This window comes from Coturnix japonica, chromosome 4 (genome assembly GCF_054131305.1).
Source record: "Coturnix japonica strain WE chromosome 4, WE-NBRP24, whole genome shotgun sequence".
In the NCBI taxonomy this organism is placed as follows: Eukaryota; Metazoa; Chordata; class Aves; order Galliformes; family Phasianidae; genus Coturnix; species Coturnix japonica.
In genome coordinates, this window is record NC_140666.1 from 6,152,231 (window position 1) to 6,700,624 (window position 548,394).

Below are 548,394 nucleotides of genomic sequence, written 5' to 3' on the forward strand. Positions count from 1 at the left end.
AACTAAGAAAAGCGGGGTTAGAAAGGAGGAAAACCAAGAAAAGTAAAGTTAGAGCGGAGGAAAAGAAGAAAAAAGTGAAGTTAGAGGTGAGGAAAACCAAGAAAAGCGGGGTTGGAGCGGAGGAAAAGCATGAAAAGCGGGATTAGAGCGGAGGAAAACCAAGAAATGCAGGGTTAGAGAAGAGGAAAACTAGGAAGTGCGAAGTTAGAGCGGAGGAAAACCAAGAAAAACGTTGTTCATGCGGGTGAAAACCAAGAAATGTGGGGTTAGAGCGGAGGAAAACCAAGAAAAGCGAAGTTAGAACGGAAGAAAACCAAGAAAAGCGGGGTTAGAGCGGAGGAAAACCAATAAAAAGAACTAAGAGAGGAGGAAAAGACAGAAAAGCGCGGTTAGAGCAGCAGAAATCCAAGAAAAGCATGGTTAGAGTGGAGAAAAACCAAGAAAAGCATGGTTAGAGTGGAGAAAAACCAGGAGAAGCGGGATTAGAGCAGATGAAAACCATGAAAAGCTGGGTTTGAGCGGAGGAAAACCAAGAAAATAGGGGTTAGAGCGGAGGAAAACCAAGAAAAGCGGGGTTAGAGCGGAGGAAAACCAAGAAAAGCAGGGTTAGAGCGGAGGAAAATCAAGAAAAAAGGGGTTATAGCGTAGGAAAACCATGAAAAGCGGGGTTAGAGTGGAGGAAAACCAAGAAAAGCGGGGTTAGAAAGGAGGAAAACCAAGAAAAGTAAAGTTAGAGCAGAGGAAAAGAAAGAAAAGTGAATTTAGAGGTGAGGAAAACCAAGAAAAGCGGGGTTGGAACGGAGGAAAAGCATGAAAAGCGGGATTAGAGCGGAGGAAAACCAAGAAAAGCAAAGTTAGAGCGAAAGAAAACCAAGAAAAGCAGATTTAGTTCCGAGGAAAACCAAGAAAAGCGGGGTTAGAGCGGAGGAAAAGCATGAAACGTGGGGTTAGAGCAGAGGAAAACCAAGAAAAGCAAAGTTAGAGCGGAGGAAAACCAAGAAAAGCAGGGTTAGAGCGGAGGAAAACCAAGAAAAACGTTGTTCATGCGGATGAAAACCAAGAAATGTGGGGTTAGAGCGGAGGAAAACCAAGAAAAGCGAAGTTAGAACGGAAGAAAACCAAGAAAAGCGGGGTTAGAGCGGAGGAAAACCAAGATAATCAGGGTTAGAGCGGAGGAAAACCAATAAAAAGAACTAAGAGAGGAGGAAAAGACAGAAAAGCGCGGTTAGAGCAGCAGAAATCCAAGAAAAGCATGGTTAGAGTGGAGAAAAACCAAGAAAAGCATGGTTAGAGTAGAGAAAAACCAGGAGAAGCGGGATTAGAGCAGAGGAAAACCATGAAAAGCTGGGTTTGAGCGGAGGAAAACCAAGAAAATAGGGGTTAGAGCGGAGGAAAACCAAGAAAAGCGGGGTTAGAGCGGAGGAAAACCAAGAAAAGCAGGGTTAGAGCGGAGGAAAATCAAGAAAAAATGGGTTATAGCGTAGGAAAACCATGAAAAGCGGGGTTAGAGTGGAGGAAAACCAAGAAAAGCGGGGTTAGAAAAGAGGAAAACCAAGAAAAGTAAAGTTAGAGCGGAGGAAAAGAAAGAAAAGTGAAGTTAGAGGTGAGGAAAACCAAGAAAAGCGGGGTTGGAGCGGAGGAAAAGCATGAAAAGCGGGATTAGAGCGGAGGAAAACCAAGAAAAGCAGGGTTAGAGCGAAAGAAAACTAGGAAATGCGAAGTTAGAGCGGAGGAAAACCAAGAAAAACGTTGTTCATGCGGGTTAAAACCAAGAAATGTGGGGTTAGAGCGGAGGATAACCAAGAAAAGCGAACTTAGAACGGAAGAAAACCAAGGAAAAAGGGGTTAGAGCGGAGGAAAACCACGATAATTGGGGTTAGAGCGGAGGAAAACCAATAAAAAGAACTAAGAGATGAGGAAAAGACAGAAAAGAGTGGTTAGAGTGGAGAAAAACCAAGAAAAGCATGGTTAGAGTGGAGAAAAACCAAGAAAAGCATGGTTACAGTGGAGAAAAACCAAGAGAAGCGGGATTAGAGCGGAGGAAAACCATGAAAAGCTGGGTTTGAGCGGAGGAAAACCAAGAAAAGCGGGGTTAGAAAGGAGGAAAACCAAGAAAAGCGTGGTTGGAGCGGAGGAAAAGCATTAAAAGCGGGATTAGAGCGGAGGAAAACCAAGAAAAGCAGGGTTAGAGCGGAGGAAAACTAGGAAATGCGAATTTAGAGTGGAGGAAAACCAAGAAAAACGAAGTTAGAGCGGAGGAAAAGAAAGAAAAGTGAAGTTAGAGGTGAGGAAAACCAAGAAAAGAGGGGTTGGAGCGGAGGAAAAGCATGAAAAGCGGGATTAGAGCGGAGGAAAACCAAGAAATGCAGGGTTAGAGCGGAGGAAAACTAGGAAATGCAAATTTAGAGTGGAGGAAAACCAAGAAAAACGTTATTCCTGCGGGTGAAAACCAAGAAATGTGGGGTTAGAGCGGAGGAAAACCAAGAAAAGCGGTGATAGAGCGGAGTAAAACCAAGAAAAGCGAAGTTAGAGCGGAGAAAATCCAAGAAAAGCGAGGTTAGAGCGGAGGAAAACCAAGAAAAGTGGTGTTAGAGCGGAGGAAAACCAAGAAAAGCGGGGTTAGAAAGAAGGAAAACCAAGAAAAGCAAAGGTTAGAGCGGACGAAAACCAAGAAAAGCAGAGTTAGAACGGAAGAAAACGAAGAAAGGCGTGGTTAGAGCAGCAGAAATCCGAGAAAAGCATGGTTAGAGTGGAGAAAAACCATGAAAAGCTGGGTTAGAGCGGAGAAAAACCAAGAAAAGCGGGGATAGAGGGGAGGAAATCCAAGAAAAGCTGGGTTAGAGCAGCGAAAAACCAAGAAAAGCAGGGTTAGAGCGGAGGAAAACCAAGAAAAGCGGTGTTAGAGCGGAGGAAAACCAAGAAAAGCGGTGTTAGAGCGTAGGAAAACCAAGAAAAACGGTGATAGAGCGGAGGAAAACCAAGAGAAGCAGGGTTAGAGCGGAGGAAAACCAAGAAAAGCAGGGTTAGTGCAAAGGAAAACCAAGAAAAGCGGGGTTAGAGCGGAGGATAACCAAGAAAAGCGGGGTTAGAGCGGAGGAAAACCAAGAAAAGCGGGGTTAGAGCGGAGGAAAACCAAGAAAAGCGAAGTTAGAGCGGAGGAAATCCAAGAAAGGCGGAATAAGTGCGGAGAAAAACCAAGAAAAGCGGGGTTAGAGCGGAGGAAAACCAAGAAAAATAAGTTAGAGAGGAAAAAAACGAAGAAAAGCGCGGTTAGAGCAGCAGAAATCCGAGAAAAGCATGGTTAGAATGGAGAAAAACCATGAAAACCTGGGTTAGAATGGAGAAAAACCAAGAAAAGTAGGGTTAGTGCGGAGGAAAATCAAGAAAAAAGGGGTTATAGCGTAGGAAAACCACGAAAAGCGGGGTTAGAGTGGAGGAAAACTAAGAAAAGCGGGGTTAGAAAGGAGGAAAACCAAGAAAAGTAAAGTTAGAGCGGAGGAAAAGAAAGAAAAGTGAAGTTAGAGGTGAGGAAAACCAAGAAAAGCGGGGTTGGAGCGGAGGAAAAGCATGAAAAGCGGGATTAGAGCGGAGGAAAACCAAGAAATGCAGGGTTAGAGAAGAGGAAAACTAGGAAGTGCGAAGTTAGAGCGGAGGAAAACCAAGAAAAACGTTGTTCATGCGGGTGAAAACCAAGAAATGTGGGGTTAGAGCGGAGGAAAACCAAGAAAAGCGAAGTTAGAACGGAAGAAAACCAAGAAAAGCGGGGTTAGAGCGGAGGAAAACCAAGATAATCAGGGTTAGAGCGGAGGAAAACCAATAAAAAGAACTAAGAGAGGAGGAAAAGACAGAAAAGCGCGGTTAGAGCAGCAGAAATCCAAGAAAAGCATGGTTAGAGTGGAGAAAAACCAAGAAAAGCATGGTTAGAGTGGAGAAAAACCAGGAGAAGCGGGATTAGAGCAGATGAAAACCATGAAAAGCTGGGTTTGAGCGGAGGAAAACCAAGAAAATAGGGGTTAGAGCGGAGGAAAACCAAGAAAAGCGGGGTTAGAGCGGAGGAAAACCAAGAAAAGCAGGGTTAGAGCGGAGGAAAATCAAGAAAAAAGGGGTTATAGCGTAGGAAAACCATGAAAAGCGGGGATAGAGTGGAGGAAAACCAAGAAAAGCGGGGTTAGAAAGGAGGAAAACCAAGAAAAGTAAAGTTAGAGCAGAGGAAAAGAAAGAAAAGTGAATTTAGAGGTGAGGAAAACCAAGAAAAGCGGGGTTGGAACGGAGGAAAAGCATGAAAAGCGGGATTAGAGCGGAGGAAAACCAAGAAAAGCAAAGTTAGAGCGAAAGAAAACCAAGAAAAGCAGATTTAGTTCCGAGGAAAACCAAGAAAAGCGGGGTTAGAGCGGAGGAAAAGCATGAAACGTGGGGTTAGAGCAGAGGAAAACCAAGAAAAGCAAAGTTAGAGCGGAGGAAAACCAAGAAAAGCAGGGTTAGAGCGGAGGAAAACCAAGAAAAACGTTGTTCATGCGGATGAAAACCAAGAAATGTGGGGTTAGAGCGGAGGAAAACCAAGAAAAGCGAAGTTAGAACGGAAGAAAACCAAGAAAAGCGGGGTTAGAGCGGAGGAAAACCAAGATAATCAGGGTTAGAGCGGAGGAAAACCAATAAAAAGAACTAAGAGAGGAGGAAAAGACAGAAAAGCGCGGTTAGAGCAGCAGAAATCCAAGAAAAGCATGGTTAGAGTGGAGAAAAACCAAGAAAAGCATGGTTAGAGTGGAGAAAAACCAGGAGAAGCGGGATTAGAGCAGAGGAAAACCATGAAAAGCTGGGTTTGAGCGGAGGAAAACCAAGAAAATAGGGGTTAGAGCGGAGGAAAACCAAGAAAAGCGGGGTTAGAGCGGAGGAAAACCAAGAAAAGCAGGGTTAGAGCGGAGGAAAATCAAGAAAAAAGGGGTTATAGCGTAGGAAAACCATGAAAAGCGGGGTTAGAGTGGAGGAAAACCAAGAAAAGCGGGGTTAGAAAGGAGGAAAACCAAGAAAAGTAAAGTTAGAGCGGAGGAAAAGAAAGAAAAGTGAAGTTAGAGGTGAGGAAAACCAAGAAAAGCGGGGTTGGAACGGAGGAAAAGCATGAAAAGCGGGATTAGAGCGGAGGAAAACCAAGAAAAGCAGGGTTAGAGCGAAATAAAACTAGGAAATGCGAAGTTAGAGCGGAGGAAAACCAAGAAAAATGTTGTTCATGCGGGTTAAAACCAAGAAATGTGGGGTTACAGCGGAGGAAAACCAAGAAAAGCGAACTTAGAACGGAAGAAAACCAAGGAAAAAGGGGTTAGAGCGGAGGAAAACCACGATAATTGGGGTTAGAGCGGAGGAAAACCAATAAAAAGAACTAAGAGATGAGGAAAAGACAGAAAAGAGTGCTTAGAGTGGAGAAAAACCAAGAAAAGCATGGTTAGAGTGGAGAAAAACCAAGAAAAGCATGGTTACAGTGGAGAAAAACCAAGAGAAGCGGGATTAGAGCGGAGGAAAACCATGAAAAGCTGGGTTTGAGCGGAGGAAAACCAAGAAAAGCGGGGATAGAGTGGAGGAAAACCAAGAAAAGCGGGGTTAGAGCGGAGGAAACCCAAGAAAAGCAGGGTTAGAGCGGAGGAAAACCAAGAAAAGCGGTGATAGAGCGGAGGAAAACTAAAAAAAGCGAAGTTAGAGCGGAGAAAAACCAAGAAAAGGGGGATTAGAGCGGAGGAAAACCAAGAAAAGCGGGGATAGAGCGGAGGAAAACCAAGAAAAGCAAAGTTAGAGCGGAGGAAAACCAAGAAAAGCGAAGTTAGAGCAGAGGAAAACCAAGAATTGCGGAATAAGTGCGGAGAAAAACCAAGAAAAGCGGGGTTAGAGCGGAGGAAATCCAAGAAAAAGAAGTTAGAGCGGAGGAAAACCAAGAAAGGCGGAATAAGTGCGGAGAAAAACCAAGAAAAGCGGGGTTAGAGCGGAGGAAAACCAAGAAAAAGAAGTTAGAGAGGAAAAAAAAGAAGAAAAGCGCGGTTAGAGCAGCAGAAATCCGAGAAAAGCATGGTTAGAATGGAGAAAAGCAATGAAAAGCTGGGTTACATTGGAGAAAAACCAAGATAAGCAGAGTTAGTGCGGAGGAAAATCAAGAAAAAATGGGTTATAGCGTAGGAAAACCATGAAAAGCGGGGTTAGAGTGGAGGAAAACCAAGAAAAGCGGGGTTAGAAAGGAGGAAAACCAAGAAAAGCGTGGTTGGAGCGGAGGAAAAGCATTAAAAGCGGGATTAGAGCGGAGGAAAACCAAGAAAAGATGGGTTAGAGCGGAGGAAACCCAAGAAAAGCGGGGTTAGAGCGGAGGAAAACCAAGAAAATCGGGGTTAGAGTGGAGGAAAACCAAGAAAAGCGGGGTTAGAGCGTAGGAAAACCAAGAAAATCAGGGTTAGAGCGGAGGAAAACCAAGAAAAACGTTGTTCATGCGGATGAAAACCAAGAAATGCGGGGTTAGAGCGGAGGAAAACCAAGAAAAGCGAAGTTAGAACGGAAGAAACCCAAGAAAAGCGGGGTTAGAGCGGAGGGAAACCAAGAAAAGCGGGGTTATAGCGGAGGAAAACCAAGAAAAGCGGGGATATAGCGGAGGAAAACCAAGAAAAGCGAGGTTAGAGCGGAGGAAAACCAAGAAAAGCAGAGTTAGAACGGAAGAAAACGAAGAAAAGCGTGGTTAGAGCAGCAGACATCCAAGAAAAGCACGGTTAGAGTGGAGGAAAACCATGAAAAGTTGGGTTAGGGCCGAGAAAAACCAAGAAAAGCGGGGTTAGAGCGGAGGAAAACAAAGAAAATCTGAGATAGAGGGGAGGAAAAGGAAGAAAAGCAGGGTTAGAGCGGAGAAAAACCAAGAAAAGCAGGGTTAGAGCGGAGGAAAACCAAGAAAAGCGGTGTTAGAGCGGCGGAAAACCAAGAAAAGCAGAATTAATTCCGAGGAAAACCAAGAAAAGCGGGGTAAGGGCGGAGGAAAAGCATGAAACGTGGGGTTAGAGCGGAGGAAAACCAAGAAAAGCGGGGATAGAGGGGAGGAAAAACAAGAAAAGCTGGGTTAGAGCAGAGAAAAACCAAGAAAATCAGGGTTAGAGCGGAGGAAAACCAAGAAAAGCGGTGTTAGAGTGTAGGAAAACCAAGAAAAGTGGTGTTAGAGCGTAGGAAAAGCAAGAAAAGCGGTGATAGAGCGGAGGAAAACCAAGAAAAGCGGGGTTAGAGCGGAGGAAAACCAAGAAAAGCAGGGTTAGTGCAAAGGAAAACCATGAAAAGCGGGGTTAGAGCGGAGGATAACCAAGAAAGGCGGAATAAGTGCGGAGGAAACCCAAGAAAAGCGGGGTTATAGCGGAGGAAAACCAAGAAAAGCGAAGTTAGAGCGGAGGAAAACCAAGAAAGGCGGAATAAGTGCGGATGAAAACCAAGAAAAGCGGGGTTAGAGCGGAGGAAAACCAAGAAAAGAAGTTAGAGAGGAAAAAAAAGAAGAAAAGCGCGGTTAGAGCAGCAGAAATCCGAGAAAAGCATGCATAGAGCGGAGAAAAACCATGAAAAGCTGGGTTAGAGTGGAGAAAAACCAAGAAAAGCAGGGTTTAGAGCAAAGGAAAACCAAGAAAAGCGGTGTTGGAGCGGAGGAAAACCAAGAGAAACGGGGTTAGAGCGGGGAAAAACCAAGAAAAGCAAGGATAGATGAGAGGATAACCAAGAAAAGTAGGGTTAGAGCGTAGAAAAAAGATGAAAAGCAGAGTTAGAGCGGAGGAAAACCAAGAAAAGCTGGGTTAGAGCGGAGGAAAACCGAGAAAAGCGGGGATAGAGCAGAGGATAACCAAGAAAAGCGAAGTTAGAGCGGAGGAAATCCAAGAGAAGCGGTGTTAGAGCGGAGGAAAACCAAGAAAAGCGGGGATAGAACAGAGGATAACCAAGAATTGCGTAGTTAGAGCAGAGGAAAACCAAGAGAAGCGGGGTTAGAGCGGATGAAATCCAAGAAAAGCAGGGTTAGAGTGGAGGAAATCCAAGAAAACAGGGTTAGAGCGGAGGAAAACCAAGAAAAGTAAAGTTAGAGCGGAGGAAAACTAAGAAAAGCGGGGTTAGAGCGGAGGATAACCTAGAAAAGCGGGGTTAGAGCAGAGGAAAACCAAGAAAAGCGGGATTAGAGCGGAGGAAAACCAAGAAAAGCGAAGTTAGAGCGGAGGAAAACCAAGAAAGGCGGAATAAGTGCGGAGGAAAACCAAGAAAAGCGGGGTTAGAGCGGAGGAAAACCAAGAAAAAGAAGTTAGAGAGGAAAAAAACGAAGAAAAGCGCGGTTAGAACAGCAGAAATCCGAGAAAAGCATGGTTAGAATGGAGAAAAACCATGAAAAGCTGGGATAGAGTGGAGAAAAACCAAGAAAAGCAGGGTTTAGAGCAAAGGAAAACCAAGAAAAGCGGTGTTGGAGCGGAGGAAAACCAAGAGAAACGGGGTTAGATCGGGGAAAAACCAAGAAAAGCGGGGATATAGCGGAGGAAAACCAAGAAAAGCGAGGTTAGAGCGGAGGAAGAACCAAGAAAAGCAGAGTTAGAACGGAAGAAAACGAAGAAAAGCGTGGTTAGAGCAGCAGACATCCAAGAAAAGCACGGTTAGAGTGGAGAAAAACCATGAAAAGTTGGGTTAGGGCCGAGAAAAACCAAGAAAAGCGGGGTTAGAGCGGAGGAAAACAAAGAAAATCTGAGATAGAGGGGAGGAAAAGGAAGAAAAGCAGGGTTAGAGCGGAGAAAAACCAAGAAAAGCAGGGTTAGAGCGGAGGAAAACCAAGAAAAGCGGTGTTAGAGCGGAGGAAAACCAAGAAAAGCAGAATTAATTCCGAGGAAAACCAAGAAAAGCGGGGTAAGAGCGGAGGAAAAGCATGAAACGTGGGGTTAGAGCGGAGGAAAACCAAGAAAAGCGGGGATAGAGGGGAGGAAAAACAAGAAAAGCTGGGTTAGAGCAGAGAAAAACCAAGAAAATCAGGGTTAGAGCGGAGGAAAACCAAGAAAAGCGGTGTTAGAGTGTAGGAAAACCAAGAAAAGTGGTGTTAGAGCGTAGGAAAAGCAAGAAAAGCGGTGATAGAGCGGAGGAAAACCAAGAAAAGCGGGGTTAGAGCGGAGGAAAACCAAGAAAAGCAGGGTTAGTGCAAAGGAAAACCATGAAAAGCGGGGTTAGAGCGGAGGATAACCAAGAAAGGCGGAATAAGTGCGGAGGAAAACCAAGAAAAGCGGGGTTATAGCGGAGGAAAACCAAGAAAAGCGAAGTTAGAGCGGAGGAAAACCAAGAAAGGCGGAATAAGTGCGGATGAAAACCAAGAAAAGCGGGGTTAGAGCGGAGGAAAACCAAGAAAAGAAGTTAGAGAGGAAAAAAAAGAAGAAAAGCGCGGTTAGAGCAGCAGAAATCCGAGAAAAGCATGCATAGAGCGGAGAAAAACCATGAAAAGCTGGGTTAGAGTGGAGAAAAACCAAGAAAAGCAGGGTTTAGAGCAAAGGAAAACCAAGAAAAGCGGTGTTGGAGCGGAGGAAAACCAAGAGAAACGGGGTTAGAGCGGGGAAAAACCAAGAAAAGCAAGGATAGATGAGAGGATAACCAAGAAAAGTAGGGTTAGAGCGTAGAAAAAAGATGAAAAGCAGAGTTAGAGCGGAGGAAAACCAAGAAAAGCTGGGTTAGAGCGGAGGAAAACCGAGAAAAGCGGGGATAGAGCAGAGGATAACCAAGAAAAGCGAAGTTAGAGCGGAGGAAATCCAAGAGAAGCGGTGTTAGAGCGGAGGAAAACCAAGAAAAGCGGGGATAGAACAGAGGATAACCAAGAATTGCGAAGTTAGAGCAGAGGAAAACCAAGAGAAGCGGGGTTAGAGCGGATGAAATCCAAGAAAAGCAGGGTTAGAGTGGAGGAAATCCAAGAAAACAGGGTTAGAGCGGAGGAAAACCAAGAAAAGTAAAGTTAGAGCGGAGGAAAACTAAGAAAAGCGGGGTTAGAGCGGAGGATAACCTAGAAAAGCGGGGTTAGAGCAGAGGAAAACCAAGAAAAGCGGGATTAGAGCGGAGGAAAACCAAGAAAAGCGAAGTTAGAGCGGAGGAAAACCAAGAAAGGCGGAATAAGTGCGGAGGAAAACCAAGAAAAGCGGGGTTAGAGCGGAGGAAAACCAAGAAAAAGACATTAGAGAGGAAAAAAACGAAGAAAAGCGCGGTTAGAACAGCAGAAATCCGAGAAAAGCATGGTTAGAATGGAGAAAAACCATGAAAAGCTGGGTTAGAGTGGAGAAAAACCAAGAAAAGCAGGGTTTAGAGCAAAGGAAAACCAAGAAAAGCGGTGTTGGAGCGGAGGAAAACCAAGAGAAACGGGGTTAGAGCGGGGAAAAACCAAGAAAAGCAAGGATAGATGAGAGGATAACCAAGAAAAGCAGGTTTAGAGCGTAGAAAAAAGAAGAAAAGCAGAGTTAGAGCGGAGGAAAACCAGGAAAAGCTGGGTCAGAGCGGAGGAAACCCAAGAAAAGCGGGGTTAGAGCGGAGCAAAACCAAGAAAATCGGGGTTAGAGCGGAGCAAAACCAAGAAAATCGGGGTTAGAGCGTAGGAAAACCAAGAAAATCAGGGTTAGAGCGGAGGAAAACCAAGAAAAACGTTGTTCATGCGGATGAAAACCAAGAAATGCGGGGTTATAGCGGAGGAAAACCAAGAAAAGCGAAGTTAGAACGGAAGAAAACCAAGAAAAGCGGGGTTAGAGCGGAGGGAAACCAAGAAAAGCAAAGTTAGAGCGAAAGAAAACCAAGAAAAGCAGATTTAGTTCCGAGGAAAACCAAGAAAAGCGGGGTTAGAGCGGAGGAAAAGCATGAAACGTGGGGTTAGAGCAGAGGAAAACCAAGAAAAGCAAAGTTAGAGCGGAGGAAAACCAAGAAAAGCAGGTTTAGAGCGGAGGAAAACCAAGAAAAACGTTGTTCATGCGGATGAAAACCAAGAAATGTGGGGTTAGAGCGGAGGAAAACCAAGAAAAGCGAAGTTAGAACGGAAGAAAACCAAGAAAAGCGGGGTTAGAGCGGAGGAAAACCAAGATAATCAGGGTTAGAGCGGAGGAAAACCAATAAAAAGAACTAAGAGAGGAGGAAAAGACAGAAAAGCGCGGTTAGAGCAGCAGAAATCCAAGAAAAGCATGGTTAGAGTGGAGAAAAACCAAGAAAAGCATGGTTAGAGTGGAGAAAAACCAGGAGAAGCGGGATTAGAGCAGAGGAAAACCATGAAAAGCTGGGTTTGAGCGGAGGAAAACCAAGAAAATAGGGGTTAGAGCGGAGGAAAACCAAGAAAAGCGGGGTTAGAGCGGAGGAAAACCAAGAAAAGCAGGGTTAGAGCGGAGGAAAATCAAGAAAAAAGGGGTTATAGCGTAGGAAAACCATGAAAAGCGGGGTTAGAGTGGAGGAAAACCAAGAAAAGCGGGGTTAGAAAGGAGGAAAACCAAGAAAAGTAAAGTTAGAGCGGAGGAAAAGAAAGAAAAGTGAAGTTAGAGGTGAGGAAAACCAAGAAAAGCGGGGTTGGAACGGAGGAAAAGCATGAAAAGCGGGATTAGAGCGGAGGAAAACCAAGAAAAGCAGGGTTAGAGCGAAATAAAACTAGGAAATGCGAAGTTAGAGCGGAGGAAAACCAAGAAAAATGTTGTTCATGCGGGTTAAAACCAAGAAATGTGGGGTTACAGCGGAGGAAAACCAAGAAAAGCGAACTTAGAACGGAAGAAAACCAAGGAAAAAGGGGTTAGAGCGGAGGAAAACCACGATAATTGGGGTTAGAGCGGAGGAAAACCAATAAAAAGAACTAAGAGATGAGGAAAAGACAGAAAAGAGTGCTTAGAGTGGAGAAAAACCAAGAAAAGCATGGTTAGAGTGGAGAAAAACCAAGAAAAGCATGGTTACAGTGGAGAAAAACCAAGAGAAGCGGGATTAGAGCGGAGGAAAACCATGAAAAGCTGGGTTTGAGCGGAGGAAAACCAAGAAAAGCGGGGATAGAGTGGAGGAAAACCAAGAAAAGCGGGGTTAGAGCGGAGGAAACCCAAGAAAAGCAGGGTTAGAGCGGAGGAAAACCAAGAAAAGCGGTGATAGAGCGGAGGAAAACTAAAAAAAGCGAAGTTAGAGCGGAGAAAAACCAAGAAAAGGGGGATTAGAGCGGAGGAAAACCAAGAAAAGCGGGGATAGAGCGGAGGAAAACCAAGAAAAGCAAAGTTAGAGCGGAGGAAAACCAAGAAAAGCGAAGTTAGAGCAGAGGAAAACCAAGAATTGCGGAATAAGTGCGGAGAAAAACCAAGAAAAGCGGGGTTAGAGCGGAGGAAATCCAAGAAAAAGAAGTTAGAGCGGAGGAAAACCAAGAAAGGCGGAATAAGTGCGGAGAAAAACCAAGAAAAGCGGGGTTAGAGCGGAGGAAAACCAAGAAAAAGAAGTTAGAGAGGAAAAAAAAGAAGAAAAGCGCGGTTAGAGCAGCAGAAATCCGAGAAAAGCATGGTTAGAATGGAGAAAAGCAATGAAAAGCTGGGTTACATTGGAGAAAAACCAAGATAAGCAGAGTTAGTGCGGAGGAAAATCAAGAAAAAATGGGTTATAGCGTAGGAAAACCATGAAAAGCGGGGTTAGAGTGGAGGAAAACCAAGAAAAGCGGGGTTAGAAAGGAGGAAAACCAAGAAAAGCGTGGTTGGAGAGGAGGAAAAGCATTAAAAGCGGGATTAGAGCGGAGGAAAACCAAGAAAAGATGGGTTAGAGCGGAGGAAACCCAAGAAAAGCGGGGTTAGAGCGGAGGAAAACCAAGAAAATCGGGGTTAGAGTGGAGGAAAACCAAGAAAAGCGGGGTTAGAGCGTAGGAAAACCAAGAAAATCAGGGTTAGAGCGGAGGAAAACCAAGAAAAACGTTGTTCATGCGGATGAAAACCAAGAAATGCGGGGTTAGAGCGGAGGAAAACCAAGAAAAGCGAAGTTAGAACGGAAGAAACCCAAGAAAAGCGGGGTTAGAGCGGAGGGAAACCAAGAAAAGCGGGGTTATAGCGGAGGAAAACCAAGAAAAGCGGGGATATAGCGGAGGAAAACCAAGAAAAGCGAGGTTAGAGCGGAGGAAAACCAAGAAAAGCAGAGTTAGAACGGAAGAAAACGAAGAAAAGCGTGGTTAGAGCAGCAGACATCCAAGAAAAGCACGGTTAGAGTGGAGGAAAACCATGAAAAGTTGGGTTAGGGCCGAGAAAAACCAAGAAAAGCGGGGTTAGAGCGGAGGAAAACAAAGAAAATCTGAGATAGAGGGGAGGAAAAGGAAGAAAAGCAGGGTTAGAGCGGAGAAAAACCAAGAAAAGCAGGGTTAGAGCGGAGGAAAACCAAGAAAAGCGGTGTTAGAGCGGCGGAAAACCAAGAAAAGCAGAATTAATTCCGAGGAAAACCAAGAAAAGCGGGGTAAGGGCGGAGGAAAAGCATGAAACGTGGGGTTAGAGCGGAGGAAAACCAAGAAAAGCGGGGATAGAGGGGAGGAAAAACAAGAAAAGCTGGGTTAGAGCAGAGAAAAACCAAGAAAATCAGGGTTAGAGCGGAGGAAAACCAAGAAAAGCGGTGTTAGAGTGTAGGAAAACCAAGAAAAGTGGTGTTAGAGCGTAGGAAAAGCAAGAAAAGCGGTGATAGAGCGGAGGAAAACCAAGAAAAGCGGGGTTAGAGCGGAGGAAAACCAAGAAAAGCAGGGTTAGTGCAAAGGAAAACCATGAAAAGCGGGGTTAGAGCGGAGGATAACCAAGAAAGGCGGAATAAGTGCAGAGGAAACCCAAGAAAAGCGGGGTTATAGCGGAGGAAAACCAAGAAAAGCGAAGTTAGAGCGGAGGAAAACCAAGAAAGGCGGAATAAGTGCGGATGAAAACCAAGAAAAGCGGGGTTAGAGCGGAGGAAAACCAAGAAAAGAAGTTAGAGAGGAAAAAAAAGAAGAAAAGCGCGGTTAGAGCAGCAGAAATCCGAGAAAAGCATGCATAGAGCGGAGAAAAACCATGAAAAGCTGGGTTAGAGTGGAGAAAAACCAAGAAAAGCAGGGTTTAGAGCAAAGGAAAACCAAGAAAAGCGGTGTTGGAGCGGAGGAAAACCAAGAGAAACGGGGTTAGAGCGGGGAAAAACCAAGAAAAGCAAGGATAGATGAGAGGATAACCAAGAAAAGTAGGGTTAGAGCGTAGAAAAAAGATGAAAAGCAGAGTTAGAGCGGAGGAAAACCAAGAAAAGCTGGGTTAGAGCGGAGGAAAACCGAGAAAAGCGGGGATAGAGCAGAGGATAACCAAGAAAAGCGAAGTTAGAGCGGAGGAAATCCAAGAGAAGCGGTGTTAGAGCGGAGGAAAACCAAGAAAAGCGGGGATAGAACAGAGGATAACCAAGAATTGCGTAGTTAGAGCAGAGGAAAACCAAGAGAAGCGGGGTTAGAGCGGATGAAATCCAAGAAAAGCAGGGTTAGAGTGGAGGAAATCCAAGAAAACAGGGTTAGAGCGGAGGAAAACCAAGAAAAGTAAAGTTAGAGCGGAGGAAAACTAAGAAAAGCGGGGTTAGAGCGGAGGATAACCTAGAAAAGCGGGGTTAGAGCAGAGGAAAACCAAGAAAAGCGGGATTAGAGCGGAGGAAAACCAAGAAAAGCGAAGTTAGAGCGGAGGAAAACCAAGAAAGGCGGAATAAGTGCGGAGGAAAACCAAGAAAAGCGGGGTTAGAGCGGAGGAAAACCAAGAAAAAGAAGTTAGAGAGGAAAAAAACGAAGAAAAGCGTGGTTAGAACAGCAGAAATCCGAGAAAAGCATGGTTAGAATGGAGAAAAACCATGAAAAGCTGGGATAGAGTGGAGAAAAACCAAGAAAAGCAGGGTTTAGAGCAAAGGAAAACCAAGAAAAGCGGTGTTGGAGCGGAGGAAAACCAAGAGAAACGGGGTTAGATCGGGGAAAAACCAAGAAAAGCGGGGATATAGCGGAGGAAAACCAAGAAAAGCGAGGTTAGAGCGGAGGAAGAACCAAGAAAAGCAGAGTTAGAACGGAAGAAAACGAAGAAAAGCGTGGTTAGAGCAGCAGACATCCAAGAAAAGCACGGTTAGAGTGGAGAAAAACCATGAAAAGTTGGGTTAGGGCCGAGAAAAACCAAGAAAAGCGGGGTTAGAGCGGAGGAAAACAAAGAAAATCTGAGATAGAGGGGAGGAAAAGGAAGAAAAGCAGGGTTAGAGCGGAGAAAAACCAAGAAAAGCAGGGTTAGAGCGGAGGAAAACCAAGAAAAGCGGTGTTAGAGCGGAGGAAAACCAAGAAAAGCAGAATTAATTCCGAGGAAAACCAAGAAAAGCGGGGTAAGAGCGGAGGAAAAGCATGAAACGTGGGGTTAGAGCGGAGGAAAACCAAGAAAAGCGGGGATAGAGGGGAGGAAAAACAAGAAAAGCTGGGTTAGAGCAGAGAAAAACCAAGAAAATCAGGGTTAGAGCGGAGGAAAACCAAGAAAAGCGGTGTTAGAGTGTAGGAAAACCAAGAAAAGTGGTGTTAGAGCGTAGGAAAAGCAAGAAAAGCGGTGATAGAGCGGAGGAAAACCAAGAAAAGCGGGGTTAGAGCGGAGGAAAACCAAGAAAAGCAGGGTTAGTGCAAAGGAAAACCATGAAAAGCGGGGTTAGAGCGGAGGATAACCAAGAAAGGCGGAATAAGTGCGGAGGAAAACCAAGAAAAGCGGGGTTATAGCGGAGGAAAACCAAGAAAAGCGAAGTTAGAGCGGAGGAAAACCAAGAAAGGCGGAATAAGTGCGGATGAAAACCAAGAAAAGCGGGGTTAGAGCGGAGGAAAACCAAGAAAAGAAGTTAGAGAGGAAAAAAAAGAAGAAAAGCGCGGTTAGAGCAGCAGAAATCCGAGAAAAGCATGCATAGAGCGGAGAAAAACCATGAAAAGCTGGGTTAGAGTGGAGAAAAACCAAGAAAAGCAGGGTTTAGAGCAAAGGAAAACCAAGAAAAGCGGTGTTGGAGCGGAGGAAAACCAAGAGAAACGGGGTTAGAGCGGGGAAAAACCAAGAAAAGCAAGGATAGATGAGAGGATAACCAAGAAAAGTAGGGTTAGAGCGTAGAAAAAAGATGAAAAGCAGAGTTAGAGCGGAGGAAAACCAAGAAAAGCTGGGTTAGAGCGGAGGAAAACCGAGAAAAGCGGGGATAGAGCAGAGGATAACCAAGAAAAGCGAAGTTAGAGCGGAGGAAATCCAAGAGAAGCGGTGTTAGAGCGGAGGAAAACCAAGAAAAGCGGGGATAGAACAGAGGATAACCAAGAATTGCGAAGTTAGAGCAGAGGAAAACCAAGAGAAGCGGGGTTAGAGCGGATGAAATCCAAGAAAAGCAGGGTTAGAGTGGAGGAAATCCAAGAAAACAGGGTTAGAGCGGAGGAAAACCAAGAAAAGTAAAGTTAGAGCGGAGGAAAACTAAGAAAAGCGGGGTTAGAGCGGAGGATAACCTAGAAAAGCGGGGTTAGAGCAGAGGAAAACCAAGAAAAGCGGGATTAGAGCGGAGGAAAACCAAGAAAAGCGAAGTTAGAGCGGAGGAAAACCAAGAAAGGCGGAATAAGTGCGGAGGAAAACCAAGAAAAGCGGGGTTAGAGCGGAGGAAAACCAAGAAAAAGACATTAGAGAGGAAAAAAACGAAGAAAAGCGCGGTTAGAACAGCAGAAATCCGAGAAAAGCATGGTTAGAATGGAGAAAAACCATGAAAAGCTGGGTTAGAGTGGAGAAAAACCAAGAAAAGCAGGGTTTAGAGCAAAGGAAAACCAAGAAAAGCGGTGTTGGAGCGGAGGAAAACCAAGAGAAACGGGGTTAGAGCGGGGAAAAACCAAGAAAAGCAAGGATAGATGAGAGGATAACCAAGAAAAGCAGGTTTAGAGCGTAGAAAAAAGAAGAAAAGCAGAGTTAGAGCGGAGGAAAACCAGGAAAAGCTGGGTCAGAGCGGAGGAAACCCAAGAAAAGCGGGGTTAGAGCGGAGCAAAACCAAGAAAATCGGGGTTAGAGCGGAGCAAAACCAAGAAAATCGGGGTTAGAGCGTAGGAAAACCAAGAAAATCAGGGTTAGAGCGGAGGAAAACCAAGAAAAACGTTGTTCATGCGGATGAAAACCAAGAAATGCGGGGTTATAGCGGAGGAAAACCAAGAAAAGCGAAGTTAGAACGGAAGAAAACCAAGAAAAGCGGGGTTAGAGCGGAGGGAAACCAAGAAAAGCGGGGTTATAGCGGAGGAAAACGAAGAAAAGCGGGGATATAGCGGAGGAAAACCAAGAAAAGCGAGGTTAGAGCGGAGGAAAACCAAGAAAAGCAGAGTTAGAACGGAAGAAAACGAAGAAAAGCGTGTTTAGAGCAGCAGACATCCAAGAAAAGCATGGTTAGAGTGGAGAAAAACCATGAAAAGTTGGGTTAGGGCCGAGAAAAACCAAGAAAAGCGGGGTTAGAGCGGAGGAAAACAAAGAAAATCTGGGATAGAGGGGAGGAAAAGGAAGAAAAGCAGGGTTAGAGCGGAGAAAAACCAAGAAAAGCAGGGTTAGAGCGGAGGAAAACCAAGAAAAGCGGGGTTAGGGAGGAGGAAAAGCATGAAACGTGGGGTTAGAGTGGAGGAAAACCAAGAAAAGCTGGGTTAGAGCGGAGGAAAACCAAGAAAATCGGGGTTACAGCGGAGGAAAACCAAGAAAAGCGGGGTTAGAACGAAGGAAAACCAAGAAAAGCCGGGTTAGAGCGGAGGAAAACCAAGAAAAGCAGAGTTAGAACGGAAGAAAACGAATAAAAGCGTGGTTAGAGCAGCAGAAATCCGAGAAAAGCATGGTTAGAGTGGAGAAAAACCTTGAAAAGCTGGGTTAGAAAGGAGAAAAACCAAGAAAAGCGGGGTTAGAGCGGAGGAAAACCAAGAAAAGCGGGGATAGAGGGGAGGAAAACCAAGAGAAACGGGGTTAGATCGGGGAAAAACCAAGAAAAGCGGGGATATAGCGGAGGAAAACCAAGAAAAGCGAGGTTAGAGCGGAGGAAGAACCAAGAAAAGCAGAGTTAGAACGGAAGAAAACGAAGAAAAGCGTGGTTAGAGCAGCAGACATCCAAGAAAAGCACGGTTAGAGTGGAGAAAAACCATGAAAAGTTGGGTTAGGGCCGAGAAAAACCAAGAAAAGCGGGGTTAGAGCGGAGGAAAACAAAGAAAATCTGAGATAGAGGGGAGGAAAAGGAAGAAAAGCAGGGTTAGAGCGGAGAAAAACCAAGAAAAGCAGGGTTAGAGCGGAGGAAAACCAAGAAAAGCGGTGTTAGAGCGGAGGAAAACCAAGAAAAGCAGAATTAATTCCGAGGAAAACCAAGAAAAGCGGGGTAAGAGCGGAGGAAAAGCATGAAACGTGGGGTTAGAGCGGAGGAAAACCAAGAAAAGCGGGGATAGAGGGGAGGAAAAACAAGAAAAGCTGGGTTAGAGCAGAGAAAAACCAAGAAAATCAGGGTTAGAGCGGAGGAAAACCAAGAAAAGCGGTGTTAGAGTGTAGGAAAACCAAGAAAAGTGGTGTTAGAGCGTAGGAAAAGCAAGAAAAGCGGTGATAGAGCGGAGGAAAACCAAGAAAAGCGGGGTTAGAGCGGAGGAAAACCAAGAAAAGCAGGGTTAGTGCAAAGGAAAACCATGAAAAGCGGGGTTAGAGCGGAGGATAACCAAGAAAGGCGGAATAAGTGCGGAGGAAAACCAAGAAAAGCGGGGTTATAGCGGAGGAAAACCAAGAAAAGCGAAGTTAGAGCGGAGGAAAACCAAGAAAGGCGGAATAAGTGCGGATGAAAACCAAGAAAAGCGGGGTTAGAGCGGAGGAAAACCAAGAAAAGAAGTTAGAGAGGAAAAAAAAGAAGAAAAGCGCGGTTAGAGCAGCAGAAATCCGAGAAAAGCATGCATAGAGCGGAGAAAAACCATGAAAAGCTGGGTTAGAGTGGAGAAAAACCAAGAAAAGCAGGGTTTAGAGCAAAGGAAAACCAAGAAAAGCGGTGTTGGAGCGGAGGAAAACCAAGAGAAACGGGGTAAGAGCGGGGAAAAACCAAGAAAAGCAAGGATAGATGAGAGGATAACCAAGAAAAGTAGGGTTAGAGCGTAGAAAAAAGATGAAAAGCAGAGTTAGAGCGGAGGAAAACCAAGAAAAGCTGGGTTAGAGCGGAGGAAAACCGAGAAAAGCGGGGATAGAGCAGAGGATAACCAAGAAAAGCGAAGTTAGAGCGGAGGAAATCCAAGAGAAGCGGTGTTAGAGCGGAGGAAAACCAAGAAAAGCGGGGATAGAACAGAGGATAACCAAGAATTGCGAAGTTAGAGCAGAGGAAAACCAAGAGAAGCGGGGTTAGAGCGGATGAAATCCAAGAAAAGCAGGGTTAGAGTGGAGGAAATCCAAGAAAACAGGGTTAGAGCGGAGGAAAACCAAGAAAAGTAAAGTTAGAGCGGAGGAAAACTAAGAAAAGCGGGGTTAGAGCGGAGGATAACCTAGAAAAGCGGGGTTAGAGCAGAGGAAAACCAAGAAAAGCGGGATTAGAGCGGAGGAAAACCAAGAAAAGCGAAGTTAGAGCGGAGGAAAACCAAGAAAGGCGGAATAAGTGCGGAGGAAAACCAAGAAAAGCGGGGTTAGAGCGGAGGAAAACCAAGAAAAAGACATTAGAGAGGAAAAAAACGAAGAAAAGCGCGGTTAGAACAGCAGAAATCCGAGAAAAGCATGGTTAGAATGGAGAAAAACCATGAAAAGCTGGGTTAGAGTGGAGAAAAACCAAGAAAAGCAGGGTTTAGAGCAAAGGAAAACCAAGAAAAGCGGTGTTGGAGCGGAGGAAAACCAAGAGAAACGGGGTTAGAGCGGGGAAAAACCAAGAAAAGCAAGGATAGATGAGAGGATAACCAAGAAAAGCAGGTTTAGAGCGTAGAAAAAAGAAGAAAAGCAGAGTTAGAGCGGAGGAAAACCAGGAAAAGCTGGGTCAGAGCGGAGGAAACCCAAGAAAAGCGGGGTTAGAGCGGAGCAAAACCAAGAAAATCGGGGTTAGAGCGGAGCAAAACCAAGAAAATCGGGGTTAGAGCGTAGGAAAACCAAGAAAATCAGGGTTAGAGCGGAGGAAAACCAAGAAAAACGTTGTTCATGCGGATGAAAACCAAGAAATGCGGGGTTATAGCGGAGGAAAACCAAGAAAAGCGAAGTTAGAACGGAAGAAAACCAAGAAAAGCGGGGTTAGAGCGGAGGGAAACCAAGAAAAGCGGGGTTATAGCGGAGGAAAACGAAGAAAAGCGGGGATATAGCGGAGGAAAACCAAGAAAAGCGAGGTTAGAGCGGAGGAAAACCAAGAAAAGCAGAGTTAGAACGGAAGAAAACGAAGAAAAGCGTGTTTAGAGCAGCAGACATCCAAGAAAAGCATGGTTAGAGTGGAGAAAAACCATGAAAAGTTGGGTTAGGGCCGAGAAAAACCAAGAAAAAAGGGGTTAGAGCGGAGGAAAACAAAGAAAATCTGGGATAGAGGGGAGGAAAAGGAAGAAAAGCAGGGTTAGAGCGGAGAAAAACCAAGAAAAGCAGGGTTAGAGCGGAGGAAAACCAAGAAAAGCGGGGTTAGGGAGGAGGAAAAGCATGAAACGTGGGGTTAGAGTGGAGGAAAACCAAGAAAAGCTGGGTTAGAGCGGAGGAAAACCAAGAAAATCGGGGTTACAGCGGAGGAAAACCAAGAAAAGCGGGGTTAGAACGAAGGAAAACCAAGAAAAGCCGGGTTAGAGCGGAGGAAAACCAAGAAAAGCAGAGTTAGAACGGAAGAAAACGAATAAAAGCGTGGTTAGAGCAGCAGAAATCCGAGAAAAGCATGGTTAGAGTGGAGAAAAACCTTGAAAAGCTGGGTTAGAAAGGAGAAAAACCAAGAAAAGCGGGGTTAGAGCGGAGGAAAACCAAGAAAAGCGGGGATAGAGGGGAGGAAAACCAAGAGAAACGGGGTTAGAGCGGAGAAAAACCAAGAAAAGCAGGGTTAGAGCGAAGGAAAACCAAGAAAAGCGGGGTTAGAGCGGAGGAAAACCAAGAAAAGCGGTGTTAGAGCGGAGGAAAACCAAGAAAAGAGGGGTTATAGCGTAGGAAAACCATGAAAAGCAGGGTTAGAGTGGAGGAAAACCAAGAAAATTGGGGTTAGAAAGGACGTAAACCAAGAAAATTAAAGTTAGAGCGGAGGAAAAGAAAGAAAAGTGAAGTTAGAGGTGAGGAAAACCAAGAAAAGCGGGGTTGGAACGGAGGAAGAGCATGAAAAGCGGGATTAGAGCGGAGGAAAACCAAGAAAAGCAGGGTTAGAGCGGAGGAAAACTAGGAAATGCGAAGTTAGAGCGGAGGAAAACCAAGAAAAACGTTGTTCCTGCGGGTGAAAACCAAGAAATGTGGGGTTAGAGCGGAGGAAAACCAAGAAAAGGGGGATTAGAGCGGAGGAAAACCAAGAAAAGCGGGGATAGAGCGGAGGAAAAGCAAGAAAAGCAAAGTTAGAGCAGAGGAAATCCAAGAAATGCGGAATAAGTGCGGAGAAAAACCAAGAAAAGCGGGGTTAGAGCGGAGGAAAACCAAGAAAAAGAAGTTAGAGAGGAAAAAAACGAAGAAAAGAGCGGTTAGAGCAGCAGAAATCCGAGAAAAGCATGGTTAGAATGGAGAAAAGCCATGAAAAGCTGGGTTACAATGGGAAAAAAACAAGAAAAGCAGAGTTAGTGCGGAGGAAAATCAAGAAAAAAGGGGTTATAGTGTAGGAAAACAATGAAAAGCGGGGTTAGATTGGAGGAAAACCAAGAAAAGCGGAGTTAGAAAGGAGGAAAACCAAGAAAAGTAAAGTTAGAGCGGAGGAAAAGAAAGAAAAGTGAAGTTAGAGGTGTGGAAAACCAAGAAAAGCGGGGTTAGAACGGAAGAAAACCAAGAAAAGCGGGGTTAGAGCGGAGGGAAACCAAGAAAAGCGGGGTTATAGCGGAGGAAAACGAAGAAAAGCGGGGATATAGCGGAGGAAAACCAAGAAAAGCGAGGTTAGAGCGGAGGAAAACCAAGAAAAGCAGAGTTAGAACGGAAGAAAACGAAGAAAAGCGTGTTTAGAGCAGCAGACATCCAAGAAAAGCATGGTTAGAGTGGAGAAAAACCATGAAAAGTTGGGTTAGGGCCGAGAAAAACCAAGAAAAGCGGGGTTAGAGCGGAGGAAAACAAAGAAAATCTGGGATAGAGGGGAGGAAAAGGAAGAAAAGCAGGGTTAGAGCGGAGAAAAACCAAGAAAAGCAGGGTTAGAGCGGAGGAAAACCAAGAAAAGCGGGGTTAGGGCGGAGGAAAAGCATGAAACGTGGGGTTAGAGTGGAGGAAAACCAAGAAAAGCTGGGTTAGAGCGGAGGAAAACCAAGAAAATCGGGGTTACAGCAGAGGAAAACCAAGAAAAGCGGGGTTAGAACGAAGGAAAACCAAGAAAAGCCAGGTTAGAGCGGAGGAAAACCAAGAAAAGCAGAGTTAGAACGGAAGAAAACGAATAAAAGCGTGGTTAGAGCAGCAGAAATCCGAGAAAAGCATGGTTAGAGTGGAGAAAAACCTTGAAAAGCTGGGTTAGAAAGGAGAAAAACCAAGAAAAGCGGGGTTAGAGCGGAGGAAAACCAAGAAAAGCGGGGATAGAGGGGAGGAAAACCAAGAGAAACGGGGTTAGAGCGGAGAAAAACCAAGAAAAGCAGGGTTAGAGCGAAGGAAAACCAAGAAAAGCGGGGTTAGAGCGGAGGAAAACCAAGAAAAGCGGTGTTAGAGCGGAGGAAAACCAAGAAAAGAGGGGTTATAGCGTAGGAAAACCATGAAAAGCAGGGTTAGAGTGGAGGAAAACAAAGAAAATTGGGGTTAGAAAGGACGTAAACCAAGAAAATTAAAGTTAGAGCGGAGGAAAAGAAAGAAAAGTGAAGTTAGAGGTGAGGAAAACCAAGAAAAGCGGGGTTGGAACGGAGGAAGAGCATGAAAAGCGGGATTAGAGCGGAGGAAAACCAAGAAAAGCAGGGTTAGAGCGGAGGAAAACTAGGAAATGCGAAGTTAGAGCGGAGGAAAACCAAGAAAAACGTTGTTCCTGCGGGTGAAAACCAAGAAATGTGGGGTTAGAGCGGAGGAAAACCAAGAAAAGGGGGATTAGAGCGGAGGAAAACCAAGAAAAGCGGGGATAGAGCGGAGGAAAAGCAAGAAAAGCAAAGTTAGAGCAGAGGAAAACCAAGAAAAGCGAAGTTAGAGCGGAGGAAAACCAAGAAATGCGGAATAAGTGCGGAGAAAAACCAAGAAAAGCGGGGTTAGAGCGGAGGAAAACCAAGAAAAAGAAGTTAGAGAGGAAAAAAACGAAGAAAAGCGCGGTTAGAGCAGCAGAAATCCGAGAAAAGCATGGTTAGAATGGAGAAAAACCATGAAAAGCTGGGTTAGAATGGAGAAAAACCAAGAAAAGTAGGGTTAGTGCGGAGGAAAATCAAGAAAAAAAAGGTTATAGCGTAGGAAAACCACGAAAAGCGGGGTTAGAGTGGAGGAAAACTAAGAAAAGCGGGGTTAGAAAGGAGGAAAACCAAGAAAAGTAAAGTTAGAGCGGAGGAAAAGAAAGAAAAGTGAAGTTAGAGGTGAGGAAAACCAAGAAAAGCGGGGTTGGAGCGGAGGAAAAGCATGAAAAGCGGGATTAGAGCGGAGGAAAACCAAGAAATGCAGGGTTAGAGAAGAGGAAAACTAGGAAGTGCGAAGTTAGAGCGGAGGAAAACCAAGAAAAACGTTGTTCATGCGGGTGAAAACCAAGAAATGTGGGGTTAGAGCGGAGGAAAACCAAGAAAAGCGAAGTTAGAACGGAAGAAAACCAAGAAAAGCGGGGTTAGAGCGGAGGAAAACCAAGATAATCAGGGTTAGAGCGGAGGAAAACCAAAAAAAAGAACTAAGAGAGGAGGAAAAGACAGAAAAGCGCGGTTAGAGCAGCAGAAATCCAAGAAAAGCATGGTTAGAGTGGAGAAAAACCAAGAAAAGCATGGTTAGAGTGGAGAAAAACCAGGAGAAGCGGGATTAGAGCAGAGGAAAACCATGAAAAGCTGGGTTTGAGCGGAGGAAAACCAAGAAAATAGGGGTTAGAGCGGAGGAAAACCAAGAAAAGCGAAGTTAGAGCGGAGGAAAACCAAGAAAAGCAGGGTTAGAGCGGAGGAAAATCAAGAAAAAAGGGGTTATAGCGTAGGAAAACCATGAAAAGCGGGGTTAGAGTGGAGGAAAACCAAGAAAAGCGGGGTTAGAAAGGAGGAAAACCAAGAAAAGTAAAGTTAGAGCGGAGGAAAAGAAAGAAAAGTGAATTTAGAGGTGAGGAAAACCAAGAAAAGCGGGGTTGGAACGGAGGAAAAGCATGAAAAGCGGGGTTAGAGCGGAGGAAAACCAAGAAAAGCAGTGTTAGAGCGAAAGAAAACCAAGAAAAGCAGATTTAGTTCCGAGGAATACCAAGAAAAGCGGGGTTAGAGCGGAGTTAAAGCATGAAACGTGGGGTTAGAGCAGAGAAAAACCAAGAAAAGCAAAGTTAGAGCGGAGGAAAACCAAGAAAAGCAGGGTAAGAGCGGGGGAAAACCAAGAAAAACGTTGTTCATGCGGGTGAAAACCAAGAAATGTGGGGTTAGAGCGGAGGAAAACCAAGAAAAGCGAAGTTAGAACGGAAGAAAACCAAGAAAAAGAACTAAGAGAGGAGGAAAATACAGAAAAGCGCGGTTAGAGCAGCAGAAATCCAAGAAAAGCATGGTTAGAGTGGAGAAAAACCAAGAAAAGCATGGTTAGAGTGGAGAAAAACCAGGAGAAGCGGGATTAGAGCAGAGGAAAACCATGAAAAGCTGGGTTTGAGCGGAGGAAAACCAAGAAAATAGGGGTTAGAGCGGAGGAAAACCAAGAAAAGCGGGGTTAGAGCGGAGGAAAACCAAGAAAAGCAGGGTTAGAGCGGAGGAAAATCAAGAAAAAAGGGGTTATAGCGTAGGAAAACCATGAAAAGCGGGGTTAGAGTGGAGGAAAACCAAGAAAAGCGGGGTTAGAAAGGAGGAAAACCAAGAAAAGTAAAGTTAGAGCGGAGGAAAAGAAAGAAAAGTGAAGTTAGAGGAGAGGAAAACCAAGAAAAGCGGGGTTGGAACGGAGGAAAAGCATGAAAAGCGGGATTGGAGCGGAGGAAAACCAAGAAAAGCAGGGTTAGAGCGAAAGAAAACTAGGAAATGCGAAGTTAGAGCGGAGGAAAACCAAGAAAAACGTTGTTCATGCGGGTTAAAACCAAGAAATGTGGTGTTACAGCGGAGGAAAACCAAGAAAAGCGAACTTAGAACGGAAGAAAACCAAGGAAAAAGGGGTTAGAGCGGAGGAAAACCACGATAATTGGGGTTAGAGCGGAGGAAAACCAATAAAAAGAACTAAGAGATGAGGAAAAGACAGAAAAGTGTGGTTAGAGTGGAGAAAAACCAAGAAAAGCATGGTTAGAGTGGAGAAATACCAAGAAAAGCATGGTTACAGTGGAGAAAAACCAAGAGAAGCGGGATTAGAGCGGAGGAAAACCATGAAAAGATGGGTTTGAGCGGAGGAAAACCAAGAAAAGCGGGGATAGAGCGGAGGAAAACCAAGAAAAGCGGGGTTAGAGCGGAGGAAACCCAAGAAAAGCAGGGTTAGAGCGGAGGAAAACCAAGAAAAGCGGTGATAGAGCGGAGGAAAACTAAAAAAAGCGAAGTTAGAGCGGAGAAAAACCAAGAAAAGGGGGATTAGAGCGGAGGAAAACCAAGAAAAGCGGGGATAGAGCGGAGGAAAACCAAGAAAAGCAAAGTTAGAGCGGAGGAAAACCAAGAAAAGCGAAGTTAGAGCAGAGGAAAACCAAGAATTGCGGAATAAGTGCGGAGAAAAACCAAGAAAAGCGGGGTTAGAGCGGAGGAAATCCAAGAAAAAGATGTTAGAGCGGAGGAAAACCAAGAAAGGCGGAATAAGTGCGGAGAAAAACCAAGAAAAGCGGGGTTAGAGCGGAGGAAAACCAAGAAAAAGAAGTTAGAGAGGAAAAAAAAGAAGAAAAGCGCGGTTAGAGCAGCAGAAATCCGAGAAAAGCATGGTTAGAATGGAGAAAAGCAATGAAAAGCTGGGTTACATTGGAGAAAAACCAAGATAAGCAGAGTTAGTGCGGAGGAAAATCAAGAAAAAATGGGTTATAGCGTAGGAAAACCATGAAAAGCGGGGTTAGAGTGGAGGAAAACCAAGAAAAGCGGGGTTAGAAAGGAGGAAAACCAAGAAAAGCGTGGTTGGAGCGGAGGAAAAGCATTAAAAGCGGGATTAGAGCGGAGGAAAACCAAGAAAAGCTGGGTTAGAGCGGAGGAAACCCAAGAAAAGCGGGGTTAGAGCGGAGGAAAACCAAGAAAATCGGGGTTAGAGTGGAGGAAAACCAAGAAAAGCGGGGTTAGAGCGTAGGAAAACCAAGAAAATCAGGGTTAGAGCGGAGGAAAACCAAGAAAAACGTTGTTCATGCGGATGAAAACCAAGAAATGCGGGGTTAGAGCGGAGGAAAACCAAGAAAAGCGAAGTTAGAACGGAAGAAAACCAAGAAAAGCGGGGTTAGAGCGGAGGGAAACCAAGAAAAGCGGGGTTATAGCAGAGGAAAACCAAGAAAAGCGGGGATATAGCGGAGGAAAACCAAGAAAAGCGAGGTTAGAGCGGAGGAAAACCAAGAAAAGCAGAGTTAGAACGGAAGAAAACGAAGAAAAGCGTGGTTAGAGCAGCAGACATCCAAGAAAAGCACGGTTAGAGTGGAGAAAAACCATGAAAAGTTGGGTTAGGGCCGAGAAAAACCAAGAAAAGCGGGGTTAGAGCGGAGGAAAACAAAGAAAATCTGGGATAGAGCCGAGGAAAAGGAAGAAAAGCAGGGTTAGAGCGGAGAAAAACCAAGAAAAGCAGGGTTAGAGCGGAGGAAAACCAAGAAAAGCGGTGTTAGAGCGGAGGAAAACCAAGAAAAGCAGAATTAATTCCGAGGAAAACCAAGAAAAGCGGGGTAAGGGCGGAGGAAAAGCATGAAACGTGGGGTTAGAGCGGAGGAAAACCAAGAAAAGCGGGGATAGAGGGGAGGAAAAACAAGAAAAGCTGGGTTAGAGCAGAGAAAAACCAAGAAAATCAGGGTTAGAGCGGAGGAAAACCAAGAAAAGCGGTGTTAGAGTGTAGGAAAACCAAGAAAAGTGGTGTTAGAGCGTAGGAAAAGCAAGAAAAGCGGTGATAGAGCGGAGGAAAACCAAGAAAAGCGGGGTTAGAGCGGAGGAAAACCAAGAAAAGCAGGGTTAGTGCAAAGGAAAACCATGAAAAGCGGGGTTAGAGCGGAGGATAACCAAGAAAGGCGGAATAAGTGCGGAGGAAAACCAAGAAAAGCGGGGTTATAGCGGAGGAAAACCAAGAAAAGCGAAGTTAGAGCGGAGGAAAACCAAGAAAGGCGGAATAAGTGCGGATGAAAACCAAGAAAAGCGGGGTTAGAGCGGAGGAAAACCAAGAAAAGAAGTTAGAGAGGAAAAAAAAGAAGAAAAGCGCGGTTAGAGCAGCAGAAATCCGAGAAAAGCATGCATAGAGCGGAGAAAAACCATGAAAAGCTGGGTTAGAGTGGAGAAAAACCAAGAAAAGCAGGGTTTAGAGCAAAGGAAAACCAAGAAAAGCGGTGTTGGAGCGGAGGAAAACCAAGAGAAACGGGGTTAGAGCGGGGAAAAACCAAGAAAAGCAAGGATAGATGAGAGGATAACCAAGAAAAGTAGGGTTAGAGCGTAGAAAAAAGATGAAAAGCAGAGTTAGAGCGGAGGAAAACCAAGAAAAGCTGGGTTAGAGCGGAGGAAAACCGAGAAAAGCGGGGATAGAGCAGAGGATAACCAAGAAAAGCGAAGTTAGAGCGGAGGAAATCCAAGAGAAGCGGTGTTAGAGCGGAGGAAAACCAAGAAAAGCGGGGATAGAACAGAGGATAACCAAGAATTGCGAAGTTAGAGCAGAGGAAAACCAAGAGAAGCGGGGTTAGAGCGGATGAAATCCAAGAAAAGCAGGGTTAGAGTGGAGGAAATCCAAGAAAACAGGGTTAGAGCGGAGGAAAACCAAGAAAAGTAAAGTTAGAGCGGAGGAAAACTAAGAAAAGCGGGGTTAGAGCGGAGGATAACCAAGAAAAGCGGGGTTAGAGCAGAGGAAAACCAAGAAAAGCGAAGTTAGAGCGGAGGAAAACCAAGAAAGGCGGAATAAGTGCGGAGGAAAACCAAGAAAAGCGGGGTTAGAGCGGAGGAAAACCAAGAAAAAGAAGTTAGAGAGGAAAAAAACGAAGAAAAGCGCGGTTAGAACAGCAGAAATCCGAGAAAAGCATGGTTAGAATGGAGAAAAACCATGAAAAGCTGGGTTAGAGTGGAGAAAAACCAAGAAAAGCAGGGTTTAGAGCAAAGGAAAACCAAGAAAAGCGGTGTTGGAGCGGAGGAAAACCAAGAGAAACGGGGTTAGAGCGGGGAAAAACCAAGAAAAGCAAGGATAGATGAGAGGATAACCAAGAAAAGCAGGGTTAGAGCGTAGAAAAAAGAAGAAAAGCAGAGTTAGAGCGGAGGAAAACCAGGAAAAGCTGGGTCAGAGCGGAGGAAACCCAAGAAAAGCGGGGTTAGAGCGGAGGAAAACCAAGAAAATCGGGGTTAGAGTGGAGGAAAACCAAGAAAAGCGGGGTTAGAGCGTAGGAAAACCAAGAAAATCAGGGTTAGAGCGGAGGAAAACCAAGAAAAACGTTGTTCATGCGGATGAAAACCAAGAAATGCGGGGTTAGAGCGGAGGAAAACCAAGAAAAGCGAGATTAGAACGGAAGAAAACCAAGAAAAGCGGGGTTAGAGCGGAGGGAAACCAAGAAAAGCGGGGTTATAGCGGAGGAAAACGAAGAAAAGCGGGGATATAGCGGAGGAAAACCAAGAAAAGCGAGGTTAGAGCGGAGGAAAACCAAGAAAAGCAGAGTTAGAACGGAAGAAAACGAAGAAAAGCGTGTTTAGAGCAGCAGACATCCAAGAAAAGCATGGTTAGAGTGGAGAAAAACCATGAAAAGTTGGGTTAGGGCCGAGAAAAACCAAGAAAAGCGGGGTTAGAGCGGAGGAAAACAAAGAAAATCTGGGATAGAGGGGAGGAAAAGGAAGAAAAGCAGGGTTAGAGCGGAGAAAAACCAAGAAAAGCAGGGTTAGAGCGGAGGAAAACCAAGAAAAGCGGTGTTATAGCGGAGGAAAACCAAGAAACGTGGGGTTAGAGTGGAGGAAAACCAAGAAAAGCTGGGTTAGAGCGGAGGAAAACCAAGAAAATTGGGGTTACAGCGGAGGAAAACCAAGAAAAGCGGGGTTAGAACGAAGGAAAACCAAGAAAAGCCGGGTTAGAGCGGAGGAAAACCAAGAAAAGCAGAGTTAGAACGGAAGAAAACGAATAAAAGCGTGGTTAGAGCAGCAGAAATCCGAGAAAAGCATGGTTAGAGTGGAGAAAAACCTTGAAAAGCTGGGTTAGAAAGGAGAAAAACCAAGAAAAGCGGGGTTAGAGCGGAGGAAAACCAAGAAAAGCGGGGATAGAGGGGAGGAAAACCAAGAGAAACGGGGTTAGAGCGGAGAAAAACCAAGAAAAGCAGGGTTGGAGCGAAGGAAAACCAAGAAAAGCGGGGTTAGAGCGGAGGAAAACCAAGAAAAGCGGTGTTAGAGCGGAGGAAAACCAAGAAAAGAGGGGTTATAGCGTAGGAAAACCATGAAAAGCAGGGTTAGAGTGGAGGAAAACCAAGAAAATTGGGGTTAGAAAGGACGTAAACCAAGAAAATTAAAGTTAGAGCGGAGGAAAAGAAAGAACAGTGAAGTTAGAGGTGAGGAAAACCAAGAAAAGCGGGGTTGGAACGGAGGAAGAGCATGAAAAGCGGGATTAGAGCGGAGGAAAACCAAGAAAAGCAGGGTTAGAGCGGAGGAAAACTAGGAAATGCGAAGTTAGAGCGGAGGAAAACCAAGAAAAACGTTGTTACTGCGGGTGAAAACCAAGAAATGTGGGGTTAGAGCGGAGGAAAACCAAGAAAAGGGGGATTAGAGCGGAGGAAAACCAAGAAAAGCGGGGATAGAGCAGAGGAAAAGCAAGAAAAGCAAAGTTAGAGCAGAGGAAAACCAAGAAAAGCGAAGTTAGAGTGGAGGAAAACCAAGAAATGCGGAATAAGTGCGGAGAAAAACCAAGAAAAGCGGGGTTAGAGCGGAGGAAAACCAAGAAAAAGAAGTTAGAGAGGAAAAAAACGAAGAAAAGAGCGGTTAGAGCAGCAGAAATCCGAGAAAAGCATGGTTAGAATGGAGAAAAGCCATGAAAAGCTGGGTTACAATGGGAAAAAACCAAGAAAAGCAGAGTTAGTGCGGAGGAAAATCAAGAAAAAAGGGGTTATAGTGTAGGAAAACAATGAAAAGCGGGGTTAGATTGGAGGAAAACCAAGAAAAGCGGGGTTAGAAAGGAGGAAAACCAAGAAAAGTAAAGTTAGAGCGGAGGAAAAGAAAGAAAAGTGAAGTTAGAGGTAGTGGAAAACCAAGAAAAGCGGGGTTGGAGCGGAGGAAAAGCATGAAAAGCGGGATTAAAGCGGAGGAAAACAAAGAAAAGCAGGGTTAGAGCGGAGGAAAACTAGGAAATGCGAAGTTAGAGCGGAGGAAAACCAAGAAAAACGTTATTCCTGCGGGAGAAAACCAAGAAATGTGGGGTTAGAGCGGAGGAAAACCAAGAAAAGCGGTGATAGAGCGGAGTAAAACCAAGAAAAGCGAAGTTAGAGCGGAGAAAAACCAAGAAAAGCGAGGTTAGAGCGGAGGAAAACCAAGAAAAGTGGTGTTAGAGCGGAGGAAAACCAAGAAAACCGGGGTTAGAGCGGAGGAAAACCAAGAAAAGCAGAGTTAGAAAGGAAGAAAACGAAGATAAGCGTGGTTAGAGCAGCACAAATCCGAGAAAAGCATGGTTACAGTGGAGAAAAAACATGAAAAGCTGGGTTACAGTGGAGAATAACCAAGAAAAGCGGGGTTAGTACAGAGGAAAATCAAAAAAAGCGAAGTTAGAACGGAGGAAAACCAAGAAAAGCGGGGTTAGAGCGGAGGAAAACCAAGAAAATCTGGGATAGAGGGGAGGAAAACCAAGAAAATCGGGGTTAGAGCGGAGAAAAACCAAGAAAAGCAGGGTTAGAGAGGAGGAAAACCAAGAAAAGCAGTGTTAGAGCGGAGGAAAACCAAGAAAAGCAGGTTTAGGTCGGAGGAGAACCAAGAAAAGCGGGGTGAGAGCGGAGGAAAAGCATGAAAAGTGGGGTTAGAGCGAAGGAAAACCAAGAAAAGCGGGGTTAGGGCGGAGGAAAACCAAGAAAATCGGGGTTACAGCGAAGGAAAACCAAGAAAAGCGAAGTTAGAAATGAAGAAAACCAAGAAAAGCGGGGTTAGAGCGGAGGGAAACCAAGAAAAGCGGGGTTATAGCGGAGGAAAACGAAGAAAAGCGGGGATATAGCGGAGGAAAACCAAGAAAAGCGAGGTTAGAGCGGAGGAAAACCAAGAAAAGCAGAGTTAGAACGGAAGAAAACGAAGAAAAGCGTGTTTAGAGCAGCAGACATCCAAGAAAAGCATGGTTAGAGTGGAGAAAAACCATGAAAAGTTGGGTTAGGGCCGAGAAAAACCAAGAAAAGCGGGGTTAGAGCGGAGGAAAACAAAGAAAATCTGGGATAGAGGGGAGGAAAAGGAAGAAAAGCAGGGTTAGAGCGGAGAAAAACCAAGAAAAGCAGGGTTAGAGCGGAGGAAAACCAAGAAAAGCGGGGTTAGGGCGGAGGAAAAGCATGAAACGTGGGGTTAGAATGGAGGAAAACCAAGAAAAGCTGGGTTAGAGCGGAGGAAAACCAAGAAAATCGGGGTTACAGTGGAGGAAAACCAAGAAAAGCGGGGTTAGAACGAAGGAAAACCAAGAAAAGCCGGGTTAGAGCGGAGGAAAACCAAGAAAAGCAGAGTTAGAACGGAAGAAAACGAATAAAAGCGTGGTTAGAGCAGCAGAAATCCGAGAAAAGCATGGTTAGAGTGGAGAAAAACCTTGAAAAGCTGGGTTAGAAAGGAGAAAAACCAAGAAAAGCGGGGTTAGAGCGGAGGAAAACCAAGAAAAGCGGGGATAGAGGGGAGGAAAACCAAGAGAAACGGGGTTAGAGCGGAGAAAAACCAAGAAAAGCAGGGTTAGAGCGAAGGAAAACCAAGAAAAGCGGGGTTAGAGCGGAGGAAAACCAAGAAAAGAGGGGTTATAGCGTAGGAAAACCATGAAAAGCAGGGTTAGAGTGGAGGAAAACCAAGAAAATTGGGGTTAGAAAGGACGTAAACCAAGAAAATTAAAGTTAGAGCGGAGGAAAAGAAAGAACAGTGAAGTTAGAGGTGAGGAAAACCAAGAAAAGCGGGGTTGGAACGGAGGAAGAGCATGAAAAGCGGGATTAGAGCGGAGGAAAACCAAGAAAAGCAGGGTTAGAGCGGAGGAAAACTAGGAAATGCGAAGTTAGAGCGGAGGAAAACCAAGAAAAACGTTGTTCCTGCGGGTGAAAACCAAGAAATGTGGGGTTAGAGCGGAGGAAAACCAAGAAAAGGGGGATTAGAGCGGAGGAAAACCAAGAAAAGCGGGGATAGAGCGGAGGAAAAGCAAGAAAAGCAAAGTTAGAGCAGAGGAAAACCAAGAAAAGCGAAGTTAGAGCGGAGGAAAACCAAGAAATGCGGAATAAGTGCGGAGAAAAACCAAGAAAAGCGGGGTTAGAGCGGAGGAAAACCAAGAAAAAGAAGTTAGAGAGGAAAAAAACGAAGAAAAGAGCGGTTAGAGCAGCAGAAATCCGAGAAAAGCATGGTTAGAATGGAGAAAAGCCATGAAAAGCTGGGTTACAATGGGAAAAAACCAAGAAAAGCAGAGTTAGTGCGGAGGAAAATCAAGAAAAAAGGGGTTATAGTGTAGGAAAACAATGAAAAGCGGGGTTAGATTGGAGGAAAACCAAGAAAAGCGGGGTTAGAAAGGAGGAAAACCAAGAAAAGTAAAGTTAGAGCGGAGGAAAAGAGAGAAAAGTGAAGTTAGAGGTGTGGAAAACCAAGAAAAGCGGGGTTGGAGCGGAGGAAAAGCATGAAAAGCGGGATTAAAGCGGAGGAAAACCAAGAAAAGCAGGGTTAGAGCGGAGGAAAACTAGGAAATGCGAAGTTAGAGCGGAGGAAAACCAAGAAAAACGTTATTCCTGCGGGAGAAAACCAAGAAATGTGGGGTTAGAGTGGAGGAAAACCAAGAAAAGCTGGGTTAGAGCGGAGGAAAACCAAGAAAATCGGGGTTACAGCGGAGGAAAACCAAGAAAAGCGGGGTTAGAACGAAGGAAAACCAAGAAAAGCCGGGTTAGAGCGGAGGAAAACCAAGAAAAGCAGAGTTAGAACGGAAGAAAACGAATAAAAGCGTGGTTAGAGCAGCAGAAATCCGAGAAAAGCATGGTTAGAGTGGAGAAAAACCTTGAAAAGCTGGGTTAGAAAGGAGAAAAACCAAGAAAAGCGGGGTTAGAGCGGAGGAAAACCAAGAAAAGCGGGGATAGAGGGGAGGAAAACCAAGAGAAACGGGGTTAGAGCGGAGAAAAACCAAGAAAAGCAGGGTTAGAGCGAAGGAAAACCAAGAAAAGCGGGGTTGGTGCGGAGGAAAACCAAGAAAAGCGGTGTTAGAGCGGAGGAAAACCAAGAAAAGAGGGGTTATAGCGTAGGAAAACCATGAAAAGCAGGGTTAGAGTGGAGGAAAACCAAGAAAATTGGGGTTAGAAAGGACGTAAACCAAGAAAATTAAAGTTAGAGCGGAGGAAAAGAAAGAACAGTGAAGTTAGAGGTGAGGAAAACCAAGAAAAGCGGGGTTGGAACGGAGGAAGAGCATGAAAAGCGGGATTAGAGCGGAGGAAAACCAAGAAAAGCAGGGTTAGAGCGGAGGAAAACTAGGAAATGCGAAGTTAGAGCGGAGGAAAACCAAGAAAAACGTTGTTACTGCGGGTGAAAACCAAGAAATGTGGGGTTAGAGCGGAGGAAAACCAAGAAAAGGGGGATTAGAGCGGAGGAAAACCAAGAAAAGCGGGGATAGAGCGGAGGAAAAGCAAGAAAAGCAAAGTTAGAGCAGAGGAAAACCAAGAAAAGCGAAGTTAGAGTGGAGGAAAACCAAGAAATGCGGAATAAGTGCGGAGAAAAACCAAGAAAAGCGGGGTTAGAGCGGAGGAAAACCAAGAAAAAGAAGTTAGAGAGGAAAAAAACGAAGAAAAGAGCGGTTAGAGCAGCAGAAATCCGAGAAAAGCATGGTTAGAATGGAGAAAAGCCATGAAAAGCTGGGTTACAATGGGAAAAAACCAAGAAAAGCAGAGTTAGTGCGGAGGAAAATCAAGAAAAAAGGGGTTATAGTGTAGGAAAACAATGAAAAGCGGGGTTAGATTGGAGGAAAACCAAGAAAAGCGGGGTTAGAAAGGAGGAAAACCAAGAAAAGTAAAGTTAGAGCGGAGGAAAAGAAAGAAAAGTGAAGTTAGAGGTAGTGGAAAACCAAGAAAAGCGGGGTTGGAGCGGAGGAAAAGCATGAAAAGCGGGATTAAAGCGGAGGAAAACAAAGAAAAGCAGGGTTAGAGCGGAGGAAAACTAGGAAATGCGAAGTTAGAGCGGAGGAAAACCAAGAAAAACGTTATTCCTGCGGGAGAAAACCAAGAAATGTGGGGTTAGAGCGGAGGAAAACCAAGAAAAGCGGTGATAGAGCGGAGTAAAACCAAGAAAAGCGAAGTTAGAGCGGAGAAAAACCAAGAAAAGCGAGGTTAGAGCGGAGGAAAACCAAGAAAAGTGGTGTTAGAGCGGAGGAAAACCAAGAAAACCGGGGTTAGAGCGGAGGAAAACCAAGAAAAGCAGAGTTAGAAAGGAAGAAAACGAAGATAAGCGTGGTTAGAGCAGCAAAAATCCGAGAAAAGCATGGTTACAGTGGAGAAAAATCATGAAAAGCTGGGTTACAGTGGAGAATAACCAAGAAAAGCGGGGTTAGTACAGAGGAAAATCAAAAAAAGCGAAGTTAGAACGGAGGAAAACCAAGAAAAGCGGGGTTAGAGCGGAGGAAAACCAAGAAAATCTGGGATAGAGGGGAGGAAAACCAAGAAAATCGGGGTTAGAGCGGAGAAAAACCAAGAAAAGCAGGGTTAGAGAGGAGGAAAACCAAGAAAAGCAGTGTTAGAGCGGAGGAAAACCAAGAAAAGCAGGTTTAGGTCGGAGGAGAACCAAGAAAAGCGGGGTGAGAGCGGAGGAAAAGCATGAAAAGTGGGGTTAGAGCGAAGGAAAACCAAGAAAAGCGGGGTTAGGGCGGAGGAAAACCAAGAAAATCGGGGTTACAGCGAAGGAAAACCAAGAAAAGCGAAGTTAGAACGGAAGAAAACCAAGAAAAGCGGGGTTAGAGCGGAGGGAAACCAAGAAAAGCGGGGTTATAGCGGAGGAAAACGAAGAAAAGCGGGGATATAGCGGAGGAAAACCAAGAAAAGCGAGGTTAGAGCGGAGGAAAACCAAGAAAAGCAGAGTTAGAACGGAAGAAAACGAAGAAAAGCGTGTTTAGAGCAGCAGACATCCAAGAAAAGCATGGTTAGAGTGGAGAAAAACCATGAAAAGTTGGGTTAGGGCCGAGAAAAACCAAGAAAAGCGGGGTTAGAGCGGAGGAAAACAAAGAAAATCTGGGATAGAGGGGAGGAAAAGGAAGAAAAGCAGGGTTAGAGCGGAGAAAAACCAAGAAAAGCAGGGTTAGAGCGGAGGAAAACCAAGAAAAGCGGGGTTAGGGCGGAGGAAAAGCATGAAACGTGGGGTTAGAATGGAGGAAAACCAAGAAAAGCTGGGTTAGAGCGGAGGAAAACCAAGAAAATCGGGGTTACAGCGGAGGAAAACCAAGAAAAGCGGGGTTAGAACGAAGGAAAACCAAGAAAAGCCGGGTTAGAGCGGAGGAAAACCAAGAAAAGCAGAGTTAGAACGGAAGAAAACGAATAAAAGCGTGGTTAGAGCAGCAGAAATCCGAGAAAAGCATGGTTAGAGTGGAGAAAAACCTTGAAAAGCTGGGTTAGAAAGGAGAAAAACCAAGAAAAGCGGGGTTAGAGCGGAGGAAAACCAAGAAAAGCGGGGATAGAGGGGAGGAAAACCAAGAGAAACGGGGTTAGAGCGGAGAAAAACCAAGAAAAGCAGGGTTAGAGCGAAGGAAAACCAAGAAAAGCGGGGTTAGAGCGGAGGAAAACCAAGAAAAGAGGGGTTATAGCGTAGGAAAACCATGAAAAGCAGGGTTAGAGTGGAGGAAAACCAAGAAAATTGGGGTTAGAAAGGACGTAAACCAAGAAAATTAAAGTTAGAGCGGAGGAAAAGAAAGAACAGTGAAGTTAGAGGTGAGGAAAACCAAGAAAAGCGGGGTTGGAACGGAGGAAGAGCATGAAAAGCGGGATTAGAGCGGAGGAAAACCAAGAAAAGCAGGGTTAGAGCGGAGGAAAACTAGGAAATGCGAAGTTAGAGCGGAGGAAAACCAAGAAAAACGTTGTTCCTGCGGGTGAAAACCAAGAAATGTGGGGTTAGAGCGGAGGAAAACCAAGAAAAGGGGGATTAGAGCGGAGGAAAACCAAGAAAAGCGGGGATAGAGCGGAGGAAAAGCAAGAAAAGCAAAGTTAGAGCAGAGGAAAACCAAGAAAAGCGAAGTTAGAGCGGAGGAAAACCAAGAAATGCGGAATAAGTGCGGAGAAAAACCAAGAAAAGCGGGGTTAGAGCGGAGGAAAACCAAGAAAAAGAAGTTAGAGAGGAAAAAAACGAAGAAAAGAGCGGTTAGAGCAGCAGAAATCCGAGAAAAGCATGGTTAGAATGGAGAAAAGCCATGAAAAGCTGGGTTACAATGGGAAAAAACCAAGAAAAGCAGAGTTAGTGCGGAGGAAAATCAAGAAAAAAGGGGTTATAGTGTAGGAAAACAATGAAAAGCGGGGTTAGATTGGAGGAAAACCAAGAAAAGCGGGGTTAGAAAGGAGGAAAACCAAGAAAAGTAAAGTTAGAGCGGAGGAAAAGAGAGAAAAGTGAAGTTAGAGGTGTGGAAAACCAAGAAAAGCGGGGTTGGAGCGGAGGAAAAGCATGAAAAGCGGGATTAAAGCGGAGGAAAACCAAGAAAAGCAGGGTTAGAGCGGAGGAAAACTAGGAAATGCGAAGTTAGAGCGGAGGAAAACCAAGAAAAACGTTATTCCTGCGGGAGAAAACCAAGAAATGTGGGGTTAGAGCGGAGGAAAACCAAGAAAAGCGGTGTTATAGCGGAGGAAAACCAAGAAACGTGGGGTTAGAGTGGAGGAAAACCAAGAAAAGCTGGGTTAGAGCGGAGGAAAACCAAGAAAATCGGGGTTACAGCGGAGGAAAACCAAGAAAAGCGGGGTTAGAACGAAGGAAAACCAAGAAAAGCCGGGTTAGAGCGGAGGAAAACCAAGAAAAGCAGAGTTAGAACGGAAGAAAACGAATAAAAGCGTGGTTAGAGCAGCAGAAATCCGAGAAAAGCATGGTTAGAGTGGAGAAAAACCTTGAAAAGCTGGGTTAGAAAGGAGAAAAACCAAGAAAAGCGGGGTTAGAGCGGAGGAAAACCAAGAAAAGCGGGGATAGAGGGGAGGAAAACCAAGAGAAACGGGGTTAGAGCGGAGAAAAACCAAGAAAAGCAGGGTTAGAGCGAAGGAAAACCAAGAAAAGCGGGGTTGGAGCGGAGGAAAACCAAGAAAAGCGGTGTTAGAGCGGAGGAAAACCAAGAAAAGAGGGGTTATAGCGTAGGAAAACCATGAAAAGCAGGGTTAGAGTGGAGGAAAACCAAGAAAATTGGGGTTAGAAAGGACGTAAACCAAGAAAATTAAAGTTAGAGCGGAGGAAAAGAAAGAACAGTGAAGTTAGAGGTGAGGAAAACCAAGAAAAGCGGGGTTGGAACGGAGGAAGAGCATGAAAAGCGGGATTAGAGCGGAGGAAAACCAAGAAAAGCAGGGTTAGAGCGGAGGAAAACTAGGAAATGCGAAGTTAGAGCGGAGGAAAACCAAGAAAAACGTTGTTACTGCGGGTGAAAACCAAGAAATGTGGGGTTAGAGCGGAGGAAAACCAAGAAAAGGGGGATTAGAGCGGAGGAAAACCAAGAAAAGCGGGGATAGAGCAGAGGAAAAGCAAGAAAAGCAAAGTTAGAGCAGAGGAAAACCAAGAAAAGCGAAGTTAGAGTGGAGGAAAACCAAGAAATGCGGAATAAGTGCGGAGAAAAACCAAGAAAAGCGGGGTTAGAGCGGAGGAAAACCAAGAAAAAGAAGTTAGAGAGGAAAAAAACGAAGAAAAGAGCGGTTAGAGCAGCAGAAATCCGAGAAAAGCATGGTTAGAATGGAGAAAAGCCATGAAAAGCTGGGTTACAATGGGAAAAAACCAAGAAAAGCAGAGTTAGTGCGGAGGAAAATCAAGAAAAAAGGGGTTATAGTGTAGGAAAACAATGAAAAGCGGGGTTAGATTGGAGGAAAACCAAGAAAAGCGGGGTTAGAAAGGAGGAAAACCAAGAAAAGTAAAGTTAGAGCGGAGGAAAAGAAAGAAAAGTGAAGTTAGAGGTAGTGGAAAACCAAGAAAAGCGGGGTTGGAGCGGAGGAAAAGCATGAAAAGCGGGATTAAAGCGGAGGAAAACAAAGAAAAGCAGGGTTAGAGCGGAGGAAAACTAGGAAATGCGAAGTTAGAGCGGAGGAAAACCAAGAAAAACGTTATTCCTGCGGGAGAAAACCAAGAAATGTGGGGTTAGAGCGGAGGAAAACCAAGAAAAGCGGTGATAGAGCGGAGTAAAACCAAGAAAAGCGAAGTTAGAGCGGAGAAAAACCAAGAAAAGCGAGGTTAGAGCGGAGGAAAACCAAGAAAAGTGGTGTTAGAGCGGAGGAAAACCAAGAAAACCGGGGTTAGAGCGGAGGAAAACCAAGAAAAGCAGAGTTAGAAAGGAAGAAAACGAAGATAAGCGTGGTTAGAGCAGCAAAAATCCGAGAAAAGCATGGTTACAGTGGAGAAAAATCATGAAAAGCTGGGTTACAGTGGAGAATAACCAAGAAAAGCGGGGTTAGTACAGAGGAAAATCAAAAAAAGCGAAGTTAGAACGGAGGAAAACCAAGAAAAGCGGGGTTAGAGCGGAGGAAAACCAAGAAAATCTGGGATAGAGGGGAGGAAAACCAAGAAAATCGGGGTTAGAGCGGAGAAAAACCAAGAAAAGCAGGGTTAGAGAGGAGGAAAACCAAGAAAAGCAGTGTTAGAGCGGAGGAAAACCAAGAAAAGCAGGTTTAGGTCGGAGGAGAACCAAGAAAAGCGGGGTGAGAGCGGAGGAAAAGCATGAAAAGTGGGGTTAGAGCGAAGGAAAACCAAGAAAAGCGGGGTTAGGGCGGAGGAAAACCAAGAAAATCGGGGTTACAGCGAAGGAAAACCAAGAAAAGCGAAGTTAGAACGGAAGAAAACCAAGAAAAGCGGGGTTAGAGCGGAGGGAAACCAAGAAAAGCGGGGTTATAGCGGAGGAAAACGAAGAAAAGCGGGGATATAGCGGAGGAAAACCAAGAAAAGCGAGGTTAGAGCGGAGGAAAACCAAGAAAAGCAGAGTTAGAACGGAAGAAAACGAAGAAAAGCGTGTTTAGAGCAGCAGACATCCAAGAAAAGCATGGTTAGAGTGGAGAAAAACCATGAAAAGTTGGGTTAGGGCCGAGAAAAACCAAGAAAAGCGGGGTTAGAGCGGAGGAAAACAAAGAAAATCTGGGATAGAGGGGAGGAAAAGGAAGAAAAGCAGGGTTAGAGCGGAGAAAAACCAAGAAAAGCAGGGTTAGAGCGGAGGAAAACCAAGAAAAGCGGGGTTAGGGCGGAGGAAAAGCATGAAACGTGGGGTTAGAATGGAGGAAAACTGTGGAGAGTGTTTATGCAGAATGGCTTCATGAGAAAGGACATGAAGAGATTCCACTAGTTAAATTGTAAAAGAATGAACGTGATTAAAGACAAAGACGGTTTATCCTAGGGACGGTCACGGGCTAAGCAGCTGTGGAGAAATCAGGATGTGAAAAGACAGGGTATGTAGCTAAAGATGAAATATGTATCTAGAAGCAAGGACGGCCTAAGGGAAAAGCAAGATGTGTAGCAAGGTGTAGACAAAGCTGCAAAGAAAAAGTATCTATAAGACTAACCACAAAGGTCAGATGAAGTAATGTCTAATTCACCAATCCTGAGCTTAACTTTTGCAATATGCATGAACTTATTACTGATTGTATAAATGAGATGCTGTAACACCTAATAAACGAGGCTTGTTGACCATGATAGCATGAGACTTGTCTCCCGCGGTTACTTCCAACAAATGGTGACCCCGACGTGATAAGGAAAAAAGGGCGCCACGGGTGAAGAACTGCGTTGGGTTCGGGTCCGGATTTCACAGCCCGACGGACGACGAAAGAGCTAAAATTGGAGCTCCGCGTCTCGAGTGACCACATAGGTGGGCTCGACCGACACGTGCTGCCGAAGCCTGGAGGGCTGCAACGGTACCGACGTGAGTAAAAATGGACAGGCAAGCAGCATATAATTTATTTTCCGCTTTTCTTAGGCGGAGACAGTTTAAGGGGGTAGACTTGGAAAAGGAACTCCCTAAGTTATTAGTGTATGGTTATGCTAAAGGGTTATTTCAGAATCTGCATTTAGTGCATGATCTTGATGAGTGGTGTAAATTTGGAGATACAATTTTTCAGGGAATGATAGATGGGGAGAAAATGGCTAAAAAATGCGGGAAGTGGTGGCGTGTGGTTTATAATGATTTGTTGCAATATCAGGCAGAAAAGGAAGCGGTAGAGAAAGCTAGTGCTGTGCAGGAGAGGAATAAGAATTATAATGAATGGTCAGATTGCCCGGGGCCCCCTGCAGTGTCCACCATAAAGTTGCCGCCGGCTGCCGAGCCTGCATTGCCAGTGGCTGTGGAGCCGAGTGCCCCGTCTCCGTCTCCCTGCACGTCTGTATCAGACGAGCCGCCTGCATCGACCATGGCGCTACAGCCGGCCCCCTCGACCCCCCTTTGCAATGAGCCGCTCCCTGGGGCACAGAGTGACCTGGCGGAGGCCGTCGCGCGGGAGCGGGGGGGGGCTTGGGCTGCGCTGGCGCGGGCTTGTTTAGAGGCAGGAGACGGTGAGGCGTTGGAAGCGGTGCAACAGATGGTGCTGTCGGTGGGGTATTCGCCTAATGCTGCAGGCGGGACACAGGCTGCTATCAGTGCTTTAGATTGGAAGTTGTCACTATTGCGGTCTACGGTCAGTCAGTTTGGAGTAAAAAGTGAGCCAGCGAGACAGATACTGGATTATATCTGGAGTACTCAGGTTTTGTTGCCATCTGATTGTGGGGCTATAGCTAGGTTGATTTTTTCGCAGCACCAACAACTGCTATTTAATGCTTATTGGGAAGAGATGTGCCAACAGAGAGTTGCGATAGTTAGGCAGCCCGGAGATCCCTTGTATAATGTCACCGTTGAAGAACTTTTAGGGGTGGGTCCTTTCATCCGGACGGAGGCCCAGGCTTTATTAGGACCAGTTAAATGTAGAGAGTCAATGTATCTGGCCAGGCAGGCTGTGGATAAGATCAAGGTGCCAGGTGGGTTGTCGTCTTATATGGGAATCCAGCAGGGAAGAAATGAGGATTTTGGAGTGTTTCTAGATAAGGTAGCTGGAGCCATAGAGAAGGCTGGAGTACCAGAGTACATGAGGGAAATAATGCTAAAACATTGTGCACTTCAGAATTGTAATGCTACAGCTCGTGGCATTCTAAGTACTTTGAGGAGTAACTGGACAATAGAGGAGGCGTTAGACAGACTATCGAGCGTGCCCACGGGGGCTCAGGCTTTCATAGTTGAGGCTATTAAAGAGCTAGGGGCAGGATTAAAGGCACAGGCTGAGGCTTCTCAGAATCAAGTGTTAGCAGCCCTTGCACCCCTCCAAGCTGCAGTCGCTACAAGCCCACGCTCGCAGAACAGCTCCCTCATGAAATGTTTCCGTTGTGAAAAAACTGGCCACATCCGTCACGAGTGCCAAGCCACTGGGATTTGGTGCAGCAAGTGTCAATCCAACACCCACAACGCTGCTGTATGCTATAGGAAGTCGGGAAACGTGAGAAGCAGCGCACGAAAGAACAGCGGCCGCGCTCCGATACAAGCTGCCGTTCCCAGCCAGCGGCCGCCTGCCCCCCCGCACACGTCTCTCGTCGCGTTGTCGGTCTCTACAGCACCCCCGCCCTCTGCTTCGCCCACGTCGTTCTCTGCACCTCGCCATGCCGCCCCTCCCTCGTCGTGCGCGGCTGTGTCTCTGCAGCCCGTGTGTAACGTGGTTAAAGACACGGATGAACTGAAACCAGGGGATTGTTGTGAGCCAGGTCCAGTAGATCCAGAAAGAGAATCGGACGCATTTCTTCCTGATGATACTTTGAAGGAAGCAGGAATGACAATTTTCCCTACAGCGTACTGTGATGTCTTAGAGCAATGCAGAGAAGAAACAATATTAAGGGGTGATGCTGACACGATGCAGACCTTTCCTAATCAGGTCCCCCATTTGGAATCCCTGCCTTATGAGGCAGTGAAGGAGCTAAGGGAGTCAATAAGAACATACAGAGTTCGGTCAGCCTTTACATACAATCTTTTGGTTACAAACAGTGACACTTACGCTATGACCCCTCACGATTGGAAAACTGCGTTAAGAATGATCCTCTCTCCTATGCAATACACTGTGTTTGTGACTGAATATCAGCTACATAATTTGACTGATACCTCTTTGCCTCAGACTCGGACAAATCCCTGTGACACAGCACCTCTTCAACTGTGTCAGACAGATGTCACTCACATTCCTGAATTTGGCTGTGTAAAATATGCACATGTAACAATAGATATTCATTCTTCTTACATATTTGCCACAGCACATACAGGTGAACACAGTCATGACACCCGTAAATACTGGTTATCTGCTTATGCTGCTATGGGAATCCCACATACTACAAAAACAGATAATGGGCCTGCGTATACCTCTAAGGCCACTCAAACTTTCCTCCAAGAAGGGTGTGTTAAACATACTACAGCCATTGCTCATTCTCACACTGGACAAGCTATCACTGATCACATTTATCAAACATTGAAATCCATTCTTATTATTAAACAAAAAAGGGGGAATATGGGAGGCACACTACAAGAAATATTATGCAAGGTTTTGCTTGTTTTGCTTGTGCTGAATTTTTTGAAAATATTATGTAAGGTTTTGCTTGTTTTGCTTGTGCTGAAGTTTTTGAATCGTGTTCATACAGATACAGCTTATGTGAATCGTCATTTTGAGGCTTCCCCAGTGCAAAAGGAACAGCCTATGGTTAATGTTTGGAATATGGCCACAGGACTTTGGGACTGTTCCCTACCACTGACAACTTGGGGTCGTGAATATGCTCGTATTTCCACAGGGACTGGCCCTGTGTGGGTTCCAGCATGATATGTTCGGACTCATCTGAAGGCAGAAAATAGCATCCAGCCTTTATAGTAATTGTGATTGTGTGTTTCTTACTTAGTGGTATTGCTTTGTAACTTGCTGTGTTATAGATAATATTACTAATAGTTTGACATAGTGTGTGATTTTCTGTTTTACCAATGCAGTCTCAAGATTTAGAGTTTAAGGCATTAGCTAGGATGTTGTGTGCTTCTTCTATTTTAGTAATAGATCAGATGTGTATTAAACAGGATTTGATGTAATCAATGCTAGAATCTACAGGAATAGGTCTTTTAATGTTTTAGTACTGTTTGGTTATGATATTATTAGCCTATTAATTAGCTTTTCTTAATTTGCAAAGACAAAACCTGGAAAGGAATTCTAGACAAAGAGATGACCCTGTATCATAGAACGGATACCTCTTTTACATCCAATTAATTGGGATCTGAAAATATAACCATGCATCATTTTAGACAAAAGTGCACGTTAATAGAACTAAATTTGATAGTTTATTCTGTTTTCCAAGCAGGTGTTCCACTTGGGCTCTATATCACGCACTGGCCATGCGGATATGGTGTACAACTGGAAGAAATCCTTCAGACCCTGAATGCAGGAGAGAATCTGTGATGGGTGAGAGAGGAAATGTGCACCTTGAAGCAGGGGACGCCCTGCTGGCACTACCTGTCGCATCCACCACCAACATGGCTTGCTGTTTCTCAAGGGTCAATAAGTATTAATGCCCCTAGTGATACTCTAGTACATTTGTCCTCTAAAATTGGTTCTATTTGACATGCTACTTCATTAAATTGCACGATCATTAATCAATTATTAGCCCAGATAACTCAGTTGGTAGAGCATGGTTATGAGCATCTTAAAAGCATTTATTGCACAAATTTTAGTGGTCATTAAAATCAATATATCAGAGTATATGAAAATTGAAGACTTTTCCTGATCAGTTACAGATTAACACAATGGAACCCTCACGGATTTATTTTTAGGTTGCAGAAACTTAGGTTGCAGTACAAACATGTTTGTTCTTTTTAGTAGGTTTAACAGTAATGTTGTTGTGTTGTATTTGACTTGTCTCTTTTTTCACTTTTAGAGTATTGTCAATCGAGGTCTTGATTGAGTTATAATAGTTACGTTATTAATTTAAGTAGTGTTGTTATTCTATAGGCAGTATCTTGGAATTGTTGTAATACAAGAAGAATTCTACGGAGCAGCAGCCATGGATTGAGATAAGGAGTTCACAGAGCAGCAGCTATGGAGCAGGATAAAACTACATGAGAACTGATTGAACAATTGAACTGAACTGCTTGTTAAATATGATTAATCGGTCGTTAAACTGAGCCTTTTCATTTTAAAAGAAAACGGGGGAAATGTGGAGAGTGTTTATGCAGAATGGCTTCATGAGAAAGGACATGAAGAGATTCCACTAGTTAAATTGTAAAAGAATGAACGTGATTAAAGACAAAGACGGTTTATCCTAGGGACGGTCACGGGCTAAGCAGCTGTGGAGAAATCAGGATGTGAAAAGACAGGGTATGTAGCTAAAGATGAAATATGTATCTAGAAGCAAGGACGGCCTAAGGGAAAAGCAAGATGTGTAGCAAGGTGTAGACAAAGCTGCAAAGAAAAAGTATCTATAAGACTAACCACAAAGGTCAGATGAAGTAATGTCTAATTCACCAATCCTGAGCTTAACTTTTGCAATATGCATGAACTTATTACTGATTGTATAAATGAGATGCTGTAACACCTAATAAACGAGGCTTGTTGACCATGATAGCATGAGACTTGTCTCCCGCGGTTACTTCCAACAGAAAACCAAGAAAAGCTGGGTTAGAGCGGAGGAAAACCAAGAAAATCGGGGTTACAGTGGAGGAAAACCAAGAAAAGCGGGGTTAGAACGAAGGAAAACCAAGAAAAGCCGGGTTAGAGCGGAGGAAAACCAAGAAAAGCAGAGTTAGAACGGAAGAAAACGAATAAAAGCGTGGTTAGAGCAGCAGAAATCCGAGAAAAGCATGGTTAGAGTGGAGAAAAACCTTGAAAAGCTGGGTTAGAAAGGAGAAAAACCAAGAAAAGCGGGGTTAGAGCGGAGGAAAACCAAGAAAAGCGGGGATAGAGGGGAGGAAAACCAAGAGAAACGGGGTTAGAGCGGAGAAAAACCAAGAAAAGCAGGGTTAGAGCGAAGGAAAACCAAGAAAAGCGGGGTTAGAGCGGAGGAAAACCAAGAAAAAAGGGGTTATAGCGTAGGAAAACCATGAAAAGCAGGGTTAGAGTGGAGGAAAACCAAGAAAATTGGGGTTAGAAAGGACGTAAACCAAGAAAATTAAAGTTAGAGCGGAGGAAAAGAAAGAACAGTGAAGTTAGAGGTGAGGAAAACCAAGAAAAGCGGGGTTGGAACGGAGGAAGAGCATGAAAAGCGGGATTAGAGCGGAGGAAAACCAAGAAAAGCAGGGTTAGAGCGGAGGAAAACTAGGAAATGCGAAGTTAGAGCGGAGGAAAACCAAGAAAAACGTTGTTCCTGCGGGTGAAAACCAAGAAATGTGGGGTTAGAGCGGAGGAAAACCAAGAAAAGGGGGATTAGAGCGGAGGAAAACCAAGAAAAGCGGGGATAGAGCGGAGGAAAAGCAAGAAAAGCAAAGTTAGAGCAGAGGAAAACCAAGAAAAGCGAAGTTAGAGCGGAGGAAAACCAAGAAATGCGGAATAAGTGCGGAGAAAAACCAAGAAAAGCGGGGTTAGAGCGGAGGAAAACCAAGAAAAAGAAGTTAGAGAGGAAAAAAACGAAGAAAAGAGCGGTTAGAGCAGCAGAAATCCGAGAAAAGCATGGTTAGAATGGAGAAAAGCCATGAAAAGCTGGGTTACAATGGGAAAAAACCAAGAAAAGCAGAGTTAGTGCGGAGGAAAATCAAGAAAAAAGGGGTTATAGTGTAGGAAAACAATGAAAAGCGGGGTTAGATTGGAGGAAAACCAAGAAAAGCGGGGTTAGAAAGGAGGAAAACCAAGAAAAGTAAAGTTAGAGCGGAGGAAAAGAGAGAAAAGTGAAGTTAGAGGTGTGGAAAACCAAGAAAAGCGGGGTTGGAGCGGAGGAAAAGCATGAAAAGCGGGATTAAAGCGGAGGAAAACCAAGAAAAGCAGGGTTAGAGCGGAGGAAAACTAGGAAATGCGAAGTTAGAGCGGAGGAAAACCAAGAAAAACGTTATTCCTGCGGGAGAAAACCAAGAAATGTGGGGTTAGAGCGGAGGAAAACCAAGAAAAGCGGTGATAGAGCGGAGTAAAACCAAGAAAAGCGAAGTTAGAGCGGAGAAAAACCAAGAAAAGCGAGGTTAGAGCGGAGGAAAACCAAGAAAAGTGGTGTTAGAGCGGAGGAAAACCAAGAAAACCGGGGTTAGAGCGGAGGAAAACCAAGAAAAGCAGAGTTAGAAAGGAAGAAAACGAAGATAAGCGTGGTTAGAGCAGCACAAATCCGAGAAAAGCATGGTTACAGTGGAGAAAAAACATGAAAAGCTGGGTTACAGTGGAGAATAACCAAGAAAAGCGGGGTTAGTACAGAGGAAAATCAAAAAAAGCGAAGTTAGAACGGAGGAAAACCAAGAAAAGCGGGGTTAGAGCGGAGGAAAACCAAGAAAATCTGGGATAGAGGGGAGGAAAACCAAGAAAATCGGGGTTAGAGCGGAGAAAAACCAAGAAAAGCAGGGTTAGAGAGGAGGAAATCCAAGAAAAGCAGTGTTAGAGCGGAGGAAAACCAAGAAAAGCAGGTTTAGGTCGGAGGAGAACCAAGAAAAGCGGGGTGAGAGCGGAGGAAAAGCATGAAAAGTGGGGTTAGAGCGAAGGAAAACCAAGAAAAGCGGGGTTAGGGCGGAGGAAAACCAAGAAAATCGGGGTTACAGCGAAGGAAAACCAAGAAAAGCGGGGATAGAGCGAAGGAAAACCAAGAAAATCCGGGTTAGAGCGGAGGAAAACCAAGAAAAGCAGAGTTAGAACGGAAGAAAACGAAGAAAACCGTGGTTAGAGCAGCAGAAATCCGAGAAAAGCATGGTTAGAGTGGAGAAAAAAGATGAAAAGCTGGGTTAGAGCGGAGAAAAACCAAGAAAAGCGAGGTTAGAGCGGAGGAAAACCAAGAAAAGCGGGGATAGAGCAGAGGATAACCAAGAAAAGCGGGGTTAGAGCGGAGGAAAACCAAGAAAAGCGAAGTTGGAGCGGAGGAAAATTAAGAAAAGCAGGGTTAGAGCGGAGGAAAACCAAGAAAAGTAAAGTTAGAGCGGAGAAAAACCAAGAAAAGCGGGGTTAGAGCGGAGAAAAACCAAGAAAAGCGGGGTTAGAGCGGAGAAAAACCAAGAAAAGCGTGTTTAGAGCGGAGGAAAACCAAGAAAAGTGGGATTAGAGCGGAAGAAAACCAAGAAAAGCGAAGTTAGAGCGGAGGAAAACAAAGAAAGGCGGAATAAGTGCGGAGGAAATCTATGAAAAGCGGGGTTAGAGCGGAGGAAAACCAATAAAATAAAGTTAGAGAGGAAAAAAACGAAGAAAAGCGCGGTTAGAGCAGCAGAAATCCAAGAAAAGCATGGTTAGAGTGGAGAAATACCATGAAAAGCTGGGTTAGAGCGGAGAAAAACCAAGAAAAGCGGGGTTAGAGCGGAGGAAAACAAAGAAAAGCGGGGATAGAGGGGAGGAAAACCAAGAAAAGCTGGGTTAGAGCAGAGAAAAACCAAGAAAATCAGGGTTAGAGCGGAGGAAAACCAAGAAAAGCGGTGTTAGAGTGTAGGAAAAGCAAGAAAAGCGGTGTTAGAGCGTAGGAAAACCAAGAAAAGCGGCGATAGAGCGGAGGAAAACCAAGAAAAGCGGGGTTAGAGCGGAGGAAAACCAAGAAAAGCAGGGTTAGTACAAAGGAAAACCATGAAAGGCGGGGTTAGAGCGGAGGATAACCAAGAAAAGCGGGGATAGAGCGGAGGAAAACCAAGAGAAACGGGGTTAGAGCGGAGAAAAACCAAGAAAAGCAAGGATAGATGAGAGGATAACCAAGAAAAGCAGGGTTAGAGCGTAGAAAAAAGAAGAAAAGCAGAGTTAGAGCGGAGGAAAACCAGGAAATGCTGGGTTAGAGCGGAGGAAAACCAAGAAAAGCGGGGTTAGAGCGGAGGAAAACCAAGAAAAGTAAAGTTAGAGCGGAGGAAAACTAAGAAAAGCGGGGTTAGAGCGGAGGATAACCAAGAAAAGCGGGGTTAGAGCAGAGGAAAACCAAGAAAAGCGGGATTAGAGCGGAGGAAAACCAAGAAAAGCGAAGTTAGAGCGGAGGAAAACCAAGAAAGGCGGAATAAGTGCGGAGGAAAACCAAGAAAAGCGGGGTTAGAGCGGAGGAAAACCAAGAAAAAGAAGTTAGAGAGGAAAAAAACGAAGAAAAGCGCGGTTAGAACAGCAGAAATCCGAGAAAAGCATGGTTAGAATGGAGAAAAACCATGAAAAGCTGGGTTAGAGTGGAGAAAAACCAAGAAAAGCAGGGTTTAGAGCAAAGGAAAACCAAGAAAAGCGGTGTTGGAGCGGAGGAAAACCAAGAGAAACGGGGTTAGAGCGGGGAAAAACCAAGAAAAGCAAGGATAGATGAGTGGATAACCAAGAAAAGCAGGGTTAGTACAAAGGAAAACCATGAAAGGCGGGGTTAGAGCGGAGGATAACCAAGAAAAGCGGGGATAGAGCGGAGGAAAACCAAGAAAAGCGGGGTTAGAGCAGAGGAAAACCAAGAAAAGCGAAGTTAGAGCGGAGGAAAACCAAGAAAGGCGGAATAAGTGCGGAGGAAAACCAAGAAAAGCGGGGTTAGAGCGGAGGAAAACCAAGAAAAAGAAGTTAGAGAGGAAAAAAAATGAAGAAAAGCGCAGTTAGAGCTGCAGAAATCCGAGAAAAGCATGGTTAGAATGGAGAAAAACCATGAAAAGCTGGGTTAGAGTGGAGAAAAACCAAGAAAAGCAGGGTTTAGAGCAAAGGAAAATCAAGAAAAGCGGTGTTGGAGCGGAGGAAAACCAAGAGAAACGGGGTTAGAGCGGAGAAAAACCAAGAAAAGCAAGGGTAGATGAGAAGATAACCAAGAAAAGCAGGGTTAGAGCGTAGAAAAAAGAAGAAAAGCAGAGTTAGAGCGGAAGAAAACCAAGAAAAGCTGGGTTAGAGCGGAGGAAAACCAAGAAAAGCGGAGTTAGAGCGGAGGAAAACCAAGAAAATCGGGGTTAGAGTGGAGGAAAACCAAGAAAAGCGGGGTTAGAGCGTAGGAAAACCAAGAAAAGCAGAGTTAGAGCGGAGGAAAACCAAGAAAAACGTTGTTCATGCGGATGAAAACCAAGAAATGCGCGGTTAGAACGGAGGAAAACCAAGAAAACGAAATTAGAACGGAAGAAAACCAAGAAAGCGGGGTTAGAGCGGAGGGAAACCAAGAAAAGCGGGGTTATAGCGGAGGAAAACCAAGAAAAGCGGGGATATAGCGGAGGAAAACCAAGAAAAGCGAGGTTAGAGCGGAGGAAAACCACGAAAAGCAGAGTTAGAACGGAAGAAAACGAAGAAAAGCGTGGTTAGAGCAGCAGACATCAAAGAAAAGCATGGTTAGAGTGGAGAAAAACCATGAAAAGTTGGGTTAGGGCCGAGAAAAACCAAGAAAAGCGGGGTTAGAGCGGAGGAAAACCAAGAAAATCTGGGATAGAGGGGAGGAAAACCAAGAAAAGCTGGGTTAGAGCGGAGAAAAAGCAAGAAAAGCAGGGTTAGAGCGGAGGAAAACCAAGAAAAGTTGTGTTAGAGCGGAGGAAAACCAAGAAAAGCAGAATTAGTTCCGAGGAAAACCAAGAAAAGCGGGGTTAGAGCGGAGGAAAAGCATGAAACGTGGGGTTAGAGCGGAGGAAAACCAAGAAAAGCTGGGTTAGAGTGGAGAAAAACCAAGAAAATCGGGGTTACAGCGGAGGAAAACCAAGAAAAGCGGGGTTAGAAGGAAGGAAAACCAAGAGAAGGCGGGTTAGAGCGGAGGAAAACCAAGAAAAGCAGAGTTAGAACGGAAGAAAATGAATAAAAGCGTGGTTAGAGCAGCAGAAATCCGAGAAAAGCATAGTTAGAGTGGAGAAAAACCACGAAAAGCTGGGTTAGAGCGGAGAAAAACCAAGAAAAGCGGGGTTAGAGCGGAGGAAAACCAAGAAAAGCGGGGTTAGAGCGGAGGAAAACGAAGAAAAGCGGGGTTATAGCGTAGGAATACCATGAAAAGCAGGGTTAGAGTGGAGAAAAACCAAGAAAAGATGGGTTAGAAAGGAGGTAAACCAAGAAAATTGAATTTAGAGCGGAGGAAAAGAAAGAAAAGTGAAGTTAGAGGTGAGGAAAACCAAGAAAAGCGGGGTTGGAACGGAGGAAGAGCATGAAAAGCGGGATTAGAGCCGAGGAAAACCAACAAAAGCAGGGTTAGAGCGGAGGAAAACTAGGAAATGCGAAGTTAGAGCGGAGGAAAACCAAGAAAAACGTTGTTCATGCGGGTGAAAACCAAGAAAGGTGGGGTTAGAGCGGAGGAAAACCAAGAAAAGCGGGGTTATAGCGGAGTAAAACCAATAAAAAGTACAACGAGAGGAGGAATAGACAGGAAAGCGCGGTTAGAGCAGCAGAAATCCCAGAAAAGCATGGTTAGAGTGGAGAAAAACCAAGAAAAGCATGGTTAGAGTGGAGAAAAACCAAGAAAAGCAGGGTTAGAGTGGAGAAAAAGCAAGAGAAGCGGGTTTAGAGCAGAGGAAAACCATGAAAAGCTGGGTTTGAGCGGAGGAAAACCAAGAAATGCGGGGTTAGAGCGGAGGAAAACAAAGAAAAGCGGGGTTAGAGCAAAGGAAAACCAAGAAAAGCAGGGTTAGAGCGGAGGAAAACCAAAAAAAGCGGGGTTAGAGCGGAGGAAAACCAAGAAAAGCAGGGTTGGAGCGGAGAAAAACCAAGAAAAGCAGGGTTAGAGCGGAGGAAAACCAAGAAAAGCGGGGTTAGAAAGGAGGAAAACCAAGAAAAGCAAAGTTAGAGCGGAGGAAAACCAAGAAAAGCAGGGTTAGAGCGGAGGAAAACCAAGAAAAGTGGTGTTAGAGCGGAGTAAAACCAAGAAAAGCGGGGTTAGAGCGGAGGAAAACCAAGAACGGCGGAATAAGTGCGGAGGATAACCAAGAAAAGCGGGGTTAGAGCAAAGGAAAGCCAAGAAAAAGAAGTTAGAGAGGAAAAAAACGAATAAAAGCACGGTTAGAGCAGCAGAAATCCGAGAAAAGCATGGTTAGAATGCAGAAAAACCATGAAAAGCTGGGTTAGAGTGGAGAAAAACCAAGAAAAGCAGGGTTAGTGCGGAGGAAAACCAAGAAAAGAGGGTTTAGAGCAAAGGAAAACCAAGAAAAGCGGGGATAGAAAGGAGGAAAACCAAGAGAAACGGGGTTAGAGCGGAGAAAAACCAAGAAAAGCAGGGATAGAGCGGAGGAAAACCAAGAAAAGCGGGGTTAGAGCGGAGGAAAACCAAGAAAAGCGGGGTTAGAGCAAAGGAAAACCAAGAAAAGCGGGGTTATAGCGTAGGAAAACCATGAAAAGCAGGGTTATAGTGGAGGAAAACCAAGAAAAGAGGGGTTAGAAAGGAGGTAAACCAAGAAAATTAAAGTTAGAGCGGAGGAAAACCAAGAAAAGCGGGGTTAGAGCTGAGGAAAACCAAGAAAAGCGAAGTTAGAGCGGAGGAAAACCAAGAAAGGCGGAATAAGTGCGGAGGAAAACCAAGAAAAGCGGGGTTAGAGCGGAGGAAAACCAAGAAAAAGAAGTTAGAGAGGAAAAAAACGAAGAAAAGCGCAGTTAGAGCTGCAGAAATCCGAGAAAAGCATGGTTAGAATGGAGAAAAACCATGAAAAGCTGGGTTAGAGTGGAGAAAAACCAAGAAAAGTAGGGTTAGTGCGGAGGAAAATCAAGAAAAAAGGGGTTATAGCGTAGGAAAACCACGAAAAGCGGGGTTAGAGTGGAGGAAAACTAAGAAAAGCGGGGTTAGAAAGGAGGAAAACCAAGAAAAGTAAAGTTAGAGCGGAGGAAAAGAAAGAAAAGTGAAGTTAGACGTGAGGAAAACCAAGAAAAGCGGGGTTGGAGCGGAGGAAAAGCATGCAAAGCGGGATTAGAGCGGAGGAAAACCAAGAAAAGCAGGGTTAGAGCAGAGGAAAACTAGGAAGTGCGAAGTTAGAGCGGAGGAAAACCAAGAAAAACGTTGTTCATGCGGGTGAAAACCAAGAAATGTGGGGTTAGAGCGGAGGAAAACCAAGAAAAGCGAAGTTAGAACGGAAGAAAACCAAGAAAAGCGGGGTTAGAGCGGAGGAAAACCAAGATAATCAGGGTTAGAGCGGAGGAAAACCAATAAAAAGAACTAAGAGAGGAGGAAAAGACAGAAAAGCGCGGTTAGAGCAGCAGAAATCCAAGAAAAGCATGGTTAGAGTGGAGAAAAACCAAGAAAAGCATGGTTAGAGTGGAGAAAAACCAGGAGAAGCGGGATTAGAGCAGAGGAAAACCATGAAAAGCTGGGTTTGAGCGGAGGAAAACCAAGAAAATAGGGGTTAGAGCGGAGGAAAACCAAGAAAAGCGAAGTTAGAGCGGAGGAAAACCAAGAAAAGCAGGGTTAGAGCGGAGGAAAATCAAGAAAAAAGGGGTTATAGCGTAGGAAAACCATGAAAAGCGGGGTTAGAGTGGAGGAAAACCAAGAAAAGCGGGGTTAGAAAGGAGGAAAACCAAGAAAAGTAAAGTTAGAGCGGAGGAAAAGAAAGAAAAGTGAATTTAGAGGTGAGGAAAACCAAGAAAAGCGGGGTTGGAACGGAGGAAAAGCATGAAAAGCGGGATTAGAGCGGAGGAAAACCAAGAAAAGCAAAGTTAGAGCGAAAGAAAACCAAGAAAAGCAGATTTAGTTCCGAGGAACACCAAGAAAAGCGGGGTTAGAGCGGAGGAAAAGCATGAAACGTGGGGTTAGAGCAGAGGAAAACCAAGAAAAGCAAAGTTAGAGCGGAGGAAAACCAAGAAAAGCAGGGTTAGAGCGGAGGAAAACCAAGAAAAACGTTGTTCATGCGGATGAAAACCAAGAAATGTGGGGTTAGAGCGGAGGAAAACCAAGAAAAGCGAAGTTAGAACGGAAGAAAACCAAGAAAAGCGGGGTTAGAGCGGAGGAAAAACAAGATAATCAGGGTTAGAGCGGAGGAAAACCAATAAAAAGAACTAAGAGAGGAGGAAAAGACAGAAAAGCGCGGTTAGAGCAGCAGAAATCCAAGAAAAGCATGGTTAGAATGGAGAAAAACCAAGAAAAGCATGGTTAGAGCGAAAGAAAACTAGGAAATGCGAAGTTAGAGCGGAGGAAAACCAAGAAAAACGTTGTTCATGCGGGTTAAAACCAAGAAATGTGGGGTTAGAGCGGAGGATAACCAAGAAAAGCGAACTTAGAACGGAAGAAAACCAAGGAAAAAGGGGTTAGAGCGGAGGAAAACCACGATAATTGGGGTTAGAGCGGAGGAAAACCAATAAAAAGAACTAAGAGATGAGGAAAAGACAGAAAAGAGTGGTTAGAGTGGAGAAAAACCAAGAAAAGCATGGTTAGAGTGGAGAAAAACCAAGAAAAGCATGGTTACAGTGGAGAAAAACCAAGAGAAGCGGGATTAGAGCGGAGGAAAACCATGAAAAGCTGGGTTTGAGCGGAGGAAAACCAAGAAAAGCGGGGTTAGAAAGGAGGAAAACCAAGAAAAGCGTGGTTGGAGCGGAGGAAAAGCATTAAAAGCGGGATTAGAGCGGAGGAAAACCAAGAAAAGCAGGGCTAGAGCGGAGGAAAACTAGGAAATGCGAATTTAGAGTGGAGGAAAACCAAGAAAAACGAAGTTAGAGCGGAGGAAAAGAAAGAAAAGTGAAGTTAGAGGTGAGGAAAACCAAGAAAAGCGGGGTTGGAGCGGAGGAAAAGCATGAAAAGCGGGATTAGAGCGGAGGAAAACCAAGAAATGCAGGGTTAGAGCGGAGGAAAACTAGGAAATGCAAATTTAGAGTGGAGGAAAACCAAGAAAAACGTTATTCCTGCGGGTGAAAACCAAGAAATGTGGGGTTAGAGCGGAGGAAAACCAAGAAAAGCGGTGATAGAGCGGAGTAAAACCAAGAAAAGCGAAGTTAGAGCGGAGAAAATCCATGAAAAGCGAGGTTAGAGCGGAGGAAAACCAAGAAAAGTGGTGTTAGAGCGGAGGAAAACCAAAAAAAGCGGGGTTAGAAAGAAGGAAAACCAAGAAAAGCAAAGGTTAGAGCGGACGAAAACCAAGAAAAGCAGAGTTAGAACGGAAGAAAACGAAGAAAGGCGTGGTTAGAGCAGCAGAAATCCGAGAAAAGCATGGTTAGAGTGGAGAAAAACCATGAAAAGCTGGGTTAGAGCGGAGAAAAACCAAGAAAAGCGGGGTTAGAGCGGAGGAAAACCAAGAAAAGCTGGGTTAGAGCAGCGAAAAACCAAGAAAAGCAGGGTTAGAGCGGAGGAAAACCAAGAAAAGCGGTGTTAGAGCGGAGGAAAACCAAGAAAAGCGGTGTTAGAGCGTAGGAAAACCAAGAAAAACGGTGATAGAGCGGAGGAAAACCAAGAGAAGCAGGGTTAGAGCGGACGAAAACCAAGAAAAGCAGGGTTAGTGCAAAGGAAAACCAAGAAAAGCGGGGTTAGAGCGGAGTATAACCAAGAAAAGCGGGGTTAGAGCGGAGGAAAACCAAGAAAAGCGGGGTTAGAGCGGAGGAAAACCAAGAAAAGCGAAGTTAGAGCGGAGGAAATCCAAGAAAGGCGGAATAAGTGCGGAGAAAAACCAAGAAAAGCGGGGTTAGAGCGGAGGAAAACCAAGAAAAAGAAGTTAGAGAGGAAAAAAACGAAGAAAAGCGCGGTTAGAGCAGCAGAAATCCGAGAAAAGCATGGTTAGAATGGAGAAAAACCATGAAAAGCTGGGTTAGAATGGAGAAAAACCAAGAAAAGTAGGGTTAGTGCGGAGGAAAATCAAGAAAAAAGGGGTTATAGCGTAGGAAAACCACGAAAAGCGGGGTTAGAGTGGAGGAAAACTAAGAAAAGCGGGGTTAGAAAGGAGGAAAACCAAGAAAAGTAAAGTTAGAGCGGAGGAAAAGAAAGAAAAGTGAAGTTAGAGGTGAGGAAAACCAAGAAAAGCGGGGTTGGAGCGGAGGAAAAGCATGAAAAGCGGGATTAGAGCGGAGGAAAACCAAGAAATGCAGGGTTAGAGAAGAGGAAAACTAGGAAGTGCGAAGTTAGAGCGGAGGAAAACCAAGAAAAACGTTGTTCATGCGGGTGAAAACCAAGAAATGTGGGGTTAGAGCGGAGGAAAACCAAGAAAAGCGAAGTTAGAACGGAAGAAAACCAAGGAAAAAGGGGTTAGAGCGGAGGAAAACCAAGATAATCAGGGTTAGAGCGGAGGAAAACCAATAAAAAGAACTAAGAGAGGAGGAAAAGACAGAAAAGCGCGGTTAGAGCAGCAGAAATCCAAGAAAAGCATGGTTAGAGTGGAGAAAAACCAAGAAAAGCATGGTTAGAGTGGAGAAAAACCAGGAGAAGCGGGATTAGAGCAGAGGAAAACCATGAAAAGCTGGGTTTGAGCGGAGGAAAACCAAGAAAATAGGGGTTAGAGCGGAGGAAAACCAAGAAAAGCGAAGTTAGAGCGGAGGAAAACCAAGAAAAGCAGGGTTAGAGCGGAGGAAAATCAAGAAAAAAGGGGTTATAGCGTAGGAAAACCATGAAAAGCGGGGTTAGAGTGGAGGAAAACCAAGAAAAGCGGGGTTAGAAAGGAGGAAAACCAAGAAAAGTAAAGTTAGAGCGGAGGAAAAGAAAGAAAAGTGAATTTAGAGGTGAGGAAAACCAAGAAAAGCGGGGTTGGAACGGAGGAAAAGCATGAAAAGCGGGATTAGAGCGGAGGAAAACCAAGAAAAGCAAAGTTAGAGCGAAAGAAAACCAAGAAAAGCAGATTTAGTTCCGACGAACACCAAGAAAAGCGGGGTTAGAGCGGAGGAAAAGCATGAAACGTGGGGTTAGAGCAGAGGAAAACCAAGAAAAGCGGGGTTAGAGCGGAGGAAACCCAAGAAAAGCAGGGTTAGAGCAGAGGAAAACCAAGAAAAGCGGTGATAGAGCGGAGGAAAACTAAAAAAAGCGAAGTTAGAGCGGAGAAAAACCAAGAAAAGGGGGATTAGAGCGGAGGAAAACCAAGAAAAGCGGGGATAGAGCGGAGGAAAACCAAGAAAAGCAAAGTTAGAGCGGAGGAAAACCAAGAAAAGTGAAGTTAGAGCAGAGGAAAACCAAGAATTGCGGAATAAGTGCGGAGAAAAACCAAGAAAAGCGGGTTTAGAGCGGAGGAAATCCAAGAAAAAGAAGTTAGAGCGGAGGAAAACCAAGAAAGGCGGAATAAGTGCGGAGAAAAACCAAGAAAAGCGGGGTTAGAGCGGAGGAAAACCAAGAAAAAGAAGTTAGAGAGGAAAAAAAAGAAGAAAAGCGCGGTTAGAGCAGCAGAAATCCGAGAAAAGCATGGTTAGAATGGAGAAAAGCAATGAAAAGCTGGGTTACATTGGAGAAAAACCAAGATAAGCAGAGTTAGTGCGGAGGAAAATCAAGAAAAAATGGGTTATAGCGTAGGAAAACCATGAAAAGCGGGGTTAGAGTGGAGGAAAACCAAGAAAATCGGGGTTAGAAAGGAGGAAAACCAAGAAAAGCGTGGTTGGAGCGGAGGAAAAGCATTAAAAGCGGGATTAGAGCGGAGGAAAACCAAGAAAAGCTGGGTTAGAGCGGAGGAAACCCAAGAAAAGCGGGGTTAGAGCGGAGGAAAACCAAGAAAATCGGGGTTAGAGTGGAGGAAAACCAAGAAAAGCGGGGTTAGAGCGTAGGAAAACCAAGAAAATCAGGGTTAGAGCGGAGGAAAACCAAGAAAAACGTTGTTCATGCGGATGAAAACCAAGAAATGCGGGGTTAGAGCGGAGGAAAACCAAGAAAAGCGAAGTTAGAACGGAAGAAAACCAAGAAAAGCGGGGTTAGAGCGGAGGGAAACCAAGAAAAGCGGGGTTATAGCGGAGGAAAACGAAGAAAAGCGGGGATATAGCGGAGGAAAACCAAGAAAAGCGGGGTTAGAGCGGAGGAAAACCAAGAAAAGCAGAGTTAGAACGGAAGAAAACGAAGAAAAGCGTGGTTAGAGCAGCAGACATCCAAGAAAAGCACGGTTAGAGTGGAGAAAAACCATGAAAAGTTGGGTTAGGGCCGAGAAAAACCAAGAAAAGCGGGGTTAGAGCGGAGGAAAACAAAGAAAATCTGGGATAGAGGGGAGGAAAAGGAAGAAAAGCAGGGTTAGAGCGGAGAAAAACCAAGAAAAGCAGGGTTAGAGCGGAGGAAAACCAAGAAAAGCGGTGTTAGAGCGGAGGAAAACCAAGAAAAGCAGAATTAATTCCGAGGAAAACCAAGAAAAGCGGGGTAAGGGCGGAGGAAAAGCATGAAACGTGGGGTTAGAGCGGAGGAAAACCAAGAAAAGCGGGGATAGAGGGGAGGAAAAACAAGAAAAGCTGGGTTAGAGCAGAGAAAAACCAAGAAAATCAGGGTTAGAGCGGAGGAAAACCAAGAAAAGCGGTGTTAGAGTGTAGGAAAACCAAGAAAATTGGTGTTAGAGCGTAGGAAAAGCAAGAAAAGCGGTGATAGAGCGGAGGAAAACCAAGAAAAGCGGGGTTAGAGCGGAGGAAAACCAAGAAAAGCAGGGTTAGTGCAAAGGAAAACCATGAAAAGCGGGGTTAGAGCGGAGGATAACCAAGAAAGGCGGAATAAGTGCGGAGGAAAACCAAGAAAAGCGGGGTTATAGCGGAGGAAAACCAAGAAAAGCGAAGTTAGAGCGGAGGAAAACCAAGAAAGGCGGAATAAGTGCGGATGAAAACCAAGAAAAGCGGGGTTAGAGCGGAGGAAAACCAAGAAAAGAAGTTAGAGAGGAAAAAAAAGAAGAAAAGCGCGGTTAGAGCAGCAGAAATCCGAGAAAAGCATGCATAGAGCGGAGAAAAACCATGAAAAGCTGGGTTAGAGTGGAGAAAAACCAAGAAAAGCAGGGTTTAGAGCAAAGGAAAACCAAGAAAAGCGGTGTTGGAGCGGAGGAAAACCAAGAGAAACGGGGTTAGAGCGGGGAAAAACCAAGAAAAGCAAGGATAGATGAGAGGATAACCAAGAAAAGTAGGGTTAGAGCGTAGAAAAAAGATGAAAAGCAGAGTTAGAGCGGAGGAAAACCAAGAAAAGCTGGGTTAGAGCGGAGGAAAACCGAGAAAAGCGGGGATAGAGCAGAGGATAACCAAGAAAAGCGAAGTTAGAGCGGAGGAAATCCAAGAGAAGCGGTGTTAGAGCGGAGGAAAACCAAGAAAAGCGGGGATAGAACAGAGGATAACCACGAATTGCGAAGTTAGAGCAGAGGAAAACCAAGAGAAGCGGGGTTAGAGCGGATGAAATCCAAGAAAAGCAGGGTTAGAGTGGAGGAAATCCAAGAAAACAGGGTTAGAGCAGAGGAAAACCAAGAAAAGTAAAGTTAGAGCGGAGGAAAACTAAGAAAAGCGGGGTTAGAGCGGAGGATAACCAAGAAAAGCGGGGTTAGAGCAGAGTAAAACCAAGAAAAGCGGGATTAGAGCGGAGGAAAACCAAGAAAAGCGAAGTTAGAGCGGAGGAAAACCATGAAAGGCGGAATAAGTGCGGAGGAAAACCAAGAAAAGCGGGGTTAGAGCGGAGGAAAACCAAGAAAAAGAAGTTAGAGAGGAAAAAAACGAAGAAAAGCGTTGTTAGAACAGCAGAAATCCGAGAAAAGCATGGTTAGAATGGAGAAAAACCATGAAAAGCTGGGTTAGAGTGGAGAAAAACCAAGAAAAGCAGGGTTTAGGGCAAAGGAAAACCAAGAAAAGCGGTGTTGGAGCGGAGGAAAACCAAGAGAAACGGGGTTAGAGCGGGGAAAAACCAAGAAAAGCAAGGATAGATGAGAGGATAACCAAGAAAAGCAGGGTTAGAGCGTAGAAAAAAGAAGAAAAGCAGAGTTAGAGCGGAGGAAAACCAGGAAAAGCTGGGTCAGAGCGGAGGAAACGCAAGAAAAGCGGGGTTAGAGCGGAGGAAAACCAAGAAAATCGGGGTTAGAGTGGAGGAAAACCAAGAAAAGCGGGGTTAGAGCGGAGGAAAACCAAGAAAATCAGGGTTAGAGCGGAGGAAAACCAAGAAAAACGTTGTTCATGCGGATGAAAACCAAGAAATGCGGGGTTAGAGCGGAGGAAAACCAAGAAAAGCGAAGTTAGAACGGAAGAAAACCAAGAAAAGCGGGGTTAGAGCGGAGGGAAACCAAGAAAAGCGGGGTTATAGCGGAGGAAAACGAAGAAAAGCGGGGATATAGCGGAGGAAAACCAAGAAAAGCGAGGTTAGAGCGGAGGAAAACCAAGAAAAGCAGAGTTAGAACGGAAGAAAACGAAGAAAAGCGTGTTTAGAGCAGCAGACATCCAAGAAAAGCATGGTTAGAGTGGAGAAAAACCATGAAAAGTTGGGTTAGGGCCGAGAAAAACCAAGAAAAGCGGGGTTAGAGCGGAGGAAAACAAAGAAAATCTGGGATAGAGGGGAGGAAAAGGAAGAAAAGCAGGGTTAGAGCGGAGAAAAACCAAGAAAAGCAGGGTTAGAGCGGAGGAAAACCAAGAAAAGCGGGGTTAGGGCGGAGGAAAAGCATGAAACGTGGGGTTAGAGTGGAGGAAAACCAAGAAAAGCTGGGTTAGAGCGGAGGAAAACCAAGAAAATCGGGGTTACAGCGGAGGAAAACCAAGAAAAGCGGGGTTAGAACGAAGGAAAACCAAGAAAAGCCGGGTTAGAGCGGAGGAAAACCAAGAAAAGCAGAGTTAGAACGGAAGAAAACGAATAAAAGCGTGGTTAGAGCAGCAGAAATCCGAGAAAAGCATGGTTAGAGTGGAGAAAAACCTTGAAAAGCTGGGTTAGAAAGGAGAAAAACCAAGAAAAGCGGGGTTAGAGCGGAGGAAAAAAAAGAAAAGCGGGGATAGAGGGGAGGAAAACCAAGAGAAACGGGGTTAGAGCGGAGAAAAACCAAGAAAAGCAGGGTTAGAGCGAAGGAAAACCAAGAAAAGCGGGGTTAGAGCGGAGGAAAACCAAGAAAAGCGGTGTTAGAGCGGAGGAAAACCAAGAAAAGAGGGGTTATAGCGTAGGAAAACCATGAAAAGCAGGGTTAGAGTGGAGGAAAACCAAGAAAATTGGGGTTAGAAAGGACGTAAACCAAGAAAATTAAAGTTAGAGCGGAGGAAAAGAAAGAAAAGTGAAGTTAGAGGTGAGGAAAACCAAGAAAAGCGGGGTTGGAACGGAGGAAGAGCATGAAAAGCGGGATTAGAGCGGAGGAAAACCAAGAAAAGCAGGGTTAGAGCGGAGGAAAACTAGGAAATGCGAAGTTAGAGCGGAGGAAAACCAAGAAAAACGTTGTTCCTGCGGGTGAAAACCAAGAAATGTGGGGTTAGAGCGGAGGAAAACCAAGAAAAGGGGGATTAGAGCGGAGGAAAACCAAGAAAAGCGGGGATAGAGCGGAGGAAAAGTAAGAAAAGCAAAGTTAGAGCAGAGGAAAACCAAGAAAAGCGAAGTTAGAGCGGAGGAAAACCAAGAAATGCGGAATAAGTGCGGAGAAAAACCAAGAAAAGCGGGGTTAGAGCGGAGGAAAACCAAGAAAAAGAAGTTAGAGAGGAAAAAAACGAAGAAAAGAGCGGTTAGAGCAGCAGAAATCCGAGAAAAGCATGGTTAGAATGGAGAAAAGCCATGAAAAGCTGGGTTACAATGGGAAAAAACCAAGAAAAGCAGAGTTAGTGCGGAGGAAAATCAAGAAAAAAGGGGTTATAGTGTAGGAAAACAATGAAAAGCGGGGTTAGATTGGAGGAAAACCAAGAAAAGCGGGGTTAGAAAGGAGGAAAACCAAGAAAAGTAAAGTTAGAGCGGAGGAAAAGAAAGAAAAGTGAAGTTAGAGGTGTGGAAAACCAAGAAAAGCGGGGTTGGAGCGGAGGAAAAGCATGAAAAGCGGGATTAAAGCGGAGGAAAACCAAGAAAAGCAGGGTTAGAGCGGAGGAAAACTAGGAAATGCGAAGTTAGAGCGGAGGAAAACCAAGAAAAACGTTATTCCTGCGGGAGAAAACCAAGAAATGTGGGGTTAGAGCGGAGGAAAACCAAGAAAAGCGGTGATAGAGCGGAGTAAAACCAAGAAAAGCTAAGTTAGAGCGGAGAAAAACCAAGAAAAGCGAGGTTAGAGCGGAGGAAAACCAAGAAAAGTGGTGTTAGAGCGGAGGAAAACCAAGAAAACCGGGGTTAGAGCGGAGGAAAACCAAGAAAAGCAGAGTTAGAAAGGAAGAAAACGAAGATAAGCGTGGTTAGAGCAGCACAAATCCGAGAAAAGCATGCTTACAGTGGAGAAAAAACATGAAAAGCTGGGTTACAGTGGAGAATAACCAGGAAAAGCGGGGTTAGTACAGAGGAAAATATAAAAAAAGCGAAGTTAGAACGGAGGAAAAACAAGAAAAGCGGGGTTAGAGCGGAGGAAAACCAAGAAAATCTGGGATAGAGGGGAGGAAAACCAAGAAAATCGGGGTTAGAGCGGAGAAAAACCAAGAAAAGCAGGGTTAGAGAGGAGGAAAACCAAGAAAAGCAGTGTTAGAGCGGAGGAAAACCAAGAAAAGCAGGTTTAGGTCGGAGGAGAACCAAGAAAAGCGGGGTGAGAGCGGAGGAAAAGCATGAAAAGTGGGGTTAGAGCGAAGGAAAACCAAGAAAAGCGGGGTTAGGGCGGAGGAAAACCAAGAAAATCGGGGTTACAGCGAAGGAAAACCAAGAAAAGCGGGGTTAGAGCGAAGGAAAACCAAGAAAATCCGGGTTAGAGCGGAGGAAAACCAAGAAAAGCAGAGTTAGAACGGAAGAAAACGAAGAAAACCGTGGTTAGAGCAGCAGAAATCCGAGAAAAGCATGGTTAGAGTGGAGAAAAAACATGAAAAGCTGGGTTAGAGCGGAGAAAAACCAAGAAAAGCGAGGTTAGAGCGGAGGAAAACCAAGAAAAGCGGGGATAGAGCAGAGGATAACCAAGAAAAGCGGGGTTAGAGCGGAGGAAAACCAAGAAAAGCGAAGTTGGAGCGGAGGAAAATTAAGAAAAGCAGGGTTAGAGCGGAGGAAAACCAAGAAAAGTAAAGTTAGAGCGGAGAAAAACCAAGAAAAGCGGGGTTAGAGCGGAGAAAAACCAAGAAAAGCGGGGTTAGAGCGGAGAAAAACCAAGAAAAGCGTGTTTAGAGCGGAGGAAAACCAAGAAAAGTGGGATTAGAGCGGAAGAAAACCAAGAAAAGCGAAGTTAGAGCGGAGGAAAACAAAGAAAGGCGGAATAAGTGCGGAGGAAATCTATGAAAAGCGGGGTTAGAGCGGAGGAAAACCAATAAAATAAAGATAGAGAGGAAAAAAACGAAGAAAAGCGCGGTTAGAGCAGCAGAAATCCAAGAAAAGCATGGTTAGAGTGGAGAAATACCATGAAAAGCTGGGTTAGAGCGGAGAAAAACCAAGAAAAGCGGGGTTAGAGCGGAGGAAAACCAAGAAAAGCGGGGATAGAGGGGAGGAAAACCAAGAAAAGCTGGGTTAGAGCAGAGAAAAACCAAGAAAATCAGGGTTAGAGCGGAGGAAAACCAAGAAAAGCGGTGTTAGAGTGTAGGAAAAGCAAGAAAAGCGGTGTTAGAGCGTAGGAAAACCAAGAAAAGCGGCGATAGAGCGGAGGAAAACCAAGAAAAGCGGGGTTAGAGCGGAGGAAAACCAAGAAAAGCAGGGTTAGTACAAAGGAAAACCATGAAAGGCGGGGTTAGAGCGTAGAAAAAAGAGGAAAAGCAGAGTTAGAGCGGAGGAAAACCAGGAAATGCTGGGTTAGAGCGGAGGAAAACCAAGAAAAGCGGGGTTAGAGCGGAGGAAAACCAAGAAAAGTAAAGTTAGAGCGGAGGAAAACTAAGAAAAGCGGGGTTAGAGCGGAGGATAACCAAGAAAAGCGGGGTTAGAGCAGAGGAAAACCAAGAAAAGCGGGATTAGAGCGGAGGAAAACCAAGAAAAGCGAAGTTAGAGCGGAGGAAAACCAAGAAAGGCGGAATAAGTGCGGAGGAAAACCAAGAAAAGCGGGGTTAGAGCGGAGGAAAACCAAGAAAAAGAAGTTAGAGAGGAAAAAAACGAAGAAAAGCGCGGTTAGAACAGCAGAAATCCGAGAAAAGCATGGTTAGAATGGAGAAAAACCATGAAAAGCTGGGTTAGAGTGGAGAAAAACCAAGAAAAGCAGGGTTTAGAGCAAAGGAAAATCAAGAAAAGCGGTGTTGGAGCGGAGGAAAACCAAGAGAAACGGGGTTAGAGCGGAGAAAAACCAAGAAAAGCAAGGGTAGATGAGAGGATAACCAAGAAAAGCAGGGTTAGAGCGTAGAAAAAAGAAGAAAAGCAGAGTTAGAGCGGAGGAAAACCAAGAAAAGCTGGGTTAGAGCGGAGGAAAACCAAGAAAAGCGGAGTTAGAGCGGAGGAAAACCAAGAAAATCGAGGTTAGAGTGGAGGAAAACCAAGAAAAGCGGGGTTAGAGCGTAGGAAAACCAAGAAAATCAGGGTTAGAGCGGAGGAAAACCAAGAAAAACGTTGTTCATGCGGATGAAAACCAAGAAATGCGCGGTTAGAACGGAGGAAAACCAAGAAAACGAAATTAGAACGGAAGAAAACCAAGAAAAGCGGGGTTAGAGCGGAGGGAAACCAAGAAAAGCGGGGTTATAGCGGAGGAAAACCAAGAAAAGCGGGGATATAGCGGAGGAAAACCAAGAAAAGCGAGGTTAGAGCGGAGGAAAACCAAGAAAAGCAGAGTTAGAACGGAAGAAAACGAAGAAAAGCGTGGTTAGAGCAGCAGACATCAAAGAAAAGCATGGTTAGAGTGGAGAAAAACCATGAAAAGTTGGGTTAGGGCCGAGAAAAACCAAGAAAAGCGGGGTTAGAGCGGAGGAAAACCAAGAAAATCTGGGATAGAGGGGAGGAAAACCAAGAAAAGCTGGGTTAGAGCGGAGAAAAAGCAAGAAAAGCAGGGTTAGAGCGGAGGAAATCCAAGAAAAGTTGTGTTAGAGCGGAGGAAAACCAAGAAAAGCAGAATTAGTTCCGAGGAAAACCAAGAAAAGCGGGGTTAGAGCGGAGGAAAAGCATGAAACGTGGGGTTAGAGCGGAGGAAAAGAAAGAAAAGTGAAGTTAGAGGTGTGGAAAACCAAGAAAAGCAGGGTTGGAGCAGAGGAAAAGCATGAAAAGCGGGATTAAAGCGGAGGAAAACCAAGAAAAGCAGGGTTAGAGCGGAGGAAAACTAGGAAATGCGAAGTTAGAGCGGAGGAAAACCAAGAAAAACGTTATTCCTGCGGGAGAAAACCAAGAAATGTGGGGTTAGAGCGGAGGAAAACCAAGAAAAGCGGTGATAGAGCGGAGTAAAACCAAGAAAAGCTAAGTTAGAGCGGAGAAAAACCAAGAAAAGCGAGGTTAGAGCGGAGGAAAACCAAGAAAAGTGGTGTTAGAGCGGAGGAAAACCAAGAAAACCGGGGTTAGAGCGGAGGAAAACCAAGAAAAGCAGAGTTAGAAAGGAAGAAAACGAAGATAAGCGTGGTTAGAGCAGCACAAATCCGAGAAAAGCATGCTTACAGTGGAGAAAAAACATGAAAAGCTGGGTTACAGTGGAGAATAACCAAGAAAAGCGGGGTTAGTACAGAGGAAAATCAAAAAAAGCGAAGTTAGAACGGAGGAAAAACAAGAAAAGCGGGGTTAGAGCGGAGGAAAACCAAGAAAATCTGGGATAGAGGGGAGGAAAACCAAGAAAATCGGGGTTAGAGCAGAGAAAAACCAAGAAAAGCAGGGTTAGAGAGGAGGAAAACCAAGAAAAGCAGTGTTAGAGCAAAGGAAAACCAAGAAAAGCAGGTTTAGGTCGGAGGAGAACCAAGAAAAGCGGGGTGAGAGCGGAGGAAAAGCATGAAAAGTGGGGTTAGAGCGAAGGAAAACCAAGAAAAGCGGGGTTAGGGCGGAGGAAAACCAAGAAAATCGGGGTTACAGCGAAGGAAAACCAAGAAAAGCGGGGTTAGAGCGAAGGAAAACCAAGAAAATCCGGGTTAGAGCGGAGGAAAACCAAGAAAAGCAGAGTTAGAACGGAAGAAAACGAAGAAAACCGTGGTTAGAGCAGCAGAAATCCGAGAAAAGCATGGTTAGAGTGGAGAAAAAACATGAAAAGCTGGGTTAGAGCGGAGAAAAACCAAGAAAAGCGAGGTTAGAGCGGAGGAAAACCAAGAAAAGCGGGGATAGAGCAGAGGATAACCAAGAAAAGCGGGGTTAGAGCGGAGGAAAACCAAGAAAAGCGAAGTTGGAGCGGAGGAAAATTAAGAAAAGCAGGGTTAGAGCGGAGGAAAACCAAGAAAAGTAAAGTTAGAGCGGAGAAAAACCAAGAAAAGCGGGGTTAGAGCGGAGAAAAACCAAGAAAAGCGGGGTTAGAGCGGAGAAAAACCAAGAAAAGCGTGTTTAGAGCGGAGGAAAACCAAGAAAAGTAGGATTAGAGCGGAAGAAAACCAAGAAAAGCGAAGTTAGAGCGGAGGAAAACAAAGAAAGGCGGAATAAGTGCGGAGGAAATCTATGAAAAGCGGGGTTAGAGCGGAGGAAAACCAATAAAATAAAGATAGAGAGGAAAAAAACGAAGAAAAGCGCGGTTAGAGCAGCAGAAATCCAAGAAAAGCATGGTTAGAGTGGAGAAATACCATGAAAAGATGGGTTAGAGCGGAGAAAAACCAAGAAAAGCGGGGTTAGAGCGGAGGAAAACCAAGAAAAGCGGGGATAGAGGGGAGGAAAACCAAGAAAAGCTGGGTTAGAGCAGAGAAAAACCAAGAAAATCAGGGTTAGAGCGGAGGAAAACCAAGAAAAGCGGTGTTAGAGTGGAGGAAAAGCAAGAAAAGCGGTGTTAGAGCGTAGGAAAACCAAGAAAAGCGGCGATAGAGCGGAGGAAAACCAAGAAAAGCGGGGTTAGAGCGGAGGAAAACCAAGAAAAGCAGGGTTAGTACAAAGGAAAACCATGAAAGGCGGGGTTAGAGCGTAGAAAAAAGAGGAAAAGCAGAGTTAGAGCGGAGGAAAACCAGGAAATGCTGGGTTAGAGCGGAGGAAAACCAAGAAAAGCGGGGTTAGAGCGGAGGAAAACCAAGAAAAGTAAAGTTAGAGCGGAGGAAAACTAAGAAAAGCGGGGTTAGAGCGGAGGATAACCAAGAAAAGCGGGGTTAGAGCAGAGGAAAACCAAGAAAAGCGGGATTAGAGCGGAGGAAAACCAAGAAAAGCGAAGTTAGAGCGGAGGAAAACCAAGAAAGGCGGAATAAGTGCGGAGGAAAACCAAGAAAAGCGGGGTTAGAGCGGAGGAAAACCAAGAAAAAGAAGTTAGAGAGGAATAAAACGAAGAAAAGCGCGGTTAGAACAGCAGAAATCCGAGAAAAGCATGGTTAGAATGGAGAAAAACCATGAAAAGCTGGGTTAGAGTGGAGAAAAACCAAGAAAAGCAGGGTTTAGAGCAAAGGAAAATCAAGAAAAGCGGTGTTGGAGCGGAGGAAAACCAAGAGAAACGGGGTTAGAGCGGAGAAAAACCAAGAAAAGCAAGGGTAGATGAGAGGATAACCAAGAAAAGCAGGGTTAGAGCGTAGAAAAAAGAAGAAAAGCAGAGTTAGAGCGGAGGAAAACCAAGAAAAGCTGGGTTATAGCGGAGGAAAACCAAGAAAAGCGGAGTTAGAGCGGAGGAAAACCAAGAAAATCGAGGTTAGAGTGGAGGAAAACCAAGAAAAGCGGGGTTAGAGCGTAGGAAAACCAAGAAAATCAGGGTTAGAGCGGAGGAAAACCAAGAAAAACGTTGTTCATGCGGATGAAAACCAAGAAATGCGCGGTTAGAACGGAGGAAAACCAAGAAAACGAAATTAGAACGGAAGAAAACCAAGAAAAGCGGGGTTAGAGCGGAGGGAAACCAAGAAAAGCGGGGTTATAGCGGAGGAAAACCAAGAAAAGCGGGGATATAGCGGAGGAAAACCAAGAAAAGCGAGGTTAGAGCGGAGGAAAACCAAGAAAAGCAGAGTTAGAACGGAAGAAAACGAAGAAAAGCGTGGTTAGAGCAGCAGACATCAAAGAAAAGCATGGTTAGAGTGGAGAAAAACCATGAAAAGTTGGGTTAGGGCCGAGAAAAACCAAGAAAAGCGGGGTTAGAGCGGAGGAAAACCAAGAAAATCTGGGATAGAGGGGAGGAAAACCAAGAAAAGCTGGGTTAGAGCGGAGAAAAAGCAAGAAAAGCAGGGTTAGAGCGGAGGAAATCCAAGAAAAGTTGTGTTAGAGCGGAGGAAAACCAAGAAAAGCAGAATTAGTTCCGAGGAAAACCAAGAAAAGCGGGGTTAGAGCGGAGGAAAAGCATGAAACGTGGGGTTAGAGCGGAGGAAAACCAAGAAAAGCTGGGTTAGAGTGGAGAAAAACCAAGAAAATCGGGGTTACAGCGGAGGAAAACCAAGAAAAGCGGGGTTAGAAGGAAGGAAAACCAAGAGAAGGCGGGTTAGAGCGGAGGAAAACCAAGAAAAGCAGAGTTAGAACGGAAGAAAATGAATAAAAGCGTGGTTAGATCAGCAGAAATCCGAGAAAAGCATAGTTAGAGTGGAGAAAAACCACGAAAAGCTGGGTTAGAGCGGAGAAAAACCAAGAAAAGCGGGGTTAGAGCGGAGGAAAACCAAGAAAAGCGGGGTTAGAGCGGAGGAAAACGAAGAAAAGCGGGGTTATAGCGTAGGAATACCATGAAAAGCAGGGTTAGAGTGGAGAAAAACCAAGAAAAGATGGGTTAGAAAGGAGGTAAACCAAGAAAATTAAAGTTAGAGCGGAGGAAAAGAAAGAAAAGCGGGATTAGAGCCGAGGAAAACCAAGAAAAGCAGGGTTAGAGCGGAGGAAAACTAGGAAATGCGAAGTTAGAGCGGAGGAAAACCAAGAAAAACGTTGTTCATGCGGGTGAAAACCAAGAAAGGTGGGGTTAGAGCGGAGGAAAACCAAGAAAAGCGGGGTTATAGCGGCGTAAAACCAATAAAAAGTACTACGAGAGGAGGAATAGACAGGAAAGCGCGGTTAGAGCAGCAGAAATCCCAGAAAAGCATGGTTAGAGTGGAGAAAAACCAAGAAAAGCATGGTTAGAGTGGAGAAAAACCAAGAAAAGCAGGGTTAGAGTGGAGAAAAAGCAAGAGAAGCGGGTTTAGAGCAGAGGAAAACCATGAAAAGCTGGGTTTGAGCGGAGGAAAACCAAGAAATGCGGGGTTAGAGCGGAGGAAAACAAAGAAAAGCGGGGTTAGAGCAAAGGAAAACCAAGAAAAGCAGGGTTAGAGCGGAGGAAAACCAAAAAAAGCGGGGTTAGAGCGGAGGAAAACCAAGAAAAGCAGGGTTGGAGCGGAGAAAAACCAAGAAAAGCAGGGTTAGATCGGAGGAAAACCAAGAAAAGCGGGGTTAGAAAGGAGGAAAACCAAGAAAAGCAAAGTTAGAGCGGAGGAAAACCAAGAAAAGCAGGGTTAGAGCGGAGGAAAACCAAGAAAAGTGGTGTTAGAGCGGAGTAAAACCAAGAAAAGCTGGGTTAGAGCGGAGAAAAACCAAGAAAAGCAGGGTTAGAGCAGAGGAAAACCAAGAAAAGCGGTGTTAGAGCGTAGGAAAACCAAGAAAACCGGTGTTACAGCGTAGGAAAACCAAGAAAAGCGGTGATAGAGCGGAGGAAAACCAAGAAAAGCGGGGTTAGAGCGGAGGAAAACGAAGAAAAGCAGGGTTAGTGCAAAGGAAAACCAAGAAAACAAGGTTAGAGCGGAGGATAACCAAGAAAAGCGGGGATAGAGCGGAGGAAAACCAAGAAAAGCGGGGTTAGAGCGGAGGAAAACCAAGAACGGCGGAATAAGTGCGGAGGATAACCAAGAAAAGCGGGGTTAGAGCAAAGGAAAGCCAAGAAAAAGAAGTTAGAGAGGAAAAAAACGAATAAAAGCACGGTTAGAGCAGCAGAAATCCGAGAAAAGCATGGTTAGAATGCAGAAAAACCATGAAAAGCTGGGTTAGAGTGGAGAAAAACCAAGAAAAGCAGGGTTAGTGCGGAGGAAAACCAAGAAAAGATGGTTTAGAGCAAAGGAAAACCAAGAAAAGCGGGGATAGAAAGGAGGAAAACCAAGAGAAACGGGGTTAGAGCGGAGAAAAACCAAGAAAAGTAGGGATAGAGCGGAGGAAAACCAAGAAAAGCGGGGTTAGAGAGGAGGAAAACCAAGAAAAGCGGGGTTAGAGCAAAGGAAAACCAAGAAAAGCGGGGTTATAGCGTAGGAAAACCATGAAAAGCAGGGTTATAGTGGAGGAAAACCAAGAAAAGAGGGGTTAGAAAGGAGGTAAACCAAGAAAATTAAAGTTAGAGCGGAGGAAAACCAAGAAAGGCGGGGTTAGAGCTGAGGAAAACCAAGAAAAGCGAAGTTAGAGCGGAGGAAATCCAAGAAAGGCGGAATAAGTGCGGAGAAAAACCAAGAAAAGCGGGGTTAGAGCGGAGGAAAACCAAGAAAAAGAAGTTAGAGAGGAAAAAAACGAAGAAAAGCGCAGTTAGAGCTGCAGAAATCCGAGAAAAGCATGGTTAGAATGGAGAAAAACCATGAAAAGCTGGGTTAGAGTGGAGAAAAACCAAGAAAAGCAGGGTTTAGAGCAAAGGAAAATCAAGAAAAGCGGTGTTGGAGCGGAGGAAAACCAAGAGAAACGGGGTTAGAGCGGAGAAAAACCAAGAAAAGCAGGGTTAGAGCGAAGAAAAACCAAGAAAAGCGGGGTTAGAGCGGAGGAAAACCAAGAAAAGCGGGGTTAGAGCGGAGGAAAACGAAGAAAAGCGGGGTTATAGCGTAGGAATACCATGAAAAGCAGGGTTAGAGCGGAGAAAAACAAAGAAAAGTGGGGTTAGAAAGGAGGTAAACCAAGAAAATTAAAGTTAGAGCGGAGGAAAAGAAAGGAAAGTGAAGTTAGAGGTGAGGAAAACCAAGAAAAGCGGGGTTGGAACGGAGGAAGAGCATGAAAAGCGGGATTAGAGCGGAGGAAAACCAAGAAAAGCAGGGTTAGAGCGGAGGAAAACTAGGAAATGCGAAGTTAGAGCGGAGGAAAACCAAGAAAAACGTTGTTCCTGCGGGTGAAAACCAAGAAATGTGGGGTTAGAGCGGAGGAAAACCAAGAAAAGCGAAGTTATAACGAAAGAAAACCAAGGAAAAAAACGTTAGAGCGGAGGAAAACCAAGATAATCGGGGTTAGAGCGGAGTAAAACCAATAAAAAGAACTACGAGAGGAGGAAAAGACAGAAAAGCGCGGTTAGAGCAGCAGAAATCCAAGAAAAGCATGGTTAGAGTGGAGAAAAACCAAGAAAAGCATGGTTAGAGTGGAGAAAAACCAAGAAAAGCAGGGTTAGAGTGGAGAAAAACCAAGAGAAGCGGGTTTAGAGCAGAGGAAAAGCATGAAAAGCTGGGTTTGAGCGGAGGAAAACCAAGAAATGCGGGGTTAGAGCGGAGAAAAACCAAGAAAAGCAGGGTTAGAGCAGAGGAAAACCAAGAAAAGCGGTGTTAGAGCGTAGGAAAACCAAGAAAAGCGGTGTTACAGCGTAGGAAAACCAAGAAAAGCGGTGATAGAGCGGAGGAAAACCAAGAAAAGTGGGGTTAGAGCGGAGGAAAACCAAGAAAAGCAGGGTTAGTGCAAAGGAAAACCAAGAAAACAAGGTTAGAGCGGAGGATAACCAAGAAAAGCGGGGATAGAGCGGAGGAAAACCAAGAAAAGCGGGGTTAGAGCGGAGGAAAACCAAGAACGGCGGAATAAGTGCGGAGGATAACCAAGAAAAGCGGGGTTAGAGCAAAGGAAAGCCAAGAAAAAGAAGTTAGAGAGGAAAAAAACGAATAAAAGCACGGTTAGAGCAGCAGAAATCCGAGAAAAGCATGGTTAGAATGCAGAAAAACCATGAAAAGCTGGGTTAGAGTGGAGAAAAACCAAGAAAAGCAGGGTTAGTGCGGAGGAAAACCAAGAAAAGAGGGTTTAGAGCAAAGGAAAACCAAGAAAAGCGGGGATAGAAAGGAGGAAAACCAAGAAAAGCGGTGTTAGAGCGGAGGAAAACCAAGAAAAGCGGGGTTAGAGCAAAGGAAAACCAAGAAAAGCGGGGTTATAGCGTAGGAAAACCATGAAAAGCAGGGTTATAGTGGAGGAAAACCAAGAAAAGAGGGGTTAGAAAGGAGGTAAACCAAGAAAATTAAAGTTAGAGCGGAGGAAAACCAAGAAAAGCGGGGTTAGAGCTGAGGAAAACCAAGAAAAGCGAAGTTAGAGCGGAGGAAAACCAAGAAAGGCGGAATAAGTGCGGAGGAAAACCAAGAAAAGCGGGGTTAGAGCGGAGGAAAACCAAGAAAAAGAAGTTAGAGAGGAAAAAAACGAAGAAAAGCGCGGTTAGAGCTGCAGAAATCCGAGAAAAGCATGGTTAGAATGAAGAAAAACCATGAAAAGCTGGGTTAGAGTGGAGAAAAACCAAGGAAAGCAGGGTTTAGAGCAAAGGAAAATCAAGAAAAGCGGTGTTGGAGCGGAGGAAAACCAAGAGAAATGGGGTTAGAGCGGAGAAAAACCAAGAAAAGCAGGGTTAGAGCGGAGAAAAACCAAGAAAAGCGGGGTTACAGCGGAGGAAAACCAAGAAAAGCGGGGTTAGAGCGGAGGAAAACGAAGAAAAGCGGGGTTATAGCGTAGGAATACCATGAAAAGCAGGGTTAGAGTGGAGAAAAACCAAGAAAAGTGGGGTTAGAAAGGAGGTAAACCAAGAAAATTAAAGTTAGAGCGGAGGAAAAGAAAGAAAAGTGAAGTTAGAGGTGAGGAAAACCAAGAAAAGCGGGGTTGGAACGGAGGAAGACCATGAAAAGCGGGATTAGAGCGGAGGAAAACCAAGAAAAGCAGGGTTAGAGCGGAGGAAAACTAGGAAATGCGAAGTTAGAGCGGAGGAAAACCAAGAAAAACGTTGTTCCTGCGGGTGAAAACCAAGAAATGTGGGGTTAGAGCCGAGGAAAACCAAGAAAAGCGAAGTTATAACGAAAGAAAACCAAGGAAAAAAACGTTAGAGCGGAGGAAAACCAAGATAATCGGGGTTAGAGCGGAGTAAAACCAATAAAAAGAACTACGAGAGGAGGAAAAGACAGAAAAGCGCGGTTAGAGCAGCAGAAATCCAAGAAAAGCATGGTTAGAGTGGAGAAAAACCAAGAAAAGCATGGTTAGAGTGGAGAAAAACCAAGAGAAGCGGGATTAGAGCAGAGGAAAACCATGAAAAGCTGGGTTTGAGCGGAGGAAAACCAAGAAATGCGGGGTTAGAGCAAAGGAAAACAAAGAAAATCGGGGTTAGAGCAAAGGAAAACCAAGAAAAGCAGGGTTAGAGCGGAGGAAAACCAAAAAAAGCGGGGTTAGAGCAGAGGAAAACCAAGAAAAACAGGGTTGGAGCGGAGAAAAACGAAGAAAAGCAGGGTTAGAGCGGAGGAAAACCAAGAAAAGTGGTGTTAGAGCGGAGTAAAACAAGGAAAAGCTGGGTTAGAGCAGAGAAAAACCAAGAAAAGCAGGGTTAGAGCGGAGGAAAACCAAGAAAAGCGGTGTTAGAGCGTAGGAAAACCAAGAAAAGCGGTGTTACAGCATAGGAAAACCAAGAAAAGCGGTGATAGAGCGGAGGAAAACCAAGAAAAGCGGGGTTAGAGTGGAGGAAAACCAAGAAAAGCAGGGTTAGAGCGGACGAAAACCAAGAAAAGCGGGGATATAGCGGAGGAAAACCAAGAAAAGTAAAGTTAGAGCGGAGGATAACCAAGAAAAGCGGGGATAGAGCGGAGGAAAACCAAGAGAAACGGGGTTAGAGCGGAGAAAAACCAAGAAAAGCAGGGTTAGAGCGGAGGAAAACCAAGAAAAGCGGGGTTAGAGCGGAGGAAAACCAAGAAAAGCGGGGTTAGAGCGGAGGAAAACCAAGAAAAGCGGGGTTATAGCGTTGGAAAACCATGAAAAGCAGGGTTAGAGTGGAGAAAAACCAAGAAAAGTGGGGTTAGAAAGGAGGTAAACCAAGAAAATTAAAGTTAGAGCGGAGGAAAAGAAAGAAAAGTGAAGTTAGAGGTGAGGAAAACCAAGAAAAGCGGGGTTAGTGCAAAGGAAAACCAAGAAAACAAGGTTAGAGCGGAGGATAACCAAGAAAAGCGGGGATAGAGCGGAGGAAAACCAAGAAAAGCGGGGTTAGAGCGGAGGAAAACCAAGAACGGCGGAATAAGTGCGGAGGATAACCAAGAAAAGCGGGGTTAGAGCAAAGGAAAGCCAAGAAAAAGAAGTTAGAGAGGAAAAAAACGAATAAAAGCACGGTTAGAGCAGCAGAAATCCGAGAAAAGCATGGTTAGAATGCAGAAAAACCATGAAAAGCTGGGTTAGAGTGGAGAAAAACCAAGAAAAGCAGGGTTAGTGCGGAGGAAAACCAAGAAAAGAGGGTTTAGAGCAAAGGAAAACCAAGAAAAGCGGGGATAGAAAGGAGGAAAACCAAGAAAAGCGGGGTTAGAGCGGAGGAAAACCAAGAAAAGCGGGGTTAGAGCAAAGGAAAACCAAGAAAACAAGGTTAGAGCGGAGGATAACCAAGAAAAACGGGGATAGAGCGGAGGAAAACCAAGAAAAGCGGGGTTAGAGCGGAGGAAAACCAAGAACGGCGGAATAAGTGCGGAGGATAACCAAGAAAAGCGGGGTTAGAGCAAAGGAAAGCCAAGACAAAGAAGTTAGAGAGGAAAAAAACGAATAAAAGCACGGTTAGAGCAGCAGAAATCCGAGAAAAGCATGGTTAGAATGCAGAAAAACCATGAAAAGCTGGGTTAGAGTGGAGAAAAACCAAGAAAAGCAGGGTTAGTGCGGAGGAAAACCAAGAAAAGAGGGTTTAGAGCAAAGGAAAACCAAGAAAAGCGGGGATAGAAAGGAGGAAAACCAAGAAAAGCGGGGTTAGAGCGGAGGAAAACCAAGAAAAGCGGGGTTAGAGCAAAGGACAACCAAGAAAAGCGGGGTTATAGCGTAGGAAAACCATGAAAAGCAGGGTTATAGTGGAGGAAAACCAAGAAAAGAGGGGTTAGAAAGGAGGTAAACCAAGAAAATTAAAGTTAGAGCGGAGGAAAACCAAGAAAAGCGGGGATAGAGCTGAGGAAAACCAAGAAAAGCGAAGTTAGAGCGGAGGAAAACCAAGAAAGGCGGAATAAGTGCGGAGGAAAACCAAGAAAAGCGGGGTTAGAGCGGAGGAAAACCAAGAAAAAGAAGTTAGAGAGGAAAAAAACGAAGAAAAGCGCGGTTAGAGCTGCAGAAATCCGAGAAAAGCATGGTTAGAATGGAGAAAAACCATGAAAAGCTGGGTTAGAGTGGAGAAAAACCAAGAAAAGCAGGGTTTAGAGCAAAGGAAAATCAAGAAAAGCGGTGTTGGAGCGGAGGAAAACCAAGAGAAATGGGGTTAGAGCGGAGAAAAACCAAGAAAAGCAGGGTTAGAGCGGAGAAAAACCAAGAAAAGCGGGGTTACAGCGGAGGAAAACCAAGAAAAGCGGGGTTAGAGCGGAGGAAAACGAAGAAAAGCGGGGTTATAGCGTAGGAATACCATGAAAAGCAGGGTTAGAGTGGAGAAAAACCAAGAAAAGTGGGGTTAGAAAGGAGGTAAACCAAGAAAATTAAAGTTAGAGCGGAGGAAAAGAAAGAAAAGTGAAGTTAGAGGTGAGGAAAACCAAGAAAAGCGGGGTTGGAACGGAGGAAGACCATGAAAAGCGGGATTAGAGCGGAGGAAAACCAAGAAAAGCAGGGTTAGAGCGGAGGAAAACTAGGAAATGCGAAGTTAGAGCGGAGGAAAACCAAGAAAAACGTTGTTCCTGCGGGTGAAAACCAAGAAATGTGAGGTTAGAGCGGAGGAAAACCAAGAAAAGCGAAGTTATAACGAAAGAAAACCAAGGAAAAAAACGTTAGAGCGGAGGAAAACCAAGATAATCGGGGTTAGAGCGGAGTAAAACCAATAAAAAGAACTACGAGAGGAGGAAAAGACAGAAAAGCGCGGTTAGAGCAGCAGAAATCCAAGAAAAGCATGGTTAGAGTGGAGAAAAACCAAGAAAAGCATGGTTAGAGTGGAGAAAAACCAAGAGAAGCGGGATTAGAGCAGAGGAAAACCATGAAAAGCTGGGTTTGAGCGGAGGAAAACCAAGAAATGCGGGGTTAGAGCGGAGGAAAACAAAGAAAATCGGGGTTAGAGCAAAGGAAAACCAAGAAAAGCAGGGTTAGAGCGGAGGAAAACCAAAAAAAGCGGGGTTAGAGCGGAGGAAAACCAAGAAAAACAGGGTTGGAGCGGAGAAAAACGAAGAAAAGCAGGGTTAGAGCGGAGGAAAACCAAGAAAAGTGGTGTTAGAGCGGAGTAAAACAAGGAAAAGCTGGGTTAGAGCAGAGAAAAACCAAGAAAAGCAGGGTTAGAGCGGAGGAAAACCAAGAAAAGCGGTGTTAGAGCGTAGGAAAACCAAGAAAAGCGGTGTTACAGCATAGGAAAACCAAGAAAAGCGGTGATAGAGCGGAGGAAAACCAAGAAAAGCGGGGTTAGAGTGGAGGAAAACCAAGAAAAGCAGGGTTAGTGCAAAGGAAAACCAAGAAAAGTAAAGTTAGAGCGGAGGATAACCAAGAAAAGCGGGGATAGAGCGGAGGAAAACCAAGAGAAACGGAGTTAGAGCGGAGAAAAACCAAGAAAAGCAGGGTTAGAGCGGAGGAAAACCAAGAAAAGCGGGGTTAGAGCGGAGGAAAACCAAGAAAATAGGGGTTAGAGCGGAGGAAAACCAAGAAAAGCGAAGTTATAGCGGAGGAAAACCAAGAAAAGCGCTGTTAGAGCGGAGGAAAACCAAGCAAAGCGGTGTTAGAGCGGAGGAAAACCAAGAAAAACGTTGTTCATGCGGATGAAAACCAAGAAATGCGGGGTTAGAGCGGAGGAAAACCAAGAAAAGCGAAGTTAGAGCGGAGGAAAACCAAGAAAAGCGGGTTTAGAGCGGAGGAAAACCAAGAAAAGCGGGGTTAGAGCGGACGAAAACCAAGAAAAGCGGGGTTACAGCGGAGGAAAACCAAGAAAAGCGGGGTTAGAACGAAGGAAAACCAAGAGAAGCAAGGTTAGAGCGGAGGAAAACCAAGAAAAGCAGAGTTAGAACGGAAGAAAATGAATAAAAGCGTGGTTAGAGCAGCAGAAATCCGAGAAAAGCATAGTTAGAGTGGAGAAAAACCACGAAAAGCTGGGTTAGAGCGGAGAAAAACCAAGAAAAGCAAGGATAGATGAGAGGATAACCAAGAAAAGCAGGGTTGGAGAGGAGAAAAACCAAGAAAAGCAGGGTTAGAACGGAGGAAAACCAAGAAAAGCGCTGTTAGAGCGGAGGAAAACCAAGCAAAGCGGTGTTAGAGCGGAGGAAAACCAAGAACAACGTTGTTCATGCGGATGAAAACCAAGAAATGCGGGGTTAGAGCGGAGGAAAACCAAGAAAAGCGAAGTTAGAGCGGAGGAAAACCAAGAAAAGCGGGTTTAGAGCGGAGGAAAACCAAGAAAAGCAGGGTTAGAGCGGACGAAAACCAAGAAAAGCGGGGATATAGCGGAGGAAAACCAAGAAAAGCGGGGTTAGAGCGGAGGAAAACCAAGAAAAGCAGAGTTAGAACGGAAGAAAACGAAGAAAAGTGTGGTTAGAGCAGCAGACATCCAAGAAAAGCATGGTTAGAGTGGAGAAAACCCATGAAAAGCTGGGTTAGAGGGGAGAAAAACAAAGAAAAGCGGGTTTAGAGCAGAGGAAAACCAAGAAAATCTTGGATAGAGGGGAGGAAAACCAAGAAAAGCTGGGTTAGAGCGGAGAAAAACCAAGAAAAGCAGGGTTAGAGCGGAGGAAAACCAAGAAAAGCGGTGTTAGAGCGGAGGAAAACCAAGAAAAGCAGGGTTAGTTCGGAGGAGAACCAAGAAAAGCAGGGTTAGAGCGGAGGAAAAGCATGAAAAGTGGGGTTAGAGCGGAGGAAAACCAAGAAAAGCGGGGTTAGAGCGGAGGAAAACCAAGAAAGGCGGGGTTACAGCGGAGGAAAACCAAGAAAAGTGGGGTTAGAGCGGAGGAAAACCAAGAAAAGCCGGGTTAGAGCGGAGGAAAACCAAGAAAAGCAGAGTTAGAACGGAAGAAAACGAAGAAAAGCGTGGTTGGAGCAGTAGAAATGCGAGAAAAGCATGGTTAGAGTGGAGAAAAACCATGAAAAGCTGGGGTAGAGCAAAGAAAAACCAAGAAAAGCGGGGTTAGTGCGAAGGAAAACCAAGAAAAGCGGGGATAGAGCAGAGGATAACCAAGAAAAGCGAAGTTAGAGTGGAGGAAAACCAAGGAATGCGGGGTTAGAGCGGAGGAAAACCAAGAAAAACTGGGTTAGAGCGGAGGAAAACCAAGAAAAGCGGGGTTATAGCGGAGGAAAACCAAGAAAAGTAAAGTTAGAGCGAAGGAAAAGAAAGAAAAGTGAAGTTAGAGGTGAGGAAAACCAAGAAAAGCGGGGTTGGAGCGGAGGAAGAGCATGAAAAGCGGGATTAGAGCGGAGGAAAACCAAGAAAAGCAGGGTTAGAGCGAAGGAAAACTAGGAAATGCGAAGTTAGAGCGGAGGAAAACCAAGAAAAACGTTGTTCCTGCGGGTGAAAACCAAGAAATGTGGGGTTAGAGCGGAGGAAAACCAAGAAAAGCGAAGTTAGAACGGAAGAAAACCGAGGAAAAAGGGGTTAGAGCGGAGGAAAGCCAAGATAATCGAGGTTAGAGCGGAGGAAAACCAATAAAAAGAACTAAGAGATGAGGAAAAGACAGAAAAGCGTGGTTAGAGTGGAGAAAAACCAAGAAAAGCATGGTTAGAGTGGAGAAAAACCAAGAAAAGCAAGGATAGAGTGGAGAAAAACCAAGAGAAGCGGGATTAGAGCGGAGGAAAACCAAAAAAAGCGGGGTTAGAGCGGAGGAAAACCAAGAAAAGCAGAATTAGTTCCGAGGAAAACCAAGAAAAGCGGGGTTAGAGCGTAGGAAAAGCATGAAACGTTGGGTTAGAGCGGAGGAAAACCAAGAAAAGCAAAGTTAGAGCGGAGGAAAACCAAGAAAAGCAGGGTTAGAGCGGAGGAAAACCAAGAAAAGTGGTGTTAGAGCGGAGTAAAACCAAGAAAAGCTGGGTTAGAGCGGAGAAAAACCAAGAAAAGCAGGGTTAGAGCGGAGGAAAACCAAGAAAAGCGGTGTTAGAGCGTAGGAAAACCAAGAAAAGAGGTGTTACAGCGTAGGAAAACCAAGAAAAGCGCTGATAGAGCGGTGGAAAACCAAGAAAAGCGGGGTTAGAGCGGAGGAAAACCAAGAAAAGCAGGGTTAGTGCGGAGGAAAACCAAGAAAACGGGGTTAGAGTGGAGGATAACCAAGAAAAGCGGGGATAGAGCGGAGGAAAACCAAGAAAAGCGGGGTTAGAGCGGAGGAAAACCAAGAACGGCGGAATAAGTGCGGAGGATAACCCAGAAAAGTGGGGTTAGAGCAAAGGAAAGCCAAGAAAAAGAAGTTAGAGAGGAAAAAAACGAATAAAAGCACGGTTAGAGCAGCAGAAATCCGAGAAAAGCATGGTTAGAATGCAGAAAAACCATGAAAAGCTGAGTTAGAGTGGAGAAAAACCAAGAAAAGCAGGGTTAGTGCGGAGGAAAACCAAGAAAAGAGGGTTTAGAGCAAAGGAAAACCAAGAAAAGCGGGGTTAGAGCGGAGGAAAACGAAGAGAAACGGGGTAAGAGCGGAGAAAAACCAAGAAAAGCAAGGATAGATGAGAGGATAACCAAGAAAAGCGGGGATAGAGCATAGAAAAACCAAGAAAAGCAGTGTTAGAGCGGAGGAAAACCAAGAAAAGCGGTGTTAGAGCGGAGGAAAACCAAGAAAAGCGGTGTTAGAGCGGAGGAAAACCAAGAAAAACGTTGTTCATGCGGATGAAAACCAAGAAATGCGGGGTTAGAGCGGAGGAAAACCAAGAAAAGCGAAGTTACAGCAGAGGAAAACCAAGAAAAGCGGGGTTAGAGCGGAGGAAAACCAAGAAAAGCGGGGTTAAAGCGGACGAAAACCAAGAAAAGCGGGGATATAGCGGAGGAAAACCAAGAAAAGCGGGGTTAGAGCGGAGGAAAACCAAGAAAAGCAGAGTTAGAACGGAAGAAAACGAAGAAAAGTGTGGTTAGAGCAGCAGACATCCAAGAAAAGCATGGTTAGAGTGGAGAAAACCCACGAAAAGCTGGGTTAGAAGGGAGAAAAACAAAGAAAAGCGGGGTTAGAGCAGAGGAAAACCAAGAAAATCTTGGATAGAGGGGAGGAAAACCAAGAAAAGCTGGGTTAGAGCGGAGAAAAACCAAGAAAAGCAGGGTTAGAGCGGAGGAAAACCAAGAAAAGCGGGGTTAGAGCGGAGGAAAACCAAGAAAAGCGGGGTTAGAGCGGAGGAAAAGCATGAAAAGTGGGGTTAGAGCGGAGGAAAACCAAGAAAAGCGGGGTTAGAGCGGAGGAAAACCAAGAAAGGCGGGGTAACAGCGGAGGAAAAGCATGAAAAGTGGGGTTAGAGCGGAGGAAAACCAAGAAAAGCCGGGTTAGAGTGGAGGAAAACCAAGAAAAGCAGGGTTAGAGCGAAGGAAAACTAGGAAATGCGAAGTTAGAGCGGAGGAAAACCAAGAAAAACGTTGTTCCTGCGGGTGAAAACCAAGAAATGTGGGGTTAGAGCGGAGGAAAATCAAGAAAAGCGAAGTTAGAACGGAAGAAAACCGAGGAAAAAGGGGTTAGAGCGGAGGAAAACCAAGATAATCGGGGTTAGAGCGGAGGAAAACCAATAAAAAGAACTAAGAGATGAGGAAAAGACAGAAAAGAGTGGTTAGAGTGGAGAAAAACCAAGAAAAGCATGGTTAGAGTGGAGAAAAACCAAGAAAAGCATGGATAGAGTGGAGAAAAACCAAGAGAAGCGGGATTAGAGCGGAGGAAAACCATGAAAAGCTGGGTTTGAGCGGAGGAAAACCAAGAAAAGCGGGGTTAGAGCGGAGGAAAACCAAGAAAAGTGGTGTTAGAGCGGAGGAAAACCAAGAAAAGCGGTGTTAGAGCGGAGGAAAACCAAGAAAAACGTTGTTCATGCGGATGAAAACCAAGAAATGCGGGGTTAGAGCGGAGGAAAACAAAGAAAAGCGGGGTTAGAGCGGATGAAAACCAAGAAAAGCGGGGATATAGCGGAGGAAAACCAAGAAAAGCGGGGTTAGAGCGGAGGAAAACCAAGAAAAGCAGAGTTAGAACGGAAGAAAACGAAGAAAAGTGTGGTTAGAGCAGCAGAAATACAAGAAAAGCATGGTTAGAGTGAAGAAAAACCATGAAAAGCTGGGTTAGAGGGTAGAAAAACAAAGAAAAGCGGGGTTAAAGCAGAGGAAAACCAAGAAAAGCGGTGTTAGAGCGGAGGAAAACCAAGAAAAGCAGGGTTAGTTCGGAGGAGAACCAAGAAAAGCCGGGTTAGAGCGAAGGAAAACCAAGAAAAGCAGAGTTAGAACGGAAGAAAACTAAGAAAAGCGTGGTTGGAGCAGCAGAAATCCGAGAAAAGCATGGTTAGAGTGGAGAAAAACCATGAAAAGCTGGGTTAGAGCGGAGAAAAACCAAGAAAAGCGGGGTTAGAGCGGAGGAAAACCAAGAAAAGCGAGGATAGAGCAGAGGATAACCAAGAAAAGCGAAGTTAGAGCAAAGGAAAACCAAGAAAAACGGGGTTAGAGTGGAGGAAAACCAAGAAAAACTGGGTTAGAGCAGAGGAAAACCAAGAAAAGCGAAGTTAGATCGGAGAAAAACCAAGAAAAGCGAGGTTATAGCGGAGGAAAACCAAGAAAAGTGGTGTTAGAGCAGAGGAAAACCAAGAAAAGCGGGGTTAGAGCGGAGGAAAACCAAGAAAAGCAGAGTTAGAACGGAAGAAAACGAAGAAAAGCGTGGTTAGAGCAGCACAAATCCGAGAAAAGCATGGTTAGACTGGAGAAAAACCATGAGAAGCTGGGTTACAGTGGAGAATAACCAAGAAAAGCAGGGTTAGTACGGAGGAAAATCAAGAAAAGCGGGGTTAGAGCGGAGGAAAACCAAGAAAAGCGGGGTTAGAGCGGAGGAAAACCAAGAAAAGCAGAGTTAGAACGGAAGAAAACGAAGAAAAGCGTGGTTAGAGCAGCAGAAATCCGAGAAAAGCATGGTTAGAGTGGAGAAAAACCACGAAAAGCTGGGTTAGAGCGGAGAAAAACCAAGAAAAGCGGGGTTAGAGCGGAGGAAAACCAAGAAAATCTGGGATAGATGGGAGGAAAACCAAGCAAAGCTGGGTTAGAGTGGAGAAAAACCAAGAAAAGAAGGGTTAGAGCGGAGGAAAACCAAGAAAAGCGGTGTTAGAGCGGAGGAAAACCAAGAAAAGCAGGGTTAGTTCGGAGGAGAACCAAGAAAAGCGGGGTTAGAGCGGAGGAAAAGCATGAAAAGTGGGGTTAGAGCGAAGGAAAACCAAGAAAAGCGGGGTTAGAGCGGAGGAAAACCAAGAAAATCGGGGTTACAGCGGAGGAAAACCAAGAAAAGCGGGGTTAGAGCGAAGGAAAACCAAGAAAAGCCGGGTTAGAGCGAAGGAAAACCAAGAAAAGCAGAGTTAGAACGGAAGAAAACTAAGAAAAGCGTGGTTGGAGCAGCAGAAATCCGAGAAAAGCATGGTTAGAGTGGAGAAAAACCATGAAAAGCTGGGTTAGAGCGGAGAAAAACCAAGAAAAGCGGGGTTAGAGCGGAGGAAAACCAAGAAAAGCGAGGATAGAGCATAGGATAACCAAGAAAAGCGAAGTTAGAGCAAAGGAAAACCAAGAAAAACGGGGTTAGAGTGGAGGAAAACCAAGAAAAACTGGGTTAGAGCGGAGGAAAACCAAGAAAAGCGGGGTTAGAGCGGAGGAAAACCAAGAAAATTGAGGTTAGAGTGGAGGAAAACCAAGAAAAGCGGCGTTAGAGCGTAGGAAAACCAAGAAAATCAGGGTTAGAGCGGAGGAAAACCAAGAAAAACGTTGTTCATGAGGATGAAAACCAAGAAATGCGGGGTTAGAAAGGAGGAAAACCAAGAAAAGCGAAGTTAGAACGGAAGAACCCAAGAAAAGCGGGGTTATAGCAGAGGAAAACCAAGAAAAGCGAAGATATAGCGGAGGAAAACCAATAAAAGCGGGGTTAGAGCAGAGGAAAACCAAGAAAAGCAGAGTTAGAACAGAAGAAAACGAAGAAAAGCGTGGTTAGAGCAGCAGAAATCTGAGAAAAGCTTGGTTAGAGTGTAGAAAAACCATGAAATGTTGGGTTAGGTCGGAGAAAAACCAAGAAAAGCGGGGTTAGAGCAAAGGAAATCCAAGAAAAGCGGGGATAGAGGGGAGGAAAACCAAGAAAAGCTGGGTTAGTGCGGAGAAAAACCAAGAAAAGCAGGGTTAGAGCGGAGGAAAACCAAGAAAAGCGGTGTTAGAGCGGAGGAAAACCAAGAAAAGCAGGGTTAGTTCCGAGGAAAACCAAGAAAAGCGGAGTTAGAGCGGAGGAAAAGCATGAAAAGTGGGGTTAGAGCGGAGAAAAATCAAGAAAAGCTGGGTTGGAGCGGAGGAAAACCACGAAAATCAGGGTTATAGTGGAGGAAAACCAAGAAAAGTAGGGTTAGTTCGGAGGAGAACCAAGAAAAGCGGGGATAGAGGGGAGGAAAACCAAGAAAAGCTGGGTTAGAGCGGAGGAAAACCAAGAAAAGCAGGGTTAGTTCCGAGGAAAACCAAGAAAAGCGGGGTTAGAGCGGAGGAAAAGCATGAAAAGTGGGGTTAGAGCGAAGGAAAACCAAGAAAAGCATGGTTAGAGCAGAGGTAAACCAAGAAAATCAGAGTTAGAACGGAAGAAAACGAAGAAAAGCGTGGTTGGAGCAGCAGAAATCCGAGAAAAGCATGGTTAGAGTGGAGAAAGACCATGAAAAGCTGGGTTAGAGCAGAGAAAAACCAAGAAAAGCAGGGTTAGTGCGGAGGAAAACCAAGAAAAGCGGGGATAGAGCAGAGGATAACCAAGAAAAGCGAAGTTAGAGCGGAGGAAAACCAAGGAAAGCAGGGTTAGAGCGGAGGAAAACCAAGAAAAACTGGGTTAGAGCGGAAAAAAACCAAGAAAAGCGGGGTTAGAGCGGAGGAAAACCAAGAAAATCGGGGTTAGAGTGGAGGAAAACCAAGAAAAGTGGGGTTAGAAAGGAGGAAAACCAAGAAAAGTAAAGTTAGAGCGGAGGAAAAGAAAGAAAAGTGAAGTTAGAGGTGAGGAAAACCAAGAAAAGCGGGGTTGGAGCGGAGGAAAACCATGAAAAGCGGGAATAGAGCGGAGGAAAACCAAGAAAAGCAGGGTTAGAGCGAAGGAAAACTAGGAAATGCGAAGTTAGAGCGGAGGAAAACCAAGAAAAACGTTGTTTCTACGGGTGAAAACCAAGAAATGTGGGGTTATAGCGGAGGAAAACCAAGAAAAGCGAAGTTAGAACGGAAGAAAACCGAGGAAAAAGGGGTTAGAGCGGAGGAAAACCAAGATAATCGGAGTTAGAGCGGAGGAAAACCAATAAAAAGAACTAAGAGATGAGGAAAAGACTGAAAAGAGTGGTTAGAGTGGAGAAAAACCAAGAAAAGCATGGTTAGAGTGGAGAAAAACCAAGAAAAGCATGGATAGAGTGGAGAAAAACCAAGAGAAGCGGGATTAGAGCGGAGGAAAACCATGAAAAGCTGGGTTTGAGCGGAGGAAAACCAAGAAAAGCGGGGTTAGAGCGGAGGAAAACCAAGAAAAGTGGTGTTAGAGCGGAGGAAACCCAAGAAAAGCAGGGTTAGAGCGTAGGAAAACCAAGAAAAGCAGTGATAGAGCGGAGGAAAACCAAAAAAAGCGAAGTTAGAGCGGAGAAAAACCAAGAAAAGGGGGATTAGAGCAGAGGAAAACCAAGAAAAGTGGGATAGAGCGGAGGAAAACCAAGAAAAGCGGGGTTAGAGCGGAGGAAAACCAAGAAAAGTGGGGTTAGAGCGGAGGAAAACCAAGAAAGGCGGAATAAGTGCGGAGAAAAACCAAGAAAAGCGGGGTTATAGCGGAGGAAAACCAAGAAAAACGTTATTCCTGCGGTTGATAACCAAGAAATGTGGGGTTAGAGCGTAGGAAAACCAAGAAAAGCGGTGATAGAGCGGAGTAAAACCAAGAAAAGCGAAGTTAGAGCGGAGAAAAACCAAGAAAAGCGAGGTTATAGCGGAGGAAAACCAAGAAAAGTGGTGTTAGAGCAGAGGAAAACCAAGAAAAGCGGGGTTAGAGCGGAGGAAAACCAAGAAAAGCAGAGTTAGAACGGAAGAAAACGAAGAAAAGCGTGGTTAGAGCAGCACAAATCCGAGAAAAGCATGGTTAGAGCGGAGAAAAACCATGAGAAGCTGGGTTACAGTGGAGAATAACCAAGAAAAGCAGGGTTAGTACGGAGGAAAATCAAGAAAAGCGGGGTTAGAGCGGAGGAAAACGAAGAAAAGCGGGGTTAGAGCGGAGGAAAACCAAGAAAAGCAGAGTTAGAACGGAAGAAAACGAAGAAAAGCGTGGTTAGAGCAGCAGAAATCCGAGAAAAGCATGGTTAGAGTGGAGAAAAACCACGAAAAGCTGGGTTAGAGCGGAGAAAAACCAAGAAAAGCGGGGTTAGTGCGGAGGAAAACCAAGAAAATCTGGGATAGATGGGAGGAAAACCAAGAAAAGCTGGGTTAGAGTGGAGAAAAACCAAGAAAAGAAGGGTTAGAGCGGAGGAAAACCAAGAAAAGCGGTGTTAGAGCGGAGGAAAACCAAGAAAAGCAGGGTTAGTTCGGAGGAGAACCAAGAAAAGCGGGGTTAGAGCGGAGGAAAAGCATGAAAAGTGGGGTTAGAGCGAAGGAAAACCAAGAAAAGCGGGGTTAGAGCGGAGGAAAACCAAGAAAATCGGGGTTACAGCGGAGGAAAACCAAGAAAAGCGGGGTTAGAGCGAAGGAAAACCAAGAAAAGCCGGGTTAGAGCGAAGGAAAACCAAGAAAAGCAGAGTTAGAACGGAAGAAAACTAAGAAAAGCGTGGTTGGAGCAGCAGAAATCCGAGAAAAGCATGGTTAGAGTGGAGAAAAACCATGAAAAGCTGGGTTAGAGCGGAGAAAAACCAAGAAAAGCAAGGTTAGAAAGGAGGAAAACCAAGAAAAGCGAGGATAGAGCAGAGGATAACCAAGAAAAGCGAAGTTAGAGCAAAGGAAAACCAAGAAAATCAAGGTTAGAGCGGAGGAAAACCAAGAAAAACGTTGTTCATGAGGATGAAAACCAAGAAATGCGGGGTTAGAAAGGAGGAAAACCAAGAAAAGCGAAGTTAGAACGGAAGAAAACCAAGAAAAGCGGGGTTATAGCAGAGGAAAACCAAGAAAAGCGAAGATATAGCGGAGGAAAACCAATAAAAGCGGGGTTATAGCAGAGGAAAACCAAGAAAAGCAGAGTTAGAACAGAAGAAAACGAAGAAAAGCGTGGTTAGAGCAGCAGAAATCTGAGAAAAGCTTGGTTAGAGTGTAGAAAAACCATGAAAAGTTTGGTTAGGTCGGAGAAAAACCAAGAAAAGCGGGGTTAGAGCGGAGGAAAACCAAGAAAAGCGGGGATAGAGGGGAGGAAAACCAAGAAAAGCTGGGTTAGTGCGGAGAAAAACCAAGAAAAGCAGGGTTAGAGCGGAGGAAAACCAAGAAAAGCGGTGTTAGAGCGGAGGAAAACCAAGAAAAGCAGGGTTAGTTCCGAGGAAAACCAAGAAAAGCGGGGTTAGAGCGGAGGAAAAGCATGAAAAGTGGGGTTAGAGCGGAGAAAAATCAAGAAAAGCTGGGTTGGAGCGGAGGAAAACCAAGAAAATCGGGGTTACAGTGGAGGAAAACCAAGAAAAGTAGGGTTAGTTCGGAGGAGAACCAAGAAAAGCGGGGATAGAGGGGAGGGAAACCAAGAAAAGCTGGGTTAGAGCGGAGGAAAACCAAGAAAAGCAGGGTTAGTTCCGAGGAAAACCAAGAAAAGCGGGGTTAGAGCGGAGGAAAAGCATGAAAAGTGGGGTTAGAGCGGAGAAAAATCAAGAAAAGCTGGGTTGGAGCGGAGGAAAACCAAGAAAATCGGGGTTACAGTGGAGGAAAACCAAGAAAAGTAGGGTTAGTTCGGAGGAGAACCAAGAAAAGCGGGGATAGAGGGGAGGAAAACCAAGAAAAGCTGGGTTAGAGCGGAGAAAAACCAAGAAAAGCAGGGTTAGAGCGGAGGAAAACCAAGAAAAGCGGTGTTAGAGCGTAGGAAAACCAAGAAAAGCGGTGTTAGAGCGTAGGAAAACCAAGAAAAGCGGTGATAGAGCGGAGGAAAACCAAGAAAAACGTTGTTCATTCGGATGAAAACCAAGAAATGCGGGGTTAGAAAAGAGGAAAACCAAGAAAAGCGAAGTTAGAACCGAAGAAAACCAAGCAAAGCGGGGTTAGAGCGGAGGAAAACCAAGAAAAGCGGGGTTATAGCGGAGGAAAACCAAGAAAAGCGGGGATATAGCGGAGGAAAACCAAGAAAAGCGGGGTTAGAGAGGAGGAAAACCAAGAAAAGCAGTTAGAACGGAAGAAAACGAAGAAAAGCGTGGTTAGAGCAGCAGACATCCAAGAAAAGCATGGTTAGAGTGGAGAAAAACCATGAAAAGCTGGGTTAGGGCGGAGAAAAACCAAGAAAAGCGGGGTTAGAGCAGAGGAAAAACAAGAAAAGCGAGGATAGAGGGGAGGAAAACGAAGAAAAGCAGGGTTAGAGCGGAGGAAAACCAAGAAAAGCGAAGTTAGAGCAGAGGAAAACCAAGAAAAGCGGGGTTAGAGCGGAGGAAAACCAAGAAAATCGAGGTTAGAGTGGAGGAAAACCATGAAATGCGGGGTTAGAGCGGAGGAAAACCAAGAAAATCAGGGTTAGAGCGGAGGAAAACCAAGAAAAACGTTGTTCATGCGGATGAAAACCAAGAAATGCGGGGTTAGAAAAGAGGAAAACCAAGAAAAGCGAAGTTAGAACCGAAGAAAACCAAGCAAAGCGGGGTTAGAGCGGAGGAAAACCAAGAAAAGCGGGGTTATAGCGGAGGAAAACCAAGAAAAGTGGGGATATAGCGGAGGAAAACCAAGAAAAGCGGGGTTAGAGAGGAGGAAAACCAAGAAAAGCAGTTAGAACGGAAGAAAACGAAGAAAAGCGTGGTTAGAGCAGCAGACATCCAAGAAAAGCATGGTTAGAGTGGAGAAAAACCATGAAAAGCTGGGTTAGGGCGGATAAAAACCAAGAAAAGCGGGGTTAGAGCAGAGGAAAAACAAGAAAAGCGGGGATAGAGGGGAGGAAAACCAAGAAAAGCAGGGTTAGAGCGGAGGAAAACCAAGAAAAGCGGGGTTAGAGAGGAGGAAAACCAAGAAAAGAGTGGTTAGAGCGGAGGAAAACCAAGAAAAGCTGGGTTAGAGCGGAGAAAAACCAAGAAAAGCAGGGTTAGAGCGGAGGAAAACCAAGAAAAGCGGTGTTAGAGCGTAGGAAAACCAAGAAAAGCGGTGTTACAGCGCAGGAAAACCAAGAAAAGCGGTGATAGAGCGGAGGAAAACCAAGAAAAGCGGGGTTACAGCGGAGGAAAACCAAGAAAAGCAGGGTTAGTGCAAAGGAAAACCAAGAAAGGCGGAATAAGTGCGGAGGAAAACCAAGAAAAGCGGGGTTAGAGGGGAGAAAAAACATGAAAAGCTGGGTTACAGTGGAGAATAACCAAGAAAAGCGGGGTTAGAGCGGAGGAAAACCAAGAAAAGCAAGGATAGATGAGAGGATAACCAAGAAAAGCGGGGTTAGAGCGTAGAAAAAACAAGAAAAGCAGGGTTAGAGCGGAGGAAAACCAAGAAAAGCGGTGTTAGAGCGGAGGAAAACCAAGAAAAACGTTGTTCATGCGGATGAAAACCAAGAAATGCGGGGTTAGAGCGGAGGAAAACCAAGAAAAGCGAAGTTAGAGCGGAGGAAAACCAAGAAAAGCGGGGTTAGAACGGAAGAAAACGAAGAAAAGCGGGGATAGAGCAGAGGATAACCAAGAAAAGCGAAGTTAGAGCGGAGGAAAACCAAGAAAAGCGGGGTTAGAGCGGAGGAAAACCAAGAAAAGTAGGGTTAGAGCCGAGGAAAACCAAGAAAAGCGGGGATATAGCGGAGGAAAACCAAGAAAAGCGGGGTTATAGCGGAGGAAAACCAAGAAAAGCGGGGATATAGCGGAGGAAAACCAAGAAAAGCGGGGTTAGAGCGGTGGAAAACCAAGAAAATCTGGATAGATGGGAGGAAAACCAAGAAAAGCTGGGTTAGAGTGGAGAAAAACCAAGAAAAGAAGGGTTAGAGCGGAGGAAAACCAAGAAAAGCGGTGTTAGAGCGGAGGAAAACCAAGAAAAAGAAGTTAGAGAGGAAAAAAACGAAGAAAAGAGCGGTTAGAGCAGCAGAAATCCGAGAAAAGCATGGTTAGAATGGAGAAAATCCATGAAAAGCTGAGTTAGAATGGAGAAAAACCAAGAAAAGCGGGGTTAGAGCGGAGGAAAATCAAGAAAAAAGGGGTTATAGCGTAGGAAAACCATGAAAAGTGGGGTTAGAGTGGAGGAAAACCAAGAAAAGCGGGGTTAGAAAGGAGGAAAACCAAGAAAAGTAAAGTTAGAGCAAAGGAAAAGAAAGAAAAGTGAAGTTACAGGTGAGGAAAACCAAGAAAAGCGGGGTTGGAGGTGAGGAAAAGCATGAAAAGCGGGATTAGTGCGGAGGAAAACCAAGAAATGCAGGGTTAGAGAGGAGGAAAACTAGGAAATGCAAAGTTAGTGCGGAGGAAAACCAAGAAAAGCGTTATTCCTGCGGTTGAAAACCAAGAAATCTGAAGTTAGAGCGTAGGAAAACCAAGAAAAGCGGTGATAGAGCGGAGTAAAACCAAGAAAAGCGAAGTTAGAGCGGAGAAAAAACAAGAAAACCGAGGTTAGAGCGGAGGAAAACCAAGAAAAGTGGTGTTAGAGCGGAGGAAAACCAAGAAAAGCGGGGTTAGAGCGGAGGAAAACCAAGAAAAGCAGAGTTAGAACGGAAGAAAACGAAGAAAAGCGTAGTTAGAGCATGACAAATCCGAGAAAAGCATGGTTAGAGTGGAGAAAAACCATGAGAAGCTGGGTTACAGTGGAGAATAACCAAGAAAAGCAGGGTTAGTACGGAGGAAAATCAAGAAAAGCGGGGTTAGAGCGGAGGAAAACCAAGAAAAGCAGGGTTAGAGCGGAGGAAAACCAAGAAAAGCAGAGTTAGAACGGAAGAAAACGAAGAAAAGCGTGGTTAGAGCAGCAGAAATCCGAGAAAAGCATGGTTAGAGTGGAGAAAAACCACGAAAAGCTGGGTTAGAGCGAAGAAAAACCAAGAAAAGCGGGGTTAGAGCGGAGGAAAACCAAGAAAATCTGGGATAGATGGGAGGAAAACCAAGAAAAGCTGGGTTAGAGTGGAGAAAAGCCAAGAAAAGAAGGGTTAGAGCGGAGGAAAACCAAGAAAAGCGGTGTTAGAGCGGAGGAAAACCAAGAAAAACGTTGTTCATGCGGATGAAAACCAAGAAATGCGGGGTTAGAAAGGAGGAAAAACAAGAAAAGCGAAGTTAAAACGGAAGAAAACCAAGAAAAGCGGTGTTATAGCGGAGGAAAACCAAGAAAAGCGAAGATATAGCGGAGGAAAACCAATAAAAGCGGGGTTAGAGCAGAGGAAAACCAAGAAAAGCAGAGTTAGAACAGAAGAAAACGAAGAAAAGCGTGGTTGGAGCAGCAGAAATCTGAGAAAAGCTTGGTTAGAGTGTAGAAAAACCCTGAAAAGTTGGGTTAGGTCGGAGAAAAACCAAGAAAAGCGGGGTTAGAGCGGAGGAAAACCAAGAAAAGCGGGGATAGAGGGGAGGAAAACCAAGAAAAGCTGGGTTAGAGCGGAGAAAAACCAAGAAAAGCAGGGTTAGAGCGGAGGAAAACCAAGAAAAGCGGTGTTAGAGCGGAGGAAAACCAAGAAAAGCAGGGTTAGTTCCGAGGAAAACCAAGAAAAGCGGGGTTAGAGCGGAGGAAAAGCATGAAAAGTGGGGTTAGAGCGGAGAAAAATCAAGAAAAGCTGGGTTGGAGCGGAGGAAAACCAAGAAAATCGGGGTTACAGTGGAGGAAAACCAAGAAAAGTAGGGTTAGTTCGGAGGAGAACCAAGAAAAGCGGGGATAGAGGGGAGGAAAACCAAGAATAGCGGTGTTAGAGCGGAGGAAAACCAAGAAAAGCAGGGTTAGTTCCGAGGAAAACCAAGAAAAGCGGGGTTAGAGCGGAGGAAAAGCATGAAAAGTGGGGTTAGAGCGGAGAAAAATCAAGAAAAGCTGGGTTGGAGCGGAGGAAAACCAAGAAAATCGGGGTTACAGTGGAGGAAAACCAAGAAAAGTAGGGTTAGTTTGGAGGAGAACCAAGAAAAGCGGGGATAGAGGGGAGGAAAACCAAGAAAAGCGGTGTTAGAGCGGAGAAAAACCAAGAAAAGCAGGGTTAGAGCGGAGGAAAACCAAGAAAAGCGGTGTTAGAGCGTAGGAAAACCAAGAAAAGCGGTGTTAGAGCGTAGGAAAACCAAGAAAAGCGGTGATAGAGCGGAGGAAAACCAAGAAAAGCGGGGTTAGAGCGGAGGAAAACCAAGAAAAGCAGGGTTAGTGCAAAGGAAAACCAAGAAAAGCGGGGTTAGAGCGGAGGATAACCAAGAAAAGCGGGGATAGAGCGGAGGAAAACCAAGAAAAGCGGGGTTAGAGCGGAGGAAAACCAAGAAAGGCAAAATAAGTGTGGAAGAAAACCAAGAAAAGCGGGGTTAGAGCTGAGGAAAACCAAGAAAAAGAAATTAGAGAGGAAAAAAACAAAGAAAAGCGCGGTGAGAGCAGCAGAAATCTGAGAAAAGCATGGTTAGAATGGAGAAAAACCATGAAAAGCGGGGTTACAGTGGAGAAAAACCAAGAAAAGCAGGGTTAGTGCGGAGGAAAACCAAGAAAAGCGAAGTTAGAGCGGAGGAAAACCAAGAAAAGCGGTGTTGGAGCAGAGGAAAACAAAGAGAAACGGGGGTTAGAGCGGAGAAAAACCAAGAAAAGCAAGGATAGATGAGAGGATAACAAGAAAAGCGGGGTTAGAGCGTAGAAAAACCAAGAAAAGCAGGGTTAGAGCGGAGGAAAACCAAGAAAAGCTGGGTTAGAGCGGAGGAAAACCAAGAAAAGCGGGGTTAGAGAGGAGGAAAACCAAGAAAATCGAGGTTAGAGTGGAGGAAAACCAAGAAAAGCGGGGTTAGAGCGGAGGAAAACCAAGAAAAGCGGTGTTAGAGCGGAGGAAAACCAAGAAAAACGTTGTTCATGCGGATGAAAACCAAGAAATGCGGGGTTAGAAAAGAGGAAAACCAAGAAAAGCGAAGTTAGAACCGAAGAAAACCAAGCAAAGCAGGGTTAGAGCGGAGGAAAACCAAGAAAAGCGGGGTTATAGCGGAGGAAAACCAAGAAAAGCGGGGATATAGCGGAGGAAAACCAAGAAAAGCGGGGTTAGAGAGGAGGAAAACCAAGAAAAGCAGTTAGAACGGAAGAAAACGAAGAAAAGCGTGGTTACAGCAGCAGACATCCAAGAAAAGCATGGTTAGAGTGGAGAAAACCCATGAAAAGCTGGGTTAGGGCGGAGAAAAACCAAGAAAAGCGGGGTTAGAGCAGAGGAAAACCAAGAAAAGCTGGGTTGGAGCGGAGGAAAACCAAGAAAATCGGGGTTACAGTGGAGGAAAACCAAGAAAAGTAGGGTTAGTTTGGAGGAGAACCAAGAAAAGCGGGGATAGAGGGGAGGAAAACCAAGAAAAGCTGGGTTAGAGCGGAGAAAAACCAAGAAAAGCAGGGTTAGAGCGGAGGAAAACCAAGAAAAGCGGTGTTAGAGCGTAGGAAAACCAAGAAAAGCGGTGTTAGAGCGTAGGAAAACCAAGAAAAGCGGTGATAGAGCGGAGGAAAACCAAGAAAAGCGGGGTTAGAGCGGAGGAAAACCAAGAAAAGCAGGGTTAGTGCAAAGGAAAACCAAGAAAAGCGGGGTTAGAGCGGAGGATAACCAAGAAAAGCGGGGATAGAGCGGAGGAAAACCAAGAAAAGCGGGGTTAGAGCGGAGGATAACCAAGAAAAGCGAAGTTAGAGCGGAGGAAAACCAAGAAAGGCAAAATAAGTGTGGAAGAAAACCAAGAAAAGCGGGGTTTGAGCTGAGGAAAACCAAGAAAAAGAAATTAGAGAGGAAAAAAACAAAGAAAAGCGCGGTGAGAGCAGCAGAAATCTGAGAAAAGCATGGTTAGAATGGCGAAAAACCATGAAAAGCGGGGTTACAGTGGAGAAAAACCAAGAAAAGCAGGGTTAGTGCGGAGGAAAACCAAGAAAAGCGAAGTTAGAGCGGAGGAAAACCAAGAAAAGCGGTGTTGGAGCAGAGGAAAACAAAGAGAAACGGGGGTTAGAGCGGAGAAAAACCAAGAAAAGCAAGGATAGATGAGAGGATAACAAGAAAAGCGGGGTTAGAGCGTAGAAAAACCAAGAAAAGCAGGGTTAGAGCGGAGGAAAACCAAGAAAAGCTGGGTTAGAGCGGAGGAAAACCAAGAAAAGCGGGGTTAGAGAGGAGGAAAACCAAGAAAATCGAGGTTAGAGTGGAGGAAAACCAAGAAAAGCGGGGTTAGAGCGGAGGAAAACCAAGAAAATCAGGGTTAGAGCGGAGGAAAACCAAGAAAAACGTTGTTCATGCGGATGAAAACCAAGAAATGCGGGGTTAGAAAAGAGGAAAACCAAGAAAAGCGAAGTTAGAACCGAAGAAAACCAAGCAAAGCAGGGTTAGAGCGGAGGAAAACCAAGAAAAGCGGGGTTATAGCGGAGGAAAACCAAGAAAAGCGGGGATATAGCGGAGGAAAACCAAGAAAAGCGGGGTTAGAGAGGAGGAAAACCAAGAAAAGCAGTTAGAACGGAAGAAAACGAAGAAAAGCGTGGTTAGAGCAGCAGACATCCAAGAAAAGCATGGTTAGAGTGGAGAAAACCCATGAAAAGCTGGGTTAGGGCGGAGAAAAACCAAGAAAAGCGGGGTTAGAGCAGAGGAAAACCAAGAAAAGCGGGGATAGAGGGGAGGAAAACCAAGAAAAGCAGGGTTAGAGCGGAGGAAAACCAAGAAAAGCGGGGTTAGAGCGGAGGAAAACCAAGAAAAGAGGGGTTAGAGCGGAGAAAAACCAAGAAAAGCAGGGTTAGAGTGGAGGAAAACCAAGAAAAGCGGTGTTAGAGCATAGGAAAACCAAGAAAAGCGGTGTTACAGCGTAGAAAAACCAAGAAAAGCGGTGATAGAGCGGAGGAAAACGAAGAAAAGCGGGGTTAGAGCGGAGGAAAACCAAGAAAAGCAGGGTTAGTGCAAAGGAAAACCAAGAAAGGCGGAATAAGTGCGGAGGAAAACCAAGAAAAGCGGGGTTAGAGCAAAGGAAAACCAAGAAAAAGAAGTTAGAGAGGAAAAAAACCAGTAAAAGCACGGTTAGAGCAGCAGAAATCCGAGAAAAGCATGGTTAGAATGCAGAAAAACCATGAAAAGCTGGCTTAGAGTGGAGAAAAACCAAGAAAAGCAGGGTTAGTGCGGAGGAAAACCAAGAAAAGAGGGGTTAGAGTAAAGGAAAACGAAGAAAAGCGGGGTTAGAGCGGAGGAAAACGAAGAGAAACGGTGTTAGAGCGGAGAAAAACGAAGAAAAGCAAGGATAGATGAGAGGATAACCAAGAAAAGCGGGGTTAGAGCGTAGAAAAACCAAGAAAAGCAGGGTTAGAGCGGAGGAAAACCAAGAAAAGCGGTGTTAGAGCGGAGGAAAACCAAGAAAAGCAGAGTTAGAACGGAAGAAAACGAAGAAAAGCGTGGTTAGAGCAGCAGAAATCCGAGAAAAGCATGGTTAGAGTGGAGAAAAACCACGAAAAGCTGGGTTAGAGCGGAGAAAAACCAAGAAAAGCGGGGTTAGTGCGGAGGAAAACCAAGAAAATCTGGGATAGATGGGAGGAAAACCAAGAAAAGCTGGGTTAGAGTGGAGAAAAACCAAGAAAAGAAGGGTTAGAGCGGAGTAAAACCAAGAAAAGCGGTGTTAGAGCGGAGGAAAACCAAGAAAAGCAGGGTTAGTTCGGAGGAGAACCAAGAAAAGCGGGGTTAGAGCGGAGGAAAACCAAGAAAATCGGGGTTACAGCGGAGGAAAACCAAGAAAAGCGGGGTTAGAGCGAAGGAAAACCAAGAAAAGCCGGGTTAGAGCGAAGGAAAACCAAGAAAAGCAGAGTTAGAACGGAAGAAAACTAAGAAAAGCGTGGTTGGAGCAGCAGAAATCCGAGAAAAGCATGGTTAGAGTGGAGAAAAACCATGAAAAGCTGGGTTAGAGCGGAGAAAAACCAAGAAAAGCGGGGTTAGAAAGGAGGAAAACCAAGAAAAGCGAGGATAGAGCAGAGGATAACCAAGAAAAGCGAAGTTAGAGCAAAGGAAAACCAAGAAAATCAAGGTTAGAGCGGAGGAAAACCAAGAAAAACGTTGTTCATGAGGATGAAAACCAAGAAATGCGGGGTTAGAAAGGAGGAAAACCAAGAAAAGCGAAGTTAGAACGGAAGAAAACCAAGAAAAGCGGGGTTATAGCAGAGGAAAACCAAGAAAAGCGAAGATATAGCGGAGGAAAACCAATAAAAGCGGGGTTATAGCAGAGGAAAACCAAGAAAAGCAGAGTTAGAACAGAAGAAAACGAAGAAAAGCGTGGTTGGAGCAGCAGAAATCTGAGAAAAGCTTGGTTAGAGTGTAGAAAAACCCTGAAAAGTTGGGTTAGGTCGGAGAAAAACCAAGAAAAGCGGGGTTAGAGCGGAGGAAAACCAAGAAAAGCGGGGATAGAGGGGAGGAAAACCAAGAAAAGCTGGGTTAGTGCGGAGAAAAACCAAGAAAAGCAGGGTTAGAGCGGAGGAAAACCAAGAAAAGCGGTGTTAGAGCGGAGGAAAACCAAGAAAAGCAGGGTTAGTTCCGAGGAAAACCAAGAAAAGCGGGGTTAGAGCGGAGGAAAAGCATGAAAAGTGGGGTTAGAGCGGAGAAAAATCAAGAAAAGCTGGGTTGGAGCGGAGGAAAACCAAGAAAATCGGGGTTACAGTGGAGGAAAACCAAGAAAAGTAGGGTTAGTTCGGAGGAGAACCAAGAAAAGCGGGGATAGAGGGGAGGGAAACCAAGAAAAGCTGGGTTAGAGCGGAGGAAAACCAAGAAAAGCAGGGTTAGTTCCGAGGAAAACCAAGAAAAGCGGGGTTAGAGCGGAGGAAAAGCATGAAAAGTGGGGTTAGAGCGGAGAAAAATCAAGAAAAGCTGGGTTGGAGCGGAGGAAAACCAAGAAAATCGGGGTTACAGTGGAGGAAAACCAAGAAAAGTAGGGTTAGTTCGGAGGAGAACCAAGAAAAGCGGGGATAGAGGGGAGGAAAACTAAGAAAAGCTGGGTTAGAGCGGAGAAAAACCAAGAAAAGCAGGGTTAGAGCGGAGGAAAACCAAGAAAAGTGGTGTTAGAGTGTAGGAAAACCAAGAAAAGCGGTGTTAGAGCGTAGGAAAACCAAGAAAAGCGGTGATAGAGCAGGAAAACCAAGAAAATCGGGGTTAGAGCGGAGGAAAACCAAGAAAAGCAGTGTTAGTGCAAAGGAAAACCAAGAAAAGCGGGGTTAGAGCGGAGGATAACCAAGAAAAGCGGGGATAGAGCGGAGGAAAACCAAGAAAAGCGGGGTTAGAGCGGATGATAACCAAGAGAAATGGGGTTAGAGCGGAGGAAAACCAAGAAAGGCAAAATAAGTGTGGAAGAAAACGAAGAAAAGCGGGGTTAGAGCTGAGGAAAACCAAGAAAAGGAAGTTAGAGAGGAAAAAAACAAAGAAAAGCGCGGTTAGAGCTGCAGAAATCTGAGAAAAGCATGGTTAGAATGGAGAAAAACCATGAAAAGCGGGGTTACAGTGGAGAAAAACCAAGAAAAGCAGGGTTAGTGCGGAGGAAAACCAAGAAAAGCGGGGTTAGAGCAAAGGAAAACCAAGAAAAGCGGTGTTGGATCGGAGGAAAACAAAGAGAAACGGGGGTTAGAGCGGAGAAAAACCAAGAAAAGCAAGGATAGATGAGAGGATAACAAGAAAAGCGGGGTTAGAGCGTAGAAAAACCAAGAAAAGCGGGGATAGAGGGGAGGAAAACCAAGAAAAGCTGGGTTAGAGCGGAGAAAAACCAAGAAAAGCAGGGTTAGAGCGGAGGAAAACCAAGAAAAGCGGTGTTAGAGCGTAGGAAAACCAAGAAAAGCGGTGTTAGAGCGTAGGAAAACCAAGAAAAGCGGTGATAGAGCGGAGGAAAACCAAGAAAAACGTTGTTCATGCGGATGAAAACCAAGAAATGCGGGGTTAGAAAAGAGGAAAACCAAGAAAAGCGAAGTTAGAACCGAAGAAAACCAAGCAAAGCGGGGTTAGAGCGGAGGAAAACCAAGAAAAGCGGGGTTATAGCGGAGGAAAACCAAGAAAAGCGGGGATATAGCGGAGGAAAACCAAGAAAAGCGGGGTTAGAGAAGAGGAAAACCAAGAAAAGCAGTTAGAACGGAAGAAAACGAAGAAAAGCGTGGTTAGAGCAGCAGACATCCAAGAAAAGCATGGTTAGAGTGGAGAAAAACCATGAAAAGCTGGGTTAGGGCGGAGAAAAACCAAGAAAAGCGGGGTTAGAGCAGAGGAAAAACAAGAAAAGCGAGGATAGAGGGGAGGAAAACGAAGAAAAGCAGGGTTAGAGCGGAGGAAAACCAAGAAAAGCGAAGTTAGAGCAGAGGAAAACCAAGAAAAGCGGGGTTAGAGCGGAGGAAAACCAAGAAAATCGAGGTTAGAGTGGAGGAAAACCAAGAAAAGCGGGGTTAGAGCGGAGGAAAACCAAGAAAATCAGGGTTAGAGCGGAGGAAAACCAAGAAAAACGTTGTTCATGCGGATGAAAACCAAGAAATGCGGGGTTAGAAAAGAGGAAAACCAAGAAAAGCGAAGTTAGAACCGAAGAAAACCAAGCAAAGCGGGGTTAGAGCGGAGGAAAACCAAGAAAAGCGGGGTTATAGCGGAGGAAAACCAAGAAAAGTGGGGATATAGCGGAGGAAAACCAAGAAAAGCGGGTTTAGAGAGGAGGAAAACCAAGAAAAGCAGTTAGAACGGAAGAAAACGAAGAAAAGCGTGGTTAGAGCAGCAGACATCCAAGAAAAGCATGGTTAGAGTGGAGAAAAACCATGAAAAGCTGGGTTAGGGCGGATAAAAACCAAGAAAAGCGGGGTTAGAGCAGAGGAAAAACAAGAAAAGCGGGGATAGAGGGGAGGAAAACCAAGAAAAGCAGGGTTAGAGCGGAGGAAAACCAAGAAAAGCGGGGTTAGAGCGGAGGAAAACCAAGAAAAGAGGGGTTAGAGCGGAGGAAAACCAAGAAAAGCTGGGTTAGAGCGGAGAAAAACCAAGAAAAGCAGGGTTAGAGCGGAGGAAAACCAAGAAAAGCGGTGTTAGAGCGTAGGAAAACCAAAAAAAGCGGTGTTACAGCGCAGGAAAACCAAGAAAAGCGGTGATAGAGCGGAGGAAAACCAAGAAAAGCGGGGTTAGAGCGGAGGAAAACCAAGAAAAGCAGGGTTAGTGCAAAGGAAAACCAAGAAAGGCGGAATAAGTGCGGAGGAAAATTAAGAAAAGCGGGGTTAGAGTGGAGAAAAACCATGAAGAGCTGGGTTACAGTGGAGAATAACCAAGAAAAGCGGGGTTAGAGCGGAGGAAAACCAAGAAAAGCAAGGATAGATGAGAGGATAACCAAGAAAAGCGGGGTTAGAGCGTAGAAAAAACAAGAAAAGCAGGGTTAGAGCGGAGGAAAACCAAGAAAAGCGGTGTTAGAGCGGAGGAAAACCAAGAAAAACGTTGTTCATGCGGATGAAAACCAAGAAATGCGGGGTTAGAGCGGAGGAAAACCAAGAAAAGCGAAGTTAGAGCGGAGGAAAACCAAGAAAAGCGGGGTTAGAACGGAAGAAAACGAAGAAAAGCGGGGATAGAGCAGAGGATAACCAAGAAAAGCGAAGTTAGAGCGGAGGAAAACCAAGAAAAGCGGGGTTAGAGCGGAGGAAAACCAAGAAAAGTAGGGTTAGAGCCGAGGAAAACCAAGAAAAGCGGGGTTAGAGCGGACGAAAACCAAGAAAAGCGGGGTTATAGCGGAGGAAAACCAAGAAAAGCGGGGATATAGCGGAGGAAAACCAAGAAAAGCGGGGTTAGAGCGGAGGAAAACCAAGAAAATCTGGATAGATGGGAGGAAAACCAAGAAAAGCTGGGTTAGAGTGGAGAAAAACCAAGAAAAGAAGGGTTAGAGCGGAGGAAAACCAAGAAAAGCGGTGTTAGAGCGGAGGAAAACCAAGAAAAAGAAGTTAGAGAGGAAAAAAACGAAGAAAAGAGCGGTTAGAGCAGCAGAAATCCGAGAAAAGCATGGTTAGAATGGAGAAAATCCATGAAAAGCTGAGTTAGAATGGAGAAAAACCAAGAAAAGCAGAGTTAGTGCGGAGGAAAATCAAGAAAAAAGGGGTTATAGCGTAGGAAAACCATGAAAAGTGGGGTTAGAGTGGAGGAAAACCAAGAAAAGCGGAGTTAGAAAGGAGGAAAACCAAGAAAAGTAAAGTTAGAGCAAAGGAAAAGAAAGAAAAGTGAAGTTAGAGGTGAGGAAAACCAAGAAAAGCGGGGTTGGAGGTGAGGAAAAGCATGAAAAGCGGGATTAGTGCGGAGGAAAACCAAGAAATGCAGGGTTAGAGAGGAGGAAAACTAGGAAATGCAAAGTTAGTGCGGAGGAAAACCAAGAAAAACGTTATTCCTGCGGTTGAAAACCAAGAAATGTGGGGTTAGAGCGTAGGAAAACCAAGAAAAGCGGTGATAGAGCGGAGTAAAACCAAGAAAAGCGAAGTTAGAGCGGAGAAAAAACAAGAAAACCGAGGTTAGAGCGGAGGAAAACCAAGAAAAGTGGTGTTAGAGCGGAGGAAAACCAAGAAAAGCGGGGTTAGAGCGGAGGAAAACCAAGAAAAGCAGAGTTAGAACGGAAGAAAACGAAGAAAAGCGTGGTTAGAGCATGACAAATCCGAGAAAAGCATGGTTAGAGTGGAGAAAAACCATGAGAAGCTGGGTTACAGTGGAGAATAACCAAGAAAAGCAGGGTTAGTACGGAGGAAAATCAAGAAAAGCGGGGTTAGAGCGGAGGAAAACCAAGAAAAGCAGGGTTAGAGCGGAGGAAAACCAAGAAAAGCAGAGTTAGAACGGAAGAAAACGAAGAAAAGCGTGGTTAGAGCAGCAGAAATCCGAGAAAAGCATGGTTAGAGTGGAGAAAAACCACGAAAAGCTGGGTTAGAGCGAAGAAAAACCAAGAAAAGCGGGGTTAGAGCGGAGGAAAACCAAGAAAAGCGGGGATAGATGGGAGGAAAACCAAGAAAAGCTGGGTTAGAGTGGAGAAAAACCAAGAAAAGAAGGGTTAGAGCGGAGGAAAACCAAGAAAAGCGGTGTTAGAGCGGAGGAAAACCAAGAAAAGCAGGGTTAGTTCGGAGGAGAACCAAGAAAAGCGGGGTTAGAGCAGACGAAAAGCATGAAAAGTGGGGTTAGAGCGAAGGAATAACAAAGAAAAGCGGGGTTATAGTGGAGGAAAACCAAGAAAAGCGGTGTTACAGCGGAGGAAAATCAAGAAAAGCGGGGTTAGAGCGAAGGAAAACCAAGAAAAGCCGGGTTAGAGCGAAGGAGAACCAAGAAAAGCAGAATTAGAACGGAAGAAAACTAAGAAAAGCGTGGTTGGAGCAGCAGAATTCCGAGAAAAGCATGGTTAGAGTGGAGAAAAACCACGAAAAGCTGGGTTAGAGCGGAGAAAAACCAAGAAAAGCGGGGTTAGAGCGGAGGAAAACCAAGAAAATCTGGGATAGATGGGAGGAAAACCAAGAAAAGCTGGGTTAGAGTGGAGAAAAACCAAGAAAAGAAGGGTTAGAGCGGAGGAAAACCAAGAAAAGCGGTGTTAGAGCGGAGGAAAACCAAGAAAAACGTTGTTCATGCGGATGAAAACCAAGAAATGCGGGGTTAGAAAGGAGGAAAAACAAGGAAAGCGAAGTTAAAACGGAAGAAAACCAAGAAAAGCGGGGTTATAGCGGAGGAAAACCAAGAAAAGCGAAGATATAGCGGAGGAAAACCAATAAAAGCGGGGTTAGAGCGGAGGAAAACCAAGAAAAGCAGAGTTAGAACAGAAGAAAACGAAGAAAAGCGTGGTTGGAGCAGCAGAAATCTGAGAAAAGCTTGGTTAGAGTGTAGAAAAACCATGAAAAGTTGGGTTAGGTCGGAGAAAAACCAAGAAAAGCGGGGTTAGAGCGGAGGAAAACCAAGAAAAGCGGGGATAGAGGGGAGGAAAACCAAGAAAAGCTGGGTTAGAGCGGAGAAAAACCAAGAAAAGCAGGGTTAGAGCGGAGGAAAACCAAGAAAAGCGGTGTTAGAGCGGAGGAAAACCAAGAAAAGCAGGGTTAGTTCCGAGGAAAACCAAGAAAAGCGGGGTTAGAGCGGAGGAAAAGCATGAAAAGTGGGGTTAGAGCGGAGAAAAATCAAGAAAAGCTGGGTTGGAGCGGAGGAAAACCAAGAAAATCGGGGTTACAGTGGAGGAAAACCAAGAAAAGTAGGGTTAGTTCGGAGGAGAACCAAGAAAAGCGGGGATAGAGGGGAGGAAAACCAAGAAAAGCGGTGTTAGAGCGGAGGAAAACCAAGAAAAGCAGGGTTAGTTCCGAGGAAAACCAAGAAAAGCGGGGTTAGAGCGGAGGAAAAGCATGAAAAGTGGGGTTAGAGCGGAGAAAAATCAAGAAAAGCTGGGTTGGAGCGGAGGAAAACCAAGAAAATCGGGGTTACAGTGGAGGAAAACCAAGAAAAGTAGGGTTAGTTTGGAGGAGAACCAAGAAAAGCGGGGATAGAGGGGAGGAAAACCAAGAAAAGCTGGGTTAGAGCGGAGAAAAACCAAGAAAAGCAGGGTTAGAGCGGAGGAAAACCAAGAAAAGCGGTGTTAGAGCGTAGGAAAACCAAGAAAAGCGGTGTTAGAGCGTAGGAAAACCAAGAAAAGCGGTGATAGAGCGGAGGAAAACCAAGAAAAGCGGGGTTAGAGCGGAGGAAAACCAAGAAAAGCAGGGTTAGTGCAAAGGAAAACCAAGAAAAGCGGGGTTAGAGCGGAGGATAACCAAGAAAAGCGGGGATAGAGCGGAGGAAAACCAAGAAAAGCGGGGTTAGAGCGGAGGATAACCAAGAAAAGCGAAGTTAGAGCGGAGGAAAACCAAGAAAGGCAAAATAAGTGTGGAAGAAAACCAAGAAAAGCGGGGTTAGAGCTGAGGAAAACCAAGAAAAAGAAATTAGAGAGGAAAAAAACAAAGAAAAGCGCGGTGAGAGCAGCAGAAATCTGAGAAAAGCATGGTTAGAATGGAGAAAAACCATGAAAAGCGGGGTTACAGTGGAGAAAAACCAAGAAAAGCAGGGTTAGTGCGGAGGAAAACCAAGAAAAGCGAAGTTAGAGCGGAGGAAAACCAAGAAAAGCGGTGTTGGAGCAGAGGAAAACAAAGAGAAATGGGGGTTAGAGCGGAGAAATACCAAGAAAAGCAAGGATAGATGAGAGGATAACAAGAAAAGCGGGGTTAGAGCGTAGAAAAACCAAGAAAAGCAGGGTTAGAGCGGAGGAAAACCAAGAAAAGCTGGGTTAGAGCGGAGGAAAACCAAGAAAAGCGGGGTTAGAGAGGAGGAAAACCAAGAAAATCGAGGTTAGAGTGGAGGAAAACCAAGAAAAGCGGGGTTAGAGCGGAGGAAAACCAAGAAAAGCGGTGTTAGAGCGGAGGAAAACCAAGAAAAACGTTGTTCATGCGGATGAAAACCAAGAAATGCGGGGTTAGAAAAGAGGAAAACCAAGAAAAGCGAAGTTAGAACCGAAGAAAACCAAGCAAAGCAGGGTTAGAGCGGAGGAAAACCAAGAAAAGCGGGGTTATAGCGGAGGAAAACCAAGAAAAGCGGGGATATAGCGGAGGAAAACCAAGAAAAGCGGGGTTAGAGAAAAGGAAAACCAAGAAAAGCAGTTAGAACGGAAGAAAACGAAGAAAAGCGTGGTTAGAGCAGCAGACATCCAAGAAAAGCATGGTTAGAGTGGAGAAAACCCATGAAAAGCTGGGTTAGGGCGGAGAAAAACCAAGAAAAGCGGGGTTAGAGCAGAGGAAAACCAAGAAAAGCTGGGTTGGAGCGGAGGAAAACCAAGAAAATCGGGGTTACAGTGGAGGAAAACCAAGAAAAGTAGGGTTGGTTTGGAGGAGAACCAAGAAAAGCGGGGATAGAGGGGAGGAAAACCAAGAAAAGCTGGGTTAGAGCGGAGAAAAACCAAGAAAAGCAGGGTTAGAGCGGAGGAAAACCAAGAAAAGCGGTGTTAGAGCGTAGGAAAACCAAGAAAAGCGGTGTTAGAGCGTAGGAAAACCAAGAAAAGCGGTGATAGAGCGGAGGAAAACCAAGAAAAGCGGGGTTAGAGTGGAGGAAAACCAAGAAAAGCAGGGTTAGTGCAAAGGAAAACCAAGAAAAGCGGGGTTAGAGCGGAGGATAACCAAGAAAAGCGGGGATAGAGCGGAGGAAAACCAAGAAAAGCGGGGTTAGAGCGGAGGATAACCAAGAAAAGCGAAGTTAGAGCGGAGGAAAACCAAGAAAGGCAAAATAAGTGTGGAAGAAAACCAAGAAAAGCGGGGTTTGAGCTGAGGAAAACCAAGAAAAAGAAATTAGAGAGGAAAAAAACAAAGAAAAGCGCGGTGAGAGCAGCAGAAATCTGAGAAAAGCATGGTTAGAATGGAGAAAAACCATGAAAAGCGGGGTTACAGTGGAGAAAAACCAAGAAAAGCAGGGTTAGTGCGGAGGAAAACCAAGAAAAGCGAAGTTAGAGCGGAGGAAAACCAAGAAAAGCGGTGTTGGAGCAGAGGAAAACAAAGAGAAACGGGGGTTAGAGCGGAGAAAAACCAAGAAAAGCAAGGATAGATGAGAGGATAACAAGAAAAGCGGGGTTAGAGCGTAGAAAAACCAAGAAAAGCAGGGTTAGAGCGGAGGAAAACCAAGAAAAGCTGGGTTAGAGCGGAGGAAAACCAAGAAAAGCGGGGTTAGAGAGGAGGAAAACCAAGAAAATCGAGGTTAGAGTGGAGGAAAACCAAGAAAAGCGGGGTTAGAGCGGAGGAAAACCAAGAAAATCAGGGTTAGAGCGGAGGAAAACCAAGAAAAACGTTGTTCATGCGGATGAAAACCAAGAAATGCGGGGTTAGAAAAGAGGAAAACCAAGAAAAGCGAAGTTAGAACCGAAGAAAACCAAGCAAAGCAGGGTTAGAGCGGAGGAAAACCAAGAAAAGCGGGGTTATAGCGGAGGAAAACCAAGAAAAGCGGGGATATAGCGGAGGAAAACCAAGAAAAGCGGGGTTAGAGAGGAGGAAAACCAAGAAAAGCAGTTAGAACGGAAGAAAACGAAGAAAAGCGTGGTTAGAGCAGCAGACATCCAAGAAAAGCATGGTTAGAGTGGAGAAAACCCATGAAAAGCTGGGTTAGGGCGGAGAAAAACCAAGAAAAGCGGGGTTAGAGCAGAGGAAATCCAAGAAAAGCGGGGATAGAGGGGAGGAAAACCAAGAAAAGCAGGGTTAGAGCGGAGGAAAACCAAGAAAAGCGGGGTTAGAGCGGAGGAAAACCAAGAAAAGAGGGGTTAGAGCGGAGAAAAACCAAGAAAAGCAGGGTTAGAGTGGAGGAAAACCAAGAAAAGCGGTGTTAGAGCATAGGAAAACCAAGAAAAGCGGTGTTACAGCGTAGAAAAACCAAGAAAAGCGGTGATAGAGCGGAGGAAAACCAAGAAAAGCGAGGTTAGAGCGGAGGAAAACCAAGAAAAGCAGGGTTAGTGCAAAGGAAAACCAAGAAAGGCGGAATAAGTGCGGAGGAAAACCAAGAAAAGCGGGGTTAGAGCAAAGGAAAACCAAGAAAAAGAAGTTAGAGAGGAAAAAAACCAGTAAAAGCACGGTTAGAGCAGCAGAAATCCGAGAAAAGCATGGTTAGAATGCAGAAAAACCATGAAAAGCTGGCTTAGAGTGGAGAAAAACCAAGAAAAGCAGGGTTAGTGCGGAGGAAAACCAAGAAAAGAGGGGTTAGAGTAAAGGAAAACGAAGAAAAGCGGGGTTAGAGCGGAGGAAAACGAAGAGAAACGGTGTTAGAGCGGAGAAAAACGAAGAAAAGCAAGGATAGATGAGAGGATAACCAAGAAAAGCGGGGTTAGAGCGTAGAAAAACCAAGAAAAGCAGGGTTAGAGCGGAGGAAAACCAAGAAAAGCGGTGTTAGAGCGGAGGAAAACGAAGAAAAGCGGTGTTAGCGCGGAGGAAAACCAAGAAAAACGTTGTTCATGCGGATGAAAACCAAGAAATGCGGGGTTAGAGCGGAGGAAAACCAAGAAAAGCGAAGTTAGAGCGGAGGAAAACCAAGAAAAGCGGAGTTAGAGCGGAGGAAAACCAGGAAAAGAGGGGTCAGATTGGAGGAAAACCAAGAAAACCGGGGATATAGCAGAGGAAAACCAAGAATAGAGGGGTCTAAGTGGAGGAAAACCAAGAAAAGCAGAGTTAGAACGCAAGAAAACGAAGAAAAGTGTGGTTAGTGCAGCAGAAAATCAAGAAAAGCATGGTTAGATTGGAGAAAAACCATGAAAAGCTGGGTTAGAACGGAGAAAAACAAAGAAAAGCGGGGTTAGAGCAGAGGAAAACCAAGAAAATCTTGGATAGAGGGGAGGAAAAACAAGAAAAGCTGGGTTAGAGCGGAGAAAAACCAAGAAAAGCAGGGTTAGAGCGGGGGAAAGCCAAGAAAAGCGGTGTTAGAGCGGAGGAAAACCAAGAAATGCAGGGTTAGTTCGGAGGAGAACCAAGAAAAGCGGGGTTAGAGCGGAGGAAAAGCATGAAAAGCGGGGTTAGAGCGGAGGAAAACCAAGAAAAGCGGGGTTAGAGCGGAAGAAAACCAAGAAAATCGGGGTTACAGCAGAGGAAAAGCATGAAAAGTGGGGTTAGAGCGGAGGAAAACCAAGAAAAGCCGGGTTAGAGCGGAGGAAAACCAAGAAAAGCAGAGTTAGAACGGAAGAAAACGAAGAAAAGCGTGGTTGGAGCAGCAGAAATCCGAGAAAAGCATGGTTAGAGTGTAGAAAAACCATGAAAAGCTGGGTTAGAGCGGAGGAAAAAAAAGAAAAGCGGGGTTAGTGCGGAGGAAAACCAAGAAAAGCGGGGATAGAGCAGAGGATAACCAAGAAAAGCGAAGTTAGAGCGGAGGAAAACCAAGGAAAGCGGGGTAAGAGCGGAGGAAAACCAAGAAAAACTGGGTTAGAGCGGAGGAAAACCAAGAAAAGCGGGGTTAGAGCGGAGGAAAACCAAGAAAATCGGGGTTAGAATGGAGGAAAACCAAGAAAAGCGGGGTTAGAAAGGAAGAAAAGCAAGAAAATTAAAGTTAGAGCGGAGGAAAAGAAAGAAAAGTGAAGTTAGAGGTGAGGAAAACCAAGAAAAGCGGGGTTGGAGCGGAGGAAAACCATGAAAAGCGGGATTAGAGCGGAGGAAAACCAAGAAAAGCAGGGTTAGAGCGAAGGAAAACTAGGAAATGCGAAGTTAGAGCGGAGGAAAACCAAGAAAAGCCGGGTTAGAGCGGAGGAAAACCAAGAAAAGCAGAGTTAGAACGGAAGAAAACGAAGAAAAGCGTGGTTGGAGCAGCAGAAATCCGAGAAAAGCATGGTTAGAGTGGAGAAAAACCATGAAAAGCTGGGTTAGAGTGGAGAAAAACCAAGAAAAGCGGGGTTAGTGCGCAGGAAAACCAAGAAAAGCGGGGATAGAGCAGGGGATAACCAAGAAAAGCGAAGTTAGAGCGGAGGAAAACCAAGAAAAGCGGGGTTAGAGCGGAGGAAAACCAAGAAAAGCGGGGTTAGAGCCGAGGAAAACCAAGAAAAGCGGGGTTAGAGCGGACGAAAACCAAGAAAAGCGAGGATATAGCGGAGGAAAACCAAGAAAAGCGGGGTTAGAGCGGAGGAAAACCAAGAAAAGCAGAGTTAGAACGGAAGAAAACGAAGAAAAGTGTGGTTAGAGCAGCAGACATCCAAGAAAAGCATGGTTAGAGTGGAGAAAAACCATGAAAAGCTGGGTTAGAGCGGAGAAAAACAAAGAAAAGTGGGGTTACAGCAGAGGAAAACCAAGAAAATCTTGGATAGAGGGGAGGAAAAACAAGAAAAGCTGGGATAGAGCGGAGAAAAACCAAGAAAATCAGGGTTAGAGCGGAGGAAAACCAAGAAAAGCGGTGTTGGAGCAGAGGAAAACAAAGAGAAACAGGGGTTAGAGCGGAGAAAAACCAAGAAAAGCAAGGATAGATGAGAGGATAACAAGAAAAGCGGGGTTAGAGCGTAGAAAAACCAAGAAAAGCAGGGTTAGAGCGGAGGAAAACCAAGAAAAGCTGGGTTAGAGCAGAGGAAAACCAAGAAAAGCGGGGTTAGAGCGGAGGAAAACCAAGAAAATCGAGGTTAGAGTGGAGGAAAACCAAGAAAAGCGGGGTTAGAGCGGAGGAAAACCAAGAAAATCAGGGTTAGAGCGGAGGAAAACCAAGAAAAACGTTGTTCATGCGGATGAAAACCAAGAAATGCGGGGTTAGAAAAGAGGAAAACCAAGAAAAGCGAAGTTAGAACCGAAGAAAACCAAGCAAAGCAGGGTTAGAGCGGAGGAAAACCAAGAAAAGCGGGGTTATAGCGGAGGAAAACCAAGAAAAGCGGGGATATAGCGGAGGAAAACCAAGAAAAGCGGGGTTAGAGAGGAGGAAAACCAAGAAAAGCAGTTAGAACGGAAGAAAACGAAGAAAAGCGTGGTTAGAGCAGCAGACATCCAAGAAAAGCATGGTTAGAGTGGAGAAAACCATGAAAAGTTGGGTTAGGTCGGAGAAAAACCAAGAAAAGCGGGGTTAGAGCGGAGGAAAACCAAGAAAAGCGGGGATAGAGGGGAGGAAAACCAAGAAAAGCAGGGTTAGAGCAGAGGAAAACCAAGAAAAGCGGGGTTAGAGCGGAGGAAAACCAAGAAAAGAGGGGTTAGAGCGGAGGAAAACCAAGAAAATCGGGGTTAGAGCGGAGAAAACCAAGAAAAGCAGGGTTAGAGTGGAGGAAAACCAAGAAAAGCGGTGTTAGAGCATAGGAAAACCAAGAAAAGCGGTGTTACAGCGTAGAAAAACCAAGAAAAGCGGTGATAGAGCGGAGGAAAACCAAGAAAAGCGGGGTTAGAGCGGAGGAAAACCAAGAAAAGCAGGGTTAGTGCAAAGGAAAACCAAGAAAGGCGGAATAAGTGCGGAGGAAAACCAAGAAAAGCGGGGTTAGAGCAAAGGAAAACCAAGAAAAAGAAGTTAGAGAGGAAAAAAACCAGTAAAAGCATGGTTAGAGCAGCAGAAATCCGAGAAAAGCATGGTTAGAATGCAGAAAAACCATGAAAAGCTGGCTTGGAGTGGAGAAAAACCAAGAAAAGCAGGGTTAGTGCGGAGGAAAACCAAGAAAAGAGGGGTTAGAGTAAAGGAAAACGAAGAAAAGCGGGGTTAGAGCAGAGGAAAACGAAGAGAAACTGTGTTAGAGCGGAGAAAAACGAAGAAAAGCAAGGATAGATGAGAGGATAACCAAGAAAAGCGGGGTTAGAGCGTAGAAAAACCAAGAAAAGCAGGGTTAGAGCGGAGGAAAACCAAGAAAAGCGGTGTTAGAGCGGAGGAAAACCAAGAAAAGCGGTGTTAGAGCGGAGGAAAACCAAGAAAAACGTTGTTCATGTGGATGAAAACCAAGAAATGCGGGGTTAGAGCGGAGGAAAACCAAGAAAAGCGAAGTTAGAGCGGAGGAAAACCAAGAAAAGTGGAGTTAGAGCGGAGGAAAACCAGGAAAAGAGGGGTCAGATTGGAGGAAAACCAAGAAAACCGGGGTTATAGCAGAGGAAAACCAAGAATAGAGGGGTCTGAGTGGAGGAAAACCAAGAAAAGCAGAGTTAGAACGGAAGAAAACGAAGAAAAGTGTGGTTAGTGCAGCAGAAATCCAAGAAAAGCCTGGTTAGAGTGGAGAAAAAGCATGAAAAGCTGGGTTAGATCGGAGAAAAACAAAGAAAAGCGGGGTTAGAGCAGAGGAAAACCAAGAAAATCTTGGATAGAGGGGAGGAAAAACAAGAAAAGCTGGGTTAGAGCGGAGAAAAACCAAGAAAAGCAGGGTTAGAGCAGGGGAAAGCCAAGAAAAGCGGTGTTAGAGCGGAGGAAAACCAAGAAAAGCAGGGTTAGTTCGGAGGAGAACCAAGAAAAGCGGGGTTAGAGCGGAGGAAAAGCATGAAAAGTGGGGTTAGAGCGGAGGAAAACCAAGAAAAGCGGGGTTAGAGCGGAAGAAAACCAAGAAAATCGGGGTTACAGCAGAGGAAAAGCATGAAAAGTGGGGTTAGAGCGGAGGAAAACCAAGAAAAGCCGGGTTAGAGCGGAGGAAAACCAAGAAAAGCAGAGTTAGAACGGAAGAAAACGAAGAAAAGCGTGGTTGGAGCAGCAGAAATCCGAGAAAAGCATGGTTAGAGTGGAGAAAAACCATGAAAAGCTGGGTTAGAGTGGAGAAAAACCAAGAAAAGCGGGGTTAGTGCGGAGGAAAACCAAGAAAAGCGGGGATAGAGCAGAGGATAACCAAGAAAAGCGAAGTTAGAGCGGAGGAAAACCAAGACAAGCGGGGTTAGAGCGGAGGAAAACCAAGAAAAGCGGGGTTAGAGCCGAGGAAAACCAAGAAAAGCAGAGTTAGAACGGAAGAAAACGAAGAAAAGTGTGGTTAGAGCAGCAGACATCCAAGAAAAGCATGGTTAGAGTGGAGAAAAACCATGAAAAGCTGGGTTAGAGCGGAGAAAAACAAAGAAAAGTGGGGTTACAGCAGAGGAAAACCAAGAAAATCTTGGATAGAGGGGAGGAAAAACAAGAAAAGCTGGGTTAGAGCGGAGAAAAACCAAGAAAAGCAGGGTTAGAGCGGAGGAAAACCAAGAAAAGCGGTGTTAGAGCGGAGGAAAACCAAGAAAAGCAGGGTTAGTTCGGCGGAGAACCAAGAAAAGCGGGGTTATAGCAGAGGAAAACCAAGAAAAGTGGTTTTAGAGCGGAGGAAAACCAAGAAAAGCAGGGTTAGTGCGAAAGAAAACCAAGAAAATCGGGGTTACAGCAGAGGAAAAGCATGAAAAGTGGGGTTAGAGCGGAGGAAAACCAAGAAAAGCCGGGTTAGAGCCGAGGAAAACCAAGAAAAGCAGAGTTAGAATGGAAGAAAACGAAGAAAAGCGTGGTTGGAGCAGCAGAAATCCGAGAAAAGAATGGTTAGAGTGGACAAAAACCATGAAAAGCTGGGTTAGTGTGGAGAAAAACCAAGAAAAGCGGGGTTAGTGCGGAGGAAAACCAAGAAAAGCGGGGATAGAGCAGAGGATAACCAAGAAAACCGAAGTTAGAGCGGAGGAAAACCAAGACAAGCGGTTTTAGAGCGGAGGAAAACCAAGAAAAGCGGGGTTAGAGCCGAGGAAAACAGAGAAAAGCGGTGTTAGAGCGGACGAAAACCAAGAAAAGCGTGGATATAGCGGAGGAAAACCAAGAAAAGCGGGGTTAGAGCAGAGGAAAACCAAGAAAAGCAGAGTTAGAACGGAAGAAAACGAAGAAAAGTGTGGTTAGAGCAGCAGAAATCCAAGAAAAGCATGGTTAGAGTGGAGAAAAACCATGAAAAGTTGGGTTAGGGCGGAGAAAAACCAAGAAAAGCGGGGTTAGAGCGGAGGAAAACCAAGAAACGCGGGGATAGAGGGGAGGAAAACCAAGAAAAGCTGGGTTAGAGCGGAGAAAAACCAAGAAAAGCAGGGTTAGAGCGGAGGAAAACCAAGAAAAGCGGTGTTAGAGCGGAGGAAAACCAAGAAAAGCAGTGTTAGTTCCGAGGAAAACCAAGAAAAGCGGGGTTAGAGCGGAGGAAAAGCATGAAAAGTGGGGTTAGAGTGGAGAAAAATCAAGAAAAGCTGGGTTGGAGCGGAGGAAAACCAAGAAAATCATGGTTACAGCGGAGGAAAACCAAGAAAAGCGGAGTTAGTGCGAAGGAAAACCAAGAAAAGCGGGGATAGAGGGGAGGAAAAGCATGAAAAGTGGGGTTAGAGTGGAGAAAAATCAAGAAAAGCTGGGTTGGAGCGGAGGAAAACCAAGAAAATCATGGTTACAGCGGAGGAAAACCAAGAAAAGCGGAGTTAGTGCGAAGGAAAACCAAGAAAAGCGGGGATAGAGGGGAGGAAAAACAAGAAAAGCTGGGTTAGAGCAAAGAAAAACCAAGAAAAGCACGGTTAGAGTGGAGAAAAACCCAGAGAAGCAAGATTAGAGCGAAGGAAAACCATGAAAAGCTGGGTTTGAGCGGAGGAAAACCAAGAAAAGCGGGGTTAGAGCGGAGGAAAACCAAGAAAAGCGGTGATAGAGCGGAGGAAAACCAAGAAAAGCGGGGTTAGTGTAAAGGAAAACCTAAAAAAAGCGGGGTTAGAGCGGAGGATAACCAAGAAAAGCGGGGATAGAGCGGAGGAAAACCAAGAAAAGCGGGGTTAGAGCAAAGGAAAACCATGAAGAGCTGGGTTTGAGCGGAGGAAAACCAAGAAAAGCGGGGTTGGAGCGGAGGAAAACCAAGAAAAGCGGGGTTAGAGCGGAGGAAAACCAAGAAAAGCAGGGTTAGAGTGGAGGAAAACCAAGAAAAGCGGGGTTAGAGCGGAGGAAAGCCAAGAAAATCAGGGTTAGAGCGGAGGAAAACCAAGAAAAACGTTGTTCATGCTAATGAAAACCAAGAAATGCAGGGTTAGAAAGGAGGAAAAACAAGAAAAGCGAAGTTAGAACGGAAGAAAACCAAGGAAAAAGGGGTTAGAGCGGAGGGAAACCAAGAAAAGCGGGGATAGAGCGGAGGAAAACCAAGAAAAGCAGGGATATAGCGGAGGAAAACCAAGAAAAGCGGGGTTAGAGCAGAGGAAAACCAAGAAAAGCAGTTAGAACGAAAGAAAACGAAGGAAAGCGTGGTTAGAGCAGCAGACATCCAAGAAAAGCATGGTTAGAGTTGAGAAAAACCATGAAAAGCTGGGTTAGGGCGGAGAAAAACCAAGAAAAGCGGTGTTAGAGCGGAGAAAAATCAAGAAAAGCTGGGTTGGAGCGGAGGAAAACCAAGAAAATCGGGGTTACAGCAGAGGAAAACCAAGAAAAGCGGGGTTAGAGCGAAGGAAAACCAAGAAAAGCCGGGTTAGAGTGGAGGAAAAAAAAGAAAGCAGAGTTAGAACGGAAGAAAACGAAGAAAAGCGTGGTTAGAGCAGCAGAAATCCGAGAAAAGCATGGTTAGAGTGGAGAAAAACCACGAAAAGCTGGGTTAGAGCGGAGAAAAACCAAGAAAAGCAGGGTTATAGCGTAGGAAAACCATGAAAAGCGGGGTTAGAGTGGAGGAAAACCAAGAAAAGAGGGGTTAGAAAGGAGGAATACTAAGAAAAGTAAAGTTAGAGCGGAGGAAAAGAAAGGAAAGTGAAGTTAGAGGTGAGGAAAACCAAGAAAAGCGGGGTGGGAATGGGGGAAAAGCATGAAAAGCGGGATTAGAGCGGAGGAAAACCAAGAAAAGCAGGGTTAGAGCGGAGGAAAACTAGGAAATGCGAAGTTAGAGCGGAGGAAAACCAAGAAAAACGTTGTTCCTGCTGGTGAAAACCAAGAAACGTGGGGTTAGAGCGGAGGAAAACCAAGAAAAGAAAAGTTAAAACGCAAGAAAACCAAGGAAAAAGGTCTTAGAGCGGAGCAAATCCAAGATAATCGGGGTTAGAGCGGAGGAAAACCATGAAAGGCTGGGTTTGAGCGGAGGAAAATCAAGAAAAGCGGGGTTAGATCGGATGAAAACCAAGAAAATCAGGGTTAGAGCGAAGGGAAACCAAGAAAAACGTTGTTCATGCGGATGAAAACCAAGACATGCGGGGTTAGAGCGGAGGAAAACCAAGAAAAGCGAAGTTAGAACGGAAGAAAACCAAGAAAAGCGGGGTTAGAGCGGAGGAAAACCAAGAAAAGCGGGGTTAGAGCAAAGGAAAACCAAGAAAAGCGGGGTTATAGCGTAGGAAAACCATGAAAAGCGGGGTTATAGTGGAGGAAAACCAAGAAAAGCAGAGTTAGAACGGAAGAAAACGAAGATAAACGTGGTTAGAGCAGCAGAAATCTGAGAAAAGCATGGTTAGAGTGTAGAAAAACCATGAAAAGTTGGGTTAGGGCGGAGAAAAACCAAGAAAAGCGGGGTTAGAGCGGAGGAAAACCAAGAAAAGCGGGGATAGAGGGGAGGAAAACCAAGAAAAACGTGGTTAGAGCAGCAGAAATCTGAGAAAAGCATGGTTAGAGTGAAGAAAAACCATGAAAAGTTGGGTTAGGGCGGAGAAAAACCAAGAAAAGCGGGGTTAGAGCGGAGGAAAACCAAGAAAAGCGGGGATAGAGGAGAGGAAAACCAAGAAAAGCTGGGTTAGAGCGGAGAAAAACCAAGAAAAGCAGGGTTAGAGCGGAGGAAAACCAAGAAAAGCGGTGTTAGAGCGGATGAAAACCAGGTAAAGCAGGGTTAGTTCCGAGGAAAACCAAGAAAAGCGGGGTTAGAGCGGAGGAAAAGCATGAAAACTGGGGTTAGAGCGGAGAAAAATCAAGAAAAGCTGGGTTGGAGCGGAGGAAAACCAAGAAAATCGGGGTTACAGCGGAGGAAAACCAAGAAAAGCGGAGTTAGAGCGGAGGAAAATCAAGAAAAGCGGGGATAGAGGGGAGGAAAACCAAGAAAAGCTGGGTTAGAGCAAAGAAAAACCAAGAAAAGCAGGGTTAGAGTGGAGAAAAACCCAGAGAAGCAAGATTAGAGCGGAGGAAAACCATGAAAAGCTGGGTTTGAGCGGAGGAAAACCAAGAAAAGCGGGGTTAGAGCAAAGGAAACCCAAGAAAAGCGGTGATAGAGCGGAGGAAAACCAAGAAAAGCGGGGTTAGAGCAGAAGATGACCAAGAAAAGCGGGGATAGAGCGGAGGAAAACCATGAAAAGCGGGGTTAGAGCGGAGGAAAACCAAGAAAAGAGAAGTTAGAGCGAAGGAAAACCAAGAAAGGCAAAATAAGTGCGGAGGAAAACCAAGAAAAGCGGAGTTAGAGCTGAGGAAAACCAAGAAAAAGAAGTTAGAGAGGAAAAAAACGAAGAAATGCGCGGTTAGAGCAGCAGAAATCTGAGAAAATCATGGTTAGAATGGAGAAAAACCATGAAAAGCTGGGTTACAGTGGAGAAAAACCAAGAAAAGCAGGGTTAGTGCGGAGGAAAACCAAGAAAAGCGCGGTTAGAGCAGCAGAAATCCAAGAAAAGCATGGTTAGAGTGGAGAAAAACCAAGAGAAGCGGGATTAGAGCGGAGGAAAACCATGAAAAGCTGGGTTAGAGCGGAGGAAAACCAAGAAAAGCGGGGTTAGAGCGGAGGAAAACCAAGAAAAGCGGGGTTAGAGCGGAGGAAAACCATAAAAGCAGGGTTAGAGTGGAGGAAAACCAAGAAAAGCGGGGTTAGAAAGGAGGAAAACCAAGAAAAGCAAAGTTAGAGCAGAGGAAAACCAAGAAAAGCATGGTTAGAGCGGAGGAAAACCAAGAAAATCAGGGTTAGAGCGGAGTAAAACCAAGAAAAGCGAAGTTTGAGCGGAGAAAAACCAAGTAAAGCGGGGTTAGAGCGGAGGTAAACCATGAAAAGCGGGGTTAGAGCGGAGGAAAACCAAGAAAAGCGGGGTTAGAGCGGAGGAAAACAAAGAAAACTGGAATTAGAAAGGAAGAAAACGAAGAAAAGCGCAGTTAGAGCAGCAGAAATCCGAGAAAAGCATGGTTAGAGTGGAGAAAAACCATGAAAAGCTGGGTTACAGTGGAGAATAACCAAGAAAAGCGGGGTTAGAGCGGAGGAAAATCAAGAAAAGCGGGCTTAGAGCGGAGTAAAACCAAGAAAAGCAGAGTTAGAACTAAAGAAAACGAAGAAAAGCGTGGTTAGAGCAGCAGATATCCAAGAAAAGCATGGTTAGAGTGGAGAAAAACCATGAAAAGCTGGGTTGGAGCGGAGAAAAACCAAGAAAAGCGCGGTTAGAGCGGAGGAAAACCAAGAAAAGCAGGGTTATTTCGTAGGAAAACCATGAAAATCAGGGTCAGAGTGGAGGAAAACCAAGAAAAGAGGTGTTAGAAAGGAGGAAAACCAAGAAAAGTAAAGTTAGAGCGGAGGTAAAGAAAGGAAAGTGAAGTTAGAGGTGAGGAAAACCAAGAAAAGCAGAGTTGGAACGGAGGAAAAGCATGAAAAGAGGGATTAGAGCGGAGGAAAACCAAGAAAAGCAGGGTTAGAGCGGAGGAAAACCAAGAAAAACGTTGTTCCTGCGGGTGAAAACCAAGAAATGTGGAATTAGTGCGGAGGAAAACCAAGAAAAGCAAAGTTAAAACGGATGAAAACCAAGGAAAAAGGGGTTAGAGCGGAGGAAAACCAATAAAATAACTAAGAGAAAAGGAAAAGGCAGAAAAGCGCGGTTAGAGAAGCAGAAATCCAAGAAAAGCATGGTTAGAGTGGAGAAAAACCAATAAATGCATGGTTAGAGTGGAGAAAAACCCAGAGAAGCGGGATTAGAGCGGAGGAAAACCATGAAAAGCTGGGTTTGAACGTAGGAAAACCAAGAAAAGCGGGGTTAGAGCGGAGGAAAACCAAGAAAAGCGGGTTTAGAGCGGAGGAAAACCAAGAAAAGCAGGGTTAGAGCGGAGGAAAACCAAGAAAACGGGGTTAGAGCGGAGGATAACCAAGAAAAGCGGGGATAGAGCGGAGGAAAACCAAGAAAAGAGGGGTTAGAGCAAAGGAAAACCAAGAAAAGCGGGGTTAGAGCGGAGGAAAACGAAGAGAAACGGGGTTAGAGCGGAGAAAAACCAAGAAAAGCAAGGATAGATGAGAGGATAACCAAGAAAAGCAGGGTTGGAGAGGAGAAAAACCAAGAAAAGCAGGGTTAGAACGGAGGAAAACCAAGAAAAGCGCTGTTAGAGCGGAGGAAAACCAAGCAAAGCGGTGTTAGAGCGGAGGAAAACCAAGAACAACGTTGTTCATGCGGATGAAAACCAAGAAATGCGGGGTTAGAGCGGAGGAAAACCAAGAAAAGCGAAGTTAGAGCGGAGGAAAACCAAGAAAAGTGGAGTTAGAGCGGAGGAAAACCAGGAAAAGAGGGGTCAGATTGTAGGAAAACCAAGAAAACCGGGGATATAGCAGAGGAAAACCAAGAATAGAGGGGTCTGAGTGGAGGAAAACCAAGAAAAGCAGAGTTAGAACGGAAGAAAACGAAGAAAAGTGTGGTTAGTGCAGCAGAAATCCAAGAAAAGCCTGGTTAGAGTGGAGAAAAAGCATGAAAAGCTGGGTTAGAACGGAGAAAAACAAAGAAAAGCGGGGTTAGAGCAGAGGAAAACCAAGAAAATCTTGGATAGAGGGGAGGAAAAACAAGAAAAGCTGGGTTAGAGCGGAGAAAAACCAAGGAAAGCAGGGTTAGAGCAGGGGAAAGCCAAGAAAAGCGGTGTTAGAGCGGAGGAAAACCAAGAAAAGCAGGGTTAGTTCGTAGGAGAACCAAGAAAAGCGGGGTTAGAGCGGAGGAAAAGCATGAAAAGTGGGGTTAGAGCGGAGGAAAACCAAGAAAAGCGGGGTTAGAGCGGAAGAAAACCAAGAAAATCGGGGTTACAGCAGAGGAAAAGCATGAAAAGTGGGGTTAGAGCGGAGGAAAACCAAGAAAAGCCGGGTTAGAGCGGAGGAAAACCAAGAAAAGCAGAGTTAGAACGGAAGAAAACGAAGAAAAGCGTGGTTGGAGCAGCAGAAATCCGAGAAAAGCATGGTTAGAGTGGAGAAAAACCATGAAAAGCTGGGTTAGAGTGGAGAAAAACCAAGAAAAGCGGGGTTAGTGCGGAGGAAAACCAAGAAAAGCGGGGATAGAGCAGAGGATAACCAAGAAAAGCGAAGTTAGAGCGGAGGAAAACCAAGAAAAGCGGGGTTAGAGCGGAGGAAAACCAAGAAAAGCGGGGTTAGAGCCGAGGAAAACCAAGAAAAGCGGGGTTAGAGCGGACGAAAACCAAGAAAAGCGAGGATATAGCGGAGGAAATCCAAGAAAAGCGGGGTTAGAGCGGAGGAAAACCAAGAAAAGCAGAGTTAGAACGGAAGAAAACGAAGAAAAGTGTGGTTAGAGCAGCAGACATCCAAGAAAAGCATGGTTAGAGTGGAGAAAAACCATGAAAAGCTGGATTAGAGCGGAGAAAAACAAAGAAAAGTGGGGTTACAGCAGAGGAAAACCAAGAAAATCTTGGATAGAGGGGAGGAAAAACAAGAAAATCTGGGTTAGAGCGGAGAAAAACCAAGAAAAGCAGGGTTAGAGCGGAGGAAAACCAAGAAAAGCGGTGTTAGAGCGGAGGAAAACCAAGAAAAGCAGGGTTAGTTCGGCGGAGAACCAAGAAAAGCGGGGTTATAGCGGAGGAAAACCAAGAAAAGTGGTTTTAGAGCGGAGGAAAACCAAGAAAAGCAGGGTTAGAGCGAAAGAAAACCAAGAAAATCGGGGTTACAGCAGAGGAAAAGCATGAAAAGTGGGGTTAGAGCGGAGGAAAACCAAGAAAAGCCGGGTTAGAGCCGAGGAAAACCAAGAAAAGCAGAGTTAGAACGGAAGAAAACGAAGAAAAGCGTGGTTGGAGCAGCAGAAATCCGAGAAAAGCATGGTTAGAGTGGACAAAAACCATGAAAAGCTGGGTTAGAGTGGAGAAAAACCAAGAAAAGCGGGGTTAGTGCGGAGGAAAACCAAGAAAAGCGGGGATAGAGCAGAGGATAACCAAGAAAACCGAAGTTAGAGCGGAGGAAAACCAAGACAAGCGGTTTTAGAGCGGAGGAAAACCAAGAAAAGCGGGGTTAGAGCCGAGGAAAACAGAGAAAAGCGGTGTTAGAGCGGACGAAAACCAAGAAAAGCGTGGATATAGCGGAGGAAAACCAAGAAAAGCGGGGTTAGAGCGGAGGAAAACCAAGAAAAGCAGGGTTAGAGCGGAGGAAAACCAAGAAAATCGGTGTTACAGCGGAGGAAAACCAAGAAAAGCGGGGTTAGAACGAAGGAAAACCAAGAAAAGCCGGGTTAGAGCAGAGGAAAACCAAGAAAAGCAGAGTTAGAACGGAGGAAAACGGATAAAGCGTGGTTAGAGCCGCAGAAATCCGAGAAAAGCATGATTAGAGTGGAGAAAAACCACGAAAAGCTGGGTTACAGCGGAGAAAAACCAAGAAAAGAGGGGTTAGAGCGGAGGAAAACCAAGAAAAGCTAAGTTAGAGCGGAGGAAAACCAAGAAAAGCTGGGTTAGAGCGGAGGAAAACCAAGAAAAGCGGGGTTAGAGCGGAGGAAAACCAAGAAAATCGGGGTTAGAGTGGAGGAAAATCAAGAAAAGCGGGGTTAGAGCGGATGAAAACCAAGAAAATCAGGGTTAGAGCGGAGGAAAACCAAGAAAAATGTTGTTCATGCGGATGAAAACCAAGAAATGCGGGGTGAGAGCGGAGGAAAACCAAGAAAAGCGAAGTTAGAACGGAAGAACACCAAGAAAAGCGGGGTTAGAACGGAGGAAAACCAAGAAAAGCGGGGTTATAGCGGAGGAAAACCAAGAAAAGCGGGGTTTGAGCCGAGGAAAACCAAGAAAAGCAGAGTTAGAACCGAAGAAAACGAAGAAAAACGTGGTTAGAGCAGCAGAAATCTGAGAAAAGCATGGTTACAGTGTAGAAACCATGAAAAGTTGGGTTAGGGCGGAGAAAAACCAAGAAAAGCGGGGTTAGTTCGGAGGAGAACCAAGAACAGCAGGGTTATAGCGGAGGAAAACCAAGAAAAGTGGGGTTAGAGCGGAGAAAAACCAAGAAAAGCGGGGTTAGTTCGGAGGAGAACCAAGAAAAGCAGGGTTATAGCGGAGGAAAACCAAGAAAAGTGGGGTTAGAGCGGAGGAAAACCAAGAAAAGCAGGGCTAGAGCGGAGGAAAACCAAGAAAATCGGGGTTACAGCGGCGGAAAACCAAGAAAAGCAAGGTTAGAACGGAAGAAAACGAAAAAAAGCGTGGTTAGAGCAGCAAAAATCCGAGAAAAGCATGGTTAGAATGGAGAAAAACCACGAAAAGCTGGGATAGAGCGGAGAAAAACCAAGAAAAGCGGGGATAGAGCAGAGGAAAACCAAGAAAAGCTGGGTTAGAGCGGAGGAAAACCAAGAAAAGCGGGGTTAGAGCGGAGGAAAACCAAGAAAATCAGGGTTAGAGTGGAGGAAAATCAAGAAAAGCGGGGTTAGAGCGGATGAAAACCAAGAAAATCAGGGTTAGAGCGGAGGAAAACCAAGAAAATCGGGGTTAGAGTGGAGGAAAACCAAGAAAAGCGGGGTTAGAGCGGAGGAAAACCAAGAAAAGCGGGGTTATAGCGGAGGAAAACAAAGAAAAGCGGGGATATAGCGGAGGAAAACCAAGAAAATCAGGGTTAGAGCGGAGGAAAACCAAGAAAAACGTTCTTCATGCCAATGAAAACCAAGAAATGCGGGGTTAGAGCGGAGGAAAACCAAGAAAAGCGAAGTTAGAACGGAAGAAAACCAAGAAAAGCGGGGTTAGAGCGGAGGAAAACCAAGAAAAGCGGGGTTATAGCGGAGGAAAACAAAGAAAAGCGGGGATATAGCGGAGGAAAACCAAGAGAAGCGGGGTTAGAGCAGAGGAAAACCAAGAAAAGCAGAGTTAGAACGGAAAAAAACGAAGAAAAACGTGGTTAGAGCAGCAGAAATCTGAGAAAAGCATGGTTAGAGTGGAGAAAAACCATGAAAAGTTGGGTTAGGGCGGAGAAAAACCAAGAAAAGCGGGGTTAGAGCGGAGGAAAACCAAGAAACGCGGGGATAGAGGGGAGGAAAACCAAGAAAAGCTGGGTTAGAGCGGAGAAAAACCAAGAAAAGCAGGGTTAGAGCGGAGGAAAACCAAGAAAAGCGGTGTTAGAGCGGAGGAAAACCAAGAAAAGCAGTGTTAGTTCCGAGGAAAACCAAGAAAAGCGGGGTTAGAGCGGAGGAAAAGCATGAAAAGTGGGGTTAGAGTGGAGAAAAATCAAGAAAAGCTGGGTTGGAGCGGAGGAAAACCAAGAAAATCATGGTTACAGCGGAGGAAAACCAAGAAAAGCGGAGTTAGTGCGAAGGAAAACCAAGAAAAGCGGGGATAGAGGGGAGGAAAAACAAGAAAAGCTGGGTTAGAGCAAAGAAAAACCAAGAAAAGCACGGTTAGAGTGGAGAAAAACCCAGAGAAGCAAGATTAGAGCGAAGGAAAACCATGAAAAGCTGGGTTTGAGCGGAGGAAAACCAAGAAAAGCGGGGTTAGAGCGGAGGAAAACCAAGAAAAGCGGTGATAGAGCGGAGGAAAACCAAGAAAAGCGGGGTTAGTGTAAAGGAAAACCTAAAAAAAGCGGGGTTAGAGCGGAGGATAACCAAGAAAAGCGGGGATAGAGCGGAGGAAAACCAAGAAAAGCGGGGTTAGAGCAAAGGAAAACCATGAAGAGCTGGGTTTGAGCGGAGGAAAACCAAGAAAAGCGGGGTTGGAGCGGAGGAAAACCAAGAAAAGCGGGGTTAGAGCGGAGGAAAACCAAGAAAAGCAGGGTTAGAGTGGAGGAAAACCAAGAAAAGCGGGGTTAGAGCGGAGGAAAGCCAAGAAAATCAGGGTTAGAGCGGAGGAAAACCAAGAAAAACGTTGTTCATGCTAATGAAAACCAAGAAATGCAGGGTTAGAAAGGAGGAAAAACAAGAAAAGCGAAGTTAGAACGGAAGAAAACCAAGGAAAAAGGGGTTAGAGCGGAGGGAAACCAAGAAAAGCGGGGATAGAGCGGAGGAAAACCAAGAAAAGCGGGGATATAGCGGAGGAAAACCAAGAAAAGCGGGGTTAGAGCAGAGGAAAACCAAGAAAAGCAGTTAGAACGAAAGAAAACGAAGGAAAGCGTGGTTAGAGCAGCAGACATCCAAGAAAAGCATGGTTAGAGTTGAGAAAAACCATGAAAAGCTGGGTTAGGGCGGAGAAAAACCAAGAAAAGCGGTGTTAGAGCGGAGAAAAATCAAGAAAAGCTGGGTTGGAGCGGAGGAAAACCAAGAAAATCGGGGTTACAGCAGAGGAAAACCAAGAAAAGCGGGGTTAGAGCGAAGGAAAACCAAGAAAAGCCGGGTTAGAGCGGAGGAAAAAAAAGAAAGCAGAGTTAGAACGGAAGAAAACGAAGAAAAGCGTGGTTAGAGCAGCAGAAATCCGAGAAAAGCATGGTTAGAGTGGAGTAAAACCAAGAAAAGCTGGGTTAGAGCGGAGAAAAACCAAGAAAAGCAGGGTTATAGCGTAGGAAAACCATGAAAAGCGGGGTTAGAGTGGAGGAAAACCAAGAAAAGAGGGGTTAGAAAGGAGGAATACTAAGAAAAGTAAAGTTAGAGCGGAGGAAAAGAAAGGAAAGTGAAGTTAGAGGTGAGGAAAACCAAGAAAAGCGGGGTGGGAATGGAGGAAAAGCATGAAAAGCGGGATTAGAGCGGAGGAAAACCAAGAAAAGCAGGGTTAGAGCGGAGGAAAACTAGGAAATGCGAAGTTAGAGCGGAGGAAAACCAAGAAAAACGTTGTTCCTGCTGGTGAAAACCAAGAAACGTGGGGTTAGAGCGGAGGAAAACCAAGAAAAGAAAAGTTAAAACGCAAGAAAACCAAGGAAAAAGGTCTTAGAGCGGAGCAAATCCAAGATAATCGGGGTTAGAGCGGAGGAAAACCATGAAAGGCTGGGTTTGAGCGGAGGAAAATCAAGAAAAGCGGGGTTAGATCGGATGAAAACCAAGAAAATCAGGTTTAGAGCGAAGGAAAACCAAGAAAAACGTTGTTCATGCGGATGAAAACCAAGACATGCGGGGTTAGAGCGGAGGAAAACCAAGAAAAGCGAAGTTAGAACGGAAGAAAACCAAGAAAAGCGGGGTTAGAGCGGAGGAAAACCAAGAAAAGCGGGGTTAGAGCAAAGGAAAACCAAGAAAAGCGGGGTTATAGCGTAGGAAAACCATGAAAAGCGGGGTTATAGTGGAGGAAAACCAAGAAAAGCAGAGTTAGAACGGAAGAAAACGAAGATAAACGTGGTTAGAGCAGCAGAAATCTGAGAAAAGCATGGTTAGAGTGTAGAAAAACCATGAAAAGTTGGGTTAGGGCGGAGAAAAACCAAGAAAAGCGGGGTTAGAGCGGAGGAAAACCAAGAAAAGCGGGGATAGAGGGGAGGAAAACCAAGAAAAACGTGGTTAGAGCAGCAGAAATCTGAGAAAAGCATGGTTAGAGTGAAGAAAAACCATGAAAAGTTGGGTTAGGGCGGAGAAAAACCAAGAAAAGCGGGGTTAGAGCGGAGGAAAACCAAGAAAAGCGGGGATAGAGGAGAGGAAAACCAAGAAAAGCTGGGTTAGAGCGGAGAAAAACCAAGAAAAGCAGGGTTAGAGCGGAGGAAAACCAAGAAAAGCGGTGTTAGAGCGGATGAAAACCAGGTAAAGCAGGGTTAGTTCCGAGGAAAACCAAGAAAAGCGGGGTTAGAGCGGAGGAAAAGCATGAAAAGTGGGGTTAGAGCGGAGAAAAATCAAGAAAAGCTGGGTTGGAGCGGAGGAAAACCAAGAAAATCGGGGTTACAGCGGAGGAAAACCAAGAAAAGCGGAGTTAGAGCGGAGGAAAATCAAGAAAAGCGGGGATAGAGGGGAGGAAAACCAAGAAAAGCTGGGTTAGAGCAAAGAAAAACCAAGAAAAGCAGGGTTAGAGTGGAGAAAAACCCAGAGAAGCAAGATTAGAGCGGAGGAAAACCATGAAAAGCTGGGTTTGAGCGGAGGAAAACCAAGAAAAGCGGGGTTAGAGCAAAGGAAAACCAAGAAAAGCGGTGATAGAGCGGAGGAAAACCAAGAAAAGCGGGGTTAGAGCAGAAGATGACCAAGAAAAGCGGGGATAGAGCGGAGGAAAACCAAGAAAAGCGGGGTTAGAGCAGAGGAAAACCAAGAAAAGCAGTTAGAACGAAAGAAAACGAAGGAAAGCGTGGTTAGAGCAGCAGACATCCAAGAAAAGCATGGTTAGAGTTGAGAAAAACCATGAAAAGCTGGGTTAGGGCGGAGAAAAACCAAGAAAAGCGGTGTTAGAGCGGAGAAAAATCAAGAAAAGCTGGGTTGGAGCGGAGGAAAACCAAGAAAATCGGGGTTACAGCAGAGGAAAACCAAGAAAAGCGGGGTTAGAGCGAAGGAAAACCAAGAAAAGCCGGGTTAGAGCGGAGGAAAAAAAAGAAAGCAGAGTTAGAACGGAAGAAAACGAAGAAAAGCGTGGTTAGAGCAGCAGAAATCCGAGAAAAGCATGGTTAGAGTGGAGTAAAACCAAGAAAAGCTGGGTTAGAGCGGAGAAAAACCAAGAAAAGCAGGGTTATAGCGTAGGAAAACCATGAAAAGCGGGGTTAGAGTGGAGGAAAACCAAGAAAAGCAGAGTTAGAACGGAAGAAAACGAAGATAAACGTGGTTAGAGCAGCAGAAATCTGAGAAAAGCATGGTTAGAGTGTAGAAAAACCATGAAAAGTTGGGTTAGGGCGGAGAAAAACCAAGAAAAGCGGGGTTAGAGCGGAGGAAAACCAAGAAAAGCGGGGATAGAGGGGAGGAAAACCAAGAAAAACGTGGTTAGAGCAGCAGAAATCTGAGAAAAGCATGGTTAGAGTGAAGAAAAACCATGAAAAGTTGGGTTAGGGCGGAGAAAAACCAAGAAAAGCGGGGTTAGAGCAGAGGAAAACCAAGAAAAGCGGGGATAGAGGAGAGGAAAACCAAGAAAAGCTGGGTTAGAGCAGAGAAAAACCAAGAAAAGCAGGGTTAGAGCGGAGGAAAACCAAGAAAAGCGGTGTTAGAGCGGATGAAAACCAGGTAAAGCAGGGTTAGTTCCGAGGAAAACCAAGAAAAGCGGGGTTAGAGCGGAGGAAAAGCATGAAAAGTGGGGTTAGAGCGGAGAAAAATCAAGAAAAGCTGGGTTGGAGCGGAGGAAAACCAAGAAAATCGGGGTTACAGCGGAGGAAAACCAAGAAAAGCGGAGTTAGAGCGGAGGAAAATCAAGAAAAGCGGGGATAGAGGGGAGGAAAACCAAGAAAAGCTGGGTTAGAGCAAAGAAAAACCAAGAAAAGCAGGGTTAGAGTGGAGAAAAACCCAGAGAAGCAAGATTAGAGCGGAGGAAAACCATGAAAAGCTGGGTTTGAGCGGAGGAAAACCAAGAAAAGCGGGGTTAGAGCAAAGGAAAACCAAGAAAAGCGGTGATAGAGCGGAGGAAAACCAAGAAAAGCGGGGTTAGAGCAGAAGATGACCAAGAAAAGCGGGGATAGAGCGGAGGAAAACCATGAAAAGCGGGGTTAGAGCGGAGGAAAACCAAGAAAAGAGAAGTTAGAGCGAAGGAAAACCAAGAAAGGCAAAATAAGTGCGGAGGAAAACCAAGAAAAGCGGGGTTAGAGCTGAGGAAAACCAAGAAAAAGAAGTTAGAGAGGAAAAAAACGAAGAAATGCGCGGTTAGAGCAGCAGAAATCTGAGAAAATCATGGTTAGAATGGAGAAAAACCATGAAAAGCTGGGTTACAGTGGAGAAAAACCAAGAAAAGCAGGGTTAGTGCGGAGGAAAACCAAGAAAAGCGCGGTTAGAGCAGCAGAAATCCAAGAAAAGCATGGTTAGAGTGGAGAAAAACCAAGAGAAGCGGGATTAGAGCGGAGGAAAACCATGAAAAGCTGGGTTAGAGCGGAGGAAAACCAAGAAAAGCGGGGTTAGAGCGGAGGAAAACCAAGAAAAGCGGGGTTAGAGCGGAGGAAAACCATAAAAGCAGGGTTAGAGTGGAGGAAAACCAAGAAAAGCGGGGTTAGAAAGGAGGAAAACCAAGAAAAGCAAAGTTAGAGCAGAGGAAAACCAAGAAAAGCATGGTTAGAGCGGAGGAAAACCAAGAAAATCAGGGTTAGAGCGGAGTAAAACCAAGAAAAGCGAAGTTTGAGCGGAGAAAAACCAAGTAAAGCGGGGTTAGAGCGGAGGTAAACCATGAAAAGCGGGGTTAGAGCGGAGGAAAACCAAGAAAAGCGGGGTTAGAGCGGAGGAAAACAAAGAAAACTGGAATTAGAACGGAAGAAAACGAAGAAAAGCGCAGTTAGAGCAGCAGAAATCCGAGAAAAGCATGGTTAGAGTGGAGAAAAACCATGAAAAGCTGGGTTACAGTGGAGAATAACCAAGAAAAGCGGGGTTAGAGCGGAGGAAAATCAAGAAAAGCGGGCTTAGAGCGGAGTAAAACCAAGAAAAGCAGAGTTAGAACTAAAGAAAACGAAGAAAAGCGTGGTTAGAGCAGCAGATATCCAAGAAAAGCATGGTTAGAGTGGAGAAAAACCATGAAAAGCTGGGTTGGAGCGGAGAAAAACCAAGAAAAGCGCGGTTAGAGCGGAGGAAAACCAAGAAAAGCAGGGTTATTTCGTAGGAAAACCATGAAAATCAGGGTCAGAGTGGAGGAAAACCAAGAAAAGAGGTGTTAGAAAGGAGGAAAACCAAGAAAAGTAAAGTTAGAGCGGAGGTAAAGAAAGGAAAGTGAAGTTAGAGGTGAGGAAAACCAAGAAAAGCAGAGTTGGAACGGAGGAAAAGCATGAAAAGAGAGATTAGAGCGGAGGAAAACCAAGAAAAGCAGGGTTAGAGCGGAGGAAAACCAAGAAAAACGTTGTTCCTGCGGGTGAAAACCAAGAAATGTGGAATAAGTGCGGAGGAAAACCAAGAAAAGCAAAGTTAAAACGGATGAAAACCAAGGAAAAAGGGGTTAGAGCGGAGGAAAACCAATAAAATAACTAAGAGAAAAGGAAAAGGCAGAAAAGCGCGGTTAGAGAAGCAGAAATCCAGAAAAGCATGGTTAGAGTGGAGAAAAACCAATAAATGCATGGTTAGAGTGGAGAAAAACCCAGAGAAGCGGGATTAGAGCGGAGGAAAACCATGAAAAGCTGGGTTTGAACGGAGGAAAACCAAGAAAAGCGGGGTTAGAGCGGAGGAAAACCAAGAAAAGCGGGTTTAGAGCGGAGGAAAACCAAGAAAAGCAGGGTTAGAGCGGAGGAAAACCAAGAAAACGGGGTTAGAGCGGAGGATAACCAAGAAAAGCGGGGATAGAGCGGAGGAAAACCAAGAAAAGAGGGGTTAGAGCAAAGGAAAACCAAGAAAAGCGGGGTTAGAGCGGAGGAAAACGAAGAGAAACGGGGTTAGAGCGGAGAAAAACCAAGAAAAGCAAGGATAGATGAGAGGATAACCAAGAAAAGCAGGGTTGGAGAGGAGAAAAACCAAGAAAAGCAGGGTTAGAACGGAGGAAAACCAAGAAAAGCGCTGTTAGAGCGGAGGAAAACCAAGCAAAGCGGTGTTAGAGCGGAGGAAAACCAAGAACAACGTTGTTCATGCGGATGAAAACCAAGAAATGCGGGGTTAGAGCGGAGGAAAACCAAGAAAAGCAAAGTTAGAGCGGAGGAAAACCAAGAAAAGTGGAGTTAGAGCGGAGGAAAACCAGGAAAAGAGGGGTCAGATTGGAGGAAAACCAAGAAAACCGGGGATATAGCAGAGGAAAACCAAGAATAGAGGGGTCTGAGTGGAGGAAAACCAAGAAAAGCAGAGTTAGAACGCAAGGAAACGAAGAAAAGTGTGGTTAGTGCAGCAGAAATCCAAGAAAAGCCTGGTTAGAGTGGAGAAAAAGCATGAAAAGCTGGGTTAGAACGGAGAAAAACAAAGAAAAGCGGGGTTAGAGCAGAGGAAAACCAAGAAAATCTTGGATAGAGGGGAGGAAAAACAAGAAAAGCTGGGTTAGAGCGGAGAAAAACCAAGAAAAGCAGGGTTAGAGCAGGGGAAAGCCAAGAAAAGCGGTGTTAGAGCGGAGGAAAACCAAGAAAAGCAGGGTTAGTTCGGAGGAGAACCAAGAAAAGCGGGGTTAGAGCGGAGGAAAAGCATGAAAAGTGGGGTTAGAGCGGAGGAAAACCAAGAAAAGCGGGGTTAGAGCGGAAGAAAACCAAGAAAATCGGGGTTACAGCAGAGGAAAAGCATGAAAAGTGGGGTTAGAGCGGAGGAAAACCAAGAAAAGCCGGGTTAGAGCGGAGGAAAACCAAGAAAAGCAGAGTTAGAACGGAAGAAAACGAAGAAAAGCGTGGTTGGAGCAGCAGAAATCCGAGAAAAGCATGGTTAGAGTGGAGAAAAACCATGAAAAGCTGGGTTAGAGTGGAGAAAAACCAAGAAAAGCGGGGTTAGTGCGGAGGAAAACCAAGAAAAGCGGGGATAGAGCAGAGGATAACCAAGAAAAGCGAAGTTAGAGCGGAGGAAAACCAAGAAAAGCGGGGTTAGAGCGGAGGAAAACCAAGAAAAGCGGGGTTAGAGCCGAGGAAAACCAAGAAAAGCGGGGTTAGAGCGGACGAAAACCAAGAAAAGCGAGGATATAGCGGAGGAAAACCAAGAAAAGCGGGGTTAGAGCGGAGGAAAACCAAGAAAAGCAGAGTTAGAACGGAAGAAAACGAAGAAAAGTGTGGTTAGAGCAGCAGACATCCAAGAAAAGCATGGTTAGAGTGGAGAAAAACCATGAAAAGCTGGATTAGAGCGGAGAAAAACAAAGAAAAGTGGGGTTACAGCAGAGGAAAACCAAGAAAATCTTGGATAGAGGGGAGGAAAAACAAGAAAAGCTGGGTTAGAGCGGAGAAAAACCAAGAAAAGCAGGGTTAGAGCGGAGGAAAACCAAGAAAAGCGGTGTTAGAGCGGAGGAAAACCAAGAAAAGCAGGGTTAGTTCGGCGGAGAACCAAGAAAAGCGGGGTTATAGCGGAGGAAAACCAAGAAAAGTGGTTTTAGAGCGGAGGAAAACCAAGAAAAGCAGGGTTAGAGCGAAAGAAAACCAAGAAAATCGGGGTTACAGCAGAGGAAAAGCATGAAAAGTGGGGTTAGAGCGGAGGAAAACCAAGAAAAGCCGGGTTAGAGCCGAGGAAAACCAAGAAAAGCAGAGTTAGAACGGAAGAAAACGAAGAAAAGCGTGGTTGGAGCAGCAGAAATCCGAGAAAAGCATGGTTAGAGTGGACAAAAACCATGAAAAACTGGGTTAGAGTGGAGAAAAACCAAGAAAAGCGGAATTAGTGCGGAGGAAAACCAAGAAAAGCGGGGATAGAGCAGAGGATAACCAAGAAAACCGAAGTTAGAGCGGAGGAAAACCAAGACAAGCGGTTTTAGAGCGGAGGAAAACCAAGAAAAGCGGGGTTAGAGCCGAGGAAAACAGAGAAAAGCGGTGTTAGAGCGGACGAAAACCAAGAAAAGCGTGGATATAGCGGAGGAAAACCAAGAAAAGCGGGGTTAGAGCGGAGGAAAACCAAGAAAAGCAGAGTTAGAACGGAAGAAAACGAAGAAAAGTGTGGTTAGAGCAGCAGAAATCCAAGAAAAGCATGGTTAGAGTGGAGAAAAACCATGAAAAGCTGGGTTAGAACGGAGAAAACAAAGAAAAGCGGGGTTACAGCAGAGGAAAACCAAGAAAATCTTGTATAGAGGGGAGGAAAAACAAGAAAAGCTGGGTTAGAGCGGAGTAAAACCAAGAAAAGCAGGGTTAGAGCGGAGGAAAACCAAGAAAAGCGGTGTTAGAGCGGAGGAAAACCAAGAAAAGCAGGGTTAGTTCGGCGGAGAACCAAGAAAAGCGGTGTTATAGCGGAGGAAAACCAAGAAAAGTGGGGTTACAGCGGAGGAAAACCAAGAAAAGCAGGGTTAGAGCGGAGGAAAACCAAGAAAATCGGTGTTACAGCGGAGGAAAACCAAGAAAAGCGGGGTTAGAACGAAGGAAAACCAAGAAAAGCCGGGTTAGAGCAGAGGAAAACCAAGAAAAGCAGAGTTAGAACGGAGGAAAACGGATAAAGCGTGGTTAGAGCCGCAGAAATCCGAGAAAAGCATGATTAGAGTGGAGAAAAACCACGAAAAGCTGGGTTACAGCGGAGAAAAACCAAGAAAAGAGGGGTTAGAGCGGAGGAAAACCAAGAAAAGCGGGGTTAGAGCGGAGGAAAACCAAGAAAAGCTGGGTTAGAGCGGAGGAAAACCAAGAAAAGCGGGGTTAGAGCGGAGGAAAACCAAGAAAATCGGGGTTAGAGTGGAGGAAAATCAAGAAAAGCGGGGTTAGAGCGGATGAAAACCAAGAAAATCAGGGTTAGAGCGGAGGAAAACCAAGAAAAATGTTGTTCATGCGGATGAAAACCAAGAAATGCGGGGTGAGAGCGGAGGAAAACCAAGAAAAGCGAAGTTAGAACGGAAGAAAACCAAGAAAAGCGGGGTTAGAACGGAGGAAAACCAAGAAAAGCGGGGTTATAGCGGAGGAAAACCAAGAAAAGCGGGGTTTGATCCGAGGAAAACCAAGAAAAGCAGAGTTAGAACCGAAGAAAACGAAGAAAAACGTGGTTAGAGCAGCAGAAATCTGAGAAAAGCATGGTTACAGTGTAGAAACCATGAAAAGTTGGGTTAGGGCGGAGAAAAACCAAGAAAAGCGGGGTTAGTTCGGAGGAGAACCAAGAAAAGCAGGGTTATAGCGGAGGAAAACCAAGAAAAGTGGGGTTAGAGCGGAGAAAAACCAAGAAAAGCGGGGTTAGTTCGGAGGAGAACCAAGAAAAGCAGGGTTATAGCGGAGGAAAACCAAGAAAAGTGGGGTTAGAGCGGAGGAAAACCAAGAAAAGCAGGGGTAGAGCGGAGGAAAACCAAGAAAATCGGGGTTACAGCGGCGGAAAACCAAGAAAAGCAAGGTTAGAACGGAAGAAAACGAAAAAAAGCGTGGTTAGAGCAGCAAAAATCCGAGAAAAGCATGGTTAGAATGGAGAAAAACCACGAAAAGCTGGGTTAGAGCGGAGAAAAACCAAGAAAAGCGGGGATAGAGCAGAGGAAAACCAAGAAAAGCTGGGTTAGAGCGGAGGAAAACCAAGAAAAGCGGGGTTAGAGCGGAGGAAAACCAAGAAAATCAGGGTTAGAGTGGAGGAAAATCAAGAAAAGCGGGGTTAGAGCGGATGAAAACCAAGAAAAACAGGGTTAGAGCGGAGGAAAACCAAGAAAATCGGGGTTAGAGTGGAGGAAAACCAAGAAAAGCGGGGTTAGAGCGGAGGAAAACCAAGAAAAGCGGGGTTATAGCGGAGGAAAACAAAGAAAAGCGGGGATATAGCGGAGGAAAACCAAGAAAATCAGGGTTAGAGCGGAGGAAAACCAAGAAAAACGTTCTTCATGCCAATGAAAACCAAGAAATGCGGGGTTAGAGCGGAGGAAAACCAAGAAAAGCGAAGTTAGAACGGAAGAAAACCAAGAAAAGCGGGGTTAGAGCGGAGGAAAACCAAGAAAAGCGGGGTTATAGCGGAGGAAAACAAAGAAAAGCGGGGATATAGCGGAGGAAAACCAAGAGAAGCGGGGTTAGAGCAGAGGAAAACCAAGAAAAGCAGAGTTAGAACGGAAAAAAACGAAGAAAAACGTGGTTAGAGCAGCAGAAATTTGAGAAAAGCATGGTTAGAGTGGAGAAAAACCATGAAAAGTTGGGTTAGGGCGGAGAAAAACCAAGAAAAGCGGGGTTAGAGCGGAGGAAAACCAAGAAACGCGGGGATAGAGGGGAGGAAAACCAAGAAAAGCTGGGTTAGAGCGGAGAAAAACCAAGAAAAGCAGGGTTAGAGCGGAGGAAAACCAAGAAAAGCGGTGTTAGAGCGGTGGAAAACCAAGAAAAGCAGTGTTAGTTCCGAGGAAAACCAAGAAAATCGGGGTTAGAGCGGAGGAAAAGCATGAAAAGTGGGGTTAGAGTGGAGAAAAATCAAGAAAAGCTGGGTTGGAGCGGAGGAAAACCAAGAAAATCATGGTTACAGCGGAGGAAAACCAAGAAAAGCGGAGTTAGTGCGAAGGAAAACCAAGAAAAGCGGGGATAGAGGGGAGGAAAAGCATGAAAAGTGGGGTTAGAGTGGAGAAAAATCAAGAAAAGCTGGGTTGGAGCGGAGGAAAACCAAGAAAATCATGGTTACAGCGGAGGAAAACCAAGAAAAGCGGAGTTAGTGCGAAGGAAAACCAAGAAAAGCGGGGATAGAGGGTAGGAAAAACAAGAAAAGCTGGGTTAGAGCAAAGAAAAACCAAGAAAAGCACGGTTAGAGTGGAGAAAAACCCAGAGAAGCAAGATTAGAGCGAAGGAAAACCATGAAAAGCTGGGTTTGAGCGGAGGAAAACCAAGAAAAGCGGGGTTAGAGCGGAGGAAAACCAAGAAAAGCGGTGATAGAGCGGAGGAAAACCAAGAAAAGCGGGGTTAGTGTAAAGGAAAACCTAAAAAAAGCGGGGTTAGAGCGGAGGATAACCAAGAAAAGCGGGGATAGAGCGGAGGAAAACCAAGAAAAGCGGGGTTAGAGCAAAGGAAAACCATGAAGAGCTGGGTTTGAGCGGAGGAAAACCAAGAAAAGCGGGGTTGGAGCGGAGGAAAACCAAGAAAAGCGGGGTTAGAGCGGAGGAAAACCAAGAAAAGCAGGGTTAGAGTGGAGGAAAACCAAGAAAAGCGGGGTTAGAGCGGAGGAAAGCCAAGAAAATCAGGGTTAGAGCGGAGGAAAACCAAGAAAAACGTTGTTCATGCTAATGAAAACCAAGAAATGCAGGGTTAGAAAGGAGGAAAAACAAGAAAAGCGAAGTTAGAACGGAAGAAAACCAAGGAAAAAGGGGTTAGAGCGGAGGGAAACCAAGAAAAGCGGGGATAGAGCGGAGGAAAACCAAGAAAAGCGGGGATATAGCGGAGGAAAACCAAGAAAAGCGGGGTTAGAGCAGAGGAAAACCAAGAAAAGCAGTTAGAACGAAAGAAAACGAAGGAAAGCGTGGTTAGAGCAGCAGACATCCAAGAAAAGCATGGTTAGAGTTGAGAAAAACCATGAAAAGCTGGGTTAGGGCGGAGAAAAACCAAGAAAAGCGGTGTTAGAGCGGAGAAAAATCAAGAAAAGCTGGGTTGGAGCGGAGGAAAACCAAGAAAATCGGGGTTACAGCAGAGGAAAACCAAGAAAAGCGGGGTTAGAGCGAAGGAAAACCAAGAAAAGCCGGGTTAGAGCGGAGGAAAAAAAAGAAAGCAGAGTTAGAACGGAAGAAAACGAAGAAAAGCGTGGTTAGAGCAGCAGAAATCCGAGAAAAGCATGGTTAGAGTGGAGTAAAACCAAGAAAAGCTGGGTTAGAGCGGAGAAAAACCAAGAAAAGCAGGGTTATAGCGTAGGAAAACCATGAAAAGCGGGGTTAGAGTGGAGGAAAACCAAGAAAAGAGGGGTTAGAAAGGAGGAATACTAAGAAAAGTAAAGTTAGAGCGGAGGAAAAGAAAGGAAAGTGAAGTTAGAGGTGAGGAAAACCAAGAAAAGCGGGGTGGGAATGGAGGAAAAGCATGAAAAGCGGGATTAGAGCGGAGGAAAACCAAGAAAAGCAGGGTTAGAGCGGAGGAAAACTAGGAAATGCGAAGTTAGAGCGGAGGAAAACCAAGAAAAACGTTGTTCCTGCTGGTGAAAACCAAGAAACGTGGGGTTAGAGCGGAGGAAAACCAAGAAAAGAAAAGTTAAAACGCAAGAAAACCAAGGAAAAAGGTCTTAGAGCGGAGCAAATCCAAGATAATCGGGGTTAGAGCGGAGGAAAACCATGAAAGGCTGGGTTTGAGCGGAGGAAAATCAAGAAAAGCGGGGTTAGATCGGATGAAAACCAAGAAAATCAGGGTTAGAGTGAAGGAAAACCAAGAAAAACGTTGTTCATGCGGATGAAAACCAAGACATGCGGGGTTAGAGCGGAGGAAAACCAAGAAAAGCGAAGTTAGAACGGAAGAAAACCAAGAAAAGCGGGGTTAGAGCGGAGGAAAACCAAGAAAAGCGGGGTTAGAGCAAAGGAAACCAAGAAAAGCGGGGTTATAGCGTAGGAAAACCATGAAAAGCGGGGTTATAGTGGAGGAAAACCAAGAAAAGCAGAGTTAGAACGGAAGAAAACGAAGATAAACGTGGTTAGAGCAGCAGAAATCTGAGAAAAGCATGGTTAGAGTGTAGAAAAACCATGAAAAGTTGGGTTAGGGCGGAGAAAAACCAAGAAAAGCGGGGTTAGAGCGGAGGAAAACCAAGAAAAGCGGGGATAGAGGGGAGGAAAACCAAGAAAAACGTGGTTAGAGCAGCAGAAATCTGAGAAAAGCATGGTTAGAGTGAAGAAAAACCATGAAAAGTTGGGTTAGGGCGGAGAAAAACCAAGAAAAGCGGGGTTAGAGCGGAGGAAAACCAAGAAAAGCGGGGATAGAGGAGAGGAAAACCAAGAAAAGCTGGGTTAGAGCGGAGAAAAACCAAGAAAAGCAGGGTTAGAGCGGAGGAAAACCAAGAAAAGCGGTGTTAGAGCGGATGAAAACCAGGTAAAGCAGGGTTAGTTCCGAGGAAAACCAAGAAAAGCGGGGTTAGAGCGGAGGAAAAGCATGAAAAGTGGGGTTAGAGCGGAGAAAAATCAAGAAAAGCTGGGTTGGAGCGGAGGAAAACCAAGAAAATCGGGGTTACAGCGGAGGAAAACCAAGAAAAGCGGAGTTAGAGCGGAGGAAAATCAAGAAAAGCGGGGATAGAGGGGAGGAAAACCAAGAAAAGCTGGGTTAGAGCAAAGAAAAACCAAGAAAAGCAGGGTTAGAGTGGAGAAAAACCCAGAGAAGCAAGATTAGAGCGGAGGAAAACCATGAAAAGCTGGGTTTGAGCGGAGGAAAACCAAGAAAAGCGGGGTTAGAGCAAAGGAAAACCAAGAAAAGCGGTGATAGAGCGGAGGAAAACCAAGAAAAGCGGGGTTAGAGCAGAAGATGACCAAGAAAAGCGGGGATAGAGCGGAGGAAAACCATGAAAAGCGGGGTTAGAGCGGAGGAAAACCAAGAAAAGAGAAGTTAGAGCGAAGGAAAACCAAGAAAGGCAAAATAAGTGCGGAGGAAAACCAAGAAAAGCGGGGTTAGAGCTGAGGAAAACCAAGAAAAAGAAGTTAGAGAGGAAAAAAACGAAGAAATGCGCGGTTAGAGCAGCAGAAATCTGAGAAAATCATGGTTAGAATGGAGAAAAACCATGAAAAGCTGGGTTACAGTGGAGAAAAACCAAGAAAAGCAGGGTTAGTGCGGAGGAAAACCAAGAAAAGCGCGGTTAGAGCAGCAGAAATCCAAGAAAAGCATGGTTAGAGTGGAGAAAAACCAAGAGAAGCGGGATTAGAGCGGAGGAAAACCATGAAAAGCTGGGTTTGAGCGGAGGAAAACCAAGAAAAGCGGGGTTGGAGCGGAGGAAAACCAAGAAAAGCTGGGTTAGAGCGGAGGAAAACCAAGAAAAGCGGGGTTAGAGCGGAGGAAAACCAAGAAAAGCGGGGTTAGAGCGGAGGAAAACCATAAAAGCAGGGTTAGAGTGGAGGAAAACCAAGAAAAGCGGGGTTAGAAAGGAGGAAAACCAAGAAAAGCAAAGTTAGAGCAGAGGAAAACCAAGAAAAGCATGGTTAGAGCGGAGGAAAACCAAGAAAATCAGGGTTAGAGCGGAGTAAAACCAAGAAAAGCGAAGTTTGAGCGGAGAAAAACCAAGTAAAGCGGGGTTAGAGCGGAGGTAAACCATGAAAAGCGGGGTTAGAGCGGAGGAAAACCAAGAAAAACGGGGTTAGAGCGGAGGAAAACAAAGAAAACTGGAATTAGAACGGAAGAAAACGAAGAAAAGCGCAGTTAGAGCAGCAGAAATCCGAGAAAAGCATGGTTAGAGTGGAGAAAAACCATGAAAAGCTGGGTTACAGTGGAGAATAACCAAGAAAAGCGGGGTTAGAGCGGAGGAAAATCAAGAAAAGCGGGCTTAGAGCGGAGTAAAACCAAGAAAAGCAGAGTTAGAACTAAAGAAAACGAAGAAAAGCGTGGTTAGAGCAGCAGATATCCAAGAAAAGCATGGTTAGAGTGGAGAAAAACCATGAAAAGCTGGGTTGGAGCGGAGAAAAACCAAGAAAAGCGCGGTTAGAGCGGAGGAAAACCAAGAAAAGCAGGGTTATTTCGTAGGAAAACCATGAAAATCAGGGTCAGAGTGGAGGAAAACCAAGAAAAGAGGTGTTAGAAAGGAGGAAAACCAAGAAAAGTAAAGTTAGAGCGGAGGTAAAGAAAGGAAAGTGAAGTTAGAGGTGAGGAAAACCAAGAAAAGCAGAGTTGAAACGGAGGAAAAGCATGAAAAGCGGGATTAGAGCGGAGGAAAACCAAGAAAAGCAGGGTTAGAGCGGAGGAAAACCAAGAAAAACGTTGTTCCTGCGGGTGAAAACCAAGAAATGTGGAATTAGTGCGGAGGAAAACCAAGAAAAGCAAAGTTAAAACGGATGAAAACCAAGGAAAAAGGGGTTAGAGCGGAGGAAAACCAATAAAATAACTAAGAGAAAAGGAAAAGGCAGAAAAGCGCGGTTAGAGAAGCAGAAATCCAAGAAAAGCATGGTTAGAGTGGAGAAAAACCAATAAATGCATGGTTAGAGTGGAGAAAAACCCAGAGAAGCGGGATTAGAGCGGAGGAAAACCATGAAAAGCTGGGTTTGAACGGAGGAAAACCAAGAAAAGCGGGGTTAGAGCGGAGGAAAACCAAGAAAAGCGGGTTTAGAGCGGAGGAAAACCAAGAAAAGCAGGGTTAGAGCGGAGGAAAACCAAGAAAAGCGGGGTTAGAGCGGAGGAAAACCAAGAAAAGCGGGGTTAGAGCGGAGGAAAACCAAGAAAAGCAGGGGTAGAGCAAAGGAAAACCAAGAAAAGCGAGGTTAGAATGGAGGAAAACCAAGAAAAGCAAAGTTAGAGCAGAGGAAAACCAAGAAAAGCAGGGTTAGAGCGGAGGAAAACCAAGAAAAGTGGTGTTAGAGCGGAGGAAATCCAAGAAAAGCGGGGTTAGAGCAGAGGAAAACCAAGAAAACAAGAGTTAGAACGGAAGAAAACGAAGAAAAGCGTGGTTAGAGCAGCAGAAATCCGAGAAAAGCATGGCTAGAGTGGAGAAAAACCATGAAAAGCTGGGTTACAGTGGAGAATAACCAAGAAAAGCGGGGTTAGAGCGGAGGAAAATCAAGAAAAGTGGGGTTAGAGTGGAGAAAACCCAAGAAAAGCATGGTTAGAGCGGAGGAAAACAAAGAAAAGCGGGGTTAGAGCGGAGGAAAACCAAGAAAAGCGGGGTTAGAGCGGAGGAAAACAAAGAAAACAAGAATTAGAACGGAAGAAAACGAAGCAAAGCGCAGTTAGAGCAGCAGAAATCCGAGAAAAGCATGGTTAGAGTGGAGAAAAACCATGAAAAGCTGGGTTACAGTGGAGAATAACCAAGAAAAGCGGGGTTAGAGCGGAGGAAAATCAAGAAAAGCGGGGTTAGAGCGGAGGAAAACCAAGTAAAGCAGAGTTAGAACTAAAGAAAACGAAGAAAAGCGTGGTTAGAGCGGAGGAATACCAAGAAAATCTGGGATAGAGGGGAGGAAAACCAAGAAAAGATGGGTTAGAGCGGAGAAAAACCAAGAAAAGCAGGGTTAGAGCGGAGGAAAACCAAGAAAAGCGGTGTTAGAGCGTAGGAAAACCAAGAAAAGCAAGGTTAGTTACGAGAAAAACCAAGAAAAGCGGGGTTAGAGTGGAGGAAAAGCATGAAAAGTGGGGCTAGAGTGGAGGAAAACCAAGAAAAGCGGGGTTAGAGCGGATGAAAATTAAGAAAAGCCAGGTTAGAGCGGAGGAAAACCAAGAAAAGCAGAGTTAGAACGGAAGAAAACGAAGAAAAGCGTGGTTAGAGCAGCAGAAATCCAAGAAAAGCATGGTTAGAGTGGAGAAAAGCCATGAAAAGCTGGGTTAGAGCGGAGAAAAACCAAGAAAAGCGGGGTTAGAGCGGAGGAAAACAAAGAAAAGCGGGGATAGAGCAGAGGATAACCAAGAAAAGCGAAGTTAGAGCGGAGGAAAACCAAGAGAAGCGGGGTTAGAGCGGAGGAAAACCAAGAAAAGCGGGGATATAGTGGAGGAACTCCAAGAAAAGCGGGGTTAGAGCGGAGGAAAACCAAGAAAAGCGGGGATAGAGCAGAGGATAACCAAGAAAAGCGAAGTTAGAGCGGAGGAAAACCAAGAAAAGAGGGGATAGAGCAAAGGAAAACTAAGAAAAGAGGGGTTAGAGCGGAGGAAAAATAAGTAAAGCAGGGTGTGAGCAGAGGAAAAACCAAGAAAAGCGGGGATAGAGCGGAGGAAAACAAGGAAAAGCGGAGATAGAGCAAAGGAAACCAAAGAAAAGCGGGGTTAGAGCAGAGGAAACCCAAGAAAAGCGAAGTAAGAGCAGAGGAAACAAAGAAAAGTGGGGTTATTGCAGAGGAAAACCAAGCAAAGCGGGGTCAGAGAGGAGATAAACCAAGAAAAGAGAAGTTAGAGCTTAGGAAAACCAAGATAAGCGGGGTTAGAGCAGAGGAAAACCAAGAAAAGCAGAGTTAGAACAGAAGAAAACGAAGAAAAGCGTGGTTAGAGCAGCAGAAATCCGAGAAAGCATGGTTAGAGTGGAGAAAAACCATGAAAAGCTGGGTTACAGTGGAGAATAACCAAGAAAAGCGGGGTTAGAGCGGAGGAAAATCAAGAAAAGCGGGGTTAGAGCAGAGGAAAACCAAGAAAAGCAGAGTTAGAACGGAAGAAAACGAAGAAAAGCGTGGTTAGAGCAGCAGAAATCCGAGAAAAGCATGGTTAGAGTGGAGAAAAACCATGAAAAGCTGGATTAGAGCGGAGAAAAACCAAGAAAAGCGGGGTTAGAGCGGAGGAAAACCAAGGAAAGCGGGGTTAGAGCGGAGGAAAACCAAGAAAAGCAGAGTTAGAACGGAAGAAAACGAAGAAAAGCGTGGTTAGAGCAGCAGAAATCCGAGAAAAGCATGGTTAGAGTGGAGAAAAACCATGAAAAGCTGGATTAGAGCGGAGAAAAACCAATAAAAGCGGGGTTAGAGCGGAGGAAAACCAAGAAAAGCAGGGTTAGAGCGGAGGAAAACCAAGAAAAGCTGGGTTAGAGCAGAGGAAAACCAAGAAAAGCAGAGTTAGAATGGAAGAAAACGAAGAAAAGCGTGGTTAGAGCAGCAGACGTCAGAGGAAAACCATGAAAAGCTGGGTTAGAGCGGAGAAAAACCAAGAAAAGCGGGGTTAGAGCAAAGGAAAACCAAGAAAAGTGGGGATAGACGGGAGGAAAACCAAGAGAAACGGGGTTAGAGCGGAGAAAAACCAAGAAAAGCAGGGTTAGAGCGGAGGAAAACCAAGAAAAGCGGGGTTAGAGCGGAGGAAAACCAAGAAAAGCAGTGTTAGAGCGTAGGAAAACCAAGAAAAGTTGTGATAGAGCGAAGGAAAACCAAGAAAAGCGGGGTTAGAGCGGAGGAAAACCAAGAAAAGCGGGGTTAGAGCGGAGTATAACCAAGAAAAGCGGGGTTAGAGCGGAGGAAAACAAAGAAAAGCGGGGTTAGAGCGGAGGAAAACCAAGAAAAGCAGGGTTAGTGCAAAGGAAAACCAAGAAAAGCATGGTTAGAGCGGAGGATAACCAAGAAAAGCGGGGTTAGAGCGGAGGAAAACCAAGAAAATCGGGGTTAGAGCGGAGGAAAACCAAGAAAAGCGAAGTTAGAGCGGAGGAAGACCAAGAAAGGCGGAATAAGTGCGGAGGAAAACCAAGAAAAGCGGGGTATGAGCAAAGGAAAACCAAGAAAAAGAAGTTAGAGAGGAAAAGAACGCAGAAAAGCGCGGTTAGAGCAGCAGAAATCCGAGAAAAGCATGGTTAGAATGGAGAAAAACCATGAAAAGCTGGGTTAGAGTGGAGAAAAGCCAAGAAAAGCAGGGTTAGTGCGGAGGAAAACCAAGAAAAGATGGATTATAGCAAAGGAAAACCAAGAAAACGGTGTTAGAGCGGAGGAAAACCAAGAAAAACGGGGTTAGAGCGGAGAAAAGCCAAGAAAAGCAAGGATAGATGAGAGGATAACCAAGAAAAGCGGGGTAAGAGCGTAGAAAAACCAAGAAAAGCAGGGTTAGAGCGGAGGAAAACCAAGAAAAGCAGGATTAGAGCGGAGGAAAACCAAGAAAAACGTTGTTCATGCGGATGAAAACCAAGAGATGCGGGGTTAGAGCGGAGGAAAACCAAGAAAAGCGAAGTTAGAACGGAAGAAAACCAAGAAAAGCGAGGTTAGTGCAAAGGAAAACCAAGAAAAGCGTGGTTATAGCGGAGGAAAACCAAGAAAATGGGGATATAGCAGAGGAAAACCAAGAAAAGCGGGGTTAGAGTGGAGGAAAACCAAGAATAGCAGAGTTAGAACGGAAGAAAACGAAGAAAAGCGTGGTTATAGCAGCAGACATCCAAGAAAATCATGGTTAGAGTGGAGAAAAACCATGAAAAGCTGGGTTAGAGCAAAGAAAAACCAAGAGAAGCGGGGTTAGAGCGGAGGAAAACCAAGAAAAGACGGGAAAGAGGGGAGGAAAACCAAGAAAAGCTGGGTTATAGCGGAGAAAAACCAAGAGAAGCGGGATTAGAGCGGAAGAAAACCAAGAAAAGCGGGGTTACAGCGGAGGAAAACCAAGAAAAGCGGGGATAGACGGGAGGAAAACCAAGAAAAGCGGGGATAGACTTGAGGAAAACCAAGAAAAGCTGGGTTAGAGCGGAGGAAAAGCATGAAAAGTGGGGTTAGAGCGGAGGAAAACCAAGAAAAGTAAAGTTAGAGCGGAGGAAAAAAAAAAAAAGTGAAGTTAGAGGTGAAGTAAACCAAGAGAAGCGGGGTTGGAGCGGAGGAAAAGCATGAAAAGTGGGGTTAGAGCGGAGGAAAACCAAGAAAAGTAAAGTTAGAGCGGAGGAAAAAAAAGAAAAGTGAAGTTAGAGGTGAGGAAAGCCAAGAAAAGCTTAGTTAGATCGGAGGAAAAGCATGAAAAGCGGGGTTAGAGCAGAGGAAAACCAAGAAAAGTAAAGTTAGAGCGGAGGAAAAGAAAGAAAAGTGAAGTTAGAGGTGAGGAAAACCAAGAAAAGCGGGGTTAGAGCGGAGGAAAACCAAGAAAAGCGGATTTAGAGCGGAGGAAAACCAAGAAAAGCGGGGTTAGAGCGGAGGAAAACCAAGAAAAGCTGGGTTAGAGCGGAGGAAAACCAAGAATAGCTGGGGTAGAGGAATGGAAATCCAAGAAAAGCGAAGTTAGAACAGAAAAAAACCAAGAAAAGCGGGGTTAGAGCAAAGGAAAACCAAGAAAATCGGGGTTATAGCGGAGGAAAACCAAGAAAAGCGGGGTTAGAGCGGAGGAAAACCAAGAAAAGCGGAGTTAGAACGGAAGAAAACGAAGAAAAGCGTGGTTAGAGCAGCAGAAATCCGAGAAAAGCATGGTTAGAGTGGAGAAAAACCATGAAAAGGTGGGTTAGAGCGGAGAAAAACCAAGAAAAGCGGGGTTAGAGCGGAGGAAAACCAAGAAAAGCGGGGAAAGAAGGGGAGGAAAACCAAGAAAAGCGGGGATATAGCAGAGGAAAACCAAGAAAAGCGGGGTTAGAGCGGAGGAAAACCAAGAAAAGCAGAGTTAGAACGGAAGAAAACGAAGAAAAGCGTGGTTATAACAGAAGACATCCAAGAAAAGCATGGTTAGAGTGGATTAAAACCATGAAAAGCTGGGTTAGAGCGGAGAAAAACCAAGAAAAGCGGGGTTAGAGAAGAGGAAAACCAAGAAAAGCAAGGATAGAGGGGAGGAAAACCAAGAAAAGCGGGGATAGAGCGGAGAAAAACCAAGAAAAGCAGGGTTAGAGCAGAGCAAAACCAAGAAAAGCGGTGTTAGAGCGGAGGAAAACCAAGAAAAGCGGGGTTGGTTCCGAGGAAAACCAAGATAATAGGGGTTAGAGCGGAGGAAAAGCATGAAAAGCGGTGTTAGAGCGTAGGAAAACCAAGAAAAATGGTGATAGAGAGGAGGAAAACCAAGAAAAGCGGGGATAGAGCGTAGGAAAACCAAGAAAAGCAGGGTTAGTGCAAAAAAAAAAACCAACTAAAGCAGGGTAGAGCGGAGGATAACCAAGAAAAGCGGAGTTAGAGCAGAGGAAAACCAAGAAAGTAGCGGATAGATGGGAGGAAAACCAAGAAAAGCGAAGTTAGAGCAAAGGAAGACCAAGAAAGGCGGAATAAGTGCGGAGGAAAACCAAGAAAAGCGGGGTATGAGCGGGGGAAAACCAAGAAAAAGAATTTAGAGAGGAAAAAAACGAAGAAAAGCGCGGTTAGAGCAGCAGAAATCCGAGAAAAGCATGGTTAGAATGGAGAAAAACCATGAAAAGCTGGGTTAGAGTGGAGAAAAACCAAGAAAAGCAGGGTTAGTGTGGAGGAAAACCAAGAAAAGAGGGGTTAGAGCAAAGGAAAAACAAGAAAAGCGGTGTTAGAGCGGAGGAAAACCAAGAGAAACGGGGTTAGAGCGGAGAAAAACCAAGAAAAGCAAGGATAGATGAGAGGATAACCAAGATAAGCGGGGTTAGAGCGTAGAAAAACCAAGAAAGGCAGGGTTAGAGCGGAGGAAAACCAAGAAAACCTGGGTTAGAGCGGAAGAAAACCAAGAAAAGCGAGGTTAGAGCGGAGGAAAACCAAGAAAATCAAGGTTAGAGCGGAGGAAAACCAAGAAAAGTAAAGTTAGAGCGGAGGAAACGAAAGAAAACTGAAGTTAGAGGTGAGGAAAACCAAGAAAAGCGGGGTTAGAGCGGAGGAAAAGCATGAAAAGCGGGGTAAGAGCGGAGGAAAACCAAGAAAAGCAGAGTTAGAAGAGAAGAAAACCAAGAAAAGCAGGGTTAGTGCGGAGGAAATCCAAGATAATCGGGGTTAGAGCGGAGGAAAACCAATTAAAAGAACTTAGAGAGGAGGAAAAGACAGAAAAGCGGGGTTAGAGCAGCAGAAATCCAAGAAAAGCATGGTTAGAGTGGAGAAAAACCAAGAGGAGCGGAATTAGAGCGGAGGAAGACCAAGAAAAGCGGGGTTAGAGCGGAGGAAAACCAAGAAAAGCAGGGATAGACGGGAGGAAAACCAAGAAAAGCTAGGTTAGAGCGGAGGAAAACCTAGAAAAGCAGAGTTCGAACGGAAGAAAACGAAGAAAAGCGTGGTTAGAGCAGCAGACATCAGAGAAAAGCATGGTTAGAGTGGAGAAAAACCATGAAAAGCTGGGTTAGAGCGGAGAAAAACCAAGAAAAGCGAAGTTAGAGCGGAGGAAAAGCAAGAAAAGTGGGAATAGAGGGGAGGAAAACCAAGAGAAACGGGGTTAGAGCGGAGAAAAACCAAGAAAAGCAGGGTTAGAGCGGAGGAAAACCAAGAAAAGCGGGGTTAGAGCGGAGGAAAACCAAGAAAATCAGGGATAGTGCAAAGGAAAACCAAGAAAGTAGCGGTTAGAGCGGAGGAAAAGCATGAAAAGTGGGGTTAGAGCGAAGGAAAAGCAAGAAAAGCGGGGTTAGAGCGGAGGAAAACCAAGAAAAGCGGGGTTAGAGCGGAGGAAAACCAAGAAAAGCGGGGTTAGAGCGGAGGAAAACAAAGAAAAGCAGAGTTAGAACGGAAGAAAACGAAGAAAAGCGTGGTTAGAGCAGCAGAAATCCGAGAAAAGCATGGTTAGAGTGGAGAAAAACCATGAATAGCTGGGTTATAGCGGAGAAAAACCAAGAAAAGCGGGGTTAGAGCGGAGGAAAACCAAGAAAAGCGGGGAAAGAAGGGGAGGAAAACCAAGAAAAGCGGGGATATAGCAGAGGAAAACCAAGAAAAGCGAGGTTAGAGCGGAGGAAAACCAAGAAAAGCAGATTTAGAATGGAAGAAAACGAAGAAAAGTGTGGTAGGGCAGAGGACATCCAAGAAAATCATGGTTAGAGTGGAGAAAAACCATGAAAAGCTGGGTTAGAGCGGAGAAAAACCAAGAAAAGCGGGGTTAGAGGGGAGGAAAACCAAGAAAAGCGGGGATAGAGGGGAGGAAAACCAAGAAAAGCTGGGATAGAGCGGAGAAAAACCAAGAAAAGCAGGGATAGAGCGGAGGAAAACCAAGAAAAGCGGTGTTAGAGCGGAGGAAAACCAAGAAAAGCGGGGTTAGTTCCAAGGAAAACCAAGAAAATAGGGGTTAGAGCGGAGGAAAAGCATGAAAAGCGGTGTTAGAGCGTAGGAAAACCAAGAAAACTGGTGATAGAGCGAAGGAAAACCAAGAAAAGCGGTGTTAGAGCGGAGGAAAACCAAGAAAAGCAGGGTTAGTGCAAAGGAAAACCAAGAAAAGCAGGGTTAGAGCGGAGGATAACCAAGAAAAGCGGGGTTAGAGCGGAGGAAAACCAAGAAAAGCGGGGTTAGAGTGGAGGAAAACCAAGAAAAGCGAAGTTAGAGGGGAGGAAGACCAAGAAAGGCGGAATAAGTGCGGAGGAAAACCAAGAAAAGCGGGGTTAGAGCGAAGGATAACCAAGAAAAGCAGGGTTAGAGCGGAGGATAACCAAGAAAAGCAGGGTTAGAGCGGAGGAAAACCAAGAAAAGCGGGGTTAGAGCGGAGGAAAACCAAGAAAAGCGGGGTTAGTTCCGAGGAAAACCAAGAAAATAGGGGTTAGAGCGGAGGAAAAGCATGAAAAGCAGGGTTAGAGCGGAGGAAAACCAAGAAAAGCGGGGTTAGAGCGGAGGAAAACCAAGAAAAGCAGGATTAGAGCGGAGGAAAACCAAGAAAAGCGGGGTTAGTTCGGAGGAAAACCAAGAAAATAGGAGTTAGAGTGGAGGAAAAGCATGAAAAGTGGGGTTACAGCGGAGGAAAACCAAGAAAAGTAAAGTTAGAGCGGAGGAAAACCAAGAAAAGTGAAGTTAGATGTTAGTAAAACCAAGAAAAACGGGGTTAGAGCGGAGGAAAAGCATGAAAAATGGGGTTACAGCGGAGGAAAACCAAGAAAAGTAAAGTTAGAGCGGAGGAAAAGAAAGAAAAGTGAAGTGAGAGGTGAGGAAAACCAAGAAAAGCGGGGTTAGAGCAGAGGAAAAACATGAAAAGCGGGGTTAGAGAGGAGGAAAACCAAGAAAAGCAGGGTTAGAGCAGAGGAAAACTAGGAAATGCGAAGTTAGAGCAGAGGAAAACCAAGAAAAACTTTGTTCATGCGGGTGAAAACCAAGAAAAGCGGGGTTAGAGCGGAGGAAAACCAAGAAAAGCAAAGTTAGAACGGAAGAAAACCAAGGAAAAAGGGGTTAGAGCGGAGGAAAACCAAGAAAAGCAGGGTTAGAGCGGAGGAAAACCAGGAGAAGCAGGGTTAGAGCGGAGGAAAACCAAGAAAAGGGGGGTTAGAGCGGAGGAAATCCAAGAAAAGGGGGGTTAGAGCGGAGGAAAACCAAGAAAAGCGGGGATAGAGTTGAGGAAAACCAAGAGAAACGGGGTTAGAGCGGAGAAAAACCAAGAAAAGCAGGGTTAGAGCGGAGAAAAACCAAGAAAAGCAGGGTTAGAGCGGAGGAAAACCAAGAAAAGCGGGGTTAGAGCGGAGGAAAACCGAGAGAAGCCATGTTAGTTCCGAGGAAAACCAAGAAAATAGGGGTTAGATCATAGGAAAAGCATGAAAATTGGGGTTAGAGCGGAGGAAAACCAAGAGAAACGGGGTAATAGCGGAGGAAAACCAAGAAAAGTGGGGTTAGAGCGGAGGAAAACCAAGAAAAGCGGGGTTAGAGCGGAGGAAAACAAAGAAAAGCAGGGTTAGTACAAAGGAAAACCAAGAAAAGCGGGGTTAGAGCTGAGGATAACCAAGAAAAGCGGGGTTAGAGCGGAGGAAAACCAAGAAAAGCAGGGTTAGAGCGGAGGAAATCCAAGAAAAGCGGATTTAGAGCGGAGGAAAACCAAGAAAAGCTGGGTTAGAGCGAAGGAAAACCAAGAAAAGCGGGGTTAGAGCGGAGGAAAACAAGAAAAGCGGGGTTATACCGGAGGAAAACCAAGAAAAGCGAAGTTAGAACGGAATAACACCAAGAAAAGCGGGGTTAGAGCAAAGGAAAACCAAGAAAAGCGGGGTTAGAGCGGAGGAAAACCAAGAAAAGCTTGGATATAGCGGAGGAAAACCAATAAAAGCGGGGTTAGAGCGGAGGAAAACCAAGAAAAGCAGAGTTAGAACGGAAGAAAACGAAGAAAAGCGTGGTTAGAGCAGCAGACATCCAAGAAAATCATGGATAGAGAGGAGAAAAACCATGAAAAGCTGGGTTAGAGCGGAGAAAAAAAAAGAAAAGCGGGGTTAGAGCTAAGGAAAACCAAGAAAAGCAGGGATAGAGGGGAGGAAAACCAAAAAAGCTGGGTTAGAGCGGAGAAAAACCAAGAGAAGCGGGATTAGAGCGGAGGAAAACCAAGAAAAGCGGGGTTAGAGCGGAGGAAAACCAAGAAAAGCGGGGTTAGTGCGGAGGAAATCAAAGATAATCGGGGTTAGAGCGGAGGAAAACCAATAAAAAGAACTTAGAAAGGAGGAAAAGACAGTAAAGCGGGGTTAGAGCAGCAGAAATCCGAGAAAAGCATGGTTAGAGTGGAGGAAAACCATGAAAAGCTGGGTTAGAGCGGAGAAAATCCAAGAAAAGCGGGGTTAGAGCGAAGGAAAACCAAGAAAAGCGGGGATAGACGGGAGGAAAACCAAGAAAAGCTTGGTTAGAGCGGAGGAAAACCAAGAAAAGCAGTGTTAGAACGGAAGAAAACGAAGAAAAGCGTGGTTAGAGCAGCAGACATCAGAGAAAAGCATGGTTAGAGTGGAGAAAAACCATGAAAAGCTGGGTTAGAGCGGAGAAAAACCAAGAAAAGCGGGGTTAGAGCTGAGGAAAACCAAGAAAAGCGGGGATAGAGGGGAGGAAAACCAAGAGAAACGAGGTTAGAGCGGAGAAAAACCAAGAAAAGCGGTGTTAGAGCGGAGGAAAACCAAGAAAAGCGGGGTTAGAGCGGAGGAAAACCAAGAAAAGCTAAGTTAGAACGGAAGAAAACCAAGGAAAAAGGGGTTAGAGCGGAGGAAAACCAAGAAAAGCAGGGTTAGAGCGGAGGAAAACCAGGAGAAGCAGGGTTAGAGCGGAGGAAAACCAAGAAAAGGGGGGTTAGAGCTGAGGAAAACCAAGAAAAGAGGGGTTAGAGCGGAGGAAAACCAAGAAAAGCGGGGATAGAGTTGAGGAAAACCAAGAGAAACGGGGTTAGAGCGGAGAAAAACCAAGAAAAGCAGGGTTAGAGCGGAGGAAAACCAAGAAAAGCGGGGTTAGAGCGGAGGAAAACCAAGAAAAGCTAAGTTAGAACGGAAGAAAACCAAGGAAAAAGGGGTTAGAGCGGAGGAAAACCAAGAAAAGCAGGGTTAGAGCGGAGGAAAACCAGGAGAAGCAGGGTTAGAGCGGAGGAAAACCAAGAAAAGGGGGGTTAGAGCTGAGGAAAACCAAGAAAAGAGGGGTTAGAGCGGAGGAAAACCAAGAAAAGCGGGGATAGAGTTGAGGAAAACCAAGAGAAACGGGGTTAGAGCGGAGAAAAACCAAGAAAAGCAGGGTTAGAGCGGAGAAAAACCAAGAAAAGCAGGGTTAGAGCGGAGGAAAACCAAGAAAAGCGGGGTTAGAGCGGAGGAAAACCGAGAGAAGCCATGTTAGTTCCGAGGAAAACCAAGAAAATAGGGGTTAGATCATAGGAAAAGCATGAAAATTGGGGTTAGAGCGGAGGAAAACCAAGAGAAACGGGGTAATAGCGGAGGAAAACCAAGAAAAGCGGGGTTAGAGCGGAGGAAAACCAAGAAAAGCAGGGTTAGTACAAAGGAAAACCAAGAAAAGCGGGGTTAGAGCGGAGGATAACCAAGAAAAGCGGGGTTAGAGCGGAGGAAAACCAAGAAAAGCGGGGTTAGAGCGGAGGAAAACCAAGAAAAGCGGATTTAGAGCAGAGGAAAACCAAGAAAAGCGGGGTTAGAGTGGAGGAAAACCATGAAAAACGGGGTTAGAGCGGAGGAAAACAAGAAAAGCGGGGTTATACCGGAGGAAAACCAAGAAAAGCGAAGTTAGAACGGAATAACACCAAGAAAAGCGGGGTTAGAGCAAAGGAAAACCAAGAAAAGCGGGGTTAGAGCGGAGGAAAACCAACAAAAGCGGGGATATAGCGTAGGAAAACCAATAAAAGCGGGGTTAGAGCGGAGGAAAACCAAGAAAAGCAGAGTTAGAACGGAAGAAAACGAAGAAAAGCGTGGTTAGAGCAGCAGACATCCAAGAAAATCATGGATAGAGAGGAGAAAAACCATGAAAAGCTGGGTTAGAGCGGAGAAAAACCAAGAAAAGCGGGTTATAGCTAAGGAAAACCAAGAAAAGCAGGGATAGAGGGGAGGAAATCAAGAAAAGCTAGGTTAGAGCGGAGAAAAACCAAGAGAAGCGGGATTAGAGCGGAGGAAAACCAAGAAAAGCGGGGTTAGAGCGGAGGAAAACCAAGAAAAGCGGGGATAGACGGGAGGAAAACCAAGAAAAGCTGGGTTAGAGCGGAGGAAAACCAAGAAAAGCGGGGATAGACGGGAGGAAAACCAAGAAAAGCTTGGTTAGAGCGGAGGAAAACCAAGAAAAGCAGTGTTAGAACGGAAGAAAACGAAGAAAAGCGTGGTTAGAGCAGCAGACATCAGAGAAAAGCATGGTTAGAGTGGAGAAAAACCATGAAAAGCTGGGTTAGAGCGGAGAAAAACCAAGAAAAGCGGGGTTAGAGCTGAGGAAAACCAAGAAAAGCGGGGATAGAGGGGAGGAAAACCAAGAGAAACGAGGTTAGAGCGGAGAAAAACCAAGAAAAGCGGTGTTAGAGCGGAGGAAAACCAAGAAAAGCGGGGTTAGAGCGGAGGAAAACCAAGAAAAGCTAAGTTAGAACGGAAGAAAACCAAGGAAAAAGGGGTTAGAGCGGAGGAAAACCAAGAAAAGCGGGGTTAGGGCGGAGGAAAACCAGGAGAAGCAGGGTTAGAGCGGAGGAAAACCAAGAAAAGGGGGGTTAGAGCGGAGGAAAACCAAGAAAAGAGGGGTTAGAGCGGAGGAAAACCAAGAAAAGCGGGGATAGAGTTGAGGAAAACCAAGAGAAACGGGGTTAGAGCGGAGAAAAACCAAGAAAAGCAGGGTTAGAGCGGAGGAAAACCAAGAAAAGCGGGGATATAGCGGAGGAAAACCAAGAAATGCGGGGTTAGAGCGGAGGAAAACCGAGAGAAGCCATGTTAGTTCCGAGGAAAACCAAGAAAATAGGGGTTAGATCATAGGAAAAGCATGAAAATTGGGGTTAGAGCGGAGGAAAACCAAGAGAAACGGGGTAATAGCGGAGGAAAACCAAGAAAAGCGGGGTTAGAGCGGAGGAAAACCAAGAAAAGCAGGGTTAGTACAAAGGAAAACCAAGAAAAGCGGGGTTAGAGCGGAGGATAACCAAGAAAAGCGGGGTTAGAGCGGAGGAAAACCAAGAAAAGCGGGGTTAGAGCGGAGGAAAACCAAGAAAAGCGGACTTAGAGCAGAGGAAAACCAAGAAAAGCGGGGTTAGAGTGGAGGAAAACCATGAAAAACGGGGTTAGAGCGGAGGAAAACAAGAAAAGCGGGGTTATACCGGAGGAAAACCAAGAAAAGCGAAGTTAGAACGGAATAACACCAAGAAAAGCGGGGTTAGAGCAAAGGAAAACCAAGAAAAGCGGGGTTAGAGCGGAGGAAAACCAAGAAAAGCGGGGATATAGCGGAGGAAAACCAATAAAAGCGGGGTTAGAGCGGAGGAAAACCAAGAAAAGCAGAGTTAGAACGGAAGAAAACGAAGAAAAGCGTGGTTAGAGCAGCAGACATCCAAGAAAATCATGGATAGAGAGGAGAAAAACCATGAAAAGCTGGGTTAGAGCGGAGAAAAACCAAGAAAAGCGGGTTATAGCTAAGGAAAACCAAGAAAAGCAGGGATAGAGGGGAGGAAAACCAAGAAAAGCTGGGTTAGAGCGGAGAAAAACCAAGAGAAGCGGGATTAGAGCGGAGGAAAACCAAGAAAAGAGGGGTTAGAGCGGAGGAAAACCAAGAAAAGCGGGGATAGACGGGAGGAAAACCAAGAAAAGCTGGGTTAGAGCAGAGGAAAAGCATGAAAAGTGGGGTTAGAGCGGAGGAAAACCAAGGAAAGTAAAGTTAGAGAAGAGGAAAAGAAAGAAAAGTGAAGTTAGAGGTGAGGAAAACCAAGAGAAGCAGTGTTAGAACGGAAGAAAACGAAGAAAAGCGTGGTTAGAGCAGCAGACATCAGAGAAAAGCATATTTAGAGTGGAGAAAAACCATGAAAAGCTGGGTTAGAGCGGAGAAAAACCAAGAAAAGCGGGGTTAGAGCTGAGGAAAACCAAGAAAAGCGGGGATAGAGGGGAGGAAAACCAAGAGAAACGAGGTTAGAGCGGAGAAAAACCAAGAAAAGCGGTGTTAGAGCGGAGGAAAACCAAGAAAAGCGGGGTTAGAGCGGAGGAAAACCAAGAAAAGCTAAGTTAGAACGGAAGAAAACCAAGGAAAAAGGGGTTAGAGCGGAGGAAAACCAAGAAAAGCGGGGTTAGAGCGGAGGAAAACCAGGAGAAGCAGGGTTAGAGCGGAGGAAAACCAAGAAAAGGGGGGTTAGAGCGGAGGAAAACCAAGAAAAGGGGGGTTAGAGCGGAGGAAAACCAAGAAAAGCGGGGATAGAGTTGAGGAAAACCAAGAGAAACGGGGTTAGAGCGGAGAAAAACCAAGAAAAGCAGGGTTAGAGCGGAGAAAAACCAAGAAAAGCAGGGTTAGAGCGGAGGAAAACCAAGAAAAGCGGGGTTAGAGCGGAGGAAAACCGAGAGAAGCCATGTGAGTTCCGAGGAAAACCAAGAAAATAGGGGTTAGATCATAGGAAAAGCATGAAAATTGGGGTTAGAGCGGAGGAAAACCAAGAGAAACGGGGTAATAGCGGAGGAAAACCAAGAAAAGCGGGGTTAGAGCGGAGGAAAACCAAGAAAAGCAGGGTTAGTGCAAAGGAAAACCAAGAAAAGCAAGGTTAGAGCGGAGGATAACCAAGAAAAGCGGGGTTAGAGCGGAGGAAAACCAAGAAAAGCGGGGTTAGAGCGGAGGAAAACCAAGAAAAGCGGATTTAGAGCAGAGGAAAACCAAGAAAAGCTGGGTTAGAGTGGAGGAAAACCATGAAAAACGGGGTTAGAACGGAGGAAAACAAGAAAAGCGGGGTTATACCTGAGGAAAACCAAGAAAAGCAAAGTTAGAAAGGAATAACACCAAGAAAAGCGGGGTTAGAGCAAAGGAAAACCAAGAAAAGCGGGGTTAGAGCGGAGGAAAACCAAGAAAAGCGGGGATATAGCGGAGGAAAACCAATAAAAGCGGGGTTAGAGCGGAGGAAAACCAAGAAAAGCAGAGTTAGAACGGAAGAAAACGAAGAAAAGCGTGGTTAGAGCAGCAGACATCCAAGAAAATCATGGATAGAGAGGAGAAAAACCATGAAAAGCTGGGTTAGAGCGGAGAAAAACCAAGAAAAGCGGGTTATAGCTAAGGAAAACCAAGAAAAGCAGGGATAGAGGGGAGGAAAACCAAGAAAAGCTGGGTTAGAGCGGAGAAAAACCAAGAGAAGCGGGAGTAGAGCGGAGCAAAACCAAGAAAAGTGGGGTTAGAGCGGAGGAAAACCAAGAAAAGCGGGGATAGACGGGAGGAAAACCAAGAAAAGCTGGGATAGAGGGGAGGAAAACCAAGAAAAGCTGGGTTAGAGCGGAGGAAAATCAAGGAAAGTAAAGTTAGAGCAGAGGAAAAGAAAGAAAAGTGAAGTTAGAGGTGAGGAAAACCAAGAAAAGCGGGGTTGGAGCGGAGGAAAAGCATGGAAAGTGGGGTTAGATCGGAGGAAAACCAAGAAAAGTAAACTTAGAGCGGAGGAAAACAAAGAAAAGTGAAGTTAGAGGTGAGGAAAACCAAGAAAAGCAAGGTTAGATCGGAAGAAAAGCATGAAAAGCGGGGTTAGAGCAGTGGAAAACCAAGAAAAGTAAAGTTAGAGCGGAGGAAAAGAAAGAAAAGTGAAGTTAGAGGTGAGGAAACCCAAGAAAAGCGGAGTTGGAGCGGAGGAAAAGCATGAAAAGCGGGGTTAGAGCCGAGGAAAACCAAGAAAAGCAGGGTTAGAGCGGAGGAAAACTAGGAAATGCGAAGTTAGTGCGGAGGAAAACCAAGAAAAACGTTGTTCATGCGGGTGAAAACCAAGAAAAGCGGGGTTAGAGCGGAGGAAAAGCATGAAAAGTGGGGTTAGAGCAGAGGAAAACCAAGAAAAGTAAAGTTAGAGCGGAGGAAAAGAAAGAAAAGTGAAGTTAGAGGTGAGGAAAACCAAGAAAAGCGGAGTTGGAGCGGAGGAAAAGCATGAAAAGCGGGGTTAGAGCCGAGGAAAACCAAGAAAAGCAGGGTTAGAGCGGAGGAAAACTAGGAAATGCGAAGTTAGTGCGGAGGAAAACCGAGAAAAACGTTGTTCATGCGGGTGAAAACCAAGAAATGCGGGGTTAGAGCGGAGGAAAACCAAGAAAAGCTAAGTTAGAACGGGAGAAAACCAAGGAAAAAAGGGTTAGAGCGTAGGAAACCCAAGAAAAGCGGGGTTAGAGCGGAGGAAAACCAAGAAAAGCGGGGTTAGAGCGGAGGAAAACCGTGAAAAGCCATGTTAGTTCCGAGGAAAACCAAGAAAATAGGGGATAGAGCGGAGGAAAAGCATGAAAAGCAGGGTTAGAGTGGAGGAAAACCAAGAAAATCGGGGTAATAGCGCAGGAAAACCAAGAAAAGCGGGGTTAGAGCGGAGGAAAACCAAGAAAAGCAGGGTTAGTGCAAAGGAAAACCAAGAAATGCGGTGTTAGAGCGGAGGATAACCAAGAAAAGCGGGGTTAGAGCGGAGGAAAACCAAGAAAAATAAGTTAGAGAAGAAAAAAACGAAGAAAAGTGTGGTTAGAGCAGCAGAAATCCGAGAAAAGCAGGGTTAGAATGGAGAAAAACCATGAAAAGCTGGGTTAGAGTGGAGAAAAACCAAGAAAAGCAGGGTTAGTGCGGAGGAAAACCAAGAAAAGAGGGGATAGAGCAAAGGAAAACCAAGAAAAGCGGAGTTAGAGCGGAGGAAAACCAAAAAAAGCGGGGTTAGAGCGGAGGAAAAACAAGAAAAGCAAAGTTAGAACGGAAGAAAACGAAGAAAAGCGTGGATAGAGCAGCAGAAATCCGAGAAAAGCATGGTTAGAGTGGAGAAAAACCATGAAAAGCTGGGTTAGAGCGGAGAAAAACCAAGAAAAGCGGGGTTAGAGCGGAGGAAAACCAAGAAAAGCAGGGATAGAGGGGAGGAAAACCAAGAAAAGCGGGGTTAGAGCGGAGGAAAACCAAGAAAAGCAGAGTTAAAAAGGAAGAAAACGAAGAAAAGCATGGTTAGAGCAGAAGACATCCAAGAAAAGCATGGTTAGAGTGGAGAAAAACCAAGAAAAGTGAAGTTAGAGCGGAGGAAAACCAAGAAAGGCGGAATAAGTGCGGATGAAAACCAAGAAAAGCGGGGTTAGAGCGGAGGAAAACCAAGAAAAGTGGGGTTAGAGCAAAGGAAAACCAAGAAAAGCGGGGATAGAGGGGAGGAAAACCAAGAGAAACGGGGTTAAAGCGGAGAAAAACCAAGAAAAGCAGGGTTAGAGCGGAGAAAAACCAAGAAAAGCAGGGTTAGAGCGGAGGAAAACCAAGAAAAGCGGGGTTAGAGCGGAGGAAAACCAAGAAAAGCAGAGTTAGAACGGAAGAAAACGAAGAAAAGCGTGGTTAGAGCAGCAGACATCCAAGAAAATCATGGATAGAGAGGAGAATAACCATGAAAAGCTGGGTTAGAGCGGAGAAAAACCAAGAAAAGCGGGTTATAGCTAAGGAAAACCAAGAAAAGCAGGGATAGAGGGGAGGAAAACCAAGAAAAGCTGGGTTAGAGCGGAGAAAAACCAAGAGAAGCGGGATTAGAGCGGAGGAAAACCAAGAAAAGGGGGGTTAAAGCGGAGGAAAACCAAGAAAAGCGGGGATAGACGGGAGGAAAACCAAGAAAAGCTGGGTTAGAGCGGAGGAAAAGCATGAAAAGTGGGGTTAGAGCGGAGGAAAATCAAGGAAAGTAAAGTTAGAGCAGAGGAAAAGAAAGAAAGTGAAGTTAGAGGTGAGGAAAACCAAGAAAAGCGGGTTTGGAGCGGAGGAAAAGCATGGAAAGTGGGTTAGAGCGGAGGAAAACCAAGAAAAGTAAACTTAGAGCGGAGGAAAACAAAGAAAAGTGAAGTTAGAGGTGAGGAAAACCAAGAAAAGCAAGGTTAGATCGGAAGAAAAGCATGAAAAGCGGGGTTAGAGCAGAGGAAAACCAAGAAAAGTAAAGTTAGAGCGGAGGAAAAGAAAGAAAAGTGAAGTTAGAGGTGAGGAAACCCAAGAAAAGCGGAGTTGGAGCGGAGGAAAAGCATGAAAAGCGGGGTTAGAGCCGAGGAAAACCAAGAAAAGCAGGGTTAGAGCGGAGGAAAACTAGGAAATGCGAAGTTAGTGCGGAGGAAAACCGAGAAAAACGTTGTTCATGCGGGTGAAAACCAAGAAAAGCGGGGTTAGAGCGGAGGAAAAGCATGAAAAGTGGGGTTAGAGCAGAGGAAAACCAAGAAAAGTAAAGTTAGAGCGGAGGAAAAGAAAGAAAAGTGAAGTTAGAGGTGAGGAAAACCAAGAAAAGCGGAGTTGGAGCGGAGGAAAAGCATGAAAAGCGGGGTTAGAGCCGAGGAAAACCAAGAAAAGCAGGGTTAGAGCGGAGGAAAACTAGGAAATGCGAAGTTAGTGCGGAGGAAAACCGAGAAAAACGTTGTTCATGCGGGTGAAAACCAAGAAATGCGGGGTTAGAGCGGAGGAAAAACAAGAAAAGCTAAGTTAGAACGGAAAAAAACCAAGGAAAAAGGGGTTAGAGCGTAGGAAACCCAAGAAAAGCGGGGTTAGAGCGGAGGAAAACCAAGAAAAGCGGGGTTAGAGCGGAGGAAAACCGTGAAAAGCCATGTTAGTTCCGAGGAAAACCAAGAAAATAGGGGATAGAGCGGAGGAAAAGCATGAAAAGCAGGGTTAGAGTGGAGGAAAACCAAGAAAATCGGGGTAATAGCGCAGGAAAACGAAGAAAAGCGGGGTTAGAGCGGAGGAAAACCAAGAAAAGCAGGGTTAGTGCAAAGGAAAACCAAGAAAAGCGGTGTTAGAGCAAAGGATAACCAAGAAAAGCGGGGTTAGAGCGGAGGAAAACCAAGAAAAGCGGGGTTAGAGCGGAGAAAAACCAAGAAAAGCGAAGTTAGAGGGGAGGAAAACCAAGAAAGGCGGAATAAGTGCGGATGAAAACCAAGAAAAGCGGGGTTAGAGCGGAGGAAAACCAAGAAAAATAAGTTAGAGAAGAAAAAAACGAAGAAAAGTGTGGTTAGAGCAGCAGAAATCCGAGAAAAGCATGGTTAGAATGGAGAAAAACCATGAAAAGCTGGGTTAGAGTGGAGAAAAACCAAGAAAAGCAGGGTTAGTGCGGAGGAAAACCAAGAAAAGAGGGGATAGAGCAAAGGAAAACCAAGAAAAGCGGAGTTAGAGCGGAGGAAAACCAAAAAAAGCGGGGTTAGAGCGGAGGAAAAACAAGAAAAGCAGAGTTAGAACGGAAGAAAACGAAGAAAAGCGTGGATAGAGCAGCAGAAATCCGAGAAAAGCATGGTTAGAGTGGAGAAAAACCATGAAAAGCTGGGTTAGAGCGGAGAAAAACCAAGAAAAGCGGGGTTAGAGCGGAGGAAAACCAAGAAAAGCAGGGATAGAGGGGAGGAAAACCAAGAAAAGCGGGGTTAGAGCGGAGGAAAACCAAGAAAAGCAGAGTTAAAAAGGAAGAAAACGAAGAAAAGCATGGTTAGAGCAGAAGACATCCAAGAAAAGCATGGTTAGAGTGGAGAAAAACCAAGAAAAGCGAAGTTAGAGCGGAGGAAAACCAAGAAAGGAGGAATAAGTGCGGATGAAAACCAAGAAAAGCGGGGTTAGAGCGGAGGAAAACCAAGAAAAGTGGGGTTAGAGCAAAGGAAAACCAAGAAAAGCGGGGATAGAGGGGAGGAAAACCAAGAGAAAAGGGGTTAAAGCGGAGAAAAACCAAGAAAAGCAGGGTTAGAGCGGAGAAAAACCAAGAAAAGCAGGGTTAGAGCGGAGGAAAACCAAGAAAAGCGGGGTTAGAGCGGAGGAAAACCGAGAAAAGCCATGTTAGTTCCGAGGAAAACCAAGAAAAAAGGGGTTAGAGCGGAGGAAAAGCATGAAAAGTGGGGTTAGAGCGGAGGAAAACCAAGAAAATCGGGGTAATAGCGGAGGAAAACCAAGAAAAGCGGGGTTAGAGCGGAGGAAAACCAAGAAAAGCGGGGTTAGAGCGGAGGAAAACCAAGAAAAGCAGGGTTAGTGCAAAGGAAGACCAAGAAAAGCGGGGTTAGAGCGGAGTATAACCAAGAAAAGCGAGGTTAGAGCGGAGGAAAACCAAGAAAAGCAAGGTTAGAGCGGAGAAAAACCAAGAAAAGCGAAGTTAGAGCGGAGGAAAACTAAGAAAAGCGAAGTTAGAGCGGAGGAAAACCAAAAAAGGCGGAATAAGTGCGGATGAAAACCAAGAAAAGCGGGGTTAGAGCGGAGGAAAAGCATGAAAAGTGGGGTTAGAGCAGAGGAAAACCAAGAAAAGTAAAGTTAGAGCGGAGAACAAGAAAGAAAAGTGAAGTTAGAGGTGAGGAAAACCAAGAAAAGCGGAGTTGGAGCGGAGGAAAAGCATGAAAAGCGGGGTTAGAGCCGAGGAAAACCAAGAAAAGCAGGGTTAGAGTGGAGGAAAACTAGGAAATGCGAAGTTAGTGCGGAGGAAAACCGAGAAAAACGTTGTTCATGCGGGTGAAAACCAAGAAATGTGGGGATAGAGCGGAGGAAAACCAAGAAAAGCTAAGTTAGAACGGAAGAAAACCAAGGAAAAAGGGGTTAGAGCGTAGGAAACCCAAGAAAAGCGGGGTTAGAGCGGAGGAAAACCAAGAAAAGCGGGGATAGAGGGGAGGAAAACCAAGAGAAACGGGGTTAGAGCGGTGAAAAACCAAGAAAAGCAGGGTTAGAGCGGAGAAAAACCAAGAAAAGCAGGGTTAGAGCGGAGGAAAACCAAGAAAAGCGGGGTTAGAGCTGAGGAAAACCGTGAAAAGCCATGTTAGTTCCGAGGAAAACCAAGAAAATAGGGGATAGAGCGGAGGAAAAGCATGAAAAGCAGGGTTAGAGTGGAGGAAAACCAAGAAAATCGGGGTAATAGCGCAGGAAAACCAAGAAAAGCGGGGTTAGAGCGGAGGAAAACCAAGAAAAGCAGGGTTAGTGCAAAGGAAAACCAAGAAAAGCGGTGTTAGAGCGGAGGATAACCAAGAAAAGCGGGGTTAGAGCGGAGGAAAACCAAGAAAAGCGGGGTTAGAGCGGAGAAAAACCAAGAAAAGCGAAGTTATAGGGGAGGAAAACCAAGAAAGGCGGAATAAGTGCGGATGAAAACCAAGAAAAGCGGGGTTAGAGCGGAGGAAAACCAAGAAAAATAAGTTAGAGAAGAAAAAAACGAAGAAAAGTGCGGTTAGAGCAGCTGAAATCCGAGAAAAGCATGGTTAGAGTGGAGAAAAACCATGAAAAGCTGGGTTAGAGTGGAGAAAAACCAAGAAAAGCAGGGTTAGTGCGGAGGAAAACCAAGAAAAGAGGGGATAGAGCAAAGGAAAACCAAAAAAAGCGGGGTTAGAGCGGAGGAAAACCAAGAAAAGCAGAGTTAAAAAGGAAGAAAACGAAGAAAAGCATGGTTAGAGCAGAAGACATCCAAGAAAAGCATGGTTAGAGTAGAGAAAAACCAAGAAAAGCGAAGTTAGAGCGGAGGAAAACCAAGAAAGGCGGAATAAGTGCGGATGAAAACCAAGAAAAGCGGGGTTAGAGCGGAGGAAAACCAAGAAAAGTGGTGTTAGACCAAAGGAAAACCAAGAAAATCGGGGATAGAGGGGAGGAAAACCAAGAGAAACGGGGTTAAAGCGGAGAAAAACCAAGAAAAGCAGGGTTAGAGCGGAGAAAAACCAAGAAAAGCAGGGTTAGAGCGGAGGAAAACCAAGAAAAGCGGGGTTAGAGCGGAGGAAAACCGAGAAAAGCCATGTTAGTTCCGAGGAAAACCAAGAAAATAGGGGTTAGAGCGGAGGAAAAGCATGAAAAGTGGGGTTAGAGCGGAGGAAAACCAAGAAAATGGGGGTAATAGCGGAGGAAAACCAAGAAAAGCGGGGTTAGAGCGGAGGAAAACCAAGAAAAGCGGGGTTAGAGCGGAGGAAAACCAAGAAAAGCAGGGTTAGTGCAAAGGAAAACCAAGAAAAGCGGGGTTAGAGCGGAGTATAACCAAGAAAAGCGAGGTTAGAGCGGAGGAAAACCAAGAAAAGCGGGGTTAGAGCGGAGAAAAACCAAGAAAAGCGAAGTTAGAGCGGAGGAAAACTAAGAAAAGCGGGGTTAGAGCGGAGGAGAAGCATGAAAAGCAGGGTTAGAGTGGAGGAAAACCAAGAAAATCGGGGTAATAGCGCAGGAAAACCAAGAAAAGCGGAATTAGAGCGGAGGAAAACCAAGAAAAGCAGGGTTAGTGCAAAGGAAAACCAAGAAAAGCGGTGTTAGAGCGGAGGATAACCAAGAAAAGCGGGGTTAGAGCGGAGGAAAACCATGAAAAGCGGGGTTAGAGCGGAGAAAAACCAAGAAAAGCGAAGTTATAGGGGAGGAAAACCAAGAAAGGCGGAATAAGTGCGGATGAAAACCAAGAAAAGCGGGGTTAGAGCGGAGGAAAACCAAGAAAAATAAGTTAGAGAAGAAAAAAACGAAGAAAAGTGCGGTTAGAGCAGCTGAAATCCGAGAAAAGCATGGTTAGAATGGAGAAAAACCATGAAAAGCTGGGTTAGAGTGGAGAAAAACCAAGAAAGGCAGGGTTAGTGCGGAGGAAAACCAAGAAAAGAGGGGATAGAGCAAAGGAAAACCAAAAAAAGCGGGGTTAGAGCGGAGGAAAACCAAGAAAAGCAGAGTTAAAAAGGAAGAAAACGAAGAAAAGCATGGTTAGAGCAGAAGACATCCAAGAAAAGCATGGTTAGAGTGGAGAAAAACCAAGAAAAGCGAAGTTAGAGCGGAGGAAAACCAAGAAAGGCGGAATAAGTGCGGATGAAAACCAAGAAAAGCGGGGTTAGAGCGGAGGAAAACCAAGAAAAGTGGTGTTAGAGCAAAGGAAAACCAAGAAAATCGGGGATAGAGGGGAGGAAAACCAAGAGAAACGGGGTTAAAGCGGAGAAAAACCAAGAAAAGCAGGGTTAGAGCGGAGAAAAACCAAGAAAAGCAGGGTTAGAGCGGAGGAAAACCAAGAAAAGCGGGGTTAGAGCGGAGGAAAACCAAGAAAAATAAGTTAGAGAAGAAAAAAACGAAGAAAAGTGCGGTTAGAGCAGCTGAAATCCGAGAAAAGCATGGTTAGAATGGAGAAAAACCATGAAAAGCTGGGTTAGAGTGGAGAAAAACCAAGAAAAGCAGGGTTAGTGCGGAGGAAAACCAAGAAAAGAGGGGATAGAGCAAAGGAAAACCAAAAAAAGCGGGGTTAGAGCGGAGGAAAACCAAGAAAAGCAGAGTTAAAAAGGAAGAAAACGAAGAAAAGCATGGTTAGAGCAGAAGACATCCAAGAAAAGCATGGTTAGAGTAGAGAAAAACCAAGAAAAGCGAAGTTAGAGCGGAGGAAAACCAAGAAAGGCGGAATAAGTGCGGATGAAAACCAAGAAAAGCGGGGTTAGAGCGGAGGAAAACCAAGAAAAGTGGTGTTAGACCAAAGGAAAACCAAGAAAATCGGGGATAGAGGGGAGGAAAACCAAGAGAAACGGGGTTAAAGCGGAGAAAAACCAAGAAAAGCAGGGTTAGAGCGGAGAAAAACCAAGAAAAGCAGGGTTAGAGCGGAGGAAAACCAAGAAAAGCGGGGTTAGAGCGGAGGAAAACCGAGAAAAGCCATGTTAGTTCCGAGGAAAACCAAGAAAAAAGGGGTTAGAGCGGAGGAAAAGCATGAAAAGTGGGGTTAGAGCGGAGGAAAACCAAGAAAATGGGGGTAATAGCGGAGGAAAACCAAGAAAAGCGGGGTTAGAGCGGAGGAAAACCAAGAAAAGCGGGGTTAGAGCGGAGGAAAACCAAGAAAAGCAGGGTTAGTGCAAAGGAAAACCAAGAAAAGCGGGGTTAGAGCGGAGTATAACCAAGAAAAGCGAGGTTAGAGCGGAGGAAAACCAAGAAAAGCGGGGTTAGAGCGGAGAAAAACCAAGAAAAGCGAAGTTAGAGCGGAGGAAAACTAAGAAAAGCGGGGTTAGAGCGGAGGAGAAGCATGAAAAGCAGGGTTAGAGTGGAGGAAAACCAAGAAAATCGGGGTAATAGCGCAGGAAAACCAAGAAAAGCGGAATTAGAGCGGAGGAAAACCAAGAAAAGCAGGGTTAGTGCAAAGGAAAACCAAGAAAAGCGGTGTTAGAGCGGAGGATAACCAAGAAAAGCGGGGTTAGAGCGGAGGAAAACCATGAAAAGCGGGGTTAGAGCGGAGAAAAACCAAGAAAAGCGAAGTTATAGGGGAGGAAAACCAAGAAAGGCGGAATAAGTGCGGATGAAAACCAAGAAAAGCGGGGTTAGAGCGGAGGAAAACCAAGAAAAATAAGTTAGAGAAGAAAAAAACGAAGAAAAGTGCGGTTAGAGCAGCTGAAATCCGAGAAAAGCATGGTTAGAATGGAGAAAAACCATGAAAAGCTGGGTTAGAGTGGAGAAAAACCAAGAAAGGCAGGGTTAGTGCGGAGGAAAACCAAGAAAAGAGGGGATAGAGCAAAGGAAAACCAAAAAAAGCGGGGTTAGAGCGGAGGAAAACCAAGAAAAGCAGAGTTAAAAAGGAAGAAAACGAAGAAAAGCATGGTTAGAGCAGAAGACATCCAAGAAAAGCATGGTTAGAGTGGAGAAAAACCAAGAAAAGCGAAGTTAGAGCGGAGGAAAACCAAGAAAGGCGGAATAAGTGCGGATGAAAACCAAGAAAAGCGGGGTTAGAGCGGAGGAAAACCAAGAAAAGTGGTGTTAGAGCAAAGGAAAACCAAGAAAATCGGGGATAGAGGGGAGGAAAACCAAGAGAAACGGGGTTAAAGCGGAGAAAAACCAAGAAAAGCAGGGTTAGAGCGGAGAAAAACCAAGAAAAGCAGGGTTAGAGCGGAGGAAAACCAAGAAAAGCGGGGTTAGAGCGGAGGAAAACCGAGAAAAGCCATGTTAGTTCCGAGGAAAACCAAGAAAATAGGGGTTAGAGCAGAGGAAAAGCATGAAAAGTGGGGTTAGAGCGGAGGAAAACCAAGAAAATCGGGGTAATAGCGGAGGAAAACCAAGAAAAGCGGGGTTAGAGCGGAGGAAAACCAAGAAAAGCGGGGTTAGAGCGGAGGAAAACCAAGAAAAGCAGGGTTAGTGCAAAGGAAAACCAAGAAAAGCGGGGTTAGAGCGGAGTATAACCAAGAAAAGCGAGGTTAGAGCGGAGGAAAACCAAGAAAAGCGGGGTTAGAGCGGAGAAAAACCAAGAAAAGCGAAGTTAGAGCGGAGGAAAACTAAGAAAAGCGAAGTTAGAGCGGAGGAAAACCAAGAAAGGCGGAATAAGTGCGGATGAAAACCAAGAAAAGCGGGGTTAGAGCGGAGGAAAACCAAGAAAAAGAAGTTAGAGAGGAAAAAAACGAAGAAAAGCGCGGTTAGAGCAGCAGAAATCCGAGAAAAGCATGGTTAGAATGGAGAAAAACCATGAAAAGCTGGGTAAGAGTGGAGAAAAACCAAGAAAAGCAGGGTTAGTGCGGAGGATAACCAAGAAAAGAGGGGATAGAGCAAAGGAGAACCAAGAAAAGCGGAGTTAGAGCGGAGGAAAACCAAGAAAATCAGGGTTAGAGCGGAGGAAAACCAAGAAAATCAGGGTTAGAGCGGAGGAAAACCAAGAAAAGCAGGGTTAGAGCGGTGGAAAACCAAGAAAAACGCTGTTCATGCGGATGAAAACCAAGAAATGCGGGGTTAGAGCAGAGGAAAACCAAGAAAAGCGAAGTTAGAACGAAAGAAAACCAAGAAAAGCGGGGCTGGAGCGGAGGAAAACCAAGAAAAGCATAGTTAGAACGAAAGAAAACGAAGAAAAGCGTGGTTAGAGCATCAGAAATCCGAGAAAAGCATGGTTAGAGTAGAGAAAAACCATGAAAAGCTGGGTTAGAGCGGAGGAAAACCAAGAAAAGCGGGGATAGAGGGGAGGAAAACCAAGAAAAGCTGGGTTAGAGCGGAGAAAAACCAAGAAAAGCAGAGTTAGAACGGAAGAAAACGAAGAAAAGCGTGGTTAGAGCAGCAGACATCAGAGAAAAGCATGGTTAGAGTGGAGAAGAACCATGAAAAGTTGGGTTAGAGCGGAGAAAAACCAAGAAAAGCGGGGTTAGAGCGGAGGAAAACCAAGAAAAGCGGGGTAATAGCGGAGGAAAACCAAGAAAAGCGGGGTTAGAGCGGAGGAAAACCAAGAAAAGCGGGGTTAGAGCGGAGGAAAAGCATGAAAAGTGGGGTAAGAGAGGAGGAAAACCAAGAAAAGCGGGGTTAGAGCGGAGGTAAATCAAGAAAATCGGGGTTATAGCGGAGGAAAACCAAGAAAAGCGGGGTTATAGCGGAAGAAAACCAAGAAAAGCGGGGTTAGAGCGGACGAAAACCAAGAAAAGCAAAGTTAGAACGGAAGAAAACGAAGAAAAGCGTGGTTAGAGCAGCAGAAATCCGAGAAAAGCATGGTTAGAGTGGAGAAAAACCATGAAAAGCTGGGTTACAGCGGAGAAAAACCAAGAAAAGCGGGGTTAGAGCAGAGGAAAACCAAGAAAAGCGGGGATAGACGGGAGGAAAACCAAGAAAAGCGGGGTTATAGCGGAGGAATACCAAGGAAAAAGGGGTTAGAGCGGAGGAAAACTAAGAAAAAGAATTTAGAGAGGAATAAAAGAGGAAAAGCGTGGTTAGAGCAGCAGAAATCCGGGAAAAGCATGGTTAGAATGGAGAATAACCAAGAAAAGCTGGGTTAGAGTGGAGAAAAACCAGGAAAAGCGGGGTTAGTGCGGAGGAAACCAAGAAAAGCGAAGTTAGAGCGGAGGAAAACCAAGAAAAGCAATGATAGAGCGGAGGAAAACCAAGAAAAGCGGGGTTAGAGCGGAGGAAAACCAAGAAAAGGAAGGATAGATGAGAGGATAACCAAGATAAGCGGGGTTAGAGCGTAGAAAAACCAAGTAAAGCAGGGTTAGAGCGGAGGAAAACCAAGAAAAGATGGGTTAGAGCGGAGGAAAACCAAGAAAAGCGGGGTTAGAGCGGAGGAAAATCAAGAAAAAAGGGGTTATAGCGTAGGAAAACCATGAAAAGCGGGGTAGAGGGGAGGAAAAGCAAGAAAAGCGGGGTTAGAAAGGAGGAAAAGCAAGAAAAGCGGGGTTAGTTCCGAGGAAAACCAAGAAAAGCGGGGTTAGAGCGGAGGAAAACCAAGGAAAAAGGGGTTAGAGCGGAGGAAAACCAAGATAAAGAAGTTAGAGAGGAAAAAAACGAAGAAAAGCGTGGTTAGAGCAGCAGAAATCCGAGAAAAGCATGGTTAGAATGGAGAATAACCATGAAAAGCTGGGTTAGAGTGGAGAAAAACCAAGAAAAGCGGGGTTAGTGCGGAGGAAAACCAAGAAAAGCGGGGTTAGAGCGGAGGAAAAGCATGAAAAGTGGGGTTAGAGCGGAGGAAAACCAAGAAAAGTAAAGTTAGAGCGGAGGAAAAGAAACAAAAGTGAAGTTAGAGGTGAGGAAATCCAAGAAAAGCGGGGTTAGAGCGGAGGAAAAGCATGAAAAGTGGGGTTAGAGCGGAGGAAAACCAAGAAAAGTAAAGTTAGAGCGGAGGAAAAGAAAGAAAAGTGAAGTTAGAGGTGAGGAAACCCAAGAAAAGCGGAGTTGGAGCGGAGGAAAAGCATGAAAAGCGGGGTTAGAGCCGAGGAAAACCAAGAAAAGCAGGGTTAGAGCGGAGGAAAACTAGGAAATGCGAAGTTAGTGCGGAGGAAAACCAAGAAAAACGTTGTTCATGCGGGTGAAAACCAAGAAAAGCGGGGTTAGAGCAAAGGAAAACCAAGAAAAGTAAAGTTAGAGCGGAGGAAAAGAAACAAAAGTGAAGTTAGAGGTGAGGAAAACCAAGAAAAGCGGGGTTAGAGCGGAGGAAAAGCATGAAAAGTGGGGTTAGAGCAGAGGAAAACCAAGAAACGCAGGGTTAGAGCGGAGGAAAACTAGGAAATGCGAAGTTAGAGCGGAGGAAAACCAAGAAAAACGTTGTTCATGAAGGTGAAAACCAAGAAATGCGGGGTTAGAGCGAAGGAAAACCAAGAAAAGCGAAGTTAGAACGGAAGAAAACCAAGAATAGCGGGGTTAGTGCGGAGGAAAACCAAGATAATCGGGGTTAGAGCGGAGGAAAACCAATAAAAAGAACTTACAGAGGAGGAAAAGACAGAAAAGCGGGGTTAGAGCAGCAGAAATCCAAGAAAAGCATGGTTATAGTGGAGAAAAACCAAGAGAAGCGGGATTAGAGCGGAGGAAAACCAAGAAAAGCGGGGTTAGAAAGGAGGAAAACCAAGAAAAGTGAAGTTGGAGCGAAGGAAACAAAGAAAAGTGGGGTTATCGCAGAGTAAAACCAAGAAAAGCGGGGTCAGAGAGGAGATAAACCAAGAAAAGAGAAGTTAGAGCTTAGGAAAACCAAGTTAAGCGAAGTTAGAGCGAAGGAAAACCAAGAAAAGTGGGGTAAGAGAGGAGGAAAACCAAGAAATGCGGGGTTAGAGCGAAGGTAAACCAAGAAAATCGGGGTTATAGCGGAGGAAAACCAAGAAAAGCGGGGTTATAGCGGAAGAAAACCAAGAAAAGCGGGGTTAGAGCGGCCGAAAACCAAGAAAAGCAAAGTTAGAACGGAAGAAAACGAAGAAAAGCGTGGTTAGAGCAGCAGAAATCCGAGAAAAGCATGGTTAGAGTGGAGAAAAACCGTGAAAAGCTGGGTTAGAGCGGAGAAAAACCAAGAAAAGCGGGGTTAGAGCAGAGGAAAACCAAGAAAAGCGGGGATAGAGGGGAGGAAAACCAAGAAAAGCTGGGTTAGAGCGGAGAAAAACCAAGAAAAGCAGGGTTAGAGCGGAGGAAAACCAAGAAAAGCGGGGATAGAGCGGAGGAAAACCAAGAAAAGCGGGGTTATGGCGGAGGAAAACCAAGGAAAAAGGGGTTAGAGCGGAGGAAAACCAAGATAAAGAAGTTAGAGAGGAAAAAAACGAAGAAAAGCGTGGTTAGAGCAGCAGAAATCCGAGAAAAGCATGGTTAGAATGGAGAATAACCATGAAAAGCTGGGTTAGAGTGGAGAAAAACCAAGAAAAGCGGGGTTAGTGCGGTGGAAAACCAAGAAAAGCGAAGTTAGAGCGGAGGAAAACCAAGAAAAGCGGTGTTAGAGCGGAGGAACACCAAGAGAAACGGGGTTAGAGCGGAGATAAACCAAGAAAAGGAAGGATAGATGAGAGGATAACCAAGATAATCGGGGTTAGAGCGTAGAAAAACCAAGTAAAGCAGGGTTAGAGCGGAGGAAAACCAAGAAAAGCGGGGATAGACGAGAGGAAAACCAAGAAAAGCTGGGTTAGAGCGGAGGAAAAGCATGAAAAGTGGGGTTAGAGCGGAGGAAAACCAAGGAAAGTAAAGTTAGAGCAGAGGAAAAGAAAGAAAAGTGAAGTTAGAGGTGAGGAAAACCAAGAAAAGCGGGGTTGGAGCGGAGGAAAAGCATGAAAAGTGGGGTTAGAGCGGAGGAAAACCAAGAAAAGTAAACTTAGAGCGGAGGAAAACAAAGAAAAGTGAAGTTAGAGGTGAGGAAAACCAAAAAAAGCAAGGTTAGATCGAAAGAAAAGCATGAAAAGCGGTGTTACAGCAGAGGAAAACCAAGAAAAGTAAAGTTAGAGCGGAGGAAAAGAAAGAAAAGTGAAGTTAGAGGTGAGGAAAACCAAGAAAAGCGGAGTTGGAGCGGAGGAAAAGCATGAAAAGCGGGGTTAGAGCCGAGGAAAACCAAGAAAAGCAGGGTTAGAGCGGAGGAAAACCAAGAAAAATAAGTTAGAGAAGAAAAAAACGAAGAAAAGTGCGGTTAGAGCAGCAGAAATCCGAAAAAAGCATGGTTAGAATGGAGAAAAACCATGAAAAGCTGGGTTAGAGTGGAGAAAAACCAAGAAAAGCAGGGTTAGTGCGGAGGAAAACCAAGAAAAGAGGGGATAGAGCAAAGGAAAACCAAGAAAAGCGGAGTTAGAGTGGAGGAAAACCAAAAAAAGCGGGGTTAGAGCGGAGGAAAAACAAGAAAAGCAGAGTTAGAACGGAAGAAAACGAAGAAAAGCGTGGATAGAGTGGAGAAAAAGCATGAAAAGCAGGGTTAGAGTGGAGGAAAACCAAGAAAATCGGGGTAATAGCGCAGGAAAACCAAGAAAAGCGGGGTTAGAGCGGAGGAAAACCAAGAAAAGCAGGGTTAGTGCAAAGGAAAACCAAGAAAAGCGGTGTTAGAGCGGAGGATAACCAAGAAAAGCGGGGTTAGAGCGGAGGAAAACCAAGAAAAGCGGGGTTAGAGCGGAGAAAAACCAAGAAAAGCGAAGTTATAGGGGAGGAAAACCAAGAAAGGCGGAATAAGTGCGAATGAAAACCAAGAAAAGCGGGGTTAGAGCGGAGGAAAACCAAGAAAAATAAGTTAGAGAAGAAAAAAACGAAGAAAAGTGCGTTTAGAGCAGCTGAAATCCGAGAAAAGCATGGTTAGAATGGAGAAAAACCATGAAAAGCTGGGTTAGAGTGGAGAAAAACCAAGAAAAGCAGGGTTAGTGCGGAGGAAAACCAAGAAAAGAGGGGATAGAGCAAAGGAAAACCAAAAAAAGCGGAATTAGAGCTGAGGAAAACCAAGAAAAGCAGAGTTAAAAAGGAAGAAAACGAAGAAAAGCATGGTTAGAGCAGAAGACATCCAAGAAAAGCATGGTTAGAGTAGAGAAAAACCAAGAAAAGCGAAGTTAGAGCGGAGGAAAACCAAGAAAGGCGGAATAAGTGCGGATGAAAACCAAGAAAAGCGGGGTTAGAGCGGAGGAAAACCAAGAAAAGTGGTGTTAGACCAAAGGAAAACCAAGAAAATCGGGGATAGAGGGGAGGAAAACCAAGAGAAACGGGGTTAAAGCGGAGAAAAACCAAGAAAAGCAGGGTTAGAGCGGAGAAAAACCAAGAAAAGCAGGGTTAGAGCGGAGGAAAACCAAGAAAAGCGGGGTTAGAGCGGAGGAAAACCGAGAAAAGCCATGTTAGTTCCGAGGAAAACCAAGAAAATAGGGGTTAGAGCGGAGGAAAAGCATGAAAAGTGGGGTTAGAGCGGAGGAAAACCAAGAAAATCGGGGTAATAGCGGAGGAAAACCAAGAAAAGCGGGGTTAGAGCGGAGGAAAACCAAGAAAAGCGGGGTTAGAGCGGAGGAAAACCAAGAAAAGCAGGGTTAGTGCAAAGGAAAACCAAGAAAAGCGGGGTTAGAGCGGAGTATAACCAAGAAAAGCGAGGTTAGAGCGGAGGAAAACCAAGAAAAGCGGGGTTAGAGCGGAGAAAAACCAAGAAAAGCGAAGTTAGAGCGGAGGAAAACTAAGAAAAGCGGGGTTAGAGCGGACGAGAAGCATGAAAAGCAGGGTTAGAGTGGAGGAAAACCAAGAAAATCGGGGTAATAGCGCAGGAAAACCAAGAAAAGCGGAATTAGAGCGGAGGAAAACCAAGAAAAGCAGGGTTAGTGCAAAGGAAAACCAAGAAAAGCGGTGTTAGAGCGGAGGATAACCAAGAAAAGCGGGGTTAGAGCGGAGGAAAACCAAGAAAAGCGGGGTTAGAGCGGAGAAAAACCAAGAAAAGCGAAGTTATAGGGGAGGAAAACCAAGAAAGGCGGAATAAGTGCGGATGAAAACCAAGAAAAGCGGGGTTAGAGCGGAGGAAAACCAAGAAAAATAAGTTAGAGAAGAAAAAAACGAAGAAAAGTGCGGTTAGAGCAGCTGAAATCCGAGAAAAGCATGGTTAGAATGGAGAAAAACCATGAAAAGCTGGGTTAGAGTGGAGAAAAACCAAGAAAAGCAGGGTTAGTGCGGAGGAAAACCAAGAAAAGAGGGGATAGAGCAAAGGAAAACCAAAAAAAGCGGGGTTAGAGCGGAGGAAAACCAAGAAAAGCAGAGTTAAAAAGGAAGAAAACGAAGAAAAGCATGGTTAGAGCAGAAGACATCCAAGAAAAGCATGGTTAGAGTGGAGAAAAACCAAGAAAAGCGAAGTTAGAGCGGAGGAAAACCAAGAAAGGCGGAATAAGTGCGGATGAAAACCAAGAAAAGCGGGGTTAGAGCGGAGGAAAACCAAGAAAAGTGGTGTTAGACCAAAGGAAAACCAAGAAAATCGGGGATAGAGGGGAGGAAAACCAAGAGAAACGGGGTTAAAGCGGAGAAAAACCAAGAAAAGCAGGGTTAGAGCGGAGAAAAACCAAGAAAAGCAGGGTTAGAGCGGAGGAAAACCAAGAAAAGCGGGGTTAGAGCGGAGGAAAACCGAGAAAAGCCATGTTAGTTCCGAGGAAAACCAAGAAAATAGGGGTTAGAGCAGAGGAAAAGCATGAAAAGTGGGGTTAGAGCGGAGGAAAACCAAGAAAATCGGGGTAATAGCGGAGGAAAACCAAGAAAAGCGGGGTTAGAGCGGAGGAAAACCAAGAAAAGCGGGGTTAGAGCGGAGGAAAACCAAGAAAAGCAGGGTTAGTGCAAAGGAAAACCAAGAAAAGCGGGGTTAGAGCGGAGTATAACCAAGAAAAGCGAGGTTAGAGCGGAGGAAAACCAAGAAAAGCGGGGTTAGAGCGGAGAAAAACCAAGAAAAGCGAAGTTAGAGCGGAGGAAAACTAAGAAAAGCGAAGTTAGAGCGGAGGAAAACCAAGAAAGGCGGAATAAGTGCGGATGAAAACCAAGAAAAGCGGGGTTAGAGCGGAGGAAAACCAAGAAAAAGAAGTTAGAGAGGAAAAAAACGAAGAAAAGCGCGGTTAGAGCAGCAGAAATCCGAGAAAAGCATGGTTAGAATGGAGAAAAACCATGAAAAGCTGGGTAAGAGTGGAGAAAAACCAAGAAAAGCAGGGTTAGTGCGGAGGATAACCAAGAAAAGAGGGGATAGAGAAAAGGAGAACCAAGAAAAGCGGAGTTAGAGCGGAGGAAAACCAAGAAAATCAGGGTTAGAGCGGAGGAAAACCAAGAAAAGCAGGGTTAGAGCGGAGGAAAACCAAGAAAAGCAGGGTTAGAGCGGTGGAAAACCAAGAAAAACGCTGTTCATGCGGATGAAAACCAAGAAATGCGGGGTTAGAGCAGAGGAAAACCAAGAAAAGCGAAGTTAGAACGAAAGAAAACCAAGAAAAGCGGGGCTGGAGCGGAGGAAAACCAAGAAAAGCATAGTTAGAACGAAAGAAAACGAAGAAAAGCGTGGTTAGAGCATCAGAAATCCGAGAAAAGCATGGTTAGAGTGGAGAAAAACCATGAAAAGCTGGGTTAGAGCGGAGGAAAACCAAGAAAAGCGGGGATAGAGGGGAGGAAAACCAAGAAAAGCTGGGTTAGAGCGGAGAAAAACCAAGAAAAGCAGAGTTAGAACGGAAGAAAACGAAGAAAAGCGTGGTTAGAGCAGCAGACATCAGAGAAAAGCATGGTTAGAGTGGAGAAGAACCATGAAAAGTTGGGTTAGAGCGGAGAAAAACCAAGAAAAGCGGGGTTAGAGCGGAGGAAAACCAAGAAAAGCGGGGTAATAGCGGAGGAAAACCAAGAAAAGCGGGGTTAGAGCGGAGGAAAACCAAGAAAAGCGGGGTTAGAGCGGAGGAAAAGCATGAAAAGTGGGGTAAGAGAGGAGGAAAACCAAGAAAAGCGGGGTTAGAGCGGAGGTAAATCAAGAAAATCGGGGTTATAGCGGAGGAAAACCAAGAAAAGCGGGGTTATAGCGGAAGAAAACCAAGAAAAGCGGGGTTAGAGCGGACGAAAACCAAGAAAAGCAAAGTTAGAACGGAAGAAAACGAAGAAAAGCGTGGTTAGAGCAGCAGAAATCCGAGAAAAGCATGGTTAGAGTGGAGAAAAACCATGAAAAGCTGGGTTACAGCGGAGAAAAACCAAGAAAAGCGGGGTTAGAGCAGAGGAAAACCAAGAAAAGCGGGGATAGACGGGAGGAAAACCAAGAAAAGCGGGGTTATAGCGGAGGAATACCAAGGAAAAAGGGGTTAGAGCGGAGGAAAACTAAGAAAAAGAATTTAGAGAGGAATAAAAGAAGAAAAGCGTGGTTAGAGCAGCAGAAATCCGGGAAAAGCATGGTTAGAATGGAGAATAACCAAGAAAAGCTGGGTTAGAGTGGAGAAAAACCAAGAAAAGCGGGGTTAGTGCGGAGGAAACCAAGAAAAGCGAAGTTAGAGCGGAGGAAAACCAAGAAAAGCAATGATAGAGCGGAGGAAAACCAAGAAAAGCGGGGTTAGAGCGGAGGAAAACCAAGAAAAGGAAGGATAGATGAGAGGATAACCAAGATAAGCGGGGTTAGAGCGTAGAAAAACCAAGTAAAGCAGGGTTAGAGCGGAGGAAAACCAAGAAAAGATGGGTTAGAGCGGAGGAAAACCAAGAAAAGCGGGGTTAGAGCGGAGGAAAATCAAGAAAAAAGGGGTTATAGCGTAGGAAAACCATGAAAAGCGGGGTAGAGGGGAGGAAAAGCAAGAAAAGCGGGGTTAGAAAGGAGGAAAAGCAAGAAAAGCGGGGTTAGTTCCGAGGAAAACCAAGAAAAGCGGGGTTAGAGCGGAGGAAAACCAAGGAAAAAGGGGTTAGAGCGGAGGAAAACCAAGATAAAGAAGTTAGAGAGGAAAAAAACGAAGAAAAGCGTGGTTAGAGCAGCAGAAATCCGAGAAAAGCATGGTTAGAATGGAGAATAACCATGAAAAGCTGGGTTAGAGTGGAGAAAAACCAAGAAAAGCGGGGTTAGTGCGGAGGAAAACCAAGAAAAGCGGGGTTAGAGCGGAGGAAAAGCATGAAAAGTGGGGTTAGAGCGGAGGAAAACCAAGAAAAGTAAAGTTAGAGCGGAGGAAAAGAAACAAAAGTGAAGTTAGAGGTGAGGAAATCCAAGAAAAGCGGGGTTAGAGCGGAGGAAAAGCATGAAAAGTGGGGTTAGAGCGGAGGAAAACCAAGAAAAGTAAAGTTAGAGCGGAGGAAAAGAAAGAAAAGTGAAGTTAGAGATGAGGAAACCCAAGAAAAGCGGAGTTGGAGCGGAGGAAAAGCATGAAAAGCGGGGTTAGAGCCGAGGAAAACCAAGAAAAGCAGGGTTAGAGCGGAGGAAAACTAGGAAATGCGAAGTTAGTGCGGAGGAAAACCAAGAAAAACGTTGTTCATGCGGGTGAAAACCAAGAAAAGCGGGGTTAGAGCGAAGGAAAACCAAGAAAAGTAAAGTTAGAGCGGAGGAAAAGAAACAAAAGTGAAGTTAGAGGTGAGGAAAACCAAGAAAAGCGGGGTTAGAGCGGAGGAAAAGCATGAAAAGTGGGGTTAGAGCAGAGGAAAACCAAGAAACGCAGGGTTAGAGCGGAGGAAAACTAGGAAATGCGAAGTTAGAGCGGAGGAAAACCAAGAAAAACGTTGTTCATGAAGGTGAAAACCAAGAAATGCGGGGTTAGAGCGAAGGAAAACCAAGAAAAGCGAAGTTAGAACGGAAGAAAACCAAGAATAGCGGGGTTAGTGCGGAGGAAAACCAAGATAATCGGGGTTAGAGCGGAGGAAAACCAATAAAAAGAACTTACAGAGGAGGAAAAGACAGAAAAGCGGGGTTAGAGCAGCAGAAATCCAAGAAAAGCATGGTTATAGTGGAGAAAAACCAAGAGAAGCGGGATTAGAGCGGAGGAAAACCAAGAAAAGCGGGGTTAGAAAGGAGGAAAACCAAGAAAAGTGAAGTTGGAGCGAAGGAAACAAAGAAAAGTGGGGTTATCGCAGAGTAAAACCAAGAAAAGCGGGGTCAGAGAGGAGATAAACCAAGAAAAGAGAAGTTAGAGCTTAGGAAAACCAAGTTAAGCGAAGTTAGAGCGAAGGAAAACCAAGAAAAGTGGGGTAAGAGAGGAGGAAAACCAAGAAATGCGGGGTTAGAGCGAAGGTAAACCAAGAAAATCGGGGTTATAGCGGAGGAAAACCAAGAAAAGCGGGGTTATAGCGGAAGAAAACCAAGAAAAGCGGGGTTAGAGCGGCCGAAAACCAAGAAAAGCAAAGTTAGAACGGAAGAAAACGAAGAAAAGCGTGGTTAGAGCAGCAGAAATCCGAGAAAAGCATGGTTAGAGTGGAGAAAAACCGTGAAAAGCTGGGTTAGAGCGGAGAAAAACCAAGAAAAGCGGGGTTAGAGCAGAGGAAAACCAAGAAAAGCGGGGATAGAGGGGAGGAAAACCAAGAAAAGCTGGGTTAGAGCGGAGGAAAACCAAGAAAAGCAGGGTTAGAGCGGAGGAAAACCAAGAAAAGCGGGGATAGAGCGGAGGAAAACCAAGAAAAGCGGGGTTATGGCGGAGGAAAACCAAGGAAAAAGGGGTTAGAGCGGAGGAAAACCAAGATAAAGAAGTTAGAGAGGAAAAAAACGAAGAAAAGCGTGGTTAGAGCAGCAGAAATCCGAGAAAAGCATGGTTAGAATGGAGAATAACCATGAAAAGCTGGGTTAGAGTGGAGAAAAACCAAGAAAAGCGGGGTTAGTGCGGTGGAAAACCAAGAAAAGCGAAGTTAGAGCGGAGGAAAACCAAGAAAAGCGCTGTTAGAGCGGAGGAACACCAAGAGAAACGGGGTTAGAGCGGAGATAAACCAAGAAAAGGAAGGATAGATGAGAGGATAACCAAGATAAGCGGGGTTAGAGCGTAGAAAAACCAAGTAAAGCAGGGTTAGAGCGGAGGAAAACCAAGAAAAGCGGGGATAGACGGGAGGAAAACCAAGAAAAGCTGGGTTAGAGCGGAGGAAAAGCATGAAAAGTGGGGTTAGAGCGGAGGAAAACCAAGGAAAGTAAAGTTAGAGCAGAGGAAAAGAAAGAAAAGTGAAGTTAGAGGTGAGGAAAACCAAGAAAAGCGGGGTTGGAGCGGAGGAAAAGCATGAAAAGTGGGGTTAGAGCGGAGGAAAACCAAGTAAAGTAAACTTAGAGCGGAGGAAAACAAAGAAAAGTGAAGTTAGAGGTGAGGAAAACCAAAAAAAGCAAGGTTAGATCGAAAGAAAAGCATGAAAAGCGGTGTTACAGCAGAGGAAAACCAAGAAAAGTAAAGTTAGAGCGGAGGAAAAGAAAGAAAAGTGAAGTTAGAGGTGAGGAAAACCAAGAAAAGCGGAGTTGGAGCGGAGGAAAAGCATGAAAAGCGGGGTTAGAGCCGAGGAAAACCAAGAAAAGCAGGGTTAGAGCGGAGGAAAACCAAGAAAAATAAGTTAGAGAAGAAAAAAACGAAGAAAAGTGCGGTTAGAGCAGCAGAAATCCGAGAAAAGCATGGTTAGAATGGAGAAAAACCATGAAAAGCTGGGTTAGAGTGGAGAAAAACCAAGAAAAGCAGGGTTAGTGCGGAGGAAAACCAAGAAAAGAGGGGATAGAGCAAAGGAAAACCAAGAAAAGCGGAGTTAGAGCGGAGGAAAACCAAAAAAAGCGGGGTTAGAGCGGAGGAAAAACAAGAAAAGCAGAGTTAGAACGGAAGAAAACGAAGAAAAGCGTGGATAGAGTGGAGAAAAACCATGAAAAGCTGGGTTAGAGCGGAGAAAAACCAAGAAAAGCGGGGTTAGAGCGGAGGAAAACCAAGAAAAGCAGGGATAGAGGGGAGGAAAACCAAAAAAAGCGGGGTTAGAGCGGAGGAAAACCAAGAAAAGCAGAGTTAAAAAGGAAGAAAACGAAGAAAAGCATGGTTAGAGCAGAAGACATCCAAGAAAAGCATGGTTAGAGTGGAGAAAAACAAAGAAAAGCGAAGTTAGAGCGGAGGAAAACCAAGAAAGGCGGAATAAGTGCAGATGAAAACCAAGAAAAGCGGGGTTAGAGCGGAGGAAAACCAAGAAAAGTGGGGTTAAAGCAAAGGAAAACCAAGAAAATCGGGGATAAAGGGGAGGAAAACCAAGAGAAACGGGGTTAAAGCGGAGAAAAACCAAGAAAAGCAGGGTTAGAGCGGAGAAAAACCAAGAAAAGCAGGGTTAGAGCGGAAGAAAACCAAGAAAAGCGGGGTTAGAGCGGAGGAAAACCGAGAAAAGCCATGTTAGTTCCGAGGAAAACCAAGAAAATAGGGGTTAGAGCGGAGGAAAAGCATGAAAAGTGGGGTTAGAGCGGAGGAAAACCAAGAAAATCGGGGTAATAGCGGAGGAAAACCAAGAAAAGCGGGGTTAGAGCGGAGGAAAACCAAGAAAAGCGGGGTTAGAGCGGAGGAAAACCAAGAAAAGCGGTGTTAGAGCAAAGGAAAACCAAGAAAAGCGGGGTTAGAGCGGAGTATAACCAAGAAAAGCGAGGTTAGAGCGGAGGAAAATTAAGAAAAGCGGGGTTAGAGCGGAGAAAAACCAAGAAAATCGAAGTTAGAGCGGAGGAAAACTAAGAAAAGCGAAGTTAGAGCGGAGGAAAACCAAGAAAGGCGGAAGAAGTGCGGATGAAAACCAAGAAAAGCGGGGTTAGAGCGGAGGAAAACCAAGAAAAAAAGTTAGAGAGGAAAAAAACGAAGAAAAGCGCGGTTAGAGCAGCAGAAATCCGAGAAAAGCATGGTTAGAATGGAGAAAAACCATGAAAAGCTGGGTAAGAGTGGAGAAAAACCAAGAAAAGCAGGGTTAGTGCGGAGGATAACCAAGAAAAGAGGGGATAGAGCAAAGGAGAACCAAGAAAAGCGGAGTTAGAGCGGAGGAAAACCAAGAAAATCAGGGTTAGAGCGGAGGAAAACCAAGAAAAGCAGGGTTAGAGCGGTGGAAAACCAAGAAAAACGTTGTTCATGCGGATGAAAACCAAGAAATGCGGGGTTAGAGCAGAGGAAAACCAAGAAAAGCGAAGTTAGAACGAAAGAAAACCAAGAAAAGCGGGGCTGGAGCGGAGGAAAACCAAGAAATGCATAGTTAGAACGAAAGAAAACGAAGAAAAGCGTGGTTAGAGCATCAGAAATCCGAGAAAAGCATGGTTAGAGTGGAGAAAAACCATGAAAAGCTGGGTTAGAGCGGAGGAAAACCAAGAAAAGCGGGGATAGAGGGGAGGAAAACCAAGAAAAGCTGGGTTAGAGCGGAGAAAAACCAAGAAAAGCAGAGTTAGAACGGAAGAAAACGAAGAAAAGCCTGGTTAGAGCAGCAGACATCAGAGAAAAGCATGGTTAGAGTGGAGAAGAACCATGAAAAGCTGGGTTAGAGCGGAGAAAAACCAAGAAAAGCGGGGTTAGAGCGGAGGAAAACCAAGAAAAGCGGGGTTAGAGCGGAGGAAAACCAAGAAAAGCGGGGTTAGAACGGAGGAAAAGCATGAAAAGTGGGGTTAGAGCGGACGAAAACCAAGAAAAGCAGAGTTAGAACGGAAGAAAACGAAGAAAAGCGTGGTTAGAGCAGCAGACATCAGAGAAAAGCATGGTTAGAGTGGAGAAGAACCATGAAAAGCTGGGTTAGAGCGGAGAAAAACCAAGAAAAGCGGGGTTAGAGCGGAGGAAAACCAAGAAAAGCGGGGTAATAGCGGAGGAAAACCAAGAAAAGCGGGGTTAGAGCGGAGGAAAACCAAGAAAAGCGGGGTTAGAGCGGAGGAAAAGCATGAAAAGTGGGGTTAGAGCGGACGAAAACCAAGAAAAGCAAAGTTAGAACGGAAGAAAACGAAGAAAAGCGTGGTTAGAGCAGCAGAAATCCGAGAAAAGCATGGTTAGAGTGGAGAAAAACCATGAAAAGCTGGGTTACAGCGGAGAAAAACCAAGAAAAGCGGGGTTAGAGCAGAGGAAAACCAAGAAAAGCGGGGATAGAGGGGAGGAAAACCAAAAAAAGCGGGGTTATAGCGGAGGAATACCAAGGAAAAAGGGGTTAGAGCGGAGGAAAACTAAGAAAAAGAATTTAGAGAGGAATAAAACGAAGAAAAGCGTGGTTAGAGCAGCAGAAATCCGGGAAAAGCATGGTTAGAATGGAGAATAACCAAGAAAAGCTGGGTTAGAGTGGAGAAAAACCAAGAAAAGCGGGGTTAGTGCGGAGGAAAACCAAGAAAAGCGAAGTTAGAGCGGAGGAAAACCAAGAAAAGCTATGATAGAGCGGAGGAAAACCAAGAAAAGCGGGGTTAGAGCAAAGGAAAACCAAGAAAAGCGAAGTTAGAGCGGAGGAAAACCAAGAAAAGCGGGGTTAGAGCGGAGGAAAACCAAGAAAAGCGGGGTTAGAGCAAAAGAAAACCAAGAAAAGCGGGGTTAGAGCGGAGGAAAATCAAGAAAAAAGGGGTTATAGCGTAGGAAAACCATGAAAAGCGGGGTAGAGGGGAGGAAAAGCAAGAAAAGCGGGGTTAGAAAGGAGGAAAAGCAAGAAAAGCGGGGTTAGTTCCGAGGAAAACCAAGAAAAGCGGGGTTAGAGGTGAGGAAAACCAAGAAAAGCGGGGTTACGGCGGAGGAAAACCAAGGAAAAAGGGGTTAGAGTGGAGGAAAACCAAGATAAAGAAGTTAGAGAGGAAAAAAACGAAGAAAAGCGTGGTTAGAGCAGCAGAAATCCGAGAAAAGCATGGTTAGAGTGGAGAATAACCATGAAAAGCTGGGTTAGAGTGGAGAAAAACCAAGAAAAGCGGGGTTAGTGCGGAGGAAAACCAAGAAAAGCGAAGTTAGAGCGGAGGAAAACCAAGAAAAGCGGTGTTAGAGCGGAGGAACACCAAGAGAAACGGGGTTAGAGCGCAGAAAAACCAAGAAAAGGAAGGATAGATGAGAGGATAACCAAGATAAGCGGGGTTAGAGCGTAGAAAAACCAAGTAAAGCAGGGTTAGAGCGGAGGAAAACCAAGAAAAGATGGGTTAGAGTGCAGGAAAACCAAGAAAAGCGGGTTTAGAGCGGAGGAAAATCAAGAAAAAAGGGGTTACAGCGTAGGAAAACCATGAAAAGCGGGGTAGAGTGGAGGAAAAGCAAGAAAAGCGGGGTTAGAAAGGAGGAAAAGCAAGAAAAGCGGGGTTAGTTCCGAGGAAAACCAAGAAAAGCGGGGTTAGAGCGGAGGAAAAGCATGAAAAGTGGGGTTAGAGCGGAGGAAAACCAAGAAAAGTAAAGTTAGAGCGGAGGAAAAGAAACAAAAGTGAAGTTAGAGGTGAGGAAAACCAAGAAAAGCGGGATTAGAGCGGAGGAAAAGCATGAAAAGTGGGATTAGAGCGGAGGAAAACCAAGAAAAGTAAAATGAGAGCGGAGGAAAAGAAAAATAAGTGAAGTTAGAAGTGAGGAAAACCAAGAAAAGCGGGGTTAGAGCGGAGGAAAAGCATGAAAAGTGTGGTTGGAGCAGAGGAAAACCAAGAAACGCAGGGTTAGAGCGGAGGAAAACTAGGAAATGCGAAGTTAGAGCGGAGGAAAACCAAGAAAAACGTTGTTCATGAAGGTGAAAACCAAGAAATGCGGGGTTAGAGCGAAGGAAAACCAAGAAAAGCGAAGTTAGAACGGAAGAAAACCAAGAATAGCGGGGTTAGTGCGGAGGAAAACCAAGATAATCGGGGTTAGAGCGGAGGAAAACCAATAAAAAGAACTTACAGAAAAGAAAAAGACAGAAAAGCGGGGTTAGAGCAGCAGAAATCCAAGAAAAGCATGGTTATAGTGGAGAAAAACCAAGAGAAGCGGGATTAGAGCGGAGGAAAACCGAGAAAAGCGGGGTTAGAAAGGAGGAAAACCAAGAAAAGTGAAGTTGGAGCGAAGGAAACAAAGAAAAGTGGGGTTATCGCAGAGTAAAACCAAGAAAAGCGGGGTCAGAGAGGAGATAAACCAAGAAAAGAGAAGTTAGAGCTTAGGAAAACCAAGTTAAGCGAAGTTAGAGCGAAGGAAAACCAAGAAAAGTGGGGTAAGAGAGGAGGAAAACCAAGAAATGCGGGGTTAGAGCGAAGGTAAACCAAGAAAATCGGGGTTATAGCGGAGGAAAACCAAGAAAAGCAAGGTTATAGCGGAAGAAAACCAAGAAAAGCGGGGTTAGAGCGGCCGAAAACCAAGAAAAGCAAAGTTAGAACGGAAGAAAACGAAGAAAAGCGTGGTTAGAGCAGCAGAAATCCGAGAAAAGCATGGTTAGAGTGGAGAAAAACCGTGAAAAGCTGGGTTAGAGCGGAGAAAAACCAAGAAAAGCGGGGTTAGAGCAGAGGAAAACCAAGAAAAGCGGGGATAGAGGGGAGGAAAACCAAGAAAAGCTGGGTTAGAGCGGAGAAAAACCAAGAAAAGCGGGGATAGAGCGGAGGAAAACCAAGAAAAGCGGGGTTATGGCGGAGGAAAACCAAGGAAAAAAGGGTTAGAGCGGAGGAAAACCAAGATAAAGAAGTTAGAGAGGAAAAAAATGAAGAAAAGCGTGGTTAGAGCAGCAGAAATCCGAGAAAAGCATGGTTAGAATGGAGAATAACCATGAAAAGCTGGGTTAGAGTGGAGAAAAACCAAGAAAAGCGGGGTTAGTGCGGAGGAAAACCAAGAAAAGCGGTGTTAGAGCGGAGGAACACCAAGAGAAACGGGGTTAGAGCGGAGAAAAACCAAGAAAAGGAAGGATAGATGAGAGGATAACCAAGATAAGCGGGGTTAGAGCGTAGAAAAACCAAGTAAAGCAGGGTAAGAGCGGAGGAAAACCAAGAAAAGCTGGGTTAGAGTGGAGGAAAACCAAGAAAAGCGGGGTTAGAGCGGAGGAAAATCAAGAAAAAAGGGGTTACAGCGTAGGAAAACCATGAAAAGCGCGGTAGAGTGGAGGAAAAGCAAGAAAAGCGGGGTTAGAAAGGAGGAAAAGCAAGAAAAGCGGGGTTAGTTCCGAGGAAAACCAAGAAAAGCGGGGTTAGAGAGGAGGAAAAGCATGAAAAGTGGGGTTAGAGCGGAGGAAAACCAAGAAAAGTAAAGTTAGAGCGGAGGAAAAGAAACAAAAGTGAAGTTAGAGGTGAGGAAAACCAAGAAAAGCGGGGTTAGAGCGGAGGAAAAGCATGAAAAGTGGGATTAGAGCGGAGGAAAACCAAGAAAAGTAAAATGAGAGCGGAGGAAAAGAAAAATAAGTGAAGTTAGAGGTGAGGAAAACCAAGAAAAGCGGGGTTAGAGCGGAGGAAAAGCATGAAAAGTGGGGTTAGAGCAGAGGAAAACCAAGAAACGCAGGGTTAGAGCGGAGGAAAACTAGGAAATGCGAAGTTAGAGCGGAGGAAAACCAAGAAAAACGTTGTTCATGCGGGTGAAAACCAAGAAATGCGGGGTTAGAGCGAAGGAAAACCAAGAAAAGCGAAGTTAGAACGGAAGAAAACCAAGAATAGCGGGGTTAGTGCGGAGGAAAACCAAGATAATCGGGGTTAGAGCGGAGGAAAACCAATAAAAAGAACTTACAGAGGAGGAAAAGACAGAAAAGCGGGGTTAGAGCAGCAGAAATCCAAGAAAAGCATGGTTATAGTGGAGAAAAACCAAGAGAAGCGGGATTAGAGCGGAGGAAAACCAAGAAAAGCGGGGTTAGAGCGGAGGAAAACCAAGAAAAGTGAAGTTGGAGCGAAGGAAACAAAGAAAAGTGGGGTTATCGCAGAGTAAAACCAAGAAAAGCGGGGTCAGAGAGGAGATAAACCAAGAAAAGAGAAGTTAGAGCTTAGGAAAACCAAGTTAAGCGAAGTTAGAGCGAAGGAAAACCAAGAAAAGTGGGGTAAGAGAGGAGGAAAACCAAGAAATGCGGGGTTAGAGCGAAGGTAAACCAAGAAAATCGGGGTTATAGCGGAGGAAAACCAAGAAAAGCGGGGTTATAGCGGAAGAAAACCAAGAAAAGCGGGGTTAGAGCGGCCGAAAACCAAGAATAGCAAAGTTAGAACGGAAGAAAACGAAGAAAAGCGTGGTTAGAGCAGCAGAAATCCGAGAAAAGCATGGTTAGAGTGGAGAAAAACCGTGAAAAGCTGGGTTAGAGCGGAGAAAAACCAAGAAAAGCGGGGTTAGAGCAGAGGAAAACCAAGAAAAGCGGGGATAGAGGGGAGGAAAACCAAGAAAAGCTGGGTTAGAGCGGAGAAAAACCAAGAAAAGCAGGGTTAGAGCGGAGGAAAACCAAGAAAAGCGGGGATAGAGCGGAGGAAAACCAAGAAAAGCGGGGTTTTGGCGGAGGAAAACCAAGGAAAAAGGGGTTAGAGCGGAGGAAAACCAAGATAAAGAAGTTAGAGAGGAAAAAAACGAAGAAAAGCGTGGTTAGAGCAGCAGAAATCCGAGAAAAGCATGGTTAGAATGGAGAATAACCATGAAAAGCTGGGTTAGAGTGGAGAAAAACCAAGAAAACCAGGGTTAGTGCGGAGGAAAACCAAGAAAAGCGAAGTTAGAGCGGAGGAAAACCAAGAAAAGCAATGTTAGAGCGGAGGAACACCAAGAGAAACGGGGTTAGAGCGGAGAAAAACCAAGAAAAGGAAGGATAGATGAGAGGATAACCAAGATAAGCGGGGTTAGAGCGTAGAAAAACCAAGTAAAGCAGGGTTAGAGCGGAGGAAAACCAAGAAAAGCTGGGTTAGAGTGGAGGAAAACCAAGAAAAACGGGGTTAGAGCGGAGGAAAATCAAGAAAAAAGGGGTTACAGCGTAGGAAAACCATGAAAAGCGGGGTAGAGGGGAGGAAAAGCAAGAAAAGCGGGGTTAGAAAGGAGGAAAAGCAAGAAAAGCGGGGTTAGTTCCGAGGAAAACCAAGAAAAGCGGGGTTAGAGCGGAGGAAAAGCAGGAAAAGTGGGGTTAGAGCGGAGGAAATCCAAGAAAAGTAAAGTTAGAGCGGAGGAAAAGAAACAAAAGTGAAGTTAGAGGTGAGGAAAACCAAGAAAAGCGGGGTTAGAGCGGAGGAAAAGCATGAAAAGTGGGATTAGAGCGGAGGAAAACCAAGAAAAGTAAAATGAGAGCGGAAGAAAAGAAAAATAAGTGAAGTTAGAGGTGAGGAAAACCAAGAAAAGCGGGGTTAGAGCGGAGGAAAAGCATGAAAAGCGGGGTTAGAGCAGAGGAAAACCAAGAAACGCAGGGTTAGAGCGGAGGAAAACTAGGAAATGCGAAGTTAGAGCGGAGGAAAACCAAGAAAAACGTTGTTCATGAAGGTGAAAACCAAGAAATGCGGGGTTAGAGCGAAGGAAAACCAAGAAAAGCGAAGTTAGAACGGAAGAAAACCAAGAATAGCGGGGTTAGTGCGGAGGAAAACCAAGATAATCGGGGTTAGAGCGGAGGAAAACCAATAAAAAGAACTTACAGAGGAGGAAAAGACAGAAAAGCGGGGTTAGAGCAGCAGAAATCCAAGAAAAGCATGGTTATAGTGGAGAAAAACCAAGAGAAGCGGGATTAGAGCGGAGGAAAACCAAGAAAAGCGGGGTTAGAGCGGAGGAAAACCAAGAAAAGTGAAGTTGGAGCGAAGGAAACAAAGAAAAGTGGGGTTATCGCAGAGTAAAACCAAGAAAAGCGGGGTCAGAGAGGAGATAAACCAAGAAAAGAGAAGTTAGAGCTTAGGAAAACCAAGTTAAGCGAAGTTAGAGCGAAGGAAAACCAAGAAAAGTGGGGTAAGAGAGGAGGAAAACCAAGAAATGCGGGGTTAGAGCGAAGGTAAACCAAGAAAATCGGGGTTATAGCGGAGGAAAACCAAGAAAAGCGGGGTTATAGCGGAAGAAAACCAAGAAAAGCGGGGTTAGAGCAGCAGAAATCCGAGAAAAGCATGGTTAGAGTGGAGAAAAACCGTGAAAAGCTGGGTTAGAGCGGAGAAAAACCAAGAAAAGCGGGGTTAGAGCAGAGGAAAACCAAGAAAAGCGGGGATAGAGGGGAGGAAAACCAAGAAAAGCTGGGTTAGAGCGGAGAAAAACCAAGAAAAGCAGGGTTAGAGCGGAGGAAAACCAAGAAAAGCGGGGATAGAGCGGAGGAAAACCAAGAAAAGCGGGGTTTTGGCGGAGGAAAACCAAGGAAAAAGGGGTTAGAGCGGAGGAAAACCAAGATAAAGAAGTTAGAGAGGAAAAAAACGAAGAAAAGCGTGGTTAGATCAGCAGAAATCCGAGAAAAGCATGGTTAGAATGGAGAATAACCATGAAAAGCTGGGTTAGAGTGGAGAAAAACCAAGAAAACCAGGGTTAGTGCGGAGGAAAACCAAGAAAAGCGAAGTTAGAGCGGAGGAAAACCAAGAAAAGCAATGTTAGAGCGGAGGAACACCAAGAGAAACGGGGTTAGAGCGGAGAAAAACCAAGAAAAGGAAGGATAGATGAGAGGATAACCAAGATAAGCGGGGTTAGAGCGTAGAAAAACCAAGTAAAGCAGGGTTAGAGCGGAGGAAAACCAAGAAAAGCTGGGTTAGAGTGGAGGAAAACCAAGAAAAACGGGGTTAGAGCGGAGGAAAATCAAGAAAAAAGGGGTTACAGCGTAGGAAAACCATGAAAAGCGGGGTAGAGGGGAGGAAAAGCAAGAAAAGCGGGGTTAGAAAGGAGGAAAAGCAAGAAAAGCGGGGTTAGTTCCGAGGAAAACCAAGAAAAGCGGGGTTAGAGCGGAGGAAAAGCAGGAAAAGTGGGGTTAGAGCGGAGGAAATCCAAGAAAAGTAAAGTTAGAGCGGAGGAAAAGAAACAAAAGTGAAGTTAGAGGTGAGGAAAACCAAGAAAAGCGGGGTTAGAGCGGAGGAAAAGCATGAAAAGTGGGATTAGAGCGGAGGAAAACCAAGAAAAGTAAAATGAGAGCGGAAGTAAAGAAAAATAAGTGAAGTTAGAGGTGAGGAAAACCAAGAAAAGCGGGGTTAGAGCGGAGGAAAAGCATGAAAAGCGGGGTTAGAGCAGAGGAAAACCAAGAAACGCAGGGTTAGAGCGGAGGAAAACTAGGAAATGCGAAGTTAGAGCGGAGGAAAACCAAGAAAAACGTTGTTCATGAAGGTGAAAACCAAGAAATGCGGGGTTAGAGCGAAGGAAAACCAAGAAAAGCGAAGTTAGAACGGAAGAAAACCAAGAATAGCGGGGTTAGTGCGGAGGAAAACCAAGATAATCGGGGTTAGAGCGGAGGAAAACCAATAAAAAGAACTTACAGAGGAGGAAAAGACAGAATAGCGGGGTTAGAGCAGCAGAAATCCGAGAAAAGCATGGTTAGAGTGGAGAAAAACCGTGAAAAGCTGGGTTAGAGCGGAGAAAAACCAAGAAAAGCGGGGTTAGAGCAGAGGAAAACCAAGAAAAGCGGGGATAGAGGGGAGGAAAACCAAGAAAAGCTGGGTTAGAGCGGAGAAAAACCAAGAAAAGCAGGGTTAGAGCGGAGGAAAACCAAGAAAAGCGGGGATAGAGCGGAGGAAAACCAAGAAAAGCGGGGTTTTGGCGGAGGAAAACCAAGGAAAAAGGGGTTAGAGCGGAGGAAAACCAAGATAAAGAAGTTAGAGAGGAAAAAAACGAAGAAAAGCGTGGTTAGAGCAGCAGAAATCCGAGAAAAGCATGGTTAGAATGGAGAATAACCATGAAAAGCTGGGTTAGAGTGGAGAAAAACCAAGAAAAGCAGGGTTAGTGCGGAGGAAAACCAAGAAAAGCGAAGTTAGAGCGGAGGAAAACCAAGAAAAGCGGTGTTAGAGCGGAGGAACACCAAGAGAAACGGGGTTAGAGCGGAGAAAAACCAAGAAAAGGAAGGATAGATGAGAGGATAACCAAGATAAGCGGGGTTAGAGCGTAGAAAAACCAAGTAAAGCAGGGTTAGAGCGGAGGAAAACCAAGAAAAGCTGGGTTAGAGTGGAGGAAAACCAAGAAAAACGGGGTTAGAGCGGAGGAAAATCAAGAAAAAAGGGGTTACAGCGTAGGAAAACCATGAAAAGCGGGGTAGAGGGGAGGAAAAGCAAGAAAAGCGGGGTTAGAAAGGAGGAAAAGCAAGAAAAGCGGGGTTAGTTCCGAGGAAAACCAAGAAAAGCGGGGTTAGAGCGGAGGAAAAGCAGGAAAAGTGGGGTTAGAGCGGAGGAAATCCAAGAAAAGTAAAGTTAGAGCTAGAAAAAGAAACAAAAGTGAAGTTAGAGGTGAGGAAAACCAAGAAAAGCGGGGTTAGAGCGGAGGAAAAGCATGAAAAGTGGGATTAGAGCGGAGGAAAACCAAGAAAAGTAAAATGAGAGCGGAAGAAAAGAAAAATAAGTGAAGTTAGAGGTGAGGAAAACCAAGAAAAGCGGGGTTAGAGCGGAGGAAAAGCATGAAAAGCGGGGTTAGAGCAGAGGAAAACCAAGAAACGCAGGGTTAGAGCGGAGGAAAACTAGGAAATGCGAAGTTAGAGCGGAGGAAAACCAAGAAAAACGTTGTTCATGAAGGTGAAAACCAAGAAATGCGGGGTTAGAGCGAAGGAAAACCAAGAAAAGCGAAGTTAGAACGGAAGAAAACCAAGAATAGCGGGGTTAGTGCGGAGGAAAACCAAGATAATCGGGGTTAGAGCGGAGGAAAACCAATAAAAAGAACTTACAGAGGAGGAAAAGACAGAAAAGCGGGGTTAGAGCAGCAGAAATCCAAGAAAAGCATGGTTATAGTGGAGAAAAACCAAGAGAAGCGGGATTAGAGCGGAGGAAAACCGAGAAAAGCGGGGTTAGAAAGGAGGAAAACCAAGAAAAGTAAAGTTGGAGCGAAGGAAACAAAGAAAAGTGGGGTTATCGCAGAGTAAAACCAAGAAAAGCGGGGTCAGAGAGGAGATAAACCAAGAAAAGAGAAGTTAGAGCTTAGGAAAACCAAGTTAAGCGAAGTTAGAGCGAAGGAAAACCAAGAAAAGTGGGGTAAGAGAGGAGGAAAACCAAGAAATGCGGGGTTAGAGCGAAGGTAAACCAAGAAAATCGGGGTTATAGCGGAGGAAAACCAAGAAAAGCGGGGTTATAGCGGAAGAAAACCAAGAAAAGCGGGGTTAGAGCGGCCGAAAACCAAGAAAAGCAAAGTTAGAACGGAAGAAAACGAAGAAAAGCGTGGTTAGAGCAGCAGAAATCCGAGAAAAGCATGGTTAGAGTGGAGAAAAACCGTGAAAAGCTGGGTTAGAGCGGAGAAAAACCAAGAAAAGCGGGGTTAGAGCAGAGGAAAACCAAGAAAAGCGGGGATAGAGGGGAGGAAAACCAAGAAAAGCTGGGTTAGAGCGGAGAAAAACCAAGAAAAGCAGGGTTAGAGCGGAGGAAAACCAAGAAAAGCGGGGATAGAGCGGAGGAAAACCAAGAAAAGCGGGGTTATGGCGGAGGAAAACCAAGGAAAAAGGGGTTAGAGCAGAGGAAAACCAAGATAAAGAAGTTAGAGAGGAAAAAAACGAAGAAAAGCGTGGTTAGAGCAGCAGAAATCCGAGAAAAGCATGGTTAGAATGGAGAATAACCATGAAAAGCTGGGTTAGAGTGGAGAAAAACCAAGAAAAGCGGGGTTAGTGCGGAGGAAAACCAAGAAAAGCGAAGTTAGAGCGGAGGAAAACCAAGAAAAGCGGTGTTAGAGCGGAGGAACACCAAGAGAAACGGGGTTAGAGCGGAGAAAAACCAAGAAAAGGAAGGATAGATGAGAGGATAACCAAGATAAGCGGGGTTAGAGCGTAGAAAAACCAAGTAAAGCAGGGTTAGAGCGGAGGAAAACCAAGAAAAGCGGGGATAGACGGGAGGAAAACCAAGAAAAGCTGGGTTAGAGCGGAGGAAAAGCATGAAAAGTGGGGTTAGAGCGGAGGAAAACCAAGGAAAGTAAAGTTAGAGCAGAGGAAAAGAAAGAAAAGTGAAGTTAGAGGTGAGGAAAACCAAGAAAAGTGGGGTTGGAGCGGAGGAAAAGCATGAAAAGTGGGGTTAGAGCGGAGGAAAACCAAGAAAAGTAAACTTAGAGCGGAGGAAAACAAAGAAAAGTGAAGTTAGAGGTGAGGAAAACCAAGAAAAGCAAGGTTAGATCGAAAGAAAAGCATGAAAAGCGGGGTTAGAGCAGAGGAAAACCAAGAAAAGTAAAGTTAGAGCGGAGGAAAAGAAATAAAAGTGAAGTTAGAGGTGAGGAAAACCAAGAAAAGCGGAGTTGGAGCGGAGGAAAAGCATGAAAAGCGGGGTTATAGCGGAGGAAAACAAAGAAAAGCAGGGTTAGAGCGGAGGAAAACTAGGAAATGCGAAGCTAGTGCGGAGGAAAACCGAGAAAAACGTTCATGCGGGTGAAAACCAAGAAATGCGGGGTTAGAGCGGAGGAAAACCAAGAAAAGCTAAGTTAGAACGGAAGAAAACCAAGGAAAAAGGGGTTAGAGCGGAGGAAACCCAAGAAAAGCGGGGTTAGAGCGGAGGAAAACCAAGAAAAGCGGGGATAGATGGGAGGAAAACCAAGAGAAACGGGGTTAGAGCGGTGAAAAACCAAGAAAAGCAGGGTTAGAGCGGAGAAAAACCAAGAAAAGCAGGGTTAGAGCGGAGGAAAACCAAGAAAAGTGGGGTTAGAGCGGAGGAAAACCGTGAAAAGCCATGTTAGTTCCGAGGAAAACCAAGAAAATAGGGGATAGAGCGGAGGAAAAGCATGAAAAGCAGGGTTAGAGTGGAGGAAAACCAAGAAAATCGGGGTAATAGCGCAGGAAAACCAAGAAAAGCGGGGTTAGAGCGGAGGAAAACCAAGAAAAGCAGGGTTAGAGCGGAGGAAAACTAGGAAATGCGAAGCTAGTGCGGAGGAAAACCGAGAAAAACGTTCATGCGGGTGAAAACCAAGAAATGCGGGGTTAGAGCGGAGGAAAACCAAGAAAAGCTAAGTTAGAACGGAAGAAAACCAAGGAAAAAGGGGTTAGAGCGGAGGAAACCCAAGAAAAGCGGGGTTAGAGCGGAGGAAAACCAAGAAAAGCGGGGATAGAGGGGAGGAAAACCAAGAGAAACGGGGTTAGAGCGGTGAAAAACCAAGAAAAGCAGGGTTAGAGCGGAGAAAAACCAAGAAAAGCAGGGTTAGAGCGGAGGAAAACCAAGAAAAGTGGGGTTAGAGCGGAGGAAAACCGTGAAAAGCCATGTTAGTTCCGAGGAAAACCAAGAAAATAGGGGATAGAGCGGAGGAAAAGCATGAAAAGCAGGGTTAGAGTGGAGGAAAACCAAGAAAATCGGGGTAATAGCGCAGGAAAACCAAGAAAAGCGGGGTTAGAGCGGAGGAAAACCAAGAAAAGCAGAGTTAAAAAGGAAGAAAACGAAGAAAAGCATGGTTAGAGCAGAAGACATCCAAGAAAAGCATGGTTAGAGTGGAGAAAAAACAAGAAAAGCGAAGTTAGAGCGGAGGAAAACAAAGAAAGGCGGAATAAGTGCGGATGAAAACCAAGAAAAGCGGGGTTAGAGCGGAGGAAAACCAAGAAAAGTGGGGTTAGAGCAAAGGAAAACCAAGAAAAGCGGGGATAGAGGGGAGGAAAACCAAGAGAAACGGGGTTAAAGCGGAGAAAAACCAAGAAAAGCAGGGTTAGAGCGGAGAAAAACCAAGAAAAGCAGGGTTAGAGCGGAGGAAAACCAAGAAAAGCGGGGTTAGAGCGGAGGAAAACCGAGAAAAGCCATGTTAGTTCCGAGGAAAACCAAGAAAATAGGGGTTAGAGCGAAGGAAAAGCATGAAAAGTGGGCTTAGAGCGGAGGAAAACCAAGAAAATCGGGGTAATAGCGGAGGAAAACCAAGAAAAGCGGGGTTAGAGCGGAGGAAAACCAAGAAAAGCGGGGTTAGAGCGGAGGAAAACCAAGAAAAGCAGGGTTATTGCAAAGGAAAACCAAGAAAAGCGGGGTTAGAGCGGAGTATAACCAAGAAAAGCGAGGTTAGAGCGGAGGAAAACCAAGAAAAGCGGGGTTAGAGCGGAGAAAAACCAAGAAAAGCGAAGTTAGAGCGGAGGAAAACTAAGAAAAGCGAAGTTAGAGTGGAGGAAAACCAAGAAAGGCGGAATAAGTGCGGATGAAAACCATGAAAAGCGGGGTTAGAGCGGAGGAAAACCAAGAAAAAGAAGTTAGAGAGGAAAAAAATGAAGAAAAGCGCGGTTAGAGCAGCAGAAATCCGAGAAAAGCATGGCTAGAATGGAGAAAAACCATGAAAAGCTGGGTAAGAGTGGAGAAAAACCAAGAAAAGCAGGGTTAGTGCGGAGGATAACCAAGAAAAGAGGGGATAGAGCAAAGGAGAACCAAGAAAAGCGGAGTTAGAGCGGAGGAAAACCAAGAAAATCGGGGTTAGAGCGGAGGAAAACCAAGAAAAGCAGGGTTAGAGCGGAGGAAAACCAAGAAAAGCAGGGTTAGAGCGGTGGAAAACCAAGAAAAACGTTGTTCATGCGGATGAAAACCAAGAAATGCGGGGTTAGAGCAGAGGAAAACCAAGAAAAGCGAAGTTAGAACGAAAGAAAAGCAAGAAAATCGGGGCTGGAGCGGAGGAAAACCAAGAAAAGCATAGTTAGAACGAAAGAAAACGAAGAAAAGCATGGTTAGAGCAGCAGAAATCCGAGAAAAGCATGGTTAGAGTGGAGAAAAACCGTGAAAAGCTGGGTTAGAGCGGAGGAAAACCAAGAAAAGCGGGGATAGAGGGGAGGAAAACCAAGAAAAGCTGGGTTAGAGCGGAGAAAAACCAAGAAAAGCAGAGTTAGAACGGAAGAAAATGAAGAAAAGCGTGGTTAGAGCAGCAGACATCAGAGAAAAGCATTGCTAGAGTGGAGAAGAACCATGAAAAGCTGGGTTAGAGCGGAGAAAAACCAAGAGAAGCGGGGTTAGAGCGGAGGAAAACCAAGAAAAGCGGGGTAATAGCGGAGGAAAACCAAGAAAAGCGGGGTTAGAGCGGAGGAAAACCAAGAAAAGCGGGGTTAGAGCGGAGGAAAAGCATGAAAAGTGGGGTAAGAGAGGAGGAAAACCAAGAAAAGCGGGGTTAGAGCGGAGGTAAATCAAGAAAATCGGGGTTATAGCGGAGGAAAACCAAGAAAAGCTGGGTTATAGCGGAAGAAAACCAAGAAAAGCGGGGTTAGAGCGGACGAAAACCAAGAAAAGCAAAGTTGGAACGGAAGAAAACGAAGAAAAGCGTGGTTAGAGCAGCAGAAATCCGAGAAAAGCATGGTTAGAGTGGAGAAAAACCATGAAAAGCTGGGTTACAGCGGAGAAAAACCAAGAAAAGCGGGGTTAGAGCAGAGGAAAACCAAGAAAAGCGGGGATAGACGGGAGGAAAACCAAGAAAAGCGGGGTTATAGCGGAGGAATACCAAGGAAAAAGGGGTTAGAGTGGAGGAAAACTAAGAAAAAGAATTTAGAGAGGAATAAAATGAAGAAAAGCGTGGTTAGAGCAGCAGAAATCCGAGAAAAGCATGGTTAGAATGGAGAATAACCAAGAAAAGCTGGGTTAGAGTGGAGAAAAACCAAGAAAAGTGGGGTTAGTGCGGAGGAAAACCAAGAAAAGCGAAGTTAGAGCGGAGGAAAACCAAGAAAAGCTATGATAGAGCGGAGGAAAACCAAGAAAAGCGGGGTTAGAGCGGAGGAAAACAAAGAAAAGGAAGGATAGATGAGAGGATAACCAAGATAAGCGGGGTTAGAGAGTAGAAAAACCAAGTAAAGCAGGGTTAGAGCGGAGGAAAACCAAGAAAAGATGGGTTAGAGCGGAGGAAAACCAAGAAAAGCGGGGTTAGAGCGGAGGAAAATCAAGAAAAAAGGGGTTATAGCGTAAGAAAACCATGAAAAGCGGGGTAGAGGGGAGGAAAAGCAAGAAGAGCGGGGTTAGAAAAGAGGAAAAGCAAGAAAAGCATGGTTAGTTCCGAGGAAAACCAAGAAAAGCGGGGTTAGAGCGGAGGAAAACCAAGAAAAGCGGGGTTATGGCGGTGGAAAACCAAGGAAAAATGGGTTAGAGCGGAGGAAAACCAAGATAAAGAAGTTAGAGAGGAAAAAAACGAAGAAAAGCGTGGTTAGAGCAGCAGAAATCCGAGAAAAGCATGGTTAGAATGGAGAATAACCATGAAAAGCTGGGTTAGAGTGGAGAAAAACCAAGAAAAGCGGGGTTAGTGCGGAGGAAAACCAAGAAAAGCGAAGTTAGAGCGGAGGAAAACCAAGAAAAGCGGTGTTAGAGCGGAGGAACACCAAGAGAAACGGGGTTAGAGCGGAGAAAAACTAAGAAAAGGAAGGATAGATGAGAGGATAACCAAGATAAGCGGGGTTAGAGCGTAGAAAAACCAAGTAAAGCAGGGTTAGAGCGGAGATAAACCAAGAAAAGCTGGGTTAGAGTGGAGGAAAACCAAGAAAAGCGGGGTTAGAGCGGAGGAAAATCAAGAAAAAAGGGGTTACAGCGTAGGAAAACCATGAAAAGCGGGGTAGAGTGGAGGAAAAGCAAGAAAAGCGGGGTTAGAAAGGAGGAAAAGCAAGAAAAGCGGGGTTAGTTCCGAGGAAAACCAAGAAAAGCGGGGTTAGAGCGGAGGAAAAGCATGAAAAGTGGGGTTAGAGCAGAGGAAAACCAAGAAAAGTAAAGTTAGAGCGGAGGAAAAGAAACAAAAGTGAAGTTAGAGGTGAGGAAAACCAAGAAAAGCGGGGTGAGAGCGGAGGAAAAGCATGAAAAGTGCGATTAGAGCGGAGGAAAACCAAGAAAAGTAAAATGAGAGCGGAGGAAAAGAAAAATAAGTGAAGTTAGAGGTGAGGAAAACCAAGAAAAGCGGGGTTAGAGCGGAGGAAAACCAAGAAACGCAGGGTTAGAGCGGAGGAAAACTAGGAAATGCGAAGTTAGAGCGGAGGAAAACCAAGAAAAACGTTGTTCTTGAAGGTGAAAACCAAGAAATGCGGGGTTAGAGCGAAGGAAAACCAAGAAAAGCGAAGTTAGAACGGAAGAAAACCAAGAATAGCGGGGTTAGTGCGGAGGAAAACCAATAAAAAGAACTTACAGAGGAGGAAAAGACAGAAAAGCGGGGTTAGAGCAGCAGAAATCCAAGAAAAGCATGGTTATAGTGGAGAAAAACCAAGAGAAGCGGGATTAGAGCGGAGGAAAACCAAGAAAAGCGGGGTTAGAAAGGAGGAAAACCAAGAAAAGTGAAGTTGGAGCGAAGGAAACAAAGAAAAGTGGGGTTATGGCAGAGTAAAACCAAGAAAAGCGGGGTCAGAGAGGAGATAAACCAAGAAAAGAGAAGTTAGAGCTTAGGAAAACCAAGTTAAGCGAAGTTAGAGCGAAGGAAAACCAAGAAAAGTGGAGTAAGAGAAAAGGAAAACCAAGAAATGCGGGGTTAGAGCGAAGGTAAACCAAGAAAATCGGGGTTATAGCGGAGGAAAACCAAGAAAAGCGGGGTTATAGCGGAAGAAAACCAAGAAAAGCGGGGTTAGAGCGGCCGAAAACCAAGAAAAGCAAAGTTAGAACGGAAGAAAACGAAGAAAAGCGTGGTTAGAGCAGCAGAAATCCGAGAAAAGCATGGTTAGAGTGGAGAAAAACCGTGAAAAGCTGGGTTAGAGCGGAGAAAAACCAAGAAAAGCGGGGTTAGAGCAGAGGAAAACCAAGAAAAGCGGGGATAGAGGGGAGGAAAACCAAGAAAAGCTGGGTTAGAGCGGAGAAAAACCAAGAAAAGCAGGGTTAGAGCGGAGGAAAACCAAGAAAAGCGGGGATAGAGCGGAGGAAAACCAAGAAAAGCGGGGTTATGGCGGAGGAAAACCAAGGAAAAAGGGGTTAGAGCAGAGGAAAACCAAGAAAAGCGGTGTTAGAGCGGAGGAACACCAAGAGAAACGGGGTTAGAGCGGAGAAAAACCAAGAAAAGGAAGGATAGATGAGAGGATAACCAAGATAAGCGGGGTTAGAGCGTAGAAAAACCAAGTAAAGCAGGGTTAGAGCGGAGGAAAACCAAGAAAAGCTGGGTTAGAGTGGAGGAAAACCAAGAAAAGCGGGGTTAGAGCAGAGGAAAATCAAGAAAAAAGGGGTTACAGCGTAGGAAAACCATGAAAAGCGTGGTAGAGGGGAGGAAAAGCAAGAAAAGCGGGGTTAGAAAGGAGGAAAAGCAAGAAAAGCGGGGTTAGTTCCGAGGAAAACCAAGAAAAGCGGGGTTAGAGCGGAGGAAAAGCATGAAAAGTGGGGTTAGAGCGGAGGAAAACCAAGAAAAGTAAAGTTAGAGCGGAGGAAAAGAAACAAAAGTGAAGTTAGAGGTGAGGAAAACCAAGAAAAGCGGGGTTAGAGCGGAGGAAAAGCATGAAAAGTGGGATTAGAGCGAAGGAAAACCAAGAAAAGTAAAATGAGAGCGGAAGAAAAGAAAAATAAGTGAAGTTAGAGGTGAGGAAAACCAAGAAAAGCTGGGCTAGAGCGGAGGAAAACCAAGTAATGCAGGGTTAGAGCGGAGGAAAACTAGGAAATGCGAAGTTAGAGCGGAGGAAAACCAAGAAAAACGTTGTTCATGCGGGTGAAAACCAAGAAATGCGGGGTTAGAGCGAAGGAAAACCAAGAAAAGCGAAGTTAGAACGGAAGAAAACCAAGAATAGCGGGGTTAGTGCAGAGGAAAACCAAGATAATCGGGGTTAGAGCGGAGGAAAACCAATAAAAAGAACTTACAGAGGAGGAAAAGACAGAAAAGCGGGGTTAGAGCAGCAGAAATCCAAGAAAAGCATGGTTATAGTGGAGAAAAACCAAGAGAAGCGGGATTAGAGCGGAGGAAAACCAAGAAAAGCGGGGTTAGAAAGGAGGAAAACCAAGAAAAGTGAAGTTGGAGCGAAGGAAACAAAGAAAAGTGGGGTTATCGCAGAGTAAAACCAAGAAAAGCGGGGTCAGAGAGGAGATAAACCAAGAAAAGAGAAGTTAGAGCTTAGGAAAACCAAGATAAGCGGGGTTAGAGCGGAGGAAAACCAAGAAAAGCAGAGTTAGAACGGAAAAAAACGAAGAAAAGCGTGGTTAGAGCAGCAGAAATCCGAGAAAAGCATGGTTAGAGTGGAGAAAAATCATGAAAATCTGGGTTACAGTGGAGAATAACCAAGAAAAGAAGGGATAGAGCGGAGGAAAATGAAGAAAAGCGGGGTTAGAGCAGAGGAAAACCAAGAAAAGCGGGGTTAAAGCGGAGGAAAACCAAGAAAAGCGGGGTTATAGCGGAGGAAAACCAAGAAAAGCAGGGTTAGAGCGGAGGAAAACCAAGAAAAACGTTGTTCATGCGGATGAAAACCAAGAAATGCGGGGTTAGAGCGGAGGAAAACCAAGAAAAGCGAAGTTAGAACGGAAGAAAACCAAGAAAAGCTGGGTTAGAGTGGAGGAAAACCAAGAAAAGCAGAGTTAGAATGGAAGAAAACGAAGAAAAGCGTGGTTAGAGCAGCTGAAATCCGAGAAAAGCATGGTTAGAGTGGAGAAAAACCATGAAAAGCTGGATTAGAGCGGAGAAAAACCAAGAAAAGCTGGGTTAGAGCGGAGGAAAACCAAGAAAAACGTTGTTCATGCTTATGAAAACCAAGAAATGCAGTGTTAGAGCGGAGGAAAACCAAGAAAAGCGAAGTTAGAACGGAAGAAAACCAAGAAAAGCGGGGTTAGAGCAAAGGAAAACCAAGAAAAGCGGGGTTATAGCGGAGGAAAACAAAGAAAAGCGGGGATATAGCGGAGGAAAACCAAGAAAAGCGGGGTTAGAGCGGAGGAAAACCAAGAAAAGTAGAGTTAGAACGGAAGAAAACGAAGAAAAGCGTGGTTAGAGCAGCAGACATCCAAGAAAAGCATGGTTACAGTGGAGAAAAACCATGAAAGGCTGGGTTAGAGCGGAGAAAAACCAAGAAAAGCGGGGTTAGAGCGGAGGAAAACCAAGAAAAGCGGGGATAGATGGGAAGAAAACCAAGAAAAATTGGGTTAGAGCGGATAGAAACCAAGAAAAGCAGGGTTAGAGCGGAGGAAAACCAAGAAAAGCGGTGTTAGAGCGGAGGAAAACCAAGAAAAGCGGGGTTAGTTCCGAGGAAAACCAAGAAATGCGGGGTTAGAGCGGAGGAAAAGCATGAAAAGTGGGGTTAGAGCGGAGGAAAACCAAGAAAAGTAAAGTTAGAACGGAGGAAAAGAAAGAAAAGTGAAGTTAGAGGTGAGGAAATCCAAGAAAAGCGGGGTTAGAGCGGAGGAAAAGCATGAAAATGGGGTTAGAGCGGAGGAAAACCAAGAAAAGTAAAGTTAGAGCAGAGGAAACGAAAGAAAAGTGAAGTTAGAGGTGAGGAAAACCAAGATAAGCGGGGTTAGAGCGGAGGAAAACTAGGAAATGCGAAGTTAGAGCGGAGGAAAACAAAGAAAAACGTTGTTCATGCGGGTAAAAACCAAGAAAAGCTGGGTTAGAGCGGAGGAAAAGCATGAAAATGGGGTTAGAGCGGAGGAAAACCAAGAAAAGTAAAGTTAGAGCAGAGGAAACGAAAGAAAAGTGAAGTTAGAGGTGAGGAAAACCAAGAAAAGCGGGGTTAGAGCGGAGGAAAACTAGGAAATGCGAAGTTAGAGCCGAGGAAAACAAAGAAAAACGTTGTTCATGCGGGTGATAACCAAGAGAAGCAGGGTTACAGCGGAGGAAAACCAAGAAAAACGTTGTTCATGCGGATGAAAACCAAGAAATGCGGGGTTAGAGCGGAGGAAAACCAATAAAAAGAACTTAGAGAGGAGGAAAAGACAGAAAAGCGGGGTTAGAGCAGCAGAAATCCAAGAAAAGCAAGGTTAGAGTGGAGAAAAACCAAGAGAAGCGGGATTAGAGCGGAGGAAAACCAAGAAAAGCGGGGTTAGAGCGGAGGAAAACCAAGAAAAGAGGGGATAGAGGGGAGGAAAACCAAGAAAAGCTAGGTAAGAGCAAAGGAAAACCAAGAAAAGCAGAGTTGGAACGGAAGAAAACGAAGAAAAGCGTGGTTAGAGCAGCAGACATCAGAGAAAAGCATGGTTAGAGTGGAGAAAAACCATGAAAAGCTGGGTTAGAGCGGAGAAAAACCAAGAAAAGCGGGGTTAGAGCGGAGGAAAACCAAGAAAAGCGGGGATAGAGGGGAGGAAAACCAAGAGAAACAGGCTTAGAGCGGATAAAAACCAAGAAAAGCAGGGTTAGAGCGGAGGAAAACCAAGAAAAACTTTATTCATTCGGATGAAAACCAAGAAATGCAGAGTTAGAGCGGAGGAAAACCAAGAAAAGCGATGTTAGAACGGAAGAAAACCAAGAAAATCGGGGTTAGAGCAAAGGAAAACCAAGAAAAGCGAGGTTATAGCGGAGGAAAACCAAGAAAAGCGGGGATATAGCGGAGGAAAAAAAAAGAAAAGCGGGGTTAGAGCGGAGGAAAACCAAGAAAAGCAGAGTTAGAACGGACGAAAACGAAGAAAAGCGTGGTTAGAGCAGCAGACATCCAAGAAAATCATGGTTACAGTGGAGAAAAACCATGAAAAGCTGGGTTAGAGCGGAGAAAAACCAAGAAAAGCGGGGTTAGAGCGGAGGAAAACCAAGAAAAGCGGGGATAGAGGGTAGGAAAACCAAGAAAAGCTGGGTTAGAGCGGAGAAAAACCAAGAAAAGCAGGGTTAGAGCGCAGGAAAACCAAGAAAAACGTTGTTCATGCGGGTGAAAACCAAGAAATGCGGGGTTAGAGCGGAGGAAAACCAAGAAAAGCGAAGTTAGAACGGAAGAAAACCAAGACAAGTGGGGTAAGAGCGGAGGAAAACCAAGAGAAGCAGGGTTAGAGCGGAGGAAAACCAAGAAAAACGTTGTTCATGCGGATGAAAACCAAGAAATGCGGGTTTAGAGCGGAGGAAAACAAAGAAAAGCGAAGTTAGAATGGAAGAAAACCAAGAAAAGCGGGGTTAGTTCGGAGGAAAACCAAGATAATCGGGGTTTGAGCAGAGGAAAACCAATAAAAAGAACTTAGAGAGGAGGAAAAGACAGAAAAGCGGGGTTAGAGCAGCAGAAATCCAAGAAAAGCATGGTTAGAGTGGAGTAAAACCAAGAGGAGCGGAATTAGAGCGGAGGAAGACCAAGAAAAGCGGGGTTAGAGCGGAGGAAATCCAAGAGAAGCGGGGATAGAGGGGAGGAAAACCAAGAAAAGCTGGGTTAGAGCGGAGGAAACCCAAGAAAAGCGGAGTTGGAACGGAAGAAAACGAAGAAAAGCGTGGTTAGAGCAGCAGACATCAGAGAAAAGCATGGTTAGAGTGGAGAAAAACCATGAAAAGCTGGGTTACAGCGGAGAAAAACTAAGAAAAGCGGGGTTAGAGCGGAGGAAAACCAAGAAAAGCGGGGATAGAGGGGAGGAAAACCAAGAGAAACGGGGTTAGAGCGGAGGAAAACCAAGAAAAGCGGGGTTAGTTCCGAGGAAAACAAAGAAAATAGGGGTTAGAGCGGAGGAAAAGCATGAAAAGTTGGGTTAGAGCGGAGGAAAACCAAGAAAAGCGGGGTAAGAGCGGAGGAAAACCAAGAAAAGCAGGATTAGAGTGGAGGAAAACCAAGAAAAGCGGGGTTATAGCGGAGGAAAACCAAGAAAAGCGGGGTTAGAGCGGACGAAAACCAAAAAAAGCAGAGTTAGAACCGAAGAAAACCAAGAAAAGCTTGGTTAGAGCAGCAGAAATCCGAGAAAAGCATGGTTAGAGTGGAGAAAAACCATGAAAAGCTGGGTTAGAGCAGAGAAAAACCAAGAAAATCTTGGTTAGAGCGGAGGAAAACCAAGAAAAGCGGGGATAGAGGAGAGGAAAACCAAGAAAAGCGGTGTTAGAGCGGAGATAAACCAAGAAAAGCAGGGTTAGAGCAGAGGAAAACCAAGAAAAGCGGGGTTAGAGCGGAGGAAAACCAAGAAAAGCGGTGTTAGAGCTTATGAAAACCAATAAAAGCGGTGATAGAGCGGAGGAAAACAAAGACAAGCGGGGTTAGAGCGGAGGAAAACCAAGAAAAGCGGGGTTATAGCGGAGGAAAACCAAGAAAAGAAGGGTTAGAGCGGAGGAAAACCAAGAAAAACGTTGTTCATGCGGATGAAAACCAAGAAAAGCGGGGTTAGAGCGGAGGAAAACCAAGAAAAGCGAAGTTAGATCGGAAGAAAACCAAGAAAAGCTGATTTAGAGCGGAGGAAAACTAAGAAAAGCTGGGTTAGAGCGAAGGAAAACCAAGAAAAGCTGGGTTAGAGCGGAGGAAAACCAAGAAAAGTGGGGTTAGAGCGGAGGAAAACCAAGAAAAGCGGGGATAGAGGGGAGGAAAACCAAGAGAAACGGGGTTAGAGCGGAGGAAAACTAGGAAATGCGAGGTTAGAGCGGAGGAAAACCAAGAAAAACGTTGTTCATGCGGGTGAAAACCAAGAAATGCAGGGTTAGAGTGGAGGAAAACAAAGAAAAGCGAAGTTAGAATGGAAGAAAACCAAGAAAAGCCAGGTTAGTGCGGAGGAAAACCAAGATAATCGGGGTTAGAGCGGAGGAAAACCAATAAAAAGAACTTAGAGAGGTGGAAAAGACTGAAAAGCGGGGTTAGAGCAGCAGAAATCCAAGAAAAGCATGGTTAGAGTGGAGAAAAACCAAGAGAAGCGGGATTAGAGCGGAGGAAAACCAAGAAAAGCGGGGTTAGAGCGGAGGAAAACCAAGAAAAGCGGGGATAGAGGGGAGGAAAACCAAGAAAGGCTGGGTTAGAGCGGAGAAAAACCAAGAAAAGCAGGGTTAGAGCGGAGGAAAACCAAGAAAAACGTACATTCGGATGAAAACCAAGAAATGCAGTGTATGAGCGGAGGAAAACCAAGAAAAGCAAAGTTAGAACGGAAGAAAACCAAGAAAAGCGGGGTTAGAGCAAAGGAAAACCAAGAAAAGCAGGGTTATAGCAGAGGAAATCCAAGAAAAGCGGGGATATAACGGAGGAAAACCAAGAAAAGCGGGGTTAGAGCGGAGGAAAACCAAGAAAAACGTTGTTCATTCGGATGAAAACCAAGAAATGCAGTGTATGAGCGGAGGAAAACCAAGAAAAGCGGTGATAGAGCGGAGGAAAACCAAGAAAAGCGGGGTTAGAGCAAAGGAAAACCAAGAAAAGCGGGGTTATAGCGGAGGAAATCCAAGAAAAGCGGGGATATAACGGAGGAAACCCTAGAAAAGCGGGGTTAGAGCGGAGGAAAACCAAGAAAAGCAGAGTTAGAACGGAAGAAAACGAAGAAAAGCGTGGTTAGAGCAGCAGACATCCAAGAAAAGCATGGTTACAGTGGAGAAAAAGCATGAAAACCTGGGTTAGAGCGGAGAAAAACCAAGAAAAGCGGGGTTAGAGCTAAGGAAAACCAAGAAAAGCGGGGATAGAGGGGAGGAAAACCAAGAAAAGCTGGGTTAGAGCGGAGAAAAACCAAGAAAAGCTGGGTTAGAGCGGAGGAAAACCAAGAAAAGCGGTGTTAGAGCGGAGGAAAACCAAGAAAAGTGGTGTTAGAGCGGAGGAAAACCAAGAGAAACGGGGTTAGAGCGGAGAAAAACCAAGAAAAGCAAGGATAGATGATAGGATAACCAAGAAAAGCGGGGTTAGAGCGTAGAAAAACCAAGAAAAGCAGGGTTAGAGCAGAGGAAAACCAAGAAAAGCTGGGTTAGAGCGGAGGAAAACGAAGAAAATCGGGGTTAGAGCGGAGGAAATCCAAGAAAATCGAGGTTAGAGCGGAGGAAAACCAAGAAAAGCGGGGTTAAAGACGAGGAAAACCAAGAAAAGTGGGGTTAGAGCGGAGGAAAACCAAGAAAAACGTTGTTCATGCGGATGAAAACCAAGAAAAGCGGGGTTAGAGCGGAGGAAAACCAAGAAAAGCGAAGTTAGAACGGAAGAAAACCAAGAAAAGCGAGGTTAGAACAGAGGAAAACCAAGAAAAGCGGGGTTAGAGCGGAGGAAAACCAAGAAAAGCGGGGTTAGAGCAGAGGAAAACCAAGAAAATCGGGGTTAGAGCAGAGGAAAATCAAGAAAAGCTGGGTTAGAGCGGAGGAAAACCACGAAAAGCAGGGTTAGAGCGAAGGAAAACCAAGAAAAACGTTGTTCATGCGGATGAAAACCAAGAAATGCCGGGTTAGAGCGGAGGAAACCCAAGAAAAGCGAAGTTAGAACGGAAGAAAACCAAGAAAAGCGGGGTTAGAGCGGAGGAAAACCAAGAAAAGCGGGGTTATAGCGGAGGAAAACCAAGAAAAGCGGGGATATAGCGGAGGAAAACCAAGAAAAGCGGGGTTAGAGCGGAGGAAAGCCAAGAAAAGCAGAGTTAGAACGGAAGAAAACGAAGAAAAGCGTGGTTAGAGCAGCAGACATCCAAGAAAGGCATGGTTAGAGTGGAGAAAAACCAAGAAAAGCTGGGTTAGAGCGGAGGAAAACCAAGTAAAGCGGGGATAGAGGGGAGGAAAACCAAGAAAAGCTGTGTTAGAGCGGAGAAAAACCAAGAAAAGATGGGGTTATAGCGGAGGAAAACCAAGAAAAGCGGTGTTAGAACGGAGGAAAACCAACAAAAGCGGGGTCAGAGCGGAGGAAAAGCATGAAAAGCGGGGTTAGAGCGGAGGAAAACCAAGAAAAGCGTGGTTAGAGCAGCAGAAATCCGAGAAAAGCATGGTTAGAGTGGAGAAAAACCATGAAAAGCTGGGTTAGAGCGGAGAAAAACCAAGAAAATCGGGGTTAGAGCGGAGGAAAACCAAGAAAAGCAGAAATAGAGGGGAGGAAAACCAAGAAAAGCTGGGTTAGAGCGGAGAAAAACCAAGTAAAGCAGGGTTAGAGCAGAGGAAAACCAAGAAAAGCGGTGTTAGAGCGTAGGAAAACCAAGAAAAGCTATGATAGAGCGGAGGAAAACCAAGAAAAGCGGGGTTAGAGCGGAGGAAAACCAAGAAAATCAGAGTTAGAGCAAAGGAAAACCAAGAAAAGCAGGGTTAGAGCGGAGGAAAACCAAGAAAAGTGGGTTAGAGCGGAGGAAAACCAAGAAAAGCGAAGTTAGAGCGGAGGAAAACCAAGAAAAACGGAATAAGTGCGGAGGAAAACCAAGAAAAGCGGGGTTAGAGCAAAGGAAAACCAAGAAAAAGAAGTTAGAGAGGAAAAAAACGAAGAAAAGCGCGTTAGAGCAGCAGAAATCCGAGAAAAGCATGGTTAGAATGGAGAAAAACCATGAAAAGCTGGGTTAGAGTGGAGAAAAACCAAGAAAAGCAGGGTTAGTGCGGAGGAATACCAAGAAAAGTGGGGTTAGAGCAAAGGAAAACCAAGAAAAGCGGTGTTAGAGCGGAGGAAAACCAAGAGAAACAGGGTTAGAGCGGAGAAAAACCAAGAAAAGCAAGGATAGATGAGAGGATAACCAAGAAAAGCGGGGTTAGAGCGTAGAAAAACCAAGACAAGCGGGGTTACAGCGGAGGAAAACCAAGAAAACCTGGGTTAGAGCGGAGGAAAACCATGAAAAGCGGGGTTGGAGCGGAGGAAAACCAAGAAAAGCAGGGTTAGAGCGGAGGAAAACCAAGAAAAACATTGTCCATGCGGATGAAAACCAAGAAATGCGAAGTTAGAGCGGGGGAAAACCAAGAAAAGCGAAGTTGGAACGGAAGAAAACAAAGAAAAGCTGGGTTAGAGCGGAGGAAAACCAAGAAAAGCGGGGTTATATCGTAGGAAACCAAGAAAAGCGGGGATATAGCGGAGGAAAACCAAGAAAAGCGGGGTTAGAGCGGAGGAAAACCAAGAAAATCAGTGTTAGAACGGAAGAAAACGAAGAAAAGCGTGGTTAAAGCAGCAGACATCCAAGAAAAGCATGGTTAGAGTGGAGAAAATCCAAGTAAAGCTGGGTTAGAGCGGAGGAAAACCAAGAAAAGCGGTGATAGAGGGGATGAAAACCAAGAAAAGCTGCGTTAGAGCGGAGAAAAACCAAGAAAAGACGGGTTAGAGCGGAGGAAAACCAAGAAAAGTGGTGTTAGAACGGAGGAAAACCAACAAAAGCGGGGTTAGAGCGGTCGAAAACCAAGAAAAGCAGAGTTAGAACGGAAGAAAACCAAGAAAAGCGTGGTTAGAGCAGCAGAAATCCGAGAAAAGAATGGTTAGAGTGGAGAAAAACCATGAAAAGCTGGGTTAGAGCGGAGGAAAACCAAGAAAAGCGGGGTTAGAGCGGAGGAAAACCAAGAAAAGCAGTGTTAGAACGGAAGAAAACGAAGAAAAGCGTGGTTAGAGCAGCAGACATCCAAGAAAAGCATGGTTAGAGTGGAGAAAAACCAAGTAAAGCTGGGTTAGAGCGGAGGAAAACCAAGAAAAGCGGGGATAGAGGGGATGAAAACCAAGAAAAGCTGCGTTAGAGCGGAGAAAAACCAAGAAAAGACGGGTTAGAGCGGAGGAAAACCAATAAAAGAGGTGTTAGAACGGAGGAAAACCAACAAAAGCGGGGTTATAGCGGAGGAAAACCAAGAAAAGCAGGGTTAGAGCGGAGGAAAACCAAGAAAAACGTTGTTCATGCGGATGAAAACCAAGAAATGCGGGGTTAGAGCGGAGGAAAACCAAGAAAAGCGAAGTTAGAACGGAAGAAAACCAAGAAAAGCTGGGTTAGAGTGGAGGAAAACCAAGAAAAGCAGAGTTAGAACGGAAGAAAACGAAGAAAAGCGTGGTTAGAGCAGCTGAAATCCGAGAAAAGCATGGTTAGAGTGGAGAAAAACCATGAAAAGCTGGATTAGAGCGGAGAAAAACCAAGAAAAGCTGGGTTAGAGCGGAGGAAAACCAAGAAAAACGTTGTTCATGCTTATGAAAACCAAGAAATGCAGTGTTAGAGCGGAGGAAAACCAAGAAAAGCGAAGTTAGAACGGAAGAAAACCAAGAAAAGCGGGGTTAGAGCAAAGGAAAACCAAGAAAAGCGGGGTTATAGCGGAGGAAAACAAAGAAAAGCGGGGATATAGCGGAGGAAAACCAAGAAAAGCGGGGTTAGAGCGGAGGAAAACCAAGAAAAGTAGAGTTAGAACGGAAGAAAACGAAGAAAAGCGTGGTTAGAGCAGCAGACATCCAAGAAAAGCATGGTTACAGTGGAGAAAAACCATGAAAGGCTGGGTTAGAGCGGAGAAAAACCAAGAAAAGCGGGGTTAGAGCGGAGGAAAACCAAGAAAAGCGGGGATAGATGGGAAGAAAACCAAGAAAAATTGGGTTAGAGCGGATAGAAACCAAGAAAAGCAGGGTTAGAGCGGAGGAAAACCAAGAAAAGCGGTGTTAGAGCGGAGGAAAACCAAGAAAAGCGGGGTTAGTTCCGAGGAAAACCAAGAAATGCGGGGTTAGAGCGGAGGAAAAGCATGAAAAGTGGGGTTAGAGCGGAGGAAAACCAAGAAAAGTAAAGTTAGAACGGAGGAAAAGAAAGAAAAGTGAAGTTAGAGGTGAGGAAATCCAAGAAAAGCGGGGTTAGAGCGGAGGAAAAGCATGAAAATGGGGTTAGAGCGGAGGAAAACCAAGAAAAGTAAAGTTAGAGCAGAGGAAACGAAAGAAAAGTGAAGTTAGAGGTGAGGAAAACCAAGATAAGCGGGGTTAGAGCGGAGGAAAACTAGGAAATGCGAAGTTAGAGCGGAGGAAAACAAAGAAAAACGTTGTTCATGCGGGTAAAAACCAAGAAAAGCTGGGTTAGAGCGGAGGAAAAGCATGAAAATGGGGTTAGAGCGGAGGAAAACCAAGAAAAGTAAAGTTAGAGCAGAGGAAACGAAAGAAAAGTGAAGTTAGAGGTGAGGAAAAACAAGAAAAGCGGGGTTAGAGCGGAGGAAAACTAGGAAATGCGAAGTTAGAGCCGAGGAAAACAAAGAAAAACGTTGTTCATGCGGGTGATAACCAAGAGAAGCAGGGTTACAGCGGAGGAAAACCAAGAAAAACGTTGTTCATGCGGATGAAAACCAAGAAATGCGGGGTTAGAGCGGAGGAAAACAAAGAAAAGCGAAGTTAGAATGGAAGAAAACCAAGAAAAGCGGGGTTAGTGCGGAGGAAAACCAAGATAATCGGGGTTAGAGCGGAGGAAAACCAATAAAAAGAACTTAGAGAGGAGGAAAAGACAGAAAAGCGGGGTTAGAGCAGCAGAAATCCAAGAAAAGCAAGGTTAGAGTGGAGAAAAACCAAGAGAAGCGGGATTAGAGCGGAGGAAAACCAAGAAAAGCGGGGTTAGAGCGGAGGAAAACCAAGAAAAGAGGGGATAGAGGGGAGGAAAACCAAGAAAAGCTAGGTAAGAGCAAAGGAAAACCAAGAAAAGCAGAGTTGGAACGGAAGAAAACGAAGAAAAGCGAGGTTAGAGCAGCAGACATCAGAGAAAAGCATGGTTAGAGTGGAGAAAAATCATGAAAAGCTGGGTTAGAGCGGAGAAAAACCAAGAAAAGCGGGGTTAGAGCGGAGGAAAACCAAGAAAAGCGGGGATAGAGGGGAGGAAAACCAAGAGAAACGGGCTTAGAGCGGATAAAAACCAAGAAAAGCAGGGTTAGAGCGGAGGAAAACCAAGAAAAACTTTATTCATTCGGATGAAAACCAAGAAATGCAGAGTTAGAGCGGAGGAAAACCAAGAAAAGCGATGTTAGAACGGAAGAAAACCAAGAAAATCGGGGTTAGAGCAAAGGAAAACCAAGAAAAGCGAGGTTATAGCGGAGGAAAACCAAGAAAAGCGGGGATATAGCGGAGGAAAAAAAAGAAAAGCGGGGTTAGAGCGGAGGAAAACCAAGAAAAGCAGAGTTAGAACGGACGAAAACGAAGAAAAGCGTGGTTAGAGCAGCAGACATCCAAGAAAATCATGGTTACAGTGGAGAAAAACCATGAAAAGCTGGGTTAGAGCGGAGAAAAACCAAGAAAAGCGGGGTTAGAGCGGATTAAAACCAAGAAAAGCGGGGATAGAGGGTAGGAAAACCAAGAAAAGCTGGGTTAGAGCGGAGAAAAACCAAGAAAAGCAGGGTTAGAGCGGAGGAAAACCAAGAAAAACGTTGTTCATGCGGGTGAAAACCAAGAAATGCGGGGTTAGAGCGGAGGAAAACCAAGAAAAGCGAAGTTAGAACGGAAGAAAACCAAGACAAGTGGGGTAAGAGCGGAGGAAAACCAAGAGAAGCAGGGTTAGAGCGGAGGAAAACCAAGAAAAACGTTGTTCATGCGGATGAAAACCAAGAAATGCGGGTTTAGAGCGGAGGAAAACCAAGAAAAGCGAAGTTAGAATGGAAGAAAACCAAGAAAAGCGGGGTTAGTTCGGAGGAAAACCAAGATAATCGGGGTTTGAGCGGAGGAAAACCAATAAAAAGAACTTAGAGAGGAGGAAAAGACAGAAAAGCGGGGTTAGAGCAGCAGAAATCCAAGAAATGCATGGTTAGAGTGGAGTAAAACCAAGAGGAGCGGAATTAGAGCGGAGGAAGACCAAGAAAAGCGGGGTTAGAGCGGAGGAAATCCAAGAGAAGCGGGGATAGAGGGGAGGAAAACCAAGAAAAGCTGGGTTAGAGCGGAGGAAACCCAAGAAAAGCGGAGTTGGAACGGAAGAAAACGAAGAAAAGCGTGGTTAGAGCAGCAGACATCAGAGAAAAGCATGGTTAGAGTGGAGAAAAACCATGAAAAGCTGGGTTACAGCGGAGAAAAACTAAGAAAAGCGGGGTTAGAGCGGAGGAAAACCAAGAAAAGCGGGGATAGAGGGGAGGAAAACCAAGAGAAACGGGGTTAGAGCGGAGGAAAACCAAGAAAAGCGGGGTTAGTTCCGAGGAAAACAAAGAAAATAGGGGTTAGAGCGGAGGAAAAGCATGAAAAGTTGGGTTAGAGCGGAGGAAAACCAAGAAAAGCGGGGTAAGAGCGGAGGAAAACCAAGAAAAGCAGGATTAGAGTGGAGGAAAACCAAGAAAAGCGGGGTTATAGCGGAGGAAAACCAAGAAAAGCGGGGTTAGAGCGGACGAAAACCAAAAAAAGCAGAGTTAGAACCGAAGAAAACCAAGAAAAGCTTGGTTAGAGCAGCAGAAATCCGAGAAAAGCATGGTTAGAGTGGAGAAAAACCATGAAAAGCTGGGTTAGAGCAGAGAAAAACCAAGAAAATCTTGGTTAGAGCGGAGGAAAACCAAGAAAAGCGGGGATAGAGGAGAGGAAAACCAAGAAAAGCGGTGTTAGAGCGGAGATAAACCAAGAAAAGCAGGGTTAGAGCAGAGGAAAACCAAGAAAAGCGGGGTTAGAGCGGAGGAAAACCAAGAAAAGCGGTGTTAGAGCTTATGAAAACCAATAAAAGCGGTGATAGAGCGGAGGAAAACAAAGACAAGCGGGGTTAGAGCGGAGGAAAACCAAGAAAAGCGGGGTTATAGCGGAGGAAAACCAAGAAAAGAAGGGTTAGAGCGGAGGAAAACCAAGAAAAACGTTGTTCATGCGGATGAAAACCAAGAAAAGCGGGGTTAGAGCGGAGGAAAACCAAGAAAAGCGAAGTTAGATCGGAAGAAAACCAAGAAAAGCTGATTTAGAGCGGAGGAAAACTAAGAAAAGCTGGGTTAGAGCGAAGGAAAACCAAGAAAAGCTGGGTTAGAGCGGAGGAAAACCAAGAAAAGTGGGGTTAGAGCGGAGGAAAACCAAGAAAAGCGGGGATAGAGGGGAGGAAAACCAAGAGAAACGGGGTTAGAGCGGAGGAAAACTAGGAAATGCGAAGTTAGAGCGGAGGAAAACCAAGAAAAACGTTGTTCATGCGGGTGAAAACCAAGAAATGCAGGGTTAGAGTGGAGGAAAACAAAGAAAAGCGAAGTTAGAATGGAAGAAAACCAAGAAAAGCCAGGTTAGTGCGGAGGAAAACCAAGATAATCGGGGTTAGAGCGGAGGAAAACCAATAAAAAGAACTTAGAGAGGTGGAAAAGACTGAAAAGCGGGGTTAGAGCAGCAGAAATCCAAGAAAAGCATGGTTAGAGTGGAGAAAAACCAAGAGAAGCGGGATTAGAGCGGAGGAAAACCAAGAAAAGCGGGGTTAGAGCGGAGGAAAACCAAGAAAAGCGGGGATAGAGGCGAGGAAAACCAAGAAAAGCTGGGTTAGAGCGGAGAAAAACCAAGAAAAGTTGGGTTAGAGCGGAGGAAAACCAAGAAAAACGTTCATTCGGATGAAAACCAAGAAATGCAGTGTATGAGCGGAGGAAAACCAAGAAAAGCAAAGTTAGAACGGAAGAAAACCAAGAAAAGCGGGGTTAGAGCAAAGGAAAACCAAGAAAAGCGGGGTTATAGCGGAGGAAATCCAAGAAAAGCGGGGATATAACGGAGGAAAACCAAGAAAAGCGGGGTTAGAGCGGAGGAAAACCAAGAAAAACGTTGTTCATTCGGATGAAAACCAAGAAATGCAGTGTATGAGCGGAGGAAAACCAAGAAAAGCGGTGATAGAGCGGAGGAAAACCAAGAAAAGCGGGGTTAGAGCAAAGGAAAACCAAGAAAAGCGGGGTTATAGCGGAGGAAATCCAAGAAAAGCGGGGATATAACGGAGGAAAACCAAGAAAAGCGGGGTTAGAGCGGAGGAAAACCAAGAAAAGCAGAGTTAGAACGGAAGAAAACGAAGAAAAGCGTGGTTAGAGCAGCAGACATCCAAGAAAAGCATGGTTACAGTGGAGAAAAAGCATGAAAACCTGGGTTAGAGCGGAGAAAAACCAAGAAAAGCGGGGTTAGAGCTAAGGAAAACCAAGAAAAGCGGGGATAGAGGGGAGGAAAACCAAGAAAAGCTGGGTTAGAGCGGAGAAAAACCAAGAAAAGCTGGGTTAGAGCGGAGGAAAACCAAGAAAAGCGGTGTTAGAGCGGAGGAAAACCAAGAAAAGTGGTGTTAGAGCGGAGGAAAACCAAGAGAAACGGGGTTAGAGCGGAGAAAAACCAAGAAAAGCAAGGATAGATGATAGGATAACCAAGAAAAGCGGGGTTAGAGCGTAGAAAAACCAAGAAAAGCAGGGTTAGAACAGAGGAAAACCAAGAAAAGCTGGGTTAGAGCGGAGGAAAACGAAGAAAATCGGGGTTAGAGCGGAGGAAATCCAAGAAAATCGAGGTTAGAGCGGAGGAAAACCAAGAAAAGCGGGGTTAGAGACGAGGAAAACCAAGAAAAGTGGGGTTAGAGCGGAGGAAAACCAAGAAAAACGTTGTTCATGCGGATGAAAACCAAGAAAAGCGGGGTTAGAGCGGAGGAAAACCAAGAAAAGCGAAGTTAGAACGGAAGAAAACCAAGAAAAGCGAGGTTAGAACAGAGGAAAACCAAGAAAAGCGGGGTTAGAGCGGAGGAAAACCAAGAAAAGCGGGGTTAGAGCAGAAGAAAACCAAGAAAATCGGGGTTAGAGCAGAGGAAAATCAAGAAAAGCTGGGTTAGAGCGGAGGAAAACCACGAAAAGCAGGGTTAGAGCGAAGGAAAACCAAGAAAAACGTTGTTCATGCGGATGAAAACCAAGAAATGCCGGGTTAGAGCGGAGGAAACCCAAGAAAAGCGAAGTTAGAACGGAAGAAAACCAAGAAAAGCGGGGTTAGAGCGGAGGAAAACCAAGAAAAGCGGGGTTATAGCGGAGGAAAACCAAGAAAAGCGGGGATATAGCGGAGGAAAACCAAGAAAAGCGGGGTTAGAGCGGAGGAAAGCCAAGAAAAGCAGAGTTAGAACGGAAGAAAACGAAGAAAAGCGTGGTTAGAGCAGCAGACATCCAAGAAAGGCATGGTTAGAGTGGAGAAAAACCAAGAAAAGCTGGGTTAGAGCGGAGGAAAACCAAGTAAAGCGGGGATAGAGGGGAGGAAAACCAAGAAAAGCTGTGTTAGAGCGGAGAAAAACCAAGAAAAGATGGGGTTATAGCGGAGGAAAACCAAGAAAAGCGGTGTTAGAACGGAGGAAAACCAACAAAAGCGGGGTCAGAGCGGAGGAAAAGCATGAAAAGCGGGGTTAGAGCGGAGGAAAACCAAGAAAAGCGTGGTTAGAGCAGCAGAAATCCGAGAAAAGCATGGTTAGAGTGGAGAAAAACCATGAAAAGCTGGGTTAGAGCGGAGAAAAACCAAGAAAATCGGGGTTAGAGCGGAGGAAAACCAAGAAAAGCAGAAATAGAGGGGAGGAAAACCAAGAAAAGCTGGGTTAGAGCAGAGAAAAACCAAGTAAAGCAGGGTTAGAGCGGAGGAAAACCAAGAAAAGCGGTGTTAGAGCGTAGGAAAACCAAGAAAAGTTATGATAGAGCGGAGGAAAACCAAGAAAAGCGGGGTTAGAGCGGAGGAAAACCAAGAAAATCAGAGTTAGAGCAAAGGAAAACCAAGAAAAGCAGGGTTAGAGCGGAGGAAAACCAAGAAAAGTGGGTTAGAGCGCAGGAAAACCAAGAAAAGCGAAGTTAGAGCGGAGGAAAACCAAGAAAAACGGAATAAGTGCGGAGGAAAACCAAGAAAAGCGGGGTTAGAGCAAAGGAAAACCAAGAAAAAGAAGTTAGAGAGGAAAAAAACGAAGAAAAGCGCGTTAGAGCAGCAGAAATCCGAGAAAAGCATGGTTAGAATGGAGAAAAACCATGAAAAGCTGGGTTAGAGTGGAGAAAAACCAAGAAAAGCAGGGTTAGTGCGGAGGAATACCAAGAAAAGAGGGGTTAGAGCAAAGGAAAACCAAGAAAAGCGGTGTTAGAGCGGAGGAAAACCAAGAGAAACAGGGTTAGAGCGGAGAAAAACCAAGAAAAGCAAGGATAGATGAGAGGATAACCAAGAAAAGCGGGGTTAGAGCGTAGAAATACCAAGACAAGCGGGGTTACAGCGGAGGAAAACCAAGAAAACCTGGGTTAGAGCGGAGGAAAACCATGAAAAGCGGGGTTGGAGCGGAGGAAAACCAAGAAAAGCAGGGTTAGAGCAAAGGAAAACCAAGAAAAACATTGTCCATGCGGATGAAAACCAAGAAATGCGAGGTTAGAGCGGGGGAAAACCAAGAAAAGCGAAGTTGGAACGGAAGAAAACAAAGAAAAGCGGGGTTAGAGCGGAGGAAAACCAAGAAAAGCGGGGTTATATCGTAGGAAACCAAGAAAAGCGGGGATATAGCGGAGGAAAACCAAGAAAAGCGGGGTTAGAGCGGAGGAAAACCAAGAAAATCAGTGTTAGAACGGAAGAAAACGAAGAAAAGCGTGGTTAGAGCAGCAGACATCCAAGAAAAGCATGGTTAGAGTGGAGAAAAACCAAGTAAAGCTGGGTTAGAGCGGAGGAAAACCAAGAAAAGCGGGGATAGAGGGGATGAAAACCAAGAAAAGCTGCGTTAGAGCGGAGAAAAACCAAGAAAAGACGGGTTAGAGCGGAGGAAAACCAAGAAAAGAGGTGTTAGAACGGAGGAAAACCAACAAAAGCGGGGTTAGAGCGGTCGAAAACCAAGAAAAGCAGAGTTAGAACGGAAGAAAACCAAGAAAAGCGTGGTTAGAGCAGCAGAAATCCGAGAAAAGAATGGTTAGAGTGGAGAAAAACCATGAAAAGCTGGGTTAGAGCGGAGGAAAACCAAGAAAAGCGGGGTTAGAGCGGAGGAAAACCAAGAAAAGCAGTGTTAGAACGGAAGAAAACGAAGAAAAGCGTGGTTAGAGCAGCAGACATCCAAGAAAAGCATGGTTAGAGTGGAGAAAAACCAAGTAAAGCTGGGTTAGAGCGGAGGAAAACCAAGAAAAGCGGGGATAGAGGGGATGAAAACCAAGAAAAGCTGCGTTAGAGCGGAGAAAAACCAAGAAAAGACGGGTTAGAGCGGAGGAAAACCAAGAAAAGAGGTGTTAGAACGGAGGAAAACCAACAAAAGCGGGGTTAGAGCGGTCGAAAACCAAGAAAAGCAGAGTTAGAACGGAAGAAAACCAAGAAAAGCGTGGTTAGAGCAGCAGAAATCCGAGAAAAGAATGGTTAGAGTGGAGAAAAACCATGAAAAGCTGGGTTAGAGCGGAGAAAAACCAAGAAAAGCAGGGTTAGAGCGGAGGAAAACCAAGAAAAGCGGAGTTAGAAAGGAGGAAAACCAAGAAAAGCTGGGTTAGAGCGGAGAAAAACCAAGAAAATAAGGGTTAGAGCGGAGGAAAACCAAGAAAAGCGGGGTTAGAGCGGAGGAAAACCAAGAAAAGCGGGGATAGAGGGGAGGAAAACCAAGAAAAGCTGGGTTAGAGCGGAGAAAAACCAAGAAAAGCTGGGTTAGAGCGGAGGAAAACCAAGAAAAGCGGAAATAGAGGGGAGGAAAACCAAGAAAAGCTGGGTTAGAGCGGAGAAAAACCAAGAAAATAAGGGTTAGAGCGGAGGAAAACCAAGAAAAGCTGGGTTAGAGCGGAGGAAAACCAAGAAAAGCGGGGATAGACGGGAGGAAAACCAAGAAAAGCTGGGTTAGAGCGGAGAAAAACCAAGAAAAGCTGGGTTAGAACGGAGGAAAACCAACAAAAGCGGGGTTAGAGCGTTCGAAAACCAAGAAAAGCAGAGTTAGAACGGAAGAAAACCAAGAAAAGCGTGGTTAGAGCAGCAGAAATCCGAGAAAAGCATGGTTAGAGTGGAGAAAAACCAAGAAAAGCTGGGTTAGAGCGGAGAAAAACCAAGAAAAGCGGGGTTAGAGCGGAGGAAAACCAAGAAAAGCAGAAATAGAGGGGAGGAAAACCAAGAAAACCTGGGTTAGAACGGAGAAAAACCAAGAAAAGCGGTGTTAGAGCGTAGGAAAACCAAGAAAAGCTATGATAGAGCGGAGGAAAACCAAGAAAAGCGGGGTTAGAGCGGAGGAAAACCAAGAAAAGTGGTATTAGACCGTAGGAAAGCCAAGAAAAGCGGTGATAGAGCGGAGGATAACCAAGAAAAGAGGGGTTAGAGCGGAGGAAAACCAAGAAAAGTGGGTTAGAGCGGAGGAAAACCAAGAAAAGCGAAGTTAGAGCAGAGGAAAACCAAGAAAATCGGGGTTAGAGCGGAGGAAAACCAAGAAAAGCGGGGTTAGAGCGGAGGAAACCACGAAAAGCAGGGTTAGAGCGGAGGAAAACCAAGAAAAGCGTTGTTCATGCGGATGAAAACCAAGAAATGCGGGGTTAGAGCGGAGGAAACCCAAGAAAAGCGAAGTTAGAACGGAAGAAAACCAAGAAAAGCGGGGTTAGAGCGGAGGAAAACCAAGAAAAGCGGGGATATAGCGGAGGAAAACCAAGAAAAGCGGGGTTAGAGCGGAGGAAAGCCAAGAAAAGCAGAGTTAGAACAGAAGAAAACGAAGAAAAGCGTGGTTAGAGCAGCAGACATCCAAGAAAAGCATGGTTAGAGTGGAGAAAAACCAAGAAAAGCTGGGTTAGAGCGGAGGAAAACCAGGTAAAGCGGGGATAGAGGGGAGGAAAACCAAGAAAAGCTGGGTTAGAGCGGAGAAAAACCAAGAAAAGCTGGGTTAGAGCAGAGGAAAACCAAGAAAAGCGGTGTTAGAACGGAGGAAAACCAACAAAAGCGGGGTTAGAGCGGAGGAAAAGCATGAAAAGCGGGGTTAGAGCGGAGGAAAACCAAGAAAAGCGTGGTTAGAGCAGCAGAAATCCGAGAAAAGCATGGTTAGAGTGGAGAAAAACCATGAAAAGCTGGGTTAGAGCGGAGAAAAACCAAGAAAATCGGGGTTAGAGCGGAGGAAAACCAAGAAAAGCGGAAATAGAGGGGAGGAAAACCAAGAAAAGCTGGGTTAGAGCGGAGAAAAACCAAGAAAAGCAGGGTTAGAGCGGAGGAAAACCAAGAAAAGCGGGGTAGAGCGGAGGAAAACCAAGAAAAGCGGTGTTAGAGCGTAGGAAAACCAAGAAAATCAGGGTTAGAGCAAAGGAAAACCAAGAAAAGAGGGGTTAGAGCCGAGGAAAACCAAGAAAAGAGGGGTTAGAGCGGAGGAAAACCAAGAAAAGTGGGTTAGAGCGGAGGAAAACCAAGAAAAGCGAAGTTAGAGCGGAGGAAAACCAAGAAAGGCGGAATAAGTGCGGAGGAAAACCAAGAAAAGCGGGGTTAGAGCGGAGGAAAACTAAGAAAAAGAAGTTAGAGAGGAAAAAAACGAAGAAAAGCGCGGTTAGAGCAGCAGAAATCCGAGAAAAGCATGGTTAGAATGGAGAAAAACCATGAAAAGCTGGGTTAGAGTGGAGAAAAACCAAGAAAAGCAGGGTTAGTGCGGAGGAATACCAAGAAAAGAGGGGTTAGAGCAAAGGAAAACCAAGAAAAGCGGTGTTAGAGCGGAGGAAAACCAAGAGAAACAGGGTTAGAGCGGAGAAAAACCAAGAAAAGCAAGGATAGATGAGAGGATAACCAAGAAAAGCGGGGTTAGAGCGTAGAAAAACCAAGACAAGCAGGGTTACAGCGGAGGAAAACAAAGAAAAGCTGGGTTAGAGCGGAGGAAAACAATGAAAAGCGGGGTTGGAGCGGAGGAAAACCAAGAAAAGCAGGGTTAGAGTGGAGGAAAATCAAGAAAATCATTGTCCATGCGGATGAAAACCAAGAAATGCGGGGTTAGAGCGGAGGAAAACCAAGAAAAGCGGGGTTATAGCGTAGGAAAACCAAGAAAAGCGGGGATATAGCGGAGGAAAACCAAGAAAAGCGGGGTTAGAGCGGAGGAAAACCAAGAAAAGCAGAGTTAGAGCGGAGGAAAACCAAGAAAAGCGGAAATAGAGGGGAAGAAAACCAAGAAAAGCTGGGTTAGAGCGGAGAAAAACCAAGAAAATAAGGGTTAGAGCGGAGGAAAACCAAGAAAAGCTGGGTTAGAGCGGAGGAAAACCAAGAAAAGCGGGGATAGAGGGGAGGAAAACCAAGAAAAGCTGGGTTAGAGCGGAGAAAAACCAAGAAAAGCTGGGTTAGAGCGGAGGAAAACCAAGAAAAGCGGTGTTAGAACGGAGGAAAACCAACAAAAGCGGGGTTAGAGCGGTCGAAAACCAAGAAAAGCAGAGTTAGAATGGAAGAAAACCAAGAAAAGCGTGGTTAGAGCAGCAGAAATCCGAGAAAAGCATGGTTAGAGTGGAGAAACACCAAGAAAAGCTGGGTTAGAGCGGAGAAAAACCAAGAAAAGCGGGGTTAGAGCGGAGGAAAACCAAGAAAAGCGGAAATAGAGGGGAGGAAAACCAAGAAAAGCTGGGTTAGAGCGGAGAATAACCAAGAAAAGCGGTGTTAGAGCGTAGGAAAACCAAGAAAAGCTATGATAGAGCGGAGGAAAACCAAGAAAAGTGGGGTTAGAGCGGAGGAAAACCAAGAAAAGCAGGGTTAGAGCAAAGGAAAACCAAGAAAAGCGGGGTTAGAGCCGAGGATAACCAAGAAAAGAGGGGTTAGAGCGGAGGAAAACCAAGAAAAGTGGGTTAGAGCGGAGGAAAACCAAGAAAAGCGAAGTTAGAGCGGAGGAAAACCAAGAAAGGCGGAATAAGTGCGGAGGAAAACCAAGAAAAGCGGGGTTAGAGCGGAGGAAAACCAAGAAAAAGAAGTTAGAGAGGAAAAAAACGAAGAAAAGCGCGGTTAGTGCAGCAGAAATCCGAGAAAAGCATGGTTAGAATGGAGAAAAACCATGAAAAGCTGGGTTAGAGTGGAGAAAAACGAAGAAAAGCAGGGTTAGTGCGGAGGAATACCAAGAAAAGAGGGGTCAGAGCAAATAAAAACCAAGAAAAGCGGTGTTAGAGCGGAGGAAAACCAAGAGAAACGGGTTAGAGCGGAGAAAAACAAAGAAAAGCAAGGATAGATGAGAGGATAACCAAGAAAAGCGGGTTTAGAGCGTAGAAAAACCAAGACAAGCGGGGTTACAGCGGAGGAAAACCAAGAAAAGCTGGGTTAGAGCGCAGGAAAACCATGAAAAGCGGGGTTGGAGCGGAGGAAAACCAAGAAAAGCAGGGTTAGAGCGAAGGAAAACCAAGAAAAACATTGTCCATGCAGATGAAAACCAAGAAATGCGGGGTTAGAGCGGAGGAAAACCAAGAAAAGCGAAGTTGGAACGGAAGAAAACCAAGAAAAGCAGGGTTAGAGCGGAGGAAAACCAAGAAAAGCGGGGTTATAGCGTAGGAAAACCAAGAAAAGCGGGGATATAGAGGAGGAAAACCAAGAAAAGCGGGGTTAGAGCAGAGGAAAACCAAGAAAAGCAGAGTTAGAACGGAAGAAAACGAAGAAAAGCGTGGTTAGAGCAGCAGACATCCAAGAAATGCATGGTTAGAGTGGAGAAAAACCAAGAAAAGCTGGGTTAGAGCAGAGAAAAACCAAGAAAAGCGGGGTTAGAGCGGAGGAAAACCAAGAAAAGCGGGGATAAAGGGGAGGAAAACCAAGAGAAGATGGGTTAGAGCGGAGAAAAACCAAGAAAAGCAGGGTTAGAGAGGAGGAAAACCAAGAAAAGCGGTGTTAAAGCGGAGGAAAACAAAGAAAAACGAAGTTAGTTCCGACGAAAACCAAGAAAAGCGGGGTTAGAGCGGAGGAAAAGCATGAAAAGTGGGGTTAGAGCAGAGGAAAACCAAGAAAAGTAAAGTTAGAGCGGAGGAAAAGAAAGAAAAGTGAAGTTAGATGTGAGGAAAACCAAGAAAAGTGGGGTTAGTGCGGAGGAAAAGCATGAAAAGCTGGGTTAGAGCGGAGGAAAACCAAGAAAAGCAGGGTTAGAGCGGAGGAAAACTAGGAAATGCAAAGTTAGAGCGGAGGAAAACCAAGAAAAACGTTGTTCATGCGGGTGAAAACCAAGAAAAGCGGGGTTAGAGCGGAGGAAAACCAAGAAAAGCATGGTTAGAGCGGAGAAAAACCAAGAAAAGCAGGGTTAGAGCGGAGGAAAACCAAGAAAAGCGGTGTTAGAGCGGAGGAAAACCAAGAAAAGCAGGGTTAGTTCGGAGGAGAACCAAGAAAAGCAAGGTTAGAGCGGAGGAAAAGCATGAAAAGTGGGGTTAGAGCGGAGGAAAACTAAGAAAAGCAGAAATAGAGGGGAGGAAAACCAAGAAAAGCTGGGTTAGAACGGAGAAAAACCAAGAAAAGCGGTGTTAGAGCGTAGGAAAACCAAGAAAAGCTATGATAGAGCGGAGGAAAACCAAGAAAAGCGGGGTTAGAGCGGAGGAAAACCAAGAAAAGTGGTATTAGACCGTAGGAAAGCCAAGAAAAGCGGTGATAGAGCGGAGGATAACCAAGAAAAGAGGGGTTAGAGCGGAGGAAAACCAAGAAAAGTGGGTTAGAGCGGAGGAAAACCAAGAAAAGCGAAGTTAGAGCAGAGGAAAACCAAGAAAATCGGGGTTAGAGCGGAGGAAAACCAAGAAAAGCGGGGTTAGAGCGGAGGAAAACCACGAAAAGCAGGGTTAGAGCGGAGGAAAACCAAGAAAAGCGTTGTTCATGCGGATGAAAACCAAGAAATGCGGGGTTAGAGCGGAGGAAACCCAAGAAAAGCGAAGTTAGAACGGAAGAAAACCAAGAAAAGCGGGGTTAGAGCGGAGGAAAACCAAGAAAAGCGGGGATATAGCGGAGGAAAACCAAGAAAAGCGGGGTTAGAGCGGAGGAAAGCCAAGAAAAGCAGAGTTAGAACAGAAGAAAACGAAGAAAAGCGTGGTTAGAGCAGCAGACATCCAAGAAAAGCATGGTTAGAGTGGAGAAAAACCAAGAAAAACTGGGTTAGAGCGGAGGAAAACCAGGTAAAGCGGGGATAGAGGGGAGGAAAACCAAGAAAAGCTGGGTTAGAGCGGAGAAAAACCAAGAAAAGCTGGGTTAGAGCAGAGGAAAACCAAGAAAAGCGGTGTTAGAACGGAGGAAAACCAACAAAAGCGGGGTTAGAGCGGAGGAAAAGCATGAAAAGCGGGGTTAGAGCGGAGGAAAACCAAGAAAAGCGTGGTTAGAGCAGCAGAAATCCGAGAAAAGCATGGTTAGAGTGGAGAAAAACCATGAAAAGCTGGGTTAGAGCGGAGAAAAACCAAGAAAAGCGGGGTTAGAGCGGAGGAAAACCAAGAAAAGCGGAAATAGAGGGGAGGAAAACCAAGAAAAGCAGGGTTAGAGCGGAGAAAAACCAAGAAAATAAGGGTTAGAGCGGAGGAAAACCAAGAAAAGCGGGGTTAGAGCGGAGGAAAACCAAGAAAATCGGTGTTAGAGCGTAGGAATACCAAGAAAAGCTATGATAGAGCGGAGGAAAACCAAGAAAAGCGGGGTTAGAGCGGAGGAAAACCAAGAAAAGCAGGGTTAGAGCAAAGGAAAACCAAGAAAAGCGGGGTTAGAGCCGAGGATAACCAAGAAAAGTGGGGTTAGAGCGCAGGAAAACCAAGAAAAGTGGGTTAGAGCAGAGGAAACCAAGAAAAGCGAAGTTAGAGCGGAGGAAAACCAAGAAAAGCGGTGTTAGAGCAAAGGAAAACCAAGAAAAGCGGGGTTAGAGCCGAGGATAACCAAGAAAAGAGGGGTTAGAGCGGAGGAAAACCAAGAAAATTGGGTTAGAGCGGAGGAAAACGAAGAAAAGCGAAGTTAGAGCAGAGGAAAACCAAGAAAGGCGGAATAAGTGCGGAGGAAAACCAAGAAAAGAGGAATTAGAGCGGAGGAAAACGAAGAAAAAGAAGTTAGAAAGGAAAAAAACGAAGAAAAGCGCGGTTAGAGCAGCAGAAATCCGAGAAAAGCATGGTTAGAATGGAGAAAAACCATGAAAAGCTGGGTCAGAGTGGAGAAAAACCAAGAAAAGCAGGGTTAGTGCGGAGGAATACCAAGAAAAGAGGGGTTAGAGCAAAGGAAAACCAAGAAAAGCGGTGTTAGAGCGGAGGAAAACCAAGAGAAACAGGGTTAGAGCGGAGAAAAACCAAGAAAAGCAATGATAAATTAGAGCATAACCAAGAAAAGCGGGGTTAGAGCGTAGAAAAACCAAGACAAGCGGGGTTACAGCGGAGGAAAACCAAGAAAAGCTGGGTTAGAACGGAGGAAAACCATGAAAAGCGGGGTTGGAGCTGAGGAAAACCAAGAAAAGCAGGGTTAGAGCGGAGGAAAACCAAGAAAAACATTGTCCATGCAGATGAAAACCAAGAAATGCGGGGTTAGAGCGGAGGAAAACCAAGAAAAGCGAAGTTGGAACGGAAGAAAACCAAGAAAAGCAGGGTTAGAGCGGAGGAAAACCATGAAAAGCGGGGTTATAGCGTAGGAAAACCAAGAAAAGCGGGGATATAGAGGAGGAAAACCAAGAAAAGCGGGGTTAGAGCGGAGGAAAACCAAGAAAAGCAGAGTTAGAACGGAAGAAAACGAAGAAAAGCGTGGTTAGAGCAGCAGACATCCAAGAAAAGCATGGTGAGAGTGGAGAAAAACCAAGAAAAGCTGGGTTAGAGCGGAGAAAAACCAAGAAAAGCGTGGTTAGAGCAGAGGAAAACCAAGAAAAGCGGGGATAGAGGGGAGGAAAACCATGAAAAGCGGGGTTATAGCGTAGGAAAACCAAGAAAAGCAGGGTTAGAGCGGAGGAAAACCAAGAAAAGCGGTGTTAAAGCGGAGGAAAACAAAGAAAAACGAAGTTAGTTCCGATGAAAACCAAGAAAATCGGGGTTAGAGCGGAGGAAAAGCATGAAAAGTGGGGTTAGAGCAGAGGAAAACCAAGAAAAGTAAAGTTAGAGCGGAGGAAAAGAAAGAAAAGTGAAGTTAGAGGTGAGGAAAACCAATAAAAGCGGGGTTAGAGCAGAGGAAAAGCATGAAAAGCTGGGTTAGAGCGGAGGAAAACCAAGAAAAGCAGGGTTAGAGCGGAGGAAAACTAGGAAATGCAAAGTTAGAGCGGAGGAAAACCAAGAAAAACGTTGTTCATGCGGGTGAAAACCAAGAAATGCGGGGTTAGAGCGGAGGAAAACCAAGAAAAGCAGGGTTAGAGCGGAGGAAAACCAAGAAAAGCGGTGTTAGAGCGGAGGAAAACCAAGAAAAGCAGGGTTAGTTCGGAGGAGAACCAAGATAAGCAAGGTTAGAGCGGAGGAAAAGCATGAAAAGTTGGGTTAGATCGGAGGAAAACTAAGAAAAGCAGGTTTAGAGCGGAGGAAAACCTAGAAAAGCGAAGTTAGAACGGAAGAAAACCAAGAAAAGTGGGGTTAGTGTGGAAAAAAACCAAGATAATCGGGGTTAGAGCGGAGGAAAACCAATAAAAAGAACTTATAGAGGAGGAAAAGATAGAAAAGCGGGGTTAGAGCAGCAGAAATACAAGAAAAGCATGGTTATAGTGGAGAAAAAGCAAGAGAAGCGGGATTAGAGCGGAGGAAAATCAAGAAAAACGGGGCTAGAAAGGAATAAAACCAAGAAAAGTGAAGTTGGAGCGAAGGAAAACCAAGAAAAGCAGGGTTAGAGCGGAGGAAAACCAAGAAAAGTTGTTTTAGAGCGAAGGAAAACCATGAAAAGCTCGGTTTGAGCGAAGGAAAACCAAGAAAAGCGGGGATAGAGCGGACGAAAACCAAGAAAAGCGAAGTTAGAGCGGAGGAAAACCAAGAAAAGCGGGGTTAGAGCAGAGGAAAACCAAGAAAAGCGGGGTTAGAGCGGAGGAAAACCAAGAAAAGCGGGGTTAGAGCGGAGGAAATCAAAGAAAAGCAGAGTTAGAACGGAAGAAAACGAAGAAAAGCGGTATTAGAGACGAGAAAAACCATGAAAAGCTGGGTTACAGTGGAGAATAACCAAGAAAAGCGGGGTTAGAGTGGAGGAAAATCAAGAAAAGCAGGGTTAGAGCGGAGGAAAACCAAGAAAAGCGGGGTTAGAGCGAATGAAAACCAAGAAAAGCGGGGTTACAGTGGAGGAAAACCAAGAAAAGCAGGGTTAGAGCAAAGGAAAACCAAGAAAAGCGAAGTTAGAGCGGAAGAAAACCAAGAAAAGCGGGGTTAGAGCGTAGGAAATCCAAGAAAAGCAGGGTTAGAGCGGACGAAAACCAAGAAAAGCGGGGTTAGAGCGGAGGAAAACCAAGAAAAGCGGGGTTAGAGCGGAGGAAAACCAAGAAAAGCGGGGTTATAGCGGAGGAAAACCAAGAAAAGTATAGTTAGAGTGGAGGAAAAGAAAGAAAAGTGAAGTTAGATGTGAGGAAAACCAAGAAAAGCAGAGTTAGAGCGGAGGAAAACTAGAAAATGCGAAGTTAGAGTGGAGGAAAACCAAGAAAAACGTAGTTCATGTGCGTGAAAACCAAGAAAAGCGGGGTTAGAGCGGAGGAAAACCAAGAAAAGCGAAGTTAGAACGGAAGAAAACTAAGGAAAAAGGGGTTAGAGCGGAGGAAAACCAAGATAATCGAGGTTAGAGCGGAGGAAAACCAATAAAAAGAACTAAGAGAGGATGAAAAGACAGAAAAGCGCGGTAGAGCAGCAGAAATCCAAGAAAAGCATGGTTAGAGTGGAGAAAAACCAAGAAAAGCATGGTTAGAGTGGAGAAAAACCAAGAGAAGCGGGATTAGAGCGGAGGAAAACCAGGAAAAGCTGGGTTTGAGTGGAGAAAAACCATGAAAAGCTGGGTTACAGAGGAGAAAAACCAAGAAAAGCGGGGTTAGAGCAGAGGAAAACCATGAAAAGTGGGGATTGAGCGGAGGAAAACCAAGAAAAGCTGGGTTAGAGAGAAAAACAAAGAAAAGCGAAGCTAGAGCAGAGGAAAACCAAGAAAAGCGGGGTTAGAGCGGAGGAAAACCAAGATAATCGGGGTTAGAGCGGAGGAAATCCAATAAAAAGAACTTAGAGAGGAGGTAAAGACAGAAACGCGGGGTTAGAGCAGCAGAAATCCAAGAAAAGCATGGTTAGAGTGGAGAAAAACCAAGAGAGGCAAGATTAGAGCGGAGGAAAACCAAGAAACGCGGGGTTAGAAAGGAGGAAAACCAAGAAAAGTGAAGTTAGAGCGAAGGAAAACCAAGAAAAGTGTTGTTAGTGCGTAGGAAAACCAAGAAAAGCGGTGATAGAGCGGAGGAAAACCAAGAAAAGCGAAGTTAGAGCGGAGAAAAACCAAGAAAAGCGGGGTTAGAGCGGAGGAAAACCATGACAAGCCAGGTTAGAGGTGAGGAAAAGAAAGAAAAGCGGGTTTAGAGGTGAGGAAAACCAAGAAAAGCGGGGTTAGAGCGGAGGAAAACCAAGAAAAGCAGAGTTAGAACGGAAGAAAACGAAGAAAAGCGTGGTTAGAGCAGCAGAAATCCGAGAAAAGCGGGGTTAGAGCGGAGGAAAATCAAGAAAAGCGGGGTTAGAGTGGAGGAAAACCAAGAAAAGCGGGGTTAGAACGGAGGAAAACCAAGAAAAGCGAAGTTCGAGCGGAGGAAAACCAAGAAAAGCGGGGTTAGAGGGGAGGAAAACCAAGAAAAGCGGGGTTAGAGCAAAGGAAAACCAAGAAAAGCGAAGTTAGAGCGGAGGAAAACCAAGAAAAGCAAGGTTAGAGCAGCAGAAATCCGAGAAAAGCATGGTTAGAGTGGAGAAAAACCATGAAAAGCATGGTTAGAGCGGAGAAAAACCAAGAAAAGCGGGATTAGAGCAAAGGAAAACCAAGAAAAGCGGGGTTAGAAAGGAGGAAAACCAAGAAAAGTGAAGTTAGAGCGAAGGAAAACCAAGAAAAGTGGTGTTAGAGCATAGGAAAACCAAGAAAAGCGGTGATAGAGCGGAGGAAAACCAAGAAAAGCGAAGTTAGAGCGGAGGAAAACCATGAAAAGCGGGGTTAGAGGTGAGGAAAACAAAGAAAAGCGGGATTAGAGGAGAGGAAAACCAAGAAAAGCGGGGTTAGAGCGGAGGAAAACCAAGAAAAGCAGAGTTAGAACGGAAGAAAACGAAGCGTGGTTAGAGCAGCAGATATCCGAGAAAAGCGGGGTTAGAGCGGAGGAAAATCAAGAAAAGCGGGGTTAGAGTGGAGGAAAACCAAGAAAAGCGGGGTTAGAACGGAGGAAAACCAAGAAAAGCGAAGTTCGAGCGGAGGAAAACCAAGAAAAGCGGGGTTAGAGCGGAGGAAAACCAAGAAAAGCGGGGTTAGAGCAAAGGAAAACCAAGAAAAGCGAAGTTAGATCGGAGGAAAACCAAGAAAAGCGGGGTTAGAGCAGCAGAAATCCGAGAAAAGCATGGTTAGAGTTGAGAAAAACCATGAAAAGCATGGTTAGAGCAGAGAAAAACCAAGAAAAGCGGGATTAGAGCAAAGGAAAACCAAGAAAAGCGGGGTTAGAAAGGAGGAAAACCAAGAAATGTGAAGTTAGAGCGGAAAAAAACCAAGAAAAGCAGGGTTAGAGCGGAGGAAAACCAAGAAAAGTGGTGTTAGAGCATAGGAAAACCAAGAAAAGCGGTGATAGAGCGGAGGAAAACCAAGACAAGTGGTGTTAGAGTGTAGGAAAACCATGAAAAGCGGGGATAGAGGGGAGGAAAACCAAGAAAAGCTGGGTTAGAGAGAAAAACAAAGAAAAGCGAAGTTAGAGCAGAGGAAAACCAAGAAAAGCGGGGTTAGAGCGGAGGAAAACCAAGATAATCGGGGTTAGAGCGGAGGAAATCCAATAAAAAGAACATAGAGAGGAGGAAAAGACAGAAAAGCGGGGTTAGAGCAGCAGAAATCCAAGAAAAGCATGGTTAGAGTGGAGAAAAACCAAGAGAGGCGGGATTAGAGCGGAGGAAAACCAAGAAAAGCGGGGTTAGAAAGGAGGAAAACCAAGAAAAGTGAAGTTAGAGCAAAGGAAAACCAAGAAAAGTGGTGTTAGAGCGTAGGAAAACCAAGAAAAGCGGTGATAGAGCGTAGGAAAACCAAGAAAAGCGAAGTTAGAGCGGAGGAAAACCAAGAAAAGCGGGGTTAGTGGTGAGGAAAACAAAGAAAAGCAGGGTTAGAGGTGAGGAAAACCAAGAAAAGCGGGGTTAGAGCAAAGGAAAACCAAGAAAAGCAGAGTTAGAACGGAAGAAAACGAAGAAAAGCGTGGTTAGAGCAGCAGAAATCCGAGAAAAGCGGGGTTAGAGTGGAGGAAAACCAAGAAAAGCGGGGTTAGAAGGGAGGAAAACCAAGAAAAGCGGGGTTAGAACGGAGGAAAACCAAGAAAAGCGAAGTTCGAGCGGAGGAAAACCAAGAAAAGCGGTGTTAGAGCGGATGAAAACCAAGACAAGTGGTGTTAGAGCGGAGGAAAACCATGAAAAGCAAGGATAGAGGGGAGGAAAACCAAGAAAAGCTGGGTTAGGGCGAAAAACAAAGAAAAGCGAAGTTAGAGCAGAGGAAAACCAAGAAAAGCGGGGTTATAGCGGAGGAAAACCAAGATAATCGGGGATAGAGCGGAGGAAATCCAATAAAAAGAACTTAGAGAGGAGGAAAAGTCAGAAAAGCGGGGTTAGAGCAGCAGAAACCCAAGAAAAGCATGGTTAGAGTGGAGAAAAACCAAGAGAGGCGGGATTAGAGCGGAGGAAAACCAAGAAAAGCGGGGTTAGAAAGGAGGAAAACCAAGAAAAGTGAAGTTAGAGCAAAGGAAAACCAAGAAAAGTGGTGTTAGAGCATAGGAAAACCAAGAAAAGCGGTGATAGAGCAGCAGAAATCCGAGAAAAGCATGGTTAGAGTGGAGAAAAACCATGAAAAGCATGGTTAGAGCGGAGAAAAACCAAGAAAAGCGGGATTAGAGCAAAGGAAAACCAAGAAAAGCGGGGTTAGAAAGGAGGAAAACCAAGAAAAGTGAAGTTAGAGCGAAGGAAAACCAAGAAAAGTGGTGTTAGAGCATAGGAAAACCAAGAAAAGCGGTGATAGAGCGGAGGAAAACCAAGAAAAGCGAAGTTAGAGCGGAGGAAAACCATGAAAAGCGGGGTTAGAGGTGAGGAAAACAAAGAAAAGCGGGATTAGAGGAGAGGAAAACCAAGAAAAGCGGGGTTAGAGCGGAGGAAAACCAAGAAAAGCAGAGTTAGAACGGAAGAAAACGAAGCGTGGTTAGAGCAGCAGATATCCGAGAAAAGCGGGGTTAGAGCGGAGGAAAATCAAGAAAAGCGGGGTTAGAGTGGAGGAAAACCAAGAAAAGCGGGGTTAGAACGGAGGAAAACCAAGAAAAGCGAAGTTCGAGCGGAGGAAAACCAAGAAAAGCGGGGTTAGAGCGGAGGAAAACCAAGAAAAGCGGGGTTAGAGCAAAGGAAAACCAAGAAAAGCGAAGTTAGATCGGAGGAAAACCAAGAAAAGCGGGGTTAGAGCAGCAGAAATCCGAGAAAAGCATGGTTAGAGTTGAGAAAAACCATGAAAAGCATGGTTAGAGCAGAGAAAAACCAAGAAAAGCGGGATTAGAGCAAAGGAAAACCAAGAAAAGCGGGGTTAGAAAGGAGGAAAACCAAGAAATGTGAAGTTAGAGCGGAAAAAAACCAAGAAAAGCAGGGTTAGAGCGGAGGAAAACCAAGAAAAGTGGTGTTAGAGCATAGGAAAACCAAGAAAAGCGGTGATAGAGCGGAGGAAAACCAAGACAAGTGGTGTTAGAGTGTAGGAAAACCATGAAAAGCGGGGATAGAGGGGAGGAAAACCAAGAAAAGCTGGGTTAGAGAGAAAAACAAAGAAAAGCGAAGTTAGAGCAGAGGAAAACCAAGAAAAGCGGGGTTAGAGCGGAGGAAAACCAAGATAATCGGGGTTAGAGCGGAGGAAATCCAATAAAAAGAACATAGAGAGGAGGAAAAGACAGAAAAGCGGGGTTAGAGCAGCAGAAATCCAAGAAAAGCATGGTTAGAGTGGAGAAAAACCAAGAGAGGCGGGATTAGAGCGGAGGAAAACCAAGAAAAGCGGGGTTAGAAAGGAGGAAAACCAAGAAAAGTGAAGTTAGAGCAAAGGAAAACCAAGAAAAGTGGTGTTAGAGCGTAGGAAAACCAAGAAAAGCGGTGATAGAGCGTAGGAAAACCAAGAAAAGCGAAGTTAGAGCGGAGGAAAACCAAGAAAAGCGGGGTTAGAGGTGAGGAAAACAAAGAAAAGCAGGGTTAGAGGTGAGGAAAACCAAGAAAAGCGGGGTTAGAGCAAAGGAAAACCAAGAAAAGCAGAGTTAGAACGGAAGAAAACGAAGAAAAGCGTGGTTAGAGCAGCAGAAATCCGAGAAAAGCGGGGTTAGAGTGGAGGAAAACCAAGAAAAGCGGGGTTAGAAGGGAGGAAAACCAAGAAAAGCGGGGTTAGAACGGAGGAAAACCAAGAAAAGCGAAGTTCGAGCGGAGGAAAACCAAGAAAAGCGGTGTTAGAGCGGATGAAAACCAAGACAAGTGGTGTTAGAGCGGAGGAAAACCATGAAAAGCAAGGATAGAGGGGAGGAAAACCAAGAAAAGCTGGGTTAGGGCGAAAAACAAAGAAAAGCGAAGTTAGAGCAGAGGAAAACCAAGAAAAGCGGGGTTATAGCGGAGGAAAACCAAGATAATCGGGGATAGAGCGGAGGAAAAACAATAAAAAGAACTTAGAGAGGAGGAAAAGTCAGAAAAGCGGGGTTAGAGCAGCAGAAACCCAAGAAAAGCATGGTTAGAGTGGAGAAAAACCAAGAGAGGCGGGATTAGAGCGGAGGAAAACCAAGAAAAGCGGGGTTAGAAAGGAGGAAAACCAAGAAAAGTGAAGTTAGAGCAAAGGAAAACCAAGAAAAGTGGTGTTAGAGCATAGGAAAACCAAGAAAAGCGGTGATAGAGCAGCAGAAATCCGAGAAAAGCATGGTTAGAGTGGAGAAAAACCATGAAAAGCATGGTTAGAGCGGAGAAAAACCAAGAAAAGCGGGATTAGAGCAAAGGAAAACCAAGAAAAGCGGGGTTAGAAAGGAGGAAAACCAAGAAAAGTGAAGTTAGAGCGAAGGAAAACCAAGAAAAGTGGTGTTAGAGCATAGGAAAACCAAGAAAAGCGGTGATAGAGCGGAGGAAAACCAAGAAAAGCGAAGTTAGAGCGGAGGAAAACCATGAAAAGCGGGGTTAGAGGTGAGGAAAACAAAGAAAAGCGGGATTAGAGGAGAGGAAAACCAAGAAAAGCGGGGTTAGAGCGGAGGAAAACCAAGAAAAGCAGAGTTAGAACGGAAGAAAACGAAGCGTGGTTAGAGCAGCAGATATCCGAGAAAAGCGGGGTTAGAGCGGAGGAAAATCAAGAAAAGCGGGGTTAGAGTGGAGGAAAACCAAGAAAAGCGGGGTTAGAACGGAGGAAAACCAAGAAAAGCGAAGTTCGAGCGGAGGAAAACCAAGAAAAGCGGGGTTAGAGCGGAGGAAAACCAAGAAAAGCGGGGTTAGAGCAAAGGAAAACCAAGAAAAGCGAAGTTAGATCGGAGGAAAACCAAGAAAAGCGGGGTTAGAGCAGCAGAAATCCGAGAAAAGCATGGTTAGAGTTGAGAAAAACCATGAAAAGCATGGTTAGAGCGGAGAAAAACCAAGAAAAGCGGGATTAGAGCAAAGGAAAACCAAGAAAAGCGGGGTTAGAAAGGAGGAAAACCAAGAAATGTGAAGTTAGAGCGGAAAAAAACCAAGAAAAGCAGGGTTAGAGCGGAGGAAAACCAAGAAAAGTGGTGTTAGAGCATAGGAAAACCAAGAAAAGCGGTGATAGAGCGGAGGAAAACCAAGACAAGTGGTGTTAGAGTGTAGGAAAACCATGAAAAGCGGGGATAGAGGGGAGGAAAACCAAGAAAAGCTGGGTTAGAGAGAAAAACAAAGAAAAGCGAAGCTAGAGCAGAGGAAAACCAAGAAAAGCGGGGTTAGAGCGGAGGAAAACCAAGATAATCGGGGTTAGAGCGGAGGAAATCCAATAAAAAGAACTTAGAGAGGAGGAAAAGACAGAAACGCGGGGTTAGAGCAGCAGAAATCCAAGAAAAGCATGGTTAGAGTGGAGAAAAACCAAGAGAGGCGGGATTAGAGCGGAGGAAAACCAAGAAAAGCGGGGTTAGAAAGGAGGAAAACCAAGAAAAGTGAAGTTAGAGCAAAGGAAAACCAAGAAAAGTGGTGTTAGAGCGTAGGAAAACCAAGAAAAGCGGTGATAGAGCGTAGGAAAACCAAGAAAAGCGAAGTTAGAGCGGAGGAAAACCAAGAAAAGCGGGGTTAGAGGTGAGGAAAACAAAGAAAAGCAGGGTTAGAGGTGAGGAAAACCAAGAAAAGCGGGGTTAGAGCAAAGGAAAACCAAGAAAAGCAGAGTTAGAACGGAAGAAAACGAAGAAAAGCGTGGTTAGAGCAGCAGAAATCCGAGAAAAGCGGGGTTAGAGTGGAGGAAAACCAAGAAAAGCGGGGTTAGAACGGAGGAAAACCAAGAAAAGCGGGGTTAGAACGGAGGAAAACCAAGAAAAGCGAAGTTCGAGCGGAGGAAAACCAAGAAAAGCGGTGTTAGAGCGGATGAAAACCAAGACAAGTGGTGTTAGAGCGGAGGAAAACCATGAAAAGAAAGGATAGAGGGGAGGAAAACCAAGAAAAGCTGGGTTAGGGCGAAAAACAAAGAAAAGCGAAGTTAGAGCAGAGGAAAACCAAGAAAAGCGGGGTTATAGCGGAGGAAAACCAAGATAATCGGGGATAGAGCGGAGGAAATCCAATAAAAAGAACTTAGAGAGGAGGAAAAGTCAGAAAAGCGGGGTTAGAGCAGCAGAAACCCAAGAAAAGCATGGTTAGAGTGGAGAAAAACCAAGAGAGGCGGGATTAGAGCGGAGGAAAACCAAGAAAAGCGGGGTTAGAAAGGAGGAAAACCAAGAAAAGTGAAGTTAGAGCAAAGGAAAACCAAGGAAAGTGGTGTTAGAGCATAGGAAAACCAAGAAAAGCAGTGATAGAGCGGAGGAAAACCAAGAAAAGCGAAGTTAGAGCGGAGGAAAACCATGAAAAGCGGGGTTAGAGGTGAGGAAAACAAAGAAAAGCGGGATTAGAGGAGAGGAAAACCAAGAAAAGCGGGGTTAGAGCGGAGGAAAACCAAGAAAAGCAGAGTTAGAACGGAAGAAAACGAAGAAAAGCGTGGTTAGAGCAGCAGAAATCCGAGAAAAGCGGGGTTAGAGCGGAGGAAAATCAAGAAAAGCGGGGTTAGAGTGGAGGAAAACCAAGAAAAGCGGGGTTAGAACGGAGGAAAACCAAGAAAAGCGAAGTTCGAGCGGAGGAAAACCAAGAAAAGCGGGGTTAGAGCGGAGGAAAACCAAGAAAAGCGAAGTTAGAGCGGAGGAAAACCAAGAAAAGCGGGGTTAGAGCGGAGGAAAACCAAGAAAAGCGGGGTTAGAGCAAAAGAAAACCAAGAAAAGCGAAGTTAGATCGGAGGAAAACCAAGAAAAGCGGGGTTAGGGCAGCAGAAATCCGAGAAAAGCATGGTTAGAGTTGAGAAAAACCATGAAAAGCATGGTTAGAGCGGAGAAAATCCAAGAAAAGCGGGATTAGAGCAAAGGAAAACCAAAAAAAGCGGGGTTAGAAAGGAGGAAAACCAAGAAATGTGAAGTTAGAGCGGAAAAAAACCAAGAAAAGCAGGGTTAGAGCGGAGGAAAACCAAGAAAAGTGGTGTTAGAGCATAGGAAAACCAAGAAAAGCGGTGATAGAGCGGAGGAAAACCAAGACAAGTGGTGTTAGAGTGTAGGAAAACCATGAAAAGCGGGGATAGAGGGGAGGAAAACCAAGAAAAGCTGGGTTAGAGAGAAAAACAAAGAAAAGCGAAGTTAGAGCAGAGGAAAACCAAGAAAAGCGGGGTTAGAGCGGAGGAAAACCAAGATAATCGGGGTTAGAGCGGAGGAAATCCAATAAAAAGAACATAGAGAGGAGGAAAAGACAGAAAAGCGGGGTTAGAGCAGCAGAAATCCAAGAAAAGCATGGTTAGAGTGGAGAAAAACCAAGAGAGGCGGGATTAGAGCGGAGGAAAACCAAGAAATGCGGGGTTAGAAAGGAGGAAAACCAAGAAAAGTGAAGTTAGAGCAAAGGAAAACCAAGAAAAGTGGTGTTAGAGCGTAGGAAAACCAAGAAAAGCGGTGATAGAGCGTAGGAAATCCAAGAAAAGCGAAGTTAGAGCGGAGGAAAACCAAGAAAAGCGGGGTTAGAGGTGAGGAAAACAAAGAAAAGCGGGGTTAGAGGTGAGGAAAACCAAGAAAAGCGGGGTTAGAGCAAAGGAAAACCAAGAAAAGCAGAGTTAGAACGGAAGAAAACGAAGAAAAGCGTGGTTAGAGCAGCAAAAATCCGAGAAAAGCGGGGTTAGAGTGGAGGAAATCCAAGAAAAGCGGGGTTAGAATGGAGGAAAACCAAGAAAAGCGAAGTTAGAGCGGAGGAAAACCAAGAAAAGCGGGGTTAGAGCGTAGGAAAACCAAGAAAAGCGGTGTTAGAGTGGATGAAAACCAAGACAAGTGGTGTTAGAGCGGAGGAAAACCATGAAAAGCAAGGATAGAGGGGAGGAAAACCAAGAAAAGCTGGGTTAGGGCGAAAAACAAAGAAAAGCGAAGTTAGAGCAGAGGAAAACCAAGAAAAGCGGGGTTATAGCGGAGGAAAACCAAGATAATCGGGGATAGAGCGGAGGAAATCCAATAAAAAGAACTTAGAGAGGAGGAAAAGTCAGAAAAGCGGGGTTAGAGCAGCAGAAACCCAAGAAAAGCATGGTTAGAGTGGAGAAAAACCAAGAGAGGCGGGATTAGAGCGGAGGAAAACCAAGAAAAGCGGGGTTAGAAAGGAGGAAAACCAAGAAAAGTGAAGTTAGAGCGAAGGAAAACCAAGAAAAGTGGTGTTAGAGCATAGGAAAACCAAGAAAAGCGGTGATAGAGCGGAGGAAAACCAAGAAAAGCGAAGTTAGAGCGGAGGAAAACCATGAAAAGCGGGGTTAGAGGTGAGGAAAACAAAGAAAAGCGGGATTAGAGGAGAGGAAAACCAAGAAAAGAGGGGTTAGAGCGGAGGAAAACCAAGAAAAGCAGAGTTAGAACGGAAGAAAACGAAGAAAAGCGTGGTTAGAGCAGCAGAAATCCGAGAAAAGCGGGGTTAGAGCGGAGGAAAATCAAGAAAAGCGGGGTTAGAGTGGAGGAAAACCAAGAAAAGCAGGGTTAGAACGGAGGAAAACCAAGAAAAGCGAAGTTCGAGCGGAGGAAAACCAAGAAAAGCGGGGTTAGAGCGGAGGAAAACCAAGAAAAGCGGGGTTAGAGCAAAGGAAAACCAAGAAAAGCGAAGTTAGAGCGGAGGAAAACCAAGAAAAGCGGGGTTAGAGCAGCAGAAATCCGAGAAAAGCATGGTTAGAGTGGAGAAAAACCATGAAAAGCATGGTTAGAGCGGAGAAAAACCAAGAAAAGCGGGATTAGAGCAAAGGAAAACCAAGAAAAGCGGGGTTAGAAAGGAGGAAAACCAAGAAAAGTGAAGTTAGAGCGAAGGAAAACCAAGAAAAGTGGTGTTAGAGCATAGGAAAACCAAGAAAAGCGGTGATAGAGCGGAGGAAAACCAAGAAAAGCGAAGTTAGAGCGGAGGAAAACCATGAAAAGCGGGGTTAGAGGTGAGGAAAACAAAGAAAAGCGGGATTAGAGGAGAGGAAAACCAAGAAAAGCGGGGTTATAGCGGAGGAAAACCAAGATAATCGGGGATAGAGCGGAGGAAATCCAATAAAAAGAACTTAGAGAGGAGGAAAAGTCAGAAAAGCGGGGTTAGAGCAGCAGAAACCCAAGAAAAGCATGGTTAGAGTGGAGAAAAACCAAGAGAGGCGGGATTAGAGCGGAGGAAAACCAAGAAAAGCGGGGTTAGAAAGGAGGAAAACCAAGAAAAGTGAAGTTAGAGCGAAGGAAAACCAAGAAAAGTGGTGTTAGAGCATAGGAAAACCAAGAAAAGCGGTGATAGAGCGGAGGAAAACCAAGAAAAGCGAAGTTAGAGCGGAGGAAAACCATGAAAAGCGGGGTTAGAGGTGAGGAAAACAAAGAAAAGCGGGATTAGAGGAGAGGAAAACCAAGAAAAGAGGGGTTAGAGCGGAGGAAAACCAAGAAAAGCAGAGTTAGAACGGAAGAAAACGAAGAAAAGCGTGGTTAGAGCAGCAGAAATCCGAGAAAAGCGGGGTTAGAGCGGAGGAAAATCAAGAAAAGCGGGGTTAGAGTGGAGGAAAACCAAGAAAAGCAGGGTTAGAACGGAGGAAAACCAAGAAAAGCGAAGTTCGAGCGGAGGAAAACCAAGAAAAGCGGGGTTAGAGCGGAGGAAAACCAAGAAAAGCGGGGTTAGAGCAAAGGAAAACCAAGAAAAGCGAAGTTAGAGCGGAGGAAAACCAAGAAAAGCGGGGTTAGAGCAGCAGAAATCCGAGAAAAGCATGGTTAGAGTGGAGAAAAACCATGAAAAGCATGGTTAGAGCGGAGAAAAACCAAGAAAAGCGGAATTAGAGCAAAGGAAAACCAAGAAAAGCGGGGTTAGAAAGGAGGAAAACCAAGAAAAGTGAAGTTAGAGCGAAGGAAAACCAAGAAAAGTGGTGTTAGAGCATAGGAAAACAAAGAAAAGCGGTGATAGAGCGGAGGAAAACCAAGAAAAGCGAAGTTAGAGCGGAGGAAAACCATGAAAAGCGGGGTTAGAGGTGAGGAAAACAAAGAAAAGCGGGATTAGAGGAGAGGAAAACCAAGAAAAGCGGGGTTAGAGCGGAGGAAAACCAAGAAAAGCAGAGTTAGAACGGAAGAAAACGAAGAAAAGCGTGGTTAGAGCAGCAGAAATCCGAGAAAAGCATGGTTAGAGTGGAGAAAAACCACGAAAAGCATGGTTAGAGCGGAGAAAAACCAAGAAAAGCGGGATTAGAGCAAAGGAAAACCAAGAAAAGCGGGGTTAGAAAGGAGGAAAACCAAGAAATGTGAAGTTAGAGCGGAAAAAAACCAAGAAAAGCAGGGTTAGAGCGGAGGAAAACCAAGAAAAGTGGTGTTAGAGCATAGGAAAACCAAGAAAAGCGGTGCTAGAGCGGAGGAAAACCAAGACAAGTGGTGTTAGAGTGTAGGAAAACCATGAAAAGCGGGGATAGAGGGGAGGAAAACCAAGAAAAGCTGGGTTAGAGAGAAAAAACAAGAAAAGCGAAGTTAGAGCAGAGGAAAACCAAGAAAAGCGGGGTTAGAGAGGAGGAAAACCATGATAATCGGGGTTAGAGCGGAGGAAATCCAATAAAAAGAACATAGAGAGGAGGAAAAAACAGAAAAGCGTGCTTAGAGCAGCAGAAATCCAAGAAAAGCATGGTTAGAGTGGAGAAAAACCAAGAGAGGCGGGATTAGAGCGGAGGAAAACCAAGAAAAGCGGGGTTAGAAAGGAGGAAAACCAAGAAAAGTGAAGTTAGAGCGTAGGAAAACCAAGAAAAGCGGTGATAGAGCGGAGGAAAACCAAGAAAAGCGAAGTTAGAGCGGAGGAAAACCAAGAAAAGCGGGCTTAGAGCGGAGGAAAACCATGAAAAGCGGGGTTAGAGGTGAGGAAAACAAAGAAAAGCGGGGTTAGAGGTGAGGAAAACCAAGAAAAGCGGGGTTAGAGCGGAGGAAAACCAAGAAAAGCAGAGTTAGAACGGAAGAAAACGAAGAAAAGCGTGGTTAGAGCAGCAGAAATCCGAGAAAAGCGGGGTTAGAGCGGAGGAGAATCATGAAAAGCGGGGTTAGAGTGGAGGAAAATCAAGAAAAGCGGGGTTAGAGCAAAGGAAAACAAAGAAAAGCGGGGTTAGAAAGGAGGAAAACCAAGAAATGTGAAGTTAGAGCGGAAAAAAACCAAGAAAAGCAGGGTTAGAGCGGAGGAAAACCAAGAAAAGTGGTGTTAGAGCGTAGGAAAACCAAGAAAAGCGGTGATAGAGCTGAGGAAAACCAAGACAAGTGGTGTTAGAGTGTAGGAAAACCATGAAAAGCGGGGATAGAGGGAAGGAAAACCAAGAAAAGCTGGGTTAGAAAGAAAAACAAAGAAAAGCGAAGTTAGAGCAGAGGAAAACCAAGAAAAGCGGGGTTAGAGCGGAGGAAAACCAAGATAATCGGGGTTAGAGCGGAGGAAATCCAATAAAAAGAACTTAGAGAGGAGGAAAAGACAGAAAAGCGTGGTTAGAGCAGCAGAAATCCAAGAAAAGCATGGTTAGAGTGGAGAAAAACCAAGAGAGGCGGGATTAGAGCGGAGGAAAACCAAGAAAAGCGGGGTTAGAAAGGAGGAAAACCAAGAAAAGTGAAGTTGGAGCGAAGGAAACAAAGAAAAGTGGGGTTATCGCAGAGTAAAACCAAGAAAAGCGGGGTCAGAGAGGAGATAAACCAAGAAAAGAGAAGTTAGAGCTTAGGAAAACCAAGATAAGCGGGGTTAGAGCGGAGGAAAACCAAGAAAAGCAGAGTTAGAACGGAAGAAAACGAAGAAAAGCGTGGTTAGAGCGGAGTAAAACCAAGAAAAGCGGGGTTAGAAAGGAGGAAAACCAAGAAAAGTGAAGTTGGAGCGAAGGAAACAAAGAAAAGTGGGGTTATCGCAGAGTAAAACCAAGAAAAGCGGGGTCAGAGAGGAGATAAACCAAGAAAAGAGAAGTTAGAGCTTAGGAAAACCAAGATAAGCGGGGTTAGAGCGGAGGAAAACCAAGAAAAGCAGAGTTAGAACGGAAGAAAACGAAGAAAAGCGTGGTTAGAGCGGTGGAAAACCAAGAAAAGCAGAGTTAGAACGGAAGAAAACGAAGAAAAGCGTGGTTAGAGCAGCAGAAATCCGAGAAAAGCGGGGTTAGAGCGGAGGAAAATCAAGAAAAGCGGGGTTAGAGTGGAGGAAAACCAAGAAAAGCGGGGTTAGAACGGAGGAAAACCAAGAAAAGTGAAGTTCGAGCGGAGGAAAACCAAGAAAAGCGGGGTTAGAGCGGAGGAAAACCAAGAAAAGCGGGGTTAGAGCAAAGGAAACTCAAGAAAAGCGAAGTTAGAGCAGAGGAAAACCAAGAAAAGCGGGGTTAGAGCAGCAGAAATCCGAGAAAAGCATGGTTAGAGTGGAGAAAAACCATGAAAAGCATGGTTAGAGCAAAGAAAAACCAAGAAAAGCGGGATTACAGCAAAGGAAAACCAAGAAAAGCGGGGTTAGAAAGGAGGAAAACCAAGAAATGTGAAGTTAGAGCGGAAAAAAACCAAGAAAAGCAGGGTTAGAGCGGAGGAAAACCAAGAAAAGTGGTGTTAGAGCGTAGGAAAACCAAGAAAAGCGGTGATAGAGCAAAGGAAAACCAAGACAAGTGGTGTTAGAGTGTAGGAAAACCATGAAAAGCGGGGATAGAGGGGAGGAAAACCAAGAAAAGCTGGGTTAGAGAGAAAAACAAAGAAAAGCGAAGTTAGAGCAGAGGAAAACCAAGAAAAGCGGGGTTAGAGCGGAGGAAAACCAAGATAATCGGGGTTAGATCGGAGGAAAAACAATAAAAAGAACTTAGAGAGGAGGAAAAGACAGAAAAGCGGGGTTAGAGCAGCAGAAATCCAAGAAAAGCATGGTTAGAGTGGAGAAAAACCAAGAGAGGCGGGATTAGAGCGGAGGAAAACCAAGAAAAGCGGGGTTAGAAAGGAGGAAAATCAAGAAAAGTGAAGTTAGAGCGAAGGAAAACCAAGAAAGTGGTGTTAGAGCGTAGGAAAACGAAGAAAAGCGGTGATAGAGCGGAGGAAAACCAAGAAAAGCGAAGTCAGAGCGGAGGACAACCAAGAAAAGCGGGGTTAGAGCGGAGGAAAACCATGAAAAGCGGGGTTAGAGGTGAGGAAAACAAAGAAAAGCGGGGTTAGAGGTGAGGAAAACCAAGAAAAGCGGGGTTAGAGCAGAGGAAAACCAAGAAAAGCAGAGTTAGAACGGAAGAAAACGAAGAAAAGCGTGGTTAGAGCAGCAGAAATGCGAGAAAAGCGGGGTTAGAGTGGAGGAAAACCAAGAAAAGCGGGGTTAGAACGGAGGAAAATCAAGAAAAGCGAAGTTAGAGCGAAGGAAAACCAAGAAAAGCGGGGTTAGAGCGGAGGAAAACCAAGAAAAGCGGGGTTATAGCGGAGGAAAACCAAGAAAAGCGGTGATAGAGCGGAGGAAAACCGAGACAAGTGGTGTTAGAGCGTAGGAAAACCATGAAAAGCGGGGATAGAGTGTAGGAAAACCAAGAAAAGCTGGGTTAGAGAGAAAAACAAAGAAAAGCGAAGTTAGAGCAGAGGAAAACCAAGAAAAGCGGGGTTAGAGCGGAGGAAATCCAATAAAAAGAACTTAGAGAGGAGGAAAAGACAGAAAAGCGGGGTTAGAGCAGCAGAAATCCAAGAAAAGCATGGTTAGAGTGGAGAAAAACGAAGAGAGGCGGGATTAGAGCGGAGGAAAACCAAGAAAAGCGGGGTTAGAAAGGAGGAAAACCAAGAAAAGTGAAGTTAGAGCGAAGGAAAACAAAGAAAAGTGGTGTTAGAGCGTAGGAAAACACAGAAAAGCGGTGATAGAGCGGAGGAAAACCAAGAAAAGCGGGGTTAGAGCGGAGGAAAACCAAGAAAAGCGAAGTTAGAGCGGAGGAAAACCAAGAAAAGCGAGGTTAGAGCGGAGGAAAACCAAGAAAAGTGGGGTTAGAGTGTAGGAAAACCAAGAAAAGCGGTCATAGAGAGGAGGAAAACCAAGAAAAGCGGGGTTATAGCGGAGGAAAACCAAGAAAAGCGAAGTTAGAGCAGAGGAAAACCAAGAAAAGCAGAGTTAGAACGGAAGAAAACGAAGAAAAGCGTGGTTAGAGCAGCAGAAATCCGAGAAAAGCATGGTTAGAGTGGAGAAAAACCATGAAAAGCTGGATTAGAGCGGAGAAAAAAACAAGAAAAGCGGGGTTAGAGTGGAGGAACACCAGGAAAAGAGAGATAGAGGGGAGGAAAACCAAGAAAAGCTGGTTTAGAGCGGAGAAAAACCAAGAAAAGCAGGGTTACAGCAGGGGAAAACCAAGAAAAGCGTTGTTCATGCGGATGAAAACCAAGAAATGCAGGGTTAGAGCTGAGGAAAACCAAGAAAAGCGAAGTTAGAACGAAAGAAAACTAAGAAAAGCGGGGTTAGAAAGGAGGAAAACCAAGAAAAGTGAAGTTAGAGCGAAGGAAAACCAAGAAAAGCAGGGTTAGAGCGGAGGAAAACCAAGAAAAGCGGTGTTACAGCGCAGGAAAACCAAGAAAAGCGGTGATAGAGCTGAGGAAAACCAAGAAAAGCGGGATTAGAGCGGAGGAAAACCAAGAAAAGCGGGGTTAGAGCGGAGGAAAACCAAGAAAAGCGGGGTTAGAGCGTAGGAAAACCAAGAAAAGCAGAGTAAGAACGTAAGAAAACGAAGAAAAGTGTGGTTAGAGTGGAGAAAAACCATGAAAAGCTGGGTTACAGTGGAGAATAACCAAGAAAAGCGGGGTTAGAGCAGAGGAAAATCAAGAAAAGCGGGGTTAGAGCAGAGGAAAACCAAGAAAAGAGTGGTTAGAGCAAAGGAAAACCAAGAAAAGCGAAGTTAGAGCGGAGGAAAACCAAGAAAAGCGGGGTTATAGCGGAGGAAAACCAAGAAAAGCGGGGTTAGAGTGGAGGAAAACCAAGAAAAGAGTGGTTAGAGCAAAGGAAAACCAAGAAAAGCGGGGATAGAGCGGAGGAAAACCAAGAAAAGCGGGGTTATAGCGAAGGAAAACCAAGAAAAGCGGGGTTAGAGCGGAGGAAAACCAAGAAAAGCAGAGTTAGAACGGAAGAAAACGAAGAAGAGCGTGGTTAGAGCAGCAAAAATCCGAGAAAAGCATGGTTAGAGTGGAGAAAAACCATGAAAAGCTGGATTAGAGCGGAGAAAAAACAAGAAATGGGAAGTTAGAGCGAAGGAAAACCAGGAAAAACGTTGTTCATGCGGGTTAAAACCAAGAAATGCGGGGTTAGAGCGGAGGAAAACCAAGAAAAGAGAAGTTAGAACGGAAGAAAACCAAGGAAAAAGGGGTTAGAGCGGAAGAGAAACATGAAAATCGGGGTTACAGTGTAGGAAAACCAAGAAAAGCGGGGTTAGAGCGGAGGAAAACCAGGAGAAGCAGGATTAGAGCGGAGGAAAACCAAGAAAAACGTTGTTCATGCGGATGAAAACCAAGAAATGCGGGGTTAGAGCTGAGGAAAACCAAGAAAAGTGAAGTTAGAACGCAAAAAAACCAAGAAAAGCGGGGTTAGTGCAGAGGAAAACTAAGATAATCGGGGTTAGAGCGGAGGAAAACCAATAAAAAGAACTTAGAGAGGAGGAAAAGACAGAAAAGCGGGGTTAGAGCATCAGAATTCCAAGAAAAGCATGGTTATAGTGGAGAAAAACCAAGAGAAGCGGAATTAGAGCGGAGGAAAATCAAGAAAAGCGGGGTAATAAAGGAGGAAAACCAAGAAAAGTGAAGTTGGAGCGAAGGAAAAACAAGAAAAGCAGGGTTAGAGCGGAGGAAAACCAAGAAAAGTGGTGTTAGAGCGTAGGAAAACCAAGAAAAGCGGTGATAGAGCGGAGGAAAACCAAGAAAAGCGGTGATAGAGCTGAGGAAAACCAAGAAAAGCGGGGTTAGAGCGGAGGAAAACCAAGAAAAGCGGGGTTAGAGCGGAGGAAAACCAAGAAAAGCGGGGTTAGAGCGGAGGAAAACAAAGAAAAGCGGGGTTAGAGCGGAGGAAAACCAAGAAAAGCGGGGTTAGATCGGAGGAAAACCAAGAAAAGCAGAGTTAGAACGGAAGAAAACGAAGAAAAGCGTGGTTAGAGCAGCAGAAATCCGAGAAAAGCGGGGTTAGAGCGGAGGAAAATCAAGAAAAGCGGTGTTAGAGCGGAGGAAAACCAAGAAAAGCGGGGTTAGAGCGGAGGAAAACCAAGAAAAGCGAAGTTAGAGCGGAGGAAAACCAAGAAAAGCGGGGTTAGAGCGGAGGAAAACCAGGAGAAGCAGGATTAGAGCGGAGGAAAACCAAGAAAAACGTTGTTCATGCGGATGAAAACCAAGAAATGCGGGGTTAGAGCTGAGCAAAACCAAGAAAAGCGAAGTTAGAACGCAAGAAAACCAAGAAAAGCGGGGTTAGTGCAGAGGAAAACCAAGATAATCGAGGTTAGAGCGGAGGAAAACCAATAAAAAGAACTTAGAGAGGAGGAAAAGACAGAAAAGCGGGGTTAGAGCATCAGAATTCCAAGAAAAGCATGGTTATAGTGGAGAAAAACCAAGAGAAGCGGGATTACAGCGGAGGAAAATCAAGAAAAGCGGGGTAAGAAAGGAGGAAAACCAAGAAAAGTGAAGTTAGAGCGAAGGAAAAACAAGAAAAGCGGGGTTAGAGCGGAGGAAATCCAAGAAAAGTGGTGTTAGAGCATAGGAAAACCAAGAAAAGCGGTGATAGAGCGGAGGAAAAAAAAGAAAAGCGGTGATAGAGCTGAGGAAAACCAAGAAAAGCGAACTTAGAGCGGAGGAAAACCAAGAAAAGCGGGGTTAGAGCGGAGGAAAAGCAAGAAAAGCGGGGTTAGAGCGGAGGAAAACCAAGAAAAGCGGGGTTAGAGCGGAGGAAAACCAAGAAAAGCGGGGTTAGAGCAGAGGAAAACCAAGAAAAGCAGAGTTAGAAAGGAAGAAAACGAAGAAAAGCGTGGTTAGTGCAGCAGAAATCCGAGAAAAGCGGGGTTAGAGCGGAGGAAAATCAAGAAAAGCGGTGTTAGAGCGGAGGAAAACCAAGAAAAGAGGGGTTAGAGCGGAGGAAAACCAAGAAAAGCGAAGTCAGAGCGGAGGAAAACCAAGAAAAGCGGGATTAGAGCGGAGGAAAACCAAGAAAAGCAAGGTTAGAGCGTAGGAAAACCAAGAAAAGCGGTGATAGAACGGAGGAAAACCAAGAAAAGCGGGGTTAGAGCGGAGGAAAACCAAGAAAAGCGAAGTTAGAGCGGAGGAAAGCCAAGAAAAGCAGAGTTAGAACGGAAGAAAACGAAGAAAAGCGTGGTTAGAGCAGCAGAAATCCGAGAAAAGCATGGTTAGAGTGGAGAAAAACCATGAAAAGCTGGATTAGAGCGGAGAAAAAACAAGAAAAGCGGGGTTAGAGTGGAGGAACACCAAGAAAAGCGGGGAGTGAGGGGAGGAAAACCAAGAAATGCTGGTTTAGAGCGGAGAAAAACAAAGAAAAGCAGGGTTATAGCAGGGGAAAACCAAGAAAAGCATTGTTCATGCGGATGAAAACCAAGAAAAGCGGGGTTAGAGCTGAGGAAAACCAAGAAAAGTGAAGTTAGAATGAAAGAAAACCAAGAAAAGCGGGGTTAGAAAGGAGGAAAACCAAGAAAAGTGAAGTTAGAGCGAAGGAAAACCAAGAAAAGCAGGGTTAGAGCGGAGGAAAACCAAGAAAAGCGGTGTTACAGTGCAGGAAAACCAAGAAAAGCGGTGATAGAGCTGAGGAAAACCAAGATAAGCGAACTTAGAGCGGAGGAAAACCAAGAAAAGCGGGGTTAGAGCGGAGGAAAACCAAGAAAAGAGAGGTTCATGCGGATGAAAACCAAGAAAACCGGGGTTAGAGCGGAGGAAAACCAAGAAAAGCAGAGTTAGAACGTAAGAAAACGAAGAAAAGTGTGGTTAGAGTGGAGAAAAACCATGAAAAGCTGGGTTACAGTGGTGAATAACCAAGAAAAGCGGGGTTAGAGTAGAGGAAAATCAAGAAAAGCGGGGTCAGAGCGTAGGAAAACCAAGAAAAGGGGGTTAGAGCGGAGGAAAACCAAGAAAAGCGGGGTTAGAGTGGAGGAAAACCAAGAAAAGAGTGGTTAGAGCAAAGGAAAACCAAGAAAAGCGAAGTTAGAGCGGAGGAAAACCAAGAAAAGCGGGGTTATAGCGGAGGAAAACCAAGAAAAGCGAAGTTAGAGCGGAGGAAAACCAAGAAAAGCAGAGTTAGAACGGAAGAAAACGAAGAAGAGCGTGGTTAGAGCAGCAGAAATCCGAGAAAAGCATGGTTAGAGTGGAGAAAAACCATGAAAAGCTGGATTAGAGCGGAGAAAAAACAAGAAAAGCGGGGTTAGAGTGGAGGAACACCAAGAAAAGCAGGGATAGAGGGGAGGAAAACCAAGAAAAGCTGGTTTAGAGCGGAGAAAAACCAAGAAAAGCAGGGTTATAGCAGGGGAAAACCAAGAAAAGCGTTGTTCATGCGGATGAAAACCAAGAAATGCGGGGTTAGAGCTGAGGAAAACCAAGAAAAGTGAAGTTAGAACGAAAGAAAACCAAGAAAAGCGGGGTTAGAAAGGAGGAAAACCAAGAAAAGTGAAGTTAGAGCGAAGGAAAACCAAGAAAAGCAGGGTTAGAGTGGAGGAAAACCAAGAAAAGCGGTGTTACAGTGCAGGAAAACCAAGAAAAGCGGTGATAGAGCTGAGGAAAACCAAGAAAAGTGAACTTAGAGCGGAGGAAAACCAAGAAAAGCGGGGTTAGAGCAGAGGAAAACCAAGAAAAGAGAGGTTCATGCGGATGAAAACCAAGAAAACCGGGGTTAGAGCGGAGGAAAACCAAGAAAAGCAGAGTTAGAACGTAAGAAAACGAAGAAAAGTGTGGTTAGAGTGGAGAAAAACCATGAAAAGCTGGGTTACAGTGGAGAATAACCAAGAAAAGCGGGGTTAGAGCAGAGGAAAATCAAGAAAAGCGGGGTCAGAGCGTAGGAAAACCAAGAAAAGCGGGGTTAGAGCGGAGGAAAACCAAGAAAAGCAGGGTTAGAGTGGAGGAAAACCAAGAAAAGAGTGGTTAGAGCAAAGGAAAACCAAGAAAAGCGAAGTTAGAGCGGAGGAAAACCAAGAAAAGCGGGGTTATAGCGGAGGAAAACCAAGAAAAGCGGGGATAGAGCGGAGGAAAACCAAGAAAAGCGGGGTTATAGCGGAGGAAAACCAAGAAAAGCGGGGTTAGAGCGGAGGAAAACCAAGAAAAGGAGAGTTAGAACGGAAGAAAACGAAGAAGAGCGTGGTTAGAGCAGCAAAAATCCGAGAAAAGCATGGTTAGAGTGGAGAAAAACCATGAAAAGCTGGATTAGAGCGGAGAAAATACAAGAAATGGGAAGTTAGAGCGAAGGAAAACCAAGAAAAACGTTGTTCATGCGGGTGAAAACCAAGAAATGCGGGGTTAGAGCGGAGGAAAACCAAGAAAAGAGAAGTTAGAACGGTAGAAAACCAAGGAAAAAGGGGTTAGAGCGGAAGAGAAACTAGAAAATCGGGGTTACAGTGTAGGAAAACCAAGAAAAGCGGGGTTAGAGCGGAGGAAAACCAGGAGAAGCAGGATTAGAGCGGAGGAAAACCAAGAGAAACGTTGTTCATGCGGATGAAAACCAAGAAATGCGGGGTTAGAGCAGAGGAAAACCAAGAAAAGCGAAGTTAGAACGCAAGAAAACCTAGTAAAGCGGGGTTAGTGCAGAGGAAAACCAAGATAATCGGGGTTAGAGCGGAGGAAAACCAATAAAAAGAACTTAGAGAGGAGGAAAAGACAGAAAAGCGGGGTTAGAGCATCAGAATTCCAAGAAAAGCATGGTTATAGTGGAGAAAAACCAAGAGAAGCGGGATTACATCGGAGGAAAATCAAGAAAAGCGGGGTAAGAAAGGAGGAAAACCAAGAAAAGTGAAGTTGGAGCGAAGGAAAACCAAGAAAAGCAGGGTTAGAGCAAAGGAAAACCAAGAAAAGTGGTGTTAGAGCTTAGGAAAACCAAGAAAAGCGGTGATAGAGCGGAGGAAAACCAAGAAAAGCGGTGATAGAGCTGAGGAAAACCAAGAAAAGCGGGGTTAGAGGAGAGGAAAACCAAGAAAGGCGGGGTTAGAGTGGAGGAAAACCAAGAAAAGCGGGGTTAGAGCAGAGGAAAACCAAGAAAAGCGGTGATAGAGCGGAGGAAAACCAAGAAAAGCGGTGATAGAGCTGAGGAAAACCAAGAAAAGCGGGGTTAGAGGAGAGGAAAACCAAGAAAGGCGGGGTTAGAGTGGAGGAAAACCAAGAAAAGCGGGGTTAGAGCAGAGGAAAACCAAGAAAAGCGGGGTTAGAGCGGAGGAAAACCAAGAAAAGCTGGGTTACAGTGGAGGAAAACCAAGAAAAGCAGGGTTAGAGCAAAGGAAAACCAAGAAAAGCGAAGTTAGAGCGGAGGAAAACCAAGAAAAGCAGGGTTAGAGCGGAGGAAAGATAAGAAAAGCGGGGTTATAGCGGAGGAAAACCAAGAAAAGCGGGGTTATAGCGGAGGAAAGCCAAGAAAAGCAGGGTTAGAGCGGAGGAAAACCAAGAAAAGCAGGGTTATAGCGGAGGAAAACCAAGAAAAGTAAAGTTAGAGCGGAGGAAAAGAAAGAAAAGTGAAGTTAGATGTGAGGAAAACCAAGAAAAGCGGGGTTAGAGCGGAGGAAAAGCATGAAAAGCGGGGTTAGAGCGGAGGGAAACCAAGAAAAGCAGGGTTAGAGCGGAGGAAAACTAGAAAATGCGAAGTTAGAGCGGTGGAAAACCAAGAAAAACGTTTTTCATGTGGGTGAAAACCAAGAAATGCGGGGTTAGAGCGGAGGAAAACCAAGAAAAGCGAAGTTAGAATGGAAGAAAACCATGGAAAAAGGGGTTAGAGCGGAGGAAAACCAAGATAATCGGGGTTAGAGCGGAGGAAAACCAATAAAAAGAACTAAGAGAGGATGAAAAGACAGAAAAGCGCAGTTAGAGCAGCAGAAATCCAAGAAAGGCATGGTTAGATAGAGAAAAACCAAGAAAAGAATGGTTAGACTGGAGAAAAACCAAGAGAAGCGGGATTAGTGCGGAGGAAAACCATGAAAAGCTGGGTTTGAGCGGAGGAAAACCAAAAAAAGCGGGGTTAGAGCGGAGGAAAACCAAGAAAAGCGAAGTTAGAGCGGAGGAAAAATAAGAAAAGCGGGGTTAGAGCGGAGGAAAACCTAGAAAAGCGGGGTTAGAGCGGAGGAAAACCAAGAAAACCGGGGTTAGAGCGGAGGAAAACCAAGAAAAGCAGAGTTAGAACGGAAGAAAACGAAGAAAAGCGGGGTTAGAGTTGAGAAAAACCATGAAAAGCTGGGTTACAGTGGAGAATAACCAAGAAAAGCGGGGTTAGAAAGGAGGAAAACCAAGAAAAACGGGGTTACAGCGGAGGAAAACGAAGATAAGCGGGGTTAGAGTGGAGGAAAACCATGAAAAGCGGGGTTAGAAAGGAGGAAAACCAAGAAAAGTAAAGATAGAGCGTAGGAAAAGAAAGAAAAGTGAAGTTAGAGGTGAGGAAAACCAAGAAAAGCGGGGTTAGTGTGGAGGAGAACCATGAAAAGCGGGGTTAGAGCGGAGGAAAAGCATGAAAAGCGGGGTTAGAGCGGAAGAAAACCAAGAAAAGCAGAGTTAGAACGAAATAAACCCAAGAAAAGCGGGAATAGATCGGAGGAAAACCAAGATAATCGGGGTTAGAGCGAAGAAAAACCAATAAAAAGAAGATAGAGAGGAAAAAAACGAAGAAAAGCGGGGTTAGAGCAGCAGAAATCCAAGAAAAGCATGGTTAGAGTGGAGAAAAACCAAGAAAAGCTGGGTTAGAGTGGAGATAAACCAAGAGAAGCGGGATTACAGCAGAGGAAAACCAAGAAAAGCGGGGTTAGTAATTAGGAAAACCAAGAAAAGTGAAGTTATAGCGGAGGGAAACCAAGAAAAGGAGGGTTAGAGCAGAGGAAAACCAAGAAAAACGAAGTTAGTGTGGAGGAAATCCAAGAAAAGCGGGGTTAGAGCGGAGGAAAACCAAGAAAAGCAGGGTTAGAGCAAAGGAAAACCAAGAAAAGTAAAGTTAGAGCGGAGGAAAAGAAAGAAAAGTGAAGTTAGAGGTGAGGAAAACCATGAAAAGCGAGGTTATTGCAGAGGAGAACGAAGAAAAGCGGGGTTACAGTGGAGGAAAACCAAGAAAAGCGGGGTTAGATCGGAGGAAAACCAAGAAAAGCGGGGTTAGAAAGGAGGAAAACCAAGAAAAGTGAAGTTAGAGCGGAGGAAAACCAAGAAAAACGGGGTTAGAGCGGAGGAAAACCAAGAAAAGTGGTGTTAGAGCGTAGGAAAATCAAGAAAAGCGGTGATAGAGCGGAGGAAAACCAAGAAAAGTGTTCTTAGAGTGTCTGAAAAACAAGAAAAGCAGAGTTAGCACGGAAGAAAACCAGGAAAAGCAGGGTTAGATTGGAGGAAAACCAAGATAATCGGGGATAGAGCAAAGGAAAACCAAGAAAAATAATTTTGAGAGGAAGAATACAAAGAAAAGCGCGGTTAGAGCAGCAGAAATCCAAAAAAAGCATGGTTTGAGGGGAGAAAAACCAAGAAAAGCTGGGTTAGAGTGGAGAAAAACCAAGAGAAGCGGGATTAGAGCGGAGGAAAACTAAGAAATGCGGTGTTAGAAAGGAGGAAAACAAAGAAAAGTGAAGTTAGAGCGGAGGAAAACCAAGAAAAGCTGGGTTAGAGCGGAGGAAAACCAAGAAAAGTGGTGTTAGAGCGTAGGAAAACCAAGAAAAGCGGAGATAAAGCAGAGGAAAACAAAGAAATGCGGGGTTAGAGCGGAGTAAAACCAAGAGAAGCGGGGTTAGAGCGGACGAAAACCAAGAAAAACTGGGTTAGAGCAAAGGAAATCCAAGAAAACCGAAGTTAGAGCAAAAGAAAACCAAGAAAAGCGGGGTTAGAGCGGAGGAAAACCAAGAAAAGCGGGGTTAGAACAGAGGAAAGCCAAGAAAAGCGACGTTAGAGCGGAGGAATACTAAGTAAAGCAGATTTAGAACGGAGGAAAATGAACAAAAGCGTGGTTAGAGCAGCAGAAATCCGAGAAAAGCATGGTTAGAGTGGAAAAAAACCAAGAAAAGAGGGATTAGAGCGGAGGAAAACCAAGAAAAGCGGGGTTAGAGCAATGGAAAACAAAGAAAAGTGAAGTTAGAGCGGAGGAAATCCAGGAAAAGCAGGGTTACAGCGGAGGAAAACCAAGAAAAGCGAGGTTAGAGCGGAGGAAAACCAAGTAAAGAAGAGTTAGAGCAGAAGAAAACGAAGAAAAGCGTGGTTAGGGCATCAGAAACCGAGAAAAGCATGGTTAGAGTGGAGAAAAACCAAGAAAAGCGAAGTTAGAGCGGAGAAAAACCAAGAAAAGTCGTGTTAGAGTGTAGGAAAACCAAGAAAAGCGGTGATAGAGCGGAGGAAAACCAAGAAAAGCGGGGTTATAGCGGAGGAAAACCAAGAAAAGCGAAGTTAGAGCGGAGGAAAACCAAGAAAAGCAGAGTTAGAACGGAAGAAAACGAAGAAAAGCGTGCTTAGAGCAGCAGAAATCCGAGAAAAGCATGGTTAGAGTGGAGAAAAACCATGAAAAGCTGGATTAGAGCGGAGAAAAAAACAAGAAAAGCGGGGTTAGAGTGGAGGAACACCAGGAAAAGCGGGGATAGAGGGGAGGAAAACCAAGAAAAGCTGGTTTAGAGCGGAGAAAAACCAAGAAAAGCAGGGTTATAGCAGGGGAAAACCAAGAAAAGCGTTGTTCATGCGGATGAAAACCAAGAAATGCAGGGTTAGAGCTGAGGAAAACCAAGAAAAGTGAAGTTAGAACGAAAGAAAACCAAGAAAAGCGGGGTTAGAAAGGAGGAAAACCAAGAAAAGTGAAGTTAGAGCGAAGGCAAACCAAGAAAAGCAGGGTTAGAGCGGAGGAAAACAAAGAAAAGCGGTGTTACAGCGCAGGAAAACCAAGAAAAGCGGTGATAGAGCTGAGGAAAACCAAGAAAAGCGAACTTAGAGCAGAGGAAAACCAAGAAAAGCGGGGTTAGAGCGGAGGAAAACCAAGAAAAGCGGGGTTAGAGCGGAGGAAAACCAAGAAAAGCGGGGTTAGAGCGTAGGAAAACCAAGAAAAGCAGAGTTAGAACGTAATAAAACGAAGAAAAGTGTGGTTAGAGTGGAGAAAAACCATGAAAAGCTGGGTTACAGTGGAGAATAACCAAGAAAAGCGGGGTTAGAGCAGAGGAAAATCAAGAAAAGCGGGGTCAGAGCGTAGGAAAACCAAGAAAAGCGGGGTTAGAGCGGAGGAAAACCAAGAAAAGCGGGGTTAGAGTGGAGGAAAACCAAGAAAACAGTGGTTAGAGCAAAGGAAAACCAAGAAAAGCGAAGTTAGAGCGGAGGAAAACCAAGAAAAGCGGGGTTATAGCGGAGGAAAACCAAGAAAAGCGGGGATAGAGCGGAGGAAAACCAAGAAAAGCGGGGTTATAGCGGAGGAAAACCAAGAAAAGCGGGGTTAGAGCGGAGGAAAACCAAGAAAAGCAGAGTTAGAACGGAAGAAAACGAAGAAAAGCGTGGTTAGAGCAGCAGAAATCCGAGAAAAGCATGGTTAGAGTGGAGAAAAACCATGAAAAGCTGGATTAGAGCGGAGAAAAAACAAGAAATGGGAAGTTAGAGCGAAGGAAAACCAAGAAAAACGTTGTTCATGCGGGTGAAAACCAAGAAATGCGGGGTTAGAGCGGAGGAACACCAAGAAAAGAGAAGTTAGAACGGAAGAAAACCAAGGAAAAATGGGTTAGAGCGGAAGAGAAACATGAAAATCGGGGTTACAGTGTAGGAAAACCAAGAAAAGCGGGGTTAGAGCGGAGGAAAACCAGGAGAAGCAGGATTAGAGCGGAGGAAAACCAAGAAAAACGTTGTTCATGCGGATGAAAACCAAGAAATGCGGGGTTAGAGCTGAGGAAAACCAAGAAAAGCGAAGTTAGAACGCAAGAAAACCAAGAAAAGCGGGGTTAGTGCAGAGGAAAACCAAGATAATCGGGGTTAGAGCGGAGGAAAACCAATAAAAAGAACTTAGAGAGGAGGAAAAGACAGAAAAGCGGGGTTAGAGCATCAGAATTCCAAGAAAAGCATGGTTATAGTGGAGAAAAACCAAGAGAAGCGGGATTAGAGCGGAGGAAAATCAAGAAAAGCGGGTTAATAAAGGAGGAAAACCAAGAAAAGTGAAGTTGGAGCGAAGGAAAAACAAGAAAAGCAGGGTTAGAGCGGAGGAAAACCAAGAAAAGTGTTGTTAGAGCGTAGGAAAACCAAGAAAAGCGGTGATAGAGCGGAGGAAAACCAAGAAAAGCGGTGATAGAGCTGAGGAAAACCAAGAAAAGCGGGGTTAGAGCGGAGGAAAACCAAGAAAAGCGGGGTTAGAGCAAAGGAAAACCAAGAAAAGCGGGGTTAGAGCGGAGGAAAACCAAGAAAAGCGGGGTTAGAGCGGAGGAAAACCAAGAAAAGCGGGGTTAGATCGGAGGAAAACCAAGAAAAGCAGAGTTAGAACGGAAGAAAACGAAGAAAAGCGTGGTTAGAGCAGCAGAAATCCGGGAAAAGCGGGGTTAGAGCGGAGGAAAATCAAGAAAAGCGGTGTTAGAGCGGAGGAAAACCAAGAAAAGCGGGGTTAGAGCGGAGGAAAACCAAGAAAAGCGAAGTTAGAGCGGAGGAAAACCAAGAAAAGCGGGGTTAGAGCGGAGGAAAACCAGGAGAAGCAGGATTAGAGCGGAGGAAAACCAAGAAAAACGTTGTTCATGCGGATGAAAACCAAGAAATGCGGGGTTAGAGCTGAGGAAAACCAAGAAAAGCGAAGTTAGAACGCAAGAAAACCTAGAAAAGCGGGGTTAGTGCAGAGGAAAACCAAGATAATCGGGGTTAGAGCGGAGGAAAACCAATAAAAAGAACTTAGAGAGGAGGAAAAGACAGAAAAGCGGGGTTAGAGCATCAGAATTCCAAGAAAAGCATGGTTATAGTGGAGAAAAACCAAGAGAAGCGGGATTAGAGCGGAGGAAAATCAAGAAAAGCGGGGTAAGAAAGGAGGAAAACCAAGAAAAGTGAAGTTGGAGCGAAGGAAAAACAAGAAAAGCGGGGTTAGAGCAGAGGAAATCCAAGAAAAGTGGTGTTAGAGCGTAGGAAAACCAAGAAAAGCGGTGATAGAGCGGAGGAAAACCAAGAAAAGCGGTGATAGAGCTGAGGAAAACCAAGAAAAGCGAACTTAGAGCGGAGGAAAACCAAGAAAAGCGGGGTTAGAGCGGAGGAAAACCAAGAAAAGCGGGGTTAGAGCGGAGGAAAACCAAGAAAAGCGGGGTTAGAGCGGAGGAAAACCAAGAAAAGCAGAGTTAGAACGGAAGAAAACGAAGAAAAGTGTGGTTAGAGCAGCAGAAATCCGAGAAAAGCGGGGTTAGAGCGGAGGAAAATCAAGAAAAGCGGTGTTAGAGCGGAGGAAAACCAAGAAAAGCAGGGTTAGAGCGTTGGAAAACCAAGAAAAGCGAAGTTAGAGCGGAGGAAAACCAAGAAAAGCGGGGTTAGAGCGGAGGAAAACCAAGAAAAGCGGGGTTAGAGCGTAGGAAAACCAAGAAAAGCGGCGATAGAACGGAGGAAAACCAAGAAAAGCGGGGTTATAGCGGAGGAAAACCAAGAAAAGCGAAGTTAGAGCGGAGGAAAACCAAGAAAAGCAGAGTTAGAACGGAAGAAAACGAAGAAAAGCGTGGTTAGAGCAGCAGAAATCCGAGAAAAGCATGGTTAGAGTGGAGAAAAACCATGAAAAGCTGGATTAGAGCGGAGAAAAAACAATAAAAGCGGGGTTAGAGTGGAGGAACACCAAGAAAAGCGGGGATAGAGGGGAGGAAAACCAAGAAAAGCTGGTTTAGAGCGGAGATAAACCAAGAAAAGCAGGGTTATAGCAGGGGAAAACCAAGAAAAGCGTTGTTCATGCGGATGAAAACCAAGAAATGCGGGGTCAGAGCTGAGGAAAACCAATAAAAGTGAAGTTAGAACGAAAGAAAACCAAGAAAAGCGGGGTTAGAAAGGAGGAAAACCAAGAAAAGTGAAGTTAGAGCGAAGGAAAACCAAGAAAAGCAGGGTTAGAGTGGAGGAAAACCAAGAAAAGCGGTGTTACAGTGCAGGAAAACCAAGAAAAGCGGTGATAGAGCTGAGGAAAACCAAGAAAAGTGAACTTAGAGCGGAGGAAAACCAAGAAAAGCGGGGTTAGAGCGGAGGAAAACCAAGAAAAGAGAGGTTCATGCGGATGAAAACCAAGAAAAGCGGGGTAAGAGCGGAGGAAAACCAAGAAAAGCAGAGTTAGAACGTAAGAAAACGAAGAAAAGTGTGGTTAGAGTGGAGAAAAACCATGAAAAGCTGGGTTACAGTGGAGAATAACCAAGAAAAGCGGGGTTAGAGCAGAGGAAAATCACGAAAAGCGGGGTCAGAGCGGAGGAAAACCAAGAAAAGCGGGGTTAGAGCGGAGGAAAACCAAGAAAAGCAGGGTTAGAGTGGAGGAAAACCAAGAAAAGAGTGGTTAGAGCAAAGGAAAACCAAGAAAAGCGAAGTTAGAGCGGAGGAAAACCAAGAAAAGCGGGGTTATAGCGGAGGAAAACCAAGAAAAGCGGGGTTATAGCGGAGGAAAACCAAGAAAAGCGGGGTTAGAGCATAGGAAAACCAAGAAAAGGAGAGTTAGAACGGAAGAAAACGAAGAAGAGCGTGGTTAGAGCAGCAGAAATTTGAGAAAAGCATGGTTAGAGTGGAGAAAAACCATGAAAAGCTGGATTAGAGCGGAGAAAAAACAATTAATGGGAAGTTAGAGCGAAGGAAAACCAAGAAAAACGTTGTTCATGCGGGTGAAAACCAAGAAATGCGGGGTTAGAGCGGAGGAAAACCAAGAAAAGAGAAGTTAGAACGGTAGAAAACCAAGGAAAAAGGGGTTAGAGCGGAAGAGAAACAAGAAAATCGGGGTTACAGTGTAGGAAAACCAAGAAAAGCGGGGTTAGAGCGGAGGAAAACCAGGAGAAGCAGGATTAGAGCGGAGGAAAACCAAGAGAAACGTTGTTCATGCGGATGAAAACCAAGAAATGCGGGGTTAGAGCAGAGGAAAACCAAGAAAAGCGAAGTTAGAACGCAAGAAAACCTAGAAAAGCGGGGTTAGAAAGGAGGAAAACCAAGAAAAGTGAAGTTAGAGCGAAGGAAAACCAAGAAAAGCAGGGTTAGAGTGGAGGAAAACCAAGAAAAGCGGTGTTACAGTGCAGGAAAACCAAGAAAAGCGGTGATAGAGCTGAGGAAAACCAAGAAAAGTGAACTTAGAGCGGAGGAAAACCAAGAAAAGCGGGGTTAGAGCGGAGGAAAACCAAGAAAAGAGAGGTTCATGCGGATGAAAACCAAGAAAAGCGGGGTAAGAGCGGAGGAAAACCAAGAAAAGCAGAGTTAGAACGTAAGAAAACGAAGAAAAGTGTGGTTAGAGTGGAGAAAAACCATGAAAAGCTGGGTTACAGTGGAGAATAACCAAGAAAAGCGGGGTTAGAGCAGAGGAAAATCAAGAAAAGCGGGGTCAGAGCGGAGGAAAACCAAGAAAAGCGGGGTTAGAGCGGAGGAAAACCAAGAAAAGCGGGGTTAGAGTGGAGGAAAACCAAGAAAAGAGTGGTTAGAGCAAAGGAAAACCAAGAAAAGCGAAGTTAGAGCGGAGGAAAACCAAGAAAAGCGGGGTTATAGCGGAGGAAAACCAAGAAAAGCGGGGTTATAGCGGAGGAAAACCAAGAAAAGCGGGGTTAGAGCATAGGAAAACCAAGAAAAGGAGAGTTAGAACGGAAGAAAACGAAGAAGAGCGTGGTTAGAGCAGCAGAAATTTGAGAAAAGCATGGTTAGAGTGGAGAAAAACCATGAAAAGCTGGATTAGAGCGGAGAAAAAACAATTAATGGGAAGTTAGAGCGAAGGAAAACCAAGAAAAACGTTGTTCATGCGGGTGAAAACCAAGAAATGCGGGGTTAGAGCGGAGGAAAACCAAGAAAAGAGAAGTTAGAACGGTAGAAAACCAAGGAAAAAGGGGTTAGAGCGGAAGAGAAACAAGAAAATCGGGGTTACAGTGTAGGAAAACCAAGAAAAGCGGGGTTAGAGCGGAGGAAAACCAGGAGAAGCAGGATTAGAGCGGAGGAAAACCAAGAGAAACGTTGTTCATGCGGATGAAAACCAAGAAATGCGGGGTTAGAGCAGAGGAAAACCAAGAAAAGCGAAGTTAGAACGCAAGAAAACCTAGAAAAGCGGGGTTAGTGCAGAGGAAAACCAAGATAATCGGGGTTAGAGCGGAGGAAAACCAATAAAAAGAACTTAGAGAGGAGGAAAAGACAGAAAAGCGGGGTTAGAGCATCAGAATTCCAAGAAAAGCATGGTTATAGTGGAGAAAAACCAAAAGAAGCGGGATTAGAGCGGAGGAAAATCAAGAAAAGCGGGGTAAGAAAGGAGGAAAACCAAGAAAAGTGAAGTTGGAGCGAAGGAAAACCAAGAAAAGCAGGGTTAGAGCAAAGGAAAACCAAGAAAAGTGGTGTTAGAGCTTAGGAAAACCAAGAAAAGCGGTGATAGATCGGAGGAAAACCAAGAAAAGCGGTGATAGAGCTGAGGAAAACCAAGAAAAGCGGGGTTAGAGGAGAGGAAAACCAAGAAAGGCGGGGTTAGAGTGGAGGAAAACCAAGAAAAGCGGGGTTAGAGCGGAGGAAAACCAAGAAAAGCGGGGTTAGAGCGGAGGAAAACCAAGAAAAGCGGGGTTAGAGGAGAGGAAAACCAAGAAAGGCGGGGTTAGAGTGGAGGAAAACCAAGAAAAGCGGGGTTAGAGCGGAGGAAAACCAAGAAAAGCGGGGTTAGAGCGGAGGAAAACCAAGAAAAGCTGGGTTACAGTGGAGGAAAACCAAGAAAAGCAGGGTTAGAGCGGAGGAAAGATAAGAAAAGCGGGGTTATAGCGGAGGAAAACCAAGAAAAGCGGGGTTTTAGCGCAGGAAAGCCAAGAAAAGCAGGGTTAGAGCGGAGGAAAACCAAGAAAAGCAGGGTTATAGCGGAGGAAAACCAAGAAAAGTAAAGTTAGAGCGGAGGAAAAGAAAGAAAAGTGAAGTTAGATGTGAGGAAAACCAAGAAAATAGGGGTTAGAGCGGAGGAAAAGCATGAAAAGCGGGGTTAGAGCGGAGGAAAACCAAGAAAAGCAGGGTTAGAGCGGAGGAAAACTAGAAAATGCGAAGTTAGAGCGGAGGAAAACCAAGAAAAACGTTTTTCATGTGGGTGAAAACCAAGAAATGCGGGGTTAGAGCGGAGGAAAACCAAGAAAAGCGAAGTTAGAACGGAAGAAAACCATGGAAAAAGGGGTTAGAGCGGAGGAAAACCAAGATAATCGGGGTTAGAGCGGAGGAAAACCAATAAAAAGAACTAAGAGAGGATGAAAAGACAGAAAAGCGCAGTTAGAGCAGCAGAAATCCAAGAAAAGCATGGTTAGATAGAGAAAAACCAAGAAAAGAATGGTTAGACTGGAGAAAAACCAAGAGAAGCGGGATTAGTGCGGAGGAAAACCATGAAAAGCTGGGTTTGAGCGGAGGAAAACCAAAAAAAGCGGGGTTAGAGCGGAGGAAAACCAAGAAAAGCGAAGTTAGAGCGGAGGAAAAATAAGAAAAGCGGGGTTAGAGCGGAGGAAAACCAAGAAAAGCGGGGTTAGAGCGGAGGAAAACCAAGAAAACCGGGGTTAGAGCGGAGGAAAACCAAGAAAAGCAGAGTTAGAACGGAAGAAAACGAAGAAAAGCGGGGTTAGAGTTGAGAAAAACCATGAAAAGCTGGGTTACAGTGGAGAATAACCAAGAAAAGCGGGGTTAGTAAGGAGGAAAACCAAGAAAAGCGGGGTTACAGCGGAGGAAAACGAAGAGAAGCGGGATTAGAGCGGAGGAATATCAAGAAAAGCGGGGTTAGAAAGGAGGAAAACCAAGAAAAGTGATGTTGGAGCGAAGGAAAACCAAGAAAAGCTGGGTTAGAGCGGAAGAAAACCAAGAAAAGTGGTGTTAGAGCGTAGGAAAAGCAAGAAAAGCTATGACAGAGCGGATAAAAACCAAGAAAAGCGGGGTTAGAGCGGAGGAAAACCAAGAAAAGCGGGGTTAGAGAGCAGGAAAACTAAGAAAAGCGGTGATAGAAAGGAGGAAAACCAAGAAAAGCAGAGTTAGAACGGAAGAAAACGAAGAAAAGCGTGGTTTGAGCAGCAGAAATCCGAGAAAAGCATGGTTAGAGTGGAGAAAAACCATGAAAAGCTGGGTTACAGTGGAGAATAACCAAGAAAAGCGGGGTTAGAGCAGAGGAAAATCACGAAAAGCGGGGTCAGAGCGGAAGAAAACCAAGAAAAGAGGGGTTAGAGAGGAGGAAAACCAAGAAAAGCAGGGTTAGAGCAAAGGAAAACCAAGAAAAGCGAAGTTAGAGCGGAGGAAAACCAAGAAAAGCGGTGTTAGAGCGGAGGAAAACCAAGAAAAGCGGGGTTATAGCGGAGGAAAACCAAGAAAAGCGGGGTTATAGCGGAGGAAAACCAAGAAAAGCGGGGTTAGAGCGGAGGAAAACCAAGAAAAGCTGGGTTATAGCGGAGGAAAACCAAGTAAAGTAAACTTGGAGCGGAGGAAAAGAAAGAAAAGTGAAGTTAGAGAGGAGGAAAACCAAGAAAAACGTTGTTCATGCGGGTGAAAACCAAGAAATGCGGGGTTAGAGCGGAGGAAAACCAAGAAAAGCGAAGAAAACCAAGGAAAATGGGTTTAGAGCGGAGGAAAACCAAGATAATCAGGGTTAGAGCGGAGGAAAACCAATAAATAGAACTAAGAGAGGATGAAAAGACAGAAAAGCGCAGTTAGAGCAGCAGAAATCCAAGAAAAGCATGGTTAGAAAGAGAAAAACCAAGAAAAGCATGGATAGAGTGGAGAAAAACCAAGAGAAGCGGGATTAGAGCGGAGGAAAACCATGAAAAGCTGGGTTTGAACGGAGGAAAACCAAAAAAAGCGGGGTTAGAGCGGAGGAAAACCAAGAAAAGCGAAGTTAGAGAGGAGGAAAACCAAGAAAAGTGGGGTTAGAGCGAAGGAAAACCAAGAAAAGCGGGGTTATAGCGTAGGAAAACCAAGAAAAGCGGGGTTGGAGTGGAGGAAAACCAAGAAAAGCAGAGTTAGAACGGAAGAAAACGAAGAAAAGCGGGGTTAGAGTGGAGAAAAACCATGAAAAGCTGGGTTACAGTGGAGAATAACCAAGAAAAGCGGGGTTAGAGCGGAGGAAAATCAAGAAAAGCGGGGTTAGAGCGGAGGAAAACCAAGAAAAGCGGGGCTAGAGCGGAGGAAAACCAAGAAAAGCGGGGTTAGAGTGGAGGAAAACCAAGAAAAGCAGGGTTAGAGCAAAGGAAAACCAAGAAAAGCGGGGTTAGAGCGGAGGAAAACCAAGAAAAGCGGGGTTACAGCGGAGGAAAACCAAGATAAGCGGGGTTAGAGTGGAGGAAAACCATGAAAAGCGCGGTTAGAAACGAGGAAAACCAAGAAAAGTAAAGATGGAGCTGTGGAAAAGAAAGAAAAGTGAAGTTAGAGGTGAGGAAAACCAAGAAAATAGGGGTTAGAGCGGAGGAAAAGCTTGAAAAGTGGGATTAGAATGGAGGACAACCAAGAAAAGTGGGGTTAGAAAGGAGGAAAACAAAGAAAAATGAGGTTATAGCGGAGGAAAACCAAGAAAATGAGGGTTAGAGCGGAGGAAAACCAAGAAAAGCGGTGATAGACCGGAGAAAAACCAAGAAAAGCGAAGTTAGAGCAGAGGAAAACCAAGAAAAGCGAGGTTATTGCGGAGGAAATCCAAGAAAAGCGGGGTTAGAGCGGAGGAAAACTAAGAAAAGCAGGGTTAGAGCAAAGGAAATCCAAGAAAAGCAAAGTTAGAGCAGAGGAAAACCAAGAAAAGCGGGGTTAGAGCAGCAGAAATTCGAGAAAAGCATGGTTAGAGTGGAGAAAAACCATGAAAAGCTGGGTTAGAGTGGAGAAAAACCAAGAAAAGTGGGATTAGAGCGGCGGAAAACCAAGAAAAGCGGAGTTAGAAAGGAGGAAAACCAAGAAAAGTGAAGTTAGAGCGGAGGAAAAACAAGAAAAGCAGGGTTAGAGCGGAGGAAAACCAAGAAAAGCGGGGTTAGAGCAAAAAAAAACCAGGAGAAGCAGGATTAGATAGGAGGAACACCAAGAAAAACGTTGTTCATGCGGATGAAAACCAAGAAATGCGGGGTTAGATCTGAGGAAAACCAAGAAAAGCGAAGTTTGAACGGAAGAAAACCAAGAAAAGCGGGGCTAGAGCGGAGGAAAACCAAGAAAAGCGGGGTTACAGCGGAGGAAAACCAAGAAAAGCGGTGATAGAGCTGAGGAAAACCAAGAAAAGCGGGGTTAGAGGAGAGGAAAACCAAGAAAGGCGGGGTTAGAGTGGAGGAAAACCAAGAAAAGCGGGGTTAGAGCGGAGGAAAACCAAGAAAAGCGGGGTTAGAGTGGAGGAAAACCAAGAAAAGCGGGGTTAGAGGAGAGGAAAACCAAGAAAGGCGGGGTTAGAGTGGAGGAAAACCAAGAAAAGCGGGGTTAGAGCGGAGGAAAACCAAGAAAATCGGGGTTAGAGCGGAGGAAAACCAAGAAAAGCTGGGTTACAGTGGAGGAAAACCAAGAAAAGCAGGGTTAGAGCGGAGGAAAGATAAGAAAAGCGGGGTTATAGCGGAGGAAAACCAAGAAAAGCGGGGTTTTAGCGCAGGAAAGCCAAGAAAAGCAGGGTTAGAGCGGAGGAAAACCAAGAAAAGCAGGGTTATAGCGGAGGAAAACCAAGAAAAGTAAAGTTAGAGCGGAGGAAAAGAAAGAAAAGTGAAGTTAGATGTGAGGAAAACCAAGAAAATAGGGGTTAGAGCGGAGGAAAAGCATGAAAAGCGGGGTTAGAGCGGAGGAAAACCAAGAAAAGCAGGGTTAGAGCGGAGGAAAACTAGAAAATGCGAAGTTAGAGCGGAGGAAAACCAAGAAAAACGTTTTTCATGTGGGTGAAAACCAAGAAATGCGGGGTTAGAGCGGAGGAAAACCAAGAAAAGCGAAGTTAGAACGGAAGAAAACCATGGAAAAAGGGGTTAGAGCGGAGGAAAACCAAGATAATCGGGGTTAGAGCGGAGGAAAACCAATAAAAAGAACTAAGAGAGGATGAAAAGACAGAAAAGCGCAGTTAGAGCAGCAGAAATCCAAGAAAAGCATGGTTAGATAGAGAAAAACCAAGAAAAGAATGGTTAGACTGGAGAAAAACCAAGAGAAGCGGGATTAGTGCGGAGGAAAACCATGAAAAGCTGGGTTTGAGCGGAGGAAAACCAAAAAAAGCGGGGTTAGAGCGGAGGAAAACCAAGAAAAGCGAAGTTAGAGCGGAGGAAAAATAAGAAAAGCGGGGTTAGAGCGGAGGAAAACCAAGAAAAGCGGGGTTAGAGCGGAGGAAAACCAAGAAAACCGGGGTTAGAGCGGAGGAAAACCAAGAAAAGCAGAGTTAGAACGGAAGAAAACGAAGAAAAGCGGGGTTAGAGTTGAGAAAAACCATGAAAAGCTGGGTTACAGTGGAGAATAACCAAGAAAAGCGGGGTTAGTAAGGAGGAAAACCAAGAAAAGCGGGGTTACAGCGGAGGAAAACGAAGAGAAGCGGGATTAGAGCGGAGGAATATCAAGAAAAGCGGGGTTAGAAAGGAGGAAAACCAAGAAAAGTGATGTTGGAGCGAAGGAAAACCAAGAAAAGCTGGGTTAGAGCGGAAGAAAACCAAGAAAAGTGGTGTTAGAGCGTAGGAAAAGCAAGAAAAGCTATGACAGAGCGGATAAAAACCAAGAAAAGCGGGGTTAGAGCGGAGGAAAACCAAGAAAAGCGGGGTTAGAGAGCAGGAAAACTAAGAAAAGCGGTGATAGAAAGGAGGAAAACCAAGAAAAGCAGAGTTAGAACGGAAGAAAACGAAGAAAAGCGTGGTTTGAGCAGCAGAAATCCGAGAAAAGCATGGTTAGAGTGGAGAAAAACCATGAAAAGCTGGGTTACAGTGGAGAATAACCAAGAAAAGCGGGGTTAGAGCAGAGGAAAATCAGGAAAAGCGGGGTTAGAGCGGAAGAAAACCAAGAAAAGAGGGGTTAGAGAGGAGGAAAACCAAGAAAAGCAGGGTTAGAGCAAAGGAAAACCAAGAAAAGCGAAGTTAGAGCGGAGGAAAACCAAGAAAAGCGGTGTTAGAGCGGAGGAAAACCAAGAAAAGCGGGGTTATAGCGGAGGAAAACCAAGAAAAGCGGGGTTATAGCGGAGGAAAACCAAGAAAAGCGGGGTTAGAGCGGAGGAAAACCAAGAAAAGCTGGGTTATAGCGGAGGAAAACCAAGTAAAGTAAACTTGGAGCGGAGGAAAAGAAAGAAAAGTGAAGTTAGAGAGGAGGAAAACCAAGAAAAACGTTGTTCATGCGGGTGAAAACCAAGAAATGCGGGGTTAGAGCGGAGGAAAACCAAGAAAAGCGAAGAAAACCAAGGAAAAAGGGTTTAGAGCGGAGGAAAACCAAGATAATCAGGGTTAGAGCGGAGGAAAACCAATAAATAGAACTAAGAGAGGATGAAAAGACAGAAAAGCGCAGTTAGAGCAGCAGAAATCCAAGAAAAGCATGGTTAGAAAGAGAAAAACCAAGAAAAGCATGGATAGAGTGGAGAAAAACCAAGAGAAGCGGGATTAGAGCGGAGGAAAACCATGAAAAGCTGGGTTTGAACGGAGGAAAACCAAAAAAAGCGGGGTTAGAGCGGAGGAAAACCAAGAAAAGCGAAGTTAGAGAGGAGGAAAACCAAGAAAAGTGGGGTTAGAGCGAAGGAAAACCAAGAAAAGCGGGGTTATAGCGTAGGAAAACCAAGAAAAGCGGGGTTGGAGTGGAGGAAAACCAAGAAAAGCAGAGTTAGAACGGAAGAAAACGAAGAAAAGCGGGGTTAGAGTGGAGAAAAACCATGAAAAGCTGGGTTACAGTGGAGAATAACCAAGAAAAGCGGGGTTAGAGCGGAGGAAAATCAAGAAAAGCGGGGTTAGAGCGGAGGAAAACCAAGAAAAGCGGGGCTAGAGCGGAGGAAAACCAAGAAAAGCGGGGTTAGAGTGGAGGAAAACCAAGAAAAGCAGGGTTAGAGCAAAGGAAAACCAAGAAAAGCGGGGTTAGAGCGGAGGAAAACCAAGAAAAGCGGGGTTACAGCGGAGGAAAACCAAGATAAGCGGGGTTAGAGTGGAGGAAAACCATGAAAAGCGCGGTTAGAAACGAGGAAAACCAAGAAAAGTAAAGATGGAGCTGTGGAAAAGAAAGAAAAGTGAAGTTAGAGGTGAGGAAAACCAAGAAAATAGGGGTTAGAGCGGAGGAAAAGCTTGAAAAGTGGGATTAGAATGGAGGACAACCAAGAAAAGTGGGGTTAGAAAGGAGGAAAACAAAGAAAAATGAGGTTATAGCGGAGGAAAACCAAGAAAATGAGGGTTAGAGCGGAGGAAAACCAAGAAAAGCGGTGATAGACCGGAGAAAAACCAAGAAAAGCGAAGTTAGAGCAGAGGAAAACCAAGAAAAGCGAGGTTATTGCGGAGGAAATCCAAGAAAAGCGGGGTTAGAGCGGAGGAAAACTAAGAAAAGCAGGGTTAGAGCAAAGGAAATCCAAGAAAAGCAAAGTTAGAGCAGAGGAAAACCAAGAAAAGCGGGGTTAGAGCAGCAGAAATTCGAGAAAAGCATGGTTAGAGTGGAGAAAAACCATGAAAAGCTGGGTTAGAGTGGAGAAAAACCAAGAAAAGTGGGATTAGAGCGGCGGAAAACCAAGAAAAGCGGAGTTAGAAAGGAGGAAAACCAAGAAAAGTGAAGTTAGAGCGGAGGAAAAACAAGAAAAGCAGGGTTAGAGCGGAGGAAAACCAAGAAAAGCGGGGTTAGAGCAAAAAAAAACCAGGAGAAGCAGGATTAGATAGGAGGAACACCAAGAAAAACGTTGTTCATGCGGATGAAAACCAAGAAATGCGGGGTTAGATCTGAGGAAAACCAAGAAAAGCGAAGTTTGAACGGAAGAAAACCAAGAAAAGCGGGGCTAGAGCGGAGGAAAACCAAGAAAAGCGGGGTTACAGCGGAGGAAAACCAAGATAAGCGGGGTTAGAGTGGAGGAAAACCATGAAAAGCGCGGTTAGAAACGGGGAAAACCAAGAAAAGTAAAGATGGAGCTGTGGAAAAGAAAGAAAAGTGAAGTTAGAGGTGAGGAAAACCAAGAAAATAGGGGTTAGAGCGGAGGAAAAGCTTGAAAAGTGGGATTAGAATGGAGGACAACCAAGAAAAGTGGGGTTAGAAAGGAGGAAAACAAAGAAAAATGAGGTTATAGCGGAGGAAAACCAAGAAAAGGAGGGTTAGAGCGGAGGAAAACCAAGAAAAGCGGTGATAGACCGGAGAAAAACCAAGAAAAGCGAAGTTAGAGCAGAGGAAAACCAAGAAAAGCGAGGTTATTGCGGAGGAAATCCAAGAAAAGTGGGGTTAGAGCAGAGGAAAACTAAGAAAAGCAGGGTTAGAGCAAAGGAAATCCAAGAAAAGCGAAGTTAGAGCGGAGGAAAACCAAGAAAAGCGGGGTTAGAGCAGCAGAAATTCGAGAAAAGCATGGTTAGAGTGGAGAAAAACCATGAAAAGCTGGGTTAGAGTGGAGAAAAACCAAGAAAAGTGGGATTAGAGCGGCGGAAAACCAAGAAAAGCGGAGTTAGAAAGGAGGAAAACCAAGAAAAGTGAAGTTAGAGCGGAGGAAAAACAAGAAAAGCAGGGTTAGAGCGGAGGAAAACCAAGAAAAGCGGGGTTAGAGCAAAAAAAAACCAGGAGAAGCAGGATTAGATAGGAGGAACACCAAGAAAAACGTTGTTCATGCGGATGAAAACCAAGAAATGCGGGGTTAGATCTGAGGAAAACCAAGAAAAGCGAAGTTTGAACGGAAGAAAACCAAGAAAAGCGGGGCTAGAGCGGAGGAAAACCAAGAAAAGCGGGGTTAGAGTGGAGGAAAACCAAGAAAAGCAGGGTTAGAGCGGAGTAAAACCAAGAAAAGCGAAGTTAGAGCGGAAGAAAACCAAGAAAAGCGGGGTTAGAGAGCAGAAAATCCAAGAAAAGCGGGGTTATAGCAGAGGAAAACCAAGAAAAGCGGGGTTATAGCGGAGGAAAACCAAGAAAAGCGGTGTTAGAGCGGAGGAAAACCAAGAAAAGCGGGGTTATAGCTGAGGATAACCAAGAAAAGTAAAGTTAGAGCAGAGGAAAAGAAAGAAAAGTGAAGTTAGAGCAAAGGAAAACCAAGAAAAGCGGGGCTAGAGCGGAGGAAAAGCATGAAAAGCGGGTTTAGAGCGGAGGAAAACCAAGAAAAGCAGGGTTAGAGCAGAGGAAAACTAGAAAATGCGAAGTTACAGCGGAGAAAAACCAAGAAAAACGTTGTTCATGCGGGTGAAAACCAAGAAATGCGGGGTAAGAGCGGAGGAAAACCAAGAAAAGCGAAGTTAGAACAAAAGAAAACCAAGGAAAAAGGGGTTAGAGCGGAGGAAAACCAAGATAATCGGGGTTGGAGCGGATGAAAACCAAGATAATCGGGGTTAGAGCGGAGGAAAACCAATAAAAAGAAGTTAGAGAGGAAAAAAACGAAGAAAAGCGGGGTTAGAGAAGCAGAAATCCAAGAAAAGCATGGTTAGAGTGGAGAAAAACCAGGAAAAGCATGGTTAGAGTGGAGAAAAACCAAGAGAAGCGGGATTAGAGCAGAGGAAAACCAAGAAAAGCGGGGTTAGAAAGGAGGAAAACCAAGAAAAATGAAGTTATAGCGGAGGAAAACCAAGAAAAGCAGGGTTAGAGCGGAGGAAAACCAAGAAAAGCGGTGATAGAGCGGAGAAAAACCAAGAAAAGCGAAGTTACAGCAGAGGAAAACCAAGAAAAGCGAAGTTAGTGCGAAGGAAATCCAAGAAAATCGGGGTTAGAGCGGAGGAAAACCAAGAAAATCAGGGTTAGAGCAAAGGAAATCCAAGAAAAGCGAAGTTAGAGCGGAGGAAAACCAAGAAAAGCAGGGTTAGAGCAGAGGAAAACCAAGAAAAGCGGGGTTAGAGCAGCAGAAATTCGAGAAAAGCATGGTTAGAGTGGAGAAAAACCATGAAAAGTTGGGTTAGTGCGGAGAAAACCAAGAAAAGCGGGGTTAGAGCGGAGGAAAACCAAGAAAAGCGGAGTTAGAAAGGAGGAAAACCAAGAAAAGTGAAGTTAGAGCGGAGGAAAACCAAGAAAAGCAGGGTTAGAGCGGAGGAAAACCAAGAAACGCGGGGATAGAGCGGAAAAAAACCAGGAGAAGCAGGATTAGAGAGGAGGAAAACCAAGAAAAACGTTCTTCATGTGGATGAAAACCAAGAAATGCGGGGTTAGATCTGAGAAAAACCAAGAAAAGCGAAGTTTGAACGGAAGAAAACCAAGAAAAGCAGGGTTAGTGCAGAGGAAAACCAAGATAATCGAGGTTAGAGCGGAGGAAAACCAAAAAAAAGATCTTAGAGAGGAGGAAAAGACAGAAAAGCGGGTTAGAGCAGCAGAAATCCAAGAAAAGCATGGTTATAGTGGAGAAAAAACCAAGAGAAGCGGGATTAGAGCGGAGGAAAATCAAGAAAAGCGGGGTTAGAGCGGAGGAAAACCAAAAAAAAGATCTTAGAGAGGAGGAAAAGACAGAAAAGCAAGGTTAGAGCAGCAGAAATCCAAGAAAAGCATTGTTATAGTGGAGAAAAAACAAGAGAAGCGGGATTAGAGCAGAGGAAAATCAAGAAAAGCAGGGTTAGAAAGGAGGAAAACCAAGAAAAGTGAAGTTGGAGCGAAGGAAAACCATGAAAAGCAGGGTCAGAGCGGAGGAAAACCAAGAAAAGTGGTGTTAGAGCGTAGGAAAACCAAGAAAAGCGGTGATAGAGCGGAGGAAAACCAAGAAAAGCGGGGTTAGAGCGGAGGAAAACCAAGAAAAGTGGGGTTAGAGAGCAGAAAAACCAAGAAAAGCGGGGTTAGAAAGGAGGAAAACCAAGAAAAGCAGAGATAGAACGGAAGAAAACGAAGAACAGCGTGGTTAGAGCAGCAGAAATCCGAGAAAAGCATGGTTAGATTGGAGGAAAACCATGAAAAGCTGGGTTACAGTGGAGAATAACCAAGAAAAGCGGGGTTAGAGCGGAGGAAAATCAGGAAAACCGGGGTTAGAGCGAAGGAAAACCAAGAAAAGCTGGGTTAGAGTGGAGGAAAACCAAGAAAAGCAGGGTTATAGTGGAGGAAAACCAAGAAAAGCGAAGTTAGAGCGGAGGAAAACCAAGAAAAGCGGGGTTAGAGCGGAGGAAAACCAAGAAAAGCGGGGTTTGAGCGGAAAAAAACCAAGAAAAGCGGGGTTAGAGCGGAGGAAAACCAAGAAAAGCATGGTTAGAGCGGAGGAAAACCAAGAAAAGCAGGGTTATAGCGGAGGAAAACCAAGAAAAGTAAAGTTAGAGCGGAGGAAAGGAAAGAAAAGTGAAGATAGAGGTGAGGAAAACCCAGAAAAGCGGGGTTAGAGCGGAGGAAAACCAAGAAAAGCGGGGTTAGAGCGGAGGAAAACCAAGAAAAGCGGGGTTTGAGCGGAAAAAAACCAAGAAAAGCGGGGTTAGAGCGGAGGAAAACCAAGAAAAGCATGGTTAGAGCGGAGGAAAACCAAGAAAAGCAGGGTTATAGCGGAGGAAAACCAAGAAAAGTAAAGTTAGAGCGGAGGAAAGGAAAGAAAAGTGAAGATAGAGGTGAGGAAAACCCAGAAAAGCGGGGTTAGAGCGGAGGAAAAGCATGAAAAGCGGGGTTAGAGCGGAGGAAAACCAGGAAAAGCAGGGTTAGAGCGGAGGAAAACAAGAAAATGCGAAGTTAGAGCGTAGGAAAACCAAGAAAAAAGTTGTTCATGCGGGTGAAAACCAAGAAATGCAGGGTTAGAGCAGAGGAAAACCAAGAAAAGCGAAGTTAGAACGGAAGAAAACCAAGGAAAAAGGGGTTAGAGCGGAGGAAAACCAAGATAATCGGGGTTAGAACGGAGGAAAACCAATAAAAAGAACTAAGAGAGGATGAAATAACAGAAAAGCGCAGTTAGAGCAGCAGAAATCCATGAAAAGCATGGTTAGAGTGGAGAAAAACCAAGAAAAGCATGGTTAGAGTTGAGAAAAACCAAGAGAAGCGGGATTAGAGCGGAGGAAAACCAAGAAAAGCTGGGTTTGAGCGGAGGAAAACCAAAAAAAGCGGGGTAAGAGCGGAGGAAAACCAAGAAAAGCGGTGATAGAGCGGAGGAAAACCAAGAAAATCGAAGTTAGAGCATAGGAAAACCAAGAAAAGGAGAGTTAGAACGGAAGAAAACGAAGAAGAGCGTGGTTAGAGCAGCAGAAATTTGAGAAAAGCATGGTTAGAGTGGAGAAAAACCATGAAAAGCTGGATTAGAGCGGAGAAAAAACAATTAATGGGAAGTTAGAGCGAAGGAAAACCAAGAAAAACGTTGTTCATGCGGGTGAAAACCAAGAAATGCGGGGTTAGAGCGGAGGAAAACCAAGAAAAGAGAAGTTAGAATGGTAGAAAACCAAGGAAAAAGGGGTTAGAGCGGAAGAGAAACAAGAAAATCGGGGTTACAGTGTAGGAAAACCAAGAAAAGCGGGGTTAGAGCGGAGGAAAACCAGGAGAAGCAGGATTAGAGCGGAGGAAAACCAAGAGAAACGTTGTTCATGCGGATGAAAACCAAGAAATGCGGGGTTAGAGCAGAGGAAAACCAAGAAAAGCGAAGTTAGAACGCAAGAAAACCTAGAAAAGCGGGGTTAGTGCAGAGGAAAACCAAGATAATCGGGGTTAGAGCGGAGGAAAACCAATAAAAAGAACTTAGAGAGGAGGAAAAGACAGAAAAGCGGGGTTAGAGCATCAGAATTCCAAGAAAAGCATGGTTATAGTGGAGAAAAACCAAGAGAAGCGGGATTAGAGCGGAGGAAAATCAAGAAAAGCGGGGTAAGAAAGGAGGATAACCAAGAAAAGTGAAGTTGGAGCGAAGGAAAACCAAGAAAAGCAGGGTTAGAGCAAAGGAAAACCAAGAAAAGTGGTGTTAGAGCTTAGGAAAACCAAGAAAAGCGGTGATAGAGCGGAGGAAAACCAAGAAAAGCGGTGATAGAGCTGAGGAAAACCAAGAAAAGCGGGGTTAGAGGAGAGGAAAACCAAGAAAGGCGGGGTTAGAGCGGAGGAAAACCAAGAAAAGCGGGGTTAGAGCGGAGGAAAACCAAGAAAAGCGGGGTTAGAGCGGAGGAAAACCAAGAAAAGCTGGGTTACAGTGGAGGAAAACCAAGAAAAGCAGGGTTAGAGCGGAGGAAAGATAAGAAAAGCGGGGTTATAGCGGAGGAAAACCAAGAAAAGCGGGGTTTTAGCGCAGGAAAGCCAAGAAAAGCAGGGTTAGAGCGGAGGAAAACCAAGAAAAGCAGGGTTATAGCGGAGGAAAACCAAGAAAAGTAAAGTTAGAGCGGCGGAAAAGAAAGAAAAGTGAAGTTAGATGTGAGGAAAACCAAGAAAAGCAAGGTTAGAGCGGAGGAAAAGCATGAAAAGCGGGGTTAGAGCGGAGGAAAACCAAGAAAAGCAGGGTTAGAGCGGAGGAAAACTAGAAAATGCGAAGTTAGAGCGGAGGAAAACCAAGAAAAACGTTTTTCATGTGGGTGAAAACCAAGAAATGCGGGGTTAGAGCGGAGGAAAACCAAGAAAAGCGAAGTTAGAACGGAAGAAAACCATGGAAAAAGGGGTTAGAGCGGAGGAAAACCAAGATAATCGGGGTTAGAGCGGAGGAAAACCAATAAAAAGAACTAAGAGAGGATGAAATGACAGAAAAGCGCAGTTAGAGCAGCAGAAATCCAAGAAAAGCATGGTTAGATAGAGAAAAACCAAGAAAAGAATGGTTAGACTGGAGAAAAACCAAGAGAAGCGGGATTAGTGCGGAGGAAAACCATGAAAAGCTGGGTTTGAGCGGAGGAAAACCAAAAAAAGCGGGGTTAGAGCGGAGGAAAACCAAGAAAAGCGAAGTTAGAGCGGAGGAAAAATAAGAAAAGCGGGGTTAGAGCGGAGGAAAACCAAGAAAAGCGGGGTTAGAGCGGAGGAAAACCAAGAAAACCGGGGTTAGAGCGGAGGAAAACCAAGAAAAGCAGAGTTAGAACGGAAGAAAACGAAGAAAAGCGGGGTTAGAGTTGAGAAAAACCATGAAAAGCTGGGTTACAGTGGAGAATAACCAAGAAAAGCGGGGTTAGTAAGGAGGAAAACCAAGAAAAGCGGGGTTACAGCGGAGGAAAACGAAGATAAGCGGGGTTAGAGTGGAGGAAAACCATGAAAAGCGGGGTTAGAAAGGAGGAAAACCAAGAAAAGTAAAGATAGAGCGTAGGAAAAGAAAGAAAAGTGAAGTTAGAGGTGAGGAAAACCAAGAAAAGCGGGGTTAGTGTGGAGGAGAACCAAGAAAAGCGGGGTTAGAGCGGAGGAAAAGCATGAAAAGCGGGGTTAGAGCGGAAGAAAACCAAGAAAAGCAGAGTTAGAACGAAATAAACCCAAGAAAAGCGGGAATAGATCGGAGGAAAACCAAGAAAATCGGGGTTAGAGCGAAGAAAAACGAATAAAAAGAAGATAGAGAGGAAAAAAACAAAGAAAAGCGGGGTAAGAGCAGCAGAAATCCAAAAAAAGCATGGTTAGAGTGGAGAAAAACCAAGAAAAGCTGGGTTAGAGTGGAGATAAACCAAGAGAAGCGGGATTACAGCAGAGGAAAACCAAGAAAAGCGGGGTTAGTAATAAGGAAAACCAAGAAAAGTGAAGTTATAGCGGAGGGAAACCAAGAATAGGAGGGTTAGAGCAGAGGAAAACCAAGAAAAACGAAGTTAGTGCGGAGGAAAACCAAGAAAAGCGGGGTTAGAGCAGAGGAAAACCAAGAAAAGCAGGGTTAGAGCAAAGGAAAACCAAGAAAAGCGAAGTTAGAGCGGAGGAAAACCAAGAAAAGCGGGGTTAGAGTGGAGGAAAACCAAGAAAAGCGGGGTTAGAGCAGCAGGAATCCGAGAAAAGCATGGTTAGAGCAGAGGAAAACCATGAAAAGCTGGGTTAGAGCGGAGGAAAACCAAGAAAAGCGGGATTAGAGCGGCGGAAAACCAAGAAAAGCGGGGTTAGAAAGGAGGAAAACCAAGAAAAGTGAAGTTAGAGCGGAGGAAAACCAAGAAAAGCAGGGTTAGAGCGGAGGAAAACCAAGAAAAGCGGTGATAGAGCGGAGGAAAACCAGGAGAAGCAGGATTAGAGAGGAGGAAAACCAAGAAAAACGTTGTTCATGCGGATGAAAACCAAAAAATGCGGGGTTAGATCTGAGGAAAACCAAGATAAGCGAAGTTTGAACGGAAGAAAACCAAGAAAAGCGGGGTTAGTGCGGAGGAAAACCAAGATAATCGGGGTTAGAGCGGAGGAAAAACAAAAAAAAGATCTTAGAGAGGAGGAAAATACAGAAAAGCGGGCTTAGAGCAGCAGAAATGCAAGAAAAGCATGGTCAGAGTGGAGAAAAACCAAGAGAAGCGGGATTAGAGCGGAGGAATATCAAGAAAAGCGGGGTTAGAAAGGAGGAAAACCAAGAAAAGTGAAGTTGGAGCGAAGGAAAACCAAGAAAAGCTGGGTTAGAGCGGAAGAAAACCAAGAAAAGTGGTGTTAGAGCGTAGGAAAACCAAGAAAAGCTATGATAGAGCGGAGGAAAACCAAGAAAAGCGGGGTTAGAGCGGAGGAAAACCAAGAAAAGCGGGGTTAGAGAGCAGGAAAACTAAGAAAAGCGGTGATAGAAAGGAGGAAAACCAAGAAAAGCAGAGTTAGAACGGAAGAAAACGAAGAAAAGCGTGGTTTGAGCAGCAGAAATCCGAGAAAAGCATGGTTAGAGTGAAGAAAAACCATGAAAAGCTGGGTTACAGTGGAGAATAACCAAGAAAAGCGGGGTTAGAGCAGAGGAAAATCAGGAAAAGCGGGGTTAGAGCGGAAGAAAACCAAGAAAAGAGGGGTTAGAGAGGAGGAAAACCAAGAAAAGCAGGGTTAGAGCAAAGGAAAACCAAGAAAAGCGAAGTTAGAGCGGAGGAAAACCAAGAAAAGCGGTGTTAGAGCGGAGGAAAACCAAGAAAAGCGGGGTTATAGCGGAGGAAAACCAAGAAAAGCGGGGTTATAGCGGAGGAAAACCAAGAAAAGCGGGGTTAGAGCGGAGGAAAACCAAGAAAAGCTGGGTTATAGCGGAGGAAAACCAAGTAAAGTAAACTTAGAGCGGAGGAAAAGAAAGAAAAGTGAAGTTAGAGAGGAGGAAAGCCAAGAAAAACGTTGTTCATGCGGGTGAAAACCAAGAAATGCGGGGTTAGAGCGGAGGAAAACCAAGAAAAGCGAAGTTAGAACGGAAGAAAACCAAGGAAAAAGGGGTTAGAGCGGTGGAAAACCAAGATAATCGGGGTTAGAGCGGAGGAAAACCAATAAATAGAACTAAGAGAGGATGAAAAGACAGAAAAGCGCAGTTAGAGCAGCAGAAATCCAAGAAAAGCATGGTTAGAAAGAGAAAAACCAAGAAAAGCATGGATAGAGTGGAGAAAAACCAAGAGAAGCGGGATTAGAGCGGAGGAAAACCATGAAAAGCTGGGTTTGAACGGAGGAAAACCAAAAAAAGCGGGGTTAGAGCGGAGGAAAACCAAGAAAAGCGAAGTTAGAGCGGAGGAAAACCAAGAAAAGTGGGGTTAGAGCGAAGGAAAACCAAGAAAAGCGGGGTTAGAGCGTAGGAAAACCAAGAAAAGCGGGGTTGGAGTGGAGGAAAACCAAGAAAAGCAGAGTTAGAACGGAAGAAAACGAAGAAAAGCGGGGTTAGAGTGGAGAAAAACCATGAAAAGCTGGGTTACAGTGGAGAATAACCAAGAAAAGCGGGGTTAGAGCGGAGGAAAACCAAGAAAAGCGGGGTTAGAGCGGAGGAAAACCAAGAAAAGCGGGGCTAGAGTGGAGGAAAACCAAGAAAAGCGGGGTTAGAGTGGAGGAAAACCAAGAAAAGCAGGGTTAGAGCAAAGGAAAACCAAGAAAAGCAAAGTTAGAGCGGAGGAAAACCAAGAAAAGCGGGGTTACAGCGGAGGAAAACCAAGATAAGCGGGGTTAGAGTGGAGGAAAACCATGAAAAGCGCGGTTAGAAACGAGGAAAACCAAGAAAAGTAAAGATGGAGCTGTGGAAAAGAAAGAAAAGTGAAGTTAGAGGTGAGGAAAACCAAGAAAATAGGGGTTAGAGCGGAGGAAAAGCTTGAAAAGTGGGATTAGAACGGAGGACAACCAAGAAAAGTGGGGTTAGAAAGGAGGAAAACAAAGAAAAATGAGGTTATAGCGGAGGAAAACCAAGAAAAGGAGGGTTAGAGCGGAGGAAAACCAAGAAAAGCGGTGATAGACCGGAGAAAAACCAAGAAAAGCGAAGTTAGAGCAGAGGAAAACCAAGAAAAGCGAGGTTATTGCGGAGGAAATCCAAGAAAAGCGGGGTTAGAGCGGAGGAAAACTAAGAAAAGCAGGGTTAGAGCAAAGGAAATCCAAGAAAAGCAAAGTTAGAGCGGAGGAAAACCAAGAAAAGCGGGGTTAGAGCAGCAGAAATTCGAGAAAAGCATGGTTAGAGTGGAGAAAAACCATGAAAAGCTGGGTTAGAGTGGAGAAAAACCAAGAAAAGTGGGATTAGAGCGGCGGAAAACCAAGAAAAGCGGAGTTAGAAAGGAGGAAAACCAAGAAAAGTGAAGTTAGAGCGGAGGAAAAACAAGAAAAGCAGGGTTAGAGCGGAGGAAAACCAAGAAAAGCGGGGTTAGAGCAAAAAAAAACCAGGAGAAGCAGGATTAGATAGGAGGAACACCAAGAAAAACGTTGTTCATGCGGATGAAAACCAAGAAATGCGGGGTTAGATCTGAGGAAAACCAAGAAAAGCGAAGTTTGAACGGAAGAAAACCAAGAAAAGCGGGGCTAGAGCGGAGGAAAACCAAGAAAAGCGGGGTTACAGCGGAGGAAAACCAAGATAAGCGGGGTTAGAGTGGAGGAAAACCATGAAAAGCGCGGTTAGAAACGGGGAAAACCAAGAAAAGTAAGGATGGAGCTGTGGAAAAGAAAGAAAAGTGAAGTTAGAGGTGAGGAAAACCAAGAAAATAGGGGTTAGAGCGGAGGAAAAGCTTGAAAAGTGGGATTAGAACGGAGGACAACCAAGAAAAGTGGGGTTAGAAAGGAGGAAAACAAAGAAAAATGAGGTTATAGCGGAGGAAAACCAAGAAAAGGAGGGTTAGAGCGGAGGAAAACCAAGAAAAGCGGTGATAGACCGGAGAAAACCAAGAAAAGCGAAGTTAGAGCAGAGGAAAACCAAGAAAAGCGAGGTTATTGCGGAGGAAATCCAAGAAAAGTGGGGTTAGAGCAGAGGAAAACTAAGAAAAGCAGGGTTAGAGCAAAGGAAATCCAAAAAAAGCGAAGTTAGAGCGGAGGAAAACCAAGAAAAGCGGGGTTAGAGCAGCAGAAATTACGAAAAGCATGGTTAGAGTGGAGAAAAACCATGAAAAGCTGGGTTAGAGTGGAGAAAAACCAAGAAAAGTGGGATTAGAGCGGCGGAAAACCAAGAAAAGCGGAGTTAGAAAGGAGGAAAACCAAGAAAAGTGAAGTTAGAGCCGAGGAAAAACAAGAAAAGCAGGGTTAGAGCGGAGGAAAACCAAGAAAAGCGGGGTTAGAGCAAAAAAAAAACCAGGAGAAGCAGGATTAGATAGGAGGAACACCAAGAAAAACGTTGTTCATGCGGATGAAAACCAAGAAATGCGGGGTTAGATCTGAGGAAAACCAAGAAAAGCGAAGTTTGAACGGAAGAAAACCAAGAAAAGCGGGGCTAGAGCGGAGGAAAACCAAGAAAAGCGGGGTTAGAGTGGAGGAAAACCAAGAAAAGCAGGGTTAGAGCGGAGTAAAACCAAGAAAAGCGAAGTTAGAGCGGAAGTAAACCAAGAAAAGCGGGGTTAGAGAGCAGAAAAACCAAGAAAAGCGGGGTTATAGCAGAGGAAAACCAAGAAAAGCGGGGTTATAGCGGAGGAAAACCAAGAAAAGCGGGGTTAGAGCAAAGGAAAACCAAGAAAAGCGGGGTTATAGCTGAGGAAAACCAAGAAAAGTAAAGTTAGAGCAGAGGAAAAGAAAGAAAAGTTAAGTTAGAGCAAAGGAAAACCAAGAAAAGCGGGGCTAGAGCGGAGGAAAAGCATGAAAAGCGGGTATAGAGCGGAGGAAAACCAAGAAAAGCAGGGTTAGAGCAGAGGAAAACTAGAAAATGCGAAGTTACAGCGGAGAAAAACCAAGAAAAACGTTGTTCATGCGGGTGAAAACCAAGAAATGCGGGGTAAGAGCGGAGGAAAACCAAGAAAAGCGAAGTTAGAACAAAAGAAAACCAAGGAAAAAGGGGTTAGAGCGGAGGAAAACCAAGATAATCGGGGTTGGAGCGGATGAAAACCAAGATAATCGGGGTTAGAGCGGAGGAAAACCAATAAAAAGAAGTTAGAGAGGAAAAAAACGAAGAAAAGCGGGGTTAGAGAAGCAGAAATCCAAGAAAAGCATGGTTAGAGTGGAGAAAAACCAGGAAAAGCATGGTTAGAGTGGAGAAAAACCAAGAGAAGCGGGATTAGAGCAGAGGAAAACCAAGAAAAGCGGGGTTAGAAAGGAGGAAAACCAAGAAAAATGAAGTTATAGCGGAGGAAAACCAAGAAAAGCAGGGTTAGAGCGGAGGAAAACCAAGAAAAGCGGTGATAGAGCGGAGAAAAACCAAGAAAAGCGAAGTTACAACGGAGGAAAACCAAGAAAAGCGAAGTTAGTGCGAAGGAAATCCAAGAAAATCGGGGTTAGAGCGGAGGAAAACCAAGAAAATCAGGGTTAGAGCAAAGGAAATCCAAGAAAAGCGAAGTTAGAGCGGAGGAAAACCAAGAAAAGCAGGGTTAGAGCAGAGGAAAACCAAGAAAAGCCGGGTTAGAGCAGCAGAAATTCGAGAAAAGCATGGTTAGAGTGGAGAAAAACCATGAAAAGTTGGGTTAGTGCGGAGAAAACCAAGAAAAGCGGGGTTAGAGCGGAGGAAAACCAAGAAAAGCGGAGTTAGAAAGGAGGAAAACCAAGAAAAGTGAAGTTAGAGCGGAGGAAAACCAAGAAAAGCAGGGTTAGAGCGGAGGAAAACCAAGAAACGCGGGGATAGAGCGGAAAAAAACCAGGAGAAGCAGGATTAGAGAGGAGGAAAACCAAGAAAAACGTTCTTCATGTGGATGAAAACCAAGAAATGCGGGGTTAGATCTGAGAAAAACCAAGAAAAGCGAAGTTTGAACGGAAGAAAACCAAGAAAAGCAGGGTTAGTGCAGAGGAAAACCAAGATAATCGAGGTTAGAGCGGAGGAAAACCAAAAAAAAGATCTTAGAGAGGAGGAAAAGACAGAGAAGCGGGTTAGAGCAGCAGAAATCCAAGAAAAGCATGGTTATAGTGGAGAAAAAACCAAGAGAAGCGGGATTAGAGCGGAGGAAAATCAAGAAAAGCGGGGTTAGAGCGGAGGAAAACCAAAAAAAAGATCTTAGAGAGGAGGAAAAGACAGAAAAGCGGGGTTAGAGCAGCAGAAATCCAAGAAAAGCATTGTTATAATGGAGAAAAAACAAGAGAAGCGGGATTAGAGCAGAGGAAAATCAAGAAAAGCAGGGTTAGAAAGGAGGAAAACCAAGAAAAGTGAAGTTGGAGCGAAGGAAAACCATGAAAAGCAGGGTTAGAGCGGAGGAAAACCAAGAAAAGTGGTGTTAGAGCGTAGGAAAACCAAGAAAAGCGGTGATAGAGCGGAGGAAAACCAAGAAAAGAGGGGTTAGAGCGGAGGAAAACCAAGAAAAGTGGGGTTAGAGAGCAGAAAAACCAAGAAAAGCGGGGTTAGAAAGGAGGAAAACCAAGAAAAGCAGAGTTAGAACGGAAGAAAACGAAGAACAGCGTGGTTAGAGCAGCAGAAATCCGAGAAAAGCATGGTTAGATTGGAGGAAAACCATGAAAAGCTGGGTTACAGTGGAGAATAACCAAGAAAAGCGGGGTTAGAGCGGAGGAAAATCAGGAAAAGCGGGGTTAGAGCGAAGGAAAACCAAGAAAAGCTGGGTTAGAGCGGAGGAAAACCAAGAAAAGCTGGGTTAGAGTGGAGGAAAACCAAGAAAAGCAGGGTTATAGTGGAGGAAAACCAAGAAAAGCGGGGTTAGAGTGGAGGAAAACCATGAAAAGCGGGGTTAGAAAGGAGGAAAACCAAGAAAAGTAAAGATAGAGCGTAGGAAAAGAAAGAAAAGTGAAGTTAGAGGTGAGGAAAACCAAGAAAAGCGAAGTTAGAGCGGAGGAAAACCAAGAAAAGCGGGGTTAGAGCGGAGGAAAACCAAGAAAAGCGGGGTTAGAGTGGAGGAAAACCATGAAAAGCGGGGTTAGAAAGGAGGAAAACCAAGAAAAGTAAAGATAGAGCGTAGGAAAAGAAAGAAAAGTGAAGTTAGAGGTGAGGAAAACCAAGAAAAGCGGGGTTAGTGTGGAGGAGAACCAAGAAAAGCGGGGTTAGAGCGGAGGAAAAGCATGAAAAGCGGGGTTAGAGCGGAAGAAAACCAAGAAAAGCAGAGTTAGAACGAAATAAACCCAAGAAAAGCGGGAATAGATCGGAGGAAAACCAAGAAAATCGGGGTTAGAGCGAAGAAAAACGAATAAAAAGAAGATAGAGAGGAAAAAAACAAAGAAAAGCGGGGTAAGAGCAGCAGAAATCCAAGAAAAGCATGGTTAGAGTGGAGAAAAACCAAGAAAAGCTGGGTTAGAGTGGAGATAAACCAAGAGAAGCGGGATTACAGCAGAGGAAAACCAAGAAAAGCGGGGTTAGTAATAAGGAAAACCAAGAAAAGTGAAGTTATAGCGGAGGGAAACCAAGAATAGGAGGGTTAGAGCAGAGGAAAACCAAGAAAAACGAAGTTAGTGCGGAGGAAAACCAAGAAAAGCGGGGTTAGAGCAGAGGAAAACCAAGAAAAGCAGGGTTAGAGCAAAGGAAAACCAAGAAAAGCGAAGTTAGAGCGGAGGAAAACCAAGAAAAGCGGGGTTAGAGTGGAGGAAAACCAAGAAAAGCGGGGTTAGAGCAGCAGGAATCCGAGAAAAGCATGGTTAGAGCAGAGGAAAACCATGAAAAGCTGGGTTAGAGCGGAGGAAAACCAAGAAAAGCGGGATTAGAGCGGCGGAAAACCAAGAAAAGCGGGGTTAGAAAGGAGGAAAACCAAGAAAAGTGAAGTTAGAGCGGAGGAAAACCAAGAAAAGCAGGGTTAGAGCGGAGGAAAACCAAGAAAAGCGGTGATAGAGCGGAGGAAAACCAGGAGAAGCAGGATTAGAGAGGAGGAAAACCAAGAAAAACGTTGTTCATGCGGATGAAAACCAAAAAATGCGGGGTTAGATCTGAGGAAAACCAAGATAAGCGAAGTTTGAACGGAAGAAAACCAAGAAAAGCGGGGTTAGTGCGGAGGAAAACCAAGATAATCGGGGTTAGAGCGGAGGAAAAACAAAAAAAAGATCTTAGAGAGGAGGAAAATACAGAAAAGCGGGCTTAGAGCAGCAGAAATGCAAGAAAAGCATGGTCAGAGTGGAGAAAAACCAAGAGAAGCGGGATTAGAGCGGAGGAATATCAAGAAAAGCGGGGTTAGAAAGGAGGAAAACCAAGAAAAGTGAAGTTGGAGCGAAGGAAAACCAAGAAAAGCTGGGTTAGAGCGGAAGAAAACCAAGAAAAGTGGTGTTAGAGCGTAGGAAAACCAAGAAAAGCTATGATAGAGCGGAGGAAAACCAAGAAAAGCGGGGTTAGAGCGGAGGAAAACCAAGAAAAGCGGGGTTAGAGAGCAGGAAAACTAAGAAAAGCGGTGATAGAAAGGAGGAAAACCAAGAAAAGCAGAGTTAGAACGGAAGAAAACGAAGAAAAGCGTGGTTTGAGCAGCAGAAATCCGAGAAAAGCATGGTTAGAGTGAAGAAAAACCATGAAAAGCTGGGTTACAGTGGAGAATAACCAAGAAAAGCGGGGTTAGAGCAGAGGAAAATCAGGAAAAGCGGGGTTAGAGCGGAAGAAAACCAAGAAAAGAGGGGTTAGAGAGGAGGAAAACCAAGAAAAGCAGGGTTAGAGCAAAGGAAAACCAAGAAAAGCGAAGTTAGAGCGGAGGAAAACCAAGAAAAGCGGTGTTAGAGCGGAGGAAAACCAAGAAAAGCGGGGTTATAGCGGAGGAAAACCAAGAAAAGCGGGGTTATAGCGGAGGAAAACCAAGAAAAGCGGGGTTAGAGCGGAGGAAAACCAAGAAAAGCTGGGTTATAGCGGAGGAAAACCAAGTAAAGTAAACTTAGAGCGGAGGAAAAGAAAGAAAAGTGAAGTTAGAGAGGAGGAAAGCCAAGAAAAACGTTGTTCATGCGGGTGAAAACCAAGAAATGCGGGGTTAGAGCGGAGGAAAACCAAGAAAAGCGAAGTTAGAACGGAAGAAAACCAAGGAAAAAGGGGTTAGAGCGGTGGAAAACCAAGATAATCGGGGTTAGAGCGGAGGAAAACCAATAAATAGAACTAAGAGAGGATGAAAAGACAGAAAAGAGCAGTTAGAGCAGCAGAAATCCAAGAAAAGCATGGTTAGAAAGAGAAAAACCAAGAAAAGCATGGATAGAGTGGAGAAAAACCAAGAGAAGCGGGATTAGAGCGGAGGAAAACCATGAAAAGCTGGGTTTGAACGGAGGAAAACCAAAAAAAGCGGGGTTAGAGCGGAGGAAAACCAAGAAAAGCGAAGTTAGAGCGGAGGAAAACCAAGAAAAGTGGGGTTAGAGCGAAGGAAAACCAAGAAAAGCGGGGTTAGAGCGTAGGAAAACCAAGAAAAGCGGGGTTGGAGTGGAGGAAAACCAAGAAAAGCAGAGTTAGAACGGAAGAAAACGAAGAAAAGCGGGGTTAGAGTGGAGAAAAACCATGAAAAGCTGGGTTACAGTGGAGAATAACCAAGAAAAGCGGGGTTAGAGCGGAGGAAAACCAAGAAAAGCGGGGTTAGAGCGGAGGAAAACCAAGAAAAGCGGGGCTAGAGTGGAGGAAAACCAAGAAAAGCGGGGTTAGAGTGGAGGAAAACCAAGAAAAGCAGGGTTAGAGCAAAGGAAAACCAAGAAAAGCAAAGTTAGAGCGGAGGAAAACCAAGAAAAGCGGGGTTACAGCGGAGGAAAACCAAGATAAGCGGGGTTAGAGTGGAGGAAAACCATGAAAAGCGCGGTTAGAAACGAGGAAAACCAAGAAAAGTAAAGATGGAGCTGTGGAAAAGAAAGAAAAGTGAAGTTAGAGGTGAGGAAAACCAAGAAAATAGGGGTTAGAGCGGAGGAAAAGCTTGAAAAGTGGGATTAGAACGGAGGACAACCAAGAAAAGTGGGGTTAGAAAGGAGGAAAACAAAGAAAAATGAGGTTATAGCGGAGGAAAACCAAGAAAAGGAGGGTTAGAGCGGAGGAAAACCAAGAAAAGCGGTGATAGACCGGAGAAAAACCAAGAAAAGCGAAGTTAGAGCAGAGGAAAACCAAGAAAAGCGAGGTTATTGCGGAGGAAATCCAAGAAAAGCGGGGTTAGAGCGGAGGAAAACTAAGAAAAGCAGGGTTAGAGCAAAGGAAATCCAAGAAAAGCAAAGTTAGAGCGGAGGAAAACCAAGAAAAGCGGGGTTAGAGCAGCAGAAATTCGAGAAAAGCATGGTTAGAGTGGAGAAAAACCATGAAAAGCTGGGTTAGAGTGGAGAAAAACCAAGAAAAGTGGGATTAGAGCGGCGGAAAACCAAGAAAAGCGGAGTTAGAAAGGAGGAAAACCAAGAAAAGTGAAGTTAGAGCGGAGGAAAAACAAGAAAAGCAGGGTTAGAGCGGAGGAAAACCAAGAAAAGCGGGGTTAGAGCAAAAAAAAACCAGGAGAAGCAGGATTAGATAGGAGGAACACCAAGAAAAACGTTGTTCATGCGGATGAAAACCAAGAAATGCGGGGTTAGATCTGAGGAAAACCAAGAAAAGCGAAGTTTGAACGGAAGAAAACCAAGAAAAGCGGGGCTAGAGCGGAGGAAAACCAAGAAAAGCGGGGTTACAGCGGAGGAAAACCAAGATAAGCGGGGTTAGAGTGGAGGAAAACCATGAAAAGCGCGGTTAGAAACGGGGAAAACCAAGAAAAGTAAGGATGGAGCTGTGGAAAAGAAAGAAAAGTGAAGTTAGAGGTGAGGAAAACCAAGAAAATAGGGGTTAGAGCGGAGGAAAAGCTTGAAAAGTGGGATTAGAACGGAGGACAACCAAGAAAAGTGGGGTTAGAAAGGAGGAAAACAAAGAAAAATGAGGTTATAGCGGAGGAAAACCAAGAAAAGGAGGGTTAGAGCGGAGGAAAACCAAGAAAAGCGGTGATAGACCGGAGAAAACCAAGAAAAGCGAAGTTAGAGCAGAGGAAAACCAAGAAAAGCGAGGTTATTGCGGAGGAAATCCAAGAAAAGTGGGGTTAGAGCAGAGGAAAACTAAGAAAAGCAGGGTTAGAGCAAAGGAAATCCAAAAAAAGCGAAGTTAGAGCGGAGGAAAACCAAGAAAAGCGGGGTTAGAGCAGCAGAAATTACGAAAAGCATGGTTAGAGTGGAGAAAAACCATGAAAAGCTGGGTTAGAGTGGAGAAAAACCAAGAAAAGTGGGATTAGAGCGGCGGAAAACCAAGAAAAGCGGAGTTAGAAAGGAGGAAAACCAAGAAAAGTGAAGTTAGAGCCGAGGAAAAACAAGAAAAGCAGGGTTAGAGCGGAGGAAAACCAAGAAAAGCGGGGATAGAGCAAAAAAAAAACCAGGAGAAGCAGGATTAGATAGGAGGAACACCAAGAAAAACGTTGTTCATGCGGATGAAAACCAAGAAATGCGGGGTTAGATCTGAGGAAAACCAAGAAAAGCGAAGTTTGAACGGAAGAAAACCAAGAAAAGCGGGGCTAGAGCGGAGGAAAACCAAGAAAAGCGGGGTTAGAGTGGAGGAAAACCAAGAAAAGCAGGGTTAGAGCGGAGTAAAACCAAGAAAAGCGAAGTTAGAGCGGAAGTAAACCAAGAAAAGCGGGGTTAGAGAGCAGAAAAACCAAGAAAAGCGGGGTTATAGCAGAGGAAAACCAAGAAAAGCGGGGTTATAGCGGAGGAAAACCAAGAAAAGCGGGGTTAGAGCAAAGGAAAACCAAGAAAAGCGGGGTTATAGCTGAGGAAAACCAAGAAAAGTAAAGTTAGAGCAGAGGAAAAGAAAGAAAAGTTAAGTTAGAGCAAAGGAAAACCAAGAAAAGCGGGGCTAGAGCGGAGGAAAAGCATGAAAAGCGGGTATAGAGCGGAGGAAAACCAAGAAAAGCAGGGTTAGAGCAGAGGAAAACTAGAAAATGCGAAGTTACAGCGGAGAAAAACCAAGAAAAACGTTGTTCATGCGGGTGAAAACCAAGAAATGCGGGGTAAGAGCGGAGGAAAACCAAGAAAAGCGAAGTTAGAACAAAAGAAAACCAAGGAAAAAGGGGTTAGAGCGGAGGAAAACCAAGATAATCGGGGTTGGAGCGGATGAAAACCAAGATAATCGGGGTTAGAGCGGAGGAAAACCAATAAAAAGAAGTTAGAGAGGAAAAAAACGAAGAAAAGCGGGGTTAGAGAAGCAGAAATCCAAGAAAAGCATGGTTAGAGTGGAGAAAAACCAGGAAAAGCATGGTTAGAGTGGAGAAAAACCAAGAGAAGCGGGATTAGAGCAGAGGAAAACCAAGAAAAGCGGGGTTAGAAAGGAGGAAAACCAAGAAAAATGAAGTTATAGCGGAGGAAAACCAAGAAAAGCAGGGTTAGAGCGGAGGAAAACCAAGAAAAGCGGTGATAGAGCGGAGAAAAACCAAGAAAAGCGAAGTTACAGCGGAGGAAAACCAAGAAAAGCGAAGTTAGTGCGAAGGAAATCCAAGAAAATCGGGGTTAGAGCGGAGGAAAACCAAGAAAATCAGGGTTAGAGCAAAGGAAATCCAAGAAAAGCGAAGTTAGAGCGGAGGAAAACCAAGAAAAGCAGGGTTAGAGCAGAGGAAAACCAAGAAAAGCCGGGTTAGAGCAGCAGAAATTCGAGAAAAGCATGGTTAGAGTGGAGAAAAACCATGAAAAGTTGGGTTAGTGCGGAGAAAACCAAGAAAAGCGGGGTTAGAGCGGAGGAAAACCAAGAAAAGCGGAGTTAGAAAGGAGGAAAACCAAGAAAAGTGAAGTTAGAGCGGAGGAAAACCAAGAAAAGCAGGGTTAGAGCGGAGGAAAACCAAGAAACGCGGGGATAGAGCGGAAAAAAACCAGGAGAAGCAGGATTAGAGAGGAGGAAAACCAAGAAAAACGTTCTTCATGTGGATGAAAACCAAGAAATGCGGGGTTAGATCTGAGAAAAACCAAGAAAAGCGAAGTTTGAACGGAAGAAAACCAAGAAAAGCAGGGTTAGTGCAGAGGAAAACCAAGATAATCGAGGTTAGAGCGGAGGAAAACCAAAAAAAAGATCTTAGAGAGGAGGAAAAGACAGAGAAGCGGGTTAGAGCAGCAGAAATCCAAGAAAAGCATGGTTATAGTGGAGAAAAAACCAAGAGAAGCGGGATTAGAGCGGAGGAAAATCAAGAAAAGCGGGGTTAGAGCGGAGGAAAACCAAAAAAAAGATCTTAGAGAGGAGGAAAAGACAGAAAAGCGGGGTTAGAGCAGCAGAAATCCAAGAAAAGCATTGTTATAATGGAGAAAAAACAAGAGAAGCGGGATTAGAGCAGAGGAAAATCAAGAAAAGCAGGGTTAGAAAGGAGGAAAACCAAGAAAAGTGAAGTTGGAGCGAAGGAAAACCATGAAAAGCAGGGTTAGAGCGGAGGAAAACCAAGAAAAGTGGTGTTAGAGCGTAGGAAAACCAAGAAAAGCGGTGATAGAGCGGAGGAAAACCAAGAAAAGAGGGGTTAGAGCGGAGGAAAACCAAGAAAAGTGGGGTTAGAGAGCAGAAAAACCAAGAAAAGCGGGGTTAGAAAGGAGGAAAACCAAGAAAAGCAGAGTTAGAACGGAAGAAAACGAAGAACAGCGTGGTTAGAGCAGCAGAAATCCGAGAAAAGCATGGTTAGATTGGAGGAAAACCATGAAAAGCTGGGTTACAGTGGAGAATAACCAAGAAAAGCGGGGTTAGAGCGGAGGAAAATCAGGAAAAGCGGGGTTAGAGCGAAGGAAAACCAAGAAAAGCTGGGTTAGAGCGGAGGAAAACCAAGAAAAGCTGGGTTAGAGTGGAGGAAAACCAAGAAAAGCAGGGTTATAGTGGAGGAAAACCAAGAAAAGCGAAGTTAGAGCGGAGGAAAACCAAGAAAAGCGGGGTTAGAGCGGAGGAAAACCAAGAAAAGCGGGGTTTGAGCGGAAAAAAACCAAGAAAAGCGGGGTTAGAGCGGAGGAAAACCAAGAAAAGCATGGTTAGAGCGGAGGAAAACCAAGAAAAGCAGGGTTATAGCGGAGGAAAACCAAGAAAAGTAAAGTTAGAGCGGAGGAAAGGAAAGAAAAGTGAAGTTAGAGGTGAGGAAACCAAGAAAAGCGGGGTTAGTGTGGAGGAGAACCAAGAAAAGCGGGGTTAGAGCGGGGGAAAACCAAGAAAAGCGGGGTTAGAGCGGAGGAAAACCAAGAAACGCGATGGTAGAGCGGAGGAAAACCAAGAAAAGGGGGTTAGGGCGGAGGAAAACCCAGAAAAGCGAAGTTAGAGCGGAGTAAAACCCAGAATAGCGAGGTTGGAGCGGAGGAAAACCAAGAAAAGCGGGGTTAGAGCGGAGGAAAGCCAAGATAATCAAGGTTAGAGCGGAGGAAAACCAAGGGAAACGGGGTTAGAGCGGAGAAAAACCAAGAAAAGTGAAGTTACAGCGGAGGAAAACCAAGAAAAGCTGGGTTAGAGTGGAGGAAAGCCAAGATAATCAAGATTAGAGCGGAAGAAAACCAAGAGAAACGGGGTTAGAGCGGAGAAAGACCAAGAAAAGTGAAGTTTCAGCGGAGGAAAACCAAGAAAAGCGGGGTTAGTGCAGTGTAAAACAAAGAAAAGCGGGGTTAGTGCGGAGGAAAACCAAGAAAAGTGGGATAAGAGCGGAGAAAAACCAAGATAATCGGGGTTAGAGCGAAGGAAAACCAATAAAAAGAGGTTAGAGAGGAAGAAAGCAAAGGAAAGCGCGGTTAGAGCAGCAGAAATCCAAGAAAAGCATGGTTAGAGTGGAGAAAAACCAAGAAAAGCTGGGTTAGAGTGGAGAAAAACCAAGAAAAGTGGGGTTAGAGCGGAGGAAAACCAAGAAAAGCATGGTTAGAGTGGAGAAAAACCAAGAAAAGCTGCGTTAGAGCAGAGGAAAACCAAGAAAAGCAGGGTTAGAGCAGAGGAAAACCAAGAAAAGCGGGGTTAGAACGGAGGAAAACCAAGAAAAGCCGGATTAGAGAGGAGGAAAACCAAGAAAACCGGGGATAGAGTGTAGGAAAACCAAGAAAAGCGATGGTAGAGCGGAGGAAAACCAATATAATCAAGGTTAGAGCGAAGGAAAACCAAGAAAAGCGGGGTTAGAGTGGAGGAAAACCAAGAAAAGCTGGGTTAGAGCGGAGGAAAACCAAGAAAAGCGATGGTAGAGCGGCGGAAAACCAATATAATCAAGGTTAGAGCGAAGGAAAACCAAGAAAAGCGGGATTAGAGCGGAGGAAAACCAAGAAAAGCAAGGTTAGAGCGGAGGAAAACCAAGAAAAGCTGGGTTAGAGCGGAGGAAATCCAAGAAAAGAGAGGTTCATGTGGATGAAAACCAAGAAATGAGGGGTTAGAGCGGAGAAAAACCAAGAAAAGCGAAGTTACAGTGGAGGAAAACCAAGAAAAGCGGGGTTAGAGTGGAGGAAAGCCAAGATAATCAAGGTTAGAGCGAAAGAAAACCAAGAGAAACGGGGTTAGAGCGGAGAAAAACCAAGAAAAGCGAAGTTACAGCGGAGGAAAACCAAGAAAAGCGGGGTTAGTGCGGTGTAAAACAATGAAAAGTGGGGTTAGTGCGGAGGAAAACCAAGAAAAGTGGGATAAGAGCAGAGAAAAACCAAGATAATCGGGGTTAGAGCGAAGGAAAACCAATAAAAAGAAGTTAGAGAGGAAGAAAGCAAAGGAAAGCGCGGTTAGAGCAGCAGAAATCCAAGAAAAGCATGGTTAGAGTGGAGAAAAACCAAGAAAAGCTGGGTTAGAGTGTAGAAAAACCAAGAAAAGTGGGGTTAGAGCGGAGGAAAACCAAGAAAAGCGGTGTTAGAGCAGAGGAAATCCAAGAAAAGCATGGTTAGAGTGGAGAAAAACCAAGAAAAGCTGGGTTAGAGAAGGGGAAAACCAAGAAAAGCAGAGTTAGAGCGGAGGAAAACCAAGAAAAGCGGGGTTAGAGCGGAGGAAAACCAAGAAAAGCGGGATTAGAGAGGAGGAAAACCAAGGAAACCGGGGATAGAGTGTAGGAAAACCAAGAAAAGCGATGGTAGAGCGGCGGAAAACCAAGATAATCGGGGTTAGAGCGAAGGAAAACCAAGAAAAGCGGGGTTAGAGCGGAGGAAAACCAAGAAAAGCTGGGTTAGAGCGGAGGAAAACCAAGAAAAGAGAGGTTCATGTGGATGAAAACCAAGAAATGAGGGGTTAGAGCGGAGGAAAACCAAGAAAAGGAGAGTTAGAACGGAAGAAAACCAAGAAAAGCGGGTTTAGAGAGCAGGAAAACCAAGATAATCGGGGTTAGAGCGGAGGAAAACCAATAAAAAGAAGTTAGAGAGGAAGAAAACAAAGAAAAGCGCGGTTAGAGCAGCAGAAATCCAAGAAAAGCATGGTTAGAGTGGAGAAAAACCAAGAAAAGCTGGGTTAGAGTGGAGAAAAACCAAGAAAAGTGGGGTTAGAGCGGAGGAAAACGAAGAAAAGCGAAGTTAGAGTGGAGGAAATCCATGAAAAGCGATGGTATAGCGGCGGAAAACCAATATAATCAAGGTTAGAGCGAAAGAAAAGCAAGAAAAGCGTTGTTAGAGCAGAGGAAAACTAAGAAAAGCTGGGTTAGAGCGGAGGAAAACCAAGAAAAGAGAGGTTCATGCGGATGAAAACCAAGAAATGAGGGGTTAGAGCGGAGAAAAACCAAGAAAAGCGAAGTTACAGTGGAGGAAAACCAAGAAAAGCGGGGTTAGAGTGGAGGAAAGCCAAGATAATCAAGGTTAGAGCGAAAGAAAACCAAGAGAAACGGGGTTAGAGCGGAGAAAACCCAAGAAAAGCGAAGTTACAGCGGAGGAAAACCAAGAAAAGCGGGGTTAGTGCGGTGTAAAACAAAGAAAAGCAGGGTTAGTGCGGAGGAAAACCAAGAAAAGTGGGATAAGAGCGGAGAAAAACCAAGATAATCGGGGTTAGAGCGAAAGAAAACCAATAAAAATAAGTTAGAGAGGAAGAAAGCAAAGAAAAGCGCGGTTAGAGCAGCAGAAATCCAAGAAAAGCATGGTTAGAGTGGAGAAAAACCAAGAAAAGCTGGGTTAGAGTGGAGAAAAACCAAGAAAAGTGGGGTTAGAGCGGAGGAAAACGAAGAAAAGCGAAGTTAGAGTGGAGGAAATCCATGAAAAGCGATGGTATAGCGGCGGAAAACCAATATAATCAAGGTTAGAGCGAAAGAAAAGCAAGAAAAGCGTTGTTAGAGCGGAGGAAAACCAAGAAAAGCTGGGTTAGAGCGGAGGAAAACCAAGAAAAGAGAGGTTCATGCGGATGAAAACCAAGAAATGAGTTGTTAGAGCGGAGGAAAGCCAAGAAAAGGAGAGTTAGAACGGAAGAAAACCAAGAAAAGCGGGTTTAGAGAGCAGGAAAACCAAGATAATCGGGGTTAGAGCGGAGGAAAACCAATAAAAAGAAGTTAGAGAGGAAGAAAACAAAGAAAAGCGCGGTTAGAGCAGCAGAAATCCAAGTGTGCCCTGGTGGCGCAGTGGTTAAAGATGCCGCCATGCAACACTGGGGCCCGGAGTTCGAATCCCCCCTGTGGCGCAAGTGGTAGAAGTGCCGCTCTGCTACACAGAGGCTCGAATCCCGGGGGCCGGACTCGATGATCTCTAAAGTCCCCTCCAACCCGCACGAAATTATGAAAATATGAAACTATGAAAAGCGTGGTTAGAGTGGACTAAAACCAGGAAAAGCGGGGTTAGAGCAGAGGAAAACCAAGAAAAGCGAGGTTAGAAAGGAGGAAAACCAAGAAAAGCGGGGTTAGAGCGGAAGAAAACCAAGAGAAACGGGGTTAGAGCGGAGTAAAACCAAGAAAAGCGAAGTTAGAGCGGAGGAAATCCAAGAAAAGCATGGTTAGAGTGGAGAAAAACCAAGAAAAGCTGGGTTAGAGCAGAGGAAAACCAAGAAAAGCGGGGTTAGAGCGGAGGAAAACCAAGAAAAGCTGGGTTAGAGCGGAGGAAAACCAAGAAAAGAGAGGTTCATGGGGATGAAAACCAAGAAATGAGGGGTTAGAGCGGAGAAAAACCAAGAAAAGCGAAGTTACAGCGGAGGAAAACCAAGAAAAGCGGGGTTAGAGTGGAGGAAAGCCAAGATAATCAAGGTTAGAGCGAAAGAAAACCAAGAGAAACGGGGTTAGAGCGGAGAAAAACCAAGAAAAGCGAAGTTACAGCGGAGGAAAACCAAGAAAAGCGGGGTTAGTGCGGTGTAAAACAATGAAAAGCGGGGTTAGTGCGCAGGAAAACCAAGAAAAGTGGGATAAGAGCAGAGAAAAACCAAGATAATCGGGGTTAGAGCGAAGGAAAACCAATAAAAATAAGTTAGAGAGGAAGAAAGCAAAGAAAAGCGCGGTTAGAGCAGCAGAAATCCAAGAAAAGCATGGTTAGAGTGGAGAAAAACCAAGAAAAGCTGGGTTAGAGTGGAGAAAAACCAAGAAAAGTGGGGTTAGAGCGGAGGAAAACGAAGAAAAGCGAAGTTAGAGTGGAGGAAATCCATGAAAAGCGATGGTATAGCGGCGGAAAACCAATATAATCAAGGTTAGAGCGAAAGAAAAGCAAGAAAAGCGTTGTTAGAGCGGAGGAAAACCAAGAAAAGCTGGGTTAGAGCGGAGGAAAACCAAGAAAAGAGAGGTTCATGCGGATGAAAACCAAGAAATGAGTTGTTAGAGCGGAGGAAAGCCAAGAAAAGGAGAGTTAGAACGGAAGAAAACCAAGAAAAGCGGGTTTAGAGAGCAGGAAAACCAAGATAATCGGGGTTAGAGCGGAGGAAAACCAATAAAAAGAAGTTAGAGAGGAAGAAAACAAAGAAAAGCGCGGTTAGAGCAGCAGAAATCCAAGAAAAGCATGGTTAGAGTGGAGAAAAACCAAGAAAAGCTGGGTTAGAGTGGAGAAAAACCAAGAAAAGTGGGGTTAGAGCGGAGGAAAACGAAGAAAAGCGAAGTTAGAGTGGAGGAAATCCATGAAAAGCGATGGTATAGCGGCGGAAAACCAATATAATCAAGGTTAGAGAGAAAGAAAAGCAAGAAAAGCGTTGTTAGAGCAGAGGAAAACTAAGAAAAGCTGGGTTAGAGCGGAGGAAAACCAAGAAAAGAGAGGTTCATGCGGATGAAAACCAAGAAATGAGGGGTTAGAGCGGAGAAAAACCAAGAAAAGCGAAGTTACAGTGGAGGAAAACCAAGAAAAGCGGGGTTAGAGTGGAGGAAAGCCAAGATAATCAAGGTTAGAGCGAAAGAAAACCAAGAGAAACGGGGTTAGAGCGGAGAAAACCCAAGAAAAGCGACGTTACAGCGGAGGAAAACCAAGAAAAGCGGGGTTAGTGCGGTGTAAAACAAAGAAAAGCAGGGTTAGTGCGGAGGAAAACCAAGAAAAGTGGGATAAGAGCGGAGAAAAACCAAGATAATCGGGGTTAGAGCGAAGGAAAACCAATAAAAATAAGTTAGAGAGGAAGAAAGCAAAGAAAAGCGCGGTTAGAGCAGCAGAAATCCAAGAAAAGCATGGTTAGAGTGGAGAAAAACCAAGAAAAGCTGGGTTAGAGTGGAGAAAAACCAAGAAAAGTGGGGTTAGAGCGGAGGAAAACGAAGAAAAGCGAAGTTAGAGTGGAGGAAATCCATGAAAAGCGATGGTATAGCGACGGAAAACCAATATAATCAAGGTTAGAGCGAAAGAAAAGCAAGAAAAGCGTTGTTAGAGCGGAGGAAAACCAAGAAAAGCTGGGTTAGAGCGGAGGAAAACCAAGAAAAGAGAGGTTCATGCGGATGAAAACCAAGAAATGAGTTGTTAGAGCGGAGGAAAGCCAAGAAAAGGAGAGTTAGAACGGAAGAAAACCAAGAAAAGCGGGTTTAGAGAGCAGGAAAACCAAGATAATCGGGGTTAGAGCGGAGGAAAACCAATAAAAAGAAGTTAGAGAGGAAGAAAACAAAGAAAAGCGCGGTTAGAGCAGCAGAAATCCAAGTGTGCCCTGGTGGCGCAGTGGTTAAAGATGCCGCCATGCAACACTGGGGCCCGGAGTTCGAATCCCCCCTGTGGCGCAAGTGGTAGAAGTGCCGCTCTGCTACACAGAGGCTCGAATCCCGGGGGCCGGACTCGATGATCTCTAAAGTCCCCTCCAACCCGCACGAAATTATGAAAATATGAAACTATGAAAAGCGTGGTTAGAGTGGACTAAAACCAGGAAAAGCGAGGTTAGAGCAGAGGAAAACCAAGAAAAGCGAGGTTAGAAAGGAGGAAAACCAAGAAAAGCGGGGTTAGAGCGGAAGAAAACCAAGAGAAACGGGGTTAGAGCGGAGTAAAACCAAGAAAAGCGAAGTTAGAGCGGAGGAAATCCAAGAAAAGCATGGTTAGAGTGGAGAAAAACCAAGAAAAGCTGGGTTAGAGCAGAGGAAAACCAAGAAAAGCGGGGTTAGAGCGGAGGAAAACCAAGAAAAGCTGGGTTAGAGTGGAGGAAAACCAAGAAAAGAGAGGTTCATGGGGATGAAAACCAAGAAATGAGGGGTTAGAGCGGAGAAAAACCAAGAAAAGCGAAGTTACAGCGGAGGAAAACCAAGAAAAGCGGGGTTAGAGTGGAGGAAAGCCAAGATAATCAAGGTTAGAGCGAAAGAAAACCAAGAGAAACGGGGTTAGAGCGGAGAAAAACCAAGAAAAGCGAAGTTACAGCGGAGGAAAACCAAGAAAAGCGGGGTTAGTGCGGTGTAAAACAATGAAAAGCGGGGTTAGTGCGCAGGAAAACCAAGAAAAGTGGGATAAGAGCAGAGAAAAACCAAGATAATCGGGGTTAGAGCGAAGGAAAACCAATAAAAATAAGTTAGAGAGGAAGAAAGCAAAGAAAAGCGCGGTTAGAGCAGCAGAAATCCAAGAAAAGCATGGTTAGAGTGGAGAAAAACCAAGAAAAGCTGGGTTAGAGTGGAGAAAAACCAAGAAAAGTGGGGTTAGAGCGGAGGAAAACGAAGAAAAGCGAAGTTAGAGTGGAGGAAATCCATGAAAAGCGATGGTATAGCGGCGGAAAACCAATATAATCAAGGTTAGAGCGAAAGAAAAGCAAGAAAAGCGTTGTTAGAGCGGAGGAAAACCAAGAAAAGCTGGGTTAGAGCGGAGGAAAGCCAAGAAAAGAGAGGTTCATGCGGATGAAAACCAAGAAATGAGTTGTTAGAGCGGAGGAAAGCCAAGAAAAGGAGAGTTAGAACGGAAGAAAACCAAGAAAAGCGGGTTTAGAGAGCAGGAAAACCAAGATAATCGGGGTTAGAGCGGAGGAAAACCAATAAAAAGAAGTTAGAGAGGAAGAAAACAAAGAAAAGCGCGGTTAGAGCAGCAGAAATCCAAGTGTGCCCTGGTGGCGCAGTGGTTAAAGATGCCGCCATGCAACACTGGGGCCCGGAGTTCGAATCCCCCCTGTGGCGCAAGTGGTAGAAGTGCCGCTCTGCTACACAGAGGCTCGAATCCCGGGGGCCGGACTCGATGATCTCTAAAGTCCCCTCCAACCCGCACGAAATTATGAAAATATGAAACTATGAAAAGCGTGGTTAGAGTGGACTAAAACCAGGAAAAGCGGGGTTAGAGCAGAGGAAAACCAAGAAAAGCGAGGTTAGAAAGGAGGAAAACCAAGAAAAGCGGGGTTAGAGCGGAAGAAAACCAAGAGAAACGGGGTTAGAGCGGAGTAAAACCAAGAAAAGCGAAGTTAGAGCGGAGGAAATCCAAGAAAAGCATGGTTAGAGTGGAGAAAAACCAAGAAAAGCTGGGTTAGAGCAGAGGAAAACCAAGAAAAGCGGGGTTAGAGCGGAGGAAAACCAAGAAAAGCTGGGTTAGAGCGGAGGAAAACCAAGAAAAGAGAGGTTCATGGGGATGAAAACCAAGAAATGAGGGGTTAGAGCGGAGAAAAACCAAGAAAAGCGAAGTTACAGCGGAGGAAAACCAAGAAAAGCGGGGTTAGAGTGGAGGAAAGCCAAGATAATCAAGGTTAGAGCGAAAGAAAACCAAGAGAAACGGGGTTAGAGCGGAGAAAAACCAAGAAAAGCGAAGTTACAGCGGAGGAAAACCAAGAAAAGCGGGGTTAGTGCGGTGTAAAACAATGAAAAGCGGGTTTAGTGCGCAGGAAAACCAAGAAAAGTGGGATAAGAGCAGAGAAAAACCAAGATAATCGGGGTTAGAGCGAAGGAAAACCAATAAAAATAAGTTAGAGAGGAAGAAAGCAAAGAAAAGCGCGGTTAGAGCAGCAGAAATCCAAGAAAAGCATGGTTAGAGTGGAGAAAAACCAAGAAAAGCTGGGTTAGAGTGGAGAAAAACCAAGAAAAGTGGGGTTAGAGCGGAGGAAAACCAAGAAAAGCGAAGTTACAGCGGAGGAAAACCAAGAAAAGCGGGGTTAGTGCGGTGTAAAACAATGAAAAGCGGGGTTAGTGCGGAGGAAAACCAAGAAAAGTGGGATAAGAGCGGAGAAAAACCAAGATAATCGGGGTTAGAGCGAAGGAAAACCAATAAAAAGAAGTTAGAGAGGAAGAAAGCAAAGAAAAGAGCGGTTAGAGCAGCAGAAATCCAAGAAAAGCATGGTTAGAGTGGAGAAAAACCAAGAAAAGCTGGGTTAGAGTGGAGAAAAACCAAGAAAAGTGGGGTTAGAGCGGAGGAAAACCAAGAAAAGCGAAGTTAGAGCGGAGGAAATCCAAGAAAAGCATGGTTAGAGTGGAGAAAAACCAAGAAAAGCTGGGTTAGAGAAGGGGAAAACCAAGAAAAGCAGAGTTAGAGCGGAGGAAAACCAAGAAAAGCGGGGTTAGAGCGGAGGAAAACCGAGAAAAGCGGGATTAGAGAGGAGGAAAACCAAGAAAACCGGGGATAGTGTGTAGGAAAACCAAGAAAAGCGATGGTAGAGCGGCGGAAAACCAAGATAATCGGGGTTAGAGCGAAGGAAAACCAAGAAAAGCGGGGTTAGAGCGGAGGAAAACCAAGAAAAGCTGGGTTAGAGCGGAGGAAAACCAAGAAAAGAGAGGTTCATGCGGATGAAAACCAAGAAATGAGGGGTTAGAGCGGAGGAAAACCAAGAAAAGCAGAGTTAGAACGGAAGAAAACCAAGAAAAGCGGGGTTAGAGAGCAGGAAAACCAAGATAATCGGGGTTAGAGCCGAGGAAAACCAATAAAAAGAAGTTAGAGAGGAAGAAAACAAAGAAAAGCGCGGTTAGAGCAGCAGAAATCCAAGTGTGCCCCGGTGGCGCAGTGGTTAAAGATGCCGCCATGCAACACTGGGGCCCGGAGTTCGAATCCCCCCTGTGGCGCAAGTGGTAGAAGTGCCGCTCTGCTACACAGAGGCTCGAATCCCGGGGGCCGGACTCGATGATCTCTAAAGTCCCTTCCAACCCGCACGAAATTATGAAACTATGAAACTATGAAAAGCATGGTTAGAGTGGACTAAAACCAGGAAAAGCGGGGTTAGAGCAGAGGAAAACCAAGAAAAGCGAGGTTAGAAAGGAGGAAAACCAAGAAAAGCGGGGTTAGAGCGGAAGAAAACCAAGAGAAACGGGGTTAGAGCAAAGAAAAACCAAGAAAAGCGAAGTTCGAGCAGAGGAAATCCATGAAAAGCATGGTTACAGTGGAGAAATACCAAGAAAAGCTGGGTTAGAGCAGAGGAAAACCAAGAAAAGCGGGGTTAGAGCGGAGGAAAACCAAGAAAAGCGATGGTAGAGCGGCGGAAAACCAAGAAAAGCGGGGTTAGAGTGGAGGAAAACCAAGAAAAGGGGGTTAGGGCGGAGGAAAACCCAGAAAAGCGAAGTTAGAGCGAAGTAAAACCCAGAATAGCGAGGTTGGAGCGGAGGAAAACCAAGAAAAGCTGGGTTAGAGCGGAGGAAAGCCAAGATAATCAAGGTTAGAGCGGAGGAAAACCAAGAGAAACGGGGTTAGAGTGGAGAAAAACCAAGAAAAGCGAAGTTACAGCGGAGGAAAACCAAGAAAAGCGGGGTTAGAGTGGAGGAAAGCCAAGATAATCAAGGTTAGAGCGAAAGAAAACCAAGAGAAACGGGGTGAGAGCGGAGAAAAACCAAGAAAAGCGAAGTTACAGCGGAGGAAAACCAAGAAAAGCGGGGTTAGCGCGGTGTAAAACAAAGAAAAGCGGGGTTAGTGCAGAGGAAAACCAAGAAAAGTGGGATAAGAGCGGAGAAAAACCAAGATAATAGGGGTTAGAGCGAAGGAAAACCAATAAAAAGAAGTTAGAGAGGAAGAAAGCAAAGAAAAGCGCGGTTAGATCAGCAGAAATCCAAGAAAAGCTGGGTTAGAGTGGAGAAAAACCAAGAAAAGTGGGGTTAGAGCGGAGGAAAACGAAGAAAAGCGAAGTTAGAGTGGAGGAAATCCATGAAAAGCGATGGTATAGCGGCGGAAAACCAATATAATCAAGGTTAGAGCGAAAGAAAAGCAAGAAAAGCGTTGTTAGAGCAGAGGAAAACCAAGAAAAGCTGGGTTAGAGCGGAGGAAATCCAAGAAAAGAGAGGTTCATGCGGATGAAAACCAAGAAATGAGGGGTTAGAGCGGAGAAAAACCAAGAAAAGCGAAGTTACAGTGGAAGGAAAACCAAGAAAAGCGGGGTTAGAGTGGAGGAAAGCCAAGATAATCAAGGTTAGAGCGAAAGAAAACCAAGAGAAACGGGGTTAGAGCGGAGAAAACCCAAGAAAAGCGAAGTTACAGCGGAGGATAACCAAGAAAAGCGGGGTTAGTGCGGTGTAAAACAAAGAAAAGCAGGGTTAGTGCGGAGGAAAACCAAGAAAAGTGGGATAAGAGCGGAGAAAAACCAAGATAATCGGGGTTAGAGCGAAGGAAAACCAATAAAAATAAGTTAGAGAGGAAGAAAGCAAAGAAAAGCGCGGTTAGAGCAGCAGAAATCCAAGAAAAGCATGGTTAGAGTGGAGAAAAACCAAGAAAAGCTGGGTTAGAGTGGAGAAAAACCAAGAAAAGTGGGGTTAGAGCGGAGGAAAACGAAGAAAAGCGAAGTTAGAGTGGAGGAAATCCATGAAAAGCGATGGTATAGCGGCGGAAAACCAATATAATCAAGGTTAGAGCGAAAGAAAATCAAGAAAAGCGTTGTTAGAGCGGAGGAAAACCAAGAAATGAGTTGTTAGAGCGGAGGAAAGCCAAGAAAAGGAGAGTTAGAAAGGAAGAAAACCAAGAAAAGCGGGTTTAGAGAGCAGGAAAACCAAGATAATCGGGGTTAGAGCGGAGGAAAACCAATAAAAAGAAGTTAGAGAGGAAGAAAACAAAGAAAAGCGCGGTTAGAGCAGCAGAAATCCAAGTGTGCCCTGGTGGCGCAGTGGTTAAAGATGCCGCCATGCAACACTGGGGCCCGGAGTTCGAATCCCCCCTGTGGCGCAAGTGGTAGAAGTGCCGCTCTGCTACGCAGAGGCTCGAATCCCGGGGGCCGGACTCGATGATCTCTAAAGTCCCCTCCAACCCGCACGAAATTATGAAAATATGAAACTATGAAAAGCGTGGTTAGAGTGGACTAAAACCAGGAAAAGCGGGGTTAGAGCAGAGGAAAACCAAGAAAAGCGAGGTTAGAAAGGAGGAAAACCAAGAAAAGCGGGGTTAGAGCGGAAGAAAACCAAGAGAAACGGGGTTAGAGCGGAGTAAAACCAAGAAAAGCGAAGTTAGAGCGGAGGAAATCCAAGAAAAGCATGGTTAGAGTGGAGAAAAACCAAGAAAAGCTGGGTTAGAGCAGAGGAAAACCAAGAAAAGCGGGGTTAGAGCGGAGGAAAACCAAGAAAAGCTGGGTTAGAGCGGAGGAAAACCAAGAAAAGAGAGGTTCATGGGGATGAAAACCAAGAAATGAGGGGTTAGAGCGGAGAAAAACCAAGAAAAGTGAAGTTACAGCGGAGGAAAACCAAGAAAAGCGGGGTTAGAGTGGAGGAAAGCCAAGATAATCAAGGTTAGAGCGAAAGAAAACCAAGAGAAACGGGGTTAGAGCGGAGAAAACCCAGGAAAAGCGAAGTTACAGCGGAGGAAAACCAAGAAAAGCGGGGTTAGTGCGGTGTAAAACAATGAAAAACGGGGTTAGTGCGGAGGAAAACCAAGAAAAGTGGGATAAGAGCGGAGAAAAACCAAGATAATCGGGGTTAGAGCGAAGGAAAACCAATAAAAATAAGTTAGAGAGGAAGAAAGCAAAGAAAAGCGCTGTTAGAGCAGCAGAAATCCAAGAAAAGCATGGTTAGAGTGGAGAAAAACCAAGAAAAGCAGAGTTAGAGCGGAGGAAAACCAAGAAAAGCGGGGTTAGAGCGGAGGAAAACCAAGAAAAGCGGGATTAGAGAGGAGGAAAACCAAGAAAAGCGGGGTTAGAAATGAGGAAAACCATGAAAAGCAGGGTTAGAGTGGAGGAAAACTAGGAAATGCGAAGTCAGAGCGGAGGAAAACCAAGAAAAGCGGGGTTAGAGCGGAGGAAAACCAAGAAAAGCTGGGTTAGAGCGGGGGAAAACCAAGAAAAGCGGGATTAGAGAGGAGGAAAACCGAGAAAAGTGAACTTAGAGCGGAGGAAAACCAAGAAAACCGGGGATAGAGTGTAGGAAAACCAAGAAAAGCGATGGTAGAGCGGCGGAAAACCAATATAATCAAGGTTAGAGCGAAGGAAAACCAAGAAAAGCGGGGTTAGAGCGGAGGAAAACCAAGAAAAGCTGGGTTAGAGCGGAGGAAAACCAAGAAAAGAGAGGTTCATGCGGATGAAAACCAAGAAATGAGGGGTTAGAGCGGAGGAAAACCAAGAAAAGGAGAGTTAGAACGGAAGAAAACCAAGAAAAGCGGGTTTAGAGAGCAGGAAAACCAAGATAATCGGGGTTAGAGCGGAGGAAAACCAATAAAAAGAAGTTAGAGAGGAAGAAAACAAAGAAAAGCGCGGTTAGAGCAGCAGAAATCCAAGTGTGCCCCGGTGGCGCAGTGGTTAAAGATGCCGCCACGCAACACTGGGGCCCGGAGTTCGAATCCCCCCTGTGGCGCAAGTGGTAGAAGTGCCGCTCTGCTACACAGAGGCTCGAATCCCGGGGGCCGGACTCAATGATCTCTAAAGTCCCTTCCAACCCGCACGAAATTATGAAACTATGAAACTATGAAAAGCGTGGTTAGAGTGGACTAAAACCAGGAAAAGCGGGGTTATAGTAGAGGAAAACCAAGAAAAGCGAGGTTAGAAAGGAGGAAAACCAAGAAAAGCGGGGTTAGAGCGGAAGAAAACCAAGAGAAACGGGGTTAGAGCGGAGAAAAACCAAGAAAAGCGAAGTTCGAGCGGAGGAAATCAAAGAAAAGCATGGTTAGAGTGGAGAAAAACCAAGAAAAGCTGGGTTAGAGCAGAGGAAAACCAAGAAAAGCGGGGTTAGAGCAGAGGAAACCAAGAAAAGCGATGGTAGAGCGGCGGAAAACCAAGAAAAGCGGGGTTAGAGTGGAGGAAAACCAAGAAAAAGGGGTTAGGGCGGAGGAAAACCCAGAAAAGCGAAGTTAGAGCGAAGTAAAACCCAGAATAGCGAGGTTGGAGCGGAGGAAAACCAAGAAAAGCGGGGTTAGAGCGGAGGAAAGCCAAGATAATCAAGGTTAGAGCGGAGGAAAACCAAGAGAAACGGGGTTAGAGTGGAGAAAAACCAAGAAAAGCGAAGTTACAGCGAAGGAAAACCAAGAAAAGCGGGGTTAGAGTGGAGGAAAGCCAAGATAATCAAGGTTAGAGCGAAAGAAAACCAAGAGAAACGGGGTTAGAGCGAAGGAAAACCAATAAAAGAAGTTAGAGCGGAAGAAAGCAAAGAAAAGCGCAATTAGAGCAGCAGAAATCCAAGAAAAGCATGGTTAGAGTGGAGAAAAACCAAGAAAAGCTGGGTTAGAGTGGAGAAAAACCAAGAAAAGTGGGGTTAGAGCGGAGGAAAACCAAGAAAAGCGAATTTAGAGCGGAGGAAATCCAAGAAAAGCATGGTTAGAGTGGAGAAAAACTAAGAAAAGCTGGGTTAGAGCAGAGGAAAACCAAGAAAATTAGGGTTAGAGCAGAGGAAAACCAAGAAAAGCGGGGTTAGAGCGGAGGAAAACCAAGAAAAGCGGGATTAGAGAGGAGGAAAACCAAGAAAACCGGGGATAGAGTGTAGGAAAACCAAGAAAAGCGATGGTAGAGCGGCGGAAAACCAATATAATCAAGGTAAGAGCGAAGGAAAACCAAGAAAAGCGGGGTTAGAGCGGAGGAAAACCAAGAAAAGCTGGGTTAGTGCGGAGGAAAACCAAGAAAAGCTGGGTTAGAGCGAAGGAAAACCAAGAAAAGAGAGGTTCATGCGGATGAAAACCAAGAAATGAGGGGTTAGAGCGGAGGAAAACCAAGAAAAGCGAAGTTACAGCGGAGGAAAACCAAGAAAAGCGGGGTTAGTGCGGTGTAAAACAAAGAAAAGCGGGGTTAGTGCGGAGGAAAACCAAGAAAAGTGGGATAAGAGCGGAGAAAAACCAAGATAATCGGGGTTAGAGCGAAGGAAAACCAATAAAAATAAGTTAGAGAGGAAGAAAGCAAAGAAAAGCGCGGTTAGAGCAGCAGAAATCCAAGAAAAGCATGGTTAGAGTGGAGAAAAACCAAGAAAAGCTGGGTTAGAGTGGAGAAAAACCAAGAAAAGCGGGGTTAGAGCGGAGGAAAACGAAGAAAAGCGAAGTTAGAGTGTAGGAAATCCATGAAAAGCGATGGTATAGCAGCGGAAAACCAATATAATCAAGGTTAGAGCGAAAGAAAAGCAAGAAAAGCGTTGTTAGAGCGGAGGAAAACCAAGAAAAGCTGGGTTAGAGCGGAGGAAAACCAAGAAAGGAGAGGTTCATGCGGATGGAAACCAAGAAATGAGGGGTTAGAGCGGAGGAAAACCAAGAAAAGGAGAGTTAGAACGGAAGAAAACCAAGAAAAGCGGGTTTAGAGAGCAGGAAAACCAAGATAATCGGGGTTAGAGCGGAGGAAAACCAATAAAAAGAAGTTAGAGAGGAAGAAAACAAAGAAAAGCGCGGTTAGAGCAGCAGAAATCCAAGTGTGCCCTGGTGGCGCAGTGGTTAAAGATGCCGCCATGCAACACTGGGGCCCGGAGTTCGAATCCCCCCTGTGGCGCAAGTGGTAGAAGTGCCGCTCTGCTACACAGAGGCTCGAATCCCGGGGGCCGGACTCGATGATCTCTAAAGTCCCTTCCAACCCGCACGAAATTATGAAAATATGAAACTATGAAAAGCGTGGTTAGAGTGGACTAATACCAGGAAAAGCGGGGTTAGAGCAGAGGAAAACCAATAAAAGCGAGGTTAGAAAGGAGGAAAACCAAGAAAAGCGGGGTTAGAACGGAAGAAAACCAAGAGAAACGGGGTTAGAGCGGAGTAAAACCAAGAAAAGCGAAGTTAGAGCGGAGGAAATCCAAGAAAAGCATGGTTAGAGTGGAGAAAAACCAAGAAAAGCTGGGTTAGAGCAGAGGAAAACCAAGAAAAGCGGGGTTAGAGCGGAAGAAAACCAAGAAAAGCTGGGTTAGAGCGGAGGAAAACCAAGAAAAGAGAGGTTCATGGGGATGAAAACCAAGAAATGAGGGGTTAGAGCGGAGAAAAACCAAGAAAAGCGAAGTTACAGCGGAGGAAAACCAAGAAAAGCGGGGTTAGAGTGGAGGAAAGCCAAGATAATCAAGGTTAGAGCGAAAGAAAACCAAGAGAAACGGGGTTAGAGCGGAGAAAAACCAAGAAAAGCGAAGTTACAGCGGAGGAAAACCAAGAAAAGCGGGGTTAGTGTGGTGTAAAACAATGAAAAGCGGGGTTAGTGCGGAGGAAAACCAAGAAAAGTGGGATAAGAGCGGAGAAAAACCAAGAAAATCGGGGTTAGAGCGAAGGAAAACCAATAAAAAGAAGTTAGAGAGGAAGAAAGCAAAGAAAAGCGCTGTTAGAGCAGCAGAAATCCAAGAAAAGCATGGTTAGAGTGGAGAAAAACCAAGAAAAGCTGGGTTAGAGTGGAGAAAAACCAAGAAAAGTGGGGTTAGAGCGGAGGAAAACCAAGAAAAGCGAAGTTAGAGCGGAGGAAATCGAAGAAAAGCATGGTTAGAGTGGAGAAAAACCAAGAAAAGCTGGGTTAGAGAAGGGGAAAACCAAGAAAAGCAGAGTTAGAGCGGAGAAAAACCAAGAAAAGCTGGGTTACAGAGGAGAAAAACCAAGAAAAGTGGGGTTAGAGCGGAGGAAAACGAAGAAAAGCAAAGTTAGAGTGGAGGAAATCCAAGAAAAGCGATGGTATAGCGGCGGGAAACCAATATAATCAAGGTTAGAGCGAAGGAAAACCAAGAAAAGCGGGGTTAGAGCGGGGGAAAACCAAGAAAAGCTGGGTTAGAGCGGAGGAAAACCAAGAAAAGAGAGGTTCATGCGGATGAAAACCAAGAAATGAGGGGTTAGAGCGGAGGAAAACCAAGAAAAGCAGAGTTAGAACGGAAGAAAACCAAGAAAAGCGGGTTTAGAGAGCAGGAAAACCAAGATAATCGGGGTTAGAGCGGAGGAAAACCAATAAAAAGAAGTTAGAGAGGAAGAAAACAAAGAAAAGCGCGGTTTGAGCAGCAGAAATCCAAGTGTGCCCCGGTGGCGCAGTGGTTAAAGATGCTGCCATGCAACACTGGGGCCCGGAGTTCGAATTCCCCCTGTGGCGCAAGTGGTAGAAGTGCCGCACTGCTACACAGAGGCTCGAATCCCGGGGGCCGGACTCGATGATCTCTAAAGTCCCTTCCAACCCGCACGAAATTATGAAACAATGAAACTATGAAAAGCGTGGTTAGAGTGGACTAAAACCAGGAAAAGCGGGGTTAGAGCAGAGGAAAACCAAGAAAAGCGAGGTTAGAAAGGAGGAAAACCAAGAAAAGCGGGGTTAGAGCGGAAGAAAACCAAGGAAAGCGAAGTTAGAGCAGCGGAAATCCAAGAAAAGCATGGTTAGAGAGGAGAAAAACCAAGAAAAGCTGGGTTAGAGCAGAGGAAAACCAAGAAAAGCAGGGTTAGAGCGGAGGAAAGCCAAGAAAATTGGGGTTAGAGCGGAGGAAAACCAAGAAAAGCGATGGTAGAGCGGCGGAAATCCAAGAAAAGCGGGGTTAGAGCGGAGGAAAGCGAAGAAAAGGGGGTTAGGGCGGAGGAAAACGCAGAAAAGCGAAGTTAGAGCGGTGTAAAACCCAGAATAGCGAGGTTAGAGCGGAGGAAAGCCAAGATAATCAAGGTCAGAGCGGAGGAAAACCAAGAGAAACGGGGTTAGAGCGGAGAAAAACCATGAAAAAATCGAAGTTACAGCGGAGGAAAACCAAGAAAAGCGGGGTTAGAGTGGAGGAAAGCCAAGATAATCAAGGTTAGAGCGAAAGAAAACCAAGAGAAACGGGGTGAGAGCGGAGAAAAACCAAGAAAAGCGAAGTTACAGCGGAGGAAAATCAAGAAAAGCGGGGTGAGTGCGGTGTAAAACAAAGAAAAGCGGGGTTAGTGTGGAGGAAAACCATGAAAAGTGGGATAAGAGCGGAGAAAAGCCAAGATAATCGGGGTTAGAGCGAAGGAAAACCAATAAAAAGAAGTTAGAGAGGAAGAAAACAAAGAAAAGCGCGGTTAGAGCAGCAGAAATCCAAGAAAAGCATGGTTAGAGTGGAGAAAAACCAAGAAAAGCTGGGTTAGAGTGGAGAAAAACGAAGAAAAGTGGGGTTAGAGCGGAGGAAAACCAAGAAAAGCGAAGTTAGAGCGGAGGAAATCCAAGAAAAGCATGGTTAGATTGGAGAAAAACCAAGAAATCTGGGTTAGAGCAGAGGAAAACCAAGAAAAGCTGGGTTAGAGCGGAGGAAAACCAAGAAAAGCGGGGTTAGAGCGGAGGAAAACCAAGAAAAGCGGGATTAGAGAGGAGGAAAACCAAGAAAACCGGTGATAGAGTGTAGGAAAACCAAGAAAACCGGGGATAGAGTGTAGGAAAACCAAGAAAACCGGGGATAGAGTGTAGGAAAACCAAGAAAAGCGTTGATAGAGCGGCGGAAAACCAATATAATCAAGGTTAGAGCGAAGGAAAACCAAGAAAAGCGGGGTTAGAGCGGAGGAAAACCAAGAAAAGCTGGGTTAGAGCGGAGGAAAATGAAGAAAAGAGAGGTTCATGCGGATGAAAACCAAGAAATGAGGGGTTAGAGCGGAGGAAAACCAAGAAAAGCGGGTTTAGAGAGCAGGAAAACCAATATAATCGGGGTTAGAGCGGAGGAAAACCAATAAAAAGAAGTCAGAGAGGAAGAAAACAAAGAAAAGCGCGGTTAGAGCAGCAGAAATCCAAGTGTGCCCCGGTGGCGCAGTGGTTAAAGATGCCGCCATGCAACACTGGGGCCCGGAGTTCGAATCCCCCCTGTGGCGCAAGTGGTAGAAGTGCCGCTCTGCTACACAGAGGCTCGAATCCCGGGGGCCGGACTCGATGATCTCTAAAGTCCCTTCCAACCCGCACGAAATTATAAAACTATGAAACTATGAAAAGCGTGGTTAGAGTGGACTAAAACCAGGAAAAGCGGGGTTAGAGCAGAGGAAAACCAAGAAAAGCAAGGTTAGAAAGGAGGAAAAACAAGAAAAGCGGGGTTAGAGCAGAAGAAAACCAAGAAAAGCGAAGTTAGAGCAGCGGAAATCCAAGAAAAGCATGGTTAGAGTGAAGAAAAACCAAGAAAATCTGGGTTAGAGCGGAGGAAAACCAAGAAAAGCGGGTTAGAGCGGAGGAAAACCAAGAAAAGGGGGTTAGGGCGGAGGAAAACGCAGAAAAGCGAAGTTAGAGCGGAGTAAATAACAGAATAGCGAGGTTGGAGCGGAGGAAAACCAAGAAAAGCGGGGTTAGAGCGGAGGAAAGCCAAGATAATCAAGGTTAGAGCGGAGGAAAACCAAGAGAAACGGGGTTAAAGCGGAGAAAAACCAAAAAAAGCGAAGTTACAGTGGAGGAAAACCAAGAAAAGCGGGGTTAGAGTATAGGAAAGCCAAGATAATCAAGGTTAGAGAGAAAGAAAACCAAGAGAAACGGGGTTAGAGCGGAGAAAACCCAAGAAAAGCGAAGTTACAGCGGAGGAAAACCAAGAAAAGCGGGGTTAGTGCGGTGTAAAACAAAGAAAAGCAGGGTTAGTGCAGAGGAAAACCAAGAAAAGTGGGATAAGAGCGGAGAAAAACCAAGATAATCGGGGTAAGAGCGAAGGAAAACCAATAAAAATAAGTTAGAGAGGAAAAAAACAAAGAAAAGCGCGGTTAGAGCAGCAGAAATCCAAGAAAAGCATGGTTAGAGTGGAGAAAAACCAAGAAAAGCTGGGTTAGAGTGGAGAAAAACCAAGAAAAGCTAGGTTAGAGCAGAGGAAAACCAAGAAAAGCGTTGTTAGAGCGGAGGAAAACCAAGAAAAGCGGGGTTAGAGCGGAGTAAAACCAAAAAAAGCGGGATTAGAGAGGAGGAAAACCAAGAAAACCGGGGATAGAGTGTAGGAAAACCAAGAAAAGCGATGGTAGAGCGGCGGAAAACCAAGATAATCAAGGTTAGAGCGAAGGAAAACCAAGAAAAGCGGAGTTAGAGCGGAGGAAAACCAAAAAAAGCTGGGTTAGAGCGGAGGAAAACCAAGAAAAGAGAGGTTCATGCGGATGAAAACAAAGAAATGAGGGGTTAGAGCGGAGAAAAACCAAGAAAAGCGAAGTTACAGCGTAGGAAAACCAAGAAAAGCGGGGTTAGAGTGGAGGAAAACCAAGAAAAGTGGGATAAGAGTGGAGAAAAACCAAGATAATCGGGGTTAGAGCGAAGGAAAACCAATAAAAAGAAGTTAGAGTGGAAGAAAGCAAAGAAAAGCGCGGTTAGAGCAGCAGAAATCCAAGAAAAGCATGGTTAGAGTGGAGAAAAACCAAGAAAAGCTGGGTTAGAGTGGAGAAAAACCAAGAAAAGTGGGGTTAGAGCGGATGAAAACCAAGAAAAGCGATGGTAGAGCGGCGGAAAACCAATATAATCAAGGTTAGTGCGAAGGAAAACCAAGAAAAGCGGGGTTAGAGCGGAGGAAAACCAAGAAAAGCTGGGTTAGAGCGGAGGAAAACCAAGAAAAGAGAGGTTCATGTGGATGAAAACCAATAAATGAGGGGTTAGAGCGGAGGAAAACCAAGAAAAGCAGAGTTAGAACGGAAGAAAACCAAGAAAAGCGGGTTTAGAGAGCAGGAAAACCAAGATAATCGGGGTTAGAGCGGAGGAAAACCAAGAAAAGCGAGGTTAGAAAGGAGGAAAACCAAGAAAAGCGGGGTTAGAGCGGAAGAAAACCAAGGAAAGCGAAGTTAGAGCAGCGGAAATCCAAGAAAAGCATGGTTAGAGTGGAGAAAAACCAAGAAAAGCTGGGTTAGAGCGGAGGAAAACCAAGAAAAGCGGGGTTAGAGCGGAGGAAAACCAAGAAAAGAGAGGTTCATGCGGATGAAAACCAATAAATGAGGGTTAGAGCGGAGGAAAACCAAGAAAAGGAGAGTTAGAACGGAAGAAAACCAAGAAAAGCGGGTTTAGAGAGCAGGAAAACCAAGATAATCGGGGTTAGAGCGGAGGAAAACCAATAAAAAAAGTTAGAGAGGAAGAAAACAAAGAAAAGCGCGGTTAGAGCAGCAGAAATCCAAGTGTGCCCCGGTGGCGCAGTGGTTAAAGATGCCGCCATGCAACACTGGGGCCCGGAGTTCGAATCCCCCCTGTGGCGCAAGTGGTAGAAGTGCCGCTCTGCTACACAGAGGCTCGAATCCCGGGGGCCGGACTCGATGATCTCTAAAGTCCCTTCCAACCCGCACGAAATTATGAAACTATGAAATTATGAAAAGCGTGGTTAGAGTGGACTAAAACCAGGAAAAGCGGGGTTAGAGCAGAGGAAAACCAAGAAAAGCGAGGTTAGAAAGGAGGAAAACCAAGAAAAGCGGGGTTAGAGCGGAAGAAAACCAAGGAAAGCGAAGTTAGAGCAGCGGAAATCCAAGAAAAGCATGGTTAGAGTGGAGAAAAACCAAGAAAAGTGGGATAAGAGCGGAGGAAAACCAAGAAAAGCGGGGTTAGAGCGGAGGAAAACCAAGAAAAGCGGGGTTAGAGTGGAGGAAAACCAAGAAAAGCGATGGTAGAGCGGCGGAAAACCAAGAAAAGCGGGGTTAGAGCGGAGGAAAACCAAGAAAAGGGGGTTAGGGCGGAGGAAAACGCAGAAAAGCGAAGTTAGAGCGGAGTAAAACCCAGAATAGCGAGGTTGGAGCGGAGGAAAACCAAGAAAAGCGGGGTTAGAGCGGAGGAAAGCCAAGAGAAACGGGGTTAGAGCGGAGAAAAACCAAAAAAAGTGAAGTTACAGCGGAGGAAAACCAAGAAAAGCGGGGTTAGAGTGGAGAAAAACCAAGAAAAGTGGGGTTAGAGCGGAGGAAAACCAAGAAAAGCGAAGTTAGAGCGGAGGAAATCCAAGAAAAGCATGGTTAGAGTGGAGAAAAACCAAGAAAAGCTGGGTTAGAGAAGACGAAAACCAAGAAAAGCGGGGTTAGAGCGGAGAAAAACCAAGAAAAGCATGGTTAGAGTAGAGAAAAATCAAGAAAAGCTGGGTTAGAGCAGAGGAAAACCAAGAAAAGCGGGGTTAGAGCGGAGGAAAACCAAGAAAAGCGGGGTTAGAGCGAGGGAAAACCAAGAAAAGCGGGATTAGAGAGGAGGAAAACCGAGAAAAGTGAACTTAGAGCGGAGGAAAACCAAGAAAACCGGGGATAGAGTGTAGGAAAACCAAGAAAAGCGATGGTAGAGTGGCGGAAAACCAAGATAATCAAGGTTAGAGCGAAGGAAAACCAAGAAAAGCTGGGTTAGAGCGGAGGAAAACCAAGAAAAGCAGAATTAGAGTAGAGAAAAACCAAGAAAAGCTGGGTTAGAGCAGAGGAAAACCAAGAAAAGCGGGGTTAGAGCGGAGGAAAGCCAAGAAAAGCTGGGTTAGAGCGGAGAAAAACCAAGAAAAGAGAGGTTCATGCGGATGAAAACCAAGAAATGAGGGGTTAGAGCGGAGGAAAACCAAGAAAAGGAGAGTTAGAACGGAAGAAAACCAAGAAAAGCGGGTTTAGAGAGCAGGAAAACCAAGATAATCGGGGTTAGAGCGGAGGAAAACCAATAAAAAGAAGTTAGAGAGGAAGAAAACAAAGAAAAGCGCGGTTAGAGCAGCAGAAATCCAAGTGTGCCCCGGTGGCGCAGTGGTTAAAGATGCCGCCATGCAACACTGGGGCCCGGAGTTCGAATCCCCCCTGTGGCGCAAGTGGTAGAAGTGCCGCTCTGCTATACAGAGGCTCGAATCCCGGGGGCCGGACTCGATGATCTCTAAAGTCCCTTCCAACCCGCACGAAATTATGAAACTATGAAACTATGAAAAGCGTGGTTAGAGTGGACTAAAACCAGGAAAAGCGGGGTTAGAGCAGAGGAAAACCAAGAAAAGCGAGGTTAGAAAGGAGGAAAACCAAGAAAAGCGGGGTTAGAGCGGAAGAAAACCAAGGAAAGCGAAGTTAGAGCAGCGGAAATCCAAGAAAAGCATGGTTAGAGTGGAGAAAAACCAAGAAAAGCTGGGTTAGAGCGGAGGAAAACCAAGAAAAGCGGGGTTAGAGCGGAGGAAAACCAAGAAAAGCGGGGTTAGAGTGGAGGAAAACCAAGAAAAGCGATGGTAGAGCGGCGGAAAACCAAGAAAAGCGGGGTTAGAGCGGAGGAAAGCGAAGAAAAGGGGGTTAGGGCGGAGGAAAATGCAGAAAAGCGAAGTTAGAGCAGAGTAAAACCCAGAATAGCGAGGTTGGAGCAGAGGAAAACCAAGAAAAGCGGGGTTAGAGCGGAGGAAAGCCAAGAGAAACGGGGTTAGAGCGGAGAAAAACCAAAAAAAGCGGGGTTAGAGTGGAGAAAAACCAAGAAAAGTGGGGTTAGAGCGGAGGAAAACCAAGAAAAGCGAAGTTAGAGCGGAGGAAATCCAAGAAAAGCATGGTTAGAGTGGAGAAAAACCAAGAAAAGCATGGTTAGAGCAGACGAAAACCAAGAAAAGCAGGGTTAGAGCGGAGAAAAACCAAGAAAAGCGGGGTTAGAGTGGAGAAAAACCAAGAAAAGCGGGGTTAGAGCGGGGGAAAACCAAGAAAAGCGGGATTAGAGAGGAGGAAAACCGAGAAAAGTGAACTTAGAGCGGAGGAAAACCAAGAAAACCGGGGATAGAGTGTAGGAAAACCAAGAAAAGCAGGGTTAGAGTAGAGAAAAACCAAGAAAAGCTGGGTTAGAGCAGAGGAAAACCAAGAAAAGCGGGGTTAGAGCGGAGGAAAACCAAGAAAAGCGGGGTTAGAGCGGGGGAAAACCAAGAAAAGCGGGATTAGAGAGGAGGAAAACCGAGAAAAGTGAACTTAGAGCGGAGGAAAATCAAGAAAACCGGGGATAGAGTGTAGGAAAACCAAGAAAAGCGATGGTAGAGCGGCGGAAAACTAATATAATCAAGGTTAGAGCGAAGGAAAACCAAGAAAAGCGGGGTTAGAGCGGAGAAAAACCAAGAAAAGCTGGGTTAGAGCGGAGGAAAACCAAGAAAAGAGAGGTTCATGTGGATGAAAACCAATAAATGAGGGGTTAGAGCGGAGGAAAACAAAGAAAAGCAGAGTTAGAACGGAAGAAAACCAAGAAAAGCAGGTTTAGAGAGCAGGAAAACCAAGATAATCGGGGTTAGAGCGGAGGAAAACCAAGAAAAGCGAGGTTAGAAAGGAGGAAAACCAAGAAAAGCGGGGTTAGAGCGGAAGAAAACCAAGGAAAGCGAAGTTAGAGCAGCGGAAATCCAAGAAAAGCATGGTTAGAGTGGAGAAAAACCAAGAAAAGCTGGGTTAGAGCGGAGGAAAACCAAGAAAAGCGGGGTTAGAGCGGAGGAAAACCAAGAAAAGAGAGGTTCATGCGGATGAAAACCAATAAATTAGGGTTAGAGCGGAGGAAAACCAAGAAAAGGAGAGTTAGAACGGAAGAAAACCAAGAAAAGCGGGTTTAGAGAGCAGGAAAACCAAGATAATCGGGGTTAGAGCGGAGGAAAACCAATAAAAAAAGTTAGAGAGGAAGAAAACAAAGAAAAGCGCGGTTAGAGCAGCAGAAATCCAAGTGTGTCCCGGTGGCGCAGTGGTTAAAGATGCCGCCATGCAACACTGGGGCCCGGAGTTCGAATCCCCCCTGTGGCGCAAGTGGTAGAAGTGCCGCTCTGCTACACAGAGGCTCGAATCCCGGGGGCCGGACTCGATGATCTCTAAAGTCCCTTCCAACCCGCACGAAATTATGAAACTATGAAATTATGAAAAGCGTGGTTAGAGTGGACTAAAACCAGGAAAAGCGGGGTTAGAGCAGAGGAAAACCAAGAAAAGCGAGGTTAGAAAGGAGGAAAACCAAGAAAAGCGGGGTTAGAGCGGAAGAAAACCAAGGAAAGCGAAGTTAGACCAACGGAAATCCAAGAAAAGCATGGTTAGAGTGGAGAAAAACCAAGAAAAGTGGGATAAGAGCGAAGGAAAACCAAGAAAAGCGGGGTTAGAGCGGAGGAAAACCAAGAAAAGCGGGGTTAGAGTGGAGGAAAACCAAGAAAAGCGATGGTAGAGCGGCGGAAAACCAAGAAAAGCGGGGTTAGAGCGGAGGAAAACCAAGAAAAGGGGGTTAGGGCGGAGGAAAACGCAGAAAAGCGAAGTTAGAGCGGAGTAAAACCCAGAATAGCGAGGTTGGAGCGGAGGAAAACCAAGAAAAGCGGGGTTAGAGCGGAGGAAAGCCAAGAGAAACGGGGTTAGAGCGGAGAAAAACCAAAAAAAGTGAAGTTACAGCGGAGGAAAACCAAGAAAAGCGGGGTTAGAGTGGAGAAAAACCAAGAAAAGTGGGGTTAGAGCGGAGGAAAACCAAGAAAAGCGAAGTTAGAGCGGAGGAAATCCAAGAAAAGCATGGTTAGAGTGGAGAAAAACCAAGAAAAGCTGGGTTAGAGCAGAGGAAAACCAAGAAAAGCGGGGTTAGAGCGGAGGAAAACCAAGAAAAGCGGGGTTAGAGCGGGGGAAAACCAAGAAAAGCGGGATTAGAGAGGAGGAAAACCGAGAAAAGTGAACTTAGAGCGGAGGAAAACCAAGAAAACCGGGGATAGAGTGTAGGAAAACCAAGAAAAGCGATGGTAGAGTGGCGGAAAACCAAGATAATCAAGGTTAGAGCGAAGGAAAACCAAGAAAAGCGGGGTTAGAGCGGAGGAAAACCAAGAAAAGCAGAATTAGAGTAGAGAAAAACCAAGAAAAGCTGGGTTAGAGCAGAGGAAAACCAAGAAAAGCGGGGTTAGAGCGGAGGAAAACCAAGAAAAGCGGGGTTAGAGCGGGGGAAAACCAAGAAAAGCGGGATTAGAGAGGAGGAAAACCGAGAAAAGTGAACTTAGAGCGGAGGAAAACCAAGAAAACCGGGGATAGAGTGTAGGAAAACCAAGAAAAGCGATGGTAGAGCGGCGGAAAACCAATATAATCAAGGTTAGAGCGAAGGAAAACCAAGAAAAGCGGGGTTAGAGCGGAGGAAAACCAAGAAAAGCTGGGTTAGAGCGGAGGAAAACCAAGAAAAGAGAGGTTCATGTGGATGAAAACCAATAAATGAGGGGTTAGAGCGGAGGAAAACCAAGAAAAGCAAAGTTAGATCGGAAGAAAACCAAGAAAAGCGGGTTTAGAGAGCAGGGAAACCAAGATAATCGGGGTTAGAGCGGAGGAAAACCAATAAAAAGGAGTTAGAGAGGAAGAAAACAAAGAAAAGCGCGGTTAGAGCAGCAGAAATCCAAGTGTGCCCCGGTGGCGCAGTGGTTAAAGATGCCGCCATGCAACACTGGGGCCCGGAGTTCGAATCCCCCCTGTGGCGCAAGTGGTAGAAGTGCCGCTCTGCTACACAGAGGCTCGAATCCCGGGGGCCGGAGTCGATGATCTCTAAAGTCCCTTCCAACCCGCACGAAATTATGAAACTATGAAAAGCGTGGTTAGAGTGGACTAAAACCAGGAAAAGCGGGGTTAGAGCAGAGGAAAACCAAGAAAAGCGAGGTTAGAAAGGAGGAAAACCAAGAAAAGCGGGGTTAGAGCGGAAGAAAACCAAGGAAAGCGAAGTTAGAGCAGCGGAAATCCAAGAAAAGCATGGTTAGAGTGGAGAAAAACCAAGAAAAGCTGGGTTAGAGCGGAGGAAAACCAAGAAAAGCGGGGTTAGAGCGGAGGAAAACCAAGAAAAGAGAGGTTCATGCGGATGAAAACCAATAAATGAGGGTTAGAGCGGAGGAAAACCAAGAAAAGGAGAGTTAGAACGGAAGAAAACCAAGAAAAGCGGGTTTAGAGAGCAGGAAAACCAAGATAATCGGGGTTAGAGCGGAGGAAAACCAATAAAAAAAGTTAGAGAGGAAGAAAACAAAGAAAAGCGCGGTTAGAGCAGCAGAAATCCAAGTGTGCCCCGGTGGCGCAGTGGTTAAAGATGCCGCCATGCAACACTGGGGCCCGGAGTTCGAATCCCCCCTGTGGCGCAAGTGGTAGAAGTGCCGCTCTGCTACACAGAGGCTCGAATCCCGGGGGCCGGACTCGATGATCTCTAAAGTCCCTTCCAACCCGCACGAAATTATGAAACTATGAAATTATGAAAAGCGTGGTTAGAGTGGACTAAAACCAGGAAAAGCGGGGTTAGAGCAGAGGAAAACCAAGAAAAGCGAGGTTAGAAAGGAGGAAAACCAAGAAAAGCGGGGTTAGAGCGGAAGAAAACCAAGGAAAGCGAAGTTAGAGCAGCGGAAATCCAAGAAAAGCATGGTTAGAGTGGAGAAAAACCAAGAAAAGTGGGATAAGAGCGGAGGAAAACCAAGAAAAGCGGGGTTAGAGCGGAGGAAAACCAAGAAAAGCGGGGTTAGAGTGGAGGAAAACCAAGAAAAGCGATGGTAGAGCGGCGGAAAACCAAGAAAAGCGGGGTTAGAGCGGAGGAAAACCAAGAAAAGGGGGTTAGGGCGGAGGAAAACGCAGAAAAGCGAAGTTAGAGCGGAGTAAAACCCAGAATAGCGAGGTTGGAGCGGAGGAAAACCAAGAAAAGCGGGGTTAGAGCGGAGGAAAGCCAAGAGAAACGGGGTTAGAGCGGAGAAAAACCAAAAAAAGTGAAGTTACAGCGGAGGAAAACCAAGAAAAGCGGGGTTAGAGTGGAGAAAAACCAAGAAAAGTGGGGTTAGAGCGGAGGAAAACCAAGAAAAGCGAAGTTAGAGCGGAGGAAATCCAAGAAAAGCATGGTTAGAGTGGAGAAAAACCAAGAAAAGCTGGGTTAGAGAAGACGAAAACCAAGAAAAGCGGGGTTAGAGCGGAGAAAAACCAAGAAAAGCATGGTTAGAGTAGAGAAAAACCAAGAAAAGCTGGGTTAGAGCAGAGGAAAACCAAGAAAAGCGGGGTTAGAGCGGAGGAAAACCAAGAAAAGCGGGGTTAGAGCGAGGGAAAACCAAGAAAAGCGGGATTAGAGAGGAGGAAAACCGAGAAAAGTGAACTTAGAGCGGAGGAAAACCAAGAAAACCGGGGATAGAGTGTAGGAAAACCAAGAAAAGCGATGGTAGAGTGGCGGAAAACCAAGATAATCAAGGTTAGAGCGAAGGAAAACCAAGAAAAGCGGGGTTAGAGCGGAGGAAAACCAAGAAAAGCAGAATTAGAGTAGAGAAAAACCAAGAAAAGCTGGGTTAGAGCAGAGGAAAACCAAGAAAAGCGGGGTTAGAGCGGAGGAAAACCAAGAAAAGCTGGGTTAGAGCGGAGAAAAACCAAGAAAAGAGAGGTTCATGCGGATGAAAACCAAGAAATGAGGGGTTAGAGCGGAGGAAAACCAAGAAAAGGAGAGTTAGAACGGAAGAAAACCAAGAAAAGCGGGTTTAGAGAGCAGGAAAACCAAGATAATCGGGGTTAGAGCGGAGGAAAACCAATAAAAAGAAGTTAGAGAGGAAGAAAACAAAGAAAAGCGCGGTTAGAGCAGCAGAAATCCAAGTGTGCCCCGGTGGCCCAGTGGTTAAAGATGCCGCCATGCAACACTGGGGCCCGGAGTTCGAATCCCCCCTGTGGCGCAAGTGGTAGAAGTGCCGCTCTGCTATACAGAGGCTCGAATCCCGGGGGCCGGACTCGATGATCTCTAAAGTCCCTTCCAACCCGCACGAAATTATGAAACTATGAAACTATGAAAAGCGTGGTTAGAGTGGACTAAAACCAGGAAAAGCGGGGTTAGAGCAGAGGAAAACCAAGAAAAGCGAGGTTAGAAAGGAGGAAAACCAAGAAAAGCGGGGTTAGAGCGGAAGAAAACCAAGGAAAGCGAAGTTAGAGCAGCGGAAATCCAAGAAAAGCATGGTTAGAGTGGAGAAAAACCAAGAAAAGCTGGGTTAGAGCGGAGGAAAACCAAGAAAAGCGGGGTTAGAGCGGAGGAAAACCAAGAAAAGCGGGGTTAGAGTGGAGGAAAACCAAGAAAAGCGATGGTAGAGCGGCGGAAAACCAAGAAAAGCGGGGTTAGAGCGGAGGAAAGCGAAGAAAAGGGGGTTAGGGCGGAGGAAAATGCAGAAAAGCGAAGTTAGAGCAGAGTAAAACCCAGAATAGCGAGGTTGGAGCAGAGGAAAACCAAGAAAAGCGGGGTTAGAGCGGAGGAAAGCCAAGAGAAACGGGGTTAGAGCGGAGAAAAACCAAAAAAAGCGGGGTTAGAGTGGAGAAAAACCAAGAAAAGTGGGGTTAGAGCGGAGGAAAACCAAGAAAAGCGAAGTTAGAGCGGAGGAAATCCAAGAAAAGCATGGTTAGAGTGGAGAAAAACCAAGAAAAGCATGGTTAGAGCAGACGAAAACCAAGAAAAGCAGGGTTAGAGCGGAGAAAAACCAAGAAAAGCGGGGTTAGAGTGGAGAAAAACCAAGAAAAGCGGGGTTAGAGCGGGGGAAAACCAAGAAAAGCGGGATTAGAGAGGAGGAAAACCGAGAAAAGTGAACTTAGAGCGGAGGAAAACCAAGAAAACCGGGGATAGAGTGTAGGAAAACCAAGAAAAGCAGGGTTAGAGTAGAGAAAAACCAAGAAAAGCTGGGTTAGAGCAGAGGAAAACCAAGAAAAGCGGGGTTAGAGCGGAGGAAAACCAAGAAAAGCGGGGTTAGAGCGGGGGAAAACCAAGAAAAGCGGGATTAGAGAGGAGGAAAACCGAGAAAAGTGAACTTAGAGCGGAGGAAAATCAAGAAAACCGGGGATAGAGTGTAGGAAAACCAAGAAAAGCGATGGTAGAGCGGCGGAAAACTAATATAATCAAGGTTAGAGCGAAGGAAAACCAAGAAAAGCGGGGTTAGAGCGGAGAAAAACCAAGAAAAGCTGGGTTAGAGCGGAGGAAAACCAAGAAAAGAGAGGTTCATGTGGATGAAAACCAATAAATGAGGGGTTAGAGCGGAGGAAAACAAAGAAAAGCAGAGTTAGAACGGAAGAAAACCAAGAAAAGCAGGTTTAGAGAGCAGGAAAACCAAGATAATCGGGGTTAGAGCGGAGGAAAACCAAGAAAAGCGAGGTTAGAAAGGAGGAAAACCAAGAAAAGCGGGGTTAGAGCGGAAGAAAACCAAGGAAAGCGAAGTTAGAGCAGCGGAAATCCAAGAAAAGCATGGTTAGAGTGGAGAAAAACCAAGAAAAGCTGGGTTAGAGCGGAGGAAAACCAAGAAAAGCGGGGTTAGAGCGGAGGAAAACCAAGAAAAGAGAGGTTCATGCGGATGAAAACCAATAAATTAGGGTTAGAGCGGAGGAAAACCAAGAAAAGGAGAGTTAGAACGGAAGAAAACCAAGAAAAGCGGGTTTAGAGAGCAGGAAAACCAAGATAATCGGGGTTAGAGCGGAGGAAAACCAATAAAAAAAGTTAGAGAGGAAGAAAACAAAGAAAAGCGCGGTTAGAGCAGCAGAAATCCAAGTGTGTCCCGGTGGCGCAGTGGTTAAAGATGCCGCCATGCAACACTGGGGCCCGGAGTTCGAATCCCCCCTGTGGCGCAAGTGGTAGAAGTGCCGCTCTGCTACACAGAGGCTCGAATCCCGGGGGCCGGACTCGATGATCTCTAAAGTCCCTTCCAACCCGCACGAAATTATGAAACTATGAAATTATGAAAAGCGTGGTTAGAGTGGACTAAAACCAGGAAAAGCGGGGTTAGAGCAGAGGAAAACCAAGAAAAGCGAGGTTAGAAAGGAGGAAAACCAAGAAAAGCGGGGTTAGAGCGGAAGAAAACCAAGGAAAGCGAAGTTAGACCAACGGAAATCCAAGAAAAGCATGGTTAGAGTGGAGAAAAACCAAGAAAAGTGGGATAAGAGCGAAGGAAAACCAAGAAAAGCGGGGTTAGAGCGGAGGAAAACCAAGAAAAGCGGGGTTAGAGTGGAGGAAAACCAAGAAAAGCGATGGTAGAGCGGCGGAAAACCAAGAAAAGCGGGGTTAGAGCGGAGGAAAACCAAGAAAAGGGGGTTAGGGCGGAGGAAAACGCAGAAAAGCGAAGTTAGAGCGGAGTAAAACCCAGAATAGCGAGGTTGGAGCGGAGGAAAACCAAGAAAAGCGGGGTTAGAGCGGAGGAAAGCCAAGAGAAACGGGGTTAGAGCGGAGAAAAACCAAAAAAAGTGAAGTTACAGCGGAGGAAAACCAAGAAAAGCGGGGTTAGAGTGGAGAAAAACCAAGAAAAGTGGGGTTAGAGCGGAGGAAAACCAAGAAAAGCGAAGTTAGAGCGGAGGAAATCCAAGAAAAGCATGGTTAGAGTGGAGAAAAACCAAGAAAAGCTGGGTTAGAGCAGAGGAAAACCAAGAAAAGCGGGGTTAGAGCGGAGGAAAACCAAGAAAAGCGGGGTTAGAGCGGGGGAAAACCAAGAAAAGCGGGATTAGAGAGGAGGAAAACCGAGAAAAGTGAACTTAGAGCGGAGGAAAACCAAGAAAACCGGGGATAGAGTGTAGGAAAACCAAGAAAAGCGATGGTAGAGTGGCGGAAAACCAAGATAATCAAGGTTAGAGCGAAGGAAAACCAAGAAAAGCGGGGTTAGAGCGGAGGAAAACCAAGAAAAGCAGAATTAGAGTAGAGAAAAACCAAGAAAAGCTGGGTTAGAGCAGAGGAAAACCAAGAAAAGCGGGGTTAGAGCGGAGGAAAACCAAGAAAAGCGGGGTTAGAGCGGGGGAAAACCAAGAAAAGCGGGATTAGAGAGGAGGAAAACCGAGAAAAGTGAACTTAGAGCGGAGGAAAACCAAGAAAACCGGGGATAGAGTGTAGGAAAACCAAGAAAAGCGATGGTAGAGCGGCGGAAAACCAATATAATCAAGGTTAGAGCGAAGGAAAACCAAGAAAAGCGGGGTTAGAGCGGAGGAAAACCAAGAAAAGCTGGGTTAGAGCGGAGGAAAACCAAGAAAAGAGAGGTTCATGTGGATGAAAACCAATAAATGAGGGGTTAGAGCGGAGGAAAACCAAGAAAAGCAAAGTTAGATCGGAAGAAAACCAAGAAAAGCGGGTTTAGAGAGCAGGGAAACCAAGATAATCGGGGTTAGAGCGGAGGAAAACCAATAAAAAGGAGTTAGAGAGGAAGAAAACAAAGAAAAGCGCGGTTAGAGCAGCAGAAATCCAAGTGTGCCCCGGTGGCGCAGTGGTTAAAGATGCCGCCATGCAACACTGGGGCCCGGAGTTCGAATCCCCCCTGTGGCGCAAGTGGTAGAAGTGCCGCTCTGCTACACAGAGGCTCGAATCCCGGGGGCCGGAGTCGATGATCTCTAAAGTCCCTTCCAACCCGCACGAAATTATGAAACTATGAAAAGCGTGGTTAGAGTGGACTAAAACCAGGAAAAGCGGGGTTAGAGCAGAGGAAAACCAAGAAAAGCGAGGTTAGAAAGGAGGAAAACCAAGAAAAGCGGGGTTAGAGCGGAAGAAAACCAAGGAAAGCGAAGTTAGAGCAGCGGAAATCCAAGAAAAGCATGGTTAGAGTGGAGAAAAACCAAGAAAAGCTGGGTTAGAGCGGAGGAAAACCAAGAAAAGCGGGGATAGAGCGGGGGAAAACCAAGAAAAGCGGGATTAGAGCGGAGGAAAACCAAGAAAAGCGGGGTTAGAGTGGAGGAAAACCAAGAAAAGCGATGGTAGAGCGGCGGAAAACCAAGAAAAGCGGGGTTAGAGCGGAGGAAAACCAAGAAAAGCTGGGTTAGAGCAGAGGAAAACCAAGAAAAGCAGAGTTAGAGCGGAGGAAAACCAAGAAAAGCGGGGTTAGAGCGGAGGAAAACCAAGAAAAGCGGGATTAGAGAGGAGGAAAACCAAGAAAACCGGGGATAGAGTGTAGGAAAACCAAGAAAAGCGATGGTAGAGCGGCGGAAAACCAATATAATGAAGGTTAGAGCGAATGAAAACCAAGAAAAGCGGGGTTGGAGCGGAGGAAAACCAAGAAAAGCTGGGTTAGAGCGGAGAAAAACCAAGAAAAGAGAGGTTCATGCGGATGAAAACCAAGAAATGAGGGGTTAGAGCGGAGGAAAACCAAGAAAAGGAGAGTTAGAACGGAAGAAAACCAAGAAAAGCGGGTTTAGAGAGCAGGAAAACCAAGATAATCGGGGTTAGAGCGGAGGAAAACCAATAAAAAGAAGTTAGAGAGGAAGAAAACAAAGAAAAGCGCGGTTAGAGCAGCAGAAATCCAAGTGTGCCCCGGTGGCGCAGTGGTTAAAGATGCCGCCATGCAACACTGGGGCCCGGAGTTCGAATCCCCCCTGTGGCGCAAGTGGTAGAAGTGCCGCTCTGGTACACAGAGGCTCGAATCCCGGGGGCCGGAGTCGATGATCTCTAAAGTCCCTTCCAACCCGCACGAAATTATGAAAATATGAAACTATGAAAAGCGTGGTTAGAGTGGACTAAAACCAGGAAAAGCGGGGTTAGAGCAGAGGAAAACCAAGAAAAGCGAGGTTAGAAAGGAGGAAAACCAAGAAAAGCGGGGTTAGAGCGGAAGAAAACCAAGGAAAGCGAAGTTAGAGCAGCGGAAATCCAAGAAAAGCATGGTTAGAGTGGAGAAAAACCAAGAAAAGCTGGGTTAGAGCGGAGGAAATCCAAGAAAAGCGGGGTTAGAGCGGAGGAAAACCAAGAAAAGCGGGGTTAGAGTGGAGGAAAACCAAGAAAAGCGACGGTAGAGCGGCGGAAAACCAAGAAAAGCGGGGTTAGAGCCAAGGAGAGCGAAGAAAAGGGGGTTAGGGCGGAGGAAAATGCAGAAAAGCGAAGTTAGAGCAGAGTAAAACCCAGAATAGCTAGGTTGGAGCAGAGGAAAACCAAGAAAAGCGGGGTTAGAGCGGAGGAAAGCCAAGAGAAACGGGGTTAGAGCGGAGAAAAACCAAAAAAAGCGAAGTTACAGCGGAGGAAAACCAAGAAAAGCGGGGTTAGAGTGGAGAAAAACCAAGAAAAGTGGGGTTAGAGCGGAGGAAAACCAAGAAAAGCGAAGTTAGAGCGGAGGAAATCCAAGAAAAGCATGGTTAGAGTGGAGAAAAACCAAGAAAAGCTGGGGTAGAGCAGACGAAAACCAAGAAAAGCAGGGTTAGAGCGGAGAAAATCCAAGAAAAGCATGGTTAGAGTGGAGAAAAACCAAGAAAAGCTGGGTTAGAGCAGAAGAAAACCAAGAAAAGCTGGGTTAGAGCGGAGGAAAACCAAGAAAAGCGGGATTAGAGAGGAGGAAAACCGAGAAAAGTGAACTTAGAGCGGAGGAAAACCAAGAAAACCGGGGATAGAGTGTAGGAAAACCAAGAAAAGCGATGGTAGAGCGGCGGAAAACCAATATAATCAAGGTTAGAGCGAAGGAAAACCAAGAAAAGCGGGGTTAGAGCGGAGGAAAACCAAGAAAAGCTGGGTTAGAGCGGAGGAAAACCAAGAAAAGAGAGGTTCATGTGGATGAAAACCAAGAAATGAGGGGTTAGAGCGGAGGAAAACCAAGAAAAGGAGAGTTAGAACGGAAGAAAACCAAGAAAAGCGGGTTTAGAGAGCTGGAAATCCAAGATAATCGGGGTTAGAGCGGAGGAAAACCAATAAAAAGAAGTTAGAGATGAAGAAAACAAAGAAAAGCGCGGTTAGAGCAGCAGAAATCCAAGTGTGCCCCGGTGGCGCAGTGGTTAAAGATGCCGCCATGCAACACTGGGGCCCGGAGTTCGAATCCCCCATGTGGCGCAAGTGGTAGAAGTGCCGCTCTGCTACACAGAGGCTCGAATCCCGGGGGCCGGACTCAATGATCTCAAAAGTCCCTTCCAACCCGCACGAAATTATGAAACTATGAAACTATGAAAAGCGTGGTTAGAGTGGACTAAAACCAGGAAAAGCGGGGTTAGAGCAGAGGAAAACCAAGAAAAGCGAGGTAAAAGGAGGAAAACCAAGAAAAGCGGGGTGAGAGCGGAAGAAAACCAAGGAAAGCAAAGTTAGAGCAGCGGAAATCCAAGAAAAGTATGGTTAGAGTGGAGAAAAACCAAGAAAAGCTGGGTTAGAGCGGAGGAAAACCAAGAAAAGCTGGGTTAGAGCGGAGGAAAACCAAGAAAAGCAGGGTTAGAGCAGAGGAAAACCAAGAAAAGCTGGGTTAGAGCGGAGGAAAACCAAGAAAAGCTGGGTTAGAGCAGAGGAAAACCAAGAAAAGCAGAGTTAGAGCGGAGGAAAACCAAGAAAAGCGGGGTTAGAGCGGAGGAAAACCAAGAAAAGCGGGATTAGAGAGGAGGAAAACCAAGAAAACCGGGGATAGAGTGTAGGAAAACCAAGAAAAGCGATGGTAGAGCGGCGGAAAACCAATATAATCAAGGTTAGAGCGAATGAAAACCAAGAAAAGCGGGGTTGGAGCGGAGGAAAACCAAGAAAAGCTGGGTTAGAGCGGAGAAAAACCAAGAAAATAGAGGTTCATGCGGATGAAAACCAAGAAATGAGGGGTTAGAGCGGAGGAAAACCAAGAAAAGGAGAGTTAGAACAGAAGAAAACCAAGAAAAGCGGGTTTAGAGAGCAGGAAAACCAAGATAATCGGGGTTAGAGCGGAGGAAAACCAATAAAAAGAAGTTAGAGAGGAAGAAAACAAAGAAAAGCGCGGTTAGAGCAGCAGAAATCCAAGTGTGCCCCGGTGGCGCAGTGGTTAAAGATGCCGCCATGCAACACTGGGGCCCGGAGTTCGAATCCCCCCTGTGGCGCAAGTGGTAGAAGTGCCGCTCTGCTACACAGAGGCTCGAATCCCGGGGGCCGGACTCGATGATCTCTAAAGTCCCTTCCAACCCGCACGAAATTATGAAACTATGAAACTATGAAAAGCGTGGTTAGAGTGGACTTAAACCAGGAAAAGCGGGGTTAGAGCAGAGGAAAACCAAGAAAAGCGAGGTTAGAAAGGAGGAAAACCAAGAAAAGCGGGGTTAGAGTGGAAGAAAACCAAGGAAAGCGAAGTTAGAGCAGCGGAAATCCAAGAAAAGCATGGTTAGAGTGGAGAAAAACCAAGAAAAGCTGGGTTAGAGCGGAGGAAAACCAAGAAAAGCGGGGTTAGAGTGGAGGAAAACCAAGAAAAGCGACGGTAGAGCGGCGGAAAACCAAGAAAAGCGGGGTTAGAGCCGAGGAAAGCGAAGAAAAGGGGGTTATGGTGGAGGAAAATGCAGAAAAGCGAAGTTAGAGCAGAGTAAAACCCAGAATAGCGAGGTTGGAGCAGAGGAAAACCAAGAAAAGCGGGGTTAGAGCGGAGGAAAGCCAAGAGAAACGGGGTTAGAGCGGAGAAAAACCAAAAAAAGCGAAGTTACAGCGGAGGAAAACCAAGAAAAGCGGGGTTAGAGTGGAGAAAAACCAAGAAAAGTGGGGTTAGAGCGGAGGAAAACCAAGAAAAGCGAAGTTAGAGCGGAGGAAATCCAAGAAAAGCATAGTTAGAGTGGAGAAAAACCAAGAAAAGCTGGGTTAGAGCAGACGAAAACCAAGAAAAGCAGGGTTAGAGCGGAGAAAAACCAAGAAAAGCATGGTTAGAGTGGAGAAAAACCAAGAAAAGCTGGGTTAGAGCAGAAGAAAACCAAGAAAAGCGGGGTTAGAGCGGAGGAAAACCAAGAAAAGCGGGGTTAGAGCGGGGGAAAACCAAGAAAAGCGGGATTAGAGAGGAGGAAAACCGAGAAAAGTGAACTTAGAGCGGAGGAAAACCAAGAAAACCGGGGATAGAGTGTAGGAAAACCAAGAAAAGCGATGGTAGAGCGGCGGAAAACCAATATAATCAAGGTTAGAGCGATGGAAAACCAAGAAAAGCGGGGTTAGAGCGGAGGAAAACCAAGAAAAGCTGGGTTAGAGCGGAGGAAAACCAAGAAAAGAGAGGTTCATGTGGATGAAAACCAAGAAATGAGGGGTTAGAGCGGAGGAAAACCAAGAAAAGCAGAGTTAGAACGGAAGAAAACCAAGAAAAGCGGGTTTAGAGAGCTGGAAAACCAAGATAATCGGGGTTAGAGCGGAGGAAAACCAATAAAAAGAAGTTAGAGAGGAAGAAAACAAAGAAAAGCGCGGTTAGAGCAGCAGAAATCCAAGTGTGCCCCGGTGGCGCAGTGGTTAAAGATGCCGCCATGCAACACTGGGGCCCGGAGTTCGAATCCCACCTGTGACGCAAGTGGTAGAAGTGCCGCTTTGCTACACAGAGGCTCGAATCCCGGGGGCCGGACTCGATGATCTCTAAAGTCCCTTCCAACCCGCACGAAACTATGAAACTATGAAAAGCGTGGTTAGAGTGGACTAAAACCAGGAAAAGCGGGGTTAGAGCAGAGGAAAACCAAGAAAAGCGAGGTTAGAAAGGAGGAAAACCAAGAAAAGCGGGGTTAGAGCGGAAGAAAACCAAGGAAAGCGAAGTTAGAGCAGCGGAAATCCAAGAAAAGCATGGTTAGAGTGGAGAAAAACCAAGAAAAGCGGGGTTAGAGCGGAGGAAAACCAAGAAAAGCGGGGTTAGAGCGGGGGAAAACCAAGAAAAGCGGGATTAGAGCGGAGGAAAACCAAGAAAAGAGAGGTTCATGCAGATGAAAACCAAGAAATGAGGGGTTAGAGCGGAGGAAAACCAAGAAAAGGAGAGTTAGAACGGAAGAAAACCAAGAAAAGCGGGTTTAGAGAGCAGGAAAACCAAGATAATCAGGGTTAGAGCGGAGGAAAACCAATAAAAAGAAGTTAGAGAGGAAGAAAACAAAGAAAAGCGCGGTTAGAGCAGCAGAAATCCAAGTGTGCCCCGGTGGCGCAGTGGTTAAAGATGCCGCCATGCAACACTGGGGCCCGGAGTTCGAATCCCCCCTGTGGCGCAAGTGGTAGAAGTGCCGCTCTGCTACACAGAGGCTCGAATCCCGGGGGCCGGACTCAATGATCTCTAAAGTCCCTTCCAACCCGCACGAAATTATGAAACTATGAAACTATGAAAAGCGTGGTTAGAGTGGACTAAAACCAGGAAAAGCGGGGTTAGAGCAGAGGAAAACCAAGAAAAGCGAGGTTAGAAAGGAGGAAAACCAAGAAAAGTGGGGTTAGAGCGGAAGAAAACCAAGGAAAGCGAAGTTAGAGCAGCGGAAATCCAAGAAAAGCATGGTTAGAGTGGAGAAAAACCAAAAAAAGTGGGATAAGAGCGGAGGAAAACCAAGAAAAGCGGGGTTAGAGCGGAGGAAAACCAAGAAAAGCGGGGTTAGAGTGGAGGAAAAACAAGAAAAGCGATGGTAGAGCGGCGGAAACCAAGAAAAGCGGGGTTAGAGTGGAGGAAAGCGAAGAAAAGGGGGTTAGGGCGGAGGAAAACGCAGAAAAGCGAAGTTAGAGCGGAGTAAAACCCAGAATAGTGAGGTTGGAGCGGAGGAAAACCAAGAAAAGCGGGGTTAGAGCGGAGGAAAGCCAAGAGAAACGGGGTTAAAGCAGAGAAAAACCAAAAAAAGCGAAGTTACAGCGGAGGAAAACCAAGAAAAGCGGGGTTAGAGTGGAGAAAAACCAAGAAAAGTGGGGTTAGAGCGGAGGAAAACCAAGAAAAGCGAAGTTAGAGCGGAGGAAATCCAAGAAAAGCATGGTTAGAGTGGAGAAAAACCAAGAAAAGCTGGGTTAGAGCAGACGAAAACCAAGAAAAGCGGGGTTAGAGCGGAGAAAAACCAAGAAAAGCATGGTTAAAGTAGAGAAAAACCAAGAAAAGCTGGGTTAGAGCAGAGGAAAACCAAGAAAAGCGGGGTTAGAGCGGAGGAAAACCAAGAAAAGCGGGGTTAGAGCGGGGGAAAACCAAGAAAAGCGGGATTAGAGAGGAGGAAAACCGAGAAAATTGAACTTAGAGCGGAGGAAAACCAAGAAAACCGGGGATAGAGTGTAGGAAAACCAAGAAAAGCTATGGTAGAGCGGCGGAAAACCAATATAATCAAGGTTAGAGCGAAGGAAAACCAAGAAAAGCGGGGTTAGAGCGGAGGAAAACCAAGAAAACCTGGGTTAGAGCGGAGGAAAACCAAGAAAAGAGAGGTTCATGCGGATGAAAACCAAGAAATGAGGGGTTAGAGCGGAGGAAAACCAAGAAAAGCAAAGTTGGAATGGAAGAAAACCAAGAAAAGCGGGTTTAGATAGCAGGGAAACCAAGATAATCGGGGTTAGAGCGGAGGAAAACCAATAAAAAGGAGTTAGAGAGGAAGAAAACAAAGAAAAGCGCGGTTAGAGCAGCAGAAATCCAAGTGTGCCCCGGTGGCGCAGTGGTTAAAGATGCCGCCATGCAACACTGGGGCCCGGAGTTCGAATCCCCCCTGTGGCGCAAGTGGTAGAAGTGCCGCTCTGCTACACAGAGGCTCGAATCCCGGGGGCCGGAGTCGATGATCTCTAAAGTCCCTTCCAACCCGCACGAAATTATGAAACTATGAAAAGCGTGGTTAGAGTGGACTAAAACCAGGAAAAGCGGGGTTAGAGCAGAGGAAAACCAAGAAAAGCGAGGTTAGAAAGGAGGAAAACCAAGAAAAGCGGGGTTAGAGCGGAAGAAAACCAAGGAAAGCGAAGTTAGAGCAGCGGAAATCCAAGAAAAGCATGGTTAGAGTGGAGAAAAACCAAGAAAAGCTGGGTTAGAGCGGAGGAAAACCAAGAAAAGCTGGGTTAGAGCGGAGGAAAACCAAGAAAAGCAGGGTTTGAGCGGAGGAAAACCAAGAAAAGCGGGGTTAGAGTGGAGGAAAACCAAGAAAAGCGATGGTAGAGCGGCGGAAAACCAAGAAAAGCGGGGTTAGAGCGGAAGAAAACCAAGGAAAGCGAAGTTAGAGCAGCGGAAATCCAAGAACAGCATGGTTAGAGTGGAGAAAAACCAAGAAAAGCTGGGTTAGTGCGGAGGAATACCAAGAAAAGCGGGGTTAGAGCAGAGGAAAACCAAGAAAAGCGGGGTTAGAGCGGAGGAAAACCAAGAAAAGCGATGGTAGAGCGGCGGAAAACCAAGATAAGCGGGGTTAGAGCGGAGGAAAACCAGGAAAAGGGGGTTAGGGCGGAGGAAAACGCAGAAAAGCGAAGTTAGAGCGGAGTAAAACCCAGAATAGCGAGGTTGGAGCGGAGGAAAACCAAGAAAAGCGGGGTTAGAGCGGTGGAAAGCCAAGATAATCAAGGTTAGAGCGGAGGAAAACCAAGAGAAACGGGGTTAGAGCGGAGAAAAACCAAGAAAAGCGAAGTTACAGTGGAGGAAAACCAAGAAAAGCGGGGTTAGAGTGGAGGAAAGCCAAGATAATCAAGGTTAGAGCGAAAGAAAACCAAGAGAAACGGGGTTAGAGCGGAGATAAACCAAGAAAAGAGAAGTTACAGCGGAGGAAAATCAAGAAAAGCGGGGTTAGTGCGGTGTAAACAAAGAAAAGCGGGGTTAGTGTGGAGGAAAACCAAGAAAAGTGGGATAAGAGTGTAGAAAAACCAAGATAATCGGGGTTAGAGCGAAGGAAAACCAATAAAAAGAAGTTAGAGAGGAAGAAAGCAAAGAAAAGCGCGGTTAGAGCAGCAGAAATCCAAGAAAAGCATGGTTAGAGTGGAGAAAAACCAAGAAAAGCTGGGTTAGAGTGGAAAAAAACCAAGAAAAGTGGGGTTAGAGCGGAGGAAAACCAAGAAAAGCGAAGTTAGAGCGGAGGAAATCCAAGAAAAGCATGGTTAGAGTGGAGAAAAACTAAGAAAAGCTGGGTTAGAGCAGAGGAAAACCAAGAAAAGCGGGATTAGAGAGGAGGAAAACCAAGAAAAGTGAACTTAGAGCGGAGGAAAACCAAGAAAACTGGGGATAGAGTGTAGGAAAACCAAGAAAAGCAATGGTAGAGCGGCGGAAAACCAATATAATCAAGGTTAGAGCGAAGGAAAACCAAGAAAAGCGGGGTTAGAGCGAAGGAAAACCAAAAAAAGCTGGGTTAGAGCGGAGGAAAACCAAGAAAAGAGAGGTTCATGCGGATGAAAACCAAGAAATGAGGGGTTAGAGCGGAGAAAAACCAGGAAAAGCGAAGTTACAGCGGAGGAAAACCAAGAAAAGCATGGTTAGAGTGGAGAAAAACCAAGAAAAGCTGGGTTAGAGCAGACGAAAACCAAGAAAAGCAGGGTTAGAGCGGAGAAAAACCAAGAAAAGCATGGTTAGAGTGGAGAAAAACCAAGAAAAGCTAGGTTAGAGCAGAGGAAAACCAAGAAAAGCGGGGTTAGAGCGGAGGAAAACCAAGAAAAGCGGGGTTAGAGCGGGGGAAAACCAAGAAAAGCGGGATTAGAGAGGAGGAAAACCGAGAAAAGTGAACTGAGAGCGGAGGAAAACCAAGAAAACCGGGGATAGAGTGTAGGAAAACCAAGAAAAGCGATGGTAGAGCGGCGGAAAACCAAGATAACCAAGGTTACAGCGAAGGAAAACCAAGAAAAGCGGAGTTAGAGCGGAGGAAAACCAAAAATTCTGGGTTAGAGCGGAGGAAAACCAAGAAAAGAGAGGTTCATGCGGATGAAAACCAAGAAATGAGGGGTTAGAGCGGAGAAAAACCAAGAAAAGCGAAGTTACAGCGGAGGAAAACCAAGAAAAGCGGGGTTAGAGTGGAGGAAAACCAAGAAAAGTGGGATAAGAGTGTAGAAAAACCAAGATAATCGGGGTTAGAGCGAAGGAAAACCAATAAAAAGAAGTTAGAGAGGAAGAAAGCAAAGAAAAGCGCGGTTAGAGTAGCAGAAATCCAAGAAAAGCATGGTTAGAGTGGAGAAAAACCAAGAAAAGCTGGGTTAGAGTGGAGAAAAACCAAGAAAAGTGGGGTTAGAGCGGAGGAAAACCAAGAAAAGCGAAGTTAGAGCGGAGGAAATCCAAGAAAAGCATGGTTAAGTGGAGAAAAACCAAGAAAAGCTGGGTTAGAGCAGAGGAAATCCAAGAAAAGCAGAGTTAGAGCGGAGGAAAACCAAGAAAAGCGGGGTTAGAGCGGAGGAAAACCAAGAAAAGCGGGATTAGAGAGGAGGAAAACCAAGAAAACCGGGGATAGAGTGTAGGAAAACCAAGAAAAGCTGGGTTAGAGTGGAGGAAAACCAAGAAAAGAGAGGTTCATGCGGATGAAAACCAAGAAATGAGGGGTTAGAGCGGAGGAAAACCAAGAAAAGGAGAGTTAGAACGGAGGAAAACCAAGAAAAGCGGGTTTAGAGAGCAGGAAAACCAAGATAGTCGGGGTTAGAGCGGAGGAAAACCAATAAAAAGAAGTTAGAGAGGAAGAAAACAAAGAAAAGCGCGGTTAGAGCAGCAGAAATCCAAGTGTGCCCCGGTGGCGCAGTGGTTAAAGATGCCGCCATGAAACACTGGGGCCCGGAGTTCGAATCCCCCCTGTGGCGCAAGTGGTAGAAGTGCCGCTCTGCTACACAGAGGCTCGAATCCCGGGGGCCGGACTCGATGATCTCTAAAGTCCCTTCCAACCCGCACGAAATTATGAAACTATGAAACTATGAAAAGCGTGGTTAGAGTGGACTAAAACCAGGAAAAGCGGGGTTAGAGCAGAGGAAAACCAAGAAAAGCGAGGTTAGAAAGGAGGAAAACCAAGAAAAGCGGGGTTAGAGCGGAAGAAAACCAAGGAAAGCGAAGTTAGAGCAGCGGAAATCCAAGAAAAGCATGGTTAGAGTGGAGAAAAAGCAAGAAAAGCTGGGTTAGAGCGGAGGAAAACCAAGAAAAGCGGGGTTAGAGCGAAGGAAAACCAAGAAAAGCGGGGTTAGAGTGGAGGAAAACCAAGAAAAGCGATGGTAGAGCGGCGGAAAACCAAGAAAAGCGGGGTTAGACTGGAGGAAAACCAAGAAAAGCGATGGTAGAGCGGCGGAAAACCAGGAAAAGCGGGGTTAGAGCGGAGGAAAGCCAAGAGAAACGGGGTTAGAGCAGAGAAAAACCAAAAAAAGCGAAGTTACAGCGGAGGAATACCAAGAAAAGCGGGGTTAGAGTGGAGAAAAACCAAGAAAAGCGGGGTTAGAGCGGGGGAAAACCAAGAAAAGCGGGATTAGACAGGAGGAAAACCGAGAAAAGTGAACTTAGAGCGGAGGAAAACCAAGAAAACCGGGGATAGAGTGTAGGAAAACCAAGAAAAGCGATGGTAGAGCGGCGGAAAACCAATATAATCAAGGTTAGAGCGAAGGAAAACCAAGAAAAGCGGGGTTAGAGCGGAGGAAAACCAAGAAAAGCTGGGTTAGAGCGGAGGAAAACCAAGAAAAGAGAGGTTCATGTGGATGAAAACCAAGAAATGAGGGGTTAGAGCAAAGGAAAACCAAGAAAAGCAGAGTTAGAACGGAAGAAAACCAAGAAAAGCGGGTTTAGAGAGCAGGAAAACCAAGATAATCGGGGTTAGAGCGGAGGAAAACTAATAAAAAGAAGTTAGAGAGGAAGAAAACAAAGAAAAGCGCGGTTAGAGCAGCAGAAATCCAAGTGTGCCCTGGTGGCGCAGTGGTTAAAGATGCCGCCATGCAACACTGGGGCCCGGAGTTCGAATCCCCCCTGTGGCGCAAGTGGTAGAAGTGCCGCTCTGCTACACAGAGGCTCGAATCCCGGGGGCCGGACTCGATGATCTCTAAAGTCCCTTCCAACCCGCACGGAACTATGAAACTATGAAAAACGTGGTTAGAGTGGACTAAAACCAGGAAAAGCGGGGTTAGAGCAGAGGAAAACCAAGAAAAGCGAGGTTAGAAAGGAGGAAAACCAAGAAAAGCGGGGTGAGAGCGGAAGAAAACCAAGGAAAGCGAAGTTAGAGCAGCGGAAATCCAAGAAAAGCATGGTTAGAGTGGAGAAAAACCAAGAAAAGCTGGGTTAGAGCGGAGGAAAACCAAGAAAAGCGGGGTTAGAGCGGAGGAAAACCAAGAAAAGCGGGGTTAGAGCGGAGGAAAACCAAGAAAAGAGAGGTTCATGCGGATGAAAACCAATAAATGAGGGGTTAGAGCGGAGGAAAACCAAGAAAAGGAGAGTTAGAACGGAAGAAAACCAAGAAAAGCGGGTTTAGAGAGCAGGAAAACCAAGATAATCGGGGTTAGAGCGGAGGAAAACCAATAAAAAGAAGTCAGAGAGGAAGAAAACAAAGAAAAGCGCGGTTAGAGCAGCAGAAATCCAAGTGTGCCCCGGTGGCGCAGTGGTTAAAGATGCCGCCATGCAACACTGGGGCCCGGAGTTCGAATCCCCCCTGTGGCGCAAGTGGTAGAAGTGCCGCTCTGCTACACAGAGGCTCGAATCCCGGGGGCCGGACTCGATGATCTCTAAAGTCCCTTCCAACCCGCACGAAATTATGAAACTATGAAACTATGAAAAGCGTGGTTAGAGTGGACTTAAACCAGGAAAAGCGGGGTTTGAGCAGAGGAAAACCAAGAAAAGCGAGGTTAGAAAGGAGGAAAACCAAGAAAAGCGGGGTTAGAGCGGAATAAAACCAAGGAAAGCAAAGTTAGAGCAGTGGAAATCCAAGAAAAGCATGGTTAGAGTGGAGAAAAACCAAGAAAAGTGGGATAAGAGCGGAGGAAAACCAAGAAAAGCGGGGTTAGAGTGGAGGAAAACCAAGAAAAGCGATGGTAGAGCGGCGGAAAACCAAGAAAAGCAGGGTTAGAGCGGAGGAAAGCGAAGAAAAGGGGGTTAGAGCGGAGGAAAGCGAAGAAAAGGGGGTTAGGGCGGAGGAAAACGCAGAAAAGCGAAGGTAGAGCGGAGTAAAACCCAGAATAGTGAGGTTGGAGCGGAGGAAAACCAAGAAAAGCGGGGTTAGAGCGGAGGAAAGCCAAGAGAAACGGGATTAGAGCGGAGAAAAACCAAATAAAGTGAAGTTACAGCGGAGGAAAACCAAGAAAAGCGGGGTTAGAGTGGAGAAAAACCAAGAAAAGTGGGGTTAGAGCGGAGGAAAACCAAGAAAAGAGATGTTCATGCGGATGAAAACCAAGAAAAGCATGGTTAGAGCGGAGAAAAACCAAGAAAAGCTGGGTTAGAGCAGACGAAAACCAAGAAAAGTGGGGTTAGAGCGGAGAAAAACCAAGAAAAGCATGGTTAGAGTAGAGAAAAACCAAGAAAAGCTGGGTTAGAGCAGAGGAAAACCAAGAAAAGCGGGGTTAGAGCGGAGGAAAACCAAGAAAAGCGGGGTTAGAGCGGGGGAAAACCAAGAAAAGCGGGATTAGAGAGGAGGAAAACCGAGAAAAGTGAACTTAGAGCAGAGGAAAACCAAGAAAACCGGGGATAGAGTGTAGGAAAACCAAGAAAAGCGATGGTAGAGCGGCGGAAAACCAATATAATCAAGGTTAGAGCGAAGGAAAACCAAGAAAAGCAAGGTTAGAGCGGAGGAAAACCAAGAAAAGCTGGGTTAGAGCGGAGGAAAACCAAGAAAAGAGAGGTTCATGCGGATGAAAACCAAGAAAAGCTGGGTTAGAGCGGAGGAAAACCAAGAAAAGCTGGGTTAGAGCGGAGGAAAACCAAGAAAAGCGGGGTTAGAGCGGAGGAAAACCAAGAAAAGCGGGGTTAGAGTGGAGGAAAACCAAGAAAAGCAATGGTAGAGCGGCGGAAAACCAAGAAAAGCGGGGTTAGAGCGGAAGAAAACCAAGGAAAGCGAAGTTAGAGCAGCGGAAATCCAAGAACAGCATGGTTAGAGTGGAGAAAAACCAAGAAAAGCGGGGTTAGAGCGGAGGAAAACCAAGAAAAGCGGGGTTAGAGCAGAGGAAAACCAAGAAAAGTGGGGTTAGAGCGGAGGAAAACCAAGAAAAGCGATGGTAGAGCGGCGGAAAACCAAGATAAGCGGGGTTAGAGCGGAGGAAAACCAGGAAAAGGGGGTTAGGGCGGAGGAAAACGCAGAAAAGCGAAGTTAGAGCGGAGTAAAACCCAGAATAGCGAGGTTGGAGCGGAGGAAAACCAAGAAAAGCGGGGTTAGAGCGGTGGAAAGCCAAGATAATCAAGGTTAGAGCGGAGGAAAACCAAGAGAAACGGGGTTAGAGCGGAGAAAAACCAAGAAAAGCGAAGTTACAGTGGAGGAAAACCAAGAAAAGCGGGGTTAGATTGGAGGAAAGCCAAGATAATCAAGGTTAGAGCGAAAGAAAACCAAGAGAAACGGGGTTAGAGCGGAGAAAAACCAAGAAAAGAGAAGTTACAGCGGAGGAAAATCAAGAAAAGCGGGGTTAGTGCGGTGTAAAACAAAGAAAAGTGGGGTTAGTGTGGAGGAAAACGAAGAAAAGTGGGATAAGAGCGGAGAAAAACCAAGATAATCAAGGTTAGAGCGAAGGAAAACCAATAAAAAGAAGTTAGAGAGGAAGAAAGCAAAAAAAAGCGCGGTTAGAGCAGCAGAAATCCAAGAAAAGCATGGTTACAGGGGTGAAAAACCAAGAAAAGCTGGGTTAGAGTGGAGAAAAACCAAGAAAAGTGGGGTTAGAGCGGAGGAAAACCAAGAAAAGCGAAGTTAGAGCGGAGGAAATACAAGAAAAGCATGGTTAGAGTGGAGAAAAACCAAGAAAAGCTGGGTTAGAGCAGAGGAAAACCAAGAAAAGCGGGATTAGAGAGGAGGAAAACCAAGAAAAGTGAACTTAGAGCGGAGGAAAACCAAGAAAACCGGGGATAGAGTGTAGGAAAACCAAGAAAAGTGATAGTAGAGCGGTGGAAAACCAATATAATCAAGGTTAGAGCGAAGGAAAACCAAGAAAAGCGGGGTTAGATCGAAGGAAAACAAAAAAAGCTGGGTTAGAGCGGAGGAAAACCAAGAAAAGAGAGGTTCATGCGGATGAAAACCAAGAAATGAGGGGTTAGAGCGGAGAAAAACCAGGAAAAGCGAAGTTACAGCGGAGGAAAACCAAGAAAAGCATGGTTAGAGTGGAGAAAAACCAAGAAAAGCTGGGTTAGAGCAGACGAAAACCAAGAAAAGCAGGGTTAGAGCGGAGAAAAACCAAGAAAAGCATGGTTAGAGTGGAGAAAAACCAAGAAAAGCTGGGTTACAGCAGAGGAAAACCAAGAAAAGAGAGGTTCATGTGGATGAAAACCAAGAAATGAGGGGTTAGAGCGGAGAAAAACCAAGAAAAGCGAAGTTACAGCGGAGGAAAACCAAGAAAAGCGGGGTTAGAGTGGAGGAAAACCAAGAAAAGTGGGATAAGAGTGTAGAAAAACCAAGATAATCGGGGTTAGAGCGAAGGAAAACCAATAAAAAGAAGTTAGAGAGGAAGAAAGCAAAGAAAAGCGCGGTTAGAGTAGCAGAAATCCAAGAAAAGCATGGTTAGAGTGGAGAAAAACCAAGAAAAGCTGGGTTAGAGTGGAGAAAAACCAAGAAAAGTGGGGTTAGAGCGGAGGAAAACCAAGAAAAGCGAAGTTAGAGCGGAGGAAATCCAAGAAAAGCATGGTTAGAGTGGAGAAAAACCAAGAAAAGCTGGGTTAGAGCAGAGGAAAACCAAGAAAAGCAGAGTTAGAGCGGAGGAAAACCAAGAAAAGCGGGGTTAGAGCGGAGGAAAACCAAGAAAAGCGGGATTAGAGAGGAGGAAAACCAAGAAAACCGGGGATAGAGTGTAGGAAAACCAAGAAAAGCGATGGTAGAGCGGCGGAAAACCAATATAATCAAGGTAAGAGCGAAGGAAAACCAAGAAAAGCGGGGTTAGAGCGGAGGAAAACCAAGAAAAGCTGGGTTAGTGCGGTGTAAAACAAAGAAAAGCGGGGTTAGTGCGGAGGAAAACCAAGAAAAGCTGGGTTAGAGTGGAGGAAAACCAAGAAAAGAGAGGTTCATGCGGATGAAAACCAAGAAATGAGGGGTTAGAGCGGAGGAAAACCAAGAAAAGCGGGTTTAGAGAGCAGGAAAACCAAGATAATCGGGGTTAGAGCGGAGGAAAACCAATAAAAAGAAGTTAGAGAGGAAGAAAACAAAGAAAAGCGCGGTTAGAGCAGCAGAAATCCAAGTGTGCCCCGGTGGCGCAGTGGTTAAAGATGCCGCCATGCAACACTGGGGCCCGGAGTTCGAATCCCCCATGTGGCGCAAGTGGTAGAAGTGCCGTTCTGCTACACAGAGGCTCGAATCCCGGGGGCCGGACTCGATGATCTCTAAAGTCCCTTCCAACCCGCACGAAATTATGAAACTATGAAACTATGAAAAGCGTGGTTAGAGTGGACTAAAACCAGGAAAAGCGGGGTTAGAGCAGAGGAAAACCAAGAAAAGCGAGGTTAGAAAGGAGGAAAACCAAGAAAAGCAGGGTTAGAGCGGAAGAAAACCAAGGAAAGCGAAGTTAGAGCAACGGAAATCCAAGAAAAGCATGGTTAGAGTGGAGAAAAACCAAGAAAAGCTGGGTTAGAGCGGAGGAAAACCAAGAAAAGCGGGGTTAGAGCGGAGGAAAACCAAGAAAAGCGGGGTTAGAGTGGAGGAAAACCAAGAAAAGCGATGGTAGAGCGGCGGAAAACCAAGAAAAGCAGGGTTAGAGCGGAAGAAAGCGAAGAAAAGGGGGTTAGGGCGGAGGAAAATGCAGAAAAGCGAAGTTAGAGCAGAGTAAAACCCAGAATAGCGAGGTTGAAGCAGAGGAAAACCAAGAAAAGCGGGGTTAGAGCGGAGGAAAGCCAAGAGAAACGGGGTTAGAGCAGAGAAAAACCAAAAAAAGCGAAGTTACAGCGGAGGAAAACCAAGAAAAGCGGGGTTAGAGTGGAGAAAAACCAAGAAAAGTGGGGTTAGAGCGGAGGAAAACCAAGAAAAGCGAAGTTAGAGCGGAGGAAATCCAAGAAAAGCATGGTTAGAGTGGAGAAAAACCAAGAAAAGCATGGTTAGAGCAGACGAAAACCAAGAAAAGCAGGGTTAGAGCGGAGAAAAACCAAGAAAAGCGGGGTTAGAGTGGAGAAAAACCAAGAAAAGCAGGGTTAGAGCAGAGGAAAACCAAGAAAAGCGGGGTTAGAGCGGAGGAAAACCAAGAAAAGCGGGGTTAGAGCGGGGGAAAACCAAGAAAAGCGGGATTAGACAGGAGGAAAACCGAGAAAAGTGAACTTAGAGCAGAGGAAAACCAAGAAAACCGGGGGTAGAGTGTAGGAAAACCAAGAAAAGCGATGGTAGAGCGGCGGAAAACCAATATAATCAAGGTTAGAGCGAAGGAAAACCAAGAAAAGCGGGGTTAGAGCGGAGGAAAACCAAGAAAAGCTGGGTTAGAGCGGAGGAAAACCAAGAAAAGAGAGGTTCATGTGGATGAAAACCAAGAAATGAGGGGTTAGAGCGGAGGAAAACCAAGAAAAGCAGAGTTAGAACGGAAGAAAACCAAGAAAAGCGGGTTTAGAGATCAGGAAAACCAAGATAATCGGGGTTAGAGCGGAGGAAAACCAATAAAAAGAAGTTAGAGAGGAAGAAAACAAAGAAAAGCGCGGTTAGAGCAGCAGAAATCCAAGTGTGCCCCGGTGGCGCAGTGGTTAAAGATGCCGACAAGCAACACTGGGGCCCGGAGTTCGAATCCCACCTGTGACGCAAGTGGTAGAAGTGCCGCTTTGCTACACAGAGGCTCGAATCCCGGGGGCCGGACTCGATGATCTCTAAAGTCCCTTCCAACCCGCACGAAACTATGAAACTATGAAAAGCGTGGTTAGAGTGGACTAAAACCAGGAAAAGCGGGGTTAGAGCAGAGGAAAACCAAGAAAAGCGAGGTTAGAAAGGAGGAAAACCAAGAAAAGCGGAGTTAGAGCGGAAGAAAACCAAGGAAAGCGAAGTTAGAGCAACGGAAATCCAAGAAAAGCATGGTTAGAGTGGAGAAAAAGCAAGAAAAGCTGGGTTAGAGCGGAGGAAAACCAAGAAAAGCGGGGTTAGAGCGGAGGAAAACCAAGAAAAGCGGGGTTAGAGCGGCGGAAAACCAAGAAAAGCGAGGTTAGAGCGGAAGAAAGCGAAGAAAAGGGGGTTAGGGCGGAGGAAAATGCAGAAAAGCGAAGTTAGAGCAGAGTAAAACCCAGAATAGCGAGGTTGAAGCAGAAAAAAACCAAGAAAAGCGGGGTTAGAGCAGAGAAAAACCAAAAAAAGCGAAGTTACAGCGGAGGAAAACCAAGAAAAGAGAGGTTCATGCGGATGAAAACCAAGAAATGAGGGGTTAGAGCGGAGAAAAACCAGGAAAAGCGAAGTTACAGCGGAGGAAAACCAAGAAAAGCATGGTTAGAGTGGAGAAAAACCAAGAAAAGCTGGGTTAGAGCAGACGAAAACCAAGAAAAGCAGGGTTAGAGCGGAGAAAAACCAAGAAAAGCATGGTTAGAGTGGAGAAAAACCAAGAAAAGCTGGGTTAGAGCAGAGGAAAACCAAGAAAAGAGAGGTTCATGCGGATGAAAACCAAGAAATGAGGGGTTAGAGCGGAGAAAGACCAAGAAAAGCGAAGTTACAGCGGAGGAAAACCAAGAAAAGCGGGGTTAGAGTGGAGGAAAACCAAGAAAAGTGGGATAAGAGTGTAGAAAAACCAAGATAATCGGGGTTAGAGCGAAGGAAAACCAATAAAAAGAAGTTAGAGAGGAAGAAAGCAAAGAAAAGCGCGGTTAGAGTAGCAGAAATCCAAGAAAAGCATGGTTAGAGTGGAGAAAAACCAAGAAAAGCTGGGTTAGAGTGGAGAAAAACCAAGAAAAGTTGGGTTAGAGCGGAGGAAAACCAAGAAAAGCGAAGTTAGAGCGGAGGAAATCCAAGAAAAGCATGGTTAGAGTGGAGAAAAACCAAGAAAAGCTGGGTTAGAACAGAGGAAAACCAAGAAAAGCAGAGTTAGAGCGGAGGAAAACCAAGAAAAGCGGGGTTAGAGCGGAGGAAAACCAAGAAAAGCGGGATTAGAGAGGAGGAAAACCAAGAAAACCGGGGATAGAGTGTAGGAAAACCAAGAAAAGCGATGGTAGAGCGGCGGAAAACCAATATAATCAAGGTTAGAGCGAAGGAAAACCAAGAAAAGCGGGGTTAGAGCGGAGGAAAACCAAGAAAAGCTGGGTTAGTGCGGTGTAAAACAAAGAAAAGCGGGGTTAGTGCGGAGGAAAACCAAGAAAAGCTGGGTTAGAGTGGAGGAAAACCAAGAAAAGAGAGGTTCATGCGGATGAAAACCAAGAAATGAGGGGTTAGAGCGGAGGAAAACCATGAAAAGGAGAGTTAGAACGGAGGAAAACCAAGAAAAGCGGGTTTAGAGAGCAGGAAAACCAAGATAATCGGGGTTAGAGCGGAGGAAAACCAATAAAAAGAAGTTAGAGAGGAAGAAAACAAAGAAAAGCGCGGTTAGAGCAGCAGAAATCCAAGTGTGCCCCGGTGGCGCAGTGGTTAAAGATGCCGCCATGCAACACTGGGGCCCGGAGTTCGAATCCCCCATGTGGCGCAAGTGGTAGAAGTGCCGTTCTGCTACACAGAGGCTCGAATCCCGGGGGCCGGACTCGATGATCTCTAAAGTCCCTTCCAACCGGCACGAAATTATGAAACTATGAAACTATGAAAAGCGTGGTTAGAGTGGACTAAAACCAGGAAAAGCGGGGTTAGAGCAGAGGAAAACCAAGAAAAGCGAGGTTAGAAAGGAGGAAAACCAAGAAAAGCAGGGTTAGAGCGGAAGAAAACCAAGGAAAGCGAAGTTAGAGCAACGGAAATCCAAGAATAGCATGGTTAGAGTGGAGAAAAAGCAAGAAAAGCTGGGTTAGAGCGGAGGAAAACCAAGAAAAGCGGGGTTAGAGCGGAGGAAAACCAAGAAAAGCGGGGTTAGAGTGGAGGAAAACCAAGAAAAGCGATGGTAGAGCGGCGGAAAACCAAGAAAAGCGGGGTTAGAGCGGAAGAAAGCGAAGAAAAGGGGGTTAGGGCGGAGGAAAATGCAGAAAAGCGAAGTTAGAGCAGAGTAAAACCCAGAATAGCGAGGTTGAAGCAGAGGAAAACCAAGAAAAGCGGGGTTAGAGCGGAGGAAAGCCAAGAGAAAAGGGGTTAGAGCAGAGAAAAACCAAAAAAAGCGAAGTTACAGCGGAGGAAACCAAGAAAAGCGGGGTTAGAGTGGAGAAAAACCAAGAAAAGTGGGGTTAGAGCGGAGGAAAACCAAGAAAAGCGAAGTTAGAGCGGAGGAAATCCAAGAAAAGCATGGTTAGAGTGGAGAAAAACCAAGAAAAGCATGGTTAGAGCAGACGAAAACCAAGAAAAGCAGGGTTAGAGCGGAGAAAAACCAAGAAAAGCGGGGTTAGAGTGGAGAAAAACCAAGAAAAGCAGGGTTAGAGCAGAGGAAAACCAAGAAAAGCGGGGTTAGAGCGGAGGAAAACCAAGAAAAGCGGGGTTAGAGCGGGGGAAAACCAAGAAAAGCGGGATTAGAGAGGAGGAAAACCGAGAAAAGTGAACTGAGAGCGGAGGAAAACCAAGAAAACCGGGGGTAGAGTGTAGGAAAACCAAGAAAAGCGATGGTAGAGCGGCGGAAAACCAATATAATCAAGGTTAGAGCAAAGGAAAACCAAGAAAAGCGGGGTTAGAGCGGAGGAAAACCAAGAAAAGCTGGGTTAGAGCGGAGGAAAACCAAGAAAAGAGAGGTTCATGTGGATGAAAACCAAGAAATGAGGGGTTAGAGCGGAGGAAAACCAAGAAAAGCAGAGTTAGAACGGAAGAAAACAAGAAAAGCGGGTTTAGAGAGCAGGAAAACCAAGATAATCGGGGTTAGAGCGGAGGAAAACCAATAAAAAGAAGTTAGAGAGGAAGAAAACAAAGAAAAGCGCGGTTAGAGCAGCAGAAATCCAAGTGTGCCCCGGTGGCGCAGTGGTTAAAGATGCCGCCATGCAACACTGGGGCCCGGAGTTCGAATCCCACCTGTGACGCAAGTGGTAGAAGTGCCGCTTTGCTACACAGAGGCTCGAATCCCGGGGGCCGGACTCGATGATCTCTAAAGTCCCTTCCAACCCGCACGAAACTATGAAACTATGAAAAGCGTGGTTAGAGTGGACTAAAACCAGGAAAAGCGGGGTTAGAGCAGAGGAAAACCAAGAAAAGCGAGGTTAGAAAGGAGGAAAACCAAGAAAAGCGGGGTTAGAGCGGGGGAAAACCAAGAAAAGCGGGATTAGAGCGGAGGAAAACCAAGAAAAGAGAGGTTCATGCGGATGAAAACCAAGAAATGAGGGGTTAGAGCGGAGGAAAACCAAGATAAGGAGAGTTAGAACGGAAGAAAACAAGAAAAGCGGATTTAGAGAGCAGGAAAACCAAGATAATCGGGGTTAGAGCGGAGGAAAACCAATAAAAAGAAGTTAGAGAGGAAGAAAACAAAGAAAAGCGCGGTTAGAGCAGCAGAAATCCAAGTGTGCCCCGGTGGCGCAGTGGTTAAAGATGCCGCCATGCAACACTGGGGCCCGGAGTTCGAATCTCCCCATGTGGCGCAAGTGGTAGAAGTGCCGCTCTGCTACACAGAGGCTCGAATCACGGGGGCCGGACTCGATGATCTCTAAAGTCCCTTCCAACCCGCACGAAATTATGAAACTATGAAACTATGAAAAGCGTGGTTAGAGTGGACTAAAACCAGGAAAAGCGGGGTTAGAGCAGAGGAAAACCAAGAAAAGCGAGGTTAGAAAGGAGGAAAACCAAGAAAAGCGGGGTTAGAGCGGAAGAAAACCAAGGAAAGCGAAGTTAGAGCAGCGGAAATCCAAGAAAAGCATGGTTAGAGTGGAGAAAAACCAAGAAAAGCTGGGTTAGAGCGGAGGAAAACCAAGAAAAGCTGGGTTAGAGCGGAGGAAAACCAAGAAAAGCGGGGTTAGAGCGGAGGAAAACCAAGAAAAGCGGGGTTAGAGTGGAGGAAAACCAAGAAAAGCAATGGTAGAGCGGCGGAAAACCAAGAAAAGCGGGGTTAGAGCGGAAGAAAACCAAGGAAAGCGAAGTTAGAGCAGCGGAAATCCAAGAACAGCATGGTTAGAGTGGAGAAAAACCAAGAAAAGCGGGGTTAGAGCGGAGGAAAACCAAGAAAAGCGGGGTTAGAGCAGAGGAAAACCAAGAAAATTGGGGTTAGAGCGGAGGAAAACCAAGAAAAGCGATGGTAGAGCGGCGGAAAACCAAGATAAGCAGGGTTAGAGCGGAGGAAAACCAGGAAAAGGGGGTTAGGGCGGAGGAAAACGCAGAAAAGCGAAGTTAGAGCGGAGTAAAACCCAGAATAGCGAGGTTGGAGCGGAGGAAAACCAAGAAAAGCGGGGTTAGAGCGGTGGAAAGCCAAGATAATCAAGGTTAGAGCGGAGGAAAACCAAGAGAAACGGGGTTAGAGCGGAGAAAAACCAAGAAAAGCGAAGTTACAGTGGAGGAAAACCAAAAAAAGCGGGGTTAGATTGGAGGAAAGCCAAGATAATCAAGGTTAGAGCGAAAGAAAACCAAGAGAAACAGGGTTAGAGCGGAGAAAAACCAAGAAAAGAGAAGTTACAGCGGAGGAAAATCAAGAAAAGCGGGGTTAGTGCGGTGTAAAACAAAGAAAAGTGGGGTTAGTGTGGGGGAAAACCAAGAAAAGTGGGATAAGAGCGGAGAAAAACCAAGATAATCAAGGTTAGAGCGAAGGAAAACCAATAAAAAGAAGTTAGAGAGGAAGAAAGCAAAAAAAAGCGCGGTTAGAGCAGCAGAAATCCAAGAAAAGCATGGTTACAGTGGTGAAAAACCAAGAAAAGCTGGGTTAGAGTGGAGAAAAACCAAGAAAAGTGGGGTTAGAGCGGAGGAAAACCAAGAAAAGCGAAGTTAGAGCGGAGGAAATCCAAGAAAAGCATGGTTAGAGTGGAGAAAAACCAAGAAAAGCTGGGTTAGAGCAGAGGAAAACCAAGAAAAGCGGGATTAGAGAGGAGGAAAACCAAGAAAAGTGAACTTAGAGCGTAGGAAAACCAAGAAAACCGGGGATAGAGTGTAGGAAAACCAAGAAAAGTGATAGTAGAGCGGTGGAAAACCAATATAATCAAGGTTAGAGCGAAGGAAAACCAAGAAAAGCGGGGTTAGAGCGAAGGAAAACCAAAAAAAGCTGGGTTAGAGCGGAGGAAAACCAAGAAAAGAGAGGTTCATGCGGATGAAAACCAAGAAATGAGGGGTTAGAGCGGAGAAAAACCAGGAAAAGCGAAGTTACAGCGGAGGAAAACCAAGAAAAGCATGGTTAGAGTGGAGAAAAACCAAGAAAAGCTGGGTTAGAGCAGACGAAAACCAAGAAAAGCAGGGTTAGAGCGGAGAAAAACCAAGAAAAGCATGGTTAGAGTGGAGAAAAACCAAGAAAAGCTGGGTTAGAGCAGAGGAAAACCAAAAAAAGAGAGGTTCATGCGGATGAAAACCAAGAAATGAGGGGTTAGAGCGGAGAAAAACCAAGAAAAGCGAAGTTACAGCGGAGGAAAACCAAGAAAAGCGGGGTTAGAGTGGAGGAAAACCAAGAAAAGTGGGATAAGAGTGTAGAAAAACCAAGATAATCGGGGTTAGAGCGAAGGAAAACCAATAAAAAGAAGTTAGAGAGGAAGAAAGCAAAGAAAAGCGCGGTTAGAGTAGCAGAAATCCAAGAAAAGCATGGTTAGAGTGGAGAAAAACCAAGAAAAGCTGGGTTAGAGTGGAGAAAAACCAAGAAAAGTGGGGTTAGAGCGGAGGAAAACCAAGAAAAGCGAAGTTAGAGCGGAGGAAATCCAAGAAAAGCATGGTTAGAGTGGAGAAAAACCAAGAAAAGCTGGGTTAGAGCAGAGGAAAACCAAGAAAAGCAGAGTTAGAGCGGAGGAAAACCAAGAAAAGCGGGGTTAGAGCGGAGGAAAACCAAGAAAAGCGGGATTAGAGAGGAGGAAAACCAAGAAAACCGGGGATAGAGTGTAGGAAAACCAAGAAAAGCGATGGTAGAGCGGCGGAAAACCAATATAATCAAGGTTAGAGCGAAGGAAAACCAAGAAAAGCGGGGTTAGAGCGGAGGAAAACCAAGAAAAGCTGGGTTAGTGCGGTGTAAAACAAAGAAAAGCGGGGTTAGTGCGGAGGAAAACCAAGAAAAGCTGGGTTAGAGTGGAGGAAAACCAAGAAAAGAGAGGTTCATGCGGATGAAAACCAAGAAATGAGGGGTTAGAGCGGAGGAAAACCATGAAAAGGAGAGTTAGAACGGAGGAAAACCAAGAAAAGCGGGTTTAGAGAGCAGGAAAACCAAGATAATCGGGGTTAGAGCGGAGGAAAACCAATAAAAAGAAGTTAGAGAGGAAGAAAACAAAGAAAAGCGCGGTTAGAGCAGCAGAAATCCAAGTGTGCCCCGGTGGCGCAGTGGTTAAAGATGCCGCCATGCAACACTGGGGCCCGGAGTTCGAATCCCCCATGTGGCGCAAGTGGTAGAAGTGCCGTTCTGCTACACAGAGGCTCGAATCCCGGGGGCCGGACTCGATGATCTCTAAAGTCCCTTCCAACCGGCACGAAATTATGAAACTATGAAACTATGAAAAGCGTGGTTAGAGTGGACTAAAACCAGGAAAAGCGGGGTTAGAGCAGAGGAAAACCAAGAAAAGCGAGGTTAGAAAGGAGGAAAACCAAGAAAAGCAGGGTTAGAGCGGAAGAAAACCAAGGAAAGCGAAGTTAGAGCAACGGAAATCCAAGAAAAGCATGGTTAGAGAGGAGAAAAACCAAGAAAAGCTGGGTTAGAGCGGAGGAAAACCAAGAAAAGCGGGGTTAGAGCGGAGGAAAACCAAGAAAAGCGGGGTTAGAGTGGAGGAAAACCAAGAAAAGCGATGGTAGAGCGGCGGAAAACCAAGAAAAGCGGGGTTAGAGCGGAAGAAAGCGAAGAAAAGGGGGTTAGGGCGGAGGAAAATGCAGAAAAGCGAAGTTAGAGCAGAGTAAAACCCAGAATAGCGAGGTTGAAGCAGAGGAAAACCAAGAAAAGCGGGGTTAGAGCGGAGGAAAGCCAAGAGAAACGGGGTTAGAGCAGAGAAAAACCAAAAAAAGCGAAGTTACAGCGGAGGAAAACCAAGAAAAGCGGGGTTAGAGTGGAGAAAAACCAAGAAAAGTGGGGTTAGAGCGGAGGAAAACCAAGAAAAGCGAAGTTAGAGCGGAGGAAATCCAAGAAAAGCATGGTTAGAGTGGAGAAAAACCAAGAAAAGCATGGTTAGAGCAGACGAAAACCAAGAAAAGCAGGGTTAGAGCGGAGAAAAACCAAGAAAAGCGGGGTTAGAGTGGAGAAAAACCAAGAAAAGCAGGGTTAGAGCAGAGGAAAACCAAGAAAAGCGGGGTTAGAGCGGAGGAAAACCAAGAAAAGCGGGGTTAGAGCGGGGGAAAACCAAGAAAAGCGGGATTAGACAGGAGGAAAACCGAGAAAAGTGAACTTAGAGCGGAGGAAAACCAAGAAAACCGGGGGTAGAGTGTAGGAAAACCAAGAAAAGCGATGGTAGAGCGGCGGAAAACCAATATAATCAAGGTTAGAGCGAAGGAAAACCAAGAAAAGCGGGGTTAGAGCGGAGGAAAACCAAGAAAAGCTGGGTTAGAGCGGAGGAAAACCAAGAAAAGAGAGGTTCATGTGGATGAAAACCAAGAAATGAGGGGTTAGAGCGGAGGAAAACCAAGAAAAGCAGAGTTAGAACGGAAGAAAACCAAGAAAAGCGGGTTTAGAGAGCAGGAAAACCAAGATAATCGGGGTTAGAGCGGAGGAAAACCAATAAAAAGAAGTTAGAGAGGAAGAAAACAAAGAAAAGCGCGGTTAGAGCAGCAGAAATCCAAGTGTGCCCCGGTGGCGCAGTGGTTAAAGATGCCGCCAAGCAACACTGGGGCCCGGAGTTCGAATCCCACCTGTGACGCAAGTGGTAGAAGTGCCGCTTTGCTACACAGAGGCTCGAATCCCGGGGGCCGGACTCGATGATCTCTAAAGTCCCTTCCAACCCGCACGATACTATGAAACTATGAAAAGCGTGGTTAGAGTGGACTAAAACCAGGAAAAGCGGGGTTAGAGCAGAGGAAAACCAAGAAAAGCGAGGTTAGAAAGGAGGAAAACCAAGAAAAGCGGAGTTAGAGCGGAAGAAAACCAAGGAAAGCCAAGTTAGAGCAGAGGAAATCCAAGAAAAGCATGGTTAGAGTGGAGAAAAAGCAAGAAAAGCTGGGTTAGAGCGGAGGAAAACCAAGAAAAGCGGGATTAGAGCGGAGGAAAACCAAGAAAAGCGGGGTTAGAGCGGCGGAAAACCAAGAAAAGCGGGGTTAGAGCGGAAGAAAGCGAAGAAAAGGGGGTTAGGGCGGAGGAAAATGCAGAAAAGCGAAGTTAGAGCAGAGTAAAACCCAGAATAGCGAGGTTGAAGCAGAGGAAAACCAAGAAAAGCGGGGTTAGAGCGGAGGAAAGCCAAGAGAAACGGGGTTAGAGCAGAGAAAAACCAAAAAAAGCGAAGTTACAGCGGAGGAAAACCAAGAAAAGAGAGGTTCATGCGGATGAAAACCAAGAAATGAGGGGTTAGAGCGGAGAAAAACCAGGAAAAGCGAAGTTACAGCGGAGGAAAACCAAGAAAAGCATGGTTAGAGTGGAGAAAAACCAAGAAAAGCTGGGTTAGAGCAGACGAAAACCAAGAAAAGCAGGGTTAGAGCGGAGAAAAACCAAGAAAAGCATGGTTAGAGTGGAGAAAAACCAAGAAAAGCTGGGTTACAGCAGAGGAAAACCAAGAAAAGAGAGGTTCATGCGGATGAAAACCAAGAAAAGAGGGGTTAGAGCGGAGAAAAACCAAGAAAAGCGAAGTTACAGCGGAGGAAAACCAAGAAAAGCGGGGTTAGAATGGAGGAAAACCAAGAAAAGTGGGATAAGAGTGTAGAAAAACCAAGATAATCGGGGTTAGAGCGAAGGAAAACCAATAAAAAGAAGTTAGAGAGGAAGAAAGCAAAGAAAAGCGCGGTTAGAGTAGCAGAAATCCAAGAAAAGCATGGTTAGAGTGGAGAAAAACCAAGAAAAGCTGGGTTAGAGTGGAGAAAAACCAAGAAAAGTGGGGTTAGAGCAAAGGAAAACCAAGAAAAGCGAAGTTAGAGCGGAGGAAATCCAAGAAAAGCATGGTTAGAGTGGAGAAAAACCAAGAAAAGCTGGGTTAGAGCAGAGGAAAACCAAGAAAAGCAGAGTTAGAGCGGAGGAAAACCAAGAAAAGCGGGGTTAGAGCGGAGGAAAACCAAGAAAAGCGGGATTAGAGAGGAGGAAAACCAAGAAAACCGGGGATAGAGTGTAGGAAAACCAAGAAAAGCGATGGTAGAGCGGCGGAAAACCAATATAATCAAGGTTAGAGCGAAGGAAAACCAAGAAAAGCGGGGTTAGAGCGGAGGAAAACCAAGAAAAGCTGGGTTAGTGCGGTGTAAAACAAAGAAAAGCGGGGTTAGTGCGGAGGAAAACCAAGAAAAGCTGGGTTAGAGTGGAGGAAAACCAAGAAAAGAGAGGTTCATGCGGATGAAAACCAAGAAATGAGGGGTTAGAGCGGAGGAAAACCATGAAAAGGAGAGTTAGAACGGAGGAAAACCAAGAAAAGCGGGTTTAGAGAGCAGGAAAACCAAGATAATCGGGGTTAGAGCGGAGGAAAACCAATAAAAAGAAGTTAGAGAGGAAGAAAACAAAGAAAAGCGCGGTTAGAGCAGCAGAAATCCAAGTGTGCCCCGGTGGCGCAGTGGTTAAAGATGCCGCCATGCAACACTGGGGCCCGGAGTTCGAATCCCCCATGTGGCGCAAGTGGTAGAAGTGCCGTTCTGCTACACAGAGGCTCGAATCCCGGGGGCCGGACTCGATGATCTCTAAAGTCCCTTCCAACCCGCACGAAATTATGAAACTATGAAACTATGAAAAGCGTGGTTAGAGTGGACTAAAACCAGGAAAAGCGAGGTTAGAGCAGAGGAAAACCAAGAAAAGCGAGGTTAGAAAGGAGGAAAACCAAGAAAAGCAGGGTTAGAGCGGAAGAAAACCAAGGAAAGCGAAGTTAGAGCAACGGAAATCCAAGAAAAGCATGGTTAGAGTGGAGAAAAACCAAGAAAAGCTGGGTTAGAGCGGAGGAAAACCAAGAAAAGCGGGGTTAGAGCGGAGGAAAACCAAGAAAAGCGGGGTTAGAGTGGAGGAAAACCAAGAAAAGCGATGGTAGAGCGGCGGAAAACCAAGAAAAGCGGGGTTAGAGCGGAAGAAAGCGAAGAAAAGGGGGTTAGGGCGGAGGAAAATGCAGAAAAGCGAAGTTAGAGCAGAGTAAAACCCAGAATAGCGAGGTTGAAGCAGAGGAAAACCAAGAAAAGCGGGGTTAGAGCGGAGGAAAGCCAAGAGAAACGGGGTTAGAGCAGAGAAAAACCAAAAAAAGCGAAGTTACAGCGGAGGAAAACCAAGAAAAGCGGGGTTAGAGTGGAGAAAAACCAAGAAAAGTGGGGTTAGAGCGGAGGAAAACCAAGAAAAGCGAAGTTAGAGCGGAGGAAATCCAAGAAAAGCATGGTTAGAGTGGAGAAAAACCAAGAAAAGCATGGTTAGAGCAGACGAAAACCAAGAAAAGCAGGGTTAGAGCGGAGAAAAACCAAGAAAAGCGGGGTTAGAGTGGAGAAAAACCAAGAAAAGCAGGGTTAGAGCAGAGGAAAACCAAGAAAAGCGGGGTTAGAGCGGAGGAAAACCAAGAAAAGCGGGGTTAGAGCGGGGGAAAACCAAGAAAAGCGGGATTAGAGAGGAGGAAAACCGAGAAAAGTGAACTGAGAGCGGAGGAAAACCAAGAAAACCGGGGGTAGAGTGTAGGAAAACCAAGAAAAGCGATGGTAGAGCGGCGGAAAACCAATATAATCAAGGTTAGAGCGAAGGAAAACCAAGAAAAGCGGGGTTAGAGCGGAGGAAAACCAAGAAAAGCTGGGTTAGAGCGGAGGAAAACCAAGAAAAGAGAGGTTCATGAGGATGAAAACCAAGAAATGAGGGGTTAGAGCGGAGGAAAACCAAGAAAAGCAGAGTTAGAACGGAAGAAAACCAAGAAAAGCGGGTTTAGAGAGCAGGAAAACCAAGATAATCGGGGTTAGAGCGGAGGAAAACCAATAAAAAGAAGTTAGAGAGGAAGAAAACAAAGAAAAGCGCGGTTGGAGCAGCAGAAATCCAAGTGTGCCCCGGTGGCGCAGTGGTTAAAGATGCCGCCAAGCAACACTGGGGCCCGGAGTTCGAATCCCACCTGTGACGCAAGTGGTAGAAGTGCCGCTTTGCTACACAGAGGCTCGAATCCCGGGGGCCGGACTCGATGATCTCTAAAGTCCCTTCCAACCCGCACGAAACTATGAAACTATGAAAAGCGTGGTTAGAGTGGACTAAAACCAGGAAAAGCGGGGTTAGAGCAGAGGAAAACCAAGAAAAGCGAGGTTAGAAAGGAGGAAAACCAAGAAAAGCGGAGTTAGAGCGGAAGAAAACCAAGGAAAGCCAAGTTAGAGCAGAGGAAATCCAAGAAAAGCATGGTTAGAGTGGAGAAAAAGCAAGAAAAGCTGGGTTAGAGCGGAGGAAAACCAAGAAAAGCGGGGTTAGAGCGGAGGAAAACCAAGAAAAGCGGGGTTAGAGCGGCGGAAAACCAAGAAAAGCGGGGTTAGAGCGGAAGAAAGCGAAGAAAAGGGGGTTAGGGCGGAGGAAAATGCAGAAAAGCGAAGTTAGAGCAGAGTAAAACCCAGAGTAGCGAGGTTGAAGCAGAGGAAAACCAAGAAAAGCGGGGTTAGAGCGGAGGAAAGCCAAGAGAAACGGGGTTAGAGCAGAGAAAAACCAAAAAAAGCGAAGTTACAGCGGAGGAAAACCAAGAAAAGAGAGGTTCATGCGGATGAAAACCAAGAAATGAGGGGTTAGAGCGGAGAAAAACCAGGAAAAGCGAAGTTACAGCGGAGGAAAACCAAGAAAAGCATGGTTAGAGTGGAGAAAAACCAAGAAAAGCTGGGTTAGAGCAGACGAAAACCAAGAAAAGCAGGGTTAGAGCGGAGAAAAACCAAGAAAAGCATGGTTAGAGTGGAGAAAAACCAAGAAAAGCTGGGTTACAGCAGAGGAAAACCAAGAAAAGAGAGGTTCATGCGGATGAAAACCAAGAAATGAGGGGTTAGAGCGGAGAAAAACCAAGAAAAGCGAAGTTACAGCGGAGGAAAACCAAGAAAAGCGGTGTTAGAGTGGAGGAAAACCAAGAAAAGTGGGATAAGAGTGTAGAAAAACCAAGATAATCGGGGTTAGAGCGAAGGAAAACCAATAAAAAGAAGTTAGAGAGGAAGAAAGCAAAGAAAAGCGCGGTTAGAGTAGCAGAAATCCAAGAAAAGCATGGTTAGAGTGGAGAAAAACCAAGAAAAGCTGGGTTAGAGTGGAGAAAAACCAAGAAAAGTGGGGTTAGAGCGGAGGAAAACCAAGAAAAGCGAAGTTAGAGCGGAGGAAATCCAAGAAAAGCATGGTTTGAGTGGAGAAAAACCAAGAAAAGCTGGGTTAGAGCAGAGGAAAACCAAGAAAAGCAGAGTTAGAGCGGAGGAAAACCAAGAAAAGCGGGGTTAGAGCGGAGGAAAACCAAGAAAAGCAGGATTAGAGAGGAGGAAAACCAAGAAAACCGGGGATAGAGTGTAGGAAAACCAAGAAAAGCGATGGTAGAGCGGCGGAAAACCAATATAATCAAGGTTAGAGCGAAGGAAAACCAAGAAAAGCGGGGTTAGAGCGGAGGAAAACCAAGAAAAGCTGGGTTAGTGCGGTGTAAAACAAAGAAAAGCGGGGTTAGTGCGGAGGAAAACCAAGAAAAGCTGGGTTAGAGTGGAGGAAAACCAAGAAAAGAGAGGTTCATGCGGATGAAAACCAAGAAATGAGGGGTTAGAGCGGAGGAAAACCATGAAAAGGAGAGTTAGAACGGAGGAAAACCAAGAAAAGCGGGTTTAGAGAGCAGGAAAACCAAGATAATCGGGGTTAGAGCGGAGGAAAACCAATAAAAAGAAGTTAGAGAGGAAGAAAACAAAGAAAAGCGCGGTTAGAGCAGCAGAAATCCAAGTGTGCCCCGGTGGCGCAGTGGTTAAAGATGCCGCCATGCAACACTGGGGCCCGGAGTTCGAATCCCACCTGTGACGCAAGTGGTAGAAGTGCCGCTTTGCTACACAGAGGCTCGAATCCCGGGGGCCGGACTCGATGATCTCTAAAGTCCCTTCCAACCCGCACGAAACTATGAAACTATGAAAAGCGTGGTTAGAGTGGACTAAAACCAGGAAAAGCGGGGTTAGAGCAGATGAAAACCAAGAAAAGCGAGGTTAGAAAGGAGGAAAACCAAGAAAAGCGGAGTTAGAGCGGAAGAAAACCAAGGAAAGCGAAGTTAGAGCAGAGGAAATCCAAGAAAAGCATGGTTAGAGTGGAGAAAAAGCAAGAAAAGCTGGGTTAGAGCGGAGGAAAACCAAGAAAAGCGGGGTTAGAGCGGAGGAAAACCAAGAAAAGCGGGGTTAGAGCGTGGGAAAACCAAGAAAAGCGGGATTAGAGCGGAGGAAAACCAAGAAAAGAGAGGTTCATGCGGATGAAAACCAAGAAATGAGGGGTTAGAGCGGAGGAAAACCAAGATAAGGAGAGTTAGAACGGAAGAAAACAAGAAAAGCGGGTTTAGAGAGCAGGAAAACCAAGATAATCGGGGTTAGAGCGGAGGAAAACCAATAAAAAGAAGTTAGAGAGGAAGAAAACAAAGAAAAGCGCGGTTAGAGCAGCAGAAATCCAAGTGTGCCCCGGTGGCGCAGTGGTTAAAGATGCCGCCATGCAACACTGGGGCCCGGAGTTCGAATCTCCCCATGTGGCGCAAGTGGTAGAAGTGCCGCTCTGCTACACAGAGGCTCGAATCACGGGGGCCGGACTCGATGATCTCTAAAGTCCCTTCCAACCCGCACGAAATTATGAAACTATGAAACTATGAAAAGCGTGGTTAGAGTGGACTAAAACCAGGAAAAGCGGGGTTAGAGCAGAGGGAAACCAAGAAAAGCGAGGTTAGAAAGGAGGAAAACCAAGAAAAGCGGGGTTAGAGCGGAAGAAAACCAAGGAAAGCGAAGTTAGAGCAGTGGAAATCCAAGAAAAGCATGGTTAGAGTGGAGAAAAACCAAGAAAAGCTGGGTTAGAGCGGAGGAAAACCAAGAAAAGCGGGGTTAGAGCGGAGGAAAACCAAGAAAAGCGGGGTTAGAGTGGAGGAAAACCAAGAAAAGCGATGGTAGAGAGGCGGAAAACCAAGAAAAGCGGGGTTAGAGCGGAGGAAAGCCAAGAGAAACGGGGTTAGAGCGGAAAAAAACATAAAAAAGCGAAGTTACAGCGGAGGAAAACCAAGAAAAGCGGGGTTAGAGTGGAGAAAAACCAAGAAAAGTGGGGTTAGAGCGGAGGAAAACCAAGAAAAGCGAAGTTAGAGCGGAGGAAATCCAAGAAAAGCATGGTTAGAGTGGAGAAAAACCAAGAAAAGCTGGGTTAGAGCAGACGAAAACCAAGAAAAGCGGGGTTAGAGCGGAGAAAACCAAGAAAAGCATGGTATGAGTAGAGAAAAACCAAGAAAAGCTGGGTTAGAGCGGAGGAAAACCAAGAAAAGCGGGGTTAGAGCGGGGGAAAACCAAGAAAAGCGGGATTAGAGAGGAGGAAAACCGAGAAAAGTGAACTTAGAGCGGAGGAAAACCAAGAAAACCAATGATAGAGTGTAGGAAAACCAAGAAAAGCGATGGTAGAGCGGCGGAAAACCAATATAATCAAGGTTAGAGCGAAGGAAAACCAAGAAAAGCGGGGTTAGAGCGGAGGAAAACCAAGAAAAGCTGAGTTAGAGCGGAGGAAAACCAAGAAAAGAGAGGTTCGTGTGGATGAAAACCAAGAAATGAGGGGTTAGAGCGGAGGAAAACCAAGAAAAGCGGGTTTAGAGAGCAGGAAAACCAAGATAATCGGGGTTAGAGCGGAGGAAAACCAATAAAAAGAAGTCAGAGAGGAAGAAAACAAAGAAAAGCGCGGTTAGAGCAGCAGAAATCCAAGTGTGCCCCGGTGGCGCAGTGGTTAAAGATGCCGCCATGCAACACTGGGGCCCGGAGTTCGAATCCCACCTGTGGCGCAAGTGGTAGAAGTGCCGCTTTGCTACACAGAGGCCCGAATCCCGGGGGCCGGACTCGATGATCTCTAAAGTTCCTTCCAACCCGCACGAAATTATGAAACTATGAAACTATGAAAAACGTGGTTAGAGTGGACTAAAACCAGGAAAAGCGGGGTTAGAGCAGAGGAAAACCAATAAAAGCGAGGTTAGAAATGAGGAAAACCAAGAAAAGCGGGGTTAGAGCGGAGAAAACCAAGAAAAGCATGGTATGAGTAGAGAAAAACCAAGAAAAGCTGGGTTAGAGCGGAGGAAAACCAAGAAAAGCGGGGTTAGAGCGGGGGAAAACCAAGAAAAGCGGGATTAGAGAGGAGGAAAACCGAGAAAAGTGAACTTAGAGCGGAGGAAAACCAAGAAAACCAATGATAGAGTGTAGGAAAACCAATAAAAGCGAGGTTAGAAAGGAGGAAAACCAAGAAAAGCGGGGTTGGAGCGGAGGAAAACCAAGGAAAGCAAAGTTAGAGCAGCGGAAATCCAAGAAAAGCATGGTTAGAGTGGAGAAAAACCAAGAAAAGCTGGGTTAGAGCGGAGGAAAACCAAGAAAAGCTGGGTTAGAGCGGAGGAAAACCAAGAAAAGCAGGGTTTGAGCGGAGGAAAACCAAGAAAAGCGGGGTTAGAGCGGAGGAAAACCAAGAAAAGCGATGGTAGAGCGGCGGAAAACCAAGAAAAGCGGGGTTAGAGCGGAAGAAAACCAAGGAAAGCGAAGATAGAGCAGCGGAAATCCAAGAAAAGCATGGTTAGAGTGGAGAAAAACCATGAAAAGCTGGGTTAGAGCGGAGGAAAACCAAGAAAAGCGGGGTTAGAGCGGAGGAAAACCAGGAAAAGCGGGGTTAGAGCGGAGGAAAACCAAGAAAAGCGATGGTAGAGTGGCGGAAAACCAAGAAAAGCGGGGTTAGAGCGAAGGAAAACCAGGAAAAGGGGGTTAGGGCGGAGGAAAACGCAGAAAAGCGAAGTTAGAGCGGAGTAAAACCCAGAATAGCGAGGTTGGAGCGGAGGAAAACCAAGAAAAGCGGGGTTAGAGCGGTGGAAAGCCAAGATAATCAAGGTTAGAGCGGAGGAAAACCAAGACAAACGGGGTTAGAGCGGAGAAAAACCAAGAAAAGCGAAGTTACAGCGGAGGAAAACCAAGAAAAGAGGGGTTAGAGTGGAGGAAAGCCAAGATAATCAAGGTTAGAGCGAAAGAAAACCAAGAGAAACGGGGTTAGAGCGGAGAAAAACCAAGAAAAGAGAAGTTACAGCGGAGGAAAATCAAGAAAAGCGGGGTTAGTGCGGTGTAAAACAAAGAAAAGCGGGGTTAGTGTGGAGGAAAACCAAGAAAAGTGGGATAAGAGCGGAGAAAAACCAAGATAATCGGGGTTAGAGCGAAGGAAAACCAATAAAAAGAAGTTAGAGAGGAAGAAAGCTAAGAAAAGCGCGGTTAGAGCAGCAGAAATCCAAGAAAAGCATGGTTAGAGTGGAGAAAAACCAAGAAAAGCTGGGTTAGAGTGGAGAAAAACCAAGAAAAGTGGGGTTAGAGCGGAGGTAAACCAAGAAAAGCGAAGTTAGAGCGGAGGAAATCCAAGATAAGCATGGTTAGAGTGGAGAAAAACCAAGAAAAACGGGATTAGAGCTGAGGAAAACCAAGAAAAGCGGGGTTAGAGTGGAGGAAAACCAAGAAAAGCGGGGATAGAGGGGAGGAAAACCAAAAAAGCTTGGTTAGAGCGGAGGAAAACCAAGAAAAGCAGAGTTAGAACGGAAGAAAACGAAGAAAAGCGTGGTTAGAGCAGCAGACATCAGAGAAAAGTATGGTTAGAGTGGAGAAAAAACATGAAAAGCTGGGTTAGAGCGGAGAATAACCAAGAAAAGCCGGGTTAGAGCGGAGTAAATCCAAGAAAAGCGGGGATAGAGGAGAGGAAAACCAAGAGAAACGGGGTTAGAGCGGAGAAAAACCAAGAAAAGCAGGGTTAGAGCGGAGGAAAACCAAGAAAAGCGGGGTTAGAGCGGAGGAAAACCAAGAAAAGCGGGGTTAGTTCCGAGGAAAACCAAGAAAATAGGGGTTAGAGCGGAGGAAAATCTTGAAAAGTGGGGTTAGAGCAGAGGAAAACCAAGAAAAGCGGGGTTAGAGCGGAGGAAAACCAAGAAAATCGGGGTTATAGCGGAGGAAAACCAAGAAAAGCGGGGTTAGAGCGGAGGAAAACCAAGAAAAGCAGAGTTAGAACGGAAGAAAACGAAGAAAAGCGTGGTTAGAGCAGCAGAAATCCGAGAAAAGCATGGCTAGATTGAAGAAAAACCATGAAAAGCTGGGTTAGAGAGGATAAAAACCAAGAGAAGAAGGGTTAGTGCGGAGGAAAACAAAGAAAAGAAAGGTTAGAGCAAAGGAAAACAAAGAAAAGCGGTGTTAGAGCGGAGGAAAACCAAGAGAAATGGGGTTAGAGCGGAGAAAAACCACGAAAAGCAAGGATAGATGAGAGGATAACCAAGAAAAGCGGGGTTAGAGCGTAGAAAAACCAAGAAAAGCAGGGTTAGAGCGGAGGAAAACCAAGAAAAGCTGGGTTAGAGCGGAGGAAAACCAAGAAAAGCGGGGTTAGAGCGGAGGAAAACCAAGATAATCGGGGTTAGAGCGGAGGAAAACCAAGAAAATCGTTGTTCATGCGGATGAAAACCAAGAAATGCGGGGTTAGAGCTGAGGAAAACCAAGAAAAGCGAAGTTAGAACGGAAGAAAACCAAGAAAAGCGGGGTTAGTGCGGAGGAAAACCAAGATAATCGGGGTTAGAGCGGAGGAAAACCAATAAAAAGAACTTAGAGCGGAGGAAAATCAAGAGAAGCGGGATTAGAGCTGAGGAAAACCAAGAAAAGCGGGGTTAGAGCGGAGGAAAACCAAGAAAAGCGGGGATAGAGGGGAGGAAAACCAAGAAAAGCTGGGTTAGAGCGGAGGAAAACCAAGAAAAGCGGGGATAGAGGGGAGGAAAACCAAGAAAAGCTGGGTTAGAGCGGAGGAAAACCAAGAAAAGCAGAGTTAGAACGGAAGAAAACGAAGAAAAGCGTCGTTAGAGCAGCAGACATCAGAGAAAAGCATGGTTAGAGTGGAGAAAAACCAAGAAAAGCTGGGTTAGAGCGGAGGAAAACCAAGAAAAGCGGGGTTAGAGCGGAGGAAAACCAAGAAAAGCGGGGATAGAGGGGAGGAAAACCAAGTGAAACGGGGTTAGAGCGGAGAAAAACCAAGTAAAGCATGGTTAGAGCGGAGGAAAACCAAGAAAAGCGAGGTTAGATCAGAGGAGAACCAAGAAAAGCGGAGTTAGTTCCGAGGAAAACCATGAAAATAGGGGTTAGAGCGGAGGAGAAGCATGAAAAGTGGGATTAGAGCGGAGAAAAACCAAGAAAAGCGGGGATATAGCGGAGGAAAACCAAGAAAAGCGGGGTTAGAGCGGACGAAAACCAAGAAAAGCAGAGTTAGAACGGAAGAAAACGAAGAAAAGCGTGGTTAAAGAAAAGCGTGGTTAGAGCAGCAGAAATCCGAGAAAAGCATGGTTATAGTGGAGAAAACCCATGAAAAGCTGGGTTAAAACGGAGAAAAACCAAGAAAAGCGGGATTAGAGCAGAGGAAAACCAAGAAAAGCTGGGTTAGAGCGGAGAAAAACCAAGAAAAGCAGGGTTAGAACGGAGGAAAACCAAGAAAAGTGGTGTTAGAGCGGAGGAAAACCAAGAAAAACGGGGTTAGTTCCGAGGAAAACCAAGAAATGCGGGGTTAGAGCGGAGGAAAAGCAAGAAAAGTGGGGTTAGAGCGGAGGAAAACCAAGAAAAGTAAAATTAGAGCGGAGGAAAAGAAAGAAAAGTGAAGTTAGAGGTGAGGAAAACCAAGAAAAGCGGGGATAGAGCGGAGGAAAAGCATGAAAAGTGGGGTTAGAGCGGAGGAAAACCAAGAAAAGCGGGGTTAGAGCGGAGGAAAACCACGAAACCAGAGTTAGATAGGAAGAAAACGAAGAAAAGTGGGGTTAGAGTGGAGAAAAACCATGAAAAGCTGGGTTAGAGTGGAGGAAAACCAAGAAAAGCAGGGTTAGAGCGGAGGAAAACTAGGAAATGCGAAGTTAGAGCGGAGGAAAATTAAGAAAAACGTTGTTCATGCGGGTGAAAACCAAGAAATGCGGGGTTAGAGCGGAGGAAAACCAAGGAAAGCCAAGTTAGAACAAAAGAAAACCAAGAAAAGCGAGGTAAGAGCGGAGGAAAACCAAGAGAAGCAGGGTTACAGTGGAGGAAAACCAAGAAAAACGTTGTTCATGCGGATGAAAACCAAGAAATGCAAGGTTAGAGCTGAGGAAAACCAAGATAATCGGGGTTAGAGCGGAGGAAAACCAATAAAAAGAACTTAGAGAGGAGGAAAAGACAGAAAAGCGGGGTTAGAGCAGCACAAATCCAAGAAAAGCATGGTTAGAGTGGAGAAAAACCAAGAGAAGCGGGATTAGAGCGGAGGAAAACCAAGAAAAGCGGGGTTAGAACGGAGGAAAAACCAAGAAAAACGTTGTTCATGCGGGTGAAAACCAAGAAATGCGGGGTTAGAGCGGAGGAAAACCAAGGAAAGCCAAGTTAGAACAAAAGAAAACCAAGAAAAGCGAGGTAAGAGCGGAGGAAAACCAAGAGAAGCAGGGTTACAGCGGAGGAAAACCAAGAAAAGCGTTGTTCATGCGGATGAAAACCAAGAAATGCAAGGTTAGAGCTGAGGAAAACCAAGATAATCGGGGTTAGAGCGGAGGAAAACCAATAAAAAGAAATTAGAGAGGAGGAAAAGACAGAAAAGCGGGGTTAGAGCAGCACAAATCCAAGAAAAGCATGGTTAGAGTGGAGAAAAACCAAGAGAAGCGGGATTAGAGCGGAGGAAAACCAAGAAAAGCGGGGTTAGAACGGAGGAAAAACAAGAAAAGAATGGTTAGAGTGGAGAAAAACCAAGAAAAGCTGAGTTAGAGCGGAGAAAAACCAAGAAAAGCGGGGTTAGAGCGTAGGAAATCCAAGAAAAGCGGGGTTAGAGCGGACGAAAACCAAGAAAAGCAGAGTTAGAACGGAAGAAAACGAAGAAAAGCGTGGTTAGAGCAGCAGAAATCCGAGAAAAGCATGGTTAGAGTGGAGAAAAACCATGAAAAGCTGGGTTAGAGCGGAGAAAAACCAAGAAAAGCAGGGTTAGTGCGGAGGAAAACCAAGAAAAGAGGGGTTAGAGCAAAGGAAAACCAAGAAAAGCAGTGTTAGAGCGGAGGAAAACCAAGAGAAACGGGGTTAGAGCAGCAGAAAAACCACGAAAAGCAAGGATAGATGAAAGGATAACCAAGAAAAGAGGGGTTAGAGCGTAGAAAAACAAAGAAAAGCAGGGTTAGAGCGGAGGAAAACCAAGAAAAGCTGGGTTAGAGCGGAGGAAAACCAAGAAAAGCGGGGTTAGAGCGGAAGAAAACCAAGAAAATCGGGGTTAGAGCGGAGGAAAACCAGGAAAAGAGGGGTTAGAGCGGACGAAAACCAAGAAAAGCGGGATTAGAACGGAAGAAAACGAAGAAAAGCGTGGTTAGAGCAGCAGAAATCCGCGAAAAGCATGGTTAGAGTGGAGAAAAACCATGAAAAGCTGGGTTAGAGCAGAGAAAAACCAAGAAAAGCAGGGTTAGTGCGGAAGAAAACGAAGAAAAGCGTCGTTAGAGCAGCAGACATCAGAGAAAAGCATGGTTAGAGTGGAGAAAAACCAAGAAAAGCTGGGTTAGAGCGGAGGAAAACCAAGAAAAGCGGGGTTAGAGCGGAGGAAAACCAAGAAAAGCGGGGATAGAGGGGAGGAAAACCAAGTGAAACGGGGTTAGAGCGGAGAAAAACCAAGAAAAGCATGGTTAGAGCGGAGGAAAACCAAGAAAAGCGAGGTTAGATCAGAGGAGAACCAAGAAAAGCGGATTTAGTTCCGAGGAAAACCATGAAAATAGGGGTTAGAGCGGAGGAGAAGCATGAAAAGTGGGCTTAGAGCGGAGAAAAACCAAGAAAAGCGGGGATATAGCGGAGGAAAACCAAGAAAAGCGGGGTTAGAGCGGACGAAAACCAAGAAAAGCAGAGTTAGAACGGAAGAAAACGAAGAAAAGCGTGGTTAAAGAAAAGCGTGGTTAGAGCAGCAGAAATCCGAGAAAAGCATGGTTATAGTGGAGAAAACCCATGAAAAGCTGGGTTAAAACGGAGAAAAACCAAGAAAAGCGGGATTAGAGCAGAGGAAAACCAAGAAAAGCTGGGTTAGAGCGGAGAAAAACCAAGAAAAGCAGGGTTAGAACGGAGGAAAACCAAGAAAAGTGGTGTTAGAGCGGAGGAAAACCAAGAAAAACGGGGTTAGTTCCGAGGAAAACCAAGAAATGCGGGGTTAGAGCGGAGGAAAAGCAAGAAAAGTGGGGTTAGAGCGGAGGAAAACCAAGAAAAGTAAAATTAGAGCGGAGGAAAAGAAAGAAAAGTGAAGTTAGAGGTGAGGAAAACCAAGAAAAGCGGGGATAGAGCGGAGGAAAAGCATGAAAAGTGGGGTTAGAGCGGAGGAAAACCAAGAAAAGCGGGGTTAGAGCGGAGGAAAACCACGAAACCAGAGTTAGATAGGAAGAAAACGAAGAAAAGTGGGGTTAGAGTGGAGAAAAACCATGAAAAGCTGGGTTAGAGTGGAGGAAAACCAAGAAAAGCAGGGTTAGAGCGGAGGAAAACTAGGAAATGCGAAGTTAGAGCGGAGGAAAATTAAGAAAAACGTTGTTCATGCGGGTGAAAACCAAGAAATGCGGGGTTAGAGCGGAGGAAAACCAAGGAAAGCCAAGTTAGAACAAAAGAAAACCAAGAAAAGCGAGGTAAGAGCGGAGGAAAACCAAGAGAAGCAGGGTTACAGCGGAGGAAAACCAAGAAAAACGTTGTTCATGCGGATGAAAACCAAGAAATGCAAGGTTAGAGCTGAGGAAAACCAAGATAATCGGGGTTAGAGCGGAGGAAAACCAATAAAAAGAACTTAGAGAGGAGGAAAAGACAGAAAAGCGGGGTTAGAGCAGCAGAAATCCAAGAAAAGCATGGTTAGAGTGGAGAAAAACCAAGAGAAGCGGGATTAGAGCGGAGGAAAACCAAGAAAAGCGGGGTTAGAACGGAGGAAAAACAAGAAAAGAATGGTTAGAGTGGAGAAAAACCAAGAAAAGCTGAGTTAGAGCGGAGAAAAACCAAGAAAAGCGGGGTTAGAGCGTAGGAAATCCAAGAAAAGCGGGGTTAGAGCGGACGAAAACCAAGAAAAGCAGAGTTAGAACGGAAGAAAACGAAGAAAAGCGTGGTTAGAGCAGCAGAAATCCGAGAAAAGCATGGTTAGAGTGGAGAAAAACCATGAAAAGCTGGGTTAGAGCGGAGAAAAACCAAGAAAAGCAGGGTTAGTGCGGAGGAAAACCAAGAAAAGAGGGGTTAGAGCAAAGGAAAACCAAGAAAAGCAGTGTTAGAGCGGAGGAAAACCAAGAGAAACGGGGTTAGAGCAGCAGAAAAACCACGAAAAGCAAGGATAGATGAAAGGATAACCAAGAAAAGAGGGGTTAGAGCGTAGAAAAACAAAGAAAAGCAGGGTTAGAGCGGAGGAAAACCAAGAAAAGCTGGGTTAGAGCGGAGGAAAACCAAGAAAAGCGGGGTTAGAGCGGAAGAAAACCAAGAAAATCGGGGTTAGAGCGGAGGAAAACCAGGAAAAGAGGGGTTAGAGCGGACGAAAACCAAGAAAAGCGGGATTAGAACGGAAGAAAACGAAGAAAAGCGTGGTTAGAGCAGCAGAAATCCGCGAAAAGCATGGTTAGAGTGGAGAAAAACCATGAAAAGCTGGGTTAGAGCAGAGAAAAACCAAGAAAAGCAGGGTTAGTGCGGAGGAAAACCAAGAAAAGAGGGGTTAGAGCAAAGGAAAACCAAGAAAAGCGGTGTTAGAGCGGAGGAAAACCACGAGAAACGGGGTTAGAGCGGAGAAAAACCAAGAAAAGCAGGGTTAGAGCGGAGGAAAACCAAGAAAAGCTGGGTTAGAGCGGAGGAAAACCAAGAAAAGCGGGGTTAGAGCGGAGGAAAACCAAGAAAATCGGGGTTAGAGCGGAGGAAAACCAAGAAATACGATGTTCATGCGGATGAAAACCAAGAAATGCGGGGTTAGAGGTGAGGAAAACCAAGAAAAGCGAAGTTTGAACAGAAGAAAACCAAGAAAAGCGGGGATAGTGCAGAGGAAAACCAAGATAATCGGGGTTAGAGCGGAGGAAATCCAAGAAAAGCAGGGTTAGAGCAAAGGAAAACCAAGAAAAGCGAAGTTAGAGCGGAGGAAAACCAAGAAAAGCGGAGTTAGAGCGGAGGAAAACCAAGAAAAGCGGGGTTAGAGCGGAGGAAAACCAAGAAAAGCGGGGTTAGAGCGGAGGAAAACCACGAAACCAGAGTTAGATAGGAAGAAAACGAAGAAAAGTGGGGTTAGAGTGGAGAAAAACCATGAAAAGCTCGGTTAGAGTGGAGAATAACCAAGAAAAGCGGGGTTAGTGCGGAGGAAATTCAAGAAAAACGGGGTTAGAGCGGAGGAAAACCAAGGAAAGCGGGGTTAGAGTGGAGGAAAACCAAGAAAAGCAGGGTTAGAGCAAAGGAAAACCAGGAAAAGCGAAGTTAGAGCAGAGGAAAACCAAGAAAAGCGGGGTTAGAGCGGTGGAAAACCAAGAAAAGCGGGGTTATAGCGGAGGAAAACTAGAAAAGTAAAGTTATAGCGGAGGAAAAGAAAGAAAAGTGAAGTTAGAGGTGAGGAAAACCAAGAAAAGCGGGGTTAGAGCGGAGGAAAAGCATGAAAAGCGGGGTTAGAGCAGAGGAAAACCAAGAAAATCAGGGTTAGAGCGGAGGAAAACTAGAAAATGCGAAGTTAGAGCGGAGGAAAACCGAGAAAAACGTTGTTCATGCGGGTGAAAACCGAGAAATGCGAGGTAAGAGCGGAGGAAAACCAAGAAAAGCGAAGTTAGAACGGAAGAAAACCAAGGAAAAATGGGTTAGAGCGGAGGAAAACCAAGATAATCTAGGTTAGAGCGGAGGAAAACCAATAAAAAGAACTAAGAGAGGATGAAATAACAGAAAAGCGCGGTTAGAGCAGCAGAAATCCAAGAAAAGCATGGTTAGAGTGGAGAAAAAACAAGAAAAGCATGGTTAGAGTGGAGAAAAACCAAGAGAAGAGGGATTAGAGCGGAGGAAAACCATGAAAAGCTGGGTTTGAGCGGAGGAAAACCAAGAAAAGCGGGGTTATAGCTGAGGAAAACCAAGAAAAGTGAGATTAGAGCGGAGGAAAACCATGAAAAGCGGGGTTAGAGCAGAGGAAAACCAAGAAAAGCGAAGTTAGAGCGGAGGAAAACCAAGAAAAGCAGGGTTAGAGCAAAGGAAAACCAAGAAAAGCGAAGTTAGAGCGTAGGAAAACCAAGAAAAGCGGGGTTAGAGCGGAGGAAAACCAAGAAAAGCGGGGTTATAGCGGAGGAAAACCAAGAAAAGCGGGGTTAGAGCGGAGGAAAACCAAGAAAAGCGGGGTTATAGCGGTGGAAAACCAAGAAAAGTTATGTTAGAGCGGAGGAAAAGAAAGAAAAGTGAAGTTAGAGGTGAGGAAAACAAAGAAAAGCGGGGTTAGAGTGGAGGAAAACCAAGAAAAGCATGGTTAGAGCGGAGGAAAACTAGAAAATGCGAAGTTAGAGCGGAGGAAAACAAAGAAAAACGTTGTTCATGCAAGTGAAAACCAAGAAATGCGGGGTTAGAGCAGAGGAAAACCAAGAAAAGCGAAGTTAGAACGGAAGAAAATCAAGGAAAAAGGGGTTAGAGCGGAGGAAAACCAAGATAATCGGGGTTAGAGCAGAGGAAAACCAATAAAAAGAACTAAGAGAGGATGAAATAACAGAAAAGCACAGTTAGAGCAGCAGAAATCCAAGAAAGGCATGGTTAGATAGAGAAAAACTAGGAAAAGCATGGTTAGAGTGGAGAAAAACCAAGAGAAGCGGGATTAGAGCGGAGGAAAACCATGAAAAGCTGGGTTTGAGCGGAGGAAAACCAAAAAAAGCGTGGTTAGAGCGGGGGAAAACCAAGAAAAGCGAAGTTAGAGCGTAGCAAAACCAAGAAAAGCGGGGTTAGAGTGGAGGAAAACCAAGAAAATCGGGGTTAGAGAGGAGGAAAACCAAGAAAAGCGAGGTTAGAGCGGAGGAAAACCAAGAAAACCAGAGTTAGAACGGAAGAAAACGAAGAAAAGCGGGGTAAGAGTGGAGAAAAACCATGAAAAGCTGTGTTACAGTGGAGAATAACCAAGAAAAGCGGGGTTAGAGCGGAGGAAAATCAGGAAAAGCGGGGTTAGAGCGGAGGAAAACCAAGAAAAGCGGGGTTACAGCGGAGGAAAACCAAGAAAAGCGAGGTTAGAGCGGAGGGAAACAAAGAAAAGCAGGGTTACAGCGGAGGAAAACCAAGAAAAGCGGGGTTAGAGTGGAGGAAAACCATGAAAAGCGGGGTTAGAAAGGAGGAAAACCAAGAAAAGTAAAGATAGAGCGGAGGAAAAGAAAGAAAAGTGAAGTTAGAGGTGAGGAAACCAAGAAAAGCGGGGTTATAGCGGAGGAAAACCAAGAAAAGTAAAGTTAGTGCGGAGGAAAAGAAAGAAAAGTGAAGTTAGAGGTGAGGAAAACCAAGAAAAGCGGGTTTAGAGCGGAGGAAAAGCATGAAAAGCAGGGTTAGAGCGGAGGAAAACTAGAAAATGCAAAGTTAGAGCGGAGGAAAAACAAGAAACACGTTGTTCATGCGGGTGAAATCCAAGAAATGCGAGGTAAGAGCGGAGGAAAACCAAGAAAAGCGAAGTTAGAACGGAAGAAAATCAAGGAAAAAGGGGTTAGAGCGGAGGAAAACCAAGAAAAGCGAAGTTAGAGCAGAGGAAAACCAAGAAAAGCGGGGTTAGAGCGGAGGAAAACCAAGATAATCGGGGTTAGAGCAGGGGAAATCAAATAAAAAGAACATAGAGAGGAGGAAAAGACAGAAAAGCGGGGTTAGAGCAGCAGAAATCCAAGAAAAGCATGGTTAGAGTGGAGAAAAACCAAGAGAGGTGGGATTAGAGCGGAGGAAAACCAAGAAAAGCGGGGTTAGAAAGGAGGAAAACCAAGAAAAGTGAAGTTAGAGAGAAGGAAAACCAAGAAAAGCAGGGTTAGAGCGGAGGAAAACCAAGAAAAGTGGTGTTAGAGCGTAGGAAAACCAAGAAAAGCGGAGATAGAGTGGAGGAAAACCAAGAAAAGCGAAGTTAGAGCGGAGGAAAACCAAGAAAAGCGGGGTTAGAGCGGAGGAAAACCATGAAAAGCGGGGTTAGAGCGTAGGAAAACCAAGAAAAGCGGGGTTAGAGCGCAGGAAAAGCAAGAAAAGCAGAGTTAGAACGGAAGAAAACGAAGAAAAGCGTGGTTAGAGCAGCAGAAATCCGAGAAAAGCATGGTTAGAGCGGAGGAAAATCAAGAAAATCGGGGTTACAGTGTAGGAAAACCAAGAAAAGCGGGGTTAGAACGGAGGAAAACCAAGAAAAGCGGGGTTAGAGTGGAGGAAAAACAAGAAAAGGAGTGTTAGAGCAAAGGAAAACCAAGAAAAGCGAAGTTAGAGCGGAGGAAAACCAAGAAAAGCGGGGTTAGAGCGGAGAAAAACCAAGAAAAGCAGAGTTAGAACGGAAGGAAACGAAAAAAAGCGTGGTTAGAGCAGCAGAAATCCGAGAAAAGCATGGTTAGAGTAGTGAAAAACCATGAAAAGCTGGGTTACAGTGGAGAATAACCAAGAAAAGCGGAGTTAGAGCGGAGGAAAATCAGGAAAAGCGGGGTTAGAGCGGAGGAAAACCAAGAAAAGCGGGGTTAGAGCGGAGGAAAACCAAGAAAAGCAGGGTTATAGCGGAGGAAAACCAAGAAAAGTAAAGTTAGAGCTGAGGAAAGGAAAGAAAAGTGAAGTTAGAGGTGAGGAAAACCAAGAAAAGCGGGGTTAGAGCGGAGGAAAAGCATGAAAAGCGGGTTTAGAGCGGAGGAAAACCAAGAAAAGCAGGGTTAGAGCGGAGGAAAACCAAGAAAAGCGGGGTTAGAGTGGAGGAAAACCATGAAAAGCGGGGTTAGAAAGGACGAAAACCAAGAAAAGTAAAGATAGAGCGGAGGAAAAGAAAGAAAAGTGAAGTTAGAGGTGAGGAAACCAAGAAAAGCGGGGTTAGTGTGGAGGAGAACCAAGAAAAGCGGGGTTAGAGCGGAGGAAAACCAAGAAAAGCGGTGTTAGAGCGGAGGAAAACCAAGAAAAGCAGAGTTAGAACGAAAGAAACCCAAGAAAAGCGGGGTTAGAGCGGAGGAAAACCAAGATAATCGGGGTTAGAGCGAAGGAAAACCAATAAAAAGAAGTTAGAGTGGAGAAAAACCAAGAAAAGCTGGGTTAGAGTGGAGAAAAACCAAGAGAAGCGGGATTAGAGCAGAGGAAAACCAAGAAAAGTGGGGTTAGAAAGGAGGAAAGCCAAGAGAAGTGAAGTTATAGCGGAGGAAAACCAATAAAAGCAGGGTTAGAGCGGAGGAAAACCAAGAAAAGCGGTGATAGAGCGGAGGAAAACCAAGGAAAGCGAAGTTAGAGCAGAGGAAAACCAAGAAAAGCGAAGTTAGAGCGGAGGAAAACCAAGAAAAGCGGGGTTAGAAAGGAGGAAAACCAAGAAAAGCAGGGTTAGAGCGGAGGAAAACCTAGAAAAGTGGTGATAGAGCGGAGGAAAACCAAGACAAGTGGTGTTAGAGCGTAGGAAAACCATGAAAAGCAAGGATAGAGCATAGGAAAACCAAGAAAAGCTGAGTTAGAGAGGAGAAAAACGAAGAAAAGCGGGGTTAGAGCAGCAGAAATCCGAGAAAAGCATGGTTAGAGTGGAGAAAACCATGAAAAGCTGGGTTAGTGCGGAGAAAAACCAAGAAAAGCGGGATTAGAGCGGAGGAAAACCAAGAAAAGCGGGGTTAGAAAGGAGGAAAACTAAGAAAAGTGAAGTTAGAGCGAAGGAAAACCAAGAAAAGCAGGGTTAGAGCGGAGGAAAATTAAGAAAAGTCATGTTAGAGCGTAGGAAAACCAAGAAAAGCGGTGATAGAGCGGAGGAAAACCAAGACAAGTGGTGTTAGAGCGTAGGAAAACCATGAAAAGCGGGGATAGAGCATAGGAAAACCAAGAAAATCAGAGTTAGAGCGGAGAAAAACGAAGAAAAGCAAAGTTAGAGCAGAGGAAAACCAAGAAAAGCGGGGTTAGAGCGGAGGAAAACCAAGATAATCGGGGTTAGAGCGGAGGAAATCCAATAAAAAAAACATAGAGAGGAGGAAAAGACAGAAAAGCGTGGTTAGAGCAGCAGAAATCCAAGAAAAGCATGGTTAGAGTGAAGAAAAAGCATGAAAAGCTGGGTTAGAACAGAGGAAAACCAAGAAAAGCAGAGTTAGAGCGGAGGAAAACCAAGAAAAGTGAAGTTAGAGCGAAGGAAAACCAAGAAAAGCAGGGTTAGTGCAAAGGAAAACCAAGAAAAGTGGTGTTAGAGCGTAGGAAAACCAAGAAAAGCGGTGATAGAGCGGAGGAAAACCAAGAAAAGCGAAGTTAGAGCGGAGGAAAACCAAGAAAAGCGGGGTTAGAGTGGAGGAAAACCATGAAAAGCGGGGTTAGAGCGGAGGAAAACCAAGAAAAGCGGTGTTAGAGCGGAGGAAAACCTTGAAAAGCAGAGTTAGAACGGAAGAAAACAAAGAAAAGCGTGGTTAGAGCAGAAGAAATCTGAGAAAAGCGGGGTTAGAGCGGAGGAAAATCAAGAAAAGCGGGGTTAGAGTGGAAAAATAACAAGAAAAGCGGGGTTAGAGCGGAGGAAAACCAAAAAAGCGGGGTTAGAGTGGAGGAAAACAAAGAAAAGCAGGGTTAGAGCAAAGGAAAACCAAGAAAAGCGAAGTTAGAGCGGAGGAAAACCAAGAAAAGCGGGGTTAAAGCAGAGGAAAACCAAGAAAAGCGGGGTTATAGCGGACGAAAACCAAGAAAAGCGGGGTTAGAGCGGAGGAAAACCAAGAAAAGCAGAGTTAGAACGGAAGAAAACGAAGAAAAGCGTGGTTAGAGCAGCAGAAATCCGAGAAAAGCATGGTTAGAGTGGAGAAAAACCATGAAAAGTTGGGTTAGAGCGGAGAAAAACCAAGAAAAGCGGGGCTAGCGCGGAGGAAAACCAAGAAAAGCGGGGATAGAGGGGAGGAAAACCAAGAAAAGCTGGGTTAGAGCGAAGAAAAACCAAGAAAAGCGGGGTTAGAGCGGAGGAAAAGCAAGAAAAGCGGGGTTAGAGCGGAGGAAATCCAAGAAAAGCAGTGTTAGAGCGGAGGAAAACCAAGAAAAGTGGTGATAGAGCGGAGGAAAACCAAGAAAAGAGGGTTAGAGCGGAGGAAAACGAAGAAAAGCAGGGTTATTGCAAAGGAAAACCAAGAAAAGCGGTGATAGAGCGGAGGAAAAGCATGAAAAGCGGGGTTAGAGCGGAGGAAAACCAAGAAAAGCAGGGTTAGAGTGGAGGAAAACTAGAAAATGCGAAGTTAGAGCGGAGGAAAAACAAGAAAAACGTTGTTCATGCGGGTGAAATCCAAGAAATGCAGGGTAAGAGCGGAGGAAAACCAAGAAAAGCGAAGTTAGAACGAAAGAAAACCATGGAAAAAGGGGTTAGAGCGGAGGAAAACCAAGAAAAGCGAAGTTAGAGCAGAAAAAACCAAGAAAAGCGGGGTTAGAGCGGAGGAAAACCAAGATAATCGGGGTTAGAGTGGAGGAAATCAAATAAAAAGAACATAGAGAGGAGGAAAAGACAGAAAAGCGGGGTTAGAGCAGCAGAAATCCAAGAAAAGCATGGTTAGAGTGGAGAAAAACCAAGAGAGGCGGGATTTGAGCGGAGGAAAACCAAGAAAAGCGGGGTTAGAAAGGAGGAAAATCAAGAAAAGTGAAGTTAGAGCGAAGGAAAACCAAGTAAAGCAGGGTTAGAGCGGAGGAAAACCAAGAAAAGTGGTGTTAGAGCGTAGGAAAACCAAGAAAAGCGGTGATAGAGCGGAGGAAAACCAAGAAAAGCGAAGTTAGAGCGGAGGAAAACCAAGAAAAGCGGGGTTAGAGAGGAGGAAAATAAAGAAAAGCCGGGTTAGAGTGGAGGAAATCCAAGAAAAGCGGGGTTAGAGCGGAGGAAAACTATGAAAAGCGGGGTTAGAGCGGAGGAAAACCAAGAAAAGCGGGGTTAGAGTGGAGGAAAACCAAGAAAAGCAGGGTTGGAGCAAAGGAAAACCAAGAAAAGCAGTGTTAGAGCGGAGGAAAACCAAGAAAAGCGGGGTTAGAGCGGAGGAAAACCAAGAAAAGCGAAGTAAGAGCGGAGGAAAACCAAGAAAAGCGGGGTTAGAGCGGAGGAAAACCAAGAAAAGCAGAGTTAGAACGGAAGAAAACGAAGAAAAGCGTGGTTAGAGCAGCAGAAATCCGAGAAAAGCATGGTTAGAGTAGAGAAAAACCATGAAAAGCTGGGTTACAGTGGAGAATAAATAAGAAAAGCGGGGTTAGAGCGGAGGAAAATCAGGAAAAGCAGGGTTAGAGCGGAGGAAAACCAAGAAAAGCGGGGTTACAGCGGAGGAAAACCAAGAAAAGCGGGGTTAGAGCGGAGGAAAACCAAGAAAAGCGGGGTTACAGCGGAGGAAAACCAAGAAAAGCGGGGTTAGAGTGGAGGAAAACCATGAAAAGCGGGGTTAGAAAGGAGGAAAACCAAGAAAAGCGGGGTTAGAGCGGAGGAAAACCAAGAAAAGCTGGGTTAGAGCGGAGGAAAACCAAGAAAAGCGGGGTTAGAGCGGAGGAAAACCAAGAAAATCGGGGTTAGAGCGGAGGAAAACCAAGAAAATCGTTGTTCATGAGGATGAAAACCAAGAAATGCGGGGTTAGAGCTGAGGAAAACCAAAAAAAGCGAAGTTAGAACGGAAGAAAACCAAGAAAAGCCAGGTTAGTGCGGAGGAAAACCAAGATAATCGGGGTTAAAGCGGAGGAAAACCAATAAAAAGAACTTAGAGAGGAGGAAAATACAGAAAACCGGGGTTAGAGAAGCAGAAATCCAAGAAAAGCATGGTTAGAGTGGAGAAAAACCAAGAGAAGCGGGATTAGAGCTGAGGAAAAACAAGAAAAGGGGGGTAAGAGCGGAGGAAAACCAAGAAAAGCGGGGATAGAGGGGAGGAAAACCAAGAAAAGCGGGATTAGAGAGGAGGAAAACCAAAAAAATCGGGGTTAGAGCGGAGGAAAACCAAGAAAAACGTTGTTCATGCGGATTAAAACCAAGAAATGCGGGGTTATAACTGAGGAAAACCAAGAAAAACGAAGTTAGAACGGAAGAAAACCAAGAAAAGCGGGGTTAGTGCGGAGGAAAACCAAGATAATCGGGGTTAGAGCAGAGGAAAACCAATAAAAAGAACTTAGAGAGAAGGAAAAGACAGAAAAGCGTGGTGAGAGCAGCAGAAATCCAAGAAAAGCATGGTTAGAGTGGAGAAAAACCAAGAGAAGCGGGATTAGAGCTGAGGAAAACCAAGAAAAGCGGGGATAGAGGGGAGGAAAACCAAGAAAAGCTGGGTTAGAGCGGAGGAAAACCAAGAAAAGCAGAGTTAGAACGGAAGAAAACGAAGAAAAGCGTGGTTAGAGCAGCAGACATCAAAGAAAAGCATGGTTAGAGTGGAGAAAAAACATGAAAAGCTGGGTTAGAGCGGAGAAAAACCAAGAAAAGCGGGGTTACAGCGGAGGAAAACCAAGAAAAGCGGGGTTAGAGCGGAGGAAAACCAAGAAAAGCGGGGTTACAGCGGAGGAAAACCAAGAAAAGCGGGGTTAGAGTGGAGGAAAACCATGAAAAGCGGGGTTAGAAAGGAGGAAAACCAAGAAAAGCGGGGTTAGAGCGGAGGAAAACCAAGAAAAGCTGGGTTAGAGCGGAGGAAAACCAAGAAAAGCGGGGTTAGAGCGGAGGAAAACCAAGAAAATCGGGGTTAGAGCGGAGGAAAACCAAGAAAATCGTTGTTCATGAGGATGAAAACCAAGAAATGCGGGGTTAGAGCTGAGGAAAACCAAAAAAAGCGAAGTTAGAACGGAAGAAAACCAAGAAAAGCCAGGTTAGTGCGGAGGAAAACCAAGATAATCGGGGTTAAAGCGGAGGAAAACCAATAAAAAGAACTTAGAGAGGAGGAAAATACAGAAAACCGGGGTTAGAGAAGCAGAAATCCAAGAAAAGCATGGTTAGAGTGGAGAAAAACCAAGAGAAGCGGGATTAGAGCTGAGGAAAAACAAGAAAAGGGGGGTAAGAGCGGAGGAAAACCAAGAAAAGCGGGGATAGAGGGGAGGAAAACCAAGAAAAGCGGGATTAGAGAGGAGGAAAACCAAAAAAATCGGGGTTAGAGCGGAGGAAAACCAAGAAAAACGTTGTTCATGCGGATTAAAACCAAGAAATGCGGGGTTATAACTGAGGAAAACCAAGAAAAACGAAGTTAGAACGGAAGAAAACCAAGAAAAGCGGGGTTAGTGCGGAGGAAAACCAAGATAATCGGGGTTAGAGCAGAGGAAAACCAATAAAAAGAACTTAGAGAGAAGGAAAAGACAGAAAAGCGTGGTGAGAGCAGCAGAAATCCAAGAAAAGCATGGTTAGAGTGGAGAAAAACCAAGAGAAGCGGGATTAGAGCTGAGGAAAACCAAGAAAAGCGGGGATAGAGGGGAGGAAAACCAAGAAAAGCTGGGTTAGAGCGGAGGAAAACCAAGAAAAGCAGAGTTAGAACGGAAGAAAACGAAGAAAAGCGTGGTTAGAGCAGCAGACATCAAAGAAAAGCATGGTTAGAGTGGAGAAAAAACATGAAAAGCTGGGTTAGAGCGGAGAAAAACCAAGATAAGCGGGGTTAGAGCGGAGTAAAACCAAGAAAAGCGGGGATAGAGGAGAGGAAAACCAAGAGAAACGGGGTTAGAGCGGAGAAAAACCAAGAAAAGCAGGGTTAGAGCGGAGGAAAACCAAGAAAAGCGGGGTTAGAGCGGAGGAAAACCAAGAAAAGCGGGGTTAGTTCCGAGGAAAACCAAGAAAATAGGGGTTAGAGCGGAGGAAAATCTTGAAAAGTGGGGTTAGAGCAGAGGAAAACCAAGAAAAGCGGGGTTAGAGCGGAGGAAAACCAAGAAAATCGGGGTTATAGCGGAGGAAAACCAAAAAAAGCGGGGTTAGAGCGGAGGAAAAGCAAGAAAAGCAGAGTTAGAACGGAAGAAAACGAAGAAAAGCGTGGTTAGAGCAGCAGAAATCCGAGAATAGCATGGTTAGAGTGAAGAAAAACCATGAAAAGCTGGGTTAGAGCGGAGAAAAACCAAGAGAAGAAGGGTTAGTGCGGAGGAAAACCAAGAAAAGAGGGGTTAGAGCAAAGGAAAACAAAGTAAAGCGGTGTTAGTGCGGAGGAAATCCAAGAGAAACGGGGTTAGAGCGGAGAAAAACCACGAAAAGCAAGGATAGATGAGAGGATAACCAAGAAAAGCGGGGTTAGAGCGTAGAAAAACCAAGAAAAGCAGGGTTAGAGCGGAGGAAAACCAAGAAAAGCTGGGTTAGAGCGGAGGAAAACCAAGAAAAGCGGGGTTAGAGCGGAGGAAAACCAAGATAATCGGGGTTAGAGCGGAGGAAAACCAAGAAAATCGTTGTTCATGCGGATGAAAACCAAGAAATGCGGGGTTAGAGCTGAGGAAAACCAAGAAAAGCGAAGTTAGAACGGAAGAAAACCAAGAAAAGCGGGGTTAGTGCGGAGGAAAACGAAGATAATCGGGGTTAGAGCAAAGGAAAACCAATAAAAAGAACTTAGAGCGGAGGAAAATCAAGAGAAGCGGGATTAGAGCTGAGGAAAACCAAGAAAAGCGGGGTTAGAGCGGAGGAAAACCAAGAAAAGCGGGGATAGAGGGGAGGAAAACCAAGAAAAGCTGGGTTAGAGCGCAGGAAAACCAAGAAAAGCGGGGTTGGAGCGGAGGAAAACCAAGAAAAGCGGGGATAGAGGGGAGGAAAACCAAGTGAAACGGGGTTAGAGCGGAGAAAAACCAAGAAAAGCATGGTTAGAGCGGAGGAAAACCAAGAAAAGCGAGGTTAGATCAGAGGAGAACCAAGAAAAGCGGAGTTAGTTCCGAGGAAAACCATGAAAATAGGGGTTAGAGCGGAGGAGAAGCATGAAAAGTGGGGTTAGAGCGGAGAAAAACCAAGAAAAGCGGGGATATAGCGGAGGAAAACCAAGAAAAGCGGGGTTAGAGCGGACGAAAACCAAGAAAAGCAGAGTTAGAACGGAAGAAAACGAAGAAAAGCGTGCTTAGAGCAGCAGAAATCCGAGAAAAGCATGGTTAGAGTGGAGAAAACCCATGAAAAGCTGGGTTAAAACGGAGAAAAACCAAGAAAAGCGGGGTTAGAGCAGAGGAAAACCAAGAAAAGCTGGGTTAGAGCGGACAAAAACCAAGAAAAGCAGGGTTAGAGCGGAGGAAAACCAAGAAAAGCGGTGTTAGAGCGGAGGAAAACCAAGAAAAACGGGGTTAGTTCCGAGGAAAACCAAGAAATGCAAGGTTAGAGCGGAGGAAAAGCAAGAAAAGTGGGGTTAGAGCGGAGGAAATCCAAGAAAAGTAAAGTTAGAGCGGAGGAAAAGAAAGAAAAGTGAAGTTAGTGGTGAGGAAAACCAAGAAAAGCGGGGATAGAGCGGAGGAAAAGCATGAAAAGTGGGGTTAGAGTGGAGGAAAACCAAGAAAAGCAGGGTTAGAGCGGAGGAAAACTAGGAAATGCGAAGTTAGAGCGGAGGAAAATTAAGAAAAACGTTGTTCATGCAGGTGAAAACCAAGAAATGCGGGGTTAGAGCGAAGGAAAACAAAGGAAAGCCAAGTTAGAACGGAAGAAAACCAAGAAAAGCGGGGTAAGAGCGGAGGAAAACCAAGAGAAGCAGGGTTACAGCGGAGGAAAACTAAGAAAAACGTTGTTCATGCGGATGAAAACCAAGAAATGCGGGGTTAGAGCGGAGGAAAACCAAGATAATCGGGGTTAGAGCGGAGGAAAACCAATAAAAAGAACTTAGAGAGGAGGAAAAGACAGAAAAGCGGGGTTAGAGCAGCAGAAATCCAAGAAAAGCATGGTTAGAGTGGAGAAAAACCAAGAGAAGCGGGATTAGAGCGGAGGAAAACCAAGAAAAGCGGGGTTAGAACGGAGGAAAACCAAGAGAAACGGGGTTAGAGCGGAGAAAAAACAAGAAAAGCAGGGTTAGAGCGGAGGAAAACCAAGAAAAGCTGGGTTAGAGAGGAGGAAAACCAAGAAAAGCTGGGTTAGAGAGGAGGAAAACCAAGAAAAGCGGGGTTAGAGCGGAGGAAAACCAAGAAAATCGGGGTTAGAGCGGAGGAAAACCAAGAAATACGATGTTCATGCGGATGAAAACCAAGAAATGCGGGGTTAGAGCTGAGGAAAACCAAGAAAAGCGAAGTTTGAACAGAAGAAAACCAAGAAAAGCGGCGTTATAGCGGAGGAAAACCAAGAAAAGCGGGGTTATAGCGGAGGAAAACCAAGAAAAGCGGGGATAGAGGGGAGGAAAACCATGAAAAGCTAGGATAGAGCAGCAGAAATCCGAGAAAAGCATGGTTAGAGTGGAGAAAAACCATGAAAAGCTGGGTTAGAGCGGAGAAAAACCAAGAAAAGCAGGTTGAGAGCGGACGAAAACCAAGAAAAGCAGGGTGAGAGTGTAGGAAAACCAAGAAAAGCGATGGTAGTGCGGCGGAAAACCAAGATAATCAAGGTTAGAGCGAAGGAAAACCATGAAAACCGGGGTTAGGGCGCAGGAAAACCCAGAAAAGCGAAGTTAGAGCGGAGTAAAACCCAGAATAGCGAGGTTGGAGCGGAGGAAAACCAAGAAAAGCGAAGTTACAGCAGAGGAAAACCAAGCAAAGCGGGGTCAGAGCAGAGGAAAGCCACGATAATCAAGGTTAGAGCGGAGAAAAACCAAGAAAAGCGAAGTTACAGCGGAGGAAAACCAATAAAAGCGGGGTTAGAGCGTAGGAAAGCCAAGATAAACAAGGTAAGAGCGGAGGAAAACCAAGAAAAGCGGATTTATTGTGGAGGAAAACCAAGAAAAGCAGGGTTAGAGTCGAGGAAAACCAATGAAAGTGAAGTTAGAGAAGAGGAAAACCAAGAAAAATGATGTTAGAAAGGAGGAAAACCAAGGAATTGAAGTTAGAGCGGAGGAAAACCAAGAAAAGCAGGGTTTGTGCGGTGTAAAACCAAGAAAAGCGGGGTTAGTGCGGAGGAAAACCAAGAAATTGGGATAAGAGCGGAGAAAAACCAAGATAATCAAGGTTAGAGCGAAGGAAAACCAATAAAAAGAAGTTAGAGAGGAAGAAAGCAAAGAAAAGCGCAGTTAGAGAAGCAGAAATCCAAGAAAAAACCAGGAAAACCAAGAAAAGCAGAGTTAGAGCGGTGGAAAACCAAGAAAAGCGGGGTTAGGGTGGAGAAAACCATGAAAATCTGGGTTACAGTGGAGAATAACCAAGAAAAGCGGGGTTAGAGTGGAGGAAAAGAAAGAAAAGCGGGGTTAGAGCGGAGGAAAACCAAGAAAAGCGGGGTTAGAGTGGAGGAAAACCAAGAAAAGCGGGGTTAGAGTGGAGGAAAACCAAGAAAAGCAGGGTTAGAGCAAAGAAAAACCAAGAAAAGCGAAGTTAGAGCGGAGGAAAACCAAGATAAGCGGGGTTATAGCGGAGGAAAACCAAGAAAAGCAGGGTTATAGCGGAGGAAAACCAAGAAAAGCGGGGTTATAGCGGAGGAAAACCAAGAAAAGCGGGGTTAGAGCGGAGGAAAACCAAGAAAAGTAAAGTTAGAGCGGAGGAAAAGAAAGAAAAGTGATGTTAGAGGTGAGGAAAACCAAGAAAAGCAAGGTTAGAGCGGAGGAAAAGCATGAAAAGCGGGGTTAGAGCAGAGGAAAACCAAGAAAAGCAGGGTTAGAGCGGAGGAAAATTAGAAAATGCGAAGCTGGAGCGGAGGAAAACCAAGAAAAAAGTTGTTCATGCGGGTGAAAACCAAGAAATGCGGGGTTAGAGCGGAGGAAATCCAAAAAAAGCGAAGTTAGAACGAAAGAAAACCAAGGAAAGCGGGGTTAGAGCCTTGGAAAACCAAGATAATCGGGGTTAGAGCGGAGGAAAACCAATTAAAGAACTAAGAGAGGATGAAAAGACAGAAAAGCGCGGTTAGAGCAGCCGAAATCCAAGAAAAGCATGGTTAGAGTGGAGAAAAACCAGGAAAAGCATGGTTAGAGTGGAGAAAAACCAAGAGAAGCGAGATTAGAGCGGAGGAAAACCATGAAAAGCTGGGTTTGAGCGGAGGAAAACCAAGAAAAGCGGGGTTAGAGCGGAGGAAAACGAAGAAAAGCGGGGTTAGAGCGTAGGAAAACCAAGAAAAGCGGTGATAGAGCGGAGGAAAACCAAGAAAAGCGAAGTTAGAGCGGAGGAAAACCAAGAAAAGCAGAGTTAGAACAAAAGAAAACGAAGAAACGCGTGGTAAGAGCAGCAGAAATCCGAGAAAAGCATAATTAGAGTGGAGAAAAACCTTGAAAAGCTGGGTTACAGTGGAGAATAACCAAGAAAAGCGGGGTTAGAGCAGAGGAAAATCAAGAAAAGCGGGGTTAGAGCGGAGGAAAACCAAGAAAAGCAGAGTTAGAACAAAAGAAAACGAAGAAACGCGTGGTAAGAGCAGCAGAAATCCGAGAAAAGCATAATTAGAGTGGAGAAAAACCTTGAAAAGCTGGGTTACAGTGGAGAATAACCAAGAAAAGCGGGGTTAGAGCAGAGGAAAATCAAGAAAAGCGGGGTTAGAGCGGAGGAAAAGCAAGAAAAGCGGGGTTAGAGCGGAGGAAAACCAAGAAAAGCGGGGTTAGAGTGTAGAAAAACCAAGAAAAGCAGGATTAGAGCAAAGGAAAACCAAGAAAAGCGGGGTTAGAGCGGAGGAAAGCCAAGAATAGCGGGGTTATAGCGGAGGAAAACAAAGAAAAGCGAGGTTAGAGTGGAGGAATACCAAGAAAAGTAAAGTTAGAGCGGAGGAAGAGAAAGAAAAGTGATGTTAGAGGTGAGGAAATTGAAGAAAAGCGGGGTTAGAGCGGAGGAAAACCAAGAAAAGCAGGGTTAGAGCGGAGGAAAATTGGAAAATGCGAAGTTAGAGCGGAGGAAAACCAAGAAAAAAGTTGTTCATGCGGGTGAAAACCAAGAAATGCAGGGTTAGAGCGGAGGAAAACCAAGAAAAGCGAAGTTAGAACGGAAGAAAACCAAGGAAAGCGGGGTTAGAGCCTTGGAAAACCAAGATAATCAGGGTTAGAGCGGAGGAAAACCAATTAAATAACTAAGAGAGGATGAAAAGACAGATAAGCGTGGTAAGAGCAGCAGAAATCCAAGAAAAGCATGGTTAGACTGGAGAAAAACCAAGAAAAGCTTGGTTAGAGTGGAGAAAAACCAAGAGAAGCGGGATTAGAGCGGAGGAAAACCAAGAAAAGCAAGGTTAGAGCGGAGGAAAACCAAGAAAAGCGAAGTTAGAGCGGAGGAAAACCAATAAAAGCAGGGTTAGAGCGGACGAAAACCAAGAAAAGCGGGGTTAGAGCGGAGGAAAACCAAGAAAAGCGGGGTTAGAGTGGAGGAAAACCAAGAAAAGCAGAGATAGAACGGAAGAAAACGAAGAAAAGCGGGGTTACAGTGGAGAAAAACCATGAAAAGCTGTGTTACAGTGGAGAATAACCAAGAAAAGCGGGGTTACAGCGGAGGAAAATCAAGAAAAGCGGGGTTAGAGAGGAGGAAAACCTAGAAAAGCGGGGTTAGAGCGGATAAATCCAAGAAAAGTCAAGTTAGAGCGGAGGAAAAGAAAGAAAAGTGATGTTAGAGTTGAGGAAAACCAAGAAAAGCGGCGTTAGAGCAGAGGAAAACCAAGAAAAGCGTAGTTAGAGCGGAGGAAAACCAAGAAAAGCGGGGTTAGAGCGGAGGAAAACCAAGAAAAGCGGGGTTTGAGCAAAGGAAACCCAAGAAAAGCGGGGTTAGAGTGGAGGAAAACCAAGAAAATCGGGGTTATAGCGGAGGAAAACCAAGAAAAGCGGGGTTAGAGCGGAGGAAAAGCAAGAAAAGCAGAGTTAGAACGGAAGAAAACGAAGAAAAGCGTGGTTAGAGCAGCAGAAATCCGAGAAAAGCATGGTTAGAGTGAAGAAAAACCATGAAAAGCTGGGTTAGAGCGGAGAAAAACCAAGAGAAGAAGGGTTAGTGCGGAGGAAAACCAAGAAAAGAGGGGTTAGAGCAAAGGAAAACAAAGAAAAGCGGTGTTAGAGCGGAGGAAAACCAAGAGAAACGGGGTTAGAGCGGAGAAAAACCACGAAAAGCAAGGATAGATGAGAGGATAACCAAGAAAAGCGGGGTTAGAGCGTAGAAAAACCAAGAAAAGCAGGGTTAGAGCGGAGGAAAACCAAGAAAAGCTGGGTTAGAGCGGAGGAAAACCAAGAAAAGCGGGGTTAGAGCGGAGGAAAACCAAGAAAATCGGGGTTAGAGCAGAGGAAAACCAAGAAAATCGGGGTTAGAGCGGAGGAAAACCAAGAAAATCGTTGTTCATGCGGATGAAAACCAAGAAATGCGGGGTTAGAGCTGAGGAAAACCAAGAAAAGCGGGGTTAGTGCGGAGGAAAACCAAGATAATCGGGGTTAGAGCGGTGGAAAACCAATAAAAAGAACTTAGAGCGGAGGAAAATCAAGAGAAGCGGGATTAGAGCTGAGGAAAACCAAGAAAAGCGGGGTTAGAGCGGAGGAAAACCAAGAAAAGCGGGGATAGAGGGGAGGAAAACCAAGAAAAGCTGGTTTAGAGCGGAGGAAAACCAAGAAAAGCAGAGTTAGATGATGTACTAGGCGGCACGAACTCACGGGATGTAACGCGATAGGCCTCCCCGTGCTCGGTAATGTATATGTATGAGGCTGAAATTGGAGCGCTATATAAGGGTCTCACACGGTTCATTAAACGCCATTTTACAGCTCACCATATTGGTGTGATCAGCGTGTAACTTGGTCATGGGGCCGTCAGATGCACATTCTCAATGATGGACGTAGTTCTTTAGGTTACCTTACACAAGGCAACAATTGGTGCCCCGTGTGAGGACGTCCTGAGAGTGAGTGTGCGACGGCTAACCGCGAGACGGACGCGAATCCTACGGTTAGATCCCGTGGAAGCGCCGGAGGGGCGATATATTGGCTGCAGCTACTGATTATCCTGCGGTAAGACCGTGGAAGACCGTGGGACTTTGGGCCCGGGTATATATACAAAGGGTGCGAGGACGTACGGTGTCGAGCACCAGAAAAAACATGGATTCCGTCACAAAGGTACTATTACGGGTTTGTAAAACCCACTGCGGTAGGAATGCTCCTTCTAAGAAGGAGATTGTTGCCGTTATTACTTTTTTGCAGGAAGCGGAGCTTTCACCCTCCCCTTGTAATTTGCTCGATTCGGAGCGGTGGGAATCTTTCACCGCTGCCCTTCTCCTAAGAGCAACAAACGATTATAAGGCGGAGGAGTTAAAAACCTGGGTTTTGGTCCTGGGTGCGCTTAAAGCGGCTAAGGAGGAGAAAAAGATCCAGGCAGTCGCGAATGGGGTTTTTGGGGTGGGTTCCGGGACGTCTGGGGTCCCGGAGGGTACGGAGGAACCGCTCCCTTGCGGCGACTCCGTACCCAAGATGGCGCCGACCACGCCGGCCGTTTTCACAATGGCCATGGCGGCGCCCGTAACAACTCCGGAAGGGATGGCGGAAGTTGCCTCATCTGGGGAGGCGCCGCCATATTATCCCCGCCTATACCCCTGTTTGCAGAGCTTTCGTTCACCTGAGGGGGGTGGGTCCTGTCCGAGGGAGGGAGAGTCATGGGGGGAGGCGCGCCGTGGAGGCGTTAAGCCACCCCTAGACCCGCCCCCGGAGGAGGGACCTCATCCCGCGAAAGGGGAGGAACGAAAGGTACTGCCTGCCCCTACCCCTTTGGTTTCGTCTCCCGCGGAGGGGGAGGAGAAAGGGGAGGAAGAAAAGGTACTGTCTGCCTTCACCCCGTCGGTTTCGTCTCCCGCGAAGGGGGAGGAGAAAGGGGAGGAACGGAAGGAATTGCCTGTCCCCACCCAGTCGGTCGTGGTTCCCCGGAGGAGGGGGGAGAAGTGGGAGGAGCGAGAGATATCGCGTAAGCCCACTGATTGGACTGACATTTGCGATACAATGCGAGAGGTGGGGCTCAAGGAGCGGGACTGGGCGGTGTTCCCAATTGTAGTCAAACAGGAGGGACCGGTTTGGGTACCTTTGGAAGCAAAAGCAGTTGCTCGGTTTATAGAGGCGATTGACAAAAAGGGATTGAGATCCCCGATGACAATGAGTGCCTTTGAGGCTCTCGTAGCCCCAGGTCCCCTACTCCCATATGATATTGAAAGCCTTATGAGAGTAGCCCTCGAACCAGTACAGTTTACTGTGTGGAAGGAGGAGTGGATAATACAACTCAAAGCTGTTTTAGCACAGGCTGCGCGCGATCCACAGCATCCAGCAAATGGGAAGGAGGGAGATCCAAAAACTGATTTAATGAGGCTTTCAGGTTCATCTGCGGATTTGGCTGGATCTGCAGAGAGGCAGCTTAGGGACCTCCGCCCAGGAGAGCTGCTTGCCACCACGGGGGCAGCTACCTCTGCTTTTATACACTTTATAAGAAAAGCAGAGCCTGTAGCCCCGTGGTCAGAGATTATGCAGGGTCCCTCAGAGTCATTCTCTGAGTTTGCCAATCGATTGATATGGGCAGTAGAAGGATCGGAACTGCCTAAGGAAGCGCTGACTTCTGTTATAAAGGATTGCCTGAAGCAAAAGGCTCATAAAAGTGACTCTTCAGAAAAAGGAAAAAGAACAGATAAAGAACTGCTGCTAGTACCAACGAGAAGGACATCTGTTGTATCACTTGCTGTGTGTCTTTGTGTAATTGCATTCATTACCGGGGGAGAGGGTACTCACTTAACATCACAACCAGAAAATATTTGGGTTACATGGTCTAATCGAACTGGGCAGAAAGATTTCTGCCTTAGCCTGCAGTCAGCCACATCACCGTTTAGAACATGCCTTATAGGTGTACCCAGGTGGGACCCAAAGGAGTTTAACGGATATGTGCATAAGAACAACTGCAAGAGAGATGCAGTGGACAAAGTTTTCTTTATGAAAGCATTTGAGTCTAAATTCACTGACTGGGCCAGAATGTCTGCATGTTTTATTAGATCCTTGAACACCTCCTTGCCCTGGGATCCACCAGAGTTGCAGCTTCTTGGATCCCAATCGGTTGGTAACGTAACATGGAATAAGAACTCTCAAAAGTGGGAACGCCCGGTTAGATGTTTGTATTTTTCGGGTTTTAGGACACCGGGTCAACTGTCCAATCGCAGGGTATGGGAAGGCCTACTCGGGAATGGGGCACCATTCTCGGGAACAACTGGGTCGGAACCCTTTACTTTACTTAACCCCATTCAATTTGACATATATAGCTTGTCAGGGGCATATTGTGGTTTCTCAGCTGAAAGGGTGGAGGGATTCTCCCGTCCCTGCTCCGGGGATGGCTCCAAGAATGGATTTGCAGACCAATGCATAAAGCAGGGTGGGAGGTGGCTCTCTTACAATCAGAAGTATGTGGTATGTCATCCTAACGGGTCCACCTATAATCTCTCATGCTACTGGGGCCCTGACGATCTGGCATGTTCTGGTTGTTGTTCTCGAAAGGAACCTTTAGCTGGGGAAGGAATAAACTGCAATGGTACAGCCAAGGCCCTTCCTAAGGACATATTTTTGATATGTGGGGATAGAGCTTGGCAAGGGATACCAAAGAATCCAGTTGGGGGGCCATGTTATTTGGGAAAGCTGACATTGTTGGCTCCCAATCACACTGCAATGATAAGTGTTATGAAAAAGATCGATCGAGCTCGACGCCAGAAAAGGTCAATAAAAACATTGGACCAGGATTGTAGTGATGAGGTTCAGCTGTGGGGTCCCACAGCTAGAATCTTTGCATCCGTCTTAGCTCCGGGAGTAGCTTCAGCCCAGGCCCTAAGAGAAATTGAGAGATTGGCATGCTGGTCCGTGAAGCAAGCTAATGTCACCACAGCAGTCCTGTCGGAACTCCTGATGGACGTTAACAACATCAGACACGCTGTTCTTCAAAATAGAGCTGCAATTGACTTTCTGCTGCTTGCTCAAGGGCACGGGTGCAAGGACTTTGAAGGGATGTGTTGTTTCAATCTGAGCGACCACAGCGATTCGATACATAGGAAGTTGGAATGGATGCAAGAACACACGAAGAAGATCGCAATAGATGATGCATTCGGAAGCTGGTTGGAGGGACTGTTTGGTAATCTGGGCCCATGGCTTAAGCAGTTTCTCAAAGTATTAATCATAGGTATTTTATTCTTTTTAGTTTTAATGATTTGCTTACCTTGTTTGTTTCAGTGTGTCCAGGGTTGTTTACAGCGTATGATACAAAGAATGTTTAATGAAAAAATGGAGTACCAACGGGTATATGATAAACTTTGAGAAGAAGAAGGAGCTGTATAAACCCAAGATGCCTTGGATATAATCATTAGAAAACTACTGATGTTATTAGATATTGCACTACCTACCTCTGTAGCTTGTCTACCTCACTTTTTAGATAACTTATTAAGTTTAAATTATAGAGACTAACATTTTTATATTAGGATTAAGGATTAGCGTTCGGGATGTAACGGGGCATACTTTATCGAGCATGGAGAGGGGGAAATGATGTACTAGGCGGCACGAACTCACGGGATGTAACGCGATAGGCCTCCCCGTGCTCGGTAATGTATATGTATGAGGCTGAAATTGGAGCCCTATATAAGGGTCTCACACGGTTCATTAAACGCCATTTTACAGCTCACCATATTGGTGTGATCAGCGTGTAACTTGGTCATGGGGCCGTCAGATGCACATTCTCAATGATGGACGTAGTTCTTTAGGTTACCTTACACAAGGCAACAGTTAGAACGGAAGAAAACGAAGAAAAGCGTCGTTAGAGCAGCAGACATCAGAGAAAAGCATGGTTAGAGTGGAGAAAAACCAAGAAAAGCTGGGTTAGAGCGGAGGAAAACCAAGAAAAGCGGGGTTAGAGCGGAGGAAAACCAAGAAAAGCGGGGAAAGAGGGGAGGAAAACCAAGTGAAACAGGGTTAGAGCGGAGAAAAACCAAGAAAAGCATGGTTAGAGCAGCAGAAAAACCACGAAAAACAAGGATAGATGAAAGGATAACCAAGAAAAGAGGGGTTAGAGTGTAGAAAAACAAAGAAAAGCAGGGTTAGAGCGGAGGAAAACCAAGAAAAGCTGGGTTAGAGCGGAGGAAAACCAAGAAAAGCGGGGTTAGAGCGGAGGAAAACCAAGAAAATCGGGGTTAGAGCGGAGGAAAACCAGGAAAAGCGGGGTTAGAGAGGAGGAAAACCAAGAAAAGCGGGGTTAGAGCGGAGGAAAACCAAGAAATACGATGTTCATGCGGATTAAAACCAAGAAAAGCAGGGTTAGAGCGGAGGAAAACCAAGAAAAGCTGGGTTAGAGAGGAGGAAAACCAAGAAAAGCGAAGTTAGAGCGGAGGAAAACCAAGAAAATCGGGGTTAGAGCGGATGAAAACCAAGAAATGCGGGGTTAGAGCTGAGGAAAACCAAAAAAGCGAAGTTTGAACTGAAGAAAACCAAGTAAAGCGTGGTTAGTGCGGAGGAAAACCAAGATAATCGGGGTTAGAGCGGAGGAAAACCAATAAAAAGAACTTAGAGAGGAGGAAAAGGCAGAAAAGCGGGGTTAGAGAAGCAGAAATCCAAGAAAAGCATGGTTAGAGTGGAGAAAAACCAAGAGAAGCGGGATTAGAGCTGAGGAAAACCAAGAAAAGCGGGGTTAGAGCGGAGGAAAACCAAGAAAAGAGGGGTTAGAGCGGAGGAAAACCAAGAAAAGCGGGGAAAGAGGGGAGGAAAACCAAGTGAAACGGGGTTAGAGCGGAGAAAAACCAAGAAAAGCATGGTTAGAGCGGAGGAAAACCAAGAAAAGCGAGGTTAGATCAGAGGAGAACCAAGAAAAGCGGAGTTAGTTCCGAGGAAAACCATGAAAATAGGGGTTAGAGCGGAGGAGAAGCATGAAAAGTGGGGTTAGAGAGGAGAAAAACCAAGAAAAGCGGGGATATAGCGGAGGAAAACCAAGAAAAGCGGGGTTAGAGCGGACGAAAACCAAGAAAAGCAGAGTTAGAACGGAAGAAAACGAAGAAAAGCGTGCTTAGAGCAGCAGAAATCCGAGAAAAGCATGGTTAGAGTGGAGAAAACCCATGAAAAGCTGGGTTAAAACGGAGAAAAACCAAGAAAAGCGGGGTTAGAGCAGAGGAAAACCAAGAAAAGCTGGGTTAGAGCGGACAAAAACCAAGAAAAGCAGGGTTAGAGCGGAGGAAAACCAAGAAAAGCGGTGTTAGAGCGGAGGAAAACCAAGAAAAACGGGGTTAGTTCCGAGGAAAACCAAGAAATGCGGGGTTAGAGTGGAGGAAAAGCAAGAAAAGTGGGGTTAGAGCGGAGGAAAACCAAGAAAAGTAATGTTAGAGCGGAGGAAAAGAAAGAAAAGTGAAGTTAGAGGTGAGGAAAACCAAGAAAAGCGGGGATAGAGCGGAGGAAAAGCATGAAAAGTGGGGTAAGAGTGGAGGAAAACCAAGAAAAGCAGGGTTAGAGCGGAGGAAAACTAGGAAATGCGAAGTTAGAGCGGAGGAAAATTAAGAAAAACGTTGTTCATGCAGGTGAAAACCAAGAAATGCGGGGTTAGAGCGGAGGAAAACAAAGGAAAGCCAAGTTAGAACGGAAGAAAACCAAGAAAAGCGGGGTAAGAGCGGAGGAAAACCAAGAGAAGCAGGGTTACAGCGGAGGAAAACCAAGAAAAACGTTGTTCATGCGGATGAAAACCAAGAAATGCGGGGTTAGAGCGGAGGAAAACCAAGATAATCGGGGTTACAGCGGAGGAAAACCAATAAAAAGAACTTAGAGAGGAGGAAAAGACAGAAAAGCGGGGTTAGAGCAGCAGAAATCCAAGAAAAGCATGGTTAGAGTGGAGAAAAACCAAGAGAAGCGGGATTAGAGCGGAGGAAAACCAAGAAAAGCGGGGTTAGAACGGAGGAAAACCAAGAAAAGAATGGTTAGAGTGGAGAAAAACCAAGAAAAGCTGGGTTAGAGCGGAGAAAAACCAAGAAAAGCGGGGTTAGAGCGTAGGAAATCCAAGAAAAGCGGGGTTAGAGCGGACGAAAACCAAGAAAAGCAGAGTTAGAACGGAAGAAAACGAAGAAAAGCGTGGTTAGAGCAGCAGAAAACCGAGAAAAGCATGGTTAGAGTGGAGAAAAACCATGAAAAGCTGGGTTAGAGCGGAGAAAAACCAAGAAAAGCAGGGTTAGTGCGGAGGAAAACCAAGAAAAGAGGGGTTAGAGCAAAGGAAAACCAAGAAAAGCAGTGTTAGAGCGGAGGAAAACCAAGAGAAACGGGGTGAGAGCAGCAGAAAAACCACGAAAAGCAAGGATAGATGAAAGGATAACCAAGAAAAGAGGGGTTAGAGCGTAGAAAAACAAAGAAAAGCAGGGTTAGAGCGGAGGAAAACCAAGAAAAGCTGGGTTAGAGCGGAGGAAAACCAAGAAAAGCGGGGTTAGAGCGGAGGAAAACCAAGAAAATCGGGGTTAGAGCGGAGGAAAACCAGGAAAAGCGGGGTTAGAGAGGAGGAAAACCAAGAAAAGCGGGGTTAGAGCGGAGGAAAACCAAGAAATACGATGTTCATGCGGATTAAAACCAAGAAAAGCGGGGTTAGAGCTGAGGAAAACCAAAAAAGCGAAGTTTGAACTGAAGAAAACCAAGTAAAGCGTGGTTAGTGCGGAGGAAAACCAAGATAATCGGGGTTAGAGCGGAGGAAAACCAATAAAAAGAACTTAGAGAGGAGGAAAAGGCAGAAAAGCGGGGTTAGAGAAGCAGAAATCCAAGAAAAGCATGGTTAGAGTGGAGAAAAACCAAGAGAAGCGGGATTAGAGCTGAGGAAAACCAAGAAAAGCGGGGTTAGAGCGGAGGAAAACCAAGAAAAGCGGGGTTAGAGCGGAGGAAAACCAAGAAAAGCGGGGAAAGAGGGGAGGAAAACCAAGTGAAACGGGGTTAGAGCGGAGAAAAACCAAGAAAAGCATGGTTAGAGCGGAGGAAAACCAAGAAAAGCGAGGTTAGATCAGAGGAGAACCAAGAAAAGCGGAGTTAGTTCCGAGGAAAACCATGAAAATAGGGGTTAGAGCGGAGGAGAAGCATGAAAAGTGGGGTTAGAGCGGAGAAAAACCAAGAAAAGCGGGGATATAGCGGAGGAAAACCAAGAAAAGCGAGGTTATAGCGGACGAAAACCAAGAAAAGCAGAGTTAGAACGGAAGAAAACGAAGAAAAGCGTGGTTAGAGCAGCAGAAATCCGAGAAAAGCATGGTTAGAGTGGAGAAAACCCATGAAAAGCTGTGTTAAAACGGAGAAAAACCAAGAAAAGCGGGGTTAGAGCAGAGGAAAACCAAGAAAAGCTGGGTTAGAGCGGAGAAAAACCAAGAAAAGCAGGGTTAGAGCGGAGGAAAACCAAGAAAAGCGGTGTTAGAGCGGAGGAAAACCAAGAAAAACGGGGTTAGTTCCGAGGAAAACCAAGAAATGCGGGGTTAGAGCGGAGGAAAAGCAAGAAAAGTGGGGTTAGAGCGGAGGAAAACCAAGAAAAGTAATGTTAGAGCGGAGGAAAAGAAAGAAAAGTGAAGTTAGAGGTGAGGAAAACCAAGAAAAGCGGGGATAGAGCGGAGGAAAAGCATGAAAAGTGGGGTTAGAGTGGAGGAAAACCAAGAAAAGCAGGGTTAGAGCGGAGGAAAACTAGGAAATGCGAAGTTAGAGCGGAGGAAAATTAAGAAAAACGTTGTTCATGCAGGTGAAAACCAAGAAATGCGGGGTTAGAGCGGAGGAAAACAAAGGAAAGCCAAGTTAGAACGGAAGAAAACCAAGAAAAGCGGGGTAAGAGCGGAGGAAAACCAAGAGAAGCAGGGTTACAGCGGAGGAAAACCAAGAAAAACGTTGTTCATGCGGATGAAAACCAAGAAATGCGGGGTTAGAGCGGAGGAAAACCAAGATAATCGGGGTTAGAGCGGAGGAAAACCAATAAAAAGAACTTAGAGAGGAGGAAAAGACAGAAAAGCGGGGTTAGAGCAGCAGAAATCCAAGAAAAGCATGGTTAGAGTGGAGAAAAACCAAGAGAAGCGGGATTAGAGCGGAGGAAAACCAAGAAAAGCGGGGTTAGAACGGAGGAAAACCAAGAAAAGAATGGTTAGAGTGGAGAAAAACCAAGAAAAGCTGGGTTAGAGCGGAGAAAAACCAAGAAAAGCGGGGTTAGAGCGTAGGAAATCCAAGAAAAGCGGGGTTAGAGCGGACGAAAACCAAGAAAAGCAGAGTTAGAACGGAAGAAAACGAAGAAAAGCGTGGTTAGAGCAGCAGAAAACCGAGAAAAGCATGGTTAGAGTGGAGAAAAACCATGAAAAGCTGGGTTAGAGCGGAGAAAAACCAAGAAAAGCAGGGTTAGTGCGGAGGAAAACCAAGAAAAGAGGGGTTAGAGCAAAGGAAAACCAAGAAAAGCAGTGTTAGAGCGGAGGAAAACCAAGAGAAACGGGGTTAGAGCAGCAGAAAAACCACGAAAAGCAAGGATAGATGAAAGGATAACCAAGAAAAGAGGGGTTAGAGCGTAGAAAAACAAAGAAAAGCAGGGTTAGAGCGGAGGAAAACCAAGAAAAGCTGGGTTAGAGCGGAGGAAAACCAAGAAAAGCGGGGTTAGAGCGGAGGAAAACCAGGAAAAGCGGGGTTAGAGAGGAGGAAAACCAAGAAAAGCGGGGTTAGAGCGGAGGAAAACCAAGAAATACGATGTTCATGCGGATTAAAACCAAGAAAAGCAGGGTTAGAGCGGAGGAAAACCAAGAAAAGCTGGGTTAGAGAGGAGGAAAACCAAGAAAAGCGGGGTTAGAGCGGAGGAAAACCAAGAAAATCGGGGTTAGAGCGGAGGAAAACCAAGAAATACGATGTTCATGGGGATGAAAACCAAGAAATGCGGGGTTAGAGCTGAGGAAAACCAAAAAAGCGAAGTTTGAACTGAAGAAAACCAAGTAAAGCGTGGTTAGTGCGGAGGAAAACCAAGATAATCGGGGTTAGAGCGGAGGAAAACCAATAAAAAGAACTTAGAGAGGAGGAAAAGGCAGAAAAGCGGGGTTAGAGAAGCAGAAATCCAAGAAAAGCATGGTTAGAGTGGAGAAAAACCAAGAGAAGCGGGATTAGAGCTGAGGAAAACCAAGAAAAGCGGGGATAGAGGGGAGGAAAACCAAGAAAAGCGGGGTTAGAGCGGAGGAAAACGAAGAAAACCGGGGATAGAGTGTAGGAAAACCAAGAAAAGCGATGGTAGTGCGGCGGAAAACCAAGATAATCAAGGTTAGAGCGAAGGAAAACCATGAAAAGCAGGGTTAGGGCGGAGGAAAACCCAGAAAAGCGAAGTTAGAGCGGAGTAAAACCCAGAATAGCGAGGTTGGAGCGGAGGAAAACCAAGAAAAGCGAAGTTACAGCAGAGGAAAACCAAGCAAAGCGGGGTTAGAGCAGAGGAAAGCCAAGATAATCAAGGTTAGAGCGGAGAAAAACCAAGAAAAGCGAAGTTACAGCGGAGGAAAACCAATAAAAGCGGGGTTAGAGCGGAGGAAAGCCAAGATAATCAAAATAACAGCGGAGGAAAACCAAGAAAAGCGGATTTATTGTGGAGGAAAACCAAGAAAAGCAGGGTTAGAGTGGAGGAAAACCAATGAAAGCGAAGTTAGAGAAGAGGAAAACCAAGAAAAATGATGTTAGAAAGGAGGAAAACCAAGAAATTGAAGTTAGAGCGGAGGAAAACCAAGAAAAGCGGGGTTAGTGCGGTGTAAAACCAAGAAAAGCGGGGTTAGTGCAGTGTAAAACCAAGAAATGCGGGGTTAGTGCGGAGGAAAACCAAGAAAAGTGGGATAAGAGCGGAGAAAAACCAAGATAATCGAGGTTAAAGCGAAGGAAAACCAATAAAAAGAAGTTAGAGAGGAAGAAAGCAAAGAAAAGCGCAGTTAGAGAGGCAGAAATCCAAGAAAAAACCAGGAAAACCAAGAAAAGCAGAGTTAGAGCGGTGGAAAACCAAGAAAAGCGGGGTTAGGGTGGAGAAAACCATGAAAATCTGGGTTACAGTGGAGAATAACCAAGAAAAGCGGGGTTAGAGTGGAGGAAAAGAAAGAAAAGCGGGGTTAGAGCGGAGGAAAACCAAGAAAAGCTGGGTTAGAGTGGAGGAAAACCAAGAAAAGCGGGGTTAGAGTGGAGGAAAACCAAGAAAAGCAGGGATAGAGCAAAGAAAAACCAAGAAAAGCGGGGTTAGAGCGGAGGAAAACCAAGAAAAGCCGGGTTACAGCGGAGGAAAACCAAGAAAAGCGGGGTTATAGCGGAGGAAAACCAAGAAAAGCGGGGTTATAGCGGAGGAAAACCAAGAAAAGCGGGGTTATAGCGGAGGAAAACCAAGAAAAGCAGGGTTAGAGCGGAGGAAAACCAAGAAAAGTAAAGTTAGAGCGGAGGAAAAGAAAGAAAAGTGATGTTAGAGGTGAGGAAAACCAAGAAAAGCAAGGTTAGAGCTAAGGAAAAGCATGAAAAGCGGGGTTAGAGCGGAGGAAAACCAAGAAAAGCAGGGTAAGAGCGGAGGAAAATTAGAAAATGCAAAGTTAGAGCGGAGGAAAACCAAGAAAAAAGTTGTTAATGCGGGTGAAAACCAAGAAATGCGGGGTTAGAGCGGAGGAAATCCAAAAAAAGCGAAGTTAGAACGGAAGAAAACCAAGGAAAGCGGGGTTAGAGCCTTGGAAAACCAAGATAATCGGGGTTAGAGCGGAGGAAAACCAATTAAAGAACTAAGAGAGGATGAAAAGACAGAAAAGCGCGGTTAGAGCAGCAGAAATCCAAGAAAAGCATGGTTAGAGTGGAGAAAAACCAAGAAAAGCATGGTTAGAGTGGAGAAAAACCAAGAGAAGCCGGATTAGAGCGGAGGAAAACCATGAAAAGCTGGGTTTGAGCGGAGGAAAACCAAGAAAAGCGGGGTTAGAGCGGAGGAAAACGAAGAAAAGCAGGGTTAGAGCGTAGGAAAACCAAGAAAAGCGGTGATAGAGCGGAGGAAAACCAAGAAAAGCGAAGTTAGAGCGGAGGAAAACCAAGAAAAGCAGAGTTAGAACGGAAGAAAACGAAGAAAAGCGTGGTAAGAGCAGCAGAAATCCGAGAAAAGCATGGTTAGAGTGGAGAAAAACCTTGAAAAGCTGGGGTACAGTGGAGAATAACCAAGAAAAGTGGGGTTAGAGCAGAGGAAAATCAAGAAAAGTGGGGTTAGAGCGGAGGAAAACCAAGAAAAGCGGGGTTAGAGCGGAGGAAAACCAAGAAAAGCGGGGTTAGAGTGTAGAAAAACCAAGAAAAGCATGGTTAGAGTGGAGAAAAACCAAGAAAAGCGGGATTAGAGCGGAGGAAAACCAAGAAAAGCGGGGTTAGAGTGGAGGAAAACCAAGAAAAGCAGGGTTAGAGCAAAGGAAAACCAAGAAAAGCGAAGTTAGAGCGGAGGAAAACCAAGAAAAGCGATGGTAGTGCGGCGGAAAACCAAGATAATCAAGGTTAGAGCGAAGGAAAACCATGAAAAGCGGGGTTAGAGTGGAGGAAAACCAAGAAAAGCGGGGTTAGAGCGGAGGAAAACCAAGAAAAGCGGGGTTAGAGCGGAGGAAAACCAAGAAAAGCGGGGTTATAGCGGAGGAAAACCAAGAAAAGCGGGGTTATAGCGGAGGAAAACCAAGAAAATCGGGGTTATAGCGGAGGAAAACCAAGAAAAGCAGGGTTAGAGCGGAGGAAAACCAAGAAAAGTAAAGTTAGAGCGGAGGCAAAGAAAGAAAAGTGATGTTAGAGGTGAGGAAAACCAAGAAAAGCAAGGTTAGAGCAAAGGAAAAGCATGAAAAGCGGGGTTAGAGCAGAGGAAAACCAAGAAAAGCAGGGTAAGAGCGGAGGAAAATTAGAAAATGCAAAGTTAGAGCGGAGGAAAACCAAGAAAAAAGTTGTTCATGCGGGTGAAAACCAAGAAATGCGGGGTTAGAGCGGAGGAAATCCAAAAAAAGCGAAGTTAGAACGGAAGAAAACCAAGGAAAGCGGGGTTAGAGCCTTGGAAAACCAAGATAATCGGGGTTAGAGCGGAGGAAAACCAATTAAAGAACTAAGAGAGGATGAAAAGACAGAAAAGCGCGGTTAGAGCAGCAGAAATCCAAGAAAAGCATGGTTAGAGTGGAGAAAAACCAAGAAAAGCATGGTTAGAGTGGAGAAAAACTAAGAGAAGCGGGATTAGAGCGGAGGAAAACCATGAAAAGCTGGGTTTGAGCGGAGGAAAACCAAGAAAAGCAGGGTTAGAGCAGAGGAAAACGAAGAAAAGCGGGGTTAGAGCGTAGGAAAACCAAGAAAAGCGGTGATAGAGCGGAGGAAAACCAAGAAAAGCGAAGTTAGAGCGGAGGAAAACCAAGAAAAGCAGAGTTAGAACGGAAGAAAACGAAGAAACGCGTGGTAAGAGCAGCAGAAATCCGAGAAAAGCATAATTAGAGTGGAGAAAAACCTTGAAAAGCTGGGTTACAGTGGAGAAAAACCAAGAAAAGCGGGATTAGAGCAGAGGAAAATCAAGAAAAGCGGGGTTAGAGCGGAGGAAAACCAAGAAAAGCGGGGTTAGAGCGGAGGAAAACCAAGAAAAGTGAAGTTAGAGCGGAGGAAAACCAAGAAAAGCGGGTTTAGTGCGGAGGAAAACCAAGAAAAGTGGGATAAGAGCGGAGAAAAACCAAGATAATCGAGGTTAAAGCGAAGGAAAACCAATAAAAAGAAGTTAGAGAGGAAGAAAGCAAAGAAAAGCGCAGTTAGAGAGGCAGAAATCCAAGAAAAAACCAGGAAAACCAAGAAAAGCAGAGTTAGAGCGGTGGAAAACCAAGAAAAGCGGGGTTAGGGTGGAGAAAACCATGAAAATCTGGGTTACAGTGGAGAATAACCAAGAAAAGCGGGGTTAGAGTGGAGGAAAAGAAAGAAAAGCGGGGTTAGAGCGGAGGAAAACCAAGAAAAGCGGGGTTAGAGTGGAGGAAAACCAAGAAAAGCGGGGTTAGAGTGGAGGAAAACCAAGAAAAGCAGGGTTAGAGCAAAGAAAAACCAAGAAAAGCAGGGTTAGAGCGGAGGAAAACCAAGAAAAGCCGGGTTAGAGCGGAGGAAAACCAAGAAAAGCGGCGTTATAGCGGAGGAAAACCAAGAAAAGCGGGGTTATAGCGGAGGAAAACCAAGAAAAGCGGGGTTATAGCGGAGGAAAACCAAGAAAAGCAGGGTTAGAGCGGAGGAAAACCAAGAAAAGTAAAGTTAGAGCGGAGGAAAAGAAAGAAAAGTGATGTTAGAGGTGAGGAAAACCAAGAAAAGCAAGGTTAGAGCTAAGGAAAAGCATGAAAAGCGGGGTTAGAGCGGAGGAAAACCAAGAAAAGCAGGGTAAGAGCGGAGGAAAATTAGAAAATGCAAAGTTAGAGCGGAGGAAAACCAAGAAAAAAGTTGTTCATGCGGGTGAAAACCAAGAAATGCGGGGTTAGAGCGGAGGAAATCCAAAAAAAGCGAAGTTAGAACGGAAGAAAACCAAGGAAAGCGGGGTTAGAGCCTTGGAAAACCAAGATAATCGGGGTTAGAGCGGAGGAAAACCAATTAAAGAACTAAGAGAGGATGAAAAGACAGAAAAGCGTGGTTAGAGCAGCAGAAATCCAAGAAAAGCATGGTTAGAGTGGAGAAAAACCAAGAAAAGCATGGTTAGAGTGGAGAAAAACTAAGAGAAGCGGGATTAGAGCGGAGGAAAACCATGAAAAGCTGGGTTTGAGCGGAGGAAAACCAAGAAAAGCGGGGTTAGAGCGGAGGAAAACGAAGAAAAGCGGGGTTAGAGCGTAGGAAAACAAAGAAAAGCGGTGATAGAGCGGAGGAAAACCAAGAAAAGCGAAGTTAGAGCGGAGGAAAACCAAGAAAAGCAGAGTTAGAACGGAAGAAAACGAAGAAACGCGTGGTAAGAGCAGCAGAAATCCGAGAAAAGCATAATTAGAGTGGAGAAAAACCTTGAAAAGCTGGGTTACAGTGGAGAATAACCAAGAAAAGTGGGGTTAGAGCAGAGGAAAATCAAGAAAAGCGGGGTTAGAGCGGAGGAAAACCAAGAAAAGCGGGGTTAGAGCGGAGGAAAACCAAGAAAAGCGGGGTTAGAGTGTAGAGAAACCAAGAAAAGCATGGTTAGAGTGGAGAAAAACCAAGAAAAGCGGGATTAGAGCGGAGGAAAAACAAGAAAAGCAGGGTTAGAGTGGAGGAAAACCAAGAAAAGCAGGGTTAGAGCAAAGGAAAACCAAGAAAAGCGAAGTTAGAGCGGAGGAAAACCAAGAAAAGCGGGGTTAGAGCTGAGGAAAACCAAGAAAAGCGGGGTTAGAGCGGAGGAAAACCAAGAAAAGCAGAGTTAGAACGGAAGAAAACGAAGAAACGCGTGGTAAGGGCAGCAGAAATCCGAGAAAAGCATAATTAGAGTGGAGAAAAACCTTGAAAAGCTGGGTTACAGTGGAGAATAACCAAGAAAAGTGGGGTTAGAGCAGAGGAAAATCAAGAAAAGCGGGGTTAGAGCGGAGGAAAACCAAGAAAAGCGGGGTTAGAGCGGAGGAAAACCAAGATAATCGGGGTTAGAGCGGAGGAAAACCAAGAAAAGCATGGTTAGAGTGGAGAAAAACCAAGAAAAGTGGGATTAGAGCGGAGGAAAACCAAGAAAAGCGGGGTTAGAGTGGAGGAAAACCAAGAAAAGCAGGGTTAGAGTGGAGGAAAACCAAGAAAAGCAGAGATAGAACGAAAGAAAACGAAGAAAAGCGGGCTACAGTGGAGAATAACCAAGAAAAGTGGGGTTAGAGCAGAGGAAAATCAGGAAAAGCGGGGTTAGAGCGGAGGAAAACCAAGAAAAGCGGGGTTAGAGCGGAGGAAAACCAAGATAATCGGGGTTAGAGCGGAGGAAAACCAAGAAAAGCATGGTTAGAGTGGAGAAAAACCAAGAAAAGCGGGATTAGAGCGGAGGAAAACCAAGAAAAGCGAAGATAGAGCGGAGGAAAACCAAGAAAAGCGATGGTAGTGCGGCGGAAAACCAAGATAATCAAGGTTAGAGCGAAGGAAAACCATGAAAAGCGGGGTTAGGGCGGAGGAAAACCCAGAAAAGCGAAGTTAGAGCGGAGTAAAACCCAGAATAGCGAGGTTGGAGCGGAGGAAAACCAAGAAAAGCGAAGTTACAGCAGAGGAAAACCAAGCAAAGCGGGGTTAGAGCAGAGGAAAGCCAAGATAATCAAGGTTAGAGCGGAGAAAAACCAAGAAAAGCGAATTTATTGTGGAGGAAAACCAAGAAAAGCAGGGTTAGAGTGGAGGAAAACCAATGAATACGAAGTAAGAGAAGAGGAAAACCAAGAAAAATGATGTTAGAAAGGAGGAAAACCAAGAAATTGAAGTTAGAGCGGAGGAAAACCAAGAAAAGCGGGGTTAGTGCGGTGTAAAACCAAGAAAAGCGGGGTTAGTGCAGTGTAAAACCAAGAAAAGCGGGGTTAGTGCGGAGGAAAACCAAGAAAAGTGGGATAAGAGCGGAGAAAAACCAAGATAATCGAGGTTAGAGCGAAGGAAAACCAATAAAAAGAAGTTAGAGAGGAAGAAAGCAAAGAAAAGCGCAGTTAGAGAAGCAGAAATCCAAGAAAAAACCAGGAAAACTAAGAAAAGCAGAGTTAGAGCGGTGGAAAACCAAGAAAAGCGGGATTAGGGTGGAGAAAACCATGAAAATCTGGGTTACAGTGGAGAATAACCAAGAAAAGCGGGGTTAGAGTGGAGGAAAAGAAAGAAAAGCGGGGTTAGAGCGGAGGAAAACCAAGAAAAGCGGGGTTAGAGTGGAGGAAAACCAAGAAAAGCGGGGTTAGAGCGGAGGAAAACCAAGAAAAGCCGGGTTACAGCGGAGGAAAACCAAGAAAAGCAGGGTTATAGCGGAGGAAAACCAAGAAAAGCGGGGTTATAGCGGAGGAAAACCAAGAAAAGCGGGGTTATAGCGGAGGAAAACCAAGAATAGTAAAGTTAGAGCGGAGGAAAAGAAAGAAAAGTGATGTTAGAGGTGAGGAAAACCAAGAAAAGCGGTGTTAGAGCGGAGGAAAAGCATGAAAAGCGGGGTTAGAGCGGAGGAAAACCAAGAAAAGCAGGGTAAGAGCGGAGGAAAATTAGAAAATGCAAAGTTAGAGCGGAGGAAAACCAAGAAAAAAGTTGTTCATGCGGGTGAAAACCAAGAAATGCGGGGTTAGAGCGGAGGAAATCCAAAAAAAGCGAAGTTAGAACGGAAGAAAACCAAGGAAAGCGGGGTTAGAGCCTTGGAAAACCAAGATAATCGGGGTTAGAGCGGAGGAAAACCAATTAAAGAACTACGAGAGGATGAAAAGACAGAAAAGCGCGGTTAGAGCAGCAGAAATCCAAGAAAAGCATGGTTAGAGTGGAGAAAAACCAAGAAAAGCATGGTTAGAGTGGAGAAAAACCAAGAGAAGCGGGATTAGAGAGGAGGAAAACCATGAAAAGCTGGGTTTGAGCGGAGGAAAACCAAGAAAAGCGGGGTTAGAGCAGAGGAAAACGAAGAAAAGCGGGGTTAGAGCGTAGGAAAACCAAGAAAAGCGGTGATAGAGTGGAGGAAAACCAAGAAAAGCGAAGTTAGAGCGGAGGAAAACCAAGAAAAGCAGAGTTAGAACGGAAGAAAACGAAGAAACGCGTGGTAAGAGCAGCAGAAATCCGAGAAAAGCATAATTAGAGTGGAGAAAAACCTTGAAAAGCTGGGTTACAGTGGAGAATAACCAAGAAAAGTGGGGTTAGAGCAGAGGAAAATCAAGAAAAGCGGGGTTAGAGCGGAGGAAAACCAAGAAAAGCGGGGTTAGAGTGGAGGAAAACCAAGAAAAGCGGGGTTAGAGTGTAGAAAAACCAAGAAAAGCATGGTTAGAGTGGAGAAAAACCAAGAAAAGCGGGATTAGAGCGGAGGAAAACCAAGAAAAGCGGGGTTAGAGTGGAGGAAAATTGGAAAATGCGAAGTTAGAGCGGAGGAAAACCAAGAAAAAAGTTGTTCATGCGGGTGAAAACCAAGAAATGCAGGGTTAGAGCGGAGGAAAACCAAGAAAAGCGAAGTTAGAACAGAAGAAAACCAAGGAAAGCCGGGTTAGAGCCTTGGAAAACCAAGATAATCAGGGTTAGAGCGGAGGAAAACCAATTAAAGAACTAAGAGAGGATGAAAAGACAGAAAAGCGCGGTTAGAGCAGCAGAAATCCAAGAAAAGCATGGTTAGAGTGGAGAAAAACCAAGAGAAGCGGGATTAGAGAGGAGGAAAACCATGAAAAGCTGGGTTTGAGCGGAGGAAAACCAAGAAAAGCGGGGTTAGAGCAGAGGAAAACGAAGAAAAGCGGGGTTAGAGCGTAGGAAAACCAAGAAAAGCGGTGATAGAGTGGAGGAAAACCAAGAAAAGCGAACTTAGAGCGGAGGAAAACCAAGAAAAGCAGAGTTAGAACGGAAGAAAACGAAGAAACGCGTGGTAAGAGCAGCAGAAATCCGAGAAAAGCATAATTAGAGTGGAGAAAAACCTTGAAAAGCTGGGTTACAGTGGAGAATAACCAAGAAAAGTGGGGTTAGAGCAGAGGAAAATCAAGAAAAGCGGGGTTAGAGCGGAGGAAAACCAAGAAAAGCGGGGTTAGAGCGGAGGAAAACCAAGAAAAGCGGGGTTAGAGTGTAGAAAAACCAAGAAAAGCATGGTTAGAGTGGAGAAAAACCAAGAAAAGCGGGATTAGAGCGGAGGAAAACCAAGAAAAGCGGGGTTAGAGTGGAGGAAAACCAAGAAAAGCGGGGTTAGAGCGGAGGAAAACCAAGAAAAGCGGGGTTATAGCGGAGGAAAACAAAGAAAAGCGGGGTTAGAGCGGAGGAATACCAAGAAAAGTAAAGTTAGAGCGGAGGAAGAGAAAGAAAAGTGATGTTAGAGGTGAGGAAATCGAAGAAAAGCGGGGTAAGAGCGGAGGAAAACCAAGAAAAGCAGGGTTAGAGCGGAGGAAAATTGGAAAATGCGAAGTTAGAGCGGAGGAAAACCAAGAAAAAAGTTGTTCATGCGGGTGAAAACCAAGAAATGCAGGGTTAGAGCGGAGGAAAACCAAGAAAAGCGAAGTTAGAACGGAAGAAAACCAAGGAAAGCCGGGTTAGAGCCTTGGAAAACCAAGATAATCAGGGTTAGAGCGGAGGAAAACCAATTAAATAACTAAGAGAGGATGAAAAGACAGATAAGCGTGGTTAGAGCAGCAGAAATCCAAGAAAAGCATGGTTAGAGTGGAGAAAAACCAAGAAAAGCATGGTAAGAGTGGAGAAAAACCAAAAGAAGCGGGATTAGAGCGGAGGAAAACCAAGAAAAGCAAGGTTAGAGCGGAGGAAAACCAAGAAAAGCGAAGTTAGAGCGGAGGAAAACCAATAAAAGCAGGGTTAGAGCGGACGAAAACCAAGAAAAGCGGGGTTAGAGCGGAGGAAAACCAAGAAAAGCGGGGTTAGAGTGGAGGAAAACCAAGAAAAGCGGGGTTTGAGCAAAGGAAAACCAAGAAAAGCGGGGTTAGAGCGGAGGAAAACCAAGAAAAGTAAAGTTAGAGCGGAGGAAAAGAAAGAAAAGTGATGTTAGAGGTGAGGAAAACGAAGAAAAGCAAGGTTAGAGCGGAGGAAAATTAGAAAATGCAAAGTTAGAGCGGAGGAAAACCAAGAAAAAAGTTGTTCATGCGGGTGAAAACCAAGAAATGCGGGGATAGAGCGGAGGAAAACCAAGAAAAGCGAAGTTAGAAAGGAAGAAAACCAAGGAAAGCGGGGTTAGAGCCTTGGAAAACCAAGATAATCAGGGTTAGAGCGGAGTAAAACCAATTAAAGAACTACGAGAGGATGAAAAGACAGAAAAGCGCGGTTAGAGCAGCAGAAATCCAAGAAAAGCATGGTTACAGTGGAGAAAAACCAAGAAAAGCATGGTTAGAGTGGAGAAATACCAAGAGAAGCGGGATTAGAGCGGAGGAAAACCATGAAAAACTGGGTTTGAGCGGAGGAAAACCAAGAAAAGCGGGGTTAGAGCGGAGGAAAACCAAGAAAAGCGGGGTTAGAGCGTAGGAAAACCAAGAAAAGCGGTGATAGAGCGGAGGAAAACCAAGAAAAGCGAAGTTAGAGCGGAGGAAAACCAAGAAAAGCAGAGTTAGAACGGAAGAAAACGAAGAAACGCGTGGTAAGAGCAGCAGAAATCCGAGAAAAGCATGGTTAGAGTGGAGAAAAACCTTGAAAAGCTGGGTTTGAGCGGAGGAAAACCAAGAAAAGCGCGGTTAGAGCGGAGGAAATTCAAGAAAAGCGGGGTTAGAGCGGAGGAAAACCAAGAAAAGCGGGGTTAGAGCGGAGGAAAACCAAGAAAAGCGGGGTTAGAGCGAAGGAAAACCAATAAAAAGAAGTTAGAGAGGAAGAAAGCAAAGAAAAGAGCAGTTAGAGAAGCAGAAATCCAAGAAAAAACCAGGAAAACCAAGAAAAGCAGAGTTAGAGCGGTGGAAAACCAAGAAAAGCGGGGTTAGGGTGGAGAAAACCATGAAAATCTGGGTTACAGTGGAGAATAACCAAGAAAAGCGGGGTTAGAGTGGAGGAAAAGAAAGAAAAGCGGGGTTAGAGCGGAGGAAAACCAAGAAAAGCGGGGTTAGAGTGGAGGAAAACCAAGAAAAGCGGGGTTAGAGTGGAGGAAAACCAAGAAAAGCAGGGTTAGAGCAAAGAAAAACCAAGAAAAGCGAAGTTAGAGCGGAGGAAAACCAAGAAAAGCCGGGTTACAGCGGAGGAAAACCAAGAAAAGCGGGGTTATAGTGGAGGAAAACCAAGAAAAGCGGGGTTATAGCGGAGGAAAACCAAGAAAAGCGGGGTTATAGCGGAGGAAAACCAAGAAAAGCAGGGTTAGAGCGGAGGAAAACCAAGAAAAGTAAAGTTAGAGCGGAGGAAAAGAAAGAAAAGTGATGTTAGAGGTGAGGAAAACCAAGAAAAGCAAGGTTAGAGCGGAGGAAAAGCATGAAAAGCGGGGTTAGAGCAGAGGAAAACCAAGAAAAGCAGGGTTAGAGCGGAGGAAAATTAGAAAATGCGAAGTTAGAGCGGAGGAAAACCAAGAAAAAAGTTGTTCATGCGGGTGAAAACCAAGAAATGCGGGGTTAGAGCGGAGGAAAATTAGAAAATGCGAAGTTAGAGCGGAAGAAAACCAAGGAAAGCGGGGTTAGAGCCTTGGAAAACCAAGATAATCGGGGTTAGAGCGGAGGAAAACCAATTAAAGAACTAAGAGAGGATGAAAAGACAGAAAAGCGCGGTTAGAGCAGCAGAAATCCAAGAAAAGCATGGTTAGAGTGGAGAAAAACCAAGAAAAGCATGGTTAGAGTGGAGAAAAACCAAGAGAAGCGGGATTAGAGCGGAGGAAAACCATGAAAAGCTGGGTTTGAGCGGAGGAAAACCAAGAAAAGCGGGGTTAGAGCGGAGGAAAACGAAGAAAAGCAGGGTTAGAGCGTAGGAAAACCAAGAAAAGCGGTGATAGAGCGGAGGAAAACCAAGAAAAGCGAAGTTAGAGCGGAGGAAAACCAAGAAAAGCAGAGTTAGAACGGAAGAAAACGAAGTAACGCGTGGTAAGAGCAGCAGAAATCCGAGAAAAGCATAATTAGAGTGGAGAAAAACCTTGAAAAGCTGGGTTACAGTGGAGAATAACCAAGAAAAGTGGGGTTAGAGCAGAGGAAAATCAAGAAAAGCGGGGTTAGAGCGGAGGAAAACCAAGAAAAGCGGGGTTAGAGCGGAGGAAAACCAAGAAAAGCGGGGTTAGAGTGTAGAGAAACCAAGAAAAGCATGGTTAGAGTGGAGAAAAACCAAGAAAAGCGAGATTAGAGCAGAGGAAAACCAAGAAAAGCGGGGTTAGAGTGGAGGAAAACCAAGAAAAGCAGGGTTAGAGCAAAGGAAAACCAAGAAAAGCGAAGTTAGAGCGGAGGAAAACCAAGAAAAGCGGGGTTAGAGCGGAGGAAAACCAAGAAAAGCGGGGTTAGAGCGGAGGAAAACCAAGAAAAGCGGGGTTAGAGCGGAGGAATGCCAAGAAAAGTAAAGTTAGAGCGGAGGAAGAGAAAGAAAAGTGATGTTAGAGGTGAGGAAATCGAAGAAAAGCGGGGTTAGAGCGGAGGAAAACCAAGAAAAGCAGGGTTACAGCGGAGGAAAATTGGAAAATGCGAAGTTAGAGCGGAGGAAAACCAAGAAAAAAGTTGTTCATGCGGGTGAAAACCAAGAAATGCAGGGTTTGAGCGGAGGAAAACCAAGAAAAGCGAAGTTAGAACGGAAGAAAACCAAGGAAAGCCGGGTTAGAGCCTTGGAAAACCAAGATAATCAGGGTTAGAGCGGAGGAAAACCAATTAAATAACTAAGAGAGGATGAAAAGACAGATAAGCGTGGTTAGAGCAGCAGAAATCCAAGAAAAGCATGGTTAGAGTGGAGAAAAACCAAGAAAAGCATGTTTATAGTGGAGAAAAACCAAGACAAGCGGGATTAGAGCGGAGGAAATCCAAGAAAAGCAAGGTTAGAGAGGAGGAAAACCAAGAAAAGCGAAGTTAGAGCGGAGGAAAACCAAGAAAAGCGGGGTTAGAGCGGAGGAAAACCAAGAAAAGCGGGGTTAGAGCGGAGGAAAACCAAGAAAAGCGGGGTTATAGCGGATGAAAACAAAGAAAAGCGGGGTTAGAGCGAAGCAATACCAAGAAAAGTAAAGTTAGAGCGGAGGAAAACCAATAAAAGCAGGGTTAGAGCGGACGAAAACCAAGAAAAGCGGGGTTAGAGCGGAGGAAAACCAAGAAAAGCGGGGTTAGAGTGGAGGAAAACCAAGAAAAGCAGAGATAGAACGGAAGAAAACGAAGAAAAGCGGGGTTACAGTGGAGAAAAACCATGAAAAGCTGTGTTACAGTGGAGAATAACCAAGAAAAGCAAGGTTACAGCGGAGGAAAATCAAGAAAAGCGGGGTTAGAGAGGAGGAAAACAAGAAAAGCGGGGTTAGAGCGGATAAATCCAAGTAAAGTAAAGTTAGAGCGGAGGAAAAGAAAGAAAAGTGATGTTAGAGGTGAGGAAAACCAAGAAAAGCGGCGTTAGAACAGAGGAAAACCAAGAAAAGCGTAGTTAGAGCGGAGGAAAACCAAGAAAAGCGGGGTTTGAGCAAAGGAAAACCAAGAAAAGCGGGGTTAGAGCGGAGGAAAACCAAGAAAAGTAAAGATAGAGCGGAGGAAAAGAAAGAAAAGTGATGTTAGAGGTGAGGAAAACAAAGAAAAGCAAGGTTAGAGCGGAGGAAAACCAAGAAAAGCAGGGTTAGAGCGGAGGAAAATTAGAAAATGCAAAGTTAGAGCGGAGGAAAACCAAGAAAAAAGTTGTTCATGCGGGTGAAAACCAAGAAATGCGGAGTTAGAGCGGAGGAAAACCAAGAAAAGCGAAGTTAGAAAGGAAGAAAACCAAGGAAAGCGGGGTTAGAGCCTCGGAAAACCAAGATAATCAGGGTTAGAGCGGAGGAAAACCAATTAAAGAACTAAGAGAGGATGAAAAGACAGAAAAGCGCGGTTAGAGCAGCAGAAATCCAAGAAAAGCATGGTTAGAATGGAGAAAAACCAAGAAAAGCATGGTTAGAGTGGAGAAATACCAAGAGAAGCGGGATTAGAGCGGAGGAAAACCATGAAAAGCTGGGTTTGAGCGGAGGAAAACCAAGAAAAGCGGGGTTAGAGTGGAGGAAAACCAAGAAAAGCGGGGTTAGAGCGTAGGAAAACCAAGAAAAGCGGTGATAGAGCGGAGGAAAACCAAGAAAAGCGAAGTAAGAGCGGAGGAAAACCAAGAAAAGCAGAGTTAGAATGGAAGAAAACGAAGAAAAGCGTGGTAAGAGCAGCAGAAATCCGAGAAAAGCGGGGTTAGAGTGGAGAAAAACCTTGAAAAGCTGGGTTACAGTGGAGAATAACCAAGAAAAGCGCGGTTAGAGCGGAGGAAAATCAAGAAAAGCGGGGTTAGAGCGGAGGAAAACCAAGAAAAGCGGGGTTAGAGCGGAGGAAAACCAAGAAAAGCGGGGTTAGAGCGGAGGAAAATCAAGAAAAGCGGGGTTAGATCGGAGGAAAACCAAGAAAAGCGGGGTTAGAGCGGAGGAAAACTAAGAAAAGCAGGGTTAAATTGGAGGAAAACCAAGAAAAGCAGGGTTAGATCAAAGGAAAACCAAGAAAAGCGAAGTTAGAGTGGAGGAAAACCAAGAAAAGCGGGGTTAGAGCGGAGGAAAACCAAGAAAAGCGGGGTTATAGCGGAGGAAAACCAAGAAAAGCGGGGTTATAGCGGAGGAAAACCAAGAAAAGCGGGGTTATAGCGGAGGAAAACCAAGAAAAGCGGGGTTAGAGCGGAGGAAAACCAAGAAAAGGTAGAGAGGAAAAAAACGAAGAAAAGTGATGTTAGAGGTGAGGAAATCCAAGAAAAGCGGGGTTAGAGTGGAGGAAAAGACAGAATAGCGGGGGTAGAGCGGAGGAAAACCAAGAAAAAAGTTGTTCATGCGGGTGAAAACCAAGAATTGCGGGGTTAGAGCGGAGGAAAACCAAGAAAAGCGAAGTTAGAACAGAAGAAAACCAAGGAAAGCGGGGTTAGAGCCTTGGAAAACCAAGATAATCGGGGTTAGAGCGGAGGAAAACCAATTAAAGAACTAAGAGAGGATGAAAAGACAGAAAAGCGCGGTTAGAGCAGCAGAAATCCAAGAAAAGCATGGTTAGAGTGGAGAAAAACCAAGAAAAGCATGGTTAGAGTGGAGAAATACCAAGAGAAGCGGGATTAGAGCGGAGGAAAACCAAGAAAAGCAACGTTAGAGCGGAGGAAAACCAAGAAAAGCGAAGTTAGAGCGGAGGAAAACCAAGAAAAGCGGGGTTAGAGCGGAGGAAAACCATGAAAAGCGGGGTTAGAGCGGAGGAAAGAACAAGAAAAGCGGAGTTAGAGCGGAGGAAAACCAAGAAAAGCAGAGTTAGAACGGAAGAAAACGAAGAAAAGCGGGGTTAGATTGGAGAAAAACCATGAAAAGCTGGGTTACAGTGGAGAATAACCAAGAAAAGCGGGGTTAGAGCGGAGGAAAATCAAGAAAAGCGGGGTTAGAGAGGTGGAAAACCAAGAAAAGCGGGGTTAGAGCGGAGGAAAAATATGAAAAGCGGGGTTAGATCGGAGGAAAACCAAGAAAAGCAGGGTTAGAGCGGAGGAAAATCAAGACAAGCGGGGTTAGAGCGGAGGAAAACCAAGAAAAGCGGGGTTAGAGCGGAGGAAAACCAAGAAAAGCGGGGTTAGAGTGGAGGAAAACCAAGAAAAGCAGGGTTAGAGCAGAGGAAAACCAAGAAAAGCGAAGTTGGAGCGGAGGAAAACCAAGAAAAGCATGGTTAGAGTGGAGAAAAACCAAGAAAAGCGGGGTTAGAGTGGAGGAAAACCAAGAAAAGTGGGGTTAGAGCGGAGGAAAACAAAGAAAAGCTGTGATAGAGCGGAGGAAAACCCAGAAAAGCGGGGTTAGAGCGGAGGAAAACCAAGAAAAGCGGGGTTAGAGCGGATAAAAACCAAGAAAAGTAAAGTTAGAGCGAAGGAAAAGAAAGAAAAGTGATGTTAGATGTGAGGAAAACCAAGAAAAGCGGGGTTAGAGCGGAGGAAAAGCATGAAAAGCGGGGTTAGAGCGGAGGAAAACCAAGAAAAGCGGGGTTAGAGCGGAGGAAAACTAGAAAATGCGAAGTTAGAGCGGAGGAAAACCAAGAAAAACGTTGTTCATGCGGTTGAAAACCAAGAAATGCGGGGTTAGAGTGGAGGAAAACTAGAAAATGCGAAGTTAGAGCGGAGGAAAACCAAGAAAAACGTTGTTCATGCGAGTGAAAACCAAGAAAAGCAGGGTTAGAGTGGAGGAAAATTAGAAAATGCGAAGTTAGAGCGGAGGAAAACCAAGAAAAAAGTTGTTCATGCGGGTGAAAACCAAGAAATGCAGGGTTAGAGCGGATTGAAACCAAGAAAAGCGAAGTTAGAACAAAAGAAATCCAAGGAAAGCGGGGTAAGAGCCTTGGAAAACCAAGATAATCGGGGTTAGAGCGGAGGAAAACCAATTAAAGAACTAAGAGAGGATGAAAAGACAGAAAAGCGCGGTTAGAGCAGCAGAAATCCAAGAAGAGCATGGTTAGAGTGGAGAAAAACCAAGAAAAGCATGGTTAAAGTGGAGAAAAACCAAGAGAAGCGGGATTCAAGCGGAGGAAACCCAAGAAAAGAAAGGTTAGAGCGGAGGAAAACCAAGAAAAGCGAAGTTAGAGCGGAGGAAAACCAAGAAAAGCGGGGTTAGAGCGGAGGAAAACCAAGAAAAGCGGGGTGAGAGCGGAGGAAAACCAAGAAAAGCAGGGTTAGAGTGGAGGAAAACCAAGAAAAGCGGGGTTAGAGTGGAGGAAAACCAAGAAATGCAGAGTTAGAATAGAAGAAAACGAAGAAAAGCGGGGTTAGAGTGGAGAAAAACCATGAAAAGCTGGGTTACAGTGGAGAATAACCAAGAAAAGCGGGGTTAGAGCGGAGGAAAACCAAGAAAAGCGGGGTTAGAGTGGAGGTAAACCAAGAAAAGCAATGTTAGAGTGGAGGAAAACCAAGAAAAGCAGGGTTAGAGCAAAGGAAAACCAAGAAAAGCGAAGTTAGAGCGGAGGAAAACCAAGAAAAGCGGGGTTAGAGCGGAGGAAAACCAAGAAAAGTGGGGTTAGAGCGGAGGAAAACAAAGAAAAGCGGGGTTATAGCGGAGGAAAACCAAGGAAAGCGGGGTTAGAGCAGATAAAAACCAAGAAAGTAAATTTAGAGCGGAGGAAAAGAAAGAAAAGTGATGTTAGAGGTGAGGAAAACGAAGAAAAGCAAGGTTAGAGCGGAGGAAAACCAAGAAAAGCAGGGTAAGAGCGGAGGAAAATTAGAAAATGCAAAGTTAGAGCGGAGGAAAACCAAGAAAAAAGTTGTTCATGCGGGTGAAAACCAAGAAATGCGGGGTTAGAGCGGAGGAAAACCAAGAAAAGCGAAGTTAGAACGGAAGAAAACCAAGGAAAGCGGGGTTAGAGCCTTGGAAAACCAAGATAATCAGGGTTAGAGCGGAGGAAAACCAATTAAAGAACTACGAGAGGATGAAACGACAGAAAAGCGCGGTTAGAGCAGCAGAAATCCAAGAAAAGCATGGTTACAGTGGAGAAAAACCAAGAAAAGCATGGTTAGAGTGGAGAAAAACCAAGAGAAGCGGGATTAGAGCGGAGGAAAACCATGAAAAGCTGGGTTTGAGCGGAGGAAAACCAAGAAAAGCAGGGTTAGAGCGGAGGAAAACCAAGAAAAGCGGGGTTAGAGCGTAGGAAAACCAAGAAAAGCGGTGATAGAGCGGAGGAAAACCAAGAAAAGCGAAGTTAGAGCGCAGGAAAACCAAGAAAAGCAGAGTTAGAACGGAAGAAAACGAAGAAAAGCGTGGTAAGAGCAGCAGAAATCCGAGAAAAGCATGGTTAGAGTGGAGAAAAACCTTGAAAAGCATGGTTAGAGTGGAGAAAACCTTGAAAAGCTGGGTTACAGTGGAGAATAACCAAGAAAAGCGCGGTTAGAGCGGAGGAAAACCAAGAAAAGTGGGGTTAGAGCGGAGGAAAACCAAGAAAAGCGGGGTTAGAGTGGAGGAAAAGAAAGAAAAGCGGGGTTAGAGCGGAGGAAAACCAAGAAAAGCGGGGTTAGAGCGGAGGAAAACCAAGAAAAGCAGGGTTAGAGTGGAGGAAAACCAAGAAAAGCAGGGTTAGAGCAAAGGAAAACCAAGAAAAGCGAAGTTAGAGCGGAGGAAAACCAAGAAAAGCGGGGTTGGAGAGGAGGAAAACCAAGAAAAGCGGAGTTATAGCGGAGGAAAACCTAGAAAAGCGGGGTTATAGCGGAGGAAAACCAAGAAAAGCGGGGTTATAGTGGAGGAAAACCAAGAAAAGCGGGGTTAGAGCGGAGGAAAACCAAGAAAAGTAAAGTTAGAGCGGAGGAAAAGAAAGAAAAGTGATGTTAGAGGTGAGGAATTCCAAGAAAAGCGGGGTTAGAGTGGAGGAAAAGACAGAATAGCGGGGTTAGAGCGGAGGAAAACCAAGAAAAGCAGGGTTAGAGTGGAGGAAAATTAGAAAATGCGAAGTTAGAGCGGAGGAAAACCAAGAAAAAAGTTGTTCATGCGGGTGAAAACCAAGAATTGCGGCGTTAGAGCGGAGGAAAACCAAGAAAAGCGAAGTTAGAACGGAAGAAAACCAAGGAAAGCGGGGTTAGAGCCTTGGAAAACCAAGATAATCGGGGTTAGAGCGGAGGAAAACCAATTAAAGAACTAAGAGAGGATGAAAAGACAGAAAAGCGCGGTTAGAGCAGCAGAAATCCAAGAAAAGCATGGTTAGAGTGGAGAAAAACCAAGAAAAGCATGGTTAGAGTGGAGAAATACCAAGAGAAGCGGGATTAGAGCGGAGGAAAACCAAGAAAAACAAGGTTAGAGCGGAGGAAAACCAAGAAAAGCGAAGTTAGAGCGGAGGAAAACCAAGAAAAGCGGGGTTAGAGCGGAGGAAAACCATGAAAAGCGGGGTTAGAGCGGAGGAAAAACCAAGAAAAGCGGGGTTAGAGTGGAGGAAAACCAAGAAAAGCAGAGTTAGAACGGAAGAAAACGAAGAAAAGCGGGGTTAGAGTGGAGGAAAACCATGAAAAGCTGGGTTACAGTGGAGAATAACCAAGAAAAGCGGGGTTAGAGCGGAGGAAAATCAAGAAAAGCGGGGTTAGAAAGGAGGAAAACCAAGAAAAGCGGGGTTACAGCGGAGGAAAATCAAGAAAAGCGGGGTTAGAGCGGAGGAAAAATAAGAAAAGCGGGGTTAGAGCGGAGGAAAACCAAGAAAAGCAGGGTTAGAGCGGAGGAAAATCAAGAAAAGCGGGGTTAGAGCGGAGGAAAACCAAGAAAAGCGGGGTTAGAGCGGAGGAAAACCAAGAAAAGCGGGGTTAGAGTGGAGGAAAACCAAGAAAAGCAGGGTTAGAGCAAAGGAAAACCAAGAAAAGCAGGGTTAGAGCGGAGGAAAATCAAGAAAAGCGGGGTTAGAGCAGAGAAAAACCAAGAAAAGCGGGGTTAGAGCGGAGGAAAACCAAGAAAAGTGGGGTTAGATCGGAGGAAACAAAGAAAAGCTGTGATAGAGCGGAGGAAAAGCCAGAAAATCGGGGTTAGAGCGGAGGAAACCCAAGAAAAGCGGGGTTAGAGTGGAGAAAAACCAAGAAAAGTAATGTTAGAGAGAAGGAAAAGAAAGAAAAGTGATGTTAGATGTGAGGAAAACCAAGAAAAGCGGGGTTAGAGCGGAGGAAAAGCATGAAAAGCGGGGTTAGAGCGGAGGAAAACCAAGAAAATCGGGGTTAGAGCGGAGGAAAACTAGAAAATGCGAAGTTAGAGCGGAGGAAAACCAAGAAAAACGTTGTTCATGCGGTTGAAAACCAAGAAATGCGGGGTTAGAGTGGAGGAAAACTAGAAAATGCGAAGTTAGAGCGGAGGAAAACCAAGAAAAACGTTGTTCATGCGAGTGAAAACCAAGAAAAGCAGGGTTAGAGCGGAGGAAAATTAGAAAATGCGAAGTTAGAGCGAAGGAAAACCAAGAAAAAAGTTGTTCATGCGGGTAAAAAACCAAGAAATGCAGGGTTAGAGCGGAGGGAAACCAAGAAAAGCGAAGTTAGAACAAAAGAAAACCAAGGAAAGCGGGGTAAGAGCCTTGGAAAACCAAGATAATCGGGGTTAGAGCGGAGGAAAACCAATTAAAGAACTAAGAGAGGATGAAAAGACAGAAAAGCGCGGTTAGAGCAGCAGAAATCCAAGAAGAGCATGGTTAGAGTGGAGAAAAACCAAGAAAAGCATGGTTCAAGTGGAGAAAAACCAAGAGAAGCGGGATTCAAGCGGAGGAAAACCAAGAAAAGCAAGGTTAGAGCGGAGGAAAACCAAGAAAAGCGAAGTTAGAGCGGAGGAAAACCAAGAAAAGCGGGGTTAGAGCGGAGGAAAACCAAGAAAAGCAGGGTTAGAGTGGAGGAAAACCAAGAAAAGCAGAGATAGAACGGAAGAAAACGAAGAAAAGCGGGGTTAGAGTGGAGAAAAACCATGAAAAGCTGGGTTAGAGCAAAGGAAAATCAAGAAAAGCAGGGTTAGAGCGGAGGAAAACCAAGAAAAGCAAGGTTAGAGCGGAGGAAAACCAAGAAAAGCAATGTTAGAGTGGAGGAAAACCAAGAAAAGCAGGGTTAGAGCAAAGGAAAACCAAGAAAAGCGAAGTTAGAGCGGAGGAAAACCAAGAAAAGCGGGGTTAGAGCGGAGGATAACCAAGAAAAGCGGGGTTGGAGCGGAGGAAAACAAAGAAAAGCAGGGTTATAGCAGAGGAAAACCAAGGAAAGCGGGGTTAGAGCGTAGGAAAACCAAGAAAAGCGGTGATAGAGCGGAGGAAAACCAAGAAAAGCGAAGTTAGAGCGGAGGAAAACCAAAAAAAGCAGAGTTAGAACGGAAGAAAATGAAGAAAAGCGTGGTAAGAGGAGCAGAAATCCGAGAAAAGCATGGTTAGAGTGGAGAAAAACCTTGAAAAGCATGGTTAGAGTGGACTAAACCTTGAGAAGCTGGGTTACAGTCGAGAATAACCAAGAAAAGCGCGGTTAGAGCGGAGGAAAACCAAGAAAAGCGGGGTTAGAGCGGAGGAAAACCAAGAAAAGCGGGGTTAGAGCGGAGGAAAATCAAGAAAAGCGGGGTTAGATCGGAGGAAAACCAAGAAAAGCGGGGTTAGAGCGGAGGAAAACCAAGAAAAGCAGGGTTAGATTGGAGGAAAACCAAGAAAAGCAGGGTTAGAGCAAAGGAAAACCAAGAAAAGCGAAGTTAGAGCGGAGGAAAACCAAGAAAAGCGGGGTTAGAGCGGAGGAAAACCTAGAAAAGCGGGGTTATAGCGGAGGAAAACCAAGAAAAGCGGGGTTATAGCGGAGGAAAACCAAGAAAAGCGGGGTTATAGCGGAGGAAAACCAAGAAAAGCGGGGTTAGAGCGGAGGAAAACCAAGAAAAGTAAAGTTAGAGCGGAGGAAAAGAAAGGAAAGTGATGTTAGAGGTGAGGAAATCCAAGAAAAGCGGGGTTAGAGTGGAGGAAAAGACAGAATAGCGGGGTTAGAGCGGAGGAAAACCAAGAAAAGCAGGGTTAGAGCGGAGGAAAATTAGAAAATGCGAAGTTAGAGCGGAGGAAAACCAAGAAAAAAGTTGTTCATGCGGGTGAAAACCAAGAATTGCGGGGTTAGAGCGGAGGAAAACCAAGAAAAGAGAAGTTAGAACGGAAGAAAACCAAGGAAAGCGGGGTTAGAGCCTTGGAAAACCAAGATAATCGGGGTTAGAGCGGAGGAAAACCAATTAAAGAACTAAGAGAGGATGAAAAGACAGAAAAGCGCGGTTAGAGCAGCAGAAATCCAAGAAAAGCATGGTTAGAGTGGAGAAAAACCAAGAAAAGCATGGTTAGAGTGGAGAAAAACCAAGAGAAGCGGGATTAGAGCGGAGGAAAACCAAGAAAAGCAAGGTTAGAGCGGAGGAAAACCAAAAAAAGCGGGGTTAGAGCGGAGGAAAACCATGAAAAGCGGGGTTAGAGCGGAGGAAAAACCAAGAAAAGCGGGGTTAGAGCGGAGGAAAACCAAGAAAAGCAGAGTTAGAACGGAAGAAAACGAAGAAAAGCGGGGTTAGAGTGGAGAAAAACCATGAAAAGCTGGATTACAGTGGAGAATAACCAAGAAAAGCGGGGTTAGAGCGGAGGAAAATCAAGAAAAGCGGGGTTAGAGAGGAGGAAAACCAAGAAAAGCGGGGTTACAGCGGAGGAAAATCAAGAAAAGCGGGGTTAGAGTGGAGGAAAAATAAGAAAAGCGGGGTTAGAGCGGAGGAAAACCAAGAAAAGCGGGGTTAGAGCGGAGGAAAAGCATGAAAAGCGGGGTTAGAGCGGAGGAAAACCAAGAAAAGCGGGGTTAGAGTGGAGAAAAACTAGAAAATGCGAAGTTAGAGCGGAGGAAAACCAAGAAAAACGTTGTTCATGCGGTTGAAAACCAAGAAATGCGGGGTTAGAGTGGAGGAAAACTAGAAAATGCGAAGTTAGAGCGGAGGAAAACCAAGAAAAACGTTGTTCATGCGAGTGAAAACCAAGAAAAGCAGGGTTAGAGCGGAGGAAAATTAGAAAATGCGAAGTTAGAGCGGAGGAAAACCAAGAAAAAACTTGTTCATGCGGGTGAAAACCAAGAAATGCAGGGTTAGAGCGAAGGGAAACCAAGAAAAGCGAAGTTAGAACAAAAGAAAACCAAGGAAAGCGGGGTAAGAGCCTTGGAAAACCAAGATAATCGGGGTTAGAGCGGAGGAAAACCAATTAAAGAACTAAGAGAGGATGAAAAGACAGAAAAGCGCGGTTAGAGCAGCAGAAATCCAAGAAGAGCATGGTTAGAGTGGAGAAAAACCAAGAAAAGCATGGTTCAAGTGGAGAAAAACCAAGAGAAGCGGGATGCAAGCGGAGGAAAACCAAGAAAAGCAAGGTTAGAGCGGAGGAAAACCAAGAAAAGCGAAGTTAGAGCGGAGGAAAACCAAGAAAAGCGGGGATAGAGCGTAGGAAAACCAAGAAAAGCATGGTTCAAGTGGAGAAAAACCAAGAGAAGCGGGATTCAAGCGGAGGAAAACCAAGAAAAGCAAGGTTAGAGCGGAGGAAAACCAAGAAAAGCGAAGTTAGAGCGGAGGAAAACCAAGAAAAGCGGGGTTAGAGCTGAGGAAAACCAAGAAAAGCGGGGTTAGAGTGGAGGAAAACCAAGAAAAGCAGAGATAGAACGGAAGAAAACGAAGAAAAGCGGGGTTAGAGCGGAGAAAAACCATGAAAAGCTGGGTTAGAGCAAAGGAAAATCAAGAAAAGCGGGGTTAGACCGGAGGAAAACCAAGAAAGGCGGGGTTAGAGCGGAGGAAAACCAAGAAAAGCAATGTTAGAGTGGAGGAAAACCAAGAAAAGCAGGGTTACAGCAAAGGAAAACCAAGAAAAGCGAAGTTAGAGCGGAGGAAAACCAAGAAAAGCGGGGTTAGAGCGGAGGATAACCAAGAAAAGTGGGGTTAGAGCGGAGGAAAACAAAGAAAAGCGGGGTAATAGCGGAGGAAAACCAAGGAAAGCGGGGTTAGAGCGGAGGAAAACCAAGAAAAGCGGGGTTAGAGCAGATAAAAACCAAGAAAGTAAAGTTAGAGCGGAGGAAATGAAAGAAAAGTGATGTTAGAGGTGAGGAAAATCAAGGAAAGCGGGGTTAGAGCCTTGGAAAACCAAGAAAAGCGGGGTTAGAGCGGAGGAAAACCAAGAAAAGCGGGGTTATAGTGGAGGAAAACCAAGAAAAGCGGGGTTATAGCAAAGGAAAACCAAGAAAAGCGGGGTTAGAGCAGAGGAAAACCAAGAAAAGTAAAGTTAGAGCAGAGGAAAAGAAAGAAAAGTGATGTTAGAGGTGAAGAAAAGCATGAAAAGCGGGGTTAGAGCGGAGGAAAACCAAGAAAAGCATGGTTAGAGCGGAGGAAAATTAGAAAATGCGAAGTTAGAGCGGAGGAAAAGCAAGAAAAAAGTTGTTCATGCGGGTGAAAACCAAGAAATGCGGGGTTAGAGCGGAGGAAAACCAAGAAAAGCGAAGGTAGAACGGAGGAAAACCAAGGAAAGCAGGGTTAGAGCCTTGGAAAACCAAGATAATCGGGGTTAGAGCGGAGGAAAACCAATTAAAGAACTAAGAGAGGATGAAAAGACAAAGAAGCGCGGTTAGAGCAGCAGAAATCCAAGAAGAGCATGGTTAGAGTGGAGAAAAACCAAGAAAAGCATGGTTAGAGTGGAGAAAAACCAAGAGAAGCGGGATTAGAGCGGAGGAAAACCATGAAAAGCTGGGTTTGAGCGGAGGAAAACCAAGAAAAGCGAAGTTAGAGCGGAGGAAAACCAAGAAAAGCGGGGTTAGAGTGGAGGAAAACCAATAAAAGCGACGTAAGAGCGGAGGAAAACAAAGAAAAGCGGGGTTAGAGCGGAGGAAAATCATGAAAAGCGGGGTTATAGAAGAGGAAAACCAAGAAAAGCAGGGTTAGAGCGGAGGAAAACCAAGAAAAGCGGGGTTAGAGCGGAGGAAAATCAAGAAAAGCGGGGTTAGAGCGGAGGAAAACCAAGAAAAGCGACGTAAGAGCGGATGAAAACCAAGAAAAGCGGGGTTAGAGTGGTGGAAAACCAAGAAAAGCAAGGTTATAGCGGAGGAAAACCAAGAAAAGCAGGGTCAGTGCGGATAAAAACCAAGAAAAACGTTGTTCATGCGGATGAAAACCAAGAAATGCAGGGTTAGAGCGGAGGAAAACCAAGAAAAGCGGGGTTATAGCGGAGGAAAACCAAGAAAAGCGGGGTTAGAGCGGAGGAAAACCAAGAAAAGTAATTTTAGAGAGGAGGAAAAGAAAGAAAAGTGATGTTAGAGGTGAGGAAAACCAAGAAAAGCAAGGTTAGAGCGGAGGAAAAGCATGAAAAGCAGGGTTAGAGCGGAGGAAAACCAAGAAAAGCAGGGTTAGAGCGGAGGAAAATTAGAAAATGCGAAGTTAGAGCGGAGGAAAACCACGAAAAAAGTTGTTCATGCGGGTGAAAACCAAGAAATGCGGGGTTAGAGCGGAGGAAAACCAAGAAAAGCGAAGTTAGAACGGAAGAAAACCAAGGAAAGCGGGGTTAGAGCCTTGGAAAACCAAGATAATCGGGGTTAGAGCGGAGGAAAACCAATTAAAGAACTAAGAGAGGATGAAAAGACAGAAAAGCGCGGTTAGAGCAGCAGAAATCCAAGAAAAGCATGGTTAGAGTGTAGAGAAACCAAGAAAAGCATGGTTAGAGTGGAGAAAAACCAAGAGAAGCGGGATTAGAGCGGAGGAAAACCAAGAAAAGCAAGGTTAGAGCGGAGGAAAACCAAGAAAAGCGAAGTTAGAGCGGAGGAAAACCAAGAAAAGCGGGGTTAGAGCGGAGGAAAACCAAGAAAAGCGGGGTTAGAGCGGAGGAAAACCAAGAAAAGCGGGGTTAGAGCGGAGGAAAACCAAGAAAAGCAGAGTTAGAACGGAAGAAAACGAAAAAAAGCGGGGTTAGAGTGGAGAAAAACCATGAAAAGCAGGGTTACAGTGGAGAATAACCAAGAAAAGCAAAGTTAGAGCGGAGGAAAACCAAGAAAAGTGGGGCTAGAGCGGATAAAAACCAAGAAAAGTAAAGTTAGAGCGGAGGAAAAGAAAGAAAAGTGATGTTAGAGGTGAGGAAAACCAAGAAAAGCGGGGTTAGAGCGGAGGAAAAGCATGAAAAGCGGGGTTAGAGCGGAGGAAAACCAAGAAAAGCAGGGTTAGAGCGGAGGAAAACTAGAAAATGCGAAGTTAGAGGGGAGGAAAACCAAGAAAAACGTTGTTCATGCTGGTGAAAACCAAGAAATGCGAAGTTAGAGCGGAGGAAAACCTAGAAAAGCGAAGTTAGAACGGAAGAAAACCAAGAAAAGCGGGGTTAGAGCGGAGGAAAACCAAGATAATAAGGGTTAGATCGGAGGAAAACCAATAAAAAGAACTAAGAGAAGATGAAAAGACAGAAAAGCGCGGTTAGAGCAGCAGAAATCCAAGAATAGCATGATAAGAGTGGAGAAAAACCAAGAAAAGCATGGTTAGAGTGGAGAAAAACCAAGAGAAGCTGGATTAGAGCGGAGGAAAACCAAGAAAAGCGGGGTTAGAGCGGAGGAAAATCAAGAAAAGCGAGGTTATAGAGGAGGAAAACCAAGAAAAGCGTGGTTAGAGCGGAGGAAAACCAAGAAAAGCGGGGTTAGAGCGGAGGAAAATCAAGAAAAGCGGGGTTAGAGCGGAGGAAAACCAAGAAAAGCGACGTAAGAGCGGAGGAAAACCAAGAAAAGCGGGGTTAGAGTGGAGGAAAACCAAGAAAAGCGGGGTTAGAGCGGAGGAAAACCAAGAAAAGCAGGGTCAGAGCGGATAAAAACCAAGAAAAACGTTGTTCATGCGGATGAAAACCAAGAAATGCAGGGTTAGAGCGGAGGAAAACCAAGAAAAGTAAAGTTAGAGAGGAGGAAAAGAAAGAAAAGTGATGTTAGAGGTGAGGAAAACCAAGAAAAGCAAGGTTAGAGCGGAGGAAAAGCATGAAAAGCGGGGGTTAGAGCAGAGGAAAACCAAGAAAAGCAGGGTTAGAGCGGAGGAAAATTAGAAAATGCGAAGTTAGAGCGGAGGAAAACCAAGAAAAAAGTTGTTCATGCGGGTGAAAACCAAGAAATGCGGGGTTAGAGCGGAGGAAAATTAGAAAATGCGAAGTTAGAGCGGAAGAAAACCAAGGAAAGCGGGGTTAGAGCCTTGGAAAACCAAGATAATCGGGGTTAGAGCGGAGGAAAACCAATTAAAGAACTAAGAGAGGATGAAAAGACAGAAAAGCGCGGTTAGAGCAGCAGAAATCCAAGAAAAGCATGGTTAGAGTGTAGAGAAACCAAGAAAAGCATGGTTAGAGTGGAGAAAAACCAAGAGAAGCGGGATTAGAGCGGAGGAAAACCAAGAAAAGCAAGGTTAGAGCGGAGGAAAACCAAGAAAAGCGAAGTTAGAGCGGAGGAAAACCAAGAAAAGCGGTGTTAAAAAAGAGGAAAACCAAGAAAAGCGGGGTTAGAGCGGAGGAAAACCAAGAAAAGCGGGGTTAGAGCGGAGGAAAACCAAGAAAAGCAGAGTTAGAACGGAAGAAAACGAAAAAAAGCGGGGTTAGAGTGGAGAAAAACCATGAAAAGCTGGGTTACAGTGGAGAATAACCAAGAAAAGCGGGGTTAGAGCGGAGGAAAACCAAGAAAAGTGGGGTTAGAGTGGATAAAAACCAAGAAAAGTAAAGTTAGAGCGGAGGAAAAGAAAGAAAAGTGATGTTAGAGGTGAGGAAAACCAAGAAAAGCGGGGTTAGAGCGGAGGAAAAGCATGAAAAGCGGGGTTAGAGCGGAGGAAAACCAAGAAAAGCAGGGTTAGAGCGGAGGAAAACTAGAAAATGCGAAGTTAGAGGAGAGGAAAACCAAGAAAAACGTTGTTCATGCGGGTGAAAACCAAGAAATGCGGGGTTAGAGCGGAGAAAAACCTAGAAAAGCGAAGTTAGAACGGAAGAAAACCAAGAAAAGCGGGGTTAGAGCGGAGGAAAACCAAGATAATCAGGGTTAGATCGGAGGAAAACCAATAAAAAGAACTAAGAGAAGATGAAAAGACAGAAAAGCGCGGTTAGAGCAGCAGAAATCCAAGAATAGCATGGTAAGAGTGGAGAAAAACTAAGAAAAGCATGGTTAGAGTGGAGAAAAACCAAGAGAAGCTGGATTAGAGCGGAGGAAAACCATGAAAAGCTGGGTTTGAGTGGAGGAAAACCAAGAAACGCGGGGTTAGAGCGGAGGAAAACCAAGAAAAGCAAGGTTAGAGCGTAGGAAAACCAAGAAAAGCGGTGATAGAGAGGAGGAAAACCAAGAAAAGCGGGGTTATAGCGGAGGAAAACCAAGAAAAGCGGGGTTAGAGTGGAGGAAAACCAAGAAAAGCGACGTAAGAGCGGAGGAAAAACAAGAAAAGCGGGGTTAGAGCGTAGGAAAACCAAGAAAAGCGGTGATAGAGAGGAGGAAAACCAAGAAAAGCGGGGTTATAGCGGAGGAAAACCAAGAAAAGCGGTGTTGGAGAGGAGGAAAACCAAGAAAAGTAAAGTTAGAGCGGAGGAAAAGAAAGAAAAGTGATGTTAGAAGTGAGGAAAACCAAGAAAAGCAAGGTTAGAGCAGAGAAAAAGCATGAAAAGCGGGGTTAGAGCAGAGGAAAACCAAGAAAAGCAGGGTTAGAGCGGAGGAAAATTAGAAAATGCGAAGTTAGAGCGGAGGAAAACCAAGAAAAAAGTTGTTCATGCGGGTGAAAACCAAGAAATGCGGGGTTAGAGCGGAGGAAAACCAAGAAAATCGAAGTTAGAACGGAAGAAAACCAAGGAAAGCGGGGTTAGAGCCTTGGAAAACCAAGATAATCGGGGTTAGAGTGGAGGAAAACCAATTAAAGAACTAAGAGAGGATGAAAAGACAAAAAAGAGCGGTTAGAGCAGCAGAAATACAAGAAAAGCATGGTTAGAGTGGAGAAAAACCAAGAAAAGCATGGTTAGAGTGGAGAAAAACCAAGAGAAGCGGGATTAGAGCGGAGGAAAACCATGAAAAGCTGGGTTTGAGCAGAGGAAAACCAAGAAAAGCGGGGTTAGAGCGGAGGAAAACCAAGAAAAGCAGGGTTAGAGCGTAGGAAAACCAAGAAAAGCGGTGATAGAGCGGAGGAAAACCAAGAAAAGCGAAGTTAGAGCGGAGGAAAACCAAGAAAAGCAGAGTTAGAACGGAAGAAAACGAAGAAAAGCGTGGTAAGAGCAGCAGAAATCCGAGAAAAGTATGGTTAGAGTGGAGAAAAACCTTGAAAAGCTGGGTTACAGTGGAGAATAACCAAGAAAAGCGCGGCTAGAGCGGAGGAAAATCAAGTAAAGCGGGGTTATAGAGGAGGAAAACCAAGAAAAGCGGGGTTAGAGCGGAGGAAAACCAAGAAAAGCGGGGTTAGAGCGGAGGAAAATCAAGAAAAGCGGGGTTAGAGCGGAGGAAAACCAAGAAAAGCGACGTAAGAGCAAAGGAAAACCAAGAAAAGCGGGGTTAGAGTGGAGGAAAACCAAGAAAAGCAGGGTTAGAGCAAAGGAAAAGCAAGAAAAGCGAAGTTAGAGCGGAGGAAAACCAAGAAAAGCGGGGTTAGAGCGGAGGAAAACCAAGAAAAGTGGGGTTAGAGTGTAGGAAAACCAAGAAAAGCGACGTAAGAGCAAAGGAAAACCAAGAAAAGCGGGGTTAGAGTGTAGGAAAACCAAGAAAAGCAGGGTTAGAGCAAAGGAAAAGCAAGAAAAGCGAAGTTAGAGCGGAGGAAAACCAAGAAAAGCGGGGTTAGAGCGGAGGAAAACCAAGAAAAGCGACGTAAGAGCGGAGGAAAACCAAGAAAAGCGGGGTTAGAGTGGAGGAAAACCAAGAAAAGCGGGGTTAGAGCGGAGGAAAACCAAGAAAAGCGGGGTTAGAGCGGAGGAAAACCAAGAAAAGCGGGGTTATAGCGGAGGAAAACCAAGAAAAGCGGGGTTAGAGCGGAGGAAAACCAAGAAAAGTAAAGTTAGAGAGGAGGAAAAGAAAGAAAAGTGATGTTAGATGTGAGGAAAACCAAGAAAAGCAAGGTTAGAGCGGAGGAAAAGCATGAAAAGCGGGGTTATAGCAGAGGAAAACCAAGAAAAGCAGGGTTAGAGCGGAGGAAAATTAGAAAATGCGAAGTTAGAGCGGAGGAAAACCAAGAAAAAAGTTGTTCATGCGGGTGAAAACCAAGAAATGCGGGGTTAGAGCGGAGGAAAACCAAGAAAAGCGAAGTTAGAACGGAAGAAAACCAAGGAAAGCGGGGTTAGAGCCTTGGAAAACCAAGATAATCGGGGTTAGAGCGGAGGAAAACCAATTAAAGAACTAAGAGAGGATGAAAAGATAGAAAAGCGTGGTTAGAGCAGCAGAAATCCAAGAAAAGCATGGTTAGAGTGTAGAGAAACCAAGAAAAGCAAGGTTAGAGTGGAGAAAAACCAAGAGAAGCGGGATTAGAGCGGAGGAAAACCAAGAAAAGCAAGGTTAGAGCGGAGGAAAACCAAGAAAAGCGAAGTTAGAGCGGAGGAAAACCAAGAAAAGCGGGGTTAGAGCGGAGGAAAACCAAGAAAAGCGGGGTTAGAGCGGAGGAAAACCAAGAAAAGCGGGGTTAGAGCGGAGGAAAACCAAGAAAAGCAGAGTTAGAACGGAAGAAAACGAAAAAAAGCGGGGTTAGAGTGGAGAAAAACCATGAAAAGCTGGGTTACAGTGGAGAATAACCAAGAAAAGCGGGGTTAGAGCGGAGGAAAACCAAGAAAAGTGGGGTTAGAGCGGATAAAAACCAAGAAAAGTAAAGTTAGAGCGGAGGAAAAGAAAGAAAAGTGATGTTAGAGGTGAGGAAAACCAAGAAAAGCGGGGTTAGAGCGGAGGAAAAGCATGAAAAGCGGGGTTAGAGCAGAGGAAAACCAAGAAAAGCAGGGTTAGACCGGAGGAAAACTAGAAAATGCAAAGTTAGAGGGGAGGAAAACCAAGAAAAATGTTGTTCATGCGGGTGAAAACCAAGAAATGCGGGGTTAGAGCGGAGGAAAACCTAGAAAAGCGAAGTTAGAACGGAAGAAAACCAAGAAAAGCGGGGTTAGAGCGGAGGAAAACCAAGATAATCAGGGTTAGATCGCAGGAAAACCAATAAAAAGAACTAAGAGAAGATGAAAAGACAGAAAAGCGCGGTTAGAGCAGCAGAAATCCAAGAGTAGCATGGTAAGAGTGGAGAAAAATCAAGAAAAGCATGGTTAGAGTGGAGAAAAACCAAGAGAAGCTGGATTAGAGCGGAGGAAAACCATGAAAAGCTGGGTTTGAGTGGAGGAAAACCAAGAAACGCTGGGTTAGAGCGGAGGAAAACCAAGAAAAGCAAGGTTAGAGCGTAGGAAAACCAAGAAAAGCGGTGATAGAGAGGAGGAAAACCAAGAAAAGCGGGGTTATAGCGGAGGAAAACCAAGAAAAGCGGGGTTAGAGTGGAGGAAAACCAAGAAAAGCGACGTAAGAGCGGAGGAAAAACAAGAAAAGCGGGGTTAGAGCGGAGGAAAATCAAGAAAAGCGGGGTTATAGAGGAGGAAAACCAAGAAAAGCGACGTAAGAGCAGAGGAAAACCAAGAAAAGCGGGGTTAGAGTGGAGGAAAACCAAGAAAAGCTGGGTTAGAGCGGAGGAAAACCAAGAAAAGCAGGGTCCGAGCGGATAAAAACCAAGAAAAACGTTGTTCATGCGGATGAAAACCAAGAAATGCAGGGTTAGAGCGGAGGAAAACCAAGAAAAGCGGGGTTATAGCGGAGGAAAACCAAGAAAAGCGGGGTTAGAGCGGAGGAAAACCAAGAAAAGTAAAGTTAGAGAGGAGGAAAAGAAAGAAAAGTGATGTTAGAGGTGAGGAAAACCAAGAAAAGCAAGGTTAGAGCAGAGGAAAAGCATGAAAAGCGGGGTTAGAGCAGAGGAAAACCAAGAAAAGCAGGGTTAGAGCGGAGGAAAATTAAAAAATGCGAAGTTAGAGCGGAGGAAAACCAAGAAAAAAGTTGTTCATGCGGGTGAAAACCAAGAAATGCGGGGTTAGAGAGAAGGAAAACCAAGAAAAGCGAAGTTAGAACGGAAGAAAACCAAGGAAAGCGGGGTTAGAGCCTTGGAAAACCAAGATAATCGGGGTTAGAGCGGAGGAAAACCAATTAAAGAACTAAGAGAGGATGAAAAGACAGAAAAGCGCGGTTAGAGCAGCAGAAATCCAAGAAAAGCATGGTTAGAGTGTAGAGAAACCAAGAAAAGCATGGTTAGAGTGGAGAAAAACCAAGAGAAGCGGGATTAGAGCGGAGGAAAACCAAGAAAAGCAAGGTTAGAGCGGAGGAAAACCAAGAAAAGCGAAGTTAGAGCGGAGGAAAACCAAGAAAAGCGGGGTTAGAGCGGAGGAAAACCAAGAAAAGCGGGGTTAGAGCGGAGGAAAACCAAGAAAAGCGGGGTTAGAGCGGAGGAAAACCAAGAAAAGCAGAGTTAGAACGGAAGAAAACGAAAAAAAGCGGGGTTAGAGTGGAGAAAAACCATGAAAAGCTGAGTTACAGTGGAGAATAACCAAGAAAAGCGGGGTTAGAGCGGAGGAAAACCAAGAAAAGTGGGGTTAGAGCGGATAAAAACCAAGAAAAGTAAAGTTAGATCAGAGGAAAAGAAAGAAAAGTGATGTTAGAGGTGAGGAAAACCAAGAAAAGCGGGGTTAGAGCGAAGGAAAAGCATGAAAAGCGGGGTTAGAGCGGAGGAAAGCCAAGAAAAGCAGGGTTAGAGCGGAGGAAAACTAGAAAATGCGAAGTTAGAGGGGAGGAAAACCAAGAAAAACGTTGTTCATGCGGGTGAAAACCAAGAAATGCGGGGTTAGAGCGGAGGAAAACCTAGAAAAGCGAAGTTAGAACGGAAGAAAACCAAGAAAAGCGGTGCTAGAGCGGAGGAAAACCAAGATAATCAGGGTTAGATCGGAGGAAAACCAATAAAAAGAACTAAGAGAAGATGAAAAGACAGAAAAGCGCGGTTCGAGCAGCAGAAATCCAAGAATAGCATGGTAAGAGTGGAGAAAAACCAAGAAAAGCATGGTTAGAGTGGAGAAAAACCAAGAGAAGCTGGATTAGAGCGGAGGAAAACCATGAAAAGCTGGGTTTGAGTGGAGGAAAACCAAGAAACGCGGGGTAAGAGCGGAGGAAAACCAAGAAAAGCAAGGTTAGAGCGTGGGAAAACCAAGAAAAGCGGGGTTAGAGCGGAGGAAAACCAAGAAAAGCGGGGTTATAGCGGAGGAAAACCAAGAAAAGCGGGGTTAGAGTGGAGGAAAACCAAGAAAAGCGACGTAAGAGCGGAGGAAAACCAAGAAAAGCGGGGTTAGAGCGTAGGAAAACCAAGAAAAGCGGTGTTGGAGAGGAGGAAAACCAAGAAAAGCGGGGTTATAGCGGAGGAAAACCAAGAAAAGCGGGGTTTGAGCGGAGGAAAACCAAGAAAAGTAAAGTTAGAGCGGAGGAAAACCAAGAAAAGTGATGTAAGAGGTGAGGAAAACAAAGAAAAGCAAGGTTAGAGCGGAGGAAAAGCATGAAAAGCGGGGTTAGAGCAGAGGAAAACCAAGAAAAGCAGGGTTAGAGCGGAGGAAAATTAGAAAATGCGAAGTTAGAGCGGAGGAAAACCAAGAAAAAAGTTGTTCATGCGGGTGAAAACCAATTAATGCGGGGTTAGAGCGAAGGAAAACCAAGAAAAGCGAAGTTAGAACGGAAGAAAACCAAGGAAAGCGGGGTTAGAGCCTTGGAAAACCAAGATAATCGGGGTTAGAGCGGAGGAAAACCAATTAAAGAACTAAGAGAGGATGAAAAGACAAAAAAGAGCGGTTAGAGCAGCAGAAATCCAAGAAAAGCATGGTTAGAGTGGAGAAAAACCAAGAAAAGCATGGTTAGAGTGGAGAAAAACCAAGAGAAGAGGGATTAGAGCGGAGGAAAACCATGAAAAGCTGGGTTTGAGCGGAGGAAAACCAAGAAAAGCGGGGTTAGAGCGGAGGAAAACCAAGAAAAGCAGGGTTAGAGCGTAGGAAAACCAAGAAAAGCGGTGATAGAGCGGAGGAAAACCAAGAAAAGCGAAGTTAGAGCGGAGGAAAACCAAGAAAAGCAGAGTTAGAAAGGAAGAAAACGAAGAAAAGCGTGGTAAGAGCAGCAGAAATCCGAGAAAAGCATGGTTAGAGTGGAGAAAAACCTTGAAAAGCTGGGTTACAGTGGAGAATAACCAAGAAAAGCGCGGTTAGAGCGGAGGAAAATCAAGTAAAGCGTGGTTATAGCGGAGGAAAACCAAGAAAAGCGGGGTTAGAGCGGAGGAAAACCAAGAAAAGTAAAGTCAGAGCGGAGGAATATAAAGAAAAGTGATGTTAGAGGTGAGGAAATCCAAGAAAAGCGGGGTTAGAGCGGAGGAAAACCAAGAAAAGCAGGGTTTGAACGGAGGAAATCCAAGAAAAGCAGGGTTAGAGCGGAGGAAAACTAGAAAATGCGAAGTTAGAGCGGAGGAAAACCAAGAAAAGCGGGGTTAGAGTGGAGAAAAACCATGAAAAGCTGGGTTACAGTGGAGAATAACCAAGAAAAGCAAGGTTAGAGCGGAGGAAAACCAAGAAAAGTGGGGTTAGAGCGAAGGAAAACCAAGAAAAGTAAAGTTAGAGCGGAGGAAAAGAAAGAAAAGTGATGTTAGAGGTGAGGAAAACCAAGAAAAGCGGGGTTAGAGCGGAGGAAAAGCATGAAAAGCGGGGTTAGAGCGGAGGAAAACCAAGAAAAGCGGGGTTAGAGCGGAGGAAAACCAAGAAAAGCAGAGTTATAACGGAAGAAAACGAAAAAAAGCGGGGTTAGAGTGGAGAAAAACCATGAAAAGCTGGGTTACATTGGAGAATAACCAAGAAAAGCGGGGTTAGAGCGGAGGAAAACCAAGAAAAGTGGGGTTAGAGCGGAGGAAAACCAAGAAAAGTAAAGTTAGAGCGGAGGAAAAGAATGAAAAGTGATGTTAGAGGTGAGGAAAACCAAGAAAAGCGGGGTTAGAGCGGAGGAAAAGCATGAAAAGCGGGGTTAGAGCGGAGGAAAACCAAGAAAAGCAGGGTTAGAGCGGAGGAAAACTAGAAAATGCGAAGTTAGAGCGGAGGAAAACCGAGAAAAACGTTGTTCATGCGGGTGAAAACCGAGAAATGCGAAGTTAGAGCGGAGGAAAACCTAGAAAAGCGAAGTTAGAACGGAAGAAAACCAAGAAAAGCGGGGTTAGAGCCTTGGAAAACCAAGATAATCATGGTTAGATCGGAGGAAAACCAATAAAAAGAACTAAGAGAAGATGAAAAGACAGAAAAGCGCGGTTAGAGCAGCAGAAATTTAAGAAAAGCATGGTAAGAGTGGAGAAAAACCAAGAAAAGCATGGTTAGAGTGGAGAAAAACCAAGAGAAGATGGATTAGAGCGGAGGAAAACCATGAAAAGCTGGGTTTGAGCAAAGGAAAACCAAGAAACGCGGGGTTAGAGCGGAGGAAAACCAAGAAAAGCAAGGTTAGAGCGTAGGAAAACCAAGAAAAGCGGTGATAGAGCGGAGGAAAACCAAGAAAAGCGGGGTTATAGCGGAGGAAAACCAAGAAAAGCGGGGTTAGAGCGGAGGAAAACCAAGAAAAGTAAAGTTAGAGCGGAGGAAAAGAAAGAAAAGTGATGTTAGAGGTGAGGAAAACCAAGAAAAGCAAGGTTAGAGCGGAGGAAAAGCATGAAAAGCGGGGTTAGAGCAGAGGAAAACCAAGAAAAGCAGGGTTAGAGCGGAGGAAAATTAGAAAATGCGAAGTTAGAGCGGAGGAAAACCAAGAAAAAAGTTGTTCATGCGGGTGAAAACCAAGAAATGCGGGGTTAGAGCGGAGGAAAACCAAGAAAAGCGAAGTTAGAACGGAAGAAAACCAAGGAAAGCGGGGTTAGAGCCTTGGAAAACCAAGATAATCGGGGTTAGAGCGGAGGAAAACCAATTAAAGAACTAAGAGAGGATGAAAAGACAAAAAAGAGCGGTTAGAGCAGCAGAAATACAAGAAAAGCATGGTTAGAGTGGAGAAAAACCAAGAAAAGCATGGTTAGAGTGGAGAAAAACCAAGAGAAGCGGATTTAGAGCGGAGGAAAACCATGAAAAGCTGGGTTTGAGCGGAGGAAAACCAAGAAAAGCGGGGTTAGAGCGGAGGAAAACCAAGAAAAGCAGGGTTAGAGCGTAGGAAAACCAAGAAAAGCGGTGATAGAGAGGAGGAAAACCAAGAAAAGCAGAGTTAGAACGGAAGAAAACGAAGAAAAGCGTGGTAAGAGCAGCAGAAATCCGAGAAAAGCATGGTTAGAGTGGAGAAAAACCTTGAAAAGCTGGGTTACAGTGGAGAATAACCAAGAAAAGCGCGGTTAGAGCGGAGGAAAATCAAGTAAAGCGGGGTTATAGCGGAGGAAAACCAAGAAAAGCGGGGTTAGAGCGGAGGAAAACCAAGAAATGCGGGGTTAGAGCGGAGGAAAATCAAGAATAGCGGGGTTAGAGCGGAGGAAAACCAAGAAAAGCGACGTAAGAGCAAAGGAAAACCAAGAAAAGCGGGGTTAGAGTGGAGGAAAACCAAGAAAAGCAGGGTTAGAGCAAAGGAAAACCAAGAAAAGCGATGTTAGAGCGGAGGAAAACCAAGAAAAGCGTGGTTAGAGCGGAGGAAAACCAAGAAAAGCGGGGTTAGAGCGTAGGAAAACCAAGAAAAGCGGGGTTATAGCAGAGGAAAACCAAGAAAAGCGGGGTTATAGTGGAGGAAAACCAAGAAAAGCGGGGTTAGAGCGGAGGAAAACCAAGAAAAGTAAAGTTAGAGCGGAGGAAAAGAAAGAAAAGTGATGTTAGAGGTGAGGAAAACCAAGAAAAGCAAGGTTAGAGCGGAGGAAAAGCATGAAAAGCGGGGTTAGAGCACAGGAAAACCAAGAAAAGCTGGGTTAGAGCGGAGGAAAATTAGAAAATGCGAAGTTAGAGCGGAGGAAAACCAAGAAAAAAGTTGTTCATGCGGGTGAAAACCAAGAAATGCGGGGTTAGAGCGGAGGAAAACCAAGAAAAGCGAAGTTAGAACGGAAGAAAACCAAGGAAAGCCGGGTTAGAGCCTTGGAAAACCAAGATAATCGGGGTTAGAGCTAAGGAAAACCAATTAAAGAACTAAGAGAGGATGAAAAGACAGAAAAGCGCGGTTAGAGCAGCAGAAATCCAAGAAAAGCATGGTTAGAGTGTAGAGAAACCAAGAAAAGCATGGTTAGAGTGGAGAAAAACCAAGAGAAGCGGGATTAGAGCGGAGGAAAACCAAGAAAAGTAAGGTTAGAGCGGAGGAAAACCAAGAAAAGCGAAGTTAGAGCGGAGGAAAACCAAGAAAAGCAGAGTTAGAACAGAAGAAATCGAAAAAAAGCGGGGTTAGAGTGGAGAAAAACCATGAAAAGCTGGGTTACAGTGGAGATTAACCAAGAAAAGCAAGGTTAGAGCGGAGGAAAACCAAGAAAAGTGGGGTTAGAGCGAAGGAAAACCAAGAAAAGTAAAGTTAGAGCGGAGGAAAAGAAAGAAAAGTGATGTTAGAGGTGAGGAAAACCAAGAAAAGCGGGGTTAGAGCGGAGGAAAAGCATGAAAAGCGGGGTTAGAGCGGAGGAAAACCAAGAAAAGCAGGGTTAGAGCGGAGGAAAACTAGAAAATGCGAAGTTAGAGCGGAGGAAAACCAAGAAAAACGTTGTTCATGCGGGTGAAAACCAAGAAATGCGGGGTTAGAGCTGAGGACAACCTAGAAAAGCGAAGTTAGAACGGAAGAAAGCCAAGAAAAGCGGGGTTAGAGCGGAGGAAAACCAAGAAAATCAGGGTTAGATCGGAGGAAAACCAATAAAAAGAACTAAGAGAAGATGAAAAGACAGAAAAGTGCGGTTAGAGCAGCAGAAATCCAAGAATAGCATGGTAAGAGTGGAGAAAAACCAAGAAAAGCATGGTTAGAGTGGAGAAAAACCAAGAGAAGCTGGATTAGAGCGGAGGAAAACCATGAAAAGCTGGGTTTGAGTGGAGGAAAACCAAGAAACGCGGGGTTAGAGCGGAGGAAAAACAAGAAAAGCCGGGTTAGAGCGTAGGAAAACCAAGAAAAGCGGTGATAGAGAGGAGGAAAACCAAGAAAAGCGGGGTTATAGCGGAGGAAAACCTAGAAAAGCGGGGTTTGAGCGGAGGAAAACAAGGAAAAGTAAAGTTAGAGCGGAGGAAAAACAAGAAAAGCGGGGTTAGAGTGGAGGAAAACCAAGAAAAGCAGGGTTAGAGCAAAGGAAAACCAAGAAAAGCGAAGTTAGAGCGGAGGAAAACCAAGAAAAGCGGGGTTAGAGCGGAGGAAAACCAAGAAAAGCGGGGTTAGAGCGTAGGAAAACCAAGAAAAGCGGGGTTATAGCGGAGGAAAACCAAGAAAAGCGGGGTTATAGCAGAGGAAAACCAAGAAAAGCGGGGTTATAGCGGAGGAAAACAAAGAATAGCGGTGTTAGAGCGGAGGAAAACCAAAAAAAGTAAAGTCAGAGCGGAGGAAAAGAAAGAAAATTGATGTTAGAGGTGAGGAAATCCAAGAAAAGCGGGGTTAGAGCGGAGGAAAACCAAGAAAAGCAGGTTTAGAGCGGAGGAAAATTAGAAAATGCGAAGTTAGAGCGGAGGAAAACCAAGAAAAATGTTGTTCATGCGGGTGAAAACCAAGAAATGCGGGGTTAGAGCGGAGGAAAACCAAGAAAAGCGAAGTTAGAACGGAAGAAAACCAAGGAAAGCGGGGTTAGAGCCTTGGAAAACCAAGATAATCGGGCTTAGAGCGGAGGAAAACCAATTAAAGAACTAAGAGAGGATGAAAAGACAGAAAAGCGCGGTTAGAGCAGCAGAAATCCAAGAAAAGCATGGTTAGAGTGTAGAGAAATCAAGAAAAGCATGGTTAGAGTGGAGAAAAACCAAGAGAAGCGGGATTAGAGCGAAGGAAAACCAAGAAAAGCAAGGTTAGAGCGGAGGAAAACCAAGAAAAGCGAAGTTAGAGCGGAGGAAAACCAAGAAAAGCGGGGTTAGAGCGGAGGAAAACCAAGAAAAGCGGGGTTAGAGCGGAGGAAAACCAAGAAAAGCGGGGTTAGAGCGGAGGAAAACCAAGAAAAGCGGGGTTAGAGCAGAGGAAAACCAAGAAAAGCAGAGTTAGAACGGAAGAAAACGAAAAAAAGCGGGGTTAGAGTGGAGAAAAACCATGAAAAGCTGGGTTACAGTGGAGAATAACCAAGAAAAGCGGGGTTAGAGCGGAGGAAAACCAAGAAAAGTGGGGTTAGAGCGGAGGAAAACCAAGAAAAGTAAAGTTAGAGCGAAGGAAAAGAAAGAAAAGTGATGTTAGAGGTGAGGAAAACCAAGAAAAGCGGGGTTAGAGCGGAGGAAAAGCATGAAAAGCGGGGTTAGAGCGGAGGAAAACCAAGAAAAGCAGGGTTAGAGCGGAGGAAAACTAGAAAATGCGAAGTTAGAGCGGAGGAAAACCAAGAAAAACGTTGTTCATGCGGGTGAAAACCAAGAAATGCGAAGTTAGAGCGGAGGAAAACCTAGAAAAGCGAAGTTAGAACGGAAGAAAACCAAGAAAAGCGGGGTTAGAGCGGAGGAAAACCAAGATAATCATGGTTAGATCGGAGGAAAACCAATAAAAAGAACTAAGAGAAGATGAAAAGACAGAAAAGCGCGGTTAGAGCAGCAGAAATTTAAGAAAAGCATGGTAAGAGTGGAGAAAAACCAAGAAAAGCATGGTTAGAGTGGAGAAAAACCAAGAGAAGATGGATTAGAGCGGAGGAAAACCATGAAAAGCTGGGTTTGAGCAAAGGAAAACCAAGAAACGCGGGGTTAGAGCGGAGGAAAACCAAGAAAAGCAAGGTTAGAGCGTAGGAAAACCAAGAAAAGCGGTGATAGAGCGGAGGAAAACCAAGAAAAGCGGGGTTATAGCGGAGGAAAACCAAGAAAAGCGGGGTTATAGTGGAGGAAAACCAAGAAAAGTAAAGTTAGAGCGGAGGAAAAGAAAGAAAAGTGATGTTAGAGGTGAGGAAAACCAAGAAAAGCAAGGTTAGAGCGGAGGAAAAGCATGAAAAGCGGGGTTAGAGCAGAGGAAAACCAAGAAAAGCAGGGTTAGAGCGGAGGAAAATTAGAAAATGCGAAGTTAGAGCGGAGGAAAACCAAGAAAAAAGTTGTTCATGCGGGTGAAAACCAAGAAATGCGGGGTTAGAGCGGAGGAAAACCAAGAAAAGCGAAGTTAGAACGGAAGAAAACCAAGGAAAGCGGGGTTAGAGCCTTGGAAAACCAAGATAATCGGGGTTAGAGCGGAGGAAAACCAATTAAAGAACTAAGAGAGGATGAAAAGACAAAAAAGAGCGGTTAGAGCAGCAGAAATACAAGAAAAGCATGGTTAGAGTGGAGAAAAACCAAGAAAAACATGGTTAGAGTGGAGAAAAACCAAGAGAAGCGGGATTAGAGCGGAGGAAAACCATGAAAAGCTGGGTTTGAGCGGAGGAAAACCAAGAAAAGCGGGGTTAGAGCGGAGGAAAACCAAGAAAAGCAGGGTTAGAGCGTAGGAAAACCAAGAAAAGCGGTGATAGAGAGGAGGAAAACCAAGAAAAGCAGAGTTAGAATGGAAGAAAACGAAGAAAAGCGTGGTAAGAGCAGCAGAAATCCGAGAAAAGCATGGTTAGAGTGGAGAAAAACCTTGAAAAGCTGGGTTACAGTGGAGAATAACCAAGAAAAGCGCGGTTAGAGCGGAGGAAAATCAAGTAAAGCGGGGTTATAGCGGAGGAAAACCAAGAAAAGCGGGGTTAGAGCGGAGGAAAACCAAGAAAAGCGGGGTTAGAGCGGAGGAAAATCAAGTAAAGCGGGGTTATAGCGGAGGAAAACCAAGAAAAGCGGGGTTAGAGCGGAGGAAAACCAAGAAAAGCGGGGTTAGAGCGGAGGAAAATCAAGAAAAGCGGGGTTAGAGCGGAGGAAAACCAAGAAAAGCGACGTAAGAGCAAAGGAAAACCAAGAAAAGCGGGGTTAGAGTGGAGGAAAACCAAGAAAAGCAGGGTTAGAGCAAAGGAAAACCAAGAAAAGCGATGTTAGAGCGGAGGAAAGCCAAGAAAAGCGTGGTTAGAGCGGAGGAAAACCAAGAAAAGCGGGGTTAGAGCGTAGGAAAACCAAGAAAAGCGGGGTTATAGCAGAGGAAAACCAAGAAAAGCGGGGTTATAGCGGAGGAAAACCAAGAAAAGCGGGGTTAGAGCGGAGGAAAACCAAGAAAAGTAAAGTTAGAGCGGAGGAAAAGAAAGAAAAGTGATGTTAGAGGTGAGGAAAACCAAGAAAAGCAAGGTTAGAGCGGAGGAAAAGCATGAAAAGCGGGGTTAGAGCAGAGGAAAACCAAGAAAAGCTGGGTTAGAGCGGAGGAAAATTAGAAAATGCGAAGTTAGAGCGGAGGAAAACCAAGAAAAAAGTTGTTCATGCGGGTGAAAACCAAGAAATGCGGGGTTAGAGCGGAGGAAAACCAAGAAAAGCGAAGTTAGAACGGAAGAAAACCAAGGAAAGCGGGGTTAGAGCCTTGGAAAACCAAGATAATCGGGGTTAGAGCGGAGGAAAACCAATTAAAGAACTAAGAGAGGATGAAAAGACAGAAAAGCGCGGTTAGAGCAGCAGAAATCCAAGAAAAGCATGGTTAGAGTGTAGAGAAACCAAGAAAAGCATGGTTAGAGTGGAGAAAAACCAAGAGAAGCGGGATTAGAGCGGAGGAAAACCAAGAAAAGTAAGGTTAGAGCGGAGGAAAACCAAGAAAAGCGGGGTTAGAGCGGAGGAAAACCAAGAAAAGCGGGGTTAGAGCGGAGGAAAACCAAGAAAAGCGGGGTTAGAGCGGAGGAAAACCAAGAAAAGCGGGGTTAGAGCGGAGGAAAACCAAGAAAAGCAGAGTTAGAACGGAAGAAATCGAAAAAAAGCGGGGTTAGATTGGAGAAAAACCATGAAAAGCTGGGTTACAGTGGAGAATAACCAAGAAAAGCAAGGTTAGAGCGGAGGAAAACCAAGAAAAGTGGGGTTAGAGCGAAGGAAAACCAAGAAAAGTAAAGTTAGAGCGGAGGAAAAGAAAGAAAAGTGATGTTAGAGGTGAGGAAAACCAAGAAAAGCGGGGTTAGAGCGGAGGAAAAGCATGAAAAGCGGGGTTAGAGCGGAGGAAAACCAAGAAAAGCAGGGTTAGAGCGGAGGAAAACTAGAAAATGCGAAGTTAGAGCGGAGGAAAACCAAGAAAAACGTTGTTCATGCGGGTGAAAACCAAGAAATGCGGGGTTAGAGCTGAGGACAACCTAGAAAAGCGAAGTTAGAACGGAAGAAAACCAAGAAAAGCGGGGTTAGAGCGGAGGAAAACCAAGATAATCAGGGTTAGATCGGAGGAAAACCAATAAAAAGAACTAAGAGAAGATGAAAAGACAGAAAAGTGCGGTTAGAGCTGCAGAAATCCAAGAATAGCATGGTAAGAGTGGAGAAAAACCAAGAAAAGCATGGTTAGAGTGGAGAAAAACCAAGAGAAGCTGGATTAGAGCGGAGGAAAACCATGAAAAGCTGGGTTTGAGTGGAGGAAAACCAAGAAACGCGGGGTTAGAGCGGAGGAAAACCAAGAAAAGCAGGGTTAGAGCGTAGGAAAACCAAGAAAAGCGGTGATAGAGAGGAGGAAAACCAAGAAAAGCGGGGTTATAGCGGAGGAAAACCTAGAAAAGCGGGGTTTGAGCGGAGGAAAACAAGGAAAAGTAAAGTTAGAGCGGAGGAAAACCAAGAAAAGCGGGGTTAGCGTGGAGGAAAACCAAGAAAAGCAGGGTTAGAGCAAAGGAAAACCAAGAAAAGCGAAGTTAGAGCGGAGGAAAACCAAGAAAAGCGTGGTTAGAGCGGAGGAAAACCAAGAAAAGCGGGGTTAGAGCGTAGGAAAACCAAGAAAAGCGGGGTTATAGCGGAGGAAAACCAAGAAAAGCGGGGTTATAGCGGAGGAAAACCAAGAAAAGCGGGGTTAGAGCGGAGGAAAACCAAGAAAAGTAAAGTTAGAGCGGAGGAAAAGAAAGAAAAGTGATGTTAGAGGTGAGGAAAACCAAGAAAAGCAAGGTTAGAGCGGAGGAAAAGCATGAAAAGCGGGGTTAGAGCAGAGGAAAACCAAGAAAAGCTGGGTTAGAGCGGAGGAAAATTAGAAAATGCGAAGTTAGAGCGGAGGAAAACCAAGAAAAAAGTTGTTCATGCGGGTGAAAACCAAGAAATGCGGGGTTAGAGCGGAGGAAAACCAAGAAAAGCGAAGTTAGAACGGAAGAAAACCAAGGAAAGCGGGGTTAGAGCCTTGGAAAACCAAGATAATCGGGGTTAGAGCGGAGGAAAACCAATTAAAGAACTAAGAGAGGATGAAAAGACAGAAAAGCGCGGTTAGAGCAGCAGAAATCCAAGAAAAGCATGGTTAGAGTGTAGAGAAACCAAGAAAAGCATGGTTAGAGTGGAGAAAAACCAAGAGAAGCGGGATTAGAGCGGAGGAAAACCAAGAAGAGCAAGGTTAGAGCGGAGGAAAACCAAGAAAAGCGAAGTTAGAGCGGAGGAAAACCAAGAAAAGCGGGGTTAGAGCGGAGGAAAACCAAGAAAAGCGGGGTTAGAGCGGAGGAAAACCAAGAAAAGCGGGGTTAGAGCGGAGGAAAACCAAGAAAAGCGGGGTTAGAGCGGAGGAAAACCAAGAAAAGCAGAGTTAGAACGGAAGAAATCGAAAAAAAGCGGGGTTAGAGTGGAGAAAAACCATGAAAAGCTGGGTTACAGTGGAGAATAACCAAGAAAAGCAAGGTTAGAGCGGAGGAAAACCAAGAAAAGTGGGGTTAGAGCGAAGGAAAACCAAGAAAAGTAAAGTTAGAGCGGAGGAAAAGAAAGAAAAGTGATGTTAGAGGTGAGGAAAACCAAGAAAAGCGGGGTTAGAGCGGAGGAAAAGCATGAAAAGCGGGGTTAGAGCTTTCGAAAACCAAGAAAAGCAGGGTTAGAGCGGAGGAAAACTAGAAAATGCGAAGTTAGAGCGGAGGAAAACCAAGAAAAACGTTGTTCATGCGGGTGAAAACCAAGAAATGCGGGGTTAGAGCTGAGGACAACCTAGAAAAGCGAAGTTAGAACGGAAGAAAACCAAGAAAAGCGGGGTTAGAGCGGAGGAAAACCAAGATAATCATGGTTAGATCGGAGGAAAACCAATAAAAAGAACTAAGAGAAGATGAAAAGACAGAAAAGCGCAGTTAGAGCAGCAGAAATTCAAGAAAAGCATGGTAAGAGTGGAGAAAAACCAAGAAAAGCATGGCTAGAGTGGAGAAAAACCAAGAGAAGCTGGATTAGAGCGGAGGAAAACCAAGAAAAGCAAGGTTAAAGCGTAGGAAAACCAAGAAAAGCGGTGATAGAGTGGAGGAAAACCAAGAAAAGCGGGTTTATAGCGGAGGAAAACCAAGAAAAGCGGGGTTAGAGCGGAGGAAAACCAAGAAAAGTAAAGTTAGAGCGGAGGAAAAGAAAGAAAAGTGATGTTAGAGGTGAGGAAAACCAAGAAAAGCAAGGTTAGAGCGGAGGAAAAGCATGAAAAGCGGGGTTAGAGCAGAGGAAAACCAAGAAAAGCAGGGTTAGAGCGGAGGAAAATTAGAAAATGCGAAGTTAGAGCGGAGGAAAACCAAGAAAAAAGTTGTTCATGCGGGTGAAAACCAAGAAATGCGGGGTTAGAGCGGAGGAAAACCAAGAAAAGCGAAGTTAGAACGGAAGAAAACCAAGGAAAGCGGGGTTAGAGCCTTGGAAAACCAAGATAATCGGGGTTAGAGCGGAGGAAAACCAATTAAAGAACTAAGAGAGGATGAAAAGACAAAAAAGAGCGGTTAGAGCAGCAGAAATACAAGAAAAGCATGGTTAGAGTGGAGAAAAACCAAGAAAAGCATGGTTAGAGTGGAGAAAAACCAAGAGAAGCGGGATTAGAGCGGAGGAAAACCATGAAAAGCTGGGTTTGAGCGGAGGAAAACCAAGAAAAGCGGGGTTAGAGCGGAGGAAAACCAAGAAAAGCAGGGTTAGAGCGTAGGAAAACCAAGCAAAGCGGTGATAGAGCGGAGGAAAACCAAGAAAAGCGGGGTTATAGCGGAGGAAAACCAAGAAAAGCAGAGTTAGAACGGAAGAAAACGAAGAAAAGCGTGGTAATAGCAGCAGAAATCCGAGAAAAGCATGGTTAGAGTGGAGAAAAACCTTGAAAAGCTGGGTTACAGTGGAGAATAACCAAGAAAAGCGCGGTTAGAGCGGAGGAAAATCAAGTAAAGCGGGGTTATAGCAGAGGAAAACCAAGAAAAGCGGGGTTAGAGCGGAGGAAAACCAAGAAAAGCGGGGTTAGAGCGGAGGAAAATCAAGAAAAGCGGGGTTAGAGCGGAGGAAAACCAAGAAAAGCGACGTAAGAACAAAGGAAAACCAAGAAAAGCGGGGTTAGAGTGGAGGAAAACCAAGAAAAGCAGGGTTAGAGCAAAGGAAAAGCGAGAAAAGCGATGTTAGAGCGGAGGAAAACCAAGAAAAGCGTGGTTAGAGCGGAGGAAAACCAAGAAAAGCGGGGTTAGAGCGTAGGAAAACCAAGAAAAGCGGGGTTATAGCGGAGGAAAACCAAGAAAAGCGGGGTTATAGCGGAGGAAAACCAAGAAAAGCGGGGTTAGAGCGGAGGAAAACCAAGAAAAGCGGGGTTAGAGCGGAGGAAAACCAAGAAAAGTGGGGTTATAGCGGAGGAAAACCAAGAAAAGCGGGGTTAGAGCGGAGGAAAACCAAGAAATTAAAGTTAGAGCGGAGGAAAACCAAGAAAAGTGATGTTAGAGGTGACGAAAACCAAGAAAAGCAAGGTTAGAGCGGAGGAAAAGCATGAAAAGCGGGGTTAGAGCAGAGGAAAACCAAGAAAAGCAGGGTTAGAGCGGAGGAAAATTAGAAAATGCGAAGTTAGAGCGGAGGAAAACCAAGAAAAAAGTTGTTCATGCGGGTGAAAACCAAGAAATGCGGGGTTAGAGCGGAGGAAAACCAAGAAAAGCGAAGTTAGAACGGAAGAAAACCAAGGAAAGCGGGGTTAGAGCCTTGGAAAACCAAGATAATCGGGGTTAGAGCGGAGGAAAACCAATTAAAGAACTAAGAGAGGATGAAAAGACAAAAAAGAGCGGTTAGAGCAGCAGAAATACAAGAAAAGCATGGTTAGAGTGGAGAAAAACCAAGAAAAGCATGGTTAGAGTGGAGAAAAACCAAGAGAAGCGGGATTAGAGCGGAGGAAAACCATGAAAAGCTGGGTTTGAGCGGAGGAAAACCAAGAAAAGCGGGGTTAGAGAGGAGGAAAACCAAGAAAAGCGGGGTTAGAGCGTAGGAAAACCAAGAAAAGCGGTGATAGAGAGGAGGAAAACCAAGAAAAGCGGGGTTATAGCGGAGGAAAACCTAGAAAAGCGGGGTTTGAGCGGAGGAAAACAAGGAAAAGTAAAGTTAGAGCGGAGGAAAAACAAGAAAAGCGGGGTTAGAGTGGAGGAAAACCAAGAAAAGCAGGGTTAGAGCAAAGGAAAACCAAGAAAAGCGAAGTTAGAGCGGAGGAAAACCAAGAAAAGCGGGGTTAGAGCGGAGGAAAACCAAGAAAAGCAGAGTTAGAACGGAAGAAAACGAAGAAAAGAGTGGTAAGAGCAGCAGAAATCCGAGAAAAGCATGGTTAGAGTGGAGGAAAACCTTGAAAAGCTGGGTTACAGTGGAGAATAACCAAGAAAAGCGCGGTTAGAGCGGAGGAAAATCAAGTAAAGCGGGGTTATAGCGGAGGAAAACCAAGAAAAGCGGGGTTAGAGCGGAGGAAAACCAAGAAAAGCGGGGTTAGAGCGGAGGAAAATCAAGAAAAGCGGGGTTAGAGCAAAGGAAAACCAAGAAAAGCGACGTAAGAGCAAAGGAAAACCAAGAAAAGCGGGGTTAGAGTGGAGGAAAACCAAGAAAAGCAGGGTTAGAGCAAAGGAAAAGCAAGAAAAGCGAAGTTAGAGCGTAGGAAAACCAAGAAAAGCGGGGTTAGAGCGGAGAAAAACCAAGAAAAGCGGGGTTAGAGCGTAGGAAAACCAAGAAAAGCGGGGTTATAGCGGAGGAAAACCAAGAAAAGCGGGGTTATAGCGGAGGAAAACCAAGAAAAGCGGGGTTATAGTGGAGGAAAACAAAGAATAGCGGTGTTAGAGCGGTGGAAAACCAAGAAAATTAAAGTCAGAGCGGAGGAAAAGAAAGAAAAGTGATGTTAGAGGTGAGGAAATCCAAGAAAAGCGGGGTTAGAGCGGAGGAAAACCAAGAAAAGCAGGGTTAGAACGGAGGAAAATTAGAAAATGCGGGGTTAGAGCGGAGGAAAACCAAGAAAAATGTTGTTCATGCGGGTGAAAACCAAGAAATGCGGGGTTAGAGCGGAGGAAAAGAAAGAAAAGTGATGTTAGAGGTGAGGAAAACCAAGAAAAGCGGGGTTAGAGCGGAGGAAAAGCATGAAAAGCGGGGTTAGAGCGGAGGAAAACCAAGAAAAGCAGGGTTAGAGCGGAGGAAAACTAGAAAATGCGAAGTTAGAGCGGAGGAAAACCAAGAAAAACGTTGTTCATGCGGGTGAAAACCAAGAAATGCGAAGTTAGAGCGGAGGAAAACCTAGAAAAGCGAAGTTAGAACGGAAGAAAACCAAGAAAAGCGGGGTTAGAGCGGAGGAAAACCAAGATAATCATGGTTAGATCGGAGGAAAACCAATAAAAAGAACTAAGAGAAGATGAAAAGACAGAAAAGCGCAGTTAGAGCAGCAGAAATTTAAGAAAAGCATGGTAAGAGTGGAGAAAAACCAAGAAAAGCATGGTTAGAGTGGAGAAAAACCAAGAGAAGCGGGATTAGAGCGGAGGAAAACCATGAAAAGCGAAGTTAGAACGGAAGAAAACCAAGGAAAGAGGGGTTAGAGCCTTGGAAAACCAAGATAATCGGGGTTAGAGCGGAGGAAAACCAATTAAAGAACTAAGAGAGGATGAAAAGACAGAAAAGCGCGGTTAGAGCAGCAGAAATCCAAGAAAAGCATGGTTAGAGTGTAGAGAAACCAAGAAAAGCATGGTTAGAGTAAAGAAAAACCAAGAGAAGCGGGATTAGAGCGGAGGAAAACCAAGAAAAGCAAGGTTAGAGCGGAGGAAAACCAAGAAAAGCGAAGTTAGAGCGGAGGAAAACCAAGAAAAGCGGGGTTAGAGTGGAGGAAAACCAAGAAAAGCGACGTAAGAGCGGAGGAAAACCAAGAAAAGCGGGGTTAGAGCGGAGGAAAACCAAGAAAAGCGGGGTTAGAGCGGAGGAAAACCAAGAAAAGCAGAGTTAGAACGGAAGAAAACGAAAAAAAGCGGGGTTAGAGTGGAGAAAAACCATGAAAAGCTGGGTTACAGTGGAGAATAACCAAGAAAAGCGGGGTTAGAGCGGAGGAAAACCAAGAAAAGTGGGGTTAGAGCGGAGGAAAACCAAGAAAAGTAAAGTTAGAGCGGAGGAAAAGAAAGAAAAGTGATGTTAGATGTGAAAAAAACCAAGAAAAGCAAGGTTAGAGCGGAGGAAAAGCATGAAAAGCGGGGTTAGAGCAGAGGAAAACCAAGAAAAGCAGGGTTAGAGCGGAGGAAAATTAGAAAATGCGAAGTTAGAGCGGAGGAAAACCAAGAAAAAAGTTGTTCATGCGGGTGAAAACCAAGAAATGCGGGGTTAGAGCGGAGGAAAACCAAGAAAAGCGAAGTTAGAACGGAAGAAAACCAAGGAAAGCGGGGTTAGAGCGGAGGAAAACCAAGAAAAGCGACGTAAGAGCGGAGGAAAACCAAGAAAAGCGGGGTTAGAGTGGAGGAAAACCAAGAAAAGCAGGGTTAGAGCAAAGGAAAAGCAAGAAAAGCGAAGTTAGAGCGGAGGAAAACCAAGAAAAGCGGGGTTAGAGCGGAGGAAAACCAAGAAAAGCGGGGTTATAGCGGAGGAAAACCAAGAAAAGCGGGGTTATAGCGGAGGAAAACCAATAAAAGCGGGGTTATAGCGGAGGAAAACAAAGAATAGCGGGGTTAGAGCGGAGTAAAACCAAGAAAAGTAAGGTCAGAGCGGAGAAAAGGAAGAAAAGTGATGTTAGAGGTGAGGAAATCCAAGAAAAGCGGGGTTAGAGCGCAGGAAAATCAAGAAAAGCTGGGTTAGAGCGGAGGAAAATTAGAAAATGCTAAGTTAGAGCGGAGGAAAACCAAGAAAAATGTTGTTCATGCGGGTGAAAACCAAGAAATGCGGGGTTAGAGCAGAGGAAAACCAAGAAAAGCGAAGTTAGAACGGAAGAAAACCAAGAAAAGCGGGGTTAGAGCGGAGGAAAACCATGATAATCGGGGTTAGATCGGAGGAAAACCAATAAAAAGAACTAAGGGAAGATGAAAAGACAGAAAAGCGCGGTTAGAGCAGCAGAAATCCAAGAAAAGCATGGTAAGAGTGGAGAAAAACCAAGAAAAGCATGGTTAGAGTGGAGAAAAACCAAGAGAAGCTGGATTAGAGCGGAGGAAAACCATGAAAAGCTGGGTTTGAGCGGAGGAAAACCAAGAAACGAGGGGTTAGAGCGGAGGAAAACCAAGAAAAGCAAGGTTAGAGCGTAGGAAAACCAAGAAAAGCGGTGATAGAGCGGCGGAAAACCAAGAAAAGCGGGGTTATAGCGGAGGAAAACCAAGAAAAGCGGGGTTAGAGCGGAGGAAAACCAAGAAAAGTAAAGTTAGAGCGGAGGAAAAGAAAGAAAAGTGATGTTAGAGGTGAGGAAAACCAAGAAAAGCAAGGTTAGAGCGGAGGAAAAGCATGAAAAGCAGGGTTAGAGCAGAGGAAAACCAAGAAAAGCAGGGTTAGAGCGGAGGAAAATTAGAAAATGCGAACTTAGAGCGGAGGAAAACCAAGAAAAAAGTTGTTCATGCGGGTGAAAACCAAGAAATGCGGGGTTAGAGCGGAGGAAAACCAAGAAAAGCGAAGTTAGAACGGAAGAAAACCAAGGAAAGCGGGGTTAGAGCCTTGGAAAACCAAGATAATCGGGGTTAGAGCGGAGGAAAACCAATTAAAGAACTAAGAGAGGATGAAAAGACAAAAAAGAGCGGTTAGAGCAGCAGAAATCCAAGAAAAGCATGGTTAGAGTGGAGAAAAACCTAGAAAAGCATGGTTAGAGTGGAGAAAAACCAAGAGAAGCGGGATTAGAGCGGAGGAAAACCAAGAAAAGTAAGGTTAGAGCGGAGGAAAACCAAGAAAAGCGGGGTTAGAGCGGAGGAAAACCAAGAAAAGCAGGGTTAGAGCGGAGGAAAACCAAGAAAAGCGGTGATAGAGCGGAGGAAAACCAAGAAAAGCGAAGTTAGAGCGGAGGAAAATCAAGAAAAGCAGAGTTAGAACGGAAGAAAACGAAGAAAAGCGGGATTAGAGCAGAGGAAAACCATGAAAAGCTGGGTTTGAGCGGAGGAAAACCAAGAAAAGCGGGGTTAGAGCGGAGGAAAACCAAGAAAAGCAGGGTTAGAGCGGAGGAAAACCAAGAAAAGCGGTGATAGAGCAGAGGAAAACCATGAAAAGCTGGGTTTGAGCGGAGGAAAACCAAGAAAAGCGGTGTTAGAGCGGAGGAAAACCAAGAAAATCGAAGTTAGAGCGGAGGAAAATCAAGAAAAGCAGAGTTAGAACGGAAGAAAACGAAGAAAAGCGTGGTAAGAGCAGCAGAAATCCGAGAAAAGCATGGTTAGAGTGGAGAAAAACCTTGAAAAGCTGGGTTACAGTGGAGAATAACCAAGAAAAGCACGGTTAGAGCAGAGGAAAATCAAGAAAAGCGGGGTTATAGCGGAGGAAAACCAAGAAAAGAGGGGTTAGAGCGGAGGAAAACCAAGAAAAGCGGGGTTAGAGCGGAGGAAAATCAAGAAAAGCGGGGTTAGAGCGGAGGAAAACCAAGAAAAGCTACGTAAGAGCGGAGGAAAACCAAGAAAAGCGGGGTTAGAGTGGAGGAAAACCAAGAAAACCAGATTTAGAGCAAAGGAAAAGCAAGAAAAGCGAAGTTAGAGCGGAGGAAAACCAAGAAAAGCGGGGTAAGAGCGGAGGAAAACCAAGAAAAGCGGGGTTATAGCGGAGGAAAACCAAGAAAAGCGGGGTTATAGCGGAGGAAAACCAAGAAAAGCAGGGTTATAGCGGAGGAAAACCAAGAAAAGCGCGGTTATAGCGGAGGAAAACAAAGAATAGCGGGGTTATAGCGGAGGAAAACCAAGAAAAGTAAGGTCAGAGCGGACGAAAAAAAAGAAAAGTGATGTTAGAGGTGAGGAAATCCAAGAAAAGCGGGGTTAGAGCGCAGGAAAATCAAGAAAAGCAGGGTTAGAGCGGAGGAAAATTAGAAAATGCGAAGTTTGAGCGGAGGAAAACCAAGAAAAATGTTGTTCATGCAGGTGAAAACCAAGAAATGCGGGGTTAGAGCAGAGGAAAACCAAGAAAAGCTAAGTTAGAACGGAAGAAAACCAAGAAAAGCGGGGTTAGAGCGGAGGAAAACCAAGATAATCGGGGTTAGATCGGAGGAAAACCAATAAAAAGAACTAAGAGAAGATGAAAAGACAGAAAAGCGCGGTTAGAGCAGCAGAAATCCAAGAAAAGCATGGTAAGAGTGGAGAAAAACCAAGAAAAGCATGGTTAGAGTGGAGAAAAACCAAGAGAAGCTGGATTAGAGCGGAGGAAAACCATGAAAAGCTGGGTTTGAGCGGAGGAAAACCAAGAAACGCGGGGTTAGAGCGGAGGAAAACCAAGAAAAGCAAGGTTAGAGCGTAGGAAAACCAAGAAAAGCGGTGATAGAGCGGAGGAAAACCAAGAAAAGCGGGGTTATAGCGGAGGAAAACCAAGAAAAGCGGGGTTAGAGCGGAGGAAAACCAAGAAAAGTAAAGTTAGAGCGGAGGAAAAGAAAGAAAAGTGATGTTAGAGGTGAGGAAAACCAAGAAAAGCAAGGTTAGAGCGGAGGAAAAGCATGAAAAGCGGGGTTAGAGCAGAGGAAAACCAAGAAAAGCAGGGTTAGAGCGGAGGAAAATTAGAAAATGCGAAGTTAGAGCGGAGGAAAACCAAGAAAAAAGTTGTTCATGCGGGTGAAAACCAAGAAATGCGGGGTTAGAGCGGAGGAAAACCAAGAAAAGCGAAGTTAGGACGGAAGAAAACCAAGGAAAGCGGGGTTAGAGCCTTGGAAAACCAAGATAATCGGGGTTAGAGCGGAGGAAAACCAATTAAAGAACTAAGAGAGGATGAAAAGACAAAAAAGAGCGGTTAGAGCAGCAGAAATCCAAGAAAAGCATGGTTAGAGTGGAGAAAAACCAAGAAAAGCATGGTTAGAGTGGAGAAAAACCAAGAGAAGCGGGATTAGAGCGGAGGAAAACCATGAAAAGCTGGGTTTGAGCGGAGGAAAACCAAGAAAAGCGGGGTTAGAGCGGAGGAATACCAAGAAAAGCAGGGTTAGAGCGTAGGAAAACCAAGAAAAGCGGTGATAGAGCGGAGGAAAACCAAGAAAAGCGAAGTTAGAGCGGAGGAAAACCAAGAAAAGCAGAGTTAGAACGGAAGAAAACAAAGAAAAGTGTGGTAAGAGCAGCAGAAATCCGAGAAAAGCATGGTTAGATTGGAGAAAAAACTTGAAAAGCTGGGTTACAGTAGAGAATAACCAAGAAAAGCGGGGTTAGAGCGGAGGAAAATCAAGAAAAGCGGGGTTAGAGCGGAGGAAAACCAAGAAAAGCGGGGTTAGAGCGGAGGAAAACCAAGAAAAGCGGGGTTAGAGCGGAAGAAAACCAAGGAAAGCGAAGTTAGAGCAGCGGAAATCTAAGAAAAGCATGGTTACAGTGGAAAAAAACCAAGAAAAGCTGGGTTAGAGCAGAGGAAATCCAAGAAAAGCGGGGTTAGAGCGGAGGAAAACCATGATAATCGGGGTTAGATCGGAGGAAAACCAATAAAAAGAACTAAGGGAAGATGAAAAGACAGAAAAGCGCGGTTAGAGCAGCAGAAATCCAAGAAAAGCATGGTTAGAGTGGAGAAAAACCAAGAGAAGCTGGATTAGAGCGGAGGAAAAGCATGAAAAGCTGGGTTTGAGCGGAGGAAAACCAAGAAACGAGGGGTTAGAGCGGAGGAAAACCAAGAAAAGCAAGGTTAGAGCGTAGGAAAACCAAGAAAAGCGGTGATAGAGCGGAGGAAAACCAAGAAAAGCGGGGTTATAGCGGAGGAAAACCAAGAAAAGCGGGGTTAGAGCGGAGGAAAACCAAGAAAAGTAAAGTTAGAGCGGAGGAAAAGAAAGAAAAGTGATGTTAGATGTGAAAAAAACCAAGAAAAGCAAGGTTAGAGCGGAGGAAAAGCATGAAAAGCGGGGTTAGAGCAGAGGAAAACCAAGAAAAGCAGGGTTAGAGCGGAGGAAAATTAGAAAATGCGAAGTTAGAGCGGAGGAAAACCAAGAAAAAAGTTGTTCATGCGGGTGAAAACCAAGAAATGCGGGGTTAGAGCGGAGGAAAACCAAGAAAAGCGAAGTTAGAACGGAAGAAAACCAAGGAAAGCGGGGTTAGAGCCTTGGAAAACCAAGATAATCGGGGTTAGAGCGGAGGAAAACCAATTAAAGAACTAAGAGAGGATGAAAAGACAAAAAAGAGCGGTTAGAGCAGCAGAAATCCAAGAAAAGCATGGTTAGAGTGGAGAAAAACCAAGAAAAGCATGGTTAGAGTGGAGAAAAACCAAGAGAAGCGGGATTAGAGCGGAGGAAAACCATGAAAAGCTGGGTTTGAGCGGAGGAAAACCAAGAAAAGCGGGGTTAGAGCGGAGGAAAACCAAGAAAAGCAGGGTTAGAGCGGAGGAAAACCAAGAAAAGCGGTGATAGAGCGGAGGAAAACCAAGAAAAGCGAAGTTAGAGCGGAGGAAAATCAAGAAAAGCAGAGTTAGAACGGAAGAAAACGAAGAAAAGCGTGGTAAGAGCAGCAGAAATCCGAGAAAAGCATGGTTAGAGTGGAGAAAAACCTTGAAAAGCTGGGTTACAGTGGAGAATAACCAAGAAAAGCACGGTTAGAGCAGAGGAAAATCAAGATAAGCGGGGTTATAGCGGAGGAAAACCAAGAAAAGCGGGGTTAGAGCGGAGGAAAACCAAGAAAAGCGGGGTTAGAGCGGAGGAAAATCAAGAAAAGCGGGGTTAGAGCGGAGGAAAACCAAGAAAAGCTACGTAAGAGCGGAGGAAAACCAAGAAAAGCGGGGTTAGAGTGGAGGAAAACCAAGAAAACCAGGGTTAGAGCAAAGGAAAAACAAGAAAAGCGAAGTTAGAGCGGAGGAAAACCAAGAAAAGCGGGGTTAGAGCGGAGGAAAACCAAGAAAAGCGGTATTATAGCGGAGGAAAACCAAGAAAAGCGGGGTTAGAAAGGAGGAAAACCAAGAAAAGCGGGGTTATAGCGGAGGAAAACCAAGAAAAGCGCGGTTATAGCGGAGGAAAACAAAGAATAGCGGGGTTAGAGCGGAGGAAAACCAAGAAAAGTAAGGTCAGAGCGGACGAAAAGAAAGAAAAGTGATGTTAGAGGTGAGGAAATCCAAGAAAAGCGGGGTAAGAGCGCAGGAAAATCAAGAAAAGCAGGGTTAGAGCGGAGGAAAATTAGAAAATGCGAAGTTAGAGCGGAGGAAAACCAATAAAAATGTTGTTCATGCAGGTGAAAACCAAGAAATGCGGGGTTAGAGCGGAGGAAAACCAAGAAAAGCTAAGTTAGAACGGAAGAAAACCAAGAAAAGCGGGGTTAGAGCGGAGGAAAACCAAGATAATCGGGGTTAGATCGGAGGAAAACCAATAAAAAGAACTAAGAGAAGATGTAAAGATAGAAAAGCGCGGTTAGAGCAGCAGAAATCCAAGAAAAGCATGGTAAGAGTGGAGAAAAACCAAGAAAAGCATGGTTAGAGTGGAGAAAAACCAAGAGAAGCTGGATTAGAGCGGAGGAAAACCATGAAAAGCTGGGTTTGAGCGGAGGAAAACCAAGAAACGCGGGGTTAGAGCGGAGGAAAACCAAGAAAAGCAAGGTTAGAGCGTAGGAAAACCAAGAAAAGCGGTGATAGAGCGGAGGAAAACCAAGAAAAGCGGGGTTATAGCGGAGGAAAACCAAGAAAAGCGGGGTTAGAGCGGAGGAAAACCAAGAAAAGTAAAGTTAGAGCGGAGGAAAAGAAAGAAAAGTGATGTTAGAGGTGAGGAAAACCAAGAAAAGCAAGGTTAGAGCGGAGGAAAAGCATGAAAAGCGGGGTTAGAGCAGAGGAAAACCAAGAAAAGCAGGGTTAGAGCGGAGGAAAATTAGAAAATGCGAAGTTAGAGCGGAGGAAAACCAAGAAAAAAGTTGTTCATGCGGGTGAAAACCAAGAAATGCGGGGTTAGAGCGGAGGAAAACCAAGAAAAGCGAAGTTAGGACGGAAGAAAACCAAGGAAAGCGGGGTTAGAGCCTTGGAAAACCAAGATAATCGGGGTTAGAGCGGAGGAAAACCAATTAAAGAACTAAGAGAGGATGAAAAGACAAAAAAGAGCGGTTAGAGCAGCAGAAATCCAAGAAAAGCATGGTTAGAGTGGAGAAAAACCAAGAAAAGCATGGTTAGAGTGGAGAAAAACCAAGAGAAGCGGGATTAGAGCGGAGGAAAACCATGAAAAGCTGGGTTTGAGCGGAGGAAAACCAAGAAAAGCGGGGTTAGAGCGGAGGAAAACCAAGAAAAGCAGGGTTAGAGCGTAGGAAAACCAAGAAAAGCGGTGATAGAGCGGAGGAAAACCAAGAAAAGCGAAGTTAGAGCGGAGGAAAACCAAGAAAAGCAGAGTTAGAACGGAAGAAAACGAAGAAAAGTGTGGTAAGAGCAGCAGAAATCCGAGAAAAGCATGGTTAGAGTGGAGAAAAAACTTGAAAAGCTGGGTTACAGTAGAGAATAACCAAGAAAAGCGGGGTTAGAGCGGAGGAAAATCAAGAAAAGCGGGGTTAGAGAGGAGGAAAACCAAGAAGAGCGGGGTTAGAGCAGAGGAAAACCAAGAAAAGCGGGGTTAGAGCGGAAGAAAACCAAGGAAAGCGAAGTTAGAGCAGCGGAAATACAAGAAAAGCATGGTTACAGTGGAAAAAAAACAAGAAAAGCTGGGTTAGAGCAGAGGAAATCCAAGAAAAGCGGGGTTAGAGCGGAGGAAAACCAAGAAAAGCGGGGTTAGAGCGGAGGAAAACCAAGAAAAACGGGATTAGAGAGGAGGAAAACCGAGAAAAGTGAACTTAGAGCGGAGGAAAACCATGAAAACCGGGGTTAGATTGTAGGAAAACCAAGAAAAGCGATGGTAGAGCGGCAGAAAACCAAGATAATCAAGGTTAGAGCGAAGGAAAACCAAGAAAAGCGGGGTTAGAGCGAAAGAAAACCAAGGAAAGCGAAGTTAGAGCAGCGAAAATCCAAGAAAAGCATGGTTAGAGTGGAGAAAAACCAAGAAATGCGAAGTTACAGCGGAGGAAAACCAAGAAAAGCGGGGTTAGAGCGGAGGATAGCCAAGATAATCAAGGTTAGAGCGGAAGAAAACCAAGGAAAGCGAAGTTAGAGCAGCGGAAATCCAAGAAAAGCATGGTTACAGTGGAAAAAAACCAAGAAAAGCTGGGTTAGTGCAGAGGAAATCCAAGAAAAGCGGTGTTAGAGCGGAGGAAAACCAAGAAAAGCGGGTTTAGAGCGGAGGAAAACCAAGAAAAACGGGATTAGAGAGGAGGAAAACCGAGAAAAGTGAACTTAGAGCGGAGGAAAACCAAGAAAACCGGGGTTAGATTGTAGGAAAACCAAGAAAAGCGATGGTAGAGCGGCAGAAAACCAAGATAATCAAGGTTAGAGCGAAGGAAAACCAAGAAAAGCGGGGTTAGAGCGGAGGAAAACCAAGGAAAGCGAAGTTAGAGCAGCGAAAATCCAAGAAAAGCATGGTTAGAGTGGAGAAAAACCAAGAAATGCGAAGTTACAGCGGAGGAAAACCAAAAAAAGCGGTGTTAGAGCGGAGGAAAGCCAAGATAATCAAGGTTAGAGCGGAGGAAAACCAAGAGAAACGGGGTTAGAGCGGAGAAAAACCAAGAAAAGCGAAGTTACAGCGGTGGAAATCCAAGAAAAGCGGGGTTAGAGTGGTGGAAAACCATGAAAGGGTGGTAAGAGCGGAGGAAAACTAAGAGAAACGGGGTTAGAGCGGAGGAAAGCCAAGATAATCAAGGTTAGAGCAGAGGAAAACCAAAGAAACGGGGTGAGAGCGGAGAAAAACCAAGAAAAGCGAAGTTTTATCAGAGGAAACCCAAGAAAAGCGTGGTTAGAGCGGAAGAAAACCAAGAAAATCGGGGTTAGAGTGGAGGAAAACCAAGAAAAGCGGGGTTAGAGCGGAGGAAAACCAAGAAAATCGGGGATAGAGTGGAGGAAAACCAAGAAAAGCGGGGTTAGAGAGCGGAGGAAAATCAGGAAAAGCGGGGTTAGAGAGGAGGAAAACCAAAAAAAGCGGGGTTAGAGCGGAGGAAAACCAAGAAAAGCTGGGTTAGAGTGGAGGAAAACCAAGAAAAGCAGGGTTATAGCGGAGGAAAACCAAGAAAAGCGAAGTTAGAGCGGAGGAAAACCAAGAAAAGCGGGGTTAGAGCAGAGGAAAACCAAGAAAAGCGAGGTTGTAGCGGAGGAAAACCAAGAAAAGCGGGGTTATAGCGGAGGAAAACCAAGAAAAGCGGGGTTAGAGCGGAGGAAAACCAAGAAAAGCAGGGTTATAGCGGAGGAAAACCAAGAAAAGCGGGGTTAGAGCGGAGGAAAACCAAGAAAAGCGGGGTTAGAGAGCGGAGGAAAATCAGGAAAAGCGGGGTTAGAAACAAGGAAAACGAAGAAAACAGAGTTAGAACGGAAGAAAACGAAGAAAAGCGTGGTAAGAGCAGCAGAAATCCGAGAAAAGCATGGTTAGAGTGGAGAAAAACCTTGAAAAGCAGGGTTACAGTGGAGAATAACCAAGAAAAGCGGGGTTAGAGCGGAGGAAAATCAGGAAAAGCGGGGTTAGAGAGGAGGAAAACCAAAAAAAGTGGGGTTAGAGTGGAGAAAAAGCATGAAAAGCTGGGTTACAGTGGAGAATAAACAAGAAAAGCGGGGTTAGAGCGGAGGAAAATCTGGAAAAGCGGGGTTAGAGAAGAGGAAAACCAAAAAAAGCGGGGTTAGAGCAGAGGAAAACCAAGAAAGGCGGGGATAGAGCGGAGGAAAACCAAGAAAAGCGGGGTTAGAGTGGAGGAAAACCAAGAAAAGCAGGGTTAGATCAAAGGAAAACCTAGAAAAGCGAAGTTTGAACGGAAGAAAACCAAGAAAAGCGGGGTTAGTGCGGAGGAAAACCAAGATAATCGGGGTTAGAGCTGAGGAAATCCAAAAAAAAGATCTTAGAGAGGAGGAAAAGACAGAAAAGCGGGGTTAGAGCAGCAGAAATACAAGAAAAGCATGGTTAGAGTGGAGAAAAACCAAGAGAAGCGAGATTAGAGCGGAGGTAAATCAAGAAAAGCGGGGTTAGAAAGGAGGAAAACCAAGAAAAGTGAAGTTGGAGCGAAGGAAAACCAAGAAAAGCAGGGTTAGAGCGGAAGAAAACCAAGAAAAGTGGTGTTAGAGCGTAGAAAAACCAAGAAAAGCGGTGATAGAGCGGAGGAAAACCAAGAAAAGCGAAGTTAGAGAGGAGGAAAACCAAGAAAAGCGGGGTTAGAGCGGAGGAAAACCAAGAAAAGCAAGGTTAGAGAGCAGGAAAACCAAGAAAAGCGGGGTTAGAAAGGAGGAAAACCAAGAAATGCGGGGTTAGAGCGGAGGAAAACCAAGAAAAGCGAAGTTAGAACGGAAGAAAACCAAGAAAAGTGGGGTTAGAGCGAAGGAAAACCAATAAAAAGAACTTAGAGAGGAGGAAAAGACAGAAAAGCGGTGTTAGAGCAGCAGAAATCCAAGAAAAACATGGTTAGAGTGGAGAAAAACCAAGAGAAGCGGGATTTGAGCGGAGGAAAACCAAGAAAAGCGGGGTTAGAAAGGAGGAAAACCAAGAAAAGTGAAGTTAGAGCGAAGGAAAACCAAGAAAAGCGGAATAAGTGCGGAGGAAAACCAAGAAAAGCGGGGTTAGTGCGGAGGAAAACCAAGAAAAATGAAGTTAGAGCGGAGGAAAACCAAGAAAAGTGGGGTTAGAGCGGCAGAAATCCAAGAAAAGCATGGTTAGAGTGGAGAAAAACAAAGAAAAGCTGGGTTAGAGTGGAGAAAAACCATGAAAAGTGGGGTTAGAGCGGAGGAAAACCAGGAAATGCGAAGTTAGAGTGGAGAAAAACCAAGAAAAGCTGAGTTAGAGCAGAGGAAAACCAAGAAAAGCGGGGTTAGAGCGGAGGAAAACCAAGAAAAGCGAGGTTAGAGCGGAGGAAAACCAAGAAAACCGGGGATAGAGTGTAGGAAAACCAAGAAAAGCGATGGTAGAGCGGCGGAAAACCAAGATAATCAAGGTTAGAGCGAAGGAAAACCAAGAAAAGCGGGGTTAGAGCGGAGGAAAACCAAGAAAAGCAAGGTTAGAGCGTAGGAAAACCAAGAAAAGCGGTGATAGAGCGGCGGAAAACCAAGAAAAGCGGGGTTATAGCGGAGGAAAACCAAGAAAAGCGGGGTTAGAGCGGAGGAAAACCAAGAAAAGTAAAGTTAGAGCGGAGGAAAAGAAAGAAAAGTGATGTTAGAGGTGAGGAAAACCAAGAAAAGCAAGGTTAGAGCGGAGGAAAAGCATGAAAAGCGGGGTTAGAGCAGAGGAAAACCAAGAAAAGCAGGGTTAGAGCGGAGGAAAATTAGAAAATGCGAAGTTAGAGCGGAGGAAAACCAAGAAAAAAGTTGTTCATGCGGGTGAAAACCAAGAAATGCGGGGTTAGAGCGGAGGAAAACCAAGAAAAGCGAAGTTAGAACGGAAGAAAACCAAGGAAAGCGGGGTTAGAGCCTTCAAAAACCAAGATAATCGGGGTTAGAGCGGAGGAAAACCAATTAAAGAACTAAGAGAGGATGAAAAGACAAAAAAGAGCGGTTAGAGCAGCAGAAATCCAAGAAAAGCATGGTTAGAGTGGAGAAAAACCTAGAAAAGCATGGTTAGAGTGGAGAAAAACCAAGAGAAGCGGGATTAGAGCAGAGGAAAACCATGAAAAGCTGGGTTTGAGCGGAGGAAAACCAAGAAAAGCGGGGTTAGAGCGGAGGAAAACCAAGAAAAGCAGGGTTAGAGCGGAGGAAAACCAAGAAAAGCGGTGATAGAGCGGAGGAAAACCAAGAAAAGCGAAGTTAGAGCGGAGGAAAATCAAGAAAAGCAGAGTTAGAACGGAAGAAAACGAAGAAAAGCGTGGTAAGAGCAGCAGAAATCCGAGAAAAGCATGGTTAGAGTGGAGAAAAACCTTCAAAAGCTGGGTTACAGTGGAGAATAACCAAGAAAAGCACGGTTAGAGCAGAGGAAAATCAAGAAAAGCGGGGTTATAGCGGAGGAAAACCAAGAAAAGAGGGGTTAGAGCGGAGGAAAACCAAGAAAAGCGGGGTTAGAGCGGAGGAAAATCAAGAAAAGCGGGGTTAGAGCGGAGGAAAACCAAGAAAAGCTACGTAAAAGCGGAGGAAAACCAAGAAAAGCGGGGTTAGAGTGGAGGAAAACCAAGAAAACCAGATTTAGAGCGGAGGAAAAGGAAGAAAAGCGAAGTTAGAGCGGAGGAAAACCAAGAAAAGCGGGGTTAGAGCGGAGGAAAACCAAGAAAAGCGGGGTTATAGCGGAGGAAAACCAAGAAAAGCGGGGTTAGAAAGGAGGAAAACCAAGAAAAGCGGGGTTATAGCGGAGGAAAACCAAGAAAAGCGCGGTTATAGCGGAGGAAAACAAAGAATAGCGGGGTTATAGCGGAGGAAAACCAAGAAAAGTAAGGTCAGAGCGGACGAAAAGAAAGAAAAGTGATGTTAGAGGTGAGGAAATCCAAGAAAAGTGGGGTTAGAGCGCAGGAAAATCAAGAAAAGCAGGGTTAGAGCGGAGGAAAATTAGAAAATGCGAAGTTAGAGCGGAGGAAAACCAAGAAAAATGTTGTTCATGCAGGTGAAAACCAAGAAATGCGGGGTTAGAGCGGAGGAAAACGAAGAAAAACGGGATTAGAGAGGAGGAAAACCGAGAAAAGTGAACTTAGAGCGGAGGAAAACCAAGATAATCGGGGTTAGATCGGAGGAAAACCAATAAAAAGAACTAAGAGAAGATGAAAAGACAGAAAAGCGCGGTTAGAGCAGCAGAAATCCAAGAAAAGCATGGTAAGAGTGGAGAAAAACCAAGAAAAGCATGGTTAGAGTGGAGAAAAACCAAGAGAAGCTGGATTAGAGCGGAGGAAAACCATGAAAAGCTGGGTTTGAGCGGAGGAAAACCAAGAAACGCGGGGTTAGAGCGAAGGAAAACCAAGAAAAGCAAGGTTAGAGCGTAGGAAAACCAAGAAAAGCGGTGATAGAGCGGAGGAAAACCAAGAAAAGCGGGGTTATAGCGGAGGAAAACCAAGAAAAGCGGGGTTAGAGCGGAGGAAAACCAAGAAAAGTAAAGTTAGAGCGGAGGAAAAGAAAGAAAAGTGATGTTAGAGGTGAGGAAAACCAAGAAAAGCAAGGTTAGAGCGGAGGAAAAGCATGAAAAGCGGGGTTAGAGCAGAGGAAAACCAAGAAAAGCAGGGTTAGAGCGGAGGAAAATTAGAAAATGCGAAGTTAGAGCGGAGGAAAACCAAGAAAAAAGTTGTTCATGCGGGTGAAAACCAAGAAATGCGGGGTTAGAGCGGAGGAAAACCAAGAAAAGCGAAGTTAGGACGGAAGAAAACCAAGGAAAGCGGGGTTAGAGCCTTGGAAAACCAAGATAATCGGGGTTAGAGCGGAGGAAAACCAATTAAAGAACTAAGAGAGGATGAAAAGACAAAAAAGAGCGGTTAGAGCAGCAGAAATCCAAGAAAAGCATGGTTAGAGTGGAGAAAAACCAAGAAAAGCATGGTTAGAGTGGAGAAAAACCAAGAGAAGCGGGATTAGAGCGGAGGAAAACCATGAAAAGCTGGGTTTGAGCGGAGGAAAACCAAGAAAAGCGGGGTTAGAGCGGAGGAAAACCAAGAAAAGCAGGGTTAGAGCGTAGGAAAACCAAGAAAAGCGGTGATAGAGCGGAGGAAAACCAAGAAAAGCGAAGTTAGAGCGGAGGAAAACCAAGAAAAGCAGAGTTAGAACGGAAGAAAACGAAGAAAAGTGTGGTAAGAGCAGCAGAAATCCGAGAAAAGCATGGTTAGATTGGAGAAAAAACTTGAAAAGCTGGGTTACAGTAGAGAATAACCAAGAAAAGCGGGGTTAGAGCGGAGGAAAATCAAGAAAAGCGGGGTTAGAGCGGAGGAAAACCAAGAAAAGCGGGGTTAGAGCGGAGGAAAACCAAGAAAAGCGGGGTTAGAGCGGAAGAAAACCAAGGAAAGCGAAGTTAGAGCAGCGGAAATCCAAGAAAAGCATGGTTACAGTGGAAAAAACCAAGAAAAGCTGGGTTAGAGCAGAGGAAATCCAAGAAAAGCGGGGTTAGAGCGGAGGAAAACCATGATAATCGGGGTTAGATCGGAGGAAAACCAATAAAAAGAACTAAGGGAAGATGAAAAGACAGAAAAGCGCGGTTAGAGCAGCAGAAATCCAAGAAAAGCATGGTTAGAGTGGAGAAAAACCAAGAGAAGCTGGATTAGAGCGGAGGAAAACCATGAAAAGCTGGGTTTGAGAGGAGGAAAACCAAGAAACGAGGGGTTAGAGCGGAGGAAAACCAAGAAAAGCAAGGTTAGAGCGTAGGAAAACCAAGAAAAGCGGTGATAGAGCGGAGGAAAACCAAGAAAAGCGGGGTTATAGCGGAGGAAAACCAAGAAAAGCGGGGTTAGAGCGGAGGAAAACCAAGAAAAGTAAAGTTAGAGGGGAGGAAAAGAAAGAAAAGTGATGTTAGATGTGAAAAAAACCAAGAAAAGCAAGGTTAGAGCGGAGGAAAAGCATGAAAAGCGGGGTTAGAGCAGAGGAAAACCAAGAAAAGCAGGGTTAGAGCGGAGGAAAATTAGAAAATGCGAAGTTAGAGCGGAGGAAAACCAAGAAAAAAGTTGTTCATGCGGGTGAAAACCAAGAAATGCGGGGTTAGAGCGGAGGAAAACCAAGAAAAGCGAAGTTAGAACGGAAGAAAACCAAGGAAAGCGGGGTTAGAGCCTTCAAAAACCAAGATAATCGGGGTTAGAGCGGAGGAAAACCAATTAAAGAACTAAGAGAGGATGAAAAGACAAAAAAGAGCGGTTAGAGCAGCAGAAATCCAAGAAAAGCATGGTTAGAGTGGAGAAAAACCAAGAAAAGCATGGTTAGAGTGGAGAAAAACCAAGAGAAGCGGGATTAGAGCGGAGGAAAACCATGAAAAGCTGGGTTTGAGCGGAGGAAAACCAAGAAAAGCGGGGTTAGAGCGGAGGAAAACCAAGAAAAGCAGGGTTAGAGTGGAGGAAAACCAAGAAAAGCGGTGATAGAGCGGAGGAAAACCAAGAAAAGCGAAGTTAGAGCGGAGGAAAATCAAGAAAAGCAGAGTTAGAACGGAAGAAAACGAAGAAAAGCGTGGTAAGAGCAGCAGAAATCCGAGAAAAGCATGGTTAGAGTGGAGAAAAACCTTGAAAAGCTGGGTTACAGTGGAGAATAACCAAGAAAAGCACGGTTAGAGCAGAGGAAAATCAAGAAAAGCGGGGTTATAGCGGAGGAAAACCAAGAAAAGCGGGGTTAGAGCGGAGGAAAACCAAGAAAAGCGGGGTTAGAGCGGAGGAAAACCAAGAAAAGCTACGTAAGAGCGGAGGAAAACCAAGAAAAGCGGGGTTAGAGCGGAGGAAAACCAAGAAAAGCGAGGTTAGAGCGGAGGAAAACCAAGAAAACCGGGGATAGAGTGTAGGAAAACCAAGAAAAGCGATGGTAGAGCGGCGGAAAACCAAGATAATCAAGGTTAGAGCGAAGGAAAACCAAGAAAAGCGGGGTTAGAGCGGAGGAAAACCAAGAAAAGCAAGGTTAGAGCGTAGGAAAACCAAGAAAAGCGGTGATAGAGCGGCGGAAAACCAAGAAAAGCGGGGTTATAGCGGAGGAAAACCAAGAAAAGCGGGGTTAGAGCGGAGGAAAACCAAGAAAAGTAAAGTTAGAGCGGAGGAAAACCAAGAAAAGTGATGTTAGAGGTGAGGAAAACCAAGAAAAGCAAGGTTAGAGCGGAGGAAAAGCATGAAAAGCGGGGTTAGAGCAGAGGAAAACCAAGAAAAGCAGGGTTAGAGCGGAGGAAAATTAGAAAATGCGAAGTTAGAGCGGAGGAAAACCAAGAAAAAAGTTGTTCATGCGGGTGAAAACCAAGAAATGCGGGGTTAGAGCGGAGGAAAACCAAGAAAAGCGAAGTTAGAACGGAAGAAAACCAAGGAAAGCGGGGTTAGAGCCTTCAAAAACCAAGATAATCGGGGTTAGAGCGGAGGAAAACCAATTAAAGAACTAAGAGAGGATGAAAAGACAAAAAAGAGCGGTTAGAGCAGCAGAAATCCAAGAAAAGCATGGTTAGAGTGGAGAAAAACCTAGAAAAGCATGGTTAGAGTGGAGAAAAACCAAGAGAAGCGGGATTAGAGCAGAGGAAAACCATGAAAAGCTGGGTTTGAGCGGAGGAAAACCAAGAAAAGCGGGGTTAGAGCGGAGGAAAACCAAGAAAAGCAGGGTTAGAGCGGAGGAAAACCAAGAAAAGCGGTGATAGAGCGGAGGAAAACCAAGAAAAGCGAAGTTAGAGCGGAGGAAAATCAAGAAAAGCAGAGTTAGAACGGAAGAAAACGAAGAAAAGCGTGGTAAGAGCAGCAGAAATCCGAGAAAAGCATGGTTAGAGTGGAGAAAAACCTTCAAAAGCTGGGTTACAGTGGAGAATAACCAAGAAAAGCACGGTTAGAGCAGAGGAAAATCAAGAAAAGCGGGGTTATAGCGGAGGAAAACCAAGAAAAGAGGGGTTAGAGCGGAGGAAAACCAAGAAAAGCGGGGTTAGAGCGGAGGAAAATCAAGAAAAGCGGGGTTAGAGCGGAGGAAAACCAAGAAAAGCTACGTAAAAGCAGAGGAAAACCAAGAAAAGCGGGGTTAGAGTGGAGGAAAACCAAGAAAACCAGATTTAGAGCGGAGGAAAAGGAAGAAAAGCGAAGTTAGAGCGGAGGAAAACCAAGAAAAGCGGGGTTAGAGCGGAGGAAAACCAAGAAAAGCGGGGTTATAGCGGAGGAAAACCAAGAAAAGCGGGGTTAGAAAGGAGGAAAACCAAGAAAAGCGGGGTTATAGCGGAGGAAAACCAAGAAAAGCGCGGTTATAGCGGAGGAAAACAAAGAATAGCGGGGTTATAGCGGAGGAAAACCAAGAAAAGTAAGGTCAGAGCGGACGAAAAGAAAGAAAAGTGATGTTAGAGGTGAGGAAATCCAAGAAAAGTGGGGTTAGAGCGCAGGAAAATCAAGAAAAGCAGGGTTAGAGCGGAGGAAAATTAGAAAATGCGAAGTTAGAGCGGAGGAAAACCAAGAAAAATGTTGTTCATGCAGGTGAAAACCAAGAAATGCGGGGTTAGAGCGGAGGAAAACGAAGAAAAACGGGATTAGAGAGGAGGAAAACCGAGAAAAGTGAACTTAGAGCGGAGGAAAACCAAGATAATCGGGGTTAGATCGGAGGAAAACCAATAAAAAGAACTAAGAGAAGATGAAAAGACAGAAAAGCGCGGTTAGAGCAGCAGAAATCCAAGAAAAGCATGGTAAGAGTGGAGAAAAACCAAGAAAAGCATGGTTAGAGTGGAGAAAAACCAAGAGAAGCTGGATTAGAGCGGAGGAAAACCATGAAAAGCTGGGTTTGAGCGGAGGAAAACCAAGAAACGCGGGGTTAGAGCGAAGGAAAACCAAGAAAAGCAAGGTTAGAGCGTAGGAAAACCAAGAAAAGCGGTGATAGAGCGGAGGAAAACCAAGAAAAGCGGGGTTATAGCGGAGGAAAACCAAGAAAAGCGGGGTTAGAGCGGAGGAAAACCAAGAAAAGTAAAGTTAGAGCGGAGGAAAAGAAAGAAAAGTGATGTTAGAGGTGAGGAAAACCAAGAAAAGCAAGGTTAGAGCGGAGGAAAAGCATGAAAAGCGGGGTTAGAGCAGAGGAAAACCAAGAAAAGCAGGGTTAGAGCGGAGGAAAATTAGAAAATGCGAAGTTAGAGCGGAGGAAAACCAAGAAAAAAGTTGTTCATGCGGGTGAAAACCAAGAAATGCGGGGTTAGAGCGGAGGAAAACCAAGAAAAGCGAAGTTAGGACGGAAGAAAACCAAGGAAAGCGGGGTTAGAGCCTTGGAAAACCAAGATAATCGGGGTTAGAGCGGAGGAAAACCAATTAAAGAACTAAGAGAGGATGAAAAGACAAAAAAGAGCGGTTAGAGCAGCAGAAATCCAAGAAAAGCATGGTTAGAGTGGAGAAAAACCAAGAAAAGCATGGTTAGAGTGGAGAAAAACCAAGAGAAGCGGGATTAGAGCGGAGGAAAACCATGAAAAGCTGGGTTTGAGCGGAGGAAAACCAAGAAAAGCGGGGTTAGAGCGGAGGAAAACCAAGAAAAGCAGGGTTAGAGCGTAGGAAAACCAAGAAAAGCGGTGATAGAGCGGAGGAAAACCAAGAAAAGCGAAGTTAGAGCGGAGGAAAACCAAGAAAAGCAGAGTTAGAACGGAAGAAAACGAAGAAAAGTGTGGTAAGAGCAGCAGAAATCCGAGAAAAGCATGGTTAGATTGGAGAAAAAACTTGAAAAGCTGGGTTACAGTAGAGAATAACCAAGAAAAGCGGGGTTAGAGCGGAGGAAAATCAAGAAAAGCGGGGTTAGAGCGGAGGAAAACCAAGAAAAGCGGGGTTAGAGCGGAGGAAAACCAAGAAAAGCGGGGTTAGAGCGGAAGAAAACCAAGGAAAGCGAAGTTAGAGCAGCGGAAATCCAAGAAAAGCATGGTTACAGTGGAAAAAAACCAAGAAAAGCTGGGTTAGAGCAGAGGAAATCCAAGAAAAGCGGGGTTAGAGCGGAGGAAAACCATGATAATCGGGGTTAGATCGGAGGAAAACCAATAAAAAGAACTAAGGGAAGATGAAAAGACAGAAAAGCGCGGTTAGAGCAGCAGAAATCCAAGAAAAGCATGGTTAGAGTGGAGAAAAACCAAGAGAAGCTGGATTAGAGCGGAGGAAAACCATGAAAAGCTGGGTTTGAGAGGAGGAAAACCAAGAAACGAGGGGTTAGAGCGGAGGAAAACCAAGAAAAGCAAGGTTAGAGCGTAGGAAAACCAAGAAAAGCGGTGATAGAGCGGAGGAAAACCAAGAAAAGCGGGGTTATAGCGGAGGAAAACCAAGAAAAGCGGGGTTAGAGCGGAGGAAAACCAAGAAAAGTAAAGTTAGAGCGGAGGAAAAGAAAGAAAAGTGATGTTAGATGTGAAAAAAACCAAGAAAAGCAAGGTTAGAGCGGAGGAAAAGCATGAAAAGCGGGGTTAGAGCAGAGGAAAACCAAGAAAAGCAGGGTTAGAGCGGAGGAAAATTAGAAAATGCGAAGTTAGAGCGGAGGAAAACCAAGAAAAAAGTTGTTCATGCGGGTGAAAACCAAGAAATGCGGGGTTAGAGCGGAGGAAAACCAAGAAAAGCGAAGTTAGAACGGAAGAAAACCAAGGAAAGCGGGGTTAGAGCCTTCAAAAACCAAGATAATCGGGGTTAGAGCGGAGGAAAACCAATTAAAGAACTAAGAGAGGATGAAAAGACAAAAAAGAGCGGTTAGAGCAGCAGAAATCCAAGAAAAGCATGGTTAGAGTGGAGAAAAACCAAGAAAAGCATGGTTAGAGTGGAGAAAAACCAAGAGAAGCGGGATTAGAGCGGAGGAAAACCATGAAAAGCTGGGTTTGAGCGGAGGAAAACCAAGAAAAGCGGGGTTAGAGCGGAGGAAAACCAAGAAAAGCAGGGTTAGAGTGGAGGAAAACCAAGAAAAGCGGTGATAGAGCGGAGGAAAACCAAGAAAAGCGAAGTTAGAGCGGAGGAAAATCAAGAAAAGCAGAGTTAGAACGGAAGAAAACGAAGAAAAGCGTGGTAAGAGCAGCAGAAATCCGAGAAAAGCATGGTTAGAGTGGAGAAAAACCTTGAAAAGCTGGGTTACAGTGGAGAATAACCAAGAAAAGCACGGTTAGAGCAGAGGAAAATCAAGAAAAGCGGGGTTATAGCGGAGGAAAACCAAGAAAAGCGGGGTTAGAGCGGAGGAAAACCAAGAAAAGCGGGGTTAGAGCGGAGGAAAACCAAGAAAAGCTACGTAAGAGCGGAGGAAAACCAAGAAAAGCGGGGTTAGAGTGGAGGAAAACCAAGAAAACCAGGGTTAGAGCAAAGGAAAAACAAGAAAAGCGAAGTTAGAGCGGAGGAAAACCAAGAAAAGCGGGGTTAGAGCGGAGGAAAACCAAGAAAAGCGGGGTTATAGCGGAGGAAAACCAAGAAAAGCGGGGTTAGAAAGGAGGAAAACCAAGAAAAGCGGGGTTATAGCGGAGGAAAACCAAGAAAAGCGCGGTTATAGCGGAGGAAAACAAAGAATAGCGGGGTTAGAGCGGAGGAAAACCAAGAAAAGTAAGGTCAGAGTGGACGAAAAGAAAGAAAAGTGATGTTAGAGGTGAGGAAATCCAAGAAAAGCGGGGTAAGAGCGCAGGAAAATCAAGAAAAGCAGGGTTAGAGCGGAGGAAAATTAGAAAATGCGAAGTTAGAGCGGAGGAAAACCAATAAAAATGTTGTTCATGCAGGTGAAAACCAAGAAATGCGGGGTTAGAGCGGAAAAAAACCAAGAAAAGCTAAGTTAGAACGGAAGAAAACCAAGAAAAGCGGGGTTAGAGCGGAGGAAAACCAAGATAATCGGGGTTAGATCGGAGGAAAACCAATAAAAAGAACTAAGAGAAGATGAAAAGATAGAAAAGCGCGGTTAGAGCAGCAGAAATCCAAGAAAAGCATGGTAAGAGTGGAGAAAAACCAAGAAAAGCATGGTTAGAGTGGAGAAAAACCAAGAGAAGCTGGATTAGAGCGGAGGAAAACCATGAAAAGCTGGGTTTGAGCGGAGGAAAACCAAGAAACGCGGGGTTAGAGCGGAGGAAAACCAAGAAAAGCAAGGTTAGAGCGTAGGAAAACCAAGAAAAGCGGTGATAGAGCGGAGGAAAACCAAGAAAAGCGGGGTTATAGCGGAGGAAAACCAAGAAAAGCGGGGTTAGAGCGGAGGAAAACCAAGAAAAGTAAAGTTAGAGCGGAGGAAAAGAAAGAAAAGTGATGTTAGAGGTGAGGAAAACCAAGAAAAGCAAGGTTAGAGCGGAGGAAAAGCATGAAAAGCGGGGTTAGAGCAGAGGAAAACCAAGAAAAGCAGGGTTAGAGCGGAGGAAAATTAGAAAATGCGAAGTTAGAGCGGAGGAAAACCAAGAAAAAAGTTGTTCATGCGGGTGAAAACCAAGAAATGCGGGGTTAGAGCGGAGGAAAACCAAGAAAAGCGAAGTTAGGACGGAAGAAAACCAAGGAAAGCGGGGTTAGAGCCTTGGAAAACCAAGATAATCGGGGTTAGAGCGGAGGAAAACCAATTAAAGAACTAAGAGAGGATGAAAAGACAAAAAAGAGCGGTTAGAGCAGCAGAAATCCAAGAAAAGCATGGTTAGAGTGGAGAAAAACCAAGAAAAGCATGGTTAGAGTGGAGAAAAACCAAGAGAAGCGGGATTAGAGCGGAGGAAAACCATGAAAAGCTGGGTTTGAGCGGAGGAAAACCAAGAAAAGCGGGGTTAGAGCGGAGGAAAACCAAGAAAAGCAGGGTTAGAGCGTAGGAAAACCAAGAAAAGCGGTGATAGAGCGGAGGAAAACCAAGAAAAGCGAAGTTAGAGCGGAGGAAAACCAAGAAAAGCAGAGTTAGAACGGAAGAAAACGAAGAAAAGTGTGGTAAGAGCAGCAGAAATCCGAGAAAAGCATGGTTAGAGTGGAGAAAAAACTTGAAAAGCTGGGTTACAGTAGAGAATAACCAAGAAAAGCGGGGTTAGAGCGGAGGAAAATCCAGAAAAGCGGGGTTAGAGCGGAGGAAAACCAAGAAGAGCGGGGTTAGAGCAGAGGAAAACCAAGAAAAGCGGGGTTAGAGCGGAAGAAAACCAAGGAAAGCGAAGTTAGAGCAGCGGAAATACAAGAAAAGCATGGTTACAGTGGAAAAAAACCAAGAAAAGCTGGGTTAGAGCAGAGGAAATCCAAGAAAAGCGGGGTTATAGCGGAGGAAAACCAAGAAAAGCGGGGTTAGAGCGGAGGAAAACCAAGAAAAGCGGGGTTAGAGAGCGGAGGAAAATCAGGAAAAGCGGGGTTAGAAACAAGGAAAACCAAGAAAACAGTGTTAGAACGGAAGAAAACGAAGAAAAGCGTGGTGAGAGCAGCAGAAATCCGAGAAAAGCATGGTTAGAGTGGAGAAAAACCTTGAAAAGCAGGGTTACAGTGGAGAATAACCAAGAAAAGCGGGGTTAGAGCGGAGGAAAATCAGGAAAAGCGGGGTTAGAGAGGAGGAAAACCAAAAAAAGTGGGGTTAGAGTGGCGAAAAAGCATGAAAAGCTGGGTTACAGTGGAGAATAAACAAGAAAAGCGGGGTTAGAGCGGAGGAAAATCTGGAAAAGCGGGGTTAGAGAAGAGGAAAACCAAAAAAAGCGGGGTTAGAGCAGAGGAAAACCAAGAAAGGCGGGGATAGAGCGGAGGAAAACCAAGAAAAGCGGGGTTAGAGTGGAGGAAAACCAAGAAAAGCAGGGTTAGAGCAAAGGAAAACCTAGAAAAGCGAAGTTTGAACGGAAGAAAACCAAGAAAAGCGGGGTTAGTGCGGAGGAAAACCAAGATAATCGGGGTTAGAGCTGAGGAAATCCAAAAAAAAGATCTTAGAGAGGAGGAAAAGACAGAAAAGCGGGGTTAGAGCAGCAGAAATACAAGAAAAGCATGGTTAGAGTGGAGAAAAACCAAGAGAAGCGAGATTAGAGCGGAGGAAAATCAAGAAAAGCGGGGTTAGAAAGGAGGAAAACCAAGAAAAGTGAAGTTGGAGCGAAGGAAAACCAAGAAAAGCAGGGTTAGAGCGGAGGAAAACCAAGAAAAGTGGTGTTAGAGCGTAGAAAAACCAAGAAAAGCGGTGATAGAGCGGAGGAAAACCAAGAAAAGCGAAGTTAGAGCGGAGGAAAACCAAGAAAAGCGGGGTTAGAGCGGAGGAAAACCAAGAAAAGCAAGGTTAGAGAGCAGGAAAACCAAGAAAAGCGGGGTTAGAAAGGAGGAAAACCAAGAAATGCGGGGTTAGAGCGGAGGAAAACCAAGAAAAGCGAAGTTAGAACGGAAGAAAACCAAGAAAAGTGGGGTTAGAGCGAAGGAAAACCAATAAAAAGAACTTAGAGAGGAGGAAAAGACAGAAAAGCGGTGTTAGAGCAGCAGAAATCCAAGAAAAACATGGTTAGAGTGGAGAAAAACCAAGAGAAGCGGGATTAGAGCGGAGGAAAACCAAGAAAAACGGGGTTAGAAAGGAGGAAAACCAAGAAAAGTGAAGTTAGAGCGAAGGAAAACCAAGAAAAGCGGAATAAGTGCGGAGGAAAACCAAGAAAAGCGGGGTTAGTGCGGAGGAAAACCAAGAAAAATGAAGTTAGAGCGGAGGAAAACCAAGAAAAGCGGGGTTAGAGCGGCAGAAATCCAAGAAAAGCATGGTTAGAGTGGAGAAAAACAAAGAAAAGCTGGGTTAGAGTGGAGAAAAACCATGAAAAGTGGGGTTAGAGCGGATGAAAACTAGGAAATGCGAAGTTAGAGTGGAGAAAAACCAAGAAAAGCTGGGTTAGAGCAGAGGAAAACCAAGAAAAGCGGGGTTAGAGCGGAGGAAAACCAAGAAAAGCGAGGTTAGAGCGGAGGAAAACCAAGAAAACCGGGGATAGAGTGTAGGAAAACCAAGAAAAGCGATGGTAGAGCGGCGGAAAACCAAGATAATCAAGGTTAGAGCGAAGGAAAACCAAGAAAAGCGGGGTTAGAGCGGAGGAAAACCAAGAAAAGCTGGGTTAGAGCGGAGGAAAACCAAGAAAAGAGAGGTTCATGCGGATGAAAACCAAGAAATGCGGGGTTAGAGCGGAGGAAAACCAAGAAAAGCAGAGTTAGAACGGAAGAAAACCAAGAAAAGCGGGGTTAGAGAGCAGGAAAACCAAGATAATCGGGGTTAGAGCGGAGGAAAACCAATAAAAAGAAGTTAGAGAGGAAGAAAATAAAGAAAAGCGCGGTTAGAGCAGCAGAAATCCAAGTGTGCCCCGGTGGCGCAGTAGTTAAAGATGCCGCCATGCAACACTGGGGCCCGGAGTTCGAATCCCCCCTGTGGCGCAAGTGGTAGAAGTGCCGCTCTGCTACACAGAGGCTCGAATCCCGGGGGCCGGATTCGATGATCTCTAAAGTCCCTTCCAACCGGCACGAAATTATGAAACTATGAAACTATGAAAAGCGTGGTTAGAGAGGACCAAAACCAGGAAAAGCGGGGTTAGAGCGGAGGAAAACCAAGAAAAGCGAGGTTAGAGCAGTGGAAAACCAAGAAAAGCGGGGTTAAAGCGGAAGAAAACCAAGGAAAGCGAAGTTAGAGCAGCGGAAATCCAAGAAAAGCATGGTGAGAGTGGAGAAAAACCAAGAAAAGCTGGGTTAGAGCAGAGGAAAACCAAAAAAAGCGGGGTTAGAGCGGAGAAAATCCAAGAAAAGCGAAGTTAGAGCAGCGGAAATACAAGAAAAGCATGGTTACAGTGGAGAAAAACAAAGAAAAGCTGGGTTAGCACGGAGGAAAACCAAGAGAAACAGGGTTAGAGCGGAGAAAAACCAAGAAAAGCGAAGTTACAGCGGAGAAAAACCAAGAAATGTGGGGTTAGAGCAGAGGAAAACCAAGAAAAATGGGGTTAGAGCGTAGGAAAACCAAGAGAAACAAGGTTAGAGCGGAGGAAAACCAAGAAAATCGAGTTTAGAGCTAAGGAAAACAAAAAAAGCGAAGTTAGAGCAGAGGAAAACGAAGAAAAGCGGGGTTAGAGGTGAGAATACCCAACAAAAGCGGGGTTAGAACGAAGGAAAACCAAGAAAAGCGAAGTTAGATCGGAGGAAATCCAAGAACAGCAAGGTTAGAGCGGAGGAAAACCAAGAAAAGTGGGATAAGAGCGGTGAAAAACCAAGATAATCGGGGTTAGAGCGAAGGAAAACCAATAAAAAGAAGTTAGAGCGGAAGTTAGCAAAGAAAAGCGAGGTTAGAGCAGCAGAAATCCAACAAAAGCATGGTTAGAGTGGTGAAAAACCAAGAAAAGCTGGGTTAGAGTGGAGAAAAACCAAGAAAATTGGGGTTAGAGCGGAGGAAAACTAGGAAATGCGAAGTTAGAGCGGAGGAAAACCAAGAAAAGCGAAGTTACAGCGGAGGAAAACCAAGAAAAGCGGAATAAGTGCGGAGGAAAACCAAGAAAAGCGGGGTTAGTGCGCAGGAAAACCAAGAAAAGTAAAGTTACAGCGGAGGAAAACCAAGAAAAGCAGAGTTAGAGCGGAAGAAAACCAAGTAAAGCGAAGTTAGAGCAGCCCAAATCCAAGAAAAGCATGATTAGAGTGGAGAAAAACCAAGAAAAGCTGGGTTAGAACAGAGGAAAACCAAGAAAAGCGGGGTTAGAGCGGAAGAAATCCAAGGAAAGCGAAGTTAGAGCAGCGGAAATCCAAAAAAAGCATGGTTAGATTGGAGAAAAACCAAGAAAAGCTGGGTTATAACAGAGGAAAACCAAGAAAAGCAGAATTAGAGCGAAAGAAAACGAAGGAAAGCGAAGTTAGAGCAGCGTAAATACAAGAAAAGCATGGTTAGAGTGGAGAAAAACCAAGAAAAGCAGGGTTAGAGCGGAGGAAAACCAAGAGAAACGGGGCTAGAGGGGAGAAAAACCAAGAAAATCGAGTTTAGAGCTAAGGAAAACATAAAAAGCGAAGTTAGAGCAGAGGAAATCCAAGAAAAGCGGGGTTAGAGCGGAGGAAAACCAAGAAAAGCGGGGTTAGTGCGGTGTAAAACAAAGAAAAGCGGGGTTAGTGCGGAGGAAAACCAAGAAAAGCGAAGTTACAGCGGAGGAAAACCAAGATAATTGGGGTTAGAGCGGAGGAAAACCACTAAAAAGAACTAAGAGAAGAGGAAAAGACAGAAAAGCGCGGTTACAGCAGCAGAAATCCAAGAAAAGCATGGTTAGAGTGGAGAAAAACCAAGAAAAGCTGGGTTAGAGTGGAGAAAAGCCAAGAAAAGTGGGGTTAGAGCGGAGGAAAACTAGGAAATGCGATGTTAGAGCGGAGGAAAACCAAGAAAAGCGGGGTTAGAGCGGAAGAAAACCAAGTAAAGCAAAGTTAGAGCAGCGGAAATCCAAGAAAAGCATGGTTAGAGCGGAGGAAAACCAAGAAATGCGGGGTTAGAGCGGAGGAAAACCAAGAAAAGCGGGATTAGAGAGGAGGAAAACCGAGAAAAATGAACTTAGAGCGGAGGAAAACCAAGAAAACCGGTATTAGAGTGCAGGAAAACCAAGAAAACCGATGGTAGAGCGGCAGAAAACCAAGATAATCACGGTTAGAGCGAAGGAAAACCAAGAAAAGCGGGGTTAGAGCGGAGGAAAACCAAGAAAACGGGGTCAGGGCGGAGGAAAGCCCAGAAAAGCGGGGTTAGAGCGGAGGAAAACCAAGAAAAGCGGGGTTAGAGCGGAGGAAAACCAAGAGAAACGGGGTTAGAGCGGAAGAAAAAAAAGTAAAGCGAATTTACAGCAGCGGAAATCCAAGAAAAGCATGATTAGAGTGGAGAAAAACCAAGAAAAGCTGGGTTAGAGTGGAGAAAAACCAAGAGAAACAAGGTTAGAGCGGAGGAAAACCAAGAAAATCGAATTTAGAGCTAAGGAAAACATAAAAAGCGAAGTTAGAGCAGAGGAAAACGTAGAAAAGCGGGGTTAGAACTGAGAAAACCCAAGAAAAGCGGGGTTAGAACGAAGGAAAACCAAGAAAAGCGAAGTTAGATCGGAGGAAATCCAAGAACAGCGGGGTTAGAGCGGAGGAAAACCAAGAAAAGTGGGATAAGAGCGGAGGAAAACCAAGATAATCGGGGTTAGAGCGAAGGAAAACCAATAAAAAGAAGTTAGAGCGGAAGTTAGCAAAGAAAAGCGAGGTTAGAGCAGCAGAAATCCAACAAAAGCATGGTTAGAGTGGTGAAAAACCAAGAAAAGCTGGGTTAGAGTGTAGAAAAACCAAGAAAATTGGGGTTAGAGCGGAGGAAAACTAGGAAATGCGAAGTTAGAGCGGAGGAAAACCAAGAAAAGCGAAGTTACAGCGGAGGAAAACCAAGAAAAGCGGAATAAGTGCGGAGGAAAACCAAGAAAAGCGGGGTTAGAGCGGAGGAAAACCAAGAAAAGTGGGATAAGAGCGGAGAAAAACCAAGATAATCGGGGTTAGAGCGAAGGAAAACCAATAAAAAGAAGTTAGAGCGGAAGTTAGCAAAGAAAAGCGAGGTTAGAGCAGCAGAAATCCAACAAAAGCATGGTTAGAGTGGTGAAAAACCAAGAAAATTGGGGTTAGAGCGGAGGAAAACTAGGAAATGCGAAGTTAGAGCGGAGGAAAACCAAGAAAAGCGAAGTTACAGCGGAGGAAAACCAAGAAAAGCGGAATAAGTGCAGAGGAAAACCAAGAAAAGCGGGGTTAGTGCGCAGGAAAACCAAGAAAAGTGAAGTTACAGCGGAGGAAAACCAAGAAAAGCGGGGTTAGAGCGGAAGAAAACCAAGTAAAGCGAAGTTAGAGCAGCGGAAATCCAAGAAAAGCATGGTTAGAGTGGAGAAAAGCCAAGAAAAGCTGGGTTAGAACAGAGGAAAACCAAGAAAAGCGGGGTTAGAGCGGAGGAAAACCAAGAAAACGGTGTCAGGGCAAAGGAAAGCCCAGAAAAGCGGGGTTAGAGCGGAGGAAAGCCAAGATAATCAAGGTTAGAGCGGAGGAAAACCAAGAGAAACGGGGTTAGAGCGGAAGAAAGAGAAGTAAAGCGAATTTACAGCAGCGGAAATCCAAGAAAAGCATGATTAGAGTGGAGAAAAACCAAGAAAAGCTGGGTTAGAACAGAGGAAAACCAAGAAAAGCGGGGTTAGAGCGGAAGAAATCCAAGGAAATGCGAAGTTAGAGCAGCGGAAATCCAAGAAAAGCATGGTTAGAGTGGAGAAAAACCAAGAAAAGCTGGGTTATAACAGAGGAAAACCAAGAAAAGCGGAATTAGAGCGGAAGAAAACCAAGGAAAGCGAAGTTAGAGCAGCGTAAATACAAGAAAAGCATGGTTAGAGTGGAGAAAAACTAAGAAAAGCTGGGTTAGAGCGGAGGAAAACCAAGAAAAGCGGGATTAGAGAGGAGGAAAACCGAGAAATATGAACTTAGAGCGGAGGAAAACCAAGAAAACCGGTGTTAGAGTGTAGGAAAACCAAGAAAACCGATGGTAGAGCGGCGGAAAACCAAGACAATCAAGGTTAGAGCGAAGGAAAACCAAGAAAAGCGGGGTTAGAGCGGAGGAAAACCAAGAAACGGGGGTCAGGGCGGAGGAAAGCCCAGAAAAGCGGGGTTAGAGCGGAGGAAAGCCAAGATAATCAAGGTTAGAGCGGAGGAAAACCAAGAGAAACGGGGTTAGAGCGGAAGAAAAAAAAGTAAAGCGAATTTACAGCAGCGGAAATCCAAGAAAAGCATGGTTAGAGTGGAGAAAAACCAAGAAAAGCTGGGTTAGAGCAGTGGAAAACCAAGAAAAGTGGGGTTAGAGCGGAGGAAAACCAAGAAAATCGGGGTTAGAGCGGAGGAAAACCAAGTAAAGCAAAGTTAGAGCAGCGGAAATCCAAGAAAAGCATTGTTAGAGTGGAGAAAAACCAAGAAAAGGGAAGTTAGAGCGGAGGAAAACCAAGAAAAAAAACCTGGGTTAGAGCAGAGGAAAACAAAGAAAACCGGGGTTAGAGCGGAGGAAAACCAAGAAAAGCGAGGTTAGAGTGGAGGAAAACCAAGAAAAGCGATGGTAGAGCGGCGGAAAACCAAGATAATCAAGGTTAGAGCGAAGGAAAACCAAGAAAAGCAGGGTTAGAGCGGAGGAAAACCAAGAAAAGGGGGTAAGGGCAAAGGAAAGCCCAGAAAAGCGGGGTTAGAGCGGAGGAAAGCCAAGATAATCAAGGTTAGAGCGGAGGAAAACCAAGAGAAACGGGGTTAGAGCGGAGAAAAACCAAGAAAAGCGAAGTTACAGCGGAGGAAAACCAAGAAAAGCGGGGTTAGTGCGGTGTAAAACAAAGAAAAGCGGGATTAGTGCGGAGGAAAACCAAGAAAAGTGGGATAAGAGCTAAGAAAAACCAAGATAATCGGGGTTAGAGCGAAGGAAAACCAATAAAAAGAAGTTAGAGAGGAAGAAAGCAAAGAAAAGCGCAGTTAGAGCAGCAGAAATCCAAGAAAAGCATGGTTAGAGTGGAGAAAAACCAAGAAAAGCTGGGTTAGAGTGGAGAAAAACCAAGAAAAGTGGGGTTAGAGCGTAGGAAAACTAGGAAATGCGATGTTAGAGCGGAGGAAAACCAAGAAAAGCGAAGTTAGAGCGGAGGAAAACCAAGAAAAGCGGGGTTAGAGCGGAAGAAAACCAAGTAAAGCAAAGTTAGAGCAGCGGAAATCCAAGAAAAGCATGGTTAGAGTGGAGAAAAACCAAGAAAAGCTGGGTTAGAGCAGAGGAAAACCAAGAAAAGCGGGGTTAGAGCGGAGGAAAACCAAGAAAAGCGGGGTTAGAGCGGAGGAAAACCAAGAAAAGCGGGATTAGAGAGGAGGAAAACCGAGAAATATGAACTTAGAGCGGAGGAAAACCAAGAAAACCGGTGTTAGAGTGTAGGAAAACCAAGAAAACCGATGGTAGAGCGGCGGAAAACCAAGATAATCAAGGTTAGAGCGAAGGAAAACCAAGAAAAGCGGGGTTAGAGCGGAGGAAAACCAAGAAACGGGGGTCAGGGCGGAGGAAAGCCCAGAAAAGCGGGGTTAGAGCGGAGGAAAGCCAAGATAATCAAGGTTAGAGCGGAGGAAAACCAAGAGAAACGGGGTTAGAGCGGAAGAAAAAAAAGTAAAGCGAATTTACAGCAGCGGAAATCCAAGAAAAGCATGGTTAGAGTGGAGAAAAACCAAGAAAAGCTGGGTTAGAGCAGTGGAAAACCAAGAAAAGTGGGGTTAGAGCGGAGGAAAACCAAGAAAATCGGGGTTAGAGCGGAGGAAAACCAAGAAAATCGTTGTTCATGCGGATGAAAACCAAGAAATGCGAGGTTAGAGCAGAGGAAAACCAAGAAAAGCGAAGTTAGAACGGAAGAAAACCAAGAAAAGCGGGGTTAGAGCGGAGGAAAACCAAGAAAAGCTGGGTTAGAGCGGAGGAAAACCAAGAAAAGCGGGGCTAGGGCGGTATAAAACAAAGAAAAGCATGGTTAGTGCGGAGGAAAACCAAGAAAAGTGGGATAAGAGCGGAGAAAAACCAAGAAAAGCGAAGTTAGAGCGGAGGAAATCCAAGAAAAGCATGGTTAGAGTGGAGAGAAACCAAGAAAACGGGGTTAGAGCAGAGGAAAACCAAGAAAAGCGGGGTTAGAGCAGAGGAAAACCAAGAAAAGCGGGGTTAGAGCGGAGGAAAACCAAGAAAAGCGGGATTAGAGAGGAGTAAAACCGAGAAAAGTGAACTTAGAGCGGAGGAAAACCAAGAAAACCGGGGATAGAGTGTAGGAAAACCAAGAAAAGCGATGGTAGAGCGGCGGAAATCCAATATAATCAAGGTTAGAGCGAAGGAAAACCAAGAAAAGCGGGGTTAGAGCGGAGGAAAACCAAGAAAAGCTGGGTTAGAGCGGAGGAAAACCAAGAAAAGAGAGGTTCATGCGGATGAAAACCAACAAATGAGGGGTTAGAGCGGAGAAAAACAAAGAAAAGGAGAGTTAGAACGGAAGAAAACCAAGAAAAGCGGGGTTAGAGAGCAGGAAAACCAAGATAATCGGGGTTAGAGCGGAGGAAAACCAATAAAAAGAAGTTAGAGAGGAAGAAAACAAAGAAAAGCGCGGTTAGAGCAGCAGAAATCCAAGTGTGCCCCGGTGGCGCAGTGGTTAAAGATGCCGCCATGCAACACTGGGGCCCGGAGTTCGAATCCCCCCTGTGGCGCAAGTGGTAGAAGTGCCGCTCTGCTACACAGAGGCTCGAATCCCGGGGGCCGGACTCGATGATTTCTAAAGTCCCTTCAAACCCGCACGAAATTATGAAACTATGAAACTATGAAAAGCGTGGTTAGAGTGGACTAAAACCAGGAAAAGCGGGGTTAGAGCAGAGGAAAACCAAGAAAAGCGAGGTTAGAAAGGAGGAAAACCAAAAAAAGCGGGGTTAGAACGGAAGAAAACCAAGGAAAGCGAAGTAAGAGCAGCGGAAATCCAAGAAAAGCATGGTTAGAGTGGAGAAAAACCAAGAAAAGCTGGGTTAGAGCGGAGGAAAACCAAGAGAAACGGAGTTAGAGCGGAGAAAAACCAAGAAAAGCGAAGTTACAGCGGAGGAAAACTAAGAAAAGCGGGGTTAGAGCGGAAGAAAACCAAGAGAAACGGGGTTAGAGCGGAGGAAAACTAAGAAAATCGAGATTAGAGCTAAGGAAAACATAAAAAGCGAAGTTAGAGCAGAGGAAAACGAAGAAAAGCGGGGTTAGAGCTGAGAAAACCCAAGAAAAGCGGGGTTAGAGCGGAAGACAACAAAGAAAAGCGAAGTTACAGCGGAGGAAAACCAAGAAAAGCGGTGTTAGAGCGGAGGAAAGCCAAGATAATCAAGGTTAGAGAGGAATGAAAACCAAGAGAAACGGGGTTAGAGCGCAGAAAAACCAAGAAAAGGGAAGTTAGAGCGGAGGAAAACCAAGAAAAGCGAGGTTAGTGCGGTGTAAAACAAAGAAAAGCGGGGTTAGTGCGGAGGAAAACCAAGAAAAGCGAAGTTAGAGAGGAAGAAAGCAAAGAAAAGCGCGGTTAGAGCAGCAGAAATCCAAGAAAAGCAAGGTTAGAGTGGAGAAAAACACAGAAAAGCGAAGTTAGAGTGGAGAAAAGCCAAGAAAAGTGGGGTTAGAGCGGAGGAAAACTAGGAAATGCGATGTTGGAGCGGAGGAAAACCAAGAAAAGCGAAGTTAGAGCGGAGGAAAACCAGGAAAAGCGGGGTTAGAGCGGAGGAAAACCAAGAAAAGCGGGGTTATAGTGGAGGAAAACCAGGAAAAGCAGAGATAGAACGGAAGAAAACGAAGAAAAGCGGGGTTAGAGTTGAGAAAAACAATGAAAAGCTGGGTTACAGTGGAGAATAACAAGAAAAGCGGGGTTAGAGCGGAGGAAATCAAGAAAACCGGGGTTAGAGCGGAGGAAAACCAAGAAAAGCAAGGTTAGAGCGGAAGAAAACCAAGAAAAGCAATGTTAGAGTGGAGGAAAACCAAGAAAAGCAAGGTTAGAGCAAAGGAAAACCAAGAAAAGCGAAGTTAGAGCGGAGGAAAACCAAGAAAAGCGGGGTTAGAGCGGAGGAAAACCAAGAAAAGTGGGGTTAGAGCAGAGGAAAACAAAGAAAAGCGGGGTTATAGCGGAGGAAAACCAAGGAAAGCGTGGTTAGAGCGAAGGAAAACCAAGAAAAGCGGGGTTAGAGCAGATAAAAACCAAGAAAGTAAAGTTAGAGCGGAGGAAAAGAAAGAAAAGTGATGTTAGAGGTGAGGAAAACCAAGAAAAGAAGGGTTAGAGCAGAGGAAAACCAAGAAAAGCGAAGTTAGAGCGGAGGAAAACCAAGAAAAGCGGGGTTATAGCGGAGGAAAACCAAGAAAAGCGGGGTTATAGCGGAGGAAAACCAAGAAAAGCAAGGTTATAGCAGAGGAAAACCAAGAAAAGTAAAGTTAGAACAGAGGAAAAGAAAGAAAAGTGATGTTAGAGGTGAGGAAAAGCACGAAAAGCGAGGTTGGAGCGGAGGAAAAACAAGAAAAGCGGGGTTAGAGCGGAGGAAAATTAGAAAATGCGAAGTTAGAGCGGAGGAAAACCAAGAAAAAAGTTGTTCATGCGGGTGAAAACCAAGAAATGCGGGGTTAGAGCGGAGGAAAACCAAGAAAAGCGAAGTTAGAACGGAAGAAAACCAAGGAAAGCAGGGTTAGAGCCTTAGAAAGCCAAGAAAATCGGGGTTAGAGCGGAGGAAAACCAATTAAAGAACTAAGAGAGGATGAAAAGACAGAAAAGCGCGGTTAGAGCAGCAGAAATCCAAGAAAAGCATGGTTAGAGTGTTGAGAAACCAAGAAAAGCATGGTTAGAGTGGCGAAAAACCAAGAGAAGCGGGATTAGAGCGGATGAAAACCAAGAAAAGCAAGGTTAGAGCGGAGGAAAACCAAGAAAAGCGAAGTTACAGCGGAGGAAAACCAAGAAAAGTGGGGTTAGAGCGGAGGAAAACCAAGAAAAGCGGGGTTAGAGCGGAGGAAAACCAAGAAAAGCGGGGTTAGAGCGGAGGAAAACCAAGAAAAGCAGAGTTAGAATGGAAGAAAACGAAAAAAAGCGGGGTTAGAGTGGAGAAAAACCATGAAAAGCTGGGTTACAGTGGAGAATAACCAAGAAAAGCGGGGTTAGAGCGGAGGAAAACCAAGAAAAGTGGGGTTAGAGCGGAGGAAAACAAAGAAAAGCAGGGTTAGAGCGGAGGAAAACCAAGAAAAGTGGGGTTAGAGCGGAGGAAAACAAAGAAAAGCGGGGTTATAGCGGAGGAAAACCAAGGAAAGCGGGGTTAGAGCGGAGGAAAACCAAGAAAAGCGGGGTTAGAGAGGAGGAAAACCGAGAAAATTGAACTTAGAGCGGAGGAAAACCAAGAAAACCGGTGTTAGAGTGTAGGAAAACCAAGAAAAGCGATTGTAGAGTGGCGGAAAACCAAGATAATCAAAGTTAGAGCGTAGGAAAACCAAGAAAAGCGGGGTTAGAGCGGAGGAAAACCAAGAAACGCGGGTTAGAGCGGAGGAAAACCAAGAAAAGCGGGGTTATAGCGGAGGAAAACCAAGAAAAGCGGTGTTAGAGCGGAGGAAAACCAAGAAAAGCGGGGTTATAGCGGAGGAAAACCAAGAAAAGCGGGGTTATAGCGGAGGAAAACCAAGAAAAGCAAGGTTAGAGCAGAGGAAAACCAAGAAAAGTGAGTTAGAGCGGAGGAAAACAAGGAAATCGAGTTTAGAGCTAAGGAAAACATAAAAAGCGAAGTTAGAGCAGAGGAAAACAAAGAAAAGCGGGGTTAGAGCTGAGAAAACCCAAGAAAAGCAGGGTTAGAACGATAGCAAACCAAGAAGAGCGAAGTTAGATCGAAGGAAAACCAAGAAAAGCGGGGTTAGAGCGGAGGAAAACCAAGAAAAGCAAGTTGAGAGCGGAGGAAAAGCAAGAAAAGCAGGGTTAGAGTGTAGGAAAACCAAGAAAAGCGATGGTAGAGAGGCGGAAAACCAAGAAAAGCGGGATTAGAGAGGAGGAAAACCGAGAAAAGTGAACTTAGAGCGGAGGAAAACCAAGAAAACCGGGGATAGAGTGTAGGAAAACCAAGAAAAGCGAAGTTAGAGCTGAGGAAATCCAAGAAAAGCATGGTTAGAGTGGAGAAAAAGCAAGAAAAGCTGGGTTAGAGCAGAGGAAAACCAAGAAAAGCGGGGTTAGAGCGGAGGAAAACCAAGAAAAGCGGGGTTAGAGCGGAGGAAAACCGAGAAAACCGGGGATAGATTGTAGGAAAACCAAGAAAAGCGATGGTAGAGCGGCGGAAAACCAATATAATCAAGGTTAGAGCGAAGGAAAACCAAGAAAAGCGGGGTTAGAGCGGAGGAAAACCAAGAAAAGCAGGGTTAGAGCGGAGGAAAACCAAGAAAAGAGAGGTTCATGCGGATGAAAACCAACAAATGAGGGGTTAGAGCGGAGGAAAACGAAGAAAAGGAGAGTTAGAACGGAAGAAAACCAAGAAAAGCGGGGTTAGAGAGCAGGAAAACCAAGATAATCGGGGTTAGAGCGGAGGAAAACCAATAAAAAGAAGTTAGAGAGGAAGAAAACAAAGAAAAGCGCGGTTAGAGCAGCAGAAATCCAAGTGTGCCCCGGTGGCGCAGTGGTTAAAGATGCCACCATGCAACACTGGGGCCCGGAGTTCGAATCCCCCCTGTGGCGCAAGTGGTAGAAGTGCCGCTCTGCTACACAGAGGCTCGAATCCCGGGGGCCGGACTCGATGATTTCTAAAGTCCCTTCCAACCCGCACGAAATTATGAAACAATGAAACTATGAAAAGCGTGGTTAGAGTGGACTAAAACCAGAAAAAGCGGGGATAGAGCAGAGGAAAACCAAGAAAAGCGAGGTTAGAAAGGAGGAAAACCAAGAAAAGCGGGGTTACAGCGGAAGAAAACCACTGAAAGCGAAGTTAGAGCAGCGGAAATCCAAGAAAAGCATGGTTAGAGTGGAGAAAAACCAAGAAAAGCTGGGTTAGAGCGGAGGAAAACCAAGAGAAACGGGGTTAGAGCGGAGAAAAACCAAGAAAAGCGAAGTTACAGCGGAGGAAAACTAAGAAAAGCGGGGTTAGAGCGGAGGAAAACCAAGAGAAACGGGGTTAGAGCGGAGGAAAACTAAGAAAATCGAGATTAGAGCTAAGGAAAACATAAAAAGCGAAGTTAGAGCAGAGGAAAACGAAGAAAAGCGGGGTTAGAGCTGAGAAAACCCAAGAAAAGCGGGGTTAGAGCGGAAGAAAACAAAGAAAAGCGAAGTTACAGCGGAGGAAAACCAAGAAAAGCGGTGTTAGAGCTGAGGAAAGCCAAGATAATCAAGGTTAGAGAGGAATGAAAACCAAGAGAAACGGGGTTAGAGCGGAGAAAAACCAAGAAAAGGGAAGTTAGAGCGGAGGAAAACCAAGAAAAGCGGGGTTAGTGCGGTGAAAAACCAAGATAATCGGGGTTAGAGCGAAGGAAAACCAATAAAAAGAAGTTAGAGAGGAAGAAAGCAAAGAAAAGCGCGGTTAGAGCAGCAGAAATCCAAGAAAAGCATGGTTAGAGTGGAGAAAAACACAGAAAAGCGAAGTTAGAGTGGAGAAAAGCCAAGAAAAGTGGGGTTAGAGCGGAGGAAAACTAGGAAATGCGATGTTGGAGCGGAGGAAAACCAAGAAAAGCAAGGTTAGAGCGGAGGAAAACCAAGAAAAGCGAAGTTAGAGCGGAGGAAAACCAAGAAAAGCGGGGTTAGAGCGGAGGAAAACCAAGAAAAGCGGGGTTAGAGTGGAGGAAAACCAGGAAAAGCAGAGATAGAACGGAAGAAAACGAAGAAAAGCGGGGTTAGAGTTGAGAAAAACCATGAAAAGCTGGGTTACAGTGGAGAATAACCAAGAAAAGCGGGGTTAGAGCGGAGGAAAATCAAGAAAAGCTTGGTTAGAGCGGAGGAAAACCAAGAAAAGCAAGGTTAGAGCGGAGGAAAACCAAGAAAAGCAATGTTAGAGTGGAGGAAAACCAAGAAAAGCAGGGTTAGAGCAAAGGAAAACCAAGAAAAGCGAAGTTAGAGCGGAGGAAAACCAAGAAAAGCGGGGTTAGAGCGGAGGAAAACCAAGAAAAGTGGGGTTAGAGCGGAGGAAAACAAAGAAAAGCGGGGTTATAGCAGAGGAAAACCAAGGAAAGCGGGGTTAGATCGAAGGAAAACCAAGAAAAGCGGGGTTAGAGCAGATAAAAACCAAGAAAGTAAAGTTAGAGCGGAGGAAAAGAAAGAAAAGTGATGTTAGAGGTGAGGAAAACCAAGAAAAGAAGGGTTAGAGCAGAGGAAAACCAAGAAAAGCGAAGTTAGAGCGGAGGAAAACCAAGAAAAGCGGGGTTATAGCGGAGGAAAACCAAGAAAAGCGGTGTTAGAGCGGAGGAAAACCAAGAAAAGCGGGGTTATAGCGGAGGAAAACCAAGAAAAGCGGGGTTATAGCGGAGGAAAACCAAGAAAAGCAAGGTTAGATCAGAGGAAAACCAAGAAAAGTAAAGTTAGAACAGAGGAAAAGAAAGAAAAGTGATGTTAGAGGTGAGGAAAAGCATGAAAAGCGAGGTTGGAGCGGAGGAAAAACAAGAAAAGCAGGGTTAGAGCGGAGGAAAATTAGAAAATGCGAAGTTAGAGCGGAGGAAAACCAAGAAAAAAGTTGTTCATGCGGGTGAAAACCAAGAAATGCGGGGTTAGAGCGGAGGAAAACCAAGAAAAGCGAAGTTAGAACGGAAGAAAACCAAGGAAAGCAGGGTTAGAGCCTTGGAAAACCAAGATAATCGGGGTTAGAGCGGAGGAAAACCAATTAAAGAACTAAGAGAGGATGAAAAGACAGAAAAGCGCGGTTAGAGCAGCAGAAATCTAAGAAGAGCATGGTTAGAGTGGAGAAAAACCAAGAAAAGCATGGTTAGAGCGGAGGAAAACCATGAAAAGCTGGGTTTGAGCGGAGGAAAACCAAGAAAAGCGGGGTTAGAGCGGAAGAAAACAAAGAAAAGCGAAGTTACAGCGGAGGAAAACCAAGAAAAGCGGTGTTAGAGCTGAGGAAAGCCAAGATAATCAAGGTTAGAGAGGAATGAAAACCAAGAGAAACGGGGTTAGAGCGGAGAAAAACCAAGAAAAGGGAAGTTAGAGCGGAGGAAAACCAAGAAAAGCGGGGTTAGAGCGGAGGAAAACCAATAAAAAGAAGTTAGAGAGGAAGAAAACAAAGAAAAGCGCGGTTAGAGCAGCAGAAATCCAAGTGTGCCCCGGTGGCGCAGTGGTTAAAGATGCCGCCATGCAACACTGGGGCCCGGAGTTCGAATCCCCCCTGTGGCGCAAGTGGTAGAAGTGCCGCTCTGCTACACAGAGGCTCGAATCCCGGGGGCCGGACTCGATGATTTCTAAAGTCCCTTCCAACCCGCACGAAATTATGAAACAATGAAACTATGAAAAGCGTGGTTAGAGTGGACTAAAACCAGAAAAAGCGGGGTTAGAGCAGAGGAAAACCAAGAAAAGCGAGGTTAGAAAGGAGGAAAACCAAGAAAAAAAGCGGGGTTAGAGCGGAAGAAAACCAAGGAAAGCGAAGTTAGAGCAGCGGAAATCCAAGAAAAGCATGGTTAGAGTGGAGAAAAACCAAGAAAAGCTGGGTTAGAGCGGAGGAAAACCAAGAGAAACGGGGTTAGAGCGGAGAAAAACCAAGAAAAGCGAAGTTACAGCGGAGGAAAACTAAGAAAAGCGGGGTTAGAGCGGAGGAAAACCAAGAGAAACGGGGTTAGAGCGGAGGAAAACTAAGAAAATCGAGATTAGAGCTAAGGAAAACATAAAAAGCGAAGTTAGAGCAGAGGAAAACGAAGAAAAGCGGGGTTAGAGCTGAGAAAACCCAAGAAAAGCGGGGTTAGAGCGGAAGAAAACAAAGAAAAGCGAAGTTACAGCGGAGGAAAACCAAGAAAAGCGGTGTTAGAGCTGAGGAAAGCCAAGATAATCAAGGTTAGAGAGGAATGAAAACCAAGAGAAACGGGGTTAGAGCGGAGGAAAACCAAGAAAAGCGGGGTTAGTGCGGTGAAAAACCAAGATAATCGGGGTTAGAGCGAAGGAAAACCAATAAAAAGAAGTTAGAGAGGAAGAAAGCAAAGAAAAGCGCGGTTAGAGCAGCAGAAATCCAAGAAAAGCATGGATAGAGTGGAGAAAAACACAGAAAAGCGAAGTTAGAGTGGAGAAAAGCCAAGAAAAGTGGGGTTAGAGCGGAGGAAAACTAGGAAATGCGATGTTGGAGCGGAGGAAAACCAAGAAAAGCAAGGTTAGAGCGGAGGAAAACCAAGAAAAGCGAAGTTAGAGCGGAGGAAAACCAAGAAAAGCGGGGTTAGAGCGGAGGAAAACCAAGAAAAGCGGGGTTAGAGTGGAGGAAAACCAGGAAAAGCAGAGATAGAACGGAAGAAAACGAAGAAAAGCGGGGTTAGAGTTGAGAAAAACCATGAAAAGCTGGGTTACAGTGGAGAATAACCAAGAAAAGCGGGGTTAGAGCGGAGGAAAATCAAGAAAAGCAGGGTTAGAGCGGAGGAAAACCAAGAAAAGCAAGGTTAGAGCGGAGGAAAACCAAGAAAAGCAATGTTAGAGTGGAGGAAAAACAAGAAAAGCAGGGTTAGAGCAAAGGAAAACCAAGAAAAGCGAAGTTAGAGCGGAGGAAAACCAAGAAAAGCGGGGTTAGAGCGGAGGAAAACCAAGAAAAGTGGGGTTAGAGCGGAGGAAAACAAAGAAAAGCGGGGTTATAGCGGAGGAAAACCAAGGAAAGCGGGGTTAGAGCAGATAAAAACCAAGAAAGTAAAGTTAGAGCGGAGGAAAAGAAAGAAAAGTGATGTTAGAGGTGAGGAAAACCAAGAAAAGAAGGGTTAGAGCAGAGGAAAAGCAAGAAAAGCGAAGTTAGAGCGGAGGAAAACCAAGAAAAGCGGGGTTAGAGCGGAGGAAAACCAAGAAAAGCGGGGTTATAGCGGAGGAAAACCAAGAAAAGCGGGGTTATAGCGGAGGAAAACCAAGAAAAGCGGGGTTAGAGCAGAGGAAAACCAAGAAAAGTAAAGTTAGAGCGGAGGAAAAGAAAGAAAAGTGATGTTAGAGGTGAGGAAAAGCATGAAAAGCGGGGTTAGAGCGGAGGAAAACCAAGAAAAGCGGGGTTAGAGCGGAGGAAAATTAGAAAATGCGAAGTTAGAGCGGAGGAAAACCAAGAAAAAAGTTGTTCATGCGTGTGAAAACCAATTAATGCAAGGTTAGAGCGGAGGAAAACCAAGAAAAGCGAAATTAGAACGGAAGAAAACCAAGGAAAGCAGGGTTAGAGCCTTGGAAAACCAAGATAATCGGGGTTAGAGCGGAGGAAAACCAATTAAAGAACTAAGAGAGGATGAAAAGACAGAAAAGCCCGGTTAGAGCAGCAGAAATCCAAGAAAAGCATGGTTAGAGTGGAGAAAAACCAAGAAAAGCAAGGTTAGAGTGGAGAAAAACCAAGAGAAGCGGGATTAGAGCGGAGGAAAACCATGAAAAGCTGGGTTTGAGCGGAGGAAAACCAAGAAAAGCGGTGTTAGAGCCGAGGAAAACCAAGAAAAGCGGGGTTGTAGCGGAGGAAAACCAAGAAAAGCGGGGTTAGAGCGGAGGAAAACCAAGAAAAGTAAAGTCAGAGCAAAGGAAAAGAAAGAAAAGTGATGTTAGAGGTGAGGAAATACAAGAAAAGCGGGGTTAGAGCGGAGGAAAAGCATGAAAAGCGGGGTTAGAGCGGAGGAAAACCAAGAAAAGCAGGGTTAGAGTGGAGGAAAATTAGAAAATGCGAAGTTAGAGCGGAGGAAAACCAAGAAAAAAGTTGTTCATGCGGGTGAAAACCAAGAAATGCGGGGTTAGAGCGGAGGAAAACCAAGAAAAGCGAAGTTAGAACGGAAGAAAACCAAGGAAAGCGGGGTTAGAGCGGAGGAAAACCAATTAAAGAACTAAGAGAGGATGAAAAGACAGAAAAGCGCGGATAGAGCAGCAGAAATCCAAGAAAAGCATGGTTAGAGTGGAGAGAAACCAAGAAAAGCATGGTTAGAGTGGAGAAAAACCAAGAGAAGCGAGATTAGAGCGGAGGAAAACCAAGAAAAGCAAGGTTAGAGCGGAGGAAAACCAAGAAAAGCCAAGTTAGAGCGGAGGAAAACCAAGGAAAGCGGGGTTAGAGCGGAGGAAAACCAAGAAAAGCGGTGTTAGAGCGGAGGAAAACCAAGAAAAGCGGGGTTAGAGCGGAGGAAAACCAAGAAAAGCAGAGTTAGAACGGAAGAAAACGAAAAAAAGCGGGGTTAGAGTGGAGAAAAACCATGAAAAGCTGGGTTACAGTGGAGAATAACCAAGAAAAGCGGGGTTAGAGCGGAGGAAAACCAAGAAAAGTGGGGTTAGAGCGGAGGAAAACAAAGAAAAGCGGGGTTATAGCAGAGGAAACCAAGAAAAGCGGGGTTAGAGTGGAGGAAAAGCATGAAAAGCAGGGTTAGAGCGGTTAAAAACCAAGAAAAGTAAAGTTAGAGCGGAGGAAAAGAAAGAAAAGTGATGTTAGAGGTGAGGAAAACCATGAAAAGAAGGGTTAGAGCAGAGGAAAACCAAGAAAAGCGGGGTTAGAGCGGAGGAAAACCAAGAAAAGTGGGGTTAGAGCGGAGGAAAACAAAGAAAAGCGGGGTTATAGCGGAGGAAAACCAAGTTAGCGGGGTTAGAGCGGAGGAAAACCAAGAAAAGCGGGGTTAGAGCGGAGGAAAGCCAAGAAAAGCGGGGTTATAGCGGAGGAAAACCAAGAAAAGCGGGGTTATAGCGGAGGAAAACCAAGAAAAGAGGGGTTATAGCGGAGGAAAACCAAGAAAAGCGGGGTTAGAGCAGAGGAAAACCAAGAAAAGAAAAGTTAGAACAGAGGAAAAGAAAAAAAAGTGATGTTAGAGGGGAGGAAAAGCATGAAAAGCGAGGTTGGAGCGGAGGAAAAACGAGAAAAGCAGGGTTAGAGCGGAGGAAAATTAGAAAATGCGAAGTTAGAGCGGAGGAAAACCAAGAAAAGCAGTGTTAGAGCGGAGGAAAACCAAGAAAAGTGGGGTTAGAGCGGAGGAAAACAAAGAAAAGCGGGGTTATAGCGGAGGAAAACCAAGTTAGCGGGGTTAGAGCGGAGGAAAACCAAGAAAAGCGGGGTTAGAGCGGAGGAAAGCCAAGAAAAGCGGGGTTATAGCGGAGGAAAACCAAGAAAAGCGGGGTTATAGCGGAGGAAAACCAAGAAAAGAGGGGTTATAGCGGAGGAAAACCAAGAAAAGCGGGGTTAGAGCAGAGGAAAACCAAGAAAAGAAAAGTTAGAACAGAGGAAAAGAAAAAAAAGTGATGTTAGAGGGGAGGAAAAGCATGAAAAGCGAGGTTGGAGCGGAGGAAAAACGAGAAAAGCAGGGTTAGAGCGGAGGAAAATTAGAAAATGCGAAGTTAGAGCGGAGGAAAACCAAGAAAAGCGGTGTTAGAGCGGAGGAAAACCAAGAAAAGTGGGGTTAGAGCGGAGGAAAACGAAAAAAAGCGGGGTTAGAGTGGAGTAAAACCATGAAAAGCTGGGTTACAGTGGAGAATAACCAAGAAAAGCGGGGTTAGAGCGGAGGAAAACCAAGAAAAGTGGGGTTAGAGCGGAGGAAAACAAAGAAAAGCGGGGTTAGAGCGGAGGAAAACCAAGAAAAGTGGGGTTAGAGCGGAGGAAAACAAAGAAAAGCGGGGTTATAGCGGAGAAAAACCAAGGAAAGCGGGGTTAGAGCGGAGGAAAACCAAGAAAAGCGGGGTTAGAGCAGATAAAAACAAGGGAAGTAAAGTTAGAGCGGAGGAAAAGAAAGAAAAGTGATATTAGAGGTGAGGAAAACCAAGAAAAGAAGGGTTAGAGCAGAGGAAAAGCAAGAAAAGCGAAGTTAGAGCGGAGGAAAACCAAGAAAAGCGGGGTTAGAGCGGAGGAAAACCAAGAAAAGCGGGGTTATAGCGGAGGAAAACCAAGAAAAGCGGGGTTAGAGCAGAGGAAAAACAAGAAAAGTAAAGTTAGAGCGGAGGAAAAGAAAGAAAAGTGATGTTAGAGGTGAGGAAAAGCATGAAAAGCGGGGTTAGAGCGGAGGAAAACCAAGAAAAGCGGGGTTAGAGCGGAGGAAAATTAGAAAATGCGAAGTTAGAGCGGAGGAAAACCAAGAAAAAAGTTGTTCATGCGTGTGAAAACCAATTAATGCAAGGTTAGAGCGGAGGAAAACCAAGAAAAGCGAAATTAGAACGGAAGAAAACCAAGGAAAGCAGGGTTAGAGCCTTGGAAAACCAAGATAATCGGGGTTAGAGCGGAGGAAAATCAATTAAAGAACTAAGAGAGGATGAAAAGACAGAAAAGCCCGGTTAGAGCAGCAGAAATCCAAGAAAAGCATGGTTAGAGTGGAGAAAAACCAAGAAAAGCAAGGTTAGAGTGGAGAAAAACCAAGAGAAGCGGGATTAGAGCGGAGGAAAACCATGAAAAGCTGGGTTTGAGCGGAGGAAAACCAAGAAAAGCGGTGTTAGAGCCGAGGAAAACCAAGAAAAGCGGGGTTGTAGCGGAGGAAAACCAAGAAAAGCGGGGTTAGAGCGGAGGAAAACCAAGAAAAGTAAAGTCAGAGCAAAGGAAAAGAAAGAAAAGTGATGTTAGAGGTGAGGAAATACAAGAAAAGCGGGGTTAGAGCGGAGGAAAAGCATGAAAAGCGGGGTTAGAGCGGAGGAAAACCAAGAAAAGCAGGGTTAGAGTGGAGGAAAATTAGAAAATGCGAAGTTAGAGCGGAGGAAAACCAAGAAAAAAGTTGTACATGCGGGTGAAAACCAAGAAATGCGGGGTTAGAGCGGAGGAAAACCAAGAAAAGCGAAGTTAGAACGGAAGAAAACCAAGGAAAGCGGGGTTAGAGCGGAGGAAAACCAATTAAAGAACTAAGAGAGGATGAAAAGACAGAAAAGCGCGGATAGAGCAGCAGAAATCCAAGAAAAGCATGGTTAGAGTGGAGAGAAACCAAGAAAAGCATGGTTAGAGTGGAGAAAAACCAAGAGAAGCGAGATTAGAGCGGAGGAAAACCAAGAAAAGCAAGGTTAGAGCGGAGGAAAACCAAGAAAAGCCAAGTTAGAGCGGAGGAAAACCAAGGAAAGCGGGGTTAGAGCGGAGGAAAACCAAGAAAAGCGGTGTTAGAGCGGAGGAAAACCAAGAAAAGCGGGGTTAGAGCGGAGGAAAACCAAGAAAATCAGAGTTAGAACGGTAGAAAACGAAAAAAAGCGGGGTTAGAGTGGAGAAAAACCATGAAAAGCTGGGTTACTGTGGAGAATAACCAAGAAAAGCGGGGTTAGAGCGGAGGAAAACCAAGAAAAGTGGGGTTAGAGCGGAGGAAAACAAAGAAAAGCGGGGTTAGAGCAGAGGAAACCAAGAAAAGCGGGGTTAGAGTGGAGGAAAAGCATGAAAAGCAGGGTTAGAGCGGTTAAAAACCAAGAAAAGTAAAGTTAGAGCGGAGGAAAAGAAAGAAAAGTGATGTTAGAGGTGAGGAAAACCATGAAAAGAAGGGTTAGAGCAGAGGAAAACCAAGAAAAGCGGGGTTAGAGCGGAGGAAAACGAAGAAAAGTGGGGTTAGAGCGGAGGAAAACAAAGAAAAGCGGGGTTATAGCGGAGGAAAACCAAGTTAGCGGGGTTAGAGCGGAGGAAAACCAAGAAAAGCGGGGTTAGAGCGGAGGAAAGCCAAGAAAAGCGGGGTTATAGCGGAGGAAAACCAAGAAAAGCGGGGTTATAGCGGAGGGAAACCAAGAAAAGCGGGGTTATAGCGGAGGAAAACCAAGAAAAGCGGGGTTAGAGCAGAGGAAAACCAAGAAAAGAAAAGTTAGAACAGAGGAAAAGAAAAAAAAGTGATGTTAGAGGGGAGGAAAAGCATGAAAAGCGAGGTTGGAGCGGAGGAAAAACGAGAAAAGCAGGGTTAGAGCAAAGGAAAATTAGAAAATGCGAAGTAAGAGCGGAGGAAAACCAAGAAAAGCGGTGTTAGAGCGGAGGAAAACCAAGAAAAGCGGTGTTAGAGCGGAGGAAAACCAAGAAAAGCGGGGTTAGAGCGGAGGAAAACGAAAAAAAGCGGGGTTAGAGTTGAGTAAAACCATGAAAAGCTGGGATACAGTGGAGAATAACCAAGAAAAGCGGGGTTAGAGCGGAGGAAAACCAAGAAAAGTGGGGTTAGAGCGGAGGAAAACAAAGAAAAGCGGGGTTATAGCAGAGGAAACCAAGAAAAGCGGGGTTAGAGTGGAGGAAAAGCATGAAAAGCAGGGTTAGAGCCGTTAAAAACCAAGAAAAGTAAAGTTAGAGCGGAGGAAAACCAAGAAAAGTGATGTTAGAGGTGAGGAAAACCAAGAAAAGCGGGGTTAGAGCGGAGGAAAAGCATGAAAAGCGAGGTTAGAGCGGAAAAAAACCAAGAAAAGCAGGGTTAGAGCGGAGGAGAACTAGAAAATGCGAAGTTAGAGCGGATGAAAACCAAGAAAAACGTTGTTCATGCGGGTGAAAACCAAGAAATGCGGGGTTAGAGCGGAGGAAAACCTAGAAAAGCGAAGTTAGAACGGAAGAAAACCAAGAAAAGCGGGGTTAGAGCGGAGGAAAACCAAGATATTCGGGGATAGATCGGAGGAAAACCAATAAAAAGAACTAAGAGAAGATGAAAAGACAGAAAAGCGCGGTTAGAGCAGCAGAAATCCAAGAAAAGCATGGTAAGAGTGGAGAAAAACCAAGAAAAGCATGGTTAGAGAGGAGAAAAACCAAGAGAAGCGAAATTAGAGCGGAGGAAAACCATGAAAAGCTGGGTTTGAGCGGAGGAACACCAAGAAACGCGGGGTTAGAGCGGAGGAAAACCAAGAAAAGCAAGGTTAGAGCGTAGGAAAACCAAGAAAAGCGGTGATAGAGCGGAGGAAAACCAAGAAAAGCGGGGTTATAGCGGAGGAAAACCAAGAAAAGCAGGGTTAGAGCGGAGGAAAAATAAGAAAAGTAAAGTTACAGCGGAGGAAAAGAAAGAAAAGTGATGTTAGAGGAGAGGAAATCCAAGAAAAGCGGGGTTAGAGCGGAGGAAAAGCATGAAAAGCGGGGTTAGAGCAGAGCAAAACCAAGAAAAGCAGGGTTACAGCGGAGGAAAATTAGAAAATGCGAAGTTAGAGCGGAGGAAAACCAAGAAAAAAGTTGTTCATGCGGGTGAAAACCAAGAAATGCGGGGTTAGAGCGGAGGAAAACCAAGAAAAGCGAAGTTAGAACGGAAGAAAACCAAGGAAAGCGGGGTTAGTGCCTTGGAAAACCAAGATAATCGGGGTTAGAGCGGAGGAAAACCAATTAAAGAACTAAGAGAGGATGAAAAGACAAAAAAGAGCGGTTAGAGCAGCAGAAATCCAAGAAAAGCATGGTTAGAGTGGAGAAAAACCAAGAAAAGCATGGTTAGAGTGGAGAAAAACCAAGAGAAGCGGGATTAGAGCGGAGGAAAACCATGAAAAGCTGGGTTTGAGCGGAGGAAAACCAAGAAAAGCGGTGTTAGAGCGGAGGAAAACCAAGAAAAGCGGGGTTGTAGCGGAGGAAAACCAAGAAAAGCGGGGTTAGAGCGGAAGAAAACCAAGAAAAGTAAAGTCAGAGCAAAGGAAAAAAAAGAAAAGTGATGTTAGAGGTGAGGAAATACAAGAAAAGCGGGGTTAGAACGGAGGAAAAGCATGAAAAGCGGGGTTAGAGCGGAGGAAAACTAAGAAAAGCAGGGTTAGAGCGGAGGAAAATTAGAAAATGCGAAGTTAGAGCGGAGGAAAACCAAGAAAAAAGTTGTTCATGCGGGTGAAAACCAAGAAATGCGGGGTTAGAGCGGAGGAAAACCAAGAAAAGCGAAGTTAGAACGGAAGAAAACCAATTAAAGCGGGGTTAGAGCAGAGGAAAACCAATTAAAGAACTAAGAGAGGATGAAAAGACAGAAAAGCGCGGATAGAGCAGCAGAAATCCAAGAAAAGCATGGTTAGAGTGGAGAGAAACCAAGAAAAGCATGGTTAGAGTGGAGAAAAACCAAGAGAAGCGGGATTAGAGCGGAGGAAAACCAAGAAAAGCAAGGTTAGAGCGGAGGAAAACCAAGAAAAGCGAAGTTGGAGCAGAGGAAAACCAAGAAAAGCGGTGTTAGAGCGGAGGAAAACCAAGAAAAGCGGTGTTAGAGCGGAGGAAAACCAAGAAAAGCGGGGTTAGAGCGGAGGAAAACCAAGAAAAGCAGAGTTAGAACGGAAGAAAACGAAAAAAAGCGGGGTTAGAGTGGAGAAAAACCATGAAAAGCTGGGTTTGAGCGGAGGAACACCAAGAAACGCGGGGTTAGAGCGGAGGAAAACCAAGAAAAGTGGGGTTAGAGCGGAGGAAAACAAAGAAAAGCGGGGTTATATCAGAGGAAAACCAAGAAAAGCGGGGTTAGAGCAGAGGAAAACCAAGAAAAGCGGGGTTATAGCGGAGGAAAACCAAGAATAGCGGGGTTAGAGCGGAGGAAAACCAAGAATAGCGGGGTTAGAGCGGAGGAAAACCAAGAAAAGTGATGTTAGAGGTGAGGAAAACCAAGAAAAGCGGGGTTAGAGCGGAGGAAAAGCATGAAAAGCGGGGTTAGAGCGGAGGAAAACCAAGAAAAGCAGGGTTAGAGCGGAGGAAAACTAGAAAATGCGAAGTTAGAGCGGAGGAAAACCAAGAAAAAACGTTGTACATTCGGGTGAAAACAAAGAAATGCGGGGTTAGAGCGGAGGAAAACCTAGAAAAGCGAAGTTATAACGGAAGAAAACCAAGAAAAGCGGGGTTAGAGCGGAGGAAAACTAAGATAATCGGGGTTAGATCGGAGGAAAAACAATAAAAAGAACTAAGAGAAGATGAAAAGACAGAAAAGCGCGGTTAGAGCAGCAGAAATCCAAGAAAAGCATGGTAAGAGTGGAGAAAAACCAAGAAAAGCATGGTTAGAGTGGAGAAAAACCAAGAGAAGCGGGATTAGAGCGGAGGAAAACCATGAAAAGCTGGGTTTGAGCGGAGGAAAACCAAGAAACGCGGGTTAGAGCGGAGGAAAACCAAGAAAAGCAAGGTTAGAGAGTAGGAAAACCAAGAAAAGCGGTGATAGAGCGGAGGAAAACCAAGAAAAGCGGGGTTATAGCGGAGGAAAACCAAGAAAAGCGGGGTTAGAGCGGAGGAAAACCAAGAAAAGTAAAGTTAGAGCGGAGGAAAAGAAAGAAAAGTGATCTTAGAGGTGAGGAAATCCAAGAAAAGCGGGGTTAGAGCGGAGGAAAAGCATGAAAAGCGGGTTTGGAGCAGAGGAAAACCAAGAAAAGCAGGGTTACAGCGGAGGAAAATTAGAAAATGCAAAGTTAGAGCGGAGGAAAACCAAGAAAAAAGTTGTTCATGCAAGTGAAAACCAAGAAAAGCGGGGTTAGAGCGGAGGAAAACCAAGAAAAGCGAAGTTAGAATGGAAGAAAACCAAGGAAAGCTTGGTTAGTGCCTTGGAAAACCAAGATAATCGGGGTTAGAGCGGAGGAAAACCAATTAAAGAACTAAGAGAGGATGAAAAGACAAAAAAGAGCGGTTAGAGCAGCAGAAATCCAAGAAAAGCATGGTTAGAGTGGAGAAAAACCAAGAAAAGCATGGTTAGAGTGGAGAAAAACCAAGAGAAGCGGGATTTGAGCGGAGGAAAACCAAGAAAAGCAAGGTTAGAGCAAAGGAAAACCAAGAAACGCGGGTTAGAGCGGAGGAAAACCAAGAAAAGCAAGGTTAGAGAGTAGGAAAACCAAGAAAAGCGGTGATAGAGCGGAGGAAAACCAAGAAAAGCAGGGTTATAGCGGAGGAAAACCAAGAAAAGCAGGGTTAGAGCGGAGGAAAACCAAGAAAAGTAAAGTTAGAGCGGAGGAAAAGAAAGAAAAGTGATCTTAGAGGTGAGGAAATCCAAGAAAAGCGGGGTTAGAGCGGAGGAAAAGCATGAAAAGCGGGTTTGGAGCAGAGGAAAACCAAGAAAAGCAGGGTTACAGAGGAGGAAAATTAGAAAATGCAAAGTTAGAGCGGAGGAAAACTAGAAAATGCGAAGTTAGAGTGGAGGAAATCCAAGAAAAGCATGGTTAGAGTGGAGAAAAACCAAGAAAAGCTGGGTTAGAGCAGAGGAAATCCAAGAAAAGCGGGGTTAGTGCGGAGGAAAACCAAGAAAAGCTTGGTTAGAGCGGAGGAAAACCAAGAAAAACGGGATTAGAGCGGAGGAAAACCAATAAAAACGTTGTACATGCGGGTGAAAACAAAGAAATGCGGGGTTAGAGCGGAGGAAAACCTAGAAAAGCAAAATTATAACGGAAGAAAACCAAGAAAAGCGGGGTTATAGCGGAGGAAAACCAAGATAATCGGGGTTAGATCGGAGGAAAACCAATAAAAAGAACTAAGAGAAGATGAAAAGACAGAAAAGCGCGGTTAGAGCAGCAGAAATCCAAGAAAAGCATGGTAAGAGTGGAGAAAAACCAAGAAAAGCATGGTTAGAGTGGAGAAAAACCAAGAGAAGCGGGATTAGAGCGAAGGAAAACCATGAAAAGCTGGGTTTGAGCGGAGGAACACCAAGAAACGCGGGGTTAGAGCGGAGGAAAACCAAGAAAAGTGGGGTTAGAGCGGAGGAAAACAAAGAAAAGCGGGGTTATATCAGAGGAAAACCAAGAAAAGCGGGGTTAGAGCAGAGGAAAACCAAGAAAAGCGGGGTTATAGCGGAGGAAAACCAAGAATAGCGGGGTTAGAGCGGAGGAAAACCAAGAATAGCGGGGTTAGAGCGGAGGAAAACCAAGAAAAGTGATGTTAGAGGTGAGGAAAACCAAGAAAAGCGGGGTTAGAGCCGAGGAAAAGCATGAAAAGCGGGGTTAGAGCGGAGGAAAACCAAGAAAAGCAGGGTTAGAGCGGAGGAAAACTAGAAAATGCGAAGTTAGAGCGGAGGAAAACCAAGAAAAAACGTTGTACATTCGGGTGAAAACAAAGAAATGCGGGGTTAGAGCGGAGGAAAACCTAGAAAAGCGAAGTTATAACGGAAGAAAACCAAGAAAAGCGGGGTTAGAGCGGAGGAAAACCAAGATAATCGGGGTTAGATCGGAGGAAAAACAATAAAAAGAACTAAGAGAAGATGAAAAGACAGAAAAGCAGGGTTAGAGCAGCAGAAATCCAAGAAAAGCATGGTAAGAGTGGAGAAAAACCAAGAAAAGCATGGTTAGAGTGGAGAAAAACCAAGAGAAGCGGGATTAGAGCGGAGGAAAACCATGAAAAGCTGGGTTTGAGCGGAGGAAAACCAAGAAACGCGGGTTAGAGCGGAGGAAAACCAAGAAAAGCAAGGTTAGAGAGTAGGAAAACCAAGAAAAGCGGTGATAGAGCGGAGGAAAACCAAGAAAAGCGGGGTTATAGCGGAGGAAAACCAAGAAAAGCGGGGTTAGAGCGGAGGAAAACCAAGAAAAGTAAAGTTAGAGCGGAGGAAAAGAAAGAAAAGTGATCTTAGAGGTGAGGAAATCCAAGAAAAGCGGGGTTAGAGCGGAGGAAAAGCATGAAAAGCGGGTTTGGAGCAGAGGAAAACCAAGAAAAGCAGGGTTACAGCGGAGGAAAATTAGAAAATGCAAAGTTAGAGCGGAGGAAAACCAAGAAAAAAGTTGTTCATGCAAGTGAAAACCAAGAAATGCGGGGTTAGAGCGGAGGAAAACCAAGAAAAGCGAAGTTAGAACGGAAGAAAACCAAGGAAAGCGGGGTTAGTGCCTTGGAAAACCAAGATAATCGGGGTTAGAGCGGAGGAAAACCAATTAAAGAACTAAGAGAGGATGAAAAGACAAAAAAGAGCGGTTAGAGCAGCAGAAATCCAAGAAAAGCATGGTTAGAGTGGAGAAAAACCAAGAAAAGCGGGGTTAGAGTGGAGAAAAACCAAGAGAAGCGGGATTTGAGCGGAGGAAAACCAAGAAAAGCAAGGTTAGAGCAAAGGAAAACCAAGAAACGCGGGTTAGAGCGGAGGAAAACCAAGAAAAGCAAGGTTAGAGAGTAGGAAAACCAAGAAAAGCGGTGATAGAGCGGAGGAAAACCAAGAAAAGTAAAGTTAGAGCGGAGGAAAAGAAAGAAAAGCGGGGTTAGAGCGGAGGAAAACCAAGAAAAGTAAAGTTAGAGCGGAGGAAAAGAAAGAAAAGTGATCTTAGAGGTGAGGAAATCCAAGAAAAGCGGGGTTAGAGCGGAGGAAAAGCATGAAAAGCGGGTTTGGAGCAGAGGAAAACCAAGAAAAGCAGGGTTACAGCGGAGGAAAATTAGAAAATGCAAAGTTAGAGCGGTGGAAAACTAGAAAATGCGAAGTTAGAGTGGAGGAAATCCAAGAAAAGCATGGTTAGAGTGGAGAAAAACCAAGAAAAGCTGGGTTAGAGCAGAGGAAATCCAAGAAAAGCGGGGTTAGTGCGGAGGAAAACCAAGAAAAGCTTGGTTAGAGCGGAGGAAAACCAAGAAAAACGGGATTAGAGCGGAGGAAAACCAATAAAAACGTTGTACATGCGGGTGAAAACAAAGAAATGCGGGGTTAGAGCGGAGGAAAACCTAGAAAAGCGAAGTTATAACGGAAGAAAACCAAGAAAAGCGGGGTTATAGCGGAGGAAAACCAAGATAATCGGGGTTAGATCGGAGGAAAACCAATAAAAAGAACTAAGAGAAGATGAAAAGACAGAAAAGCGCGGTTAGAGCAGCAGAAATCCAAGAAAAGCATGGTAAGAGTGGAGAAAAACCAAGAAAAGCATGGTTAGAGTGGAGAAAAATCAAGAGAAGCGGGATTAGAGCGAAGGAAAACCATGAAAAGCTGGGTTTGAGCGGAGGAACACCAAGAAACGCGGGGTTAGAGCGGAGGAAAACCAAGAAAAGTGGGGTTAGAGCGGAGGAAAACAAAGAAAAGCGGGGTTATATCAGAGGAAAACCAAGAAAAGCGGGGTTAGAGCAGAGGAAAACCAAGAAAAGCGGGGTTATAGCGGAGGAAAACCAAGAATAGCGGGGTTAGAGCGGAGGAAAACCAAGAATAGCGGGGTTAGAGCGGTGGAAAACCAAGAAAAGTGATGTTAGAGGTGAGGAAAACCAAGAAAAGCGGGGTTAGAGCCGAGGAAAAGCATGAAAAGCGGGGTTAGAGCGGAGGAAAACCAAGAAAAGCAGGGTTAGAGCGGAGGAAAACTAGAAAATGCGAAGTTAGAGCGGAGGAAAACCAAGAAAAAACGTTGTACATTCGGGTGAAAACAAAGAAATGCGGGGTTAGAGCGGAGGAAAACCTAGAAAAGCGAAGTTATAACGGAAGAAAACCAAGAAAAGCGGGGTTAGAGCGGAGGAAAACTAAGATAATCGGGGTTAGATCGGAGGAAAAACAATAAAAAGAACTAAGAGAAGATGAAAAGACAGAAAAGCGCGGTTAGAGCAGCAGAAATCCAAGAAAAGCATGGTAAGAGTGGAGAAAAACCAAGAAAAGCATGGTTAGAGTGGAGAAAAACCAAGAGAAGCGGGATTAGAGCGGAGGAAAACCATGAAAAGCTGGGTTTGAGCGGAGGAAAACCAAGAAACGCGGGTTAGAGCGGAGGAAAACCAAGAAAAGCAAGGTTAGAGAGTAGGAAAACCAAGAAAAGCGGTGATAGAGCGGAGGAAAACCAAGAAAAGCGGGGTTATAGCGGAGGAAAACCAAGAAAAGCGGGGTTAGAGCGGAGGAAAACCAAGAAAAGTAAAGTTAGAGCGGAGGAAAAGAAAGAAAAGTGATCTTAGAGGTGAGGAAATCCAAGAAAAGCGGGGTTAGAGCGGAGGAAAAGCATGAAAAGCGGGTTTGGAGCAGAGGAAAACCAAGAAAAGCAGGGTTACAGCGGAGGAAAATTAGAAAATGCAAAGTTAGAGCGGAGGAAAACCAAGAAAAAAGTTGTTCATGCAAGTGAAAACCAAGAAAAGCGGGGTTAGAGCGGAGGAAAACCAAGAAAAGCGAAGTTAGAATGGAAGAAAACCAAGGAAAGCTTGGTTAGTGCCTTGGAAAACCAAGATAATCGGGGTTAGAGCGGAGGAAAACCAATTAAAGAACTAAGAGAGGATGAAAAGACAAAAAAGAGCGGTTAGAGCAGCAGAAATCCAAGAAAAGCATGGTTAGAGTGGAGAAAAACCAAGAAAAGCATGGTTAGAGTGGAGAAAAACCAAGAGAAGCGGGATTTGAGCGGAGGAAAACCAAGAAAAGCAAGGTTAGAGCAAAGGAAAACCAAGAAACGCGGGTTAGAGCGGAGGAAAACCAAGAAAAGCAAGGTTAGAGAGTAGGAAAACCAAGAAAAGCGGTGATAGAGCGGAGGAAAACCAAGAAAAGCAGGGTTATAGCGGAGGAAAACCAAGAAAAGCAGGGTTAGAGCGGAGGAAAACCAAGAAAAGTAAAGTTAGAGCGGAGGAAAAGAAAGAAAAGTGATCTTAGAGGTGAGGAAATCCAAGAAAAGCGGGGTTAGAGCGGAGGAAAAGCATGAAAAGCGGGTTTGGAGCAGAGGAAAACCAAGAAAAGCAGGGTTACAGAGGAGGAAAATTAGAAAATGCAAAGTTAGAGCGGAGGAAAACTAGAAAATGCGAAGTTAGAGTGGAGGAAATCCAAGAAAAGCATGGTTAGAGTGGAGAAAAACCAAGAAAAGCTGGGTTAGAGCAGAGGAAATCCAAGAAAAGCGGGGTTAGTGCGGAGGAAAACCAAGAAAAGCTTGGTTAGAGCGGAGGAAAACCAAGAAAAACGGGATTAGAGCGGAGGAAAACCAATAAAAACGTTGTACATGCGGGTGAAAACAAAGAAATGCGGGGTTAGAGCGGAGGAAAACCTAGAAAAGCAAAATTATAACGGAAGAAAACCAAGAAAAGCGGGGTTATAGCGGAGGAAAACCAAGATAATCGGGGTTAGATCGGAGGAAAACCAATAAAAAGAACTAAGAGAAGATGAAAAGACAGAAAAGCGCGGTTAGAGCAGCAGAAATCCAAGAAAAGCATGGTAAGAGTGGAGAAAAACCAAGAAAAGCATGGTTAGAGTGGAGAAAAACCAAGAGAAGCGGGATTAGAGCGAAGGAAAACCATGAAAAGCTGGGTTTGAGCGGAGGAACACCAAGAAACGCGGGGTTAGAGCGGAGGAAAACCAAGAAAAGTGGGGTTAGAGCGGAGGAAAACAAAGAAAAGCGGGGTTATATCAGAGGAAAACCAAGAAAAGCGGGGTTAGAGCAGAGGAAAACCAAGAAAAGCGGGGTTATAGCGGAGGAAAACCAAGAATAGCGGGGTTAGAGCGGAGGAAAACCAAGAATAGCGGGGTTAGAGCGGAGGAAAACCAAGAAAAGTGATGTTAGAGGTGAGGAAAACCAAGAAAAGCGGGGTTAGAGCCGAGGAAAAGCATGAAAAGCGGGGTTAGAGCGGAGGAAAACCAAGAAAAGCAGGGTTAGAGCGGAGGAAAACTAGAAAATGCGAAGTTAGAGCGGAGGAAAACCAAGAAAAAACGTTGTACATTCGGGTGAAAACAAAGAAATGCGGGGTTAGAGCGGAGGAAAACCTAGAAAAGCGAAGTTATAACGGAAGAAAACCAAGAAAAGCGGGGTTAGAGCGGAGGAAAACCAAGATAATCGGGGTTAGATCGGAGGAAAAACAATAAAAAGAACTAAGAGAAGATGAAAAGACAGAAAAGCAGGGTTAGAGCAGCAGAAATCCAAGAAAAGCATGGTAAGAGTGGAGAAAAACCAAGAAAAGCATGGTTAGAGTGGAGAAAAACCAAGAGAAGCGGGATTAGAGCGGAGGAAAACCATGAAAAGCTGGGTTTGAGCGGAGGAAAACCAAGAAACGCGGGTTAGAGCGGAGGAAAACCAAGAAAAGCAAGGTTAGAGAGTAGGAAAACCAAGAAAAGCGGTGATAGAGCGGAGGAAAACCAAGAAAAGCGGGGTTATAGCGGAGGAAAACCAAGAAAAGCGGGGTTAGAGCGGAGGAAAACCAAGAAAAGTAAAGTTAGAGCGGAGGAAAAGAAAGAAAAGTGATCTTAGAGGTGAGGAAATCCAAGAAAAGCGGGGTTAGAGCGGAGGAAAAGCATGAAAAGCGGGTTTGGAGCAGAGGAAAACCAAGAAAAGCAGGGTTACAGCGGAGGAAAATTAGAAAATGCAAAGTTAGAGCGGAGGAAAACCAAGAAAAAAGTTGTTCATGCAAGTGAAAACCAAGAAATGCGGGGTTAGAGCGGAGGAAAACCAAGAAAAGCGAAGTTAGAACGGAAGAAAACCAAGGAAAGCGGGGTTAGTGCCTTGGAAAACCAAGATAATCGGGGTTAGAGCGGAGGAAAACCAATTAAAGAACTAAGAGAGGATGAAAAGACAAAAAAGAGCGGTTAGAGCAGCAGAAATCCAAGAAAAGCATGGTTAGAGTGGAGAAAAACCAAGAAAAGCGGGGTTAGAGTGGAGAAAAACCAAGAGAAGCGGGATTTGAGCGGAGGAAAACCAAGAAAAGCAAGGTTAGAGCAAAGGAAAACCAAGAAACGCGGGTTAGAGCGGAGGAAAACCAAGAAAAGCAAGGTTAGAGAGTAGGAAAACCAAGAAAAGCGGTGATAGAGCGGAGGAAAACCAAGAAAAGTAAAGTTAGAGCGGAGGAAAAGAAAGAAAAGCGGGGTTAGAGCGGAGGAAAACCAAGAAAAGTAAAGTTAGAGCGGAGGAAAAGAAAGAAAAGTGATCTTAGAGGTGAGGAAATCCAAGAAAAGCGGGGTTAGAGCGGAGGAAAAGCATGAAAAGCGGGTTTGGAGCAGAGGAAAACCAAGAAAAGCAGGGTTACAGCGGAGGAAAATTAGAAAATGCAAAGTTAGAGCGGTGGAAAACTAGAAAATGCGAAGTTAGAGTGGAGGAAATCCAAGAAAAGCATGGTTAGAGTGGAGAAAAACCAAGAAAAGCTGGGTTAGAGCAGAGGAAATCCAAGAAAAGCGGGGTTAGTGCGGAGGAAAACCAAGAAAAGCTTGGTTAGAGCGGAGGAAAACCAAGAAAAACGGGATTAGAGCGGAGGAAAACCAATAAAAACGTTGTACATGCGGGTGAAAACAAAGAAATGCGGGGTTAGAGCGGAGGAAAACCTAGAAAAGCGAAGTTATAACGGAAGAAAACCAAGAAAAGCGGGGTTATAGCGGAGGAAAACCAAGATAATCGGGGTTAGATCGGAGGAAAACCAATAAAAAGAACTAAGAGAAGATGAAAAGACAGAAAAGCGCGGTTAGAGCAGCAGAAATCCAAGAAAAGCATGGTAAGAGTGGAGAAAAACCAAGAAAAGCATGGTTAGAGTGGAGAAAAATCAAGAGAAGCGGGATTAGAGCGAAGGAAAACCATGAAAAGCTGGGTTTGAGCGGAGGAACACCAAGAAACGCGGGGTTAGAGCGGAGGAAAACCAAGAAAAGTGGGGTTAGAGCGGAGGAAAACAAAGAAAAGCGGGGTTATATCAGAGGAAAACCAAGAAAAGCGGGGTTAGAGCAGAGGAAAACCAAGAAAAGCGGGGTTATAGCGGAGGAAAACCAAGAATAGCGGGGTTAGAGCGGAGGAAAACCAAGAATAGCGGGGTTAGAGCGGTGGAAAACCAAGAAAAGTGATGTTAGAGGTGAGGAAAACCAAGAAAAGCGGGGTTAGAGCGGAGGAAAAGCATGAAAAGCGGGGTTAGAGCGGAGGAAAACCAAGAAAAGCAGGGTTAGAGCGGAGGAAAACTAGAAAATGCGAAGTTAGAGCGGAGGAAAACCAAGAAAAAACGTTGTACATTCGGGTGAAAACAAAGAAATGCGGGGTTAGAGCGGAGGAAAACCTAGAAAAGCGAAGTTATAACGGAAGAAAACCAAGAAAAGCGGGGTTAGAGCGGAGGAAAACTAAGATAATCGGGGTTAGATCGGAGGAAAAACAATAAAAAGAACTAAGAGAAGATGAAAAGACAGAAAAGCGCGGTTAGAGCAGCAGAAATCCAAGAAAAGCATGGTAAGAGTGGAGAAAAACCAAGAAAAGCATGGTTAGAGTGGAGAAAAACCAAGAGAAGCGGGATTAGAGCGGAGGAAAACCATGAAAAGCTGGGTTTGAGCGGAGGAAAACCAAGAAACGCGGGTTAGAGCGGAGGAAAACCAAGAAAAGCAAGGTTAGAGAGTAGGAAAACCAAGAAAAGCGGTGATAGAGCGGAGGAAAACCAAGAAAAGCGGGGTTATAGCGGAGGAAAACCAAGAAAAGCGGGGTTAGAGCGGAGGAAAACCAAGAAAAGTAAAGTTAGAGCGGAGGAAAAGAAAGAAAAGTGATCTTAGAGGTGAGGAAATCCAAGAAAAGCGGGGTTAGAGCGGAGGAAAAGCATGAAAAGCGGGTTTGGAGCAGAGGAAAACCAAGAAAAGCAGGGTTACAGCGGAGGAAAATTAGAAAATGCAAAGTTAGAGCGGAGGAAAACCAAGAAAAAAGTTGTTCATGCAAGTGAAAACCAAGAAATGCGGGGTTAGAGCGGAGGAAAACCAAGAAAAGCGAAGTTAGAACGGAAGAAAACCAAGGAAAGCGGGGTTAGTGCCTTGGAAAACCAAGATAATCGGGGTTAGAGCGGAGGAAAACCAATTAAAGAACTAAGAGAGGATGAAAAGACAAAAAAGAGCGGTTAGAGCAGCAGAAATCCAAGAAAAGCATGGTTAGAGTGGAGAAAAACCAAGAAAAGCATGGTTAGAGTGGAGAAAAACCAAGAGAAGCGGGATTTGAGCGGAGGAAAACCAAGAAAAGCAAGGTTAGAGCGGAGGAAAACCAAGAAACGCGGGTTAGAGTGGAGGAAAACCAAGAAAAGCAAGGTTAGAGAGTAGGAAAACCAAGAAAAGCGGTGATAGAGCGGAGGAAAACAAAGAAAAGCGGGGTTATAGCGGAGGAAAACCAAGAAAAGCGGGGTTAGAGCGGAGGAAAACCAAGAAAAGTAAAGTTAGAGCGGAGGAAAAGAAAGAAAAGTGATCTTAGAGGTGAGGAAATCCAAGAAAAGCGGGGTTAGAGCGGAGGAAAAGCATGAAAAGCGGGTTTGGAGCAGAGGAAAACCAAGAAAAGCAGGGTTACAGCGGAGGAAAATTAGAAAATGCAAAGTTAGAGCGGAGGAAAACTAGAAAATGCGAAGTTAGAGTGGAGGAAATCCAAGAAAAGCATGGTTAGAGTGGAGAAAAACCAAGAAAAGCTGGGTTAGAGCAGAGGAAATCCAAGAAAAGCGGGGTTAGTGCGGAGGAAAACCAAGAAAAGCTTGGTTAGAGCGGAGGAAAACCAAGAAAAACGGGATTAGAGAGGAGGAAAACCGAGAAAAGTGAACTCAGAGCGGAGGAACACCAAGAAAACCGGGGTTAGAGTGTAGGAAAACCAAGAAAAGCGATGGTAGAGCGGCAGAAAACCAAGATAATCAAGGTTAGAGCGAAGGAAAACCAAGAAAAGCGGGGTTAGAGTGAAAGAAAACCAAGGAAAGCGAAGTTACAGCAGCGAAAATCCAAGAAAAGCATAATTAGAGTGGAGAAAAACCAACAAATGCGAAGTTACAGCGGATGAAAACCAAGTAAATCGGGGTTAGAGCGGAGGATAGCCAAGATAATCAAGGTTAGAGCGGAAGAAAACCAAGAGAAACGGGTTTAGAGCGGAGAAAAACCAAGAAATGCGAAGTTACAGCGGAGGAAAACCAAGAAAAGCAAGGTTAGAGCGGTGGAAAACCATGAAAAGGGCGTTACAGCGGTGGAAAACCAAGAAAAGCGGGGTTAGTGCGGAGGAAAACCAAGAAAAGCGGGGTTAGAGCGGAAGAAAAAAATGTAAAGCGAAGTTAGAGCAGCGGAAATCCAAGAAAAGCACGGTTAGAGTGGAGAAAAACCAAGAAAAGCTGGGTTAGAGCAGAGGAAAACCAAGAAAAGCGGGGTTAGAGTGGAGGAAAACCAAGAAAACCGGGGATAGAGTGTAGGAAAACCAAGAAAAGCGATGGTAGAGTGGCGGAAAACCAAGATAATCAAGGTTAGAGCGAAGGAAAACCAAGAAAAGCGGGGTTAGAGCGGAGGAAAACCAAGAAAAGCTGGGTTAGAGCGGAGGAAAACCAAGAAAAGAGAGGTTCATGTGGATGAAAACCAATAAATGAGGGGTTAGAGCGGAGGAAAACCAAGAAAAGCAGAGTTAGAACGGAAGAAAACCAAGAAAAGCGGGGTTTGAGAGCAGGAAAACCAAGATAATCAGGGTTAGAGCGGAGGAAAACCAATAAAAAGAAGGTAGAGAGGAAGAAAACAAAGAAAAGCGCGGTTAGAGCAGCAGAAATCCAAGTGTGCCCCGGTGGCGCAGTAGTTAAAGATGCCGCCATGCAACACTGGGTCCAGGAGTTCGAATCCCCCCTGTGGCGCAAGTGGTAGAAGTGCCGCTCTGCTACACAGAGGCTCGAATCCCGGGGGCCGGACTCGATGATCTCTAAAGTCCCTTCCAACCCGCACGAAATTATGAAACTATGAAACCATGAAAAGCGTGGTTAGAGTGGACCAAAACCAGGAAAAGCGGGGTTAGAGCGGAGGAAAACCAAGAAATGCGAGGTTAGAGCGGAGGAAAACCAAGGAAAGCGAAGTTAGAGCGGAGGAAATCCAAGAAAAGCATGGTTAGAGTGGAGAAAAACCAAGAAAAGCATGGTTAGAGTGGAGAAAAACCAAGAAAAGCTGGGTTAGAGCAGAGGAAAACCAAGAAAAGCGGGGTTAGAGCGGAGGAAAACCAAGAAAAGCGGTCAGAGAGCAGAGGAAATCCAAGAAACGCGAAGTTAGATCGGAGGAAATCCAAGAACAGCGGGGTTAGAGCGGAGGAAAACCAAGAAAAGTGGGATAAGAGCGGAGATAAACCAAGATAATCGGGGTTAGAGCGAAGGAAAACCAATAAAAAGAAGTTAGAGCGGAAGTTAGCAAAGAAAAGCGCATTTAGAGCAGCAGAAATCCAACAAAAGCATGGTTAGAGTGGTGAAATCCAAGAAAAGCTGGGTTAGAGTGGAGAAAAACCAAGAAAAGTGGGGTTAGAGCGGAGGAAAACCAAGTAAAGCGAAGTTAGAGCGGAGGAAAACCAAGAAAAGCGAAGTTACAGCGGAGGAAAACCAAGAAAAGCGGGGTTAGAGCGGAAGAAAACCAAGTAAAGCGAAGTTAGAGCAGCGGAAATCCAAGAAAAGCATGGTTAGAGTGGAGAAAAACCAAGAAAAGCTGGGTTAGAACAGAGGAAAACCAAGAAAAGCGGGGTTAGAGCGGAAGAAATCCAAGGAAAGCGAAGTTAGAGCAGCGGAAATCCAAGAAAAGCATGGTTAGAGTGGAGAAAAACCAAGAAAAGCTGGGTTAGAGCAGAGGAAAACCAAGAAAAGCGGAATTGGAGCGGAAGAAAATCAAGGAAAGCGAAGTTAGAGCAGCGTAAATGCAAGAAAAGCATGGTTAGAGTGGAGAAAAACCAAGAAAAGCTGGGTTAGAGAGGAGGAAAACCAAGAGAAACAGGGTTAGAGGGGAGAAAAACCATGAAAATCGAGTTTAGTGCTAAGGAAAACATAAAAAGCGAAGTTAGAGCAGAGGAAAACGAAGAAAAGCGGGGTTAGAGCGGAGGAAAACCAAGAAAAGCGATGGTAGAGCGGCGGAAAACCAAGATAATCAAGGTTAGAGCGCAGGAAAACCAAGAAAAGCGGGGTTAGAGCGGAGGAAAACCAAGAAAAGCGGAATAAGTGCGGAGGAAAACCAAGAAAAACGGGGTTAGTGCGGAGGAAAACCAAGAAAAGCGGGGTTAGAGCGGAAGAAAAAAAAGTAAAGCTAAGTTAGAGCAGCGGAAATCCAAGAAAAGCACGGTTAGAGTGGAGAAAAACCAAGAAAAGCTGGGTTAGAGCAGAGGAAAACCAAGAAGAGCGGTCATAGAGCGGAGGAAAACCAAGAAAAGCGAAGTTAGAGCGGAGGAAAACCAAGAAAAGCGGGGTGAGAGTGGAGGAAAACCAAGAAAAGCGGGATTAGAGAGGAGGAAAACCGAGGATAGTGAACTTAGAGCGGAGGAAAACCAAGAAAACCGGGGATAGAATGTAGGAAAACCAAGAAAAGCGATGATAGAGCGGCGAAAAACCAATATAATCAAGGTTAGAGCAGAGGAAAACCAAGAAAATCGAGTTTAGAGCTAAGGAAAACAAAAAAAGCGAAGTTAGAGCAGAGGAAAACGAAGAAAAGCGAGGTTAGAGCTGAGAAAACCCAAGAAAAGCGGGGTTAGAACGAAGGAAAACCAAGAAAAGCGAAGTTAGATCGGAGGAAATCCAAGAACAGCGGGGTTAGAGCGGAGGAAAACCAAGAAAAGTGGGATAAGAGCGGAGATAAACCAAGATAATCGGGGTTAGAGCGAAGGAAAACCAATAAAAAGAAGTTAGAGCGGAAGTTAGCAAAGAAAAGCGCATTTAGAGCAGCAGAAATCCAACAAAGGCATGGTTAGAGTGGTGAAATCCAAGAAAAGCTGGGTTAGAGTGGAGAAAAACCAAGAAAAGTGGGGTTAGAGCAAAGGAAAACCAAGTAAAGCGAAGTTAGAGCGGAGGAAAACCAAGAAAAGCGAAGTTACAGCGGAGGAAAACCAAGAAACGCGGAATAAGTGCGGAGGAAAACCAAGAAAAGCGGGGCTAGTGTGCAGGAAAACCAAGAAAAGTGAAGTTACAGCGGAGGAAAACCAAGAAAAGCGGGGTTAGAGCGGAAGAAAACCAAGTAAAGCGAAGTTAGAGCAGCGGAAATCCAAGAAAAGTATGGTTAGAGTGGAGAAAAACCAAGAAAAGCTGGGTTAGAACAGAGGAAAACCAAGAAAAGCGGGGTTAGAGCGGAAGAAATCCAAGGAAAGCGAAGTTAGAGCAGCGGAAATCCAAGAAAAGCATGGTTAGAGTGGAGAAAAACCAAGAAAAGCTGGGTTAGAGCGGAGGAAAACCAAGAAAAGCGGAATTGGAGCGGAAGAAAATCAAGGAAAGCGAAGTTAGAGCAGCGTAAATGCAAGAAAAGCATGGTTAGAGTGGAGAAAAACCAAGAAAAGCTGGGTTAGAGAGGAGGAAAACCAAGAGAAACGAGGTTAGAGGGGAGAAAAACCAAGAAAATCGAGTTTAGAGCTAAGGAAAACATAAAAAGCGAAGTTAGAGCAGAGGAAAACGAAGAAAAGCGGGGTTAGAGCAGAGGAAAACCAAGAAAAGCGATGGTAGAGCGGCGGAAAACCAAGATAATCAAGGTTAGAGCGCAGGAAAACCAAGAAAAGCGGGGTTAGAGCGGAGGAAAACCAAGAAAAGCGGAATAAGTGCGAAGGAAAACCAAGAAAAGCGGGGTTAGTACGGAGGAAAACCAAGAAAAGCGGGGTTAGAGCGGAAGAAAAAAAAGTAAAGCTAAGTTAGAGCAGCGGAAATCCAAGAAAAGCACGGTTAGAGTGGAGAAAAACCAAGAAAAGCTGGGTTAGAGCAGAGGAAAACCAAGAAAAGCGGGGTTAGAGCGGAGGAAAACCAAGAAAAGCGGGGTTAGAGCGGAGGAAAACCAAGAAAACCGGGGATAGAGTGTAGGAAAACCAAGAAAAGCGATGGTAGAGCGGCGGAAAACCAAGATAATCAAGGTTAGAGCGAAGGAAAACCAAGAAAAGCGGGGTTAGAGCGGAGGAAAACCAAGAAAAGCTGGGTTAGAGCGGAGGAAAACCAAGAAAAGAGAGGTTCATGCGGATGAAAACCAAGAAATGCGGGGTTAGAGCGGAGGAAAACCAAGAAAAGCAGAGTTAGAACGGAAGAAAACCAAGAAAAGCGGGGTTTGAGAGCAGGAAAACCAAGATAATCAGGGTTAGAGCGGAGGAAAACCAATAAAAAGAAGGTAGAGAGGAAGAAAACAAAGAAAAGCGCGGTTAGAGCAGCAGAAATCCAAGTGTGCCCCGGTGGCGCAGTAGTTAATGATGCCGCCATGCAACACTGGGTCCCGGAGTTCGAATCCCCCCTGTGGCGCAAGTGGTAGAAGTGCCGCTCTGCTACACAGAGGCTCGAATCCCGCGGGCCGGACTCGATGATCTCTAAAGTCCCTTCCAACCCGCACGAAATTATGAAACTATGAAACTATGAAAAGCGTGGTTAGAGTGGACCAAAACCAGGAAAAGCAAGGTTAGAGCGGAGGAAAACCAAGAAAAGCATGGTTAGAGTGGAGAAAAACCAAGAAAAGCTGGGTTAGAGCAGAGGAAAACCAAGAAAAGCGGGGTTAGAGCGGAGGAAAACCAAGAAAAGCGGTCATAGAGCGGAGGAAAACCAAGAAAAGCGAAGTTAGAGCAGAGGAAAACCAAGAAAAGCGGGGTTAGTGCAAAGGAAAACCAAGAAAAGCGGGATTAGAGAGGAGGAAAACCGAGGATAGTGAACTTAGAGCGGAGGAAAACCAAGAAAACTGGGGATAGAGTGTAGGAAAACCAAGAAAAGCGATGATAGAGAGGCGGAAAACCAATATAATCAAGGTTAGAGCGAAGAAAAACCAAGAAAAGCGGGGTTAGAGCGGAGAAAAACCAAGAAAAGTGAAGTTACAGCGGAGGAAAACCAAGAAAAGCAAAGTTAGAGCGGAGGAAATCCAAGAAAAGCATGGTTAGAGTGGAGAAAAACCAAGAAAAGCATGGTTAGAGTGGAGAAAAACCAAGAAAAGCTGGGTTAGAGCAGAGGAAAACCAAGAAAAGCGGGGTTAGAGCGGAGGAAAACCAAGAAAAGCGGTCATAGAGCGGAGGAAAACCAAGAAAAGCAAAGTTAGAGCGGAGGAAAACCAAGAAAAGCGGGGTTAGAGCGGAGGAAAACCAAGAAAAGCGGGATTAGAGAGGAGGAAAACCGAGGATAGTGAACTTAGAGCGGAGGAAAACCAAGAAAACCGGGGATAGAGTGTAGGAAAACCAAGAAAAGCGATGGTAGAGCGGCGGAAAACCAATATAATCAAGGTTAGAGCGAAGGAAAAGCAAGAAAAGCGGGGTTAGAGCGGAGGATACCAAGAAAAGCTGGGTTAGAGCGGAGGAAAACCAAGAAAAGAGAGGTTCATGCGGATGAAAACCAAGAAATGTGGGGTTAGAGCGGAGGAAAACCAAGAAAAGGAGAGTTAGAACGGAAGAAAACCAAGAAAAGCGGGTTTAGAGAGCAGGAAAACCAAGATAATCGGGGTTAGAGCGGAGGAAAACCAATAAAAAGAAGTTAGAGAGGAAGAAAACAAAGAAAAGTGCGGTTAGAGCAGCAGAAATCCAAGTGTGCCCCAGTGGAGCAGTGGTTAAAGATGCCGCCATGCAACACTGGGGCCTGGAGTTCGAATCCCCCCTGTGGCGCAAGTGGTAGAAGTGCCGCTCTGCTACATAGAGGCTCGAATCCCCGGGGCCGGACTCGATGATCTCTAAAGTCCCTTCCAACCGGCACGAAATTATGAAACTATGAAACTATGAAAAGCGTGGTTAGAGTGGACTAAAACCAGGAAAAGCGGGGTTAGAGCAGAGGAAAACCAAGAAAAGCGAGGTTAGAAAGGAGGAAAACCAAGAAAAGTGGGGTTAGAGCGGAAGAAAACCAAGGAAAGCGAAGTTAGAGCAGCGGAAATCCAAGAAAAGCATGGTTAGTGTGGAGAAAAACCAAGAAAAGCTGGGTTAGAGCGGAGGAAAACCAAGAGAAACGGGGTTAGAGCGGAGAAAAACCAAGAAAAGCGAAGTTACAGCGAAGGAAACCCAAGAAAAGCGGGATTAGAGCAAAGGAAAACCAAGAGAAACAGGGTTAGAGCGGAGGAAAACTAAGAAAATCGAGTTTAGAGCTAAGGAATACATAAAAAACGAAGTTAGAGCAGAGGAAAACGAAGAAAAACGGGGTTAGAGCTGAGAAAACCCAAAAAAAGCGGGTTTAGAGCGGAGGAAAACTAAGAAAAGCGAAGTTACAGCGGAGGAAAACCAAGAAAAGCGGGGTTAGAGTGGAGGGAAGCCAAGATAATCAATGTTAGAGCGGAAGAAAACCAAGAGAAACGGGGTTAGAGCGGAGAAAAACCAAGAAAAGCGAAGTTAGAGCGGAAGAAAACCAAGAAAATCGGGGTTAGTGCGGTGTAAAACAAAGAAAAGCGGAATCAGTGCGGAGGAAAACCAAGAAAAGTGGGATAAGAGCGGAGAAAAACCAAGATAATCAGGGTTAGAGCGAAGGAAAACCAATAAAAAGAAGTTAGAGAGGAAGAAAGCAAAGAAAAGCGCGGTTAGAGCAGCAGAAATCCAAGAAAAGCATGGTTAGAGTGGAGAAAAACCAAGAAAAGCTGGGCTAGAGTGGAGAAAAGGCAAGAAAAGTGGGGTTAGAGCGGAGGAAAACTCGGAAATGCGATGTTAGAGCGGAGGAAAACCAAGAAAAGCGGGGTTAGAGCGGAAGAAAACCAAGTAAAGCGAAGTTAGAGCAGCGGAAATCCAAGAAAAGCATGGTTAGAGTGGAGAAAAACCAAGAAAAGCTGGGTTAGAGCAGAGGAAAACCAAGAAAAGCAGGGTTAGATGGGTAGAAAACCAAGAAAAGCAGGGTTAGAGTGGAGGAAAACCAAGAAAAGCGGGATTAGAGAGGAGGAAAACCGAGAAAATTGAACTTAGAGCGGAGGAAAACCAAGAAAACCGGTGTTAGAGTGTAGGAAAACCAAGAAAAGCGATGGTAGAGCGGCGGAAAACCAAGATAATCAAGGTTAGAGCGAAGGAAAACCAAGAAAAGCGGGGTTAGAGCAAAGGAAAACCAAGAAAAGTGGGTTAGGACGGAGGAAAGCCCAGAAAAGCAGGGTTAGAGGGGAGGAAAGCCAAGATAATCAGGTTAGAGCGGAGGAAAAACAAGAGAAACGGGGTTAGAGCGGAGAAAAACCAAGAAAAGCGAAGTTACAGCGGAGGAAAACCAAGAAAAGCAACGTTAGAGAGGAGGAAATCCAAGAAAAGCATGGTTAGAGTGGAGAAAAACCAAGAAAAGCTGGGTTAGAGCAGAGGAAAACCAAGAAAAGCGGGGTTAGAGCGGAGGAAAACCAAGAAAAGCAGGGTTAGAGCGGAGGAAAACCGAGAAAAGTGAACTTAGAGCAGAGGAAAACCGAGAAAACCGGGGATAGAGTGTAGGAAAACCAAGAAAAGCGATGGTAGAGCGGCGGAAAACCAATATAATCAAGGTTAGAGCGAAGGAAAACCAAGAAAAGCGGGGTTAGAGCGGAAGAAAACCAAGTAAAGCGAAGTTAGAGCAGCGGAAATCCAAGAAAAGCATGGTTAGAGTGGAGAAAAACCAAGAAAAGCCGGGTTAGAGCAGAGGAAAACCAAGAAAAGCAGGGTTAGATGGGAGGAAAACCAAGAAAAGCGGGGTTAGAGCGGAGGAAAACCAAGAAAAGTGGGATTAGAGAGGAGGAAAACCGAGAAAATTGAACTTAGAGCGGAGGAAAACCAAGAAAACCGGTGTTACAGTGTAGGAAAACCAAGAAAAGCGATGGTAGCGCGGCGGAAAACCAAGATAATCAAGGTTAGAGCGAAGGAAAACCAAGAAAAGCGGGGATAGAGCGAAGGAAAACCAAGAAAAGGGGGTTAGGGCGGAGGAAAGCCCAGAAAAGCAGGGTTAGAGCGGAGGAAAGCCAAGAAAAGCGGGGTTAGAGCGGAAGAAAACCAAGGAAAGCGAAGTTAGAGCAGCGGAAATCCAAGAAAAGCATGGTTAGAGTGGAGAAAAACCAAGAAAAGCTGGGTTAGAGCGGAGGAAAACCAAGAGAAACGGGGTTAGAGCGAAGGAAAACCAAGAAAAGCGAAGTTACAGCGGAGGAAAACCAAGAAAAGCGGGGTTAGAGTGGAGGAAAGCCAAGATAATCAAGGTTAGAGCGGAAGAAAACCAAGAGAAACGGGGTTAGAGCGGAGAAAAACGAAGAAAAGCGAAGTTACAGCGGAGGAAAACCAAGATAAGCGGGGTTAGAGCGGAAGAAAACCAAGAAAAGCGGGGTTATAGCGGAGGAAAACCAAGAAAAGCGGGGTTATAGCGGAGGAAAACCAAGAAAAGCGGGGTTAGAGCGGAGGAAAACCAAGAAAAGCGGGGTTAGAGCGGAGGAAAACCAAGAAAAGTAAAGTTAGAGCGGAGGAAAAGAAACAAAAGTGATGTTAGAGGTGAGGAAAAGCATGAAAAGCGGGGTAAGAGCTGAGGAAAACCAAGAAAAGCAGGGTTAGAGCGGAGGAAAATTAGAAAATGCGAAGTTAGAGCGGAGGAAAACCAAGAAAAAAGTTGTTCATGCGGGTGAAAACCAAGAAATGCGGGGTTAGAGCGGAGGAAAACCAAGAAAAGCGAAGTTAGAACGGAAGAAAACCAAGGAAAGCAGGGTTAGAGCCTTGGAAAACCAAGATAATCGGGGTTGGAGCGGAGGAAAACCAATTAAAGAACTAAGAGAGGATGAAAAGACAGAAAAGCGAGGTTAGAGCAGCAGAAATCCAAGAAAAGCATGGTTAGAGTGTAGAGAAACCAAGAAAAGCATGGTTAGAGTGGAGAAAAACCAAGAGAAGCGGGATTAGAGCGGAGGAAAACCAAGAAAAGCAAGGTTACAGCGGAGGAAAACCAAGAAAAGCGAAGTTAGAGCGGAGGAAAACCAAGAAAAGCGGGGTTAGAGCGGAGGAAAAACAAGAAAAGCGGGGTTAGAGCGGAGGAAAACCAAGAAAAGCGGGGTTAGAGCGGAGGAAAACCAAGAAAAGCGGGGTTAGAGCGGAGGAAAACCAAGAAAAGTAGAGTTAGAACGGAAGAAAACGAAAAAAAGCGGGGTTAGAGTGGAGAAAAACCATGAAAAGCTGGGTTACAGTGGAGAATAACCAAGAAAAGCGGGGTTAGAGCGGAGGAAAATCAAGAAAAGCGGGGTTAGAGCGGAGGAAAACCAAGAAAAGCAAGGTTAGAGCGGAGGAAAACCAAGAAAAGCAATGTTAGAGTGGAGGAAAACCAAGAAAAGCAGGGTTAGAGCAAAGGAAAACCAAGAATAGCGAAGTTAGAGCGGAGGAAAACCAAGAAAAGCGGGGTTAGAGCGGAGGAAAATCAAGAAAAGTGGGGTTAGAGCGGAGGAAAACCAAGAAAAGCGGGGTTATAGCGGAGGAAAACCAAGGAAAGCGGGGTTAGAGCGGAGGAAAACCAAGAAAAGCGGGGTTAGAGCAGATAAAAACCAAGAAAGTAAAGTTAGAGCGGAGGAAAAGAAAGAAAAGTGATGTTAGAGGTGAGGAAAACCAAGAAAAGAAGGGTTAGAGCAGAGGAAAACCAAGAAAAGCGAAGTTAGAGCGGAGGAAAACCAAGAAAAGCGGGGTTAGAGCGGAGGAAAACCAAGAAAAGCGGGGTTATAGCGGAGGAAAACCAAGAAAAGCGGGGTTATAGCGGAGGAAAACCAAGAAAAGCGGGGTTAGAGCGGAGGAAAACCAAGAAAAGTAAAGTTAGAGCGGAGGAAAAGAAAGAAAAGTGATCTTAGAGGTGAGGAAATCCAAGAAAAGCGTTGTTAGAGCGGAGGAAAAGCATGAAAAGCGGGTTTGGAGCAGAGGAAAACCAAGAAAAGCAGGGTTAGAGCGGAGGAAAATTAGAAAATGCGAAGTTAGAGCGGAGGAAAACCAAGAAAAAAGTTGTTCATGCGGGTGAAAACCAAGAAATGCGGGGTTAGAGCGGAGGAAAACCAAGAAAAGCGAAGTTAGAACGGAAGAAAACCAAGGAAAGCTGGGTTAGAGCCTTGGAAAACCAAGATAATCGGGGTTAGAGCGGAGGAAAACCAGTTAAAGAACTAAGAGAGGATGAAAAGACAGAAAAGCGCGGTTAGAGCAGCAGAAATCCAAGAAAAGCATGGTTAGAGTGGAGGAAAACCAAGAAAAGCATGGTTAGAGCGGAGGAAAACCATGAAAAGCTGGGTTTGAGCAAAGGAAAACCAAGAAAAGCGGGGTTAGAACAAAGGAAAACCAAGAAAAGCGGGGTTAGAGCGGAGGAAAACCAAGAAAAGCGGTGATAGAGCGGAGGAAAACCAAGAAATGCGAAGTGAGAGCGGAGGAAAACCAAGAAAAGCAGAGTTAGAATGGAAGAAAACGAAGAAAAGCGTGGTAAGAGCAGCAGAAATCCGAGAAAAGCATGGTTACAGTGGAGAAAAACCTTGAAAAGCTGGGTTACAGTGGAGAATAACCAAGAAAAGCGCGGTTAGAGCAGAGGAAAACCAAGAAAAGCGGGGTTAGAGCGGAGGAAAACCAAGAAATGCGGGGTTAGAGCGGAGGAAAACCAAGGAAAGCGACGTTAGAGCGGAGGAAAACCAAGAAAAGCAGGGTTAGAGTGGAGGAAAACCAAGAAAAGCGGGGTTAGAGCGGAGGAAAACCAAGAAAAGCGGGGTTACAGCGGAGGAAAACCAAGAATAGCGGGGTTAGAGCGGAGGAAAACCAAGAAAAGTAAAGTCAGAGCAAAGGAAAAGAAAGAAAAGTGATGTTAGAGGTGAGGAAATACAAGAAAAGCGGGGTTAGAGCGGAGGAAAAGCATGAAAAGCAGGGTTAGAGCGGAGGAAAACCAAGAAAAGCAGGGTTAGAGTGGAGGAAAATTAGAAAATGCGAAGTTAGAGCGGAGGAAAACCAAGAAAAAAGTTGTTCATGTGGGTGAAAACCAAGAAATGCGGGGTTAGAGCGGAGGAAAACCAAGAAATCGAAGTTAGAACGGAAGTAAACCAAGGAAAGCGGGGTTAGAGCCTTGGAAAACCAAGATAATCGGGGGTAGAGCGGAGGAAAACCAATTAAAGTACTAAGAGAGGATGAAAAGACAGAAAAGCGCGGTTAGAGCGGCAGAAATCCAAGAAAAGCATGGTTAGAGTGTTGAGAAACCAAGAAAAGCATGGTTAGTGTGGAGAAAAACCAAGAGAAGCGGGATTAGAGCGGATGAAAACCAAGAAAAGCAAGGTTAGAGCGGAGGAAAACCAAGAAAAGCGAAGTTAGAGCGGAGGAAAACGAAGAAAAGAGGGGTTGTAGCGGAGGAAAACCAAGAAAAGCGGGGTTAGAGCGGAGGAAAACCAAGAAAAGCGGGGTTAGAGCGAAGGAAAACCAAGAAAAGCAGAGTTAGAACGGAAGAAAACGAAAAAAAGCGGGGTTAGAGTGGAGAAAAACCATGAAAAGCTGAGTTACAGTGGAGAATAACGAAGAAAAGCGGTGTTAGAGCGGAGGAAAACCAAGAAAAGTGGGGTTAGAGCGGAGGAAAATAAAGAAAAGCGGGGTTAGAGCGGAGGAAAACCAAGAAAAGTGGGGTTAGAGCGGAGGAAAACAAAGAAAAGCGGGGTTAGAGCGGAGGAAAACCAAGGAAAGCGGGGTTAGAGCGGAGGAAAACCAAGAAAAGCGGGGTTAGAGCAGATAAAAACCAAGAAAGTAAAGTTAGAGCGGAGGAAAAGAAAGAAAAGTGATGTTAGAGGTGAGGAAAACCAAGAAAAGAAGGGTTATAGCAGAGGAAAACCAAGAAAAGCGAAGTTAGAGCGGAGGAAAACCAAGAAAAGCGGGGTTAGAGCGGAGGAAAACCAAGAAAAGCGGGGTTATAGCGGAGGAAAACCAAGAAAAGCGGGGTTATAGCGGAGGAAAACCAAGAAAAGCGGGGTTAGAGCAGAGGAAAACCAAGAAAAGTAAAGTTAGAGCAGAGGAAAAGAAAGAAAAGTGATGTTAGAGGTGAGGAAAAGCATGAAAAGCGGGGTTAGAGCGGAGGAAAACCAAGAAAAGCGGGGTTATAGCGGAGGAAAATTAGAAAATGCGAAGTTAGAGCGGAGGAAAACCAGGAAAAAAGTTGTTCATGCGTGTGAAAACCAATTAATGCGGGGTTAGAGCGGAGGAAAACCAAGAAAAGCGAAATTAGAACGGAAGAAAACCAAGGAAAGCAGGGTTAGAGCCTTGGAAAACCAAGATAATCTGGGTTAGAGCGGAGGAAAACCAAGAAATGCAAGGTTAGAGCGGAGGAAAACCAAGAAAAGCGAAGTTAGAGCGGAGGAAAACCAAGAAAAGCGGGGTTAGAGTGGAGGAAAACCAAGAAAAGCGACGTAAGAGCGGAGGAAAACCAAGAAAAGCGGGGTTAGAGCGGAGGAAAACCAAGAAAAGCGGGGTTAGAGCGGAGGAAAACCAAGAAAAGCAGAGTTAGAACGGAAGAAAACGAAAAAAAGCGGGGTTAGAGTGGAGAAAAACCATGAAAAGCTGGGTTACAGTGGAGAATAACCAAGAAAAGCGGGGTTAGAGCGGAGGAAAACCAAGAAAAGTGGGTTAGAGCGGAGGAAAACAAAGAAAAGCGGGGTTATAGCAGAGGAAACCAAGAAAAGCGGGGTTAGAGTGGAGGAAAAGCATGAAAAGCAGGGTTAGAGCGGTTAAAAACCAAGAAAAGTAAAGTTAGAGCGGAGGAAAAGAAAGAAAAGTGATGTTAGAGGTGAGGAAAACCAAGAAAAGCGGGGTTAGAGGTGAGGAAAAGCATGAAAAGCGGGGTAAGAGCTGAGGAAAACCATGAAAAGCAGGGTTAGAGCGGAGGAAAATTAGAAAATGCGAAGTTAGAGCGGAGGAAAACCAAGAAAAAAGTTGTTCATGCGGGTGAAAACCAAGAAATGCAGGGTTAGAGCGGAGGAAAACGAAGAAAAGCGAAGTTAGAACGGAAGAAAACCAAGGAAAGCAGGGTTAGAGCCTATGGAAAACCAAGATAATCGGGGTTGGAGCGGAGGAAAACCAATTAAAGAACTAAGAGAGGATGAAAAGACAGAAAAGCGAGGTTAGAGCAGCAGAAATCCAAGAAAAGCATGGTTAGAGTGTAGAGAAACCAAGAAAAGCATGGTTAGAGTGGAGAAAAACCAAGAGAAGCGGGATTAGAGCGGAGGAAAACCAAGAAAAGCAAGGTTAGAGCGGAGGAAAACCAAGAAAAGCGAAGTTAGAGCGGAGGAAAACCAAGAAAAGCGGGGTTAGAGCGGAGGAAAACCAAGAATAGCGGGGTTAGAGCGGAGGAAAACCAAGAAAAGCAAGGTTAGAGCGGAGGAAAACCAAGAAAAGCCAAGTTAGAGCGGAGGAAAACCAAGAAAAGCGGGGTTAGAGCGGAGGAAAACCAAGAAAAGCGGAGTTAGAGCGGAGGAAAACCAAGAAAAGCGGGGTTAGAGCGGAGGAAAACCAAGAAAAGCAGAGTTAGAACGGAAGAAAACGAAAAAAAGCGGGGTTAGAGTTGAGAAAAACCAAGAAAAGTGGGGTTAGAGCGGAGGAAAACCAAGGAAAGCGGGGTTAGAGCGGAGGAAAATCAAGAAAAGCGGGGTTAGAGCGGAGGAAAACCAAGAAAAGCAAGGTTAGAGCGGAGGAAAACCAAGAAAAGCAATGTTAGAGTGGAGGAAAACCAAGAAAAGCAGGGTTAGAGCAAAGGAAAACCAAGAATAGCGAAGTTAGAGCGGAGGAAAACCAAGAAAAGCGGGGTTAGAGCGGAGGAAAATCAAGAAAATTGGGGTTAGAGCGGAGGAAAACCAAGAAAAGCGGGGTTATAGCGGAGGAAAACCAAGGAAAGCGGGGTTAGAGCGGAGGAAAACCAAGAAAAGCGGGGTTAGAGCAGATAAAAACCAAGAAAGTAAAGTTAGAGCGGAGGAAAAGAAAGAAAAGTAATGTTAAAGGTGAGGAAAACCGAGAAAAGAAGGGTTAGAGCAGAGGAAAACCAAGAAAAGCGGGGTTAGAGCGGAGGAAAACCAAGAAAAGCGGGGTTATAGCGGAGGAAAACCAAGAAAAGCGGGGTTATAGCGGAGGAAAACCAAGAATAGCGGGGTTAGAGCGGAGGAAAACCAAGAAAAGTAAAGTCAGAGCAAAGGAAAAGAAAGAAAAGTAAAGTTAGAACAGACGAAAAGAAAGAAAAGTGATGTTAGAGGTGAGGAAAAGCATGAAAAGCGAGGTTGGAGCGGAGGAAAAACAAGAAAAGCAGGGTTAGAGCGGAGGAAAATTAGAAAATGCGAAGTTAGAGTGGAGGAAAACCAAGAAAAAAGTTGTTCATGCGGGTGAAAACCAAGAAATGCGGGGTTAGAACGGAGGAAAACCAAGAAAAGCGAAGTTAGAACGGAAGAAAACCAAGGAAAGCGGGGTTAGAGCGGAGGAAAACCAATTAAAGAACTAAGAGAGGATGAAAAGACAGAAAAGCGCGGATAGAGCAGCAGAAATCCAAGAAAATCATGGTTAGAGTGGAGAGAAACCAAGAAAAGCATGGTTAGAGTGGAGAAAAACCAAGAGAAGCGGGATTAGAGCGGAGGAAAACCAAGAAAAGCGGTGTTAGAGCGGAGGAAAACCAAGAAAAGCGGGGTTAGAGCGGAGGAAAACCAAGAAAAGCAGAGTTAGAACGGAAGAAAACGAAAAAAAAGCGGGGTTAGAGTGGAGAAAAACCATGAAAAGCTGGGTTACAGTGGAGAAAAACCAAGAGAAGCGGGGTTAGAGCGGAGGAAAACCATGAAAAGCTGGGTTTGAGCGGAGGAAAACCAAGAAAAGCGGTGTTAGAGCGGAGGAAAACCAAGAAAAGCGGGGTTGTAGCGGAGGAAAACCAAGAAAAGCGGGGTTAGAGCGGAAGAAAACCAAGAAAAGTAAAGTCAGAGCAAAGGAAAAAAAAGAAAAGTGATGTTAGAGGTTAGGAAATACAAGAAAAGCGGGGTTAGAGCGGAGGAAAAGCATGAAAAGCGGGGTTAGAGCTGAGGAAAACTAAGAAAAGCAGGGTTAGAGCGGAGGAAAATTAGAAAATGCGAAGTTAGAGTGGAGGAAAACCAAGAAAAAAGTTGTTCATGCGGGTGAAAACCAAGAAATGCGGGGTTAGAGCGGAGTTAAACCAAGAAAAGCGAAGTTAGAACGGAAGAAAACCAAGGAAAGCGGGGTTAAAGCGGAGGAAAACCAATTAAAGAACTAAGAGAGGATGAAAAGACAGAAAAGCGCGGATAGAGCAGCAGAAATCCAAGAAAAGCATGGTTAGAGTGGAGAGAAACCAAGAAAAGCATGGTTAGAGTGGAGAAAAACCAAGAGAAGCGGGATTAGAGCGGAGGAAAACCAAGAAAAGCAAGGTTAGAGCGGAGGAAAACCAAGAAAAGCGAAGTTAGAGCGGAGGAAAACCAAGAAAAGCGGTGTTATAGCGGAGGAAAACCAAGAAAAGCGGTGTTAGAGCGGAGGAAAACCAAGAAAAGCGGGGTTAGACCGGAGGAAAACCAAGAAAAGCAGAGTTAGAACGGAAGAAAACGAAAAAAAGCGGGGTTAGAGTGGAGTAAAACCATGAAAAGCTGGGTTACAGTGGAGAATAACCAAGAAAAGCGGGGTTAGAGCGGAGGAAAACCAAGAAAAGTGGGGTTAGAGCGGAGGAAAACAAAGAAAAGCGGGGTTATAGCAGAGGAAACCAAGAAAAGCGGGGTTAGAGTGGAGGAAAAGCATGAAAAGCAGGGTTAGAGCTGTTAAAAACCAAGAAAAGTAAAGTTAGAGCGGAGGAAAAGAAAGAAAAGTGATGTTAGAGGTGAGGAAAACCAAGAAAAGCGGGGTTAGAGCGGAGGAAAAGCATGAAAAGCGGGGTTAGAGCGGAGGAAATCCAAGAAAAGCAGGGTTAGAGCGGAGGAAAACTAGAAAATGCGAAGTTAGAGCGGAGGAAAACCAAGAAAAACGTTGTTCATGCGGGTGAAAACCAAAAAATGCGGGGTTAGAGCGGAGGAAAACCTAGAAAAGCGAAGTTAGAACGGAAGAAAACCAAGAAAAGCGGGGTTAGAGCGGAGGAAAACCAAGAAAAGCGGGGTTAGAGCGGAGGAAAACCAATAAAAAGAACTAAGAGAAGATGAAAAGACAGAAAGGCGCGGTTAGAGCAGCAGAAATCCAAGAAAAGCATGGTAAGAGTGGAGAAAAACCAAGAAAAGCATGGTTAGAGAGGAGAAAAACCAAGAGAAGCGAAATTAGAGCAGAGGAAAACCATGAAAAGCTGGGTTTGAGCGGAGGAACACCAAGAAACGCGGGGTTAGAGCGGAGGAAAACCAAGAAAAGCAAGGTTAGAGCGTAGGAAAACCAAGAAAAGCGGTGATAGAGCGGAGGAAAACCAAGAAAAGCGGGGTTATAGCGGAATAAAACCAAGAAAAGCGGGGTTAGAGCGGAGGAAAACCAAGAAAAGTAAAGTTACAGCGGAGGAAAAGAAAGAAAAGTGATGTTAGAGGAGAGGAAATCCAAGAAAAGCATGGTTAGAGCGGAGGAAAAGCATGAAAAGCGGGGTTAGAGCAGAGCAAAACCAAGAAAAGCAGGGTTAGAGCGGAGGAAAATTAGAAAATGCGAAGTTAGAGCGGAGGAAAACCAAGAAAAAAGTTGTTCATGCGGGTGAAAACCAAGAAATGCGGGGTTAGAGCGGAGGAAAACCAAGAAAAGCGAAGTTAGAACGGAAGAAAACCAAGGAAAGCGGGGTTAGAGCCTTGGAAAACCAAGATAATCGGGCTTAGAGCGGAGGAAAACCAATTAAAGAACTAAGAGAGGATGAAAAGACAGAAAAGCGCGGTTAGAGCAGCAGAAATCCAAGAAAAGCATGGTTAGAGTGGAGAGAAACCAAGAAAAGCATGGTTAGAGTGGAGAAAAACCAAGAGAAGCGGGATTAGAGCGGAGCAAAACCAAGAAAAGCAAGGTTAGAGCGGAGGAAAACCAAGAAAAGCGAAGTTAGAGCGGAGGAAAACCAAGAAAAGCGGGGTTAGAGCGGAGGAAAACCAAGAAAAGCGGGGTTAGAGCGGAGGAAAACCAAGAAAAGCAGAGTTAGAAAGGAAGAAAACGAAAAAAAGCGGGGTTAGAGTGGAGAAAAACCATGAAAAGCTGGGTTTGAGCGGAGGAACACCAAGAAACGCGGGGTTAGAGCGGAGGAAAACCAAGAAAAGTGGGGTTAGAGTGGAGGAAAACAAAGAAAAGCGGGGTTAGAGCGGAGGAAAACCAAGAAAAGCAGGGTTAGAGCGGAGGAAAACTAGAAAATGCGAAGTTAGAGCGGAGGAAAACCAAGAAAAACGTTGTTCATGTGCGTGAAAACCTAGAAATGCGGGGTTAGAGCGGAGGAAAACCAAGATAATCGGGGTTAGAGCGGAGGAAAACCAATAAAAAGAACTAAGAGAGGATGAAAAGACAGAAAAGCGCGGTTAGAGCAGCAGAAATCCAAGAAAAGCATGGTAATAGTGGAGAAAAACCAAGAAAAGCATGGTTAGAGTGGAGAAAAACCAAGAGAAGCAGGATTAGAGCGGAGGAAAACCATGAAAAGCTGGGTTTGAGCGGAGGAAAACCAAGAAAAGCGGGGTTAGAGCGGAGGAAAACCAAGAAAAGCAGGGTTAGAGCGGAGGAAAACCAAGAAAAGTGAAGTTGGAGTGGAGGAAAACCAAGAAAAGCGGGGTTAGAGCGGAAGAAAACGAAGGAAAGCTAAGTTAGAGTGGAGGAAATCCAAGAAAAGCATGGTTAGAGTGGAGAAAAACCAAGAAAAGCTGGGTTAGAGCAGAGGAAATCCAAGAAAAGCGGGGTTAGAGCGGAGGAAAACCAAGAAAAGCGGGGTTAGAGCGGAGGAAAACCAAGAAAAACGGGATTAGAGAGGAGGAAAACCGAGAAAAGTGAACTTAGAGCGGAGGAAAACCAAGAAAACCGGGGTTAGAGTGTAGGAAAACCAAGAAAAGCGATGGTAGAGCGGCAGAAAACCAAGATAATCAAGGTTAGAGCGAAGGAAAACCAAGAAAAGCGGGGTTAGAGTGAAAGAAAACCAAGGAAAGCGAAGTTAGAGCAGCGAAAATCCAAGAAAAGCATGGTTAGAGTGGAGAAAAACCAACAAATGCGAAGTTACAGCGGAGGAAAACCAAGTAAAGCGGGGTTAGAGCGGAGGATAGCCAAGATAATCAAGGTTAGAGCGGAAGAAAACCAAGAGAAACGGGTTTAGAGCGGAGAAAAACCAAGAAATGCGAAGTTACAGCGGAGGAAAACCAAGAAAAGCAGGGTTAGAGCGGAGGAAACCCATGAAAAGCGAAGTTAGAGCAGAGGAAAACGAAGAAAAGCGGGGTTAGAGCTGAGAAAACCCAAGAAAAGCGGGGTTAGAACGAAGGCAAACCAAGAAAAGCGAAGTTAGATCGAAGGAAATCCAAGAACAGCGGGGTTAGAGCGGAGGAAAACCAAGAAAAGCAGGTTGAGAGCAAAGGAAAACAAAGAAAAGCGGGGTTAGAGTGTAGGAAAACCAAGAAAAGCGATGGTACAGAGGCGGAAAACCAAGAAAAGCGGGATTAGAGAGGAGGAAAACCGAGGATAGTGAACTTAGAGCGGAGGAAAACCAAGAAAACCGGGGATAGAGTGTAGGAAAACCAAGAAAAGCGAAGTTAGAGCGGAGGAAATCCAAGAAAAGCATGGTTAGAGTAGAGAAAAACCAAGAAAAGCTGGGTTAGAGCAGAGGAAAACCAAGAAAAGCGGGGTTAGAGCGGAGGAAAACCATGAAAAGCCAGGTTAGAGCGGAGGAAAACCAAGAAAAGGAGAGTTCGTACGGAAGAAAACCAAGAAAAGCTGGGTTAGAGAGCAGGAAAACCAAGATAATCGGGGTTAGAGCGGAGGAAAACCACTAAAAAGAAGTTAGAGAGGAAGAAAGCAAAGAAAAGCGCGGTTAGAGCAGCAGAAATCCAAGAAAAGCATGGTTAGAGTGGAGAAAAACCAAGAAAAGCGAAGTTAGAGTGGAGAAAAGCCAAGAAAAGTGGGGTTAGAGCGGAGGAAAACTCGGAAATGCGATGTTAGTGCGGAGGAAAACCAAGAAAAGCGAAGTTAGAGCGAAGGAAAACCAAGAAAAGCGGGGTTAGAGCGGAAGAAAACCAAGGAAAGCGAAGTTAGAGCAGCGGAAATCCAAGAAAAGCATGGTTAGAGTGGAGAAAAACCAAGAAAAGCTGGGTTAGAGTGGAGAAAAAGCAAGAGAAACGGGGTTAGAGCGGAGAAAAACCAAGAAAAGCGAAGTTACAGCGGAGGAAAACCAAGAAAAGCGGGGTTACAGTGGAGGAAAACCAAGAGAAACATGGTTAGAGCGGAGGAAAACTAAGAAAATCGAGTTTAGAGTTAAGGAAAACATAAAAAGCGAAGTTAGAGCAGAGGAAAACGAAGAAAAGCGGGGTTAGAGCTGAGAAAACCCAAGAAAAGCGGGGTTAGAGCGGAGGAAAACCAAGAGAAACGGGGTTAGAGCGGAGGAAAACTAAGAAAATCGAGTTTAGAGCTAATGAAAACATAAAAAGCGAAGTTAGAGCAGAGGAAAACGAAGAAAAGCGCGGTTAGAGCTGTGAAAACCCAAGAAAAGCTGGGTTAGAGCGGAGGAAAACAAAGAAAAGCGAAGTTACAGCGGAGGAAAACCAAGAAAAGCTGGGATAGAGCAGAGGAAAACCAAGAAAAGCGGGGTTAGAGCGGAGGAAAACCGAGAAAAGTGAACTTAGAGCGGAGGAAAACCAAGAAAACCGGTGTTAGAGTGTAGGAAAACCAAGAAAAGCGATGGTAGAGCGGCGGAAAACCAAGATAATCAAGGTTGGAGCGAAGGAAAACCAAGAAAAGCAAGGTTAGAGCGGGGGAAAGCCCAGAAAAGCGGGGTTAGAGCGGAGGAAAGCCAAGATAATCAAGGTTAGAGCAGAGGAAAACCTAGAGAAACAAGGTTAGAGCAGAAGAAAAAAAAGTAAAGCGAAGTTAGAGCAGCGGAAATCCAAGAAAAGCGAAGTTACAGCGGAGAAAAACCAAGAAAAGCTGGGTTAGAGCAGAGGAAAACCAAGAAAGGCGGGGTTAGAGAGGAGGAAAACCAAGAAAAGCGGGGTTAGAGCGGAGGAAAACCAAGAAATCCGGGGATAGAGTGTAGGAAAACCAAGAAAAGCGATGGTAGATCGGCGGAAAACCAAGATAATCAAGGTTAGAGCGAAGGAAAACCAAGAAAAGCGGGGTTAGAGCGGAGGAAAACCAAGAAAAGCTGGGTTAGAGCGGAGGAAAACCTAGAAAAGAGAGGTTCATGCGGATGAAAACCAAGAAATGCGGGGTTAGAGCGGAGGAAAACCAAGAAAAGCAGAGTTAGAACGGAAGAAAACCAAGAAAAGCGGGGTTTGAGAGCAGGAAAACCAAGATAATCGAGGTTAGAGCGGAGGAAAACCAATAAAAAGAAGTTAGAGAGGAAGAAAACAAAGAAAAGCGCGGTTAGAGCAGCAGAAATCCAAGTGTGCCCCAGTGGAGCAGTAGTTAAAGATGCCGCCATGCAACACTGGGGCCCGGAGTTCGAATCCCCCCTGTGGCGCAAGTGGTAGAAGTGCCGCTCTGCTACACAGAGGCTCGAATCCCGGGGGCCGGACTAGATGATCTCTAAAGTCCCTTCCAACCCGCACGAAATTATGAAACTATGAAACTATGAAAAGCGTGGTTAGAGTGGACTAAAACCAGAAAAAGCGGGGTTAGAGCAGAGGAAAACCAAGAAAAGCGAGGTTAGAAAGGAGGAAAACCAAGAAAAGCGGGGTTAGAGCGGAAGAAAACCACTGAAAGCGAAGTTAGAGCAGCGGAAATCCAAGAAAAGCATGGTTAGAGTGGAGAAAAACCAAGAAAAGCTGGGTTAGAGCGGAGGAAAACCAAGAGAAACGGGGTTAGAGCGGAGAAAAACCAAGAAAAGCGAAGTTAGAGCGGAGGAAATCCAAGAAAAGCGGGGTTAGAGCGAAGGAAAACCAAGAGAAACGGGGTTAGAGAGGAGGAAAACTAAGAAAATCGAGTTTAGAGCTAAGGAAAACATAAAAAGCGGAGTTAGAGCAGAGGAAAAACGAAGAAAAACGGGGTTAGAGCTGAGAAAACCCAAGAAAAGCGGGGTTAGAGCAAAGGAAAACCAAGAAAAGCGGGGTTAGAGCGGAGGAAAACCAAGAAAAGGGGGTTAGGACGGAGGAAAGCCCAGAAAAGCAGGGTTAGAGCGGAGGAATGCCAAGATAATCAGTTTAGAGCGGAGGAAAAACAAGAGAAACGGGGTTAGAGTGGAGAAAAACCAAGAAAAGCGAAGTTACAGCGGAGGAAAACCAAGAAAAGCGGGGATAGAGTGGAGGAAAGCCAAGATAATCAAGGTTAGAGCGGAGGAAAAACAAGAGAAACGGGGTTAGAGCGGAGAAAAACCAATAAAAGCGAAGTTACAGCGGTTGAAAACCAAGAAAAGCAGGGTTAGAGCGGAGGAAAACCATGAAAAGGGGGTTAGAGCGAAGGAAAACCAAGAAAAGCCGAGTTTAGAGCTAAGGAAAACATAAAAAGCGAAGTTAGAGCAGAGGAAAACGAAGAAAAGCGGGGTTAGAGCTGAGAAAACCCAAGAAAAGCGGGGTTAGAACGAAGGCAAAACAAGAAAAGCGAAGTTAAATCGAAGGAAATCCAAGAACAGCGGGGTTAGAGCGGAGGAAAACCAAGAAAAGCAGGTTGAGAGCAAAGGAAAACACAGAAAAGCGGGGTTAGAGTGTAGGAAAACCAAGAAAAGCGATGGTAGAGAGGCGGAAAACCAAGAAAAGCGGGATTAGAGAGGAGGAAAACCGAGAAAAGTGAACTTAGAGCGGAGGAAAACCAAGAAAACTGGGGATGGAGTGTAGGAAAACCAAGAAAAGCGAAGTTAGAGCGGAGGAAAACCAAGAAAAGCGGGGTTAGAGCGGAGGAAAACCAAGAAAAGCGGGATTAGAGAGGAGGAAAACCGAGGATAGTGAACTTAGAGCGGAGGAAAACCAAGAAAACCGGGGATAGAATGTAGGAAAACCAAGAAAAGCGATGATAGAGCGGCGGAAAACCAATATAATCAAGGTTAGAGCGGAGGAAAACCAAGAAAATCGAGTTTAGAGCTAAGGAAAACATAAAAAGCGAAGTTAGAGCAGAGGAAAACCAAGAAAAGCGGGGTTAGAGCGGAGGAAAACCAAGAAAAGCAGGGTTAGAGCGGAGGAAAACCGAGAAAAGTGAACTTAGAGCAGAGGAAAACCGAGAAAACCGGGGATAGAGTGTAGGAAAACCAAGAAAAGCGATGGTAGAGCGGCGGAAAACCAATATAATCAAGGTTAGAGCGAAGGAAAACCAAGAAAAGCGGGGTTAGAGCGGAAGAAAACCAAGTAAAGCGAAGTTAGAGCAGCGGAAATCCAAGAAAAGCATGGTTAGAGTGGAGAAAAACCAAGAAAAGCCGGGTTAGAGCAGAGGAAAACCAAGAAAAGCAGGGTTAGATGGGAGGAAAACCAAGAAAAGCGGGGTTAGAGCGGAGGAAAACCAAGAAAAGCGGGGTTAGAGCGGAGGAAAACCGAGAAAAGTGAACTTAGAGCAGAGGAAAACCGAGAAAACCGGGGATAGAGTGTAGGAAAACCAAGAAAAGCGATGGTAGAGCGGCGGAAAACCAATATAATCAAGGTTAGAGCGAAGGAAAACCAAGAAAAGCGGGGTTAGAGCGGAAGAAAACCAAGTAAAGCGAAGTTAGAGCAGCGGAAATCCAAGAAAAGCATGGTTAGAGTGGAGAAAAACCAAGAAAAGCCGGGTTAGAGCAGAGGAAAACCAAGAAAAGCAGGGTTAGATGGGAGGAAAACCATGAAAAGCGGGGTTAGAGCGGAGGAAAACCAAGAAAAGTGGGATTAGAGAGGAGGAAAACCGAGAAAATTGAACTTAGAGCGGAGGAAAACCAAGAAAACCAGTGTTACAGTGTAGGAAAACCAAGAAAAGCGATGGTAGAGCAGCGGAAAAACAAGATAATCAAGGTTAGAGCGAAGGAAAACCAAGAAAAGCGGGGATAGAGCGAAGGAAAACCAAAAATGGGGTTAGGGCGGAGGAAAGCCCAGAAAAGCGGGGTTAGAGCGGAGGAAAGCCAAGAAAAGCGAGGTTAGAGCGGAAGAAAACCAAGGAAAGCGAAGTTAGAGCAGCGGAAATCCAAGAAAAGCATGGCTAGAGTGGAGAAAAACCAAGAAAAACTGGGTTAGAGCGGAGGAAAACCAAGAGAAACGGGGTTAGAGCGAAGGAAAACCAAGAAAAGCGAAGTTACAGCGGAGGAAAACCAAGAAAAGCGGGGTTAGAGTGGAGGAAAGCCAAGATAATCAAGGTTAGAGCGGAAGAAAACCAAGAGAAACGGGGTTAGAGCGGAGAAAAACGAAGAAAAGCGAAGTTACAGCGGAGGAAAACCAAGAAAAGCGGGGTTAGTGCGGTGTAAAGCAAAGAAAAGCAGGGTTAGTGCGGAGGAAAACCAAGAAAAGCGAAGTTACAGCGGAGAAAAACCAAGATAATAGGGGTTAGAGCGGAGGAAAACCACTAAAAAGAACTAAGAGAGGAGGAAAAGACAGAAAAGCGCGGTTACAGCAGCAGAAATCCAAGAAAAGCATGGTTAGAGTGGAGAAAAACCAAGAAAAGCTGGGTGAGAGTGGAGAAAAGCCAAGAAAAGTGGGGTTAGAGCGGAGGAAAACTAGGAAATGCGATGTTAGAGCGGAGGAAAACCAAGAAAAGCGGGGTTAGAGCGGAAGAAAACCAAGTAAAGCGAAGTTAGAGCAGCGGAAATCCAAGAAAAGCATGGTTAGAGTGGAGAAAAACAAAGAAAAGCTGGGTTAGAGCAGAGGAAAACCAAGAAAAGCAGGGTTAGAGGGGAGGAAAACCAAGAAAAGCGGGGTTAGAGCGGAGGAAAACCAAGAAAAGCGGGATTAGAGAGGAGGAAAACCGAGAAAATTGAACTTAGAGCGGAGGAAAACCAAGAAAACCGGTGTTAGAGTGAAGGAAAACCAAGAAAAGCGATGGTAGAGCGGCGGAAAACCAAGATAATCAAGGTTAGAGCGAAGGAAAACCAAGAAAAGCGGGGTTAGAGCAGAGGAAAACCAAGAAAAGCGGGGTTAGAGCGGAGGAAAACCATGAAAAGCGGAGTTAGAGCGGAGGAAAACCAAGAAAAGCGGGGTTAGAGCGGAGGAAAACCAAGAAAACCGGGGATAGAGTGTAGGAAAACCAAGAAAAGCGATAGTAGAGCGGCGGAAAACCAAGATAATCAAGGTTAGAGTAAAGGAAAACCAAGAAACGCGAGATTAGAGCGGAGGAAAACCAAGAAAAGCTGGGTTAGAGCGGAGGAAAACCAAGAAAAGAGAGGTTCATGCGGATGAAAACCAAGAAATTTTGGGTTAGAGCGGAGGAAAACGAAGAAAAGGAGAGTTCGAACGGAAGAAAACCAAGAAAAGCTGGGTTAGAGCAGAGGAAAACCAAGAAAGGCGGGGTTAGAGCGGAGGAAAACCAAGAAAAGCGGGGTTAGAGCGGAGGAAAACCAAGAAATCCGGGGATAGAGTGTAGGAAAACCAAGAAAAGCGATGGTAGAGCGGCGGAAAACCAAGATAATCAAGGTTAGAGCGAAGGAAAACCAAGAAAAGCGGGGTTAGAGCGGAGGAAAACCAAGACAAGCTGGGTTAGAGCGGAGGAAAACCTAGAAAAGAGAGGTTCATGCGGATGAAAACCAACAAATGCGGGGTTAGAGCGGAGGAAAACGAAGAAAAGGAGAGTTCGAACGGAAGAAAACCAAGAAAAGCTGGGTTAGAGAGCAGGAAAACCAAGATAATCGGGGTTAGAGCGGAGGAAAACCACTAAAAAGAAGTTAGAGAGGAAGAAAGCAAAGAAAAGCGCGGTTAGAGCAGCAGAAATCCAAGAAAAGCATGGTTAGAGTGGAGAAAAACCAAGAAAAGCGAAGTTAGAGTGGAGAAAAGCCAAGAAAAGTGGGGTTAGAGCGGAGGAAAACTCGGAAATGCGATGTTAGAGCGGAGGAAAACCAAGAAAAGCGAAGTTAGAGCGGAGGAAAACCAAGAAAAGCGGGGTTAGAGCGGAAGAAAACCAAGGAAAGCGAAGTTAGAGCAGCGGAAATCCAAGAAAAGCATGGTTAGAGTGGAGAAAAACCAAGAAAAGCTGGGTTAGAGTGGAGAAAAAGCAAGAGAAACGGGGTTAGAGCGGAGAAAAACCAAGAAAAGCGAAGTTACAGCGGAGGAAAACCAAGAAAAGCGGGGTTAGAGTGGAGGAAAACCAAGAGAAACATGGTTAGAGCGGAGGAAAACTAAGAAAATCGAGTTTAGAGTTAAGGAAAACATTAAAAGCGAAGTTAGAGCAGAGGAAAACGAAGAAAAGCGGGGTTAGAGCTGTGAAAACCCAAGAAAAGCGGGGTTAGAGTGGAGGAAAACCAAGAGAAACATGGTTAGAGCAAAGGAAAACTAAGAAAATCGAGTTTAGAGTTAAGGAAAACATAAAAAGCGAAGTTAGAGCAGAGGAAAACGAAGAAAAGCGCGGTTAGAGCTGTGAAAACCCAAGAAAAGCGGGGTTAGAGCGGAGGAAAACAAAGAAAAGTGAAGTTACAGCGGAGGAAAACCAAGAAAAGCTGGGATAGAGCAGAGGAAAACCAAGAAAAGCGGGGTTAGAGCGGAGGAAAACCGAGAAAAGTGAACTTAGAGCGGAGGAAAACCAATAAAACCGGTGTTAGAGTGTAGGAAAACCAAGAAAAGCGATGGTAGAGCGGCGGAAAACCAAGATAATCAAGGTTGGAGCGAAGGAAAACCAAGAAAAGCAAGGTTAGAGCGGGGGAAAGCCCAGAAAAGCGGGGTTAGAGCGGAGGAAAGCCAAGATAATCAAGGTTAGAGCAGAGGAAAACCTAGAGAAACAAGGTTAGAGCAGAAGAAAAAAAAGTAAAGCGAAGTTAGAGCAGCGGAAATCCAAGAAAAGCGAAGTTACAGCGGAGAAAAACCAAGAAAAGCTGGGTTAGAGCAGAGGAAAACCAAGAAAGGCGGGGTTAGAGCGGAGGAAAACCAAGAAAAGCGGGGTTAGAGCGGAGGAAAACCAAGAAATCCGGGGATAGAGTGTAGGAAAACCAAGAAAAGCGATGGTAGAGCGGCGGAAAACCAAGATAATCAAGGTTAGAGCGAAGGAAAACCAAGAAAAGCGGGGTTAGAGCGGAGGAAAACCAAGAAAAGCTGGGTTAGAGCGGAGGAAAACCTAGAAAAGAGAGGTTCATGCGGATGAAAACCAAGAAATGCGGGGTTAGAGCGGAGGAAAACCAAGAAAAGCAGAGTTAGAACGGAAGAAAACCAAGAAAAGCGGGGTTTGAGAGCAGGAAAACCAAGATAATCGAGGTTAGAGCGGAGGAAAACCAATAAAAAGAAGTTAGAGAGGAAGAAAACAAAGAAAAGCGCGGTTAGAGCAGCAGAAATCCAAGTGTGCCCCGGTGGCGCAGTAGTTAAAGATGCCGCCATGCAACACTGGGGCCCGGAGTTCGAATCCCCCCTGTGGCGCAAGTGGTAGAAGTGCCGCTCTGCTACACAGAGGCTCGAATCCCGGGGGCCGGACTAGATGATCTCTAAAGTCCCTTCCAACCCGCACGAAATTATGAAACTATGAAACTATGAAAAGCGTGGTTAGAGTGGACTAAAACCAGAAAAAGCGGGGTTAGAGCAGAGGAAAACCAAGAAAAGCGAGGTTAGAAAGGAGGAAAACCAAGAAAAGCGGGGTTACAGCGGAAGAAAACCACTGAAAGCGAAGTTAGAGCAGCGGAAATCCAAGAAAAGCATGGTTAGAGTGGAGAAAAACCAAGAAAAGCTGGGTTAGAGCAGAGGGAAACCAAGAGAAACGGGGTTAGAGCGGAGAAAAACCAAGAAAAGCGAAGTTACAGCGGAGGAAAACCAAGAAAAGCGGGGTTAGAGCGAAGGAAAACCAAGAGAAACGGGGTTAGAGAGGAGGAAAACTAAGAAAATCGAGTTTAGAGCTAAGGAAAACATAAAAAGCGAAGTTAGAGCAGAGGAAAAACGAAGAAAAACGAGGTTAGAGCTGAGAAAACCCAAGAAACACGGGGTTAGAGCAAAGGAAAACCAAGAAAAGCGGGGTTAGAGCGGAGGAAAACCAAGAAAAGGGGGTTAGGACGGAGGAAAGCCCAGAAAAGCAGGGTTAGAGCGGAGGAATGCCAAGATAATCAGTTTAGAGCGGAGGAAAAACAAGAGAAACGGGGTTAGAGTGGAGAAAAACCAAGAAAAGCGAAGTTACAGCGGAGGAAAACCAAGAAAAGCGGGGATAGAGTGGAGGAAAGCCAAGATAATCAAGGTTAGAGCGGAGGAAAAACAAGAGAAACGGGGTTAGAGCGGAGAAAAACCAAGAAAAGCGAAGTTACAGCGGTTGAAAACCAAGAAAAGCAGGGTTAGAGCGGAGGAAAACCATGAAAAGGGGGTTAGAGCGAAGGAAAACCAAGAAAAGCCGAGTTTAGAGCTAAGGAAAACATAAAAAGCGAAGTTAGAGCAGAGGAAAACGAAGAAAAGCGGGGTAGAGCTGAGAAAACCCAAGAAAAGCGGGGTTAGAACGAAGGCAAACCAAGAAAAGCGAAGTTAGATCGAAGGAAATCCAAGAACAGCGGGGTTAGAGCGGAGGAAAACCAAGAAAAGCAGGTTGAGAGCAAAGGAAAACAAAGAAAAGCGGGGTTAGAGTGTAGGAAAACCAAGAAAAGCGATGGTAGAGAGGCGGAAAACCAAGAAAAGCGGGATTAGAGAGGAGGAAAACCGAGAAAAGTGAACTTAGAGCGGAGGAAAACCAAGAAAACCGGGGATAGAGTGTAGGAAAACCAAGAAAAGCGAAGTTAGAGCGGAGGAAAACCAAGAAAAGCGGGGTTAGAGCGGAGGAAAACCAAGAAAAGCGGGATTAGAGAGGAGGAAAACCGAGGATAGTGAACTTAGAGCGGAGGAAAACCAAGAAAACCGGGGATAGAATGTAGGAAAACCAAGAAAAGCGATGATAGAGCGGCGGAAAACCAATATAATCAAGGTTAGAGCGGAGGAAAACCAAGAAAATCGAGTTTAGAGCTAAGGAAAACATAAAAAGCGAAGTTAGAGCAGAGGAAAACCAAGAAAAGCGGGGTTAGAGCGGAGGAAAACCAAGAAAAGCGGGGTTAGAGCGGAGGAAAACCAAGAAAAGTGGGATAAGAGCGGAGGAAAACCAATATAATCAAGGTTAGAGCGAAGGAAAACCAAGAAAAGCGGGGTTAGAGCGGAAGAAAACCAAGTAAAGCGAAGTTAGAGCAGCGGAAATCCAAGAAAAGCATGGTTAGAGTGGAGAAAAACCAAGAAAAGCCGGGTTAGAGCAGAGGAAAACCAAGAAAAGCAGGGTTAGATGGGAGGAAAACCAAGAAAAGCGGGGTTAGAGCGGAGGAAAACCAAGAAAAGCGGGGTTAGAGCGGAGGAAAACCGAGAAAAGTGAACTTAGAGCAGAGGAAAACCGAGAAAACCGGGGATAGAGTGTAGGAAAACCAAGAAAAGCGATGGTAGAGCGGCGGAAAACCAATATAATCAAGGTTAGAGCGAAGGAAAACCAAGAAAAGCGGGGTTAGAGCGGAAGAAAACCAAGTAAAGCGAAGTTAGAGCAGCGGAAATCCAAGAAAAGCATGGTTAGAGTGGAGAAAAACCAAGAAAAGCCGGGTTAGAGCAGAGGAAAACCAAGAAAAGCAGGGTTAGATGGGAGGAAAACCAAGAAAAGCGGGGTTAGAGCGGAGGAAAACCAAGAAAAGTGGGATTAGAGAGGAGGAAAACCGAGAAAATTGAACTTAGAGCGGAGGAAAACCAAGAAAACCGGTGTTACAGTGTAGGAAAACCAAGAAAAGCGATGGTAGAGCGGCGGAAAAACAAGATAATCAAGGTTAGAGCGAAGGAAAACCAAGAAAAGCGGGGATAGAGCGAAGGAAAACCAAAAATGGGGTTAGGGCGGAGGAAAGCCCAGAAAAGCGGGGATAGAGCGGAGGAAAGCCAAGAAAAGCGGGGTTAGAGCGGAAGAAAACCAAGGAAAGCGAAGTTAGAGCAGCGGAAATCCAAGAAAAGCATGGCTAGAGTGGAGAAAAACCAAGAAAAGCTGGGTTAGAGCGGAGGAAAACCAAGAGAAACGGGGTTAGAGCGAAGGAAAACCAAGAAAAGCGAAGTTACAGCGGAGGAAAACCAAGAAAAGCGGGGTTAGAGTGGAGGAAAGCCAAGATAATCAAGGTTAGAGCGGAAGAAAACCAAGGGAAACGGGGTTAGAGCGGAGAAAAACGAAGAAAAGCGAAGTTACAGCGGAGGAAAACCAAGAAAAGCGGGGTTAGTGCGGTGTAAAGCAAAGAAAAGCGGGGTTAGTGCGGAGGAAAACCAAGAAAAGCGAAGTTACAGCGGAGAAAAACCAAGATAATAGGGGTTAGAGCGGAGGAAAACCACTAAAAAGAACTAAGAGAGGAGGAAAAGACAGAAAAGCGCGGTTACAGCAGCAGAAATCCAAGAAAAGCATGGTTAGAGTGGAGAAAAACCAAGAAAAGCTGGGTGAGAGTGGAGAAAAGCCAAGAAAAGTGGGGTTAGAGCGGAGGAAAACTAGGAAATGCGATGTTAGAGCGGAGGAAAACCAAGAAAAGCGGGGTTAGAGCGGAAGAAAACCAAGTAAAGCGAAGTTAGAGCAGCGGAAATCCAAGAAAAGCATGGTTAGAGTGGAGAAAAACAAAGAAAAGCTGGGTTAGAGCAGAGGAAAACCAAGAAAAGCAGGGTTAGAGGGGAGGAAAACCAAGAAAAGCGGGGTTAGAGCGGAGGAAAACCAAGAAAAGCGGGATTAGAGAGGAGGAAAACCGAGAAAATTGAACTTAGAGCGGAGGAAAACCAAGAAAACCGGTGTTAGAGTGAAGGAAAACCAAGAAAAGCGATGGTAGAGCGGCGGAAAACCAAGATAATCAAGGTTAGAGCGAAGGAAAACCAAGAAAAGCGGGGTTAGAGCAGAGGAAAACCAAGAAAAGCGGGGTTAGAGCGGAGGAAAACCATGAAAAGCGGAGTTAGAGCGGAGGAAAACCAAGAAAAGCGGGGTTAGAGCGGAGGAAAACCAAGAAAACCGGGGATAGAGTGTAGGAAAACCAAGAAAAGCGATGGTAGAGCGGCGGAAAACCAAGATAATCAAGGTTAGAGCAAAGGAAAACCAAGAAACGCGAGGTTAGAGCGGAGGAAAACCAAGAAAAGCTGGGTTAGAGCGGAGGAAAACCAAGAAAAGAGAGGTTCATGCGGATGAAAACCAAGAAATTTGGGGTTAGAGCGGAGGAAAACGAAGAAAAGGAGAGTTCGAACAGAAGAAAACCAAGAAAAGCTGGGTTAGAGCAGAGGAAAACCAAGAAAGGCGGGGTTAGATCGGAGGAAAACCAAGAAAAGCGGGGTTAGAGCGGAGGAAAACCAAGAAATCCGGGGATAGAGTGTAGGAAAACCAAGAAAAGCGATGGTAGAGCGGCGGAAAACCAAGATAATCAAGGTTAGAGCGAAGGAAAACCAAGAAAAGCGGGGTTAGAGCGGAGGAAAACCAAGACAAGCTGGGTTAGAGCGGAGGAAAACCTAGAAAAGAGAGGTTCATGCGGATGAAAACCAAGAAATGCGGGGTTAGAGCGGAGGAAAACCAAGAAAAGCGGGGTTAGAGCGGAGGAAAACCAAGAAATCCGGGGATAGAGTGTAGGAAAACCAAGAAAAGCGATGGTAGAGCGGCGGAAAACCAAGATAATCAAGGTTAGAGCGAAGGAAAACCAAGAAAAGCGAAGTACGAGCGGAGGAAAACCAAGAAAAGCGGGGTTAGAGCGGAAGAAAACCAAGGAAAGCGAAGTTAGAGCAGCGGAAATCCAAGAAAAGCATGGTTAGAGTGGAGAAAAACCAAGAAAAGCGGGGTTAGAGCGGAGGAAAACCAAGAGAAACAGGGTTAGAGCGGAGAAAAACCAAGAAAAGCGGGGTTAGAACGGAGGAAAACCAAGAAAAGCGGGGTTAGAGCGGAGGAAAACCAAGAGAAACGGGGTTAGAGTGGAGGAAAACTAAGAAAATCGAGTTTAGAGCTAAGGAAAACATAAAAAGCAAAGTTAGAGCAGAGGAAAACGAAGAAAAGCGGGGTTAGAGCTGTGAAAAGCCAAGAAAAGCGGGGTTAGAGCGGAGGAAAACAAAGAAAAGCGAAGTTACAGCGGAGGAAAACAAAGAAAAGCGGGGATAGAGTGGAGGAAAGCCAAGATAATAAAGGTTAGAGCGGAGGAAAAACAAGAGAAACGGGGTTAGAGCAGAGAAAAACCAAGAAAAGCGAAGTTACAGCGGAGGAAAACCAAGAAAAGCGGGGTTAGAGCGGAGGAAAACCATGAAAAGGGGGTTAGAGCATAGGAAAACCAAGAAAATCGAGTTTAGAGCTAAGGAAAACATAAAAAGCGAAGTTAGAGCAGAGGAAAACGAAGAAAAGCGGGGTTAGAGCTGAGAAAACCCAAGAAAAGCGGGGTTAGAACGAAGGCAAACCAAGAAAAGCAAAGTTAGATCGAAGGAAATCCAAGAACAGCGGGGTTAGAGCGGAGGAAAACCAAGAAAAGCAGGTTGAGAGCGGAGGAAAACCAAGAAAAGCAGGGTTAGAGTGTAGGAAAACCAAGAAAAGCGATGGTAGAGAGGCGGAAAACCAAGAAAAGCGGGATTAGAGAGGAGGAAAACCGAGAAAAGTGAACTTAGAGCGGAGGAAAACCAAGAAAACCGGGGATAGAGTGTAGGAAAACCAAGAAAAGCGAAGTTAGAGCGGAGGAAATCCAAGAAAAGCATGGTCAGAGTGGAGAAAAACCAAGAAAAGCTGGGTTAGAGCAGAGGAAAACCAAGAAAAGCGGGGTTAGAGCGGAGGAAAACCAAGAAAAGCGGGGTTAGAGCGGAGGAAAACCTAGAAAACCGGGGATAGAGTGTAGGAAAACCAAGAAAAGCGGGGTTAGAGCGGAGGAAAACCAAGAAAAGCTGGGTTAGAGCGCAGGAAAACCTAGAAAAGAGAGGTTCATGCGGATGAAAACCAAGAAATGCGGGGTTAGAGCGGAGGAAAACCAAGAAAAGCAGAGTTAGAATGGAAGAAAACCAAGAAAAGCGGGGTTAGAGAGCAGGAAAACCAAGATAATCGGGGTTAGAGCGGAGGAAAACCAATAAAAAGAAGTTAGAGAGGAAGAAAACAAAGAAAAGCGCGGTTAGAGCAGCAGAAATCCAAGTGTGCCCCGGTGGCACAGTGGTTAAAGATGCCGCCATGCAACACTGGGGCCCGGAGTTCGAATCCCCCCTGTGGCGCAAGTGGTAGAAGTGCCGCTCTGCTACACAGAGGCTCGAATCCCGGGGGCCGGACTCGATGATTACTAAAGTCCCTTCCAACCCGCACGAAATTATGAAACTATGAAACTATGAAAAGCGTGGTTAGAGTGGACTAAAACCAGGAAAAGCGGGGTTAGAGCAGAGGAAAACCAAGAAAAGCGAAGTTAGAAAGGAGGAAAACCAAGAAAAGCGGGGTTAGAGCGGAAGAAAACTAAGAAAAGCGAAGTTAGAGCAGCGGAAATCCAAGAAAAGCATGGTTAGAGTGGAGAAAAACCAAGAAAAGCTGGGTTAGAGCAGAGGAAAACCAAGAGAAACAGGGTTAGAGCGGAAAAAAACCAAGAAAAGCGAAGTTACAGCGGAGGAAAACCAAGAAAAGCGGGGTTAGAGCGGAGGAAAACCAAGAGAAACGGGGTTAGAGTGGAGGAAAACTAAGAAAATCGAGTTTAGAGCTAAGGAAAACATAAAAAGCGAAGTTAGAGCAGAGGAAAACGAAGAAAAGCGGGGTTAGAGCTGAGAAAACCCAAGAAAAGCGGGGTTAGAGCGGAGGAAAACCAAGAAAAGCGCGGTTAGAAAAAAGGAAAACCAATAAAAGCGGGGTTACAGCGGAACAAAACCAAGGAAAGCGAAATTAGAGCAGCGGAAGTTCAAGTAAAGCATGGTTAGAGTGGAGAAAAACCAAGAAAAGCTGGGTTAGAGCGGAGGAAAACCAAGAGAAACGGGGTTAGAGCGGAGAAAAACCAAGAAAAGCGAAGTTACAGCGGAGTAAAACCAAAAAAAGCGGGGTTAGAGCGGAGGAAAACCAAGAGAAACGGGGTTAGAGCGGAGGAAAACTAAGAAAATCGAGTTTAGAGCTAAGGAAAACATAAAAAGCGAAGTTAGAGCAGAGTAAAAACGAAGAAAAACGTGGTTAGAGCTGAGAAAACCCAAGAAAAGCGGGGTTAGAGCGGAGGAAAACCAAGAAAAGCGAAGTTACAGCGGAGGAAAACCAAGAAAAGCTGGGTTAGAGCGGAGGAAAACCAAGAAAAGAGGTTCATGCGGATGAAAACCAAGAAATGAGGGGTTAGAGCGGAGGAAAACCAAGAAAAGGAGAGTTAGAACGGAAGAAAACCAAGAAAAGCGGGGTTAGACAGCAGGAAAACCAAGATAATCGGGGTTGGAGCGGAGGAAAACCAATAAAAAGAAGTTAGAGAGGAAGAAAACAAAGAAAAGCGCGGTTAGAGCAGCAGAAATCCAAGTGTGCCCCTGTGGCGCAGTGGTTAAAGATGCCGCCATGCAACACTGGGGCCCGGAGTTCAAATCCCCCCTGTGGCGCAAGGGGTAGAAGTGCCGCTCTGCTACACAGAGGCTCGAATCCCGGGGGCCGGACTCGATGATCTCTAAAGTCCCTTCCAACCCGCACGAAATTATGAAACTATGAAACTATGAAAAGCGTGGTGAGAGTGGACTAAAACCAGGAAAAGCGGGGTTAGAGCAGAGGAAAACCAAGAAAAGCGATGTTAGAAAAGAGGAAAACCAAGAAAAGCGGGGTTAGAGCGGAAGAAAACCAAGGAAAGCGAAGTTAGAGCAGCGGAAATCCAAGAAAAGCATGGTTAGAGTGGAGAAAAACCAAGTAAAGCTGGGTTAGAGCGGAGGAAAACCAAGAGAAACGGGGTTAGAGCGGAGAAAAACCAAGAAAAGCGGAGTTAGAACGGAGGAAAACCAAGAAAAGCGGGGTTAGAGCGGAGGAAAACCAAGAGAAACGGGGTTAGAGCGGAGGAAAACTAAGAAAATCGAGTTTAGAGCTAAGGAAAACATAAAAAGCAAAGTTAGAGCAGAGGAAAACGAAGAAAAGCGGGGTTAGAGCTGAGAAAACCCAAGAAAAGCGGGGTTAGAGCGGAGGAAAACCAAGAAAAGCGCGGTTAGAAAAAAGGAAAACCAATAAAAGCGGGGTTACAGCGGAACAAAACCAAGGAAAGCGAAGTTAGAGCAGCGGAAGTTCAAGTAAAGCATGGTTAGAGTGGAGAAAAACCAAGAAAAGCTGGGTTAGAGCGGAGGAAAACCAAGAGAAACGGGGTTAGAGCGGAGAAAAACCAAGAAAAGCGAAGTTACAGCGGAGGAAAACCAAGAAAAGCGGGGTTAGAGCGGAGGAAAACCAAGAGAAACGGGGTTAGAGCGGAGGAAAACTAAGAAAATCGAGTTTAGAGCTAAGGAAAACATAAAAAGCGAAGTTAGAGCAGAGGAAAAACGAAGAAAATCGTGGTTAGAGCTGAGAAAACCCAAGAAAAGCGGGGTTAGAGCGGAGGAAAACCAAGAAAAGCGAAGTTACAGCGGAGGAAAACCAAGAAAAGCTGGGTTAGAGCGGAGGAAAACCAAGAAAAGAGGTTCATGCGGATGAAAACCAAGAAATGAGGGGTTAGAGCGGAGGAAAACCAAGAAAAGGAGAGTTAGAACGGAAGAAAACCAAGAAAAGCGGGGTTAGAGAGCAGGAAAACCAAGATAATCGGGGTTAGAGCGGAGGAAAACCAATAAAAAGAAGTTAGAGAGGAAGAAAACAAAGAAAAGCGCAGTTAGAGCAGCAGAAATCCAAGTGTGCCCCTGTGGCGCAGTGGTTAAAGATGCCACCATGCAACACTGGGGCCCGGAGTTCAAATCCCCCCTGTGGCGCAAGGGGTAGAAGTGCCGCTCTGCTACACAGAGGCTCGAATCCCGGGGGCCGGACTCGATGATCTCTAAAGTCCCTTCCAACCCGCACGAAATTATGAAACTATGAAACTATGAAAAGCGTGGTGAGAGTGGACTAAAACCAGGAAAAGCGGGGTTAGAGCAGAGGAAAACCAAGAAAAGCGATGTTAGAAAAGAGGAAAACCAAGAAAAGCGGGGTTAGAGCGGAAGAAAACCAAGGAAAGCGAAGTTAGAGCAGCGGAAATCCAAGAAAAGCATGGTTAGAGTGGAGAAAAACCAAGTAAAGCTGGGTTAGAGCGGAGGAAAACCAAGAGAAACAGGGTTAGAGCGGAGAAAAACCAAGAAAAGCGGGGTTAGAACGGAGGAAAACTCGGAAATGCGATGTTAGAGCGGAGGAAAACCAAGAAAAGCGAAGTTAGAGCGGAGGAAAACCAAGAAAAGCGGGGTTAGAGCGGAAGAAAACCAAGTAAAGCAAAGTTAGAGCAGCGGAAATCCAAGAAAAGCATGGTTAGAGTGGAGAAAAACCAAGAAAAGCTGGGTTAGAGCAGAGGTAAACCAAGAAAAGCGGGGTTAGAGCGGAGGAAAACCAAGAAAAGCGGGGTTAGAGCGGAGGAAAACCAAGAAAAGCGGGATTAGAGAGGAGGAAAACCGAGAAAAGTGAACTTAGAGCAGAGGAAAACCAAGAAAACCGGTGTTAGAGTGTAGGAAAACCAAGAAAAGCGATGGTAGAGCGGCGGAAAACCAAGCTAATCAAGGTTAGAGCGAAGGAAAACCAAGAAAAGCAAGGTTAGAGCGGGGGAAAGCCCAGAAAAGCGGGGTTAGAGCGGAGGAAAGCCAAGATAATCAAGGTTAGAGCAGAGGAAAACCTAGAGAAACAAGGTTAGAGCGGAAGAAAAAAATTAAAGCGAAGTTAGAGCAGCGGAAATCCAAGAAAAGCGAAGTTACAGCGGAGAAAAACCAAGAAAAGCTGGGTTAGAGCAGAGGAAAACCAAGAAAAGCGGGGTTAGAGCGGAGGAAAACCAAGAAAAGCGGGGTTAGAGCGGAGGAAAACCAAGAAAACCGGGGATAGAGTGTAGGAAAACCAAGAAAAGCGATGGTAGAGCGGCGGAAAACCAAGATAATCAAGGTTAGAGCGAAGGAAAACCAAGAAAAGCGGGGTTAGAGCGGAGGAAAACCAAGAAAAGCTGGGTTAGAGCGGAGGAAAACCAAGAAAAGAGAGGTTCATGCGGATGAAAACCAAGAAATGCGGGGTTAGAGCGGAGGAAAACCAAGAAAAGCAGAGTTAGAACGGAAGAAAACCAAGAAAAGCGGGGTTAGAGAGCAGGAAAACCAAGATAATCGGGGTTAGAGCCGAGGAAAACCAATAAAAAGAAGTTAGAGAGGAAGAAAACAAAGAAAAGCGCAGTTAGAGCAGCAGAAATCCAAGTGTGCCCCGGTGGCGCAGTAGTTAAAGATGCCGCCATGCAACACTGGGTCCCGGAGCTCGAATCCCCCCTGTGGCGCAAGTGGTAGAAGTGCCGCTCTGCTACACAGAGGCTCGAATCCCGGGGGCCGGACTCGATGATCTCTAAAGTCCCTTCCAACCCACACGAAACTATGAAACTATGAAACTATGAAAAGCGTGGTTAGAGTGGACTAAAACCAGGAAAAGCGGGGTTAGAGCAGAGGAAAACCAAGAAAAGCGAAGTTAGAAAGGAGGAAAACCAAGAAAAGCGGGGTTAGAGCGGAAGAAAACCAAGGAAAGCGAAGTTAGAGCAGCGGAAATCCAAGAAAAGCATGGTTAGAGTGGAGAAAAACCAAGAAAAGCTGGGTTAGAGCGGAGGAAAACCAAGAGAAACGGGGTTAGAGCGGAGAAAAACCAAGAAAAGCGAAGTTACAGCGGAGGAAAACCAAGAAAAGCGGGGTTAGAGCGGAGGAAAACCAAGAGAAACGGGGTTAGAGCGGAGGAAAACTAAGAAAATCGAGTTTAGAGCTAAGGAAAACATAAAAAGCGAAGTTAGAGCAGAGGAAAACGAAGAAAAGCGGGGTTAGAGCTGTGAAAACCCAAGAAAAGCGGGGTTAGAGCGGAGGAAAACAAAGAAAAGCGAAGTTACAGCGGAGGAAAACCAAGAAAAGCGGGGTTAGAGTGGAGGAAAGCCAAGATAATCAAGGTTAGAGCGGAAAGAAAACCAAGAGAAACGGGGTTAGAGCGGAGGAAAACCAGGAAAAGTGAAGTTAGAGCACAGAAAAACCAAGAAAGGCGGGGTTAGTGCGGTGAAAAACCAAGATAATCGGGGTTAGAGCGAAGGAAAACCAATAAAAAGAAGTTAGAGAGGAAGAAGGCAAAGAAAAGCGCGGTTAGAGCAGCAGAAATCCAAGAAAAGCATGGTAAGAGTGGAGAAAAACAAAGAAAAGCAAAGTTAGAGTGGAGAAAAGCCATGAAAAGTGGGGTTAGAGCGGAGGAAAACCAAGAAAAGCGGGGTTAGAGCGGAAGAAAACGAAGTAAAGCAAAGTTAGAGCAGCGGAAATCCAAGAAAAGCATGGTTAGAGTGGAGAAAAACAAAGAAAAGCTGGGTTAGAGCAGAGGTAAACCAAGAAAAGCGGGGTTAGAGCGGAGGAAAACCAAGAAGAGCGGGGTTAGAGCGGAGGAAAACCAAGAAAAGCGGGATTAGAGAGGAGGAAAACCGAGAAAAGTGAACTTAGAGCGGAGGAAAACCAAGAAAACCGGTGTTAGAGTGTAGGAAAACCAAGAAAAGCGATGGTAGAGCGGCGGAAAACCAAGATAATCAAGGTTGGAGCGAAGGAAAACCAAGAAAAGCAAGGTTAGAGCGGGGGAAAGCCCAGAAAAGCGGGGTTAGAGCGGAGGAAAGCCAAGATAATCAAGGTTAGAGCAGAGGAAAACCTAGAGAAACAAGGTTAGAGCAGAAGAAAAAAAAGTAAAGCGAAGTTAGAGCAGCGGAAATCCAAGAAAAGCAAAGTTACAGCGGAGAAAAACCAAGAAAATCTGGGTTAGAGCAGAGGAAAACCAAGAAAAGCGGGGTTAGAGCGGAGGAAAACCAAGAAAAGCGGGGTTAGAGAGGAGGAAAACCAAGAAAACCGGGGATAGAGTGTAGGAAAACCAAGAAAAGCGATGGTAGAGCGGCGGAAAACCAAGATAATCAAGGTTAGAGCGAAGGAAAACCAAGAAAAGCGGGGTTGGAGGGGAGGAAAACCAAGAAAAGCTGGGTTAGAGCGGAGGAAAACCTAGAAAAGAGAGGTTCATGCGGATGAAAACCAAGAAATGCGGGGTTAGAGCGGAGGAAAACCAAGAAAAGCAGAGTTAGAACGGAAGAAAACCAAGAAAAGCGGGGTTAGAGAGCAGGAAAACCAAGATAATCGGGGTTAGAGCGGAGGAAAACCAATAAAAAGAAGTTAGAGAGGAAGAAAACAAAGAAAAGCGCGGTTAGAGCAGCAGAAATCCAAGTGTGCCCCGGTGGCGCAGTGGTTAAAGATGCCGCCATGCAACACTGGGGCCCGGAGTTCGAATCCCCCCTGTGGCGCAAGTGGTAGAAGTGCCGCTCTGCTACACAGAGGCTCGAATCCCGGGGGCCGGACTCGATGATTTCTAAAGTCCCTTCCAACCCGCACGAAATTATGAAACTATGAAACTATGAAAAGCGTGGTTAGAGTGGACTTAAACCAGGAAAAGCGGGGTTAGAGCAGAGGAAAACCAAGAAAAGCGAAGTTAGAAAGGTGGAAAACCAAGAAAAGCGGGGTTAGAGCGGAAGAAAACCAAGGAAAGCGAAGTTAGAGCAGCGGAAATCCAAGAAAAGCATGGTTAGAGTGGAGAAAAACCAAGAAAAGCTGGGTTAGAGCGGAGGAAAACCAAGAGAAACGGGGTTAGAGCGGAGAAAAACCAAGAAAAGCAGAGTTAGAACGGAGGAAAACCAAGAAAAGCGGGGTTAGAGCGGAGGAAAACCAAGAGAAACGGGGTTAGAGCGGAGGAAAACTAAGAAAATCGAGTTTAGAGCTAAGGAAAACATAAAAAGCGAAGTTAGAGCAGAGGAAAACGAAGAAAATCGGGGTTAGAGCTGAGAAAACCCAAGAAAAGCGGGGTTAGAGCGGAGGAAAACCAAGAAAAGCCAGGTTAGAAAAAAGGAAAACCAAGAAAAGCGGGGTTACAGCGGAAGAAAACCAAGGAAAGCGAAGTTAGAGCAGCGGAAGTCCAAGTAAAGCATGGTTAGAGTGGAGAAAAACCAAGAAAAGCTGGGTTAGAGTGGAGGAAAACCAAGAGAAACGGGGTTAGAGCGGAGGAAAACCAAGAAAAGCGAAGTTACAGCGGAGGAAAACCAAGAAAAGCGGGGTTAGAGCGGAGGAAAACCAAGAGAAACGGGGTTAGAGCGGAGGAAAACTAAGAAAATCGAGTTTAGAGCTAAGGAAAACATAAAAAGCGAAGTTAGAGCAGAGGAAAAACGAAGAAAAACGTGGTTAGAGCTGAGAAAACCCAAGAAAAGCGGGGTTAGAGCGGAGGAAAACCAAGAAAAGCGAAGTTCCAGCGGAGGAAAACCAAGAAAAGCTGGGTTAGAGCGGAGGAAAACCAAGAAAAGAGGTTCATGCGGATGAAAACCAAGAAATGAGGGGTTAGAGCGGAGGAAAACCAAGAAAAGGAGAGTTAGAACGGAAGAAAACCAAGAAAAGCGGGGTTAGAGAGCAGGAAAACCAAGATAATCGGGGTTAGAGCGGAGGAAAACCAATAAAAAGAAGTTAGAGAGGAAGAAAACAAAGAAAAGCGCGGTTAGAGCAGCAGAAATCCAAGTGTGCCCCGGTGGCGCAGTGGTTAAAGATGCCACCATGCAACACTGGGGCCCGGAGTTCGAATCCCCCCTGTGGCGCAAGTGGTAGAAGTGCCGCTCTGCTACACAGAGGCTCGAATCCCGGGGGCCGGACTCGATGATTTCTAAAGTCCCTTCCAACCCGCACGAAATTATGAAACTATGAAACTATGAAAAGCGTGGTTAGAGTGGACTAAAACCAGGAAAAGCGGGGTTAGAGCAGAGGAAAACCAAGAAAAGAGAAGTTAGAAAGGAGGAAAACCAAGAAAAGCGGGGTTAGAGCGGAAGAAAACCAAGGAAAGCGAAGTTAGAGCAGCGGAAATCCAAGAAAAGCATGGTTAGAGTGGAGAAAAACCAAGAAAAGCTGGGTTAGAGCGGAGGAAAACCAAGAGAAACAGGGTTAGAGCGGAAAAAAACCAAGAAAAGCGGGGTTAGAGCGGAGGAAAACCAAGAGAAACGGGGTTAGAGTGGAGGAAAACTAAGAAAATCGAGTTTAGAGCTAAGGAAAACATAAAAAGCGAAGTTAGAGCAGAGGAAAACGAAGAAAAGCGGGGTTAGAGCTGAGAAAACCCAAGAAAAGCGGGGTTAGAGCGGAGGAAAACCAAGAAAAGCGCGGTTAGAAAAAAGGAAAACCAAGAAAAGCGGGGTTACAGCGGAAGAAAACCAAGGAAAGCGAAGTTAGAGCAGCGGAAGTCCAAGTAAAGCATGGTTAGAGTGGAGAAAAACCAAGAAAAGCTGGGTTAGAGCGGAGGAAAACCAAGAGAAACGGGGTTAGAGCGGAGAAAAACCAAGAAAAGCGAAGTTACAGCGGAGGAAAACCAAGAAAAGCGGGGTTAGAGCGGAGGAAAACCAAGAGAAATGGGGTTAGAGCGGAGGAAAACTAAGAAAATCGAGTTTAGAGCTAAGGAAAACATAAAAAGCGAAGTTAGAGCAGAGGAAAAACGAAGAAAAACGTTGTTAGAGCTGAGAAAACCCAAGAAAAGCGGGGTTAGAGCGGAGGAAAACCAAGAAAAGCGAAGTTACAGCGGAGGAAAACCAAGAAAAGCTGGGTTAGAGCGGAGGAAAACCAAGAAAAGGAGAGTTAGAACGGAAGAAAACCAAGAAAAGCGGGGTTAGAGAGCAGGAAAACCAAGATAATCGGGGTAAGAGCGGAGGAAAACCAATAAAAAGAATTTAGAGAGGAAGAAAACAAAGAAAAGCGCGGTTAGAGCAGCAGAAATCCAAGTGTGCCCCTGTGGCGCAGTGGTTAAAGATGCCACCATGCAACACTGGGGCCCGGAGTTCAAATCCCCCCTGTGGCGCAAGGGGTAGAAGTGCCGCTCTGCTACACAGAGGCTCGAATCCCGGGGGCCGGACTCGATGATCTCTAAAGTCCCTTCCAACCCGCACGAAATTATGAAACTATGAAACTATGAAAAGCGTGGTGAGAGTGGACTAAAACCAGGAAAAGCGGGGTTAGAGCAGAGGAAAACCAAGAAAAGCGATGTTAGAAAAGAGGAAAACCAAGAAAAGCGGGGTTAGAGCGGAAGAAAACCAAGGAAAGCGAAGTTAGAGCAGCGGAAATCCAAGAAAAGCATGGTTAGAGTGGAGAAAAACCAAGTAAAGCTGGGTTAGAGCGGAGGAAAACCAAGAGAAACAGGGTTAGAGCGGAGAAAAACCAAGAAAAGCGGGGTTAGAACGGAGGAAAACCAAGAAAAGCGGGGTTAGAGCGGAGGAAAACCAAGAGAAACGGGGTTAGAGCGGAGGAAAACTAAGAAAATCGAGTTTAGAGCTAAGGAAAACATAAAAAGCAAAGTTAGAGCAGAGGAAAACGAAGAAAAGCGGGGTTAGAGCTGTGAAAACCCAAGAAAAGCGGGGTTAGAGCGGAGGAAAACCAAGAAAAGCGAAGTTACAGCGGAGGAAAACCAAGAAAAGCGGGGTTAGAGTGGAGGAAAGCCAAGATAATCAAGGTTAGAGCGGAATGAAAACCAAGAGAAACGGGGTTAGAGCGGAGGAAAACCAAGAAAAGTGAAGTTAGAGCACAGGAAAACCAAGAAAAGCGGGGTTAGAGACAAGGAAAACCAAGATAATCGGGGTTAGAGCGAAGGAAAACCAATAAAAAGAAGTTAGAGAGGAAGAAAGCAAAGAAAAGCGCGGTTAGAGCAGCAGAAATCCAAGAAAAGCATGGTTAGAGTGGAGAAAATCACAGAAAAGCGAAGTTAGAGTGGAGAAAAGCCATGAAAAGTGGGGTTAGAGCGGAGGAAAACTCGGAAATGCGATGTTAGAGCGGAGGAAAACCAAGAAAAGCGAAGTTAGAGCGGAGGAAAACCAAGAAAAGCGGGGTTAGAGCGGAAGAAAACCAAGTAAAGCAAAGTTAGAGCAGCGGAAATCCAAGAAAAGCATGGTTAGAGTGGAGAAAAACCAAGAAAAGCTGGGTTAGAGCAGAGGTAAACCAAGAAAAGCGGGGTTAGAGCGGAGGAAAACCAAGAAAAGCGGGGTTAGAGCGGAGGAAAACCAAGAAAAGCGGGATTAGAGAGGAGGAAAACCGAGAAAAGTGAACTTAGAGCAGAGGAAAACCAAGAAAACCGGTGTTAGAGCGAAGGAAAACCAAGAAAAGCAAGGTTAGAGCGGGGGAAAGCCCAGAAAAGCTGGGTTAGAGCGGAGGAAAGCCAAGATAATCAAGGTTAGAGCAGAGGAAAACCTAGAGAAACAAGGTTAGAGCGGAAGAAAAAAAAGTAAAGCGAAGTTAGAGCAGCGGAAATCCAAGAAAAGCGAAGTTACAGAGGAGAAAAACCAAGAAAAGCTGGGTTAGAGCAGAGGAAAACCAAGAAAAGCGGGGTTAGAGCGGAGGAAAACCAAGAAAAGCGGGGTTAGAGCGGAGGAAAACCAAGAAAACCGGGGATAGAGTGTAGGAAAAACAAGAAAAGCGATGGTAGAGCGGCGGAAAACCAAGATAATCAAGGTTAGAGCGAAGGAAAACCAAGAAAAGCGGGGTTAGAGCGGAGGAAAACCAAGAAAAGCTGGGTTAGAGCGGAGGAAAACCAAGAAAAGAGAGGTTCATGCGGATGAAAACCAAGAAATGCGGGGTTAGAGCGGAGGAAAACCAAGAAAAGCAGAGTTAGAACAGAAGAAAACCAAGAAAAGCGGGGTTAGAGAGCAGGAAAACCAAGATAATCGGGGTTAGAGCCGAGGAAAACCAATAAAAAGAAGTTAGAGAGGAAGAAAACAAAGAAAAGCGCAGTTAGAGCAGCAGAAATCCAAGTGTGCCCCGGTGGCGCAGTAGTTAAAGATGCCGCCATGCAACACTGGGGCCCGGAGCTCGAATCCCCCCTGTGGCGCAAGTGGTAGAAGTGCCGCTCTGCTACACAGAGGCTCGAATCCCGGGGGCCGGACTCGATGATCTCTAAAGTCCCTTCCAACCCGCACGAAATTATGAAACTATGAAACTATGAAAAGCGTGGTTAGAGTGGACTAAAACCAGGAAAAGCGGGGTTAGAGCAGAGGAAAACCAAGAAAAGCGAAGTTAGAAAGGAGGAAAACCAAGAAAAGCGGGGTTAGAGCGGAAGAAAACCAAGGAAAGCGAAGTTAGAGCAGCGGAAATCCAAGAAAAGCATGGTTAGTGTGGAGAAAAACCAAGAAAAGCTGGGTTAGAGCGGAGGAAAACCAAGAGAAACGGGGTTAGAGCGGAGAAAAACCAAGAAAAGCGAAGTTACAGCGGAGGAAAACCAAGAAAAGCGGGGTTAGAGCGGAGGAAAACCAAGAGAAACGGGGTTAGAGCGGAGGAAAACTAAGAAAATCGAGTTTAGAGCTAAGGAAAACATAAAAAGCGAAGTTAGAGCAGAGGAAAACGAAGAAAAGCGGGGTTAGAGCTGTGAAAACCCAAGAAAAGCGGGGTTAGAGCGGAGGAAAACCAAGAAAAGCGAGGTTAGAAAAAAGGAAAACCAAGAAAAGCGGGGTTACAGCGGAAGAAAACCAAGGAAAGCGAAGTTAGAGCAGCGGAAGTCCAAGTAAAGCATGGTTAGAGTGGAGAAAAACCAAGAAAAGCTGGGTTAGAGCGGAGGAAAACCAAGAGAAACGGGGTTAGAGCGGAGGAAAACCAAGAAAAGCGGGGTTAGAGCGGAGGAAAACCAAGAGAAACGGGGTTAGAGCGGAGGAAAACTAAGAAAATCGAGTTTAGAGCTAAGGAAAACATAAAAAGCGAAGTTAGAGCAGAGGAAAAACGAAGAAAAACGGGGTTAGAGCTGAGAAAACCCAAGAAAAGCGGGGTTAGAGCGGAGGAAAACCAAGAAAAGCGAAGTTACAGCGGAGGAAAACCAAGAAAAGCTGGGTTAGAGCGGAGGAAAACCAAGAAAAGAGGTTCATGCGGATGAAAACCAAGAAATGAGGGGTTAGAGCGGAGGAAAACCAAGAAAAGGAGAGTTAGAACGGAAGAAAACCAAGAAAAGCGGGGTTAGAGAGCAGGAAAACCAAGATAATCGGGGTTAGAGCGGAGGAAAACCAATAAAAAGAAGTTAGAGAGGAAGAAAACAAAGAAAAGCGCGGTTAGAGCAGCAGAAATCCAGGTGTGCCCCGGTGGCGCAGTGGTTAAAGATGCCACCATGCAACACTGGGGCCCGGAGTTCAAATCCCCCCTGTGGCGCAAGTGGTAGAAGTGCCGCTCTGCTACACAGAGGCTCGAATCCCGGGGGCCGGACTCGATGATCTCTAAAGTCCCTTCCAACCCGCACGAAATTATGAAACTATGAAACTATGAAAAGCGTGGTTAGAGTGGACTAAAACCAGGAAAAGCGGGGTTAGAGCAGAGGAAAACCAAGAAAAGCGAGGTTAGAAAAGAGGAAAACCAAGAAAAGCGGGGTTAGAGCGGAAGAAAACCAAGGAAAGCGAAGTTAGAGCAGCGGAAATCCAAGAAAAGCATGGTTAGAGTGGAGAAAAACCAAGAAAAGCTGGGTTAGAGCGGAGGAAAACCAAGAGAAACGGGGTTAGAGCGGAGAAAAACCAAGAAAAGCGAAGTTAGAGCGGAGGAAATCCAAGAAAAGCGGGGTGAGAGTGGAGGAAAACCAAGAAAAGCGGGATTAGAGAGGAGGAAAATAGAGGATAGTGAACTTAGAGCAGAGGAAAACCAAGAAAACCGGGGATAGAGTGTAGGAAAAGCAAGAAAAGCGATGATAGAGCGGCGGAAAACCGATATAATCAAGGTTAGAGCGAAGGAAAACCAAGAAAAGCGGGGTTAGAGCGGAGGAAAACCAAGAAAAGCTGGGTTAGAGCGGAGGAAATCCAAGAAAAGAGGTTCATGCGGATGAAAACCAAGAAATGAGGGGTTAGAGCGGAGGAAAACGAAGAAAAGGAGAGTTAGAACGGAAGAAAACCAAGAAAAGCGGGGTTAGAGACAAGGAAAACCAAGATAATCGGGGTTAGAGCGGAGGAAAACCAATAAAAAGAAGTTAGAGAGGAAGAAAACAAAGAAAAGCGCGGTTAGAGCAGCAGAAATCCAAGTGTGCCCCGGTGGCGCAGTGGTTAAAGATGCCGCCATGCAACACTGGGGCCCGGAGTTCAAATCCCCCCTGTGGCGCAAGTGGTAGAAGTGCCGCTCTGCTACACAGAGGCTCGAATCCCGGGGGCCGGACTCGATGATCTCTAAAGTCCCTTCCAACCGGCACGAAATTATGAAACTATGAAACTATGAAAAGCGTGGTTAGAGTGGACTAAAACCAGGAAAAGCGGGGTTAGAGCAGAGGAAAACCAAGAAAAGCGATGTTAGAAAAGAGGAAAACCAAGAAAAGCGGGGTTAGAGCGGAAGAAAACCAAGGAAAGCGAAGTTAGAGCAGCGGAAATCCAAGAAAAGCATGGTTAGAGTGGAGAAAAACCAAGAAAAGCTGGGTTAGAGTGGAGGAAAACCAAGAAAAACAGGGTTAGAGCGGAGAAAAACCAAGAAAAGCGGGGTTAGAGCGGAGGAAAACCAAGAAAAGCGGGGTTAGAGCGGAAGAAAACCAAGTAAAGCAAAGTTAGAGCAGCGGAAATCCAAGAAAAGCATGGCTAGATTGGAGAAAAACCAAGAAAAGCTGGGTCAGAGCAGAGGAAAACCAAGAAAAGCGGGGTTAGAGCGGAGGAAAACCAAGAAAAGCGGGGTTAGAGCGGAGGAAAACCAAGAAAAGCGGGATTATAGAGGAGGAAAACCGAGAAAAGTGAACTTAGAGCGGAGGAAAACCAAGAAAACCGGTGTTAGAGTGTAGGAAAACCAAGAAAAGCGATGGTAGAGCGGCGGAAAACCAAGCTAATCAAGGTTAGAGCGAAGGAAAACCAAGAAAAGCAAGGTTAGAGCGGGGGAAAGCCCAGAAAAGCGGGGTTAGAGCGGAGGAAAGCCAAGATAATCAAGGTTAGAGCAGAGGAAAACCCAGAGAAACAAGGTTAGAGCGGAAGAAAAAAAAGTAAAGCGAAGTTAGAGCAGCGGAAATCCAAGAAAAGCGGTTTTAGAGCGGAGGAAAACCAAGAAAAGCGGGGTTAGAGCGGAGGAAAACCAAGAAAACCGGGGATAGAGTGTAGGAAAACCAAGAAAAGCGATGGTAGAGCGGCGGAAAACCAAGATAATCAAGGTTAGAGCGAAGGAAAACCAAGAAAAGCGGGGTTAGAGGGGAGGAAAACCAAGAAAAGCTGGGTTAGAGCGGAGGAAAACCTAGAAAAGAGAGGTTCATGCGGATGAAAACCAAGAAATGCGGGGTTAGAGCGGAGGAAAACCAAGAAAAGCAGAGTTAGAACGGAAGAAAACCAAGAAAAGCGGGGTTAGAGAGCAGGAAAACCAAGATAATCGGGGTTAGAGCGGAGGAAAACCAATAAAAAGAAGTTAGAGAGGAAGAAAACAAAGAAAAGCGCGGTTAGAGCAGCAGAAATCCAAGTGTGCCCCGGTGGCGCAGTGGTTAAAGATGCCGCCATGCAACACTGGGGCCCGGAGTTCGAATCCCCCCTGTGGCGCAAGTGGTAGAAGTGCCGCTCTGCTACACAGAGGCTCGAATCCCGGGGGCCGGACTCGATGATTACTAAAGTCCCTTCCAACCCGCACGAAATTATGAAACTATGAAACTATGAAAAGCGTGGTTAGAGTGGACTAAAACCAGGAAAAGCGGGGTTAGAGCAGAGGAAAACCAAGAAAAGCGAGGTTAGAAAGGAGGAAAACCAAGAAAAGCGGGGTTAGAGCGGAAGAAAACCAAGGAAAGCGAAGTTAGAGCAGCGGAAATCCAAGAAAAGCATGGTTAGAGTGGAGAAAAACCAAGAAAAGCTGGGTTAGAGCGGAGGAAAACCAAGAGAAACGGGGTTTGAGCGGAGAAAAACCAAGAAAAGCGAAGTTAGAGCGGAGGAAATCCAAGAAAAGCGGGGTGAGAGTGGAGGAAAACCAAGAAAAGCGGGATTAGAGAGGAGGAAAATAGAGGATAGTGAACTTAGAGCAGAGGAAAACCAAGAAAACCGGGGATAGAGTGTAGGAAAAGCAAGAAAAGCGATGATAGAGCGGCGGAAAACCGATATAATCAAGGTTAGAGCGAAGGAAAACCAAGAAAAGCGGGGTTAGAGCGGAGGAAAACCAAGAAAAGCTGGGTTAGAGCGGAGGAAATCCAAGAAAAGAGGTTCATGCGGATGAAAACCAAGAAATGAGGGGTTAGAGCGGAGGAAAACGAAGAAAAGGAGAGTTAGAACGGAAGAAAACCAAGAAAAGCGGGGTTAGAGACAAGGAAAACCAAGATAATCGGGGTTAGAGCGGAGGAAAACCAATAAAAAGAAGTTAGAGAGGAAGAAAACAAAGAAAAGCGCGGTTAGAGCAGCAGAAATCCAAGTGTGCCCCGGTGGCGCAGTGGTTAAAGATGCCGCCATGCAACACTGGGGCCCGGAGTTCAAATCCCCCCTGTGGCGCAAGTGGTAGAAGTGCCGCTCTGCTACACAGAGGCTCGAATCCCGGGGGCCGGACTCGATGATCTCTAAAGTCCCTTCCAACCGGCACGAAATTATGAAACTATGAAACTATGAAAAGCGTGGTTAGAGTGGACTAAAACCAGGAAAAGCGGGGTTAGAGCAGAGGAAAACCAAGAAAAGCGATGTTAGAAAAGAGGAAAACCAAGAAAAGCGGGGTTAGAGCGGAAGAAAACCAAGGAAAGCGAAGTTAGAGCAGCGGAAATCCAAGAAAAGCATGGTTAGAGTGGAGAAAAACCAAGAAAAGCTGGGTTAGAGTGGAGGAAAACCAAGAAAAACAGGGTTAGAGCGGAGAAAAACCAAGAAAAGCGGGGTTAGAGCGGAGGAAAACCAAGAAAAGCGGGGTTAGAGCGGAAGAAAACCAAGTAAAGCAAAGTTAGAGCAGCGGAAATCCAAGAAAAGCATGGCTAGATTGGAGAAAAACCAAGAAAAGCTGGGTCAGAGCAGAGGAAAACCAAGAAAAGCGGGGTTAGAGCGGAGGAAAACCAAGAAAAGCGGGGTTAGAGCGGAGGAAAACCAAGAAAAGCGGGATTAGAGAGGAGGAAAACCGAGAAAAGTGAACTTAGAGCGGAGGAAAACCAAGAAAACCGGTGTTAGAGTGTAGGAAAACCAAGAAAAGCGATGGTAGAGCGGCGGAAAACCAAGCTAATCAAGGTTAGAGCAAAGGAAAACCAAGAAAAGCAAGGTTAGAGCGGGGGAAAGCCCAGAAAAGCGGGGTTAGAGCGGAGGAAAGCCAAGATAATCAAGGTTAGAGCAGAGGAAAACCCAGAGAAACAAGGTTAGAGCGGAAGAAAAAAAAGTAAAGCGAAGTTAGAGCAGCGGAAATCCAAGAAAAGCGGTTTTAGAGCGGAGGAAAACCAAGAAAAGCGGGGTTAGAGCGGAGGAAAACCAAGAAAACCGGGGATAGAGTGTAGGAAAACCAAGAAAAGCGATGGTAGAGCGGCGGAAAACCAAGATAATCAAGGTTAGAGCGAAGGAAAACCAAGAAAAGCGGGGTTAGAGGGGAGGAAAACCAAGAAAAGCTGGGTTAGAGCGGAGGAAAACCTAGAAAAGAGAGGTTCATGCGGATGAAAACCAAGAAATGCGGGGTTAGAGCGGAGGAAAACCAAGAAAAGCAGAGTTAGAACGGAAGAAAACCAAGAAAAGCGGGGTTAGAGAGCAGGAAAACCAAGATAATCGGGGTTAGAGCCGAGGAAAACCAATAAAAAGAAGTTAGAGAGGAAGAAAACAAAGAAAAGCGCGGTTAGAGCAGCAGAAATCCAAGTGTGCCCCGGTGGCGCAGTGGTTAAAGATGCCGCCATGCAACACTGGGGCCCGGAGTTCGAATCCCCCCTGTGGCGCAAGTGGTAGAAGTGCCGCTCTGCTACACAGAGGCTCGAATCCCGGGGGCCGGACTCGATGATTACTAAAGTCCCTTCCAACCCGCACGAAATTATGAAACTATGAAACTATGAAAAGCGTGGTTAGAGTGGACTAAAACCAGGAAAAGCGGAGTTAGAGCAGAGGAAAACCAAGAAAAGCGAAGTTAGAAAGGAGGAAAACCAAGAAAAGCGGGGTTAGAGCGGAAGAAAACCAAGGAAAGCGAAGTTAGAGCAGCGGAAATCCAAGAAAAACATGGTTAGATTGGAGAAAAACCAAGAAAAGCTGGGTTAGAGCGGAGGAAAACCAAGAGAAACAGGGTTAGAGCGGAGAAAAACCAAGAAAAGCGGGGTTAGAACGGAGGAAAACCAAGAAAAGCGGGGTTAGAGCGGAGGAAAACCAAGAGAAACGGGGTTAGAGCGGAGGAAAACTAAGAAAATCGAGTTTAGAGCTAAGGAAAACATAAAAAGCAAAGTTAGAGCAGAGGAAAACGAAGAAAAGCGGGGTTAGAGCTGTGAAAACCCAAGAAAAGCGGGGTTAGAGCGGAGGAAAACAAAGAAAAGCGAGGTTAGAAAAAAGGAAAACCAAGAAAAGCGGGGTTACAGCGGAAGAAAACCAAGGAAAGCGAAGTTAGAGTAGCGGAAGTCCAAGTAAAGCATGGTTAGAGTGGAGAAAAACCAAGAAAAGCTGGGTTAGAGCGGAGGAAAACCAAGAGAAACGGGGTTAGAGCGGAGAAAAACCAAGAAAAGCGAAGTTACAGCGGAGGAAAACCAAGAAAAGCGGGGTTAGAGCGGGGGAAAACCAAGAGAAACGGGGTTAGAGCGGAGGAAAACTAAGAAAATCGAGTTTAGAGCTAAGGAAAACATAAAAAGCGAAGTTAGAGCAGAGGAAAAACGAAGAAAAACGGGGTTAGAGCTGAGAAAACCCAAGAAAAGCAGGGTTAGAGCGGAGGAAAACCAAGAAAAGCGAAGTTGCAGCGGAGGAAAACCAAGAAAAGCTGGGTTAGAGCGGAGGAAAACCAAGAAAAGAGGTTCATGCGGATGAAAACCAAGAAATGAGGGATTAGAGCGGAGGAAAACCAAGAAAAGGAGAGTTAGAACGGAAGAAAACCAAGAAAAGCGGGTTTAGAGAGCAGGAAAACCAAGATAATCGGGGTTAGAGCGAAGGAAAACCAATAAAAAGAAGATAGAGAGGAAGAAAACAAAGAAAAGCGTGGTTAGAGCAGCAGAAATCCAAGTGTGCCCCGGTGGCGCAGTGGTTAAAGATGCCACCATGCAACACTGGGGCCCGGAGTTCAAATCCCCCCTGTGGCGCAAGTGGTAGAAGTGCCGCTCTGCTACACAGAGGCTCGAATCCCGGGGGCCGGACTCGATGATCTCTAAAGTCCCTTCCAACCGGCACGAAATTATGAAACTATGAAACTATGAAAAGCGTGGTTAGAGTGGACTAAAACCAGGAAAAGCGGGGTTAGAGCAGAGGAAAACCAAGAAAAGCGATGTTAGAAAAGAGGAAAACCAAGAAAAGCGGGGTTAGAGCGGAAGAAAACCAAGGAAAGCGAAGTTAGAGCAGCGGAAATCCAAGAAAAGCATGGTTAGAGTGGAGAAAAACCAAGAAAAGCTGGGTTAGAGCGGAGGAAAACCAAGAGAAACAGGGTTAGAGCGGAGAAAAACCAAGAAAAGCGGGGTTAGAGCAAAGGAAAACCAAGAAAAGCGGGGTTAGAGCGGAGGAAAACCAAGAGAAACGGGGTTAGAGCGAAGGAAAACTAAGAAAATCGAGTTTAGAGCTAAGGAAAACATAAAAAGCAAAGTTAGAGCAGAGGAAAACGAAGAAAAGCGGGGTTAGAGCTGAGAAAACCCAAGAAAAGCGGGGTTAGAGCGGAGGAAAACCAAGAAAAGCGAAGTTACAGCGGAGGAAAACCAAGAAAAGCGGGGTTAGAGTGAAGGAAAGCCAAGATAATCAAGGTTAGAGCGGAAGAAAACCAAGAGAAACGGGGTTAGAGCGGAGAAAAACCAAGAAAATGGAAGTTAGAGCGGAGGAAAACCAAGAAAAGCGAGGTTAGTGTGGTGTAAAACAAAGAAAAGCGGAGTTAGTGCGGAGGAAAACCAAGAAAAGTGGGATAAGAGCGGAGAAAAACGAAGATAATCGGGGTTAGAGCGAAGGAAAACCAATAAAAAGAAGTTAGAGAGGAAGAAAGCAAAGAAAAGCGCGGTTAGAGCAGCAGAAATCCAAGAAAAGCATGGTTAGAGTGGAGAAAAACCAAGAAAAGCGAAGTTAGAGTGGAGAAAATCCAAGAAAATTGAGGTTAGAGTGGAGGAAAACCAGGAAATGCGATGTTAGAGCGGAGGAAAACCAAGAAAAGCGAAGTTAGAGCGGAAGAAAACCAAGTAAAGAGAAGTTAGAGCAGAGGAAATCCAAGAAAAGCGTGGTTAGAGTGGAGAAAAACCAAGAAAAGCTGGGTTAGAGCAGAGGAAAACCAAGAAAAGCGGGGTTAGAGCGGAGGAATACCAAGAAAAGCGGGGTTAGAGCGGAGGAAAACCAAGAAAAGCGGGATTAGAGAGGAGGAAAACCGAGAAAAGTGAACTTAGAGCGGAGGAAAACCAACAAAACCGGTGTTAGAGTGTAGGAAAACCAAGAAAAGCGATGATAGAGCGGCGGAAAACCAAGATAATCAAGGTTAGAGCGAAGGAAAACCAAGAAAAGCGGTGTTAGAGCGAAGGAAAACCAAGAAAAGCGAAGTTACAGCGGAGGAAAACCAAGAAAAGCTGGGTTAGAGCGGAGGAAAACCAAGAAAAGAGGTTCATGCGGATGAAAACCAAGAGATGAGGGGTTAGAGCGGAGGAAAACGAAGAAAAGCAGAGTTAGAACGGAAGAAAACCAAGAAAAGCGGGGTTAGAGAGCAGGAAAACCAAGATAATCGGGGTTAGAGCGGCGGAAAACCAATAAAAAGAAGTTAGAGAGGAAGAAAACAAAGAAAAGTGCGGTTAGAGCAGCAGAAATCCAAGTGTGCCCCGGTGGCGCAGTAGTTAAAGATGCCGCCATGCAACACTGGGGCCCGGAGTTCGAATCCCCCCTGTGGCGCAAGTGGTAGAAGTGCCGCTCTGCTACACAGAGGCTCGAATCCCGGGGGCCGGACTCGATGATCTCTAAAGTCCCTTCCAACCCGCACGAAATTATGAAACTATGAAACTATGAAAAGCGTGGTTAGAGTGGACTAAAACCAGGAAAAGCGGGGTTAGAGCAGAGGAAAACCAAGAAAAGCGAGGTTAGAAAGGAGGAAAACCAAGAAAAGCGGGGTTAGAGCGGAAGAAAACCAAGGAAAGCGAAGTTAGAGCAGCGGAAATCCAAGAAAAGCATGGATAGAGTGGAGAAAAACCAAGAAAAGCTGGGTTAGAGCAAAGGAAATCCAAGAGAAACGGGGTTAGAGCGGAGAAAAACCAAGAAAAGCGAAGTTACAGCGGAGGAAAACCAAGAAAAGCGGGGTTAGAGTGGAGGAAAACCAAGAGAAACGGGGTTAGAGCGGAGGAAAACTAAGAAAATCGAGTTTAGAGCTAAGGAAAACATAAAAAGCGAAGTTAGAGCAGAGGAAAACTAAGAAAAGTGGGGTTAGAGCTGAGAAAACCCAAGAAAAGCGGGGTTAGAGCGGAGGAAAACCAAGAAAAGCGAGGTTAGAAAAAAGGAAAACCAGGAAAAGCGGGCTTACAGCGGAAGGAAACCAAGGAAAGCGAAGTTAGAGCAGCGGAAGTCCAAGTAAAGCATGGTTAGAGTGGAGAATAACCAAGAAAAGCTGGGTTAGAGCGGAGGAAAACCAAGAGAAACGGGGTTAGAGCGGAGAAAAACCAAGAAAAGCGAAGTTACAGCGGAGGAAAACCAAGAAAAGCGGGGTTAGAGCGGAGGAAAACCAAGAGAAACAGGGTTAGAGCGGAGGAAAACTAAGAAAATCGAGTTTAGAGCTAAGGAAAACATAAAAAGCGAAGTTAGAGCAGAGGAAAACGAAGAAAAGCGGGGTTAGAGCTGAGAAAACCCAGGAAAAGCGGGGTTAGAGCGGAGGAAAACCAAGAAAAGCGAGGTTAGAAAAAAGGAAAACCAAGAAAAGCGGGGTTACAGCGGAAGAAAACCAAGGAAAGCGAAGTTAGAGCAGCGGAAGTCCAAGTAAAGCATGGTTAGAGTGGAGAAAAACCAAGAAAAGCTGGGTTAGAGCGGAGGAAAACCAAGAGAAACGGGGTTAGAGCGGAGAAAAACCAAGAAAAGCGAAGTTACAGCGGAGGAAAACTAAGAAAAGCGGGGTTAGAGCGGAGGAAAACCAAGAGAAACGGGGTTAGAGCGGAGGAAAACTAAGAAAAGCGAAGTTACAGCGGAGGAAAACCAAGAAAAGCGGGGTTAGAGCGGAGGAAAACCAAGAGAAACGGGGTTAGAGCGGAGAAAAACCAAGAAAAGCGAAGTTACAGCGGAGGAAAACCAAGAAAAGCGGGGTTAGAGCGGAGGAAAACCAAGAGAAACGGGGTTAGAGCGGAGGAAAACTAAGAAAATCGAGTTTAGAGCTAAGGAAAACATAAAAAGCGATATTAGAGCAGAGGAAAAACGAAGAAAAACGGGGTTAGAGCTGAGAAAACGCAAGAAAAGCGGGGTTAGAGCGGAGGAAAACCAAGAAAAGCGAAGTTACAGCGGAGGAAAACCAAGAAAAGCTGGGTTAGAGCGGAGGAAAACCAAGAAAAGAGGTTCATGCGGATGAAAACCAAGAAATGAGGGGTTAGAGCGGAGGAAAACGAAGAAAAGGAGAGTTAGAACAGAAGAAAACCAAGAAAAGCGGGGTTAGAGAGCAGGAAAACCAAGATAATCGGGGTTAGAGCGGAGGAAAACCAATAAAAAGAAGTTAGAGAGGAAGAAAACAAAGAAAAGCGCGGTTAGAGGAGCAGAAATCCAAGTGTGCCCCGGTGGCGCAGTGGTTAAAGATGCCGCCATGCAACACTGGGGCCCGGACTTCGAATCCCCCCTGTGGCGCAAGTGGTAGAAGTGCCGCTCTGCTACACAGAGGCTCGAATCCCGGGGGCCGGACTCGATGATCTCTAAAGTCCCTTCCAACCGGCACGAAATTATGAAACTATGAAACTATGAAAAGCGTGGTTAGAGTGGACTAAAACCAGGAAAAGCGGGGTTAGAGCAGAGGAAAACCAAGAAAAGCGAGGTTAGAAAGGAGGAAAACCAAGAAAAGCGGGGTTAGAGCGGAAGAAAACCAAGGAAAGCGAAGTTAGAGCAGCGGAAATCCAAGAAAAGCATGGTTAGAGTGGAGAAAAACCAAGAAAAGCTGGGTTAGAGCGGAGGAAAACCAAGAGAAACAGGGTTAGAGCGGAGAAAAACCAAGAAAAGCGATGTTAGAGCGAAGGAAAACCAAGAAAAGTGGGGTTAGAGCGGAGGAAAACCAAGAGAAACGGGGTTAGAGCGGAGGAAAACTAAGAAAATCGAGTTTAGAGCTAAGGAAAACATAAAAAGCAAAGTTAGAGCAGACGAAAACGAAGAAAAGCGGGGTTAGAGCTGAGAATACCCAAGAAAAGCGGGGTTAGAGCGGAGGAAAACAAAGAAAAGCGAAGTTACAGCGGAGGAAAACCAAGAAAAGCAGGGTTCGAGTGGAGGAAAGCCAAGATAATCAAGGTTAGAGCGGAGGAAAACCAAGAGAAACGGGGTTAGAGCGGAGAAAAACCAAGAAAATGGAAGTTAGAGCGGAGGAAAACCAAGAAAAGCGGGGTTAGTGCGGTGTAAAACAAAGAAAAGCGGAGTTAGTGCGGAGGAAAACCATGAAAAGTGGGATAAGTGTGGAGAAAAACCAAGATAATCGGGGTTAGAGCGAAGGAAAGCCAATAAAAAGAATTTAGAGAGGAAGAAAGCAAAGAAAAGTGCGGTTAGAGCAGCAGAAATCCAAGAAAAGCGGGGTTAGAGTGGAGAAAAACCAAGAAAAGCTGGGTTAGAGCAGAGGAAAACCAAGAAAAGCGGGGTTAGAGCGGAGGAAAACCAAGAAAAGCGGGGTTAGAGCGGAGAAAACCAAGAAAAGCGGGATTAGAGAGGAGGAAAACCGAGAAAAGTGAACTTAGAGCGGAGGAAAACCAAGAAAACCGGTGTTAGAGTGTAGGAAAACCAAGAAAAGCAATGATAGAGCGGCAGAAAACCAAGATAATCAAGGTTAGAGCGAAGGAAAACCAAGAACAGCGGGGTTAGAGCGAAAAAAAATCAAGAAAATCGGGGTTAGAGCGGAAGAAAACCAAGAAAAGCTGGGTTAGAGCGGAGGAAAACCAAGAAAAGAGAGGTTCATGCGGATGAAAACCAAGAAATGCGGGGTTAGAGCGGAGGAAAACCAAGAAAAGCAGAGTTAGAACGGAAGAAAACCAAGAAAAGCGGGGTTAGAGAGCAGGAAAACCAAGATAATCGGGGTTAGAGCGGCGGAAAACCAATAAAAAGAAGTTAGAGAGGAAGAAAACAAAGAAAAGTGCGGTTAGAGCAGCAGAAATCCAAGTGTGCCCCGGTGGCGCAGTAGTTAAAGATGCCGCCATGCAACACTGGGGCCCGGAGTTCGAATCCCCCCTGTGGCGCAAGTGGTAGAAATGCCGCTCTGCTACACAGAGGCTCGAATCCCGGGGGCCGGACTCGATGATCTCTAAAGTCCCTTCCAACCCGCACGAAATTATGAAACTATGAAACTATGAAAAGCGTGGTTAGAGTGGACTAAAACCAGGAAAAGCGGGGTTAGAGCAGAGGAAAACCAAGAAAAGCGAGGCTAGAAAGGAGGAAAACCAAGAAAAGCGGGGTTAGAGCGGAAGAAAACCAAGGAAAGCGAAGTTAGAGCAGCGGAAATCCAAGAAAAGCATGGTTAGAGTGGAGAAAAACCAAGAAAAGCTGGGTTAGAGCGGAGGAAAACCAAGAGAAACGGGGTTAGAGCGGAGAAAAACCAAGAAAAGCGAAGTTAGAGCGGAGGAAATCCAAGAAAAGCGGGGTGAGAGTGGAGGAAAACCAAGAAAAGCGGGATTAGAGAGGAGGAAAACCGAGGATAGTGAACTTAGAGCAGAGGAAAACCAAGAAAACCGGGGATAGAGTGTAGGAAAAGCAAGAAAAGCGATGATAGAGCAACGGAAAACCAATATAATCAAGGTTAGAGCGAAGGAAAACCAAGAAAAGTGGGGTTAGAGCGGAGGAAAACCAAGAAAAGCTGGGTTAGAGCGGAGGAAAACCAAGAAAAGAGGTTCATGCGGATGAAAACCAAGAAATGAGGGGTTAGAGCGGAGGAAAACGAAGAAAAGGAGAGTTAGAACAGAAGAAAACCAAGAAAAGCGGGGTTAGAGAGCAGGAAAACCAAGATAATCGGGGTTAGAGCGGAGGAAAACCAATAAAAAGAAGTTAGAGAGGAAGAAAACAAAAGCGCGGTTAGAGCAGCAGAAATCCAAGTGTGCCCTGGTGGCGCAGTGGTTAAAGATGCCGCCATGCAACACTGGGGCCCGGAGTTCAAATCCCCCCTGTGGCGCAAGTGGTAGAAGTGCCGCTCTGCTACACAGAGGCTCGAATCCCGGGGGCCGGACTCGATGATCTCTAAAGTCCCTTACAACCCGCACGAAATTATGAAACTATGAAACTATGAAAAGCGTGGTTAGAGTGGACTAAAACCAGAAAAAGCGGGGTTAGAGCAGAGGAAAACCAAGAAAAGCGATGTTAGAAAAGAGGAAAACCAAGAAAAGCGGGGTTAGAGCGGAAGAAAACCAAGGAAAGCGAAGTTAGAGCAGCGGAAATCCAAGAAAAGCATGGTTAGAGTGGAGAAAAACCAAGAAAAGCTGGGTTAGAGCGGAGGAAAACCAAAAGAAACAGGGTTAGAGCGGAGAAAAACCAAGAAAAGCGGGGTTAGAGCGGAGGAAAACCAAGAAAAGCGGGGTTAGAGCGGAGGAAAACCAAGAGAAACGGGGTTAGAGCGGAGGAAAACTAAGAAAATCGAGTTTAGAGCTAAGGAAAACTTAAAAATCAAAGTTAGAGCAGAGGAAAACGAAGAAAAGCGGGGTTAGAGATGAGAAAACACAAGTAAAGCGGGGTTAGAGCGGAGGAAAACCAAGAAAAGCGAAGTTAGAGCGGAGGAAATCCAAGAAAAGCGAAGTTAGAGCGGAGGAAAACCAAGAAAAGCGAAGTTAGAGCGGAGTAAAACCAAGAAAAGCGGAATAAGTGCTGAGGCAAACCAAGAAAAGCGGGGTTAGAGCGGAGGAAAACCAAGTAAACCGAAGTTAGAGCGGAGGAAATCCAAGAAAAGCATGGTTAGAGTGGAGAAAAACCAAGAAAAGCTGGGTTAGAGCGGAGGAAAACCAAGAGAAACGGGGTTAGAGCAGAGAAAAACCAAGAGAAACGGGGTTAGAGCGGAGGAAAACTAAGAAAATCGAGTTTAGATCTAAGGAAAACATAAAAAGCGAAGTTAGAGCAGAGGAAATCAAAGAAAAGTGGGGTTAGAGCTGAGAAAACCCAAGAAAAGCGGGGTTAGAGCGGAGGAAAACCAAGAAAAGTGGGATAAGAGCGGAGAAAAACCAAGATAATCGGGGTTACAGCGTAGGAAAAACAAAAAAAAGAAGTTAGAGAGGAAGAAAGCAAAGAAAAGCGCGGTTAGAGCAGCAGAAATCCAAGAAAAGCATGGTTAGAGTGGAGAAAAACCAAGAAAAGCTGGGTTAGAGCAGAGGAAAACCAAGAAAAGCGGAGTTAGAGCGGAGGAAAAACAAGAAAAGAGGGATTAGAGAGGAGGAAAACCGAGGATAGTGATCTTAGAGCGGAGGAAAACCAAGAAAACCGGGGATAGAGTGTAGGAAAACCAAGAAAAGCGATGGTAGAGCGGCGGAAAACCAATATAATCAAGGTTAGAGCGAAGGAAAACCAAGAAAAGCGAGGTTAGAGCGGAGGAAAACCAAGAAAAGCTGGGTAAGTGCGGAGGAAAACCAAGAAAAGCGAAGTTACAGCGGAAGAAAACCAAGAAAAGCGGGGTTAGTGCGGTTTAAAACAAAGAAAAGCAGGGTTAGGGCGGAGGAAAACCAAGAAAAGTGGGATAAGAGCGGAGAAAAACAATAATCAGGGTTACAGCGTAGGAAAAACAAAAAAAAGAAGTTAGAGAGGAAGAAAGCAAAGAAAAGCGCGGTTAGAGCAGCAGAAATCCAAGAAAAGCATGGTTAGAGTGGAGAAAAACCAAGAAAAGCTGGGTTAGAGTGGAGAAAAACCAAGAAAAGTGGGGTTAGAGCTGAGGAAAACCAAGAAAAGCGAAGTTAGAGCGGAGGAAATCCAAGAAAAGCATGGTTAGAGTGGAGAAAAACCAAGAAAAGCTGGGTTAGAGCAGAGGAAAACCAAGAAAAGCGAAGTTACAGCGGAGGAAAACCAAGAAAAGCAAGGTTAGAGTGGAGGAAAGCCAAGATAATCAAGGTTAGAGCGGAAGAAAACCGAGGATAGTGAACTTAGAGCGGAGGAAAACCAAGAAAACCGGGGATAGAGTGTAGGAAAACCAAGAAAAGCGATTATAGAACGGCGGAAAACCAATATAATCAAGGTTAGAGCGAAGGAAAACCAAGAAAAGCGGGGTTAGAGCGGAGGAAAACCAAGAAAAGCTGGGTTAGAGCGGAGGAAAACCAAGAAAAGAGAGGTTCATGCGGATGAAAACCAAGAAATGAGGGTTTAGAGCGGAGGAAAACCAAGAAAAGGAGAGTTAGAACGGAAGAAAACCAAGAAAAGCGGGTTTAGAGAGCAGGAAAACCAAGATAATCGGGGTTAGAGCGGAGGAAAACCAATTAAAAAACTTAGAGAGGAAGAAAAAAAAGAAAAGCGCGGTTAGAGCAGCAGAAATCCAAGTGTGCCCCGGTGGCGCAGTGGTTAAAGATGCCGCCATGCAACACTGGGGCCCGGAGTTCGAATCCCCCCTGTGGCGCAAGTGGTAGAAGTGCCGCTCTGCTACACAGAGGCTCGAATCCCGGGGGCCGGACTCGATGATCTCTAAAGTCCCTTCCAACCCGCACGAAATTATGAAACTATGAAACTATGAAAAGCGTGGTTAGAGTGGACTAAAACCAGGAAAAGCGGGGTTAGAGCGGAGGAAAACCAAGAAAAGCGAGGTTAGAAAGGAGGAAAACCAAGAAAAGCTGGGTTAGAGCGGAGGAAAACCAAGAGAAACGGGGTTAGAGCGGAGAAAAACCAAGAAAAGCGAAGTTACAGCGGAGGAAAACCAAGAAAAGCGGGGTTAGAGCAGAGGAAAACCAAGAGAAACGGGGTTAGAGCGGAGGAAAACTAAGAAAATCGAGTTTAGAGCTAAGGAAAACAAAAAAAGCTAAGTTAGAGCAGAGGTAAACGAAGAAAAGTGGGGTTAGATCTGAGAAAACCCAAGAAAAGCGCGGTTAGAGCAGAGGAAAACCAAGAAAAGCAAAGTTACAGCGGAGGAAAACCAAGAAAAGCGCGGTTAGAGCAGCAGAAATCCAAGAAAAGCATGGTTAGAGTGGAGAAAAACCAAGAAAAGCGAAGTCAGAGTGGAGAAAAGCCAAGAAAAGTGGGGTTAGAGCGGAGGAAAACTAGGAAATGCGATGTTAGAGCGGAGGAAAACCAAGAAAAGCGAAGTTAGAGCGGAGGAAAACCAAGAAAAGCATGGTTAGAGCGGAAGAAAACCAAGGAAAGCGAAGTTAGAGCAGCGGAAATCCAAGAAAAGCATGGTTAGAGTGGAGAAAAACCAAGAAAAGCTGGGTTAGAGCAGAGGAAAACCAAGAAAAGTGGAGTTAGAGAGGAGGAAAACCAAGAAAAGCGGGGTTGGAGCGGAGGAAAACCAAGAAAAGCGGGATTAGAGAGGAGGAAAACCGAGAAAAGTGAACTTAGAGCGGAAGAAAACCAAGAAAACCGGTGTTAGAGTGTAGGAAAACCAAGAAAAGCGATGGTAGAGCGGAGGAAAACCAAGATAATCAAGGTTGGAGCGAAGGAAAACCAAGAAAAGCGGGGTTAGAGCGGAGGAAAGCCAAGATAATCAAGGTTAGAGCGGAAGAAAACCAAGAGAAACGGGGTTAGAGCAGAGGAAAACCAAGAGAAACGGGGTTAGAGCGGAGGAAAACTAAGAAAATCGAATTTAGAGCTAAGGAAAACAAAAAAAGCGAAGTTAGAGCAGAGGTAAACGAAGAAAAGTGGGGTTAGATCTGAGAAAACCCAAGATAATCGGGGTTAGAGCGGAAAAAAACGAATAAAAAGAAGTTAGAGAGGAAGAAAGCAAAGAAAAGCGCGGTTAGAGCAGCAGAAATCCAAGAAAAGCATGGTTAGAGTGGAGAAAAACCAAGAAAAGCTGGGTTAGAGTGGAGAAAAACCAAGAAAACTAAGGTTAGAGCGGAAGAAAACTAGGAAATGCGATGTTAGAGCGGAGGAAAACCAAGAAAAGCGAAGTTAGAGCGGAGGAAAACAAAGAAAAGCGGGGTTAGAGCGGAAGAAAACCAAGGAAAACGAAGTTAGAGCAGCGGAAATCCAAGAAAAGCATGGTTAGAGTGGAGAAAAACCAAGAAAAGCTGTGTTAGAGCGGAGGAAAACCAAGAGAAACGGGGTTAGAGCGGAGGAAAACCAAGAAAAGCGAAGTTACAGCGGAGGAAAAATAAGAAAATCGAGTTTAAAGCTAAGGAAAACATAAAAAGCGAAGTTAGAGCAGAGGAAAACGAAGAAAAGCGGGGTTAGAGCTGAGAAAACCGAAGAAAAGCTGGGTTAGAGCGGAGGGAAACCAAGAGAAACGGGGTTAGAGCGTAGAAAATCCAAGAAAAGCGAAGTTACAGCGGAGGAAAACCAAGAAAAGCCTGGTTAGAGCGGAGGAAAACCAAGAGAAACGGGGTTAGAGCGGAGGAAAACTAAGAAAATCGAGTTTAGAGCAAAGGAAAACATAAAAAGCGAAGTTAGAGCACAGGAAATCGAAGAAAAGCGGGTTTAGAGCTGAGAAAACCCAAGAAAAGCTGGGTTAGAGCGGAGGGAAACCAAGAGAAACGGGGTTAGAGCGTAGAAAATCCAAGAAAAGCAAAGTTACAGCGGAGGAAAACCAAGAAAAGCGTGGTTAGAGCGGAGGAAAACCAAGAGAAACGGGGTTAGAGCGGAGGAAAACTAAGAAAATCGAGTTTAGAGCTAAGGAAAACATAAAAAGCGAAGTTAGAGCAGAGGAAATCGAAGAAAAGCGGGGTTAGAGCTGAGAAAACCCAAGAAAAGCTGGGTTAGAGCAGAGGGAAACCAAGAGAAACGGGGTTAGAGCGTAGAAAATCCAAGAAAAGCGAAGTTACAGCGGAGGAAAACCAAGAAAAGTGTGGTTAGAGCGGAGGAAAACCAAGAGAAACGGGGTTAGAGCGGAGGAAAACTAAGAAAATCGAGTTTAGAGCTAAGGAAAACATAAAAAGCGAAGTTAGAGCAGAGGAAATCGAAGAAAAGCGGGGTTAGAGCTGAGAAAACCCAAGAAAAGCGGGGTTAGAGAGGAGGAAAACCAAGAAAAGCGGGGTTAGAGCGGAGGAAAACCAAGAGAAAGCGGGGTTAGAGTGGAGGAAAGCCAAGATAATCAAGGTTAGAGCGGAAGAAAACCAAGAGAAACGGGGTTAGAGCGGAGAAAAACCAAGAAAAGGGAAGTTAGAGCGGAGGAAAACCAAGAAAAGCGGGGTTAGTGCGGAGTAAAACAAAGATAAGCGAAGTTAGTGCGGAGGAAAACCAAGAAAAGTGGGATAAGAGTGGAGAAAAACCAAGATAATCGGGGTTAGAGCTAAGGAAAACCAATAAAAAGAAGTTAGAGAGGAAGAAAGCAAAGAAAAGCGCGGTTAGAGCAGCAGAAATCCAAGAAAAGCATGGTTAGAGTGGAGAAAAACCAAGAAAAGCTGGGTTAGAGTGGAGATAAGCCAAGAAAAGTGGGGTTAGAGCGTAGGAAAACTAGGAAATGCGATGTTAGTGAGGAGGAAAACCAAGAAAAGCGAAGTTAGAGCGGAGGAAAACCAAGAAAAGCGGGGTTAGAGCGGAAGAAAACCAAGTTAAGCGAAGTTAGAGCAGCGGAAATCCAAGAAAAGCATGGTTGGAGTGGAGAAAAACCAAGAAAAGCTGGGTTAGAGCAGAGGAAAACCAAGAAAAGTGGGGTTAGAGCGGAGGAAAACCAAGAAAAGCGGGGTTAGAGCGGAGGAAAACCAAGAAAAGGGGGTTAGAGTGTAGGAAAACCAAGAAAAGCGATGGTAGAGCGGCGGAAAACCAAGATAATCAAGGTTAGAGCGAAGGAAAACCAAGAAAAGCGGGGTTAGAGCCGAGGAAAGCCAAGATAATCAAGGTTAGAGCGGAAGAAAACCAAGAGAAACGGGGTTAGAGCGGAGAACAACCAAGAAAAGGGAAGTTAGAGCGGAGGAAAACCAAGAAAAGCGGGGTTAGTGCGGTGTAAAACAAAGAAAAGCGGAGTTAGTGAGGAGGAAAACCAAGAAAAGTGGGATAAGAGCAGAGAAAAACCAAGATAATCGGGGTTACAGCGTAGGAAAAACAAAAAAAAGAAGTTAGAGAGGAAGAAAGCAAAGAAAAGCGCGGTTAGAGCAGCAGAAATCCAAGAAAAGCATGGTTAGAGTGGAGAAAAACCAAGAAAAGCGAAGTCAGAGTGGAGAAAAGCCAAGAAAAGTGGGGTTAGAGCGGAGGAAAACTAGGAAATGCGATGTTAGAGCGGAGGAAAACCAAGAAAAGCGAAGTTAGAGCGGAGGAAAACCAAGAAAAGCGGGGTTAGAGCGGAGGAAAACCAAGAAAAGCGGGATTAGAGAGGAGGAAAACCAAGAAAAGCGGGGTTAGAGCGGAGGAAAACCAAGAAAAGGGGGTTAGAGTGTAGGAAAACCAAGAAAAGCGATGGTAGAGCAGCGGAAAACCAAGATAATCAAGGTTAGAGTGAAGGAAAACCAAGAAAAGCGGGGTTAGAGCGGAGGAAAGCCAAGATAATCAAGGTTAGAGCGGAAGAAAACCAAGAGAAACCAGGTTAGAGCGGAGAAAAACCAAGAAAAGGGAAGTTAGAGCGGAGGAAAACCAAGAAAAGCGAAGTTAGAGCGGAGGAAAACCAAGAAAAGCGGGATTAGAGAGGAGGAAAACCGAGAAAAGTGAACTTAGAGCGGAAGAAAACCAAGAAAACCGGTGTTAGAGTGTAGGAAAACCAAGAAAAGCGATGGTAGAGCGGAGGAAAACCAAGATAATCAAGGTTGGAGCGAAGGAAAACCAAGAAAAGCGGGGTTAGAGCTGAGGAAAGCCAAGATAATCAAGGTTAGAGCGGAAGAAAACCAAGAGAAACGGGGTTAGAGCGGAGAAAAACCAAGAAAAGGGAAGTTAGAGCAGAGGAAAACCAAGAAAAGCGGGGTTAGTGCGGTGTAAAACAAAGAAAAGCGGAGTTAGTGCGGAGGAAAACCAAGAAAAGTGGGATAAGAGCGGAGAAAAACCAAGATAATCGGGTTTAGAGCGGAAAAAAACGAATAAAAAGAAGTTAGAGAGGAAGAAAGCAAAGAAAAGCGCGGTTAGAGCAGCAGAAATCCAAGAAAAGCATGGTTAGAGTGGAGAAAAACCAAGAAAAGCTGGGTTAGAGTGGAGATAAGCCAAGAAAAGTGGGGTTAGTGCGGTGTAAAACAAAGAAAAGCAGGGTTAGGGCGGAGGAAAACCAAGAAAAGTGGGATAAGAGCGGAGAAAAACCAAGATAATCAGGGTTACAGCGTAGGAAAAACAAAAAAAAGAAGTTAGAGAGGAAGAAAGCAAAGAAAAGCGCGGTTAGAGCAGCAGAAATCCAAGAAAAGCATGGTTAGAGTGGAGAAAAACCAAGAAAAGCTGGGTTAGAGTGGAGAAAAACCAAGAAAAGTGGGGTTAGAGCTGAGGAAAACCAAGAAAAGCGAAGTTAGAGCGGAGGAAATCCAAGAAAAGCATGGTTAGAGTGGAGAAAAACCAAGAAAAGCTGGGTTAGAGCAGAGGAAAACCAAGAAAAGCGAAGTTAGAGCGGAGGAAATCCAAGAAAAGCGGGGTGAGAGTGGAGGAAAGCCAAGATAATCAAGGTTAGAGCGGAAGAAAACCGAGGATAGTGAACTTAGAGCGGAGGAAAACCAAGAAAACCGGGGATAGAGTGTAGGAAAACCAATAAAAGCGATTATAGAACGGCGGAAAACCAATATAATCAAGGTTAGAGCGAAGGAAAACCAAGAAAAGCGGGGTTAGAGCGGAGGAAAACCAAGAAAAGCTGGGTTAGAGCGGAGGAAAACCAAGAAAAGAGAGGTTCATGCGGATGAAAACCAAGAAATGAGGGTTTAGAGCGGAGGAAAACCAAGAAAAGGAGAGTTAGAACGGAAGAAAACCAAGAAAAGCGGGTTTAGAGAGCAGGAAAACCAAGATAATCGGGGTTAGAGCGGAGGAAAACCAATTAAAAAACTTAGAGAGGAAGAAAAAAAAGAAAAGCGCGGTTAGAGCAGCAGAAATCCAAGTGTGCCCCAGTGGCGCAGTGGTTAAAGATGCCGCCATGCAACACTGGGGCCCGGAGTTCGAATCCCCCCTGTGGCGCAAGTGGTAGAAGTGCCGCTCTGCTACACAGAGGCTCGAATCCCGGGGGCCGGACTCGATGATCTCTAAAGTCCCTTCCAACCCGCACGAAATTATGAAACTATGAAACTATGAAAAGCGTGGTTAGAGTGGACTAAAACCAGGAAAAGCGGGGTTAGAGCAGAGGAAAACCAAGAAAAGCGAGGTTAGAAAGGAGGAAAACCAAGAAAAGCGAAGTTAGAGCGGAAGAAAACCAAGAGAAACGGGGTTAGAGCGGAGAAAAACCAAGAAAAGCGAAGTTACAGCGGAGGAAAACCAAGAAAAGCGGGGTTAGAGCGGAGGAAAACCAAGAGAAATGGGGTTAGAGAGGAGGAAAACCAAGGAAAGCGAAGTTAGAGCAGAGGAAATCCAAGAAAAGCATGGTTAGAGTGGAGAAAAAACAAGAAAAGCTGGGTTAGAGCGGAGGAAAACCAAGAGAAACGGGGTTAGAGCGGAGAAAAACCAAGAAAAGCGAAGTTACAGCGGAGGAAAACCAAGAAAAGCGGGGTTAGAGCAGAGGAAAACCAAGAGAAACGGGGTTAGAGCGGAGGAAAACTAAGAAAATCGAGTTTAGAGCTAAGGAAAATAAAAAAAACTAAGTTAGAGCAGAGGTAAACGAAGAAAAGTGGGGTTAGATCTGAGAAAACCCAAGAAAAGCGCGGTTAGAGCAGAGGAAAACCAAGAAAAGCAAAGTTACAGCGGAGGAAAACCAAGAAAAGCGCGGTTAGAGCAGCAGAAATCCAAGAAAAGCACGGTTAGAGTGGAGAAAAACCAAGAAAAGCGAAGTCAGAGTGGAGAAAAGCCAAGAAAAGTGGGGTTAGAGCGGAGGAAAACTAGGAAATGCGATGTTAGAGCGGAGGAAAACCAAGAAAAGCGAAGTTAGAGCGGAGGAAAACCAAGAAAAGCGGGGTTAGAGCGGAAGAAAACCAAGGAAAGCGAAGTTAGAGCAGCGGAAATCCAAGAAAAGCATGGTTAGAGTGGAGAAAAACCAAGAAAAGCTGGGTTAGAGCAGAGGAAAACCAAGAAAAGTGGAGTTAGAGAGGAGGAAAACCAAGAAAAGCGGGGTTGGAGCGGAGGAAAACCAAGAAAAGCGGGATTAGAGAGGAGGAAAACCGAGAAAAGTGAACTTAGAGCGGAAGAAAACCAAGAAAACCGGTGTTAGAGTGTAGGAAAACCAAGAAAAGCGATGGTAGAGCGGAGGAAAACCAAGATAATCAAGGTTGGAGCGAAGGAAAACCAAGAAAAGCGGGGTTAGAGCGGAGGAAAGCCAAGATAATCAAGGTTAGAGCGGAAGAAAACCAAGAGAAACGGGGTTAGAGCAGAGGAAAACCAAGAGAAACGGGGTTAGAGCGGAGGAAAACTAAGAAAATCGAATTTAGAGCTAAGGAAAACAAAAAAAGCGAAGTTAGAGCAGAGGTAAACGAAGAAAAGTGGGGTTAGATCTGAGAAAACCCAAGATAATCGGGTTAAGAGCGGAAAAAAATGAATAAAAAGAAGTTAGAGAGGAAGAAAGCAAAGAAAAGCGCGGTTAGAGCAGCAGAAATCCAAGAAAAGCATGGTTAGACTGGAGAAAAACCAAGAAAAGCTGGGTTAGAGTGGAGAAAAACCAAGAAAACTAAGGTTAGAGCGGAAGAAAACTAGGAAATGCGATGTTAGAGCGGAGGAAAACCAAGAAAAGCGAAGTTAGAGCGGAGGAAAACCAAGAAAAGCGGGGTTAGAGCGGAAGAAAACCAAGGAAAACGAAGTTAGAGCAGCGGAAATCCAAGAAAAGCATGGTTAGAGTGGAGAAAAACCAAGAAAAGCTGTGTTAGAGCGGAGGAAAACCAAGAGAAACGGGGTTAGAGCGGAGGAAAACCAAGAAAAGCGAAGTTACAGCGGAGGAAAAATAAGAAAATCGAGTTTAAAGCTAAGGAAAACATAAAAAGCGAAGTTAGAGCAGAGGAAAACGAAGAAAAGCGGGGTTAGAGCTGAGAAAACCGAAGAAAAGCTGGGTTAGAGCGGAGGGAAACCAAGAGAAACGGGGTTAGAGCGTAGAAAATCCAAGAAAAGCTGTGTTAGAGCGGAGGAAAACCAAGAAAAGCCTGGTTAGAGCGGAGGAAAACCAAGAGAAACGGGGTTAGAGCGGAGGAAAACTAAGAAAATCGAGTTTAGAGCTAAGGAAAACATAAAAAGCGAAGTTAGAGCACAGGAAATCGAAGAAAAGCGGGTTTAGAGCTGAGAAAAGCCAAGAAAAGCTGGGTTAGAGCGGAGGGAAACCAAGAGAAACGGGGTTAGAGCGTAGAAAATCCAAGAAAAGCAAAGTTACAGCGGAGGAAAACCAAGAAAAGCGTGGTTAGAGCGGAGGAAAACCAAGAGAAACGGGGTTAGAGCGGAGGAAAACTAAGAAAATCGAGTTTAGAGCTAAGGAAAACATAAAAAGCGAAGTTAGAGCAGAGGAAATCGAAGAAAAGCGGGGTTAGAGCTGAGAAAACCCAAGAAAAGCTGGGTTAGAGCAGAGGGAAACCAAGAGAAACGGGGTTAGAGCGTAGAAAATCCAAGAAAAGCGAAGTTACAGCGGAGGAAAACCAAGAAAAGTGTGGTTAGAGCGGAGGAAAACCAAGAGAAACGGGGTTAGAGCGGAGGAAAACTAAGAAAATCGAGTTTAGAGCTAAGGAAAACATAAAAAGCGAAGTTAGAGCAGAGGAAATCGAAGAAAAGCGGGGTTAGAGCTGAGAAAACCCAAGAAAAGCGGGGTTAGAGAGGAGGAAAACCAAGAAAAGCGAAGTTACAGCAGAGGAAAACCAAGAAAAGCAAGGTTCGAGTGGAGGAAAGCCAAGATAATCAAGGTTAGAGCGGAAGAAAACCAAGAGAAACGGGGTTAGAGCGGAGAAAAACCAAGAAAAGGGAAGTTAGAGCGGAGGAAAACCAAGAAAAGCGGGGTTAGTGCGGTGTAAAACAAAGAAAAGCGGAGTTAGTGAGGAGGAAAACCAAGAAAAGTGGGATAAGAGCGGAGAAAAACCAAGATAATCGGGGTTACAGCGTAGGAAAAACAAAAAAAAGAAGTTAGAGAGGAAGAAAGCAAAGAAAAGCGCGGTTAGAGCAGCAGAAATCCAAGAAAAGCATGGTTAGAGTGCAGAAAAACCAAGAAAAGCAAAGTCAGAGTGGAGAAAAGCCAAGAAAAGTGGGGTTAGAGCGTAGGAAAACTAGGAAATGCGATGTTAGAGAGGAGGAAAACCAAGAAAAGCGAAGTTAGAGCGGAGGAAAACCAAGAAAAGCGGGGTTAGAGCGGAAGAAAACCAAGGAAAGCGAAGTTAGAGCAGCGGAAATCCAAGAAAAGCATGGTTGGAGTGGAGAAAAGCCAAGAAAAGCTGGGTTAGAGCAGAGGAAAACCAAGAAAAGTGGGGTTAGAGCAGAGGAAAACCAAGAAAAGCGGGGTTAGAGCGGAGGAAAACCAAGAAAAGGGGGTTAGAGTGTAGGAAAACCAAGAAAAGCGATGGTAGAGCGGCGGAAAACCAAGATAATCAAGGTTAGAGCGAAGGAAAACCAAGAAAAGCGGGGTTAGAGCCGAGGAAAGCCAAGATAATCAAGGTTAGAGCGGAAGAAAACCAAGAGAAACGGGGTTAGAGCGGAGAACAACCAAGAAAAGGGAAGTTAGAGCGGAGGAAAACCAAGAAAAGCGGGGTTAGTGCGGTGTAAAACAAAGAAAAGCGGAGTTAGTGAGGAGGAAAACCAAGAAAAGTGGGATAAGAGCGGAGAAAAACCAAGATAATCGGGGTTACAGCGTAGGAAAAACAAAAAAAAGAAGTTAGAGAGGAAGAAAGCAAAGAAAAGCGCGGTTAGAGCAGCAGAAATCCAAGAAAAGCATGGTTAGAGTGGAGAAAAACCAAGAAAAGCGAAGTCAGAGTGGAGAAAAGCCAAGAAAAGTGGGGTTAGAGCGGAGGAAAACTAGGAAATGCGATGTTAGAGAGGAGGAAAACCAAGAAAAGCGAAGTTAGAGCGGAGGAAAACCAAGAAAAGCGGGGTTAGAGCGGAAGAAAACCAAGGAAAGCGAAGTTAGAGCAGCGGAAATCCAAGAAAAGCATGGTTGGAGTGGAGAAAAACCAAGAAAAGCTGGGTTAGAGCAGAGGAAAACCAAGAAAAGTGGGGTTAGAGCAGAGGAAAACCAAGAAAAGCGGGGTTAGAGCGGAGGAAAACCAAGAAAAGGGGGTTAGAGTGTAGGAAAACCAAGAAAAGCGATGGTAGAGCGGCGGAAAACCAAGATAATCAAGGTTAGAGCGAAGGAAAACCAAGAAAAGCGGGGTTAGAGCCGAGGAAAGCCAAGATAATCAAGGTTAGAGCGGAAGAAAACCAAGAGAAACGGGGTTAGAGCGGAGAACAACCAAGAAAAGGGAAGTTAGAGCGGAGGAAAACCAAGAAAAGCG